A 576,122-nucleotide genomic window follows, 5' to 3' on the forward strand; every position below is an offset into this window, starting at 1 on the left:
TGAGCCAGCCACCATTTTAGCCAATGAAATTTGCCTCTGTGATGACATCACTGAAAAAGCTAGCTCAGAGCGGTGGCAATAAGTTTCATTTGCCCTCACTGAAGTCATCATGTAGGCCAGAGGGCTACATGATTACATTACGATCCATCGGTATGAAAGCCAAATAGTCAGAAAAGCCCCCAGAACAGCCAGTTGGGACTTACTTTGGAGCAATACCATCACACCTGAATACCAGTTACCGGAGAGGAAGTGCTATGTATGTGCCCGTGTGTGTCATCCTGTTTTGAACTCCTCCCCAGTCAATTAAAATGGGAGGTACTTTACACAAAGGGGTGAAAGTATTTGTGCGAAGGTGTGGAGCACGGAGAATGTCTTACTGTTTCAGCTCAGCCCTTTGTTCCATCTGCCTTGCGTATTAAAATAATCTCTGACAACCTTGAGGAGTCACACGAAGAATGCTTAAATGCTCACTTTACAGCTTATGGTGTAAAAGGGGGGTGGAATCATTATATATGAGTCAGGCGTGCAAGTTCCAATGAAAGACTCTATCTAACTAGGTCAGCCAGCACCGACAGTCATACCCCTTCTGCATTATTAACAAACTACAATGAGAAAATGCTCGCTCACATGTTTATCTTCCAACAAGCATGTTAGCAGCAAATGCGTCCCATTCCAGTGACACACCCTGTTTTCTATTAATGACAATTAATCCTTGGCTGCATACTGACTTTCCCCCAGCTACGGTCGGTGCATTTCTGAACCCTAATATCCAAAGGGTCGGGAGATGTGCTTCTGTAAAAAAGCATTGCTGCTGATAGGCAGTGATCATGTCAGTTGTCTAGTCTGACTCATATGTTTGGAACTGTAGCTCTGCTTGCAAAAAAAGTACTGCACAGGCTGGGGTGGGGAGAAGGACCAGCTCAGACATATTGATGGCAGAAATTTCCAATCCTTCCCACCAAAGTACAAGTCAGTGCACAGTGCTCAGTGGGGCTTACTCCCATGCCCGTGCATGGAAGTTAGCAACCTGAGTCTGCAAACCAAAGCAGGAAGATGAGGGAGGAAGAACCATTAAAACAGGAATGAGGAACCTGTGTTCTTGGACTCCAACTCCCATCAGCCCCAGCCAGCATGGCTACTGGTCAGAGGCTAGAGGGGCTGGGAGTTAGAGTCCAGTGATGGCTTGTTGTGGGCAGTCATCCTTGCTTCAAACACAGGGGCACTGACTTTTGAGGAAGCAAGCATGGGATTGTGACGAACGGGACTAATCTGTTGTCTTTTAAGTGGGGCTGCCATACGTCCTGATTTTTCAGGGCATGTCCTGGAATCCGCCTCTGAAAATGGCATCCTGGATTATTTTTCGGAAATTGGGCAAATGTCCCAGAAAACCAGCAACGGGGGTTAAAATGTGCCGAAAATGCCTAAGAAAGCTGCAGAACTCAAAAATTATTGTAGCTTTTTACTGAAGAAAGCTCCTTTTGAAATTGGGCAACCCAACTTTAAGGGTGCAAGCTTATTTCTGCCTTATGGCAGGGCTGACCTGGTGTGAGTGTGTGTAACAGTAGTTGGAGTCTGACCCTAGCCATGTTTTCTTAGAAGGCAGCCGTATTGATTTCAGAGGCCCTTTTTAAACAGTCAGATGTGCTTAGCGCTGCAGTTTCAGTCAGTAACCTTGATGGTCTGAGAGCAATTGCTCACCGCCATCCCCAGAAGCTCTTCTTCCCTGAAACCAGTGTTTAATCTTTGCTTCTCCAAGCTCATGTGACAGGCAGGGGTGAGGATTTCTTATCTTAACAGCCAGAGTCCATAATCGGAAGGCTCAGGATGTCTTTGAAACCTATGTATGCTGCCTTGAGGTCCAGGATGGAAGAAAGGGGAGTTAGAATTCTAAGCAACAAGAGTAATGTATAGAACAAGAGGATGGAGCTGATGGTGTTGTGTCACTGTTACTATCTTTCTTCCAGAACACAGATGCAATCAAATGAAGGCAACTGCTCTGATTATCGGAAGAGTGTTATACCACCAGTCACCAGGAAGCATCTTATTCATGTACATTTATTTCCTATAAAGTATCTCAAAGTGATTTAACAGTAAAAACAATTATGATGAGTGGAGCCTTCTGAATGCGAGGCAGACGCTCTACCACTGAACTACAGGGGCGCATGGTGGTGTGAACATCCTTTCCTGGCTGGTGTGTGAAACAGTCCTGTGTTTAGTGTCAAACAAGACCGCTTTCAGATATTCACCTGAGAAAATCAACATAGTTCTCTGCAGCAAGTGCCCATCTTAATGTGACATAGGCTGTATCTTCTACCATCAAATAATTACAGTCGTACCTCGTTTTGCGACCAGGATCTGTTCTGGAGGCCCGGCCGCTAGCCAAAATGGACGCAGGGCAAAGCGCCGCATCAGCGCACGTGTACAGAGCAGTTTGTGCTTCTGTGCATGTGCGAGTGGCAAACCCAGAAATAACCCGTTCCGGTACTTCTGGGTTTGCCGCAGACATTTGCCGGAATGGATGCTAGACAAGGCGGACGTTCACAGAGTATTACTGTATTAAAAAATAACCTGAAATTCATTGTGATATGATCAGGTGTGGACTAAAAGGCCAGTCCATCACAGAACACACCCCTGACTTGCTTTGGCAAAGCATCTCTGCCCCTTGAGACAGGTTCATCTGAACATTGGGGGCATGTTCTGTCCCCCTTTAAAACCATTTTTGAGCCAAAATAATATATTTCCTTTAGCAGTAACTAGAGAACATAAAGTGGAGGTATGAACAGGCCCCCAAACAGGGGACAAAGTAATCTCTAGCAATCCAGCTGATTGCATTAAACCTCTCTTGACCAAACCCCAGTCATGCAACCATCAATGGCTGGGTTGTCAGGGACCCCTACGATAACACTAAACTAACCCCACAAACATACAGTGCAACATATAAAATCTCTCTGTGCGTAACATTTAAGGTCCTCACTCTCTGAATGGAAGGTTGGTGCATATTTTCCCATGCTCTGCTTCTCAGTAAGAGCAAAGTCACCAGGCAGAGTGGCAGGATGGTGTGACCTGCAGGCACGCACCTGATGATTAGGAAGCAATTCAGTGTTCCAAGCCTGCTGTTGAGTCACCAGCAGAGATATATTGAATTCTATCAGTACTGAAATTCTTGTGTGGGAGGCTTAAGTCTTGAAGTTTACAATTAAAATAAAAGCCAGACAAGAGGGAAGTACTGCAGTTCATGGCTCAAAATGTAATGGAGATGGTAATTGTTGTTTGCATTCCACCCTCTCTTCCTGGGCTCCTATCACCCATAAACACAGCTGCAAAGAGTCTTAATAAGGAACACCAAATAAATCATCATTCTTGTTTGCTACTTTTGTAGATTGAACATTGAAGGCTCTTTTAATTTTCCCTTCTTACTAATGCTAGCTCCAGCAGGCTTTTCCTCTTCCTCTGCTGTCATCCGTGAACAGCTATTCTATCAGGCTGCAGCAAAAGAGAGTAGAGAAGCAGGTTGTGATGGCCGGGGATTCGGACTCGGATGCTGAACCTGAGGGATCCCAGCCTGCACAGGATTCCCCGCCTCCAGAACCAGCTGAGCCGGGGCTGGGGCATGAGCCTGAAGGGTCCTCACCTGTGCTGGATCCTCAGGTGCAGGCATCAGCTGAGCCTGCTCTGGCTCCTGAGGTGATGGAGGACCCATTGCCTGCAGGTGCTCCACTCTCAGCCCTGTCAGAGGAAGCTGAGGTTGCCTCTGGGTCTGGTAACCCTCCAGCCTCTCCTGAGCTACAGAGGCTCAGGGCAGAGAGGTGGAGGGAACTAAGTTCCCGCAGGAGGAGTGCTCACCTCCAGGCCAGGAGAGGCAAGTCACCAGAGGATCGGGGCCGCCCTATGCCTCAGGGTAGATAAAAGCCAGCCAGCCCCAGCCCCAAGTTGTGGGAGCAACATTGTTGGTTGCTAGTTCCTGCCTGAACCCTGTACTGCTTTTCTGCCAGAGCTCCTGACTCGCCCTGACTCCCTGCTTGCATGCCTGTTCCTGACATCACCTGACTCCCTACCCTGCACCCAGATTCAGCTACTACGGACTGCCTCCACGTTGCACCTTTGACCATGGACCAGACTTGGACCCTCGACTCTTGGGTAACCCACGGGACCAGCACACAGGGCCACTCATTTGGCTTTGATGAAGCTGGTTCCATCAGGCTGTTCATCTCCCTCAGCTGTTATTTTGCAACAGCCATTATGCTGGACTATGGCAAAGAAGAGAAGGGAAGCAGATCACTCCATGAGCTCTGCCCTGTCAGCCTTCTTCCTCAACCAACCTGCAACCTGGCAGCAGTCATTCCATCAGGCTGCAGCAGAGGGATAATATTTGGTATGGATTGTTTCTATTCCAGCTGGTTATTATGCGAACTTTGTAATGGGTCCAAGTTCCCATTCAATCACTTTTCCTTTTCCACTTTTCAGCTGAGACATAGGGCCAAAATTCTTTAAATAGACAAAGCAATGTCTAACTAACATAGTAGTCTGTTTTCCTGTCCTTACAACTCAGAAGGTACCTGTTTAGTGAACGAGGCTTGCCAGACCACAGACTCAAAAGAAGCGGGCTTTCTACAGATCTCTCGGCCTTAATAGAATGCAATGCCTCAATCTCAGATTTGTTTTCTTCTCACATGCTCCTAATGACAGAGGCCGACAGAGATCCACTGCACTGGGCACTGAGCCTAGAGGGTACTGCAGGGCATTGCAACTATGTCATAGTGAATTGAGGAGAACAGAAGGTGAGAGGTGGGGGTGCTGAATTTTTGGCTCACACAGCTGCTGAAATTTGAAAGACCAAAGTCTGCCCTTGCTAATGACTTCCTCTGGGTAGAATGACATCCTGGAAGATCCCTGCAGAGTCCATCTTGGAAAAGGACCATATCCACTGCCCAGAGCCAGAATGGTTGAGAGCTCAGCACCAAAATTCTCCAGTCATGCATTCACTTGAGTAGAGATAGCATGGGCTGAAGCAAGGAGCAGAGTCTGCTATAGATCCTTGAAGTCCTCTTTGACTAATGAAGATGCTAAAAGGAGCTAGACAAGGAGGAGAGAACTCAAAGCCACGAGATCAAAAGGCCCGTTGACAACAGCAAGGACTTTGTCTGAAGATCTGAACCACGGAAGCAGCCCCACCAAGAAGGTACAGGAACTTCTCGTCCTCTCTGCCTTAACAGGACAAACCATTCAAACAAGGGATTATTGGGTACACAGTATTCGGAATTGAATATTTGACCCTATGGTGCATTTTCTGAGGCCAAGCACACATAACCTCTTGATCTATATATTTGGACATTTTCTCAATGGTCCAGGCATATACACGAGAATATATGTTTTTCAATGTGCATCCTGAAACCAACAGAAAAAAAGACACTTTCCCAATTCACATGTGGATTTTCATGTAACTGGGAAGTGGCTCATTGGTATAGCACAGAGTGGACCATGTCAAGAAGAAAGGGACAATGTGTGAACAGACATAATTTATATTGTAGTACTCCCTCAAGCATGACAGACAAATAGTAAATCCAAGTTTTGTGAGGTTATAGCAGGAGGACTGACTTAGAACTTCTCTCTTGCATAAATTAGAGGTAATCAGTGCATTTCTGAAAGAATCAGGATGAACTTGATCCATGTGCCCAGCTCGAGAAGCTGCAGATCTGTCTGAATCCCACTTAGATATATTTTTATCCTACCACCAATTTAATTATGCATCAGTCACATAATTGCCTAAGCTTTTATCCAAATAAACTCTGAATTACTTTTCACACAGATGCACACTTTTAAAAGCAGCAGAAGGAAATGGGCAAATCTTTCGAGAAATTATTGCTGCTGTTTGGGGCATTGCAACTGCATTCTCAGCAATAATTTTAAATAATGGCTTTAAAAGCATGAATGGTGCTCTTGAAAAGAATACTGTGCAGAGGACCTGCAAAAAAATAAATAATAATAAGTGAGGTGGCATAGACATCTCCCTCGGGCTTGTTATTAAATGTGTAGTGCTTCCAGCGCTTCTTTTCAACGATGCGTTAAAAACCCACTGCTGCCATAGGAACAAAAGAAGGATGAAGCCGCTGGTAAGTTGTCAGAGCTGAAGAACGCTGTGACTCACTGAATTCTCTTTCATAAAAATGAAGTTGGCTGAGCTTTAATGACAACACTAATAATAAAAATAAAATGCATGCATCCCACCACCTTAGCTGGCCAATGAATTTCAAAAACATACTTTATGAATTACAAATTCCATTATGAAAATGTCACGGGGTAGATCTGCTATGAAACTAATGAAGCTTAAGCTTCAGGGCCCTAATCCCAGGGGGGCCCCAGAAGCGATTTTACTCCACATTGTTTCATGGGGGGGTGTTTAATAGACTCAATTTGAGTTACACGACTCAAAACCATAAAGCACAGGAAATTTTTTCTGACATGTGAGATAATCCAGCATAGCAAATTTAAGGAAATCTGAGATGTAGTAGCTATAGAAAATAAAATAAAATGTGGTAATCTGATGTGGAAAAATCCCATTGAAGAAGATAACAGTTGTTACCCAGACCTCATTGCTGGTTGCAAAGGGAGCCCTATATCAGTTTAGGGCCTCAAAAATGTAGGTCCACCACTACATCTGCCCTAAACCAGGAATGGGGACCCTGTGGTGATGCTTCCTGGCCAGCTCCCATTCAACTCCAGCCAGCAAGGTCAGGGGGATGGGAGGTGGAGACAGGCAACATCTGGAGGGCCACAGGTTTCCCATCCCTGTCCTGCACTACCTTTGTTATACTCCACTGTCAGATTCAGTATCTCTCCAGTAGCTGGAAACCTCAGAAGAGGAGAGTGCTGTTGCATTCAGACCCTGTTGGTGGGCATCTGGTTGGCTCTTCTTATGTTCTTATGACCATCTTGAAATCTGCCTCTCAAATGTGTTACAGAATTGCCTCCCCCCAAACTCTTCGTTAAACAGCTGGTGACTGCCAAACTCTTGGACAATTACCTGTGGTGCTGTGAATTAAACCACAGAGCCTAGGACTTGCCAATCAGAAGGTCGGCGGTTCAAATCCCCGCGACGGGGTGAGCTCCCGTTGCTCGGTCCCTGCTCTTGTCCACCTAGCAGTTTGAAAGCACGTCAAAGTGCAAGTAGATAAATAGGTACCGCTCTGGCGGGAAGGTAAATGGCATTTCCATGCGCTGCTCTGGTTCGCCAGAAGCGGCTTAGTCATGCTGGCCACATGACCTGGAAAGCTGTACACCGGCTCTCTCGGCCAATAAAGCGAGATGAGCGCCGCAATCCCAGAGTCGGTCACGACTGGACCTAATGGTCAGGGGTCCCTTTACCCTTTACCTTTATGTCGGGCAGAGGTTGGGAAGTATTGATGTTTGCATCTCTCATTGTCTCAAAAAGCGAGAGAGAGGGAGAACTGTAGCCTACAGCAGAAGTGGAGTCCAAGGAAGACCTGTCCAAAGTCAAGTTGGGTAGGCAAAAAACACAGTAGCGGTGAGCGGCTGTAATTCTCCGCTGACAAGAGAGGATTCAGTTTGCAGTTTATTTCAAGTTACTCAAACAATGCTCTGCTAAGTAAAAAAGATGAAAAGATGCAACTCCAGCCCTCTCAATGGGAAAGTTTCTCACATCCCATGAGATCATCCAAAAAGAATGGTCTTTCATCTTCTGCAGTAGTTATTTTGTTCTCAGCCAGAATTCTGTCCAAATTGAGTTCAAAACGAAGGACACGCGAATTGCACTTTTGAACAGTGTAACAGGCAGCACACCTAGGGACCAGCATAATAAGCCTGATAAAACAGGCTTTTCTATCAAACTCTTTTAAAGAGCATAGCATAGACACTGGTAAGCATCTGAATGAAAGACAATCATGGCTTGCACTGCACAAGATTTGTGTGAGTCACTCTGAGAGTGGTTATTTCTTCACCAGGCACAGGTAGGCAGACAAACACCAGACCAGGCCCATTTTGAGATTTTGGCCCACGGTGACTGACTGCATGTTGGGGGCTTGATAAATGGCCTCTTGTTTTCACTTGAGCCATGCATGATAAGGAAAGTCATTCAGTTCCCATTGCTGTATTATCAAGAGTGCACAATGTGTGAATTAAGTGCCTTCCCCTAGCAAGAGAGACTCCAAGTGTCCAAAACAGATAAAGGGAAAGAAAAATGTCAAAATCAATGGCACAGAAGCAAGCGCAGCAGCTCCTTCTGCCGCAGCCGGCTCAAGCTGTCTTATTTTATGCCACTTTTATCGGCTTGAAACAGCTACTAAGATCGAGCCTGCGATGCAATGATTTCCCCCCTCCCTCATAAGTAAAGGTCAAACAAACACGCTCTAAAGCCTGACCTTTCTAAAAGGGGATTACCTATAAATAGCAATGGTTATCCCTCAAGTCTTCTGACACAAGGCAACCACTGGCATGAAGAGGAGATCCTTTCCACTTGTTCTTTCAGGAGAACTTGGGAGAGGCACAGGGCACTTGCTGGCCAGGAATAGCCCAGAAGAATTTGCTAGGGATCAAGCAAAAAAAATTAAAAATAAATGCCCAGCAGCTGCCTCTGTATCAATTCCCTCTTGGCCCCCAAAATGAGTTCCAACTCCTCCCCAGCCCCCAGTCTAAAACAGAGAGTGTGGAACATTAAGGCTTTATAGCTGAAACATGTCACTTTCAGAACTCATTGATTAAAACAATAATTTTAACCATATTTTATTTTTTTAAAAAATGGGCTAAGTACTCTCAGCACTGTTTGTTCAAACCCCAGGGTGTTTGAATGCTAGGATGAATGGCTTGGCATGCTTCTGCTGTTCCATTCAGTTCTTCTCTTTGAGTCGTGAAAACCAACTGCATTGGCCACTAGGCAACCAGAGAGCAAATCAAAAGGACAGGGGGAACAAAGTGGCGCTGTTCATTTTTCATACAGAAATTGTACAGTGCATTCTAGACAGGGAGCTTTGGTTGAGGCACAGTTTGTTGTCAGGTAAAGAAGACAGGCAATGTAAACAAATAACTTCCGTACCTGTGGTCTGTGGCAAGGCCGTCTTAAGGAGTTGTCTCTAAAATATCCCATGCGGTGAAAATGGAACTGTGGTGCATTTATTTGATTGTATGTCCTGCTCTCTGAGCATCTCAAATTTCCAAAAGTCATATGATCAGTAAAATAAATGTCTGGTTTTTGAAGAAGCCTCTTAGGTGCTCATGGATGTAGTTTACAACTTAGCAGTGGGATTGAAGACATGAGTGGGGGATTTGTGTGGGCAGCTAAGGAAAGTTTGGGCACACATTATGCCCTGTTTAGCCAAGCTGAACTGCACCTCCAGCACAGCAGATGTAGTCTGCCTATCCGGAGAAATGCTGTGAGATCCTGCCCTTCCTGTTGGATATGGAAAATGCAGGTTCAAATAACTTTATCAGTGATTAATCTCACTAGGCAGGTCACATAATGTTAGGCACAACCCCTCTCTTGGTCTCCTTACTTTACAGACTTGTTGGAAAATGTTGATCTGGGCTCCTCAGAGGGAAGACAGGACACAAATGTATCTAATAAAGGAATCCATTCACCAATAAAGCAACCCTCAGAGCTTCTTTCTTGTGCTACTATGTCAAGCAAGTGAGTATATGAGGAAGGGGACTAAATTGAAGAGAAGAACTGGGCAAAAAAGAGCACTTAGTAGTGGGAGGAGATAATTTCAGGGAAACTGGAGGAGGAAATGGTCAATTTCCTTAGCAGAGGAGAGAAACAGGGTAGGTGAAATTAGAATAGAAAGGTTTTCACCAATATTCCCATTTATTTGTCTTCTTTCTCACCCCCATTCTCTGTTCTGAAACTTTGATTAGTGAAAGATTGATTGAAAGATTGATAAAACTGATGCTCCATCTCCAAACTTCCTGAGATATAACGGGCTTCAAAGAGATGAAACAAAAAATGCAACTAGATACAACCAAGGAATGATTTGAGGACACTTCTGTGCAGTAACATCTTGGGTCCTGCGATTGCCAAGGGAGGCTCTGTTGGGGGCGGGGCTGTGGCTGGGTGTTGCCTGGTTCGTGCTAACTTGTGGCATGGCTTTCTCTGTGGTAATTCTCCATTTGTGCCCTCCATGGCGAGGTGCATCTGTTTCCCTCATTAGTAACACTCAGGAGGAATTAGATAACATTCCTGTTCACTTGGACATTTAATGGCTGAAAGATACTGTTTCCAGCAACCTTGACATTATTAGCTATGAGGGTACGTTACTGCTTTTAAATGCTTTTAAATGTTTGTAATGTTTTAAATGTTTTTTATTATTTTTAATTGTTTTAAATATTTATAAATTTTATTTTTAATTGCCACCCTGGAATCTTTTGAGAGAAAGGGCAGGATAGAGATGTAGAATAAGGATAAGAATAAGATAAGAATACTGCTGCTTGATTTCCAAAGCTCCTGGAAGCTGTCCGTCTTCTGTTTTCTGAGCGCCAGAGTATTATTTTTCAGCGAGGGATGTTGATTCCCCTTTATTCCATGTTGGAGAGTGCTTAAGGTCAATTATAACATTGCAATCTCTCTGATGCGTAGTGGAGCCAGGCCAGGTCAAATAGGAAGTAGACTTGAGCTCATTGACAGAAGTGCGGCTAGGAATGCCCTATTAAAGCTGTATGTAAACAGCTACCTGGCACTTTCTGTAGAACTGACTCAGACTGTAAGTTGATACCATAATGGGTCCCTCAACATGCCAGCACCAATGAAATACAAACCAATTAGTGTGTTCTTATTCAGCCATTTTGTGGAGCCCTGCAGATTCCTGACCAATAAACCACACGTCCTCCTTGGCCCATGCACACTTACACACACACACACACACACACACACACACACACAAGCTTTGTCCTATCCATATTCTCCTATCTTGCCCCTGAAATGTTACTAAGAAGAGACAATATTTGGTTCACGTTGGTGAAATTGCATGTATTATTCTTGCAGTTGACACATGATAGTTGTTCATCTGTTCTTATAGATGATGCAGTCACTATCTTTTTTAAAAGCAGCCCTGAGGTGTGGGCAAGATAACTGCAACTCTCCATACAGAGCAACGGCTCCTCAGCAGAAGCTTAAGTCTAATTGTGGCCTCATTTTGTAGCTTAGTGCAACACACCGCAATGGCCGCATTTCCTTCTTGGCAATCTTTCAAGTGGGAAGGGCCAGAGGCTGAAGTGGGTGGAGCAATTAATGTAAATATTGCCTTTGTGCAATAGGCTAGTTTCTATGCACACTCCTTGCTGTCCTTCATCCAGGTTAGCAAGAGTCATTATCAGCTAGGTTGAAGCACTCAAGGAGGGTATGAAGCAAAGCCAGTGAGAGGGGGAAATTCTGAAGGCTTGAGTACACTGAGGCCTAGTGTAATGGATCATGCTTCCCTGAACAGAGTCAATGCAGCGACAAGGTGTTGCAGGATAGAGTTGTATGTGCCTGCCAGCCTGCTCTGCCTCATTTGAACTAGCCTGCTGTCCTCAGGTACACTGGAGGCTGCTTTCTGGTCACCATTGTTGAAAGTAAGATTCAACTACCAGTCTAGTTAGCTTTTATACAAATGGGAGAGCAGGCACCATCCTGTTTTGAGGCTCAGACAGCAAAATGCCTTAAGCCAGCTGTGGCCCTGAGCTGACCTATGTCCAGGCATAGGCAAACTCGGCCCTCCTGATGTTTTGGGACTACAACTAGCATCATCCCTAGCTAACAGGACCAGTGGTCAGGGTTGATGGGAGTTGTAGTCCCAAAACATCTAGAGGGCCGAGTTTGCCTATGCCTGCCTATGCCTGTTCTGGGTCAGCCAATTTTATCTTTACTCATATAAATTAGTGTTTTGTAGTATTAAAGATACCCTGCCTCCCCCCCCACCCCACAAAAAAAGAATAGAGATGTAAATACATCCGACAGTTAATGTTTGGTTGTAAGTATTCCAGGTTTCAATCATGAGACATCCAATACGTCAGTTCAACCCAGGCTTGTTTACACAAATCAAGGGATTTTCAGAGTCACAAGTCACTCCCTCTTGGAATAACTGTGTAAGCAATAACATGGCTCCATTTATAAGCTTAAGCGTAAGTAGAGGACAGGAGTTATCCGAAATGCTCTCATCTGGTTTTACAGTATTCCAAAGCAAATGAAAAGGTCACAGTTGCTGCATGAGCAAACTCAGTAAATGGTTGCTGAATAAACTGTTCTTTCCTGCAACACTTTGAAGTGTGTCCATTAAAAACGGAACATCGCATGCCACGCTTTTTGCAGCCATTCTTCCATCGTGGGTGACTGCTTTTCACTTCCCATGCTTTGCGACGTTTTTCTCTCTCAGCTGAGTGGGTGTTTCAGCTGTGCCCCTGGTCTAAAAGCTACTGCTAACCACTAACTCACCCTAGCCACATGCTGCAGAACTACGGCTCCCCTTAAGCAGGGCTTGCATTGTTCTGAAGCTCTGCCTGTCCATACTTTCATAGCTGATGCCTATTAGCACAGCAGCCTAGATGCCATCTTCACGTGGTTGGTACTTATGGTGCACACAGAACCCTCATGGTTGTTACCCATGATGCAGTGCAGCACACCATGATGGTGCACATGGGAGCCACGGAATCCATTGTTATCATGGCTTCACTTGCCATTGCTCAGAATGATGCTTGTTAAAATGTTATTATTATTTTAACCTGGGCTCGTGCTTTATAGCATAGATCTTGTTCCTTTATACAAAAGCAGTTGGATTAGAGCTCGGCCATTGCATGCGTCTAAATAGAATGAAGGCGGCAGCAACGGTGGCAGCCGGGAGGTGAGGATTACATCAAAGCTTTCAGGACACTCAGAGTACTGCTACTGGAGCCAAGGGATTTTCATGGGTGCAGAGGCACAAAGTAACCCCTCTAATCCCTTTCTCACTGGCTTACAGCCTCCGAAGAAGCTTAATAATTAAAGAGGAATACAGTCAAAGTGTTTTTAAGGACATATGGTGCAGCAGATTATTTTAGTTGTTTCCGAACGGCAAACGCATGGCAGGCTCTTAAGGAGAAAACTGGGTCTGATTCCCTTCTTTTTGTCTTTGCCCGCTCCCCTCCCGAAACAATAGTTTGTACATTATGTGGGAAAAGAAGCTCACAATAGATAGAAAAGGCTTTCACATCCTGTCGAAGCTGAAACAACCAGCAAAAATGCTGTGCTCCTTTGCACAGGGAGAAGAGAATATACCACACTGAACATAGTGGAATGAAGAACCAAAGCAGGGACATGTGCACCTTCTCTCTCTCTCTCTCTCTCTCTCTCTCTCCTATTTCTCTTTCTTCCTTGTCGCATCTAACAAAAATGTGTGACATGATGTCACCGCACTGTATGTGTCTCTCCATCAGTGCTTCACATCATTGGCTGGCTGCGCAGGAGAGCTACATGGTGTGATGGCAGTGACTCACACCAGGCATTGTTTGTGTCAGATACTAGAAGGGGGGAAAGGAGAAAAGGCATGGAATGGTGGCAGATCTGTCTCTTATACCATCAGCATGGCCCTGTCTTCTGCAGAAACATGCTTAGTACAGGTCTGCATAGGTTCTGTAGCTGAAGGCCAATTCACACAGCCAATTTGGCACAGCGAGCGGCTCTCCAGCAGACCTGGCCTTGAGACAAAGTGCTTGTAATCTTGATTCATCATTTCACCATGAACGTAACTCGCAGCTCAGCCTTCTTTTTTGCAGCGGGGCAGCAAATCTAGGTGGATTCTGAATTGTGAGCTGTGTTCGTGTGAAGAGAGCACAGCTGTGCTCCCCCTAACATAATGCCATTTTGTATGCATTAAATGTTTAGCAAAACTTTCCTGCTCTTCTGAATGCCTTGCAGAACACAGCATGTGTTTGTAAATAGGTAATATCACATTAAAATATTGATGGATTGATGTTCCAGGGGAGGTGGTGAAATGCATTTTTAATAAAGAAGCATCTAGATCATTTTCACGTAGGCCATGTGTCACCTGATCCTTCAAGTTAAACAAAGCTTGGCTAGATCAGTATCGTTGGGTAGAAGGTATAGAGCCGAATGCAGTGGATCTCTTGGGGTGATAGGCGTAGGTAGAAGGAACACAGCCAAGGAACAATTGTGAGTATCGTGAGGGTGTGGATGAAGATAGGCGCAAAATGCCTAAGTTTGGCAATGGTGGGAAGCAACTAAACATTATGTATGTGGTCAACAGGACAATGGAGCTGTTAGGCACATGTACACATCTCAGTGTGCTAATCAGATCAGTACTGAGGTGTCCTGCGCGGACCACGAGTGTAATCGTATCAAGTTGGTGTAGTCAGGCTGGTAGCAGGCCACAGGCCAGAGTTGTAGGACCTTGGACAGCTCCAACTTAGGAACTTGATCTGATAGATCTAACGATCATCTTTTCTCCTTCCCAAGGAGGGGCGAGCCTTACAGGGATAGTCTTTGGGCATATAGTCGTGTTCCAGCTCTGTTAGTTCCTCTAAGTTTGTTGCTTGCATGAGTGTAAAAAAACAGCAACACCCTGGCATATGTGGGAGAATGAATGCTTGACTGTTGTCTTGAGGGTCCTTGTTTGGGAGTGAGTGGCTCAAGGGGCTTTTAGCTAACTTACTCAGAATCACAGTTATACATGGAGTTGGTCCAGCACCTCCGCAGTTTTCATGGCTACTCTTTTCCATCTGGCTAGACACTCCTCCACGGGGTCAGAATTTGAGCTGCTTCTCAATGTGGAAATCAGGAGCAGATAGTGTGGTGGGGCTGCCCCACTTACCTGACTTCCCCCAGCTGCTCTTTTTGAGCCATCCAAGTTGGCGCCCATTGCTACCTTTCTAGGTGCATACTCACCCTAACATGTGCATGAGCTATACTTTTCTGCACAGTACAGCTCATGCATACAGGGCTTGCATGCATTAACACTTACATGTGTAGGTCCCTATGCAGATTGCAAATTCAGTACATGGAGACTGGAGGCAGGTTCTTCAGGCATGGGCTGTAGCTCAGTGGTAGAAAACAGCGAGGCTTCAGACATCTGTTGAAGGCATAGCTTTTTGCCCAACACATATAATTGATCCCTGTCGCTTTGAGATTTTGAAATATTAAGTGACTTACACACACTTTTAAATCAATAAATAAAACCAGGCAACCAACTCTAAATAGTGTTGCAACTCGACTGCTGCTTTCCTTCAGTTCAGTGGAGCAAATTTTGGGTCGTCCCCCCCACAGCGTTAATGATCCCATAGCTTAGAGAAGGAACAGCATGGGCACTGGCTACTCAAGCATTGGGAGGGTGGACATACTTTTGTGCTGCATTTCCTGGTGCATGCACACCAGAAAACATTCTGTTCCACCCTCTGATGAAGTCCAACTCATATGAAGGAGCAATTGATTCTGAATGTTAGCCATTTGTAGCTCATTAAGGAAGTGCCAATTAACCCAAATGACCTGCATAATTGAATTTCATGGACATTGGCACTCCACTTCCAGCTTCGTCTTCTTTGCCAAACTAGAGAAGTGCTATCAGAAAAGCCTTTTTTCATCTACTTTGAAAGGAATTATGGTGATTTACCATAGCAGAAACTGCTTTTGGTTTGGATCAGCTCATTTCTTTAACGCTGACCATATACGGCTACAAATAATTCCAGTTTGCCACAAATATATGCCAGGGGAAGAGGGCTTAAATATTTTCATCAAAATAGTAATAATACAAGGTGACAAGAATTCATGTAATGGAATCAGAGGTACCCTAAAACTGAGGAGAGGAAGGTAAACTTTGAACAGACGAACTAAAACTGAAAGGAAAAAAGCATTTAGAAATGAATAAAGAGAGAGAAAAACAAACATAGTAGCCACAGTGCTGTGTGGGTGGGTGTAACTCTAAGAGAAGTTTGCACAAACCTAAGGAAAGGTAAGAGAAAACAAATTAATGAAGTGTAAATCTTTAAAATATGTGTTGTTTGATGGAAAACACTGTCATTAGAATACAAAAGAACAAATAATTCACATGGGAAAGCCTATTATTGAACTTAGGGAGAACAGAAAGAATTGATCCTATACTGAGCCTTCCTAAAAGTTTGCTGACTAAGAACAAATCTAACATAAACTGGGGTATGTGGGGGGAAATACATTGAAGTATTGGTTTCTAATTTTTAGTAAAAGGTAAACAATTTGGAGGGATGTCAATAGTCTACTGCTCTTCTTAAGGCTCTGCTTTCCCAGGCATATCTATCTATCTATCTATCTATCTATCTATCTATCTATCTATCTATCATCTATCTATCTATCTATCTATCTATCATCTATCTATCTATCTCATCATCTGTCTATCTATCTATATCTATCTAATTTGTAAACCTGTAGATCTCAGAATAACAATGCTATTTACCTACTTCAACATCCCTCCCACAAATAACTGTGACTGGCGTGCCCTGGGAAAATCATTCTCTGTGATGAAAACCTAGACCTGCCCATCAAAACAAAAGATCCACCCCACTGCTCCATGCCCTCTGTCCCTTCACCTCACTTGAACCCAGGGTGGTTCTCTAGTCACTTTGTGACTTCACTTTTTTTTTTAATATAAAATTGCAGTGGTCATTTTATTGTAAATGCAAAACTGCAGTGTGTGTGTTTTTTTAGGACACCCAAGTCCACAAATCAACTCAGGTCTTTAGGGAGTCGCTGATCTGATTCAAGATCCTAATGGCACAGTCTGACTTGGGCATGTGAAAACCTCACCCAGTCAAGCCAATTTGCCTTACAACTTTAGCTTCTCATAGAGCTGATTTGCACAGTGTGTTTGTCTGCTGTTCAGATTAAATAGTCAAGAATCCCATAATTACTTGGTACTCATTTTATACAAATAGACACTTAAATTTATACTGTTTAGAGAAAGTACCCAGAACTGTTCCTTTAAAGATGCCAGGTGGCATGCACACAGTTTAGTGCTTGCTTACACAGAGAAACAGAAGTTTTGAACCCCAAGCCATAGAAAAAAACTCATAATAGCCAATGTCACACGTGCTTCTTTACGCTGAGTGCTCAGCTAAGCAAAATGTTTTCCCAGTAGCTCACACACTAAACTTTATGCAAGTTATAAAAGAAGCTTATCTAGTCCAATAAAAAAAAAGTCTTGACCTTTGAAACCACAAATGTCAATGGGAAAGAAGATTTTCAGCTATACAATATATTGTAGTAGATAATAATTTTTTTATAGAGATATACTTTGAAACAATGCTAGGAGATTATGTTGTGCTTACCTGTACTGGGAGCCAGAGAAAAAGGTTGTCTTGACCCCATTAAGTTAAAATGTGTGGGTGCTGTTTTAGGTGTGCTTCAAGTGTGCAAAGAAGTTTACAAAAAAGACAGAACAATAAAATTATATCAATAAGGAGCATTAACAATAATTTAATACACTCAAAAATTAAAATAACAACGAACTAACAACAGATTAAAAATTCCACCAGCTTTCTAAATATCTCAGTAGGCTTCCCTAAACAAAAAATGCTTTTAACAAGCATTGGAAAAAGAACAGCAAAGACACCTGCCTGATGTCAGTAGGATGGGATTTCCACAGGTATGTGCTGCCATACTCAAAGATTTGAATTCTTTAAAATGTGGAATGGGTATTATTGTAACAGTGATAGTTCCACTGATCAAAGCAGTCAAGTGGTAAGGAGAGCTACATCTGGAGAGCTATATTTGGGGCACTATGGGCGTTGATTGAAATCTGGGCTGTTCTTAACGGTCGTTTGTTTTGGTTTTATAGTCTGATCCTCAGAGATGTATGGGGGGAGGGCTCCTCCTTTGCCTTTGCCACTGTTCCATGGAAGATGATCCAACAAGCATTATGGTATCAATCAATGGTGGTCTATAGCCATTGCAAGACAGTCTATGTTTGCTGTCACATAATTCTGCAGTATTTTTTTTAACTACACCATACATTTAAAGAGCATTCAATGAACATGACCCTCCCACAAAGAATTCTGGGGACTGCAGTTCCCTCCCACAGGCCCACAGCTCCCAGTACCCTTAAGAAAACACAATTCCCAGGATTCTTTTTGGGGGAGTAATGTGCTTTCAATGTATGGTGTGGATGTGCCCTTAAACCTTGGAATTATTAACAGAGGTCAGCATCTGCTGCATAACTGTTGCAGATTGTTGCACACAATATGATCCACTCTGATTACCATTTCACTTTTTTTTTTTTACATCTACAATTAATGCAGTAATCTAAATATATCACTGGCATGAATAATTGAAATGAATCTTTGACCAGTCAAGACATTACTCAGGTTACTTTTCAAAACGCTCCTCTTTTATGACTATTAATAACAGAAAACAGCTGTTTCCTCAAGAAGAAACTGCATTTAATATTAGCAAGTTACACAGCTGTTGAGCTTGTATTGTGAGAAGGACTAGCCTAGGGATAGCAATGTTGGAATGTACTATGTTTTAAAGAGTTTTAAGGGCATTGCACCCATGTGGTCCTCACAGATTGAGAAGCTGAACACACAAGATGGCACCTGTGCGATGTACAAGCGGCCTGTGTTTTCTCAATGTGACCCTTATCATTCTTTAACTTACGCAATCAATGTACAGTTCCTGTGAGAAGGGGGAAGGTCCTTTGCAGTGCCAGGCCTGTTGGTCCAAGACATTTTGGCACCTAAGGCAAACCACAAAATGCCTCCCCCTGCCAGGGAAGAAGGGGTGTGTGAAGATCTACATTGGGAACAAGCAGGGAATAAATATCTACATTGGGAACAAGGATGGGAGGAGGCCAGCAGTACCTCCTATTCACCAAGAGGACACTATAGAGGTGGAATTGGGGGTGCTGCATTCCTTGGAGGCCAGGTGCACTGGCTATGTGGATCCTGCCACCTGAAGCATTTGCCTTACCTTGCCTCATGATTGGGCCGGCCCTGATTTTTCCACTGCTTTAAACAACCAGCTGTGGTTGTGTGGCTCCATCCTATATCTCTTGAACCAGACGTTGCTGATTTTAAAGAAAACCGGATTGAATATGTTCCATTGGCATGCCCTCAAGCACCGAGCATTTAAACCAAGACAATGCAATTCAAATTGTTCCTGAAAGGCAGCGGATGAATATTTCAGACATAAATATTTATACATGCAGAAGCTCTTGGTTGCAAGGCAATTTTGACAAACAGAATTATTTGAGTTACGAACAAAGGCTTTCCTAATGGATGGAATACAAATGTATTAATAGACAAATTCTATTTAATCTTGCAGCAGAGGGGGAAGAAGGATCCTTGGTTCAGTGACCATTGCATCCGGGATCTTAATGACTTACAGTGACCAGGGCAGAAGGTGCTGGGTCATCCTTTGATTTCCCCTTCCCATTCAGGCGAATGAAAAGAATTAAAAACACCAGCTCTAAGGCTGGCATAGTTTTAGGACCTTTTGTGGGGCATGTTGGGAGAACCAAAAGCCATAAGATCTTGCAATCAATTGGATCTTTCGGTGTGCTTGGGGCAATGACTTCTCATTTACAGCCCCACAACTGCTGGAGCACCCCCAGCAGAACAGCAATGGCAGCAGAGCCTTCTTTTTAAGACATTTATTAACATATAAAACACATACATTTACATTTACACAATACATATACACAACATACTACCTTGTTTTCATAGCATAAGACATTCCTACATTACTCTATATAATACCTGCCTATACTATACATATCAACATACCTACACACCTACCCCACACGGACACCCACCAAGTGACTTGACTTCCAGCCGTTCTTGTTACTCTACTTTATTTTTCCAACTAGCTTAAATACATTTCATTATTTATTTGATCTCTTCTTCTATCTTAACTTTCAGCGGCATAGGCTTAAACAGAGTTACGGTCGCATCACATGTGTGAAGAGTAATCTTAAATTGTTCTCTCTCTCTCTCTCTCTCTCTCTCTCTCTCTCTCTCTATATATATATATATATGAAATGCAGAAGATACAGTTTCTGGCAATTCTAAATATATATAAATAAAGTGATCATTCACAGTAACAATGATTGGCGGTAACACAATCATTCTAATTTTGTTATGCTAGTTAACGCTTGCAGTGAGCCAGGAAAAATCCATCTCAGTTCCAAACTAAATTAGAAGAGTAAAACTTCTTGGTACATTTTAATTCAGCAGTTTTGCACTGGAGGCTTCCTTTGAAGCTCTTTTGTTGAAAAATTGAAAAAAGGAAATTTTAATTAATCGGCTTCTTAGATCGCTCGTCCTCATAACTGATATATTCTTCCACAAGCTCATGTGCAGATTCTGTGCTTGAATGATGGGGGGAAATGTCAAAAGACGTCATTTAAATCAGAGGACCACTTGCCACCGCCACAGCTCCCATCTATTTGAACCCAAATATCTCCTTTTTAAAAAATCCTTTGCAACAGGGGAGGGGCTGGAACCCTTCTTTCTTCATAAGTTCAATATTCAGTCATCAGTTTTCTTTGAACACCAATCCTGAAAAGCTTTGAAACCTTTGCTGAGCAAGAAAGTTGAATGGTAAATTATTATGGCCATAAGGTGAAAAATCTGGGAGGGGGTATGTTTTCATCTTGAATCTCAACCTATCAGTATGTTCTATATTAGTAGGCAGGAGGGAAAAAACAAAGGGGCTAAGGCAGTGGTGTCCAAACTTCTTTCAAAGATTTGATGAAGTGAACATGCGTGAGGGCCGGCCAAAGTTGGTGAGCTTTTTTTAGAATTGCTCCCCACAAAACGTACAGGTTTATGGCCATGCTGTAGTGTAGTGTTTATGCGACTGTGAATAGAAGGTGGCTGGGCTCATTGTCTCGGGGTTTGGGGGGAAGAGGTGACGAAACTGATTTCCAATAAGTGCCCCCCTTTATTTCCATAGCAAGTTCTTGAGTCTGTACTTTGAATAGTGACACCAGGGACCTAGAAGGTGCAGGGCTTGTCAGTCCAACCCCTGCACAGTCTCATCAGAACTGACCTTAAGGCTAATTGGGCCTCGCGTGCCGCTCCTAAGGGGGCCCCTGCACCAGTGCAATTTAGAGGGATTTTATTTATATCTATAAGGTTTTGCAGACTTTGGCTGGGGCCCTACCAAAAAAAAAATAAAAAATCAAGTTGCGCCCCACTGCTTCAAATTGGGCCCCACTGGCTAGCCCTGAGTCTCATAGTTGCTGGGCCTGAGTTGCCCTGCCCTTGCATGAAGTCTTGGGTTTACAATTTTGGAAGAGGGGAGACTGCCTGCTGGGCAGCAGGAGGGCTGGCGATACCCCCTAGATTTAGAGGCCCAAGGCTTCAGCCTACTTAGCCTACTTAAATCCAGCACCGGGTCAAAGCGGCGGCCGCCCCTCTGCCACCACCATCGCTGCAGCATCAACGTCCTGAACGTGTACTTTAGTATTTATTTATTTAGCCACGTCCCCGGCCGACCAGATTGGTTGACCCAAGGAGTGATGCAACCGGGGACTCCCTAATGGTGCGGGGGCTAGCCATGCCCCCCTGCGTAGAGGGGAGAGCTCGTGATGAGCCCCCAAAAAAGGAAATGGCTTTGGTGGGCAGGTGCTCGGGTGCCGCAAGAGATTGTTTTCTCAAAATTGCCTGGGGGGCCGTTTGAAACCGGACTTTGGACATGCCTGGCCTAAGGTGTGTAGACATTCACAGTAAGCGAGCCAGGGGCAAAGTTTCAAGGTCACAGTTTCTGCTAGAGAAATCTGATGCTCATTATTAGGCAGATTAGTCTAATCAAACAACTATTTGATAGTAGAATTTCAAATTAGGAACACTCAGACTTCCCTGCTGTTTCAGTCCTTGAAGTATGCCCTGTGTCTACCTATTTTATTTATTTGTTAACTTTATTTTGTCATTGGACAATGTTAGAATAAAAATATAAGAAGAATATCTGGGGGGAAACAAACAAAATCTGTGGCAAAACATTTATATGTATCACAGCTTTGTCCCCACAAAGCAGACCCCATTTCTAGAAGTTTGATTTAACGGCACAATTCAGCAAACCATAAATGGTTTTTGTTGTATCCTTATGAATAAGCGCACTAAGATTTTTTCTGTAGTTTATCAAGCATCCCCACCCCCCCCCAGTCATGATATCCATAGGCAAAGAAACATTTGTCATCTGACTTTCAGACGTTGACTTCATGCCTGGAGATGCTATGGACCCTGAATCGCCCCTGCATTAGGGATTAATTTCTGTTCTGCCCTGTGGTCACTGCATGCAGTCCTCTTTCTGTTCTGCTGCATTTCATCTTCCCACAAAACCTGCATTGTTCATCTCAGTGTCTGCTGTGGCAATACTTTCTATAAACAATTGCGCAGTGAATTCCCTTATAATCATATTCTTCCACACCATTACTTCAATGAAAAGGAAACACAATGGAAATTGGGAGTGGGGAGTCATCAGTTTTATATTCTTTGCACACTGAAACAACAACAGTGAATACTGAACATATTTGCCGAATTGATTTCCATTCCAGACCTGGGACAAATAAGCAAACACTGGCACTTTCCACTCCTGTTTTTGTCAAAATTCTCTTACATTCCTATTCTACAGTTATTCCATTGCTCTCATTGTGGGTTGGGGTTTTTTTTTGTTTTGTTTTTTGAACTGTTCCCTTGGCTAGTGATAGAATGTCATCAAGTCCTGCCACTTTGAAAGAACTCCCAGTGTGCAGCAGTAAGTAGCCACTTCAGGCTGTGGGTCTGTCAATCTCAACTTTAACCTAATGGCTGACGATCTGTGTCACAGGTTACTGAAACATTTAAAGGGCACAACCATCATTTATTTATTTGATTTCACAGGATAAATATGGCACTTGGGTTCCAAGGAGCCACCCTTAGTTTATCTCATGGTCTTTGTTCTGCTGCGTCAGAGCATGCACACGTCTTTTAAAAAGCCAATTGGCTTTGATTTAGCATTTCTATGTCCCTCATTATACTAGAACATTTGCTACATGTCGTCTTCCCAGTGTTCTTCACTGGTATTTTATTTTGTTTTAGTGCATGATACTGGAAGACATTAACAATCATGATGCTTTTTTGAAAGAAAACCCTACTCCAGAATAGCTTGCTTTGTTCAGTGAAAACTCATAGTTGCCTCTGACCTCCGCCACTTCTGCAGATGGATTAAATATCCAAAACAAACAACACAGCACAGACTATCTTTCGGGGATTTTGATGAAGTAATGCAAGTCCTTCTTCCAACAAGGTAATTAAAAGCCATTTATTTACTCAACAGCCAGTGTGGCGTAGTGGTTAGAATGTCAGACTAGGACCCGGGAGATAAGAGTTCAAATCCTCACGTGGCTAAATAGCTCACTGAGTGACTTTGGGCCAGTCACTCCCTCAAAGCCTAACCTACTTCACAGGGTTGTTGTGAGGATTAAACGAGGAGATGAGGAACCATGTATACCGCCTTGAGCTCCTTGGAGAAAAGGGTGGGATATAGATGCAATGAATGAATGAATGAATGAATGAATGAACGAACGAACGAACTTAATAAAGATAGGTGGGGAAGGGGATATTTTATTTCTCAGGTTAAATGAATCCCACAGTGAATTTAAATATCAATAGGGCACTTTCCTCAAATACAACCCTCCAAGCAGAAACCCCCAACCCCCAGCTTCCAGTTTATGCAAGTTGCTTTGGCTGAGATCCCATGTGTTACTTTACTCACACAGGTAACTGATTTTTGGGTTTAAGAGACACCAAATAACACCTGTATCAGACTAGAGAGAAGCAATCCTGGAAATCAAGCGAGAGACTGAAATACTTCTATTTCAAATGTCCCCACCCCCAGAGTACTCTGTGTTCTTTCCAACAAAAGCAAATTTTACTCTCGCTGTTAGCTAAGGTTTAGCATAAGATCTCTTCTGTTATGCTGCCTGTGACCTCCTTAGATCTTGTCACAGCCCTGCTGTGCGGAATGAAATGGAATATTGCAGTGCTTGCTCCTGAGGGGAGATTCTGTCTTCCTTACCTTTTTAAATAAGTAAGTCTTTTGGCTGCAATAATCCACTGCCATGTCAGTCTGTATGCATGGATCAGCTTGCTAAATTTGTGTTTTAAAAATCTCATGAAAATTTGCCAGCATCTTAGTGCAAATTTCTCCCACAGGCACATTTTGTATGCAGTTTTGACTAGCACATTTTTTTTGCAAGCAAAATTTTTCCTAATATAATGTATTTTTGCATGCGATTTGTGGCTGGTGGAACTTGGAGTTCTACAACAATCTAGAATGTTGACTACTCTATCTACACCCACATCTGATCCTAATTCTGCATTTAAGAGAACATGCCTAAAGAGAAGGCTGTTCATCTACTATGGGTTGTTCTGAATGATTTTTATTATCCTCCTGCATCAATTGCTCCTGCTTCATCAGCTCTTCATTGCAACCTCTTATATATCACATTGTGTAGCCCAAGCTAGGTCTTCTCTTGCAGCCTACGCAACGCTCACTGATCCAAGCTATATGGCACCATGGTGCTGGCACACTGCAAGACACTTGCTCATCCTCTTCTGAAGCTTAAATCAGACCTGCTCAAGGCTATTGTGCCACCAGTGCTGTGAATCTCTGACAGCCACATCTTTCAGAGGGTGTGTTTCTCAAACCACTTTGGTTCCCAAGCTTGGTTGGGGCTTGATGTTCACTTTGTTTGCTTTAAAGGACTCAACCTCTTCTCAATTTCTCTCTTTGTTCCCCCACGCGCAAGAACAGAACAGATCGTACTAACAAATGCTAATGTTTTATTGCCAGATCAGGATTCTATTTTATTTTTTTGCCCAGTGGCTGGCATGTATCTGAAAAGAAGATTTAGCAAATATTCAAGACCAGCTTGATTCAAAACAAATGTACTAATTGTTAGTGCCTGCTTGTGCCACGTACTGTTTCTTTACTGCTTTTGTCCAGTGCATTCAATATATAGTGCTAATGATACTTCACCCTTGGAAAGCACTTAAAATATTCGTTTAGCTCTTTCTCAAGCCATTATCAGACAGTCATGACAAAACAAAACAAAAATGCGGGAGGGGAGGAATAGTTAGGTTAAACCCCCCAAGGACAATATCGGATTAAAGTTTGGCTTAAGCCAGGAGTTGACGTGTTTTGCTATCAATATAGGATGTGGACTATTTGGATCCATTCCAATCGGGATTCAGGCCTCATCATGGGACTGAAACTGCTGGTCAGAGATCTCCAGCGGGCTAGGGACAAAGGTGAAAACTGTTTCCTAGTTCTACGAGATCTCTCAGTGGCCTTTGATATCATTGACCATGACATCCTTCTGGATTGTCTAGAGGAGCTGGGAGCTGGGGGCACTGTTATACAGTGGTTCCGCTCCTTCCTCCTGGGCTGTGTCCAGAAAGTGGTGTTGAGTGTTCCGACCCCTGGGCTCTCTCACTTGTGGGGTGCCTCAGGGTCCTGTCCTCTCCCCCATGCTTTTTAACATCTATATGAAGCTGCTGGGAGAGATCATCGGGGTGGGTGGGGTGGGTGTTCATCAGTATGCGGATGATACCCAGCTCTACCTCTTTCAAATCAGAACCAGTGAAGGCGATGAAGGTGTGAGTGTCTGGAGGCAGTTGGAGGATGGATGGTGACTAACAGATTGAGGTTGAATCCTGGCAAGACAGAAGTACTGTTTTGGGGGGACGGAGGGCGAGCAGGTGTGGGGGAGTCCCTGGTTCTGAATGGGGTAACTGTGCCCCTGAAAGACCAGGTGCGCAGCCTGGGAGTCATTTTGGACTCACAGCTGTCCAAAAGGTGCAGGTCAATTCTGTGTCCAGGGCAGTTGTCTACCAGCTCCATCTGATACACAGGCTGAGACCCTACCTGCCCATGACTGTCTTGCCAGAGTGGTGCATGCTCTGGTTATCTCCCGCTTGGACTACTGCAATGCACTCTATGTGGAGCTACCTTTGAAGGTGACCCAGAAAATACAACTAATCCAGAATGTGGCAGCCAGACTGGTGATTGGAAGTGGCCACTGAGACCATATTACACCAGTCCTTAAAGACCTACATTGGCTTCCAATACGTTTCCGAGCACAATTCAAAGTGTTGGTGCTGACCGTTAAAGCCCTAAACAGCCTCAGCCCAGTATACCTGAAGGAGTGTCTCCACCCCCATCATTCAGCCCGGACACTGAGGTCCAGCTTTGAGGGCCTTCTGGCGGTTCCCTCACTGTGAGAAGTGAGGTTACAGGGAACCAGGCAGAGGGCCTTCTTGGTAGTGGTGCCCAGCCTGTGGAATGCCCTCCCATCAGATGTCAAAGAAATAAACAACTATCTGGCTTTTAGAAGACATCCGAAGGCAGCCCTGTTTAGGGAAGTTTTTAATGTTTGAAGTTTTGTTCTGTTTTTAGTCCTCTGTTGGGGGCCACCCCTAGCGGCTGGGGAAACCCAGCCAGATATAATATAATAATATATAATATAATATTATATTATTATAATATATAATATATTATTATTATTATTATTATTATTACCATCATTATCATTATTATAGCATTATTTCCATGAAATAATATTGTGTGAATAGGCGAATCAGATACATGTGTTACCTGTTCACATAATAATCACCCGATTTATGGGGAGATGAATTAAAGTAATGCTCATATCTGCAAAAACAAACTCTGGATCATGCGTAACTCAAATCCTTTGTGGTTCTCGGGCTTTTGACATGACTATTCCCTCTCCCACCACCTTGATATGACTGCTTGAATGTGGCACAACAAATTGCTTCAAAGACCTCTTGTGTAATGCACCTCCAGGCAGTGCTGGCTTTATGCACAAGCTAAGCAGGCTAAATCTTAGGGCCTCAGGTTATGAGGGGCCTCTAAATACATTTTTAAAAACCCTAAATTTCAAGTTTTACATAATTACATAATAATGCACATTTTGGGTAATGCTACGGGGCATCTTAAACTCAATGTAGCATAGGCTGTGTCCGCACTCCCTTTTACTCTGCCTCCGGCATGCTCCCACTGGTGGCTTGGGAAGTGGTGTACATATTACATTAGCTACAATCTGCATCTATCCTGTTTCTTAAAAATGAAATAGTGTATTTTGATGCATTTCCCCCAAACCAGCTCCAATCTGAATTGAGAACTACCAAGCTCTGTTTTAAGCTAGTGATGTGTACTCAGCCCCAGAAGCTCAGCGTTGTCTTCATATGGCCCGGCCTATCAGAATGTTTTATAGTTTTGGATTTATTAAGTTTTTCAACCCCCTTGTAACCATGATCAACAATGTTTTCTTATAGTGTATATTTAGAATGAAAAGTAATTTGCAAGGTAGTCTCTTTGTCTCCAGCCCCTTTGTACTCAACTTCCCTCTTCACCTGAGTAATAAATGAAGACGACTAGCCTCTTTCAAGCATCTTGGGGTAAGGAATAGTAAATTACTGCTGGAAGTAATTAAGACTCAATATATTGGTCACTGAATGTGAGCCTGGAATCATCAGGGAGATGACTGCCGTGTCAACACATCCTGCTTGGTCAGACTGCAATTGGGATCGGCTGCCTTTTGCCCCAAAACTTTCTCTACACCTGATCATGCTGGTTCTCAAATGATTCCCTTGCATGCTGAGAGCAGCTTCACCTCTGCATCAGAATCACTGCTAAATGCATTTAAAAATAAAAATTGGAGCACACTTATATAATTTGATATGTTAAAGACAAAGTTCTTCTGGTCTCTCCTCCACAAAATCAGTCCATGGGTGTAAAAGAGTGGCTTCTCCTGCAATTGCCCCGGGCAGGTCTCTGTCTCCCCCCTCCCTCCGGCATGCTCTTTGACACTCATGCGGCCAATCTAGTCCTGTCTGATCAGTTGCCAGGTAAAGGTGTGTCAGCTGAAGTAGTGGAAATTTCTCTTCATCTTATAAATAGTTGAACAGCCTGACTTGGTGAAATGTGAAGCGAGCAAATATTCCATCTTCTCCTCGGAGGGCAGATCGGGATTCAGTCTATAGTGCTGTCATGTCAACAGTGTCAGCACTGCTGTTCATGATGCCATGGCACTATAAGTTATTCATGCGAACACCACCAACAAAGGTTTAGCTTCAGCCAGGGATGAACATCTACCTGCAACTTTCTCCTTGGTTAGAAGAAGCAAAAAGGCTCACGGGCCACTTAATCTGCGACAGAAATAGACTGTACAGCCTCTAGGGCCTGCGTGTGTTGCAAATGCAGAAATGTGACTGCGTGTTGCAGCAGAAAAAGGGCTCTCGGCGCAGGACTTTTTAGGAAAAGGGAAGGGGGATTATCATTAAAACCCTAATGCAATGTGACTGGCTTACTTGCAATTTGCTAGGGAAAACTGTACATTTCCCTTATGATCATGTTTATACACTAGCCTATTAGCAGGCTTTTTTTCCTTTGGCTAATCCTAATGCTTCTTGGCTGAGCACCCTGACCCTTGTTCTCTGATGTCTTAAGACAGATCTCCATCAGAGGCTTTTAAATCACAGTGAAATGGCAAGAGTTCTCCTAAGCCCTCTCTCTCTCTCTCCACCCCCTGAAATAATGGGTTTCTGCCTTCATACTAAGAAGAAGAGGAGGAGGAGGAGGAAGAGGAAATGCAATGGCAGCATTTTAGATCTGGTCCCGTGCCCAAAAGCATGCTAAATGCAGCCTATTGTCATTTTCTCATTTCTAATTGATAGGGCCCTGTCAGTGCGGGTGTCTCACGCTCCAGAAAAGAATGTCACTGGGCATCATTCCCTGCACCTTGGCGAGACATCATCATCTAGTGGTAAAAGCAAGGGACTGTGAATGAAGAGGCAAGCATCTATTCTTAGCTCTGTTGTTGACCACTCAGGAAATTGGCCCCAGCAAGGAAGAAAATGGACTGATTCTCCCCACCCCACCCCCAGCAGCAAGATGGATTTTTTTATATATATAAAATGAACATTATTATAGTAATAAAGTTTTCCACCATTCACTTTGGGGACCATGTTCCTGGCTGTAATCCTGAGTACCCTCAGAAATAGGTTATATCGAAACCAGTAGAGTTTAGGTCCATGTAAATGAGGTAGAATGGGACACGGGTGGCACTGTGGGTAAAACCTCAGCGCCTAGGACTTGCCGATTGCATGGTCGGCAGTTTGAATCCCCGCGGCGGGGTGCGCTCCCGTTGCTCAGTCCAGCGCCTGCCAACCTAGCAGTTCGAAAGCACCCCCGGGTGCAAGTAGATAAATAGGTACCGCTTTATAGCGGGAAGGTAAACGGTGTTTCCGTGTGCTGCTCTGGTGCTGGTTCGCCAGATCAGCTTCGTCACGCTGGCCACGTGACCTGGAAGTGTCTGCGGACAGCGCTGGCTCCCGGCCTCTAGAGTGAGATGAGCGCGCAACCCTAGAGTCTGTCAAGACTGGCCCGTACGGGCAGGGGTACCTTTACCTTTACCTTTAAATGAGGTAGAGGTGAAGGCCTGAATTTGATTGCTCCTCCTTTTTTGGGGGGGGGAGCACAACTAACAAGCATATTTTCTACACTAGGCTACGATGATGCAATGGGAACTCTCACTTCCTGTGGTGCAGCCTTGGAGCGCTCAATATCTATGCATTGGCAAGGAAATTTCTTGTAAAAATATTGCCACTGTAGCCTTTGAGAGAATGTGCTTGAAATGTTGCTCTGAAATCTTCTTTGTCTGTTCCTCCAACTTTGAAAAGCGGTTAGAAATGTAGGAATCTGCCTCATTGGAGGTCAGACTACTTGTCCACATTGCTCAGTATTTGTGTGTCCTGATTGGAAGTGGCTTTTCAAACTCTCACAGAGAGTTCCTGCTTACTGATCCTTCTAACTGGACATGCCAAGACTTGAACCTGGAACTTTATGCATGCAAGGCACATGTAAATAGTCCCTCCTCACATGTATGGGTATGTGCTGGGAGGGGGGGTATGTTTAAAATGGAGTATATACAGGTCTAACTGGTTTTCCACTTGCTGTTTTGCCCTTTCCCTGCCACGTTCCCCTGGAAAGCTCACTCTTTAGCACTAAATCAGGGCAAACATCAATCCAGAGAAAACCCTATGGACATTCACACTTCTGTTTTTGTGACGTCCCTATAAAGCATGGGTCTGAGCGATTTCCTCCTTGCGTGGCTCCTTTCCAAGGGGGAACCCACTCTTTAGCAATAGATCGGAACAAGTGGCAATCTGGGGAAAAACCCAATTTGCCATTTGCTCCGACTGAGCACTAAAGATCGGTTTTCCTGGGGGAAAGCAGCAGGGTAAGTGAAAATGTGGATGACTCCACGACGTTGGACAATTAGGGATGTTTGTGAGGGGTGTTAAGAGGCAGATGGAGGCCGTAGAAGGAAGAAAAAGACAACTGGAAGGAGCTCCTTAATCCTAAGAACCATGAGTAGAGCCCTGCTGTATTGTGTGTGGGGCTGCCTCTGAAAATAGTTCAGAAACTTCAGCTGATGAGGAATTTAGTGGCCAAGCTCCTCCAGAGGCCTTAGTTGCTGAAGGGCAGGCTTCTGCTTGTGCTACAGCTGCCAAAATAGCTTCCCATGCAAGGGAGACAGAGCAAAGCAATTCAGGTTTGCCCCACTACCTCTTAAATCTCCTCTACCCTTATTAAATTACAATACCATTTTACACTCTTGCCTACAAGGCTGATAGGGAGTTCCCAGAGCTGGCCTTTGATGGGTCAGTTTACTTGGAGGAAACTGGAGAATTTATTCTGGGTGTGTGTTTAATATGTGTTTACCTAGAAAGATAAGATGGGAGAGGCAACAAGGTTTTAAGGTAGCCTTCAAGGCAGCATCAATTCCCCCAGAGAGCAAGCAACATGCCCTTGGGCTAATCCTAAGTCTGCTTTCAGGCAGGCAGCTGTCATTCAAAATTGTCAGAGTTTACTTCAGCTCCCAGCCAAGCAAGTAAAGTGTGTTACAGCTGCTAACCACCAGCCATCAGTGGTCATTTCTCAAGCATCTTCTAGCCATCAGTGCCCACTGAGGAAGTATTTTAGTTATAGAAGAATCCAGAGCAATGGCCATGTCCTCAGTTTGAGTGGCTATATTGATAGCTTTCTGTTGGCCCAACTGTGTGATAGGTCTAAGTTGATGAGGTTTGCGTCCATAGTTACCATGCATCGACAGTGTGAGCCACTCTTCACTCTTGCTGTGTTCCAACATCCCCCATCACTTTGCAGATTTCTCTCAGTATCACTGCAGTTGTTCCAGTGGCTGCCTCTGCCTCAGCAGGGAGGATCAGATTGGAAGCATGGGAGTTGTCTCCTTCTTCCATAGTTAGGAGTCCTGCGGTGAATCCTATGCTCTGTTGCCACAGGACTGGATTGGATTCCAAATCCATGCAAACGTGTAGTTCAGTTTGTTAGCTGCCTACCAAGAGTACTAATCTTTCATGAAGCATGATATTACCATTTAAAGCTCTAACCCAAAACTCTTGTTCTCTGAGAATTGTATTACACAATTAAGCAAATTGCCCTGAGGTCACACAGCAGTTGAACGGAAGGAGCTTTATTTGCAGTATGCAATAGACATGCATCTGTGAGTGGCTGACGTTAGAATTGTCTATGGGATGGAAAGAAATAGGCCATTACCTGCAAATCTAGACTTAAATAGCTTCTCTCTCAAACTAGGCAAATCTATATTTCATCTGACGCTCACCAAATTAGTGTTACCCTTCTTAAACTTCACTGGAACTGATGATAAGCTTACATTGTGTACAAAATGGAACTGTTCTTCATTGCACCCAGAATTCCATCTGGGTTTCTGAATGTGGATGATAGCATTATGTAATGCCATCTCTACTCCTTTTTTGAAACACATTTCAGTGGCAAAGCTCGGCAAGCTGTGGACTGTATGGGTGGCTCAGGGACAGATGCACCCATAAACCCATCCCCTACTCTCTCCCCACTGGATTTCACATGGAACAAACCATGGTTGGCCAGTGTTGCCCTCCAGTTGTTGTTGGACTGCAGTGCCCATATCCCTGACCATTGACCATGCTGGCTCCTATTGATGGGAGATGGAGTCCAATGACACCAGGAGGGCCATAGGTTCCCACACCCTTGGAATAAACAGAAGCACTACACTGTTAACCTTGGGGCTCCTTTGTGCCTTCTGCTGACCTAACACTTGAAATCAGTAAAATGTGGCCTCTTCAGGAAACAACCTGAGATACAGTGGTACCTCGGGTTAAGAACTTAATTCGTTCTGGAGGTCCATTCTTAACCTGAAACTGTTCTTCACCATGAAGAACCACTTTAACTAATGGGGCCTCCCGCTGCTGCTGCACCGCCGGAGCAAGATTTCTGTTCTCATCCTGAAGCAAAGTTCTTAACCTGAGGTACTATTTCTGGGTTAGCAGAGTCTGTAACCTGAAGTGCCTGTAACCCGAGGTACCACTGTACAAACATAGGAAACAGGTTCTTCAGGAAACAACCTGAGATACAAACATAGGAAACAGTGGTCCCAGGTTATAATGGGTTACAGGGCCAAGCCTGGCTTCAGGATCTGCACACCCCAAGGTTTAAAGTATGCTCAGAATGTGCTGAGCTCCGGGACCTTCATTTATTCTACCTTGAGAGCAGGGCTGCCCATGACAGTGCAATGTACCAGCTAGAGCAGGGTTTCCCAAACTTGGGTCTCCAGCTGTTGGTTTGTTTGTTTTTTGGACTACAACTCCCATCATCCCTAGTTAACAGGACCAGTGGTCAGGGATGATGAGAACTGTAGTCCCAAAACAGCTGGAGACCTAAGTTTTGGAAACCCTGAGTTAGAACATTAGTCAAGAGTAGGCGTACTGAGGTTCCAATCGCTGCTCTGTCTCAAAGCTTGTTGTTGTTGAGCCAGACACTATCTCTCAGCCGACTTCATGCCGTTGTTGTGAGATTTTTGTTGGAAGGCAATTTTTTTTTAAAAAAATTACTATATGTAGGCTGCTGTTACAGAATACACTTTATTGGGAGTGGGTGGCACTGTGGTCTAAACCACTAAGCCTCTTGGGCTTGCTGATCAGAAGATTGGCGGTTCAAATCTGCACGACGGAGTGAGCTCCTGTTGCTCTGTCCCAGCTCCTGCTAACCTAGCAGTTCAAAAGCACACCAGTGCAAGTAGCTAAATAGGTACCACTGCAGCGGGAAGGTAAACAGTGTTTCCGTGCGCTCTGGTTTCCGTCACGGTGTTCCGTTGTGCCAGAAGCAGTTTAGTCATGCTGGCCACATGACCCAGAAAGCTGTCTGTGGACAAATGCCATCTCCCTTGGCCTGAAAGTGAGATGAGCTCCAGAACGCCAGAGTCGCCTTTGACTGGAATTAACTGACCAGAGGTCCTTTACCTTTACCTCTTTTTTTTCTTTTTTCTTTTTACTCTTTATCATTCTATAATCTGTAGACAAAAGTTTTCTAAAGATGCCACAGATACCAAACTGTCTCTCTTCCAACCTTGTCATTTGAGACCTTGTAAAGATTATCCTGCGCTTGACCACTACTCAGGGGCAGAAGGCACTGCCAAGGGCAAAGACTTTAAATGTTTTCCCTTTTTTGTGATTTCTGTAGACCTTTCTTCGAAGAGCTGTTGGTTTTTTGTTTTTTAACACAAAAATATTTTATAGGGTTAATGAGTAGATTTGTCATTCTGGCAGTCTGACAGATTTGACTATCTCTCGTATTTTTTTCATTTTACTGTGCAGAATGCTAGCAAAGGAAAGGTGGCTGGCGGTCAAAGTTCTTCCCTTTTTAGCAATCTGTTCTTGCACAAGATTTATTTTTCCATTGTATCAGCTTTTTACAAACGAGACCCACCCTGAATGCACAGTAAACCCTCTGTGAACTCTGCTCCTGGCCTTTCTTGATGGCAAATGTTTCAAAATGGGACTGTTTGGAATGTTCCTCTGCTATGGGCCTCATGAAGCAAATGAGGCTGATATTTAACATATCCACTGCATGCTGCTCCATCACATTTGAAACTGCCTTTTGCTGTGCCAAATTGTGGGTCCATCTAGCCTAGTGCTGTCAACTTTGAGTAGTGGTGGCTTTCTGGTGTGTCCAATGAGGGACTTAGCCAACATTTGCAAGCCAAGTCTTTTTTTTAAAACAACAACAACCCTGTGTATTTCAGGGATGGAACGTGGGAAGGCTAAGTTCTATCATATTATTTCTGGGCCCTCTCTCTAAATGAGGGTGAAGGCCCAAATAATTGCAAATAAAATTGTCTTCAACCTCTCCTCCTTCTCCTTTGGTTCAGACTATTCCCTCTAGAGTAGCCATCTGTCTTATTTCACAGAAAACTGTCGTTCATTGGTAGGGCTATCAGAAGACAGTTCCGCTATCTGAAGACATCTTTCATTTGAAGGGTCCAATCCAGTATATATAAAGAACTCTGAGAAAGGAGAGCATCAGGGGCCTTGAAATTGCACATCAGCGGCATACCCTGCAACATGTTGAGTCCCAAAGCCAGGACGTGTGTCTTCCCATCTGTACTCCCACGTGAATCATGTGACCCGTGCAAGATCACAGAGCAAAAAAATGTGGTGCCCCCCTCCATTTCCACAGTGCCTAAGGACAAGCATTGTGGGGTACTGTGTAAGATTGTGGCCCCCCAAAAGAGCTTTTTTCAGGGTGAGATCTTGGCACGAAATCACGCGATATCACTGCAACCAAAATGGCCACCAGGGTCTCATGGGGGGGAAATGGGATGTCCTGGTTTTCCCGGGACACTTGTAGGGCATGCAAGACGGATCAGACACACAGGTTACAGTCTTCCTCACTGTAGTGAAATGGATTGTGTTTCTTATTAAAGTGCAGTAAGTATTTCCAAATTTGCACCTGTTAATAAAAAATAAATAAGCATGTGCCACATTTATGCATATCTGTGTCATCTTTTATTCTCTCTTGAGTGATGTATTTCCTCCTTTGGGGTGAGTTGTTTGTGGTCACCCTAATTTCCGCTGCTATGTGCTTAGCTCATTCACCACTTCCAAAGGTTGCAAAAAAACTAACAACAACAGCACAACACACACAAACACATACAGACAGACAGACAGACAGACCTCTTAATCATATTATAAAACTGGACTACTCTCATTAAGTAGCAATACATATTTTCCACCCCTGTTGGAGTCACTATTTGATGTGGTTGGCTGGAGTCCTGTGGTTTTTGAGACTGGAAAAGGGGTGAGAAACGAGATCCCTAAATAATGAATAGATGAGTGGTAGAAGCATTCTCTTCCTTTCTGCTTCATGCACTTCTGTGTGTGGCATTTGCAGGCTGCAGCTCTCACGCCGATGATAATAAAACAGTGCTGCTGCCTGCAACACAATCGAATAAAATGAGACCATTTCCCCAGCCTTAGCTTTGCTTCCTGTTATTTTCCTAAATGCATTCCCTCCTCCCCCCCTCCCCTTGCTAAAAATATACAGCGAACCTTTAAAACGGCAGAGCTGCTTTTGGCCTTGCTATCGTCATCCAGATCAATTTGGAATAAAGTCCTCTCTCCCAATCTATTCTAATTTCAGTGTACACTCTTGCCTGGCTCCTTGCCAGAATGAAGCTCAGCGAATGGTAAACACTCATTGATTCACAGGCGCGCAGACTTCCCTGCTATGGAAGGAGTTTCTGGATGTACCGCCACCCGCCACCCCACCCCCTCCACTCCACCGCACATTTACACATCTATAAACATCAAGTCGGTGTCACTGTTGAGACATCCGGCCCTGCAAATGTCACGAGCGACAGAGGATGCCACTTCACTGAGCCGTCCATGCCAGCAACCATCCTGAGCCTTGTCCGCCTGCCCCATCTTTAGCCCCACCCACCCTAAGTCACAACAGGCATGCAAGATTAGGTTGTACTAAGCTGATTTGAAGCAAACTGGCTGAAGCCAGATAACACAGATTTCAGATACATTTTTTGCTGGGTGACGATTAAGGGCTCTTCTCTGTTCAGACTTAGGCATGCCCATGACGATTGATTTCCATGAATGATTTTTGTGGACTTAGGTTTCCCCAATGCTACTTTGGTACAGATCAGAAGCTGAACACCCCCATTGCTTGTAGTTTAACTGAGGAGCCCATAATCAGCTTCTTTCTTTAGTACTGAATATGAGAACGACATCTAAAATCTGTTCAGTATTGGGTCCTGAAGTCTTATTCGCACAGCATAATGTGTACAGAATGAACACAAAGAGAGTGGAAGTGGGATAGCATCGCAGGCTCTGCCCCCTCCCCAGGTTTCCATGCATCTGTCTGGAGGCTTGAACTCAGTAAATGCATGTTTAAGTTGTGCGTACGTGTGCAGTCTTCTGTTCACACAGTTTCAGATGCTATGAAAGTGCAGATCCCAGCTGTGCTACAGAGCCCATGCCTACACCATTGAACAAAAATTTATTAATTATTAAAATATTTATATGCTACCTTTAATCTAAAAAGATCAGGTTACAGGGTGATTAACAATAAAATAACCATGTATAATAAGCTTTTAATTGCTTTAGTTTTTTTAAAAAAATAAATAAATATGCTTTTCATCTAGTCCAGCAACCTGTTCCCACATTGGTCAATCAGATGCTAATGGAAAGCCAGCAAGCAGGACCTGAGTGCAACAGCATTAAGGCCCTTTATGTCACCTGTAAAACCTTGAATTCTGATAGAAATGTATTGGCCGACAGTGCAACTCTTTCAGAATGGGTGTAGCATGGTTCTTGTTAGTGATTTTATTCAAAAGGCATTTTGCAGAAGCTGCCCTTTCCACATTGCCTTCAAAGGCAGCCTCACATAAAATGCATTACAGTAGCCCAACCTAGTGTGACAACTAAGATGCGTTTGTTTCTTCAGAATGGGGCAGCTTCCTCCAATTTTAATCTGTGTATTATAACTTATTATTAATATGTTGCTTATGTGTCTTCCTTCCAGATTTGAAGAATGATCAGAAGAGAGAGTCCTTCTGGGTTGTTTTCTTCTGTTTTATATCTGTATTGGCAAACAACTGTGCATATTATTTGCCATTCTGTCTAATTTGTTTTTTTTTATTGTGATGGCCTAATGCTCCCAATATTAAATATGACTTACAGCTACGTTATGAAATACGGCTGCTAGATTTGTACGACAAACTGAAACACACGTCTATCTAAAGCCAGAAAGGACAGGTCAGGGAGCACAATATAGGATCACTTTTAAAATTAACTAAGTTTTTGTTTAGTGTTTCTGGTCTTAAAATGGCACAGCAGCTGAAACCATCAGTGCTCTTCTGGGTTTAAAAAAAACCCCAAACACCTGCCTGCTCAAACTAAAATCCTGCCAATTTGCACTTGATGGATTGCAAACATTCTATTCTCAAAGGACTAAAACAAAGCCAGGCCAAGCCAGTACTTTGAATCAGGGCTTATAGAGACTTATGTGTTAATTAGAGGCTAATTGGTTGTTTAAAGATCAATCACTGGAGTTTAACTGGTATAATTTACATAAATGCTGTATATTATCTTGATTGTTGTGTAAATATTTGATGTGTGATTTTTTAAAAAGAAATCCTACACATTTTAAATGTTCTCTGCCCCCTTCGTATGAAGTGGGTTGAATACTTCTCTGTGTTTGGAATAAAACAAAATTGCTTTCAAGAGGGTCTTTTTAGTATGACAAGAGGAAATATAAGCACAGATTTTTCCAGATGTGGTTCATTCTTACTGCTCTGAGAATTGTATCTGTGTAAGAGGGGGATAGGGGTTTCCTAACATCTCTCAGCACCCAGGGTTCTTTGAGGTAAGCCATGACTCTTTAAAGTAATATGATACCACACCCTCCAACAGCTTGAGTCCCAAAAATTGGGACTCACGTCTTCCCACCAGGGACTCGCACAGTCCCCAAAAATGTGGGGATCACTTTTTTTCAGGGCAAGATCTCAGGGTGAAATTGCCCGAAATCGCAGCACCCAAAATGGCCACAGTGCTCTCACATGAAAAAACACTTTTTTTCCGGGACACTTGCGGGGTATGTGATACTGCTTTTAATGTATAGCGTAGATGAGTGAAACCTTACTGTGGGACACCAAGACCAACTCACTCAAATATATTACTGAGTAAATTGTGTGTCCCATTGACACTTGTCTCTCCTTTTACTCTGCTGTTTGTTTGTTTGTTTGTTTGTTTTCAGGGGGTTGGAGGAAGTGCCTTAACTGTGCATGAGAGCAACTGAGTGCAGCAAAGCCACTTCTCTAACTTCCAGGAAGATGGGTTACTTTTGCTTGTCAAAAGGGCATGGTGGTGGAAAGGTCAGTATACAAACATACTTCCGTCAGGAGTGCTAGATTGGATCTGCTGGTGCATTTGCACCGTGCTGACCTCCCATTGTCTCAGCCCTACACTTTCCCCTCCCACAAGCCAGGAAGCTAGTGTAACAGCTCTGCCACATCCAGCGAGCCATTTCTGTTGTTAGATGATATCATGCCTTACCAGTACTATTACAGAGAAGCATCCGTGTGTAGGTCTTTCCCCTAAGGGGTTCTTTGGTTACCTTTCCCAACTCCTCTTCCCAAAGCACATGCTGGGAAGGAGCAGAAAGTGTTGCTGAATCATTGCATGATTCTGATTCACCAGGATTACTATAAATTGCTTATTTAAAGCATTGCAGTATGAAATAATGGCATTGCTCTCTTTCTCTCGAAACAGGGACAGTTGTTAATACTCTTTGCATTGATCAGAAGTTGAACAATTATTTGCTTTAAATTTGTCCTTCTAGCTTAATAGCTTGCCATATATTTTTTCCTTTGTCTTCTCATAATTAATAACAGAAAGTTCACAGCAGTGGCCAGCAATCAAGCGCCTTATCTCATGCAAACAGAAACCTATTTATGGAAAGAAGTGGTTGAGGTACAGTAAATTAGAATTAGCATTTTTTATGCCAGCATCATAGGGGAGGGGGCTTCTGTCATTATCACATTAAGAGATGAGTCATTTCATCCCTGTGGGCTAAATTCCAGAGCTGCATATTCTCCCAGTGGCCGCTTTTTTCTTGTGATGTGAAGGCTACAATTCCATTTCAATTTGGCTTCCAGCCTGGCTTTGGAATGGAGATGACTTTGGTAGTCCTGATCTTTGTCTGGAGATCAACAGAGGGAACAGCTCTCTATTTATTTCACTAGGCTAATCTTAGTTGCTTTTGACACTGCAGATCACATCAGTCTCTAAGGCCAAATTTTCACATAATCCTAAAGCAAACCATGGCTAGACATGAATGAATGTGCTTATGGTGTAAAATTGAAGCTGTTTTGATCTTTCCCTGGCCTTGCTGCTTTCAGATTACCCAGAGCTAAACCATGGCTTGGCTTAGTGTTGCATCCAAACCTGGCCATGTGAGGTGAGACAAATTATGAGCTGTAGCCAACTGCAACTGAGTCAGCAATCTCTGCTTACTGTTTCATTATTGTGTTGAATTAAGATAGTTATATCTAGATATTGGCTGCAAAATCTTTTTTTTAGAGTTGGCAGTTACTTGATCTGGTGGATTAGTTAGTTTTTGTTTTTAATGTAATTTGAAAAATGTTCTTTCCTTTCTGTATTTCTGTATTTTTTGTTACTGCCATGAACCTTTTGGAAAGGCACTTCATAAATAGTTAAAATAAAATTATGAGAATTGGCCAACTTGCTGCACCATCATATTGTGTAGCAAATTGTCTGAAGAAAACAAAAATATGCCAAAATCCAGGTGGATTAAAGTGGTCTAGGAGGTTCCTGTGAGGGCACCTTTCCCTCCAGAAAGGAGCCTGAGACCATGTAAATAACATACTGATCATCTGTTAAGGAACATTCTCCTTCATAGTCTTCCAAATTGGTGACAAATAGCCCCTGAGACATGTGCTACGTGTGAAGGAAATACTTATTTTGAGTAAGGAAGCCAGCCTATGCCAAACCTGATGCTTCGACTTCTGCATATTCCAATGTTGTGTAGCAACAGATTAGATAGTTATGATTTAATCTATGAAGACTTTCTTGAAATTTATTGTAAGGTGACTTATAATTGATGCTTAGATCAATTCTCTTAATTGTCCATCCTACTTTTGGAGAAACCATATATTGTCCATTGGCCTGGGAGTGGAGGATATGTGTTCCTTCCATCTGTCACAACAGATGGGACATAGAATGAGAAAGTAGTATGTGCCCTCACTTCTTCAGCTAACAAGAAGGAGGAACAGAAAGAGGAAGGGAAACTGTCCTTGGCAGAAATCAGGAGCAGGAAGAAGACAAATAGGGAAGGTGACATCCTTCTGAAATGTTCTGCTTTGTTGCTTTTAAGGGAATGGATTTCAGGCTTTCTACCCTCAGAAAACCCTTTCTGCACCAATTGGCCTGCTGAGAAGCCACTGAATGGTATTTGTTCCATCCTTGCCCCTTTCAGAGAATCTTGGGATACATTATATCCTGGAACATTCTGTTCCAGCTGTGCTTGACATCTGAAGATCAACCATCGTGGGCAGTATGTCCTTCTCACAACACCCCCCATTGCTTGTAGTTTAACTGAGGAGCCCATAATCAGCTTCCAAACAACTGCAGAGTTCCTAGGAGTTTCTAAGTTCCAAGCTTACATAACGACTTTACAGAAACAATAATAAGGCTGAGGTTATATTGGTAGGCATGTGGTGTAAGGCCTTCTCATTGGTGGTGCCTAGGCTCTGGAACTCTCTATCCTCAGGGGAGCATCCTGGTCATAGGAACATATAAATGTGCTTCATAATGAGTCCCATCGATTGGTCCATTTAGTTGTGTGCTGTCTACACTGAGTGGCAGCAGGTTTCTGTTTTATGCGACTAGAGATGGAAATCCCATCTATCCACTCATGATTCAGATCACTTGACAGAAAGGGTGCCTGAAAATTCCACACTCCCTTTCATATTATGTAGTGCTGATATTTGAGTGAAACACGAATTTGCATTGTATATCTGTTTTTGAAGTAATTCTCTTTATTGAAGTCGATGCATATGCCATAGCCTGGTACTCCATTGATTCTTGATTTGTTGAAATGCTTGTTTTTTGTTTGTCATTCTATATTTACCATTTGATATAAACACACACACACACACACACACACACAGAGAGAGAGATCCCAGTCCAGAATCTTTCCCACATCTACCCAGAGACATACATATCCTCAGCTACCTCAAAAGCAGAGAAAGTGCAACAAAACCCAACCCCCTGCCCATGAGAAGTCCACTCAGATTTTTCTCTCCCATTTGATCATTTACAAAGGTGCAATTTATTTTATCATTAGTTGACAGCGGAGGGTTAGGAAAAAAACCCTCAGGGGAATTTTTAGCTCATCCCAAGGTGGGGAAAGAAGTTTTCTTAGATCCTTGACATGACCAGATTTAAGGTACGGTATGTCATGTATGTCTACGATGCAAATTCCATTTCCAGAACCTGACACTAATACACAGTGAAGTTGCAATAGCAGCACTCTGGAAAACAGCGGGTATTTTCTTTTTTGGCTGCATTTTGCTGACAGAATTAACACAGGAAGCACTTTGCTGCCACTTGCCTAGAATTCCCTCAGGAACACCTTCCATCTGTCAGAGACTCACACCAGAACACTTTAACCTGGAAAAATCCACCTTCAACCATTCTACCTCTTTCATCCAAGCTGCTTCTTTTAAGTGCTTTGGACTCAGAGCAGCTTAAGCAAGGGGCTGCCTAATGTTTAATCTCAAAGAATGCTGGATTAAAAATAATATTTTGCGTGATGTACAGCACAGCTCAAACCGAGCAGCGAGGCTTGTATTACCAAAATCATCTTGACAGTTTGCGCAGGACGATCGACTCAACCCTGCATTTTTCTCCTCATCACAGTGTGTAACAACTGCAGTGTCATCATAGGCCGTATTTTTCTATTGTGAGGACAGATAATCTGACTTAATCTGACCCAGGTCACGTCAGAAATGAAGCACTTTCATTTGGCAATGCAAAAGGCAATGGAACGCAGGAATGTGCCTTATTCCACATCAGACAATTTGTCCATCTGGGCCAGGAGCACGAAAACTTTTTCAGACCAAGGCTTTGTTGGTCAACCTTCCTGGGGGCTAGGTGCTAGTGGTGGGTGGGGCCAGAGGCAAAAGTGGACGGGCCAATGAATATAATTTTTACCTTTGTACAGGAGGATATTTTTTATACACATACATCCCTCTGTCCTCCATTCAGGCAGCCAAGAGGCATTATCAGACTTCAAAGACACATTCCAGCCAGGCAAAAACACTCAAGAGGGGTATGAAATAGGGCTGTTGGATGGCGTGGCCTGGGAAGAGTGGGTGCTGCTGAGGAAGGAGCGTTGGATCCATTTAGTCCCGCATCCTGGTTCACACAATGGGCAGTCAGATTACCTGACTGGCTAATGTATTCTTTCTTCTGCCTAGTAGGTGAGATGATTAATGAAGTGAACAGATTGTGCCCATAGAGTATGAGGCCCTGAGCCTCAGGAGTCAAAGTAACTAGGTGTCAGGTTTAGCGCTTCTCCCACACAAGACACGGAATGCTGCCAGTTTAAGTAGCAGAGGTTTATTTCTCAATAACACAACTCATCCTTCACCGTCAGAGTCAGTTGACTCGACTGGCTTCTGATCCCTCTCAAGGCCAGATATAAGCCACGTCCTTCCCTGCCTCCTGCTGCCTTGCCTCTGCTCTAATCCATGGGTAGGCAAACTAAGGCCCAGGGGCCGGATCAGGCCCAATTGCCTTCTCAATGCAGCCCACGGACAGTCCAGGAATCAGCATGTTTTTACATGAGTAGAATGTGTCCTTTTATTTAAAATGCATCTCTGGGTTATTTGTGGGGCCTGCCTGGTGTTTTTACATGAGTAGAATGTGTGCTTTTATTTAAGATGCATCTCTGGGTTATTTGTGGGGCATAGGAATTCATTCATCCCCCCCCCAAATATAGTCCGGCCCCCCTCAAGGTCTGAGGAACAGTGAACCGGCCCCCTGCTGAAAAAGTTTGCTGACCCCTGCAAAAATCGCTTGCTCTGCCTCCTACTTCTTGGTGACTCGGGTGCAGCCAATTCCTCCTCCTCTGGAGATTCCTCTCTGCTGGGCATGTCCCTAACTCTAGGGGTCTAGCCATGCAGGGCATGGCTTCCTCTTTTGCACTCAGGAGGAGCAAGCCATTGAACCACAACATGCTCAGCCTCTTCCTACATCTCTCAACATCAAGGAGGCCCTGCCCCCAGCCAGCAAATATTGAGAGGGTCAAATACCCCTCCACCCCATGTTGGTTTGCCTGTACTTTATTCCCCTGTATACCATCTTGACCACCAGCCTTTCTCCTCATCCTATTCTTGAGTCTTCTAGCTGTCCTCACTTACACTCCCTGCCTGCCACTCTCTGTCTCCACCCACCATTCCAACCCACCCTCCTCTGTTCCACACAATCATTTCTACCTTTTATGTCTTCATAAGGCTTCTGCTTAAAGGCAACACATCAGCGTGTGTTGAATGTGTGAGGGCATCATGCTATGCAACAGATGCGAATGCCGCAATCTCTGTATGGATTCACAGGAGTAAGACACATCTTCAGCTAGCAATGTAGGGTTTCTTATGCTGGAAGGGGGGGGGGAATGGCTGCAGAAGGAGAATGGCCCATAGCCATAAATTATTAAAGGCTTTAAAAATTAATAGTACACCAGGAAGAGAATCACAGAATACATTCCAGCTCTTGGATTTCTCTGCAAAACCTAGTGAGCCGAGGTGAACATATCCCAGGGGCTCAAACACATATACTGATTCACTGTACCGATTCCTTGGAAAAAGAAAAAGAAAAGTGAAGAAAAATGAAGATGACAGCGGCTCCTTGCCATTTGAAAATCCTCCTAAGTTAAAATGGCAAAATGCAAATAGTAATTTGAATTTTGTACTTCCCTGCCTCCTACACATATCAATAAAATCAGAACTTTTTTTTAGTTGCAACTTTAGCAAAAAACAGAAGGAAGAAATTTCCAAATACAAAATATGAAAGGATAACTAGTAGTTAACGGACAATCAATTTTACAGGAGAACTGTAAAAGCTAAAAAACACTAGCAGGACTGGAATAACACCTACAATGTAAATTAGTAAAGATAAAAGAACAAAATACACGATAAAAATGTGATAGAAGATACCAACTGAAGGGACGGAGGGAAGTCAGGGCTCGGCAGAGCCAAAGGGTTTATATGTTGGTAAATGTATGGATTGTTGGAAAAAGATTATTTAAAGAAAATAATAATTTTTTTTAAAAAAGTAGTTAATGGACAGATATTTATTAAGATATTTTAATTCACAATTAACAATATGTAAACTTAGATAGAGAAAACTCCCAAACAACAAAGGCATTTGCTGAAAGTGTTTTCTTGTACTGTCCCATTCCAAAATCCCTTTGTGCCTTTCCCCATTATCCCCCCCCCCATTATTCTATAGGTTGTCTTAACTTTATTCACACCTGTCCAAGATATTTCTTTCGGTATGGATGTTTTACTGATTTTGAGCTGGTTTCAGGGAGTCGCAGCCCAAGCTGTGCATATCAAGGGTGGCAAAAAGTGGCTCATGCCACAATGCCCACTCCCCCATCTAAGGAAGAGGATACATTTCCTGCAGTGAGCTAAATCCATTAATCAAAACCGTATTTTTCATGATTGAGAACCACGGATTTCTGTTGCCCTCTCCCAAAACCCTGATGAAAAAACTGCACCACCTTCATTCTTGGTCCCCCTTTGGATATCAGAATTATAGCTCATTTCAATACCTAAACAAGATACCATGTGTCACCCCTAGCTAGTGAAGTGATATAGCATTAGTAGGTTACAAAGCGGCTCATACTAGTGTCAAAATATCACTGCAGCAGCTGCTATGCCACAGTTCAAAGGAAAGTAAGTAGGGTTGGATTAGACCTTGGTGCCTTGTGTTAAGATTTCTGCTCTGCTGCGAGCTCCCTGGGGGGTGCAGGAAAGCCATGATCTCTCTGGCTTAGGTATCTATCTGTAAAATGAAAATGATAGTGATCTGCCTGAAATTACAAAGGAGAAATAAGGATTGTATAGCACTTTGCACTTTTGTGGTTCTATACCAATAGTTTAAAATAAAAAAATATATATCCATTTAGAGGTCGGAAGTCGGCTAGTCATCTCATTTCCCAATATCCTGCGCCGTACTTGAAGGGGCCCAACTGCACATGATGCTTAGGAGTGATGTAGCAGACGGGAAACACAGGAGAGTGCAACTCTGGGGCATTTTCAGAGGCCAAGTCATCTGCTGGAACACCAGGATGACTGAGGGGCTTGCTTTGCTCTGGAAAATGACTGAGGTGATAATGAAGCTTTCACGGTTATGACAGATTGTCGTTGTGGATTGTCACAGAATAAAGGGAAGTAATGGAGCAGAAAGTAGATACTTTCCCTTTTCTTTGATGGCATTTCCATTTCATGCTAGCTGTTTAAAAGGCAACACATTTTGCAAGACTGCTTGCAGTTCAGATTAAAAGTTCGCATTGCATTTCGGCTGGTGGAAGCTCTTTGGTTAAAGCTTGGTGTGTTCTCAAAGTTGAACCACTGCAGTCAGGCGTAAGCACAACACATGTCGTTCCAAATGGTGCATGTACACAGCAACATGTAGTTTGCCCCTAGGAATGTATGCAACCTTTGTTTTACTGTAACTTAAGTATTTTTTTCTGTGCGCTACTTTGCTGCTGTCTGCATTGAAATGTAAGTAAAACCTTCTGGCAGTAAGAGCTGTTTGACAGTGGAACGGACTCCCTCAGAAGGTGGTGGCCTCTCCTTCATGGGAGGTTTGTAAGCAAAGGTTGGATGGCCATCTGTCATGGATGCTTTAGTTGAGATTCCTAGTTAGACTAGATGACCCTCATGGTCCCTTTCAACTCTAAAGTTTTGATTCCAGGCTTCTCCATGGGACAGTTTAATGCAGGGGCCCAGGGGTTAATGCAAAGATGACTACAGTGTAGTTCTGACAAGGTGGCCTTAGGCAAGCCTTGTTCACCCACCTCCTCCCACCCACTGATTCTATGGTAAAGGGACCCCTGACCATTAGGTCCAGTCATGGCCGACTCTGGGGTTGCGGCGCTCATCTCGCTTTACTGGCCGAGAGAGCCAGCGTACAGCTTCCGGGTCATGTGGCCAGCATGACTAAGCTGCTTCTGGTGAACCAGAGCAGCACACAGAAACGCCGTTTACCTTCCCGCTGGAGCGGTACCTATTTATCTACTCACACTTTGACGTGCTTTTGAACTGCTAGGTGGGCAGGAGCAGGGACCGAGCAACGGGAGCTCACCCCGTCACGGGGATTCGAACCACTGACCTTCTGATCAGCAAGTCCTAGGCTCTGTGGTTTAACCCACAGCGCCACCTGCGTCCCTCTTCTATGGATAAGTATGGCTTATTCAAATCAGTGGCAGTGACAGGGCTTAGGGTCCCAAGTGTGGACATATTAAATGATCAAGATTACCAGTGTTCTTCTGATACAGCCCCAATATTTTTCACTGCTACAGCAGCATTTGTTTTTCGACTGATAGTCATTTTAAGGGCTTATAGACCTTTTGTTTCTCTCCCCCTCTCTCTCTCTCTCTCTTGCACTAAGTAATTTATTTTTCTATCGCTTTTGGACAAACAAGTGCAATGACTCAAGCTCTAGTGTCTTTGGGGCTTAGTCATTGTCAATCACACTAGAAAATCTACAATCTGCTCTCATATTGAAATGAAACACAGTGGAGAGAGCACAGCACACTTGCCCAAGGCTGAGTCACTCTCAGCTGTTCACCAGAGCTCAGCACTGCTAAACAATTAATTTTATGTGATAAAGTAAAGGCTGCTTTATCTTTCTGGTCTGTTTTGTTTTTTTAAAGTTTTACTGCAGCATTCAGCATGCTGCCAAATCAACAGAGCATTCTTCTCCTTCCTTGTAATCACTACAGAAGCAAACCCCTGCACATCTCAGAGGCTAGTTTGGGTTTGAGCATATGTGAATCACAGCATTTTTCAGAACAACAAATGCTAGACAATGAACTATTTAGAGCAAGATAAAAGGGCCTTTGACTGTGACCTGAAAACAGGTAACTCCAGAGAAAGACAAGTAAGAAGCCAGTTACTGAATATTGGATTTGCCTGACATATAGTGCTGTGCCTTCTTAATACAATGGTGCTTATCTGCTGTATATTTGTGGGACTATTGGCATTTTACTGCTTTTATTCTGCAGAATAAAAGGAGCTGTATCATCTAGACTTCTTTATCCTAGCAGTAAATGATTTTGCTCCAACTCTATAAAATGTAAGCAAGTTTTATTTCAGATGTTCATGATGCACAACTGATGAGCTTGTTTATTTATTTCAGAATCATTTCTTTTTGAACTAGTGAATTCTACCAGTTTCTACAAGGATGTAATTCTATTAGAGTTATCATAACTACCTGTGCACTTGCAAAATTTAAGGAGAGTGGACTTGGGCTAAGAAGAAAGTTTTCTATTAAAAACTCCCATTTGTGGGACGACCCATGTGCAATAAACTCTATGGGAATGCTTGAAAGTCAGCCATATTGATTACCAATGAACAAAACATTAGACCTTCATTTTGACAGGAGTTCAGATATGAGAGGTAACAACTAGAGAATTTTTATATATATGTATAACAGTTCCAGCTGCTATCTGTTGTTGAAAAACTGGCCAGGCTGGATTTTTCCGATGCTGGTTCTTGCGGTCTGTTCCCCACAACATTTTGAGCATCCAATTAAAAATGAAGACAGTTTGTGAAATGTAAGATGCATGTAGAATAGATATGTCCATTTGTTTTGCAGTAATGGTTTTGCATTAAGATTGAAGTGTCCCAAATGGAGCCATCTGGGAGTGCGGGGCGGGGAGGGCAGGGGGGGAACCCAGTCTGCACTAGGAAGGGGGTGTAGGAAACTCAAGTTGAAATCCTGTACCTATACACTTCGAAGTAAGTCCCCTTGAACTTAGTGGGGTTTGTTTCTTAGTAGATGTGAATAGGAGTGCACCATCAGAGATCTCAAGGGCTGAATGAAAATACTGTAGCCACTAGTGCTAGCCTGTGGTCCCCAGGAGGGAATATGGCCTCTGAGTCAAAAAAATATGTATTTGCCACACTGTTTTTAATAGTACACCTACTACAGTGGGGAAGAAACAGGTGGCAAGTGTGCCTGCTCAGACGTGCTTGCAGGTGTCAACTGTGATAGGCAACTTCAAGGCTCCTGCTTGCCCTTTCTATCTTTAAACCAGACTTGGAGCAGATAGCCCATCAAATACAGGGCTCCTTCAAATAGAGAATGATCTTCTGTAAAGAAGGACACATGATCACACTAATGGAGAGCCAGGCCTTTCTGGGTTTGCATTCCTTCTGTGCAAGTCCATTCCTCTCTGTATGTTAATGAGGTGAAATGATAAACTGTGGTACAGAAAAACAGGGAGCAGAGTAACCATGGAAATCAGCCTGTAGCAGAGATTTGGGCTATCAAAAGGGATTTATTTTATATCTTTGCCCATTATTTACTCATCATCTCTACTAACAAACACTTATTAAGTAAATCTTGGACTCCTAATCACCCTTTAAAAAGAATAATTAGAAGCTAGTGTCAGGAATAGTGTTTTTGAGACATGAGTCCAGAGAGCATGCCTCTGTCTGTTGAGATACTTCCAGTTATGTCAGATATATTGCCTCTGCACAGTTCTGCATATTTTAAATGCTTAATTTTTCCTTAAAGCTTGTTAAGCTTGTTGCTTAGATACCATAGAGATAAGCACCTTAAAATACTTATAATAGAGAGCATGACACTGGAAAATATCTTTGGACTGTTTACTCCCTGAAATGTTTTATGAGAGGAGATAACGCGCCAAAGGCATCTTCCAAATGCTTTCTGCTGTGCAGGTGTGTGTGGGTGTGTAATCTTCGCTTGCTGGCTGTCTCTTTCCTGTGCAGGACACCTAATTCCTTCAGATTCAACAGGATTGCCCTGCCTGCTCTTCAGATGCTATCAAAGTCAATACTTGACACAGAAAGTGACGAGAGTTGGACAGTTGCTCATATTTCACAAAGGAAAATGTAACAACCAGTCTTATACTCTGCTATGTTCACTCTTCCAGGTTTCATGTTCTTTTTTAAATAAATATATATAAAACAGCTACAACATTTTGACAAATTTGTGGTTCACTATGTAGAAGAAGGGGAAGTCAGCCCATGCCTTTAGAGCCTACATCTGAGCTGCCAAGGCCTTTGGCTTGGATTCACTTCCCTCCCTTTCCTTAGAATCAGTGGCCTACAGGCAAGTCACCATAGCATATCTGATATACCAAAGGAATATTTCAGGAGCCTGTAATGGAATATATTCAGGTTTCCTCACTTGCTACTGTCCTGGTATTGTTCTTGTTTGTTCTGTCTCTCTGTGTGTGCCTTGCGGCCTTGCTACAGTTCCATGTGTTCTTTCTGATAAGGAGGAAGTTGTCTCTGCTGAGCGCAGACTAGAGAGAAGAACCTGTCACAGCATGGAGGCCTGAGTGAGCACTCCACCTCTGAGACCAACAAGGTGGGGCCAAGCTGCTACATTAGCTTCCTGGCAGGTGAGATGCTGTTGATTATAGGGAGGAAGAACAGCAAAGCAACAGGGAGATCAGTGCAGTGCAAACTCACTGACAGGAGCACTGGATTGGCTCTGCTAGTGCATTTGCACCCCAGCAACTTCCTTGCTACCTCACCCCTTCCTCTCTCCCTCCTCGTAAGAAAACAGGAAACCACCAGGCAAGAAGGTAGGACAGCAACTCTGGTCCACCACCAGAAGTGGTAAGCCACTTCCCTCTGCTGTTGGATCATCCCACAAGTTCAAAAGAGCAAGATGTGGGGAGTTTTAGATGGGGTATTCTTGCCATAAGTGGAAAAATGTCCACCTGCTACCACCACCACATCAACAATCCCATACCCCTCAGCTGTCTGACTTTAAGTGGAATATCCCACAATTACAGAAGCCACCCTGGCTTCTGATTGGATCCTGGGATGTTCTGTTTTGGCTCCCGCAAGAGTGTGGCCCCAAAAGACACACACTTTGAGGGGCTCACGCGTGTCACATGCCTGGGAGCGCGACCCTGAAAGAGGCGTGTCCTGATTTTCCTTGTGGGATGTTGGAGGGGATGCAATCCCGGGGGGTAATTGATGTCATATGAGAAAGCTGCACAGGGTCACCTGTGCAGAATTTTAAAGGAACATTTCCTTACATAAGCTGAGGTTGATTTATAGGGTGCTACTGTCGAGAATAATAAATATTCCTTACATTTGAAATGATGTAAAGCAAAATGCTTTTCCTGAATGCCCTCCCTGGAAATTTGAACACAGGAGTTTTGCAAGGGTTAGTCAGTTGATTTTTCTTTTCCCAAAACCACTTCTTTCATTTCAGCTGCTAGGCAAAGCTGACTCACATAGTGACAAAATTACAGAGGTGGAAATGATCTCAAAGTTCATCAGGTTCTCCTGCACAGCACTGGGATCCACAAGATATTGGTATGGTTGGAATCCACCAAGCTTCCACATTGTGCGTGCATTTACAATTTGTTAAAATCAGGACCCAGAGATGCTCTATTGAGATGCTTTCTAATGGTTTGCTTGCTTGACGCATCAGTGTGCATAACCTATCTAGAAGTTGTTGAGAGTAAGGGCTGTTTTCTACTATGATATTTAAAAAGACAGATCCATTCTCATACTGGGACCTCAGAGAACTTTTCAGGGGAAAGACATATAAAGCCAGGTCTGCATCTGAAAATTTGCCTCACGCCGCCTTACTCAATTGCTCTTTGAGATGGGCATAGGATGTCCCACTCACCCACTTCCTTGACTGGGCCCAAGGTTCTGATGGCTTTTGGACTTCCGGAGGCGGCGCGAAACTGTAATGGCGGTCCTCTTCTAGTCTGAAGAGGGGCTCCGCAGGAAAGGGTCGTTTCGCTGCGGCACAGCGACGACCCATCAAGAAAAACCACGAGCAGAGTGAGCTCGTGGCCGTGGGACTCGGCGGGCACCTGGAGCGACCCCGAAATCGCGAAAGGAACCCCGTAAGGGGCTCCGGAGTGAAAGAGGGGTAGCGGTGCTGTGAGTTCATCGCTCTTTCTGCGGGAGTGAAGCCGCGCAGCTGTTGCAGATGAGCGCCGACCTTTCTTCCTTTAAAGATTCGACTGAAACAACAAACCCGTGAGTAAGGACGTTAAATTCGGCAGTAAATTCTTGAAAAAAAATTTTGGCTGTAACCGGGAGACGTTAAAAAGGAAGTCCGCCTCCCGGAGCTGCTTACAAGATCAAAGCAAGGGATCAGAGAAGCGAAAAGCGGCTGAAAAGGGATGTTTTAAAGAGGGACTTTCATGCACTTTCAGAAGTGACTGTTAACGAGAAAAGATAGACTTATTTGTGAGCAATTTTTTAAAAGGAAAATTGGAGCGATCCTCCCCAGTAAGATCATTCAAAGCTAAATTCCAAATCGTCGGGCTGCTGGAGGGGAAACTGTTTAACTGCGGAACTGTTACAAATTGTTACAAACTTTTACAGACGTATGGATACCCTTGAGCTTTTGAGCTTTAACAAGCTGGACTGGATACAAATTGTAGGCACCTTTTTGAAACTTTGTTAAAAGTTTAAAGTACTCTGCAGGACTTGTTTATTACCATTTGGGACTATTGCATTTCTGTTTTTTAACATACAGGGGACTTTAATGGCGGAAAAGTTGCCTTCTTCTTTTTGAAATTTTGGTGGTACTCCCCCTAGAGGATTTTGGGAATATAAGGCCTGGGAACAGCTTTTTATGTTTACTCTCTCTCACTGGATTGTTTTTAAATTGGATCTGTCTTTCCCATGGGACAATAACAATTTGACCTTGAACATTGACTGATGAGTGGTACAGGAAAGACAAGAGCAGCCAAAGCCAAGGAAGCTAAGGAGAAGGAAAAGGAAAAAAAGCAGGCACAGCTTGTACAAACAACTTTGACTCAGGGACGCAGATCATCAGTTCCAGCGGTGCTGGGCGTACAAAAGGCAGAAGCCGAAAAGTCTAAAATTCCAGCAGAGGAAGATATGGCAGCAGGAGCATCTGAGGGAGTTCTGAAACAAATCTTGGAGCAGTTGGCAGCTTTAAATCAAAAGGTTGACAACCAATCATCAAAAATTGACCAAGCTACATCTTCGATCCAGAAATTGACAGATCAGGTTTCCCAGCATACACAAGCAATTGAAAAATTGCAAGGAGCTACACAAGAAAATCGTAATTTGGCTGGGGAAGCTGTTCAAATTGCAACGGCAGCTAGAAAAGAGGTCGAGGAAGTTAGAGGTGAAGTTAAACCTTTGCATAAACAAATTGGTGAACAACAAGCCTACCTCTCGATGGTGGAATTGAAAAATCGTGAGAATAACCTCAGATTAAGAGCAATCCCAGAAATTGAACAAGAAGATTTAATTGGATTTTTGACAACAGAATTTTCAAAATTCTGGGGCATTAAGGAAGAAACTGACTTTAAAATAGTGTCAGCTTTTCGGCTGGGAAGATTGGTAAGGAAGGACAGACCCAGAGATTGTTTGATAATTTTGAGATCAAGGGAAGAGAGAGACAAAATATTAGGCCTACATTTCGCAAATACATTGGTGATACAAGATAAAAGGGTGGAAATTTACCGAGACATCCCAAAACAGTTATTGGACTTGAGAACCACTTATTCAGAACTGGCAAGACTGCTGAGAATCAACACAATTCGTTATAGGTGGGAGTTTCCACAAGGGTTATCATTTACTTACAAGCAGAAGAAGGTAAAGATAAAAACACCAGAGGATTTACAAAAGTTCCTGCACGATCACGGTGAAGATCTCCAAAAAGAAGCAGCAGCACTTTGTCCTCTACCACAAGCTGGGATTCCGCCTGGAGGCGGAGCAGGCCCTACACCCTCGGGACCAGAAGATACACCACTCTAGGTGTAACAAAACAGTACAGGATGTCTCTGCAGCTACTTAGTTGGAATATAAATGGCGGAAATTCTCCGGAAAAAAGAAGGAAAATATTTCACATATTGAAGAAAGAACAATTGGACATTATTTGTTTACAAGAAACCCATGTGACCAGGCTTCACAGAAAAGTCTTAGTTAACAAAAGACTAGGCCAAGAATTTATTTCATCAGACAAGGTTAAGAAAAGAGGCGTGGTGATATATGCCAAGGAGAGCCTGGCACCAAAATTTGTATTTAAAGATGAGCAAGGAAGAATCTTGGCGATTGAAATCCAGACACAAGGAGAAAAAATTTTGATATTAGGAATATATGCGCCAAATGACGGGAAATCAGAATTTTTTAAGAAGCTGCATGAGACCATGTTGGACTATATGGACTACAACAACATCATAATGATGGGAGACATGAATGGAGTGGTATCTACACATATGGATAAGTCTCAAAATCAAAACTTAACATCAGATGGCAGACTGCCTAAAACATTCTTTGAACTGATTGACAATTTGGATCTGATTGATATATGGAGGACAAAAGACCCCCTAGGTAAAGAAGGAACTTTCTTCTCTGAGGCCCACCTGTCATGGACAAGGATCGACCAAATCTGGACATCTAGAGGGCTGGCACCCAAGACTAGAAAGGTGGAAATCTGCCCAAAAACATGCTCCGACCACAATGCTTTGAAACTAGAACTTAGACTTACCCAAACCGGTTCCTTCAGATGGAGAATGAATGACACCTTATTAAGAGATCAAGAGATTGTGAAAAAGGCCCAAAAAACGTTAAAGGACTATTTTGAAATCAACCTGAACACTACAGTTGAAAAAAGAATGATCTGGGACGCAAGTAAAGCCGTTATGAGAGGGTTTCTGATACAACAAAATACAATCAAGAAAAAGCTCTGGAATGGAAAGAAGGATAAAATATTGGAGAAAATATATCAAGGTGAGAAGAAACTGAGAACCAATCCCAAGTCAAAGGAAGTGCTGAGAGAAATCAAATTCCATCAAGCACAATACTCTAAACTGATAAATCAAGAGATCGAATGGAAAATCAAACAGATGAAGCAAAGATCGTTTGAATCAGCAAACAAATGTGGAAAGCTGCTAGCTTGGCAGCTGAAAAAAAGACAAAAGTTAAATACAGTGACAAATCTAGAGATTGAAGGAAGAATGGTTCAGAAACCAGAAGAAATCAGGAAGTGCTTCCACAGATACTTCAAAGAACTTTATGCACAAGGGCCTCAGAAAGAGTTGGAGATAGATCAATTTTTAAGGATAAATGGACTACCAAAAATAACCCAAGATAAAAGATCAATCTTGAATTGTAAAATAACTCAACAGGAAATTGAAGGTGCCATTCAGAATATGCAACTTGGCAAATCTCCAGGCCCGGATGGGCTTACCTCCAAATACTACAAGACTTTGAAGGACTACTTGACACAGCCTTTGATGGAGGTATGCAACCAGATCATGGAGGGGAAGAGGGCACCGGAAACGTGGAAAGAAGCATTCATCACATTGATACCCAAGCTAGAATCTGAAAAGACCCAGCTTAAGAACTACCGTCCCATCTCACTCCTGAATGTGGATTACAAAATATTTGCAGACATTTTAGCAAGCAGACTTAAAAAGGTCTTAAATGAAGTAATTCACAAGGACCAAGCTGGCTTTCTCCCTGGTAGACATTTATATGGAAATACCAGAAACATCATTGACATTTTGGAACTATTGCAAACCAATAGGAACACAAGGGCGGTTTTAATCTTCATTGATGCGGAGAAAGCATTTGATAATATATCTTGGAAGTTTATGAAGAAAAATTTGGAAGGGATGGGAGTGGGACGGGGGTTTGAAAATGGAATAGAAGCAATCTATTCAGAACAGAAAGCTAAATTAATAGTGAACAATGTGGTGACGGAGGAATTTAAAATTGAAAAAGGGACACGACAAGGGTGCCCTCTATCCCCTCTTTTATTCATTTCAGTCCTGGAGGTGCTATTGAACATGATTAGGGAGGACCGGTTGGTACAAGGGATAGAGGTCGGAGTGAAACAATATAAACTGAAAGCTTTTGCAGATGACTTAGTTTTGACATTACAGGAGCCAGAACCCAGTACAAAAAGAGTTTTAGAACTTATTCATGAGTTTGGTCGGGTTGCAGGATTTAAGTTGAACAAACAAAAGACTAAGGTTTTGGCCAAAAACTTGACATCTACAGAAACAGAGGGGTTTCAGAGAGAAACAGAATTAAATGTGGTTAAAAAGGTGAAATACCTAGGGATCTATTTGTCTTCCAAAAATTTGAACTTATTTAAAGACAATTATGAAAAATGTTGGTCGGAAATTAAGAAGGACTTAGAAATTTGGTCAAGATTGAAACTTTCCTTGTTGGGTCGAATAGCAGCTATAAAGATGAATGTATTGCCGAAAATGTTATTTTTGTTTCAGACCCTACAGATCGTGGACAGAGTGGAATGTTTTGGAAAATGGCAGAAGGATATATCTGGGTTTGTCTGGCAGGGCAAAAAGCCTCGAATAAAGTTTAAAATACTAACTGACTCGAAAGAAAGAGGAGGGTTTGCCCTGCCGGACTTGAGGTTATATTATGAATCTGCAGCCTTCTGCTGGTTGAAAGATTGGTTTTTGTTAGAAAACACTGATGTCCTGGATCTGGAAGGGTTTGATAATGCTTTTGGTTGGCATGCATATCTATGGTACGACAAGGTTAAGGTTCATAAACTGTTCAAAAATCATATTGTCAGAAAATCAATTTTTGCAGTCTGGATGAAATATAAGGACTTATTAGAGAGTAAAACCCCGAGGTGGCTATCACCAGTGGAGGCCAAGGCTCGAAAAAGACCCAATATGGAGGCCTATTGGCCGAAATATTGGGAAATAATCGAAAAAATTGGAGACAACTGGAAACTGCAGAGTAAGGATAAACTAAAAAATAAGGTGCGAGATTGGTTACACTATGCTCAAATTCAAGAGGTTTTTAAATTGGATAAAAAAGTTGGTTTCCAAGTGGAAAAATCGAAATTGGAGACAGAATTGTTAGAACCAAAAACTAAGGTATTATCGAGAATGTACAACTTGCTGCTTAAGTGGAATACACAGGATGAGACAGTTAAATCTGCCATGATAAAATGGGCACAGGATGTCGGACATAACATTATGTTTGAAGACTGGGAAAGGTTATGGAACTACGGGATAAAATTCACGGCATGTAGTGCCCTGAAAGAAAATATTATGAAAATGTTATACCGGTGGTACATGACCCCAGTCAAGCTAGCTAAGATATATCACCTGTCTGATAACAAATGTTGGAAATGTAAGGAGGCAGAAGGGACATTTTTTCATCTCTGGTGGACCTGCCCAAAAGTGAAGGCCTTCTGGGAAATGATTTACAATGAACTGAAAAAAGTATTTAAGTATACCTTTCCCAAGAAACCAGAGGCCTTCCTGCTGGGCATGGTAGACCAGAAAGTGTCAAAGAAAGATAGAACTTTGTTTATGTATGCTACCACAGCAGCAAGAATACTCATCGCAAAGAATTGGAAGACACAAGATTTACCCACGTTGGAGGAATGGCAGACGCAGTTGATGGACTATATGGAACTAGCTGAAATGACCGGCAGAATCCGAGATTTGGATGAAGAATCAGTCGAGGCGGATTGGAAAAAATTTAAAGACTATTTGCAAAAATACTATAAGCTGTATGAACTTTAAGACAGTGCATGTTTTTGGAAAGGTTACGCTTTAGCAAATATGATTAAGCAAATGGTAAAATTAATGACAAATGAGAAAAGAAGTCAATGTGAATCAAACATTTTATGTTTATTTTAAAAGGTAACAAAGTTAAGATACAATATACTGAATATGGGTACATAATAATGGAAAGTTCCAACAAGGTTTGAAATAAGGTAACAAATTGCTGATATTGCTACTACAAAGAACGCAGATCTGGAAGGTGTGGGGAAGTCCAATGGTTTTCTTTTTTGTTAAAAAAATCAAAAATTGTTTCTTGTATTTGGGTTTTTCTGTATTGTATTGAATTGTCAAAATTATGAAAAGAAACGTAATAAAAATTATTTAAAAAAAAAAAAACAAGGTTCTGATGGCTTTTGGGAAATTCCCTACTTCTAAAAAAGGGCACCACGTGCCAGAGAGCTAAAGGGAGACCTTCACCATCAGGGCTGGCCCAGGACATTTTGCTGCTTGAGGCAAAACAGAACATGCTGTGCACCCAATTTCTCCTCCTTTGCCCTCCTGCTGCCTCTTCCACCATCTGAGATGACTAGAGGTAGGCCAGGGAAGCCCAGGCTGCTGAAGGTGGGTGGGGAGAAAAGAAAGGAGGCTGGAAAGGAGAAGGCTGCAGGGGATGGGGGAGGGTAGGCAACAAGCGCAGGAGCTGGTGAGCAGCACACTCTAGAGATAGCCAGGATCTGCCACCCCTCCCAGCTGTCTCCAGCCTGTCATCCTTGAGGTCCCTTCCAAATCTACAGTTCTTTGATTCAACGACTCTATGATTCTATGGGCAGGCGAGCAGGCCCTGTGCACCATTCAAGATCCCTATGCCTGGATTGTCACTGTTGCCCCTGCCCCTGGTCTAGGCAGCTGTTGTGGACTGGATGCAAAGGGGTGGTAGGAGGCACCAGCTGGGGAACCCCCAAGGGAGGACAGCTCAGAGCCAGGGGAATTAGTGGTGGGATGACGATGAGTGGTCAGAGGGAGAAGAGGCAGCAGCCTGGGAGGCGGAGGTGGCGGAAGCTGAAGAAGTTACAGGGTTTGGTGAGCAGGAAGCTGCTGTGGCAGAGAGCAGCCCAGAATCAGAGGCAGAAGCGGAAGCGGTAGGAGAGGGGTCAAGAGGCAGAGTAGAGCCAAACTGCTAAAGAAGCCAGGGAGTTTTCCCCTCCTGCTATGACTAGCTCCCCTCCCCCTGATCTCCCAGAACGTGAAGAGGCCTGTGCTGTTTTGGTTTCTTTAACTAAAGAGTTAACTTCTCCGACACCAGGTTTTTATTGCTGATAAGCTCCTGACTCCAGGTCCTGCCACCAATGTATTTTATGAAGGAAAGAAGGAGGGTGTTTTTTGGTGGGAAGGGGGCGGGGAGGAATAATGAGTATGGGATTAATCTGAGTTTGAACTACCTCAAGAAAACGTGAGCTGTTCCCATTTGGAGGCAAAAAACAGTGCAGCGTATTTCTGAACCAAATATAGTGGTACCTCGGGTTACATACGCTTCAGGTTACATACGCTTCAGGTTACAGACTCCGCTACCCCAGAAATAGTGCTTCAGGTTAAGAACTTTGCTTCAGGATGAGAACAGAAATTGTGCTCTGGTGGCGCGGCAGCAGCAGGAGGCCCCATTAGCTAAAGTGGTGCTTCAGGTTAAGAACAGTTTCAGGTTAAGAACGGACCTCCAGAACGAATTAAGTACTTAACCCGAGGTACCACTGTAAGTGAAGGGTGGACAGGCTTGCAGAACTCTGAACATAACCAGTACAGAGGTGATTGAATTGCCTGCAGAATTCAGCCAGGGGTTACTTTTCATTCAAGCTTCATAGGAATCTAATATTTATGTGTGGTCTGAAGGTTCCAATGATGCAAAAGAAGCTGTAAACAATTGTTCTTTCCCTGTGTTGTGAAGTGAGGGTGGAAGAGAACTTCTCTTCTGTGACACTTTGATACAGAATCTGCAATGAATCTTTAACCCTAGCTTTCAGATAAGAGAATCCAAAGTGTTTTCTTTTTAAAAATAAATATCAACTAGATTTTACATTATGACGACTGTAAAAGCATTTCCCCCCCACTCCTGCTAGAGCAACTGGGAAAGAAACATGCCCATTTGGCAATTTTATTTGTCTTGACAGAAGCTTTAGCTTGTAAAAGAATTAGCAGCACTTGATTTTGATTTTGATTTTTTTGACAATGGTGGGCGAAATAGCTTCCTGTCCTTTGGGTTAAATGCCTCCACTTATGTTCTTGCTTATAGAAAGGCAAACATTAATAGCCTAGGAAGAGATGCTTTTCTTAAACTCAAGCAAGGTGACACATAAGGCTTAAGACAGCTAAGGAAACATGATAGATAGTTATGTAGCCGAATTACAGACAGACGTGGTGAAGCCCCCTACCCCACCTCCCGGAAGCTTTCTGCTCTTTGTAGATCAGCTTATTATTGGAAATGGAATACACTTGCCTGCAGTTAATCCTCAAAGTAATTAAATGGAAAGGAAGTGATTAAATCACTGAAAAGGAATTGGTTGCTGTTTCAGAGGGGGGACCTAGGTCTGCTAAAATACCTCACTGTTAGCTAGCTTAGGCCCACTCATTACTTTAAGTAGCATTTCCTGTTTACATAGGTAATTAATGTTTATGCGCTAATCCTATGTTGTAATAATTAAATAGAAGTGAACGTGGAAGGCATCATTATTGTGGTCTGCTAGGTAAGAGGTACAGAACGGTTAGGATGTTGTTGTTTTTCTCCAGCAGTGGGATGGGATTAAAATGACAGTAGATGGCAAACTGGTACCAACATAAGCTGCAGTTGGGCTGAGGTTTAATTGCCATGTTGGTTTCAAAGAATGAGAGGCATAGAGCAGTTGAAAGAACAATAGTTCTGTGTGGTGCTGTGCCAAAAAAATGTCTCCTGTGTCTTTTTCAACGATTCTCCATCAATTCAGGAGAGAAATTGCATTCGAAAATTACCAGTTTCCTGCCTACAGACACTAGGCAGGTTCCTTCACTGTGCTCTTTCTGGCGCCTGTGAAAAGCATTTTTGTTTAGACAAGCCTGCTCAAATATTCAGAATGTTGTTTTTTTAGTTTATTGCTGGTTTTAATTTTCTTGAATGTTTTAATTGTCCCCCCCCCCCAGCAATCCTATTGTTTTCTTCTTTTCGTAAACTGCTTTGAGGTTTTCTACACACAAGGGTTATACAAATTTATGAAATAAATATGTAAAAAAATCGAGATGGAGAGGAAATTCTGCTGACATTCTTCCTGGTGTGGTACCAGGTTTTTTATCACACTTAACTTAAAACTTTGAAGTGACTGAGATGTGTGTTTGTGCGAGAGAATATCCCTTCATTCTACACACCAACACACCAGGGGGTCTGCACTCTGCAGCCTTCTTGGGTGTCCTGTAATTCCTCCCATAGGGCTATTTTGGGTTAGGATGTGCAGACAGGCAGGAAGCCTTTAGAGCACCAGATAAAATAGTTACTAGGGTGAGTGTTTTTGTAGCAACCTGCTGGAATGGAAGGAGTGAAGAAACCCAAAGTTGCTAGTCTGTCAACTTGGCCAGTGAAGATGCCCTGCATTCCCATCTCTCCCTTGGTCCTAGTCAGATGGAATAGCTCCTGCTAAATAAGAGTTCCAAATGCCAGACGGTTAAGTATGATAGCCTTCCAATGAATGAGAAGCATAATTAAATGGAAAACAGAACAATAACAAAATATGTAGGGTTGATAGCTTTGTTTCTGGGAGCTTCTTGTGGGATCATTAGCTGCAAAACAAATGAATATTTAGCAGCTGAAGCTTCACCACATCACTATGTCTCTGCTAAAAAAGGCTGTACCTGTTGAATGTCTGTCTTTCATGCAGCCATAAAAAACCTCACAGACTCACTCTACACTTGCTTGGCAACTACATGACTAATGCTGAACCCACTAACAGGCTGGCACACTTTATTTTTGTTTGGAGTGGAAGAGGAGAAGGTAAAACCAACTGTTTGATTTAGCCTGCATTCCTTTGCACTCTTACCTGAGAGGAAGTCTGACTGAGCATAGTGGAAGTTACTTCTCAGTAAACATGTGTAGGATCACGGAGATTAGAAAGTCGGTGTGAGCTAAACTTCTGCAAGAGCTCTTCCTAGCAGATACATTATTTCATTTGAGATCTGCACCACTTAACAATGTTTCTGGAGCTCTGTTTGGAATTCCCCTTGATTTTCAAAGGATAATAGATGGCACAGAGGTAAGAAACTAACAGTGGAAGAGTTTGGATTTGGATTTGATATCCCGCTTTATCACTACCCTAAGGAGTCTCAAAGCGGCTCACATTCTCCTTTCCCTTCCTCCCCCACAACCAACACTCTGTGAGGTGAGTGGGGCTGAGAGACTTCAGAGAAGTGTGACTAGCCTAACGTCACCCAGCAGCTGCATGTGGAGGAGCGGAGACGCGAACCCGGTTCCCCAGATTGCAAGACTACCGCTCTTAACCTCTACACTTTCCTCAGATCTCTGCCTACTATTTTATAAACCTGTCTCACAGAAAATGAGTTGCAAACTGCCAATTAGTGTGGCTCACTTTTTCACTGGAGTCTGTGCTTCTGTAGATTCCCTTCCCCGCTGCATTCCCTCATATCCTATTTTCCCTCTGTGGGAAAGTTAGTGAACCAGAAGCTGCTGCACAGCTTCTTTTTCTGTTTTCTTTTTTTAAAAAAAATCATATAAATTTACTGTGGAAAACAAGAAGTCATATGCAAACAAACCAACATACAATCTAAACACTAATCATTTAAACAAAAAACGGAATCTCCATATAAATGATTCAAACACACTGTAATAAATAGCTTAGATTTCTTACATGCAACAAATGCCTTAAATAGCTCAACTTCTCTCACATTTCTCAAATAACAAATTCCTTGCATATCTCACATCTCCTAAATACCTTGAAAATCTCAAATAAGAACTTACCCCAACAACTAAAAACACTGTCGTTGGGATTCCCCTAATGTATCCAGTCAGCGAAATTCTGCACAAGGGACTTGGGGGGGGCGTTGTTTGTTTTACAATATTCCTTTATCAGCATTTGGTATATTTTTGAGAATTCTCCACACTTGTTCTTTTTCAATAATATCTCACAATCCGTTTTCTTATTTCTTGTTTGTGTTCCAAATTACCTAAGTGGGGTTTTATTTTATTTGAATATATTGAATACCACTCCACAGCTTCAAATGCACCTGCTTCAAATGCATCTTTCTGATTTTATTTTTTAAAAATCAAACTTGAGTTTTCCTGCATGTGTTGGGCCAGTTGCCGTTTGGGCCAGACTGACTCTGCTAGCCCCTTTTGTCTTCTGCTCCAGACATATGGACTGCATTATCCAGCCACCCCCTCCTCCCATTCGTGCTGTCAGAAGTGGAAACTATGAAGAGGCCACTTTAACAGGATGTGCCCAGAGAGTCTGCTGGACATTAATAAATGTAGCCACAGGAATCAAAATACAAGGGCTTTATTTAGAGCTTTAAAAGGTTTGTGCCACCACAGATTTCCCATAAGGAAGGAGTAGAGGGCACTCAGAGAAGATTTAGGCCAATCATTCCTCATTTTCAGTGCTTCTGCCCCCTTTAGCTCAAATTGCAAGTGACAGCAGGAGACCCTCTTACCCATTATACTTCAATTAGCTTGAATTGTCAGCAACAGTAGACCTATTACATTCAAATTGTTGTCCTTTTCTAAGGAAAGCTATTGGCTGGTCACAATGGTGCTTGTCAAAGGCAGCTGTCTGGTAGCAACCCTATCCTTGCTTTTTGGGCAGAAAAAGGGAATGGAATATGGCAAACCATTCTAATTTTGAAAACCTGATGAGAAAAGTGCCTGGGGTACAAAAGAAAGCACCTCTTTGAGGTAACAAAACTGTACTAGGGTCTTGAAAAATTATAGTGTTTGATAAGGCTCACAACACCAGTGGTTCAGCAAAGAAGATGTGAAAATTGCTGGGTCAAAGAACAGACAATCTAACTAAGCCTTCCCCATCTTACTGCCATTGAGACACTATTGGAGACCAACATCCATCAGCCCCAGCCATATTGGCCAGTTGTAGTCTAACAATGTCTGGAGGGTACCAGATTGGAGAAGAAAGGCTGGTGCAGCTTTGCTGCCTACAGACAGTTTCACAAAGAAGGAGTAAAGTTGGTGGCTTCCATCACAGACTGTGTGAGTTACAGCTGCTCAGCCCCTCTCTCTGACCTCAGAGGACCTTGGAGTCAGCTGTTGACTCTTAACTGGCCACTGGCAACAAGGGAAGATTGGCCTCCACCCCAGGCTGATGGAGATCCAACTGCTCAACCCTACTCTCTTATCTCAGAGGATTTTGGTGAGAGCTGCTGCCTTGGAAGACACCAGAGACAAGCAAGGAAGAGAGTCAGAATCACCCTAGTTCCTTGAAAGATTACGGTACTATGGGAAGCTGCTAGACTTCATGAGAAGCAAGTTGGCTGAAGCTTGAACTCTCTAGTCAATGTCAGCTCAAGTATCAAAACCAAATTTCTGATTGTCAGAGAAGCCGAAGCAAGTCTAAAAAGAACTAAAATTGTGAAAATTTGGCAGAATTGTATATTTGTATTGGAAAATAATAAAAATTATTTATAATTATATAAAATTATTTATAAAAAAAACACACACCAAGTTTCACAAGGTCACACTGTGAGATCACGACAAGTCCAGCCCTGCTGGGGTGGTTCTGACCAGGACAATATAAGTTTGTTAATCAGATTCATCTTACTCAGGGCTGGCATCAATGCCTGGCATCCTTGGGCAGCTGCAAGGACTCCATGGTGGTGTCAAGACCAGCTGCTGATGCCTGTTCTGGGCACCCCTCAGTCTCTTCCCCAGCCTGGCATGTAGCCATTTTTACATGAAACCTTTTCCACCTTCGTGCCACATACCCTTCTGGGGAGCCACATATTTTAACTTTGTATAGGAGGCTGGTTTCTGCACACACACTCTCACACACCTCTGCATTCTTGGCCCAGGCAAGCAAGAGGCAATAGCAGAGTTCAAGGACAAATTCCAACCAGGCAAAAACACTGAAGGAGGGTGTGGAGCAAGACTTGTGAGAAATATAGCCTGGAGAAGGAGGCTGTGGCTGAAGAGGGGGGATGACCTGGGGAGAGTCAGATAGGCCAGAGTGGGGGGCTGCATTTGGCTCCTGGGGATGAGATTCCCTACCCCCAGACTAATGGAGAGGGTTGTTGTGAGAAGTAAATCAGATAAATACTCTAAAGCATTTCTTCATTATTACAATACCTTAACTGTGCAAATAGTTGCATCTTGGTTGCCATCAGGAGAAAAAACACTGTAAAACACCGATTTAAGTCATGAAAGCAAAATGGAGCAAGTAACAGTTACTTATTTATTTGAAATATTTATATGCCTCCCTATGGCTATGTTCTCAGGGTGGGTGGCAACGAGAGATAAACAAATTAAAATGTGTGCAGGACCTTAATAAAACATACACAAACACTACTCTTCTACCCATTTTGATGTGCTGGTGATTTTAATGCCTTGTCTGTGTACCCTTCAGATAAACCTTATACGAATTAATACACCCATAGCATTTTTGAGAAAATGACAAATCTTTCTAGCACCACAGATTTGAGAAGGGGGTTTTTTTGGTGAAAAGTTTCCTGAAAGTAATAGCAGTGTTAACAGATACTTTGATTTAGTGGCTCGTTAATTTGTTCCTATATGATTAATGCAATTGCAGAATAGATTTTGCACATTACCCGTATGGCATTTTTAAAGCTTTGCTGCATAGCCATATGTTGGTGTCCAACTAATGGTTTGAGGACTGGTGTTCATAAATCGTTTAAAAATATCAAAAATTAGGTATGCAAGCTTTAAAACCATGTCTAAATGATTCACGGATTGTGAAAGGGTTTAAAAGCAACCTACATTCATTGTGTGGTATATGTGCTGTGTAGTTAGATATGTACTGATCCTCTAGAGTAAGGAGAGTTGATTGGATAAAATATTTTGGCCACAAGACTAGATCCCTTATTGCATGTATGTAATTCCAGCAGATATAACAGGAATGTATATGCGTGTCAGAATAGGACCTATATTTTATATTCCAGCTCTATACACATTCTTTATGTCAGTTGAAGGCCATGTCTTCTATCAAAGAATCCTGGGAAATGTAGTTCAGTGGGTATTCTTGGTTATAGATCTGTTGGCAAGAGGGAACAATTGTTAAAGTTACAATTAAGCTAACACTCTAGCTATGCTCTTAGACAGTATATACAGACATTACTGTATATTGCATTCTGCCCAATGCCTCTGAAAGGGTCAGGGCTGTGAAATAAGGGACACCTAAAGCTTTGATAACTGCAAGCAGTGAGGGTTTCCCATATCAGCCCAGAATAACCACCCCTGGTTATTCTGTTTCAGAAAGGGACTCACCAGGGGTGGTCATTCCAGGTCATGCATGAAGGTCTCCGGCCAAGATGTCTGTGGGGCTTACCATGGTGACACTCTCAAGCATTTTGCCGTGTGACTTGAGAGATCCTGCCTTGCTTTGGAAAATGGAGGTCAAATTACGTAAGTGCCGCATAAAGGGCCAAGCGTCAATGTAGAAGCAGAAAGTAAAACTGTGAACCCACAGCAGCTGCCTGCAGACAGGCAGACTTGTGCAAGAAGCAACCTTGATATGGCTGCCAGTCAACCAGCCTTCAAGAATGAGTGTGTGCTTTTTTTAAAAAAAAGAAAAAGCAAGAATGAAATGCAATAAACAGATCTTTAAAAATCAAAACATTCAAATTCCACAGAATGCATCTGATGAGCCCAGATTGGAGAAGTGAAATCAACAAAGCAAAGTTGCACTGGACTCAAAGTGATGGCACTGCCTTCTTCTGTGTTATATGAAAATGCTGATTTCAATTTAAAAGTTTGGGATTAGGATTGTAGATTTTATCCATAGGACCTGCAAGAAAATGTTGTTTCTGGGTACTTCTGTTCAGTCAGTTGGCTGCACCCTCCTCAAGAAGTCCATAGTGTGGCAACACAAGAATGGGCCTTTTCTGCAGTGGCTCCCTGTCTGTGGAATGCTCCCCCCAGAGAGACTCGCCTGGCACCTTCATTGCATATCTTTAGGCACCTGGCAAAAGTGTTTCTCCACAACCAGGCTTTGGGCTGATTAACTTTCTATGGTCTTTTAAAAGTGTTTGTGGGAAAGGGGTAATTGTCCCCCCCTTTTGTTTTATTGTGTATTTTGTGTTTTTATTTTGTATTTTTATGTTGTAAACCACACTTGGACCTCTGGGTGAAGGACGATATATAAATTTAATAAACAAACTAATAAACTTGAATTATTCCTTTGATTTCTATGGGCAGCTCTCACTTCCATCCCTGGAGACATTAAAAGTAGCTTCTTAGTGAGAGAATTCTACCTGGGCAATGAGCTGCTTCACCCCAACCAGTTATATCTATGTGACTCTTCCTCCATGTTTGCCAAGTAATTCCATTCCATTCACCTCACCTCTGTTTTTCTCTTTTCTTCCTTTTTTCCACAACAGTTGTCCACAGTCCTTCTTGAGCTGTTTGGGGGGGGGACCCTCTCATGGTTGGGTTATTCCTAAGGTTGTTTTGTGTGTGTGTGTGTGTGTGTGTGTGTGTGTGTTTTGTAGCCCTACAAATCAGAATCAGTGGACACCCCCTCCCCCAACTTTGTATGTGGGTGGTATAGATTTGGCTATGTAAATGCAATCACTCAGAGACTTGAGATCAGTATTAATATGTAGATGACAGCTTAGGGGAAATCGAATGAATTATATTTTATTGATTGGGTGTCTTATGGTTTGCATTATATGCTGTGAACTGCCCTGACACCTCCCTTGGAGCCATTTGTGGGAATTTAAAGATCAGTGAAGGAACGAATAAATAGACAGATAACTAACTAAACAATTTTCCATTTTAGTGCTCCAGTAAAGTCTTTGACATCAGCTTTGAATAGAGGCCAATATGAGGCTTAGAAATGCATTCCGTCTCATGAAATCATTGACTTGTGTGTGTGTGTGTGTGTGTGTTGTGTGTGTGTAACTTGCCTCATCATTTTAGCTTCTGGCATCTTCAATCCCTTCATCCTCCTTTCACCCTGCAAAGATTCTGACTGAATAATTAGGCTCAGTTGTGCCTGATTACTTCCTAGCTAGGGGCACCTCAGTGAACTGACCCTGATAGATAAATAAATAAATAAATGTGCCGGGATTAAACTCAGAAATCCTCCTGTCGCTGATTGTCTGGCAGGGTTTCCCAGCAGGACTCCTATAGAGCTACTACAGTATATGTCCTGGCTGCAGCGTTCCCCTGACAATCTCCAGGAAATACAACCAAAAGGCGTTGTATATGGCAGGACTAAATTGTGGGCCTCCTCTCAAGTGGCCAGATTCTCCGCCTTAACAAAAAACTAAGGCCAAAATGCAAAGTCAGTGATCCAAAGCTCTGACATTCTTAGACTGAGAGAGATGAAGAGAGGAAGTTGAATTAACAGTTTATGGGAGAGGGGGAGCAGGGGTGTTTTATCTCTGTCAGAGAGATACACATTAATCCACCAAGGTTATTCCAGTTGTGCAAGAAAATAACCAAGGCCACCAGCTGAGTAATTAAAAAGCTAACCATGCTAATTTTTTCCATCAACAAGCTTTTAGTGAATGGCAAATTTCCCTCAGGAAAAAAAAGAAAAGAAATAATACTAACTTAAAAGTGCTGCAGCAGTCTGCAAGCCAAGTAAATCCGGCTACGGCTACTATTTTTAGGGATTTAAAACCTTGGCTTCGGCAGTGCTGTGGTGGCTAGAATAAGAAGATTTTGCAAGTGTGGAGGATTAGCCCCAGAGGCAGTTGTATGACAAAGCAATATATTTGCAAGAGGAAAAATGGAGAATGGAGGTTTGTCCTTTTTCTTTAAACACACAGAGAGAAAATTTGATGTGCTAAAGTAGAAATGGAATGCGTCCATTCAAAATTACCTTCCAGCTCCATGTTGTGTGAATAGTTCACCTTCCAGAAAAAGATCTAGCCAAAATCAAACAGAATGGTTTCGCTGTGCCACAAATGAGAATATAATGATGGGAACAAGCAAGCTTTTTAAATTGAAGTAACTCTCCTAAAAGCAATGGGAGTACTGCTATGTACGTGGTTGCCAGCTAGCCCTCCCCGCTGCCACCACATTATCACAGCTGGCTTTCGCTTAATCCTCTGGTGTGCTGCTAACCAGGATACCTAAAGGCTCATCTCTGCTTGCACACTGATGGGGATAATGAAGTACAATGATGAAAGGACATTTCAGCTTTCCCATAAAACGAGTCTCTCTGAAAATCTGCAATAGGCTCGCCAAATATTGAAGGTATCAAGTGCTTCATGGTCTTCATCCTTGTGGCTAGTCTGGAAGTGCCAGCTGGTGAAAAATACCCCCGGCACACATTACACCAGTGCTTAAAAACTTGCACTGGCTGCTCCTATGTTACTGGACCAGAGTCAAGGTTCTTGTATTAACTTACAAGGTCCTTAAAAGTTAGGGTCCAGAGTATTTTGAGGACTGCCTGATCCTTTATATGCCTGCCCGATTAATGAGATCCACAGGGAGTCACTGTTGGTAGCCACTCAAGGCTCAAATGCAGTGCTCATAACTGCCAGAAGTCATGTTTTCAGTGCAGGGGGCAGAATCCTGTGGAACTCCCTTCCAGCTGAGAGAATAGGATGCTGGACTAGATAGGCCATTGGCGTGATCCAGCAGGCTCTTCTTATGTTCTTAAGAATGCCCTGTCAAGTTACGTTTGTGTTGCAACAGGGTTTGTGCAGGAGATAGCCCCCATTGATTATGTGGATTTTTGAACATTTTTAAAAAATATATCATGTGTGCTCTCCTTCATGTCCACCTTCTGCAGCTATTTCAGACTTCTCTTTTCTGCAAATTCTGATGAAAACAAACCTAATCTGTACATCTAGGGTAAATATGCAGATCAGAACTTAATTATAGTGGTACCTCAGGTTAAGAACTTAATTTGTTCTGGAGGTCCGTACTTAACCTGAAACTGTTCTTAACCTGAAGTACCACGTTAGCTAATGGGGCCTCCTGCTGCCGCTGTGCCGCCGGAGCACGATTTCTGTTCTCATCCTGAAGCAAAGTTCTTAACCCGAGGTACTATTTCTGGGTTAGCGGAGTCTGTAACCTGAAGCATCTGTAACCTGAAGCATCTGTAACCCGAGGTACCACTGTATCCTTTAAATAATTATCACACTTCTCCATTTTTTGAGATACGGTTCTATACTCAGGAAAAAGACCCAGAATGATTTTTTTTTAAATGTGTATTGTAGGATAAAGCATATTTAGAGATCCATATCTATGTATTTAAATATATTTAAAGCAAGCATTTAAAAGAACTTTTAAGTATGGATTCAATAGTATTTAAATGCTTTTTATGCAGATAAATGCAGAGAAACTTATGATTAATGCAGGTGATCCAGACATGGACAGTAAGCAGAGTCATCAGTCCATCCCCAGGGGTGGAGGAAGGGGGGTGCGGTGGGTGCAGACCGACCGAGGTGTCACCACTGAGGAGGGTGACAAAATGCCAGGCGGCACTCACCACGGGACCTGCAGCGTGCCTGAGCCACACGTCTCTCCTAGGAGAGACGTGGTGGCTTGGGCATAGGCAGGCTACATGCTGCCCAAACACTCCACCCACTGCCTCCCCCCCCCCAGCTGTAGGGCAGCTGAATGGGAGGAGGCAGGCAGACTTGGGAGGCCCCGTGGTGCGCCCCTCCCCAGGCGCCTGAGAAGCTTCCTCTGCCACTATTCATCCCTAATGTCCACAGAATCATAGAACTGTAGCGTTTGAAGGAACCCTGAGGATAATCTAGTCCAACCTCTGTCCCGTACAGGAATTGAACCTGCAACTTGTTATTATCAGCACTATGCTCTATCTAACTGAGCTATCCAGGTGGCATGTTACATGCAGGGAGACTAAGTTGCTTTGACAGCCCCAAAATATATATATAAATTGTTATTCAGTATAAATGTTATCTAGTGAATACAGAACTGCCAGAATGGCTGCATGGTTGCCTCCCTTCCCGCAATGTACAGGCTATGACCATCTGGCCAGCAGTAGATCATAGACTTTCCAAAGCCCTGTTTGCCACTTGGTCTTGACACGACAGTCCAGGATTCCCTGCCCATAAGTGCAAAGGAGGAAATTAAGTGATCGCTGGAGGAAAGAGGGACTGTGGAGCAGCTGCTCTGTTAGTGCTATAGTGCTGGTTCATAAACCGCTTTGGTCATTAAATTCAACGGGATGCAGGCATGATTAGTACCTAGCTCTGGGTGGATGCACGTACATTTTGATTTATTGTTAATAGCCAGAGTCTTCAGGATGGGATCGGATCAAATTTAAATATAGAACCCCAGTGATACTGCTGATGTTGGAATGAAGCAGAACAGAATACGTGACCCACAATAATTTGATACCGGGCGGCGGGCGGGGGGAGTCAGACTGAGTAACGTCCTGCCACAGAGACCCTGTTTCTTGGAACAAATCCACGCCCTCTAAAACATGCCAACAATTCTTCCATTAAAGTGATTGCCTAAAGTCTATGCAGACCACAGAAAGAAAGTCAATGTGGCTTTTATCACTCTAATTCTCTCAATTAGTCCTCCCCCCCCCCCCCCCGCAGCCCTGGATGCTTCAATCTTTCTCAAGATAATGTAGCTTTTCCCTTAGGTTCTCATTCAAGATTTGTCAGAGAGCAAATGTGTCTCATGCATTGCTCTGACTGCCATTCAAAAATATGCCAAAGCTCTTGTTGTCGCATTGTTGCTATCCAAACCATTCCTGTAGGTTAAAATGCCTTCCTTACCCCTTTTATTCAGTCTACCAGCTCTGTGCATGTCTGCATGCAACTTCCATAAGGCTTTGTGCATCAGAGGGGGAGGGCAAACGTTTTGCAAAACAGGTCTTAGCGTACGTGAGACATCCCAATCCCTGCATGGCACCCTCTTTCTTGCCTCTTTCAGTTGTGTAAAGCATTGGAACCCAAGTATTGCAGCACAGATTTTTATTCTGCAAAGTCAGGAAGGCAAGGCTGGCATAGACAGGGCACAGCAGTCAGCTGTGTCCCTATGCAGTTCAGGCCAGTGGGAAATCTGACCCAGAAGCTTTTATAGGTCACACCATATCACATGACTTGTGGTTCCAGCTACTTCTTCTGTAGCTCATTTCTTTAACCAGACCCCAATGGTGATGCACATACTGTCTTTCCCATTTATTGCCAAAAGAGATTTTAGGAATTGATCTACGACAGGCACAGAGGTGCAAATAGTTTTTAAATCTCGACTTTCAGTGAGCTGCTTTGAACTGTGGAGTTGTGGGATCTGAACAATTTTTAACAAATAACTGTTTTCCTCTGGCAAAATACTAAACCGAACCAGCTTAAAGAAGGTTAGAAGATAAGTTACAGTATTTTGAAAATACATTTTAAATTGTTTTGATTTTGTAATCAACATTGCAAAACAAATACATTTAAGAAAACCTAAAAAATAAATAAACAAACTGTTAACTAAGTTTAGTGTCAATGAGGGGGGAAAGGGAATAGAAAAAGAATGTCTGGGGGGGTGTTTGGTTTTTTTTTTGCAGAATCTGGATTTCATATTGGTCTAAAGAATGCATATTGGTTCTTTGGTTGTCCTTGCCCCATTTCTCCCAGTGTTGTGAATTTCCAAGAGAACAGTGCTACTCAGGTTTTGTTTCAGATGGAAAGGAATCACAGGGAATATATGGTATTCAATAATATTTGTGTTTAATTACAATCATGCATGCTGAGCATAGACAGAGATATGACATTAAAGATATCCCGAAGTTCACTGCATGGACACCAGATATTTCAGAGAGGAAGCAAGCACCCAAACTGAATAAGTATTTTTCAGAGTCCAGGGACAGTTCTCTTAGTCTCTTCTATGTGTGACCCTGTCTCCCAGTCTAAACTTTTGCAAAACACCTCACTTTCCCGCTTCTGCTTAGCTGTCAGGGGAATAAAAAAAATGTTAGGTTTGCCCATCACCTAAACCTTCTTGAGCCTTGTTAGCTCCCTTTGAGAAGCATTGCTTGAACATCATGGGTTATCAAAACTCTTTTGTCAAGTCTTAAGTGGTATCTCACACAAATTTCTGATAGGAAACCTATAACACACCTTTTAATGTGGTTCTAATTCACCTGAGTGGGACGCGGGTGGCGCTGTGGGTTAAACCACAGAGCCTAGGGCTTGTTGATCATGAGGTCATGGTTTGAATCCCGCAACGGGGTGAGCTGCCGTTGCTCGGTCCCTGCTCCTGCCAACCTAGCAGTTCGAAAGCATGTCAAAGTGCAAGTAGATAAATAGGTACCACTCCGGCAAGAAGGTAAACGGCATATCCGTGTGCTGCTCTGGTTCGCCAGAAGCAGCTTAGTTATTCTGGCTACATGACCCGGAAGCTGTATGCCAGCTCCCTTGGCCAGTAAAGTGAGATGAGCACTGCAACCCCAGAGTCATCCGTGACTGGACCTCATGGTCAGGGGTCCCTTTACCTTTAATACACTTGAATAAATGCCCCGAGTCTTAGGGCCTAGGAGATTTATTGCACCAATCACATATTAAGAGTCCAAGGATGCAATCATATGCACCAGGAACGGGGAATCTGTGGGCCTCCAAATGTTGTTAGACCCCCCCCATCCCACCATTCATAGCTGGTTCTGATGAGAACCCAACTGGGCTTACTTCTGGGTAGGCATTTATTTATTTATTTGATAGATATGTAATATGTTGATATCCTGTCCTCCCTCCAGTCTAAAGCTCAGAGAAGCAAACTACAATAATAACAAAGCAATCATATGTCAATAAAACATTGTTAGAACTACATGATCAAATAAGTAGGACCACATCCCCCAAACAATTCCTTCATAGTTACTTGAATAAGTTTGCACTGTCAGCTATCCTGCAAATGGTGGGAAATGTGAATAAGCACACCAACTATCAAAAGATCTCTACACTTCTGTTTTGTTTATTCTCTTTTGAATTTTGCTGTCCAAATATGCATTTCTTTTTCTTTTCTTTGTGAGCCCAAGCCAGCCTTCTCACCATTTTTATTTTCGCAATGACTGCTTTTCTATTAGGACGGCCTTCTGGATTGCAACGGAGTCGCAAAACCTTGGTGCTATCCTGGGAGTTGCAGACAAGAGAACCAGCCTGTTCTTTGAACAGTTCTGCAGTTGTGAAAAGAGGTGCAGTCACAGTTCTTCCCAACCCACTCCTGCCCTCATCCCTTCTCCCCTTTTGCCTACGACGAGGCAACACAGGAGTCCTGCTGGCTCTGGCAAACAGGAGAAGAGAGGTGACCAAGCGCCCTGAGGAAAGAAATAGTTTTTATTGTCGCACAGCAGTCGGAACAGATCTGGGCGTGAGCAATCTGGAATCTGGCAACTCTTGCCCCGGCGCCATCTGCACTGGCCATGTGGATAGCAACTGTGTTCAAGGACTATATCAGGTCGTAAAAGCTTCTACCCACTTTAAAAAGCGACGGCGTCATTTTTGATTGATATTAGCAAGCCGTAGTATGTCACATAGCTTCAATCAGCATTTCTCAGTAGTCAGACTACATTAGTTTGGGTCAATAATATCAGCAATCCCATGGGACAAATTTACTTGCATGTCTTTGTCTGGTAATGATAATGACATTGTCTGCCTGTGGGGAATTGACGTCACAGAACTAAGCAACCCAGGAAGAGCCTGAGTGAACGAAACAGAAAAAGAGCGCAGAGGGGACTCACTGACTCAAATGATGCACTCTAGGAGGATGCTACTATGGTGCAGCTGATGGGGAAAAAACAATAATTAAGTACCTTTTTTGGAGAAGCAAACATTCTGAACTACAGGCAAAGCAGCCAATTAGATACCATGCCTAGGTGTCTCCATTTTGCCACTTTGTCAGTTGCCCGACTTTAAATAATGTTTTTGGCCTTAGTCAACAATATGTAAAATTTAGAAGGAAAGGGACTACAGGTTCTGCTACGGTGATGTGAAAAAAAACCAGGTGGTGGTGGGGAAACCATTGCCTAAGATCCTGGAGAACCAATACCAGTCAGCACAGAATATATTAGTGTAGACAAACACATAATCTGATGGCCTAGTGTATGATCCTAAATTTGAGAACTTGCATAGGTTCTGGTGGTGAAGACTTTCCTGCCCCCACCCCCCACTAAAAACTCCTGGGCGGAAGGAAAGAAATAAAAAGAGCATACTAATGTGAAAGATGAATTTCAGATATTTCTGATCCCTAACTGATGATGGGCAACTTTGACCTACAAAACTGTCTCTGGAAATGCGACCTCTGCACCAGCACGTCTGCCATGCCTCCACTCTGCCTAAGGACAAGGTAGGCAGGAGTTCACTATTCCAAGTTACAATTTATCTGTGAAATGTTCTAAGCTCAGATGTTCTCCCACCCAAAATAGAACAGTAGCTAATCATTTGTAGTGTGTGTGTGTGTGTGTGTGTGTGAGAGAGAGAGAGAGAGAGAGAGAGAGGAGCAGCATTTTTAAAAGAATAACAGTAATTTGAAGAAACCTGGGTGTGGTTATTTTGTTTCCTTGTCTTGTAACTGCGTACATATAAGCTCTTCTCTTTGTATATTGATTTACTATAAATACACAGCTTCATTTGTATGTGTGCTTACAGACATTTAATTTAGAAAGAGGCTCCGTCACTATTGCTGTAGCAAAGCCAAAGCATGCCTAAACTAATTAAAGCTAAGTTTGTACACTGATTACAGCTTTGCATAAGATGCATTCCTGTGCTTAGGTTCTTGTTTGATACCGGGATGCTTTGCCTTGACTCTTAGCTTTATGTGACAGTACATGAAGCAAATACTCCTTTCCTAATGCTCCAGGATTTTGTGGGAAATTAAGAGTGTTGCTACTGCCTGCTGCTCTCCACCACTATTTCGATATAAACCCATCCTGTCAGCTTGGAACTGTCTCTGGCTACTGGGATATTTCTGCCAGATCTTCTTCATTCCAGAATGTCATTGTTGCCTTGTTGGATATTGCATCCCTCTCTTTCTTGACGAAGCCCAGAACTTTGTTATGTCTTGCAACAATGGTCGCCCAGTGAGCTTCAGCACTAAGCAAACATGTGATGACATTTCCCCCCTGCCTAACAATCTACTCACGACACCACACTGGCTTTCTGTGCACCCCCTTTCCATTCTTTGGCTCCATTCCAATGATTAAGTATGTGGAAGTCAGCTCCACTGAGCGGGGACTGAATCCCAACTAACATGCACAAGAATGTCCTGCACATATGTGTGCAGGGCAACACTATGCAAACACAATCTCCTGATAAAATGCAATACATCACTGGGATTCTCAGGCAGCAGTTCCCAATTAGCTAAGTACTGCAGACCCCCAGTTTTGCAAAAGGCAATCCATGGACCCCCTACTTTTGAAAAGGTTGATATCTCTAAGGTAGTCTTTTTATGTGAATGGAACCACTGTTCTAAAGTATTGTGATTCTTGGGTTGGCTGTATTGTGTCAGGGATGATTTTGTATACTGTTAGCTGCTTCCTAGTCAGTAAATCAGACAATGAGCCCCAATAGATCGGGACCCTTTTTCTTGTCCTTTTGCAAGCTTCCCTTGGTGCACTAGGCAAAAGAGTTGTTTGTATTTCCTTCCTTCCTTCCTTCCTTCCTTCCTTCCTTCCTTCCTTCCTTCCTTCCTTCCTTTAATTTAAAGTTATTCTATGCCTCTAAATATCATGTACATAAAACTGAAAGCTCGCATCTCTTTTAAGACTGCGGTCTATGACAGTTGTAAGTGGATGTAACTTCCAGATGTTTAGTATTCTGAATTACATACAAGAACAGAACAGTGCTATTTGCAATCCACTTGGTTCTCCATTTGGCAATTACTATTTATTCCTTTTGCCACTTGTGTGGCAATGCCATTGAGTTTAGAGCAGACTCTTTATGCAATAGAGCTACTATGTTGGAAAAACCACAATGGCCCCTGGCATTTATGCAATAGAGAGTGATCTTCAGCTACTGGCAAAATGACTAAAATAGGTTTTCCACACTGCTGAGACAAGTCCATACACTTGCACTGATGATGTACAGTAAAGCTTTTCATACTGCTTTGGTCATCCAATGAGCGGGGCATAGTAGACAGATGTGGGAGTCCTGGAATGTGGGGGAGTCTTCATACAATCAGTTTATAGTGCAACCATTTTTGATTTATGGGATCTAGACTAGCTTTTTGGCTCCACATCTGGCCCCAGCACGTGGGCCAACTTTGTCAGGTGGCTGGGGCAACCCACCTGTCAATCACGTCATGCCATAATGATAGTTGTCCTGACTACCTGTCACAACCTCTAGCAGAGGGTTCTCAAGTGCATATTCATGGAGGATAAGGTATCAATGGCTACTGTGATGTTAACATATGAGAATGCTGGAGGTGAAATAGTTAAACAGGTTACCCAATCAGAACCCAGTGGGTGGAGTCGGAGGGACTATAAAACCAGCTTTGGGAGGGGCAAAGAGGAGGGAGTTTATTGGGAGTTGGGTGGTTGGTTGGAGTGGGAGTGAATTGGGATAGAGTCTGTGGGTAGGTTGAGTCAGTGTAGTGAAATAAGCTGAGTCAGGAACAGTTAGGGGCTAGGCAGACAAGTAAATATCTGAGAGGTGGTTTAGTGAGTGAGAGCAGGTAGCGGAAGTTATAGGTCTGGATAGGCACCCTATGATTGTAATTGACTGAGACCGTTTATGAAACCACACGCTTGTTAAACTGCGATAAATAAACAGAAGTTTATGTTCCAATTTAACCCTGACTGTATTTTACCAGGTAGGGCCTAGGTGGTGGCAGCGAGAAATCAAGTGGTGGCACAGGGATCAATAGACGGTGAAACGTCCGGGGACCCTGTGTGATCGCCACAGCTACTAGTCATTATTCAGAGGCAGTGTGCCTCCGAATATAAGCTGCTGGGAATCAGGAGTGGGAGAGAGCTATTACCTTCTTTTCCAGCTTGTGAGCTTCCCATAGGCATCTGTTTGGCCCCTGTGGGAAACAAAATGGTGGATTAAACGGCCCTATGCCCTATTCAAGCAGACTTATTCGTTTCTTAAAGCCAAATGGATCAGACCCCAAGTGTTTTGAAATGACTTGCATAGATTAATGAGTGCAGCCGGTGTTGGTATTATATCAATGATAATATAATAAGATTTTTCCTAACCGTTATCCTAGAGGGGATTTTTTTTTTTAAAAAAGGTTACAGTCATATATTTTCTAAATATATTCATCTTTTTTTACTTAATTCTAAATATATTCTCCCAATTTGTGAGGGTTTAATCACTGCACAGAGTGCATTCAATTTTATCTATCCTCTTAAAAATAAGAGCCTTTTTTGAGCTGGAAACCTTTCAAACATGCTTTCCCAAGATCCATCTGGAACTCATCCATCTTTCCTCTGACAATTCACCTAGCAAATATTTGCCCGTGTTAATTGTAGATAACCAAAATGCCGTTAGTGTTTACTCTAATGATACATCATTTCTGAATTATAATTGGACAGCATTACTATGGAAATTCTCCTTGAGGCAGCATCCATCTACAAGCCAAGTTTGTTCATTACTATCAGTCTTCTGAAAAGTTCAGTTAGCTGCAGCATGTAGGCAAAAACCTCAAAATGTTTAAATTAATATTAAAAGAAGAGTTCATCTCCACATTCATTTAGAAACCTTTGAGTATCATTCCTTATGATTTTCATTCCTCGGGGGCCTTTTTTCCTTGCGGTGCTATCAACAAACAACAAGAAACCTCAAAATGTTTTCATTGGCACTTAACATGTTTGTTAGCATAGTACAAGAGAAGCCATTTTGGATTAAAGGCAGATCATGCCATACATTTAAAGCACATGATCCTTCCCAAAAAGAATTATGGGAACTGTAGTTTCCCCTCACAGAAATACAGTTGCCAGCATTCTTAACAAACTATGGTTCCCAGGATTCTTTGGTTTGAATATGCACACTTTTAAAAGGATCATTTATTTGGCATGCTATTTTGTGTGCATATACAAGTTTATTCTCAAATTTTGCCAGAGGACTGGTCTACACTAAAACACCTTGGGTAAATCTCATTGATCCAGTATCAGTTCCTCTTGCTTTTGTTCACTAGCTCCAGAATCAATATTGGCTCAATGGAAATCTATCATAAGTGCATTCTGCTTTCAATAGGCAGGCCTTATGCTTGGCTGGAAAAGTGGTAGAAGAGGCAGGTATGACTATAAATGTGCTGGGAATATTTGATCCACAGCTTAGATTTGGTATAAGTGTAAGGAAAGGATGCAGATTAAATTGGATTTGAAAATGTTGCCATGTGTAGGTAGTTCTACAGAGATAAATGAAACACAGGTGGTTTGGTTTGGTCAATCAGCAAATTTCAACATGCTGACACACATTCACAGATTTTCCCTGGCAGAACTAACTGGTATGAAGTTAGAATGTATGAAGAGTCCTGCTGGATCAGGCTAAAAGCCCATCTGGTCCTTCTAGTCCAGCATCCTGTACTCACAATGGCCAACTAGATGCGTATAGGAAGCAGGACCAACAATTGGCATGCAGAGACATATTGCCTCCAACAGTGGACAGCCTTATCCTCCATCTTTGTGTAATCCTCTTTTATAGCCATCAAATTGGTGGCAATCACTTTATCAGCACCTTGATCCATGCCCACACAGGTGAGTCAAGGAATGCCTATTTAAATGAACCAAAGTGCTTGGATGTGAGATCAGATTAGGGGCATTATGGGATTTAAATGGCAGCTCTCAAATCCAGCTGCTCAGGACTGATTGGAATGCAAAAAAAGGAGGACTTGACAGGATGTTGCATAGTGACACCATGCGCTGAGGTTGGCCTTGGAGATGTGCATTGCTCAATCCCAGGCTGCTTTACAAAAGAAAAGAAAAGCACTTGCCAGTTGGACCTGCCTCTGTAAAGGTGCCTTTTCAAGCAGCTCCCACTCTGCAGACTTGCAAGCACAGACATGGTGAAGAATGATGTTGAAGGAGCCACCTTGGACAGAGCTTTCGGTTCACCACATTGTATCATTTTAGACAAAACACTTTTCAGTGCCTCTGGCTCACATATTCACTGAGGGATGAGACACTGGCTCGAGTTATGCACATGCATGAGTGAGTCAGCTCTGTTCTTGCACTAGTGTGAGAGGAAAGCCAAAAGGATGCAAAGCCTTTGCGGGGAGCGGGGTCATAAACTGTTGGAGGGCTGGATGCTGAAGCTCAGGGTCTCTCACTGCAAAACTAGCAACAGTTGCTGCACGGATCATTTTTTAAAAGTCAAATCAGTTTTACTTCCCCGAATGTGATTGCCTCATCTGCTTGTCCTTCAAATTACCCAGATTGTTCTTGCATCATCTCTACAACATCTCCCAGTTCTCTGTTTTCTTTACTCCTTTTTGCAATCTCTCTCTCTCTCTCTCTCTCTGAAATGCCGCAGGCTATGAATAATCTAAATCTAGTGACAGAGCTTTCTGTCACTTCCTCAAGCAGAATAACTTTCTAACACTGTATTTGAGACTGTCTGCTGGTAGAATATTTTCAATCTGTTTTCCAAAGTGCAAATATGGGAAGGGGAAGGGGTGGTAGTGAGGAATAATGCCAAAATGTGCTGCTCTCTCACTCTTGCTGTCAAATGGTCTATTGATTCTCTGTTATTCACATAGAAGGTGGTACATGGCTCCTACTTGCCTTAGGCAAGCTGCCGTTTTTCTGTTTTTCATGCCATTTTCATTGCACCCCATTGAGGATGCTTGGAAATCAACCAGTATATTTAGTATTTAGCCACCTGTTTCTAAGCCTCTTCCTATATAATTTAGGTAATGAGCATAGATATGTATTTCTGAGCTTCTAGAGGCATGTGGCTGTATTTTGGATGCTTATCTAACAAGAAAAAAGCACGGGCGTTTGGTCTGAAACCCCTAACAAGGCACATGACCATAGTTAGGCTGCATACACATGACATTTTATTCCAGAATCAATGGGGACCCAATGTTATTTGTTTATTTTAAAAAATGTAGCCCACATACAACCAAGATTTATTGCACATTTTTTTGCCCTTCTAAAGCAATTTTTGGGAAACTGGTTTCATTTATTCTATATTACCATACAGTGTGCCCATTTGAAAACAGATGTAGTGCTGTGTGTGTGTATGCACACCTTCCCAATGATGTTGTGAGTGAGCATATACCAAGATCGCAATCACCATTTCCTTCTTCATTCACCTGGGGCATGTGCAGAGGAAGAGGCATGGACAACCTAAGCAAGGGGAGGGTTTTCAAATGTGTATCAAGTGAAAACCAGCAACAAGAAGGTACCAAGGGAAGTTGGTGGGGGATGTGATAAGGAGAGAAGTGGTGGTGCCACCAAATTTTGGAGAGTTTTGTAGGGACTTTTAGAAATTGTTTTGTGGGCTAGATAAGGCCCATTGACTGATGGCTAGCTATCCCTGGAACAATGGAATGAGTTGCCTTTCAATGTAGCTTGCACTGTTTTTCAAAAAGTGACTAAATTCACTGCTCAGGAAGCGGGAGAGTGTGATCTTTCATGGATGGCCAGGAAGCATCTTTTCACCAACATGTCACTTTTTCTCCAATATAATCCAAGACCCGTGATGGGCTTTCATTTGCCAGCGTCTTTGTAATATATTATGAATGTGGTTTCTTACATAAAACACATTCTGCAACATCATTTACCATGACCCAACTGCCTGAACACAGAACATTCATTTCTGCCCCAGTAGGAATACAGGACAAACGATGGCGCCAACACACAGCACTGCATGAATAAATGGGTCACAACTTTATTAACTACATTTCCAGTTGGTTCAGAGTAGAAGTAACTAACATAGTGCCCTCCAGGTCTTGTTGGACAATAACTTCCATCATCCCTAATCACTGGCAATCCTGGCTGGGGCTGATGGAAACGAGTACAACAGCATCTGGGGGGCACAGCATTGACCACCCCTGGGTATGGGGGCAGGCACCTTGACCTGCCTAGGCCAACAGTCGGGAGCCAGCCTGCCCAATAGTCAAAACTGGCTGCAAGGAAACCTGGAAGGAAGAATGTCAGAACCGCCCGAGGTCCCAGCTCACAAAGGACCAACGCTGCTTCGTTGTTAAGTACAAAAGTCTTTATTGGAGTTCAGTTTCACTTCCAGAGCCACAGCGCGCAGCTCTACGTCTCAACTGTCAGACCGCTGATGCTCCGTCTGAGTCTCCTCCCCCCAGACACCAATTTAAGACTCTAGCCTTACTCCACCTCTTCCTCTGTTCCTTCCGCCTCTGGTTCCGCCTGCCCGTTGGGGTCTCGCCCTTTCTGGACTCTTCTGATGCTGAATCCCCTGAGCCTTCCTCCTCCCTCCGGCGGGCTTTAGGAGCTGGTTCCCCATCCGGGTCTCCTGCTGTCCCCCGCGCCTGTACATTTGAACTTGGCGCGTGCGCCCATCCGGTAACTTTTCTCCTGACCGTTTCACTGCTGCTGTCACTGCTTCCCCCTCTGGGGCGGCTAGCTGCAACTGACCTCCCCTCCGATGGAGGCGTGGTCAGCCCTGACTCACTTTCTCTCCCCGCTGGAGGAGACGCTGGCCCTGACACATGTGACTCTTCCCCCCCACTACGCTCTGGTGGGGAAACTGGTCCTGATCCCCCACTGCTGCTTTGGGGTTCCCCTCTGGCTCCTTGTTTCTGGTGCGTCCCCCCTGGGACCCCCCTTGCCCTGACCATCGGCGCCCCCTTCTGGGAATCTTCTGATTCACTGGAGAAGCTCATGGAATCTCTCGGGCCACTGTCATACTCCCCTACGCTTCCCTCGGATTCTTCCCCTTCACTCTCCATTTCCTCTTTCCCCAGTGCTCCTGCTCCTAAGCCCCTGACAAAGAATATTCCCCCTCTATACTGCCTTGGTCAGACCACACCTGGAGTACTGTGTCCAGTTCTGGGTGCCACAATCTAAGAAGGATGTTAACAAGCTGGAATTTGTGCAAAGGAGGGTAACCAAGATGATTAGGTGTTTGGAAACCAAGATTTAGGAATGTTTGAGGGAATTTTATATATTTAGCCTGGCAAAGGGGAGACTGAGAGGAGAGATGATAGTCATCTTCAAATATCTCAAGGGCTGTCACATGGAGGATGGTGCAAGCTTGATTTCTGCTGTTCTAGAGGGTAAGATCCAAACCAATGAATTCAAATCACAAGAAAGGAGATCCCAACCAAATGAGAACTGTCTGACAGTAAGAGCTGTTTGACAATGGAACAGACTCCCATGAGAGGTGGTGGGGTCTCCTTCCTTGGAGTATTTTAAGCATAGGTTGGATGGCCATCTGTCACGAATGCTTTAGTTGAGATTTCTGCATTGCAGGGCATTGGACTAGATGACTCTCAGGGTCCCTTCCAACTCTAAGATTCTATGATTCTATGTATGCTGTAACATTACCACTGTGGAAATGAAATTCAAGTGTCTGTCCAATTACCTCTGTGTGCAGAATGTGGAATGGGGGTCACCTTGTCCTTCACCTCAAGCAGGGAAATGTCTTGAGCCTTTTAAGATACACCAGCTAAAATTGGGCAAGATGCCCACTGTAGCTTTTATATGACACAGGCAATTTTAGGCTCTTGACAACTCCTGATGAAAATGCAACACAGAGAGTTCAGAGAGTGATTCACTGACTATTTATAATGGTCAGTGAATTGCCAGACAGATAATGCCCCCTATTTTGTCACAGTTTAACCACAGTTTAGCAATTTGCAAGTAGAAATTCACAATTTCCCAGTTAACTCTTCCACGGATGAACCTTCATTTTCCATCTATTTATATATCTGTCACCATTTCACTGCACCATGAAGCACTACGGGTTGCAATGCAGACACCCCTTCAGGAAAGAAAGTGCCCAGGGGAATCTTGATTCTGCTGCCATGCTTCTTCCAGAGATACCTCTTTAACTCAAAGGCAGAGATGGGGAAACTGTGGGCCTCCCAATGTTGTTGGACTACAGCTCCAATCAACCCCAGCCAGCATGACCAATAGTCAGGGATGATGGGAGCTGTAGTCCAACAGAAGCTCAAGGCCTGTAAGTTCCCCATTCCTGCCCAAAGGAGTGGTTCCACAGATGCCACTGAAAGGCATGGGCATAGGTGCCATCCATCCATCCATCTATATAGATTGAAACTGGGGAGAGCACACACTGTACATGCTTTTTTACAGCATACAAGAGGCCAGGTACCCGTTCTGAGGAATTTACAATTCAAAATTCAACATGGAGTTGGAGAGTAAGGAAAGGCAGGAGCAGTGCTTTTTTTCTTAAAAAAATGTTTAGGGGATGTCAGAGGCTCAGGAGCAGAAGAGCAGGGGAGAGAGCAAATAGAGAGCGGAGGAGAGGAATCAGAGGGGAGCGTAGGGGAATATGACAGTGGACCGAGAGATTCCATGAGCTTCTCCAGCGAATCTGAAGATTCCCAGGAGGGGGCGCCTATGGTAAGGGCGAGGCAAATCCCAGAGGGGACGATCCATAAACAAGGAACCAGAGGGGAGTCCCAAGGGAGTAGCGGAGCTGTAGGGCCAGTTCCCCCACCAGAGCACAGTGGGGGGGAAGAGTCACGTGAGTCAGGACCAGCTTCTCCTCCATCGGGGAGTGGGGAGACGGAGGGAAGGCCAGGTCCAGCTAGCCTCCCCGAAAGGGGGAGCAGTGACACAAGTGTAACGGTCAGAAGGAAAGTGGGAGGCTGCGCGCGCGCGCCAAGTTCAAATGTGGAGGAGCGCGGGACAGCAGAAAACCCGGATTGGGAGCCAGGTCCTAAAGCCCGAAAGAGGGGGGGGGAGGAGTCGGGAGAATCAGCGTCAGAAGAATCTCGGAGGGCTGAGACTCCGACTAGCAGAAGGACCCAGAGAAAGAAGGAACAGAGGAAAAGGTGGAGTAAGGCTAGAATCGTAAGCTGGTGTCAGGGGGGAGGAGATTCAGATGGGAGTTCTACGGTCTGACGGACAGATGTAGCGTTGCACGCTGCGCGTCTAGAAATGAGACTGAACTTCAATAAAGACTTTTAAACTTGGGCAAGGAGCAGCGTTGGTCTTGTGTGAGCTGGGACCTTGGGCAGCGCTGACAGGGGTACTCTCATTTTTCTACTCATATTGAAATACTGCCCCTCAATGAGGCCAAACGTAGATTCACAAAATGTTTAGGGGTATGTGTCCCCCCACATCCCCCCAGAAAAAAGGACTGGGCAGGAGTAAATAGGGGAAGAAGGTACAAACTGCATCAGCTGCAGATACTCAAGCCTGGTTACAGTAGTAGTAGTAGTAGTAGTAGTAGTAGTAGAAGAAGAAGAAGAGTTTGGATTTGATATCCCGCTTTATCACTACCCGAAGGAGTCTCAAAGCGGCTAACATTCTCCTTTCTCTTCCTCCCCCACAACAAACACTCTGTGAGGTGAGCGGGGCTGAGAGACTCCAAAGAAGGGTGACTGGTCCAAGGTCACCCAGCAGCTGCATGTGGAAGAGCAGGGAAGCGAACCAGGTTCACCAGATTACGAGACTACCACTCTTAACCACTACACCACACTGGCTGTAGTAGGGCAGGGATGTCCAACTTCCAAGAGACTGCGATCTACTCCCACTCAGAAAAACCTGGCAGTGATCTACCCATTGTATTGACCAAAGTTGTTGAGCTTTTTGGGGGGAGGAAGAGCCAAAGTTGTAGAGCTTTTGCTTCTTCTTTTCGGGGGGGGGGGACCGATCAGGATCACACGATCAACCAGGATCGACCAGGAACCTACCGCAATAGACAAGTAGATTGCAACTGATCTGTTGGACATCCCTGCAGTAGGGCATAGGAACTAGGGGCTCGTACCAAAGTCTGAATGAAAGAAGTGGGTTTTGAGGAGGGATTTGGCAGTCTGTGAGGGAGGTCATATTATGCAGGTGTTCTAGGAGAACTTTTGAAGCACCCTGTGAGTCCCTAATCTGTTGGTGCAGAACTTTTGTAGACTGAACACAACACACATATTTGTGACCTGGCTGGGCCATGTGCCGGGATGGAAATGCTCACTCGCTTTGGCAGTTGTTTGGCAACATCTGGTAATAGACCCTACTGGACTCTCTATTCCCTCTCACAAATTTACTTCTTCTGTGAAGTGGCTACAGGACCCCCAGATGCCACACCCACCGGCCTTCTGTGTCCTGTGATTCCAGGCTCAGTGATGGTAAGGAGTAGCCATAGTCAGGCCTAGCTCTTTCTTCACAAAGGACTGTGTGAAGCTCTAGCACTGAAAACCATTCCTGGGACTGAGCTCTGGTAAGCTTTGGCAACTCTGTTCATCAGCAAATTGCGAACAGCAAACTATAAGAGTGCTCCTATTTATAAGTGACCTGGGAGAATGATTCCCTGCTAACAAGACCCATGACTAAAGGAACGGAAGAAGATCCAAAAACAGGGAGATGACTGTGTTTGTGGGTATCTGACACACTTCATCCAATTGCTTAACAAACCTTACTAGACAACAAATTAAAACACAAAAGGGACTCTGCAGTCTGGTGGTGATATCTGAGAGCATGCGTTTAAACTTCTTTCTTCGCTGACCATGCACGATTAACCTTGTGAATTTGGAGTTCGGGCAGCACAAGTTGTTGAACAAAAAGTTCAGTTGCTCATGAATAATTTGTTTTCTAATGCACACGTGGAGGCAATTGTTCAACACAAGCCTTTTTGTGTTGAAGCCATCTGTGACTCACGGCATCACTGAGAATGATGTGAGCTCTTTATGTGGGAGCAACCATACGTGAAGATGCCTGGAAATGTCAGGCATAAGGCCACCTTGAGGGAAATGATCAGGATTGTATGGCAATAGGAAATTCTTTAAAATTTACCACTAAAAACCAAGCACTTCTGTGTTTTATTATGGTCAATTGACCAATAAACAAAATACAAATTTGCAGCCTCATTGGAACCAGTTATGAATGATTAACACTGGCAAACTAGGAACTAACAGTCATAGCAGGCCTGAGAGTTACGATATTTTACCACTTGTTTGGTAATAAATTTAAGGTCAGGGAAGCTGCTCAAAAGGGTCCCTAAGGAATGGCAAAGAAACTTCCTCATAAGAGGATAAACTATACATTCTCTAAGCCCTTGAGATTGTTTCAGTCTCTGAATGATTACAATGCCACCACCTATCCATGAAGATATCTTTGTCAAATTTCCTGTCTAGGATCTTAGAGGGGGTCATGGGCTGGCTGGAGGCACCAGCTGGGGAACCCCCAAGGGAACCCCCAGAGAAAGAAGGCTCAGAGCCAGGGACTGGTGGTGGGATGACCATGAGTGGTCAGAAGGAGAAGAGGCAGCAGACTGGGAGGAGGAAGTGGCAGAAGCTGAAGAGACAAGCGGGATTAGTAAGTAGGAATAAGCTGGGGCAGAGAGCAGTCCTGATTCATAGGCTGGAGAGGAGGGGGACCAGGAGACAGAGAGGAGGCAGGCTATGGAAGAATCTAGGGAGTCTCTCTGTCTAGCTGAAACCAGCTCACCTCCCCCCTGGTCTCCCAGAACATGCAGAGAAATGAAAAGAGCAGAGAAGAGGTTCGTTGTATGCAGGCACAGTCTCTGGTTGCTTGGCAAAAACCCTGGAAAGGAGGGGACTTAGGCAGCTGTAGGAAGGCCTTCAGGCCTCACGACTGCCTCATTGGGGCAAGACATATAGTGCAATCACTGCACTGCTTTGGTTTCTTGAATAAAGAGTTAACTTCACTGACACTGGTGTTTTTATTGCTGACATACTTTGACCTTAGTGGGTGAAATATGGAAATGGACTGGACTGAAAACCCTGCTCTTCTATAAGAAAATATACACGTGGCATTCATATGCCAGAGGCAGTCCAAGTGAGGCCTAGAGACTGTGGTGTGCATAGTTCATTAGCTGATAGGCAGCTCTTTGCACATCTATATTTTTTGTTCTCTGCTTGACCATAGATTTGGCTTGCGCCAGATCAATGACAGCAGATATGTGAGACAAACCAGCAACACAATTTCCCCCCATTAAGTCACTTTTCCATATACACAAAAAAGAGTTGAGCAACCCCTGATATGCCAGAGACATTGGCGTGGCAGAGGATCAGTTCCAGATCTAATAACAAATAGAATCTGTCTATGCCAGGATACTTCATGAGCTATTAAGTCCACCTTTGAGATTCACGGCAGTGCTAGGGACACTGTTGAGTTTACGCGGGTTAGCTCTCAGAGAGCTGGACTGAATTACTTCTAAAGAAAAGGTAAGCCCTGGAAACGTGACTGTGGCTCTCCACACAAAGCAGGACTTGAATACAACCGTACTCTCCCCACTTGTGATTTTCAGCAGCAGGTATTCAGAGGCATACTGCCTCCAACGATGTTGGTAAAAATGCAGCCATCATGGCTAGTAGTCATTCATATCCATGAATGTGTCTAATCCTCTTTTAAACCACCCACATTGGTAGCCATCACTATGTTTTGTGGGAGAGAATTCTGAAGTTTAACTACACTTGAAGAAGTCTTTCCCTCTATCTGCCCTGAATCTTTCAACATTTAGCTTCATCGAAAAGTCCCACATTCTAGTATTTATCCATTATCTCCACATCGGGCATATTTTTATACTTACTTGCCTTTTTGCTGAACTAAAAATCCCCAGATGCTGGAAATTTCCTCATAAAGGAGCATCTCTAGTCCCTTGGTCCTTTGGGTTGCCCTTTGCTACACCTTTTCCAGCTTTGCTACGTCCGTTTTGGGGTGAGATGACCAGAACTGTGCACAATATTCCAAGCATGGTCTCACCATTTTGTTGTTGTTTAGTCGTGTCTGACTCTTCGTGACCCCATGGACCAGAGCATGCCAGGCACTCCTGTCTTCCACTGCCTCCCGCAGTTTGGTCAAACTCATGCTGGTAGCTTTGAGAACACTGTCCAACCATCTCATCCTCTGCCATCCCCTTCTCCTTGTGCCCTCCATCTTTCCCAACATCAGGATCTTTTCCAGGGAGTCTTCTCTTCTCATGAGGTGGCCCAAGTATTGGAGCCTCAGCTTCAGGATCTGTCCTTCCAGTGAGCACTCAGGGCTGATTTCCTTCAGAATGGATAGGTTTGATCTTCTTGCAGTCCATGGGACTCTCAAGAGTCTCCTCCAGCACCATGATTCAAAAGCATCAATTCTTCGGCGATCAGCCTTCTTTATGGTCCAGCTCTCCCTTCCATACATCACTACTGGGAAAACCATAGCTTTAACTATACGGACCTCTCACCATAGATTTGTACAATGTCCTTAGGACTATGTTGTCCTTCATATTAAAGGTGTTTACTAAATTTGCAGGGTTATTCATTAATATTCTTTTAAAATTAAAATAGTACTAGAATAAATGTGCACTTTCAAGTTCAGATGCAGATTGTCAAAAGATTTTACCATGTTGACATATTTCAAAGTAATCCTCTTTAAATCTTCAGCAACACTACTGCATTAAGCCTGGATATATATCTCTGGAGGGTTTTGTGCTTTTTTGGGGTAAAACTATCACAGCTGATTCTCTGGCTGACTCATTAGCATACTTCATGGCACATGTTCAACAACTACAATGCATTGCAAAACAGAACAAAGCTGTAGATCCCAATCTTTGCTTGGTACAAAGTGTAAGGTACATTGAGTGACACAATGATCTAACATTTAAAATACACGCCTGGTTGTTCTACATTCCCATTAAAAATAAATCTCTTATCTTTGTGAAGGATGAATTGATTGAACTGCCTTTGCAAATTTATGCATGCCAAATGCAATTAGCCATCAGAAGAGAAAACAGCACATGGCGGAACGTTTTCAAACATGCCTTGGCAACAAGCAAGGCAGTGATAGAGAGCACTTTGCAGGATAAAACCCTTCACTTCTATATGAACTGAGGATGTAGGTGGCCAAGTAAAATATTTAACTGCACACCACAAATACCTGGCAATTTTGCACGATTTGGAAAGAAAGCCTGACCCCACATAAAGCCAATTGATGGGCTTTCATACACTCCAACGTTTCTCAGTTGAAAATAGGGATATTCTATTCTACATCCGGAAGCTTCTCCTGTGTTTGATTCCCTGAGCACAGAAGCGTCATTTGCACATATACTTCTGTCATCTTGAGCAAATTACAACCTCTCCACCAAACTTACCTCACAGGATTTTTGTAAAGAAGAAAATGTATGAGGGAAGGGATAATGTACACCACCGTCAATAGATAAATGAAATGAAATAATTTTTTTAGCTATAAGCTGCTTTAGCACACATGACTTGCCTGCTTGATTTCAGTGTCAGTTCAGTTTTATGACTGCGGCCTTGTTAATTTTTTAAATTCTGAAATAACTTTTCATATTTTAAGGTGTTTTTTTAAAAAAACAAAACAAAACAAAAAGAAGTTTTTGGCCATATATAACAGCACGCACCCCCCCCCCCGTAAAAAATACCGGTAATCATTCCCAATCCCAATCCCAACCCTGTGTAAGGCATTTATGGGAACCTGTGGCCCTCCAGATTTTGATGGTTTCCAAGCCCCATACACTCCAATGGTCAATGGCCTCCCTCAAAATGCATGTTATGTGCATTTTGATGTGAAAACTCATGAACTGCTTCAGAATGGTGTGAATAATGCTACCATGTAGTCAGGAACAGTCTGTTGTGTCCTTCATACAAACTCATGACTCATCCTGTGTGCCATTGCTACTTTGAAAAGTAAGAACCCTTTAGACTTCCTCCTAAATACAGTTGTCTCAGAGTTGAGTTTCATTATGAACCAAAGAACTGACCTTAACATCAGACCTCATCATCAGATGTTCATTCAAGCATAACTCAGGAAAACAAGTTTAATACCCAACAGCCTTAGAGGTAAACAGGATTAATATTCTTCTCAACATCTTCCTACCTATCTATTTATGTGGCAGTCTAAAGTTTCCGATCTATCTTTGTTCCTTGTGCCCCCTCAACAACTTCCTCTCTGCTATTTTAAGGTGGCAGTTGATACTCCTATAAAACTCTAGCTATCTGTCCCATTTAGCTCATCTTTATTTTGAGACTGTCAAAAGATAACTAATGAGTATTGGTCCTTCACTCCCCACCTTAAATTTGTATCAGTTTACATTCAGCGTTGAAGGCAACAGAAAAATCTGAGATAGTTCAATGTGCATTTGGAAAATAGTTGTGATAGAAAACTGTCAAATCCATTTCTGTTTGTACTGGGGGGGGGGAGAGAGAAGGGGCAGTTTGCCTCATCCATTCTTGTCAGGAAGACTTGGGAGATTCAAACCTGAAGGGACAGGGTTGGCGTGAGGGAGCCACATGGGTTGAGAAGGCCAATCAAAGAAAACTGTAGCTGGAGCCAGGCTTCTCAAGCCAACTCCACCCCCCAAACCAACTCTCTTCTTTCTCCCTCCCTCCCTCCCTCCAATAGTGTGGGCTTTGCCAGTTGCCTTTTCAAGGGGACGACTAGGATTTTTTTGGGAAGGGGCTGGACTTCTTGATTGGCCTTTAGGATCCCACTCTTTTTTCTGGCTTTCTGGGAGCTTTGCTTCTGTAGTGGCACCAAGACACGTACACGTACAGTCAATTAAAAGTTGGTTTTGTTAAGTTGTGGGTGAACATATCAGACGACACGGCGATTCTTCAAACAGCTCTTGTTTATTCACAGGCCAGAACAGAACTGAACTGAAGGGTTAAGCGAGCCTGCTTATATAGAGCTCCACTACAACGCAACTGTAACAACTTTCTGTAACTATCCAATCACTGAACGTCACTTTCAATCCCTTATTTGCATATGTGGACCTGAGTGAAAACTATCTACAGTATCCCCCTGCTGGCCCAGGGTGAGAATGTCAGTACATAACAGGTTTTATTCCAGAAAAACATGCCACTTGTCCGGAGCTCTCTGCCCCCATGACTTATGGGTACCCTGATGATGACTCAACTAAATCCTCAGCGTTGTTCCTCTTCCTCTGGAAACAACACGTGAAAACGAATCTCTTCCATCGCTTCTGTGTTGCCTTTGGATACACCTGACCTGTTGGGGTGTTTTTTTTGGGGGGGGGAGGGGTCAAATCTTTATAGCAAGATGACCAAAACTATATTACAAATTATCTTACCAGATTTGCTCTTCAGGTGCCAAGGATAAAGGGATCTTATATAAAAAAATGTATTGATTGTGCATATGATTCTCCTGCTTGATATATTTGTATATTTTATGATATGAGTGGGATTTGTATTTTTTGTTGTTTTTACACTATGTTTTTTTCATGGAAGTTGCAGTGGCCTGGCAGGCTAGTCAATAAGAAAGAAGGAGTAATAGCAAGGTATAAACAACTTATTTAAAGACCTAGAAGACACTGGTCCCTTCCAAATGCAGATTGCCTGTTCTCAAGTTGATGAATGTGGACACACTTAGCAGTTTCTGCTAAGCAGGCAGTAGAAATATGGAATTCATTGACAGTTAAACTTTAAATGTCCATTTGGATCAGAATTTTTGACAGGATTATGCAATTCTTCTCTCAGGAAACCCTCCCAGTAGCTATGGATGTTCCAGGACCTTTCTGAATGACTCAGAATTATATGAATCCTGACACACACAATTACCATATTATCCAGTGCAATTTGCAATAATAATAATAATAATAAAAACCAGCCAAGTTTGTACTTACTTTTGACAAAGTCGTCTCCAAAGCATAAGTTTGCTTTTGCATTTAAAAAATAAAAAGGCCAGCTTAGCCTTATTATTGAAGTATTGCTTGTTATTGTGATTCAGATTACAGAGGAGTGAACTGCCCCTTAGGGATCAAACCACCTTTTGAATAAATTACTTCCGACATTTTATTCATAACTGGAGGCCTGAGAGCCGGAGCGTCTTTTCCAGTAGCATGTCCTTGCTGGTTTTGTTTCTGGATATGCAGCATGGAAAATAAAAGCTTGAAGCAGGGTGGGGTGGAGGGGAGATAAGTAATGAACTCACAACTAATGTGTGTGCTAGATTTTATCCTCTTTCCCCTTTTCTTTTCAAATGCTTTGAATGGATAAAGGACGCTGCCTAACTTTGTGAAGAAACATTTTCTGCTGGCGTTTGTGAAGAGGATTCAGGTCTGTTTAGGTAGGATGAAGTTTCATCATCAAGAGATTAGCTTAGGTCACTTTAGTCTGCCAGACCATTAGTCCCTTATCCTTCTTTCTCTTCCCCCAATTATCAAGCTTATTGTAGTCATTTATTACATGGGGAAAGACTCCCCCCTCCCAATGTAGGCAGCTACATAAAGTCCCATTTTATTTTATTTTATTCTGAATAATTTATATCTTGCTTTTCAGGACAAAAACCCTCCCAAGGCAGCTTTGAGGAAATTTTAAAAACAGAATAATATAATAAATATAAGTTTTATAAAACTCCCTGCTCCTTAAAGCTGTAGTTAAGATGCCAGTACACAAACATATCAGTAAAACACAACCTGCAACACTTTTTCTGCTTAAACAAGTTCTGCTTAAAGGCAGCACAGATAGATCATCAATGCCTCTTTGAGAAGAAACAAAATTTTTTTTTCCTTCCAGTAGCACCTTAAAGACCAACTAAGTTAGTTCTTGGTGTGAGCTTTCGTGTGCATGCACACTTCTTCAGATACACATCTGTGTATCTGAAGAAGTGTGCATGCACACGAAAGCTCACACCAAGAACTAACTTAGTTGGTCTTTAAGGTGCTACTGGAAGGAAAATTTTTTTTTGTTTTGACTATGGCAGACCAACACGGCTACCTATCTGTAACTGGATCTTTGAGAAGAGAATTCCAAATATTTGGGGGCCATCACTGCAAAGGACCTGTCTCTAGTATCCAGTCGGATAGACCTTAACATCAGACAGCTGAGCAGATTTCCTGATCCATGCAGATGGATCCTTCAAATAACGTATTCAGGGCTTTAGAGGTCAAAAGCAGCACTTTAAATTGAATCCACAAACAACATTGTCAGTACAGTATGAGTATAATATTCTGGCTTCCACATTCCATACCAGATAACGTTTCTGGATAATATTCAAATGTAGGCAGCCCTACATAGTGTATGCCAGTCATAGGCAAACTCGGCCCTCCAGATTTTTTGGGACTACAACTCATGTCATCCCTAGTTAACAGGATCAATGGTCAGGGAAGATGGGAGTTGTAGTCCCAAAACATCTGGCGGGCCGAGTTTGCCTATGCCTGGTGTATGCTATAGTAGTCTAGTCTAGATGTAACCACTACATAATTCCCCACCACTACCTGCCCCACTGGCACAATCCTCATAAAACAGCTACTATATATAAAGGGCTTAGTCTCTCATTCAATGTAATGGCTTTAAAAATAAAATTATAATAGTATTAAAATGGAATGAGGAAGAAGGAAGCAGGCATTCAAATAAGGCTCTGTTGAGTGCTATGCAGGTTTCATCTTGCACCTAAAATTACTGGGCTGTTGTTTTGAATGTGGATTTCTGTCAGGTGTGCGTGCAGGAGCCAGGCCCTGTGACCAATAGGACTCTGCAGGACTGGGGCCTTCCTAAGTTTGTTCTGAAGAGGCAAGCTGCAGCCACACAGGTGAGGCTGATTGGTAACTCACAGCACTTGGTGGCAAGAGACGGGAAGGGATATAAGGTCAGCATTTTCCCTTTGGCTCTTTGCCACAGCAACACATTCCTTCCCTTGCTTCTTGCTTCTCAGACCCCTGACTTTGTGACTCCTTGCTTCCTGACCCTCGGACCCTTGGCTTCTTGACTCCTGGCTCTCTGACCCTTGGACTCTTGGCTTTCTGACTCCTGGCTTCTAGACTCCCATTCCTGCTCCCACCCCACCATCTTGCCCCCGGTCCCGACGTCCCCAGCTGGGACTTCAATCACCCGTGAACCGGACCGTGACAATTTGTGTTAGGGGAGGGGTAGTATCTCTGCTGGGGGGACAATGTTATGTTCCTTCTGGGGTCGTCTGTCCACCTTGGGTCCTCACTCTGCACTCAGCTTTCATCTATGTCTCCTAGAAGCTGTCAGCATGCAGCAGCGGCCACACCCTGGGAACTGCTTCGACTGGCCGGCTAAACCAACTGAGAGTGGCCTATGAGTCTCAAACCCTCGGTGAATTAGGGACCTCCCCTGCATGTGAAGACAGGCTCTGGTGGATTGAGCAGATGAGACCAATAGTAGGTCCAACGTTCAAGAAGGTGGTTTCTGCACATGAGCTGTATACGGAAACGGGAGCTAGTTTGCACACCCAGAGAAGCACTTCTGAGGTTGCCTCATCAAGCACAGCTCCCAGCACAACTTGCCATTTTACCGCAACACTGCTGGCCTTTTCTAGAAAGGTCTGCCTATGTGGAAATGAATCCCGTGGCCCCCTTTCAGGTTGTGTCAGCCAGTAATTTTAGCACTAAGATTAGATTTGGAAGTTTAAAGTATCCACCCTGGAAGCTGGATGAGCAAGTGCAACGCTGTGCTGCTTTTCACATGTCTTTGTTAAACGGAGAAAACTGTGTGTAGGAAGCAGCAATCTGTACCCACAAGACACAGAGAGAATCCATTTGTTCTTTATGTTGAAATGTTCTTTTGTGAGGCAGCTGCATCTTGGAGGGAGAAAGAGAAGAAAAGGATCAAATAAAGTCCAGATTCAATGTGGATATAAAACTCCCTATCTTTAAAAGAAAAAAAAAAAGGATATTGCTAAAATATAAAGCACTGTGTCGGCCCCTGAAATACTATTTGACATAGTTTAAGACGTTCAGTTTACACAGCTGAGCTATGCTGTAGCCGAATATGCTTTTGTTATGTTAAAGTGGCAGTAGCTCCGCATAGTGCTGAGCTATTCTGGTACAGTCATTGGCAGAAAGAAGCATGACGCTCTGGGTGCAGTCAGATGTGGGGGAAATAGCAGTACTTTTCTGAAATATAATGCTAGCAATTCTGTCCCATTTTCTCATATGCCTTTCATAGTGTAGTGCCTGTTGTGTTGTCGAACTGTGGTTTTTTGACCAATAAACCGGCATTACATTGTGCTAAATTTCATTCACACCAATGGGTTTGGTGTGACACCAACAGTGAACGTAACTGAGTGACATTGTTACTCTCCCACCCTTTCTGAGCATGCGTGCTTCTGTTCCCCCATGAGTACCCAATGGAAACAGCAGGAAAGAACTGTATGCTGGTATACCACCCCACAGTTTGGGGTGCCTGCAATTTTCTGGGTTAAAGGGGCTGCAATCCCCCCCGAATCAAATAACACAGAAATTGCTAAACATGCACTACATTCCATTCGTTTTCTAGATGTGAAAGAATTCCTGACAGGTGGCCATCCAACCTCTGCTTAAAAACCTCCAATGAGGGAGAGTCTACCACCCTCCAAGGTAGTCTATTCTACTGTTGAACAGTTCTCACCATCAGAAAGTTCCTCCTAATGTTTAGTTGGAATCTCCTTTCTTTTCATTTTCTTTTCAGAGGTCCTACCCTCTGGAGCAGCGGAAAATAAGCCAGCTCCATCTTTCATGTGACAGCCCTTCAGATATTTGAGATGGCTATCATATCACCTTTCAATCTTCTCTTCTCCAGGCCAAACATACCAAACTCCCTCAGCCATTCCTCATAAGGTTTGGTTGTCAGACCCTTGATCATCTTGGTCACCCCCTCTGCGCACATTCCGAGTTTATCAACATCCTTCTTTAACTGTGGTGCCCAGAACTGGACACAGTGTTCCAGTGTTCCTAACCCCAACCCTAACTCTAGCCCTAACCCACCTTTCTGGAGGTGATATGACTACCTCCAAAGTAGGACTATTCACCTTTTGTCCATACCTTGTGTGAAGCTTTTTGCACAACCCTAGTGGCCTATAAAGTTAAAAGAAAACCTGAAGGCCCAATACTACTCAGCGCAACAATGTATGACCACACCTTCCTCTGTCCCCCCCTTTTCTTCTAAGTTCCAAATGTCAGCAACTGCTGCTAAGCGTCAATGGCTTTCTGCCCAAAATGACCTGGCAAGTGCCACATCTAATGATTCCTTGGGACAATCAATTTATAAATTAAAATATTTCACAAGTGCTTTCCAAACGCTTTCAGCATATTACTGTGGTTGGCTGATTATAAGTCACTTTCAGCCAGATTGTGACACCATTAACCATACTCAGGCACTTGGAGTATCACCTTCCTTTACAATAAGCAATATAATAATGCATTCCATATAAGAATGTCCATGGAAGAATATTGTTTACGGCATGCTGTGGAGAATTAGATTCATCTAGACCAATGCTTAAGCAAAGTGTAGAATAATTATGGCACTATAGGTTACAGCTCCATAGCCCAGAATTTTGTACTGGTGTTGGTGGAGGATAATAAACCAGGGCTAAGCTGTATGAAACAACCTATTTTCTTCTTTTTTAAAAGCCAAAGCACCTCCTGAAGGTTTGAATTTCAGCTGATGAATGGTAGTAGAAGGGATTGCTTAATGACATGATGTTGCACTTTGAACCCCCAATTGTTGGGACTTCAAAGCACAGCACAGGACTGTTTGAAATCCCTCTGCAAGCAGCCTTGTGCTGCTCCTTAGTGGAAAAGTTTACTAAGGGCTTTCAAACAACCCTTTTTAAGCAACCCTGTATCCTGTTTGAAAACCCTTTATAAACATCCCCCAGCACAGCTCCTTAAACCTCTGAAAACTGGAGCAGAGCTTGTCTGTTCAAGGAAGAGCTTTCAAAAAGCCATGTTTCTCTTTGAACCTCCGGAACGCAGTGCTTGAAGGGTGAATTGCTTCCCACTGAATGGAAAACACTTTCTCCTTGAGCTGAGATACCATCTAAAAAGACTGGGCAGAAAAGACTGTTGGAGCACCGTCACACCAGCTGATGGGTGAGTGGGAGCATGTCTTCTTTCAACAAAATAGCAATCACAAGTTCACTGCAAGTTCCCCATTTTTGCTTCGAAGTCTGACCTCACCCAACCCTACAACTACATGGAAGCCTTTTTTGCCCAGTCTTTTTAGATGGTATCTTAGTCAGATGTGATGAGGAGGGTTGAGAGGCTTTTTTCTTCTTGTTTAGTGTGTGTATAATCAAGCAACAGGGACGCAGGTGGCGCTGTGGTCTAAACCACTGAGCCTCTTGGGCTTGCTGATCAGAAGGCCGGCGGTTCAAATCTCCATGACTGGGTGAGCTCCCGTTGCTCGGTCCCAGCTCCTGCCAGTCTAGCATTTCAAAAGCACAGCAGTGCAAGTAGATAAATAGGTACCGCTCCAGCGGGAAGGTAAACGGCATTTCTGTGCACTCTGGCTTCCATCACAGTGTTTTGTTGCACTAGAAGCAGTTTAGTCATGCTGGCCACATGACCCGGAAAGCTATCTGTGGACAAATGCTGGCTCCCTTGGTCTGAAAGTAAGATGAGCACGTTTGACTGCACTTAAACATCCAGGGGTCCTTTACCTTTTAATCAAGCAGCATTTCACACAAGCTTGCTCTGTGTGATCTCTTTCTGTGTCTTGTTAATCACAGTAACATGCACACACATATATATGTTGTACACTGTCGTGGAATATTCTGATCAAGAGGACCTAAGAAATCTCTTAAGGGCCATAAATACATCAAATTAAATTGAAAAAGAAGTGCACAGAAATCTTCTTGTTGAACTTTCCTGCCTTCTTTTTTGCTCCATGAAGCATGACATAGATATGGGCTGCCTTTCACTGAAGTGTCAGTCTTCTACGAATGATTGGCAAGCAACCAGCAACAGGGACCAAGAAATGTCTGCTCAACGATAGGAGATGGGCTGATAAGTGAATGCCTTCCTTTATTCTGCACCTCTTTAAGCACATGTGCCTATGTACCATAAACACACACACCACGGGTGCCTCCATCACTGCAGAGTACTTGAAAAGATTGCACAGGATACTAAAACTATAATAATAATAATAATAATAATAATAATAATAATAATAATAATTTATTATTTATACCCCGCCCATCCGGCTGGGCCTCCCCAGCCACTCTGGGCGGCTTCCATAGAAACCAAAAATACACTAAAATATCACACGTTAAAAACTTCCCTGAACAGGGCTGCCTTAAGATGTCTTCTGAATGTCAGGTAGTTGTTTATTGCTTTGACATCTGCTGGAAGGGCGTTCCACAGGGCGGGCGCCACTACCGAGAAGGCCCTCTGCCTGGTTCCCTGTAGCTTTGCTTCTCGCAATGAGGGAACCACCAGAAGGCCCTCGGCGCTGGACCTCAGCGTCCGGGCAGAACGATGGGGGTGGAGATGCTCCTTCAGGTATACTGGACCGAGGCCGTTTAGGGCTTTAAAGGTCAGCACCAACACTTTGAATTGTGCTCGGAAACGTACTGGGAGCCAATGTAGGTCTTTCAAGACCGGTGTTATATGGTCTCGGCGGCCGCCCCCAGTCACCAGTCTAGCTGCCGCATTCTGGATTAGTTGTAGTTTCCAAGTCACCTTCAAAGGTAGCCCCACGTAGAGCGCATTGCAGTAGTCCAAGCGGGAGATAACCAGAGCATGCACCACTCTGGTGAGACAGTCCGCAGGCAGATAGGGTCTCAGCCTACGTACCAGGTGGAGTTGGTAGACAGCTGCCCTGGACACAGAATTGACCTGCGCCTCCATGGACAGCTGTGAGTCCAAAATGACTCCCAGGCTGCGCACCTGGTCCTTTAGGGACACAGTTACCCCATTCAGGACCAGGGAATCCTCCACACTTGCCCGCCTCCTGTCCCCCAAAAACAGTATTTCTGTCTTGTCAGGATTCAACCTCAATCTGTTAGCCACCATCCATCCTCCAACCGCCTCCAGACACTCACACAGGACCTTCACTGCCTTCACTGGTTCTGAGTTAAAAGAGAGGTAGATCTGGGTATCATCTGCATACTGATGAACACCCAGCCCAAACCTCCTGATGATCTCTCCCAGCGGCTGCATGTAGATGTTGAAAAGCATGGGGGAGAGGACAGAACCCTGAGGCACCCCACAAGTGAGAGCCCAGGGGTCTGAACACTCATCCCCCACCACCACTTTCTGAACACGGCCCAGGAGGAAGGAGCGGAACCACTGTATGACAGTGCCCCCAGCTATGTATGACTTTTAGTAGAAATAAGTGCCCTGTCAAATAATTACCATTTACTTGAAATATAGGGAGATGGGGCAGCAGAATAACATAAGAAGGATCCTGCTGCACTGAAAAATGTCAAGCCTTCAGATGTCTGCGGAAGGTCATAGAAATGTTTCTCTCTTTGACATCTGATGGGAGGATGTTCCACAACACGTGCACCACTACCGAGAAGGCCCTCTGCCTGGTTCCCTGTAACTTCACTTCTTGCAATAAGCGAACCACCAGAAGGCCCTCAGAGCTGGATCTCCATGTCAGGGCTGAACGATGGGGGCAGAGATGCTCCTTCAGGTATAGAGGGTCAAAGCCATTTAGGGCTTTAAAGGAATTGTGCTCAGAAACGTAATGGGAGCCAAAGTAGATCTTTTAGGACCAGCGTTATTTGTTGAAGGATGGATGTTGATCTGTTTTGCTTTGATGTAGGTATAGCCTTCCTGTGCTTCAACAGCCATCAGCAAGCAGCACTGCTCACGATGTCATTGGTAATGCATGGATTCTTCCTTCATCACCACTTAGTGGTGGCAGACAGGAACTTCATCATGCAACACTGCATGGGCTCCCTCTGGCATTGCTCCAAGAAACCATATTTAGATCCATGGTGTCTCAGCATTGTTTATCTAAAAAAAGCCATTCTCCAGACAGCTCTCAAATGTGTTGCTGCTTGCAGCTGGTTATGGAAAAAATGCAGCAGGTTTAAGTGTAGGCTCCCTTGGATCATGGGGTGGAAATTCTATTTCTTTGATGAATTCAGAGTCTGCTGAAAATATTCGTATGTCTGTCACAGTTCAGCAAGCAGCCTGATGTGCCAGCTATTAGTACCCAGCAGAGAGCAGGCATGTAACCTATTTAGCAAAACGCTCACATGTTTCACAACCAGAACGATCAGCTGCTAAGCTCTGAGGCTGAGGTGAAAGCAGTTTTGTTAACAAGACCAGCAAAAACCAAATGGAATATTATATTGTCACCCACAAAAGACCTTAGCTGGCACCTTTGCACTTGAGCCGAAGAACGTAGGATCCTGCCTTATATTGAGTTAGAGTCTTATATCTGGTCTATTTCTAGCTCAGTGTTGTCTACACTGAGTGGCCGTGGCTCTCCAGGGTTGCAGGTGGGTGTCTCTTCCTTTTTTTTAAGAATAATTTTTTATTAACCGACCAATCACATCAAATCAAACCAAATTACATAAATTCCAAATTACACAGCCGAATTTTAAATTTTTGTTGGGGGTACCCATATTTCAAGTTCCGAAGGGGATCCAATCAACTTCTTGCTTCTTACTGCTATTTTAATGTCTACAAATCTAACCTTATGATGTTCACAGTACTATCCAGTCCTTTCTTATTGTTTTTCCACATCTCTTGTTGTTATTTTCATATATTTTCCCTTTCCCTTTGTGACCTCTGATAATCTCCGCAAGCTGGTTAGAACAGTTTGTAATCCTGCGTGGATATATATTTTTTTTAATCCAGTAGCCATATCCAGACGTTTTCCATATAACATCACTTCCATACATCAAAACAGTCTTGGCGTCATTAATCTTCACCAATCTGCCTCCTTTCTCAAAACCTCTGAGGAGATTCACTAGGAATGCAGTCTGAAAACAAGTCCGTTCTTCCTCCCAGCTATAAATCCTTTGGCAAGATGACAACTCCGAATTAATTGCTGCGCCATTCCCAAAAGCTCTTATTGCTTCTCGATCTCCATAAAGCATACTTTTGGTTGAAGTTTATCTCCACACAGACCTTAATCATCCTGCTTGGGTCAGTTCAACCGGCGATTCTAATGAGGAGGGGTTCTTGTAAATCACATAGAAGGAAAGTAAAAAAGGTTCCCCCCCCCATTCAGTCCCGTTGTCAACATACCCAGCCTTTGGTGTATCTTCATCGTAAAATATTCCTGTTTCTCCTACCCGTCGTCTTCTTTCGCAAAGGTCACTTAAATTAGCAGACTTCACTCCCCTTCTTCACTTGAAATATGTGCATTTGCTTCTTTTGTAATTAATTATTCCAAATTGCTGCAACTAGTGCGCGATCAGAGACAGCGTCCAGGAGAGCCGAGGTCCACACGGGGGCATTCTGCCTAGGGCCCTCACCCCCTTCTTTCGAATTAGGGGGTGATTTATGGGCACAGCAGGCAAGGGCAGTGTTCCCCATTTCCTTGGGGCAACAAGGGAGGCTGCCTACTCCCATAACAGCCTCTTAATTACCCCGTGTGGGTCGGAGAGATGGTATTGTCGGCCATCTTCCAATGCGCCCCCTAGTGCCCCCCCAGCGGGTGTCTCTTCCAGCCCTACCTGGTAATGCCAGGGATTCAACCACCTTGTGCATACAAAACAGGAGCTGTATCATTGAGCATGGCCCTTCCTCCTCTCCTTGCAAACTCAAGCCTATCTCATTCCATCAAAGTAAATATGAATCAACTGATTAGAGCAAGTTGGGGTGGGAGATTTAGCACAGACAGAAAGGAAGCACTTCCTCTTTCCTTTTTCTTTTCTTTACAAAATAATAATCATAATGAATAAGAATAAAAATGTGCACCACACCACCAAGACCATTGCATTGTAACTATACAGCCTCCCAGAATGTCAACATCTCTTGCGATGGTTTGACACCTTTCCGTTTTAACAGTACAAATTCTACAAACACCCTCCATATCTCCTCAAAATAATTTCTCCTGCATATTCCCCGGCTTACCTTAATGGCACATGTTAATTTATTGTTAATAGCTATATCCCACACCTTTTTATACCATTCTTCCATTTTATAATCTGCTTACCCCTTCCAATTCCTGGCTATAATAATTCGTGTAGCTGTCAATAAATTTGTGAGCAAGTCCTTCATAGCCTCTGAACCTTCCGCCCCATCGTAAATTGATAATAATGCTACCTCTGGACTTTCGGTCAGCTTTAACCCAGTGATTTCTGTTATCTCCTTAAACACCCTTTGCCGCCCCCAATTGTACATATTTACACCCCCACCACACGTTCCTCTTTCCTTCTTCAAACAGTGCAGGCTTAGTGAAATTTGCTACCACAAAATGTAGCAATGGCTGCCAATCTGGATGGCTTTAAGAAGGATTAGACAAATTCATGGAGAATATAAGGCAAACATTGGCCACTGGTTAGGATGGCTATCATATGGCTAGTATCAGAAGCCTATAAGACAGACTTCTATTGCACTCATATCCTGCTTGTAGGCTTCTCTTAGGCATTTGGTTGGTCACTGTCAGAACAGAATTTTGGACTAGATAGGTCTTTTGTCTGATCCTGCAGAGATCTTCTTATGTTCTTGTGTTCGAGGACAGAAAATGCTAGGAACTGAAGCTGTGGACATGCGAATTTGCATGTAGAAGTTTCATTGCTGAAAGACAGCCCAGCCCCATTTCTAGAACTGAAATAACAGAGTCCTATCATCTTGTTTGAAGAGGTTGGCAAGAAATCATTGGAAAACGGTTTCACAATTAAAAGATGCTCTGTGATAATTATAGGTCTTTTTTAAAAAAAAAAACAACAACCCAAAATGATGAACAAAATGGGAAGCACAGAAGACATATATTAAGTTGTCAGTGGGGAGCATAATAATTAATAGTCAAGTGTTTTGTTTGTGTGCTGAATGTCGACATTCCTCACCATGTTTCTTTTATACACACAACATTTGACTACTGGCAAAAAAACACACACAGATAGTCACTCAACATTACAGTCAAAGGCAATCTTTGTCTCTGTCTAACCTTGTATGCCAAGATAGTTTATTCATAGAAATGCATAGAACTCATACAGGCTCTGCTGTTCAATATCCAAACTTCTGCAGGCTGTTCGGCAAAATTCTGCATATGCTGATACCTTGAATGATATCATTCAGAAGCCAATAAATAATTTCATAGGGCTGGCACTCATGTTTATTGTACACAATCTTTGAGGCCCAAATTCTGTTTTGTCAAGAGCAAGGAGGAGAAAATTCAGAGATTGGATGAGGCTGAGGGAGCAGTCTGGCTTTCCTAGGTACTAGTGCTGTGCTGAAACCTGTCCTGCAACTTCTCCTAAGTTTTCTTCCCCTGCAAAAGAGACAATTTTTCTGTCTAATTCTCAGGGCATTTGAGAATTTCTTTAAAATTTCACTGTGTGGGGGGTTTGAGCATACCACTGTGTGCCACCCCAATCTCTGATTCCAGGGGTTCCAAGTGCTTACTCAGGGTTCATGTTTTCCTTGGAGTGAGGGACAGCAGAGACTGGTGTATTTATGATATATGGTTTATTTACACATATATACACCCTGGGCCTATGATGGAGGGATTCACAGTATCAGCAACCCAAAAGGGCCTTGGTTCCCTCTTAGCTGCAGCCAGGATTCAAACAGAGATCAAGCATCTCTCTGACTCTCTCGCTTCCCAACTTGTTGCTTCCCTGAAACTCTTCTTCCTGCTTCTAGCTCTTAGCTCACACCACTCAACTGCCTTGTCTCAACGCTGGCCATTGTCTTTCCAGCCAGTTGAGGGAGGGGGCCCACCAATTTTCTGTCTGTCCCTGAGCCACTTCCTTTGTTCCCTTAATAGCCCATTACCTAGGGTTATCAGCTCAACAGGGAAGCTAGCAATTTGAAACCTTGCTTAGATTTCAAGGATCCAGGAATTAGAAGGGTCACTACATACAGCCTGCTCCCCTGTCCAAACCCATGACAATACCTTAGGCAGCCAAGGGTTTTGTGTTTCTGTTTTTCTTTCCAGTCAACATTTATCCAGTACTCTGCAGCTTCCTTGGCCACCCTGCACTTCCTAATCTGGAGTGGGGCAGGGGGAAGAGGGAACCACGGGACAATGTCTTCGCCATGGTCATAATTGGAGTATGGGCATCCAGATGGCTGCTGTCATAAGCAGACTCCTCGTCCAAATATAGAAGTGTGGCCTACATTTGAGGGTTACTTATATTTGCACCAATACAGCAAATAACCATATAAAAATGTATAGTCTTGGGGTGGGTTCGTGCAGTGTATTCCTTCTTCACGTGTGTAAACCCAACCCAACCTATTTTGAAGATGTGGTCATGCAGAGGCATGCCATGGATGATCTGAGGAATCACATCTATTGCGAGCAGTAATTTCCATGGTTGCCACACCAATTAACCCCAGATGCCATGGTCATGCGGCACCACTGTTGACTATATTTATGACCTGCTGATTCACACATTACATTCCCACACTAAATGTGGACAGGGAGAAGGTGGGGCTGCTTAGACAGAAATAGGAAAGAGAAACTACTGGCTGGGACAACTGTCCTCTAGCTCTAAGCAGAGATCCATGTCTAAATGCAGCATTTTAACTATATTTTAACATCTTCTCCAGGAAATGTTTTATCTGCAAGGAGCAATTGTTGGATTGTTAGTCAATCCTGCACAGACTCTTCCTTCCACAGAGATTACCTCCAATTTCATTCATTTGGTTATATGTGCATGCATCTGTTGCCCTTTTAGGTAGGTTGGGCGGTATTCATAGAAATGGAATGTGGCATAAATTAATACTGGCAGGAAAAGATGAGTATGTTTTCCGTAGAAGCACTGAACCTGCTCCCTGTCAAAGCAAAATTAAATTGCCTTGCACACAGGAACAGGAGGACTTCTGAGGTCAGATTTTGTTTACGGTGCTGGGCAATACTAATTTCCTTTGCCTCCCTGAGCTGTGAGCTATTTTCTCCAAACTCCTGCTGCCCATGTTAACACTTAGTGACCTTGAGGCAGGGGGCAGATGTTAGCAGGGTTGGCTTAATATAACACCTGTTCCGGGGATTTCTTGGCTGCTAAAGCCAAGAACAGTCCATATTTAGGTGGCGAGGCACATACTCAGCGCATTCTTCATTGGAGAGGGATTTCCTAAGGGGGGGAAATGCCATACTGGAAATCCCAGGTGTTATCTGTCAGCCTCTCAAATACCAGACACGAAGCTGTTCTGACAGAGTCCCAGCAGCCTAAGCAAAGAGGACATCCCTCTCTGGCTTTCCACACCAAAGTCATTTTCTTAAAAGAAATAAAAAAATGCATTCTCTTCCTCAGTCAGGTCCTAGCTTATGAGCCCTTTGCCCAAGAAGGAGCCAGCCTGACTGGCTCGCTTATCTCGCAGCCTTGCTTCTTTCAAAATGTTGAGCAGAGTTCTAAATTGTTGGGAGAGCATGTGTGTGTGTGTGTTCAGCAGAGTTTATTTTATTTAGCTTGACTTAGTACATTTATATCCCGCTTTTCCTGCAAGGAGATCAAGGCGGCATATATCGCTCTCTTGCTCCCCATTTATCCTCACAACAACCCTGTGAGGTAGGTTAGTCTCTGGCCCAAGGTCACCAACTGAGGTTCATGGCTGAGCAGGAATTTGAACCCTGGTGCCCCCAGTCCTAGTCCCCAGCTGTTGTCGGACTACAACTCTCATCACCCCTGATTATTGGCCCGGCTGGCTAGGGATGATGGAAGTTGTAGTCCAACAACTTCTGGGGACCCAAGGTGGAAAGGTTGCCTCAGTCAACTAAGCTTTTTACTGCCCCCAGTTTATAAACTGCCAATAAAGTTCTGTGCTCATTGATGGTGCTGTTGTATAACAAAATGACTAACTGAAGCAGGAGGCATAACATGAAGGCAACTCATGGATTCCTACCAAGTGCTGTCGTATTCTGCATTGAAGTCTTCCACAAAGCTTTGTGTTCTCGCTCTCTTCCACTGAACTGAAGTGTCTTGTTATCTGTGCTTAATTGTAGCATGCCATGCTACTGAATCCTACCAAGCTGTTGAGTCCATATAAGGCATGGCGGAGTTCTGACCAGTTCATTTTCAAGATGGTTATTAAGTCACTCCAGCAAAAACAAATAATAAAAAATGGCACCCAGTTCCCAATCTCTTGCCACAGTCTGACTAGGCACCAGGGCCCATGTATGGGCTTTGGCTTGACAAGTGCTTGACAGAGCAGCACTGAAGTAGCACAGACAGGCATTCCTCTGGCTTTACTTTTTAAAAGCTTGGGCATACATTGTGCATGAGGCAGATGGCAGATGCAATTTGGGTGCAGAGGGAAAGCACAGGTTTTACTCAATTGGGAGGTGAAGCAGAGCCCAAGACATCCCATTGCAAGCGGTGAGGGGGGCGGGTAGACCAGCTGGGTAATTGTGCAGCTTTTGCTAATCTTCTCATGGCTGTGCACTGTGTGCCTTTTCTTTTCAAAAATTAAAAAAATGGTCATTTAAATTGTAATGGTTCCTAAATACAGGCGTCGCCTCCCCCACTTTCACGTGATTGACTTGTGCATATATGTGTGGTCTTGGGAAATAATTAAAGAATTTTATTCAAACCTGGAAATGGCAGAAGAGAGCTGGAGAGTCGTTGCAACTCGCGAGGAGACCCTCCCTGGAGCCCAAAGAGGACATCACTGAGGAAGCCCCAAAGAGACCAGAGGCACAGTGCAGCATTGTTTAGGCTGCTCAGCCTCCCCGCCTAACAGCTGGTGCATGGGGTGGCACAGCAGCAGCCTCTTTCCCACATGTTCTCCAGCCACCAGCTGGCCCCAGAGCTTCAACTCTGGTTTTAGATATTTTTGGACACTGTATTTTTGGTCTGGATGGAGAGAGAGAGTGGCAGAGAGGGTGATAGAAGCGTGTTTAGAGCCTGCTCCCCAGTTATGCAATTTTCATTTATGCACACACACCCCACATAAGTGAGTGAGACACCTGCTTATAGAAATAAATGTATTAAATTGAACAAAGATTACAATATGACTGCTAATTTCTCTTGTCCCAACAGGAAAAAGGTGATTTTCTCCACTGGCATCCTGTTACAGTTATTGCATCCACCCTTGCTAATTTTTGGCTTGAAAACTGGGTTTGAAAACAGTAAACAGTGCAAAGCTGCGCAAACTACGTGCCTTCACTCTTTTGCCTACTCCAATCCAGAAAACCTTATAAGCCAAAATGGTCTTCAAGGTATCACTTATTGCTGCGGTCATCAAGCTATGAACATGCAAGCGTGGACCTCACCATTTCACAGAGATTTGTGGTCCTTGCATGGAAGTATCTGAGCTCAGGGTTGCAGCTTTGTCAATAACATACAAAGGGCAGGGCAGATGAAACAGCATTCATTTCTTCTTCTAAATTGTATTTGGAAAGGAGGATTAGTGTGTATAATTCTAGATTATTTTGCACTGTAAGACAGCATGATCCTGATTCTTCACTCAAAGGATAGTAAACATATGTGTTGGTATGAACAGGACGATCGCCTTGCAGAAGGCCCCCTCAAGATCACTTGCACCAACACTCTCTTGTCTCTTATCTCAAATAGATGTGGAGAGATGGGGTGGGTTGCTTCCTCCCTCTTTAAGGAGCCATTTAAATCTATTGGAATTTCCATGCTGCCTTCTATGGGGCGACAGATAGATTGCATATTAAGAGCCTGATCTTATTCTCACATAGATTATGGTTTTACATTAATGCAAGTCTATCAGTCAAAATGAAATTGCTTTGGGTTCAGCCAAATGTAAGCAATAGGGATGGGCTGAGATGAGTGGGTCAGAGCTTGGCCTCTTTCTACAGAGCTGGGGAGAGCAGGGAGCGGGGAGGATTTCCTCCCTCCCTCCGGCTTTTCTCTTAATAAGAAATTCTTATCGCAGTGTTTTCTTTTAGTATTTAAAATATTGTTTCCCGACAGAGTGAGTAGATTAAAATGGCAAAGAGCCAGATAATAGCCAACAATGTCACATCTTCCTTTGGGCAGGGGGGCTGGCCGTGGGGGGGGGAGGCTGGAGGGGAGAGCACTTGATCATTCTCCCACCCCCGCTGTTTCTCTCCTTGCCACTTAAATGATTGTTTGCAAGTAGTCCTCTGTTCCCATTACTCTTTTGCATCTACGGTGGAAGTGCTTTGACATCAGCTGGCAAAGCAACAGAAAAACAATGCCATCTACTGTAAAAGGAAGCGCTCTTTTCAGATACCAAGTGGGAGGGAAAGGAAATCAGCTTCCAAACCGATGCCCTTAAAATACAATGCACTGTCCCCGAGTTACCCCAATAAAAGAAGGAACTTCTCAAAGCAACTCAAAAGAAAATGCCTAGGGTATTTATTCCTGGAGACCGTTGTGTTCTCGAGTCAATGCCTGACTCACCCAATTTTTCATTATTCTGTTTCATCGATATATGAACTCCCTTTCATGCAAGGACAGATGCAAACTGGCCTGCCTGAACACACAATCGCCAGTCTTGTACCAGTGGAAACTGTCACTCAGAATGTATGAAGGTGGTCTCTCAAGGAGCCCGCTTTCTGTAGTGAACAGCCCTGGAATACAACTGCAGTTTATGGCAAAATTCAGCTGGCAATCTGGCAGTTTATTTTTTAAAATAAATTTATTTATTTTGTTTTTCATATTAAAATTTACATATACAACATAGAAACAAGATTCCCAAGAATCTCCTGGACTTCCCTCCTCCCTTTTGTGGGTTCTATTGTTAATCATTTCCTCCTGCATCTTTTATAAAAATCCAAATCTTTTACCTCTCCATTGTGTACAAAATTCACCCTTAAACTACAAGTGTTATTCCAATCCTACTAATGAGTTTAACAGTTTACCATGGTTTTTAAGATAAAGTATGAGTTTTCCCCATTCTGTATTACAATTTTGGTCTTTCTGATTTCTGATTCTTCCAGTCATTTTAGCCATTTCGGCATAATCCATCAACTTGATCTGCCATTCTTCTCTGGTAGGGACTTCATCTTCTTTCCATCTCTGAGCCAATAGCATCCGTGTAGCTGTGGTTGCATACATAAATAGTCTTTTCTGCTCCCTTGGGATATCGTTTTTGTTTTTTTTTGAAAATATTATTTTAAACACTTTTTCCAACTCATTATATATCAGTTCCCAAAATTATTTTACTACCTTACATTTCCACCAGTTATCTGGCAGTTTCAGCTGCATCCACAATGGGAATGCGAAATATTTTGGTAAACTGTGGTTTTAGAAACCAGGAAATATTCTGCTAAGCCAGGTGCAAAAGAGCAGGAGGAAATGGAAGGCAGGGGGAGGAAGGAATACTGGCACATGCAGAAAACACATTACTGAAGCTCCAAACTATGGTTTGGAGGATTGGAGAATGTAATGTCTAAATACATCCCATATCTGAGTTGCAAACCATTATCTCTCTCTCCATAGTCCAGAAGCCGAAATCCCAGTTTCTTTTCAAATAGGAGCCTCCTCTCCACAGCTCCACTCCCATCTATATAAATGTAACCTGCTTGGCTACGCACTGTACAGGATACCTAGAAGATTGAACATTACTCTGAGCAGTCATTTCCAGTGTGTTGCAAAAGCTCTGGGGCCCTGTCTTGATGACATCTTTACCTTCACATCCACACTGATCCTCCCAATCATGCAGATTTTAAAAGGAAACGGTGTTCTTACAAGGAACATAATTTAGGTTTTGAGACTCCGTGCTCTTGGCACTGTGTAGTCGTACCTTAACTGAATTGTGTCTAGGGCTTCTGCCTTTTTGTAGCCTGTGTGAATCACACCTGCAGTCCCAAGCATCTTTGTCATCACAGGTGTTTCATTACCTGCCTTGGAACAGCTGCTGTTTTGAAAAGCCAGAGACAGAAATTATTATTTCAACATTTCAAAATATCACTTTTTCATCACATGTCACAGAAAAGTTGTGCTCAAAACCTTACTTGACATTTCCATTGGTTAGGATGTCCTCTGCAGGGGATTAAATGCAAATCATTACAAATGTATCCAAATTAGCACTGTCCTCTTGTCTACAGTCCATTAACTGTAGACATGGAAACGAAAACAAATAGCAGAATTTAGCTGTTTGGAGTGGGAGATTGGTGATCAATTTGACATAAGCGTTCTTATTCCACTCTAAGACCACGAATTTGCATTGACGAACATGATCTTAACCACATTACTCACAATGGTGAGCATGTTAATCTCTGTATACTATTTAAGAGGAGATAAACATTCAGTTCTCCAGGGTACTTATGTTTAAGAGCATGTACACTCGTGGGGCCAGCCATGCTCATTCTCACAACAAGAAGACTGATTCTTCTTATTCTTCCAATTACATGGCCTTCTCATGACATCTCAGAAAAAAATGCAAAGAAATTCACCAAACGAGTACATGCTACTTCTCCATCTACTTTGGGTTAGACACACAGATCTCTTTTCAGTTCAACTGTGCAAAGGGACAGTAAATGTAATTAGGAATAAAGAAATACTGTATAAGAATGCATAGGATATTTTCCTGCATAGTATTTTACATTTTTTTCTGAGATCTGACCCTCATCTGTCATCTTTCCCTCCCATATGAAATGATTGCAATAATAGTTGAGTAATTTCTTTTCTATAACTCAAATACTTTTTAAAAAGCAAAGCCCATTGGAGCCCACCTTGAAGCATCCTACGTTTGCTAGAATGGATTGAAAACAAATTCTCTGGGACTGAATCCAGATTTTATTTAGGAGAAGAAAGCATAATGGAGGCAGATTATTCCATGCTGATTCCATTTGGGGCTGGTAAATTAGGGCGGCCAGTAGACTGGACTGATCCAATGTGTTGCTTTCTTTTTATTAAGTGGACATCCATGGTAGCGTGCAGTCTATTTAAAAGGAATACATTTGCACCGAGAAGAATACTTCTTCAGCCAACATTTTCTGTGGCAATACAAATTAAATTATCATTCCTAATTCATATTCTGAATTAGCTCCCCACAGAGATTTTTATTGCACTTGCTAGAAGTCATTTTAACAAATTGGTATATAAATTAAAAGGAAGAACACTCGATTTGTTCTAATCGAGGACAGAATTTATTTCCAGAGGCTTTGAAAGAGTTGTCTTTGCTCTGTGAAAACGGGCACCAGCCACAGTGTACTAACATGAAAAGGATGAAAAATGAAACTATAAGAGTGGCTGCAACTCTGAGTAGCCTGGTTTTAGTAGGGATATGAAGCAGGAACTCTCCAGTCATTGTCCAACACTCTATAACCACCAGGCTGCACTGGCCCTCAGCTGACTCAAGCACAGTGATGGATTCAGGGAAGTGTGAGCAGTTTCCCTCGCACAGAGCACCAAGCCAAGGGGGCACAAAATTGAGAAGATTCGTAATTGAGAAGATCCATTTGGGGGCACCAACTTTTGGGCTCACACAGGGAGCCAAATTGCAGAAGATCTTCAAAGTCCACCCCTGCCAAACTGTAAACACAGCCTCACCTGGCTGAATATAACCACTGTCTCTGGCCTGATTTCACTGCACTTTCAGAAATTCATTACCTAGCTGTAGCCTGGGCTGCTCACAAACTGCCTAAGCCCCAGCTGGAATCCCAGCCTGAGACTGTAATGAAGTTCGCCAGAATGCCCTGAACGTGTACTGCATGGTTGCCTGCAGAGCCATCTTTCCCATAGCGCTTAGTGGTGCGTTGCAGCAGGGCATCAGCCTCTCAGGGGTGCCCCAGCAAGTGGGGGAGCTGCATGGCTTTGCCGGTGGCCTCCCCTTTCCCTGCACACCCGCCAGCTGCGCTCCGCCAACCATAAGGCTAGCGGGCATGCAGCTTCCCTCGCAAGCCTCCCAAGCCTCTGTGGGGATCGCTCTCCCGCAGCGGCATGGGAGAGAGTTGCACCACCCCATGGCTGGCAGTGCGCAGCTACGGCCACACCAAAACTATCTGTGGTAATTTGGGGGCGCTGGGCGGATATTTGTACCCTGATGCTGCATTTGCTAAAGATGGCCTTGGGTGCCTGTTCTGATCTAAAGCCTCACCTACCAGAAGCTTGGTCTGAACAACAAGAACTGAAGCACTCTGCTAAGTGCCTTTTGTTGTTATTCATCCTTTTAAAAAATTCTGCAGAAGTCCATAGTTAGAAGCATATTTTTGGCTACATGCAGGGTACAGCCCTGCCAGGCCACAGGGTGAGGTGTCCTGCTTCAGGGAATAGGAGCCAACTCCTAGGGGTCACATGGAGAAAGCTTCACATTTGCTTAAATTGCACCTCACTTGAGGCCCTGAGGATACACAAAATGCAGCTGAATATGCACATTTCCCAAGGACTGTTAGAGATTAATACACAATGGCTAGGGAATGTACCAAATGTAATCGAGATACAAACATTCCCCAAGGCCCATTTAGGATTATGCATAATGGCCAGAGGCTGCATGAAATGCTATCAAGATATGCATATTCCCAAAGGCCTGTTGAAGATTAGGTATATTGACCAGGAAATGCACACAATTTCCTCTCCATGGACAGATTATGTGCACATTCTCCAGGGAGTGTATTGAATATGTTCACTTGCCAGTGGTTCTTAACATTAACCACTCAACTTACAATAAATACATGGGTCAGAGGAACGCAGGGCTGTGCTTGTGCAATCTCTTTCCATGGAACAGACTGCTTGTGTCTCATTCTTCTTAGGAATGAACAACAACTGAGCAGCAAATGAGATTCCCTCTCTATGACAGCAGTCATTTATCTATGGCTTGTATTATTATTAATTGAACATCGTGAAATTTGCAACTGTGAAATGTCCTACTTTTTATTTTTAGACTGCTCTCACTTTAGTACAAGGTCAAGAGGCACATGCCAGCCTACCCTCACATCTCAATTACAACAATAATTTTTGTGATTGATTGAGATATTGATTTCTCCATAGCTATCTGAAAGCAGCTTTTTCCTGTGGGAAGAGCACCAAAGGCAGGAAGACCACAAAGGGATGAGTGAGCACTAGCTCTTATAGTTCCTAGAAAAATCACAGACTCCTCATATTGAGTTGTAATATAATTACCAGAGGGGAATATAGTAATAACATTATTATACTGGATTTGATGAGTTGAATGCTGATTCAGAGGGGATTAGCTTCTAGTTGTCCAAGCACAAACACATAGCAGCCTTTGCTTGTTTTGTTGCTTACAGTTAGGGTTTCGACAACTGAGCAAAACTAATTTCTGGCCTAATCCTATCCAGGAAGTTCAGAAAGATACTGCAGCTGATGGTATCCTAAGCTGCTGAGAGGTCCTACCGAATCAATAGGGACACTCTCCCTCCATCTTGTTTCTGGTGTTGGTCATCCACTAGGGTGACCAAGATTGCCTCTGTCCTATAAATGGACCTATACTGAAACAGATCCAGACAATCCATAAGAACCTCGCAAGTTGATTCACCACCGTATGCTCAGGCACCTTGCCCAAAATAGTTTTTTGGTCTCTCCCCAAAATTTTGGAGGATGTGTCCCACCCACCAGTCTTGGCTTATTAATTAATGCACAGCTGTCAGTGGGTATTTACGTGTCTCTTGGAAGAGTTTCAAATTCATGTTTTGCAATGTTAACTAGTGTAAATCCAGCAATTGCCAAGAGGAATTTTCAAAAAGCAGCTATTTGTTCTTACCTCGTCTTGGGTTATGTGTTTCTGCTTTAAGTAAATTACCTGTAAGACATAAAGATAATTTAATGGCATTCTCATATTGATTTTTTTATTTACTATTTTTATGTGCAGCAAAATTGATTTTCAGTCTCTGCAATCATTTGCTGCTTAGCTATAAATGGATGCCATTCAGAAAGCTTGCTACTTCTGCTTTCAGTGAGCAGCATCACACAGGGCTCTAAATCTCCTAGGGACACTCGCCTATAGACTTTCCCCCTTCAATGTAGTGGAAGCTGGTGGTGCTGAGTGATGGGAAGATGGCAGAGAGGACACAGCCCCACTCTTCCCCCACACTTACTTATTTAAATGCATTGCTTTAACCAATTTATAGCCTACATTTTTGAAAAATTGTATCACAGAGTGGCACATAGATAAATTATGCAAATATACAAGAATATACACAGCCACATACTTTAAGCCAAGACAATCAATAGCACTATCAATTATAAATTGACATGTGAATACTGTGCATTAAAAGAGTCAAGCATAGTATAATTTAAAAAACAGGTTCAAAAATTTCCATGTCCCAGACCATGGTGGTTACATTACACCCCCAGTACCCATTTTTGTTGCAGAATTTACACAGAAGTAGACCTCCGTTGTAGTCCTTCTGTACAGTAATACACAATATCCCGCAAATTTACAGTTTTCTTTCTATACACAAAAAATATACAGAAAGCACCTGGAACAAAAACAAATGCCTCAGAGAGTCTATTGATTTTGCTGTTGGGATGTGCTTTTGTTCAGGCCATTTGTAACATATTGGGGTCATTTCTCCTCAGCAAAAACAGATCCAATGACGCACATTTAGGTGCCCAGAATTTCCATTTTTAAAAGAAAAAAACAAACCAGACTACTTCTGATGCCACGTCCATTGTTTGGTTTTGGAACATTTTCTATCTCCAAGATTGAAATGTAGCTTGCGTTGGAAAAAACCATCCTGAAAACTTTTTTTGTTAAATGAACAGGTATTTAAGGGCCTACATAAATACTGGGAAAGATTGTAATCATGTGAGAGTGAATGCCCAAATAGAGCTGATATAAAATGCAGCAGAACGGGGGTGGGTGGGTAGGATCCAAGTGAAGTGTGATAAACAGCAATAAGAGCCACAGGGCTGAAACTTATTTAGATAGCCTGTGGCATGTTGGAATGCTTGGGTTAATCAAAAGAACAGAAAACATGAAAGGCAATTCAGTGTGGTCACCACCACTTTCTGCAGAAGAAAGTGTTCCTTCTGTGACTGTGTTTAGGGCTGAGAAGTCTTTAGCACTTTTTGTCTCACCCACCTTTTGAGCTGCTCCTGGTGCCCACCCCCTCGGTCACTCATTTCCAGTGTGGTCTCTGACCATTTGGCTTAACCTCACACAAAGTTGTTGTTGCTGTTTTCCCAAATGAGTTTCTAGTTCCTGAAGTTCCTTTTTGTGTAATAGCGGTGGTGCTGTGGGTCTAAACCACAGAGCATCTTGGGCTTGCTGATTGGAAGGTCGGCAGTTCAAATTGACGGGGTGAGTTCCCATTGCTCTGTCTCAGCTCCTGCCAACCTAGCAGTTTAAAAGCACACCAGTACAAGTAGATAAATAGGTACCACTGCGGTGGGAAGGTAAACACCGTTTCCATGCGCTCTGGTTTCCATCACGGTGACCTGTTGCTCCAGAAGCGGTTTAGTCATGCTGGCCACATGACCCAGAAAGCTGTCTGTGGACAAACGCCAGCTCCCTCGGCCTGAAAGCGAGATGAGCACCGCAACCCCAGAGTCACCTTTGACTGGACTTAACCGTCCAAGGGTCCTTTACCTTTTAGCTTTTACATTTCACCCCTATTGGCAAACCAAATTTTCAGTTCCTGACACTCATCTGCCTGATCAGTCTCCTTAGCCAGCCCCAGCTGAGTATTTTGTAGCCTGGCTTTCAGGCCCATTTACTTTCTTGTGAGATAGGAAGCCTTTCACAGCACACACCAGCTACAAGCTGGGTCACCTTAGGCAAGCCGCCATCTTTGAGCCTGCAAAATGAGGACAATACCATTAGCCTACCTTATAGGCCTGTTGTAATGATTACTAAAATCATGTATGTACATTCAGAAGTGCCATATGAAAAGTAACTTTAAATATAACTATTATGTAACAGACTATATTTAATCATATAAAACAATAATATATTTTCACTCAGACATTTGGAGATAACATAGTTATTATTTATGCTTGCTGCTGTTTTCGTGACTGGATGCTGTATTTTAAATTGTACTTAGTTTAATATTTATGTTATTTAGTTTTCGTCCTTTCTTCATCATTCTGGCATCCAACAGAATGTCTTAAAGAATCACCACCACCGCCATCTTTCTTCACACTGTGGTATGTGAGGTAAAACGGCAATCGATAAAAGCACGTTATTTTCAGGATGTGGCAACTTGCAATGGCTGTATAGAGGAATCCAATGGATTTAATGGGGTACTCTTGGCTGCCATTAGCGTTTTGTTTCACCAGTCTTAAAAGGTTCAGAGCAGCTGCCTGTGATGAACTGCTAGTGGCATATCCTCCCCATCCCCACAGCAGGGGGAAAGGGCACCTCCTAATGTACGGTCGGTGGCATTTCTGTAGCAGCATTTGCTGTGCTGCCTGCTTCCATCTGCCGAGAGGGAACGGGCATAAACAACAGGTGCACACAAGAGAACTCTGCCACAAGCAACAAGGTCGAAGGCAGCAAAATAATCCTTTTTAGAAATAAATAAATAAATGAAACGCTCTGCCAAAAGACCGTATTAAAAGCACTAATCTGTGCACGGACAGCGCTGCCCGTGGAACACACAGAGAAAATAAAAGCACACGACAAGCACATATTTGTGCGAGACTTCAAACTTTCCACCCATTCTCTTTCACAACAATGACCTTGAAACAACAGCACAGGCTGTCACCCTTTTGAACGTCTCCCAGAACACCTGACCTTTTTCTGCCCAGTCATTTTCCCCCCTGGTTTGGAATATATTTCACCTTTCCTGCCTTGTACTCAAAAAGTCTCTTGGGCTTGCTCTGGCTTTAGCCGCTTGCCTCATGCTACTTGAGCACTCGCATTAGCAGCTGTCAGAGGATCTCCAAATATCAAAATATCATTTTGCTTCTGTTTGCAGGAGAGAGAGAGAGAGAAAGAGAATCTGTATGCAAACTGTCAATAATAACAGGTGAGCCCTTGACAGGAGAGGAAGAAGGGGCTTAGCTCTTACAACATGTATGAAACACCTATAATCACATCCTCTGCCTCTTGTCTAACCATCTTATCAGGATCGCTTTTCAAGCTGAACTTATGAGAAACGTGACTGGAAAATTTTGGCACACAGTGCAAATTTTGTCTTGCTCAATATTTTTCTGAGTACCCAGTGTGATGTAGTTGTTAGACTAGTTGGAGAGCTGAGTTTGAATTCCGATCTTGATCATGAAGCTCACTGGGCCAGTCACTGCCTCTCAACCTAACCTACCTCACAAGGTTGTTGTGAGGATTAACTGAGGAAGTGGAGAACCAGGCAGACCATCTCAAGCTCCTTGGGATAGAAATGCAGGGCAGAAATAATATGAGGACATCGGACAACATCTGAAAGGGAAAGAATTGTGCAGGGACTTTACATTTGAAACTAAACGCTGAGAGATTTGGAGAGCAGTCTAAAAAGCCTTGCATGGGAAGAGGAACAATGTGCAGACTTGTTTACACTGGCAGCCTTCTGCTTCTAATAAGTCTCCATAAAGTCTCTATAAAGTCTCCATAAAGATAACAGTATACTAATAGACAAACAGAGCATTGGTGCCGGTTCTTTATTGCAATTTGAACATGCCGATTAATCACTGTTATTTATCAATGTATATTTGGGAGGCAGGCTGTTCAAAGACATAATACTTCCCGAGAGGAGTCACCAGCTAAGGAAAGTGGCAGCGTCTCACGTCCATTTTCACATAGTGCCCGTTGCACTTTAATGAAATGCTTTGGCTATTCTACTGAAAGTATGTATTATTCATCAAATGATGCTGATCAGGCCAATAACAGAGAGCCCATGATAATAGCTACTGTTATGTGTTCCCATTATTCACAATACGGGGATCTCATCCATTGTGCAAAGGGATGTCTCATAACTCTTGATGATGTATGGCACGGTGAGTGTGAAGGATCTGTTGTACTTAGTGACTCACAGAATTTAGTACTTCATTAACAATTTCAGTAATAGTGTTGTCAGTGTTATAAAACCAGCCTTAGTTGATTGATGTTTTCTTTCTAAAGTGGCTTTAAATCTGAGAAACCTGCTTCCTCGGAAATGTCACCCTGTTGCATAAGATCTCTTTCCTTAAAAAAACCCTCAGCTGTTCATAGGTTGATTCTGCCTTTGCTTTCTGGGCCAGCAGTTGGGCCAAATAGCTGATACTCAGGCTTGCCTGCAACAAAACAGTATTTTATTTTATTTTATTTTATTTTCCCACAAGGATTTTTGCTATTTTCCCAAGTAGCAGAAATTATTTTTGAAAATGTAATTTTAAAAATTAGATGCAGCGAGAAGATACTGGCTTAAAACAGTGATATTTTTCTCGAAAAAGAGGTGCTGGAACTAACCATGAACACCGCCCTTGTTCTCTTATAATGGCAGTGGCACCCACCTGAGAGGTGCTGGAACTGAGTTCTGTTGAGTTCCAGCTGAAAAAAAGGCCTGGTGTTACGTGTGTGTGTGTGTGTGTGTGTGTGTGTGTGTGTGTGTGTGAGTGTCATTTCCACAAGACAAGTCAGGACTGACAAATGTATTTTTGTCCTCCCTGTTTCCTTGGATCATGCAGTGAGAGCTCCCCCTCCTGTTTCAACCTATTTTAACTGTCAGATTGAGGTCAGGGTGGAAATGAATCCCACTGCATCCATTCCAACTGCAATATGTGCTAATGTCTATGGTTTAATGGGAGCATCAAAATGCATTTCAACTGGCAGCCTAAGCAATCTGTGAAAGGAGTGGTGGGGAAACAGAGCCCCTCCAGATGTTGTGTGACTCCAATTCCCATCATTCCCAGCCAGCATGGTCCCTCAGGTTCTTCAACTCTGCATTAAAAATTTGCTTTTCAGATTATAGCCTTTGCTTGACCGTTTACCTCGAGTTCCTCTGATTCTGCCATTACACAAGGGTGGCCTATGTAGTGCCCTCTAGCTGTTGGCAGACAGCTAGCTCCATCCCAAAGGTGAGCAAGTTGGGGCCATCTTGACCTTGCTATGGTATGCTTGGCCACCATATTCAGGGCCAGCGAGGATTTTCTTCCTGCAGACAAACTGGTGTTTGTCTGCCTCAAAGCAATTGTTACAATTTATGGCGGATAAGGCAGATTAGGCATTGGGTTTGAATTTTGGCTAACGGGTACCCCATCAAATGGGTTTAAGGAGGTATTTCTGTCTGGGAGCCCACTAGGGTAGCACCAGGGCTTTTTTTCCAGACAGAATTCCGTTCTACCATTTCTCAGGTGGACGCCATTGCCATTCTAAGAGACTGAAGGAGGTTTCGGCACCTCTTTTTCTAAAAAAAAGTAGCACTGCCCTTACCCCAAGGAGAGTGCTCCAATTTGACATGTCATAGGGCAACCTTCCATCCAGGGTTGACCCAGCTCACTCACCTATCAGCAGTCGGGTGGGCTGATACAGAATCCATACCCAGTGCCTACTTGGGTGTAATCAATAAAGCTGTGGCCTATTTCAACCCACATGCTGGTGTCCTTAGTCTTATTCCTTCCCTGGGGCTGCCTTGACTGGCCTGTGTGCTTCTGCACCTGGGCACGCAATGTACTTTCCGATTCTTGAAGTGGGATGGGAGTTGTCGGAAAGGCCTTTTGTGTCCTCCTGATACAAAGGTTAAATCATGTGGTATGCCCAGGTAGTACAGTTGATCCTATAATTTGGAGGACAGGCCCCATAGAATAGGCTGAGATAAACACTGTTTTGTTGCCAGTGGAAAAGCAATTAAAGTCCTGATCATTGTATTTTATGTAACGTTTGTTTTAGCAATCTAATGGAGCCTACACAGCCGCATGATGTAAAATCTGTATTAAAGCAACATGACAATATAAAAAGTATATCACCACTTCAACCACAAAAGGAGGTTCTTCCAAATTACAGCGCAAGCAAACAAAGAAAACATGTGAGAGATAGCTGATACAAAACCATGCCAAGGACATATGTTTGAAACTTCCAGATCTACTCCTTCTTTCAGCAATGGAAACTACTCCCTTAAGAGCGAATGGAGTATTGTCCCAGTAACCTGTTTGCCCTCAGCAAGCCCCCACCTGTTTGCCTTCTCACTTACAACCAATCCAAGGGGTGGTACCGTCTGACAGGGTGGTGCTGTGGTCTAAACCACTGAGCCTCTTGGGCTTGCCAATCAGAAGGTTGGTGGTTCGAATCCCCATGATGGGATGAGATCCTGTTGCTCCATCCCATCTCCTGCCAACCTGGCAGTTCAAAAGCATATCAGTACGAGTAGATAAATAGGTACCACTACGCAGTGGCGGAGCTTCATGCTCCGGCACTGGGGGGCAGAGAGCAGGCGGGTGTGGGGCTGGCATGCGTCCTGAAGATGGGGCGTGCTGCCTGAGGGAGTGTGGTGCCCAGTGCAGCCAGGGGGGCAGCCACAATGGCACCCCACCGGGATCGTGCTGCCAGGGCAGTGCACCCCCCCGCACTCCTCTTCCTCCACCAGTGCCACTACAGTGGGAAGGTAAACAGCATTTCTGTGTGCTCTGGTTTCTGTCACAGTGTTCCGTTGCGCCAGAAGCAGTTTAGTCATGCTGGCCACATGACCCAGAAAGCTATCTGTGGACAAACGCTGGGTCCCTTGGCCTGAAAGAGAGATGAGTGCCACAACCCCATAATCGCCTTTGACTGGACGTAACCATCCAGACGTCCTTTACCTCCCCCGCCCCCCCGTCTGTCAGCTTCCAACTCTTTAGTCTATGCATTGCAGAATTAGGTGGGTCTGCCTCTCACTGACTCTGGCTCGCTCCACTCTTGGCCTCTCACTCTACAGTCCCCATACAGTCCCCATAAATACTAGCCGTCACTGTGTTTCAGAAACTTTTATTTGGGAGCATTTGGAAATCTACTGCACTGCTGTTCAAGAAACCCATTATCTCATGCTCTTCTGGTAATTAAGATATATCCTGTGAAAGCCATTGTTATTGTAACCTTTAAAAGCATTTTGTTGATTCCAAACTAATAACCACCACATAAATTGGCACCACAGCAGCTTTTTGCATATGTTGCTTTGGATATGTTATCTTTGTTATGCAATTATAATATTTTGGACTGGAATTGGACTGGTGAAAGCTGAGGAAGTGGGCAGAGGTACACAACTGTTACTACAAGGAACACAGGCATCTTGCAACTGCCTTCTGAATTCATATCCTGCAGAGAAGGGATAGAGATCACAGCCACACTGTAAATTTAAAGCAGTCCCCCGCCATTTTAACAGTTTTTTTTTAACATTTAATGTTTTATTGTGTTTCTAAATATGCTGGAATCTGGCCAGACTGCTGGGGCAACCCAATAAGATGTGCCGAGTTTAAACAGTAAAAGTATCATTATGGAATGGGATGTCCCTATTTTCATCAGAGAAACATGGGAGGTGCATATACTGTATTGGCCAGAATATAAGCCGCACCTTTAAAGGGGGGGGGGAGAGACAATACCTGAATATAAGCCACTCCCTTAAAATTCCGCAGGCACTCATACGCGTAAATGGCAAATGTAGAAGAAAATCCTACGGGTATTAGAGAGGACCCGCAAATGAAAGTGATGAATGACATTAGAATTAATTGCACAACAGTCTCAAGCTCGCAAATTGGCAATAAAACATTTTTTGTTCCGTTTTACCGTATGTCTGTTTCAGCAGCGATATCATAAAAGCCCATTTTTGTAAGTTTGCGAATTTAAGCTGCACTTTAACTTTTCATGGTCGGAAAATAAAGCAAGTGGGCATGACTGAACCAAGATGGACTCTCAGGCCAAATGGGGGAGGCTTGATGGGCCTATCTGGGTCTGTAGGCCAGAAGTTCCCTGCTGATAATCCAAAGGCACCTCTGGGGACATTTGTAAGTTGGAAAACTGCATGGAAACCTGTTGCGGCAGCCTCTAGAACTGTTTGGAGGGTGTTCCGAAGCAGCCTGGACAGAATTCAGGGAACAGCGTGTCTGCTAAATGAGAGGTGGCCGCATCCCATCCTTCAATGAAACAAATGAAAATCAGTAGGCAGGAAGAGGAAACAATGTGCAGCCTCTAATCCTTTTCTATAATTGATGGTCTGGCTCAAGGTAGCTAGCTGATTAAAGAGTGGTCTTGATTCATTTCTATGACAACAGCATTCCTTTAGAGGGGTTCTTTCATTTACCTTCTATCTTCAGGGCAATTGCAAGTTTCAATGGAGTTTCAAGGAACACCTCCCCCCCCCCAGCTATTAACTGGCATGGTCCTAGGTAGATCTCCCCATTTAAAAACAAAACCTGTAGTCCATGTTTATTGCTAATTGATCGGTTAATTTTATTATGATTCCTCGCCACCTTCCAGAAATGTACCTTTGGAAGAACCAAGGCTTCCACTCTAGTAAACATCCCACCGGAGGAGCCAACACCTAGGGGCCGTGGGGGCTACGGAGCCCACAATAAAATATTTGAGGGGGCCACCCCCCCAAGCTGATGGGCACTCCCATTCAAATGGTATGTGTGCACTGCATCATGTGGTTGATTATGCAGAGCAAGGTTTATCTGGGCCCCCACAATATTTTATCCAAGTTAGCATCCCTGCATCCCATGAACAACAAACTCTTAATGTCAACAACTATCTGACTTTTGGAAGACATCTGAAGGCAGCTCTGTTTAGGGAAGTTTTTAAATGTTTGATTTTATTGTGTTGTTAATATTCTGTTGGGAGCCGTCCAGAGTGGCTGGGGAGGCCCAGCCATATGGGCGGGGTATAAATATTTATTATTATTATTTATTATTATTATTATTATTATTATTATTATTATTATTATCATCATCATCATCATCACCATCATCAAAATGGCACCATCCATGTACAAAATGGAGGCATCAGTAGGCTTGGGAGGACCATGTGGCTTTTTGAAGTACAAAAAAGACTCTGAGAACCCTAAAGGAGCAAGAAATAAGGACTGAGGGTGCTCAGTAATCACAAAACGCTGGGAGGAGGGAAATGAGAGCTGTTGTACTGTAGTGGAATAGGGCGGCTGGGGAAAGGGCATGGCTGGGTGGGTGGTTAGGATCCTGAACAGGAGCATTCCATGCTGCCACAATTTTTATTTTTTATTTTTTTGCAGACCCCACTTACATCCATTAAGGTAGAACTTTAAAATATGGGCAGGAATCCTGCAGTGGAGGATTCTGAAAGCAGTCTCGTAAGAAGCTGAGAAAGCTTCCCCATCTACAAATCTGGGGGAAGAAGAAGAACTCCCTGTGCCTAATTAGCTGCCTCAAAATGACAGCTTTGCATCGGGGAGATGAAACAGTCAGCCTGGTTTTTCCCCCTTCCAAGCCTGCACCACTCTTTTCCCTTTTCAGTAATCCAGGTTTTTCAGTGCTATTCCTCAGTGCAGCTCAATTTGTTCAATTAACTTATCTCAAGAATAACTTTAGGCTAGTTAAACTGATCTAGGGAGTCTGACAATTAGCTCGAGTGTAGTCAGGCACACACTCTGCTTCACTCCCTCTTACTGTCATATCTTTTTCTAACAGCAGTATCTTTTAATAGAAATGGAATAGTTGTCACCTAATTACAACCACCACACCTTATTAGCTCCCTTCAGTCGTTCTCTAATCACACGGTTATAATTGTGTGGGATGGGAGAAGCTCTTTGCACATCTCTCTTGAGTCCTCAGCCACAACCACGCACACACGAGGGCTGGAGGTGAGAGCCAGTTTGGTGTAGGGGTCAGAGTGTTAGACTAGGACCTGGGAGACCAGGGTTCAAATCCCCATTCAGCCATTACTGAAGCTACCTACAGTCATACCTCATGTTGTGAATGCTGTGGGTTACGTCTTTTCAGGTTGTGTCCCGCGGCGACCTGGATGTACCAGAAAGGGTTACTTCCGGGTTTCGCTGCTCACGCATGCGCAGACGCGCAAAATGACATAACGTGCATGCGCAGAAGCAGCGAATCGCAACTCACATGTGCACAGACGCAGGTTGCGTTCCATTCAGGTTGCGAACGGGGCTCCAGAATGGATCCTGTTTGCAACCGGAGGTACCACTGTATTGCCTCTCAGCCTAACCCAGCTTGCAGAGTTGTTGGGGAGATAATGGGGGAAGGGAACCATGTATGGCACCTTGAATTTCTTAATTCTTAATTCAATTACATTAATAAATGAATAATAAAATAAGCTCTGACATGGGCAGCCTGTCTATGGAGGCCATAGCTCAGAGCATCGGGTTTGCATAAAAAAGGCCCTAAAGGGCTGCTGTCCGTCAATGAAGACAATGAGCTTGAGGGACCAGTGTTCTGACACAGTATAAGGCAGCTCCCCATGTTCATACGTGCAGGTTCTCTCTATGATTTAGAACACAGTGCCATCCAACAACAACAAAAGTCTCCTGTATTCTTTGTTTTGCAATCATTACCTATCCATTCACGAGAAGAGAAACTGCATTCTAACATTATGAAATAGGAGAGGCCATTTCTATAAAATTCTCATTGCTGAGGGTGCAGGCTTTTTTGGGGGGCGTCCTTACAATTACTTTCAAGGTGGCCAAGGTTAATGTGATAAGTTAAAACTATAATATCTGTATACAAATATCTACACCAAACCACCTTAAGCAGCATACAAGTATTCTACAACAGCATTAAGACTCAGCTAAAAAGAATTCGTCTCAAGGACTCAAATACACTGAAGCATACTTTTAAAAGGTGGGGGAGAATAAAAAGGCCTTTGTCTGGCACTGAAAGTATCTTAATGTAGGTGCCAAGCGAGCCGTACTGGGGAGAGGGTTCCCAAACCAGGGCACCCCCACGAGAAAGGCCCTTCCCTCTTTAAGCAGGACAACTTGGAGAAGAGTGTGTGGTGAAGATCTTAATGTAGGGCATGTGTTTGTGTGTGTGTGTGTGTGACAGAGAGAGAGAGAATTTCAATAATGCTAACAAGGTGTACCTCCTTCTTTTTCTGCACATAGATTAGATACCGCTCCTACTTCAGTTTTCATGCTTTAAAAGCTCTTTTAGATGTGAAGAGGCAAAAGTTTGGATTCTTACTTTAATGCTTCATATTTAAAATGCACGATGCATCTAAACAATAAGCAGAATTGCTGAATTTTCAGGAGGGGAGCCCTCCGTTTTTACACTGGATTATGTCCTCTGTGACTAACAGTATCAGATGGGATGTCTGGTTGAATGTTCACTGCTTGCTTTTATCCCATGATCTAAAAGGCACCTGAGGAAGATAAGGCAAATGGATGGCCTTCAGTTTACATAATAAAGCAATTTTCATTATGATGTAGGATTAAGACAGAACTGTTCAGCTTTCTTTGGAAATGTGAATAAAAACAATTTCAGGATCAGGAAGGTCACATCCAAAACATACATTTAAATCACCACTGTACCACTTTTAATGCCATAGTTTGATCAGGGTGCTGACCTCACAGAACTATTCCCAGCACACTTAACAAACTGCAGTTCCCAGAATTCTCCATGACTGTTAAAGTGGTATAACAATGCTTAAAATATACGGCATGGATGTGTCTGAAATATCTCTAAAATCATTTCCCCTCTTTGCCTTACCTGAACTTCTTCCACAGTCTCTGTTCTCTTAGGTTGCATGGGAACATGGTGATCTTTTTAAAATGGCACTGTGGGAGCTTCATAACATAAACACTTTGTGACACAGCCTCCGTAAAATATGTATGCAATTGTTGATTCATCTTTTTTTAATGCCTAGTTTAGTAAAAGCTTCCTTGCCCTGTTTGCTTGAAATATTCATTAGGGAACATTTTTGTAAACTCTTGGTATTCACACAACAAAATACATCTCCAGAACATTCCCTGAGGTCTTAACCTTAACTGAAAGATCATTAGCTGAACCACTAGTAAGGACTGCTATAGAAAGCAAAGATCTTCCTCCCATTTCCATTTCGTTTTGTGTGAATATTTGTACCCTGTTTTTTCCTTCTGAAAAGGGAGCCAGCAGCAGGTACATTCCTAAGTTGCCTTCAAGTTTGTGTAAAATGTGGTTGATTAATTAATAAGCCTTTGACTGTGTCGACCACAGCAAACTATGACAAGTTCTTAAAGAAATGGGAGTGCCTGATCACCTCATCTGTCTCCTGAGAAATATCTATGTGGGACAAGAAGCTACAGTTAGAACTGGATATGGAACAACTGATTGGTTCAAATTGGGAAAGGAGTATGACAAGGCTGTATATTGTCTCCCTGCTTATTTAACTTATATGCAGAATTCATCATGAGAAAGGCTGGGCTGGATGAATCCCAAGCCGGAATTAAGATTGCCGGAAGAAATATCAACAACCTCTGATATGCAGATGACACAACCTTGATGGCAGAAAGTGAGGAGGAATTAAAGAACCTTTTAATGAGGGTGAAAGAGGAGAGCGCAAAATATGGTCTGAAGCTCAACATAAAAAAAAAACGAAGATCATGGCCACTGGGCCCATCACCTCCTGGCAAACAGAAGGGGAAGAAATGGAGGCAGTGAGAGATTTTACTTTCTTGGGCTCCATGATCACTGCAGATGGTGACAGCAGTCATGAAATTAAAAGACGCCTGCTTCTTGAGAGAAAAGCAATGACAAACCTAGACAGCATCTTAAAAAGCAGAGACATCACCTTGCCAACAAAGGTCCACATAGTTAAAGCTATGGTTTTCCCAGTAGTGATGTATGGAAGTGAAAGCTGGACCATAAAGAAGGCTGATCGCTGAAGAATTGATGCTTTTGAATTATGGTGCTGGAGGAGACTCTTGAGAGTCCCGTGGACTGCAAGAAGATCAAACCTATCCATTCTGAAGGAAATCAGCCCTGAGTGCTCACTGGAAGGACAGATCGTGAAGCTGAGGGCACAAGGAGAACGAGATGGTTGGACAGTGTTCTCGAAGCCACCAGCTTGAGTTTGACCGAACTGCGGGAGGCAGTGGAAGACAGGAGTACCTGCCGTGCTCTGGTCCATGGGGTCACCAAGAGTCGGACACGACTAAACGACCAAACAATAACAACATATGCAGGTATTTCCTACGTACATTGGGCCTTCTTGGAAAGTTTATGATAAAGACACATGGGGAGCAGTGGGCATGATCCTGAGCCACCCATGCTCACATGCATTCAGTCAGTGTACACATGTTGTCTGAACAGGACTCCAATCTTCTTGTTGGAATATTCAATATTCCTCCTGTATAAAGCTAACTATAAATACCTTTTGCTTCAACTGCTTTTACTGAAAATTAGCAGTAAATTACAGGAGCCCACACCCTTCTACTGAATAGTACATTAGTCCATAAATAGCACTGCTCACTTTGAGGGGGCCACTTGTGAAATTTAGTTCTATTCAAGTTAATAGCATTAGTTCATGGGGTTTTTTATTTTTAAAAAATGAGTAAATTCTTAGTTCTGTGCTCATAGCGTTGCATGTATCTGATAAACTGATGTGCTTGACTTCAGCAGAAGAGGTCAAGAGTTTCAATGTTTTTCATTTTCACACCAAATTGCTCTGCCCATTCACCCTGGAATAAGCGATAACGTGAGATACAGGATGCAGTGAGGGGGAAGCACAGTGAGGGGAGAAAAGCACAAAAGGGAAGAGGGAGAGCAGGAGAGAGGTGGGGGAGGCACTCGGAGTCAGAGCTATTTTTGGCAGCAATTCCCGTGGTACGCTCCATTTTTCTGGAAATAGGTGCTTCTGTTATGCATTTTCACACAACCTAGGGAGAACTGCCCATGTAACAAATGGTAGGCTTTGATGTTGTAAGGGGAAACTGCAGAAGACCCATGTATCGAGTTGCCAAGGGGGAAGAGTGTGGCTTATTAATTTATTTTATTTATTTAAAAACGGCCACCTAACAGACTATGGGCTTCTCCATAACAGCTCCCACAGTACTTTGTGGATGTTTGGGACATCCTAGCTACTGTAGCTTCTTACATAGCATGCACTGTGAATGCACAATTCATTCAGATGCAACCCGTCTGGATATTTTCCTGTGAAAATGAAATGAACAGGACGGGGATGATTATAGTTTTGTACCAGTCCCAGGGGGTTTACTCAGGAGCGCTTCTGTTGGGCAACCAGTGTTTCTTCTTCTTAAGCGAAAGAAAGGTTTCTGGTTCGTAAAAGAGTCGCTGTGCCTATTCCATTGTTTTCAGAAAGGGAAATTCATGAGAAAAACCAAGTTGTAGCTACAAAAGGATTCAAGCGTGTTAGAATTAAGACAGTGAAGCAGGGACAGATGTTGGGTAGCTACAGCCAAAGTATTTTGGCAATCTCGTAACTATTCCTGGAAAAACGAAGTTAGGACAGATACCATCCCAACTGATGTACAAAAGTTCTCCCTGTTGACTAATCCTTGAGGCCTCCTCTTAACTTTCTAAATTTGCCATCCCCAAAGAACAATAGATAGAATTATAGACAAAACACAACATTTGGGAGCCAATCCCTGTTGAAGCGACTCTCCATTTATTTGAACTTGCTTCAGTCTTCTAGGAAATATTTGCAAACAAATTATGGAGTCCTCAGGGACAGTATTAGGAAGTGGTATAGTGTGGTTTACTTATGGAAGAAATCATCCTGGCTCTCTTAGTTAAGCCCCTCAGTACACAAAACGGTCTGTTTCATTTCAGTGAAACTGTGTTCTTTTTTTCCTACTGGGGATACAAATAATAAATAACAGCCTTATTTAAAGATTGTTGAAATGGGCTCCCTTTCCCTGTTTAGGAGTCTCAGAGCCACATCAGTCATCCTTGGAAAGCTGAGTATGTTATTACAAGGCACAAAGATTGCAAGAAAGCCATTTTACTTTTTAATAGTATAATCGTTGGGATAACACACATGGCTGAAGTAGATTATGTCGAACAACCTGCAATTCAGATAAAACAGATGGAATCGTGGTTTCACAATTTTGCTTAAGAAAGAGTTTATTGGCCTGTGTTTTCCTTTTTTTTATTTTTAAAGCTGCATAGCAAACTCTGTGTTGCAAAACACTGTTGTCTTCATGGAATGAGGGGTCATAACGTTTCAACCCTTTGGTATAATAATTTTAGTTTCAGCTGAGGTGGGGTAGTGGTGGAAAACAAACCATTAAAAATAAAAGTTGATGGTCCTTTAGAAGAGCAAATGTTGCAGAGAATTCCCTTGGCATACTACTACTACTACTACTACTACTAATAATAATAATAATAATAGTAATAATAATATCATAAAATAGGTACACTGTGGATCCCAAGCAGAGCTCTCATCCAGGGGCAAAGAAGCTTATTTATAGCAGCTGAGTTATCAGAGAATATAGAGAGAGGGAGATTCTGATGAAGAGTTTAGACGCGTATTTTATCTAAGGGTTGTTGTTATTTTTTTGCTATCATGCCTTTGTATTTATTCTTGCATTGTTTTAACTTTTATTGATAAATGCTCGTGCATTTTTGATGTCTTATTCCATTATGTCCATGAAGGACCTATGATTGCATAACTAGTGAGGAGAGAGTGCAGGCTTTGCCAAACTGGTGCCATCCAGTTTTTGTGATTGCAATTCCCATCAGCCCCAACCATGAGGGTACCAGCTCAGCAAAGGCTGAGATAGGGAATCTAGAAGGAGTGGTGCAATCATTGGTGTACTGGAGGGGAAAGAGAGGAGCACAATTGTAGGTTGTTTATTTTAGCAGAGCATGAGAAATATTTGGTGTTGTTCATCATCTTTATAAATGACTTGGATGAAGAAATTGAGGGGATGCTCATCAAATTTGCACATGACATCAAACTGGGATGGGGTAGCTAATACTGCAGAAGACAGAATTGGGATTTAAGATGACCTCAACAGATTGGAGAACTGGGCCAATGAACAAAATGAATTTCAATAGGGACACTTAGGCAGAAATAATCAGATGCACAAATATAGGATTGGGAACACTTGACTTGACAGCAGTACATGTGAAAAGGATCTAGGGGGTCTTAGTCAAAACAGAAGGTGAATAAACTGGGTAACTTTGGTGTGGCTATGGACTGTCTTCCAATACCAGTTGCTGGAAGTCACAAGAGGGGAAAGTGCTCTTGTCCTCAGGTCCCGCTTGCCAGTTTTCCACAGGTATCTGTTTGTAGAGACATCACCTTGCCAACAAAGGTCCGTATAGTAAAAGCTATGGTTTTCCCAGTAGTGATGTATGGAAGTGAGAGCTGGACCATAAAGAAGGCTGATCTCCGAAGAATTGATGCTTTTGAATTATGGTGCTGGAGGAGACTCTTGAGAGTCTCATGGACTGCAAGAAGATCAAACCTATCCATTCTTAAGGAAATCAGCCCTGAGTGCTCACTGGAAGGACAGATTGTGAAGCTGAGGCTCCAATACTTTGGCCACCTCATGAGAAGAGAAGACTCCCTGGAAAAGACCCTGATGTTGGGAAAGATGGAGGGCACAAGGAGAAGGGGACGACAGAGGATGAGATGGTTGGATAGTGTCTTTGAAGCTACCAGCATGAGTTTGACCAAACTGTGGGAGGCAGTGGAAGACAGGAGTGCCTGGCATGCTCTGGTCCATGGGGTCACGAAGAGTCGGACACGACTAAACGACTAAACAACAACAACAATCTGTTTGGCCACTGTGTGAACAGATTGCTGGACTGGGCAGGCCATTGGCCTAATCAAGCAGGCTCTTGTGTTCTTATGGGGGAATTTCTATGGCGGCTGCCATGATGAGTTCCTGTACTTTTTACTTGGGCAGCGTCTGGCTAAAACCCCACAGGAAGCCTCTTAACAGTTAAAAGGGATTGTTTGGAAACTTTGTTCCTCTCTCCAGTCTCTTCCTTGACACCTGATTGTTGTGTGCATCAGGTCAAAAATGGCGAAGGGCATAAATTTAGATGCAGTACATTCCAGGAGAATTGCAAAGAAGGAGAACAGATTTTTTTTTTCTCCCCTGGAAAAGCAAAGCTAGCAATTTCAAAAATAGTAAATAACATGCTTATTAATGCTATCTAAAGCTCACTTGGTTATTATTATTAGATTTGCTGGGTTTTTCTTTCTTCGTTTCTATGGTAAAACTGACAGAGTTACTGAAAGAAAATTACTAAGTAATGCCTTGCATGATGATCATCACTGGTGTGCCGACTCCCACGCAAAGCACAGATAATTTTCTAATTCTTTGACATTGTCGGAGTGGACTTTTCCAGAGAAAATGCAATCTTGTCTAATGTGCATGCAAAAATAAGCACTGAAATAATTAGCAGGAAATGTGAGATCTTGGCTGATAACTACCCAACATTAGGCAGGTGGATATCCCAAGGCTGACTGCTTTACAGCCAGTCGAAAGAATGTTTGGGGAGAGGGTAAAAACACGTTTAAATACAAATTGTCTGGTTTAAATGGTTTGGGTACTGGGTTGCTCAAATTCATTGAAAAGCAGCAGAAATTGTTTTTTCTCCCTTGGACCAAAGGAATATCTCCTCTGACAACTGCTTCTTACAAAGTAGTCGCAGTTAAAATTATTCAGTGGAAAAGGTGGGATCCAAATATTGTAAAGCAGGCTGAGTTTAAAAGGAAGATTCACAGAACAAACCAAATGCGATTTCCTGATGAGAACTCATTTTTAATCATATGGAACTCTATCTCCAACAGCCTGTTATGTCACTTGAAGAGGAGATTAACCATTAAGCTACCACAGTGGTCCTGCTTGCAGTCTGTGTCTGATGGCAGATGTGTGCAGTCATTGGCAACCCGGGGCCCTGACCATTGGCCATGCTGGCCAGAGGGGGGCAGGCTGATGGGAGCAGGACCCCAACAATATCTGGAGAGTCACGGGTCTCCATCTCTTATTTCAAATATTTGTGGATCATGATCAAGTTTTCACGCTGGTATTGTTGTTAGCTTAGTATAATTTTTGTTGTCAAGTATATTTCCGAAATCCTGGCCTTGTTATTCTAGAAGCAAAAAGTCATTTTTGCTAAATCCTCTTGTTCAATAAGTTGTTTGGTGATGAGGGGCTAATTGCACTCAATGCTCTGTGCCAATTGGAAGCTAATGAAGCAATACACTTTATATTACAAAGCCTCCACTTTCTAAAAGCCCAATTTTGCCAAAGGATATTCAGACAAAGCCATTTTTGCTATTATTCTTTTGACATTCATTATATCAGTTCACTTGGCTCACGTTCAGTCACCTTTCTTATTAACCTCCTGAAAACATTAGAGGAATCCTGAAATGTTTTGAACAAAAATGTTAAATATTATGCCTGAAACTGCCTCCCTGTCTCTGTTGATTAAGCAGCCTCCTCCTCCTCCTCCTAGTATTTTCCTGTCCTCTTTATAAGTCTTTGCCACCAACCACCCTGCCCTCAGTTTACCTACTCCCAAATGCTCTCCATACGATTTACTTTCCCGATTTATAATTTACCAAGCGCTAGCACTGAAATGAACCCATCCAGGTATCCTTTCCCTGTGTAGGGAAAACATGTGAATCTGGGTGGCTTTGAACTCTACGGTTGGCCTTGTGGTTGAAGGCTCCATATAAATGTCTCCCGGTATCTAGGGAAAGACTAGAGCTCAGTGATAGGGTCTTCTGCTTGCAAAGTATGAGAAATTCCCCATATCTCCAGTTTCATGGTGATGGAGTCCCTGAGCAACTGTCAGTCAGAACAGACAATAGTGTGGTAAATGGACCAATGATCCAATTGAATAAAGGGCACATTCACATGTCCATACAACATGTCTCGCGGTTCCATGTGGTAAGCTTTCCAAGGGGGCCTCACATTATTTCCCGGTTGTCTGAAGCCACCATTAGATTCTGCTTGTTGGCAACTCAAGCATAAATATAAAAAGCCTGATAATGTGCATTCTTTGACTAATTTGATGAATCATCCCTCTAAAGAAACATATAATTGTTCCTTTAAAAATGTCGCTATCTGTTTATAGACAGAGATTAAAATCTATTCCTTTGAAGAACACCAGTGATCAGGCGTTCTCTAATCATAGCTCACTGCTTTCGATATATATATATTTGGAAGAAAATGGAGCTTTCTTTCACTCAGTATTTAAGATGCTGTCAATCCAAGAAGACAAGACAATAGAAGTAATTAATACTTTTTGTACCTTTTGTCTGTCTTTGGAACACAGAAGAACTCTGGTGTGTGTGTTTTTTTTAAAGAAAAAGAAAGTAAAATATACATATAAAGAGTAATTTATTTATAGTTATAGCAAAATCTCAGAATTATAAACATTTCTAAATAGGCCTGATCTGCTCACACTCTCACCCTGCATTCACGCCTTAAGATCCTGGCAGATGTGGATCTTATAATGTTTCTGTGAATGTCTTTTTCATACTTCTTGCCAAATCTTCATAATTATATCAGCAAAAATAAAGATAATTTCATTTAAAAAAATATTTCGATCCCTCAGTTCAAAGTTACAGATTACTGCATTTCACAAATTAATTTTGCTACTTGTTTCCCCCCCCACACACACCTCCCAAATCTATTGTTTCCTTTTCTCCCAATTGGCTTTCAGATATCAATTCAACCTTATGCAGGGCTACTACTATCAAGCCTTGGCATTTAAAATTACTTTTCAACTATGATGTGTGCTTTTATTTTTCTGAGGTTAAATGATTAACAATGACACAACTAATACAACTAACTGGCATGGCACCATGTTGGAGATACTGTGCTGGAGTAACTGTGGTTTTCCTAACCAAGAAGCTGGAATAGCAAGCCACTCCACAAGATGAACTGTCCGTTAGTTTAGTATGCAAAATGGGAAGGAACACAACCTTGATGTCTCTTATTCATCCAGTTCGGCTCAAAGAGGACAGAACTGGTATATCTGCCTGTTTGGAAACTTCCACGATCAACTCTACCAGTTTATTCAGCAATTAAAAATCAGTTGACTTTTTGCATTTTATAATACTGTTTAATGTTCCCCTGCCCCCCAACCCTTTCAGATAAGGAGTATTTGTTTTTCTTCAAAATTAAGTGGGTTTGGACTCTACTGAACCAAATCCAGTTATACAGACACACATACATGTGTGTGCAAACGAACACCAATCAACATAGAGGATGAAAACAACCTAACTCACAATCTGACAATTACTAATATTCTTTCTCAAAATGGAAATAAAATAAAAGCAAACTGTAAGCTTTTATTCAAAGGAATTAATTTTTATCAATATTCTGCAATTGTATATGTGTTTTTCTTCTCCTTTGCCCTACATGGGACTTTACAAATCTATTGTTAATTTACGTAAGTGTTTTGAGAGAGAGAGCAAGTGAATAGCGCTGAGTAGTTTGATAGTAATTCTATTTGGATCTCATTTGTGTAAGTATGGTCAAGGTGGGGTTGAGGATCAGACTAATGAAATGACACTAGATCATCCAGTTAAAATGTGCAGAACAAACAGACTGGATTTGACCTAGAGACTCAAGCTTCACATCTTGACTTTTCTCCTTCAAGCTGATGATTAATGGAAGGTGATAGGCTTGTCTGCACTCTTCCTCTAACCAAGTTAAGCCAGTATACAGGTACAGTGCTACCTCAGGTTACAAACACTTCGGGTTACAAAGACTTCAGGTTACAAACTCCGCTAACCCGGAAGTAGTACCTCAGGTTAAGAACTTTACCTCAGGATGAGAACAGAAATTGTGTGCTGGCAGCGGGAGGCCCCATTAGCTAAAGTGGTACCTCAGGTCAAGAACGGTTTCAGGTTAAGAATGGAACTCCAGAGCGAATTAAGTTCATAACCAGAGGTACCACTGTATTAGGAAATGCAGAAGTTGGTGTGTACATAGTGCAACACTGATCTCCAGATTATGGCTATAGCTGCATACACAACTGGGACGTTAAGTGTGAGATATTTGGCCATATTCGGCCATGATTATCACATCTGAGGTCCAGCTACGAGGGCCTTCTGGCAGTTCCCTCACTGTGATAAGTGAGGTTACAGGGAACCAGGCAGAGGGCCTTCTTGGTAGTGGCGCCTGCCCTGTGGAATGCCCTCCCATCAGATATCAAGGAAATAAACAACTATCTGACTTTTAGAAGACATCTGAAGGCAACCGTGTTTAGGGAAGTTTTTAATGTTTGATGTTTTAGTGTGTTTTTAATATTCTGTTGGAAGCTGCTCAGAGTGGCTGGGGAAACCCAGCCAGATGTTGGAATAATAATAATAATAATAATAATAATAATAATAATAATAATACATCTCAATGTATTAAATTGAGATATGCAGTTCTTACCTGTTCATTCAGTGCCTTTGCAGTGCTAGTTACCAAAGCAGAAAGGCTCCAATTAACCAGTTTACTGTTCTGTCCAAAGCATGAAATTGTAGTTACCAGCTTCAAGCCAGGATATTAAATCATGCTTTAAAGTTGGTTTAATAGCCTGGGCTTGTTCAAAGGTTCATAACCATAGTTTCCTTGTTCTGAAACTATGGTTTAATATTAAGAGATACAATTGTTTGAACCAGCTCTTCACATCCACCTGCTACAGCCTCTTGCATGTAATGGGTGTGTGTATGTGTGTGTGTGTGTGTGTGTGTGTGTGTGTGTGTTTGTGGGTGACTCCTGCATGGAGACTTTTTTCCTGCACACATATAGTTTTTTGCTGAACCAGTGTGTGCCTTCCTTTATAGGCAGGTCTATGAAGTTCATATAAAAAAAACCTGCAAATTTAGTCTGGTTTGTAATTATCTTCACTGTCCTGGCTGAAAGATTTAGTATTTCAATTTACATCCTGGTTCTGTTTTGTGGTCTCTACTGTGTGTATGCTACACAAGGATTTCTGCTTTTTCCATTTTTTAATTCCCCCCACCATTGAAATATCTACTGAAACCAACAACTAATTTTCCACTTGAACAGCAGCCAGTTGTGAACAGATTTCGGTCACTAACCTCAAATGAATTTAAGTCACTGACATAAAGATAAATAGATTCTGTGTCTTGTTACCAGTCCTTGAGCCATCTGTTCTTCCATTTTTTTATTCTCTTCTCTCCTTTCTTTTTTGTCAAATAGAAGATATTGCCTCCGGCTCTTACCTCTAATTTTATGGAGGCCAAATGAATATTTGTGTATCATTTGTCTGATATTTACGTCATGCGTGAGTGGTGTTATATATATTGTTGTGCTGCTGCTCTTGTTGCTTTCTGTGGCTTCTCATTTAAGATATACCAGCTGCAGTGATATAAAATGAGACAGAGGTGTTAGCCATGAGCTGTTAAATCCCAACAGAGCTTGAATAACAATAGAAAATAATATATCAAAATACATATGCATTACATTTTAATGTTGACAAATTAACAATGCTTTCACCCCATTGCTTTTGGGGAAGGGTTGCAGGTCAGTGGTAGAGCATCTGATTTTTGGTCCTAGGACCAATACCCGGCATCTCCAGGTAGATCTGGGGGAGACCTGAAGGACTGTCACCAGTCGGTCTAAACTGAAGTTGTTGAGCTTTTTTTTTTTTTTTTAGGATATTGCTCCCCACAAAAATTGTTGGGCTTAACTTACATTTACCCTTAGGTGTTGAGGAGACAGAAGACAGTGACTGTGGTCAAACTTCAAAGAAACAAGCTCTCCATTATTATCATTGGCATCTCCTTTCCTGGGCTGTCAACCTGTTGCCCCAGATGATGGAGACTACAACATGCAGCAGCAGCAACAGATAGCATGAGAGCTGAGGCCTGATTTGATGAAGTGAACATGCACGCCACTAGGTGGCGCATCGGAAGATGGCTGACAATAACATCTCTCCAACCCACACGAGGTAATTTGGAGGCTATGATGGGGGTAATTAGCCTCCTTAACCCCCCCAGGATTGTGGGGGGGACGGCCCTTGCCTGCTGTGCCCTATACCACCCCCGAATTTGTGGGGGTGGGGGCACTAGGCACAAAGCCCTCCTGTGGGATTCCGGCACTCCTGGACGCCGTCCCTGATTCGCGCCGCTAGTTGCAAGCATCTACAAAAGAAACAATTTGGACGATATAAATTGCACATGCTTCAAGGAAAAAGGGGAGTAAAGACTGCTGACAGAAGAGATCTCTGATAACAAGACAAGAATAAAATATGAAAAGATACGTCAAGATACAGTATGACAAATGACTGAGGGGGGAGGGGAAAAAACCTGCCTTCCTTTTTCTTATGTGATTTAACAAGAATCCCCTCCCCTAATGAGTCAGAAACTAAGGACTTAAGCTGTGGATTTAAGGCTGTGTGGAGATAAACTTTCAAACCAAAGCAATGTTTCAAGATGAAGCTGGAAAGCTAAGAGTTTTGGAATGACGCAGTTAAAAATGCCGTCGCCATTTTGGGAGGCATTGTTGGAGCTCTTGGGTCTGGGAGGAGAAAGAGAGAAATAGAGTTGTTTACATATCGTGGACCGACTTCTCGGTGGGACTTAAGAGCGACAAATGCCAAATTTATGATGGAAAGAGCGATGCTATCTACGAAGGAGATATATGGAAACCATCTGGACTTAGTGGAGGAACGGGAAATCCACACAGGATTATTATTTTGCTTATCGGCTTAAGGAGACTAACAGAAGAGATCGTAAAGGAAAAATAAAAATTATATGAACAAGATATGATGTGGAAACACCAAGATAAGACTGGATAGAATTATGAATTTTGTTTGGACTGATTGGGACTGATTTGGACATTAACGCAGTAATAAGAAGATGATCTGAATCCCCCTTTGGATCTTGAAGTATGGGTTCCCTCAACAAAATTTAAAAATTTGGCTTTGTAATTTGGAATTTATGTGATGTGATTTAATTTGATGTGATTGGCCAGTTAATAAAAATTATTTAAAAAAAAGAGAGAGAGAGCTGAGGCCTGATTTCATGAAGTGAACATGCACGAGGCCCGGCCATTTTGCCTGTCATTCTTAGAATCATTAAAATTAAATGCAAATTTTATGCAATGATTTTATCCAAAGTTTTTTGCAAATGGCATACTTTTCATTTCGCCACATGGATGACAAATCTATACAGGTGTTAAAGCACTCTGTCTTTCATATCTGAAGGCCAGATGAAAAATAAATCCAGAAAGCTGAAATATATGTCAGGAACATTGTAAAGTACAGTACACAGTAATAAAGGTTGTCTGTCAACTTTTAAGTTCACAACATATGAACAGGAACACTTGTTGTGTCCAAATATATTTATACCTGATTTAGACCAACTGACATTAACGGAGATTTTACAATGTATTCATCTCAATTGGAAAGAAAACATGCCTGCACTAATGTGAAGGGTGAAACAGATCTTCTGGTCTGCAGTTGAGGGATCCCCGCTCTCGGCCCTCCTCCACCTTCCATCCCTGACCGACCGCGCACCACTTCCCCACCACCACCACCAAAGAACCAACAACTCAGGGGCTGCCAAGGCTCATAGAGAAAGGAGATAAAAGCTTCTAGCTTATTGGCAGTCAGCGCAGCACTTTCAGGACTAGTGACACATGGTCACATTAAACTGTCCCTAGAAGCCACATTCTGCACTAGCTGTAGCCTTCAGACCTCTAAGAGCAACCTGTGTAGAATACACTGCAGTAAACTAGGTAGGAGATTGTCAGAGCATGGTCAATTGAGACCTGAGTATCCCAGAATGGCTGAACCACTACTAGCCAAAGAACCTTCTTGGGACTCCAGTGACAGGTTGGACTCTAGGGGTGCTCCAAGGCTATGGACCTGTTCCTTCAGCTGGAGTTCAACCACTCCTAAAACAGTTAAGAAGTAACAAAAACTGTGCTCTTCTTTCGTGATACCTCAAATCAGCATGTCTGATCTTAAAACCATCTCTGTTCCTCGCCTCACCAACGTATTAACCATGTTTCAGTGTTCCTTTTCCTTTTCTAAGGCTTCCTGTCATATCATGATAACACCCAACATTTATTCTCTGCTTACGCTGCCAATATATTTGCTTACAACGTTTACAGGTATGCACTTTTCCAAAACAAAAAACCAAAAAAAACAGGCATTTTCTTAGAGTTAAATCCTGCAAGCAATTTCTTTTTTAAAAGCTTCCAGATCAACATGGAATATATTTCCAGGAATGACTTCATCCACTGCTGAGATATAATAGTAGTCTCCAGAGAGAAATTAAATTCTGGTTTTAAGAATAGAAAGAATGATTGCATGTTGGTTTATGACAGGGGGAAAGAGAGAGCATTACATCCATTAAAAGTATAAGGAAGTTAAGAGAGCCAAAATCCACCTTCTTGAAATTTGACAAGAGCAATGGGGAATAAATATGCATGAAACACAGTATGCTTTGACAAACATAAAGTATCTGTGATTCACACCTAACTGACTTAATGTATTTCCAAAGCCAAAAAAAGATTCATTTGCTGGAGAGTTAAAGCCAACATCCCAGTTCCATGAGATGTTGCATGAGAAGAGCAACTCTTAGGATGGTGCAAAGAGGAAAGTGGTTTCAGACCTTTCTGGGAATGCTAGGGATTGAACCCTTACAGCTTCTACATGCAATGCAGGCGTAGATCAGCAATAAAGAAATAAATCACCCAATGACAGTGAAAGAAGGTCTTTATTCAAGGAAACAAACCACAGCTCAGGCCTAGTGGTCTCAGCAACTCTTTCCAGGAAGTCTTTCCCCTCTGCTCTCTAAGGCTCCTCCTCTGGTTCCTTCTCCAATAGCCCAAGGCTTCGCCTTCATGCCTATCTTTTTTCTGCATGTTCTGAGAGACTGGGGGGGGGGAGGTCACAGCAGGAGGGGAGATACCCTGTCTTCTTCCACAATCTCTTGATCCTCCCTCCTCTCTGGCCTCTGAGTCTGCACTGTTCTCTTCCACAGCCTCTCCCTGATCACTAAACCCTATAGCTTCTGCTACTCCTTACACCTTCCCCTCCCAGCCAGCTCCTTCTCCCTCTGAGCACTAATTCCCTAGCTCCGAGACTTCTTCCCCTGGGGGTTTCCTAGGTGGTTCCCCAGCTGGTGCCTCCCACACTCCTCTGCATCCAGCCAGGCCATGACACTATGGTCCTTCCTGCAGTACTTCCTTCTGACCCTCTGTAGCTCAGCTGCATTATGCTAGGTTAAGAGTTTGTGTGCATCTGCCAGAGTTGGAGAGTGACAGCAGTGGCTCATCAGGTAGAAACTTAAGGCCTGGCTCAAAATTCCTTCATGGGCAGGTGCAATGGAACTTTACCCTCTCCTCCCCATATGTGCCCCCATGTTCTCCTCCCTGAATCTGCTCCAGGGGGTTAGGAGAACCCACAGAACAGCACACAGGAGATCATTTCCTCACACAAGAAGAAATGTTTGCATTGATGGAATGGTTGACTTAGCTCTGCGTTGAATACAACCCATTGGTTTCAATGGGAACTAACTTTGTCTGCATCCAAACCTATATGCTTGAGATGTGGGCTTGCAGTTACAGTGGTACCTCGGGTTACATACGCTTCAGGTTATAGACTCCCCTAACCCAGAAATAGTGCTTCAGGTTAAGAACTTTGCTTCAGTATAAGAACAGAAATCATGCTCCGGCGGCGCGGCAGCAGCAGGAGGCCCCATTAGCTAAAGTGGTGCTTCAGGTTAAGAACAGTTTCAGGTTAAGAATGGACCTCCGGAACAAATTAAGTACTTAACCTGAGGTACCACTGTATTATCCAGTAGCCTCTTATCTTTATCAAGTTTTGTAACTGTGCAGAAATATCCTTCAGCCATAACTCCACTTACCTGGAAAGACCCTCACATTTCAAACAATGAATTGCTGTCTTTCTTTCTTCTGTTGTGGGGTGTTTGTTATCAGTATTTCCAATCTGCTTTTTAAATAATTTTATAAATGTAGTTAGCACAGAATATCACTGTAAAGCATCTGCAGTGCTTGTCAAAGCCAATTGAATGACTGTTATTCTTATTACTATTACAACTAAATAGAAAGCAGCCCCTTCCAAAGTATCTGTATTTTGTAGAGTTGGGCTTGAAATTCAGTATTTTACAGTGAGAGTCACAGCTTGTATAGACCTGACAACAATGAAGGCCATCTATCTTTTCCCTCCCATTTTCTAAATGCTGTTAGGAGAGGTTATTTAAGCATCTTTTTCTTCGCTGAAGTTATTTCAGTAACCATTTCAGTGTCTTTGCCCTTTCCTGCTCTTTCCAGTGAATTAGTCAGGTCTCGCTATTAAACGAGGAAGCATAATGGATGCTCATTAAAAGCAGAAGTAAAGCAATTAGTGTACTTAAATCAAAACATCTACACAGCATCCCAGTGGCTTGATTTGGTTTGCCGAGGAGAGTTCGTGTTGCTCGTCTGCAGGTTTTCATCCTCCAGCTACTGTGAAAAGATAATCTCTCCTTATTTTTTCAGCAAATGTCAAGCCATCCCATTTCTGTTTACAGATGAGTGGGTTTCAATCTCGAAATGTTTATTCTCAACCCCCATTACTGCTGAAAGATTTCTTTAGCTACCCTCGTGGAAAGTAAGATTGTCTGCCATTTGTATTCTGAACCAAGCTAAGGGAGAAAGCTCTGGGAAAGGGAATTGCTATATATATGATTGGATTGCACCATTGGGAGCCATTCCAGCTGTCTTGTCAGTTAAAGACTGCACACTTCACCATAGGACAAAATTAATGTCCATGAAGTAAACTGCTCAAATGAACCCTTTTGACTGTAAGACTGCTACCCTAAGCAATCCAAGGAAGTTATATATGGAGGGCCAATAGCAGAGGCTGATGCTGAGTTTCTTTGTTCCCTTCCACATTAGAGAACTCTAATGAGTGATTTGTCCATGGAGTTTTCTTGGCAGGGATACTGGAGTGGCTTGCCGGTTCCTGGTCAAAGTGGATCATGTTTGGTCAAAACTCTCCACTATGACCTGTCCGTCTTGGGTGGCCCTGTATGGCATAGCTCATAGCTTCTCTGAATTATTCAAGCCCCTTCGCCACGACAAGGCAGTGATCCATGAAGAAGAATGTCTGATTAATGTGTAGCTAATATGGTTCTCTCCAAAGGTTGCTGGACTCCACCTCCTATCATCCCTGGCCAATAGCCATGCCAGTTAGGAGCTCAATTCCAACAACATCTGCATTGGCTACCTAAGTACGTGGAGCTCACAGAAGCTCATCTGAGACCTGAAGCCCCAATGCCCTTGAGAGATGTTCAGGTGGTTAAGACCAGGAGGCTTAAAGATTATCGTGCCCTGCATTATTGTGACTCGTGCCATTGGGGAAGACTTTGCTCCTTGTCACGTCACTGGTTCAAAAGATGTGGTGCTCAGACTTTGGAACTCCTCCCAAGAGATTGTGTTGACTCTTTTTCTGATACTTAAAGAAAACAACAGAGCTGTACTGAAATGCCTGGGAAGTATGAAAACTGATTCCAATTCACATTTGTCCAGAAGGTGTGGATCTTGTTATCTTAGCATTAGAATTCCCAAAGATCTACATATTGAAGTATCTTGAAAATCATCCATCTGACAAGGAGACATATAGATGTTGCTAGCCAAAAAATGCTGCCTTTTAATGTACACTAAAATTACACTGTTGGCCAATGTTGTGCTCAAGCAATGTCCCTTTCTTGTATTCTTGAATGAGAGAACAACAGATGATCAATAATTAGAATTACATCCCTGTACCTCCTGTACTCCTAATATAGATACTTCAGTTATCAAAAATAATAATAATGCATCTTTTAAGCAATAACCACTGTTGGCTCTTTTTTACCAACATTTTTAACCTTCTTCTACTCATTCACTTTAAATATCACCTACTCTACATGCTGTGATTTCTGTTCAAATTCTTTCTTTATAATAAAAAAACTAAAATAAATTTGAATATAGGAAGTTGTAACCTGATGCAGATATTGTTGGTCCATTTAATATTAAAAGTCTATTTGGATGCATAGCAAAGTGACACTTAATCCACTGTGCATAAATGAAAATAAAGAGTGATCTGGGTTTCTCAGCTCAGCTTTCTGGTGAATGCAGGGTTACAATCTCTAGCAAGGGATTGCCACGAGACTCTTGCTTCTTCCCCCTTCACACTATTTGCATGATTTGATTGCTTCTATATTGTAGTCGTTAGTATAGGAAGCCTTATATTGTGGCTTTGGCTAGGCTTGGGTCGCTATAATAATGCTGTAACAAGTGAAATATGGTCCTGAAGACAAATGTTTGTGGCTTGGCTCACATTGTGGCTCAGTCTATGGAAAACCACGAATGTCTGGGAGCCCTCAGACAACATTATGGTGCTGTCTAGACTGTTGTTCTGCTGTTTCTTAGGTTGCAATCAGTCTACCTGAGGCCATAGATTAAGTGTTTTTGCTAATATACCTTGCATAGGGCACCTTGAGCTTTGCTTTCCCTTAGGCAAAGCAGAAACTATTTCGGGGAGAATTTCATTGGGCACTACCGCATATTGTTGTTGTTTAGTCGTTTAGCCGTGTCCGACTCTTCATGACCCCATGGACCAGAGCACGCCAGGCACTCCTGTCTTCCACTGCCTCATGCTGGTAGCTTCGAGAACACTGTCTGCATATAGCAAAGGTTTTAAAAAAGTAAAGGACTCCTGGCTGGTTAAGTCCAGTCAAAGGTGACTATGGGGTGTGGTGCTCATCTCATTTTTCAGACCAGGGAGCCGGTGTTTATCCACAGAAATGGAAGGGGCTCCTTTTCTCCTGCCGCTTCGCTGAAGGGGCACTGAGCAGAGAGGGGGAGATTTTTTTTTCTTGTTCTCCCCCTCTAAAACAAGGTGCGTCCTATGGTCTTGTGCGTCCTATAGAGCAAAAAATATGGTATTTTACTTTTAAAAGACAACTGAAGGCAACTGTTTAGGGAAGTTTTTAATGTCTGACGCTGTATTGTTTTTAATATTCAGTTGGAAGCCGCCCAGAGTGGCTGGGGAAACCCAGCCAGATGGGCGGGGTATAAGTAAATTATATTATTATTATTATTGTTGTTGTTGTTGTTGTTGTTGTTGTTGTTACTGTTATTGTTATTGTTATTGTTATACAAAGGAAACTTCCTCCTCTATCAAAGAGAGAACAAGCAGAAGATAGACTGATAAATATGCACCTCATCTTCTACCTGGTCATGTAACCCCCTGGTGCCCTGCCTGGTGATGGATCTCTGGGCTCTGTATTCTTTGTACCAGGATGGGATAAAGTAGTCCCATTTCTACACTGAGAAGCACAGTGAGAAGTGTGAGTTCCACTCATCCTGAAACACCAACCTACTGAGTCTGCCAGTAACACCTATGAAGGGTGTGTGGGTTGATATAGACACAGTCTTCCAATATGGATCCCAGCATATTGGTAAATTCGAAGTGAGAAGCTTTTGTCACACTTTGCTTTAAAAAAAAAAGTGGCCTAGCTCTTCAAATCTGAAAATTAGAAGCACATTCGTCAGGAGGAAAAACAGAAAGGCAAATGTTTGCTAAAGCAACACAACCTGTGGTCACTCATGCAGCATGCTTCAATTTGCTATACAGATTGCTTTTTATTCTTGTCTCTGTTTGAAGAAATTAATTTTGTGATTTCTATTCATCCAGCCTCCTAATTATGCATATGAGACTGTGCTCCATGTAGAATAACCAAACTTGTATGCATTTACTTTTAAGGAAAGCCATGATGGAAACTGGCCGGATGTAACCATGATATTTATGTTGAATTGTAGAGTGCAAGTATAAAGAAAGATAATGGGCTGGGGGGGAAATACTACGGAAGAATGTTTGGGGGAAAGTGTTTAATTAAATTGGCCTTATACCTTCAATTACTTGTTTGCAAGTTAGGGATGGTACTTTTGTTCCTTATGGTTAAGGATGCACAAATCTTCAATTCTGGTGTCTCTCAGTACTTCATTCTTTCAATCTTAAGTTTAGTTCACCACAGTTCTGCACCAATTTGCTTTGTGGGGGGGAGCCCTTCACCAGGGCACTATGTTGGCTACCCCTGCACCATATTATTCCACTGTACAGAATTGCAAGTCTGAAGTCTTACCGAAATCATTGGCTCTATTCCCTTTCCAGTCAGTGGTCAGCTTTGCAATCTCTGTGACAGATAAACTGTAGAATCTATTACGTGAAGGGTTCAAACTGCTCACTCCATTTGATCAGCATCAGCTGCCACAGGGCAGGCCTGAATTTGTGCTAGGCAATTTGAAGCATCCTACCACGCCATATAGGGACGCGGGTGGCGCTGTGGGTTAAACCACAGAGCCTAGGACTTGCCGATCAGAAGGTTGGCGGTTCGAATCCCCACGACAGGGTTAGCTCCCGTTGCTCGGTCCCTGCTCCTGCAAACCTAGCAGTTCGAAGGCATGTCAAACTGCAAGTAGATAAATAGGTACCGCTCCGGCGGGAAGGTAAAGGGTGTTTCCGTGCACTGCTCTGGTTTGCCAGAAGCGGCTTAGTCATGCTGGCCACATGACCCGGCTCCCTTGGCCAATAAAGCGAGATGAGTGCCGCAACCCCAGAGTTGGCCACAACTGGACCTAATGGTCAGGGGTCCCCTTTACCCCTACCACGCCATATCTTGTGATGAAGTACTAGATGAAATCTAGTACTGACCCATAATAATGCACTTCAACCACTGCAGAATCCTGGGTTAGACTGCATGGCAGCTGCTCTACACGCAAGTGCACTGCAAATATCATCTATAATAAGATTTAACTGACATAAACTTATACAAATATTAAATGATTTATTTCATCATCAATGAAATAATATGAATTATTTATATGTTATCTTGTAGCAGCCCACAGAGCTGCAAATAAATATTGTCAGAAAATAATCAGCATACGCACTACTGGCAAATATTATTCCATCATCTCTGCCGATGCCACTCAAAAAGACAATTTGTTGACAATAATTATATAAATGGCAATGATTTGTCAATGATGACTAATAAAAATGACATGGGAACATATTTCCTAAAGGAATGATGACTTCAGTGTACAAGATAGATAAGTGAAACTTTCTGCATTTTCTATTTCTGGTGAATCACCAAAACTTGGGAAAGAGTTGTGAAGACTTATTTGATTGTCTCCACTCTCCAGCAACTACTAAGTCCTGTTTTGACCAAGAGAAAAGATTTCTCCATAATTAGCAGATGGCAGCAAGTGAAAAGTTGCACCTGTTGTTTGGCTCAATGTGCTCATTCAAGGCCACCAGTGCCAGCAACCCTGATGGCCATGGACAAGTTTTTTGACCCTTCCTGCTTGAGACCATTCCAGATACTATCTGAAGTTCACAAAGTAAAGCTGGAGAAAGGTACTGCTGGCTACAACCACACCTTGGAACCTAGGAACTAAAGGCCAGATCCTTATCCCCATGAAGCAGTCATTTTCCTTCAGGGGAGTGCGACCCCCAGCTAACGTAGTCCGCTCATCAACTCGTAGTCCTGTAGCACAACACATGCATTGTATTGTGCCATGACACCTCCAGCTGAAAGAATCAGGCAGCAAGCGACAGAAGAGATTTCTTCCTGCCTTAGATCCATCCTAGAGAGTTGTTGCCAGTCAGAGTAGACAACATGGGGTTAGATGAGGTTATGATCTAACAGGGTATAAGGAGATACCCAATGCCATTATCTCTGGGTTGAGCTTTATTCTACTGACCCTCATCTAGCCCATTAATGATTCTAGGCAATGATTCCACTGCCTCACTGGTCTCCTTGGCAATGCTTCCCCCAGGTGGGATTGGACAGCTGACTGAGGTAGGCAGAGACCTCCAGGTATCCCACCTGAGGGAAGGCGAAGCCAAGCCTATGCTGATGGAGCCGCTCCAGATCCAGGGGCTGCGTGCGTCCACACAAAGGGCACCCCCCGTTTTATGCGGGGAGCGGTCATTATCTCTGGGTTGAGCTTTATTCTACTGACCCTCATCTAGCCCATTAATATTTGATGTAAATATTGAAATGCATGGCTCACATAATGGAACTCTGTGCCACCACCCATGATATGTTCCATGAGATAGAACAGAAATCCATCCACACCACTTTTTGAAACCTGCCTTACATGTAGGAGTGGACAGACTACCTGTTGGAACTTGTAAGGCAGAAGACAGGGAGACAAATGGTAAGTGGAGACAGAGTCAATGCAGGCACAGCCAACTAATTCTAGTTTTGTCCTTCTCCCTGTTGATTTCTGCTGCTGGGAATAAGGAAAGGAAGGTGGCAGACAGTGCTCAGGGCTGCCCCACCCATGAGGCAAGGTGAGGTGACCACCTCAGGTGGCAGGATCCACAGGGGCAGCAGATTCTAATGCAGATCTTTATTCCCTCCTCATTTCTGATGCAGATCTTCACTCGTTCATTCTTCCCTGTTGGGAAGGGGGTTATTTTGTAGTTCGCCTCAGGTGCCAAAATGTCTTGGGCTGGCTCTGGTGGTTCCACATTAGCTCATTAACCTCCACTGAGTGGAACCACTTCAAAACAATACCATTCCTACCCAATTCTGCAGATTTATACTGGGCTCTGTCCTCAGGCCTGGTCTCCAAATGCTGGAAAGATCTCAGTTCCACCATCACCCCTTAAATGCTTGCTTTATCTCTGGCCTAATGGCTCTGCCCTCAGGCTCGGCCCAAGTATTTTTGCATCCAAGAATCAGCAGCCCTGGGGCTAAGCTTCCAGATCTGCCTCTCCAAATGTACCTTTCCTCCTTTGTGCTGAAGACCCTCCCTCTAGACCTGTCAAATGACCACTTCCTTAGTCATCCCAGGAGAGTAATTGAATCGAAGGTAATTCCAACTGCAGTTTCATTGCAAGAATTCCTGTGGGAGATCTCTCTCCTCCCTGTGTACTCCCTTACTGTATTTCCATAATCAGCAGGTTTGGTTTAAAAATAATCCTGTTTGCCCCCTAACTTCTGAGTCATTTCATTTCCTCTAATTATATGTTGAGACACTTAGTAAATAAAGGGAACAGCATATTTTTTTAAAAGCTTTTAAAAGAAGCAACACCCAAAATAACCACCCTAAAAAGTTAATGATGGTAAATATATCAAATACTTGTCAGTATAAGAGCTGATTCAAACATGCAGGTGCTGATGTGCTGTAGTGCTTGCATGTGACTCCGACTGCCTCAGAGGGCACATTTGGGCTTTGCTCTTTAGAAAGTGACTCCCACATGATCATTTCCTTCTTTCTGGAAAGCTCCCGACCGAAGGGATTTCCATTTCATTTCCCCCATGCTGTGAATTTTATAAAATGCAATATAGGGTAACTTTCAGAGAAGCAGCCCTTCACATCTGTTTAAGGTAGCCATGTGTCCTGCATAACAGAGGGCAGCCCTCTATTTGAAGGATTGTCCTTTATTGTTGTCAGTTAGCCACATTCAGTAAATGCAAAAGCAACTTCAAAGTTGTCTTGCTGAACTTGTTGGGGGGGGGGCCTACCTACAACCATAGTTACACTATTGTATTCCCAGTGCTTTTTCATATCTACATGAAACTACCAGGAGTGGTTGGGGTGGGGTGGGGGGCAAGGTGTCATCAGTACATTGATGATATTTGGTTCTCTTTCTCCATAACATCTGAATCTGGCGGTGTTGTATGGGACCTGGACAGGTGCCTGGGCACAGTTGTGGGCTGGATGAGGGGAAATAAGCTGAGCTCGAACCCTGGCAAGGATTCACTGTGGTTGGGTGGCTCACATGTCAGCCCTGGATAGGGTTGCAGCCCCCCTGAAGGAGCAGCTACGCAGTTTTATGGTGCTTCTGGATCCAACTCTGCCACTGGAGGCCCAGGTAGCCTCTGTGGGCAGAAGAACCTTTTGTCAGCTGTGACTGGTATGGCAGCTACATCCATTCCTAAGCAAAAGCTTAAACACAGTAGTTAAGTCACTGGCGACTTCATGATTGGATTACTGCAATGCACTGTATGTGGGGCTTCTTTTAAGACTGATTTGGAAACTGGAGTTAGTGGAGAAGGCTAAAGCGCACTTGCTGACAGGAGGGAGAACGTGTGTGTTCATTTACACACTTCTGAGAGGTTTCAGATATTTTGCTGGAGTTATTACACAGGTTGGTCTATGAGTATGTGATGACCCTTAACCTTATGCCCGCTAGAACTTCTCATGCCAAAGGAATCAAGAAAGCTTGGTTTAGTATACAAAACAGAAGTGACAGGATATATAAATACTGCTTCAGATAACAAAAATACAAATTAATCAGGCAGCAGCCCCCTAAAACGCACACACCTCTCGATCTGAAGAGTGACTCCCTAACTATTTTAAAGTCTACAGAATGTGGGCATGACAATTTTGCCATTAACCCACCCCAGAAGTGGAGGGGGCGGGGAGGAAAGTATACCTGTCCTTAGAGTGAAGCAGAAGGGTGCTGAGTCCTGAGGAGGGCTGCATAACTTCTGTTCTGTCGCAGCTAGAAGAGTTACTGACTACAGTGGTACCTTGGGTTACAAACGCTTCAGGTTACATACGCTTCAGGTTACAGACTCTGCTAACCCAGAAATAGTACCTTGGGTTAAGAACTTTGCTTCAGGATGAGAACAGAAATTGTGCTCTGGTGCCACGGCAGCAGCGGGAGGCCCCATTAGCTAAAGTGGTGCTTCAGGTTAAGAACAGTTTCAGGTTAAGAACAGACCTCCGGAACGAATTAAGTATGTAAGAAGAGGTACCACTGTACTGGAAAGTCTGGGGTTTAAATCATATTCTTGGCTAATGTCTCCTAGTAGGGAAGGGAGGGGCTTTGAGATGAGGAAATCCTGTCTTTCCCCTAGAGCTCCTGCCCGTTTTTCACCTTGTCCATCCTAGTGAGAAATGGCTAAAAACCAGCCACCCTGTTTGCTTCTCACTCTGTGTATGCTTTGCTTAACAAAAGGGTGAAAGACTCGTGTTAGTGAGTAATTTAAATGACCCTGGCCATCACTTTGTGTGTCACCTGTAGCACAACAGCTTGAAGGTGTCCATTCAGGAGTTTGAAGAGAATTTGCTGGCAGATGGATTTGCATGTGTTGACCAGTGGTAAAATCCCATTTTAAAGGTGGATTTTATTAGATTATGCATTTATTCACTGCCAAAGTCAAAGTTTATATTCTAATAATTAACAGATTTAATTATTCCACATTGCTAAATGAAATGTAATTACTTATTTGGTCCAACTGATAACTTTGTCCATTATGATGAGAAGATGACTTAGCAGGGTATGCTCATGAAAGCAAGAAGCCTGAATGGATACCACTGGTGAGCAGCTTTGTTCCCAAATTTAATAAATTGCTGTTAGTCTTCCATTATATGCTCCAGATTTTATCTTAGATCCTATCTTGCACATTAATTGTCTGGCAAAGGAACTCATGGGTTCAAGCTGGAAAATGATGGTAACATTTTAAATTTCTCGTGCTTTTAGTACTGAAGAAATGGAAGCCCTACATCTAACTGATGAAACAGCTTAGAGGTTCAAAAGGGTAAAGTAAAAAGAAAGTTCCATTCTGCATGACCCACTTGTATACTAATTCCCCTTTGAAATCAAATGAGACTCTAATTTTCTTTTGAGTCTTTCTGCAGCTCATTCAATTCAGTTTACTAATCCACCCAGCTGAAACAATTAAGGAACATGAAAGCACATAATGGAGTTCCTCTTTGTTGGTCATTAAAGTGTGATTTACTCAAACTTAACTCCAGCACCATCACATATTCTAATATAAAAAGGAAGTTCTTCCAGTCCCACAAACAAATGATATCATTAGGCAAGCTGCTGTTACACAAGACTACAATTCATTAGCTTCATCGTATAATAGACTGTATGATTTAAAGTGTTTTCCTCTTTTTTAAAATAATAATAATAATACAACTTCCTTTGCTGGAATATCTTTATTTTTTCTAACTGGTTATATATAAATGTGTGTGTGTGTGTGTGTGTGTGAGAGAGAGAGAGAGAGAGAGAGAGAGAGAGAGAGAAATGCCTTTGCTTGGTTTGTGCATACATATTACACACTGGAAACTGGCTAATATCAACTGCCAACAGCCCTTCCCCCGCCACCCCAAACCATTGTGGCTGTGATGTGATGGCATAGAATGTTCACAAAATGCTATCAAAGAGGAAAGTGCAAGATTAGTCTGGATGGGAGAAAAACTCCACATGTATTCTAGGGATCCTTGATCATAATGCTTTCAGCAAGTCCCAAAATTGCAACTTGATGAGGAACACACTGGATTATTTTAAAAGACAAAAAAAGCTGCCTCTTACAAAGCCAGACCATTGGTTCAAGGTGGACTGACAAAGATTATCCATGATCTCAAGTGCAGCCCAGTCCTTCTACATGAGACTCTTCACAAGAGAGGCCAGAAACTGAATCCAGGATCTTGTGCGTGCTAAGCCAGTGCTCTTAGTTCATCCTTAAGACAGCGTAAGGAGACTGCAAATATCATGCATGGTGTGTGAAACTGATTATTTGAATCAATCAGCATGCAGTACCTATACAATAGCCAGAAATCTCTTTCCTCTGTCAGGCTTGGTTCTGGAACAGGCTTTCCCATCAGCACAAAATGCCTTTGTACTTTTGGGATTCGGGACAAACTTAATGAGACCATTTCCAGACAGACTTGGGTGCTAGCACTATCATTCCACAATTTGCATTGTAGGGTCAAAATGGAGTCTATTGGGTACAAGACAGAATACATGTAAGCCACCACAATGCAGAAGGCAGGACTTTCGTGGCCAGGAGTACAAAATGGGCAATGCTCTGCATTCAGGCCATCTACTGAAAACAGACTGTGCACCTCTGGTAATAACCACCCATTTATAAAGTCACCCATTTATAAAGTCACCCATTTATATTCCATAGAATCATAGAATCATAGAGTTGGAAGAGACCACAAGGGCCATCGAGTCCAACCCCCTGCCAAGCAAGAAACACCATCAGAGCACTCCTGACATATGGTTGTCAAGCCTCTGCTTAAAGACCTCCAAAGAAGGAGACTCCACCACACTCCTTGGCAGCAAATTCCACTGTCGAACAGCTCTTACTGTCAGGAAGTTCTTCCTAATGTTTAGGTGGAATCTTCTTTCTTGTAGTTTGGATCCATTGCTCCGTGTCCGCTTCTCTGGAGCAGCAGATAACAACCTTTCTCCCTCCTCTAAGTGACATCCTTTTATATATTTGAACATGGCTATCATATCACCCCTTAACCTCCTCTTCTCCAGGCTAAACATGCCCAGCTCCCTTAGCCGCTCCTCATAAGGCATCGTTTCCAGGCCTTTGACCATTTTGGTTGCCCTCCTCTGGACACGTTCCAGTTTGTCAGTGTCCTTCTTGAACTGTGGTGCCCAGAACTGGACACAGTACTCCAGGTGAGGTCTGACCAGAGCAGAATACAGTGGCACTATTACTTCCCTTGATCTAGATGCTATATTCCTATTGATGCAGCCCAGAATTGCATTGGCTTTTTTAGCTGCCGCGTCACACTGTTGGCTCATGTCAAGTTTGTGGTCAACCAAGACTCCTAGATCCTTTTCACATGTACTGCTCTTAAGCCAGGTGTCACCCATCTTGTATTTGTGCCTCTCATTTTTTTTTGCCCAAGTGCAATACTTTACATTTCTCCCTGTTAAAATTCATCTTGTTTGTTTTGGCCCAGTTCTCTAATCTGTCAAGGTCGTTTTGAAGTGTGATCCTGTCCTCTGGGGTGTTAGCCACCCCTCCCAGTTTGGTGTCATCTGCAAATTTGATCAGGATGCCCTTGAGTCCATCATCCAAGTCGTTGATAAAGATGTTGAATAAGACCGGGCCCAAGACAGAACCCTGTGGCACCCCACTAGTCACTCTTCTCCAGGATGAAGAGGAACCATTGATGAGCACCCTTTGGGTTCGGTCAGCCAGCCAGTTACAAATCCACTGAGTGGTAGCATAGTCAAGACCGCATTTTACCAGCTTCTTTACAAGAATATCATGGGGCACCTTGTCAAATGCCTTGCTGAAATCAAGGTAGGCTACATCCACTGCATTCCCTTCATCTACCAGGCTTGTAATTATGTCAAAAAACGAGATCAGGTTAGTCTGACATGACTTATTTTTCAGAAATCCATGCTGACTATTGGTGATCACAGCATTCCTTTCTAGGTGCTCACAGACTGTTTGCTTAATGATCTGCTCCAGAATCTTCCCTGGTATTGATGTCAGACTGACTGGGCAGTAATTATTTGGGTCCTCTCTTTCCCCCTTTTTGAAAATAGGGACAACATTTGCCCTCCTCCAGTCTGCCGGGACTTCGCCTGTTCTCCATGATGTGTCATACACCACAACAGGAAGTTGACACCATCAGTGCTGTTTATTTTTATATTTTTAATAATATCCAAGGGAAGTATCAGTTAATGTGATCATAACACTAAAAGCAGAGCATAAATAGAACCTCTTTTGTAAAAGAACCTTATTTCATATGCATATCTTTTCAAAGTCTTTTTTCTTCTTCAAGCATTTACAGCTACCAGCTGAGACAATCACAGCTCTCTTAGACAAACAACAAACTCATGTTTTATTACTTTAATTTCCTAAACAAATTAAACTATGGTAAATGAGAACACATGGAAATAATTTCTGAATGGCTGAGAAGGAATGCAGACTTTAGATTCTGATCAAATGAGCTGTCCTGGACTGCAAATTAAAAGCTGACATAATGTTTTGCTCAAAATTATGTGTTAACTGCATGTTGAGCATTTCAAATTATTACTGGGTTTGATATATGAAAATGCCATGGCCACAAAATGTACCCGTTGCCATAGTTAATATCAGTGTGCTGCTCAGAAACAACTTATAATTTCCAGCAGCAAAATCCCCAGGTACTGATCTATTTACTTTTTCTTGACATTTAAATCTTCCTCTGTTTTGGTCCTGTGTCCTGCACTATGTTTAAATGCTTCTCCACTCTGCATTGGGCATTGGGACAGGGGGACACAGCTCCAAAACAGCAAACAAGCTGTTATATTAATGACTATATTCCAAAATTTCAGAGGTCCAAAATCCACAGTTGGTCAATATCTTTATTGGGACCAACCAAAATAGGACAAAAATGTGGCAAAAACCTTCAGGTCCTCTAAAACTCTTCATCAGGCATTGCACAATAATGCAGCAGCTACTGGCCAGTTGCCAATGTCAATGGCAGAGGAACCCTCTCTGGCACCCGGGGCAGGGCAGCCCATACGGAGTGTGCATGTGAGGCATCCCGTATGGACTGCACACGGCCATACGGGTTGCTGCTTGCATGGTGTCTGTACGGGCTGCCACATGAGCGGCATCCCATACAGACTGTGTATGTGCAGTATCCCATACAGAGTTGCACGCGCTGCAGCCCATACAGTCACCATACAAGAGGCAGCCCATACAGAATCCTGTATGGATGGCTCGCGAGAGCGGCAGCCCATATGGATGCCGCGTGCCCTCGGCCACTCTACAGCTGGGGGGAGGCAGGGGCCATCTTGTCACCCCCCCCGAGTGGCACCCAGGGCAGCCTCCCCCTCCACCCCCCACTTCATACACCCCTGGCCAATGTCCCTTTTCTGGGGAAGGTAGTGGAGAGGGTAGTGAACCTGGGACAGGCCAAAATTCAGGGCCCCTTGCCTCTTTCCTTCCATTCTGCTCTGTTCCCTACATCACAGTTGCAATGCCCTATGGCGCCCGTTCAGCTTGGCACCTCAGGGCGACATAACTGCTTGCGCTGCCCTGAATCCACATCTACCTAGGACCATCTGCATGGAAAGCAGATGCGCTACCAATGACTGTGGCTCTTACCCAGGCTGATAAGGGAAGACTTGGGCCACCATACCTAGTCCCAGCCAATGGGATTGTGAAGGAAGTGGGGTGTATAGTAGAGGGAGCAGGAAGGAGGGTACACATGCTCTATATCTATATCATTAATGCAATCCAGTGGCAAGTTCCTGCTTGTCAGCCAGAGGAGACAGCAAGTGGAAGATACTTGCCTAATCTGAAGGTGCACTATTGCTCCCAGAAGCTGATCTCTGTTGGCTAACAGCAAAGGGAATAGCTACCTCATAGTGGAGTTTCTTAGGGGTTTAGGGTTTATAAAGCAGACTAGTGGTATATACAGTGGTACCTCAAATTACAGATGCTTCAGGTTACAGACGCTTCAGGTTACAGACTCCACTAACCCAGAAATAGTACCTCGGGTTAAGAACTTTGCTTCAGGATGAGAACAGAAATCGTGTGGTGACGGCATGGCAGCAGCGGGAGGCCCCATTAGCTAAAGTGGTACCTCAGGTTAAGAACAGTTTCAGATTAAGAACGGACTTCCAGAACGAATTAAGTTCTTAACCCGAGGTACCACTGTACCTTAAGAAATTCAGAGGAGTGTTATAGCCAGAGCTATAGTAGTATACATTTTGTCTTAGTTTAATGGAAATGCCCATTAAAATGTGAACATCAATGAAATTGTCAAGCATCACTAGGTTTGTTGTCCACATTACTTGTCTGCCAACTCAGAGAGACTGGGAAAATGCATATATCTTGCGGCTTTCATTTTCTTGTGCTCGCTGTGAGACAAAGGTGGTTTCTAACTGAATAAATACTTAATCAATGATGAATTACACCCTGCATGACTCTAATTGCTCTGGCTACTCCATCTAATTTAGTATCTAATATAGATTGTCTTGAATTAATCAGCTTGACAATTTGTTCAATTGCGATATTTTTAAATAGAACAAATCAGCTATCAGCACATATTGTTCAAACGCATTCAATGAAAACACTGGAAGGTAAAATGACATCTTCCAGAATGGTCATCGTACTCCAGGAGACAAGCTGCAACCACTTGCCTGTCCCAGTTTGTGACAATTTGCAAATGAAACATTAGAGGAGCTTGAGAGCTCCATAAATCTACCAATTATTCTTCAGTAGCAGTTGGCACTTGACCTAAATGCAAAGGAGAGCCGGGAATACAAGCTTCACCCAAATTCAGTTCTTTTGAATTGATATGGATTAAAGCCTGGGGCAAATGAAAAGGAACTCAGCTATATCATAAACCCCACTGGTAAGTTCTCTTTGGCAAACTAATGAGTCATTCCTTCCTGAAGATCTGAATTTTCCAATTCCTTTGGGCATCGAGAGAGTGTAGGAGAAAGATATGTCCCTAAAAAATGAATAGAAGCCCTGTGTTTAATTTGGGCATGGAGAAAGGGTTGCAACTTCTAACATCTCTACAGAGGCCTGTGGAACTCCCAACTGGCAGCACACAGAAAAGGCAGTAGTCAAATCAGTGTGCCATTGATATTTGCAGTGTGTAATCAGGAATATTTCTTTTTATGCACTTCTTTCAATATTTTATATACCGCTCAACACTGCAGTTTCTAAGCCATATATAATGAAGTTTCAAAAGAGATACAATAGAGACAACATGAATTAAAATTGGATATAGTCAATAATACATGGGAGAAAAGGGGGAGGGAATTACGTTCAGTCATGGAGCACACAAGAACATCTCAGTTTCCCAGTCACATTTCTTGATGAAAAATTGTTAGCATTTTAGTTTAAATTGATCCTAATATACTCATTTGTGTATGCAATTTTACCTGACATACACATTTGTGGAAAACAATTTCCAGCAATGCTACACATTTTTATGTTATTTTCACTAATATATGCATTTATATGCACATTACCCTACTACATGTATTTTTCTACACATTACTTTGCTGAAGAAATGAATCCCTCTCTTTTCTTACCTCACAGGGTTCTTGTTTGAATGAAATGGTGGAGTGAACACTGAACTCCTAGGCAGAAAAGTGAGACATAAATGTAATTATTTGACCTCTCATTTTTAGACTGCTCCTCCCCCCTTTTTTTTGTAAAATAAATAAATAAACAAAAATTACACTACTAGGTTGTGCTGCTAATGTTTTGATTTATGTTATATTTGTTAATGCTTATAAGCTGCCCTATACACTGTTCCCACAGTGGAAGGACAGGTCACATACACACACACACACACACTGCTTAGTCGGCTGAGGTCAATAGATTGAAAAACAGACAAGTGTCATGAATGCAATCCAATTTCCCTTCCAACTTCATTAGACAGAAGCACCTGCAACATACAATCCGAAACACAGTGACTCCATGCAGAGGTGTTTTTAGGGTCGCATGAGCAGTTTGGCTGCACTGGGTGTTGTGCTACAGGGGGCGCCACAACAATGCTGTAGAACGAAGCAAGAGAGGCGGGGGGCAGTGAATTTTAGCATTGCACAGGGTGCCGATGAAATTTGAGAGCCCAATGTCCTCTACTGGTCCATGGATCTCTTTCATTTGCTGTGCTGGAGAGCAGGAAGGGAAGGAACTATATACACAAAATAAGGGTCACTCTGTCCTCTGCCACTGGCCGCCATTGATTCTGCCACTGTCCTGATACATTCATCCAAGTGAAGAGGAGCCTCACTGCTCTTTGTAGGGTTATTAGTTTCAGAACAGTGATTCAAGCTGGAGTGAGATCTCCTAGGAGCAGATGAATATGGGCTAAAAGCACAAGAAAGAACCCTGTTCACGTAAAGTGCAGGGAATGGGAATAGGAAGAAAATGAGGTAAGATTCTGTTCTTCATGGCTAAATTCATTATGTTGACTGCTTCTGGGGAATCCTAGTGCAGGAAACAAACACATGGACTGAAATGCAGCCATCTTTAAAAATTTGCATTTCTTTGAATTTTGCAATGCAGTTCCCCAGCCAAGTAATGTGTATAAAAATGCATATACCTAGGGTAAAGTGTGCCTATAAAAGTATGTATATTAGTGCATCTATTTGTCAAGACTGCTTTAAAAAAGCATCTATTTGTCAAGACTGCTTTAAAAATGTGTTTATTAAGAGAAATTTGCACTAAAATGTTGATGAATATTCATGAGGATTTTTTATTTTTAAAAATCACAAATTGCTATGTAGAGAACTGAATTCAAGAGTGTCAGTTTCAATTATCTCAGTTTCGTATTTTTCCAAATTTATTCATCCCTAGTCCAAGTGAGTCGGCTCCAGTTAATAATCTACCCACCATATTTCTGCATGTGCAAATTGTCATCTAATTCTTAAGACTTTAGTCTGGCATAAAAATGTGCAGTAGAATCTTCTGCAGGAAGAATCATCAGTCCTCTGTTTTGTTGAGTGATGATAGAATGGTGCTTCTGTTGATTTTTCTTTAAAAAGCGGGTGGGGGTGGGGGTTCATTTTAAAATGAATGCTGGAAACTCAGTTATTCCCTAGGTCAGCTAATCTGGAATTTACCATGAATCCACCATGAATTAGCTGAATATATTTTCCTGCTGCAATATCACTTCCTTATACAGTCTTGCTTATTTCCTCTCTACATATATTGCACTGTTGTCTCTTTCCCCCTTGTTTGTATGTGATAGCTCAATTTCATTGCTTAGATGAGATTAATCAAAACATTGCATGAATGTTAACCTTATTACGACCAACAGCATTCAAAATGGTTGCCCAATCTGATTGCAATATACATCGCTAAATAGGACATGGCAACAAACTGATATTAAAAAGACTTGCTATTGTATTGTATTGTGATCATTAATAGCTGTACCAAGAAAGGAAAAATACATTCATGTATAATATTATGAATTAAATACAACATATAAAATATTCATTAAAGCCCAGAGAAAATATTACCACAATTAGTTCCTTCCTTTAATGCGAAACATCAGATTGCCTGCTAGGAATGAGTAAAATAATGGGTTATTTAGTAGGAAATGCATTATTGCTATGTGATACTACCCACTTATTGTCAAACCAGTTCTCAGACATTGGTATTGGATCCCAATGGTTTTCATTAAACTGTTTGGGGTGAATGCCAGAGCTCCAAGTCTTGAAGCCAGGTGGTCAGCAGCTTCAGGTCCAGGGACTAAGTGGAGCCTTCTAAACCTCTCTGTCCAGCTCTCAGGCCTCCCTCCAACCTATTCTCCTCCTTCCCATGATAGATTCCTGCTCATAGTGAATGTGAATTCTAGTGAAAACTTTCATAATGTTCTGCTGGCATTAAACTCCCAATACTCTAAATCAGTGGCTCTATTCGAAAGACGCTGGTTTTAGAATAGCAGATCATTGGATGATTACAAATATATTGGCAACTAAATTTCAGTGGAATGATAGATCAACAGCAAAGCCCTGCCTAATATATAGATTCCACCCCCCTCCTTTCTGCACCTCCCTTTAGACTACAGCGCTGGTGAAATGCTTTGACTGTCATTATATCAGCACCAAATGTTTCAACTTGACACATCAACGTGGAGTAAAACAGATGGTCTTCGGGTCCTTTTCTATATGAAGAGGAAGATTAGATTTAACTACTTCTCTCCAGTGTGACCCTTAAAAAAACTGCCTGAAGAAAAAAAAATTGTTCAGAGAAAACTTTCCAAAAGTTTTCTTTCTTTCCTTTTTCTTTCAGTTCTCAGGTCTCAAACATTTGTGGGTTATTGCCTTTGTGTTAAACATTTAATCAAATGAAAAAGTGAATATGTAATTTCCTTTGCCAGATTAATGTTGTCACCTCTGAGCCTAGATTTTCACATTGTTTTTTTTTTTAACCTGGTAAAGTCACAGCGACATGAGACTTATGAATCACCTTCACACGGTGAGCATCTCAGTCTGAATATATTCCTGTGTCCGTAAATAAAGTCAACTTCGACATTGTGGTCTTTTCTTTTCCAGGACCTGGTGAATAAAGCAGTGTGGTGCGGCTGATCTTTTAAAAGTCATAGTAATATAAACAGGAGCAGCCATGCAGTGGGGCAGTGCTGCAGAGTTGCCACCCCGCCACTGGCATAGTTGTTGCTTAAGTACACAGTGCTGGAGTGGGATGGGGCAGAGCAGTAGCGAGGCTGGGTCTGTGTGGGTGCACTCACAGTGGAACTCTGTGGAACTCCAAACAGTGTGTCCACAGAGCACCATTTTCATCACCATGCTGTCCAAGTAAGCAGCAGTCAGGAGGACAGACTCGCAGCACACACCCTCCCACTGCCCCAGCCACTCCTGAGTGTGAACTCCATTGTGTTCCCACAAGGAAATAGAAATCTGACACATCAGGACATGGCAAAGCTTGCTCACAATGCTGGATAATAGGACGCTGTCTGACACCAGGTCAAACTATTTGCCCACCTAGCCTAGCACCGTTGACTGGTTTTTCATGACAAGGTGAGCAATATATAAGTTGTGATGTTACATAAGACGACCCACCTTTCTTCAGATGGTTTCAGGTAGCCTCCTGGTGTATTCATAAATGGGCACACATTACAAATCGGCGTAAGACTCCATCCTCAGATACAACCACATGAAGGCGTATTCAGAAGGAATTCAGAAGGAATTCTCATTCTGTAAAAGTTACGGTGGGCTCTCTTTGCTGAGGTTTTTTTTAAAAGTAGAGATCTTTTGTCAGGGATGCTGCAGTTGTACCTGCATAGAGCTGGGGTTGGACTAGATGATTTCTAAGGGCCCGTCTAACTCTAAAATCCCGTCAGTCTATAAACCACCTCATATTGACTTGACTTCATGAAAAGTAAATGTGGAGAAACCAGCCTCAAAGACGCCATTCTTTTGCCTCTGAATTTCACTGGAAGTTTGGCAGCAAAAGAGATTTATGATCTGTTTACTTTTCCACAATGGAAAATATTGTGTCCAATGTAAAATATCTTCCCCACAAGCACCTACAGTTGTGCAGAACAGGCTGAACCTGATTTTACTGAGGCCTTGTCTAAGAAACTGGCATGGCCGCTAAAAGAATAAAAATATTTTTCCCCTCTTTTAAATCTTTGGCATGATTCATTGTGGTAGCTCTCTAGAGCAACCTTCCCTCATGCAGCGCCCTCCAGATGTTCTGGACTATAACTCCCATCAGCCACTTCAGCATGAATAGATTTTGTGTGGAGGGGTGTTTAATCGGTACTATGAAAAATATGCTCTTTTTCAGGAGAATTTGGCCTTCCTTTATCTCAGTTCAATATGTGATTTTATATTTTTCAGCTCTCTGCTTATTAAGTGCTATGTGAAAGATAACTAAGTCTGAAGGAAAAGGAACCAATAATTATGAAATTATGATCACTGCATACATTCAGTCTCTTATCTGAATCTTTGTTCAGTACACAATTTGAAACGAAAGCCACAGCTCCAGAATATTCAGTTAGTGCACTTTTCTGTTACACTTCAGCCCTAAACGTATTTGTGAGTTCTATTTTATTTTGATGAGATTTGCTTTAAGTACCCATCCTTAGGCCTACCCTTGTAATAAAGGCAAGCAGAACATATCAGTTCCATTCTGCAATTGTTCGAGGAGTTTGATAGCTGGTTGATTCTCACCTGGTTGAATTTTGGTTAGCGGCCCAGATTCTGGAATGTCAAATTTTGGAATGAAACAGCTTCTTCTCAGAACCCCTCCCAGGTGTGAGGGCCTTTCAGAAATTGATACATCACTTTTTCAAAGCACTTTTTTTTAGTGCTCAAATTTTAAAAGTGTACAGAAAATGAAATACAATAAATAATTCCTATATAATGCCACTTAAACAGATTTAATCGCTTTAATCTGCTGCCCTCCAGATGTTCTGGACTTCAGCTCAGGCAGCATGGTCAAAGGTCAGGAATGATGGGTACTGCACATAAAAAAAATATCTGGAGGGCACCAGCTTAGGGAAACGTTAAATCATTAAGGAAAAAATTACAACAGTAGCCAGAATGTCATTCTGTATATTATGTTGCATTTTAATTCGATTCCAGTTGGAGAGGAAAGATTTTATTGCTCCAAGAGCAACAGTCCTTCAGTATTTAGACCTTTGAAAACTTGTTCAACAGCCCTGTATGGGGGAAAAAAAACCTATCTATTCTTCTTTGTTGAAAGTTTTCATTGTTTCCACTGCTTTGCAATTAATATGCAAATGGAGTTACTAAACTTTGCATCGCTTCTGATGACCTTTCTTACCTGTGTTCTTAAGAAATTGTAGCAGAAAAATCCTTTGATCAGTTAGGATTTTGTATCCGATAATATCGTTCATATGATTTGCTACAGATTTCCAAAGATCTTCTGCAAAGCCAGGAATCCTTTCAGACAGACACCTCACTTACCTGTTCACCCTCCTGGTCACTGAATGCATGGAGGAGGAACTGAAGCAGATACCATCCCAGACATGATGACTGAGCTCATCCCAGCCTCCAGGCATTTGGCAGAATGTGTAAAAGGAAATGCTGCATGGGTACAGTTTTATGTAGCCCTTCAGTGGTACATACTTGTGGCAGTCAAGGACAGAGTAAGTAGCCATGAACCTGTTCCCCCTTCACAAGTTCAGTATTTACTGTTTTGAAAGTCTGAATGCATCTAGATATGACATGAAATCAGCTCATGCTAACTTCCAACTTCTGAAATTAGTTGTTCCATATATTGTTTAACTATTTAGTAGTGTATAGTAGAGCCCAACCCATTTCCAAATCTCTCACTCCAAAGAAATCGTTCTGGTATTCTGCCTATCCCTTCATAGGCTAGCTCTGTCCTCCACAAATCCTGGCACTCCGAAGTGATCATAGTTCCATGTCAGAGACTAGGCTGAGGAGTACAGCTCTGATGAGGAATGGTGGGAGCCTCCCCCTTCCCCCTGCTCCTCACCAGGATCCTGAAGCTGCCCAGGAGCAGTGGAGCAGTATAGATTTGGAACAATGGATTGCAGAGGGGCATAGTTCTGAAGACAACAGTTGGGAAGAATGGGGGGGGGGGGAGGCAGCAAGGTGAAGAAGAACCGGAAGAGAGAGAGCTAACAGACTCTCTTGCTCAAAAGTGTTGAGCCTATCAGTCCAAGTCACGTAGAGCAGATAAGGTGGCTACAGTGGAAGTGACTAGGGGGGAAGTGGGTGGGAACCTTAATTGGGAGCACCTTTCCTCCAAGATGGACTCTATGTTCTCGAGCTGTGATCATTAAAATATCTTTAAATGGTAAGAGACTATTTTTGCTTTGTTCTTATTATCCACGGCCAAAGGGGCAGAGGAAGTCGCTTTCCCGAAGCCTGACCTTCCACAACCAGCTATGGTTTTCTGAAGCCACATCGTGTGTGCCCTAATTCATGACGTTGTCAAGTGCTGCACATTGCAACTGCTAGTTTACATGTTCACACACCTTCAAAGGCAACCCTGAACAAGAGCCAAGAATGGGCTTTAACAATGGGCAACTGCGCTTGGGAATTATGGCTTCATGTTTCAGCTCAACACTACCCACGGCTGGCCCACCCATGACTCAGGGTGAGGCGACTGCTTCATGAAGCAGGATCCACAGGGGCAGCAGATCTGGACTCAAGGAATGCATTGACTGCTGCTGCCACCACTGCCACATACTCCTTGGAGGCTGGATTTGCTGTCATCTCAGCAGCACCCCCACCATGCTGTCTCTACAGTGGACTATTGATGAATAGGAGGGGCTGCTGGTCTCTTCCCACCCTTGTTCCAGATGTAGATCTTTATTCCTCCCTTGTTTTTGATGTAGATCTTCACACACGCCTCCTTCCCTGGTCAGGATGGGTGCCATTTTGTGGTTTGCCTCAGGTGTCAAAATGTTTTGGGTTGGCCCAGGCACTACCAATTCTGCACATAGTTTGGCTCACTGTAAGTTGGCATGCTGAGCTACATAAGGGACCATCTTTCCGTGAATCCTAGAAGACCTGCTCTCTGCCTTGCAGGCCTTTTCCTACCTACCTAGCAGGATGGGCCTTGACTGACTCCAGCTACAAAAGCTCAGACTGCTGAAGAGGCCAGAGGCCATCTTGGCTGTCTCTTAGTCATCAAGCCTGAGCTGCCATCACCCGCCATAAACCACCATTGGCAGGACTGGCAGCAACAGCAGCAGATACGTTCTATGCTTATGACAGTATTCTCTTGTTAATTATCTGTTTTAAATGTGCATTTTATATTTCACTTCCTTGTAATGTTTTCTCTTGAAATGTTTAAGATTTCAAAAGTTTGTTTGTTTTTTGTTAACTTTGCTACGTTAAATGTGCATTCTGTAGCTGGCCTCCTTTGTAATGTTTTACATTGGTTTCCTGTTAATTGTGTTGCTTTGAATGTATACTTTATATTTAAAACAAAAAAAAAAATTTCTTTCCAGTAGCACCTTAAAGACCAACTAAGTTAGTTCTTGGTATGAGCTTTCGTGTGCATGCACACTTCTTCAGATACACTGAAACAGAAGTTGCCAGATCCTTCTATATAGTGAGAAGGTGGGGAGGGGTATTACTCAGAAGGGTGGTGGGAATGGGTGGTTGGCAGATAGCTGAGATGAGCCTATATAGAAGGATCTGGCAACTTCTGTTTCAGTGTATCTGAAGAAGTGTGCATGCACACAAAAGCTCATACCAAGAACTAACTTAGTTGGTCTTTAAGGTGCTACTGGAAAGAAATTTTTTTTTTTTTTTTTTGACTATGGCAGACCAACACGGCTACCTATCTGTTACTTTATATTTGACTTTCTCCAGTAATGTTTTGTTCTGGATTGCTTTACAGTGGTACCTCAGGTTACAGACGCTTCAGGTTACAGACGCTTCAGGTTACAGACTCTGCTAACCCAGAAATAATACCTCAGGTTAAGAACTTTACTTCAGGATGAAAATGGAAATCGTGTGGCATCGGCGTGGCGGCAGCGGGAGGCCCCATTAGCTAAAGGGGTACCTCAGGTTAAGAACAGTTTCGGGTTAAGAACAGACCTCCAGAACGAATTAAGTTCTTAACCCAAGGTACCGCTGTATTTGATATTTTATAGTGATATTTTTAAACCACTTTGAGGTTTTTTTCTAAAAAATATAAAGTGGTATCATGAAATGAATAATAACAGTAAGAACTTCCTTCCTGTACACGACTCCCACATGGCCAAACTAAGTTTGTAGGAGAGATTCCTCCTGAAGCTTAACTGCAGCAACAAGTTCTACATAATTTGTGAAGTGAAATAATGGTGCGTAATTATGCTGCCCATGGAAGACATCCAGAAGTTTCTGAATCTCCCAAAATTCTAACCTATTTATAACAGTGTGCATGTACCAGTGACATTGAGCCATACCTCACTTGATTACTAGGAAAACATTTGCCCACGAGAACTGAAAATATCACCATTGCTTTCTCTGAAAAGCAATGAAGCATTCTGAATTTCCAGATAAGCTTTTCACTGGGGGTTTTATGGCATAAACTCACGACTTCTTTTCAACAGTGCTTCATTTGCAATACAGAAGTAATCTCTCTGTGTGTTTTACTGAAAGGACCTGTTCCAAACCTTGACAGTGTTCTGTATTTATAGTAGCGCTGTGCTAAACCCTGATCCCCTGTTAACATTAAGTTGTTTGCTCTGGATGATAGAGGCATAGGTGTTTTTTTCTGCCTCTTTCGTCGGGAGGGAGAAAACTTCAAATAAATTTATCATTGTAAGATGGTGAGAGAGCAGGTATAGTGGTTACCTTTTTAATTTAATAAAGTGGTTGAGAGATCTTTTATGTTGCCCAACACCTACCTACCTACCTACCTTCCCAAAAAACACCTGCAACTTATTTGAGATTCTCCATACATGTTCTCAGTGGTGTGGGCTTTCTAATTGGCATATTTTTGTGTGCAATTTTGCCAAATCTATGCATATTTGCAAAACCATTTCCCATGCTATAATGGTTTTTTTCGCTTATATGTGCATTTCTATGCACACTTTACTCTAGGGTGTGCATTTTTATATACATTACTTGGCTGGAAACTGCATTGCAAAATTTGAAGAAATGTGAATTTTGCAGGATGACTGTGTTTCATTTTTCATATTGTTACATAAAGTAAGTTACACGAGTTCACCTTTCAATGAGAACTGAATTTCTTCCCCATACCTACTTTCAAGGCAGAAGGTGCCTCAGAGACCAACCTAAGAAGCAGCCCAGACTGGACACCTAGGCAGAATCTACACACATATAAAAAATGCTATGAAAATGCTTTATAAAAAAAAGGGCTTTGAAAAATACATTGAATTTTGCATAGCTCACTGTCGTCATCTAGTGTCACATTTGTACCGGTATATTGCACTTTACAACACATTTAAAACATTTTATTTGCAGCTGTGTAGCTGAGTTCCTAGGGACGCGGGTGGCGCTGTGGGTTAAACCACAGAGCCTAGGACTTGCTGATCAGAAGGTTGGCGGTTCGAATCCCCGCAATGGGGTGAGCTCCTGTTGCTCGGTCCCTGCTCCTGCCAACCTAGCAGTTCAAAAGCACATCAAAGTGCAAGTAGATAAATAGGTACCGCTCCGGCAGGAAGGTAAACGGCGTTTCCGTGCGCTGCTCTGGTTCTCCAGAAGCGGCTTAGTCATGCTGGCCACATGACCCGGAAGCTGTCTGCGGACAAACGCCGGCTCCCATGGCCTATAGAGCGAGATGAGCGCCGCAACCCCAGAGTCAGTCACAACTGGACCTAATGGTCAGGGGTCCCTTTACCTTTAGCTGAGTTCCTAGTTTCAGCTAACTCCAGTTAGAAAACATTCAGCTCTCACTGGTTTTTTAATCTGTTAAATCTAGAAAAGAAACCCAGCCACTCTGTCTATAAAAGTAAGGCCATCCATGCCTGAAAGTTATTAGATTTTGCCCCACACCAAATCAAACGTTAATGCAATATTCAGGGGGTATTTCCACCCCACTCCCTTGAAATGACCAGCACTCTTTGTATCAAATTACCCACTACTGGATCATTTCTGGATTTTATCCAGTTATCAGTGTTTGTGTGTTCTGAAGCTGCAGAGGTGGAAGACCATGAAATATTCCACATATGAATATTACCGCTTGCACAGAAGCGTATATCAAGTTTGTCAGCAGTGCCTTTTCCCCCACAGAGAAGTTTCCATATATTGCTGTTTCATAAAATGGGACAGAGAACATCAGTCGGGGCATGCAGAATATTTTGAATATATTCATAGCTAATAGGGCAAGAAATAGAAAAGGCCCTGGGTTTCGCCAAATGTGGGTTATGATCCCGCTGGGATTGTCGCAAAGGAGGAGAGTGGCTACAGCCCAGTTACTTCTGAGTGGAGATGAACAGAGAGGGCTGCACAGGAGGTAGGCAAGAGGGTGGAGAAGCATGCATCAAATCGCTATGGCAGCCTCCCAATTACCTACCACGTCGCTGAAACTGCTAATGAGGTTCGGTTTAATGTTTGTGAAGTGCAAGCACCGTTTAGCAAAGAAAACGCTACATTGCACGGAAATAACCTCTCTGCTTTGAATGGACTCCATAGGTGGTCACCCTAAAATATAGGAGCTAGATGAAGACCTGGGAACCTGGCACTTCTTAATTTACATTAATTAATTAGTTAAGGCAGCAAGCCTAAACACACTTAATAGCAGGCATGTCCAAAGTCCGTTTCGGGGGCCTAATCCGCCCCGCCGGTTGGTTTAATCCAGCCCCTGTGGCAGTTTATTTCCTGGGGTAATATCCAAAAAATACCTCATCAACATCAATCTTAAAAGCTCAACAACTTCAACCCTACAAAAAGGTTAACAACTTTGGTTGGCCCAATGGTCAGCCCTCACGGCCCTTCACTTCATCAAATCCGGACCTCTTTGAAAAATGTTCAGACACACATAGGATAACAACAACAACAACAATTTATTATTTATACCCCGCCCATCTGGCTGGGCTTCCCCATCCACTCTGGGCGGCTTCCAACCAAATATTAAAATACAGTAATACATCCAACATTAAAAGCTTCCCTAAACAGGGCTTCCTTCAGATGTCTTCCAAAAGTTTGGTAGTTGTTGTTCTCTTTGACATCTGATGGGAGGGCGTTCCACAGGGCGGGCGCCACTACCGAGAAGGCCCTCTGCCTGGTTCCCTGTAATTTGGTTTCTTGCAGTGAGGGAACCTATTTAGATTTTTGCTATTTCACATCAACTGAAAATGTTCCTGTTTTGTGTACCATTTGGCCCCCCTCTTCATAACATTTTTAGCCATAAAAAGGAGGAATTGCTAGCGTAAAATGTCAGCTGATGGATGGGGACAGCCTTGGCAGAGAGCTGCTGACAGCATCCCTGCACAATTCTACAGAACCCTGTATGATAGTTGCAAACATAATGGAAATTGAAGGTGTTATAACTAGACATTTGCCATCATGACCTCCATGGATTGCTTATTTATCTCTGTTGACCTGCACCATGCGGAGGTGGGGTGCTCAAAGAACGAAGCCACCTGATACCATTAACCAATATTTTGCTGGAAATGGCAGATCCTTTCCCCCGTGTGGGTTGGAAAGGTTTGAGTTCCTTATGACATTTCTAAAATTAGCCCCTTTGTATGTTCTTCGATTGATTTTTTTCCCTTGTCCTTTTTAGATTCTTGACACGTTTCTCAAAATAACCGGGGCAACAGCTTTTTGAATCATTTCACTTGGAAATTAAAATGGAAATCTCTGCTTTGAAGCCACACTCATCACAACTGATGCCTTGAAGGAGCTTACATGTTGACTGCAACTTATATCATTTGTCAGCTTCCAATATTTTGTTTTCAGGTTAGAAAGGCAATCTGACTTTCTCTCTCATTTTTTTAAACATAGCTGTTGCACATTTTAATTAGAACAAAGCTATTTTCTGCCCTGTAAATTAAAATGTTATGGACTTTGCATTTTCCCTCATGAAGAATACCAGGGCAAGAGAACCAACACATGCTGATTTTTGTATCCTATCTTTGGGAAAGCCCCACAATGTATAGCTTGCTTCATTTTTATTTTTATTCATTTTAGGAATTGTATAGACACAAGGGTCAAGCTGGGACAATCAAATAAATGTTTGGGTTAGTTTGCATATTTTGGTTGTGTGCAGTTAACATAATTTGTAAATCATTTCTATTAATCTCTGAAATACCAAGCTACATTTTATTTGAAGCATTTAAAAGCAAACAACTGAGTTTTTCATGAAGGGATAGAAAGGGTACTTTTCTTCCCCATAGTGACATTGATACCTAAGGACACAGGAAGGAGGTTTCATAACAGGGCCTACTTGCTAAGACATTGTATTGGTAAATTCATTCACTTTATTCTCTGAATCCATGAGACCTAGCAACTTTTTTTTTTTTTTTAATCTCGACTCTCAGGATCCTAACAAGACTCCACAGGCTAAGTGAATACCTTGCAAGATTGCAGGCTAAAGTCCTGCCAAAGTGTATTTTGAAGGCTGAAAGTTCAGTAAACAAATAAAAGGCAGGCACATAAACAGCCTTTTTAATGTGCTCACTGGAGTTCTTGTGTTCCTGCACTTTATAAACAATATACATGGAAAACGCATTAAAAAAGGTTAGAAATAAGAAGTGAATAAGTGGTTATAATAACGGAGATCTCCTACTTTAGGTCACAGCATGAACACATGAATATTTATTTTAAAGGCCACAAAACAGAAAAGTGCCTATGCTTTTATTCTCTTGCATGTTTGCATAATCCCCCAGAGCCCCTTTAATGAAACCAGTCAACTTTTCCTCTATCCCGGACTCTGAAGCTTTGACCTGTCGCATTCTTAGTTTCGGTGTTTGCAAGTTCTGTGGAGGAGGCACAACCAAGCCGCTTAGGCTTATTATGGCTTATTATGGCTTCTATTCTCATGAGTACCTCAGAGCATGTCAGTCAATAGGTGCTGCTGCTCCATGTACTAGTTGCAAGGAAGAAGGCTAGCAGAGGACAGACTGGGGTTGGTGGGAATTGTCCCATTCATTCTAATGGACAAGCCTCCACTGCAATGACGTAAGTACAGTGGTACCTCAGGTTACAGACGCTTCAGGTTACAGACGCTTCAGGTTACAGACTCCACTAACCCAGAAATAGTACCTCAGGTTAAGAACTTTGCTTCAGGATGAGAACAGAAATCCGGCGGCGGCGGCCCCATTAGCTAAAGTGGTACCTCAGGTTAAGAACAGTTTCAGGTTAAGAATGGACCTCCAGAACGAATTAAGTTCTTAACCTGAGGTACCATTGTAGTTTAAAAAAAAAGTCTAGATTTTTAAATCTGTATTTTGCAGTGAATTAGAGTTTCACAATGTTCGAGACAATGAAGTCAAGTCTCTTCTGTCTCCCCCATGAGGAAAGAAATGGCTGCCAGCAGTGCTTGGTGCATGCCATCTAGTGAATGACAAGCAGTGTTTATTTGTTTGTTTGTTTAATTTATTTATTTACTGAGAAAATACATTAAACAATGACATACAAATACCACAAATACACATAGAATGCATCTGATACATATAACCCCTACAAATTAAACAAAACATCTACCCACCCCGTGACTTCCCCCCACCACGACTCGACTTCCCTAATTTTTAAATTTGATTATTTCATTGCATTCCTAGAAATCTCCATCTCTTACGACCATCTTACTTTTACTCTCTCCTTTACTTTGCATACTTAAACTATACATACTAAACATATACTTTTATTCTCACAACCGCTTTACATATTTAATCTATGCATATTAACATATTCTTTTTAGAACAGCATTTTTCCATGTATTCTTCAAAACATTTCCATTCTGATTTTAATTTTTGATTTGTTTGAGATCTTATGACTGCTGTTAAGTTTTGCCAACTCTGTGTATTCACTTCATTTACAAATCCATTCTTCTTTAGAGGGTACTGTCTCGCTTTTCCATTTGCTGGCTAGAACTATTCTGGCAGCTACTGTAGCATATAGAAATATTCTTTTCTTGTTCTGTGGAATATCATTCCCTATGATGCCCAATAAATATGCCTACAAGCAGAGTGTTATTATCACCTCTCTGGGAGTGCATGAGGCACTTCACAGGCAGTTGCCCAGATTTCACTGCAGTCTTAATAGCATCTACTTTGGCCTCTCTCCCGGCTTGTGACCAGAATTCTGGAGGATTGCAGTGAGGAATAGGAGACAAAAACCTGTATGAACAAGTTAGCCAACAAGACACATTAGTTTAGGCACCACCATTTAAACTTATTCTAAACTTGCCAAATGTTGGTTGTACCAAGTATTATCATGGCTGTCTTTTAAGCAGCGAAGGGGGGAGATACAAAGTGAAGGTGAATATAGTGCATGGAGTTAAATGAAATCACAACTTGTTGTGACCTTGGTCTAAAGCTCAGAATCTGAGGAGGTGAAGCCAGGTGAGTCCAGGGCTGCAGTATCACCTTGCTAGAGACCTGGATCAACCTCCTGTTGCTAGAGCCAATCGGAGGCTGGTGGTGCTGGGACCCTCATAGATGCCATTCCCCAAGTTTGACTCAATTGAAGATGCAAGTGCTTCCCCAAGTGCCATGTCTGCCCAAAGGCATGAGGAACACACCAAGACACAGGCCATAGAAAGAGGATGATGTCTGTTTTCAGGCTGGGTGGCAGCAGCTGCCCTTTAATATCCATAGTCTTCAGGCCAAGGAGATAGAGCAAGGGTGGGAAACCTATAGCCCTTCAGGTACTATTGGACTTCAAATCCTGTTAGTCACAGTCCGCGTGGCCAATGGTCAAGGATGGTTGGAGCTGTGGCTCAACATCTGCAGGGCCTCAGGTCCCCTACCACTGGGATAGAGCCTGGGCAGTGTGGATTGGAGGAAGAGATTCACAAGGCCTCAGATCCTCTTCACCCTTTGTTGGAGCGAGCTGTTCACTTGGAGCTATCCATGGTGCTGCCACTGTCCTGTGATTCAGAACAAAACCGGGTTTGTTCTGTTTGCCAGGATTGAATGACACTACAATAAAGATTCCTTTCCCTGTAAGACATCCTCTTTCATAGCAAGATCATAAATATTGTGGTGAATGAACCTAAAGAGTAGGAAATCCTTGCAGAACAGATAGAACACAAATACAAATAACTTCATTTGTTTTAAGTATTTAAAGTATTACTTGATGAGAAACCATGTAGGGTGTTGCCTCCACGACTTTCCATTCAGAGACAAGAGCTGTAATAGCCTTTTTGCAGCCAGTCCCCTTTCTCCCCACAGGCCCCTTTCTGAACATGGCCCTATCTCGCAGCTACACTCAAGGAGGAAGTGGAGGCTAATACAGAAAGCAGGAGCAGATATTGGACTGGGCCTTCTAGAAACTATTGTAAGAAACCCTAACTCTAGGTAAGTAAGACTACCTACTCATTATTTTACAACAGATTTCCTTATTCACATCTATGTTTAACTGATGCAATAGAAATTTTCAAGTAGTAGTTTCCTCCTCTTCTGCCTGTGTGCTGTAATGCACAACCAAAAGCACGACAAGTATCCTGATGTAAATAATACCTTTTATCTTGATACTTGTGATTAAAGAAAGTAGGGACTATAGGCAGTTGAAGGGAATTGCGTATGTTTAGCCTGGAAAAGAGAAGAGAAGACTGAGAAATGATATGATAGCCATCTTCAAATATCTAAAGGGCGGTCACGTGCAAGATGAAGCAAGCTTGTTTTCTGCTGCTCCTAAGGGTAGGATCCAAACCAATGGATTCAAATTTAAAGAAAATCCTAACTAAATATTAGGCAGAACTTTCTGATGTTAAGAGCTAGTCTACAGTAGAATGGACTATCTCAGAAGGTGGTAGACTCTCCTTCATTGGATGTTTTTAAACAGAGCTTGGGTGGTCATCTGTCAAGCAATTATTTAGTTGTGATTTCTGCATGGGGGCGGTTAGACTAGAAGACCCTTTGGGTCCTTCCAACTCTACAGTTCTATGATTTTATGATCATCATCTGTTAATATTGGCCCTTCATAGCTCAAACAGAAACTTGAAGTGTAAAACCCCCAGATCCAAGAAAACATGTAGATTGATGGATGTTAACGAAAGAGTGAAACAGCATTCCCGGGTTATCATAATGGGTGATATCTAATTATGTCTATCCAATAATGAAATTGGCATCTGCTCATTCAACAGGACTTTCCTTTCCACTCCGTTCCCTATACGTCAACCTATACATGTTTCAAAAGGTTGAGGGAGCCTCTTGGTAGAAGACAGGAAGGGGAAATCTGCTTGTGCAACATTGGATATTATCCTTAGTCTTATTTTACCAGATATTAGATTCAGTGAATGAAAATGAATCACTCCCTATTAAGGCATCAGTCCCTTTAAATTGTGAGTTCTTTCAAATGCATCTGGGAGTATTTAGGGTTAGCATATACGGTTTCAAAAGCAGCACATACTGAGTGTCCTGCTGGCACAGTTCTTTCTTTCTTAGGGGCTTAGACTGATTCCTTAGGTTAATTTCTTGCTTGAATTAGCAAGACATTAAAAGAGAGAGGTGTGCTGAATAATTAAATTAGATGGTATTTTATCATCCTGAAAATGTGAATCCATTTATATAAGCATTATGTTTGCAACACTAGTCAATTGTCTTGAGCAATGAAATAGAGGTTCTCAAACAATTGAAAAAAATGAGATTAAGAACACACAGAAACTAAATTGCAAGTTTTTAAAATAAATATATATATACACAAGGTCAACACAGCATGTAAGAGTATGTCATTTGAATTTCAGCTAGGCACAAAAGCATCACATTTAGGGATGAGGAGATACCCAGTTCTTGTAGTATCTACATTAAGGTGTGAACAAAGTGTCACTTGTAGCTCAAGGAATTCTGCTTTGAAGAAGAGGATTTGTATCGAGGGTTTCTAACCTGATATACTTGGTGAAAGATGCTCTACTATGGAGTTGATTTCAATTCAAAAAATGCTTTTGAAAATGAGAGCCTTGGACATGAGTTGAGAGGAAGAAGTGAATGAGTAGAGAGAATGACAGGAGGTGCAGAATCTGCATGCTCTCCTATGTTCCACGACATTTAAAGAGGCTGGCAAGATTAATCTAGCATTCGTTCTATACATTCTCTGTCCTTTCTTCACTCATGCTTACAACATGTAAAAATGTCCTAGTTACATACATAACAAAAGTAGTCATAAATAATAAACAAAGCATCAAAAATGCACAACCAAATTCCACATAAATCATAAGATCTAAAATACAAAAAAATATAAATAACAGCAACAACCCCCCCACCCCACAACAATAACCTCTAAACAACACTCCACCCTAGTTCACAGCCTCAGCTTTTGTAGCTGGAGTCAGTCCTTCCCTTCTTCCCAGGCCAGGTAGAAAAAGGCCCGAAAGGCAGGGAAAAGGTCTTCCAGGATGCACAGCCACACACAGTTCTGGTTGATGTCAGTGTTGACTTCTCAATAGTAAACAGATTCAGAATGACTTGGGCCTGTGTTTTATTCTACAGTTTTGCATGTTGTTTTATTTGTTTGCCATTGTTTCCCATTTTGATCCTATGGAAGAAGCAGCCCAGAAACTGTTTGAGTTAAGAATGAAAGAAAATGTAAAGAATCGTCAGAACAGAGGTTCATACGAGCCTCGGTGCGAAGCTAGAGAAAACTTGGCAATTTGCAAAGGAGTAACACTTATTTCCACATAGTCTTGTAGCTTTTACTGAACAGTCATTTATAAGGAATAATGAAAAAGAGCCTCTTTAAAAATACATGAAGGGCAAATGTGTTTTCTTTATCAGCTTCACAAATTTGATGCACGTTCTAATTTCTTTCTGTTGTACCTTGCAGGGGTCCATTGATCTTCTGGCGTGGGAGGACTGTTATGGTGGGAGTCTGTTTCCCTCAGCTAGATGACAGCATTAATTAAGTTGTGCTCTGGGAAAATGAAAATAGTGTAGAAGCATATTTGCCTCTCTGCCAATAAACACTTCAGTGCTAAAGTACAGGACGTTTTCCACCAAAATCAATTTGATTTGGCTTTTTTTTTTTAAATGCCACTCATCTTTTCTCTGTCAGATATGAAGAGCAAGAGAGTGCACATTTTGTTTTGAGTTTTTCATTCCTCATTCATGCAAAAGCTTCAGTCCGCTAGCAAACTTTGAACCTCAAGGGACTTACTCACATAAATGTGGAAATCAATTGCATGAAAATCAGTTGCATTGACTTCCGAGTAAGTATGATCAGGATTAGAGTCTTAAAATGACAAATTCCACAAATCTGCTTACCGTCCATGGTCAGCAGCATTGCGATCAGGCCACAGCCATGCCTGCGACCTGGGAAAATTGCCTGGGTGGATTCTAGTCTGCCCACAGACTAGATTGGCGTGGGTTCAGCATGAACACTTTCCTTGTTCTCTTATAATGGCAGCGGTGCCCCACCTGAGAGGTGCCGGAACTCAGTTCTGGTGAGTTCTGGCTGAAAAAAAGAGCCCTGATTATCATCATCATCATCATTAGCCTAGATCGTTCTTCTTCTTTTTGAAATAGTACAGCAAAAACAGAACATCAACAGAAAGGAAAAATGAAATTGAGAAGGAAAAAAACATTGAAAACAAACATATTTGTTGTGTAGTACTCCCCTCACCCACCCACCCGCAGCTTACCTCCGACACAATTCGACTTCTTTAAATCTTTATCTCCACATTTATCCCTGCATTCTCCAAATGTATCATTATTTGTACTTCTTTTATCTCTTTTCTTTTCCAATTCATACATATACTTTGCATTTTTATTCTAAGCATATTAGCATATCTTTCTTAGAACAATACTTTAACATATAATCTTCAAAACATTTCCATTCCTTTTTCAATTTTTGATTTGACTGATATCTTATAATTCATGTTAGCTTTGCCAGTTCTAAATATTCATTTAATTTGCATACCCACTCCTCTTTTGAGGGCAAGATTTGAGATTTCCATTTAGAAGCAATCACTACTCTGGCTACTGTAGCTTCATATAGAAAATTCTTTTTTTCACTTGCGGTATATCTTTCACTATCAAGCCTAGGAGATATGCCTCTGTTTTTTTAACAACTGGGATTTTCAACATTTTCTTTAATTCCTAGCCTAGATCGTTCTTTGCTATGCAAACATCTCTAAGCAACTTACAACATATTTTAAAACATAAGCATCAGTAAACTACATTATAACATTAACATATCATTTCAAAAACACATGCAATTAAAAATAATAAGAGAAACCCAACAGTCACAAAAAGCTTTGGCCTCACACTAACAACAAAAGCAACATTATCCTAGTCCATCAAAAGCTGTGCGGGGAAGGGTAAATTTTCAGCACGTGCTGAAAAGATATCAGCAAAAGCACCAAGCAGATGTCACTGGGGACAACACTGAGCAGATGAGGAATCACAAATGAAAAGACCTTCTGCAAGGGATGGAAGGATCTGCCAATCTTGGTTCTCTCAGTTTCTGATTTTCCCAGTCTTAAATTCAGTTCACCACATTTTGCAACAATTTTTTTAAAAAAAAATCTAATGGAAATTCATCAGCATTTTAGTGTGAATTTCTCCTAATAAACACATTTTAATATGCAGTATTGACAAATGTACACATTTTTGTAAGCAATTTATCCCAATGTAATGCATTTTTTGTGTTGACTCTACTAATATATTCATTTTTCAGCATGCTTTCCCTTAAGATAGGAATTTTCAAAAATACATTGTTTAGTTGACTAACTGCACAGTACAAATTTCAAAGGATAGGTTGTATTTTGGTTCACATATAGTTTTGAAAAGGGCAGGTTTGATATATGTGGCTTCAAATGAGACCTGAATCCAGTTCCCTACTCCAGGGGTGTCCAACAGGTCGATCGGGATCTACCAGTCGATCCCCAGGAGGTTCTGGTCAATCGCGGTTGATCACGTGCTCCCTTTCTTCTGCGGTGGCAAGAACATCCAGCCCCGGCCGCTCGCCCCCTCCTCCATTTCCGCTTGGTCGCTGGAACCTAAGATGGAGCTTTCGCTGTGAGGCAGATTGTTTCCTTAGTGATACTTTTATTAGTGACTTTTCCTCTTTACTGAATTTTGACATGTTCCCCAAAATAGAACGTTTCTCCCTTAAAAAAATGGGATTTTCCTGCCAAAAAGGGGTAGATCACTGCCAGTTTTTTATTCTGTGAGTAGATCACATTCTCTTGGGAGTTGGACATCCCTGGCCTACTCCATTCATACCCTCTCCCTTTCTATCATCCCCTGAGCTTCCCTAAGAGAAGAGCTTGATGTGCGCATGATTCAAGATTTGCTTTAGTTGCTTTATCACCTGCCTTTTAAACCCCTCTGCATATCAGCCTTTTTGAGCTCTTAACTGAAAGATCATTTAAATTTAATCAAGCAAAGCTGACTCTTGTTGCAGCAAGAGGTGCTTGTCTTTTAAGAGTTTACTTTTCCTTCCCCGTTAAGAGTAATACGGCGCAGCCAAACCGGCTTAAAATATAAACAAACATGCCTTTTAGTCTCAACCTGCTGATTAAAGTTTGCCATTACCGATCAAGTAAAACTTTAGTTAATTAGTCTACCAATTAAAGGTTTCGGGATTAGTTTATTAACACCAACATGTATTAATAAATCCTTGCCAATAAAAAAAAATTAAGGGAGCAGGGAGCAATCTAATAGTGTAGGCCTGAAACATCATTCTTTATTCAAGCCCTGAATGAGAAATAAAGAGAGAGGGAGAAAATTCCAAGTGATCAGAATGATATTTATTCCAGGCCCAATACATTATGGAAGAAATCCTTCCTTGGGGCATGTTTTTAGCAGTGGTTATCACTGGATACATGGGATACAGTACAGCAGTCACGACAATATTCTACACATTGGGATATAGCTAGAAATGCACTTCTGAAGAAGGATTCATCTCAAAATATGTTGAGCCTGGACCAAGTCATATTCCAAGCACCTGCAATATTTCTCTCTGTGTGTCTTACAGTAGTGACTTTTTGGTTGGTTTGCTGCCAAAGCCTTGAATAATTTCATACTACAAGCCTCAATGATACACTTGAAATACCTCTACTCGCATGCCCTCTGACATTTCTCCGATGAAAATAGGGGTGTCCCATTCCATAACGATGATTTTACTATTTATACCCATCTTACGGGGTTGCCCCAGCCACTCTAGACATCTTCCAGCATATATAAAAACATAATAAAACATTAAGCATTAAAAAAAACAAAAACCCTTCCCTATATAGCATTGCCTTCAGATGGCTGGGGGAGTCAGATAATTACAAAGCCTCCAACATTTATCCAATGAAAATAGGGACATCCTAAGGAAAAGGGGGATATTCCAGGATCAAATCAGAAACTGGGATGGCTTCTCTAAATCAGGGACGTCCTTGGAAAATAGGGACACTTGGAGGGTCTGTACTCTTCATATTGACTTCTGCTCAGATTATTTGTGCCTGAAACAATAGGAAAGAAGACAAAGAATCATATGTGCCATTGACTTACTTTAATTTGGATACCTACTCTGAAAGATCTATTTTATTTATTTATTTATTTATTTATTTGAGACTTTTAGATACTAGTTTTTATCATAATAATCTTAAAGCAGTTTCCACATAAGAACATCACTAAAACATCATACAATGCAATTAAAGCATAGTGGGCAGTTTCATTCCAATAATAATACATACATACATATCTGGGATGATCCAGGCAAAAATAAATCAAGTTTCATCTTTCATTTTTTTTTTTTTATAATATATTTATTAAAGTTTTCAAATAAAGCATATATTAAATAAGCACTTATCATTGTCCATTTAACATCTCTCAATTGTTACATGGGACTCCCCCACACCTCCCGCATACACTTACATCATTATTAAATTAATTTCAAACAAATTATCATTTAACTCATCTTAATTAACAATCTTAATTTGGTTTGACATATAATTCAGCCTTAAATCTAATTTAATGGTAGACAATTGTCTGCACTGGCATCCAATTCAGCACTCAGCCAAATTACAATATTTTTGTAAATAAATCTTAAATTTCCTCCAGTCTTCTTCCATCCTTTCTTCTCCCTGGTCTCGAATTCTGCCGGTCATCTCGGCTAATTGCATATAGTCCATCAGTTGCATCTGCCATTCTTCCACAGTAGGTAGCTCCTGAGTTTTCCAATTCTTGGCAATTAATATTCTTGCTGCTGTTGTTGCGTACAAAAAGAATGTTCTGTCCTCTTTTAACACACTCTGGCCGACAATACCCAGGAGAAAGGCCTCTGATTTCTTAGTAAAGGTGTATTTAAACACCTTTTTTAATTCATTATATATCTTCTCCCAAAAGGCCTTCACTCTAGGGCAGGTCCACCAGAGGTGAAAAAATGTTCCTTCATTTTCCTTACATTTCCAACATTTGCTATCAGACGAATGGTATATTTTAGCCAGTTTAACAGGGGTCATGTACCATCTATACATCATTTTCATCACATTTTCCTTCAACGCATTACATGCAGTGAAGTTCAGCCCAGAGGTCCACAACCTTTCCCAATCTTCAAACATAATATTATACCCAATATCCTGCGCCCATTTTATCATTGTTGATTTTACCATTTCGTCATGTGTGTTCCATTTCAGCAGCAAGTTATACATTCTTGAAAGTACCTTAGTCTTAGGTTCTAACAGTTCAGTTTCTAACTTTGACTTTTCCACTTGGAATCCTAGCTTTTTGTCATTTTTAAACACTTCTTTAATCTGAGCATAGTGTAACCAGTCTCGCACTTTGTCTCTCATCTTTTCTAAACTCTGCAATTTCCAGTTGTCACCATCCTTTTCTATTATCTCCCAATATTTTGGCCAGTTGGCCTCCATATTGGCTCTTTTCCGAGCCTTAGCCTCCAGGGGTGACAGCCACCTCGGAGTTTTATTCTCCAGTAAGTCTTTATATTTTGTCCAGACATTAAAAACTGATTTTCTGACAATATGGTTCTTGAAGGCCTTATTTATCTTAGCTTTATCATACCATAAATATGCATGCCATCCAAACGCATTATTAAAACCTTCCAAATCCAAGACATCCGTATCTTCAAGAAGTAACCAATCTTTTAACCAGCAGAAAGCTGCAGCTTCATAATACAACTTTAAATCTGGCAGGGCAAAGCCCCCTCTTTCTTTCGCATCTGTTAATATTTTAAATTTGATTCTGGGCTTTTTGCCCTGCCAGACAAATTTAGAAATATCTTTCTGCCACTTCCGGAAGCACTCTGTCTTGTCTACAATCTGCAGTGTCTGAAACAAAAATAACATTTTTGGCAATACATTCATCTTGATGGCAGCTATTCGGCCTAACAAAGAAAGTTTTAGTCTTGACCAACTATCCAAGTCTCTCTTAATCTCTGACCAACATTTTTCATAATTATCTTTAAATAAACTCAGATTTTTTGCTGTTATGTTTACCCCTAGGTATTTAACTTTTTTAACCACATTTAGTTCTGTCTCTTTCTGAAGCTGTTCCAACTCAATATCTGTCATATTTTTCCCCAAAACTTTAGTTTTTTGCTTATTTAACTTAAATCCTGCCACTCGACCAAAGTTTTGAATCAGTTGTAGTACTCTTTTCAAACTAGACTCCGGCTCCTGTAATGTCAGAACTAGGTCATCTGCAAAAGCTTTAAGTTTATATTGTTTCGCTCCGACCTGAATCCCTTCCACCAACCGGTCCCCCCTAATCATATTCAGGAGCACTTCCAGAACCGAAATAAACAGTAATGGGGAGATCGGGCAGCCTTGTCGTGTACCTTTTTCAATTTTAAACTCTTCTGTAACCACATTGTTAACTATCAGTTTAGCCTTTTGTTCTGAATATATTGCCTCAATCCCGTTCTCAAACCCCCGTCCCACTCCCATTTCTTTTAAATTCCCCTTCATAAATTTCCAAGAAATGTTGTCAAAGGCTTTCTCCGCGTCTATAAAAATTAAAACTGCTTTAGTGTTTATGTTTGTTTGTAAAAGTTCCAATATGTCTATGATGTTCCTTGTGTTAGTAAACATATGTCTGCCCGGGAGAAAGCCTGCCTGGTCTTTATGGATTATCTCACTTAAAACTTTCTTAAATCTTCGTGCCAAAACATCTGCAAATATTTTGTAATCCACATTTAAAAGGGAGATGGGACGGTAATTCTTGAGTTGTGTCTTTTCAGTTTCTGACTTTGGAATCAATGTGATAAATGCTTCTTTCCACGATTCAGGCGCCTTCTTCCCCTCCATTATTTCATTACTGACCTCCAACAAAGGTTGTATCAAATAATCCTTCAATGTCTTATAGTAGTTAGAGGTCAGTCCATCTGGCCCTGGTGATTTGCCCTGTTTCAGACTCAAGATGGCCTGTTCAATCTCTTGTCGTGTTATTTTGCCATTTAAAATTGTTCTATTTTCTTCTGACAGCTTTGCTAATCCATTTCTCTCCAAAAATTGTGTAATCTCTATTTCATCTTGTGGCCCTTGAGTATATAACTTTTTAAAATACCTCTGGAAGCACTTTCTAATCTCTCCCGGGTTCTGAATGTTCCTTCCTTCAACCTCTAAGTTTGTTACTGTATTTAATCTTTGTCTCCTTTTCAACTGCCAAGCTAGCAGTTTCCCACATTTATTTGCCGATTCAAAAGTTTTTTGTTTCATTGTTTTAATCTTCCATTCTATTTCCTGATTTATCAGCTTGGAATATTGCGCCTGATAAAGTTTGATTTCTCTCAGAATCGGTTGGGACTTCGGGTTAGATCTTAACTTCTTCTCCAACTCTTTGATACTTTCCAGAATTTTGTCTTTCTTTTCATTTTGCAGTCTTTTCTTTAAGGAATTCTGTTGAATCAAGAACCCTCTCATCACAGCTTTACTTGCATCCCAGATAGTTCTTTTTTCCACCGTAGTGTTCAAATTAATCTCAAAATAGTCCTTTAAGGTTTTTTGGGCCTTCTTTACAATTCTTTGATCTCTAAACAGGCCATCATTCATCTTCCATCTAAAGGAGCCGATTGGGATCAATGTCATATCCATTCTCAAGGCGTTATGGTCGGAGCATGTTTTGGGGCAGATTTCCACCTTCCTCACCTTAGGTGCCAGACTTCTAGTTATCCATATTTGGTCGATTCGTGTCCAAGTCAGTTGAGCTTCAGAAAAGAATGTTCCTTCTCTTCCCAGGGGGTTTCTAACTCTCCAGATGTCAACCCAGTCCATATTGTCAGTCATTTCAAAAAAGGTCTTAGGTAGTCTTCCCTCTTTAGTAATGTTCTGGTTCTGTGACTTATCCATATTTGTTGATACGACCCCGTTCATGTCCCCCATCATGATGACGTTGTTGTAATCCAGATAATCCAGCATGATCTCGTGCAACTTCTTATAAAAATCCGATTTTCCTTCATTTGGAGCATAAATTCCTAATATCAAAATTTTTTCTCCTTGATACTGTACTTCTATTGCGAGGATTCTTCCACTTTCATCTTTAAAGAGAAATTTTGGTGAAAGGCTCTCTTTTGCATAGATCACTACACCTCTCTTTTTAACTGTATCCGATGATATAAATTCTTGACCAAGCCTTTTATTTATTAACACCTTTCTATGGAGCCTAATCACATGTGTTTCTTGTAAGCATATAATGTCCAATTGTTCCTTTTTTAAAATATGAAAAATTTTAGACCTTTTTTCGGGACTGTTACAGCCATTTATGTTCCAACTCAAAAGCTGCAGAGACATCCTGGATAGGTCTGGTTATTCTTTCTGGGGTGGTACCTTGTTCTCCGGTCCTTGAGGATCCGAGGGGGCGGGCTCCCCTGGAAGTTCTGGCGCTGGCAATCCAAGTCCTTTGTGGAGGTCTTCTCCGTGTGCTCCCAAAAACTTGTCTCTATCTTCCACTGTTTTGATTTTGATCTTTCTCCCTCTGTAGGTAAAGGATAATCCTTGTGGAAACTCCCACCTGAAGATAATTGCGTTGCTTCTCAACAGTCTTGCCAATTCCGTGTAGTTAGATCTAAGGTCCAGCAACTGCTTAGGAATGTCCTTGTAGATTTCAATTCTCTTGCCCAAAATGTCTAGTGACTTTTCGTAGTGCAGGCCCAAAATCTTGTCCCTTTCCTCCTTTGATCTCAGTGTTATCAAACAATCTCTGGGCTTCTCTGTCCTTCTGACTCTGCCAAGCCTAAAAGCAGATACAATTTTAAAGTCTTTTTCCTCTAACTTCCAAAACTTGGCAAATTCCTTAGTTAGAAATTCAATAAAATTATCTTCTTCCACCTCTGGTATTGACCGTATCCTCAAGTTGGTCTCCCTGTTTCGCAGTTCTGTCATCAAAAAGTAAATCTGATGTTCTCCAACTTGTTTGCTTAGTGGTCTTACTTCTTTCTCAAGTTCTTCCAATCTTTGACTAGTATCTTCAGCCAATTTACGATTTTCACCTACAGCCTCCTTTAATTCTCCAATAGACTGGGCATTCTGTGCAACTTGTCCAGTCAGCTTATTCAAGCTTTCTGTGTTCTGTTCAATTTTAGCTGTATGCAAATCAGCCTTCTTGTCCAGAGCCTCCAGTTTCTCCAAAATTTTCTCCAAGACAGAGCTACTTGTCCCTGAAGCCATATCTCCCAGGTGCAGCTCCTCTGTCTCACCCTCCCCTGCCTGTATTAGGGAGGCCGCCTCTATGTCTGGAGGCAGAGTGGAAGGCAAGGCCGGCACAGAAGATCTACGCTGTGAGGCTGCAGATAAAGTTAGAGTTGTTTGTTTAGTCCTTCCTCTTCTCCTTGCGCCACTCATTCCAAAGTTATCTGTAATCCAAGGTCAATCCAAGTTGTTCCCATGAGAAAGCAGAGTCCCAGATGCAATAGTCAAACAGAGGCCGGGAAAGGGAAAGTAAAACAAAGTCACTGCTGTAAGTCCAAAATCCTCTAGAGGGAGCTTAATACGTCTTCAGGGAAAAGATCAAATCCAAGTTAAACTTATAAATTTAAATCCATGTCTATCGCCTCCACAATGTATTATTTTTAGCAGAGTAAAACTTAAAGCAAAACAGTGTTTCTTACAGTGCCTTGACTGCAACAGTTTCAAAATATCCAGTTCCAACTCAGAATGTTTCAAAACCTGAATTCAATGTATCCAAAGTTGCAAACTGGTGCTCATCCAGGCAGCTCCAGCACCAGAGATTCTTATTTATTTTGTAATCCACTGGTGCCACAGAAGAAGGATATCAGTGCACCCCGAATATGACCAGCAAAAGTCAATAGCTCAAAGTCTTTCACTCAGAAAACTGCTTTAACAGGGTGCCAGCATTTAGTTAACGCATAACTTTTTGTCTCCACTCCTCCTGCTCTTTGCTTAAAGTTCAGTATAGCGGGAGATGGGCTTCCTGCTTATCCTCACTCCGTTTTCAGCCAGATTTCAACTTTTTAAAAAAGTTTTAAAAGTTTCATAAAGTTCTCAAAAAGTTTCAGAAAGTTGACAAAAGTTTCAGAAAGTTTTCAATGTCCAAATTTACTCACGGGTTGTAGTTTCCAAAGTTCAGAAAAGTTGCAGGAAGAAAGGACAGCGCTGACCGGCAACAGCAATGCGGCTTCACTTCGCTGTTTGCGCAACGACCCACAGCGCCGCTACCCCCTCCGCGATCCGGAGCCCCTTACGGGGTCCCTTCAACGTTTTGGGGGCTGCTTCTGGCGCCCGCCGGGTCCCGAGACCACAGGCTTCTGCCACCTGTGGTTTTCCTGAATGGGTCTCCGCTTCGCCGTAGCGGACGACCCGTTTACAGCGGAGCTCCCTTCTCCTTACTCGGAGAAGGCAGCCATTACCGGTCGCGCCGCCTCCGGAAGTCCCAAGTTTCATCTTTCAAAAGGCTTCAGAAAATACATGGGTCTTTGTGGGACCGTTCATGTTCCAAGGAGATGGAATTCTATAGTAGGGTGCCACTACAGAAAAGACTGTCTTCTGGGTCCTGCACAAGGCTGCTACAAGTGGATGTCACCCTTAGTCTAGGCAACTGTGCATGGTTTTTTGTTTTTTAATAGCTCTGAATATTTTGAATAGCTTGGAAGGTGGTATTCACTTAGGGTCACTTTGGAAGGGCTTTACCTCGGAGATTCATGTCTGATTCCCAATCCAAGTCTTCTGTGGAAAGTCACTAATGGCTTTCTATCAACACACAAGAAGCTAGTTGCCATTTTCCCTCTTTTTATTTGACTGATATCACTTGTGTGGAGATGAAACAGACAGAAATGTCAAAGTGTGTCTCTAATTTGTCTCTGTGTGTGAAATGCCAAAATGGGATAAAGAAGGAGGTGAGAGCACTTATGCAATGCTAAGCAGTTCTGTCAAAAACTTTGCTATACATTTTTTTACCTTGTCTAATTTCCAATTTGCATATAAAGTCTTTTTTATGCATGTCTCTTCTCAGACCAAATTAGGAAAGCTAGCTGTACAGTTTCTAGTATTTACATGCAGAATAACACAGCATCCACTATTTGTTTTCCTTTTCTGATTCCCAGCAAACTAATGGAACAAACTGTTAACCAATTTCTTAGTTGTGGAGAACATGCCATATTTCATCTGAACCAGCCTTTTATTCCTTACAGGACGCAGGTGGTGCTGTGATCTAAACCACTGAGCCTCCTGGGCTTGCCAATCACAAGGTTAGTGGTTCGAATCCCTGAGATGGGGTGAGCTCCCGTTGCTCTGTCCTAGCTCCTGCCAACCTAGCAGTTTGAAAACACACCAAGTAGATAAATATGTACCACTGTGGCGGGAAGGTAAACGGCATTTTCATGTGCTCTGGTTTCCGTTACGGTGTTCCATTGCACCAGAAGCGGTTTAGTCATGCTGGCCACATGACCTGGAAAGCTGTCTGTGGACAAACACCGGCTCCTTCCCGACCAACGTGAGGATTGACTTGGGTGTCCACTCAGGAATCCACAGATTGCTGGATTCCCTAGATAATGTATGGATTTCGTACGAGGTGGTCTGAGAGCAGATAGCCAGCCAGTGTGTTAGAAAATAATGAGATAAGAGAAAGAAGACCATCACTGGAAACTGTCTTAAGATCTCAAGAACTCTAACTGTAAGACTTGCTTAACAGAATCTTAGCTGATAGGAATCAGTTTTCACTAGGACTAGCTAGATGTGTTTAACCTGCTTTATTTCTGTATGCAAATGTTCCTTTGGGATTGTTGTGTGTGCAGTGCCAGATTTATGTATAGGCTAAGTAGGCTGAAGCCTTGGGCCTCTAAATCTAGGGGGCCTCGCCAGCCCTCCTGCTGCCCAGCGGGCAGTCTCCCCTCTCCCAAAATTGCAAACCCAAGACTTCATGTGAGGGCAGGGCAACTCAGGCCTCTAAATCTAGGGGGCCTCGCCAGCCTGACCGCTCCCCAGTGCCATGGTCTCCCCTCTCCCAAAATTGTAAACCCAAGACTTCATGCAAGGGCAGGGCAACTCAGGCCCAGCAACTATTAGACTTAGGGCTAGCCAGTGGGCCCAATTTGAAGCAGTGGGGTGCAACTTGAATTTAAAATAACCATGGTATTTAACAATAATATCTTATGTCCTTTAGAGGAGAAATTGTAGAATTTTAAATACCCGTCATCATCCTTGGCGTCACTTAATTTTGTTTATAACACACTTCCATTTTCTCCTAGTTGTGAGGGTGGGGGATGGGGAGGGGCCTCACAAGTGAAGTAGCCTAGGGCCTCTCTTCATCTAAATCCGGCCCTGTGTGTGTGCATGTGTCTTTTCAGATGGCAAGACCTTTTTCCTAAGAATAATCTCCTTGTAAACTTTCAAACTTGGTTCATAAATCCTTGTCTTCTATAATACACGCCACACTTAATAGCCAAACCCTACATTCCCTAGGCAGTCCAAGGTGCTTTGGTTGTTTGGTGGAGGCAGCCAGGGAAAAATAAAGACTTTGGATTGGTGGCAGCAGGAAAGTTTGTGGGGAGGGAAGGGCAGAGTGGGGTGCTCTGATTACCGGATCTCCCACACATGGGCCAGGGATCTTTGGATTGGAGCAATCACCAGGACGGTGGACATACTAGCTGCTGAACTTGCCCTCTCACAAAGTGGAGCTAAACCAGCCCCCTGGTTCTCCGGAGAGCTGGTGATGATGAAACATGTAAGACAGCAACTTGCTGGAAAACTCAGTATGAGTCTGACTGAACACAGGCTGGAATACAGTATGTTCGAAGCCCTATTCTGTGGCAGTGGAGGCAGCAAAAAAAACCACACACACAAAAAAAAAACTATTCAGCCTCCATTGCATCAACAAGGAGCTGTCCAGCGAATCTGTTTCAAGTGGTCAGGAGTGTTTTATACTCTGGCCCATGTGAAAATAATTTAGACCACTCGACAGCCCGAGTTGTAAACAATTTGCTCTGATAACCAATTTTTGGACAATGTACTGGACTGGAGCGTGTGGTGGCATCTCAGCTCCAGAGGTTACTGGAGAAGACTGAGTATCTAGATCCATTTGGGATGCAGACAGATTTAGTCACCTTGGTGGATGATGTACACTGGAAACTGGATAGGAGAAGTGTGTCCCTGTAGGTTCTGCTGCACCTCTGAGTTGCTTTTGATACTATCAGCCATGATATCCTTCTGGGCAGCCTTGCTGGGATGGAACTTGGAGACACTGCTTTACAGTGGCTCCATTCCTTCCTGGAGGAGTGAACCCCTTCCTGGAGAACTTCTGTTTGATTCCTCTGTCATTGGCCTGTGGGGTTCCCCAGGGTTCTGTTCTGTCTTCCATGGTAGTTAACATTGCACAATAGAACTTCCCATTCCTTTCCTCTTCCTGTGCACCTCTTGTACCCTCCCGAAATTTGACTTAGAGGGTTGAGGACAATCCAGACCAGATTGGGGAGAATGCACATGGGGAGAGGGGAGAGGGAGGGGAAGTTCTGTTGTGCAGCTGAAAATCTTTGCACTAGGAGATCTACTTTGTTGGATACCACCCATAGTTTATAACAGTTGGTTATTACACTAGAGTTTTCTCATTGCGTTCACTTACTGTCAGCATTGATTCTGCACATATGGCTCATGGTTTCATGGGGTCAACAAATAATGATACTGAGATTTTATGTCAAGGCCTTTCTCCAGATACATTCTTTATTCTATTTACACTAGTTCACAACAAAATTAATGGATTTTTTGGCAGTTGTACCCTGGTTAAGGGGCTCCAAAGAGGCACATCTGGTGCCTGTGCTACAAGTCTTTTTGGGTGCCTGACAAAAATGTTATTCAGTATTCACCCAGGCACTTCAAGGTTTTAAAGTTTAATCATTTGAAGTATTTTACATGTTGTCTTACTATTATTTCTATTGGGATGGAATTGATCCTAAAATCCTGAATAGGATGAAGGGTGATACATAAACATTTTAAATACCTAAATATTAGCACAGCTGCATTTCTTCAGTCACAGAGACTTTCATTTTATTAACTTTGCAGGGGATGCCTTGTCATTGTGAGCCTTACCAGTTCAAATGAGTTATTATGTAATAGCTTTTAGTAAGAAACATTCAGGAAGGCCTAATTCTGTCTGTATGCGGATATGGCAGATATGGAAGAGGGAGAATGAGAGAAACAGGAAAAAAATGGTTTCCTTTTCTTTTTCCTCATTGGACCATTTCTTTCCTTTTTCCTTTCTAAATCATAGATGCCCATGCTTTGTATAAATAAAGAATCCCATTTAAATCTAAAGACATCACCCCAGACGTTGCATGAGCTATGTTAAGCACCCGTCAGATGGTCTTGTTCCCTGCTTTTGACAAGTGAGTTCGGAGACTTCAAATAACTTATGAAAGCTTTGAGTGGCAATTGCTTTTATTTAGTAGGCTAAGCACCACTACCACTCTCATTAAACTGGACAGGCTTCCCAAAAAATGGATCTCTGCTAAATAGGTACATTTCAAAGTTTCTGAATGTCATGAAATATTGTTTATATGAGGCTTTTGGTGCTGGGTTTCTGGTTTGCACAGAGGAGAGAGTGGGAAGCTCTGTCCTCGTTAATGAAGGATAAGGTTCTCTTAACTTTCCTTAAAATTGGAAATGTCAACTTGTACTGCATTGTCAGAATAAGAGGCCGGCATGGATACATTTTATGATAATTGTTACGTGGTGCCAGCCTTGCGTATTTCTTTCTAGCACAGGCGTAGGAGCAGATGAAGAAAATGCTGCCCACCTTCATGTTTGTATCTTATTTCAGTGCTCAAGATGAGGACCATTTCATTTACTTTCGACAGGTACACAACCTGGCTTGGAAGGGGAAAAGGTCTTGTAGTGAGAGGGAAAGGTTTGCCTTAAATTCTTTTTCTACACTTGTGCTTATGCTCTCTCAGTGGCTGTCTCTGGCAAACCTCTGTAGCAAAAATGTTGGCAAACCTGGGAAGATTGGTCTTGTTCCAAGGCAAAGCATCCCCCCCCCTTTTCTTTTTTAAAAACTTCAAGGGGTGGGCCAAAAAGGGCAAGGAAGGAATTGTCGGTGTGTGTTTCTTTGTACAGAAAGTATTGATCTGATGTGTAGAGATCTTTCCTATTCTGCTTAATTCAAGAAGCTTCTGGAAGTTTCTCTGTGTGAAAGAAACAAGCAGAAGGTTCATGATGTTTGGGCTATTCCTTCAGAGAAGCTGAGTACAGCTGGTTTAAACTGGTTCTGTTATCTGTTTCTGTCAAGGTCATGCTGACTATAACACTGAGGCCAGAAGGAGCCTGGGTTTCACACACTCTGTTTCTATCCCCCCCCTTTCTGGTGTGGTGTTCTGTATGTAGGGTTAAGCTTTAGTCTTATTATAAGTTATTGTAAGTTTAAGTTAAGTCTGCTGCAACTGGATTTCTTATGGACAGTGCCAATCCTGAATGTATTGGATTTGTGACCATTACAGTGGTACCTCAGGTTAAGTACTTAATTCGTTCCAGAGGTCTGTTCTTAACCTGAAACTGCTCTTAACCTGAAGCACCACTTTAGCTAATGGGGCCTCCTGCTGCTGCCGTGCCACCAGAGCATGATTTCTGTTCTCATCCTGAAGCAAAGTTCTTAACCTGAAGCACTTTTTCTGGGATAGCCGAGTCTGTAACCTGAAGCGTATGTAACCTGAAGCGTATGTAACCCAAGGTACCACTGTATTCTCATTTGCCTTCAGTAGCAGTAAAGCTCTGCTGGATGAAATACAATTGCCTCTGGTCTATTTTGGGGGGGGAATCCTGCAACGTGTTTAAGTTTTTACTCTGCTGACTATACATTGGAATCTACTCTGGATCAATACGGAGTAGACTTTAAATGACAGGAATGTCCATCTTTTCATGGGCATGGCAAAATCTATTCATTTTCAGAGATGGAGGGCTTTCCATTATGAGCGGTTATGGCCAAAGGGTTCCATTTCCTTTCTTTTAAACATCAACAACAATGCTTTGACACTGCTTCAAAAACAACAGGGCTACAATGAGCAGTTTGGCAACGTAACGATGTCCTGTGGTCCAATGGGAGCAATGCTGCATCATCATGTAGCACCAGGGGCATTGTGGGGGGAGAAAGGTAGATGCCCCCACTGACCAGGACATGGTGCCATTTCCATTGGGCCATTGTGTAGGAGGACATTGCAACCATTTCCAGCTTGATGATTACAGTTTTGCCACTGCTTCCAAGTGGCAAGGAAATAACTAGAATCCTCCACCGTCTCTTCTCACAATGGAAGTCCCCCAGCTGTCCTCAAATGAACAGAATTAATAAAAAATGGCTGCACATAAGGGAGGGTCATCTTAGTGCTATTTCCTACATAAGGGTGCTTAAAGAGGTCAATTTAAATTGAATACTGCTGCTGCAAATACAGTATTTCCAAGTATTGCTGGCATTCACCACATGGTGCTAAGGAATCGAATGGTTTGCTTGAATGATTCATACACTGTGATAATAATTGATAATATGGTGTTGATTAGTGTTTTTGTGCAACAATACAAACCACAACTTGAGCTGTTGATATTTCAAAAACAATGGCTGCTCTTTGGGATGCATGAATTATCTCTACAAAGAACATAAAGATCCAATCTGGTCAGCCCACATCTGAAAACACTAAGAAAAGGTCATCTTTGCCAGCAACAACTCCTTGTGCAATAATCTTTCTTGGCACTGGATTTTCATCTTTTGAACTCTATGCATCTGACTGTCTGGATCTTATTTTTACATCATATATACCAGGTGGTGGTGAGTACTTGATTTGCACTTTTTATTTATTTCTTAAACTTATTAGTTGGTTGGATTTATTTATTTATTTTACTAAAACTCACAGCAGCTTACAGAGAAAAATAAACAAACACATACATCAAAACCAGCATAAAACAAAAACAAAACAGAAAACTATAAAATGCAATCATGTTTTTAAAAGGCAAGATTAAAATATCCCACCCACTCAAGAAGTCCAAGGATAATTAAAAGCCAAAGTATATCCAATTGTACTTAATTATACTCGATTGAACTTAACTTACTGAGACAAAATCAGTTGCCTTGCTTTCATATCAAATCTGAAAAACTTGATTTGCATATACGAAGCGTTTTCTAAATGGTATATATTATTCCAGGCCAACTTTAGGTAAAATTCATAAAATTTATGCCAAGCTTCTATTATTTCATCCTGTCAAATATTTTTAATTTGATCTCTGTACACCTGCTGTAACAGATGAGATGGAGAATCACAGAATGGTCACCAATCATTGGGTAGCGAGATGTCGGAAGATAACCATCAAACCAGTAAGCTACTGTGGATCAGGGGACAGATCTGCATGAATATACCATTGATCCAAGCACCATAAACATTTATCTAAACACCATATGTGCCAGAAGAACTATAAAAATGGATATTAGCAATGCAGGTGACTCCATTCATTCATTTCTCCATTCATTTTTGAATGGAGCCATTCATTTTCTGGAAGCCATTCATTGTTGTGCTCTACTATTCTTACAAGGAGTTCAGCCTGGTGCACCAGGTTCAGCCCCCTACTTTATTCCCACAATAACCCTGTGAGGTTGATTAGTTTGAGAGTTGTCAGGGAAAAAACTAAGAGGACCCAAGAACCGAAAGAGGAAAAATCCACTGTTTTCAATAGGAATTTCAGACAAAAGGTGAATGGTACACAGTGCCCAGGATTTTGATTCATTGTTCAAGAAATCCAATGTTACTGCAAAACTGTGCTCTCAAGCATTAAAGATTTATCATATTCCTTGGTGCTCAAAATATTAGAAGCTCATGAATCTTACATCATCTTACATTTTCCACAAACTTTGCCAGCAACAACTCAGTGTATCATTTATAAATAACTTCAAAAGAAATAGTTGAGCTGACCTGATTGTTCTTGGCCCATAATGAAATTGGTGATGGACTTTTATAAAGATCCCATTATTGAATAGTTACACTTGGCTTGTTTATAAGGGAATGTGGAGCTCTTTGGGAAGACTTACAGTGGTTCTTTTACTTTGTCACATCCAGTGAATGTTTTATGACTCATGCTTTTTCCAAGGGGGAAAAAAATCTATATCTAGATTATCCTCAAGCCATAGTGTGCATTATAGCCCTGATAGTTCTTCTTCAGCTCAGATTGCGATTTCAAGCTGGAAAAATACTCATTGCCTGTGCCACTTCTACCATTCCACCAATTAATTAATAAATAAATAAAATTAGACTTCTGACTCAAATCCGGAGAAGTCACTGTTATTAATAACTTTATTATGATACATGCTTTGTGGTTGTCAGGGAACTGCCATCCAGTGGCGTAGCGTGGGTTGTCAGCACCCGGGGCAAGGCAAGTAATTTACGCCCCCTAACCCGTGGATTTGCGCCCCCTAACCCGTGGATTTGCGCCCCCTAACCCATTGATTTGCCCTAACCCCAGATGTTGCGCCCGGTGCGGTCCGCCCCCCCTGCACCCCCCACGCTACGCCACTGCTGCCATCAGTCCTGGAGGGAGAGCGCAAAAGCCAGAGGGATTCCAGAGAGCATCCAGGGATTGGGAGGAGCAGCCCATCTTCTGGGGAAGAGAATCAGCGTAGCACCAGTGGAGAAGGGGTGCAGCTGGGGGAAGTGGCAAGGCGGTCTCATGACTCCTTGCCTGGGACCAGCGGGCAGAGTAGGGGTCCTGCGTTGCCCACGCCCTCCCTGTGCAGAAGGCTTTCGTGCAGAGAGGGTAGGTGGAGACTAGGCGTCTAAGAGGTTCTTTGCTGGAAGAAGTTTAAGAAACACCCACTCACGGATTCTGCCAGTGACTGAGTCAGCCACGGGTGAGTGGCGGTCCGGACAGATAAGGTTCACTTTGGCAGCTCAGCCATGTGTTTGCACCCAGCGAGGGAGATAGGTACCTGCTTACGCACGAGCAACCCCTTAGAAACCACTACAGTGGTTTAAGGAGAGATGTGCACAAATTTGGAGCAATTTTGCATTACATGCAGACTAAACTCTGAAAATAGAGCACAACTTTCCATAACTAATATTCAAATATTAATCCGACCAAATGACTTGGGAAGTCCAAGATAACCAAATGGGTTTCTGACACATTGTGTTCTGTAGCCTGGGCAGTGTGGAATATGGAAGGTTGAATTTACAGCAGAATGGTGGGTCAGAATGTTAGGAAATGCTGATATATTCCAGCACTGGTTTCTTCTGTCTGTCTACTTCATATAGGAGGAAAATGTTTTTCAATCTACAGGATTGCACATGAGACTAAAGCAAATGATATGAGGATGTGTCAGAACTCTTTTCAAATGTGAGGGAGAAATAGCTTGGCTTATTGATAATGAAACCCATGAAACTGTAGTGAAGGAAGCTGCTGATCACCTGAGACATTATTTCATATTGAAGCAAGGAAATACAAAAATAATGGTGCATATCGGTGGGAAAGGAATGGCTTAGAGTGATATTTCTAAGCTTGCAGTAATAAGCGGGCCCTAGTAATTTTTCCTGATAGGTAGATCTATTGATTCAGCTATGATTTAGTGCTGCTGTAGGCAAATCAGTAAATTCACTTCACCGTGTAAAATGGTATGCTATTTTCTGTACAACACCGACAAAGAGATAAAGCATAAAGAAAAGAGTTACTGCTCAAATGTTTTCAAATAGATGAAATAAAATATTTGATCTTCAGAATTCTTTCCTTGCTTTCCTATAAAAATATTTAGGGCAGAAATTTTTAATATATCCTGAATTTTATATGAAAACACTATAAAAGTTTTAAAAAATGGTTCCAACATCAGCCACTGAAATCCATTTTAAAGGACCACAGCTAAAAATGGCAGCTGGAAACAATGCATTTCTTGGTTACCTGCTGAAAGGTGAGCAGTCAAGGAGCCAGATGCATTTCTACCTTTACCAGAGCTGTTCCAGCATCTTGGCACCACAACTGAAAAGGCTCTGTCTCTCATACCTATCCACCATACGGGGAACTTGGAGCAGAGACTGAGAATTAAACTAGGCGTCACCATCAATGCTGTTGGGTCAGTGGACACATTTGCCATCCCAATCAATGGAATACAGGAACCTACATCAACCACTACATCTGCACTCACAGAGAGAATCTCTTTGCACCTGTCCTCTGTTCAGAAATGAAGGGAAGGTGGATGTCCTATCTTGGTAACAAATGAAATGGTGGCGTGTCTGAGGGACCATGCTCAGTGCAGGAAAGGTCAAGCTAGTGCAAACAGGAACTGAGCTGGAAGAGTGAACAGTTTCTGGTGCATAATGGATTTTGGAGTGGGATATATATTGAGATATTCTGGGGTGCCATAGGAGGTCCTTGCAGGTATGATGGTTCCCCCAGGCACTGCCTTGGTTAACCCTTGAATTAGACTCTGAGAACTGAGCAGATTTCTATGGGAGGAGGCACTCCTTAAAGGTATTCTGGTTCAAAGCCATTTAGAACCAGCATTTTAAATTAATTCAGGAAGCAAATAGGTAATGATTGCAGATTGTCATATTGGTGTTATGCATTCTCATCCACATGCTCCAATTAACATCCTGGCAGCTAGATTCTACACTAATTGCAGTTTCTGAGTTATCTTCGGAGGCATGGTTTCAAGTTGGCTTGCTTCAGATAAACAAGAGTTAACATTAACCACAGTTTGCTGGTTTGGATTGGGCAACAAACAATGGTTAAACAAAAATAAACACAAAACTTTCCTTGCAGACATTCAGGAAAAGGGGAAGGACCAGGGATTGCCTAGGCTCATTTTTGTCACACTAAAATATAGTTTAGCATGACTCCTGAACATGAACATTGTGCGTTGGTCAGAGAATTGTAGAGTTGGAAGGGACCACAAGGATCATCTAGTCCAGCTTCACAATGCAGGAATCTTTTGCCCGATGTGAAGCTCAGACTCATTCCCCTGAGATCAAGAGTCTCATGCTCTACCAACTAAGCTATAGTATCTGGGTTTTCCATCATAATATAGTTATTGAAGCAGTGAGCAATAACTTGTGATGTTCCTCTTCTCATGCTGACTTTCACTCACTGGATGCAAATTAATGTAGACAGCTATTAAATGCCAGGAAACATTTACCATATGTTTAATATCACAAAATCTGCCACTTATTTTTTAATCTGTTTGCCAAATCCAAAGCAAATATAATAATGCAGCATAGTTAGTAAAAAGAAATGTAATTAAATGCAATGCATGATCACAGATCTGTTTTAACTTCTCTGCGTTACCCATTTTGGTTCATAGCCTAATGAGGTCTTGTCTTCACTGTAACAATTCATACATGGGTGAATTTAATTTTGACTCCAATTATTTATTAGCACGTTAGTGACGGCCCATTGTGTCCCATGTAATTAGCCATGCAACAGTTGCTAGGCCAAGGCTCAATCCCCTGAGCTCATGCCAGCATAGTGGCGCTTCAACAGAATGTGAAAGAAGCTTGATTATAAAAATAGCATTCTAATCTCTTGACAGTTCATATTCTATTGGCAGATACCCTCAGATGCTATGCTAATAAAAGCTGCAGTCTTGCATTTGGTGCATAATAAGAAGGTTGACTATGAAATCTGTGGCAGTTTAGCCTTTTATTTTAAATGATCTTTCTTTGGCAAATGTGAAAGCACTCAGCCTATGGAAACAGCCTCAGAGTGGCTTTATGTGTGTGTTACCACGTCATACCCCCCCCCCATACACAATGTTCCCCATTTGGTCTGAGCACACATGATGGGTTTGGATAGCAGGTTTGGATCTGGTCAGTGCATGGATGAAAGACAACCCCTTTGCCACCTTGGGTTCCATGATGGAATAAAGGCTATGGATAGTCTCTCCAAATTGCACCATTGTCAACTTCTGATCTGTATCCTCCAACTCCCTCCCCCTACTGTTCTTTGCCTCCCATCAGTTGGTGCCTAAGGTTGCCACCTCACTCTGCCTAATGGTAGGGTGGGACCTGCTGAGAAGGTAGAAGCACTTCTGAGAGAAAACAAAATTCTGAAAATGTTCTAGACTCCAGGCAGGAACACAACCTTCCAAAAGTTCCATTCTTCATCAGAGGGACATAGCTTAAATTGGTCTTTAGCACATTCACTGCTATATAAGGTGCAGCTATTCTATGGGAGCTTTAGAACAAAATACATGCTTGAGAATATCTGCTTTATCATGTATGGACAACTCCCTTCCTTGACTATTGGATCTCTACCACATTTAGCCCAGGCCTTCGACATTGTGGTGTCATCACTGTCTGCTGCCTCTGGTTTCTCCCTGTGTGCCTTCTGTTTGCCACCATGGGTGCTACCTTGCCCTATGGGCTTTGATTGACTGAAAGTGGACACTAAGAGACAAGGGCCTCTTACCTATAAATATTATATTTTCAGTGCCATCAATATACCTTGTGCTGGGATTAAGAAATCCATTCTCATTTTTCTGTTATTAGACCTCTTCTGCACAATCCAAGCAGAATGTGCATTCAGCATCAATGCCTATCACAGACATTCATTTCTTTGTGTGAATTATTTAATCAAAGGAAAAAGGAAGATATGTTAGAAGAGGGGGAGGCCTGGGCTCTAAACTGGTTGAAATCCATTAGCCCAAATTCCAAAAAGTGCGGAATAAACACATGGAAACACATATTCAATGAAGCCATGCTTCATTTAGTTATAACCTCTGCATTCAGGTTATATCTGATCTAGAGAACTGGAATTGCCCATTGGCAAGTGTTTTTTTCTAGATTGGTGTCCTGACATGTGCCTTTATAGGAGGTTTGGGGGCTATTTTTAAAAATTACATGGCCAGAAGAAGTTTGACAGGTACAGCTTCTGTTGTCACTGCTGCGCTGTCATTATGGAAGCCGTTCTTTCCCACTGTCATGCAACTATTTAAGGCAGAGGTCATCTTTGAGTCAGAAGCTGTCAACCTTAGCCATGAATCTTTTTGTCAAGAGTGGATCTCAGTGCCCTACACGAGCCTTGCATTTGGCATCCCAGAGCATTAATTGCTTTTGAAACTCCAAGTTCAGGTCAAATTAATGATATTCAAATTAATTCATGTTTTGCAAATTACTCAAGTGTTCTTAACTGTTGATTTATTTATTGATTTATTTATTTATTTAAAAAAAGAAAGTTCAGTAATTACTAAGATCCCATTCTGTTCACTTGACATGGGTCACAGTGAAAAGAAAAAGTTGCTTGTTTACACTGAGGAAAAATGTGTCTAAAACATTTGCAACATACAGTATATTTAAAGTACTACTAGTAGTCATGGCTTTTCCCAAAGTCTCCTGGGAGCTGTAGTTTGTTAAGGGTGCTGAGAGTTGTAGGGTGACCCCCTATTCCCCTCCCAGAGCTACAGTCCTCCACCCGCCACCCACATGCCCTAGTGGCCCTCAGTCATTCATGTAGAATGAGAAGCAAGATATAAAAGTGATACTTCTTGTCCCAGAGTTTTAGCCTTACAACTTGCCAAGCATCTCCTGGCCCTGCATGAAAGCTCTCCTCCAAGCAGTCCATTGACCATGTTTGCTTTCACCCCCAGCAGCTGATAGCCTTGTGACTAAGTCAGTGGTTCTCAACCTGTGGGTCCCCAGATGTTGTTGGACTACAACTCCCATCATCCCTGAGCTCTGGTCTTGCTAGCTAGGGGTGATGGGAGTTGTAGTTCAACAACATCTGGGGACCCACAGGTTGAGAAAGGCTGGACTAAGAGATTTTGCAGTCTCTGCAGCTTGGCTGGAAGAACTGTTCGTCAAGGGGGAAGTCCCTCCTCCTGAACAGAATCCAGGGGAGAGAATGGCAGTTGGGAATTGTCAGTTGGGGAAAATGGCGCTCTCCATGTGTGTGATATATATATATATATATATATATATATATATATATATATATATATATATAGGTTATTACAAAGGTTGAGTGCCACTCCCATTCTCTGCTGAGATGTAGCAATATCCCTGGAGTTCCAGGCTCTCAGCCATGGCCTTTCTATGGCCGCTGCCACCGGCCTCCTCCCTTGGGCAGCTCACAGTAGCTGCTGGAGAGCAGGTGAAGAGGAGGAAAGGCTGCCGCTACTGAGGCACAGCCCCACATGATGTGCCAGCTCTTGGTCCTCAGATACTCTTAAGACATTTGGGGCAAGCAGAGAGCACGACTGCCCTGGGCAGGAAGAAAGGGGGAGTGGAGCGGAGCAGAGGACAGCACAAGGAATACTGATTTTTTAAAATAAAATAAAAAATATTATGTGTCCATATCTAATATTGCCCCTTTCTAAAATTTATTTATTGGTGTGTGTTTTTCCTTCCGTAAAACTACCAAGAACACAATAAAATAAAATCATGATTAAGGGTTTTTCTCAGGATAGTGGGGGGCTTGTGTGCTGTGTTCCGCTGGTGCTGTGGCAGCGGCATTTGTCCTTCTTTTAATAGGAATTGTTGTGTGTTTGTGTGTAAAAATAGGGGGTTGTGGGGGGGGGGTCAGCATAATTCATGCTGTTCCCTGGCTTCTTTCTGCACCCATCAGAAACCTCCATTTTCTTGGGAGAGAATTTGGTATTAACAAATGTCTTAAGAGTATCTGAGGACCAAGATAAGCTGCCCTCAAAAGATGTCCACATTTTACCTACTCTACAGTTTAAATTCTTCTCAAGTTTTATTTCTCATACCTGGTCAAACCAGATAAGAAAATGCACACATGAAATTTATGTTTTAAAAAATAATGACAGATTGCACAACGTGCTTCCCAGTTTAACGTGATGCGTTTTAATAGGGAAAAACCCTAGAATTTTAGATGACTGTATATACCCTAGTTCATGAATGACTTTTCAGCAAAGTATATCATAAAATGTTGAAGAAATAGGTTGCATTTTCTCCTGCCATGCTTGAAGATTAATAATCCAAATGATAGAAAGACATCTGTGACCCCATTATATAAAGCAGATGTGGAAATGGATGGCATTTCTTATTTTAATTACTTTATTTATAATGTAGATAGACAAGTGAAATGTTTTCTTTCTCTGTGAGGTGAATGTAGACACTATTATCAACTTCAGAAACACTGAGCCAACAAATACCTCTGTGTGACAAAAGGCTGCTGCCAGTCAGTGTAAACAATACTGAGATAGATGGACCAGTGGTCTGATTCAGTAGAAACTAGCTTCCTCAGGCTCAGTGCATTCACAATGTGATCGTATACAATGTGTTTGGGAGAAAGGTGGGATAAAAAATGGTAAAGGGACCCCTGACCATTAGGTCCAGTCGTGGCCGACTCTGGGGTTGCAGCGCTCATCTCGCTTTATTGGCCGAGGGAGCCAGCATACAGCTTCCGGGTCATGTGGCCAGCATGACTAAGCCGCTTCTGGCGAACCAGAGCAGCGCACGGAAACGCCGTTTACCTTCCCGCCGGAGCGGTACCTATTTATCTACTTGCACTTTGATGTGCTTTCGAACTGCTAGGTTGGCAGGAGCAGGGACTGAAAAACGGGAGCTCACCCCGTCATGGGGATTCGAACCGCCGACCTTCTGATCAGCAAGTCCTAGGCTCAGTGGTTTAGAGCACAGCGCCACCCACGTCCCTTGAAAGGTGGGATACAAAGCTCTATTTCTCCTTCACATCTGCAGGCATCGCAGTGGAAGTGCTGGACCAATGTCTTGCCTCAGTAATGGACTGGGTGAGAGCCAACAAACTGAAGCTCAATCCAAATAAGATGGAGGCACTAGGGTGGTTCCCTAGACCAGATGGGTGGGAGGTTGCCTGCTTTTGATGGGGCTACACTCCCTCTGAAGGAGCAGGTACGTAGCTTTGGGGTGCTCCTGGATTCTTTGCTGTCACTTGAGGCTCAAGTAGCCTAAATGGCAATGAGTGCCTTCCGTCAGCTTTGGCTGGCGGCCCACCTATGTCTCTATCTGGACAGGGATAGCCTAACTTCTGTTGTCTATGCTGTGGTGTTCCAGATGTTGCCGGACTCCCAACTCCTATAATTCCTGAACATTGGAGTCAACCAACAAGGGTCCCTTTTCTCATGTTACAAAATGTATTGTAAGGAATAGTTGCTGTCATAAACTGGCTGTCATGAAGCAGGAAGGAGGAAGAGGATCCCAGTGAGGGATGTAGCAAGCTAGGGTTGGAGAAGGAAAGGTTGGTGTATAAAGTACTCATGGGGCAACAGAGGATAGTGAGGGGGATGGGGGTCAGTGCACAGGAACCAGAGCAGCAAGACCCATCACCAGAGCCAGAGGGGCCCCAATCCCCAAACATGGCAGTCTATGAGACATAAGAAGCAGCGTATGGTATGATCTAGGAGGCTGAGGCAGGCAAAGGCCCACAGCCCAGCTGGCCAGGTGGGGCTTATTAGCTCTGGGAGGGAGTGTGTGATTCCTCAGCTGGAGTAGGCTTGGGACAGGTGAGGGTCACATGCCTCATCAAGCCCAGATGCTGCAGTCAGCATGCAAGGTATACAAGGGAAGCAGAGCTGAGGTGCTGTGTCTGCTCAACTTCCCACATTGGTTGGACCAAAGCTTGGATGTTATCGGGAGCTCCTTGGGACTGTGCTTGTGTGGGACTAACATCCTAGTGCCTTGATTCCTGGATTGGCTGCCGAGGCGGGAATTTGGTCTGAATGGACTTTGGACCTGTTGGCCTGCCGGATTATGCGCTAATATCTGCTGTGGGTTCGTGTACACTCGTGGGACATACCAGGTAACCCGTGGTTCAGGACAGTTGCTGGCAAAAGTAATGGTCTAAAAAGTATGATGGTTGGGACCCAAACAGCAGAAATGACCCAGGAAGCCAGCTGCAATCCCTACCACTGTATTGCTCAGGATCAGACCCTATTTCTTAAGAGAAGCCTGAGGAGCATGGAGAGTGGTGCAAAAAACAGGGACAGGCTGTTATGAATGCAGAAATCCTGCATTTGGCCTTTAGTGGTTCAGGCTACATATAGTCAAAAGGGAAGTGCTGCACATTAAGAGCAGAATCTTGTTGTCTGGATAGCCCAGGTCCTCCATACACACTGTCCAGACTTGCAACCTGGGGAGATCACTTCGCTGCTGCTAACACAGCAGTTTGACTTCACCCCTGGAGGTGCACTCCATTGGCTCAGAGACAGATGGATGCCAACAGCAATCTGTGTTCATTAGGATTTATGGAAATCAGAGTATAAGTGTCCCAACCAGGCAGGATCCAAAAGTTTTAAGGAATAATATACTTCTGTTGAAGTAATCAGCAATTGCCTCTGCTGAGACCTGGTTTAATAAAACTTTCCATCTCAGTAGTACCAGACTTGGCTAAGTATTTGTAATTAGAGTGGATTATTAGAAAATAATCACTCTTAATGCTTGTGTGCTCTTTTAAGATCCAATACAAACTTAATCTATCAATAGGGAGTAAATTATATAAGGATATCATTAGCATTTTTATGTAAGATTAAGGGAAATGGTTTTCTTTCCTCTTTTTTTTGAAAGAGAATTTTAAAGCAGTTGAATAATTGGTGTAACTAAACTCTTGCATCTTTTACATAGTTTTTTTTTAAAAAATATTCAGCTAATATTTACTTTCACATGGAAAAATTGTTACCTATAATGATTCAAATTCTATATTTAGTGTTAAACTTGTACTTTCCAAAAAGGAGAAAATAGTCATTTTAGAACCATGAAGGTAATCATAGGGCAATTAGCTACCTACACAATCATGCAATAACAACATGTTGGCAGGAACAAAGTTTTCCTATCATGGAATGCCAGTGTCCATGACCTGACCTTCTAAGCTGGCCATCTCAGATGGATCCTTGATTTATCTGTAGATCCAATGTGTGGATCTTGGAGGTTCAACTTTGAAACTCTGCACTCTTTTGAAAGTAGCTTGGAAACAGAAGACAGGAAACTCATGCACAGCAAAATGGGTTTTTTTCACTGACAAGATTCCCTTTGGCATGTGAAAAGCACTAGTTTACTAGTGTTTTTCTGTTTCCAATGTCATTGCATGTTCTGTACTGCAAAAGTAAAATGCAGCATGCGTTTGGGGAGAAGAAGGAAATGACATGCAGCTGAAGGAGCGTAGCTAACATCTGCATTGCTCATGCAGTTCGGATCAGGTTGTCTTGGCAGAAAGGAGTTAAGAGTAAAGATCAGGTGAACCTAGCCTTCCATCTTAATCTCCTCCAACTGACTCAAAATAAGTAGTGTTATCTTTAAGCCTGTCATGATATTAGGAAATAGTTTGACTTACGCTGAGGCAATCCAGACTAAATCAGGCTTGATCTGTCTGCCACATTGCACCAATAACCTATCCTTTGCCTATCCGATCTGCTTGCTTTGGGTTGAATGCAGGAAAGTCATTGAGCACGAAGAACACCTTCTGCAATAGAATGTCCTTTCCTTCTCCTCCCCCAGAAGATTGAGGGGACCCCCAGAGAAGATGGCAACTTCCTATGTTCTTTGCAAAGTCTACTGAAAGAAAAAGCCATCTACTGATGACTTAAAGTCAATTTTGCATTAGGAAGTAATTTTTTTTATACTGATGAATATGTTTGTTAGCAGCATCTACCTGATGGAATATGAATTCACATTTTAGCAAGCAAGTCAACAAAGGAGGTTAACACTTCTGTTGAGCCTTCCTAACTACATGTCCATATTTCAAAAATTTAGCACTTTATCCTGCATTACCCTTGGTTGATATCTCCTTACACATTCTCATATTTGTACAGCTTATTCAAACATTTCTGATATTTGCTAAGACATATCTCCATACCAGATTAAAACAGCCATCTGAATCTTTTTTAAAAAAAATCTTTGGAAATGGGAGAAAATCTACTCTGCCGAACTACTGAGTTATGAAATAATAGCATTCACTACGTATTATTTTCATCAAATTTTAAATTGCACTTCTGAGCCTCTTCTTTCCATTACTTCTCATTTAAATAATCTTCTCTCTTCAACCAATAATAAACCACACTTTTCAGAAAAGTGTACCTACAAAATCTTGAACCCTCAATTGTGTTTTGATTATGGAACCTCATTTTACTAACCCATTGTTTTTAAACAAACTTGATTGAATTATTTTAAAACAATGATCAAATATAAAGTGTTGTCTTCCAAGACAAAAAAACCCATGATGTTAAGTCTTGTAAACAGTCATCCACATGGCCTCAAAACAAGCTTGGAAAGTGTTTTACATTACAAATTAAGCTCACATCAGTACTGTCCCTTTTATAGCAAAACAGAGTTAGAACATCATCATCTTTCGAGACCAAATGCCAGAAAGACAATTTTGCATTTAAATCATATATGAAGGCACACATATTTTCTCAAATACATTACAATAGTCACAGACCCCATAGTCAGATAGTATAAAATACTACAGCGGAAAGTATGCACTCTCTATATTCACACCATTTTCTCAAAACTCTTGTTAATAAATAGTTTGCGACTATTTCCCCCTCTTTTGCTTTGAAGAATATCTTTTGTGAAACATGATGCTTGGCTATGTAACAATTTTGCAACAGTAAAAATCCATCCATTTCCCATATGAATGTGTCTATGGTTAGTTTTGGAGGATCATATATTGGCTTATTAAATCAGAACATGCATGAGGCTTTGCCCTTGATCCATGCTTGTGTAACTATTTTTAATGATTATTTTTATTCACCAAAAGTCTTGATTAAGGGTCTCTGAAGGGACTCACAGCAAATTATTTCTATAGAGGCAAATAACAAAGAACTCTCAAATGTCGAACAGCAGTGCATAAGGATTTTACACAAATATCTAATTTACACAAGTGCCATAAATTAACAAAATAGAGCACCACCCTCCCAAAGTTCAGTTTGAAAAGCAGCACCTTGATCACTATGTATCCTTCTACGAAATTCATCGTGATTAATAAGTTTCAGCCTTGATAAAGTGAGACAGCAGTGGGTTACACTTGCATCTACCCTTCCCTCCTCCCTCCACAGTTTGCTACAGTAATCCAAGAATTAACCATAGTTTCCTGTTTCTTCCAAACCAGGAAGCCAACCTGTTAGCTGAAGTTGGTTTAAGGCCCTGGATTGTTCCAAACCTGATGACTATCATTTTCAAGTTTGAACAAAATAGGAAACTATGGTTTCCTGAAGATCAGGCCGAGAAGGGAGGAGAGAATGTCATCACAAGAGTTGTTCATATGATGGCAGATTAAGTTGTGAGATGATCATCCAAGCACTGTTAATGTGTATGAATTTTTAAAAGCAACAGTCTGGTGGCTGTTTAAAGAGAAACAGATTTATGTTTCAGGCTACCCAGAGTAGCTGGGGCAACCCAGTCAGATGGGTGGGGTATAAGTACTAAATTATTATTACAATGTGTTATGACTAGCAACGACAGTGACCAAATACAGGTGGGTGACACTGTATAGACGAGTTTTTACCCATGCCCACATCTCCTATTCAAACAAGAACCAAAATGAATGTTCTAGCATTTCATTGGTCTTTCAAGGTGCTTTTTGAAATGTCTCGCACTTGACATCTTACTGATTTCAGGCCAATTATGCAATAGATGAGAGATTCGTGATGAATCATCAGTGTATTTCAATATAACCTCCTCCCCACCCAGCCCAATTCACTGTTGCTTTTTTAAAAAGTGTAGGAGAAGTGCTCTTCTGCCAGAACAAAAAATCTGCAATAAGAGTCATTAAGTGTGTAATGTATTCAGCCTCTCACTGTGACTAAGAGGCAATGTGGGAATTGTGAAAGTGAAGAATAGCAAAGGCAATAGTTCAACTTCATTGATTCACTGGGTGTCAGCTGTTAGAGAAATTAGAAATAGGCATCTCCAAGTGGAAATATATGGGGAGGAAGAATAATGATCTGTGTATTTTGTTCACTACATGCCTCTCTTTTTTAAACAATAAAAGCTCTTCCGAGACTGAATTTTGTATTCCAACTTTTACTTTCTTTATTCTTCTCTATAATTTGTTCAACACATGAATTCTATTTTTTGCACTCATGTTAATATTTCATTTTGCCTTACTTAACTCCCTGCAAGTCATTATCTGACTGTTATTAATTACTACTGGCAGAGAGCCGATTTAAGGCATTGAAGTTAGGAAAATACTATTGTTATTGATGATTTTTTTAAAAAAAGTACAATACTTCCCTCAGACCAATCCACAGCAGCTAAAAATGGTGCTTTGTTTTAATATAGAATTGCTAGCTGCCTCTGGTTCTCTGTAGAGCATCTTTTTTGGTGTGGAAAATGATATCCTCTACTCAGGCCTCTGCTAGCAGAACATTTGCTCTTATTAGCTGGCTAACTACATCTCTCTCTCTCTCTCTCTCTCTCTCTCTCTCTCTCACACACACACACACACACACACACACACACACACACACTGGGCAAGGAACAGGGAGAACAGGAAGCTGCCTATAGTGGCACTTGCCACATTACATACCTAATGTAAACATAATGCACAACCTCCTCTCCCTTCCTTAACCACTTCAAATATTCCTCCCTGAAAATCACCATTCTGTTTCATTCCAAATTCATTCCTGAAAAAATTGTACTCAGTATGAACCTGTTTTTACACAACAGTCAACATACAGTATATTGGTTTCTTCATTCTGCTGATCAACTAGCTTTAACATTTCTGGGTTTGATTCACTTCAGAATTGGTCTTTTGTCTTATTTTACTTAGGTGGATTAGTCTATGATGAACATCTTATAAGCAAGGAGATATCTAAAAGGAGTCTGAAGCTTCTTTAAATTCAGTTTAAGTTTTCAGAACACACTTTAAGAAAAAATGTGTGTTTTTTTAAAAAAAACCTACCATAGACAAATGACAGGACTTTTTTTTGCTGAAATACACAGAGAATACTTTATCCTTTCTTCCTTAGGCTGGAACTATTTATTTAATCTGTCCAGTCAATCATAACAAGATCTGATTGAAAATGTTTAATTTCTTCTTTGAAAAGATTGCCTCCAAGTGGAAGAGATCATTACTACACTCATCTAAGATTCGTGAATTAAATTTAAGGACAAACATTATTATTTTTGCATTTGATCATTCATTATACACATGTGTGCACACACAGAGTGCCAGGTAAATAAAAAAATCAGGAGACAATCTGGAGAGAAGACTATTCATTTGGAACAAAGTTATAAGTATTTCTATTATGAAATCAGTCATGGGTCAGCACAATTCAGTATTTGCCAGCTTCCTGCAAGCTTTCATGGAGTTTCACACTGAGGTGTGGTGAAGTAGTTAGTGTCAGATTAGGACTAGGGAGATCTTGGTTCAGCCATGAAGCTCCTTGAGTGACCTTGGATTTGTCCCTGTCTCTCTTAACCTAATCTATCTATTTTCAAAATAAAATGGGAATGTGATAAGTACTGTACAGATACACATAACCACTTGATTCAGGGAGGGAGTCAGATGAAGTAAGTCACATACAGAAGACGAAATGAAGTTCTATGTTGATTGACAAATTAACAGTCAAGAAATCCTTGGGTCCATATGATATCAAAGTTCTTGAAAGATGTGAAGTGAAATTGCTGACCTCCTAAGAGAATGACACAATCTATCATTAAAACCAGTTTCCTTACTAGAGGTCTGAAAGGGGGGGGGTGAAAAACCCTCTCTGAATTTGCTACACCACTCATGGGCAACAAAAAGGAGACATTTCATTTATCTTTCAGAAGGAGAGATTGTTTTAGAACAGTTTGAGGGACACTTACTGCTGGCTGCAAACAATGGTATTTTCTCAGGTCTTTCACTTTTTAAAATGTAGTTTTGTGACCTCCTGCAAGTGAGTGGTGGAGATTAATGCAGCCAGCAGGAGCACCACTGCACTCCACACAGAACAACAACAACAAAAATTTTAAGCGAATAAAAACAGAGAGAGAAGAAAAATCCCACTGTTTGCTGGGAATAATAAGAACCCTCAGGGTTGACCTAAGAAGGTTTGCTTTCTCAGGTGAAGAATAAAATGGCACTCCCTCCCACATACAAAACTCAACTAGACTTCCAGTTGAATCTTTCTTCAGCGCTGGTGACATGACACTGCCCTCTGCTCAGTGGAGGCTGGTCTATGAGGACAAATGAGATACTGCCCCACCGACCACAGTTTGTCCTCAGCCAGCCCCCACCTGCCTGCCTTCTTACTTATAACAAATCCAGGGTGTGGCTCTGGCTGTTGCCCTCCCTGCTTGCCACTCAGCCAGTCCCACTGAACCTGAGACAACAAGCTAGTTTAGGTTGGCCTAAACTACCCTAAAGGGACGCGGGTGGCGCTGTGGGTTAAACCTCAGAGCCTTGGACTTGCAAGTTTGGCGGTTCGAATCCCCGCGACGGGGTGAGCTCCTGTTGCTCGGTCCCTGCTCCTACCCCACCTAGCAGTTCGAAAGCACGTCAAACTGCAAGTAGATAAATAGATACCGCTCCGGCAGGAAGGCAAACAGCGTTTCTGTGCACTGCTCTGGTTCGCCAGAAGCAGCTTAGTCATGCTGACCACATGACCCGGAAGCTGTACACTGGCCCGGAAGCTGTACAATAAAGCGAGATGAACGCCACAACCCCAGAGTCGGCCACAACTGGACCTAATGGTCAGGGGTCCCTTTACCTTTAAACTACCCTAAAAGCATATGAAGCTTTGCTCTCTGACAGAATGACTAGGAGTGGAAGGAGGCTTAGGAACAGCTAGGGGACTGGTCCCCCCAGTAACTGCTGCCTGAGGCCATCATCTCATTTTGCCTAATGGTAGGGCTGGCCCTGAGCACACACCTCCATCCTATAACCCTTCCAACCTTCCCAAAGATTCACCAATAGTTTACGGGTCCAAAGCTGCCCAGCAGTTTCAGGAGCAAAAAAATTGGCAAATTATACCCAATGTAAGCATTAAGTTATGACACAAACCCCCAGCCCCATATACGATGATGGGCCTGATCTGGTGGTGGCTAATAAGGAAGAGGAGTTTGGACTTTTGATTGATATTTCACTGAAAATCTCAATAAGGATATTATAAGCCTTTAAAAAAGGCTGGAAATGGGCAACTAAAGCTAAAGCCTCTGGGCTAAGGAGGAGCCATGATTGAAGCTTATTTAAAAGAGAAATTGTGTTGAGAGGTTTTCTCTTTCTCCCTCTTTCATAAGAGCTCAGGGTCATTCAATTAAAATGATTGTCAGTCAATTCAGGACAGAGAAAAGACATTGCTTTTTCGCACAATGTATGATCAGCATACAGAATTTGTGACCACCATTTGTCACAATTGCTCCTGGCATAGATGGCTCGGAAAGGGGATTACAGCCAAAAGTGCCATGGAAACTAGAGGAATATTTCAAAATTTACCAAACACCTTTCTAATCATTGCTGTATCAAGAGTATTACTAGTCCTTTCAAAACGGTCAAGTTATCCTCCTCTGCCCTCTTTGAAAAAATAGGGGGGATCTGATATGGAGCAGAGGCAAGGCTATTTTTTATTTTACAGGAAGAGCCTTTGCCCATCTTATTGTTAAGGGTAAGACCTGCCCATTCCACCCAATTATTTAAATTCCCCTCCTGAAACTATCCTTCCCACTTTTACAGGGGTCCTATGAAAGTAATGGTGCTGGGAACATTCAGCACATCTTACATTTTAATCCTCTGAAAAATGCACCGCACAGAACATATCGTTTCAGCTCAACGCCAAGTCAGACTGTCATCCTAAGCACTCCTCTGAATGTCTTTTCCATTGAAATGGTAGACACCTGAACTAGAGCTTTTGAATGCAATCAATAAGACTGCTTTAGAGTAAGTACCCTGAGGATTGCCATAATCTTTTCTCTATAATGAAAAACAGGAAATAGGAATCGATTTTCTATTTGTGGAAGCATTACTGAATACAAAAGATATCACTCTTCTACACTGATCTATTCTTTTTTACAATTTATTGGCCTCACAGGTTCCAGAATTAAACTCTCCAACCCAACCATGAAACAAAGATTTAGTGATCAGTCTGACAGGGGACAGAATGAGACAGAACGAGCGCACTGAATTTATGGAGTCAGTCTGGATTAATGGAGTTTGTACAGTCAGCTCAAGTTGGAATACATTTGATGTATTTTATTATTAATAGTAGTAGACATCTTGCTTCTTTCGTTTGGAGAGAACAATCCTGTCATCTCTCATATGGACCCAGAGAAGTCAAATCACACAATTGCCGCTACAGGCCAGATGGAACCTAGTGATCTAGCAATGGGATGTTTGCCACCCCTTTGGCAAGACACCAAGGCTAACAGCCCAGGAGTGAAGGTTACTCACTGGCTATGCAGAGGCTCTGTCCAAAGCAAGGGTGCAATGTAGTCAGCGAGTCCATAGAGATCATACTGAGAACCTTGACTTCCAAGGTAACAGGGAGAAACCAGCTGGTACCATGCATTCTGGCCTCCTAGATCCTGTGATTTCTGGATGAAGGTTAAACCAAACTGTACCAGTCCAACTGGCTACTTTCTTGACCTTCCTGACCAAGGCCTATTAGGATCCTTGCTGACACCCACCCAACCTGTGTGTGTGCTCTTCGCCCTATGGGCTTACTGTGGTATAGGAACTAAGACACAGGCACACACCTGTACAGTACTGGATACCACATTTACAGTTGGAATGTGGGCTGGATTTGTATGGGAGACATTGGATTGTATCCCATGTGAACCTTCATGCACATGAAGACCTTCCTCAGATGTTTGATCTACCTATTTAATGTAAAATACAGTGAGTGGCAACATGGACCAGGGCCTTCTTGGTAGTGGCACCAACATTTTGGAACTTGTCACTGAGAGCAGGTTTAAAATAGGCAATCTTATACATTGGGAGTAAGACCTACTGAACACTTCCACAGCATGTGAAGCTTTCTCAAAATCAAACTCAATAGCCCCAATTTAATTAAATTTGGCCACACTTAACTCCCACTTCATTTTCAATGAGACTTTTGAATAATTAACTTTCTTTAGGGCCAGTTTATATTCATCAGGATTTAAGCTTAAATGATTTCCTGAATCAATTTTGACTTTGAGGACCCAGAGTTTTAAGAATAGTATTTTTGCCTTTTGCACATCTCTGCAAGCATGTGAACCACACCAGATAAAGACGGAACAGAGCTGAGAGAGCAGAATATACATTTATTTAAGAATCTGAAGATCAAGATCTCTTCTGAACTATCGAGGAATACAAACGCATAGTCCAGTCATTGTATTTTTATGGCTCACAGGAAATACTCAGGTGAGATTCCAGACCTATATCTTCATATATTTGGTTTTTCTGACTACTCTCATCTTCTCCAACTTCCTCATCTCCCATGAAAATATTTATCTGTGGGCTCATAGCCGAAATGGTGGCCATGCAACTGGCATTTGGAAATACCATGTCACAATCATTCTCTCCTGTGGATTGCTGTTGTTCTGATTTCTCTTCTTCTCTTTTGTCTGCAGCAGCTGCTTTTTCTGCCGCTGCCCTTTTCTCCTCCTGGCGCATGTCTTGGTACACCTGATGCATGATAAACTGTGTTGTGTTCCTAGGGGCACGCATTCCTGGTGCCCTCCACCCACACAGATTCATGGGGCGCAGTCTCCCCTTTACAGCTGCATGCATAAATGCTAACAAACGCTGGCTCTTCCGCTTCCGATTACGGCGGTGACTTCTCCCGATCCTACAACATCTGGATTTCCATTGGTGACTTGCACACCAATGCTTTGCTTTCTCCTTCTTAGGTGATCTTTTCTTCTTCCAATAGCCTCCCCTTTTCTTCCATGGTCTACCATTCCCAGAGAACGTGCCGTTCTTCCGTTCGGAAAAGTGACAAGCTTTGGGCTTCTGCACTTTGGTCTCATGATGGCTACCGTGAGACACTCCTGGATCACTTCTTTCACCATTTTGGTCCCTTTTTCCCATGTTGGGCCATTGTTTGGTATATCCTAGTTGCAGAGACAGCTGCTGATAACACCGCCGTCCCTGTCTCCACATTTCAGGAGATAATTGGGAAGCCTCTTCCAAAAAAATACCTTTCCAACTTTTGTTTTTTCCTCCCCAGGAGTTTCTCCTTCAACAGCAGCCACTGCTTGTGCTGTTAGTTCTGTATTGTGTGGTTTGTGCCTTCTGTCCTTAACCAGCTGGGCACACACTCCTGATTTTCCAGTACTTTGTTTTCCTGGTCGTTTTCTGTTGCTCCCTCTTTCTTTGTGGCTTTCGTGCCACTGCTTGTAATACAATGAGACCCCGGTGTGAGATGCTGCTTTGACCCAGATTCAGTGGGTCATAGGTGTCATACCACTAGGGGTGGTAACTTCCTTTCCTCTTGGGAGCCTTGTATAGATTGAATAAAGCATCGTCATCACCCTAGGCAACAGGGAACCAATCATAAAGCAATGGGTGGGGCTGTAACTGGACATTCCGCCAGCTTTTAGCAGGGTGGGGCTGTGATAGGTGTTCTTTTGAGAGCAGCTCTGTAGAATCAAAGACTCTTGTCTTCTTTAGGCTCCAGGGCAACTGACTCCACACAACTGTCATGGTAGCCATGTTGGCGTGCATCTTTTAGCCAGACATAGCTTAAGGCAAATACTATTTTCAGATACCCCAATCCAGTGTAACAGTAATCAATAAAGACTGACCTGTGCCATATGACATCTTTAATGACTTCAACATAAGCTGTTACCAAAGATTAAGTAATGAATCAGTTCTGCTTTTCAGAACAGAAGGCTGAAAAACAAACCCATCTCATGATTTTCCTGTCCAAATTACACGGGGATGATGTGAATAAACTGCCCATGACCCCATATTTAATTTTCTATGTCTGCCATATATATATATATATATATATATATATATATATATATATATCAGATTTCGGGACAGTTCCTACAAATAATGCTTGGGTAACAGTCAACATGTTTCTATCTACTCAAACTACTGATGCAGTAACACTTAACATTCTGTTTTGTGCAGAATGTCTGGGCCCACAAACTGCTAATATCTTAATGCTCATGTGGATTTTATAGCTAGAAACTCTGTTTCTTATAAATGTATGTATTTGGTTATAGTTAAATTTTAACTTTGAGTTGATAGAGCACACCCTACAGAATATGCCCTTCTTCCAGTTTATCAAAAGGTTGAAGGCAGAAGAAGCTACCTTTTAAATACCCAAAGGATTAACTACAGCCATATTGGGGGGGGGGGGTTGACTTGGAGCAGACAAGTAGCAGGGAGAGGGTTATTTTAACCCTTTCCTTTCCCAGTGCTACTCAGCTACAAGTAGGTCTGCTCCAGCCGGTTTTTCATCGTCTTGACTACAAATGTGCTTTGATCTATGCATGGAGGAAGGCTTCAGGGCGGTTTGTAGCAGAGACCTAGCAGGCAGTATATGGGCCCCTAGGCCCCTCCTGTTCCTCCCTTCCAGTTGTTGTTGTTGTGGTTTGTTGTTGTTTTTAAGAAAGCTGGTTTGGATTCAGTTTCAAATGTCTCTGTGTAATGTGTAGTTAGGTCTGGAGCAGAGTATCAAATAATTCCCTTTCTCAGTTATTGTACGGCATTCCAATTTGGATACAAGCATTTAATAGAGAAGTTGAACAAATTCAAGTGACTTTTCTTCTTAAGATCCATGGTGACCCTAAATGCATAAGTTACTTAACCCTATGTGTTGAAACTGGCCAACATCTGATGGAAACCAATGCATGGCTCACTACAATCAAGGCATGGCTGAAAGTCCACTTTAGAACAACATCTAACTCCTTCTTAACCTCTATGCTTGAAGACCTGGATGGTATAGAGCAATTCAAGATAAAATCCGTAGTTTGGGCATTGCTCTTGAGAGCCTTGAAGCATGCGACAAAAGTTACATATTCCAAATAATCAAACAGCGACTCTACGACCATGAAAGACAGCGCTTGTTACCTCTGAGATCCTATTCTCTGGAGGCCTTGGGTATTATAACACCCTATGGAACCTGTGCCAAATATCTAAAGGATCTACTACTCCCTTCCCATCAAAGAGCCTTTATGCTCGCGAGAGTAAATGCCTTCCCCTCTGTAGTGACCAAGGGTAGATTCTCAAATGCCCCATATCAAGCCCATTTGTGTGCCTGCAACCAAGAAGTACCTGATTCAATGGACCACATTCTCTTAGATTGCTCTCTACACAGTAGACCTCGCCAACTGATGCTGACCAAAATGTTGGACCTCCAACCTGTAACTCTGACAAGTCAAATGAGGTTTCTCCTGGCAGATCAGGACAAAGATATCCCTGCTTTAGTAGCTTCCTTTTTAGCCACAATTTTACCCGTAAGGGTTCCCAATGAACCATTATTTCAGGGAACAGACAGGGTGAAGCAGAATATCTATGGTAAGTGCACACGATCACAGTCTGACCTTTTGACCCTCAACAGCTTCACCCTTGTCCTTTTAATTATCCCAGTGACCTGAAATGTTTTAGATTGTGATGCCAATAAAGGTCTTTGATTTGATTTGAAAAATAACTTAATGGGATCCAAAATTGCCACAATATGATCAAAAACACTTCTGTTCATCCCAGGTTCTTTTCCCCTGACTCCCCGTTGATCCGCAGCCCCTTGTACACCATCCCATGGCTTTCTAACATGTTTTCCAATCCTCAGGATTAGCTTCCAGGGGGAAAGGAGGGGCTGCAGTGAGACGGGGTGTGTGTGTTGAAAAGCCCCATCATAAGCAGAATGTTGCCATGGAGCTCAGGTTTTTGTCTTTATGCAGGTAACCATGCCTATCAATAGTCTATTGATTTGTATGCAATAAAGTAACTAGGGTTTAATCTAGGGCTCTGCTGATGGGGCTAAACCTGCTCCTTCATTCATGGTGGAGAGGGTTATCAATGGATACTTCTCATGATGGTTATGTTCTGCCTCCACAGTCAGAGGCAGAAATGCTTCTGAATACCAATTATTCAAAACCACAGTATGGGAGAGTGCAGCAATGCTCTAATTCTGCATGCAGGTTTTCCACAGGCATCAGGTCAACCACCGTGAGATCAAGATGCTGGACTAGATGGGCCATTGGTCTGATCCAGAAGCCTTTTCATTAACATCTGCAGGCAGCCCTGTTCAGGGAAGTTTTTAATGGCTGGTGTTTTATTGTGCTTTTAATACTTTGTTGGGAGCCGTCAAGAGTGGCTGGGGCAACCTAGGCAGATGGGAAGCATATAAATATTATTATTAGTTATTAATTTCCCTATGTCATCAAGGCCAGGTGGCAAATTTCACCCCATAAACATTTGAATGCTGCAGCCTTTTGCTTTCTCAGATAAAAGGCTGCTATTCACTCCTATGAGAAAAAAGCAAAACACTGCATTCTATTGGAAAGAAACCAAAGTGCCATTCTAAACTATGCTGAAAGTTCAGCTTCAGAAACTTGGCCATTAAATAAAACAAAGGCTCTGCTTCTAATATGTTCCTTCATTGATTCTTATCAGCGTGACTGAGAAGAATGACCATTTGAAAAGATAATGAATTATCTCCTTTCATTCTCTATCAGTACAGGAGCTGTCACATATTCAGACTCAGGCTTAATTTCCACCTTGCCTAGCTTTATTCTCCAGACACTTTAGGGAAGCTAAAAAGCATGAGAGTTCTGTAATCCTGATACATAGAAACTTCAGCCAGAATTAGTAGATAACTTATCAAGTCCGTTGTTAAAGAGCACCCAACTTTAAATACACACACAAAATACAAATATGAGGATTTGACAAGCTTTATTTATAATATCTCAACACATGATGGCAGTAGTACTCTTTAAAATGGTGATACCAATGCAAGTAAATTATCAACATTCTAAGAACCTGATATTATTTGCAAAGATTTTTTAAAAAAACAAACAAACCAGAGGTTGGCTAAATTTCTGAGTATTTGCTGTCTTAGTTGCTAGTAAAAAAGATCAACACTTGTTGACAGAAACCACATGGATAGGAAAAGGAGAGGTCTAAAGATAGATGCATGTGTCTCCTATCATTTCTACTGCACATATGCGTGCAAGTATGGCTTTGACTTTAATCTGCACCCAGTATTAAGAAGAACAACTCTTACAACTAAGGCAATAAACCTTTTGGGCTGAAGGCTGCATTGACTCATGGTCAACCCCCCCCCCAGCGACTGCATGCCAAAGTGCAGGTCCCCAAAATGTAAACGAATGTGATGATTTTTTCTTTTCTAAAGAAAACTCCGAGGGTTCCCATGCTTTTTATAGTTGGGTGACTATGGGATCAATCAGTTAATATGTATTAATATATACATTAAAGTATTGTTTTAAAATGTACCAGGACTGGCTTAGAGGGCCACAAAAAAAAAGCATTTGTCATCATGGAATTGAAACGGAATCCAAAGAAGCCATAAGTACATGGCAAATTGTGGGAGGCAGGTCTTAGTAGACTACAACTCTTGGGAACCAGTTGTAGATCATGGGCCATGGATTAGACATCCCTGTCTCACAACAAATAGATAGCAACACTTGTGATATCTCAATTGAATATTAACAAATATTTGCCCTTGAAAAGAAGCCCCTATTTTGACCATTTTTAAGGGAGTAATGAAAGGGCCACAGAGAATAAATGCTGGTCCTGTGAGCAAATAACTATATATAGACTCACCCTCTCGTCTCAATGGTCTTGGCAACCAGGCCAATGCCTTTGCTCCTGCATAAAATTTTGTTGCACTGTACTGTAGCAATGAAAGTAGAGCAGCAGAATGGGAAACACTGGCTGGCTAGGCATTGGAGTGAACATCTGAGTACACATTGGAATACCTGTAAGAACACACCTTTAAGCACAAATCGCATTGCTCTCAAATGAATGTAATTTATTTCTTCAATAGAAGATTTATTGCTTATAGCCATAGACCATTGCATATAATACAAATAAAAAAAGAAAATGCCTAAAATACAGACAGTCAAAGTGCAAGTCTGCAATAAATCACACCATTCAAAGTTGGAGTTAATACTTTATTAGCAAAAACACAACCTTCACAGACTTGGCTGGGAGTCAGGCCTAATGAGCACAGCAGCTCATCCCTGGTAGTTTTACGCCATGAATCAGTTGCCAAGAAAAAGTCCCAACCTCCCTGCAGCCATCTAAGTCTCTCCTCTCCAGAGCTTTCCCCAAGCAATCAGGGACTAAGCCTATGTGCAGCCTGTCACTGCTCCATCCATTTCAGCCCAATTCTAGTTCCGGGAAGCAGGGAGGGAGGGCAGCTTGCGGCAGTACGAGGGGGAGCAAACTGCCACACTCAGAGCTTTGGGAAGGTCAGTTGCTTCAGTAAGTCCAAGCCATCTATCTGCTCTGACCCTGACTAATTGCTACATTCCTTCTATCTGTCATGTAATCTCAGCCTATTGAAACCAGTCACAGCCAGAACAGGACAATTCTAATTTAAGCAGGAGAACTGATCACTGTTGGCACTGCTCTGTTTTAAGGACAGCATCTTCTTCTTTTAAATGTATTTTTATTAAAGATTTTCTTGGCTTACAAAAGTATGTGCAATGTCTCTCTCTCCCCCCCCCCCCGTAACATTTTTTTACTGATCAGTTTCATTTGTTGAGACATTAGGAAGAAAAGGGGAAAGAGGTGGGGGGGAGGTGAGTGGGGTTGGGTGGCGATGTTTCTATTTTACTTAATGTATGTGGGGTTTTGTGTCAGCATCGTTTGTGCAGGTTCTCTGCTATTCACTTGTGTTCCTTTGGTGGTGAGAGAGGTTGGGGTTGGCCTAGGGTGTGGTTGTTTGCTTGTGATTGGCTGTGGTGATCTTTGTTTAAATGTGTGACTGGAGTGGGTGGGTGTTTTGGATCAGGTTAGCCATATTGATTTGTATGCTGTTGGTGGATTTTTGTCATTGTCTTGTTGGGCTGTGTATATGATAAAGGGGAGCCATACCAGGGTGAAGGTGTCTTCTTCTATTTGTCCCCATGTCAGTTTCAGTTTATTGGTTAATTTTTCTAGTAAGGCTGTTTCCCATACTATTTGGTACCATTGGTCCATGCTTACTCCTGACAGGTCTCTCCAGTGTCTGGTTATGATGTTTCTGGCTGCTGAAATTAGGTGGGTTATGAGTTCTTTGTGGTGTAAATGGGCAGGAACCTCACCAAAATGCTGGAGAGGGTGCACCTCCACAGGCACATACCTCCACATGTGGTGGGAGTGCCCCAAAATCCAACTATTCTGGACAACAGCCATACGAGAAATATGTAAAATAACTAAGCAAGTATTAGAAACCACCCCAGAATTGGCCCTACTAAACATCTTCCAAGACAATAAGGATAGTATCTTCTAAACTGTCATAGACACTTGAAGTAAGTATTAGGTAGTGTGATGCTAGAGAGGAAAGTATATATGTAGAAGGTAAATACTGACTGAATGTTGGGGACAGAGTTTCTTAGGAAGTAGCGCTTCATATTTGAATGTTTTCTCCCCTTTGGTGTATTAAAATATATGAACAGAAACATTCTGTAAAGTTTCTACAATACACTTGGTATTGCTCTGCACTTATTTCCATAGTGTCAGGAACTATTGAAATATACAATTTCACAGAAGTCTTCTACTGTTGCTTTGAGTTGGTTGGTGAGCTTAGTAGAGAAGCGAGGAATTTTATTTCTTCACTATTATCTAGCACAAAATTACTGTGAAGACAATACACATACTTGGTGTACATTTTTTTACTTATACAGTATAAGGACGGTTTCCATGTTTCCTCTCTAGTACAAAGCAGTGTTCAACATTTTACAAGAGAGTATATTTATTTTTAATATTAATGTTTTAGTAAAATAACCTGATCTGGCACCTAGCTGCCCTCTATAGCAAGTAGGATGCTGGCCTATATGGAGCTTTGGTTTCATCCAGACAGGACTTTTGTTACATTTTTATGAAAAAAATTATTGAAAAGCTTTACATATAGAATATGATTAAAAACAAGGTAACATGGGTCATTTTCTATTTATATACAATTCTTATAGCTTTACTATTACAATTTTAATGTGGATAAAAATATGAACCATGTATCATTAATATTCAGTTTCTCTAATTCTTATTCATTCCCTTCTTCTTTCATCATAGTTATCATGTCGGCTATTCTGCACTGATTACAATGCACTGGTTACAATATGGAAGCATGGTATACTTTAATAGAGAATGAATTAGTATTCAGCACTGTGCGTTACTGACTGCAACTGTTTACTTATTATTTTACACCAATACAACCATATCATACTGTCACAAGCTTTTGAAGCAGTTTGCTTTAGAAAGCATACTTGCAAAAGAAATTATGTTACATGACATTTTCGTTATGGCCTAAGCCTAAAAGAGGCTCCCAACAGGCAGACGGGGTAGACACATGTACGCATGAGGGGTTTTGCTCAGATTAATGGGATTACCATCTAGCCTGATGTCTTCGAGAGATTTGCGGATATAAGAATAATCCTTCATTTTGCAGAAAGTATCTTCATGCATCTCTTGTATATTGTTGTTCTACAAAGAAAACAAAATATTTATTAAAGCCAGTATTTAAATTCCGATTTAAATGTCAGTTTGTCAACAATAACCTAATAATTAGTAGTAGCGTGATTTGGATAGATCCTGGAGCCAAGCAGGGTGCCTCAGAGGAATTTTGGGGTTTTTAGAGGTAAAGTGGGACATCAAAGAGGCACAAGTCAAAGCCCTAGGACTTTGTGATGAAGGTCAGATGAGAAACTGAATCAATAATAATAATAAGAGCAGGGAATTCTGAGTGTCTGGAGGCAGTTGGTAGATGGATGGCAGCTGACTGGTTTAGGTTCAATCATGACAAGACAGAAGTACTGTTTTGGGGGGACAAGGGGCGGGCGAATGTGGGGGACTCCCCTAAAAACCAGGTGCGCAGCCTGGGCATCATTTTGGACTCACAATTGTCTGTGGAGGCGCAAGTCAATTTGGTGTCCAGGGCTGCTGTCTACTAGCCCCATCTGGTATGCAGGCTGAGACCCTACCTGCCCACAGACTGTCTTGCCAGAATGGTGCATGCCCTGGTTATCTCCTGCTTGGACTATTGCAATGCGAGCTACATGGGACTACGTTTGAAGGTGACTTGGAAAATACAACTAATCCAGAATGTGGCAGCTAGACTGGTGACTGGAAATAGCGGCCGGACCATATAACACCGGCCCTAAAGGATCTTCCCTGGCTCCCAGTACACTTCAGAGCACAATTCAAAGTGTTGGTACTGACCCTTAAAGCACAGCTATCAACTTTTCTTGCGAGGAATCCTATTCGGAATAAGGAAATTTCCCTTTAAAAAAGTGAAACGTTGACAGCTATGTCTTAAAGCCCTAAACGGCTTCGGTCCAGTATATCTGAAGGAGTATCTCCAGCCCCATCGCTGAGCCCAGACAGTGAGATCCTCCTCCGAGGGTCTTCTACTGGTTCCGTTCCCTCACTACGAGAAGCGAAGTTACAGGGAACCAGGCAGAGGGCCTTCTTGGTAGTGGCACCCTCCCTGTGGAACGCCCTCCCTTCAGATGTCAAGTAGATAAAGAATTACACAAACTGAAGGCAGCCCTGTATCAGGAGGTTTCTAACACTTGATGCTTCTATATATATATTAAAGATATGCTGTAAGCTGCCCAGAGTGACTGGGGAAACATAGCCAGATGGGCAAGGTATAAATAATAAAATTATTATTTATTATTATTTTGTGGCACCTTAGATATCTATACATCAAAATAATGCTGCATACAAATATCTGCTGCAACCAGATATTGGTTTTATCCAATGCTCTATGTATGTGGTTCCACGGGTGCAATAGGACCTCCATTTTCTCTCCACCTCTTGCATATACCGGAATCTGCTCTGGAGGGTGTCCTCCCCGCCTCCAAGCTGATTTTGTGGGAAGGTTGGATGGTGACAGGATGGAAGCTACACTGCACACACTGATGTCTGTTGTGTCAGGAAAGCTGAAGCGCTGGATGTGGCCTGATGTGTCTAAGCTTGCCCACTATGTTGGGAGGATGGGAGGAGGGAGAACATCAGGATTAGAGAGATCACAGAGGAGGAACTCAGTTGTGACTGACAGGTCTAGCTTGCAATCAGAGGACATGATTTTACCATTGTCCACAATCCCCGTGCTATGGGGGGTGGGGGGAAGCAGCTTTGCAAGACCATATGTAAGCTGTGCCTGTGAGTACGTTTTGTCTTGAGTGAACTGTGTTGAGTGATTAGCATCATGGACTGAGGAAGCTTGCTGCGAAACCTGGATAATAACCAGAGAACAGGTCTCATCTATTTGGCTTCAATTGATCATGTGGCTTTGCGTTTCCAGCTAACCACTTGAAGAGCGCCTTCTGGCAACCGCTCCTACGTTTATTGCGTTGTGCTTCCAGTGAACAACTATTTGTTCCAGCTGTGTTATGACATATTTATTGCATACATAACCAGTACAGCAATCAGAGAGACACTGGTACATTCTATGTTTATGAGTATCTCCAGGCTTGGTTATGCACATTGCACTTCAGTTTGCCCACTGTCTAGTTGGTATATGAGGGTATATATTTATTCCAATAAAATTGTTCTTTATATTCATAAGCCAGTTCTGGTGTTGTTGGTTTGTTGTTCAATTATTGTTATAACACCTGATACTTTTTGTGTATACATATGTAATTTATGTCTCCAAATTTAAGAAAAGCATGAGGATGCGGAGGGGGAGAGAGCACCTTTGTAACCAATGGGTCCAACTTCTAACAAGAGGAAATAATATTTAGTTCTTCCTAGCACGAAAGCCCCTGAACCTATTTGTATGAAATTTGGCACACTTCTTATCCAGTAAACACTATATCCAAAAGAATTTATTGATTGTTTTAGCCCACCTGCAGATGAAGAGACTGGAGGCTTTCAGGGAGTGGAAGTGGGATATGATCCAAGTTGTTATCAGTGATGTAAAGATGGTGCAAGTCAAACATATCCTGAAGAAAACAAACAATATTTTTTTTTAAAAAAAGAGAAGTGATTTCTTTGTTCTCATTCTGAGCCACACATGAGTATAGACACTTAAATGCAGTCAATCATTTTAAACATCTGTACCAAGATAGATTCTTTTTAGAGATTCAATGAATGTTGTGTGGAATATTCGGCTTAGTGGTTTTATTTGCTTGTTTTCAGGTTTGCAAAGCCTGGCTACTTCAGGCCATAAGACTGAGCCTGACCTCAGTGCAGTTCTCTCTTTATCACTGCACAATTTCCCCGTTGTTCTCAGAGCACGGAAGACAGAATCATACCATGCTGCCATATAGCTGCCACCTTACTCTGACAGTGACTTCATGCAAGGTATTTTTTCCATTTGAGTATTAAATTTGAGTACAAAAATATGGCTTCTGTATCAGTTTTGATGTATATGTGCATGGCACAGGTTGCTTAAAAATACATGCTAGTGGCAAATTTTGATTTTAAAAAAATGTTTTGGTTGTTTTTACTGATAATGTTATTGTTTTATATTTGCAATCTGCTTGGAGCTTTTTCACAATCAAGAGTGCACAATAAAATAAAATAAAATAAAATAAAGAAGAGGAAAATAATATGTGCCTAATCCATGATCCTTTCTACATTGACCTTAGGAATTAAGCCTCTGCCACCATGTTGTTTTGCACTGGAAGAGCTATCTCACATCACTTTATGAGAGAACTCCCTCCTGCTCTTATAATGACTGTTTTTATTAGTCAAATAGAGGGATTTTTTTTTCCAAATTAGTCAGCAGTTAAATACAGAACTCACTTTAAATGCTTCTTGTTTGATTCCTTTGCGACCAAGCCTGTTGTTACTAATATCAATGAATATCAAGGTTGGTGGTAATTCTGGAAGCTGCCTTAACTTGTTATCTCGAAGTATCAGTTCCTGAAGTTGTGGTAGTTTCCTGAAGGCATCTTCATCAATTTCAGATATAAAATTTGAAGTCAAGTCAATCCTTTTTAAGTTGCCTAGTCAGGGACACCAAAGCAGGGAAAATAATTACAGCATTTCTGCCTGCTTTTAAAGACCAACACCAGGGGTGGGGGTGGGGAGGACAGACAATCACCATTCTTTGGATGTAAATAGTTCCAAATTATAGTTCATAATATGATGTTATGTCCAGAAGTTGTATGCTACTTATATTTCAGTATGAGAAAGTACTTTGCATAGCGTGCAATAAAATAAAGTGTAGTAACCAATAGTAAAGTCATCCATACTTAGGTTAGCAAAGTCATCCCTGTTGACCCTTTTGATTCTGTTATAGCGAGAGTAGAAATGTGTGGTTTCCTTCGGCAAGGGGGGAAGATCTTCGAGTTCACGATCATCACAGTAGACAGAAGTGCTTAGGCACATACACAGAAGACAAGTTGGGAGGCCTAAAACATGAAACAAGAAACCATTCACTTAGTTATACACTTGTAAAAATTTAGATTAGCCTTTTTCAGAGACACATGGAATGACTTCTGTCAAATCTAACCTGCTGCAAATTCACACAGAGCCATACCATCCTACAGAGCCTACAGGCTCATGTGTAGGTATCTGAGTTCTCATGAATAACTTTCCTCTTAGTGTAGCAGAATAATCACCAGTCATGCACCTTTTGATAAAAGTTCCACATTTACACAATTTGTGGAGTAATGCATAGTGATATTTTTCAGATATTGGGAAACGTTATATTGAATATTTCATGCACTTTGTGTTACGCCATTCACAACTGGGTGCACATGCAAACATGTGTACAATATCAATGCTCCAATTTTTTGCCCTTAATATTTATTTTTAAAGTTACAAACCACACTTTTGTAAATTTACAATTAAATGAAACAAACACACAAGAAGTTATTAAGTGGATTTATTATTGGAGGCAATGTGGCTGTTCAAAACCAACAACTTTGAAAGACTCAGTGTAATCAAATCAAGTGGATTCCCTTGTTTATTAGATTGGTCTGGATATGAAAATTGCTGCTTGAATAATCCTAGTGATTCACTACATCTGTAATGTTTTATAGGAAATACTCTTATGAATAATGGAGCATTTTGTCCATACTAGATTTCTCAAGTCATAGTCAGGATGATATCTTCATTTTATATTCTACCTCCAGGATCTGTGTCTTCCCTTTAAAACTTAATAAACCTGCATACATTTAGTTTGGTAACCAGCATGCTTTTTTGATATTTGAGGAAATTGGTTTTTCCCCCCCAATGAGACCTCAATTTCCTTAGAATTGTTTTTAATTAGCATCTTTCATGCACAACAATGACATCAGGAACGGCTTCAACCAACCCTTGAGGAAAAACTGCTTGAAAGCTGTAGATTATTAAATAAAACATCAAACTACTGCTGAATGAACATAAGAAAATGATCTAAAGCATTTAAACCAATTTATGAAAGGGCTTCATTAACAGGTGTGTGGATGTAATTGGGAAGAGCTCTGCATTTCCCTATTGCCTTCTGAAAAAGGAGGTGGGATTGAGAAACATCACAAATATTTATAGAAAATAGAACATAATGGTGCAAAATGATGCCATTTTATATGTCTAATGCTGTTAATGTGAGTGTTTAGGATAGACTGGAAAGCATTATTTAACATTACTGGTTAACATTACTGGACTCTTTTTAGTGGGATTTGGAGTGTTTTCCAGAAGTAAGGAATTCAGGGCCTCGTACCTCCCAGGTTGCTCAAAACCTAAAGCTCCATTTACTCCACTGCCCTTGCTTCTGCTAGTCTCTTTTCCCTTACTGTTCCTGAGCAGTGACTGGTCGCCCCTGAACCTGGTGTGAGGCAACCTGTGGTCAAGGAGGTTATGTAGGCGGGGACCAATAAGGTCATGTGAGTGGGACTAAGGAGGTTACATGGAAAGGGCCAAATTGTTCTGGGCCTGAAACCAGACTAGAATCTGTTTCTTACAAGTCTAAAAGGTAAAGGGACCCCTGACCATTAGGTCCAGTCGTAGCCAACTCTGGGGTTGCGGCGCTCATCTCAATTTATTGACCGAGGGAGCTGGCGTACAACTTCCGGGTCATGTGGCCAACATGACTAAGTTGCTTCTGGCGAACCAGAGTAGCGCACGGAAACACCGTTTACCTTCCCGCTGGAGCGGTACCTATTTATCTACTTGCACTTTTATGTGCTTTCGAACTGATAGATTGGCAGGAGCAGGGACAGAGCAACGGAGCTTACCCCGTCCCTGCAGCTATTTAGCCACCACACTCTCAACCACATTGCCCAGGGAGGAAGTACTAGTATAATTATACTAATTAACCTAAAATTTAGTGACATTATTTTAATTAACATACAACCAAGCTTTAAGGCTTGTTTGACTTATAGGAGGGATCAATGTTGTGTTCTGGGGAGGAGGCTTTAGTTATTTCCTTTTCTTTAGCAACTGACATCTCACTGCTTGGCTCAACTCAGCTCAGCTTCTACTATAACTGGCAGAATAACACAAAATCAGCAATTTGCTTTTCAAAACTGGAAGAAAACAGATTAGATTGCCCAATTTATCTGTCACTCTTGAATGTCCACACACTCACTAGACAATTTAAGAAGTCTAGATGGTAAGGAGGCAAGTCTGCATACTGCAAACCTGTATAGAAAACTGCATTACATATTCCCTGATGAAAAGGCTCCTTAGCTTGTGTGGAATTATAGGCCCAAATCTAGACAAAGCAGAAAGCCAAAATCATGTCCCTCAACTCTCTCTTACAAACCTTCATGTGTATGGGGACCAAGAACTCCTGGTCCATGAGGTGAAGAGCCATCAATAAGCTTAGGTGTGGATGCTTCTTCTTCGGGTTCTTCTGGCAGTGGAGAAGGTAAATAAATCTCTCGAGTTACAGATGGTACTACTGTTCCAATCTCTACCTAGGAGACACACACATATTAAAGCAGTAATGTGGTATTGGTATGCAATGTCGATTTTTATTATAATTTGCCGTATATTCAAGTTACCTGGACTTATATTAAAGGCCTGGGAGTTTCTGGTGAGGTTGGAGCAAGAATGTGTCAGTAAGAAAGCATTACGCACTAAATGCAGGCAGAATGTGTGATGGGAAGACTTTTTCTGCTAGCTCAGAGGAAATGTGAAATATCCATATCACATACAAATTAGTACTTTTTACAGCAGGATCTATCATTCACCATCTTGCTGCTGTAACCAACCACTCTAGGTTCACATACTTAAAAACCAATGTATCTTTGCAACCCAAATTGGCAGATAACCTGCAATTTTCATGAAACTTGACACCTTCAGATATTGGGCAGAGGCCACCCTACAAGATTAAATGTGTGGTTTCTGACAAAAGCATCCCAGTTTGTATACCTACATTTTTGGGAGACTTAGAATAGCTCTTTGGTTTACGTAGTAAGTATCCAACACAGATTGGAAATAGTAGTTTCAGAATCCTATTTTACCAGTAGATGGCACATATTCCCTGGAACACAACAATATCAGCCTATTTTCTGTTCCATAACTCTACAAATTTATAAAATCGTACATTAACCCACTCTTCTTTAAAATTCACTTTAATTTTTCTTTTCGGTGAAGCTTTCTTTCTCATACATGCTAGATTGTTTTCTCTGGAGAAAGCTGGCAACAGATTCTATAAATTAGTAACATATTGCAAAAATAAAATAAAATCCAAATGGTTGCTGTTGGTGGGCTGTTTTTTTTAATGGAATTGTAAAACTTTCTGTATTCTCAATATACTGAAATAAATTGAGTGAAGGACTGAGTTAATAAATCATTTGCTGGGTTGTTCTTTTTTAATCCCCCCCAACTGTCTGAATGAACATTTTCCATGTCTGTTTATGGGGGCAACCATTGCTCAGAATTTCAGCAAAGAACCAAAACAGTGCTTGCAAAGCTGCAAATACAAAGAACTTGATTAAGAACCTAGACCGCCTCTCATGTATGCGAAAACGGCCGCGAGAGTTTTAATAGCACAAGGATGGAAGACTGAAGAAACCCCAACTAAAGAATCATGGCAAGAAAAATTGATGGACTATGCAGAACTGGCAAAACTGACATACAAGCTATGGGACAAGGATAACTGCGACTTTAAAGATGAATGGGAACTCTTTACAAAGTATTTGAAGACGCAACAAAGCTAACTGGACTCCTTGGCTGGTTTTGAGTAAACATTCACAAACTTTTTATTGATAATTATTACCTAAATAGTTTGAGGATCTATACAACCGTGTAACATGCAGAAAACAGCATTTTTACAGAAATCAAAGACTGGAAATGAGGGAAGAAGTCGGGGTGGGGTGGGGGTGGGTGGGTTCTGTAGGGGGAGGGAGGGGGAGGGAGGGAAAAAGGGGGGAAATAAGGATGATATGTTTCTGGATAATATGTTTTGTTTTAATTTTGAATAAAAAAGTATTTTTTTTAAAAAAAGAACCTAGACCGCCTCTCCCCATATGAACCAACCCTGACCCTGTATCATCATCTGAGGTCCTTCTTCGTGTGCTTCCTCCATGAGAGGGCCTGATGATGGCACCACAAAAACAGATCTTTTCTGTGGTGGCTCCACATTAGTGGAATGCTCTGCCCAGGGAAGCTTGCCTGGCACCTTTATTACATATCTTCAGGTGTTGGGAGAAAACATTTCTCTGTTACCAGGCCTTTGGCTGATCAACATTACATGGCCCTTTAAATATGTTTGTGGGAGGCTGCTTATTGGTTTGTTTTTTATTGTTTTGTAATGTATTCTGTGTTCTAATGTTATATTTTTACGTTGTGAACTGCCATGTGGTCTTTGGATGAATTGATAAAAAATATTTTAGGGGTCTGCGTAAGTTCTGTGTGCATGCTGAATAAGGTGAATTGGGGTTGTTCCAGTCATGATTCCATGTTCCTGACCAGATCACATTATTAACGAGGAAGATCAGGGACCTACTAAGCTTCCAAGTTTTTCCTGAGGTCTATTTCTTTCAAGAAGTTAAACACATAAACTTTCCTCCTCTCCTCTCCTTTCTAAGAATCAAAACTAAGCTGACAGAGCTTGAGGGGTGAGGAGGGGTGTCTGTGTGTTTGTGTATCTCATGTGTGTTTGTGTATCTCATGTTTTGACTGATAGACAATAATTCACTGTGATTAAAAATCAAACCTAAGGTCACTCAAGTTGCAGTGATTAGGGAAGGGATGTTGAGATAAAAGAGAGAACACACCATGCAACAGAAGCTACAATTCCACATTGCAAGTACCCAACAGCATCCACATAAAATGGTACACCTTCAAGGAACCTTGAACAGGGAGCAAAGAGGCCAAAGTCACCCCACCTCCCCCTTCAATAGATAACCTGGAATTCCTCTTCTCTGCAGAGAACAGGAACTGCCACCATCAATACCTTCTTTTGTGACTATGAAGCTAAGAAAGTGTTTTTGGGATATCAGTATCTTGATGAGATGAGATATAAGTTCTTGTCCCTCTAGGCAGGGTGACAAGGATAAAGACTGTTATCATATGCGTGTCTCTAAAACACATTGTTCCCATCTGTCATTTTGAAAAGGAGACAGCTTAGACAAGAATGGACTTTGGGACAAATCAAAAGAAGACCAAAAGAACACAGGAAATCAAGGCAGATGTTTTCTTCACGGAGGAAGTCTAGAGGGAGGAACACATTCCAGACGTCTTGACCCAGCAGGAGCATTATGCAAAAGTGCTAACATATGCCATGTAAAAATATGGCAGCTTATCCACTTGAAGCAGCAGACATGATGAGCAATTTACTTTTGATCAAGGCCATATCAGAGAATATCATCTTTTCTAAAATGATTTTTTAATAGTAATTGCAGCATGTTTAGAAAATACAATAGAGACTGACGAGCTTATAGAAGTGTTTTTACATTTAGGAAGCTATATCCCTTACAGTGCAACAGCATGCATGTTAATGCTGTGCTTTTATTATGTTGGAAGCTGCCCATGGTGACTGGGGCAACCCCAGTAAGCAGTAATTTATTTATTTATTTATTTATAATTTATATTATATATATATATATATATATATATATATATATATATATATATATATATAAATTTATAATGATAAATCTGTTTTCAGCTTCCCAGGTAGGTGCACACAGAACTGAAGCTTCAATTTGTGGTTACTAATTTTATCACTATAGCTATTTGTGTTAAACATCTACATTTAGATAAAAGCTTTTGCAGCTCTTATGATCTTTTCTCTTATTGAAATATCACTTTATGGCAGCAACAACTCAGGGGACTTGGCTTGGTCTGGAAGAGAGATGAATGACAAGGATTCCACTAGTATTCTGAAAAAATGTTAACATTAGAAAGTAATGCTGGTATAAGGGGTGCCAACTTAAATGTGTGCGCGCGCACCAACACTCTTTCATTTCTCACCTTATTCTGCTTCCTTTCTGCCTGTTCCTCTCACTTCTTTCCACAATGGCTCTTTGTTCCACATGCTTTCCCTCTCACAATACCACATGCATATCTTTCTTTTCATAACTAAAGAAATCAAAATTTGCTAGGTGTACAGCCATGTTGTGGTGCATTGGTGTAATGGTGCAAATTCACACCAAAATCTGAAAGCAAACAAGTCCTGATCTGAAAGGCAGGAGGCAATACAATCTCTCAACAGACAGATTCAGCTGAAGAAACCAGAAAATGGAACATAAGGGATAATGACTCATGGATGTAGTTTCACACTCCTCATGAATCCTTCATATATTCACCCTCTATGTGGCTGTGCCTTGGGCAAGAACTTGTATTTACGCCATCTAGAATGAACTGGGATGCTCAAATTTCTGACATGACTCTTCCAAAGTTAAACACTGCAGAAGGCATTCCCAAAAACGAGAATCAAAGATGTGTTTCCTGACTGCTAAATCTTAAGCTTCACAAGACTGTCAATAAAGTGATAGTTCTGGCTTTGTCTTTTGGGCATCAATCCAATGTCAGGTGATTTAAAGCACTGATCAATATGCTACTATGCCATTTCACACAATGAGAACATGTGACCTGGAGGTTACAAGGAAAATCTGTTTCTCGTTAGTTTTATCCTAAGCCATGCACCATTCTGTCTTTTACATATTTGACAGCTCAAACAAGAGCTTAACGAGACAAAGATGTTGCTAGGTTCAATAATGCAGAAAATAGTTTTTTATCTTCCAAATGTTTGTTTTTGGCAACACTTGAAAAATCAGAAATGTGAGATTGTGATGGGGCAGAGGAATAGTTCGTGTGATGTATTACTTTCCCCCTCTTTGTTTATTTCCTCTGCTGTTCTAAGAAAGCATTTTCTCCCTCCAAATAAATATACAGTGGAAATTATATGTCATATATGAAGGGAGTAAAAAGTAAAAAGAGGTTTGCTTCACAGAAGCATATATCAGTAGTATATAATTTAATAAAATTAATAATACAGTCTCCCATTAAAAGGTATCATGAACAGCATGACATCAAGACACTTAGTTCATGTGAACAGAAACAGTAGGAACAAGCAATGTATCTGAACTGTATCTTTGAAGAAATAAGATATCCCCATAAAGACTTTTCTACTGAAATCAATGGGACTTAAACGCTTCCTTGTAAGTTTGACCTCGTTATGATCTTACGGATTCTCAATTAAAACGGAAGTAACTGAAATGCCTTCAGGGATCTTTTTAAACTTTTGATTGGGTGCCATTTACGCTTGTCAAGAAGGCAACATTGCTACTCTTACCTAGAATGTCTAAGTGGCGGCCTGCAACAAAATGTTGCATTGTGAAGTGGTTGTGTTCAGGGTTCCAGACACCTAAATCTGCTCACACAAACACTGTTTCCCCTCCCCCTTGTTTGTCCAGCCTTTAGTCAGTACCCGTTGGGCTGTCTAGAATTTATTTGGAGGGGCCCGGTTGCCGGGGGATACACATGTACGTCATTTCAGCTCCGATGAATTCTCTTATTTCCCCATTCATGTATATGGCCGTGTCTCTCTTCCGTCTCTGTTGGTATTTAAATATAGCTTCTCAGCCTAACCTAGGAAGTGACCTACGTATCTGTACAAGGAGCTGGCTCCTCCTACCACAAACATGTTTATTTGTCCTCCTTTCTCAGTCACTCCATTCTAGTCCTACTTTCCATCCAGTTGTCATGTTTTTCTCTCACTGAATCCAATTCAATGTAATTGGGCTATTATGGAACTCTTTGGGGAGTCTCTGCCCCTTTAGGATATTTTCCTCTAAAAATTTCTCATACCTTCAGTTTACCCTGAGTCTAGCAATACCTCTCTTTTGTCCACAAGTAGTGTGGTTTTGGCTACATAAGCATGAGTATGGGGATTCTCAGATATGCAGTAGTACATGTTTCTTCAAAGTCAAATTTCATACTGTGAATGGTATAACGGGGGGAAATAAAGTATTAAATACATTCTAAAAACCTTTTAATGTCCATCTTATGCACTTTCCATTCAGTTTTCCTAAGCTAAGCATATATTCTACAGTTTCTTCCAAAGCAGTCTGCTACTGTGTTTTCTGTGGTAAACAGGAATGAAATTTTAAAATGGTTTCCTGAGTGGTTTCTATTAAGTGCCCATTGGCTTACCCTGGCAAAATCCCCAAGCCACCTAAAGTCCTGAAACCCTCAGAAAATTCTGTGTTAATGTAATACCTGTGGAAAATGAAAATTATTCAGGGAAAACACACACCCTTGTTTACACGACCTACACTATACAGTATATGTGAACTTAACTGCATATTGGCCTCCATAGCTGATGCATATGAATGCTAATTTTTCTCCCTTCGGCAATCATTATTTAACCATTACCTTTAGCAACAGAAGCCCAAGTAGTTATTTGGATCTGCATCTTCCAAAAAAAAAGCAAAGTAAACTAGTTCCCAATGATTTTGTATCAAAACCAGCTGATCAAAAGATCTTCACTTAGTCCCAACCCAAGTGGCTCACGATGACATTATTTTCTCTTTCAACTCAAACTCTGTTTGTAAAACAGGTGAGGCAATCACCTATAATCTTTGAGCTCAGAAAACTGCTGCTAGAAGTGCTGTAAACAAAGCTCCTTTGCTACATCTGAGTAAGACGTGACCTAACCCCCCCCAAAGAATTTAAGGTCGTTGATCCTTCTCCTCTTATCCTGCTCTTATCTCCTCTCAACCCCAACAGAGGGAGAAGGTGTAAGAGCCTATTTTTGAACAAGACAGAAGTAGCAGCAGGAGGAGCATAATCCTCCCATGAGGATCCACTGATTTCTGCACACCTATCTTCCTGAAAATGAGCTGCATCCTAATCTCCTTCTTCTGATAAAAACCTTCAGCAGTCGTTCAACCATGGAAAGTAAATGAACTTTTGCACTGTTGACAGATGTGTACAAATACATGATATTACCAATTTGGCATTTTCTAATGCATTATTTAAAAATCAACCCACAATTCTAAGCATCCTTTTTGACGTGATTGTCCACATAGTGTAACATGACCTGGGAAGCTATAGTCAATTGCTTCCCAGCCTGTATACATGCATGTAGGATCACCATGTAGTATTTTTGTCAAGGCTGATAGGAGTTGTGTATGCTGATTCTCTTTCATTTCCCCCCTGCTACAATCAATCTCAGCTGAAAACATTTTTCTCTCATTATGTCAGCTTTTTAGCTGTACCCCCTTCTGCTATTATTTAGTCTTGAAAATTTTCAAGGAAGAGAAAATCATCATGTTTAAGTATGCCTTTTAATCAGAATGATTACACAGGAATTTTCATTCTTTTTAAATAATTTAAACATGTACCATCTAAGAGACTTTGACATTCCCCCCCCCTCCCCCCGCTGGTCCATTGCCCTAGTTCAAATTTAATTTCAAGGATTCTAAAGGAGGGGTAGTCATTCCCTTACTTTTGCTGCTTAGCAATTTTCTCTTGGATGCTTCTCTTGATATCCTTGCTTTTTAATTTTATCACATTATGCTAAGGATTACTTCTATGAAAGTAATGGAAAAGGCTACCTGAGGCTATGTTAAATGTCCTATTTTACTGGCACTTAAACTTTAGTAGGGAAGACTGACTTCATCCAATCACATGTGCTTGACCCTTGCATATCTTGCTGTATTATATCAAATGTCTATCTGGATTCAGTAGGCTATGAATTCCTCATTGCAAGAAGAAGCAGTCCCAGGCACTTTAAAAGAGATGTTAATTAGATTGTCTTGAAAAACAAACAACTAGCCTAGACCTATTAACAGGTCCAAGATGGTCACAAATATCCCCTTCCTAAGTATGGTATTTTACTGGGCGATTGCTAAGTAGTTCTAGATCTCATGGATAACGCTGATTTTCTATTTGAGTTGGGTTTTCTCTAATTGAGTTGGGTTTCAGGCCTAGTTTTGGAATGGAAAATGTCTTTGTTGCCCTGTGGGATGACTTTTGCCAAGAAGGGCGCAAGGAATAGTAAAAAGGAAAAGGTGAAGCCTTTTAAATTTTATTTTATCACACCTTTATAATAGGCATATTTGTTTGGCACTTTTAAATAACTGCACCAAGTTCTTCGCCCTGGCTGGTTTTATGGTGGTTTGCATTTATGCTGCTCTGTTTATGCTGGCTTTTAGATAGTTTCTCTACTTCTGGTTTTATTATTTTAAACTTTGGATTGTATAATAAAAATGCATTATACATCTTATACATAAGATGCTGCATACAACTTAGTTATATGGGTAGTATATAAATGTGATAAATAAATACTATCATAAGAGTACAGACACATGAGTTGAGTATAGTACATGTGTCACAATAATACATGTGTCAGTAAGTGCAATTTGCATCTTATTAAATGTGGACTGCAAATAGAAACACCCCTTTCCCCACCTGTGTGAAGGAGGATGTCTTACATTGCTCTGTTATGTCTTATATGACTTGTCTTGTTTTCAGACTTACACTCCTGCCTAGAACTACAATTCCCTCTTCTGCTTTTCTAGGGTTGGTTCAAGCATTTGAAAGGGAATTCCCATACATTTTCATTTTCAGGCAGGTAGCTCAGCTTACTTATTCAGCTCTGGAGTTTGAATCAGAGCTAATAAAAATGTTTCCACTTTAAGATTTTTATAGACATGGGAATCTTTCAACAGCTACAGGCAAACATGGACACGTTTCTCAAAAGAGACTGATACGCTAACCCCAAAGAAAAATATAAATACTATATTTCAGAAGCTTGAGGAACATTTTGAGGCTCAGCTCAAACATGAAAATAAGTACAGATTACTCCTCAAATTGCACTCCCTTTCTAGTCTCTTTCTCCTGCTGGACCTAACCATCCCTTCCTTGTTCTTATGTTTATTTTCTTTTAACATTTCCTTTTTCCTGTTGTCTCTGCTTGGCAGCAGACACATAAATTATCTACTTGAATGGCATCTTTCTTTTCCTCAATTCTCTCCTGAACAATAAGCCCCCTTAGGATGAAATATTTTAAAAGGAGCCAAGTTCCTAGAACTTGGAAGCTAAAGAAGAAACGAAAGCCAATATACCACCTCATCTGCAGATTGGTAAACTTCCAGAACTTTCCACTCTAGTATTCTTCTTAACTATGGCAATAGGACAATTAAAGTGAACCCAGACTTCTGTTTAGATCTTCCACCTTCCTACCTGGAAGGATCACAGTGATACAAGAGACAGCAATGTACAAAGGGAGATGTCAGGAGCCAAATTCATCATCCTACAGTTCAAAATCTGCACAAGCTGTCCACTTTCCTTAGCACCTGGAGGATGGCAACAACATATCCTATTTAAGAAGATACATAACTCAGAGCATTTACATAAAATTCCAGGCATGCATTCTTAAAAGTTTTATACCATTTGTATGAATTTGTAAAAAGAATTCCAGTGTGGGAAGAAGACCTCCCACTGACACCATGGCAAAAATCCTAGACTTCTATCTTGGCTATAAATCACAAAAAGAAATACACTTTCCTCACAATGTGAAGAAAACACTGGTTTTACTTTCCTATATTTCCTTGTGTAATATAGCCAGACTTTCGTCCCTAAGATGCCCAACATAATATAATGTTTATTGCCCTAAACTGTCAGAAATTGTTTCTCTTTAGCATTCTTCTATCAGTCAGATTCCAGTTGCTTAACTTCACACACAGAGACTATTCTGAAAGCAAATGTAAAACAAAATTCTCACATGAATATCAAAACATTTTCAACTACCTCTAAAAAATTGTCTATTTTTTCCTTCCAGGCCTGGTCACTATTGACATTTCAGACAGAATCATAAGCCAATAGGTACAAGGTCAACCAAGGCAGTTGCTATGGCAATGGCCCAGTGCTGTCTATATAAGTGATTAAGGCGTGTCAGTTCAGCATTGCCGGGATCTTGGGTCTATGTGTCAGAGTCAGTCTTTGAGTCTGTCTGTGAGTTGGAGTCTGTGTTATGCCTTGAAACTGGAGCAACAGAAATACTTTGAACTTGTATATATCTATCTGTAGCTGCAAAGCCTACAAGCTGTATGTATATATGAACATCTGGAACTGTATTACTGAAGCTTTATCTTCTGCAGCAGTAAACTGTTTTGGACCTTAAGGCGCCTCTGCATGGTGACTAGAACTGGGGACAACTTCTGCTACATGGGTATCTCACCTCAGATTCCCAATATTAATGTAACATCAGCTCCTGGCTATACCCCAAGTGATCCACAAGAACATGAGATGGGCTCAAGCACCAGCTGTTCTAGTGTGTTATCAAAAGACATGATGGTATATCAACAGATTAGGTGATGCCAACAGACCATGGTACAAACAGGTGAGATAATGGATGTTTGCTTTATTCTATATTAGCATGCCATCACTCAGTGATTCCTTAATGAGATCCACCAATATGTACCTATTTCCTGCAGAAACACACAAATTGCTGACTGTGATCTGAATTGTAAACTGAGTCCATTAAACAGAAAATACAAGTACCTGTCAATGTAACTCATTTCTTCTCCCCAACCCACCTAATATAAAAATGTGTTTGTTATCACTATTAACAATTGTACAATATAATACATAAGAGCAAAATAAACCCCACAATTTAGAATTACCTGTGCCTGATCAACAGACAGATTTTCATCATAGTCATATAGGCTATCCAGATCTTCCAAACCAACATCATATGTTTCAGAGTCGTAAGTTACAGGACTCCTTGTAGGACCAGCCAAAACAGCATCAAAGAGGAAAAAATGCATGAAAATATTTGCAATGGCCTTCATTCTTCAGTCTCCTAAAGGAAGAGAGCATATACGCAATTATTAAAAATATAAATGCAAATATCATATGAAATATAATACATAGGTTACTGAATACTATTAACTAGAAATGTGATGAGCTAAGGAGATTTACAAATAATTCGATGTGTGTATACACAGTAATCGGTCACGTGAGCCATGATGGAAATCAGGAGAGTGCAACACTTCAGAGAGAAACATTTTCAAATGATACTTATTCTATTTAGACATTCTACTTCAGCATATATAATTGGAATTATTTGTCAAGTAAACAATATACATACTTGTACAACTGGATGTATAAGGGCAACATTCCCAATTAAACACTACTCTAAAAGAGATAAACTTTGGCTCCATGAGTAAGAAGTCCTGATGGGATTCATATTGTCTCCTTTGCGGTCAGTGGACATCACAGGTGCATAGCTGTGCTCCATCTCTATGTTGGTTGCAGCCTGTAGGTGGGTATCCCATTTTGTGAGGAGCGGTTGAGACTCTTAGTGGGGTGGTTGTACAGAGCAGGTTGAATACATTAGGAAGAGTGATCACCTGGATCCAGAAATCAGAGGATACTCTAGGCCTGCTCTCCCCACTTCCCACTCAGCTTCTTTCAATACTTTGGATTGTATTTTAGTGTTGTGGTCTCCTGTAAGGGACTGCTACCCTATAGCATCAGGTGCTCCCCTGACAACTAGGAGTGCAGCACATATACCTAAATAGATACAGTTTGGTTATGGGATAAAGCCAGACCCCCCATATGGTTCAAATGGGACTATTCTGTTCATAAGCGTGGGCTCAGGCCACGGGATTCTGGGCTAGAAGTACGCTGCCTAAACTCTATGGTGCACATTAACTCATCTAGTATATCCTTCCTGGTTCTGCAATGAGTGACTCCAGGTTCATGCACATGTTTTTCCAATGGGCTGCATGCAGATTCTAGTGGCAATGTGAATGCAGCCCATGAAACTGGATTTTGAACTCACAGAGCCTCTGCACTCTTAGCATAGTGGATTGGACTAGGTTATAACTATATTGTTTACAATTATTTTATTGAAATCTAAAGTAGATCTGGAACACTGGTTTGAATTTTGTTTAAAATACTGGCCACTGCCCAACTAGTTAGTCACCCTTAAGCCAAACTGGAATCAATGTGCTTTGTTAGTTGCAACTAACTTGTGCCAAGCACAAATAGCTTTAGTTGGATAGGAGCCATGTGGTCTGAACATTAACAGTCTTCTCTTATCATTTTAAAGCATTGCACATCAAATTTTAAATACCCCTCCTCCATCCAATTTCCAATCTTCATTGTTTCATTCACATACATTGAGGGATTTATATGGGGAAAGTGTGAATACACACACACATGCACACACTGTATTTAAACTGAGAAAGCAGCACATGACTTTTTACACATTTAGAAGCTGTGCTTAAAGCACACAGTGTATGATATTAGAAATTCATGAGACAATTTGTCTTTTGAGGTTCCCTAGACTGAAACAAACTGATATTAAGCCTCTTGAAAGAAGGCCTTTGTGGAGCAGGTTTACACATGGAGGCATGAAATTCCAATGGGAATGGTCAATAGCACAAGGCACTCATTTTTCTCTTATACACTTTCCAGTTTTTTTAGCTACCTAGAAGACATAACCTACAGCCAGCAGACTCTCTTTGCCTATAACCAAGGGTTAACTGTATTGCACTTTTCAGAACTTATTTATTTACAGTGTTAAAGGTTTGTCTAAAGAGTTGCTTTACAGATATGCTATTATGCTGATAACTTAGGAACCTCTTATACGTCAATGAACTTATTTGGAAATTTTTGTAATAAATAGTATAAGGACAGTCTAATTTGGTTATTTTTTCTGTTTATTTATAATTCCAAACAGTGTGCTGATTTGTTCATATTGTAGCTTGTACTGTTTTTACTACTGCTCATATTGTCTAGAACGTCTAATTTGCAAAGTACCGGTAGTTGATTTTTTGTTGTTGACATTCTCACAAGGAGCTCTGAAGTAAGTCCCTGATTATCTAAATGTGCAAATGTAATGCTGAAACCGAGAGACTGTGTCTTGAACACATGTCTGAACCCATGTCTTCCAGATGCAAAACCATCACACTACCCACTGAACATACTGTTTTGTTTTACTGGAAGAATTAGAGTTTGGACTGGCAAAAGAGGATATTATATCATATTACTATTTTATTGTTTTATTATATAATTTAGATTACATTTACAAATAAAAAATTATAATCTAGTATTTTGGAGCATATTTTGGAGCATATTTGGCTGTTGAAGACCACATCTAAAGAAATAAAACCACACCAATCTCTCTCATATACTATATATATGTCTCTGTACATGTGTTGTATACACCCACACCCACACCTGTAAATCTGCTTGGTCCACTAAAAACTGCTTGTGAAATCTGTGTGTCTCTGTACGCCTTTTAGAGTATAAGCAAAATATTGGAACATACTGTAATTACACTGGCATCTACAAGAGCTGTCAAATATTTTTATGCCAATAATGTATTACTCTCTCACAGGAAGCTACTAAGAAACAGCCATATAAAAATAACATAGGGTACATTTTTATAATTCTAATTCTTCTCAAAATATTAAATTGCATTGCTTAAAAATAGTTTCTGCTTTTTTATATATAAAAAAATCCAGTTTGCTAATCAATAAAGAAAGAAACAGAAAACTTACCTTTGGCTCTTGCTTTCTCAAATGGCACAGAATTACTCTGAATGCAGAGCCTGTGGTATTTGACCCTAACCAATGGCAGTGGGGTGCCTGGTTTGTGGGAGGGTGGTACAGGAAGCTCTAATCCTGAGAAAATTCTTGGTGCTTAAACACCTTCATATCACAATTTCTGAAAGAAATCTAAGTGCAAAAGCTAATGATGTAACTGGGTGCAATTTGTTTTTGCAGAAAGCGGATTTTAAAACCCATTACTGCACCAGCTAATACATCATTCAGCATTTCCAAGAATAAACAGAAAGTTCTGAACACTTGAGCCTGTGTTTTTTAAGCCTAGTAGTAAAAAAAGGAACAACTAAACACATTGCGTACCTTTTCTTATATAGTTTGTGTTAGTATTAATACAATTATTTATTATTTTATTATGCCAAATGAACATTTAGTGTGCAAAGTGTGTTTCAGGAAATATTTACATCCATCCTCTTAACAAGAAACTTGAGAAATATGATAATATTTTCACTAGACATTTGAGCAACTGAAGCTAAGAGGAAATGACATGCTCAAGGCCATCCAAAGAGCTCAGGGCTCAGTCGTTTGACCCAATTATCCCCAAATTAAAACATTGCAATAACTTCAGTCTAACCACCAGAAGAATTTTCCTCTTCGCTAATTATGATGATAAATGAAACCCAGTGCAGTGCATTCCACACAATGCGTATTTTAATCCCAAAAATCGCAACTGGAAATCATTTGGTAGGGTTTCAAATGTTTTACCACATTTTAGCTCCTATTGTCTCTTTGCAAGATGCTTTTCACAGTGAAACACATGCCTGCCATACTCAGAAATTGCTCTGGATTGACCAACACTGGTGCATGAGAAGATGCCAAGCGAGCAGTGTTCATTTTGCAGCCCTTGGTAGCTAGCTGACATTCCCCAGAGTATTTGACAGAAATTTACACATACCTTTCTTCTTTAATCTTTAATCCAGCTAGTGTAGAATGCAGCTGCTAAACTGGTAAGCGTGGCAGCCCTATGGAGCCATCTGACATCAGGCTTGAAAGCACACAGTGACCGTCAGTGTGGGCCCAATTCAAGGTGTTAGTACTAACATATAAGACCCTACATGGCTTGGACCCAGTACCTAAAGGTGTCTTTCCCAGTATCATCCATCTTGGATCCTAGAATCAGTAGGTGAGGGCTTGTTGGTACTGTTACCATACGGAGCTGCCTGTTTAACAATGATCTGTGACAGGGCCTTGTCAGGGGTGGTTCCCCATTTGCAGACTGCCTTTCTAAGTGAGGAGTATCTCTCATTACTGATTTGCAGGATAATTTTTTATTTAAAAAATTCCAATTGACCCTGCCATTTGATGGCTGAAAGACATCCAGGTAACCCTGAGATTGCTGATGGGAGTATATTTTTAACTTTTTTAATAGAATGTTCATAAACTATTTTTAGTTTTCTTTTGTAATGTTTTCTTAGTGCTTGGTATGCTGCCCTGAGCACCTTCGGGAGGATGGGCAGAATATAAAATAAATAACAGTGACAACTGTTGCCAGCTTTGTCAGGTTTTGTACTGCACGTAGAACACAGCACCTGCTAGTCTGGTCATCTTTTGGCATCTTTTCCTACACCTCAGTCAGCAAAGTGCCTTAGTGAAGGCATGGAGAGGAATTGAAAATGTTTGTCCACAAAGTTTGTTCCTCAGTGATCCTGGGGGCACAGACTTCCTTCCGAGTAACAGTGACTTTGGTGACATGTTGGTGAAAGGGGCCCACACCATAATGCTGTCAGTCCTTCCGGGTGTAGTAACTTCAGCAACTGGGCTTTTCCACAGCCACTTCTCCTCAGCAGGAACTGTGGCACTTTTGCAATGACGGCCATTGCTCTCTCAAGGCACAGCCTTCTCAATGCCACATCCACCCACACCCTGGGTATGAGATAGTTATTTAGCCTATTAGTAGGGAAGTGGAAGACCTAACAAGCTCTCTCAGTTGCCCTGTGATGTTTAGATAAAGGGGGATATAGAAAACAAATAAACAAATGGGGCCCCCTTCTTCCCCCACCCTCTTAACCTAGATGGGGCTGTCATTTCTTAAACGGGTCACAGATTGTATTGGAGAAATACAATTTATTTAACCAAATAGTAGCAAACAGAAGTGTTCAGGGTAAACAAAAGAAAATACACAAGTGCGCCCCATATAAAGAGAAGGCCTTGTAGTATAGTTAAAAAAAACAAAAAACAGTAATGCATTCTAGCTGAGGCCTAGTTAAGCCTGAACTCTGCAAGATATTTCCTCATCTCCGAGAGGCCTGCTTGCTAAGTAATTATTTTGAGATCTCCCTTTTCTCTCTCCAAAGTACTGTATACTGTTTGTCAACATTGATGCGGCCTTGTCCTTGTGCGAATCCCAAACTAATTCCTCCCCACAACTCAGGCTGTAAAGCATCAAGGTATATTTCCAATGGCTTGATGTAGGTGAACTGTAGGTGACCTCAGACTACTTAAATCATTTTGCAATTTGAACAAAGGGAGCTTGCACTGAATATTTACTGGATGCTAGTGGGCATTTATGTCTTTTTTAAATCTTTCCCCCTTGCAATCTCATCTCACTAGCTCCCTCAGTCTTAGTTACTTCTCTTTCCTCACACCCAACTCTAGCTCTAACCCTGATAATTCTCCCCTCAGAGTGTATATAACTCCTCCTTTGCAGGGGTGCCATTTCAGGGTGGGAAGAAGAGGGCTTATCTTGCAAGGAAAGGAAACAGGTTACTCCAAACTAGTTTTCTTCAGGAAAGCAGAAAGACAATTGTAATAAATGGGCTTCAGGTTGATAAATGGCTTGAGTGCAGCACAATAAGCAGAATCACCTGGATTCTACCAGCTGAAGCAGTAACTGTGGTGACAAAGCTATAACCAGGTATTTTATTAATTGTATTTAAAGTTCTGAAACATTTATATACATGTGGTGTGGTGCAACTTCCCAAACTTATCCTATATTTAAATATCCAGGAGATAGTGAGCTGCATTGACATTTAATTTCACTACTCAAAGGAATGGCTGCCACATGCACACAAATACACAAATCTTCCTGCAGTGGCTTCACTATTTCATATGTTAATCTTAATTCATCTAGAGTAAGGACTTGCTGACATTATTAATGTTGTTGTTGCTTCTTGCATTTTGCAGAGTATAATGGACAAAATAATCCCAACTAAAGCAATGAATTATTACATGCTTGATGCCAATAGATGACCATGTGGAAGCAATCATTAGGTGGTGCAATTTAAAGTTGTTTCCATGTGGCATCTACGATGAACAGGTTTATCTTCCTTCACAGATGTAAGGAATTAGATTAAAAGAGAGTGTTGGGCTGTGCTCATGACCTGGTTGCCAGAGGAACTAGGGAACACAGCCCAAAGAGATTGTCTTCACAGCTGCCATATATAAGCAGTCAAAGATTAATAACTGTTGGAATCTAAAGAGCTACAGTAGGTGAGGTTCAAAAGAATTAGTTACTTTTTATTTCGCAAGTAGTTATAATCCTGACAACAGCATTGGTAACTATTCCACTGTCTTCAGTTTTTCTATTGGTATGTTCCAAAGCTGCACTCAACCAACTTCCAAGTCCTAACATTGCCTTGTTTCCCTAAACCAGGCCTAGTTGAATGGATTTTTCTGGAAACTGGGTTCTGAAAAAGAAAATGCAGTTTCACAAAAGATACCCAATACAGCAGATCTAAAAGGACATTGATTACAGGTAAGAATGTCTAATTCTTGTATTCAAACCTCTTCTTCATTGTAATAGTACTGATAGTGCACCATTGATATGCATGGCACTCACTGTACAGGTCCCTGTCCCACACAGTTTACAATCTAAATTTTAACAAAGGGGAAGAAAAGTGAGATAAATGTGCCTCTAACAGGGAAAGAATATATGCTAATGCATTTTTCACATCCTGGGACTTAGCTTATATATGGAATAAGTACTAAACAATCCCTTAGATACATATCCTTTAGATACGCCACTTCACTATAATTATATGAAAACAGTGTCTTTTAAAAACTAATAATATGGTTGCCTTTTTAGTAGATTGATGATGCTTTCTTGTGTTCAAATGCTTCACTTTGGATGATTTGGAATGAGAAGATTTGTTGCTGTGCTCCATTTTGTTTTGTTTTTACAACCCCAGTATGTTTCAGATTATTGAACTGTAGCATATGTGTGTGTGTGTCTCTGTGTGTCTGTCTGTCTATCTATCTATCTATCTATCTATCTGTCTATCTATCTATCTATCTATGTGTATATTTTTGTAGCTTCAAGAAAACCAACATTGGGAATAATTGCCTAAATTTAAATGAGTCTATCATGACTTGAAATAAACAGTTTTAGTAGACCAGTTCAAATTCTGCATTTGTTAGGTATTGCAATATTTGGGGAAAATAGTGAGGGTAATTTATGTTGTCCTCTCCCCTCCCCCCACAAAAAAATATATTAGAGGGCTTGGGATATGAATCTGATTCCAGGCTCTGGAATCTGATTTGGAATCTGATTCCAAAGACCTAATGTCACTCTGTTTTCCCAAAATCTGCCATATGAAAATATTTACCATCTGTTCCCAGTTGTTAGTATCAGTTGTACTGATTGACTATTGTTTGCTTTTGGCTCTCATGGACAACATCTCCAAACTGGATGACAAAAAATAGTGGGGAGAGGGGATAGCACAAATTAAAATGGCAAGTTCTCCATTCACAACCAGTGCCTCATTAAACTCTGTGTAATGAAACACTGATGTCATGACAGTCCAGTTCTCCAGTTTGTGAGTCCAAAGACTGAAAATATTTTGAAAGGGCATGTGAATAAAAACTAAGAATTCTGTTTAAGAATTTTTATCATTATAAGCTAGTACAAATGCTGGACTACAATACACAGTAGATTTTTCCATCTCTTCATCCAACAACTAGTGATGGCTGGGAGTGGGAGGAACAAAATATCTTGTGTTAGTTCAGTGCATGCTTCTTGGACACGTGGAATACTGCTGAGGTCTGCTGTGTCAACCTCTCCTGCAGAGTTGAAGCCCACCATAATTGAGGATGAAAGAAATGGAGGTGGGGGTGGAGGTTGAGAGCCAGCCAAATCCATGATAGGTTGGCTATTGTAGATATGCTGGTACTAGGTAGGGAAAATACTGTAATTCAGAACTCAAAATAAAAATAAATGAAGTGTTACTTGTGGAGTTGCATACCATTAGACTACAGCTTCAAAATGGAGTTGTTTGTATCGTTTGGTACTATTAGGTTGAAATCCTAAACATGCTTACAGTAGGCTTTACTTCCTGATAAGCATCATATGATTCTGCAGTTCTGGAATCAGCTGTCCCAACAGACTTTTAATAGACTTTACTGGTTAAATTAATCAATACTAAATATACATTAATTATTTCTCATATGCCACTGAATAAAGATGCATAATATATGACGTAGGTTTTTCCTTTAGCAGTTACTTTTTCTCCTTCAGCCATGAAATATGAGACTCTTTGTTATATAAAACATAGCTCTTGCAAACTTTTCCTTTAGACTTGCCAGTGATAGATGATTTAATTCTTTCCAGCTACACAGTTGGTTGAGTAGAAATTTCTTGCATGTGGTACATAAAAAGGACAGATGGGTATGATCCTAGAGATGTGTGTCCCTTTTTACAACTGCTATGAATATTTTTAATACAAGTTCAAGGGATGCATTAATTATGTGAAGTTGTACCTTGTGATGTGCCATTTGTAATTTACTTTGTTAGACATTCATTTATACTTAAGTTGTAGTTCTTTTGCACCTTTGAATGACTATTCCTCATCAACAGATTCTTTAGACACAGCTGTTATTGTTTTAAAAAAGTTGCAAAACTGATAAACCTTGCTGTGCTTCATACTCAATTCTTTTCTGTTGGACTTTCAAGAATACCATGGAGTTCACATAGACAGTACTGCAACCCCCCCCCCAAAAAAAACCCCATGAACTGTCGGTGTTGCCTTGAATTGGTCTTATGCATTATAGTTTCCATTTCTTGCATACAGTCATATAGCAAACATTTTCTATATTTCTGACACAGATTCTTAATAGTGCTTATCAGCATATTTTATATATGGGCAATTCCAAACAGATGGGAATATTGGTTTACTGTGGCAACTTAAAGGCAGACTAAGACTTTCATAGGCAACAGCATGGTATAAGTTCGCCGACTGGAAAATCTTATGCTTTTATGTATTCTCTTATTCCCCTCCCCAACACAAAAAGCTTGGGTTTGGGTCATTATGTATATCTGCACTTATCTTATTATCTAGTGCAGGATTGACTTTGGGTGGCAAGGTCATCAGTTGCTTCTCTTATAGCCCTATAATCTTGGACAGGACGATGATTGGCTTCTCAGAGTAGGGCTAGGAAACATGTAAAATTTGCAATTGTAGAGAAAGGAACATGGTCAAGTGTTCAAAACTAAATATATGACAAAAACTAATTAGTGAGTCACATTTCTTTATTAACATCATCATCATCATCATCATCATCATGTAAAGTTGTTTGACTAAAAATAAATTACTATGGCTACTGTGGCTCTAGTTATGTATAATTTAGCATGCAAATCTACTTTTTCGGAAGGTAAAGATAACATTCACCAAGTAGAGATGAACAGATTTGTCAATTTCAGTTCCCCTTTCTCATTTTTCCAATTTTAAGTTCAGTTTGCTCCATTTCTATGCCAGTTTACATTTGGTTAAATAAAGCCTGCACAAAAATTTGAACACAGTTCATGTGCCTTTCTCCTAACAAAAGCATTTTTTGCAGATATCTTTGTGCACTTTTTCAATAAACAGATACCTAAGGCTGCTTCTGCTGTTCATGTGCAATGATAAATGAAATGTGTTTGTAGCAATGTTAGTGTTTTAGGGATGTACATAACTTGCTTTCATCTTCTTATAACTCTTCCCTCAAAATTCCTTAGATGGTTTGCTAAGGTATACCTTGAAATTTCTTACAGGTGGAATTTACTGGCAATTCTGCTGGTATATCATGAGGGAATAGTACAAGTAAGAAAGTACATGTGTAAACATCACTGCTGGTGGAAAGCCATGCTCCATGCATATGGAGCTTCTGAACTGTACGATTTTACATGTTCATTTTTGTAAAGAGAGATATTTGGCCCCATTTTAACAAAATGAAGCAGTGTTGCAGCTGTTAATGTATTCAAGATAACACTTTGCGTGAATGAAGAGGGTGGGAAAGAGATTTCTGCTACTTATTTTTATCATTAAACATGCTATCTGGCATCTACAGCAATGCTCTTTTTTAAAAAAAGATAACAAAATAAGCAATTATATATTCTACTTTTGCTTAATATGTGAAATGTACTACACCTGAATCTGCAGGCCAATATGTATAGAGTGTAGAAGAAGAATGCCAAAACTTTTATGGAACCCACAGCTAGATAATACATTTGAGTAGCAAAAGCATCGTCTTAATAGAGTGACATTTAAAATAATTGGGACAGGTTGGCTGTACCAAGAGAGTATTTTTGAGAAAGAAAAAGAAGTGATGAAACACTAACAATTAAAAATCAAACTCCATGGGGGGACAGTATAATTGATCAAAAAACACCTGGAAGTTCTAACAAGTTTAATGCCAGCAAAACCTGTTTACTAACGCAATAATGGTAACACTAAGCTGTCCTTAAATAACAACAGCATGAAGAAGTCGGAAGCATAACATGAGGTCAAATGGAATTGGAGGTTTGATTTCATTGCCATCCAGGCGGAGATAGCGGAGTCGTGGTAAGTTCCTCTCATAGACATGATCCCCTGGCATAGGAACTGGACATATTTGGGTTCCATTAATACCTAAAACAAAAAAACAAAACAAGAGCATAAGAAAAGTGGTTGGGAGTCATTGTCTTCCCTCCCCACAAAAAACTCACCAAGTAAATATTTTAAATATGATCCTGTAAGATTAGGACTTGTTGGGAAGCCAGAGGAATCACAGTTCATCATTTGTTTCCTTCTATTTTTTTTTATCATGGAAGATGAGAAAGGTAACAGAGCAAATTAAAAGTGGCTGCTGCTCAGCAGTCACCAGTTGATGAGGCTGCATGTTCCCTCTTAAAACTTGGCAGTATCTTCTTCACTCCTTGTGAGGAGTGGTGTCTAGTAATTTTGATTTGCCTGGGATTTGAATTTTCTAGCGTGATTGTTCTTTGAACTAGAAGCTCTTAGTGTTTCCCATCTGTAAAATGGGTAAATTGTTTTTGGAAGCAATGCCTAATTCTGTCGTGCTATCATGCATGTGTGTGATAATATGACTCGATGTGTGATTTGTGGTTAGGCTCAGCAGCTTATGGTATGCACTAATTGTTTCTGTTTTGTTCTTGTGATGCAATTGCAGTCTGGTTTGCATTAAGCTGATCTTTGTTGGCCCGCTATCATGCTTGGATGGTTTGCTTAATGGTAAGGGATCTGCTAGCACACAAAATATCTGTGTACCTTAGGTCAGGGATGGGGACCATTCTTCTGTTAACATGTATATTCCTTCTGCGGCAATCTGTTGTGAATTATAAATCATTATTGTGTGAATCCATCCCTTTGGCTGTTCCCCCAGCTCAATCCTCCTCCTCCTCCTCCTCCTCCTCCTCCTCCTCCTCCTCCTCCTCCTCTGCCTGTGGGCTTCCATAACCACATGAAGTTAAGCTATGGGCCACAGAGTCTGCAATATTGTCTTAGGTGAACAGAGCATTCTGTGCGCTCCACCCCCCCTCCAGTTAATAAGACCCATCTACATTTTACTTTGGATCTCTAACCATGTGCCACAATTTGTTTTGTGGGAGCTGACCCTATGTTCCTTGTACTTGATCCTCATCCCATTATATGTGATCACAAATATGAATGCTGAATGCCAAAAGTCCAGAAGTGAATGCTTCCATTTTCAAACACGCCTTGGAAGTCGAATGGCTTCCGAGGCGCATTTCTCAAGTTTCCCCATTGAATTTGCTGACAGACCTTTGGTCCTCGGTTTTCAAACATTTTGGAAGTCAAGCGGACCTCCGGAATGGATTATGTTCAAAAACTGAGGTTAGACAAAATAGGGCTTAGTCACTAGCCAATGGAATTTACAGTTTAGATCAAATGTACAGAACTTGTATTTCTGAAATACAATAGGTTCTCATTAAACCAGAGCTGGTCTGGTTTCTTGTTGCTTCTAATACCTATACACTTTTGGACTTGTGAATGCATGTGTGTGTGCATGGGCATGTGTGCACAGCACTGCAACATTTGTGCTATAAATGGGAGGAGTGTGGGGGAGGGGTATTTCTGTGGAAAAACTTCTGTCTGAGATTGCTGATATGCACTTACTGTCGATCCTGTTGTTGTCAAGATAAAGGTGCTCGAGGTGAACATTGATAGATGGGATTTTGGTGAGTTCATTGTAAGATAGCTGAAGGTCAAGAAGAGATGAAATGTTAAATATTTTGGATGGTAGACCTTTATCGGTTAACTTATTGTTGTTCAGTCGAAGGAAAATCAGTTTGAGCGTTGCATCAAAATAATTTTCTGGTATTGCTTCAATGGAGTTATTGTCCAAAAACAGCTGTATTACATTAGCTGGAGGGGTTGGTGGCATTTTTGTAAGTGAATTTTGAGCGATGTTGAGTAGCATGAGGCTGTTAAGTCCTTGGAAGGTGTCACTTGAGAGAGTACTGTCCAACAGTTTGTTTTGATGTAGATCTAGCGCAGTGAGGTTTTCCATATTGTTGAAGACCCCTGCGGGGATTGTAGTGATTTTGTTTCTTGCCAAACGCAGCTGCTCTAAACTCAATGGCAGTGGAGCAGGCACTTCTTCTAACTCATTATTCTCAAGAAATAAGTAGAGTAGATTTTTCAAGTTGCCGAATACACCCTTTTCAATTCCATTGCTGGTAATTTTATTGTTGTTCAGATTTATCCATTTTAGTTGTGTGGCATTCACAAAAGATTTCCCTGTAACTGTTTCAATGAGATTGTTTTGGAGGTAGAGATACCAGATTCTTGCTGGGATGGCTGGAATTTCTTTAAGTTCCTTGCTATCACAATATAAGGCATTTGGGAAACTAGGAGGACAGAAGCATTCTTGTGGACACTCAAAGCTGTAGAAAGACCAGTCATATGTATCAGGCTGATCATACATTGGCCTGATATTACGAGTCCACACGGTATTGGTCAAAAAGACTACCAATAGTCTGGAATACAATTGTACATTCATAGTTAACCTTGGAGAAAAGGGGAAAATAGTTATAAGAAAGTATACATCTCCACAGTATCTTTTTCTGAAAGCAACAATGTGCATTCCTTTATAAGGGTGAAATGCTGTCCTGCATGGTGTCACAACTTTTTTGAAGAGAAAAAAGGGGTCAGTTGTATCTTAAATTCAGGGGGAACTACAAGCCATGACTCTAAGAATAGTATGTGTCAATCTGGATTTCATTCCTTTTCTAGATACGGTAAGTGTGTGCACATTCAGTTCATGTTTAAAAGAAGCTAGAGACAGAGCTTGCTTCTCTTACTGAATTTCAGTAACATTTAAAAACTTGCCTTTTTCCAAACTAGGGAAAATATTTCACATGCAAAAATCCCAACATCACCCAAAACAGAGGTGGCATACAGTGACTGACATAATTGCCTTTATTGACTGCTATCCAGTCCTAGTTTGGTCCTCCATGAAGAAACTCACATCTTCTTTTGTACTCCTAGATGAGAAGGCATATGGCTCTGATTTTCTAGGCCTGGTTCTCATCACACACAAGAAAAAGATCAAAGAATATTTTAACAGCTGCTTGCTGGGTATGTTCCCTAGAAGTCTAGAGAGCTCTGTTTGAAAACCTCTTCTTCAATCGTTCCCCTGTGCCCCAAATTATTGGCTTTCCTCTTTAAAATGTAAATTACTTAGGAAACAAATTCTCCCTAGAACTTCACTTTTATTGCTTGGCCACGTATTCAGATTTCTTTGTCCAGTTCTTTTTTAAAATTGTTCACATTAAAACTAACATTTTCCATAGCTATACATTAAAAAACCTAACATGCAAGCCAAGTTACTACAATGCAGTAGTAATTATACAGCAACAATGCATCCCAAATTTTTATGTCTGTCTTGGTTTTCTAAAAGTAAGTATATATAACATTTCAAAAGAAAGAAAGAAAATAAGCCGGATACACTGGTGCAGAAAGGTTGGGTTGTTGTTTTTTTGGAGGGGTGTGTTGTTTTTTTGGGGGGGGGGGAGTATTAAAGAAAATCATGTCATAAGGATCACTAAATCAAAGGGAAAACCAATGCCTTACATGGGTTTGGGGGTTTTTTTAAACGGCTGCTTCTCTAAAGTCCAACAGCTGAAAAGAGCTAACAGGCTTTGAAACTGCTGTCCACAAAATAGCAGAATACTGCCTGAAGTAATAAAATAGAAAGAAGAGCAAGTGAGAGAAACTAAATTATTTCCAGAGAATGTCATACTGGATTTAGCAAAATGTCTCTGACATCTTTCTCTTACAAGAAATATATACCAACATTGTTATAATGAGTAACTGAAATATTTTACCTTGTACAGGTTAGGTGATGATTTCTGGTGGCTGTTGGAAATCATTTAAGTACAAAAGTCTTTGTTTCCTTTTAACATTATTTGTAGTCTGAGCTCTTGTAAATTTGTAGCATAAAACCCTAAATATACAGCAGTAATCCCCAGACACATTACCCAAGACACCTAACATTCTGTTGTTTCTAATTTGACAATGCTTGAGAATCTAGCTTACCTCAGCTTTCTTGGATTCTCTTCTGTTCTTCCTATTGGTCACTGCGGTTAGACTGTAAGAGGTTGACTCAGGCAACACGCAGTGTTTTATGAATACAGCCTAATATATACGCATCAATGACTACAATTGTTAACCCTTAAAATAGCTATGCACCTCAGCACCTTCATACTAAAGTACAGGAAATCCTTGCTTTCACATCAAACAGTTGCAGCCCTTAAGGTCATTCCCAGAGATGTTAAACTCAAGTTTTAAAAGAATGAATAGACTGGGCAAAAGAAATAATTACTACATATATAATAAAATGTTAATAAATCATTTTCATCTTAATTAGGGAACAAAGCATTAAAACTAGTGCCATCTGTTCCTGCGGAAACCTTTTATTTGATTATGATCAAAAACAGATGCAGGAATGTTTTTAAAGATATGATTCTTGATTAGGAAAAGTAAGTAAGATTATTTGCTAAGAAATTCTTTGATACTCTTAGAATAGTTTGATATAATTTGATGCTTATTCTGCATATGTTATTTTTGAATAACTTTCCAGAAATGGAACTGACTTTCTGCCACCTGATCTAATTTTTATGCTAATTAGTTTTAAGTATAAAGAGTTTTGCAGTGAGAAGCATGTGTATCCCACATGATACTAAAAATAATAATAAAACAAAACATAAAGTGGTCTCCAGATTTGAAGAATCTTTTTGCTTTGAAATTGGCTGATGCAGCTACTAAAGTGGGGTAGGAGGTAGTTATTGGAATGGTGCCTCTATGCCATTACTGATGTGCAACAACTTTTCTGTAGTGTTCTGTTGGGGCACAAGGCACAAATATCAATAGCACTAGCATGATACTCACCCAACCTCCACCCGCCACTTGCAAGGGCGCATGTTTCTCTCTACTATTGGCCAGTAACCACAGGCAGATTTTAAGACAAAAACTTTACCAATCTGACAGCCTGACTACTTGTCATTTGCAAAACAATTTTTTTAAAGAAACTGTGATTGAAATATTGACAGCAAAATGTGTTTCTGCTTAATTAGTAGGACTTGGGGTGGAATTCAGTGTTGGGCTAGTACAAGTGTTCTGCCTGTGCAAGCCTAGCAGCTTGCTACTCCTCTCTACCCACTGCATGTTATTCTGGGGGTTCTCTTAATCCCACCCGCCCCCAACCCAATTTTGATAGTGGGGCGGGGAGGGCCCTGGGGGAAAAAATTCTTGTTTAGGGTTTTCAGTGCTGGGGCATGTTGGGTCAATCGCTCCATTGGTATCTAAGTGCTCCTGTAATGCAAAACAGTTTTAGTTCTAACTCTGTGGCGTTTTGGTTTAATAAAACATATACTGGTAATTACAATGTTTTATAGTATTGAGTTCTTCGTGCCTCAAAATAGTGATAAAGGAAGAAAGCCAATGAAAGAAGGTGTCATAGAAACACTTTTAATGTGATCCATGGAAAGTGTGCTTAATTCTACAATCGGGAACATGCTTACTTGAATTCCATACCTACTGTGTGATTTAATTTCCCAGGTGAGGGTGTTGGGACTTGATTGTTCCCATTAGAACTTGTAGAATGTTTGTGCATCTTTAAATGGACAAGTTCCATGGATTCTAGTGGGGTTAAACTATGCCTAATCTTTCTTGTAGTCAGTAATCTTTCTTGTATTCAATTTAATCAGAGAATCATAGAATTGTAGAGTTGAAAGGGGATCCTAAGGGTCCTCTAGTCCAACCCCCTGCAATGCAGAAATCTAGACTAAAGCACCCATGACAGAATGTCATCCAACCTCTACTTAGGGTTTCCGGCCCCTGATCATCTTGCTCACCCTCCTCTGCACAGGTTCCAGCTTGTCATTATCATTCTTAAATTGTGGCACCCAGAACTGGACACAGTGCTTCAGGTGTGGCCTGACCAAAGCAGAGTAGAGTGGTGCTATTACTTCCCTTGATCTGGATGCTATACTTCTGTTGATGCATTAGAATAGTATTAGGGGTTGTGATCATAATATGGTGCCTTGCATGCACTGTATAGAGAAGCATTCATATTTGCACCAAGGAATTGTGCAAGCTTTTGCAAGGATACAGAGTAAGAGCCAGAATAAATGTGACATTAGGAACACAGGAAGTGCCATATATCTGTTGGCCCATCTAGCTCAGTATTGCCTACACCGATTGGCAGGGGTAGAGAGAGTTTCAGACAAGAATCTTTCCCAGCCCTATGTGGAGATGCCGCAAACTGAACCTGGGGCTTTCAACATGCAAATCCATGATCTCTTCCACTGACCTGCAACCATTCCCTAAAATGCATATTTGAATTTAACATGCACTGCTTCTTTTTTTAAAATGCAAATAGCTGCTAGGTGGTAGTGTGTGATCACTGTCAAAATTGTAGCATGTATGGAGGGAATTTTTTTAACCCTTTCTTGTTTTGGTCTTGAATAAAATAGCTACTCTGAAGCTTTTATTGCGTTGGCATGAAATTCCCCATAGGTGCTTAAAGGGACTTTCCTCCTAATAGAAATACGGTTTCGGAATAGTGATCTTTCTCATAGCTGCAGCAGGGGAGGAAACAGTTAAATTCTCACTTCACACATGCTGTGATGCATCCTCTCAACAATGGGTTCTGTTTGCATTTTTTAAATTTGCACATAAATGCAAATACACTTTTAATGTCATGTCTGGTTTGACCTCTATTGGTTCATTTAACACAGGTTTGTCAATTGTCTATTTTACATACCCTCATCTTTATTAATAAGGAACACTCTAGTTTGAGCCTCTGGGCATATTCTTGAGGGAGGATGCAGGTTGCAGTCTAAGTGTGAAGTCACAATGGAAAAAACAATGGAAGTTTGCAGAATATGTACAGACACCTAAGATGTTATGTATTGTGATAGCTACACATTCCGGACAAATATACATTCATTTAGTGCTATATAAACATTTCTAATAAGCAGACTATTGTTAACAAATGACCGCTCCCCACATCAAATGGGGGTGCCTTCTATGTGATCATGTGCAGCCCCCCGGATCCCAGTGCAACTCCTGGTAGTTCGGGCTGGCTTCATCCTCCCCAGGCTGGATACCTGGAGGTCTCTGCCTACCTCAGCCAATCTAGATTAGGGTCATCATGTAAGGGGGGAAAAACCCTTTTTCTGTAGAAATATGGGATGCCTTAGTAACATATGTATCAGAAACTGACTGCGACATGCACATTTTTTTGTGTTGTTAGATTAGAAAAACTAAATAAAAGCATTTATTAGAAGGAAGCAGCAGAGCAGAATGTTCCAAGGACAACCAATCAATATGCCCAAACTCAGTCAAGGAAAGAATTGGAGGTGAATGCTCCCACTTCAGATGTATTTGGAGCACATCCAAACAAGTTTAATCTGAAGTGGTCTGAACCAAAGCAGCTGGAACTGCTATGGAGATTTGGAAAGGTTTTCATTTTTAGGGTCCTTCCTCAGGTTGATACTTTGATGTAGCTCCCACATTTGACTCGGTGTTATCCATAAAGTGAAAATGCGAGGTAGAGTGGGTGGGGTGTAATTCTGTGACAGACAGCTTTATTTTCCAACCAGGGAATGACTTTACCAGGGCTATTTTTTTCGCTTCCTGTCACAGTGCTTTTGGAAGGATGTAAACAACCATGATAAAATACTCTTCTTTGCTCTTTGTGACTGGCAGCAACAGTGCACAGGGTGTTTGTGGCTCCCGGAACTGTTTTGAGAACCATGACTTACAAAAAATAAGACATTTTAGTGCCTCTTTTGCCATTAGTATCACATTAAACACCATTAAGCGTAGTATTTTATTTTTAGTACATCTGCTTTGCTAGAGAAAAAGTAGCTTAAGTAACTTTTCCTTACACTGAATTAGGTCTCACTCAGTAGGTGATTTTCCTGCCATCCTATTTGAGATTTGCTTAAAAAAACTACAACCTAGAGATGCCAGGATTCAACCAGGGACCTTTGCATGCCAAACATGTGCTCTACCATTGAGCTACAACTCCTCTACTACCAATCTGAAGGGTAACATCAACAGGCAGGAATGAAAAATAAATTAGAAACACAGTTGTATAGAAACTTTAGCTATTGTTTTATCAATTTGGCTGTGATATTGACCAGCTTTCTGGGGAAAAAATTATTCATTGTTATTCTAAATGAAATACCAAATCTGGTTTGAATTTGTGCTTTTATGGGTTTGTCTAGTACTTGTATCTAGCAGATGGATTATTTAGAGGGAAATGAAGCCACGAGGCTCTTTTACAGAGTCTGGGACTTGAGAGTTCTAAAAAAATCATACACTAGAAACAGAGGCAGCGGGTATTAAAAGTGTGGATTCTACATCATCATCATCATCACTTAATAAAAATATCTCTAAGCAGGGTACAAAAAACTGAAGCAACAACAGACAGCTTAAACAAAATATTACAAAAATACAGTTACCTATAAAATGTACATCCACAAAAGTCTCATAACAAGCAGTTCATGGAAACAGCAAATATCACCCTAGTATCTCACTCTACTTGCTTTTTATGGGCAGGCCTAAGATAGATGGTACTTCCTGAGGCTGCCAACAGCTGTGTCCCACTCAGCTGCATTCTCCACACTCTGTTTCAGGTACAGAAGATTTATTGAGTTTCCCAGGGGGTCCTAAGGATGGGGAAAGGCACTCCCTTCACTCACAGCTCTTTCTTCACCCTCTGTTTCTCCTCCTCCTCCTCCAGATCCCATTGAAGCAGTTAAACCACCATAACTTATTTGTGTCCACCATCCTTAAGCTCTTCCTACCTATTCTACCAGAGGTCTGCCCACAGAAGTTCCACTCATTTAGCCACAACTGCTAAATGATTCAGAGGGAGTACACTTCTGGATGCAACATACAAGTGACAAAGAGGCATCTTTGAAGGCGGGTCCATTAGGGTGAATGAGGCACTGCCCCACCAGGCTCAAGCAGCCCCCATCCTGCTGTATTTGGAGCCCAGAAGGAATTTGTCTTCAAACAGATTGGCTCCCTTTGCAGGTTTTGCCTTCCTGATAGCAATAGTCACAACTTTGGCAGAGGGAATCCTAGTCTAACAGCAGGTGGGGGGTGAAGTGGTGTGTCACCCCAACCTCAGAAAAGGCGTGTTCACAGGGTACCCCGTTAGAGAGGTCTAGATCAGGCCTAGGCAAACTCAGCCCTCCAGATGTTTTGGGACGACAACTTCCATGATCCCTAGCTAACAGGACCAGTGGTCAGGGATGATGGGAATTGTAGTCCCAAAACACCTGGAGAGCCGAGTTTGCCTAGGCCTGGTCTAGATGGAAGTCTCTGTCCAAAAGCCAAGGCATTTGGCTGATGGTCCATAGAGCTGCCTTCAGCAGCCTGGGAGGGCCATCTGTGTAGGTCTGCATCTTGTGGATAGCCCATTAATCCTAGGCTCGACCCTGTCATGCCTCAGCCCTACACCAGGAGGCTGAGAGGGATATACACCCAATGCTTAAGTCAAATCCCACCTCCATCTGGAATTGATAAAATTGTGACCAGTTTTACAATACCAGAGTGTTTTCTTGTCCAGTTTGTTCACTTTCCTTAATGCCTTGATCCCTGGGGAGGGTTCGCTGTGCATGGGTCTGCAATAATATTGTTATTAGTGGAATTTGCATCCTACCTTTTTTCTGGTGTTTGAGCTTCAGAGACTTGCCAGCAATCACTTAGTTGGATTGGATTTATGGCTGAACTTATTTAATTTTTTTATCACCCTTCATCCTAAAATTACAGGACAGTTCACAGCATAAAAGTACAAAATGAGAACACAAAATACATAAACAAAAACAAACCAATAATCCCCCCTTTCACCACCACCCCAATTTAAAAGGTCATAGAATGTTAATCAGCCAAAGGCCTGTTTATAGAGAAACATTTTTGCCTGGCACTTAAAGAAATGTAATGAAGGTGCCAGGCAAGTCTCTCTGAGGAGAGCATTCCACGAATGGAGCCACTGCAGAAAAGGCCCACTCTCATGTTGCCTCCCCCCGGACCTCTCATGGATGAGGCTCATGAACAAGGGTCTCAGATGATGAATGCAGGGTCCAGGTCGGTTTATATGGGAAGAGGCAGTCCCTGAGGTATTGCAGTCTTGGAGTGGAAGCTGTACCTATCAACAAATATCCTGCATCTAATAACCTGTGACATTACACACACACACACACACACACACACACACACACACATTTTCCTCGTATGATGTGTCTGTTGGATTTTGTTTCATATTTGAAACATCACTAGTGACACCAGTCTGGTATTTTATAATTCTGAGTTGCCTTGTTTGTTGCACCTGCTCCAGGAAGGAGCACTCTGTCCTGTACTAACTGGAGGCTGCAGCAGTCAGCTCTGTGGCAGCCGAGTTCGCTTTCGAATTGATGTTTCATAATGAGTCTGTGTATAACACCAGTAATTTTGACAATCTGCTATAGTCATTCATTATTGTACACAAAAAGAACATGTTAACTTGGCTGCTGTTAATACATTTCCAGCTTTATTTAGCATGATCTATAATGGTCATTTTAAACATATTCTTGCTGTTTCTTTACCATAGTGATTCCATAATGTTTTTGTGATTCTATGCAAGTGCTTAAGAATTATGTTTCTTTTGGCTGTATAATTTAACCAGGCTGGTATATCAATCTTGACATAAATCTGTTTCATAATTTGCACAAGGACCTGGCTGCATTGTTCACAATGTAAAAAGTTGATCCTGATTAAATTATAAAGTAGATAACCAAATGTCTGCAAGTGTCTCTGTAATTTCTATTCATTTAGCAGAAATACCTATGTCATTTGGCAATCTAGACAAATAGTAGAATATATGGTTGTCTGAATCATAGAATCATAGAATCGTAAAGTTGGAAGGGACCAAAACCCAAACCCATACGATGCAGGAATCGCATCGAAAGAATGCTTAATATATAATTTTGTGAAATTGATGTCTCTGTTTGGCACACAGAAATTTCAGTGAGCACTGGATAACCAGGGGTAAGAAAACTGTGCCCCTCCATTGGTTACTAGACTTCAGCTCCCACCACCCGTGACCACTGGCCATGTTTGCTGGGGCGTTGGAGTTGCATGGGAGTTGGAGTCCAACAACATGTGAAGGGCCACAGGTTCCCTAACCCTGCTCTGATGTTAGAAGCATCAAGGGCAGGAAAGCTGCACTCAGTACCACACATTTATATATTTGGTCTCAGCTCTATGTCTCCTTTGGATACTATGCTCCCTGAGTACTTGAAGGACCATCTTTCACTGGGCAAACCTGCCTGTACATTGAGGTGCTATTGATGGTCCTTCTCCAGGTGTCTTCACCTTTAGAAACTGTGGCACCTCTTTCTTCCCCAATGCAACATATTGCTGTTCCCCAGAGCACTGGGATATGAGTATACTCCTGCAACATTACACTCAATGGGATTCCTACTATTAAGAAAGATGAGTTTGTATTATATTTTACTGCTTGACCTACTGTATTCTTATGCTAACATTTTATGCGCGAGCATGAGGAAGGAGGGAGATGCAGCCCAATATAGAAGAAGAGGTGGTAAGGGAACACCTAGCTACTTTACATGAATTCAGATTTCCAGGGCCTGATGAGCTGCACCCAAGGGTACCAAAGGAGCTTGTGGATGTAATCTTTGAGAATTCTTGGAGAACAGGTAATTTCCCTGCAGACTGGAGGAGGGCAAATGTCCCCATCTTCCAAAAAGGGGGGAGGGAAGACCCAAGTAACAGGTACGCCTCATGTGACATTAGAGGTTTCAAAGTATCTGGGCCTGTTGTTTTTCAACATCTTTATAATTGACTTGGATGAAGGAATTGAGGGGATACTCATCAATTTTGCAGATGATACCAAACTGGGAGGGGTAGTTAATGTCACAGAAGAATTGTTATAATCAGGATTCAGTATGTTCTTAACAGAGTGGAGAACTGGGCCCATACTAACAAAATGAGGGTGACCAAGATGATCATGGGTCTGGAAACCAAGCCTTATGAGAAATGCTTGAGGGAGTTGGGTATGTTTAGCCTGGATATGAGGAGACTGAGAGGAGATATAATAGACATCTTCAGGACTCAAACCAATGGGTTCAAGTTACAAGAAAGATTCTAGCTACTGGAAACTCTCAGAACATTCAAGAATCCATCAGATTCCATAAGTTTCCAGGGGTAGAACATCTTAATAGTCCACCTGCACAGGCGAAGGTTGTTGCTGTAAGATAAAACCTTAGGTTATCTAACATCACACTTGAGACCACTTCCACCACTTCAGTCAAGGAAGCTATTGGGATGCTAGGGCAGTCTCTGCAGCTAGGACCTTCTTATCGTTTCTGCCATTGTTTCTGGTCTCCAGTCCAGTAAAACTTGTATAATAAAATGAATTTGTCATTGGAGTTGATTCAGAATTTCCTGCTTCTAGTGCTGCAATAAAATACGTTTCTGACATACAGTGTGGCTAGTCTAAATCCTCCATGCAGAACTTGTGTAGCTACATTTGAAAGTATTAGCTGCAATCCTGCACATATTTGCATATGCTTATGTCCCACTGATTTCCTGGGAGTTCTATGAAGGTTATTATGAGAGTATCCTCTTATCCATAATTCAGCTCATTGGAATTAGCTACAAGGCACATGGTAGATAAGTTTGTTTTGTTTTGTTTTTATAAAAAAACTTTTAAAACTATGAAATACATAAAACAATTTATTTGATGGAGTTGTAGTCTTACAATAATTCAGCAAAATATAAAATAGTGTATTTTTTTGGTTTGTTTTCATCTGCACTTACTGTTTTCTAAAAATGTAAACATACATTGACAATAATTTGCACTCAGTATTTTTATTTGCTATGTTTTATTTCTACAATCATGTTAAATGTAGCATGCAAATAACTGAATAACAATAATGGTGTACATGTTTGACTGTAAAGTAACAATTCCATTTTAAAGATTTAAACAAACCACACCAAAACATTTTTTGCTGATTAAATATAAAATGCGTTAACAAAATAAAAACCTGGAAAATGTTGCTTTTTTTCAATTCTTTGCATAAATCATAGTTAACTGGGGTTTTAAAATATATTTTTGTATGTGTTATCAATTTATATAGCTATAATGATTTATTGCTTTCCTGTGTAATATAATCACAACAAGAAAACAAATCAAAGGAATAAAAGTGGATGAGAACCTTTGATTTGAATATAGGAAAATAATGTACATATATTGGTCCAGCCCTAAAGTACTAAATACTCTATCTAGATCAGAATATGCCTGACTTCTGCAAACCTGAGTTAGGACTGCACACCTGAGTAGGACTGCACACAAGGAGTGGTGTGTGTTTATCATGCATGTACAGTGCTTTTTAAAAATATCCTTTTGAAACTCAGGCTGTACTTGTCTAGAAAAGAAACATGAAAACAATTTTGTCCACAATCTATGGGGACTTCCTAGCTTTACAAAACTTTGACCTCACAGATTTTCTAGAACAGAAGCATTCTTTTTAAAGGTGGCCATGCTGCTTGTTAACAAACACAATTGACATTCTGCAATACGGCATTCTAGCTTTAAAGTGTGGTAAATTACGAAAATGGAGATGGCCACTGAATGAAGTAATGCACAAATCACTCCACGGTGATATCAGCAGCCATTCGGAGACAGCTGTACATTTCTTGAGGAAGATCAGATCTTGTGAGATTATTTGCATCCAAACGCAGATGTCTGACCCTTGAGTAGGCTAGCGCACCAACAACTTTGCAAAAGCTGCTCACTGGAAATTCTGTAATATCAAAGGCACATTATTAGTAACAGAATCATATATAGTGGCCCCTTGGTTTAAGAACAGCTTAGTTTATGAACAACTTGGATTAAGAATGCTGCAAACTTGGAAGTAGGTATTTTGGTTTGTGAACTTTGCATTGGAAGCAGAACATGTTCTACTTCCTGTTGAGTGTGTTCCATTTGTAAATTGAGTCCCCCACTGCTATGGGAAAGCACGCCTTGGTTTAAGAATGCTTTGGATTAAGAATGGACTTTCGGAACGGATTAAGTTCCTAAACCAAGGTACTACTGTATTCCCCAAGTGGTATTCCCTGGAATGTACCAGTATTTTGTATATTGAAACATATATTGGCTATTGGATTTGTCTTCTTTGCAATAACATCATGATTGTGGCATGTGATCATCTCATGAGTCATAGACAAAGGGATCCATGTCTGTGTTCTTAGATTCATAGCTAATTATAAAAATAAATGAATTAACATCTGATATTGTATTATTTTAAGATATTTTCTCTACAACACATGAGACTTATGCAATTCCTCCCCCTGCTGCATTAAATTATAATTACTATCAGCAACTCAGTATCTCCTGAAATTCTTGGAATTAGTGAAGTTTGCTAACAAATATTTCAAACTGAGTGTTAGTGTATTTCATTTTGTAGATAAATTGGAAGGGGTAGCAAAGTTATTAAATGAAGATAATTATTGCAAAAGATTGTGGAAACAAACTGGTGATTAACAAATTTTGGCAATCAGAACAAGTTTTTTTTTAATTATTACAATTTTAGGATTCTAAAATTGGTCTCCTTATAACAATTGTAAATGAAAGATTTGCACTAGATTTGAGATAAAGAGACGGGTAAATTTATAGAGTAGATTTTGTAATTTTAAACTCGAGACCTCATTTGTGGTCTATTGTGGTCTGGAAGGTTCCCCTCAATCTTGTATGGGGTAGATTAAAGAAGTGCTCCTTTAGGGGGAGATTTGCTCAATTGAGACTGAAGGTCTCATCAGAGTTTTAACTGGCTGGTAATAGTAACTGTAACTAATACTTCCACTCATAAATTTGGTTTTATCTTTGCATTCTTTGGCAGTTTTTATTTGTATTGTTTTATTGTTTTCTGGGTTGTTTTGTTTTTTGTTTTTATTGTTTTAAGGTTTTATTGTTTTAGGCTGCGAAAGAATAACATTAATTGCCATCAATGGAGGCTACTATGAGGCTTGGGATTGCTACCATGGAGGGGCGAGGGAGGTATGGCGGTGGGGGCAGATGTTATAGGCGAAGGGGATCGAGATATGGATATGCTCGTACCCCTTCCAATCTGCGCCTCATCCCGAGGGACGAGGGCAGGGCGAGCAAGGATTACTCACCTCCGTCACTGGTGCTGTACAATGCCAGGTCTATAGGCAACAAAACCGCCACCCTGCGAGATTTCTTTATCTCGCAGGGGGTCGACCTGGCTTGTGTGACGGAGACCTGGATGCGCGAAGGGGCAACAGTTACCTTACGAGAGATGGCGCCCCCGGGTTTCTCCGTCCTCCACCAGTCACGGACTGTGGGCCGGGGGGGGGAGGGGTGGCATTATTAATCCGGGAAGATTGTCCTTTCAGGGCTCTACCATCACCATCGATCCCCGGCATTGAATGTGTTGGCCTAGTGTGGGGCTCCGAGGAGAGCTTGGCTGTCTGGCTGGTGTACCGGCCACCTAGCGCACCAGCAGCCACCCTGTCAGGCCTATTGGAGGCGGTGGCCGGCTGGGCCTTGGAGTTCCCTAACCTATTGGTATTGGGGGACTTCAACATCCATGCTGATGCCACTCCCTCCTCACAGGCTCTGGACCTGGTGTCTTCCATGGCGACACTAGGGCTCTCCCAGTTTGTTTCGGGCCCCACACATCAAGCAGGCCACACGCTGGATTTGATCTTTGGTGTAGGTATAGATGTGATCATGTCTCCTTCGATGAAGGTGCCATGGTCTGATCACTACGCTCTGAAAGCCAGGATTGACTTTCCACCCCCACCCTGCTTAGGTGCCGAGCCGATTTGGGCTCGCCCGCAGAGGCTGATGGACCCTGATAGATTCCGCCAAGCCTTGCGGGACCTTGCTCCCCCTGGCGACTCATTGACTGAGCTTGTTGAGGGCTGGAATATCCAGCTCCTGGCAGCCATCGATGAGATCGCACCGAAGCGCCCTCTGTGACCCCGCAGAAACCAGGCTCCCTGGTTTACCGAGGAGCTCCGGAAAATGAAGCAGGACCTCAGACGGCTAGAGCGAGTATGGTGGGGTGCCCGTGACGGAGCCTCAAGAACATTTTATAGGGCTTTTATGAAAACCTTTATAGGGCTTTTATGAAAACTGGATCCATTCCAGTCCGGCTTCCGCGCTGGTCATGGGACCGAGACAGCTCTGGTTGCCCTAACAGATGATCTTCGTAGACAGCTGGATCGAGGCGGGTCGGGGCTCCTGATTCTTCTAGATCTGTCAGCAGCTTTCGACATGGTCGATCACGAACTTCTGGACCACCGCCTTGCCGACGTGGGGATCCAGGGCACAGTCCTTCAATGGCTGTGCTCGTTTCTCTCTGGTCGGGGACAGAGGGTGGCGCTTGGGGGGGAATTGTCATCGCGCCACTCCTTGGTGTGTGGAGTACCTCAGGGTGCGATACTCTCCCCGATGCTTTTCAACATCTTTATGCGCCCCCTCGCCCAGCTTGTCCGGAGTTTTGGGCTGGGTTGCCATCAGTATGCCGATGACACCCAACTCTATCTGTTGATGGATGGCCATCCTGACTCGGCCCCAGACACACTGACCAGATGTCTGGAAGCTGTGGCTGGATGGTTACGTGGGAGTTGGTTGAAGCTAAATCCTTCGAAGACAGAGGTCCTGTGGCTGGGACGGGACGATATGGGATTGGGGGGGCAACTCCCATCTCTTGCGGGGGCGCAGTTAGTGCCAGCACCGTCCGTTAAGAGTTTGGGTGTAATCTTCGACACCTCCCTTTCCATGGAGGCGCAGATTGCATCTATAACAAAGGCGGCATTTTTCCATCTCCGCCAAGCTAAGCAGTTGGCTCCTTACCTCTCTTGCCCTGACCTAGCCACTGTGATCCACGCGACGGTCACCTCCAGACTGGATTATTGTAACTCGCTCTACGTGGGGCTGCCCTTAAGACAGACCCAGAAACTCCAGCGGGTGCAGAATGCTGCAGCGAGACTCCTTACGGGGTCTTCGCTGCGAGATCACATTCACCCGGTGCTATATCAGCTGCACTGGCTCCCGGTGGAGTACAGGATCAGGTTTAAGGTGCTGGTTTTAACCTTTAAAGCCCTATACGGCCTAGGACCCTCGTACCTATGGGACCGCCTCTCCTGGTATGCCCCACAGAGAAACTTACGGTCTTCAAATAAAAACATCTTGAAGGTCCCAGGCCACAGAGAAGTTAGGCTGGCCTCAACTAGAGCCAGGGCTTTTTCGGCTGTGGCTCCGACCTGGTGGAACACTCTGTCACAAGAGACTAGGGCCCTGCGGGACTTGACATCTTTCCGCAGGGCCTGCAAGACAGAGCTGTTCCGCCAGGCCTTTGGCCAGGGCACAGCCTGACTCCCTCCCTCGGCAATCTTCGCGGAGCTCTGGCCCAATGGTGGCCAGTGGCTTGAATTTAATTAATTTTATAATGAATGATTTTAGAGTGTTGTTTGTGTTGTACTTTTGTACTGTTTTATTGTTGTTAGCCGCCCTGAGCCCGGCTTCGGCTGGGGAGGGCGGGATATAAATAAAATTTATTATTATTATTATTATTATTATTACTAGTTAAATTTCCATTGCCACTGAGGCCAAACTAGACTTGATGTAGTAGTGGTTGGTGGGGCTGCACAGGTGGGGACTGTGTTGGTTGAGCTCTTGACTTCCCCCTGCCATGCATCACTGGGCCTGCACCATGCTGAGCTCCCAGCTGCCTTGCCCCCACCCTCCACTGCCCTAGCAACCAGCAGTGATGCAAATCATTGGGAAACCAGGAGAACAATGCAACCCCATGTGCAAAGTCCCATCAAGTGCTACTGGTTTGATGACAAATGCAGGTCTGTTAACCCAGGTGGCTGCAGCAGAAGCACACTGTGATTTGGAGGGGAGAAGTAGAGGTAAAGCTGAGGTTTTTACTTTCTCAGCAGTTGTTTTGCCACTACAAAACCGATTAAGGGCTGATTAATCTGATGAAGCATACCAAAATCAGATAAAATATACCAAAATACAAATTACAGACATTTTAAAGAAGAATGGCATGAAGCAACTGAAAGCATTCAAAGTAAGGCTAATCCAATCATATATTACTGTCCTGCAATGAGAACATCAGTCTGCTCGTAAAATGTGGGGAAATGTTTGAGTAGGAACATTTTTTATTATTCTTATTTGACTGCAAGATGCAGATTGATGTGATACCTTTGCTTGATCTCACTGGAAACACCTGGAGATTTCAAAATGACGACCTGTTGATGTATGGATGCATGAATATGAAAAGAACTTTCTATACAATCAACCATGGGTTGCCTTGCTGGGATGGAACAGATGGGAGACCATTTTGCAGTGACACAAGTCCTCTCTTGTCTGTAGGTCTCGGAGGGTAGTGCTTTGAGGACTTGTGTTCTCATTGACTGAGGTTCCACAGGGTTCAGTTTCATCCCCTTTGCATTTCAGAATCTTCATGAAACCACTGGGAGAGACTATCTGGGGATGGGTTTTCATCAGTAGGCCAATAACTTCTTTCAGTTGTATTCTGGTGTAAAGGTTCTTACAAGGTACTCCAAAACACTGGTTATGTGGAGCTAGGGCATCTTTTCTCTCTATGTCCTGGAGCAGCAGAAGACATTGTTCTTTAAACAAGTTTTTGATTCTGTTGCTGCTTAACTTACTTTATTGATTGATCATTTTGGCTCTTTGATGCTGTTTTTAGTCTACTGTGTTTTTGAGATTACAGTATTGTGATTTTATGTTTTTTATATGTATTGTAAGCTGCTTTGAGCAACTCCTTTTTGGGATACACATTTTGTATAAATAGGAATGAATAAAGCATCTGCTTTATCAGGAGCTCTTTAAAAGTGTGTCAAATATCTATCATCTAATACATTTTATATATATCAAGCACTGTACTAATAATCATGGTCAAGCTGCTAGATTTAAGCTGTCAGGCCAGCGTTCATAGTGGCCATGTGCAAATTTAGCAGAGTTAACAGTTACTAAGAACTGAACACTGGCTGAAACTGGTTCCTGGTTTGGTGTTGTAGTCTAGACAAGCAGAAGACTACTGCTTAACTTTTATTCACCCAATAACCAAGAGGTTGTATAAGTTTAGTGTTTATACATTACCTTGGGTACCCATGGGCGCACATTGTTTTTCAGAATCTTCTAGTCACCCTTTCCCAACTTATTCTGAAAACTAATAGCCACAAAAGAAGAAGACCAATAGTGGCTGCTTGTTCTTTACTGCCTTGCCTCTTTCCAAGTCTTCTTTTTTGCTTTTGCCAGATTGCTTCCCTTTTATTTTATTTTTACTTATTGCTCCATCAAAGAAATTTCAGTGAAGCTCATCTATAGTAGACATGTTCCTTGTGTTGATTTTTTCAAAACAAAATTTAACACCTCTTCACCCCATGCTTGTTTGATCATGCCATTAAGAATACTTTCACTGGAATAAGGATGGAAAGTGTTAGTGGCCCATTCTGTGTTATTTGAGTCCACTGGCAAGTCTTGCATGAGTTCTCATGCATCTGTTGAATACTACAATGCTCCCTTTAGGTAGTTATAGCTTTTTATTTATTACTAGTAGCAGCAATAGCAGCATTACAATGACACGTTTCTTGTATATTAATGGACTTCTTTTCATATAATTTTCACCTAGCGTTTTCTTTTTAGGCCTATTTCTGGAGTCATCACTTAGCATCCTATTCATTAGATGGGTTTTGGGGTTTTTTTGTGCAAATTCAGATCATAAATGGGTGATAGCCAACATTAGTCATAAAACAGACCAATTGAAATCAGTGGGCTTAGTGTGAGTATGACTAATGTTGGATATCACTCAATATCATTAATTGATTTTCCCATGTCTTATGCACGGTCTACTCTAGACCAAAGTAACTAGTACTTATTGGGACTGGGTACAGCCTCCTAGCCACCTCATGACCTCAATCCATGGGTTCTGAATCAAGGAGACCCACACTGGGCTAAAATGGGGACCATCTGCCTAGCCCTGGATCTGGTCCCAAAGTAGTTTGGAGGGGAGCCTTATGTTTAATTTGGGGTGGGTTTTGGTGTGTGTGTGTGTGTTTTAAGCCCTAATTACGGTACCTGTAAACATACAGCCAGAAGGGCGGGTTGTTCTCTTTCCTCCCCTCCCAACAAATAGCAGGGGGTAAATTCTGTGGGTATTCCTCTGCAGGCAGCTTCTTTGGAGCCCCATTGAAATTAATAGGAGAGCAAGCTGGTGCTCAAATGAACCCTAATTAGAGATGGGATTGTGCAAACAATTTTCTAAATGAACTATGCCTACTTATGTTGCAGTAGAATGGATTTATGGTTTTCATAGATAGATAGATAGATAGATAGATAGATAGATAGATAGATATGTTGAAGTATATCACAATTAGAAAAGAAAGCCAAAGGGGGCTACTAATCAAAACACCAGGTTTGCTTTGAAAGCAATGCTTCCCACGAGAGATGGTAAGGACAAGTTCATGCCACATTATGAATTGAATACAGGTTATAAAGACCACCTGCTTTCTCCATCTAGTGCATGTATTATCACCATACAGTATTGTTTAGGAGAGCCAGAACTACTTTTCTGAAAGAAGAAAAACACCATTTTTGTCACCAGGTCTGTTGTTTTCCAATGTGCCACCTTCAGGCAGGTTTCATTCATCTCCTCCAGCACTTTGCTAGGTGAGACAGAATAAATGAAACTCCTGTTTGTGATGATTATTTGTTTACCAGTGAATAGATTTTTTATGAAGGGAATGTCAGATCCCACAGATCTTAATTCTAATTCTTTATATTATTATTCATATATTTATAGTACACTATTCTCAATTATTTTGATACTGGTTTTGTTGGTTACAAGTTGGCATCCCAATGTGCATGTCTTGTATAATTTTTGACATCATAAAATACACAAAGTGCTGTATTTTAGCAGAACTATATTCAGGCAAGAAGGTTGGTTCTTCACTTCTGTGGAAATATAGCAGGGCTGGCCCACTATGAGGTAGTGGCTTCTGCTAAGTTCTCACTAGTTCTTGCCAAAATATCATGAGATCTTGTGAGATCTTGTGTGCTCTGCAAGATCTCACTGGAACCCATCCTCACGGCTGCTTTGTGGGCACTAGCATGCAACTCAGGTAAGGGAAAGTTTGGCAAAGATGGTGGAACCTTCCCATTTCTCCTCAGGTGGCAGAATGGGACGGGCCAGCCCTGACCCTATAGTTATCCCTGTGAGGAAACCAATGTATGAATGCATCCTGGCAATAATATCACTCCCTGTAAGGAGTACTAAGCAGTGCAGGCAGGAGGGAGTTCCATAGGTCAAACTTAAGGACACACATGTTATTTAGCTAACATTTCATTGTATCACCTTTACCTTTTCTCAAAAAGGGAAACATTACTCACTGTTTATCTGATTGACTTGGAGGTAGTAGTTTTCGAGATGCTCATTTACTGTTGGAATGCTCTTCAGCTGATTATAGGAGAGATCCAGCTCAACAAGGGTAGATATATTGAAAGCATTGCCTGGTATTCCAGAATCTGTCAACTTATTGTGAGATAGACGTAAATACTGAAGATCTTTAAAACCCTGGAAATACTGATCAGGAATGTTGGAAATCTGATTATTGTCAAAATATAGCATCATTAAATTAGGGGGCAGTCCCAAAGGCAGTTTAGTAATCTTATTAAAGCTCAAGTCAAGATACAAAAGTGCATTTAGGCCTTTAAAAACTCCAGAAAGTGTATCTTCAGACAGTTGGTTGTGCTGTAGGTGAATGACAGTCAGATTCACTAGTCCTTCAAATGTGTTGGGATTGATTTTTGAAATCTTGTTGTGAGTGAGTTGCACGTCATCCAGAGTATTGGGAAGTGGTCCAACAGCTTCAGTTAAATTGTTGTTATTAATATGAAGTTTTTTCAAACTCTTTAGCTTGGAGAAGACTTTGCCTTTTATTTTTGAATTTTCCAGGTGGTTATGATCTAGGATTAGCCACTCCAGGTCTGTTACATTATCAAAAGCTTTCTCATCTATGCCTTCGATCATATTATGGCGGAGATACAGGTATTTAATTCCAGGAGGAATAATTGGGAGACTCTTCAGTTTAAGATTGTCACAATACATGGCTGATGGATAGCTTATAGGGCAAGTACATTCTGGTGCACAGACTGCTGTTGAGTGATCAAACATTGAAACAGCATAACCATAATCAGGCTGTGAAGCATAAAACCCATCATAATCATATTGACAGAAGATGCCACTAATCAAGAAAAGGAAGAAAGGAAGAGAATTCAGATGCATCTTTGCAGTGTGTGTTGTTCCTGTTGAGGGAGAGAAAATGCATAAAGTTACTTGACTGGTGATTACAAGGAATCATATCAAAATAATAAAAACAGAAGTTCATTTTTCTATGAAGGGATGTATGGAAAATGAACTGACTGTATGAAAGTATAGTGAAATTTGGTGCATTGTTAATAATTATGATCGCTAGAGAAATTAATATAGCTGAGAATATCTGTGTTCATATTCCAGTCAGGGATTGAGCCAGTTGGGATACTTTGGGCCTGTCATTCTTCCAATGTTACATACCTGTCCATGTGAAGATAAAATGGGATCACCCATGTATGATGACCATGGTGCAAAGTGGAATACAATGTCATACATTATTTGTTACATGAACTTCTTAATATATGTCCAACATCCTACATAGATATCACTTTCACATAACCATCATGTGCTAGACCATTTTCTTGCCTCAGTAATGGACTGGATGAGAGCCAGTAAACTGAAGCTCAATCCAGATAAGACTGAGGCACTGTGAGTAAGTGGTTTCCTAGATTGTATTGGTAGGAGGTTGCCTGTTCTTGATGGAATAACATTCCCTTTGAAGGAGCAGGTATGCAGCTTGCAGGTACTTCTGGATCCTTGAGGCTCAGGTGGCTTCAGTGATACAGAGTACCTTCCATCAGCTTTGGCTAGGGCCCAGCTATGCCTCTATCTGGACAGGGATAGCCCAACTTCTGTCTATGCTCTGGTAATATCTAGATTAGATTGCTGCAACACATTGTATGTGGGGCTGCCTCTGAAGATGGAAACTTCAACTGGTGCAGAAATTAGCGGATAAGTTGCTAACCGGGGCAAGAAGGTTAGAGCATATAAAGGCAATCCTGGCCCTACTGCACTGGCTGCCAATTAGTTTATGGGCCCAATTTAAAGTTCTGGTTTTGGTCAGAAAGCCTTAAACAGCTTAGGACTGCAATACCTCAAGGACTGCCTCTCTCAATATGAACTGACCTGGACCTTGTGATCATCATCTGAGGCCCTTCTTCGTGTCTCCTCCACAAGAGGTCCGGAGGATGGCAACATGAGAACAGGCCTTTTCTGTGGTGGCCCCTCATTTAGGGAATGCTCTCTCCAGGGAGACTTTGTTACATATATCTAGGCGCCAGGCAAATTGGCTAATTAAACAATCTATTGTCTTTTAAACTCTGTGGGGCAGGTGTTGCTGTTTTTGTTTGTTACTATGGTGGGTATTGGGACATGGGTGGCACTGTGGGTTAAACCACAGAGCCTAGGACTTGCCAATCAGAAGGTCGGCGGTTCGAATCCCTGTGACAGGGTGAGCTCCCGTTGCTCGGTCCCTGCTCCTGCCAACCTAGCAGTTCGAAAGCATGTCCAAGTGCAAGTAGATAAATAGGTACCGCTCCAGCGGGAAGGTAAACGGCCTTTCCCTGCGCAGCTCTGGTTCTCCAGAAGCGGCTTAGTCATGCTGGCCACATGACCTGGAAGCTGTACTCGGCCAATAAAGCGAGATGAGCACCGCAACCCCAGAGTCGGTCACGACTGGACCTAATGGTCAGGGGTCCCTTTACCTTTACCTTATGGTGGGTATTTATGTGCTTTTAGATTGCAGACTTCCCTGTAATCCTTGCACGAAGGGTGTTACACAAATTTAATAAATAATATGTTATGAACACACACTTTGGCATGCATTCATGTTGTTGGATCAGACTTTATTGGGGGTGTGCATGTATATTTGTAATATTTGTAATAATTTCACTAGGAAATCAGAAAACATTAGGAAATGGATGGATAATGCATATTGGAAATAGCAAGTCTTATTGTATTTTTGTTTAACATGTTTCATTTGAATATGCTGGTTAACACATGCACTAAAGCACGTTCACATACTGGATGGAACATGTGTCTTTCATGTAGTTCCTTATTTGTTACATTTTAGGTTATTATAAATATATTTGACTTCAGACTTTTCCCAAAGCAAGAGTTCATTGTAGTAAACGTTCCTATTGTTTCATAACATACACCTTTTTAGGATACCTCCACAAAGTGGGATACTTTATTTGGGTTTGATGAGGATAGGCTACTTGAGCATTTCAGCTGTTTACCTTTGAAATTCCACAAGTAACAATTGCATCTCAAAACTTGGGAACACACTTCAGCCTGACTGTCAGTAGTATTCCAGTCATTAGTGCAGGGAAAATGTGGCAAAACGTATCTGCACAACCTCAGAGTGGAATCAACTGAAAACTTTTATGTGGTCAATTGTCAACTTAGTACTCATAGGAGCTTCTGTAAGTCCATACTGTTCTCAATGAACAAGAGTTTGTTTTGGTAGGGGTAGCCTTGGCAGAGGCATACAGGATAGGTTGACATAGAAGTGAGATAGAAATTTGGGGAAATTTAGCAGAATGAGTAGCACAGAAATTTAGGAAATCAATAAATAAATGCTGCCCAGAATATGGTCTGAAGGCAAATGAGGCCATCATCACCTTGCTGTAACTAAGCAAGTCTGGGTCTGGTCAGTGTCTGGAAGGGGGGATCATCTGGGAACCTCATGTATGCCCCTTGGGTTCTGTGATGGAAGAAAGGCAGGATATAAATGTAAGAAAAGGAATAAATGCCTCCATGGAAGCTAATCTTTACAGTGCAGCTGCCACAGCTGCATTAGATTTGGACAGCCATAAGCAAATTTCATGTTCTCATGTTACAAGTGCATATTCTTTTGCCACTTGATTTTTTTGCCCTGGATAAATATGCCTGCAACATCTTAATGGAATGGCTGGATCGTTTGTGTGCTGCACATGAAAATTAAAATTTAAAAACCTATTGCTTGTACTAATTACTTGTGCAGCAAAAGCTTTTTTTGCCCTAGGCAGTGATCATTCTGAAACACTCCTCTCCATCCCAGAAAAATTTTAAAATATTGCCCTTGAGACCATAACATATAAATGCACCTTATTATTTAGCTGTAGCAATTTATTTTTAAAATAAAACATTTCTTAGTAGATCTCTGAGAGAACTAATAGTTGGATGTACAGAAAATGTTGGGCCTTGGTATGTATTTATGAAATATAATTTATTTATTCAGTGAATCCTTGCAAATTAGAGGTAATTAGGACCTTGGAAGTTTTGACAAGATAGAATTTGGGAAATGAAAGACATATGGATGAGATGGTTGAGCTTCCATTGGAGATACTGGAAAATTTTCATTGATTTTAGTGAAGTTAGACAAATACTCAAACAAAAGGTTTTATATTTTAACTCCTAACCAATATATTTAAAAGATCTAGGATGGCATAGTATGTGGATGACTCAAGATTTCTCTTTAAAATTTGACTGACAGTTCATCACTGTGCTTTGTAGTCCTAAGTATTACCATTTCACATGTGTGTGAATCAAGAATTGGGTCATTAGTAAACTGGTACTTTATGAACACTTCTCTGACACATATATTTGAAAATCTTCTAAAAATCTCCTTAAAATTTCTGTTGCAAGCATTACTTTGACATTTGGTATCTTCTTCCATGAAAAAAAAGAAGCCTATTACTTTGCAGTAAGCAAGCAAATTACTTGTGTGCTAGTTTTAAAAGTTTCATTATGAAGACTCCAGAACATTTCCATGAAACAGGGAAACTAAACTGTAAACTGCTGCACACAAAACTCTCCAGCATATAATATTTTGTATAGTCTTCTTTCATGCATCATAATATTCCAATTATAGTGGAGTCAAATTAAGCATATTGATTTAAATTTTAACTCCATTTAAAAATTAAATTTATTTAATTTTGTTAACATAGTAATCAGTAGTTGGATATATAGAAATTTTTGTTTGCTAGGATTTAACCCCCTCTCAAAGGCTTGGTCATTTGTACTGAATGTCCCTTCTCGTAGAAGCCAACATGTTCTACAAGGGAGTACAACAATAACCCACAAAACATGTGGAGCATTTAAAAACAAACTGTGAAGGCAACTGCACAAAAGCAACTGTATTCAGTTTGCAAATTGGCAAAGTTGTGGCATGTTCTCATTACTGCTTCCTTCAGCTGTTTGATTGTTAGTGTTAAAGCATGCGAGAGCACTTACCTTTCTGACTTGAAGCTGCTTGCTTTAATTCCCACAGCAGATTCAGTAAGGGACTGGATCAACCAATATATGCTATAAACAGTGTCAGAAGGTAACTGGCTGCCAGATCCTCTGAGATACAAGGGCTTGGGGGGAAAAATCCTAGTCACGCTGTTGTCTGAGGCTATGTCATCATGGGATTCTGGTGGTGCGGTATGTAAAACTGCTGCTGTCTAATCAAGTGCAGGTGGACACTGAATTGTAAAGGACAACCCATCTGTTCTCCCTGTGGAACAGGATGGAGATAACCCCTTTAAGGAACCTGAAAAAGTTCAAGCTGACTACCACAGCATGAACAACAGAATTATAAAAGGGGGGAAACCAATTTTAAATAATGCTCAAATTGCAAACAGACATTGCATTTTCCCTAGCTCATTTTATAGCCTTCAGCAAAATCTAACAAATAACTCTCAAACCTCAGTGTAGCCACAGTTCTTAAGCCAAATGACTCGTTCCTTTTTTCTTGTTTTTCTTTCTGCTAAGTTATGCACAGTACATAATGGTTCAATGAAAGCCTTAGCAGTGGAAAAAATATATAACCCCAAATGGTGAAACTACATGAGGTTTTTCCTTTACTGTACTGTAAAAAAAGTATTAGTAAAAGGGAAGATTGGATATGATGGGTCTGGTTAAATATACATCTAACCATAAACCATGTACATTTTATTTTATGGCTTAACCTAAATATTTATATAACAAAAACTCTCTGTATGTGTGTGTGTGTGTATAATGTTGAGGTAAAAATAAATGGTTGGCAGCTTCCTTAAAATTATACTAACATTTGTCCCTTTTAGGACTTAAAGACATTCAGAATCTGGAAGCAATCAACTGAGTGTTGTCTGTTTCTTATTTCATGGATACTGTTCAAGAATGCTTCCTAAAGCTTGGATGTGAATGCTATTGAAATAAGACACTGCCAAATATAATGCTATAAAAATAAGGAAAATAATTGGCAAAACTTTAAGTATTCTTTCTGGTTCCAATATATCCAGAAAATTCCCATCAAAGATCTCCATTTTGTCTGAGACACATTGCTCCTTTAAAAGAGCGATCTTTACACCAACTGGTTTGGTGAGGGACAAGGAAGACGGAGCAAAGCATGATTCTTTCAGACAATCTAGAACAAACTTATTATTGCATCAGATAATTTTTTTTTACAGATTGCAGGTACCATTGGTGTGGCAGATGTATACAATAAAATGCCTCTTCTTTGTGTATTAATAGCATAATAACTACATTTATCTTCATGGGCTCTCCCACTTTGATCTTATGCTAAGTTTACCTTGTCTGCATAGGGTGTTAGACAATCAATCACCCTAGGGCTGTCTCTAATGTTGGTCATACTTGGAGTAGACCTACTGAAATTAATAGACATTAGGTAGTCATGTCCATTAACTTCAGTGTGTCTACTTTGAGTATGACTAACATTGGAGGCAACCCATAGTATTTAGACTTGCATTTAGACTGTTGCTTTATATAAAGAGAAGATAATTTGAGAACAACAGTTCTTATAAATGTAGTGATCACTTAGTCTCTACTCCCGCCTGAATGCTGTATGGCTGCTTTATTGTATTTATAATGCAATAATGTTCAACTTATTCTAAAATAGTTGTGATTATTTTAACGTAGGTTAGCTGCCTTGAAGAAATGAAGAACAATAATGGTCTAATTCAATTTAAATAGATAAAAAACAGAAGCAAAAAGTGTGTGCAGCATATCAGCCAGCACATATCAGATCTCCAGGGCCTAGCCAATGAGAACTTTAATCACAAGCTTCTATCAGAAACTTTCTGACAGAACCGCAACAAACTGTTAGGTCTGCACACATCAAGCACCTGATCCTTTCCATTAGTTTGGGTGGACTTGGAATGAAGATACAAGTCAAAGCTATGGTGTGAAAAATTGCCATAAACCCAATTTTCTAGGGAATCTGCAGCAATACAGTAGTAACTCTACGTCGTTTCTGTGGACATGTCTATCACGAGTAGATAAGAGGGAAACTGGGCAACTCTAGCTTCAGTCCCAGCACCCATTGTTGACTAATGCAAGCCTTTCATCAGCTCACCATAAAGATGAGTTAAGGAGGTGCCTGTTTGGCCATCCTGCCCACCCCGGTTGCTTTTTGGAAGGGTGAAGCCAACAGAACCCAAGATAATGAGGAGGGCAGTAATATGAGGTAGCTTGGCTACATGCCCTACATCCAAAGGTGCCTCCAAGTACTTGCTGGTGGGTAAATGTTGCTATTTACCCACACTACATGACCACTAAAGTTGTGACAGAATAGCAGTTAGCCAAATTAAATAACACCATTTTCAACAATAAAGAGTAGGATCACATAAACAAAACAAAATGTTTTATTGGCCAATCATAGGGCACCAAAAATTCCCACTCAGCCCCCAAGTGAGGCACATAACCAATCCCATGACCATGATTTCCAGACCAGACATAGCAAATGCAGTGGGAATCTAAGCAGTAATGGTAGCTCTCCCACTGAGGAGGACTGGACTGTTGTGAAAAGAATTATTAGATACTTAAAGGGAACCATGGATTGTATACTTAAACTGCCAACAACTATCCAAAACTTCTAGGTTACACAGATGCTCTCTGCACCAGAGACAGAAAGGATTACAAATCAACAGGTAGATTTCTCTTTATGTTTGGAAATGGTCCTGTTTCCTGGGCCAGTTGTAAACACTGATCTGTAGTTTTGTCTTCCACAAAATCAGAATACATAGCTACAATTGAGGCATGTAGACAACTGGTCTGGATTGAGCAACTGACCAACTAACTATGGGCTTTAGGTTGTTTGGGGAGAAACCTGTCCAGTTTCTCCAGGCCCTCCAGCTCTTTTGGGACTACAATTTCCATTATCCCTAGCTAACAGGACCAGTGGCAAGGGATGATGGGAATTGTAGTCCCAAAACAGCTGGAGGGCCAAGTTTGGCCATGCCTGATTTAGGAGAACCAAAGCTGTTTGAAATTAGTATCTCAAAGTGGGATTTTATTTTTCCAAGAATCAAACACATTGGGGTAAAATACCACTATGTGTGTGAGGTAATACAAGATGGACTTGTTGAGTTGGCATATTGTCAAACCAAAGAGATGACAGCCAACATTATCATCAAGCCACTCCGAAGAGACTGTTGTGAGAACCTTCAAGCCAAGATTCTGGGTGGTTTATTAGTATTGCATGCAATTGTTTATATTTGCCTGCGAAGAGGTTTGTGGGAAATTCAGCGTCATATTAACCAGCATGCTCAGCTCTAGTTAATGCATGAAGGGGTTAAAACCACAGAGTAAGCTGTTTTACTGGACTCAGCTAGGTTGTGCCCCCTTACCTCTGGTGATGAACAGGTAGGAAATTTATTTGTTCACTTTCTTTCCTCTGTTTGTTCTCTTCCACCATGTGAACCAACCAGATAGGGCACCTCAACTTGATTGCTCCAAGCTCAGACCGAGTGTTACGAAACTTCTTACCATATTTTGTAACCCAATTTTTCTGCCCATGAATCTGTCCTTTGAAAGTCTGTAAATAACAAACATTTTTACTTACCAAACTGTAGAAAGCAAAAGTGCTACAAATGACTTAAAACAGGATATTTAAAAGGTCTATTAGCATATATTCTTATGCTTCACTTTGCTGCATGTTTTGTGTTTTAAAACCTCTGCTGGGGATCTTTCTTACTGCTGAGTATTCTGCCTCATGTTTGGATCTAGGAATCCAATGGATTCTTCTTCATTTAACCAATCATAAACCGACACAATCAACCAACTATCTTGAGTAAGTGTCCTGATCACACCTAGAACAATGAGAATGAGCAACTGGATTTTGGGTTTTTTATTGGCAAAGCACTTAATTGCATCAGCTTATAAAGTGCAAGTGATATACACAGCACTCCCCACTAACTACAGTTGTATCTTGGTTGCCGAACACCTTGGAACTCGTACGTATTGTCTCCTGAACAATCGAAAACCAGAAGTGAGTGTTCCACTTTTCAAACAATTTTCCGAAGCTGAACATCCGGCACAGCTTCTGATTGGCTACAGGACATTCCTGCAGCCAATCGGAAGCCATGCCTTTGTTTTCGAACGGTTCTGGGAGTTGAACAGACTCCTGGAATGCATTCTGTTCGAGAACCAAGGTACCTGGTTAGGCAACTTACCAGCAGACCTGTGCTCCATCTTCAACAGCTGGAGCAACACTTTGGCCCTGCCCACCTGCTTTCTTAAACCCCCTTGTCTAACATGGATTACACAAGCACCTGAAAGCTCATCAACAGCAGTTTCAGCTGCTCCCATCACCCCCTTGAGCATGGAGACAGTGGATTGGGGTGCTCAGAAAGGATCCCAAAGATACAACTCTCTCTGGGGGTGTTGCAGGCTCCTCAGCTGCCTCATAGAACCCCAGCAAATCATTGGTCCCTCCCCCTTGATTCTCTTCCTACCCACATGCTTCCTTTGCCCACACATCCTCCCACTATTTGGGCATCAAAAACACTTTTTTTGTATTGTTGCCATAAGGAAAAGAACTACATGCAACAGTATCTCCTTGGGTGAAGTCTTACCAAAGTCTTTATTCAAAATGGCATCTGACACTCAAAAAATGGAGAAGAGCACCACCCACTCCTCGTGATCCTTTCTGCTAATTTGGGCAATGATATCTTGAGTAGAGTCTGAACGTATAGAGAATAACTGCAGTGGGATAGGCATTCTAAAATAAATTATGTTATTGTTAATGAAGGATGAATGACTTGCTTTTAGGTGTCAGCTTTCCTATTAGTGGTCACTCACATGTAGCACTGGGTGATGGTAATGAGTCAGGGAGGGCAGGTACACTTAACCAGCTGCTACTGCTGAGCAGTGTTCGAAAAAGAGGATGCCTTCCATGTTGTGTTGGTTTCTTCCTCCTTCCCTTTTCATTTTGTCTAGCTCAACCGAATGCAGCATGACACCATCTGCCTCTATCTTCTTCCTCAGGACCTCCCCAGCATAGAAGAAAGGAGAAAGTGGGAGAGATGAATTATTTTCTCTTCTCTTCTTTACAATTTTAATAATAATAATAATAATAATAATAATAATAATAATAATAATAATAATGTATTATTTGTACCCCGCCCATCTGGCTGGGTTTCCCCAGCCACTCTGGGCGGCTTCCATAGAAACCAAAAATACACTAAAATATCACAGATTAAAAACTTCCCTGAACAGGGCTGCCTTAAGATGTCTTCTGAATGTCAGGTAGTTATTTATTGCTTTGACATCTGATGGGAGGGCGTTCCACAGGGCGGGCGCCACTACCGAGAAGGCCCTCTGCCTGGTTCCCTGTAGCTTTGCTTCTCGCAATGAGGGAACCGCGAGAAGGCCCTCGGCGCTGGACCTCAGCGTCCGGGCAGAACGATGGGGGTGGAGACGCTCCTTCAGGTATACTGGGCCGAGGCCGTTTAGGGCTTTAAAGGTCAACACCAGCACTTTGAATTGTGCTCAGAAACGTACTGGGAGCCAATGTAGGTCTTTCAAGACCGGTGTTATGTGGTCTCGGCAGCCGCCCCCACTCACCAGTCTAGCTGCCGCATTCTGGATTAGTTGTAGTTTCCGAGTCACCTTCAAAGGTAGCCCCACGTAGAGCGCATTGCAGTAGTCCAAGCGGGAGATAACCAGAGCATGCACCACTCTGGCGAGACAGTCCGCGGGCAGGTAGGGTCTCAGCCTGCGTACCAGGTGGAGTTGGTAGACAGCTGCCCTGGATACAGAATTGACCTGCGCCTCCATGGACAGCTGTGAGTCCAAAATGACTCCCAGGCTGCGCACCTGGTCCTTCAGGGGCACAGTTACCCTATTCAGGACCAGGGAGTCCTCCACACCAGCCCGCCCCCTGTCCCCCAAAAACAGTACTTCTGTCTTGTCAGGATTCAACTTCAATCCATTAGCCGCCATCCATCCTTCAACCGCCTCCAGGCACTCACACAGGACCTTCACCGCCTTCACTGGTTCTGATTTGAAAGAGAGGTAGAGCTGGGTATCATCTGCATATTGATGGACACCCAGTCCAAACCCCCTGATGATCTCTCCCAGCGGCTTCATATAGATGTTAAAAAGCATGGGAGAGAGGACGGAACCCTGAGGCACCCCACAAGTGAGGGTCCAGGGGTCTGAACTCTCATCCCCCACCACCACTTTCTGAACACGGCCCAGGAGGAAGGAGCGAAACCACTGTATGACAGTGCCCCCAGCTCCCAGCCCCTCAAGACGGTCCAGAAGGATGTTATGGTCAATTGTATCAAAGGCAGCTGAGAGATCCAGCAGAACTAGGAAACAACTCTCACCTTTGTCCCTAGCTCGCTGGAGATCATCAACCAGCGCGACCAAGGCAGTTTCAGTCCATGATGAGGCCTGAATCCCGATTGGAAGGGATCCAAATGGTTTTAGGGGAAGGAATGCACTTCTGTCTTCAAGTTTAGGCTACACATTTCCATTTCCTTGCTAAATCATTGAGAAATGAAAGATAAATCCTGGGATCGGATGTTGGGTTGCTTACTTGAATGAGCAAATAAAACATAGCTACAAAAAGCTTCAGTGTACTGTGTGAAATTTATCAGTTTATTCTAAATTGTTCTGCAGTCATTGGCATGCAGGTATTAGACCATCTTCTGCATCGGACTGTTTTCAAGGAGCGTCACTGCCAATTCGGAATGGTGTTAACTCCCCATCCTCTGTGATACCTCACATCATTTGCCTGTTCCCTAAACATATTGCAATCTTAAATACTGCTCATAACTCTTAACATTTAAAAAACTTTTTACCCATTTAGAACTTTAACATCATACTGAATCATATAAATGTTCCATGAAAAACAATCTGCCTCCAATCGTGCAAGGCATTCATTATTTTTAATGGGAATGTTCCCAGACTGTCATTTTGCTTGTCTGATAGCCACACTTTGCTTGCATTTCAAATGGAAAGTATTAGAGTACATAATATAAGTGTTAGAGAAGTTGTGGTACTCTTGGACATGTTTCTTATTCCTAAAAAGGAAATGGCAGCTTCGGAGATTTACAAAGTGGTACTCCTAGTACAACCTATTAACAGACCACAAGAGTATTAATCTGATCCCTGTATCTTTTTTATGGGAATTCAGAATTACTCATTGCATTGCTTCTTTCTTGAAAATGTCTAAAACTCCCTAATGTTATCCCATTCTTCCCTCTCTTTATTAATGTTTAATTTCACAGTGTTTACAGAAACAGGTTTTCTTATTCATTTGTTGAGAAAAATTGTGTGCAGAAAGCTTCAAAAGAGCAGGAAGAGAGATATATTTTGAATGTGAAAAGGGCAAAAAGATTAGGGGCGGATCCAGTTAATCCCAGATATGAGGGAAATCTGCACGCTTAGAGTTGCATATGCAGAAGAGGGCCTGGTGAGATCTGTGGCAGATTCAAATAGAGTGAAGCATCTGTCAGAGGTGAATTTACTGTATGTGAAACTATGGGTTGTGCCATGTGGTTCTTGGCTACATTAACTGTTTTTTACCAACAAAAAAAGGATCTGGATTTCAGTTGGCATATATTAGTTTGTCAAAAACCATTTAACCCTTATTTATTCATTATGAACAGTCACATAGAGAAAGTAAAAGATGCTTAGAAAATACAATTTCATATCTTCAACTTCAGAGAATAAAAGTGGTATAGGATAAATTGAAGCAATGGGGAGAGGCAGACATCTTATTTTTATCACACGATCAGTGCAGGAGGGCTTGTGTATAAGAGCAGTCTGTAAGTACCAGGGACATGGGTGGTGCTTTGGTCTACTGAGCCTCTTGAGATTGCCGATTGGAAGGTCGGTGGTTTGAATCTGCGTAATGGTGGTGAGCTCACATTGCTTTGGCTCAGCTTCTGCCAACCTAACAGTTTGAAAGCAAACCAGTGCAAGTAGATAAATAGGTACCACTGTGGCAGGAAGGTAAAAGGTGTTTCCACTCACTCTGGCTTCCGTCACGGTCCTTTGTTGCGCCAGAAGTGGTTTAGTCATGCTGACCACATGATCTGGAAAGCTGTCTGCAGACAAATGCTGGCTTCCTCGGCCTGAAGTGAGATGAGTGCCACACCCCATAGTCACCTTTGACTGGACTTAACCATCCAGGGGTCCTTTACCTCTACCTTTTTACCTGTGAGTATCAGAAGAATCTGTCGATGAGGCTTTTAGCTCATTTCTCATTTGGTTTTGAATCCTGCAACAATTTTGGAACAGTGTATTTCTCACTTATAAAATTAATGATTAAAGGACATTTCCTTCAAAATCTGATATGCAGGAAGAAGAGTTTTAGAAATAAATACTTGCATATACTGTACTTGCTTTTCACTAAAATCACTGACACTTAACAAAATAATTTTCCAAGTCACAGGCAAGATTTAGAAAATAATTTTTGTGATACAATTATCTAGGTATGATATATAGGTGTTTAATATGATTTAACCAGGTAGATCACATTCTAATTCCCAAACCAGTTTGATGACTCCAGAACTGGTGGATTTCCTTCAGAATACCCCTTCCCCAATATCCAGCACCTAGTTAGAACACAAGTCTTTGTTTAATTTGCCTGCTTTAGGGGAAACCCAGCCAGATGGGCAGGGTACTACTACTACTACTAAATTATTTATTATTTAGAAATGTAAATGTAAAGTATGCAAGTATAATGATCCATTTTATGGCCATCTACTCCCTTTAAGTTCTTCAATGTATTTCTTTTTGTCTCCTAGGTCCTATTACAGAACATTAAGAAAGTAAGGAAATTAAAATGCCCAATTTGCATGACAATGGCAGTCTGCTGTTTTACTCAGAGTAGACCCATTGAAATGGATAAACATGACTACATTAGGTCCACTAGTTTCAATGGTTGTACTCTGAGCAAAGGTTAGTTGCCTGCTTACCCTGTGCTGTTTTTCTCTTTTCACGTCTTAATATACATGTAAGGAATTGAAGGAGAAAAATGAGCCAGGTGTATCATTCAAATCATCCAAATTTGGATACACGTGAGCAGTATATTTCCTTTCTTCTGAAGGAACTCTCATTTTAAATGTTGGTGCATTTGGTGAAAACAGCAAGGTAGTGAATTAAAATTATCTGAAGTGTGAAACATCCAGGACTTCTTCCAATTCCGGCGGGTGGGGGGCGGGCACACATTTTGTGGTAACTGTACAATCATGAATGTATGAACGCGGAACATGATAATGTTCATTATTTTAAGACACATCTATCTATCCCATCGTTCATGGTGAATGCAAGAAAAACAACTGATCACTAGAGGCTGCTGGGACACAGTGTAAGCAGTTAACTGCCTGGCCTTCTTACAGGATAAGGGTGCCCAGAAGTAAGAGACAGAGGGAAGGGCTCTCCTCATCCAATGGCCTCATTTGTTTGTTTTATAGGGGCTGGAGCCCCTATACAATTCTAATGAGCAATACATTTTCCATAATATCCTAACTAGACTAAAGGATGTCGAGAGGCAAAATATTATGGCAGCTGTAAACAAAATTTGCTCGCCCATATTCTATGATTTAAATATCTTAGATAGCAGAGCCAATTACGTCACCAAATTAATAATTCCAGCCCAACGTAGGGCTTTTATGCTGGCCCGTTTGAATGTTTTTCCCTCAGCATTTGTCAGGGGAAGATATCAAAACATCCCTAGAAACAAGAGATTCTGCAGATGTTTTATGAATGTCCCGGACACGGTAGAGCACATTCTCTTTCAGTGCCCATTGTACAGTACGCTCCGTCAACGCGTGCTGTCCCCTCTTTTGGGTGGTTTGGAGCCCCAACAAGGTGAATGTGTGGGATTCTGCCTATCCGACGTTGACCAAAGGGTAACGGCGGGGGTAGCCGAGTTTTTGGTAGCAGTCCTCCAAGGAGCAGGTTAACAAGGAAAACCACTGATTTTATATGTATATATATATATATGTATGTAGCCAACTGCTGCCTTTCTGTATATATCTCAAGGCTTTTATATGTTACTTTTTCTTTTATCGTTTTATTTGTATAATGCCTAATAAAGGTTTGAATAAGTAAGTAAGTTTTATTATTGTTTCCATCTCTCTCTCTCTCTCTCTCTCTCTCTCTCTCTCTCTCTGTCTTACTCTTACACACACACACACACACACACACACACACACTTGGATATCCTCAGTTCTACCTTACCCATGGGACACGGGTGGCGCTGTGGGTTAAACCACAGAACCTAGGACTTGCTGATCAGAAGGTCGGCGGTTCGAATCCCCGTGATGGGGTGAGCTCCTGTTGCTCGGTCCTTGCTCCTGTCAACCTAGCAGTTCGAAAGCACATCAAAGTGCAAGTAGATAAATAGGTACTGCTCCAGCAGAAGGTAAACGGCGTTTCCGTACGCTGCTCTGGTTCGCCAGAAGCGGCTTAGTCATGCTGGCCACATGACCCGGAAGCTGTACACCGGCTCCCTCGGCCAATAAAGTGTGATGAGCACCACAAGCCCAGAGTCATCCATGACTGGACCTAATGGTCCGGGGTCCCTTTACCTTTAGCTTACCCATATCCCACCTGTTTCCCCAAAACTCCCAACTCTAAGCCTTACCTAGATTTCCATTCACCACTACTGTTCAGACCTTGTTACATTATTTTAACAGTTAAACATGCTTTGTGTCTATGTTTATATTTCTTTCTGTTTTCATCAACTTTTTCTGCTAACTCAAGATCTGATTGCATTTCTTCAACAAAATTGTTTTATTTTCCTTTCCTTTTAAAAAGCAGTTGCTAAATTTGCATGAATTACATTAGATTTTGACATGTTACTTTATATCAGTATACTCCAGGTAGGGACGCGGGTGGCACTTTGGTTTAAACCACTGAGCCTCTTGGGCTTGCCGATTGGAAGGTTGGCAATTCGAATCCCCGCAATGGGGTGAGCTCCCATTGCTTTGTCCCAGCTTCTGCCAATCTATCAGTTTGAAAGCACAGTGCAAGTAGATAAATAGGTACCGCTGCCTGTTTCTGTGCACTCTGGTACTCACCACGGTCCTCCATGTGCCATTAGTGGTTTAGTTATGCTGGCTACATGACCTGGAAAGCTGTCTGTGGACAAACACCAGCTCCCTTGGCATGAAAAGCAAGATGAGCATGCACCCCATAGTCATCTTTGACTGGATGTAACCTTCCAGGGGTCCTTTACCTTTAACTATTGTACTCCAGGTAGGAAGGGATCTGTCAACCCTCCATTTTTTCAAAATTATCTGAGAAAACCCTTTACCCCCTCAAAGATCTCAACTTTTTGCTGTTCCCACAGAACTACCAGGTGACTGTTCTGCTGTTCTCCCCCACACACCTTAATGCTTTTTTTAAAAAATAATAATAATCATAGTATTGTGGATTTGAATACTGCACCTAAATTACAACTGCAAACAAAAACAACCAATTTCCATAATGATATTAATTATTCTAGTGTAAAAAGTCAAAATTTCATTTGGTATAATAGAAACTGAAGAAATTTTGAGGAGTTAAGAGTTCATTTGTTACTTTCTGGAATAGCCTTCTTCATGATATTAGTGGAACAACACTCATTCCCAGCAACTGGTGATCGGAAGCTCGGAGCCCATGAATTTGAAACCAGCATGGCTAGTAGCCATTGATAACCTTCTCTTCCATGTATTTGTCTAATACCCTTTTAAACACACCAAATCTGTGGTAGTAAGATCCATAATTTAAATATATTGTGAAAAAGCACTTCCATCAAGGCCATATCCAACATTCTCTGACAGAGTTTAAAGGTACACAACAACAGAATCCTACACAGCAGTTGCACTAGCAGAGGCAGCAGCTGATTCTTGTTGTGCAATCTGTTCCACAAGAATACCGGTAGTTGGTAACAACGTGAAACAAGTACAGTATACTGCTATCCTATTCTTGGCCTGTTTTCTAATAAGGCGAATAGAAGTCTGAGGTACCAATCTTCATTGAGAAAATATCCCAAGGGAAATGATTGTTTTCCCCATCTCACCACCTCTGTTGCTTTATACCAAAAGAAGAGTTTTCTGTTGACTCATCTTGTTTTACCCTCAACTGATGTCCCAAAACATTTATCTGGTAAGCTCTGTATAGCTCTATACAGATAATCTGTATGCTCCATTAGCTCAGTAAATTCCCTAAGGTATCTAAAGCATTTTTATCAGGGAAGCCAAGAGCAGGGATGATAGGAGGGTGGCCACAGGATGAGTTTTCTGGTGGTTGGTGCAAAATATTAAATAAATTCACAGTTGTTGTCAACATGTTGAATGTTTCACTAGAAGGGCTGAGACTCTTTTCAATTTTCTAGCAGGAGCCTTAGCGAAGAGATATATTTTGGATATCCTTTCAGCTTTATTTATTTATTTGTAAAGTTTTGAATTGTATTATATACCATACTGAAATACTATTTTACTTTTATGAGGGGGATAATGGAAATCAAGGAAAATCTCTTACCTCTTAAATGCAAAACCTTCTCATATGGCCAAACTGTGGTTAATACAATAAAAAGAAAATAGTTTATGGAAACATAACCCTGCCATTTTTTTACTTCTCTCATAAAGGTGAATTCCTCTTTTCTTCTCCAAATGTGTTTTAGTATCTTATTAATAACTAGAGGTGAACATTTTTTCTTAAGATTTTCTCTTCAGAAAAAAATATATTCATGTGTATTTGAAAAGATATATGTAAAAACAATTAAGATAACCCATGTTAACTTTAACTGTTGCTTTTTATAATAGCTATTAGTTTTCTGAAGCTATTCTGACATTGTTTTGTACAGGAGAGGCTATATAACACACAACAAGGTTTTGGAGTTTGCCAGTACTGTTTAATATAAAAACATACATACATTGAAAATATTGTATTTTAGACAATTAAGAGGTATCCAAACTTTTCTTTGACATGTGGAAAGATATATAGTTAACTTTGAAGACAGTGATCCCAGAAATATACATCCTTATTTTGGTATGCTTGCCACTAACTGAAGCCAATTATAGAGATGAATGTAGAAGGTTTGGTTTCAGATGACTTTTAAAAGAGAAGACTTCTAAATCTGCTCATCAAGTTCTGGCCAGTTATATATTCTCAGATGTAATTCTAGATACTGCTGAAAAGGAAGTCTGCATATCTCTCTACATTCTATTTTAAAAGGTTGTTGAAACTCAAATGCAGTGAAAAGATGAAAGTGCATTGTTGTATTTAAGAGCAATGAATTAACGTTGTGGGCTTATGCCTGCTTAAATTTACACATGCCTGCAGTTTCACTGCGTACATCCCCTTGAGTGGGTTACTGCAGATGCTCAGATGAATGGAAATCATATGGGTATATTGTTTGGTGGATTATGACACAGAGAAGTGGTAATGAGAGCAAGGAGAAACAAATTGCTCCTCTACAAGTTAGCTGTTGTAGTCCAGAAATAGCAGCATCCAGGGATACAATAATCATGTACTTTGTGCAGCAGATGTTTCCTAATCTTGCGTAAAATTATATTTAGGATATTTATAAATGAAAATTTGAATATATTAAGAGAGTATTTTAACCAAGAATGCTAACAAAAGCAACATTTTAATATTGCTTATGTTATGTAAGCATACTGGTACCTACATTCAGGCTTTATTCCTATGGAGTTTGGTTGAGTCTTCAGTTGACTATTCCTGCCCCACACCAAGAATAATATATATATATTGGAAGTTTCATTTCCTTTCCCTCCAAGTAATCCCTTTGTGTTGTTGTAAATACCACCATCTATATAATTTCTAATTGTGAAAAGCATGACAAATATTTACCTCAAATCTCATGCACAGTGGAATACTGAAATCTGTTGCACTCAGCTAATCGATAGAGACCACAGAAATATACCACATGCTGGCAAGGAAGTAAAACATAGTAAATTCAGCAATTTTGTCTTGGAATGATCTATTAGGTTTTTTCTTTTTTTTTACATACATAATGATATCCACTCTGCAGGTAAGTTTCCAGTATTTGGCTTTAATGTTAGCAAACATTTTAACAGGCAACAGGTATTTCTAGCAGAAATGCATTTGTGCATCTATTTGTAATTTCCAAGTTGTATTACAGATCGTTCATAGATACAGCGGAAGGAGGATGGCTGGATTTCCCAATACTGCACAGGGTTGCTAAACAGACTCACTCCTGAATAAGAAGCCTTTTTGGTGTTGTATCCAGGAGGACAAAAATCATTGGGACCAACGGCAGCAATTTTATTGTTGTGAAGGTAGACCACCTGGAAAGTAGAAACATTGTAGAAGTGAGACAGGCTATTGTGTTGCAGAAACCTAACATGGGTCATTTATCATCATTTCTTACATGGATTTCCACATACTAAGCCAAAATCACTTTTTAAAAATCATCCCTTGAGCAATCACTGTAACCAGAGTAGAAGAAACTTGCTCTCACTCATTATTAATACTTCACTCTGCCCACCGGGTAACACACTAAAGTTCCCTGCACATGGCTGTCAACTTTCAGATTTGAAAATAAGGGATCAGCAGCCAGTGTGGTGTAGTGGTTAAGAACGGTAGTCTCGTAATCTGGGGAATCGGGTTCGCGTCTCCGCTCCTCCACATGCAGCTGCTGGGTGACCTTGGGCCAGTCACACTTCTCTCAGCCCCTCTCACCTCACAGAGTGTTTGTTGTGGGGGAGGAAGGGAAAAGAGAATGTTAGCCGCTTTGAGACTCCTTAAAGGGAGTGAAAGGCGGGATATCAAATCCAACTCTTCTTCTTCTTCTTCTTCTTCTTCTTCTTCTTCTTCTTCTTCTTCTTCTTCTTCTTCTTGAAAATAAGGGATCAGCAGCCTTACCTGTCCCAGGGACAGTCTATGGGATATCTAACAATCCAGGGTAGCAGCGGAAAACGGTGCTGGAATAAGGGAATTTCCCGCAAAAAAAGCTATGTCCCTGCATTGTGTTGACATCTCCATATATTTGTTGCCATCCTTGTGATACTACAGGAAGACCAGAAGGCAGAAGCTCTTTTGATCCTCTTATATACATTTCCAAAGCATATATAAGTCCTAAGCAGGAGTTATTGTGCTTACACAATTGGGTTGTGAGGGGCATATGTCCCAGCCCCATTCTCCCAACTTTTCCTTTGATTGCACGCACTTAGAAGCTTCTTTGTGACTGGGAACACTGATCATGCAGATGTTGTTATTGCAGGAAAACTTTTAAGTGTGTTCAACCACACCTGCTTAAAAACTTTCTTCAGACCTTCCCACTCATTTCGGGAATGTCAGCAATGGATCGGTTGGAGATGAGGATATTGGGAAGTGGGGACAGCATCCCCCTGCACCCATGGTTTAACCACAATTCCAATAGCACCAGAGTAGGGCTGTAGACTTGAACAACCCCAATTTATCACTGTTGAGGAATGCTCTCTGTTACACATGGGGAACAGTGAGTGACACTGAGAATAATGTGGCCAGTCTCTGCTTGTCTGCTGCAGTCCCTGCTTTCCCCCCCTGGAGCCACTGGATTACAAAAAGACTATTGATACTGTTTTACATCAAATGAAAATAAGATACCTTGTAATACAGATATTATCACAAGATCAGTAGCTAAGCAAAGTGGGTGGAAAAACATAAATGAAAATGGTTTTTTGTCCACCTGGTAATTAAACTAGTCTTATGTTATCTGTTATTTATTAATTTATATATGCTTTTATTCCTATGATGGAAGTGCAAATAGCAAACATCAGGTTCCTAGGTAGTGTCCGACCCAGGTAGCTAGCAGACGCAGACTATCCTGTGTTAACTTCAGGAAGGTTACTATAACTTTCAGAAAGGTTGTTGGATAATGGCATTCAGACCAATTGTTACATCCCTACATGCACCATAACTTCATATAATTAAAAAGGCAGTTCATCAGAATTATATATTACAGCTAAGCATTTATGTATTAGTTAGTGAATGGAGGAAACACAGTTTACTGCTCTATTAGAGTTTCCAACATCTTTATTAGATGTAGGTACTACTGCCAGTCCTATGTTGCCTGTGAGATATACAATAATTAGAAATGTTGTATATCACAGTCTTATGATATACTTTACCTGTACATATTTGTGTTCTCCAAGCCCAGGAGGTACTTTGGCAAGCTCATTGTGGTCTAAATGCAATTCTCTCAAATGTGGCACGTTAGCTAGAGAGCCATTATCCAGGCTAGCAATGTTATTGAAACTGAGACCAAGCCTGCAAGAGAAAAATATTGTGCAAGCTGTAGTGAAATAACTGTTCTCATAGATATTTGTTTCTGTAGATTCATCGCACATTAAACACCTTGTAAGTTATTATCTGTATTCTCTAGCCATGCCACAAAAACAGGAAAATAGTGCACAAGTTGCTATACTAAAAAACATGTACTATAGTTACATTTAATTCTGTTGCACGTGGCCAGTTGTAGTCATGTATTGTGCCTACATAGGCTTATTACAAAGCTAATTTCACATCATACAATTATCACTATGTGCACAATATATCAAATTAATAACTGGGTAAAGGTAAAGGGACCCCTGACCGTTAGGTCCAGTTGCGGACGACTCTCGGGTTGCAGCACTCATTTCGCTTTACTGGCCAAGGGAGCCGGCGTACAGCTTCCAGGTCATGTGGCCATCATGACTAAGCCGCTTCTGGCGAACCAGAGCAGTGCATGGAAATGCCATTTATCTTCCCGCTAGAGCAGTACCTATTTATCTACTTGCACTTTGATGTGCTTTCGAACTGCTAGGTTGGCAGGAGCAGGGACTGAGCAACGGGAACTCACCCCATTACTGGGATTCAAACTGCCGACCTTCTGAGTGGCAAGCCCTAGGCTCAGTGGTTTAACCCACAGCGCCACCCACGTCCTTTAGTAACATGGTACTTAGTACCATATTATTTTAAAGTTAGATTTTAGTACCAGAAAAGATTGCAATATCTCTATACATACTGCTGCAGCTAGAGATACCTGTATAACAAGAATATCAATGCACGCCAAAGCAGGTGGGAGGTTGCTTTGTGTAGTACAGCATAAAAAAATAGAATTATTTGTGGAAATTGGGAGAACCCAGCAATATAGATGTAATTTTTAAGAACTGGTTCTTTACAGCTTTGTTTTTGTGGTAGCATGTATACAACTCCAGGAAATATGTATTCCAGTCTCATATTAGACATTTACTCAACGAAGGTAGGGCAAACTACATTAGTATATGAAAATTGTTCATTTAGTATATTTTTAGCCTACCTTGAAGACTATTAAACACAGAAAGATGAAACAATTTAAAGCTAGAAAACTAGCTAATGTAAAATTCAATACATTTTCAGTAACGGCTTCTTTTCTTGCCAAAGTGCTTGGAATGATCCAACTCTAAACAGCCTGAAACTTGTTAACAGATGCAGCGAGCTGTGGCTGTTGAGGAAGGTTTAGGCTACCAGTTTTGCATAATGCTGGGCATTTTTATAAAATAATAATTACTTAGCCAAATTGGTTAGTCCTTTTAGACTGTCTGCATCAACTTTGTTGATTTTGTTGCCATCAAGGTGAAGTTCTGTCAGAGATGTGGGAAGACCTGCAATAAAAGATGGAGAACATGTGTTGTAAAGACCCATGGAAAGTAGACTGTATACAAAAACACATTGCACACAAAGCTCCTGTGGGAGTCAGTGGTTGGTGTGAGCCCATCCACATCATTTCAGGGGTGATGAGGCATGTTTGGCCTTTACTATAACACAGTTCCCAAGTGCAACCCTCCCTCCACCCTTAGAAGTAAACTGCAGACATTCACTTACATGGGAAGAAGTAAATGTGCACTTTCTGGTTCATTTAGGGCTGCCATACATCCAGGATTTCAGAGTGTCCTAGTTTTTACTTTTTGAAATATGGCAACCCTAGGTTCGTTATGGAGGAATCTGAACTTGCTCGCTGCCCAAGAAGGTCCTAGCTGCCTTGTTTATCAAGCTTGGTCTTTTCTGTATAGCTACTTTTTAGACTCTCTTTTTTGGTCTTGCTAGAATGTGACAATGTGGTTTTCAGATAGATAGACAGACTGCTAATTAGTTGGAGATTTATAAATGAAAGATAGAGTGGTACAAGATATGGATGGATCGCTATCATTATAATATGCTGCAATTGCACGTGTTCCATCCTGTTTCTACGTTTATGTGATTTTTTAAAAAAGCCACCAATTAATATATGAATATGTATTTAATTATTATATATTATGGTAACACATCTTGTTCAGTTTTTGAGTCGAGAACTGTACTGCAAAAGTTGAAGAGAAAATCCGAAGGATAATTATATTATGATCTGCAGTTCATGAGGAGCAGATCAGGTCAGTTCACACTGGAATTCACACAAAATAAATTCCTTATTTACTCCAATCAGTTCAGCATTGACTCTGTCCCTCTGCATGTCCAGCCTATGCAATATGCAGAGCATTGTTTCCCAAACTTGGGTTTCCAGCTGTTTTTGGACTACAATTCCCATCATCCCTGACCACTGGTCTTGCTAGCTAGCGATGATGGGAGTTGTAGTCCAAAAACAGCTGGTGACCCAAGTTTGGGAAGCAGTACTGTTGGTCAGTGGTTCACCCATGCTTGTGATTGTACACAATCATTCCTAAATCTTAAAAGCAGAATGTAAATGGGATATAATAAAGGATGACCATGCAGAATGATGGAATTAATCTCACAAGTTTGAATAAAGCATAAGTATATACATACTTTATATTACTAGTCTCTGCTTCTCTATGGGAAAGTCTGCCCTCCTAAGTGTGAATGATAAATGCATATTTGATACCACATAGCGTACTTTTCCGTGTATAACGCGGCCCCATGTATAGGACGCCCCCTAATTTTGGGGACTCCAATTTAAGAAAATGACCCAGAGTTGTGGAGCTTTTTGGGGGGAGGATGGCCCCAAGTTGTTGAGCTTTTGGGGGAGGATTGGAGTTGTTGAGCCTATATACAAAAAAGTACGATATATACTTTCCATTTAAACTTGAGTGTCTTTTGTTACTGTATTCTAAAAGTAAAGTAATATTCTGCATGTGATGCATTATTTGCATTCAACAATTTTTTAATATTTTTTACAATTACACAATTTAAGATAAAAATATAAAATAAAGTTCTTCATAATATTTTGGCAGTGATGCTGTACACAGCCTCAGTTTCCCAAATAGTGTGCTTACCTTTAGGGACAGTTGTTATATTGGTATCTGAAATACGGATGTAAGAGAGTCTCTTCATCCCTTGAAAGCATCCATTTTCTACACCTGAGCTTTTTAATGGATTGGTACCCAGTTCTAAAAATAAGCAACATTGACAATTCTTAACCAACAGATCAATACCCCTCCCTCCTTAATTCTTCTCTAATTGTGTTAAATTGGCTGCACCGTACTTTGCGAAATAATTCCAGCCTTACTTTTAAAATAAAAATCACATTTAGTGTTGTGATACCTCTGTAAAGGTTCTTTATAAGAAGTGATAACATTCAGCTGGTAAATTCACAGGAGTTTTCTTTTACTTGATTATATTTTCTGGGTTGCAGCATGTTGTGAAAATTTCATTCCATAAAAAATTGGAAGCTGGAGATTTTAACAGCCTAGCTGAACACTATGAGACAAATGTTTACTTCAACTCTTCCTTTTGATTTCTCTCAGTTACACCCTCCTTTATAATGCCCAACTGTTACATGAAAAGTACTTTAGCAAACTCAGTATGAACCAAAACACTTGATACGCCCAATTACACTTCACTTTTTCACATTCAACCACCCACTGTTACATCCCCCCCTTGGAAGTGTTTACATCAATAATAAAATTAAGAAATTTCTTAGTCTGGATTCTGTCAAATTCTACTGACTTTGAATTTTACCATCTTTCATCTGATAAAATCTTATCATGGACTCTATCTGTAAGCAGCGATGCATACCTACGACAATCATATTACTTAGTCCATTGAAGACAGCTTTCCTTAGTTTGTTTATTTCATTTTCATGTGCTCGTAGCTCCTGCAAGCTTTTAGGCATGTTTTCTGGAAGTTCCTTCAAATTGTTTTTGGAAAGGTAAAGTCTCTCCAGTTTCTTGAGTGGAGCAAAAGCTCCCGGGCTGATTTTGCTGATTTTGTTGTTAACAAGGATCAATGCCTGTAAAGCAAGAAACAATAAAATAGAACTTTGTTAATGCCACACATGGGCATACTGTTAAAGGAAGATACAAGTATCCACTAAAGATACAAACGTCCATTAGAATGTTAATTCTCTATGTCCTACAAGTTTGTACAGTCATACCTCAGGTTACAGACGCTTTGGGTTATTTCCAGGTTTCAGAGGTTGCACATGTGCAGAAGTGCTAAATTGCACTATGCGCAGAAGTGCCAAATCACAACCCGTGCATGCGTAGACGCGCCGCTGCAGGTTGCGAACGCTGTGGGTTGTGAACGTGCATCGCTCACGGATCACGTTTGCAACCTGAGCATCCACTGTAATGTGATTTGGCCTTCATGTTTAGGACTGTGACATGGGGAATGGGGCCTTTAACTCTCCAGCTGTTCAACTGGAACCTAGTGCATACTCTGAAAATATGAGTTTACTTTGGCTTTGCTCTGAGAAATGACTGCAGTGTCACTGCAAGGAATCTGACGAAGTGACAGTGGTACAAACTAAGTACTGGGGGATGCCCCAGTAGTTTCCTCCAAGTACTGTATCCTCTCCATAGTAGCTGCTGTACAGAAAAGTTATCTGTGCTTAAGAAAATGCATAAAGGATCATGTAAATGCAAGCCTTAATAGCCCCTCCCTCTCAATGTCTACCATATCTATAGTTATTTAAGTCTGGACAGAAGTTGAGGTTGCCTCCAGCAAGAACCTTCTTCCATTAATTGAATTAAACCTACATTTACATTTCCTGGGAATCATCATATTTCTCCACAAGGGATGTCTCAGTCACTTGTCTGAGAGTTATGACATCCTTGTCACCATGCTGCAGGAAACATATATTGACTGTAAAGACTCAGTACTTAAATTAATTAACAATTAGTCCCCCTTTTGTCCAGCCCTGTCTTCAGAAAGATCACCCTTTGGGTTAAAGCTAATGCCAATCGAGAAGATTTTTTCCTGTGTGGGCATCTCTCAGTCCCTACTTGGTTCAGCTTTCTGCACAGATCACTGCCCTGATCCATTTTTTTGGAAACTTCCAGGAAGCTGCTTCATATCACTTTCTTTCAAGACACTCCAACCCTATAGATCATTGTGGGAACTAAACCTCCTCACCTTTAACTAGATAGCTATCCTTATTTCCTCTCCACAACTTCCTATTTCTCAGCTGTACTTTTTGTTTTACTGTTTTACATTAGTTAGGACCTTTGCAGGAGGAAGTATCATTACAAAAAGAAACATCTTTTATTTTTCTATTTTGGGGAGGGTTTCTCATAAGCCGGGGTGGAATCTGCCTGAAGGGAAGGCTAAGGATTGATTAGAATATCAAGTCTGTCACAGAAGACATAATAATTAATCCAAGTGTGCTTGACCATTGGGAACTTCGATAACACACATTGACATGCAAGCATCTGTTAGGAATCTTGATTGTGATTGTGCACATAAAGGCAATAGTGAAAATTAGAAAACCATTTATATCTCCTTTGCTTGCAACAGCTATTTTCATCTCATTCATTATTCTCCTGTCTTCCTTATTTCTTCAGTCATGTTCTCTCTGAATTCTCACACTAGTCCAGTTCTAGTCATTGACATTCAAGCTTTTCCCCCTGGTGCATTTAGGCCTCCATCTATATTGTGCCTGGTTCCCATCTATATTCCATGTAAGGTATTCTTTAAGCTCTGTCTCTGTAATAGGAACATTTTAAGCTTATGGTTCAGGGAACATGGGTTTGGGTAGACTGTGACTCATAACAGCTGACCATCTTTCTATATTTATTTGCCAGCTATTCAAGCTACAAAGCCATTTTACTCATTACCTGCCATTTTGTGTAAATAAACCTTATAGTCATTGGAACTGGTTTTATTAGTGTTTACTAATTTTCTGCAAATAAGCAAAGCAATGTTTTGCGTGGACAGGCGGAGTCCCCAGATCCCGCGCGGTCCCCCCGTCATGTGGAATAACGACTCAAGACAACGTGCTATGGGATTAAATTGGTTACAACTTTATTAAATTTCAAATGTGGGTAGACCTTGGCTCAGGCGTTGGGCCTTCTCCCTCCCCAGTCCCCAGCCAGGGACCTAGGGAGCATCAGGGTTATCCAGTGTGTGTGTGTGTGGGGGATGGGCCGGCTCTGGAGAACATATGTTCAAGCAGAGATAGCCGCCCCCGTTACGCCGCCGCCACAGGGGAGAGCAATGACGACCTTTCAGCGTACGGTCAAAGCCTCCCTTCAGAAAACCCCTTTAACGGGGAACCTGGTATCGCCGCCACAAAGAGGAAGATGGACTAAAGGATTCCGCCCAAGGCCTGATACCGCCAAAGTTGTGACGTTTTGCTACGGGAAAGGCGAAACCTGCCAATGCAGGGAAATTCCTTTCTGGCCCTTTAACAGCGACCTGAACGTAGCAGCGCCCGCATACCTGTGAAGAAAAGTTAACCTGCAAAACCTGTGAAGAAAAGTTAACCTGCAAAATAAGACATTAACTGAGGGTGGGTAGGGTGGGAGAAGCTCTGGAGCCAAGTGAGGATTCCCAGGTAAGATCCTCCCTCTACTGTGTGGGCAGGTAATCCCTCCCCTACCTGGCCTGGTCTCCTTGGCAACGCTTCCCCCAGGTGGGATTGGACAACTGACTGAGGTAGGCGGAGACCTCCAGGTATCCCACCAGAGGGAAGGCAAAGCCAAGCCTATGCTGTTGGAGCCGCTCCAGATCTAGGGGCTGCACGCGCCCACGCAAAGGGCGCCCCCCGTTTTAAGCGGGGAGCGGTCATTGCAGAGTAATCAGGTCCATTGCAATAACCTCTGTGACATACAATTATTTCCACTGAAACTCCCAGGAGTGATGGTTCTGTGAACATAAATGAGCAGATCTTGTAACACACACACACACACACACACACACACACACACACACGTAAACATAAATGTACACGTCCTAATCAGAATCCCCATGATTGTCAGAGTTGGCTCAGAATTTAATTTATATAGCTCATACAGGACTAACCAGTTTTTTCATAATGAAACAAAGTACTTTGGTTCTCTAGATTTAAGGCTCAGTACATACATTCTGTGTTGTCACAGCTATTCATCTTGTGCAAGTTCCAAATTGATGCTATGTCTGAGTCACTCAAAAAACCTCAAAGTTCAAGCCCCTCAGATTCTCACACAAATTTCTTGTGTGTAGAACCAAGAAAAGTGTTCCTTGTTCACAATTTGTGTCTACTTGAACTCAGACTTGGAATAAGTTTTAAATATCTGGTCTGTGTCTTAATATCTAAAGTGCCTTTGAAAATGTGAAGAGCATGCTTCCTCCATCACTGAACAGCTATATACAGTCTTCTCAAATACTTAGGAACAAACTGCACATTGCTTTAAATGTAAGATCATTATTAAGAAGAACCCCGCTGGATCAGGCCAAAACCGCATCCAGTCTAGCATCCTGTTCTCACAGTGGCCAGCCAGAGGCCTAGAGAGAGACAGTACCTGAAGCCAACAATATTCTCTCTTTAAAGGTGCAAGGGGTCTGATTATGGAGGGTTTAACTCTCTATGTGCTGTAGTATCAATGCTGTTTGATGAGAGAGAAAAGCTATTGACTTCTCTTCATGCATGCTGTAGACCTGATTCTGATTGGATCCCACCCATAGCTGCTATTAAAAAAATACACTACCAACAGGCCTTAAATATGATCACACATTCAATGTATTACATTGTTTGTTCCTATGGATCCAGTGCAACTGGCATGGCTTCCATGCAGTCCTTAACCCCAACACCTTCATTTTTAGCAGTTATTGCCCCCTCCTTTGCCATCATACTGTACAGTCAAAACTGCACACCATTGTTAGTCCAGGAAAATATTTTTACTCATGATCCCCTCTCCTCCCCAGTCCCCAAGGAAGTCCATTCCAGATCCCACACCTGCTTCTTTCTAGTTACAAAAGGTAGGCATCTTCCTGAGTAAGCTCCTGGACAGGAACTTTGATTTCACTTTTCTGTTCTCCCTCATTCTCTGAAAGGGAGGCTGGTAGCAGTAGCCAGACATCTGTGAGGTGGAGGGGAAGTTGATCTTCTGAAATAAATGGGTAGAACTAATAGGAGATTCTTAGGGACGCGGGTGGCGTGTGGGTAAAACCTCAGCGCCTAGGACTTGCCGATCACATGGTCGGCGGTTCGAATCCCCGCAGCGGGGTGCGCTCCCGTTGCTCGGTCCCAGCGCCTGCCAACCTAGCAGTTCGAAAGCACCCCCGGGTGCAAGTAGATAAATAGGGACCGCTTACCAGCGGGAAGGTAAACGGTGTTTCCGTGTGTTGCGCTGGCTTGCCAGATGCAGCTTGTCACGCTGGCCACGTGACCCGGAAGTGTCTGCGGACAGCGCTGGCTCCCGGCCTATAGAGTGAGATGAGCGCACAACCCTAGAGTCTGGCAAGACTGGCCCGAACGGGAAGGGTACCTTTACCTTAATAGGAGATTAGAAAGTGAGCTTCAAAGAGATATTTTTTTAATGGAGTGCTCTCTCTCTCTCTCTCTCTCTCTCTCTCTCTCTCTCTCTCACACACACACACACACACACACACAGACAGACACACACACCACTCTCCATAGCTAGGTGACCAACCTATTAAATAACTACAGGGAGGTGACAGGGTTAATCTTTCATCTGTTCTCTGTCCCCTTCCTTCTTGACGCACCACTACAACCACAATATAATGTAGTATATAAATTGCATTCACTTCATATGCAGCAAGTAAACTGAGGCAGAGATTGATTTGCTCACTGCCACATAGTCACCAGAGCCTAAATCACTGGACTACAGTAGCAGTCATATGGCCCTACTATGTTATGTGAACCTTTCTTCTTTTGTGCTGTGTACCTGTTTCCTTGTCAGACTCTCTCAAAAATATGAGATTAAATATATTTACATTTGGAAAGTGCTTTGAGATGTTTGGAAAGCAATAATTATTCAGGAATAATGTTCCCTTGTTATTTTGATCAGTGGAACACAGCTGTAGAGCATATTTGCTCACTGAATGCATTATCTTACTTGTAAGAATGGAAAAACAGATGGTTCAACTCTCTGTTTTGATTTCTAGCCATTCTAAATCCTTTCATAATTAAACTTATGCCAGCTATCTTTAAAACGTGCAGGAGGAAAAGCTGAACATTTGCAAAGATCAGAAAATATATAAACAGCTGCAGGGAGGGAAAACATGAAGAAAAAGCAAAAAGAGGAGAAACTATTATTTTGAACAGTTCATGTGTTGTATATTTTCTCTCTAGTGTATTTGATTTCCTGTTCATTGTCAGTAAAACAGGAGGTATGTTTTGCAGATGGCTCCACTGTGTATATGATAGATGTGCATGGTTTTAATTTTGTATACTAGCCAGGAGTGGCCAGATCTCGGAGAGGAAGAGGTCACTCAAAGTTCAGCAGTGCTAGCAGAAAGCCTTTCCCAAAAACATTTACTGTTCATTTAGCTGTGGACATATTTTTCTCTCTTCAACTCAGAGCTACAAGGACTACCACTGAGATATAAATGACCAGTCCATTTTAATACGAATCTCTGAACATTGTTGATAATGTTCTATATATGTTTATACACCACCACAAACAGAAGCTGCTTAAAAATAACACAAACCCTTCCCCTGCATGCAGTAGGAGCTTCAGAGCACTTTTTGTTGGCAGGGGTCAGCAACTAGATTAGGGACTTGGAGAGCTGCAGGGCCACTAGTACAAGGTGAAGGTGGAATCAGGCACGTTGCTGGGTCACCCTGGAGCTGATGCAGTGATCGGGTCTAGATTTGTATACCTGCAGGTCTCAGGGCGGTTCACAACCCAATAACCCTGCCAACAACCCAATAACCCTGCCAACACAAAATAAAAACTCCCCAAAATAAAAACAATAACCCAGTAATATCCCCTCCAACTCACACCCTCTCATCAATGCTGAACCTAGTCATTAGCTGGATGAATTGATGATAAATACAACTTTATACGCCAGTGTGGTGTAGTGGTTAAGAGCGGTAGTCTTGTAATCTGGGGAACCGGGTTCGCGTCTCCGCTCCTCCACATGCAGCTGCTGGGTGACCTTGGGCCAGTCACACTTCTTTGAAGTCTCTCAGCCCCTCTCACCTCACAGAGTGTTTGATGTGGGGGAGGAAGGGAAAGGAGAATGTTACCCGCTTTGAGAATCCTTAAGGGAAATGAAAGGCGGGATATCAAATCCAAACTCCTCCTCTTCTTCTTTTCCTTTCCTTCCTACTGCTTTAAATTAAGGTGACCGCTTCGGCGGGAAGGTAAACGGTGTTTCAGTGCGCTGCTCTGGTTCGCCAGAAGCTGCTTAGTCATGCTGCCCACATTACTCGGAAGCTGTCTGTGGACAAACGCTGGCTCCCTCAGCTAGTAAAGTGAGATGAGCATCGCAACCCCAGAGTCGTCCACGACTGGACTTAATGGTCAGGGGTCCCTTTACCTTTTTATAGGAATTCCATACCTTGATTGTTATTATTTCTTAAACAAATTACTAACCATCTTCTAGTGGTTAGTAAAACCACTCAAAAGGAAGTTCACAGAATAAACACGTCAAGCATAATAAGCACCAACCAATAAATACAAGAAATTGCATTTTCAGAAGTCTTTAAAGCAAGCAGCAAATAAACCCCACCCTCAGAATATTAACCCAAAGTGAATGAGTAGAAAAACACCCAGAGCCACTCTTGTCTTTAGCATTACTTCACTTATTTGACAGTGGATTCTGGTGAGAGATGAACTTATGGCAGTAAGTCATGTAGCACTTTGGCTGCTAGCATACCAAGTGAATAGTGCCAGATTTAGCTGGCTATCAAACACAAACTCCTCCTATCCTAAGGAGAACATATAGCAAAGCCAGGTGGGAATACTTGAGAGGAGGGATTTGCCTAGACCAAGGCTGCTAGACATGCTCATGGCAATTAGAGTACTAAAAATTAAACTGGAATGGGAAAACAGGGATGTAGCCCATATGTTACTGCTAGGCAGCCACACAAACATCTAATAATCTTGGGGCAAGGTAAAATTCTCCAGCAGTCTGGGTGAGCTCAAAAACAAAAGAAAGCAGTGACAGTTACAGTTCTGCATGAAGGAATTTTCTTCACACAAATGTTCTCCCAATAGTTTATATGATGGAATCTCTCTGGGATTTTGTATTTTGCAATTGTAATTGTTTGAGTCATCTTGAGTTCAGTCTTGCATGGAATTTGTGCCAAATCTGTCCAAATGTTAATTTTCCCCGATCCATTACTTCCTTTTGCATAATTAATTCATTTATAATGTTTTTGGAGCCCCCCCCCTTTCCATCAAGCTGTGTTGCTGGAGGCAGTGGCCTTTTAGTCACAATATTGAGTCCCTGGAAGGAAACAAAACTATATGATTCCCTAAAGATGTTACTGTTACCTAAGGCCACCACAAAATTTCAAAAAATACTGCCTATGCTTCATTTCTCAGTTAGGTGCTAAGCTACAGGTAAAGCAACCAGTCAAGTGCCTGCCCTTATCTCACTCCATATGCTTCTCCCTGACTGCACTGTGCATGCCGACTCCTGTGGCTCAATCCAACATATGATTACTTGGAAATTAATCCTGCTCAGTACAACTGTCCCTACTCCCAATAAGAGTGCATAGTTGGTTGTAACCCTGGAAGCCAGGGCGATGAGGAAGGGAAGTCATCAGTCTAAACAATAAGAAACACTCAGTCTGAACAGTCAAAACATACTGAATTGAGGGTTACAGATAGGTAGCCGTGTTGGTCTGCCATAGTCAAAACAAAAAAATTTTTTTCCTTCCAGTAGCACCTTAAAGACCAACTAAGTTAGTTCTTGGTATGAGCTTTCGTGTGCATGCACACTTCTTCAGATACACATGAATTGAGGGGTTATTCTGCTCTGAGTCTAGCTCAAAAGCAGCCTCAAATATACTAACCAGTTTTAATATAATGGATAGTACATTTTTAATCATGTTTGCTGGGTTTTCCTATGCTGAGGATGGAGAAGTAAAACCACAGGATTCCTTGCTAGTCTCACCATAATGCCTTGGTCCCTCTGCCTTCCAAGCAGACCTTCAGACAAAGGTCTGTCCCAAGCACTATGAGCCACAATCAGCCCACCTCAAAGCGTAAAGGCCTTTGTGCATGCTGTGGCCTGCTGCAGGTGTCCCCTATTTTGTTTCTGCTCTTCACTTTCATACAAATCCCCATTTGGTATAAATTTTTATGTGTTTCAGAATATCTCTAAATTGATATATTCATCTCGGTCTTCAATTATTGCACAGCTGATGGGTATAATTTGTCCACCCTCTTACCATCTGTCCTGTGGGTGACAACTTTGTCCAAACTATGGAGACAACTGAAATATTAAAACAGTCCTGCTATGGGCAGTACTGCATGTTGATTTTGTTGTAAGAAACTCATTAAGTCTGGAAGTAAAATATGCGTGTACATGTGTCTGGGAAACACAGAACAACCTTATTTCTCAGGTGCATGCATTGCACATACAGTTATTTCACACTGGTGTTTCCTGCAGCAGTTCTAATAGGTACCATCAGATGTTTTCAATGGTAGTTGAGGAACCAGGAAAATAACCAAACTTCTGCTGTGTATTCAGATATATTGGTGTTGTTTTTCATTTGGGCACTCCTAGCCACTGAAGCTACCTGGGCACTCCAGTGACCGTGTAGAAACCAGGATGTGCCAACCCAATCCTTCCAGGGCAGTATAATCCCATCCAGGGCAGGCTATCACTCCACATCCTACTACTAAATCGATTTCAGAAACAATTGCATCCACCCATTGCTAAGATCGCAGAAGGGAAGGTTGTCTCTTGCAAATACCTGTTTTTTGCTGTCTGATGTTGCGAGAGATATATCCTTTAAGTTTAGAACATCTAAATTTCTTGGTAAGGCTTTACAGGGGAGATGGGGGACAGGAAATGATTTATGCACTAGGGGTCAGTGAGTAGAAATGTAAACCATTATTAGTAGCAGTATTCTTGTTGTTGTGAAGCACAATTCCCCTGTCCCTCTGATATGCTCCAGAAGGATACTCTGGCCACCAATAGGAAAAAGCACTGAGAGGAGAAAGAGCAGGGTCACATCCACCCATCTCTCTTCTGATAAATGTCATGAACCAGGGTAGCCAAGGCAGTTTCAGGGCCATGACCAGACCTGGAGCCATTGTAATGAATGCACCTAGCTTATTCCTGCTCATTAATGTCAATAGATCTACTCTGAGTAATACTAAATTGACTATAACCCACAATTACAGTAGCAATAGTGGCTTAGTACATAACCTTTATATGTTTATATGCAAAATATTTATATAGTACCAACAGCAAGGTAGATATTATTCCAGGTCAGTCTCTGAACCTACTGAAACTGATCAAACATGTGACTAACATGTAATATGTATTTCACTGCAACTTACATGAAGATCCTTCAAGTTCTTGAAATCTCCATCTTTTATTTCAGTGATTTTATTGTTCTGTAGGTCCAGTAGAGTCGTATCTGGGGGGAGATCCTTTGGAACTTGATCCAGACCTGTAATGGGATTTTAAAAATAGCAATTAATAAGAACAAGTTAAAAGTCCTGCTGGATCAGACCAAAGGTCCAGGTAGACCAACATCCTGTTCTTATAGTGGCCAACTAGATGCTTATAGTAAGCCCACAAGTAGGATATGAATGCAACTTGTAACTCGTATTCAGAGGCATGTGGTCAACAGTGGATGGAGAATATAGCCATTATGACTAGTAGCCACTTATAAGGTTAAATGGTTAACCCTGAATGGTTAAGTCCAGTCAAAGGCGACTATGGGATGTGATGCTCATCTCGCTTTCCGGCCGAGGGATCCTCTTTGAATTTATCTATTCTTCTTTTAAAGCCATCCAAGCTGGTCACCGTCACAACATACAAAAGAATAAAGATGTGTTAAAGAGGATCAATGGTTACTTATATCTTCATTATTGAAGCAGAGCAACTGATTTCAAGCTTTCACTACCTAAAAATTGAAAAGATTGATAACAACTTCTACTCTGAAATGGACAAGTGGTTCATCTACCTCAGCATTCTGTCTTTGATAATAACCAGTTCCCTCAATGAGGGTTAAGACCAGTGTTTCCCAAACTTCGGTCTACAGCTGTTTTTGGACTACAGCTCTCATCATCCCTAGCTAGCAGGACCAGTGGTCATGGATGATGGGAATTGCAGTTCAAAAACAGCTGGAGACCCAAGAATGGGAAACATTTGTTTAGATGAAAGACAGACAGATCTCTCTCAAGTTCAATGCATGTAACTATTCTCTTATTCTGGGGAAGTCACACAATGAAATGTAAAAATATCATAAACATCTAATTTGCTACCTTCTATCTTCAACTGTTCACAGTAGTCTGGTCCTATAACAATCCATCTGTAGTTCTTTTCTCACTTTGGTCCTTAGCCAAGGCATCATTCATCAGTACCATAGAAGGAGTTGTTCCTATTGTTTATTCCAGGGTGCCCTCCAGAAGTTGTTGGGCTATAACTTCTGTCAGCCCTAGCAAGCATGGTTCATAGTCAGAGCTACCTCTTACTTATTCTATTGAATTTTGAATGAAACCAGTCCTACTGACATCCCCACCCCCACCCCCATTGAAGTAAAATAGCTTCCCTTTCCCCACCAATTTAAACAAGCAGTTTCTTCATACAATGTCAAGTCAAGCTTTAAGTTCACTGCTTCAGATTCCAAGTCCTCCATGTTCTAATTATGGTCAGTTAAATCCTAAACTCTAATTCTGGATGACAGTCAGGGACCCGGTCTTGGAAACTTTCCAAATACCATGTTCTGCTGACTTCAGCAAATATGAAGTGCTTTAAGAAAGGCCATGTTTGGATTCAGTATCTAAAAAGAATAAATTGTATGTAATCAACGTAGTCAGACCAAAAACATGCCTCATTTGATTTGTATCCTTCCACTAAAGTAAAGAGCTGATCACTGATTGTAATGAGTAAAACATCAGAATATAATTAAAGATGTTTAGCATTATTTTTACATTCAGGCTTTTCCACATATCAGTGCTCTCATATTTATCCTCATCTAAAATGTTCAGGCTATTAGATTTATAAAAGCTAAGACAATTTTAAATGACTCCACTGCCATTTCTTTTTTTGAAACAGAAACTATATACAGAGCGTTGTTTTTACAAACAGATTCATTTCTGTTCTGTGAATGCCTGAAGAACATCAGTCAGTTTAAATTAAAAACACTTGTGATACCATTTCAAATTAAAAACACTTGTGATACCATTTCATATATGTGGCTTAGGTGAAGGAAGAAAATTAAAATTATTTCATATTACACAGCCCTATCTAAATTAAATAACACTGTCACCCACATTTGCTTTTCTAACCAAAATATCTTGTAAGTATGCATATTCATTCTGTCTGTCCTGTTAGTATAGAAAGTTTTCACAGAAAGAAAGAATTGCTCAGTACTGCGATATGTGCCCATTTTTGACACTAGCCCTGAAATTAATAGTCATGACTAACTTGTGTCAATTAATTTAAATGGCTACACAGTTTTTAAAACGCAGAGGCCCAGAATAATATTTCAAAGGCCTGGATGAAAAGAAAGGTATTCACTTGGCACCAAAACTGAAAGGTGCCTCTGAGTGGATCTTAAGGTTCAAGTAGGTACATATGGGAGAGTAAGCAGAGAAGACAGGGTAGTGAGGAGTCTGGGCAATTTATATAAAATCCACAATTTATTTCAAACAAAGTTAACACTAGAAAATACCATCGAAGTACAAGCTGAAACATTTGAAGATAAGACTAGATTGATTTATGAATAAAGCCAGAGGTAGAACCTTAGCCTTATCTTGATTCATCTCTTTCTTTTTAACTTCCCATATTCAGTCTATTGCCAAGTTATGTTACCCTACCCCCCTTACATTATTGCAAACCTATGGTCATTTCTCTCTGCTCACTAGTGAAAAGTATGGTTTGTGCTCAGGTTTTCTCATGCCTTGACTACTGCAGCCTTCTTATCTCTGAATGCCATATGTCAGCCCTATTTCTATCCATAAGTTTATGAATAAAATAATTTATTTATTTTAACCAGGAAATCTTACTGGCTTACTGTTGGTTTATAAGTTAAATAGAACTTCAGAGTCCAATTTGCATGAATTCTGAAGCTTGCAAAGGTTGACTCATAATAGCTTGCTGTTATAGATTCTTTGTTGCAGGAGCTGATAGAATTGCCTAATGTGTTTATATAAACCCATACTTTTGGATTTACTTATTGTGCTTAGGTTTAAGAGAAGACTTATTGCCACTACAAGTTTGTATAAAATTTGCATTTTCTTACAGAACTTGTTGCAAGCACAACTTGAATAAACTTGAATTATTTCATCCATCTGGACTCTTAGCAAATTAAAACATGCGAAACTGATCTAGCAACAGGAAGCCATATGGCAGTGATTGATTTTCTTGAAGATTTCTCCATTCATTGCTCATACATGACTCAGCCTGGGCCACCGGACCTATAAATTGCCTTTGTCATTTATATCTTTTGCCGAATATATTCTGGAATGACTAACACTTACAATGTGTTCCAAATAATAAGACCTTTTGATCCTAGTATTTCATAACACCATTTCCACAGCTGAAGTTATCAGAAATATTGTGTAGCAGTATATACAATTATGGTAGCATTTGTAAATTTCCATTACTCAGAGTACTTGTCCTCTCCCCTGACATGAAACTGCATGCACAGGAATAACCCCTTATATCTCATATCTCTGTTTTAGACTGAGCCAAGCATCCAGGTAGCACAAATTTCCTACAGGCTGGTGCTACTTTGCAGGTTGGGAGGATGGAGGCATGTGCCTGAACCTTGGCTGCAACATTAGTTCCTCCCCGTGTGTAAATGGCTGGAGTCTTTCCAGGAGACCCCATATGACAGTTACCGGTACCTCCATTTATCTTTCCATCAAGTTGCTTTTGTGCAGAAAATGGTACAATTCCTGTGCCCTCTATTTCACATGAGGCATGAAGTCTTGATTGCCAACAACTTTCCACCACATGTGCATGTTGCAAAATGTGTTAGTGGTTCATGACGAACACCACATGGGATTCATGTGGTTCACTACACTGAAGTGATGCCATGTATTAAATTTCTGTTTGAGTGTTTGGACATTCTTTCAAAAGCCTAGTATGCCTGCGGTTTGTTTCTCAACAACCCTAATTGCTATGTGATACAATTCATTCATTCATTTTATTTTATTTTATTTTATTTTTTCTTTGGGAAGGAATAGCAGACTGGTAGAGATGGGAAGGTGTGCTTCCCCTGTTCGTTCCCCCCTATAGTGTTTTTGGGAAAAACTTTTAAACAAGCCATTGGCATATTGATTACAAAATTCTAACAAAGCAAAAAGCTCATATGACTCTTCCTATGTGATGTCTATAACAGCAAATGGGTAGAATGTATGCCTCAGGTGAACTCTTCAGCAATGTAGGCTTGATTACTAAATGTGCTGGAGAGTTTTAAAAGAAAGTATTAAGAGAAGTTCCTTTACATGCACAACACATGCACAAAGTATATTTTCAAATTTATTTGACTCTTCATCAGTTTTTCAAGAGCTGGCCAAACCAAAACAACACTGAAGCTCTTCTGCTAAAAACCAGACTTTTGTGAAAGATCCTCAGTATTTTCATTTGTGCAGCATCATCCTGCTTTTTGTGTGGAGAGGTAGTGGTTGGTGGGCGTGGTTTGGGAAACATCTGTTCTGCACCTCTGACCAATATGAGCTGTCGGTTTGCAGACTCAGACCGAAGGATATAAATGACAGAGAGATGATGGTACTGAGTCCACTTTAAATACAAATACGCTACAAAAACTTGCACTATCCAATAATAGTGACATGTGACCAAACATGCAGACAATCAGTTACAAATTTGCTCTTAAAACTATTGGAGCAAACAGCAACTGTACCACTATATATGATAAGTGTGAGAAGATGTTTTGATTAAACCACAATCTTCCAGTGCAGAGCTTTTGACTCCATATATGCTAACAAAGGATGTACTTAATGCACGTATTTTTATTACTGAATTCAGGGATGGGAAACTGTGGTCCTTCAGATGTTGCTGGACTCCAGTTCCCATCAGCTCAAGTCAGCCTTACCAATGGCCAGGGAGCATAGGAGTTGGAATCCAGCAACATCTGCCCCTCTGAGTCTTAAGAGGGTGGAATGAGAGTTTTGTTTGCAATAAAATTCAGTAATACATGGGTGGAGAGAAGAGAATCAATCAGGAAAAGTAGTTATCCACCCAAATTACTGGGCATTTAAGTAGATATTTAAACAGGCTCTCAACTCAGCTAAGCAAACCATCCAAGAATATTTTCATATTTGATCATTCAGTCCAGAGGGAATTTTAGCATAAATAATACGTTGTAAAAAGCTTGTTGATGGGATGTAGCAATGTTATCTTGTTCCACCCTTGCACACTAGGGAGGATGAAGTCTGGATAACAGTCAACTTGAATTCTTACAGCATAACAGAATTAATTCAGCCAGCATTCTGAGGCTCCAACAGCTAGAGCAAAGCAATAGTTTGTCTGGTGTGAAAAGCTATAGAAAATGAAGTCCCTATTCAGACACGCTAGTAATTTAGAATCTAGCAACAGTTTGGGATGTGAGTGAGATACGCCATACATAATGAAGTATATTCATGAAATGGACTGTGATTAAAACCCTCAAAACAGCACCATTTATCAGTGGACAATCTGAACTATTTCCATCATTAATGGGTTGGTTTTGAGATTTGCGAACAATGTCAGAAATGTTTGTTTCATTAAACTTGTTTCGGACATACACAATCAGTCCGTAGTAATGGATATTCTTTACCTGCAAGTCAAGGAAATTAAATTTTGATTTTACTGGCCTACTGAAAGCTAGGAATGACAATATTTGTCAATTTTTTGAGAACTGTATGATTCAAATTGTGATTAGCCAGTCATCTCTTTTGCTAAACAGATTTCTAATGGCACAGGATGGATGGTGAATGTTTTTCTAAAGGGGAGCTAATATTTGGGAGATCTCAGCTTTGAGAAGGTGACCTCTCCTCCAGCTGAGGGGAAGTGGTTGTTGAATGGTTACGGGTATATGTGTGTCATAATAGAAGCAGTTTATAACTGGAGCACAGAATTGGAGCCTAAACAGATATTACTTTAATAGCATAATTAGCAACCATATTTTTTAAATTGATAGTTGTGAAAGTGGGGTGATTTTTCATAAGGGTCATGGAAATTAGGGGAGGGCAGTTTTACACTTCCCTCCTCAGCTGCAATCCTAATGAAAATCACATACCTTAGCTTAATATTTAAATAACAACAACAACCAAGCATAGTTGGCAATCACACTATTAAAGTAATATCTTGTTTGCCCCTTTATTGAAGGCTAACAATATCTTGGGTTCTGTGTAACTCTGGGAATCATATGTAGGCAGGAGCTTTGCTGTTTGCCTCTCCCAACCAGCCAAATATTACAAAAAGCATCATAAATATATCTCTTCCAAAAAAACCCAACAACATCCAGTAGCTTCATAGCATCAAGGCCGTCAGCAGACCTCTTCAGAAGAATGTGAAGGACTAAGCAGATGGAATAAGTTTGGTGTTCATTGACTCCTTTTGAGTTCTGGTTTCAATTTAGAAGACAACTGATCAAAACAGAAATCTGTCCTGTTCCAGTAATTGTCTCAGAATTGTGTTTCTCTCATATAAATAAATGGTAGCTGTTCATTGCTGCAGTACACATCCCCTCCATTATTTATGACAATGTCATTGACATCTCCACTTACAGTACTTAAAACTGTGCTGAATTTTTAACAGGCCCAACTGAAAATTCAAAGCATACCCAAAGCTCTAGTTCAGGCACAGTGTCGCTTATTTAGAAGATACAGGTTGACTATATGATTGTAGAGATATTCATTTTCACATAAGGAAGTGAAAGGATAATTAACTTCCTAGAAAAAATTCACCAAAAACCCCAGACAGAGAAATAAAATTGTCAACTCAACAGGAAAAACAGTCATCATAGAAACTTAAAAAAAAACTAAAAAACTTTTGCTCTTTGATCCTTAACTTTTCCCACAATTTCTAAGTTTTATGGCGTTTTGTTTCCTTTACTTGGGATCTACTTCGTCGCCTAGATGTTTGACCTTTGCCCATTGCTTTGCTTCCTTTTCATGTCTAGAAAGCATCCAGTACACAAACATGTATATTTGTATTTGTCAATGAAGACTAAAATAGTTATATTTTAAGCAAACTAGAATAATTAAAAGCATTACTGTTAGTTCCAAATTAAAGCCAATGTTTGAAAATTTTAGAGTCCACATGCTCATATTTCCAAGTTACAACTCGTAACAACCAGTTTTATGTGGGCTGTGTAACCTATTGATTAGGAAATAGAGCGAATCATAATTTCCTCAAGAAATTATGAGTAGCAAATTTTGGTACTCAGAATTTAGATTTATCTGGATTTGTAATATAGGTCTGTGTCACCCAACCGTATTTTAAAAAAGGTAAAGGACCCCTGACCATTAAGTCCAGTCGCGGACGACTCGGGGGTTGTGGCACTCATCTTGCTTTACTGGTTGAGGGTGCTGGCGTACAGCTTCCGGGTTTATTATGATAGAACATTGACAAACTGGCATTTCCTTAAAGAGAAATGCCTGTGGTCTTGAATGAAAGGCAGTGTAAAATGGACGGAAAGCAAATGACTACCACTATTTCTTTCATGGTCTACCACCACAAAGACCCTGTTTTTCAGCTGACCTATTCTCAGCTCAACTCTCTCTCTCCTTATTTTCCTTGTTGTTTTCGACAAGACTATCATACAGATACTATCACAACAATGACAAAATTATAGTGTGACAGGAGAACTCAGTAACTATGTTGGTGCTGATACCCAAAAATAGCTTAAGTTGTCATTGTGAGCCAGCATAAACAGACATTTTATGAAGCAACATTTCATTTTGCTCACCTAAATCAGAGCACTGCACAACTCGAAGATGGCACTGGCAGCGGAATGGACATACTGGGCCTTGCAGTGGAGGATAAGTATCTGGAGCATCTGTAGTTCCAGAACCTGCTTCATCTTCAAGCATAAAATCAAACAAGCCTTTTTGGTGGAATGGCTTAGCCAAGCAAAGTGGCAGGAGTAGAAGGAAGAAAACGGCTACCTTCATGGTTTAGTTCATCTATTCAAGGTGGCAGCTGTGAATCTAGAAGTCAAAAAAGAAGAAGCAAAGATTTTTAAATTGGTGGCATTGTGTTCATACTCATATCTTTCACATAATTATAATCGAAACAGTTTTTGGTGGAGTTGTGCTGAAGTGTGTAAATGCGATGATAAAGGTAAAGGTAAAGGGACCCCTGACCATTAGGTCCAGTCGTGGCCGACTCTGGGGTTGTGGCGCTCATCTCACTTTATTGGCCGAGGGAGCTGGCATACAGCTTCTGGGTCATGTGGCCAGCATGACTAAGCCGCTTTTGGCAAACCAGAGCAGCACACGGAAACGCCGTTTACCTTCCCGCCAGAGCGGTACCTATTTATCTACTTGCACTTTGACGTGCTTTTGAACTGCTAGGTTGGCAGGAGCAGGGACCGAGCAACGGGAGCTCACCCCGTCACGGGGATTCGAACCACTAACCTTCTGATCGGCAAGTCCTAGGCTCTGTGGTTTAACCCACAGCGCCACCCGCGTCCCAATAAAGCATTACCCAGATATAATTTATGTAGAAAACCAATAAGTATTTATAAAACAGAGATTCACAGAGGAACACAGAGTCAGTTCGGTGCACAACTGTCTGGATAGTTTGATTTGACTTGTATTTAGTAACAAACAGTTGTGTTAGGATTCTGCACAAAAATTAAGGGAAGAATTATTTGCCAGTTCTTAGTCAAGATAGCAAATGGACTGAATTGGGTTTTTCCCATTGTCACGATTAGCCTGAGGCTGTGAAACATATGATAGTATTGGGAAGGGAGGGATAATATTCTGTAGTTGATTTTTTTTAAAGCCCAAAACTTGCCAGGCTAGCAATATCATGTGAAAGGAACCTTTAGTTGCTTAAAGTAAATCCTGTAAAGCATTTTAAGGGAAAAGGTTCAACTTTAAGTTTGTTATTTTTGGCTTTCTTGTCTGTATATCAAAATATAGCCGAATTTTAAACCATCTGCCATAGTACTACAGGTGCCCTTTAAACTGATAAAAAAATGACAGCCAGGCACCTTACATCTAATTTTGACATTCAGCTGGATGGCGTTCACCTGAAGTTTCAGGTATCTCAAGGGGGGTGGTACAGGAAGAGGCAGGGCAGGACCTTGAAGCTCCTCTGCTGTTGTTTCTTGACTCAGATGCAATAACAGAAAGGATTGGGCTATCTCTGCTGTTTCGTAGTTGTGTGCAATTCCCCCCCCCCCACAAGTTTTGTTTTTCTATAGTACATTTTTAAACTCAACAACATAGCCTCACAGATGTATGCTGCTTATTGTCAGCACCCTTAGGGCTAATTCATGTTACGATGACCACTCATACCATTGTGGCTCAAATGCTCTTTCCTCATATCTGGATCCCATCCTATACCAGTAACATCTGTCAAAAGAAACCACACAGGATGAACTGATGACACAGTTATTTCCCACACTAGCACTGCCAGAGTGGCATTGGTATGGAAAGAAACCATGTCATCTACTTGCTTGCTGTTTATAATTATTGCTTACACCATAAAACCCTGCTGTAGGGAAACAGCCCCCAGCCTGCATTGTCAATATAGAAAATCAGCCCAGTAAGGAGGGTTGCAACTCATCCTGTATAATACAGGATTGCCCCATGTTTTAATGCACAATTTAATATCCTGTGTTGATTCAATACAGGACATCGTTTGTCCTGTATTTCCTGCATGTCTGTCCTGCTCTCTTGTTCTTGCTCTTTCTTGGCCAAGTTGGGGACCCTCTCCAAATGACTGCCTCCGTTCCTACAGGGAAGGCATTGCTGGCTTGGATGGAGAAACCGGCTCTTGCTTCTTTCCTTTCTTTTTTTCTCATCGCTCCCTCTCTCATCCCGCCCCCAAGGATGAGCAAACAATGGGCCAAGGCTTTCATGTTGCTGCTTCCAATTCCCTTCAGCTCCAGGGTGGGTTGAGGCGGTCTTCCACAGAGCTGCAGCCTGGGAGTGCCAGGCCTTGTTTCTCAGGGAACAAGAGGGTCTGAGTGGGTTTGGTCAGTGTAGACTAGAAGCCCCAGTTCTGAACATAATTATCTGCATGATATTTGAGAGAGGAGGGTGGAGGAGAAGTAGCTCCCCAGAAGGCTTGCTCCCCACCCCCTAATATTTTCTCTCTCTTTCAGAAATTTAACATACTCCTCATCAGAATATGCCCACCCCATTTGCTTATTTTTTTGCCCCAGCCTACATACAGTAGTGTATGTGTGTTAAAGGTCATGAATTTAAGCTCTGGGTAGCAAAGCACAGACATATTTACACATCCATGTGCATGTGACAAATCCCAGAGGGGTTGTCCTGTTAGGCTGCAATGTAATGGATTGTGCTGAAGTCATTTCAGCACCAGGTGTGGGGGGACTTCACCCATCAATCTTGTCCTCATCCTGTCCTGTATTTTGCCAAAACAAAGGTGGTAACCCTACTAGTAAGGCACCATGCCCCAAGTTATAAGGCCTCTATTGGAAGGCTCTTACAACTTCATGGAGAACAAGCAGTAATGATATTCCACTGTGCATCCCCACAGATCATAGCTAACTGTAGGCTCTTTCTCCCAGCATGAACCAGGACAAAATCTTTTCAGTTTGCCATTATGAGAATGAGGATGACAAAGCTACTGTAGCAGAAGTTCTGTAAGATGGTTGCAGGTTTGTAGATCTCTTTGTAGTGAGAATGGGAGCAGAATTTTTAGTACTGAACTTTACTACTGAAGTCATTTGGGTGGTATTTTTATTTTTCTATGTAGGTGCGTGTGAATTAAAGCACAACACAATGAAGCAATGAACTTGGTTTTATTTTGACCTTAACCTTCCTCAAAGGAGTTCTGGTTTCCATATCATATATACCCTCCCCACCCCCCCAATATATTTTATTCTCATGATAGCCTTGTGAGGGAGGGAGGTTAGGCTGAGAGATATTAACTGGCTCAGAGTCACCCAGTGAGCAAAAATGTGGACCCATGCCTCCCTGATTCAACCCAACACTTTAGAATGATACTTCACCACACTGGCACACAGGTCTCGAAGTCTATTAACTCTACTTGAAGTTAAAAGACCTTGGCATGTTTCCAGATTAATAGATTAATTATCTAATCCTGAGGAGTATCATAAGGGACAAATGTTCTAGCAAATCCAAATGTGAAACATAAAATAACATAAATGGTATTTTATTTCTTCTCCCAGTTAATCAGGCAAAAGGATGGTTTATATGAGCTCTTATTCTCCTGTTGCTAAAATGTTACGATTTTTTGAAAATATTTCTGTGCCTTAAATTAGAGTCTAGAATGAAGTCTGTAAGGGTTTTGTTTCGTTTATGAAACCTGTAATATTTTTTGGTAAATAATCAATTGATCCTATCGGCCATTAGGATTCTCACTTTAGGGGCATAACTGGCACATGAAGAATGTTGTGGTAATTCCATGTACGGTAAGTCATTGTTGAAAGATGATTTACAAAAGAGGCACATCCTTTGCTTATGTCACTTATGTCACAAGTGATGACCCACATAATGTAAAAGGCATTTTTAAAAACCCCTGATTAACAATGATATTCTGAAAGATCTCAAAGGAACTGAAGTTCAAAGGAACTTCAAAGGAACTTAAATAAATCTGATGAACATAGCAGCCTAAAATAAATGAAAAAAACTCTGTGTCTGCCAACTAACAATGGGCCTTATCCTTCAGTAATTGCTGGAGTATTCCTTCCACAACTATTCTGCAGCTGCAGAGAGAAAGCCCTATTGAACCTTGTGAGACTTCCTTTGAGTAAACATGCATAGAACTGTGCCATGTATTAGTTCAAACAGTTATTTCTGAGAACAGCAAATAAGGCTTGAGGTTATAGTGATTCTTTTATCGGATCAACTAACAGACAATTGTAAAAGGCATGTAAATAAAAACCCCAGAATAGCCAGAAAAAAGATATACAGACAAACAGCAAAATAAACAAACCATATGGGGAGAAGGATTGTAAGATGATGCATATATATTATATTGAAGCTGGGGATGGGTGGGGTGATTTAATTCTATACTGAATTATGCTGCGGTATTTCTTTCTAGGAGTTCAAATCTTACACAGCCTGATCCATAAATCAGTTGATCCAGAGTCCTAGGACTGAATGTTTGGCATAACTAGTTTGCAGAATAAAAAGATGTCTATACCATTTAGAAAATGGAGAGAATAAGGACTTTTCTAAAAAGAGAACTAAAGCTCTATCTCAGTTTCATCTACTTCAACAGCAACTAATATACTGCATTTCTTTTCATAGCAAATACTTTTCTTAGAACAGATGAGGTAAAGAACATTCTACAGGGCACATTCAAGATTTTGAAAGCATGTTTATTTCCATTTTAAAACTGTATGGAATGCCTGCTTGTTTATCTTTAGTTTTTCCAGTCAAGAAACTTCTTGTCTTAAATATGCAATCGCTGTTTACATATGCAATATACCACTCTGCAGTGTTTAGAAAGATGTCTGCTACTCTGGGCAAAACATTCCTCCACCACCCCTTTAACTTAAAACAAACCTTCTGGTTTTCAAACTACAAAACATGAAGTTTCTGTTTTCCTCCTACAACATCATATACTTCAAACTTTGCATTAGAGCAAGAAAATGCACAGCTGGAAAACTCGGAACATACAAATCCTTACAAAAATACAAAGAAATGGCCCCAAATGTAAAAGAATGCTAGGAAACGTCCACAGTTCTCTAGAATGCTCCCAAATAATGCAGATATAACAGTACTAAACATCTCTTTTAAAGCCACTTCTTTCAGGCTCCCTGTTTCTCCTAGCTTTTACTGAAGTTTTACTGTACCGGAGCAGAGTTCAGGATAGTTATTGAAAGCCATACCTTTTAATCCAGGGATTTGCAAAAGGCGCCCTCAGAGCTGAGATGCAATTAAACTGAAATATTCAAGCCAGGCAGAAGAAGGTGCAGGTGTGGAAAGGAGGAGGGGTAGATTACTGCTCAGTTGTCTGTCACTTGGTGGAAAACCCTCCTGCGTCTTCTATTCCATAGCACAGTTAAAAAAGTAAGGTTTCCCTCAATGAACAGAATCCAAGCTGACACCCACAGTAGATCATATGGTAATGATATGTCTCCTGTATTGTAGCCAGAAACTTTATCAGCCCCCTTTTTCCCCTTATTTCTTTTTCATGTGTTCAGGATCCTAAGTGCTTTTACAGATCAGCACAGAATGCTTTGCTTGATGCCATTTTTTTTCTTATTTCCGTCATTTTCTTTAAAAATCACATTTTCAGTTAGATGGCTTTCTAACTTTGAGCGATCATTTTCTTTCGTGGAAGAAAAATGTCTAGAGAGAGCGAGAGAGGCTTCTGGTTTACAGTAGTGTATGAAACCCAAGGAAGTGGAAGGAAAGTAATCTCTCAAAGTTAGTAAAAAAAACAAAACCACAGATTTACAGGAGAAAATAAATGAGTTAGCCTTAAGTCAAATATTTCTGCAGGTACCTTTTGGTTTACAATAGGAATAAAGTAAGCAAGCAGACATGCCTTTGCTGTGCATACATAATCCCATGATTTTGTACTTTAAAAAAAACAAGTAGGACTGGAACTTGCAGTCTGTATCTTTATTAAGATACTAACGCACAGTGTAATCCAGTATATGTCTATTCAGATGCAAGCCCCAATGTGTAAAATGAGGCTTGCTTTCAGGTAAATGGGTATAAGATTGCAACCTTTTCTGTATGACACAGAAATGTATCATACTGACAATTTTAAAAGTGCAGAATAGAAATAAAAAATACAAATGGGAGATTTTTAATAATACATTTTTACTTGTTTTGTGATCCAGGATTGCAACCGTTACATGAAACATTTTGTACAGATGTTGCACTGTGGCTTCTCAAACTATACAGGAGTTATACATATATGCTCTAGTGACGTCACCTACAGTAACTGGTGGTTAGAGCAGCCTATAATCCCATGTATGCCTTGGAGTCAGGCCCATTAAACTCAGTGTGAGTTACTTCTAAACAAACTTGCATCAGACTGGGATACAAATGCCAAATGAACACATGGAGCTTCCTTCTGTTCTTACCTTTTCTGCTTAAAATATGTGGGTTTGAGTTGCCATGTTTAAACTTGTAACTTTCTCCCTTCCCTCAGGCTGCAACCAGGTGCAAATGCAGTGTCAGTTAAAGGCTTTTTAGGAGAGAGATAAGTTATTAGACTCGTAAGAGACTTTTAAATCTTACTTGCTTTGTATTCCTGATTGAACACCAGAGACCTAAAAGTCATTAAGTTTGTTCTCATTCCTTCCTACCAAAGGTAGGATTTAAGAACAAGTCACATTTAGCACGACTTGATTGCAGTATAGGGTTCAAATCAAGGGCGTTGTTTTAAATAAGGCATGCTACTTAAAGTAATATTTTAGAAGTGCTATGAGGATTACTTATCCATCTTTTTAACAAAGCTGAGTCAATTTAGGCATTCCAGGGAGCTGATAGTCCCTTTGTGCTACCCACTGAGAACAATAGTTGGCAATTCTTTCAGATGAGACATTGTGGTGTACATGATTGCTTTTGCCCTTATACATTTCAACCGTCTAGCAGAAACTAATCCTATTCAGATGAGCCACTCTTAGGTTCACTGACATTGCGATGGCTTCTTAGCAATTTCAGGTATTCAAATCCAGGTCACTTGCTATGTCTGGTGCTCGGAAATGTTTGAAGCAAGACTTTTGATTGACAGAAGGTCAGGCAGTGGGTCAGTTCTGAACCTCCTCAATTGTCACTTTTCCTTTAGGTTCTCTTTAACATCTTCCAGCAAAATTCTTGCACAAATAACTGAACTTTCTATGTTACATGTGCAAGTTATTCTCTATTTAATGGGGCCTTTTCCCAGGAAAGAATGGAGTTTGAACAAATATCCTTCCTACCTCCTACTTTGCTCAGCCCTTGGAGCACTGAGCCCTTGGCGCACTTTAAGTGTGCCTGAACTGGGACATTGACTCCCTAGCCTTCCCGCTAGTAAGTAGAGCAACACTGTCAGTGATGGTTAATAAAGAAGTATTCGATAGTTGCCTATGATGGAGGGGCTCATAGCATTAACACCCTAATAAAACCTTGCTTCTTTCATAGCCACAGCCTTGGATCCCAACAGAAATCAGGCGTGGCTCTAATTCTCAGCTGCCCAGCCTACTTCTTGCTTCTACATCTCAAACACCTCAACTCTGGCTTTGGTCCTTCTAACAAACAGGCAGTTGAAGAAAGGGGGCCCAACCATTTTCTGTCTGGCACAGAGGCACTTCCTTTGTTACCTTAATGACCCATACTTAGTGGGCCATTACCAAGAAGCTGGCTTGGCTATTCCAGCTATTGAATCCTTGTTGGATCCAGGAGTTAGAAGAAACACATACAGCCTACTCAACTCCCCCCAACTCACAACAATACATTAGAATCCACAGTTGCATTTAAACTGACCAGCCTATGTGTGTGTGGTGAAGCTGGGAATATTTGTCAGAGTTCCTGGAATTTTCCAACTCTTTTGGAGAAAGCCCCCCAAAGGAAATTCTCTTAAAAAAATATATTTTCTAATAATATTTTCTTATCCGTTAGTTACTGTTGTTTGATCTACCTTCTCTTCCATGTATTGTCAGTGAATAAAACTATGATTTAAAGCGATGGGAAACACGTTTTTTTGAAAAGTGTGTGTTTTTGAACCCTTATATTGTGGGGTTTTCTTTAAGCATTTGTGTTTCTTGGGCTGCCTTTGTATTTTATTTTTATTTTTTTACTGTGTTTATTTGGAGAATCATGCCTGATTTCAGGGGGTTACATGCAGGATGGGGGGGAAGAGAAAAATGTCTGAGCAGGGTTGTAGGAGTAAGAATAAATGCATAGAGTGGAGGGATGAAGGTAAGTGGGAGCCCTTGTTTGATGGTCAAATGGACATGGGCCGAGTTCATTCTCCAAATATATTTATATATATTTTTGCAATATCACTTTGTGCTTGCATTGTGATAAAATGGCTAAAGTATTGGTCATAGATAGACCAGGGAGACCCAATATCAGAGCACTGCTCAGTTCAAAGCTTGCAGGGAGGCTATAGAGACAAGTCATCTCTCCTCCTAACCCACCTAATAGAGTACGTGTGATGATTTAGAAGGGAGATCATATAAAGGTAAAGGGTAAAGGACCCCTGGACGGTTAAAGCCAGTCAGACTTGACTGTGGGGTTTGGTGCTCAGCTTGCTTCAGGCCGGCGTTTCTCTGCAGACAGCTTTCTGGGTCAGCATGACTAAACCGCTTCTGGTGCAACGGGACACCGTGACAAGTGCCAGAGTGCACAGAAACACCATTTACCTTCCAGCTGCAACAGTACCTGTTTATCTACTTGCACTAGTGTGCTTTCGAACTGCTAGGTTGGCAGAAGCTGGGACAGAGAAACGGGAGCTCACTCCGTTGCGCAGATTCTAACCGCCAACCCTCCAATCAGCAAGCCCCAGAGGCTCAGTGGTTGAGACCACAGCGCTACTCGCTCCTGTCCTGAATTCCTTGGGGGAAGTGGGGGATAATCAGTACTTTTTTTCTGGGGGCCCGCAGGGGTACACATACCCCTATACATTTTATGAATCTAAGTTTGGCCTCATTGAGGGGCAATATTTCAATAAGAGTAGGAAAATGAGAGTACCCCTAAACATTTTTTAAGAAAAAAAGCACTGAGGATAATCTTTTTTAAAAAATGTGTTGTTTATCTTAAACTACTCCTCCCTCCATGGCCCATTGTGATTTCTATAGCAAGTGAAGAGATGCCTCATAATGGTGCATGTGCCATATGAAATAGAAGCTGGGAGGACAGAGAGGCATTGTTGCTTTTTACTAATTGTTATCACTCCATTTTGTTTCACAGGTCTTAACTAAAGCAAGTAGTATTTTTCTCCTGCAGTCCTTTCAAAGTCCTCAGGAAGCATCTTAAGAATGTTTCAAATTGAGAAAGTAAAGTTACTGATGTTAACACAATAAAACATGCACAAAATGTTTCCATTAAAAATACTGGAGACAGCAGAAAGGTTCTACATTGGCTGAAATATTATTTGGACCTCAAAGGGAAGGTTTAGTCTGTCTGGAAACTTTTTTATAGCTTCTCCTGTGAAATTACATCTGAAAAGCTCTTACTCAAAAATGAGACCACAAAATGTACTTGTGTTTATAATTAAAGCACTGAGGATAGTTAAACTGAATTGGTTTGTATTTCAGGTCTAACTTTGTTCTAAGAATGTATTTTATTTCATCAAGGAAAAATAGAATTGTGTTATTGCTTTATGACAAAGCTTTGCACAACTTTGATTCGTATAGCTTGGGGACATATTAGTTTAGTTTAAGACTTGTGTGGGCTTGTTTGATGTAAGAATTCTCTCCTATAAGAATTCTGCCTCCACTATATAAAAAAGTGGATTTTGCTAACTCTTGTTCTTCCCACCTGGTTGTGAGCAAAGAGATTTTTTTTTAAATGTTACCTGACGGACAATAAATACCAGATTTTGATGTGTGGAAAGAGATAAGCCATTGATGGGGGTGTCCCAATTGGAGTTCTGTCCACCAGACATCTTCTAAACCTCATAAACTCCCTGCTTCCATAGGAACCTGATTTTAAGATTAGTCTCAGAGGTCTTGTTATTTGTCCTGTCCATACATGGGATCAGCATGAGACTCAAGGCCTTCTTGGTGGTGGCACTGAGATAATTCTAGAATCTGTAGTGGATAACTTCTGAGTTCCCTCTTTGTCCATCTTTAGATTAGGAATGAGCAAAAAATCACCTCTCCAGTCTTCATGTTATTTCTGGGTGGCAATATTAGGGTGGGGAGCATTTTGCCAGATATTTTCTGGGGAGAAGTGGAATCCCAGTTTGGATGAGAGTGAAAGCAAAAATGCTCAGAAAACTCTCTTCTGTTCAATTTTGGCTCTATTAATCTCAAATGAAACTCTCTTGTTAGTTTATATTGGTGGCTGAATGGGATAATAGAGGAAGACTGGAGTAGAGGTCAAGCCTGTTGCTTAGAGAAGGCTGGGATCCATTGTGTAGCCCTAGTGCAAATGCGAAACTCTGTGAAACACCTAGTGATGCGGCTCAGTGATTCTTAAATCTCATCTCTTCTCCATCTGCTCATCTCATCACACACACACACACACACACACACACACACTTCAGTTCCATAGCTACTTTATGAAACGGCTCAATAGCAGGTGTTTGTTTCTGAGGCAGGGACAGTTTCCCATTCTAGATTCACCTTATACCTTGTAGGGAGCTTGCAACTAAATCCAAATTGCTGCTGCATTTGTTTAACAGAATATGAGACAAGGCTCGAAGGGGGAAATTGGTATGAAATCCTTCAAAATGTTCCAAGCATCAGCTTCTCGTGCAGATTAAGTTATATTATCCACACTGTATAAATCTTTTTGGGTAGAATGGGAGCTTTGTAGTAGAAGATCCCTCCATCTTTCATGTAAGTGACTGCAAGCAAATGTTCTGTCATGTGGAAGGTGATGCAACAGGGAGCAATTTAAAACATTCTCCTCGTGGTGGCTACTTTCCTATACAAAAGCCTTTTAAAAGCACAATATATGTGGGTACAGAAACATCCCAGGGATGGGGTACACATCGTCCTCTGGTTGTTTTGGACTCCAAATCCCATGAGCCCCAGGCAGCAAGATCAATGGCCAGGAATTATAGTTGTTGTTGTAGTCCAACAACAGAGATTCTCCATCCCTCCTTTATCCTACACTCTTTAACAATTGGAATGCTTCTTGTTACTGCTCACAACCACCATTATCTAATTTCCAAATGAATCCATTGGTAGTTTGGGACTCTCACGTGAGCTACAATGGCCTATGAGTAGATGATCTGAACTTCTTTCGTTCCTCGTCTGTCAGCTAGGTATATCCATCACAAATCTTTCCTTAACTTTTTGTTTTAACATAAGGTGGTCTTTTAGCCTCCAGATTTGACTCAGGAGCTCCTGGGTTTGGCAGATGTATATATGACTTACTGAACCTGACAATTTCGTCTCGCTTTATATTTCTGCAATGTGTTAATCCCTTACCCTTTGCCAGCCTGAGGCTTGCAATAGGGATCTTTGTTTCTAGTGAGCTTTGCTCATCACTGTCTAGGAGTACATTATGTGAACTGGTTCCACAGGTTCCATCTGTGGAGCATGATATTTTAAGGCAAGATGGTGGGGAATCTGTGACCCTCTAGACATTGTTGTACAGCAACCCTCACCAACCCTAGCCAGCATGGTTAATAGTCAGGGGTGGTGGCGATTGTAGTCCAGCGATGTCTGGAGGGCCACAAGTTCCCCATCCCGGTTTCAATGGAAACTTTGCCTCTTATATCTACCTACTTCAGATTTGCAATAAGGTCAGCTGTCTTACAAGCGTCTGAAAATAAATGATCTGGAAGCAATTTTCTGTACAGACATCAAGAGTGAAATGATTGGCAAACAAACATTTCTTCAAAGCTCTTTCTACGGACTGTTGATAATGAAGACTGAACAATTTGCTATCTGTTTTGAGGTAAACATAAATGTCTTGATCAAAATCTCTGGAGGCATAAACAAACAGAGAAGCAAGATCCTGAATAGCATTGGGGGTGGGTGGGGGAGATGGCATGTAGATGTTATTGACAGCAGAGAGCTGGACATTTCACCATCTGCCTTGAGCTTGACCATCAAAGTAAGAAAAGTATTGGGATAGACCCAGCTATGATCAGTCATTTCCAGAAACCCTTCCAGCTGATTCTACTGAAGGGCTTTTTGAAATCCACAAGGACGGAATAAATATAAATAAAAATCCAGACTTGAGTTTTGCAAGATTTCCTAGTACTGTCTTCCTGTAAATAAAAACAACATTACAGTTGATGTAATCCTGCAACACAGTTCTAGCAAAGACCTTCATAGCAACGATGTCTGTTAAGCAAATTATTTTTCAATTCTTACACACATTATTTTCAGTGTTTGAACAGGGCTGTTGTCTGTTTTGCACCACATTACTTTCATGTCTGCCATACCTACATCCACAAGTATGTACCTTTCAAACCACAAAGCCACAGAAATTGCCAAATGTATAGACTTGTTGAACCCAACCACAAAAGAGTAGACACAAATTTATTTTAGGGCTACAATTTTTGTGTGTGTCTGAATCAGTTATGTGATTATCCTTTGTCCATATATTTTTAATTTTAATTTGTGCTGAAGATCCACACAATCCGTAGCCTACCAATCCACATTCAACCAACCAGCCACGTAAAGCAACCCACCAAGGCCTTCCAATACTGCAAAACATGGCAAATGATATGGCTGGTCATCTGTGCTTTGCTAGTTGGGTAACAATGGTGCAGGTTTGATATGTTTTGTGTGGATGTGCAGCTTACGCAGGCTCTCCAAGTGGCAGCAACCTCCTTTCTCAAGGTGCCCGTCTGCTCCTTACTGATAGAAGTAATTAGGATCAGCATGTGAATGATATGCAAAGGGTAGGGTTACAGAATCATTATGGAAGTTGGAACTTTTTTTGTAGTATTCAGGTGATCTGCTATAAAGGGAGCACAATCAGTAAGCAAAGTCAATGAGCATTCTCACAGGTTTCTGGACAGTTGTGGCACATAAAGTGGGGCGGAGTGGGGCAGAGCAGGAGATGAATGGAGTGTTTTCAGGCTTTTTCAATGGGTTTCAATTATACGTGATTTCATCAACGTGAGGAGTGCCTCGGAACGTAAACCCCACGTAAAACGGGGGAGGCCTGTAATAGATTTTGTAGATTACAAGTTAGTGGGATCATGCAGTAAACTCCATGGTTTAAACCATTGCACATCTGTGAAATTTCCCTTAGCATGTTCCTGTTCTGCTATAAATACTTTGCCTGGTTGGTACCAGTTTTTAATAGAAATTAGTCTTGTTACATCATTATAATAGTGTTTAGTATTTTGTACATTTATCCATCCTTTATTAACGTCAAGAAGGTAAAGGGGGGATCATTCTGCACAGAACCATTATTCAGTAATATAAATTTTGTTATGGTCGCTTCCCAATTGTGTAATGTTGTGTAATTCAGTCTCAATGAGATGTTAATAAACAAAATATTATTTGTGATAGAATGTTAATTTTAACTCTGGCTGTTCTCCTGAGCCATGGTAGATTATTAATCTTTTGTTTATAATCTTTTTCAATTATGATTATTAATATATTAAGATTATACTCTGTGACTGATTTGAGGTCAGGATAAGTATCCAGCTGGCTTGTCTTTCCATTGTAAATTGCATTCTGTTTCAAATTGAAGTTACTGCTAATCATTCTTACTTATCTAAGTTTATTTTGTAACCAGATGCTTTGCTGAATAAAAATAGTGTCCATTGGTTGTTTGAAAGAGTTAATTGGGTGGGTCAGGGTTAAGGCAATAGCATCTGCATGCATCATCTTAAGTTCTATATGTCCAAATTTAATTCCAGAAATGTTCTTTGTTGTTTCTGATTGAAATTGCATATGGTTCCAAGAAAAGAGCAAAAAACAGAGGAGCAAGTATTGTGTGTTTTTACCTGGAATGGACTGATGGAAGCTGGGAGCCAAAAGGCAATGCTTTGAAAAGTAAAAATAAAAACTGTTATAAAATATTAGAAAATGACATATTAACGATGACTATTTGGGTAACTACTTTAAAAGTTCAAGCAAACTATGTTTTTTCCATTCTAACAAACAAGAGCAAGTTTAGCATCCAAAAAGTAGAAGAAGCTGTTTTGGGAAGACAAATGGAGAGGATGATTGATAAAAGGGTAGAAAAAGCCTGTAATTCACTAACCACTTAAGCTGACATTCTTGTACTGAAGCTGGCTTTAATGCTCTTGAAGACCATAGTGGAAGACAGCTGTCTTAAATTAGAAGCCTAATGCTATCGGCCAGATTTAGCTGCAGAGGTGTGCACAGACGTATACAGCACTTTTGGCCTTGAAAAGGTCCTTGCTATAGATGCACAAATGAATTGATAATTTGGCACAGGATAACAGATGACCTGCCAACCTTATCTCCATTTGTGTTAAAAAATTACCATAAGTAGCACTTTCATTCCAATGTAGGTTTCCAAGGAATGCACTAATGGAGGGAGTGTAGGCCCTCATTGAGCATGGAAAGTGAAGTGATGTTATACACCTGAAGGGGTTTTCACTTATCCTGTTCTCCTGACAATGTGCATCTCTCAAGCTCCACTCCTGGAATCACGCATGACATCAGCCCCACTTCTGACACATTGAGCATGGATATCTAAAGAGGGAAGCATGCTTACATAGAGTTCTACACACATTGGTTTCCACATGGTCTGGATCCCTGCCACAACCAGGGTTCCACATCATGTGGAAACATATGTACATGGCCTCTACATATGCACATGTGCCCTCCTCAGATGTCCACGCTCAATACATAGAGTTGGAGTCAGGGAGATGCATCACATTGGGGATGGTGTCCCCACCTCCTTAATCTCATGGAATGCCCACACATATAATACATGAAGGGGCCTATAGTTGTGGTTAGTTTTAGCTCTTTTGTGATCTTGGGGTTTTGCTATCCTATGTACAGTCCTATACAGCTCTACTCAAAAGTAAGATACATTGAATTCAATGGGAATTACCCCCTGGTATTTAGGACCATAACGTTCGTCCTACTGAAACTGAAGTCACTTTAGTTACCTTGCAATTTTTATTATTATCTCATTGTTAGGTATAACAGATGAAGCACACATGAAACTCTTTAAAGGCACTTTCATGGCAAAATGATATAACTTATACTGAAAGCTCTACTCATTTTTTGCTGAGAAAGGAATTCCAGACATGAAGACTGAATGCCTAAGAATGCCTTTCTCAAATATGCTGTATGAAAGTTCATAGCTTTAATTCATTTAAAGTTTTTGACGACCAAGTTTGTGTATCTTTAAAATAAGGTTATAACAGCTGTTTTTCTTCTATTTCAGGCACCTACCCAAACAGCTCATTAATCCAAAGTATACAGAAGTCAGCAGGATTTACCCCACCCCCATCTGCCTAATTTAATTCAGTGAACAATAGATCAGCATCCTAGAGCAGTTTCACAAGGTATGACATTGATAAAGCATCATTGGATAAAACTACAAATTTCAATCTGGTATACAGATATCTAAGATTTTGCACTAGAACAGCAGGTTAAAGGCCTTTCCACACTGACCTTTTACAGTGGCATTAGTGAGGAGTGCCAGACACTGCCCATAATTAGTATATTTGTGTTTTTGTAATGGATGAGACCCTAGTCATAGAACTTTTCTCAATTTGGGCTCAACCTGCCATAAATGGAAGGCAAAAAGTGCACTAGCTCTCCAGTAATAGGAATATGTAGCCAAAGGAACAGGTGGTCTGCTGAAAATTTACTCTTAAAAATGTCAGATCAAACAGCAACCATACCTTTATAAATGGTAAGTGTGAAAAGGTCCTAAGTCCTACAAGTTGCCTGTTCTTGTACAACTGTGTTAGGGTCACTGGGGAATGAACTGGGAGCCTCAAAATTTCTGAAGCTGGGCATCACATGAGAGGTATACTGGGGTGTATAGGTTCTCAGGCCTCAGAGCCCCCCTCAAGTGCATGGGCAGCATTGGCTCCTTCAGTTGGCAGGTGCTATGGGGTCTCTTGAGGCCAGGCCTTGTATAAATACTGAGAGCCAAGTCTTGTGCCCTTTCAGAGTGGGGTTATATTGCTTGCTGCAGGGGTCAGCAACCTTTTTCAGCCGTCCACCGACCCTCAGACCTTGGGGGGGGGGAGACTATATTTTTGGGGGAGGGAAATGAACGAATTCCTATGCCCTGCAAATAACCCAGATATGCATTTTAAATAAAAGCACACATTCTACTCGTGTAAAAATACCAGGCAGGCCCCACAAATAACCCAGAGATGCATTTTAAATAAAAGGACACATTCTACTCATGTAAAAACATGCTGATTCCTGGACCGTCCGCGGGCTGGATTGAGAAGGTCAATTGGTCGCATCCGGCCCCCGGGCCTTAGGTTGCCTACCCCTGGTTTGCTGTATCTAAAAGTTGGCTGAACCATCCCAACTTTCCTTTTCTTTTTTGGCAATGTGTGGGCCATGAGGCAAAAAGAAAATGCCCTCAGAGTTTAGGAGTAGGAGACTTAGGTGTGGATGGGGTGGCTTACCTTAGTTTTGACAAGGTAGTCAACAGAGGGGGGGGGCCATCCTTTTTTACACTTCTTAAAGAGCTTTTTTAAAAACCCAAAAACTGTTAGTGGCAGTAAAACTCTCTAAAGCCTCTTGAGTTGTGTTTCCTGTGCCAGAATGCCCATTAAAGCATTGGTTTGTTGTGATTAAACTGCTTTTCCCTGGGGGGAAAAGGATGGTTTCACCCTGGCTTAAAAAAATGTAAGTGAAAGGTTCCTTGACCTGCTCATCAGGAAACTGTGATATGTCAATCCCGCCATGAGAACGTGTGTGAAATTCAACACCGCCACCCGAAAGCAATAATTCCATGAGGGAAATGCATTGTAGGTAGCCTACAGAGGTAAAATGAATGCATACTTGAATGCTTTTACCTTTACTAGTTGAATGCTAGGGAAATCTTTCTATTATTGATCAGTTCTTTGAGGCTGTTACACAAAAATGTTAGATGAAACACAACTCCTGGCTTAGCTGATTGGTAAACAACAACAAAAATGTGTTCAGAAGGACCAAATTATTTCAAGTTTTCCTGTGTACAGGACATGAAAGCTATTAGATAACTTTTTTGCTGTATTTATTCTGATCTCTTGGCGGCCAGAATGATTGATGGTTACCAAAGTAGCTTTCCATTTTGCTGACAATTGCAGTGTTGGTTAAACCCTTGGCATCATTGGCTAGTACTTTTTGCAATTCAGCTACTGTCTTGAGTATTATTTGAAACCATTATTTTGTGAAATACAGTATTTTGTAAAGTACAGTACAAAATGCACATGCAGACATGCAGTAGCTTCCAGTGGGAAGGATCCATATATAGACTTCCACAGAAATGTTAAGAGCAGGTCAGCTGGGGGTCTAATGTTGATCCTCTTGTTTGCATTTCTACAGTAATTCATATCAAGTGGAAAGGTGTGCAGCAACTCATTTGTAGCTAGACCTGTCTTTTACATGTAAAACTGTCCTGCCACTTTACATGGGAATGAATATTCTTCAGGAACTTGGAAACAACACATTTCTCACTGTTATGTGCTGCTTCTTTCGTTCTGAGTAGGATTGTAGCCCTGTTCACAAATTAGGCGAACTGTACAATAAAGGTACCCACATACACCATTTGCTGTCTATGAATGGGATAGAAAAGGGCAGAGTTTAGCTCAGCTCTGTGTGTACAATTGTGACCCCCTGATCTTTGCGGCTGGGTGAAGTTAGAATATAGTGGACATGCCCATGAACCAACTTCCTCTGGTAGGGGGACTTTGCATCAGAGAAGCCCCCATTACTGCAGTGGAAAACACATCTGATGGAACATTACTGCTGGCAGGGCTTGTTTTAGGGGGAACTCACAGGAACTCAGTTCCAGCACCTCTCAGGTAGCCACAATTGCCATTCTAAGAGAATGAGGGAGCTGTTCATGGTGAGTTCAGCACCTCTTTTTCTAGAAAAATGGCACTGACTATTGGCAGTGTTTTACTTTCTGTTTGAAACAATTGTCCCTGGCTGGCAGCAGCTCTCCAAGTTGTCATACACAGAACTTTCTCGGCCCTGTTCCCTGGGGTCCTTTAATCTGGAAACACTGGAGCTTTCTGCATGCAACAAGGGTGCTCTACCACTGCATTGTAGCCTCTCCTCTTAGTGTATTCTGCTTATCCCAATTGATGCCAGTGTTTAACATTTATTCCAGTAATGTAAATATTTGAACTGCGAAGCTTTGCTGTTTTAATATTCCAAATGAAGTAGAGCATTTCAACCAAATACAAGCTCACAAAAATGTCAGTTTCATTAGAATTTAGAGTCAACATGCACGGTACACAGAAAATTAAGAATTTTTGTGACCATGATTTCCGCTAGTTTCCAGGAGCAGCCAATGAGGTTGTGCAGACAGATGTAAGCAGCAGGAATAAATGGCCACTTCTAAGTGATGAGTGATGACCAAATGGGTGAGGGCTCTGGTGCCCATACTGGAAGGAGAAGCAAGATACCAAGGGAAGCAGAAGTTGTATGAAGTCATGGAAGCACATAACTGCTGAGAAGTAGGAAATTTGAGTAAGGGCTGTTGATGTCAACATTGCACTGAGCACTCCTACCAGCTGCACATCAGCATGGTGCTTAGTTTTTCCAGCTTCCTTCTGCTTCTATTTTTATCTTGCATCTCCCGCTAGGTAATAGGTTCCTTTCCCTCTTTTGGTTGCCCTCAGCAGCAGCAGGTTATTGCTGTTTCTTAGCTTTTCAGAGCAACACTTGCCAGCTGCTGCTCGGGACAGCTAATTCTCCAGACAACATCCAGAAAGTCTGTTATTGATGTTCATCGCTGGTCTGTTAGCATATCCTCATCATTTGGGTTGGTGGAGATGGCTGTTTCCCATTAATTGACTAGAGGAAAAGAGAAATGATTAACTTAGTTTTAATACACTTCCCAGAAAACGAATATATCTATAACATTTGTCCTGGGACCACACATTTCTTCACAATCTGTTTCTGATACATTTGGGTTTCCTATGAGCAATTTCCAAAAGAAGTAGGCACATTCTCCTTACTCATAGTTGCATTCATGGACTATAATACCCCCCCCCCTTACCATCGAACGCTACACAAAAGAAATAGGTAAAATATGTGGCGTTTAAATTCAAAGCTTTCTTTTTAGTAGACCATTTGAGCTAAATCTGCCACATTGCCATGTTTTTCATTACCTTGCTTGCTTTTTCCATGGTGTTGAGTCCATATTTCATAAACATAAGGAAACTAAAATATTTTGGCTCAGCATTTATAGAAGACATGAGCCATTAATTGTGTGATGCCATTATTTACCCTTAAGAGTTTCAATATATATTATATCATAGAGATCAGGTGAGTCAGAATTTGTTTGGGAAGGCATTCTCCATCAGTCCCATGGTCCTAGCAGGAAGTGATGTTTGTGAGCATGCAGTGGAATTTCATTCCAATTAGCAACAGTGGAGCTTATGTGTCCAGTGAACCCTCCCCACCAGCTCTTCACTTTCTCAAGATTAAATATTTTGCTGGGTGGGGGATTGACAGTGAACCAGGGGCACATTTCTCCATTCCTTATTTCTGTTTAAGAAAGCTGAGAAAGAAGGGGTAGTTTTCTTGGGCGGGGGGTAGGAACATAAACTGAATCAAGCTGAGGCGAGTTTACTCATTGCTAATATTCAATATCACATTCTGCTTTCAGGTGATTCATTTGGGTTTTTTGACACTATGATATTATTAAAATGATACCATTGCAACTACTAGAGGATATAGGACTCCTATAATAGGAGAATGTAAGCAGAGCCTGCTGGATCAGGCCATAAGTCTATCTAGTCTAACATCCTGTTCTCCCAGTGGCCAACCCAATGCCTATGGGAAGCCTGAAAGCTGGACCTGAGCTTGAGCGCACTCTCCCAGCAACAGCCATGCAAAGGCATGCTGCCTCCAACAGTGGAGGCAGAACATAGCCGCTGTGGTTAATAGCCAGTGGTAGCCTTGTCAGCCATGAATCTGTCTGATCATCTTGTAAAGCCATCCAATATGGTGGCTATTGCTACTTCTTGTGGGAGCAAATCCCATAGTTTAACTATGGACTGTGAGAATAAATAATTTCTTTTGTCTGTTCCTGAAACTTCCAACATTCAGGTTAATTGAATATCCTTGAATTCTGATATTATAAGAGAGGAAGAAAAGCTTTTCTCTGCTTGCTTTATCCACACAGAGGGAACAGCCTAAACTGGGGGTCTCAGCCAAAAGTACTTATTGTTTTTGTGAATGTGAATGCTCGGCAGCGTCAAACAGCCTGAGGAAAGAACCAAAGGAGTGACATAGTGCTAAGAGCTTTGGAATGCTGGGGGTGGGGAGAGAGAATAACTTTCTGCTGGAGAGACTGGGAGGTGAAGTGAGAGAAAGAAAAGGTGGCTGAGGAGAATAAAATAAGTTCAATCTAAGTGGAAGGAGAAAACATGATATTTACACTAATACATACATGTTTTTGTACACATTGCTAGGCTGGAGGACCGCATTGCAAGATTTGGAGCAGTGTGAATTTCAAAGAATGGCCCTGTTTCAGTTTGCACATCATTCTGGAAAGTGTGGACTAGGTAAGTTCACCTTTAAATGTGTACTGAATCAAATGGTTGCCTCATATCTGTTTCCTACTGACTCTGGGTCTTGGCCATGCCATCATCTGCGTGTTTACGTGGTGCGTGAAAGGATTCTACATGCATACAGATGTAAGCACATGGAATTTCTCCATACAAGGGCCCCCACTAGTCCAAGAAGTCCATGTGTAGAGCTTCCTCGCATACCCCATGCCCAGATGACCAGGCACATCACCACCAGGTTCATGGGTAGAGGAAGATGAAGCTAAGCTTCACAGCCCCACAATACCACTCATATATATTTTTCAGGCACATCTGAATTCCCCTTACATGATCCTTGCTTGGCTTGACCATGTGACCAAAATGTAGTAATCCAAAGCAAGAATGATGCTGCCCCTGTTAATCAGTGACCACAGCAAGCCTCAATGAGAGCCTCTACGAGGGAAGGAGGGCTGGGAAAGTTTACTCTATTTGAGGAAAGGAGGAAAGAATTTAGGCAAGATGGTCACCCATCCTTTTAAAGGAAGCTAGCACTCTCTCCTGAGATTTTGCTAGGCTGCGTGAGATGCAGGGCCCCCAAGATCTTGCAAAAAATTAAAACCCCTCCTATTCAACCATGGTGGCAGCATCAGATGTTGCAGATGTTGTGAGCAGTATGTTATCATTGTAAGCTAAAACTGAGAAGCATCAAAATGAGTGATTGTGCAGGGGTGTGGTATAGCGACCAGCAGACTAAGATGCATGGCAATGGATTTATGGGTGTTGATCCCAGTTTAGGACCTAGTGGTTTCCAGTTTGTAACCTTTTGCTTGATACTTGGCTAAGAATTAGTATTTTGTTGAGTGCACTGAATTCTGTTTGCCTCTTCTGCTCAAACTGAGAAAAGTATTACAATGGAAGATGGATTTCCCTGACGGCATATTTTTAGTTGTACAAGTAAGAGCCTGAAGCTAAGCCGACCGTGATCCAGAGAAATGTTAACACATACCTTATGATAAGGCTGTTTGAGGAACTGACCTAATCCATACCTCCTGGACTACTTTACATGCTACCTGACAGACATATGCATATTATGGATGTATTTAAAAGTGTATCACAATAAAATGTTAATGATTCATGAAATAAAGCTTCAGACATGATAATGAAGCAACAGGAAAAAGAAATAGAAGGAGAAAAAGCTCTAGGATGTTTATTCTAATTTGTGTAATCAGTGTGGATGTTTCCCAGGATCCAGCCTATTGCTTGTGTGGCAAGGAAAGGAACAGGACTGTGTAGTTTATTGCCTTGTGACATGGACTTTCCTCATATTTCCAAGAGGAGTCCTGCTTTTTCAGTGTTTGCATGTGCACTTTAGACTCCTAACAGAGACTTAGAGGAGCCTTTCCTCCCCAACATTCTGGTCACATTGCCTTCTTCATTAGTCCAGAATTCTTTCATCTTGTACTTCTCGGAATTTTTTTTGTAAAGAATGTCATGAAGTGACTTGCTAAAAATGCATTAGGGGCCCTTTTAAGGAGATGTTGGGTGATCCCATATTAGGGAATGGACTCCCAAGATCCTATATACATATTTTTCAGATAATAGTTTGCAATGAAATTAGTTGCCTGTGCCAATCTACAGTAGAGTGGTTTATGCATTTGATTTATTTATCACCTAACATTACAGTATTGATGTGACTTGCACTGAAAGCAGGCAAACTTCAAAATCAATGTGACATATAAGAAATGTAACACAGCTGTACCACTTCAAATGATCACACAGGAAAAAAGCTGCCTACCCCAACAACCTTGAGCATAATCACTAATAAAAAAATTAATCAGGTAAAAAAAATATTTAAATTGCCATTTAAATTTCTACTGAGTATTGGTCAGAGATTAAATGTGCCTCATTATGCATCAACACACCTTCGAAGACAAGCAGGTTTCCATTTTGTATGTGATGATGGCATAGAGAGCGCAGGAAGAGCAGATGGTTCGTGCTTGATCATCTGCCAAACAAGAAAATTCACATCACCCTCATTAAAGAAATATGTACCCTTCCAATGCAAGGACAATCTGCACATCTGCTGGGTAGGATAGAGCAATGGCTTGATTTTACATAGAGGAACAGGAAGTGAATCAAGCGCAGGGCACTTGAGTCAATGGCTGACTGAAGTGGGTTGCTAAGTCTGATGTGAAAAATGGACAGTGAGAGAAGTCTGCAAACTGCTGTCTCTCCATCTCCACACCTTTTCATTCTCCCCCAAATACTGTCACACAGTCCCAGTATCACAGAGTTCCAGTTCAAATGGTTTTTTAAAAGGCAAGCCATATTGGTTATGCCACTCTAGTGACGTATAGGTCCTCTAGTGAAGTTTTGTCCTGTAATCTCACAAGGGTGGGAGAGCTGATGAAACATAAGCTATACTCGGTTTGATTCTTTTCTGTTATGTCAAGCCACTCCAAATTTCAGAGAGAGCAGGAAATGAACCATATCCCAAATATGAAACTCTTCACATTAGCTCTTCACACAGCTATCACATTTTTTAAAAAAACTGTTACCATGAAGTGTATCTGGGACCACATGTGTTTACTTAATTATTTGTTTTATTCAGATAGCAGTACCTGCTTTTCAGTTGAAATTAGATGGCAAAATAGACTATTATCATGGCCCACCCAGATAAGGAAGGGACATGTCTGATAGTTAACTCTTTATTGGCAAAAGAAACACAGCAGCTTTCATGTTGTTCCAGATAAACATGCTTACAAACTTGTAGCCTCTAGGCACCTGTCCACAGGTCTGGGCCCTATGGAGCAGTTGCAGCAACAGTGGGGTCCCTCCCCTCCTCTGGCTTATATCCCCTCTTTTGGGTTGCATGCGTGCAACCTGAGATGTCTCCTGCACAGAAATGATTACTGCTCTTCCCTCTTCAAGCCCCTTCTGGCTCTAGAAGACAGTGGGCAGGGAAAGGTCGGGAATCTATTGGCCCATCGTCCCTCATCTGACCAGTCCCTTCTTCTTCCACCACCATATCTTGCACACCTTCTTCTGCCTTGGGGTGCCCTGACATTCCCTCCTTCCCTGGATCCTTCCTTGCGGGTGGCGTCACCCCCCTAAATCACTGGTCTCCTCTCCTGGGTCACTGCCCTGGTCCCCTGCCTCCGCCACATGCTCTTCAGAGCCCTGCCCGTACCTGACAACCAATAAAGCCTAAAGCAATCCATTTAAAATAACATGGTATCATTGTTCAACTCTGTCCTGCAAGCAAAGAAGTTGACCCAGCTGGGGAGTTTCCATCTCCCCTATCAGTTCTGCTAGACTTTGGTTTCTGTGTATGTGTGTGTTAGAGAGAGAAAGAACAAACCATTAGTACCTCCTCCATGGTAACAGTACAAGTGATAGTGGAGTGAAGTGGGGACTTTTGATTGGCATGCACTAACATGCTGGTTATTGACATGAATCCATAGTTTATTTTTAACAATGGTTTAATTTGATGTGCAAACCAGGCCACTGTAAGTTCTTTATAAAAAAGTAGGTTTAAAAAGACGAAGAAAGAAATAGAAAATTTGATATGCTGTATTTAAAGCAGACAACATAGATAGTATCTTTGGCTACCTAAATATTAAGCCATCCCTTAAGAGACCTATTTTATGAAACAGGTACCTTGTGAAAATAGACATTAGAAAGATTTTCTCCAGATGGTAAGTGCAAAATGACCACTCTTCCCAATCCATTTCCCTTGTGATCTATAACCATCAAAGCTACCTCTGACTCATTTTGTTGGTTCCATCACCAAAACCAACATCAGCCAGTCACTTAAAATAAGTTTATAAAAGTGTTCAAGGTTCACTCATTGCTGAATCAGGCTATGTTTACAGAACAGGAAACTTTAAAAAATAAATTTGCCTCCATAATTCTACGGAACAAGAACCTAATCAAAAGCAGCCTTACAGCTGGGTGTGTTGCCTGCTTGCCAAGTTCATATTGGCAACAACTCCTAATAAAATATAAATGCAGCGGTTATCTTTTGTTTGTAGCATGGGAAAGAGACATATCTGAAAGAGGAGCAGCCAGTCACAAAAGTCTTTTAAAACGAATCTGAAATACAGACAGAGCTGGCCCAAGTTACTTTTCTGCTTGAGAATCAAATCCCTTCAGAACAAACATCTGACTAAACATGAGGAAGAATGGATGATTTAGTTAAGATTTCTGCATTGCAGGAGGTTATACTAGATGACCATTGGAGTCCCTTCCAACTCTACAATTCTATGGTTTTGTGACAAGATGGTGCCCCCATCTTGGGAGAAGAGTGATATTACATCCACATGTTTCTCTAATATCTGTGGCATAGGTTGAGTACATGTAATTTTCTACATGAAGTCCATTTTCTGCCATTTCTCAGACGATGCTGATTGCATGCATTGAAATGACTTTTATGGAGAAAGTGCTTCACCAGCCATGGCAGAGCGCTGCAACAGTGTTGTCAAGTTGATAAATGACTGAAAAAAGGCTTCTTGCAGAGAATCAAATCCCTTCAGAGCAGTCCCTTCATTGCCTCATCTCTCTCTTTCTCTTCCTACAGTTGTCTATGAGCATCTGAAAACATCTGGTTCAGCTCTTATTACAAATTCAACTGCACTGAGCACAAAAAGAACTAAGCAGTTCTTAGCTGCTTGGGTTGCTCACGTTCTTGCATTGTGGACTGGATTTCCCCTTTTAATACAAAGGGAAAATAGGCTCCACAGAACGTTATGAAGTAGGTTATATAAAGTTCATAAGATGAAGAAAGCAGCTGTTGCTTTCAGGCTTCTGAGAGCAACTGTTTCAAACAACTATAGACGCATAGAGAGGCTAGAGAGATGTTATAGGAACTAAAATGCCTTGAGACCTAAACCACATGCTTAGTGAGTCCATCAGGTTAGCTTTGGGGGATCCTGGCTTCATGAACAATGGAAATCCTCTGTCCCCACCCCCACCCCGACACACACACTCAGTGTGACTATATAGCTTCATTTACAGTTGTGCACTGCAAAATTCTTCCTTTCTTTAATGCCTTCTCAGATTGAGCTCCATCAGCAAGTATCATAGATGTAAGATACACCTCACACTTACTGGCCATACTCACACCAGAGCTACAATTCTCAGTTGTTGCTGACATCCGTCTGTCTCAGGAGACATCAGAGAAGTGTGCCTTTAGGGGTGAAGTCAAACTGTTGGAAGGTTACACTGCCTGCTGTGGTTGTAGAGACTGATACAGGAGATGTTTTGTTGCAGCTGGGGTAGATGAAGGCATCCGGTTTTGCTGATGCAGATGCACTATGGCATTTGTGCTCCTCCCAGTGGCCATTCTTCCTCTGGTCACTGTTATGGATGATCACTGCAAGGGATTCCCACATGGCAAGGTTGATGTTGCCAGTCTTCATGTCATGTTTGCAGACATCTTTGCAGCACAGAGTTGGTCTGCCAACAGGCCTGGTTCCTTTGGCAAGACAGGTACAGCTAAGGCTCACCTCTCCAAAAAGTCAAAAGGGTATGGGAGAATATGATGCTAACAACCAATACCAAGATGAAGGTCTACCGGGTTTGCATGTTGAGGCTGTCTCCTCCTCTGCAAGGCCTGCCAAGGTGCTTTGGTGCATCCCTTTGAGATTGCTAGTGTGCCTTCCTGGAAGGCACCTTGGCAATTGTCAAAGGGACGCGCCAGGGCAGAGGCGCTTTGGCACGACCCGTTGACAATTGCCAAAGTGATCCCAGAAAGTGCTCTGGTGCTTGTCAGCAGGGTTGGGCTGACTCAAACCAGGGTGCCAGTCTTAATTGGGACATTCCGAGATTGGTTTGTGTTATCCGGGATGTCCCACTGAAAACAGGACAGTTGGAGGAGTATGGATTTGGGAAGTAGTGATGAATTATGTAGTCACCGTTCAACAAACCTGGTCCATGTGGAGGCAGGAACTAGACTTCTTGGGTACCGGGTAAATATGCACTTCTGGCTTCAGCTGCTCTTGCTCCAAACAGAAAGTATAAATACCAGTGCTGGCTAACATGGTGCCCTGTGCACTAAAGTTATCATCATCACTGACCATAGCCATGCTGGCTGGGGCTGATGGGAACTGTAGTCTCAAACATGTGCCTGTTTTACAGTTCTCTGACACTTGGACATTTGAACTGTATCTACTCATTCTGCAGATGCTCTTAGCTTTGGGCACTTGACTTGATGATCTTAGTTACAATTAAATAAATGTTTTTTAAAAAGCTGCAGTCCTATGACTTTTCTTTGGAAGTAAATAAGTTCTGGCTTTCTTTTGAGTAAGCATAAGATTGAGTTCTTAGAGTGCAATGCAGAACAAGCTCTAAACTTAGTATGTATAAATTGACATAGGCTATTGAGGCCAAAACTAATTTTGTAATCTCTTCAACGTTCTAAGCCAACTTAAAACATTGAGGCTCAAACTGTGTTGTGCCCTGACAGCTAAACAAACATGCAGTTCTATATCACTAAAAGGCTTATTGGCAGAAACAGAACAATGCGTAGGCTGATGTGTCAGGAGAGCTTTCTGACAGAAAGCATGCTTTAAATACCCTTTTAGCAAAGTAGTTGAACTCTGTGACATGTCAAAAACATGAAGAAGTTCAAGGGGGAAAGATGTGAGAACAAGCCTTTGGGAAACCACTTTAGCTTATGTAGAATTATTTGGGGCAAGGGGGTTGAAAAATAAATCACTTGAGGAAGAATAAAGTTAGAAATATGACTGGAAATACATACATTGTTTAAAGGGGATGAAAAGAAGACAACTAAAGTCTTCTGTTTCTTTTCTTTTTCAGTAGAAGCAAGCTATTTTTATCATTATACAATGCCTAGTTTCTGTAGATTCAGATATGGTAGAGTCCCTACTACTACTACTACTAATAATAATAATAATAATAAATATAAATCATAGCATGTTTAGAGGGAGATCTTATCTCAGATATTCGCTGGGTCTACTAGCAGAGGACCTATCTTTTATAGTTAATCATTAATAAACAGGAAATTTTTGACATGAACATTCAGCCATAATTTAATGCAGCCTCTAACTTGGCAAGATTCCCAAATCAGCAGATGTTTCTCCTTTATATAGCACTAACAGGGTGTGACTAGCAATGCCCGGGAATTTTCAGGACCCCCTCCCCAATATTGTGAATGCATAGTGTAATTTGTGAGTTTGTGCCCATCATGCCAAAAATGGAGTGAAGTCACACCAAAGTCACGCTTGAGCTCACCATCTTGATTCAAAATGGCACCTGGCATCCAAACATCAATGAAACACCGCCAACCCCAGCGGCAGCTCTTAGGGCATCAAATTTCAGCAGCGCCCTAAGTGACACCCTCCACCTCTCGCGCTCCATTCTAAATCATATTTGCAGCATCCCCAGTAGTGTCCCCAAGGCTCTGTGCCCAGTGTGACTGAACTAAATTCACCTCTGCCTCACCTCAGAAAACTTTGTGCTGAGTTTGGAAATGATATATTGGAAGGTGGCCAAGCCTGTGTCAAAAAAGCCAGGTGAAGTCACACCAAAGCTATGGTTTGGTTGCCATATTGAATCAAAATTATGCCTGGAATCCAAATATTGATTAAGACTGCCATCTCCACTTTAGGAACCCTCGTGCCAAATTTGGTGATGATATATTAAGAGATGACTGAACCTGTTTCTCAAAACCAAAGCATAGGGTAACATTGTACAATGCAGGCCTAAAATAGGAAAATAGACAGTCACTGTGAGTAGAATCGTAACAAATTCCAGCTCAGATAGAAAATAATAACAGAAATTCTCTGGGAATGAAACTGGATTATGCTTTCTTCTGATAGAAGCTTATGAATTATGATGACAGGACCCATAAATATCTTGCTTGACCTATCGCATTGTCAACAAAAATGCCTTTTGATGCACACGGAGTAAGTTTATATTCTCCTTTGTCTCCAGCCCCCGTTTCCTCCACAGTGTAATGCACAGGTGAGAAAGAAAGAAGACAATCCTTGTTCTCATAAGAGTTCACAACTCAGTGGCCAGATAGTTTGGACAGATGTGATGCAGGGGAGGAGGTAACAAATCAACATTAAATAGAAAAGAAGCATGATCTGCTACCATATTTCCAGTCTATGTCCTATAAATTGGACTATAGAAATTGTCCATAATGTAGACAATGAATCTGACACAATCAGATGAATTGCTGCCAAGACCAAAATACTTGTTGTCTTTGTTCCAAATGATTTGCAACTGCAACATGTTCTCTGATTTATTTCCGAGATTTATGTGGCAGCAGTCATCATCTATTTAAGATGAAAGAAACAGGAAGGAGGGTGGTGGTGGAAGTATTTGTAAGATAGATCCTGAACTCAAACTTTACTCAAACAGAATATGAAAGAGAAATGGGAGGGGAAAGATGATTTGCTTGTTGTCTTCAACACTCAGAGTAGAGAAACTATTTGTTATAGAATCATAGAGCTGCAGGAATCCTTTACCCAAAGTAGGGCTTGAACCCACGACCTGGGATTAAGAGTCTCATGCACTACCAACTGAACATTGATTGCCTTCTGCTTTCACAAAAAGACACATGACTCCCAGTTGCTACTGATTTTGTTTGGATGATTATTTTTTTAGCTTTTAGTTTGTATTTGCTTAAAACTGAGGTGAAAACAACATTAAGTGTCATGGGAAATTCAATGACATTGTGGCACAATAAGCATCTTATTAAGGTCTTGTGGCAGGAGGGTGTTCTAGAGCAAGCACACTTACCCCCAGTCTCCTTTTCATTACCCAAATGTTATTGGGTAATATGATACATATAATATGTCATTTCTATGAAAATGTGGATCCCACTCTGTTTTTGCTTCCTCTTTTCTGTGGCTGTGTAAGTGGTCATCCTACAACATGGGGAGGGCATGGATTTACATTGGTGCAAAATGCACCCCCAGACTGTTTCAGGCAGTCCTCCAATATCTGGACAGGATAACCGCAGGATAACTATCTGAGGGTTTTTTGCATAGCCCTCAGCCATCAGAGCATGGCTATTGCCTGAATTTACGTGGCATAGTGAGTGTGTCTTGGAGTCTAAAGTACGTGAAGGAATGTATTCCATTGGCAGTAATTCTATCTCTGCTCCCTGTGAGTAAGAGTCAGTCTGTGTTGGTGACATAAATTTCCACACAGAACATTTTTGTTAGTTTTGGAAGTAAATGAAAGGCTGCTTATTTCATTCCATTCTTCCACCTTGAAGGTTAATCCAGATTTTAAAGAGATGTGTGAGGTTAAAAAAAAGAAGCAAAAAGTTTGCACTTAAAAAAACAATTGTCCTCCCCATTCCTGTGGGTTTTCTTGCTTCTTTTTGTGTACACCCAGCTATGAAGCATTAGTCAAAATGTGATGTTTTGTAAATGGCTAATCTTGTCTTTTCATGTCAGTCCCTTAATTTATCAGCATATTTTCTGTTTTTCTCTGACAGAGAAGAATACCAGAGCTTTAGATTGTGGGGCACCGTTGTATGGGAGTGGGTAGTATCCTTGCTGTTATTACTGTTGGTCTTTAAGGGCTATATGGACTGCTTGAAGTGCTAAAGAAACAAACAAAAGAAACTTCACTGTGGGCCAAGGCAGGCCATCAAGACCCAAGCTAGACACAGTGCCATTTATGCAACTAGCAATTGTTTGAATGGCTTTGATTGCAGGTGTGAAGCTTTAAAGAAAATGTCCTAAATGAATTGAAGGCATTTGGGGGCTGCACATGGGAACAGGTTCCCAACACATTTTGAGAGAGAGATTTTTATTGAGGTGAATGCCGAAATGGAGGAGAATGCCAACTGTCCCAAAATGGAAGGGCAGGCATGGCCAAACTTGACCCTCCAGCTGTTTGGAGACTTCAGTTCCCATCATCCCTGACCACTGGTCCTGTTAGGGATGATGGGAGTTGTAGTCCCAAAACAGCTGGAGGGCCAAGTTTGGCCATACCTGTGGTAGGGGTTAAACCTCTACATGCCCCCATCCAACTCTAGTTGCACTTTTATCTAAGAGAATAGATATATTTCATTGCTGTAAAAAACCAAAGGAACTCTAAGCTCCTGCCTTTAAGTACCTCTAGGAATGAGGGAGATATTGGATTCAGTTCATTTCTAAAGATGAACCTACTTCATTTGCACTTGCAAACCAAAATACATCCTCCTTTGAAATTTGCACTTCTCTGAATTTTGCAGTGCAATTCTCCAACCAGTTCTCCACCTTGCACACCCCCAAACTGGTTCAAGGTGGTGATGGAACAACCTCCAGAAAGAGCACATTGCGGGAAGAAAGAGGAGATTGTTCCACCAGGCAAGCAGAAATGCTTGCACTGGTGGAACATTTGTAACAATGCAACATTGAATTCTTCCCACAATTGTGTGGGGTTTTTTGGGGGGGGGTTACTAAAAACTAGAAAAGCTGCAGGGTTTAAGCATCAGTGACTTATGCAGACAGAAAGAAAAGAAAATAAATACTCAAAACAGCAGGATAAAATCACTTTGAATAAAACCAACTATATACCACACAGTAAGACAGACTAAAATGCTTCAATAAATGTTTAAAGGTCATGATCTGTTGCCTGAAACTTAACTGTGGGTGCAAAGGAATCTTCCTAGGGGGTGTGGTATGCCATAAGTGGGGCAGCACTGCATATACCGTATTTTTCGCTCTATGGGACGCACTTTTCCCCCTCCAAAAATGAAGGGGAAATGTGTGCTTGCAGATAGCAGCAAGCTCCGGGAGCGAAGGCGAGGTTGCGCGCAACCTTGCCCCCACTCCTGGACTCATTCTGGGAGCTGGGGTCAGGGGAAGCTCAGGCTTCCCCCGCCCCAGCTCCACAGCTAAAAAGGAAGCCAAGACAGCGAGCGGGATCCATCCCGCTCGCTGTCTTGGCTTTTGCCAAAGCCGCATGCAGCCTCTCCCAGCTGGAGAGGTTGTGCATGGCTAAAGAGGAAGCCAAGACAGCCAGCGGGATGGATCCCGCTCGCTGTCTTGGCTTCTTTGCTCTTTGGGGCTGGGGGAGGGAAATAATTTTTTTTTCTTTATTTCCCCCCCGAAAAACTAGGTGCACCCTATGGTCCGGTGCGCCCTATAGAGCGAAAAATACGGTAAGTCAACTATTCTTTCTTCCATTCCTATTTGTTAAAAGTATAGTATTGAGAACATCAGTTTTTTCTTAACTTTTCTCTTAGATCCTTACAAATTCACTCATGATCATATGTGACGTGTAAAATGTTAGTTTAATTGGACTTTCAGTTGGTCACTCAGTGTGCATTAAGCATAGAACTAAGTAGCACTTTATGTGAGCAGAATGACTTGCCCTTGTGCAACAGGACTCCCCCTCCCCAATCCTCCCCCAATTTTAAATCTGGGAGTCGTGTCTATTTGTGAAAGCAGAAGGCAATAAATGTTTACCTTGATACTCAGTGTTTCTTCCAACTCTATGATTCTGCCTTATGGAGCATCATTCCCAGGGGTACTGCATGAGCAAAAGGATGGCTGTGCACATGGCCCATTAATGAGATGTAATCCCCTAATTCACCTCTTGTGAATGGGGTGGTGAATTGGGGTGGGTGGAAGCAATTAGTTGTAGTCCTAAGATTGGCCTTTTTTCATTCACCAGATTGGAGTTCACTTTCCTTCTCACAATTCATCTGGAGAAAAGGGTGAATCCTAGTTTGACACCATGCAATGTTAAAGTATAGCAGCACAATCCTATAAAGGAACTAGAGAGTAACCTCAGACCTGGAAGTCTCTCTTTATATTTAATAATAAATTTTATTGTTTTTAATTAAAACATTTAAGAATTAGGGGGGTGTAAACGATCACATAGATCAATACAACGAAATATAAGCATTCTTACTTAAAATACAAACTAGAAGTAGTAAAAACAGATTACATTAATACAAACATACAAAGGAAACAGCTTAAACAGCCTAATCCTAAACATACCCCCCACTGCCACAATTGCTTCAGCTTCATAAAGTAAGTTAATTTTCTTCAAGATACTCAAGCAGTAATTGAGAGGTTTCCCTTTAATTGCAGGTTGTGGTATTCAGATATGGGATATAAGTGCTTTCCCATTTAAAGAAAACAACAGTCATTTGCTGAAACAACATTTATCTAACTTTTTTTGACTAGAAAGTGCTGGCAAGTCACCAAAGTACAGACAAATGCCTTCACATACAAGCAATTACTATTGTTCCAAATTTAATCCATTTTTTTCCTTCCTCCCCCCAAATATCAACGAAAGCAATATGAGATGTTTCAGAATAGGATGATGCTTGAGGCAAAAAAATAAAAGTGGGCTGTGTTGGCAGTCCACAGAAGAAAAACGTGAGACCACCTAGTTAGAGGGATTGTTGCGTTTTAATCCTACTAGCAGAACAAATGCAAACGGGGATCAATTGGCAGCTCTGGAGAAGAGAAGCAAATGGACAAATGCTACAGTCTGGTTATATGGAACTTCCCTGGTGAAAAGTAGGAGATAGGAAGACATGTTGCAAGAAAAAGCCAACGTGGTGCAGTGTCAGACTAGGACCTGCATACGCCAGGAGTAAGCAACAGGCACACATGGGATTTCTCCCATTCACTTCTAGGGAAGAGGTTGCGCCATGTGCACACACAATGTGTGCATCAGAGGTTTTTTTCCTGCAGTAAGTCATTGGAAGGAGGGTTTCTTTTTATTCAAAAGTCAATGGAAGCTGGCATTCCCAAGGATGTATTACTTTATCTGCATTTTCCCTTGCTCTATCCTAAGGACTTGGGGAAGTTAGAATTTATTCTTTTTGCACATTAATTATCTTGACAACACATGAAATACATTTAGCTAAGAAATAGTGAGCTGCCTGTGGCCACACAGGTCTCAGAGCGATGGTAGGCTGGATCAGTATTCCTAAACATAGATTTGCCTTATGTTAGTTTACACCAGAATAGACTATCTAACCACCTACTGGTAGGACCAGGGAAGAGGAGAAACATGAAGTTGATCTCATAGGATTTCGGCAGGTGGTTCTAAATATTGCTAAACTGCAAGTCTTGTCATCCCTGATGATTGGCCATGCTAGCTGGAGCAGTATCTGCAGGGCACCACCTTGGCATCCCTGTATAGTAACTTTGCAGATATTACATTGATGGGAGAAAATGACACTACAGATGTATAAAGCATGACTGAACCTAAGCAATTCCTCACTAGGAATACCTGTAATGGCAGAATGCTGACATGCTTAGTAGTCATGAATTATCTTAAGCTATGTGGCACAACCCCCTCCCTCCTTTCCAAAGCATGGAGTGTCTACTTCCTGACTCTAAAGTGAAGCCAGTAATGACAAAAGTCCATCTAAAGCTAAAACACGACTGCCTCTTGGCTTCCAAATGGCAGATGGTAAAAAATATACCCTAATTTCTTTTGCAGGGTGCATTATCCCAAGTTTCCACTCCATTATGTTGAAAACAGACCACACTGTATTTACTGGTGGCTTTGCTAAAATAACCCTTGTGCACATTCTTCTTAACAATTCACTTTAACTGCAGCAAGGAAAGGGAGGCTGATTACAAAGCCACAGAAGCTCAGCCTACAAGAATGTTGACAGCACAGTGCTGTATATAGAAATCCATTGCATGGATGTGATGAGATGAAGTTGCAAAGCTGAGCGAGGGTTTGCAAACTGCCCTTTGCAATGTTATTTTTCCCATGTCTCTTTCTGTACCGTATTATTTCCAATCTCCACATCAGATGATGGGCTGATTCTGGTTTACATTGTGGGCTCTTCTTGACATAATGTTTGGCTAGTTGAAGTGGCTTTTTATTACCATACATCTAGAAAACTTACATAGACATTGATAATTCGTGTAATGTTTCTGGGATTAATGTTCAGAGTCATAAGCATAACAATGGAGATCTTTGATTTGTTTTGGTTTCTTATTTGTCCAAAATTTCTGATTATCTGCTCAACCTTTGGACTGTTCGGATTTTTATTCTCAATCTAAGACACTCTGGAATTAAACTCTTAAACTGCTTGGCTCCTCTCATTGGGCCAGTTCAGCTGATACTTGAAAGGTCCACTCCAGCCCTTTTCCCTGGCTGCACCCTGGCTCTGTCTCTGGCCATCCATGCCACTCCTGAATGATGACACTCCTGTAATGTTTAAAGACCTGCATCTGTGTCAGTGGGTCCTTCTTAGCATCACATCATTGCCCTTGATCCTGGTCAGGTGGTGATTTTTGTTAAGCCCATGTGATTGGCCCTGAGCACATGGCTGTGGAACTTCAAATTACAGCAAGACTGTGGGGTGACCCATATGAAGACAACCTAAGACCATTTAAAAGGTACATCAATTCACGACAAAGCAGAGGCATATATATTATGCAAGGAAAGGGCTCTCTTTGTCATTTACTTCAGCCTTTAGTACAGTTTCCCTTGCCTGAGTAAACATATCTGAGCTGTTTTAATAGGGTGTTTCAGGAAAACAGATCATATCAATCAACTCTAAGAAGATTCTGCAGTCATTGTCACGAAGGCTTTCTCATTCCATCAAGTGAAAACTTGGGTTGGGCTGGGTAAACTATAGAGCTTCTCAGTTCTTGATTTCTCAGCTGAGACCATTAAATTAAGAATTTAATTTTTACAGGATTTGAAAGATGTGAGTTATCCTTTCTTAGGAAACCAGATGGGAGACTAATGCAGTGTATTTCACAAGCCACTGAGCAATAACTGTATGGGATCTGCTTTCATATACTTTTGACACAGTTATATTTGAACCAGTAACCCTCAGTCTGCATAGCCGTTATGATTCCCTTGAGCCATCTAGCCTGCTAAGTGGTTTACCCTCGGATGCAATCTGATGTTGCAATGAATTGCAAAATATGGGTGTTCCAAAGCCAGGATGAATGGTTTACAGCCATTTTATTTCATATGGTTTCAAGCAGATCTCCATGTGCTGGTCTTTGTGGCTTCGCCTGTCCTCCTTCTTTGCTTTCTTTTGCAATTTGCTTACGATCATTCCTCAGGCTTATCATTAAAAGCAGACAGCATTGAAAGAGTTTCAACCAATTTCATAACACATTTTACATTATTAAGACTCAAAACCACAATCTGACCCAGTTCTGTTGAAAAGCGAAACTAACTTGATTCCATGTGGGTAACGCTGTAGGAGTCTGATGTGTAGACTTCTGGCTGGGGGCTGGGGGGAGAGGGAGGAGGGATAACCTGATCATGTTTTCTCCCTTTCAGCCCCTTATGAGGAATGCTTTGGATTATTTACATTAGGGAGACACACAACTCCACAAAAATGCAGTTTATATTTGCTAGATGGCTGCTTTGTGTTACCAAGGAACACAATCTACCTCCAGAGATCTGTTTGGTCTTTGAAGATACAGAGATTGTCTCCTGCTATGGCCACTCCTATCTGAGTAAAAGCCAGTAATGCCCCCTCCTCCTTCCCAGTTTAGAAAACCATAAAATACAATTCCTTTGCCTATAGAGTTTAGCTGTGACAAAGCTTTTCAGATCTGCTGTCAGAATACTGGGACTTGATAGGCACAAGCTGGCTTATAAGCCTGTTGAAATTCTGTATTAATTAGATGACAAAGATGGGAAGAGGCTTTGAGAGAGAGAGAGAGAGAGAGAGAGAGAGAGAGAGAGAGAGAGAGAGAGATGAAAAACAGCCCCACTCAGTGTTATCAAGCAAATTAAAAATAAAGCATGGGCAGAATACATCAGGCATGTCTCATTGCAAACAGGAAAGCTCAACTTTTAGCTGGAATTTAAACAGCAGTCTGTGCCTTGCAGAAACACACGCAGTAATGTCAGACTCAGCAATGTCCCCGCTGATGTTTACAGCTATGCTCTGGTCTGTGGAAATGTAGAAAATCAGATGGTGGGTCCGCTTGGCTCCCCTGGCTCCGAGACAGCGAGCAAAAGAAAAAGACAGACTACACAAGCGCCACCTCACTTTCAGAGGTGTAATAGCAACAAAAAGGATGCTCAGCTTTTGCAGTATGTATTTTCTTAGTATGCATTGTGCATTCCAACAAAGTTGTTGTTGTTAAGGAAGATATTTGCAAGTAATGTATTGATTGATGGTGTTGTTTTTTTTCCTCGCTGGAAAGTTTGTTGGTGTTTGACGAAGAGACAGAAGTAGGCTACAAGGCAACAACACCATATCATTAAAGGAAATACCCCTAAATTCGCCAGTTATTGCTGAAGTAACAGAGAGCTCTTTTTGCATCCAACTTCGATGCTGTCCGCATTGCTTTTATTGCTGCTTTGATCTATTGCTGCAATTCACAGTGTGATGACATCAGATTGCATGTGCTGTCTTTCTAGATAGAGGCAGGGCTGTTGCTGAAAGTGCCATAACATTTCGTTCTGGTCCAAGAGTCCTCCTTCCATTGTTTTGCTATTGTTGTTAATGTTCCCAAGGTGCGGTGCTGTGAGAGTCACTTTTCCATGGCTTTGTTCCATGGTGATGTTGTAATGCTGAAAAGCCCGCAGCCACATGGCCAGGCCTGATGATCATCATATGGATGCCTCCCACCAAAGTGGATCCCAAAGAGAAGGAAGGTGCTGATGCAGTGGGAAAGACGCCACGTGGTTTAACATACCCGCAGGGCTGCAGGCCTTTGAATATTCAAAACAGAGCAGAGGAATACTCCAGGAAGAGTAATTCCCATGGTGTTGTTGTAGGGTATAAAAGCCAAGAGAATCTGAAGCAGTTCCAGCCTAGTAGAGTCAGTATTTTATAACCTGGGGATGCATCCTTCTTTAAACAGCCCTGAAACTTTGAAAAGGTTGCAGCCCCAATTTTTACTGCTTTCTTCATTTGTTTAAAACATGTAAATAAATGTTCACCACAATACCTTCAAGACCAACTTAGTATAGTAACCAAATCTATAACGGATAATCTATAGTCATACAGTTTAGATGGAAATTCTACTTTTGGCACCAAAATGTGTTGACCCCAAAATGAGCATGTTTACTATTGCCCCTTCAGTCCGAAATGTCTTTGCCATATGTAAAGCAGCAACCATCAGTTAATTCAGACATATCTTTTTGATTGGGCTTTCCCTGGTCCATAAATTGGACCCCGTTTTTACTTGTTGGAATGCCTTGTATTCCTGTTTTTATATGTTTCTATATAACTGCTTTGCTGGTTTTGTCATATTTTTGTTTTAATTATGTTGTTTATTGTTTTTATGTTGTACACCACTTAAGTGGTTAATGAATACTTGAAATAGAATAGAATTAAAATTAAAAAGTGATAGATGACGGCTGAGAGAAACAATATTTAAAGTGTGTGGAGATAACAAAGAAAGGTTTTGCCTGATGCATAAAGGCTTTGGCACCAGGTTATCCTTCTCAGCAGGGTCGGATTTAGGTTTGTTGAGGCCCTAAGCTAATGAAAAGGGACGCGGGTGGTGCTGTGGGTTAAACCACAGAGCCTAGGACTTGCCGATCAGAAGGTTGGCGGTTCAAATCCCCACGACTGGGTGAGCTGCCATTGTTCCGTCCCTGCTCCTGCCAACCTAGCAGTTCAAAAGCACGTCAAAGTGAAAGTAGATAAATAGGTACCGCTCCGGCGGGAAGGTAAACGGCGTTTCCGTGCGCTGCTCTGGTTTGTCAGAAGCGGCTTAGTCATGCTGGCCACATGACCCAGAAGCTGTACACCGGCTCCCTCGGCCAATAAAGCGAGATGAGCTCCACAACCCCAGAGTTGGCTACGACTGGACCTAATGGTCAGGGGTCCCTTTACCTTTAAGCTAATGAAGGCAATGGGGCCCTTTATATGTCCAGCTGTCCTTTGTCAACAACAAATTGTCACTGTTTTTGTGCTGAATATATGCTGTAAGGTAATTTATGGACCTAATAGGTATCTAAAGCCATTTGCACATAACAAATAGGAGCTTACACAACACAAAACACTGTTGCTGTATGTAGGTTTTTTTTGTTTTTTATCTTATATTTTGGAAATGTGCATCCAGTTTTTTTGTCCTTTAAATTTTTTGGGGGGCCCCCAAGAGAGTGAGGCCCTAAGCTGTAGTTTGTTTAGCTTATACATAAATCAGGCACTGCTTCTCAGGGAAGACAACGTTTCAGTTGGGGGGCTGGTACTGAAAATGTATCCTCTCTAGTTGACATAGGTCTCACCTCTGAAAGAGGAGTGGCTCATGGCTGAACAAAACATGCTGTTTGCAGTATTCACTTGACAACTGCTTTTTTAAAAAGACCAGGTACATGTCTAAAGTTAGAGGAACCAAATCATCCACATAGAAAAGCATGTGAATCTTATGGCAGCAGTGGGGTCAGGGGACCTTGGGTCTGTGAACTGAATGTGGCCTTCCTGGCCTCTGTATTTGAACCTCAGAACTCTCTGAAGACTATTGTTTTCCTGCCCAGAAAGGAATATGGCCCATGGGTGGGGTACATTTTTCAAGCCCCTGTCTTCCAAGTTCCAGCTGAAGGGGAGAAACAATTCTGGGCCAGAAAGCCATGAGGGAGATTGCTAGGTGAAAGGCTCTTTCAGCATTCATCCTGATTTGCTCAGACAAAACTTATGTGGTGGTAAACTATGTCTGGTCTTGACTGAGCATCCATGCTGCTTTGTTTATGGGGTGCTTATACTACAATGAGAATCCATCCTGATTTTTGTGTGTGGTGTTTACAAGTCTTCCCACTAATGGTTTATTCATCCCACGTATTTCAGTGCATTTCCTCATCACTTCCCAAATACAAAAAGTCATTTTTAAAGGGGGGGGGGTTGTTGCACTGGGGCAACAGAGCACTTTAATCAACTTTAATTGTGCAAACCTAAATTTTCAGTACATGTCAGAATCCCTTCCTCAAAATAGTGGTATTCTAGAGGCACTCTTACTTTTTCTAAGCTAATGAAAGCCTTTACATAAAATGTGGGGGAACTATGGCCCTTAAGATGTTGCTGAACTCTCATCACCCCTGGCCATTAGTTAGGCTTGCTGTGGCTGATGGGAGTTGTAGTTCAGCAACATCTGACGGGCAAAAGTTTCATCAAACCTGCTTTACATAGTTTTCAGCCATGATGGGTGGCTATCCTCAGATTCTTTTCGTTCAGCATAGATATATTTGTGGAACCAGTGTGATAGAAGGTATTCCACATTACATCTTGTTTTGCTTTTTGTTCTTGGAAGCCCATTTTAAATTTCTGGATACTGCATTATTGGCATTATAGTCAAAACCACCCCAGGAAAAATACATGGTCAGATACTGCCTTTTTATGATTTATAGGGTGTCTCTGTTTGTGCTGGCTGCTGCATATATATGATTTCAGGCAGAGATAGCTGTAATATAGGTGAGGTCCTGATGTGAAGATAATTTTATTTTATTGCTTTTTTCCTTTTTTCTCCCTTATCAATTGTTTTATTGTAGTTGGATTTTTTATTTTTTTAAAAAAACAACATGATTCTGGCTTTTATGTGATGTGGTTTATACATATCGCATTTTTAGCATTTGCATGTGCAAATGCGATTTGCTGCATACCTTTGAGCCAGTTTGAAGTTTTGCAAAGGCTTTTGGCCATAAGCAGTAACAGTTTGAGCTGACATATCTGATTTTTCCTTCATGAATCACAGGTGCTGCTTAGGAACCTTTGTACTGCCAGTGGGGCCTTTTCCCCACAAGGTTCCTAGCCTTGTGGGGGACGGATTGCTGTTCTGATTGCAGTGGGGAAGGGAAGAGATAAGCCCCCACCTTGGGCCATCTGCAGATGACCATATAGAGTTATGGTGCATTTGGAAGGCCTCTTAAATAGTTGACTACATAAACTTTGCTTTGTGTACCTTTGAGAATTCATCTGCCCTCGTTTTTTCTCAGTGTGTGGGCAGGAGGATATGGGAAGAGTTTCCATTTGTCATTCCCTGAATGATACAGAGGAAAGATTCCAGCTGTCACATCATCTCACAGAGGAAAACTGGAATGCACATCTTTGGGAGCTATGTTCTTGCGGGCGCCAGGTAACTCATATGAGAGCATGGCCCTCCAAAATGGGCAACTTTTGGTGCCGCACACCTGCAGGAACTAAAACAGGGCATCCTGGGATGCAATCAGAAACTGGGGTGGCTTCTATAATTCCGGGATGTTCTGCTCAAATTGGGACAGTTGATGGGTGTGCTGTCATTCACTTAGAACAAGAGAGTCATACCAGCAGACAGGAGGAGAGGGATTGATATGAGTTCCAGAGAAAGAGTGGGATGGGGGGAGGAATATGGCTGCATCAACTTTCACAGCTCCTGGACATTTCAAGGAACATATCCTCCACCATGTCACACCCCTCTTCGTAAGGTCATTCCCTAAGGCCTTCCCAAACTGTTTTTATGGATTGCTGAAGCTACTGCTCCATTGACTGTATGTGGCACTCACTTACTCTGTAATAGACTTCCTTCCACTGATGTTGTTCTTTGGGTTAAAGATATACAGCACTAGAAAATTGCCCTACAATAGCATATTGATAGTTCATTGAATTTTAAATGACTATTGTTTTTCTTTTGGTTTGACTCCTTTTAAATAGAAGTCATTTTGCAATCACAGGATGAAATCTGGAATATAAATCAAGAAACCTCAGCAGCAGTTGCAGAGTGGAAAATGATGGGTCCTGTGTGACATGGTGCCTTATGGTTCCTGTGCATGCATTTAAATACATTTACTAAAGATGTCCCCTTGGAAATTTACTGCCTAGATACCTGGGGAAATGACTGAAGCCTGAAGAATGACCACTAGGAACTCCCACTGAAGTGATTTAAATCCAGAGAAAGATCACTCTAGCAATAAAGTGTTGTGGTTGTGACCTGCCAATGCCCCGGACTCATAAGTGAAATAGCCTAAAGTGGGGAGCACCCTCTAAAAACCATTGAAATGCCCCTTTGGCTGCTCTCTGTACAATCCATACCAAAAATATTGTATCTGAAAATATCCAAAACTGGAATTGACGCTCTGGTGACAACTGGAAGCTGGAGGATGTGCAGGAAAGTGGTGGCTGCTGCTCATCAGCTGTTAGGTAGGGATACTGAGCAGCGTAAACAAGGCCGTGCTGTGCCTTTGTTCTCTCTGGAGCTTCCTCTGCCCTCACTGACATATATTTGGGCTCCAGGGAGGGTTTCCTCATGAGCCACAAGCACAGTGCTGTTCTCTCCTGCCATTTCCAGGTCTGAATTGTTTTGTATTTCCCAGTGCTGCACATACACACAATCAACTTGTGCATCTGTGTGTAAGTGGGGGGATGCCTGTACTGTGTGCTAAGCTTGGTAACAAAAAACTAGTATATGTAATGCTTATAGGACACATGAATGGACAAGAACTTTCTCTCTTGCTCGCTCTTAAACAAGAACAGAACAGCAAAAGGAAACTCCTGCTTCACCCTGGATAGAACTTAAAACTGTCCAATGACACTTTCCACACATAGCCCTCCCCCTTATTTTTATGCGAGAATTAAATAAGTTTCATAATAGAGAAAATCCCATTGCTACAAGATAAACCTGATTCTGTATATAACTCCCAGCAACAGTAGTGTGGCAAGCCAGTTCCAGCATTCCTATGAGGTGAATCCATTCCTCAGTTCAATACTAAACTAATGCACAAATCATGGGAAAACAAATCAGAGATAACTATGCCCTGGCATTGATTTTTATCTTTCAAAGTACGTCATTCATTGTTCCCTTTGGGTTGTTTCTGATGGCAGACCTTCCTTCATTTGAAAGGCTAGACCTTGTGAAGTAGTTTGAAAGCGATCAGACAGACAGAGCCTCTGGGGGTATATGCTGTTGTTTCAGGAGCTGCACACCTCCCACACAGCTCTGCTTAAGAAGTCTCTGTAGTATCAGGTGAGGAAAAGCCTGTCCAAGGCTTTTTGAACATGTCATCCATACTGTGAGAACAAAAAAGGCAGACCTTATAGAAAACACCTGTGGAAACGGAAAGCAATTTAAAACCAGATGAGGAGATAAAACTCCAAAGGTGGATGTTTTACTAGGCTTCTTAATTCTCACTCGAGTTTCTGTTGTGAGTTTTATGAGAAATAGTTGCTGCGTTTTCTTTTCTTTTTGGTAATGAATTTTTCTTTTGATTGGGAGGGTCCTAGAGGACCATAAGGCTGTATTGGTGCAGCAGAGGAATTCTGTATGCACACATTGTTCATCATTTACAATTCACAGAAAATGTATAGAGCACCTCACAAATGTTTCCTTTTCACTCTTGCAGACACTTCAAGAGGAAACTGCATGTATCACCAACCAAACATCTGTAAGCAACAACCTCTCCTTGCTTCCAGTTGAGCATGCCCTTCTGGTCTTAAGAATCTAGAAATGTTAGCATAACTTAAAGATGGGGGAAATCAACATTAATTTCCCCCATTTTTTCCTGTGTGTTTCATTTCTTTTCCTTAAAACCTTACATCTTGAATATCTTCTTTCAAGTGCACTCACAACAAAAACACAACTTTTTATATACCTTGCAATCAATAAGTGTTCAAAGTACTGGGAAACAAGTAACTTTGGACTGAAAGAAGGTATGGGCCTGAATGTGGTTTAAATTTATTAGAAAGCCTGAAAATATACAGTACAGAAGATAACGAAAGTATCTCAGTGTCATGAACTGGCAGGACAATGGAGAGAAGAAGAGGGTGCTGGTGAGGTGTGTAGCCATGACTGGTACACATTGGGGCAATCTGAGGGTGGAGAAGCAGAGATTGGGGTTGTAGAAAGCACTCATGGGGTGACAGAGGATGGCAAACGGATGGAGGTAAGTTAGGGCTGCCATACATCCGAAAATAGCACCTGGGTAGAATTTTCAGAAATTACCGTAGTTAAAATGTCTGGGAAAATCTGGGGTGTATGGCAGCCCATATTAGAAGTGTTGATTTTTTGACAAATTTCCTAAAATGCTCAACAACTTATGTGTCTGGATTTTCACTTTTTGAAATATGACAACCCTAGGTCAGTGCACAGGAACCAGAGGAGCAGGACGCATCACCAGAGCAGCCCCCATCTCCACGAACATGGTGGGGTCTGAGGCGTAGGGAGCAGCAGGAGGGGTGCTCTAGGAGGCTGTGGCAGGCAAGGGCACATAACCCCGCTCCCTAGCTGGCCAGGTGGGGTTGCTAGTTCTGGGAGGAGCTGTGTGATTCCTCAGCTGGAGTAGGTTTGGAACAGGTGAGGGTCATCTGCCTCATCAAGCCTAAATGCTGCAATCTCAGGCAAAGTATGAAAGGGCAGCCGAGCTGAGGTGCTGTGTCTGTTCAACTTCCCATGTTGATGGACCACAGCTTGGTGTCCTAGGAGCTCCTTGGAAATGTCCTTTTGGGGATTGAACTCTGGACTGGCTTCAGAGGTGGGAAACAGGCCTGACTGTTAGACTTGGCCTGCTGTATTGAACCTGGACAATGTTCCCTGATCTGTTGGACTTCTGGAGTACTCATTAGCATTTGCCAGCAGGACTGGACGCCAGGTATGCTGGGGTTCTGGACACACAGAATTGGGAAAAACCAGACTTGTGTGATATTGTTTCAAAGCCTCAAAGTCATTTGCTCTGTGCTTTTATTATTCTGATCCTATAGTGTACAATGTTTGAAGCCTTGATGGAACTGACATCAGGGAGATCTGAGTTCAAGTTAATACTTGCCCATAAGGCAACTGGGTAATGTTTGGCCAGTCAGTGTCTCTCAGCCTTCTATCTTCATAGGATTGCTGTGAGGGTAAGGAGGGGGCATGAACACCCCCTTGAACACTTTGGGGATAGTAGGATAAAATTGTAATAAATAAATAATAAAAATGAATAAGTTTTACTAAGACATTTCGGTAAAGTCATAGGTGTATAGATGTTAGAAATGCAAACATAAAAACATTAGTGCTACCAAACCTTTTTTTAAAATTTGTTTTTCTTAAAGATTTTCTTAGGTCATAGTCTTTTCTGCCAAACAAAGGTTCCATGTTAGGATACAAGAACACACACCTTTTTCTGCTCAAGGACCACATTCTCTTGAGCAAACTACCTAGGGGCACATACCAGTGGTGGCTAGGGCCAACCCACTTTTTCACATTCACCCATGCATGCACATCCATTCATGCTCATGCTTTCTTGCAACCAGTGTGGATGGTACAAGATCAATGTAATGTGACCTGATTGACTAGCTCCAGTCAAAATGCCAGCAGCTGCACTTTGAACCAATTGAAATGACTTGCTGTCCCTATCTTTTGTTAGCTCTCCACAATTTATCTTTTTTACTTTTCAAAGTAGGGAAGTCTGTGGCTAGTCTTTTTCACAGAAGCTTGGGTGGTGTGAACTATTCCACCTTTCCCGGTTCTGTTGAAGCTATGCTTCATTAGAAGAGCATTAGCCCAAAGAGCAATAAATGTGACTTAGTCTGACCAAATGTAAGGGGAAATCTGAGTTATAACAGCTTAACCACAAAATATGCAAGAGAGTATACTTTCCAAGCCCAATGTTAGCTTTGAAATTAAAATGTGATAACTATTGCTGAGTCGTCTGGAAAAGGGCTAAGATGAAATTACTCACACATTTGTGATTTTATTTTTGCATATATTTAAAAGGAGGCTTTAAAAACCATTTTTTCAACTCTCTTGAACTTTACTCATTTTCATTCATGCTTTGAAAAGTGTGTGATGTTCTTGCACTTAGCAAAGTCAATGCATCTACCTTCAGTAGATAAATCCAACTGGCTGTGTTGACCCAAGTAATGTTATTTACTGAAGGACAACAATGTCATCAACAGTTTGTGACATAGCATACTGTTGTCCTATTTACAGCACGTTATCTGATGTGTTCGCCTGTCTTGTGTGACCTTGTTTGAGGAAGTATTATAAGATGGAGAGATTTTATTTTATTTTTTAAATAAGGACTGTGGGGTATGGGTAAGGCACTGAACAGCACAGGAAAGTTGAAGTTTGGTTTACAGATGAAGTTTTATATATAAATCAGTAAATTATACCGAGCTTTTGAAAATTCATCTCATCTCTAACTTGCACTTTGGTCTTTTAGCTAACATACTAGTAACAAGCAATTCAAAGATAGCTGCAATGTGTTGCCTCCAGATATTGTTGGACTGCAACTCCCATCATTCCTGATCATTGGCTAAGGCTGATGGGGGCTGATTCCAACATCATCTGGCTGGCATCCCATTGGCTACCCCTCCTCTAGCTACAATCCCCTAAGGGAATTGCCCACATGTCTCTTCTCAAGAAAAGAAAAGAGAAAAGAAAAAAGGAACTTTGACTGTAGATTCCAAATGTTGACATATAAATATTTTAAATACATAAAAATAAATAAGACATATTTCTAGGAAAAATCATAGCAGTTTCCTAATTCTGCTGGATCTCTGAGGCTCTTGATACAATCGATCATAACAGCCTTCTGGACCGTCTAGAGGAGCTGGGGGCACTGTTATACAATGGTTCCACTCCTCCTTCCTGGGCCGTGTCCAGAAAGTGGTGTGGAGGATGAGTGTTCAGACCCCTGGGCCCTCGCTTGTGGGGTGCCTCAGGGTTCTATCCTCTCCCCCATGCTTTTTAACATCTACATGAAGCTGCTGGGAGAAATCATCAGGGGGTTTGGGCTGGGTGGCCATCAATATGCGGATGATACCCAGCCCTACCTTTCTTTTAAATCGGAACCAGTGAAGGCAGTGAAGGTCCTGTGAGTGCCTGGAGGCGGTTGGAAGATGGATGGCAGCTAGACAGCAGGTGAAACAGCAGTTGAGCTAGCAATTCTGAAAACCCATCCACACAAAAGTTTGTGACTGCATTAGTTGGTGAGGTTCTTGAACATGTTATGTCACTTCAATGAGCAAAGATATTCACAAAAATAATTTGGATGGACAGGTCCAAATACATTAGCTGTAAATGTCCCTGCATTACCACTGAGACTTGCTCATAGCTCCACCTGTTGGAGAAGCAACTACTCTGTATTAACAGCAGGGGTGTACAACTTGCAACACAAGGGTGTGACCCTCTGATTTGATTTTGTGGGGTGCTTAGCCTAGTTTCATGTAGGTGGCAAGGAGAGGAAACTAGGGGGGAGGGTGGCAGAAAAAGTGGGAGAATGGGGTGCTTCACACACTCTGGCCTACCCACTTTTGGTTCTGGCCTCTCTGGCTTGTGGATCACTGGCTAGCTGCAAGCAGTTGGGGATAAAATCACCTAGCTCTGTGGCCCAGTGTTATGAGATTATTTCCAGTTGATGTAGTCTGATGATGTGGGCAGAATAATTGCAGTCATTTGATCACATGCACCCTGGACTTGTTGGTTTAAGATAGTTTGAGTGGGGTGGCCATGCAGGTTCTGAGTGTAATGAATGCATTGTTCCATGATAATATGGTGCCCACTTCCCTTAAAGAGGCTGTGGTGCATCTGCTCTTAAAAGCTTCCAGTGCTATTTGTTTTGGCATACTGTTCACCTACCACACATACACATGGGCAGACACAAACACATGCATCTTTCTTACCTGATCCCAATTAAAAAACCCCACAGAAACTTATATTTAGATTGCAATTTAATGTTAATTGAATTGCTTAAAAGCACACTGATTTTTAGTTTCCCTTTTTAAGATTTGGATAGCATTTCAAAAAGTTCTGCTGCTCCTTTCCCAAAGTCATTTGGTATTTCATATGCCTGCCTCTGTGAAGTATTTCTATCTAGGGTGAATAGGGCAAACCAGCTAAATTGATTCAGAGGTCAAAGGTTAATCTAGGGTTAACATTCTTTCATAATTGCATTCCACTTTCAACCGCCCCAAACAAAACCCTGAGCACACCCCAATTTAGCATATATATGTTTAATAAAAATGGACAGCCTGAGAGCCTTTTAGACCCAGAAATGTATGTTCACATCAGGTTCGCTATTCCCCCCCCCCCCAAATGACAAAAACCAGATGACTTTCTGCATTGTAAGTTCATACTAGCCCTATTTGGTCCTTCATCCCCCCCCCTCCCCTTGTGATAACTTTCACATGAGAGAGAGAAAGTAGGGGCAGGTTAGCAAGCACCACCAATTCCAGCCCATCACATACCTCACCTTTGCAACCCTCCACAAATTGTAAAGTGCCTTTCTGAAGTGAAGACCCTTCGCCACTCATGAAGAGACAAGAGAACAAAATTTGGCAATCATGTCTTTCACCAGAGAATCCTGAGAACTGTAGCTGGGTGAAGATTTTGAAAGTTCACTTCAAGATTACTCAAAGAGCTACAGTTCCCAGAATTCCCTGGAGAAGGGAAATTACTATTAAACTAATTTAAATCTATGTTGCAGATATGCTCTGAAAGATGCTGGAAACAGCAATAAAATGAAAGCAACTGTCTGCTAAGGAAATGATCAGTAGCTGGGGATGTACTAAAAAGTTCAAAGTCTAACATCTTTGGCCTCTTCAGTACATTGCCTGCTCACAGTTTATTGTGCTGACAAAAAAGAAAAGCAGCAGGTAAATGAAGGCTCCTTTCTGTTTGGTAACTTTGTCTCATTTGAGAGCCCTTCATTTCTGAATTAGCAGTGGGCATTACATACCTGAAGCTCTTATGCAGCCTTTCCCAACTTGATGCACTTCCGTTATTTGTTAGACTACAACTCCCATCATCCCTGACAATTGGCCATGCTGACTGGGGTTGATGGGTCTTGTAGTCCAACAACATCTGGTGAACACCAGGTTGGGGAAGGCTGCTCTAATGTTGAGAAGGTTGCTTATAAAATGCATGGGTGGGCTGCATCCAGTCTGCTAAGGCCTTCCTTTTCCCTCTTACCTTCAATGTTCAAGCATTCATAGCGGATCCCATCAACATTACAGGTGAAGCATTGCCTGGCTCTAATCTATGGTATTAATTAATTCATTTAATGAGTACTGATTTATAATAAAAGCAATAATGACTGCTCAATCCATTACTGCCATTATTATATATTAATGCACATTAAATTAATGAATGAAATCATACACATTCTATTACTCTTTAATAAGCAAATATATATTTGTTGTATAACAAAGGGTTCATTATGCTTTTCTATATAACTGTGGCTGATTGACTTGAAACAAACATAATATATCTCTGCTCAAATTGTTTTGATAAAAGATGGTTAAGCTTTAAAATTTCCTCCAGTATTTTCCCTCTGAAACATCCAAAATCCCCTCTAGGGATTATAGTTTTTATTATTTCCCTATACATCATTTTTATAATCATGCCTATTGCTGATTGTATATGCCTGTATATGCCTCGGCACATTTTGCAGCTTTCACTACACCGTAGGCAAAATTCTTCTTTTATTGCTGCTATTTTTTTTCTGCTTTATGTGCCAGAAATATCCACCTGGAAAAGATAATGAATACTGAATATGATCATACTACTTGCACAGATTAAAATTGCATTAGGCAAAGAGAAATGTCTCAGCTAAGCAGGTTTCAGCTAATTTAGACAAAATGTGGATTTCTTGCCCCCTGAGCCTATGTTAGATTTCCAAATTGTTCATTTTAACAAAAGGAAGTTCCTAGTGCTCATTGTTGTGGAAGAAAAGCCTAAAATATGCAGGGAACATGTCAAAAGTTATGAAATGACAAGAGCCCTTATAATCAACCATGACTAGAGCTGCTCTCTATGCTTTGGAGGGGGGAAGTATGCAGTGGGGAGCCTGCTGTACTTGTGTGGCCTCCATGCATGGTTTAGCACTCTTGCCCTGTTGGGCTCTAAATCACATGGGGAATGTTCATGAGCAGGCCATTTAAAAATAAATTTTAACTGAGTGCCTGTAGTTCACCCACACTGTAGCCCCAAAGCACTTCAGAGGTCCCCACTTCAGTTCAGGGCACCTCAGACACATCCCTCTTTGCCTTGGACAAGCCCAGAATCCCTCACTTTCATCAAATTTGGGATCCACCTGAATCTACTGCACATCCCTAGTAATAACATTAAAAGTGATATAGTTTAGTAAACACTGCTGTTGTAGTTAGAATACAGCTACTAACAGTGTTTGAAACAAGGCTCGTGAGTTCATTTCAAATGCTTTTTTGCATAATATACAAAATGTATGTTTACATTTATTACAATGTATTTCATATTTGCAATATCTTGAAATGCCTTATTTTTTCACTTTCATAGTTAGTTTTATTCTATTTTTTTATATACCACATTTCCCACAAACACATCTGTGCTCAAGGTGCAGCCTAAATACAGTAGTACAGTGAGTAACCATGATACCTAATAAAAGTTACAGTATCACTGCAGTGCAACACTAAAAAAATCAACAATTAAAAGTTCACTGGAAATATATAAAAATAAAGCTCAGATAACAATATCCAATAACTTCATATCCAAAAGTGGCCCCAAAGCTGACGATATTGGCACCTTGAAACCCACCCACCAATCTTTAATACCTCAGTTCCAGAGGCCATTTTCATAAGAATTCTCTGTCATCCCTATTTACGGGGGGGGGGGGGGAGATTAAACAGGCCACTAACATGTTCATTAGGCAAGTGTAGATGTAGAATTAAGAACCCCAGTTTCAGAGTCAAACCCTGGTATTTTCCAATCAAACACTGAAAATCAATAGAAGCATAGTATTGGAATGGTTCTAAACAGTATGTGACTTGTACATACAACTTGAGCTCTACACTTTCTTACTTTAAGGTATGGTTAGGATCACTTCCCAATGTGCCACTCATTTTCCCTACTCCAGTCACTCCCAGCACTGCAAAATTAAGAGGAAACACCCCTGTTCTAATTCTAAGAGTTAACCAAAATACTGATGCACAAAAAGCTTTTCAGTTCAAAAGTGATTTCAGAATTTCCAGCTTGTCTGCCAGGAAGACAGCATTGTATTGCAATTTGCAAATCCTGGACAAGTCCCCTAAACTGAGAAAAAGGTCAAGCTTCCATAAAGGACATGCCTTTTCCATTACTCAAGTGAGGTTTCAGTGACAGATATAATTCCCAACTTTGTATCTTTATTCCCAGAAATGGATTCTCCACATATCTATATTTCCGGCGGAGCAGGCTGTTGTTTCAGCTACTCTACCTTTACCCCTCAGTTATCTTCTCTGCCTTAAGTGTTAGTGCTGCTGACAGTGACATTAATATTCTGGATTTCAGAAAGTCAATCTTTGATTATTTATTGCACTCTGACTCTTTTCAAGGATCTCACCAAACATCTTGATTTCTTCTATACTTCTGCAGTGCTTGATCCTTTTTAAAACTTAAGTTTAGCTCACTTAACTACTCACATTGTCAGGCCTAGTTCCTTTGGGATCCATAACTATTCCTCTATTTGGCTTTCCAAAACACAGGAAAGCTCAGATTATTTTCTGGTCATCAAATGGACCAAATTTCACCTCATTCAGCCATCCTTAATATCTCATTCTTATTTTAAAGGTCTACCTTAGGTTAGATGTCTAAATATTACTTATAAAGCAGCTTGGGACAGAGACAGGAGCAGCTATTGCAGGAGTGGCAGTGCAGAGTTGGCCTCTAGGCAGCTGCACCACTACCATTTACCAGAACAGTGCCGTGAAACCAATCAGGTGCACTTGTGCTACCCAAACCTTGCCATTGCCCTTCCTCAGCTGGTAAGCATCCACTGCCAGAATACCAGCTCTGCAGCTGTGCCATGCCATTTTGGCTGCTCCTGGATAGAAATCTGAATGTTCAAGTGTCTGGGAGGAAATGGTCTATGTAGCAACATTAAAAACTCTTCAGTCTCTTCTGTTCCATAAGATTGTTTTCTGAGATATGAGCTTTGGTAGATCAAATGAAATATCAGAGGCAAATTGGTTTATGAGCTGGGAAAGCACTGCAATTAGTGCAGGTTTTTATGTCTTTAGTGGAGTTGTAATACGATACAAAGAAACTGGAAACAAGTTCTGGAGGTAAATGATCAAGGACCAGGGGGCCACACTTAGTTTGGATCATAAAATTGTTTTCCTTATAGCTTGGATAATTCTCTACACATTTCTGTAAGACTTTTGGCTCTGAATCTGTCTGTAGTGGCCCAAAAAAAAGGGGGGGATTCTATCCTGGAAAGCTCCAAAATGTAATCAAAGCCCTAGAAACTAGAGAAATTGATGGCTGATACTGTTCAAAAGAGAAATGCTTCAATATTATTAGGAGTTAAGTGAGCATCTTTACTGTAATGTCCTTGTTGAATTCTAAAATTTGTTTCTGTAGAAACCTTGTTTTATTTATTTATATTATTTGACACCTATTTTCCCTGCATTCAAACAGATATATGTGTGCACATGTATACAAAAGCAAACAGACACGTACCGTATTTTTCGCTCCATAAGGCGCACCGGATCATAAGGCGCACCTAATTTTTAGAGGTTGAAATCAAGGGAGGGGGAATCTTGTCCGCTTCTCCCAGAGCTTCTGGGGCTGCCATGGGAATCCATCCCGCTCGCTGTCTTGGCTTCTTCTTTAGCCGTACACAACCTCTCCAGCCGGGAGAGGCTGTGCGCGGCTAAAGAAGCCATAGCCGTGCGCAGTCTCTCCCGGCTGGAGGGGCTGCATGCAGCTATGGCAATACCCCCACCTCCCGCAAAAGCCCACAGGAACTGCACACCCTTTAAGGAGTGCACGGCTCTTGCGGGCTTTTATACGAGGAGGGAGAAGGGACTGACTGGCCGCGTCAGTCCCTTCTCCCTCCTGGGGAAAAGCCCGAAATAGCCGCGTGGAGCTAGTGTGCGGCTCTTGGGGGCTTTTCCTGCCTGCCTCCCCCCTGCATTCACTCCATAAGACGCACACACATTTCCCCTTACTTTTTAGGAGGGAAAAAGTGTGTCTTATGGAGCGAAAAATACGGTATTTTTGACAAAGATGGAGATAAGCTGGCAATGGGAAATGTTGATGGCTTACCAAAGGGGGCCTTGCAGCACAATCCTGTACATATCTGTTTTGAAATGAGGTGTACTCTTTTCAATAAGGCTTACTCTCAAAGTGTGGATATTACTGCAGCCTTAAAGACGGAGAGCCCTTAATGTCCTCGTTCAGCTTTATCAGGCAGACTTTTATTATGGAGGGGGAAACAAAGGCACAGATGTTTGCAATACATTTTTAAAGAATTAATATATGGAATTAGACAAAGTATATAGCTTAATATCTTTTCACAAAAGCACTGTTTCTTGGGATTGAGTTCTAGAGTGACAGGCAAATGAAGTGAACTGTGAAGTTCTAAATGGCAGCAAAAAGCAGTTGGCTGCTAACTTTGGAGATTCAACTCATCATTCGGAAAAACTTTGACAGTAAGAGCAGTTCAGCAGTGGAACAGATTCCCATGAGAGGTGGTAGAGCAATGGTTGGATGGCCACCTGTCATGGATGCTTTAGCTAAGATGTCTGCATTACAGGGGGTTGGACTAGATGACAGTTGGGTGCCCTCCAACTCTATGATTCTTTCAGTATTTGCTCCAAACAGGCTTATGAGAGAACTTCAGGTGATGAATGCAATTTTGTGTAGTTTTATTAGGTGCTTAGAAGTAGAACACCAAAGAGTTGAAAGCATGTTATATCAGCTTTGTCAAAATATTGTTATTATATTAAAGCATCATGCCTGGTCTGTATCATTCTCCATCCTCCTCGTGTTCTTGTAACACAGACAAGTAAAAATATTTCCAGGAAATCTTAGCTGAGAAGGCTTTTGCGAAACAGTCTCTCTCTTCTAGTTGATGCTCTACAAGTAAAAAGTAAGTGATATCAACAAGGACAGATGATGGAAATAATCCAGAAGAATGTTAGACACACCTAAGTCCCACTGAAACGAAGTGTTAAGTCCCTTTGACATATTGATTTCAGTTTGACTTGACTTCCTCACTTTTAAATAGGAACCAGTGAAGGCAGTGAAGGTCCTGTGTGAGTGTCTGCAGGCGGTTGGAAGATGGATAGCAGCTAAGAGATTGAGGCTAAATCCTGACAAGACAGAAGTACTGTTTTGTGGGGACAGGAGGCAGGTGGGTGTGGGGGACTCCCTGGTCTTGAACGAGGTAAAGATGCCTCTGAAAACCCAGGTGTGGAGCCTGGGAGTCATTTTGGACTCACAGCTGTCCATGGAGGCACAGGTCAGTTCTGTGTCCAGGACAGCTATCTACCAGCTCCATCTGATACGCAGGCTGAGACCCTACCTGCCTGTGGACTGTCTCGTCAGAGTGGTGCATGCTCTAGTTATCTCCCGCTTGGACTACAGCAATGCACTCTACGTGGGAGTTAGACTGCTGCAAGAGTGGAGCTGCAAGAAGGAGATGCCATAGTCTTAAAAATGACACACAAATATGTATAACACATTTATTAAAATAAATACCAGATACCAGTAAAAATTATTTTCATATGTGTGTGTGCAGGGAAGGAGGCAACAGGATTCTAACATGTGAACAGAGCCCATGAATGTACAAATGATATGTGCGTGGGATCTTTGCGCTTGATTGAGAACCCATCCAAAGTCAGGGTCCCTGATTATGCAAGCATTTGTACACTTGTGGGCTCTGCTCAGACCTGGAGGGCAAAGGCAGATTCAGAAGATGCAATCGCCCTCCATATGTGGGGTTGTTGTATGAACAATAATGATTGAATGCGACCAAATCACTATTACTTGACCAAGACTATAGATTTGACCAGATTGTTTGCATACAGTAAGTCACCACGAGTTGGTTTGAGTCTGGCTTTTTGGCAAAAGTGGAAGTGGAACACGTCAATTGATATGGGATTATGCTTTATCTTTATTTGCATTTAATTCTTAATTTGAGTAAGGAATTGGAACACACCTGGCTTTGTTTTCGTCATGTTCTGTTATCTCTTACTCAGTCTCTCTTTTTTTCTTTTGTGTCATAATGTAAGACTATTTCTCCTCTCCCGACACATCAGCTATAATGGACCATTGTCTGCAATTGACAAACTCCAGCCTATGAAAACTTATGCTTGATGTTTTAAGAGCTTTATACTGTTTTAAGAGCTTTATCTTTTATTGTTCTGTGACATCATGGCTGTTCAGCCAATGCCTAACACTTGAAGACTACAGCTGATTTTAGGCTACACCTGAAAGCAAAACATTTGCAAGTGTTTTGTTGTTGTTTTTTTTAAAAAAAAACACAAATAGGCTCCACAGGAAAATGAGGTTTTCTCAGATATTTGCAATTTTTGGGGGAAATTCACCATGGAGCAAATCCCTGCAAACTTACACCCCATTACATAAAGGTAAAGGTAAAGGGACCCCTGACCATTAGGTCCAGTCGTGACCGACTCTGGGGTTGCGGCGCTCATCTCGCTTTATTGGCCGAGGGAGCTGGCGTACAGCTTCCGGGTCATGTGGCCAGCATGACTAAGCCGCTTCTGGCAAACCAGAGCAGCGCACGGAAACGCCGTTTACCTTCCCGCCTATTTATCTACTTTCACTTTGACGTGCTTTCGAACTGCTAGGTTGGCAGGAGCAGGGACCGAGCAACAGGAGCTCACCCCGTCGCGGGGATTCGACCTTCTGATCGGCAAGTCCTAGGCTCTGTGGTTTAACCCACAGCACCACCTGCGTCCCTGCTACATAAATATATCCAATGTCAAATCTGCCAATTTGCCACCTGTTCATACGTATTTCTGATTTGCAACTGAAAACTTTCCATATTTATGGAAGTTAATAATTTACATAATTTTATCAAAAGGAGTATTACTGATCTTGTACATGGGCTCATTGATTTTTGTCAGTATTCTTATTAGTTCATCTTCCCAGCATCATGGCTTCTATTCCTGCACCAATTATGTTTATTCTGCAAACAGCTATTTGACAGAATTTGATAGTTACTAACTTTAGTTCTTTTCTTCTCCAAGAAGGAGTGCTGATGCCCAAAAGAACTATTTGGAATGGATTTCTCCTCCTTGCAGGAATGGAACAATCTTAAGTTTTATATTATTTTACATGAGCACCTTCTGCCAATTCCTTTTCCAACTGCACTACAATAGATGGAAGGAGATCCTATTTTCCTTCTCTCAACTAAAACAAGCCTCTTACAAACCAGTGTGGAGTTGCTCAGATTTCTACAAGTTAGTTTCCAGATACGCATCCACCTAGTTAAGCTTTCAAATGGTACCTTTGATTCCAATACAATTAAGTTTGATAAGATTAATTAGATTTTGTTTAGCATCATGAGATGGAACTTTCCACCTTCATACCAGCAGCTTGTCACTAAGGATAGAGAAATCTGATTCCATTTGCATTAAAAGGCAAACTTTCCACTTTGCACTTTATAAAACAGTACATGAACTGAAACACACATGTCTGAATTTTGAAATGCAGTTCTTCAGCCAAGTCATGTGTACAGAAAAGTATACAGTAGGGTAAAGTGTGCATTTTAAAAAATGATAAATTAGTGAAAATATCATAGGAAAAATGCATTGTATTAGAAGAACCCTTGGGGAAAGTATGTTGGGCAAAATTCCCTGGAAAATTGTGTATATTAGGATAAATTCCCACAAAAATGCTGATGAATTTTCAGGTGGAGGACTAAATTTAAGATTGGGAAAGTAAGAAACTTGTCACCAACTAGAGGTGCTCCCTCTCTGCCAGTGGATCAGCATGTCCACCAATTCCATGGGCCCAAGGAAGCAACAGGATTGCTCTCATGATGTAGCAAAGTCAGTTAAAAACATAGTCATTAAGGGAAATCTTTCTTACCTTTGCTTTGTTCAAAGGATGAACATGTCGCTCTTAACCAATTCAGTTGCTTTAGGTGGGGCATGATCTAGCCAAAACTAAGCACTTTGAAGTTCTGTTGATGAAACATGTACTTAAAGCTCTGCTACTGAAATTAATAAGACTTCAAAGTGTATTTGCATGTCGTATATACCTGAAACAAAGAGTTGGAAAATTTCAGAAGAAATGGGGGAATGAATATCTTATGAAAACAAAAGGACACCACCCAGGGGTAGATTTTTGATTTTGTTTTGTTTTGTTTGTGTAGGAGCAAGCCGGAGTAATAAATCAAGTAAAATTGAGTATTAAGTTATTCATGTTGGCTCAATTTAAACCACTGGAAATGTGATCATACATTTGAGCAGTGATAGCAAATAGGCTTGTACATGTTCTTCCTTCTGCATGTTAGGACTTTGAATATTTGGCTAATGCTTTATCATGGCTGAAGTTGAAAGAGACTAGGTATGTGTGTGAAAGCATAGAGGGGTTTACAAAATGTTTCTACAGGCACATGAAGAGGAAATCCAACACTTTTAGTAGGAAATGTTATCTTAGGTAGGTTCAAACCATATAGTCTTGCCCAAGGCTAAATCTTGCAACGTTTCCACTAAGCCATTCAAATATCTTTTTATAAATAATTAAACCACTCTTCTAATACTAATCTGCTGCAATATTCGTTTCTTGAAGTGTTGAAAATACAACATCTTTCCCATATGAAAACATAGGCTTAAGACTTTCAACCAAGGAGATATTCTCACACAAAAAGCCCCTCTGAGCATCCTTTGTTCTATTTGTGTGGAAGTTTGGATTTTATGAATGCAGGATGGCAAGTCAGGCTTTTAGATATACAGTGTAGTCACAACACACACATACTTTACTTGCACAAATTCAATTATACGTGCTTGGCTCAACTGGTGGCAGTGGCCTTCCCAGTGATGGTTGCAGCAGAGGTCCTCTGCACAGGGCTTCCCTCACTTCCAGCAGGCAGTTTTTGGCTATGCATGATTTTGTGTTTGTGTGTTGCCTCTGGAAAGTACCATATTTTTCCATGTATAACACAAGATGACACCTATTTTTTGAGACTCCAAATTAAGAAATGGTGGGAGATTGCCCAGAGTTTTAAGCTTTTCTTGAGGGGGATTGCTGATAGCTGTTGAGCTTTTTTTTTTGGGGGGGGGGGGTTGCAGAAAATCACTCCCTGCCTGACCAACACTGCCTATCACAACAAATCGTCTGCCAGCAGCAGTTGCCACAGCCACCAATCACCCGCCCAATTGCCACAGCAGCAACCAATCAACAGCAGGCCTTGCCGCATCCACCTGCCCAATCGCCACTGACAATCTCCTGCTCGCAGGTGCAGCCAATCACATGTTCCCCCTCTGAACTATCCATGTATAAGACGACCCCCAATTTCTATCATTTTGTTATAATAGAAAAACATTGTATAATACACAGAAAACTACGGTAAAACTCACATGAGTTGTGACTGTACTGCGACAGCCCTGCCTTGCTTAGCTGGAACAAGATAATACCTGCAACATGTCTCAGGGCCGACTCAGGATTTTGATATGGTTGCCAAACATTATTATTTCTAGTTGTACACCTAGGAACACAGCCTTATACCTGTTCAGATTATTTGCCATCAAGGCCAGTACTGTCTAATTCAACCCACAGCATGTCTCTAGGATCTCAAGCAGAGGTCATTCCCATCAGCTTCTTTTATCCATTTCCATCACCTATCATACCCTTTTAACTGAAGTTGCCAGGGACTGAGTCAGGGACATTTTGCATGCAAACCATGTGTTTTAACCATTGGAGAATGGCCCTTCTTCATTCTGGCATGATATATAGAGTGGAGTGCAATAATCCTTTGGATTTCACACTTCTCCAGTTTTCGCGATGCAGTTCTCAGCTCAAATAATGGACATGCTTAAAAACAAATATTGTAGAAGGTTGCTCTTTGAGCTCAAATACATGTTTAAATATATAGATTTCTTTTTAAAAATCACCAATTGATGCAGAAATGTGACATAAAAACATATGAAGCTGACGCAGACTGGAAAAAGAATCACCCATCCACCCTTTCCTTCTAAAATCAGAAAAGGAAGGTGATGTCTTATCCTTTGGTTTAATCTCAAAACCAGGAATTCAGATCTATATTGCCTCCATCCACAGAGATACCATTGTATTATTGTGGTTAACAGTCACTGACAGACAGATCTATTTCCTATGAATTTCTTAGATCCACTTTCTAAGTTACCTAGGCTTGTGGGCATCATCACGTCATACACAAGTAAACCCTATAACTGAATACATGGTGAATCTGCCGGTTCTTGTTCTCCATGAAATTCTAGTGTGCTTTGCAAATTCAGACTCATAGGTTCTGCCCCATGCAGAGGCTGGCCAATAAATGCTCTCATCATACTCCCCAGGTGCCTTTCCCCAAATAAGATAACTTGATTATGTGTGTGTGATGTAATTTGGCAAGCCCCAGAGAAAATATATATCCTTTTAGGCAATCCAAATTGACTTTGCAACTTAGAAGCATTTATGTTCCTCCCTCCTCACTAATATAGAAAGTGACAATGGAAACTTGAAGAAACAATCCTTCTCACTATTACAAATGTACACATGGTGCAAATTATGGTTTATATACCTAAGCCATTAAACATACTTTCTTGGTATACTTTACCCAGTACAGCTGGGTGTGCCACAAATGGTTTACAAACATGTTATGCACCAATGAGTATATAACTAAACTATGTAGATATTATAAACATTTCCATTTTCATCTAGCAGGTTTTTTCCTTAATTGAGCTAAATTGATTAAGACTTATCAGTTTAATAAACAGATTGCCCTGCCAACTTCTGGCTTTCCTTCCCAGCCCTTTGTTTACAGCACTTCACTGCATATTACAGTCAGATCAGATTTATTTATATGGTGATAGACACACTGTAACTGGAGTAACAGGCCCCAAATAAAAGAGTATTACACGTACCGAGAAGCATAATACAAACAAGACATACAAAACCTTCTATCCATCCAAAACCCACTCTGAGATCAGAACTCCTATCTTGATAGCCAAACTTAAAAAAAGGATACCCTCTTGACCTCTCCCTTCATAGAGTATTCCAATATAATGCTGATCTGGCTACCAGGTAAATGCTTTTCAAAAGGGCAAAGATCTAATCCTTCCTAATGCCATTATATTATATGCAATAAACAAAGGGACTCCTACCAGATCTCGTCACAAGAGGCATGCTCTTTCTTCCAATGGGGTCTGGCTGAATCAACCCTCCATTAATGCTCCTGGCAGGAGATTAGGGTGCACCAGTATAAATGCTCTTCACAATTTAGGGAAGGTAAGAGAGTTTAGATACTTGTTGATCTGAAAAGATTTCCTGTCATCCAAACACAAATATATTGAGGAACAAGTTCCGAAAGAAGGGGTCTTCAACTAACCCCTGAAAATCCATGTCCTTAACTTGTTGTGTGCCCAGTGCAATCCCCAGCCCAGTATAGCTGAAGAAGCGTCTCCACCCCCATTGTTCTGCCCGGACACTGAGGTCCAGCGCCAAGGGCCTTCTGGCAGTTCCCTCACTGCAAGAAGCAAAGCTACAGGGAACCAGGCAGAGGGCCTTCTCAGTAGTGGCACCCGCCCTATGGAACACCCTTCCATCAGATGTCAAGGAAATAAACAACTATCTGACATTTAGAAGACATCTTAAGGCAGCCCTGTTTAGGGAAGTTTTTAATGACTGATGTTTTGATGTATTTTTAATCTCTTGTTGGAAGCCGCGCAGAGTGGCTGGGGAAACCCAGCCAGATGTGCAGAGTATAAGTAATAAATTATTATTATTATTATTATTATTATTATTATTATTATTATTATTATCATCATCATCATCATCATCACCACCACCACCACCACCACCACCACCACCACCATTATATTACACCTCTACATTACGCACTCACCCAGAGCACACCTTCCAGGTGCATCGCCCAACCCCACCTAGTCCTCAGGTTTTCATTCCACATTCATTCCCCCTCTTTAACAGCCGCCATTTTCAAATGATTGTTATAGTGTATTGGTTCCAAAAACTGCAGAAGGTCAGCCGTGCAACTGGTATCATCTATCTTGTTTTCTGATACATCCTGTAAAAACCTTTAGGGGGCTGACCTAAACATCATAGATTGTTTCATGGAGGGTTGAAGTGTGAGGGGGACTTTGAATATTTGGCAAATTTTTTATCCCCTAAATTCAAGGAGAGGAAATTTGTGTGAATGGAGCTCCATTCACAGAAGGCCCTTCCATTCACTCAGTTTTGAGTGATTCGTGTCGCCATGAAAAGTGGCTTCATACATCCCTAAAGAGAGCAAAATATATCTCCCTGAAAAGATGCTAGTGCCCTCTTCATTTTTCTAAACAGTCTAAACATGATGTGATCCTGGCTCTCACTGATTTATGAGGTGTTCAGACTGAGAAGATTTCCTTTGTGGATCCCTGCATGTGAATATGTTTACTGAAATGAAATAGCACAGACTCATTTAGTGCAATCTAGAAATTATGTCCACTAAAATGAAATGCTTGCCAAACTGTTTAATGAAATATTATGAGGAGTTTTAAATAAGTAAGAAAAAAGGGTATATTCCACACACTCAGACTATCTGATTTTAAGTCACTTCCAGTATTGGATAAATGAAGTCTATTTTGAGAGGGAAATTTTGGGAGTGGTTTAACAATCAGTCCCTCTTCAAAGGGAACTTTGGGAAGTCTTAACTCTATGAGAAAATTAGAGGTCTCAGAACTCTTAACAAACTACAGCTCCCAGAATTCTCTGTGAGAAGCGATGGCTGATTGAAGTGTTAACACAATGCTTTAAAAATATGATGTGTGCAGCCCATGTTTAACAACAGCCATCAAACCCTGCACTAGCGTGCTTGTTGACAAAATATAAGCTCAGTCATCCCACTGATACTTGTCAAAATGGACTTGAATAAAACTATTTAAAATATTCATAGTTCATTATGCTTTTGTTTTTAGAATAGCTTCTGAAGTGATATCCTGCAATCATATGGTTGGTGTTCTTACATTCGCATAAACTAAACCGTGACTAGCTTTGTTAACTACTATATAAAGGCCAACATTATTGGGGATGTTTTCTTGGAGTAATTGTTACAAAATAGGCAAAGTAGCAATTAAAAACCGATGGCTGTTCAAGACCTAAGGGCCAAAAATCATGTAACAATAAATGGGTCACCATACCAAGTAAATCTAAAATGCTCCCTGAGAAGCCTAGGCTGTTAGGCCCCATTCTCTAGCAGTTTAGGCTGAAGTTCTTCCATTTTCTTAAAAACTCCCAGGAACTTCAACAGAGATAAACTAAATAAATCCAAGCACTCCAAGTTTAACTGTCTGCTAAAACAAGCTCTTTTAGTCAAGTACATTTGCTAAGCAGATACAGGCATGTCCTTTCTCATGTTCATGTTGCTTTTTTTAAAAAAAAGACTCTGCTATTACCTATATGAGAAAATGGAGAAGGTGATTCAATAAATTCAGCAGGCACAAAGGGGTTTAGAAAGAAATCAAGTACTGCCTGCCATCTAGTGTTCTGACAGAGGATGTGAATACAGATTCTTAGTGGGGGAGTTGAGGGGGTGGAAGTGCATGGCCTTTTTGAAAACAGCATATTCCCTTGAAGAATTTAGGAATTATGAACATATGAACCATCCTTATATTGAGAACAGCAGTGTGTGTGTGTGTAGACACACACACAAACATTATACACATAAAAATCTTACATATGCAAAGTATGTGTGCTATGCCCGAGCAAAGTATCCATGCAACAAATGAACCCTTCTTTTAATGATACCACATTTGTTTCCATTTTATGCAAAATGATGTTAATAAAATATACATTTAGAAGAACCTCAGGTGGGAGCGTTTTGACAGTGGATGCAAGACCAACCTTGGCTTCTATATTGCATGTGCAACTACTATTTGTAATCTTTCAGCCTGTGTACAGCAATATATTTTGTGTGTTTTAGCCTCTCCCACTGTGTAGCTGGGATCATAATGGTTTCAATGGGGCAACCTACAAAACAGTAATCGTGTGCAGTAGTTTATAGTAAGTACTGAGTATTCAAAACTGAGGGAGCAATGGTGACACCAAGTGGCCAGTAAGACTGTGTACTTAATCAAAAACAGTTATGTTCTTCTGCTCAGTGTAAAAATGATTTAAAATATTATCAGTGTTATACCATAGATAAAAATAAATAGGATAACAGTACATTTAAATTGTGCAGCTTAACATTTCTAGATAAGAGGACTAGGGAACATGTGTGCCTTAGTGTAAAAAAACTTTTTCCCCCAGCTTTAAAAGGCAGTATATATTTCTGTGTATCTCCCTCCCCCCTGGTTTCTTGGCACGTGCTACTCTATTAAAAGCCTAACTAATCTGTTTGTTAATATTATGCCTATGTACATTTTAAAGGCTCCGACAGGAAATCAATATGGTGATATTTAAGAATTGTCGTGTTTCTTTTTATGTACAGGAATGAGCGGAAGGTAGGCTACGATTGATTGGAAGATTTTGAGACAGAGTGATTTGTAATCAGTTACCAAGAATTACTCTCTCCCAATTTTTGCATCATAGCAGCAATAGAAAGGCCTTTCCCCCACTATCTAAAATTAGGCTGCTGAGATGATGGAAGCTGTAAGATGGGGGTCCAGGAGAGGATTGTTGTGTGACAGACAGGACTGTGAGTTCGGTTCCGGTACTGAAAACCAATTTCTGGTTTGAGCATGTGCACAGGGGCATCCTGTTCCTTAATTCTGTGTTAAAGAATTCCCTGCCCCTTGAGCCACTACTTTGCACCTGGCTTTGACTGGGTTTCTATTAAAAGTGGGAAGCATAGTTTCTGCAAGCCTGAAGTCAACCATCTATCTAGTTTCTCTAAACTGCCGCTCCAGCAAAATTCAGTTACAACCTACTCCAACTGGCAGTGACAGTCTTGAGGCTCCTCCAGTTGTTTGACAGCAGAACAGACTCCCTCTGAAGTTCCTTGGAGGTTTTTAAGAAGAGGTTGGATGGCCATTTGTCATGAATACTTTAGATGAGATTCCTGCATTGCAGGGGGTGAGATAAGATGGCCCTTGGGTACCTTCCAACTCTGATTCAATAATACTGCTGGCCGCTTGGACACTTTAGCTAACTTTTTTAAAACAACAACAACAACAACCCCCACTTGTGTAACATTCTTCTGTTAAGATCTCTACACAGGGCAGACTCCTGGTCCAACCCTTCCTCTGATCTTCACTAGCAATATACTGTTTACACACCAAGGATGAATAACTTAATATTCAGGTCTCTGCTATCCACCTTGACTGCAGCTCTCTAGCCTTTGCCTCACACCTCCTTCATCAACTGATTTTCCCAATGCCTTTTCCCAACTGGTAGTTATTTTTCTTGACAGCTAAGTGCCCATTCTTCACTAACCAGAACCTCCAGTTTATCAGTCTGCCGTTTCCCAGAGCAATCAAAATGAATTTACCTGATCCAAGACCTGTCTAAAGACTCATTAAAAACAATAGTCTCTCTCTCCCTTTTCAGAACCTGTCACCAACAAGCTACTGCTAAACAGTCCTGCACAACACCTCAATTTTGACAGTTTCATATTGACACCCAGTGCTTTTGTTCTAAAAAAAATGTTCAGGGGTACTCTCTTTTTCCTACCCATATTGAAATACTGCCCCTCAGTGAGGCCAAACTTAGATTCACAAAATGTTTAGGGGTATGCATATCCCTGCGTCCTCCCAGAAAAAAAGCACCGCTGACACCAGTCCCACATTGGGCAAAAATATTCCTGAATTGCAGGGGGTTGGACTAGATGGCCCTTTCCAACTCTACAATTATGTGAAGAGCAACAGAGGTCACATAATTTCCACCCTCCAAAGCACAAAACATAAATAGACAGGCATAGGACCCATCTGCACTATATGTTTAAATCAGTATTATACCACTTTAAACAGTTGTGGCTTCCCCCAAAGAATCCTGCAAACTGTAATTTGTTAAAGCTGCTGAGAATTGTTAGGCGACCCCTATTCCTCTCACAAAGCTATTATTTTCAGCGTGGTTTAATTGTCAGTGGCCTGACCTCTGCTTGATTTTCTTTTCCTCTCCAGTATTTTACTTTGTTCATCGTTATATATTTTTCTGATATTTTGACTAATTTCTATCATGTATTTTATGCATTTCTTTTTTTCTGTATGATTCCAACCACCTAGAAACCTTCATTTAAAGTGGAACAAAGACATAAACAAAAATAACCTGAGATCTATAAACAAGGGTTTTTTGGATGGTACAAAATTTGACCTAAGTACTGCCGATTCCTGGAAAATCAGAAGGCTGTAAATAAAGCGATCTGCTTTGAAAGAGCTTCTCAAGCTGTTAGAGGAATAAAATAATGAACCATACAGAGAAACATTTATTTCCACAGCAAGCAAAATATCATAGATAGCCAGTGGCAATTTCTGGACCTGAGGATGAAATCCCAAATATGTGTAGGAAAGTCATAAGAACTGGTGTGTGTGTCACAAAGTTGTTTTTTTCAAGAAGCCTTCAGGTCAATGTAGTCAAAAGAAAAGATTCAGTGAGGGGGAAAGGTCACCAGGGCATCCATAAGGCATACAAAATAGGAATAATTATAATAATCTTATTATTGAAACCAGACCATGTAAAATATAAATGGTGTATTGACTCAGAAAAGCTGGTGTACTTACATCAACATACTAAGTACTGCACACTTGGTCTTGATAAAATTTTCACCTATTTCACTACAGGAGATTATAATAATCCTCAGTGTAGTTTTTCAATCATGTGCTCAGTTTTTATGGTCCAGTTTACAAAAAGATAAAACAAGAAAAAATTACAACCATACTAACATCTCCCCTAGATATTACCATTGAAATAAATGAATAGCATAATTAAGCTGGAAAACATGGCTTTTTAAAGCAAAATTTCTGTGAAAAAACAACCTGACCCACCTACCTATTTGATCTGCTGACAATCTCTGACAGTCAGATGCATCTCAGTTAGCCAAATCATATTTTACTCTCCTGGGATTGCTTTTGGCAAGCTTTTTCCACGTGGGAGGAAATGTGTTAGGGGAAAAACACATCGGTGAAACTTCAAAGCAGCAGCTTAAGGTGATCTTTTCATTTTCTTGAATGACGAACTGGCTCTACAGTGCGGCTGAAGAGTATGCTGTGCTCTTCATGCCTAAGGTGCCTTTTAGCCTATGAACAAGGTAAATTAATGGAAATCACACTGGAAGCAAGTAAAACGTTCTGGCAGAAATGCTTGTATACTTCGTCTCAAGAATCTTTTGTACTCCTCTTCAAGTCTGGTTCCCTCCAGTTGGTTTGGTCAAATAAGAACCAATGTCTAGATGCATAATGACTGTGTGGAGGTTGGGGCACTACCTCGCACCTCAGTGTGAACAGGGATTCTGCAGCTCTGGCAGTTCTTAAAGCTGATCACACACACAACTTTTCTACCTTTCCTCTAGGAATAAAGCTACAAAAAAGAAAAAAAAAGAAAAAGCAAATGCTTCATGACCACTATTGGGGTTCTCCCATTAATAGCCTGGGTGACATGCAGGTAGGTTCAAACATTATCAAGCCAGAAACTGGCAGCCCGTATAGGTCAGAATAAAGACTTAATACTGCTTCAGAACAATATGTTGTTTTAACAACTCTCAGCTCGTCTCTGTTTAGTACATCTGGAATTTGGGGAGTAGGGGAGGGGAAAATCACGTGAGAGTTACTAGCTTGCCTGACATCTTTCTGGCTTGATTATGAATATAGAAACAGGTCTTATAATGAATCAAAATGGTCTATTCAGCTTGTTATTGTCTACAGCAGCTGTCAGTGGCTTGCCATGGCTTCAGAAAGAGGAGCCTTCCCCAATCCCGGTTGACAATACCTTCCTCATGGGAAGCAGAATTTTCCATGAAGGTGGAAACTTGATTTGACAATTGGCCAACTGAAATAATGTGCCTCCTAAATAATAAATACTTCCAACATTTTACACCTAGAATTTATTTAGCAACTGGAGACACTGCACCATTTTGCTTACCCTCATTTATTCAATAATACTTCAAATAGGGAAGAAAACATCTATTGTACTCACACTATAAAGTCTTTTGCCAAGCTGCCAGTTTCAGAACCCTATTCAACCACGAAATTCACTAATAGCTTTGGGGGAGTTACTGCCCATTAATCAAGCCTACTTCACTGGCTTGTAGGAGAATGAAATGAGAATATATTGTAACCAACCATAGATTTTAGGGGGGAAAGAAAGTCAAAAGTTAGTAAGTTCTAGTAATGCTTACCTACTGAATGTGAAATTTTATTAAAAAAATAGACTCGTAGATGCTGCAAGTCTCAACACTGAACATTCAGCGTATAGCCGTGCAAGGTATTTTCCATTTTCCTTTCTCCGAAAACTGCACTGCACTGACAATACAGTGTTGAGACTTGCAGCATCTATGAGTTCTGTGTTTCCATTCCACCTCCCTCCTTTTTTCTGCCATTGCCTCATGATCGCAAGTATTTGTGACCTACAGCTGTAAGGGCTTGAAGCCCAAAGCACCCAAAAAATCTCTACATATGGCATCACTCTCTTGGCCGATTGACTGAGCTGCATGTAATCTAACGTGACTGATATGCTCAGATGTGATGTGACACATCTCTGTGCAGGCTGTGGTGCTGTAAACCATTTTATAAGTCAGTTTAATTAGAACGATGAGCTGCTTAGTAGGCTGACTACCCCATCACTGGGACACTATAATGCGGCAGCAATCCTATGCTACTATCAGCAGCAAAGCTAAATCACAAGGATAGCTCTAAAAGCAAAAACTGATACACCACCAGCTTCTACAAAATCCTTGGCAGCTCCTTTCACCAACTACTGTGATGCTTGCCAATCATGACTCTTCAACAGCCATGCTTGGAAAGCATCAGAGCCGCCACCTAGAAACTTTGGGTAATTAAGCAGTATATAAGTAGCTCAAACAAATAAATACATGGGTGGCAACTGCTGGAGCATTAGGCAGATGTCACAGAGCCTAGTCCTTCAACACTGCAAACTCAGACACACTGCTAGGAAGGGTACCTTGGAGAAGAAAAGTTGTCCCAAGCAGTTTTGGTTTTTATTTAGAAGCGCTAAACATTTCTCTTTATAAATAAGTTCCTCAAAACTCATTCAGAACCATGTACTATGGGGTGCTGTCCTCTTTGTTGCTGTTGTACCTATACTGAAAAGGCCCTAGGTGGTGCTGTAGCCCAGTGGGAAAGTTTAGGCTTAGAATTCAAGAGAGATTGGGTAAGATCCTTGGCTATAACCTTTCCAGGGAAAGGGCTGGAGCGCAGCTCTCCAGGATTTCAAGAAATACTGAGACTGAGACTAGGGCTTTTTGCATACAAAGCAGGTGCTGTACTGTTAAGCTCTTCCCTGTGGACTGGAAGAAGCAGGACTCCAGACCACCGAGCGAGGGAGAGCTAGGATATGCAGGCAGTTATAGACCTTGGAATGGTTTTACAAGTGCTTTCCATGCAGAAACAAAGGAAAAGTCCATGGCTTGATGAATAAGGGAGGAAGAGGTTGCATGTGACTGACTTTTCTACACTGGGTAGAATATTTTATTGCATTTCCCCTTTAGGTCTCCAGGAAGCCCATCAATAGGTGTATATTGAAGCTTTGATCGGCCTGGAACTGTGTGGATAAAGGTTGTTTATATCATCTGGAGCAGGCATCCCAAACCTTTGGCCCTCCAGACGTTTTGGACTACAGTTCCCATCATCCCTGACCACTGGTTCTGTTAGCTAGGGATCATGGGAGTTGTAGGCCAAAACATCTGGAGGGCCACAGGTTGGGGATGCCTGATCTGGAGGGTCTACAGTATCTGAAGAGAGGGTGGGAGACTTCTCTGAACCAACAGGATTGTTTGTACACTTGCAGCCAAATTCACCCTTTGTGACTGGTTCCTGTGCCAGATCACCTTTTCATGCAGAAAGAGAGAGAAAGAGAAGACTTTTTGAGCCAAGGTTAAGGGGAAGCACTCAAAATGGCAGGGGAATGAAATCTCATGGCCCCAGTGCCCTGAAGTTCTTATTTCTAAACCTGAAAATATGGGTGCTTTCCCTAAGGGAGGGGGAATATGGCTCCACTGATTGCTATGGAGAGTCCTCTGCATGCAGATGTTGCACCCAGATGAGGAAGGATGATAGTCTATGTTTTCACCATCTGTCAACATGATTAGAAATAGTTTCTTGCTACCAATCCTTTGGGGCAGAATTTTAATCTGATTGCATATACAGACACAGGAGACAATAAAGGCAAGATATACCAGACCATAGATTTAAACCTCTAAGCAAATGATCCTGAATGGACTTCTCCTTGCTCTCCTTCCCATGCACATGAATCTGTTTTCTCTCTGGTGTTTTAATCTTGCAAATTCATCCCCCCCCTCCAATTGGTTTGCTAAGCAGTGATGATTATGCAGGGGAGAAATGGCAAAGGGGGTCAGGCAGCAAATGAATGAGGAGTGAAATCTCAAAAGATGCTAAATGAATATTTATGCAGCACGATCTTCACTCTCACATCACAGCACATAATGGGATCAGCAGAATTCCTGCTGGGTGAGCTGACTCTGTGAAAACTTAGTTTAATCTGTACATTAGGCGGACACCCCACAAGCCAAGACAGAGCCTTCAACACCATGTGAAATATTTATTAAAGATTCTAATTTCGAAATGTGTCTGTATTCCGATAGGTAATAAGAAAGGGGAAGAATCTTGCATAATAATTCAAAGCTAAAGAAACTGAAGAAAAATGAATAGCTGGAATCATTTTCTGGCTTTGTGAGCGTTTATTAATCTCAAGTATTTCTTTAAGCAAAATAACTTTTATTAGCCGTTAAAACATGTTAGCCTATGCCTTTAAGCTGGGGTAGCATTCACAGGAGCAGGTTCAGACATGGAACATGGTGCAGCTGCTGTGTGTGTTTGTGAGTGAGTGAGTGAGTGAGTGAGATGGGAAGTAAGGAAGGAGGAAAAATCATATTGTAAACTCCTGATGCCTTAGGTGATGTGTCCAACAAAGATAAGAACTTACATCTAATGTTTATTTTATTAAATTTATATCCTGCCTCCCTAGAGGAAAGAGCCCAAGGCGACATCTTTGTTGATAGCACCACTTTCTAGTTGTCGCTGAATAACACAGGCAAGTTTCAAGCTCTGCATATACATGTATATTTGGATCAGATTTTCCTATGGTTTATTCAGATGTGAAGTTCAAAGACTGGCCCTCCTCTTGATTAAATCCTTTATGAGATTATTCACAATTCAAAGGCAATAGCATAATAATGTAACTGAATTTTACCTGTGCTTATGCTTATTTAATGGGTTTGTTTTTAAAAGATATATTATTGTTCCTTGCATATTGTTCTTGTGATATAAGGATGGGATATAAATATTGTTGGAAAAACAAGCACCCACCCAGTTCATCCATAAGGGATAGTTGCAGGTAGCCTTGTTGTGGAGTTAGAGTATTTGTTTTCAGAGGAGGAAGAATAGATATACTACTGTTTCCCTTTGTCTGTTCAAAGACTGAATGACAATGGATACTTAGTTTCATCTCAGCAATGAGTCCCAAGTTTAGACTCAAGTCTTAATCATTTGGTAAAACTCCGAAGAGGATTCTCCGTATGTTACCTTGTTTCATTTTCTGCTGGATGTCCTTTTCTTTGCAAGTGGATTGTTATTTTCATAGCATGGCATGGTTAGGGGAGAAAGTTGTATCACTGGTCATTAGTGATGTCACAAGCACTATCCATTAGGTGCCATGAAAATCACATAACCAGACAATCCTGATAATTGCATTCTTACCTATGTTACTATTTATAGTTACTATTGCATCCAGTATCAGGGAAAGTTGCTCATGAGTGGGACCATGTCACTGTGCTCATGTCCTGCTTGTGTAGAAGAAGAGGAGTTTGGATTTGATATCCCGCTTTATCACTACCCGAAGGAATCTCAAAGCGGCTAACAATCTCCTTTTCCCTTCCTCCCCCACAACACACACTGTGTGAGGTGAGTGAGGCTGAGAGACTTCAGAGAAGTGTGACTAGCCCAAAGGTCACCCAGCAGCTGCATGTGGAGGAGCAGAGACGCGAACCCAGTTCACCAGATTACGAGTCCACTGCTCTTAACCACTACACCACACTGGCTCTGAGCTTCACAGAGGCATCTGGTTGGTCACTGTGAGAAGGAGATGCTGGACTAGGTTCCTTCTTGCATTCTTATATACCGTATTTTTCGCTCCATAGGGCGTACTGGACCATAGGGCGCACCTAGTTTTTAGGGGGGGAAATAAAGAAAAAAAAATTCGGAGCGCTCCAAAGGCTTGCGGATAGCTGCCTGAAGCCTGGAGAGCGAGAGGGGTCAGTGCACCTCTCGCTCTCCAGGCTTCAGCGAAAGCCTGCATTCACTCCATAGGACACACACACATTTCCCCTTCATTTTTGGAGGGGAAAAAGTGCGTCCTATAGAACGAAAAATATGGTACCTGTGAAAAGAATCAGATGTTATCCTGATAACAGTAAAGTAAAAGCAGATTTGAATGAATGTTTTCAATACATTGTTGGTTTGGGAGAACTGAGATTTGCTCTCTAATACAATTGCCCTAATAAATATAATTCTCCATAGAGACTACACCCTACTTGTAGTCCAGATGCATACTATATGATCAAAACAAAAAAAAAAATTTTTCTTTCCAGTAGCACCTTAAAGACCAACTAAGTTAGTTCTTGGTATGAGCTTTCGTGTGCATGCACACTTCGTCAGATACACTGAAACAGAAGTTGCCAGATCCTTTTATATAGTGAGAAGGTGGGGAGGGGTATTACTATATGATGTCATTGTATGCAAAGATGAAGGTGGTCATCATTTCAAATTGATGCCGTTGAGTAGAGAGGTGAGTCAGTAATGGGAATGGCCAGTAGCTAAGAGTGCAAGCCTATTTGTGAGGTGGTGGCAGTGACCATACACTGACCTCGTGTTTATTTCCCACAGCTCTAAAAAGGGGATTAGACAAATAGACAAATGAGGCTACCAATGGCTACTAGATACAGGTAATTTTTCCAACTGTTTTTTTTAAATATATGCAATGTTTTTATATGTGTTTTTATTGTATTATGAAATTGCAGTGGGGAGCCTGCTCTTCTCATTTATGCTACCTGTGCATTTTAGGAACCTAGTTTTCCGGAATTCTTAGACACGTGGGGAGCTTGCACAAATAGTTCCCTACTGCAGAGAGTCACCCTCTAACATGTGGAGGGCAATGGAGGGAACACGAAACAGGATGCTCGTCCCCATATGATATTGTGTGGTGATAGGAACACCTTCTAAAGCCTCCTGACTAGGGCAGACAGCTGTACAGCAAGCTACATCTGCCCAGATTCCCCCTACTACAAAAGTGCTAAGAGACACAGAAGTCCTGCACACTTTTGCATTGGGCCCTCTGACTGGTGTGTTAAACTAGTAGCACTGGAATCCTTTTGTCGACATTTCTTTATAATTATACAAACTCACTTCCTCTGTCCTGACCCTTCTTGTGGGCACACCTGTGAACCCAGGCTGTGTACATGCTCCCATCTACTCTGCACCCAATGTGCTCCCACCACTAGTCTGGGAGATGGTGTATGTACATAGAGCATTAGCCACAATCCAGATTGATCCTGTATCTATCCTGCTGTTCCTAATGAAATGGTGTGTTTTGATGCGTTTTCCCCAAACCAGTTTCAATTTGCATTGGGACAAAAGACCTAGATGCTATCATTTCCCTAATTCTGTCATTTGATAAACAATAACAATAGGCTTTTAGATGACTGGTGTTTATCCCGTCATTTATCTTTGCCACAATGTTATAAATACACAGAACTTAAAATATAAAATTTTATGACTTAAAAAAAAATGTACATGTTTTATGCAGCCCTGATACCAGAAAAGAAATGCTTCTGTTTTACTTCAAATGCTTCAGTTGCATTTTCGTAAGTGTGGGATTGGGAAGTTGTTGTTTTCTTTTGTTTGTTTGTTTTCTAGCATGTTTTTTTAAAACTATCTCATTGGCTAGCACTGAACGGTTTGAGCTGTATAAATTAAGGAGACATGTCTTTGTGTGCATGTGTGTGTGTGTGTGTTGCCAACTCACTATTCCAAATCCTAAAGTGTGGTAATGTGGATAATAGTGACAATCGAAATGCAAAACCATAAAACCATACCTTTGCAGATTGTCATAAATATTAATGCTGATGTTTAGTGATCTTGCTAATTTTATTCTTTTCTGTGCCTGCACTTCCCTTTGAAAAAAGCAACAGCCAGAAACATCTTTCTGACAATTTTCCTCCGCTAAAAGCCAGCAACAAAGGTCTCTAATACTTCAGATTATACTCAAGGGCTAAGATGCTTTTACTAAACACAAGGAACTGTTTGCTTTTATTCTGCTGACGTTCATTTTCCTATCTTTCATTGTGAAACCGGCTGAGCCTGTGGGCATGTGTGGATGGAAGATGCTAAAAATAGAAAGTGTAGCCTAACAACTGGCTTCTGATTGGCTAGCGACAAAATCTGCCTGGCCTATGGGAGCCGCTGAGAACAAAAGCAATTCAGCCTGTGTTTGTGTGAAGCGCTTTATCCACGTCAAAGAGCTCCCGGCTGTAGAAATTATTTTGGTTGCAGTTTAGCAAGGTAATAATCAGCTCAGCCCGCCCGAGAAGGTTGAGGACAAAACAAAGGCATATTAGCATCTACAAAGCACAAATGTTTGGCAATACAGAGCTGCAGAATCCTTTGAAGTTCCACGAAGGAGAGGCAAAAAAACCCCAATGGATTTTACAAAATGCATGCACAAACAAAAGACTCAAGAGATTTTGTTGCTTCCACCCCCCCTTTTTGACCCCTGATAGCTTTTTCAAAATCACTGAATATTTCTTTGCAGCTTTCTGAACTCATTTACCCAAGTTTTTTTTAAAAACACACACACACGAGAACAGCTTAGTGCCATGCTGCGACTTGTGTTCTGTAACCAACAAAATTGCCATTAGTAACTATGGCAATATGAAAATCCTGCAGGACATTCAGTTTGCTTTTCAGATGGGATAAGCATCAACTACAGGGCTGAAATGGTTCCACTAGAGGCCACTGTTGGCCCAAAAAACCTCTAATGCTGTCACTCGTGAAGCTCAAGTGAAAAAACTCTACAGTTGCTATTGTTCCAATGGCTTGTGCATGTTCTTAGATACACATTATCTCAAAAAAAACAAAACTCAACGCTAAGGTGTATCGCTGCTTAGGTTCATCAAATTCCCACAGAATTCTTGCCAGCAGATTTATCAGATGTAGAACCAAGAGCAAGGAAGATGACTATGAGCTGGAATTTCCCCTCTCTTATATATGCAAATGAAGATCCTATCAGCAAGGGAGAGCCACAATCTTAGCCAACCACCCCAGTCATCAGACCGGTCACACTGCCGGATAATCTAAAGCTGAACTGCTTTCTCCAGGTTGCAGTGGGATAGTCAAAACAATGAAGGTCTGAGATGCAGTGGTGGCAAAATATTACAGAGAGGGAGAATTAGCTGAAGAATTGAGGGGCACAAGCCTTAGGAACATATGATGATTGGAAGCTGCCCTATACCACCTCAGACCATTGATCCATCTAGCTCAGTACTGTTTACACTGGCTGGCAGCAGCTCCTCCAGGGTTTCAGATGGGAGTCTCTCTTAGCCCCACCTGGAGATGCTGGGGATCAAAGGCTGGGGTGGTCACATGACATGCATTCCATGAGCTTCTTGTTGTTGCAGTTCCCCTTCACAATTCTTTCTAGGTTTTGGTACAGAAGCTGCTTTGCTCTCCCTGTCAGGGGAAGAGACAAGAGAAATGTGTCCCTGTTAATTCTCATTGACCTCTCAGCAGCTTTCAACACCATCAGCCATGGTATCCTTCTGGAGCGGCTGTCCGAGTTAGGGGTGGGTGGCAGAATGCACAGAAAGGTATGCATTTCCTACAAAAGAGATATAGAACTTTTGATTCCTGAGTAAGCTAAAGCTATCCAATATTAGAAGCACAGAGGAAGGCAGCACAGCAGTATTTTTTAAACACGTGTTTTTATGGGCATTTTCTTTCTTACACATTGTTTTGCTCCTCCTCTGTCCTCTTTGGGCTCCAGGGAGGGTCTCCTTGCAAGCCACAAGGACTCTCCAGTTCTTTCCCACCATTTCCTGGTATAATTCTATTCATTTAATTATTTCCCAAGACCACATATATATGCAGACATGCACATGTAGAACACATGTACAAGGGAGATACCTGTATATTAGAGAACCACCAACTGGAATTTCTTTTTAAAGGGACAGTTTACTTATTCCAACATTTGCATTTTGGACACAGTGGTAGAGCCCCAGGAAACTTTAAAGGATATAGCCACACTACGACCAAACACTGGCACCCTTCTACTGTATTAATTTGTGGGCATTCATTTATGCTAATAGTAAAAATGCTTAGTACTAAATGGATGTGGATTATAAACATTTAACAGCTAAACATAAAGGTGTCTCATTAAGCTATAATCTGCTTTTTAATAAACAGCAAGCCAAAGCACAATAAATGTGTTTTGTCACTGTGCATGCAATAGCACGATGCTAAAGTAAAAAAATAAGGCCGAATACCCTTCTAGCCCAGCATGCTGTTCTCACAGTGGCTGTCCAAATGCCTGCAGCTGCAATCAGAACCTGAATGTAACTCTCCCCACCTCTGATACTCAGCAGCTATGATTCAGAAGCATACTCCTTCCTGCAGTGGAGGTAGAGCATATCCATCATGGCTAGTAGTCAGTGATAGACTTAACCTCCAGGCATTTGTCTAATCCTCTTTTGCAGCCATCCATTGCTACATTTAATGGGAGCGAATTCCATAGTTTAACTGTGCACTATGCGAAGAAGTACTTAACTTTTGTCCACCCTGAATCTTCCAACATTCAGCTTCGTTTGAGTTATTAAAGATTCAAATGGTATAGTATGTAAATACCTATGATGGGATCAGACATACTGGATTAACCTTTCTACCTTTGTTCAGCTGAAAACACTAAGCGGTTAATACATCATGGATGTGCACAATTAAATTGGGTCTTTGATAGTGAATAACTGAGCTCATGTGCAAAATGAGAAGACTGACATTTAGACATAACGTTGGATGGAGAAATCATTCCGTCTCAGTTGAGTAAAATATTTAAGTAGAAGCTTATACTTTGCTCAACTGAGGTCTCGTAGTCCGTTATGGAACACTTATTATTTCCTTGTGACATATAGCTGAAGAGCTTACAGTGGATGAAGCCCAATGAATTTTATTACTGCATTTTGTATATCTGTAAGAGATTCTGGGAATGAGGCTTTACTCAGTAATATTTACTGAGTTGGAGAGCAATCTGAAGCCCTAGCTGGTAGCAGTGGGGCAGAATGGAGTGCCAGATTACTGCTGCATCCAGCTGACAGGGTGGGGAGCTGGCTATTTCAAACTACTTCTTTTTTCTGTGCTATGCTGGGTCCAGGCTTGTGTAATGGACTGGCCCAAACTGGGCCCTTCTCTAGGAAATGGGTTCAGCTTTGGATCCAACAGATCCATCACCAACCTGATATGATCATTTTGGCAAAACAACAAAAAAACCACCTTGAAATCTCCATCATAATTGATCATAAACTAAACATGGATCTGCTGCAAGCACTTTTAGCATTTGAGAGGGATCTCTACCCCAAGATTCCATCTCGGGCCTTGGTTTCTTTTCTGATAGCCACTGCCAGAATGGTAACAGCAGTCAGGTGGAAAACAGGGGCAGGTCTTACTTTGCCATCTTGGTTCATCCATATATGGGAAATAGCATTCAAACACTTGACTCAGCAAAGCAGGGCAATAGATGGGCAGAGCAAGAAATACAAATTTCTAAGTACATAGTATTTGTTTATTGAGTATATAAACAAATCAGCCTCATTGCTTGCAGCGGTTCTCAACCTGTGGGTCCCCAGATGTTGTTGGACTACAACTCCCATCATCCCTGAGCTCTGGCCTTGCTAGCTAGGGGTGATGGGAGTTGTAGTCCAACAACATCTGGGGACCCACAGGTTGAGAAAGGCTGGCTTACAGCCTCCCATGACACATGTTTTGCTATGGAAAGTCTTAATTCAGCAATGAATTACCATTGTGTGTCCCTTAATTATGACAAATGTGATTGACAAATTGACAAACTATACTCCAAGTTTTATTTACTTTGTGTTTATGGTTCTTCTGTAAAAGAAAGTGTAATAAAATACATTTTTAACTAAAAAAATGGAGTTGGGAGGATGTTATTGCACCAGCTGAATTCAGCTCGTCTTGCAAAACAAAACCACACTCCAGACTTACTCATATGAGCATCCACTAGCCATAACAGGGGTTAGATCAACAAGTCTGATGCTAAAATACAAATCTATTTAAATCCCCTGGTGATTCAGAACAATCAGCACATTTGAAAACCAGACCAGCTAATTATGAACTCAGTAATATGATTCCAAGCTCTACAAATAATAATAAATAATAATAATACAATTCTGCCACAAAGGAGAAGACTGGAAAATGTACAAATTTAAAATTGTAATGTATTTGTGTGCTGAGATTTCGTGGTGCTCTTTGTAAGATTTATTAATGCCTTCTGAGTGATCTTTTTTAAAAAAAACATTGTTCACTGTTTTTTGCTTTCTGCATCCACATAAGCCCTGCTGTTAGTTTTAGATTGTCCACCCATTGCATCAGTGGTTGTCCCCTTGGTCTTTAAAATTGTAGGGTCTCCATGCTAACACTGCTTTAACCCATCAGCCTAAGTCATCTCTTGTCACATGTCCTACATATGTCCATTTTAACTTTGTGAAGCTAAAGCTGAGTCTGTGATATGTATGTATATATATATATATATATATATATATATATATATATATATATATGCTTGAAACATGTATTCCACGCAAATGGAATTCTAACAACTCCTTAATAGCACTCCTTAATGCAGCAATAAGATTATTTTCATTGCCCACTACAGAGATACAGCCAAACCCTACTGGTTGGAGTTCTTGGGCAGAAAAAGGAATGAATTTGCTGCCAGATCTGATCCAGGTGCATAGAATTAATAAAACTGATAACTATTTTTATTCTAATATATTGCATTTCAATACACCAACCATTTAATACATACTCAAGTATATTAAAGATAGACAAAGTCCACATTTACTTTACATGCAAACGTAGTACTAATGTAAAGATACTAGTTTAAATAAGCAGAGTTAAAGACTTCGTTCTCCGAAAAGTTTGTGGTAGTCTGAAACCTCCCTACTTGACTGATTGAAGAGCCAAACTTAAGCATGCCAGATATGGGGAAAGTTAGAGATAACAGTGTTGTGTGCATTGTACTAAGAATCTATTCAGAGAATTGTGGAATTCGAAGGGACCCTGAGGCTCATCTAGTCCAACCATTAAAATGTTTGGATATATTTTCAGAAATCAAATAATTGATGCCAATTCTATTTTTTCTTTCTACCTTCATAAATCATACACTGAACGATATATTTGTATTTTTAACCATGCAGCTTTTTAAAGTTTTGGTCTCCATTAAACTGTCATCTTTGTCAGAACTCCACGAGCATGTCACAAATAATTAAAAGCCTCTCCAAAAGACAATTTGAGATTCATTATCGATCAAGATTCTGCCTCCTCAAAAGAAGGCTATCATTTTCATGGCAGTCAGAAGACATGTCCCTTTGAGGAGGACGACACTTGGCCTTACTCCAGCTATTGATATTTCTAAGTGATTAAATCTGACCTCAGTGTTGCCTGCCACACCAAGAGCTCCTATTATATGTTCCATCTTTAGGTAATGGGCTTTGGCAACTGCCTGTCTTTAATCCACATAGCTTCCTGCTTTTGGCTGAAATAATGCACAGCCTATAAGCATCCAGTAGTGGGATCAATTTGTTAAATGAAGTTTTTGGAAATCTCTGAGTCCTCTAGAGAACCTGTCACAGGACAGGTCACACACCTTTGCGATGGACACAGAGCCACTGCAGACGTTCTAGAGAAACCACAAGAAAGGAAGAATATGTCGTTTGCACTTAATCCTCCTAATTTCTTGGTGGGTGGCCACGTCTTACAGTGGGAGGTGCACCTCTACCAAAATGAAGGAAAAGACTTTGCCTCTTCCAGTTTCACATAACACCCAAAATGCATGAGGAGACAAAGAACAAGCTTGTTTGCCTCAAATAAAGCAATAAAGTAATTAAGATTTTTTTAAAAAATGCCTTTCATGACATCAACTATTTAAAACATCAAAGCATGAATGTGTAGATTCAAATCAGAAAATGATTAAAGAGAAGGGGTTTAAAAAACCTAAATCAAATTTAAACCTAAAACCATTTCAACAAAACCAAATAAATTCAGATGCAATTACAGATATTCCACTGCCTCCTCTAATAGCATTCTCAGCAGTAATCAGCATCTGAAATATCCTCCAAAATAGAAGTTGGCAATTTCCCTAAAACTAAGTAAGCCTCCCTGGACATGAAATTTCCATAACTGGAGCACCACTACTAAGAAGGCTTGAGATCTTACCATCTCTTGCTATGCCTCTGATGCTTCCTTTCTGCCCACTTATCTGGAACATGGAAAGTAATTAATTCTCTGAGCAGCGTTCAGTGTGTCCTTACTTAGCCATAGAGTGGTTAGAAATCAGTGCTCCAGGGACTAAGTGAGAGATTTCCTAATCCAACATGAAGCCATTCATAGCTGTGTTGAAGATCAAACAACACACCTCAGACAGAAATTCCTTTTCCTCTTATTGTTGAATCATGAGTATATTATAGAGACACCATCTTAATTTCTTTGCTCCTATATTTCAGATATTGCTACTAAGTAAGATTTGCTTTGAGTGTCCTGATATTCTGGCTGCTGAATGTTCCCCAATACTGCATTCTACACTATTTATGTGTAGATAGATAGCTAGATCTCTTTGCCTGATTATTAATCTGTTCTCTGTTTTGCTTCCATGGTTTGGTAACATGGTTGCCTCTTTTTAGCACATGACTTCAGACTCAAATTCTTCCTCATCTCCTTAGACCACGTCTTATCATACAATCCCTACCTGTGTGAATTTCGCAGTTGAATTCTCAAGTGTTAACTGACTTCTAAACCACCCCTTCTACTCTTCTTTTTTAAAAAATCCCATATATAATAAAAAACAAAACTTGGATATCATTAACCATGGCATGAACATATTGTAGATCAAATGTATACAAGCAGAATAGTTATGGAGACTCGCTTAATTTGTCTAAATATCATTCTTCCCTTTCAAACAAACATCATGCACTGTGGAAGTCAAAGTTCAAGGTATTATTTCTTACTTGGCAATATACTATTCTACAATTTACAAGACTTCTTGAGCATTTACTTCTACACCACAACTAGTGTTGCGCTTAATATTTCTTCCACATTTTTTCCAGCCATGCAATTTATGAGAAAACCAATAGCATTTAAGAAATATAAAAGGGGACAGAAAATGTCAGAGAAATTCTTACGGGTATGCCGCAGTATTTTTATTGCACTTGCCTTACTTTCAAAGTGGCCAAGCGTTGTTTATGAGTGTCCTACCCATTCTACAAATCAGCTCTCTGGCACTTTGCATCCCCCCCGGGTGCTTGTGTTTTCTAAATACGCCATGGCATCCTTAACCGGGATTTCCTGTAAACACAGGAAGGTGAGAAAGCTGCATACAGAGTACCTGGCAGCTGTTTTACAATTGAATCTTCATGTTTTGCTTTGATCTTTAAAAAAATAAGGGATTACACCAATCTCAAGGAATTCACTAGCCAGCTTCTGGTGCTTCAAATGAAACTCTGAAGAAGACACTGGGCATTTCCAGACTGAATCCCAATCCTAAAAGAGTGACAATCACATACCAACAAGTTCAGGTAGCACAATTATAACTGACGGGGAGGTTTTGCACAACAAACCAGCTTGAACTTTTTGCAATAAGCAAGGTGATGGGAAGATGCCCTGGAAAGTGTGGGATAACACATGCTTTGATGCACCATTGTGTTACTTTCCATAAACACATAAGAACACATACTCATGAAGTAGCCATTGCTGTCTAATTTCCCTGCAAGCAAATCAGGATGAATGCTCAATAAATAGGTCACATGGAAGCACCAATTTTGAGGTAGCTATGGTTTTGTTTGTTTGTTTGTTTGTTTGTTGTATATCAGGAAATGCAAGCAATTAGGGAAGACGTAGAGTGCTGAAAAAATGTTTATTGGAAAGAAGCATTCGCATACCAGCCAGGGCCACCTAGCAACAAGAAAGTTGTTGTTGTTTAGTCGTTTAGTCGTGTCCGACTCTTCGTGACCCCATGGACCAGAGCACGCCAGGCACTTCTGTCTTCCACTGCCTCCCGCAGTTTGGTCAGACTCATGTTTGTAGCTTCGAAGACACTATCCAACCATCTCGTCCTCTGTCGTCCCCTTCTCCTTGTGCCCTCCATCTTTCCCAGCATCAGGGTCTTTTCCAGGGAGTCTTCTCTTCTCATGAGGTGGCCAAAGTATTGGAGCCTCAGCTTCACGATCTGTCCTTCCAGTGAGCACTCAGGGCTGATTTCCTTAAGAATGGATACGTTTGATCTTCTTGCAGTCCATGAGACTCTCAAGAGTCTCCTGCAGCACCATAATTCAAAAGCATCAATTCTTCGACGATCAGCCTTCTTTATGGTCCAGCTCTCACTTCCATACATCACTACTGGGAAAACCATAGCTTTTACTATACGGACCTTTGTTGGCAAGGTGATGTCTCTACTTTTTAAGATGCTGTCTAGGTTGGTCATTGCTTTCCTCCCAAGAAGCAGGCGTCTCTTAATTTTGTGGCTGCTGTCACCATCTGCAGTGATCATGGAGCCCAAGAAAGTAAAATCTCTCACTGCCTCCATTTCTTCTCCTTCTATTTGCCAGGAGGTGATGGGACCAGTGGCCATGATCTTCGTTTTTTTGATGTTGAGCTTCAGACCATATTTTGCGCTCTCCTCTTTTACCCTCAATAAAAGGTTCTTTAATTCCTCCTCACTTTCTGCCATCAAGGTTGTGTCATCTGCATATCTGAGGTTGTTGATATTTCTTCCAGCAATCTTAATTCCGGCTAGGGATTCATCCAGCCCAGCCTTTCGCATGATGAATTCTGCATATAAGTTAAATAACCAGGGAGACAATATACAGCCTTGTCGTACTCCTTTCCCAATTTTGAACCAATCAGTTGTTCCATATCCAGTTCTAACTGTAGCTTCTTGTCCCACATAGAGATTTCTCAGGAGACAGATGAGGTGATCAGGCACTCCCATTTCTTTAAGAACTTGCCATAGTTTGCTGTGGTCGACACAGTCAAAGGCTTTTGCATAGTCAATGAAGCAGAAGTAGATATCTTTCTGGAACTCTCTGGCTTTCTCCATAATCCAGCGTATGTTTGCAATTTGGTCTCTGGTTCCTCTGCCTCTTCTAAATCCAGCTTGCACTTCTGGGAGTTCTCGGTCCACATACTGCTTGAGCCTTCCTTGTAGAATTTTAAGCATAACCTTGCTAGCGTGTGTAATGAGTGCAATTGTGCGGTAGTTGGAGCATTCTTTAGCACTGCCCTTCTTTGGGATTGGGATGTAGACTGATCTTCTCCAATCCTCTGGCCACTGCAAACTTGCTGGCATATTGAGTGTAGCACCTTAACAGCATCATCTTTTAAAATTTTAAATAGTTCAGCTGGAATACCATCACTTCCACTGGCCTTGTTATTTGCAGTGCTTTCTAAGGCCCATTTGACTTCACTCTCCAGGATGTCTGGCTCAAGGTCAGCAACCCCACTACCTGGGGTGTACGAGGCATCCATTTCTTTCTGGTATAATTCCTCTGTGTATTCTTGCCACCTCTTCTTGATGTCTTCTGCTTCTGTTAGGTCCTTACCACTTTTGTCCTTTATTATGGCAATCTTTGAATGAAATGTTCCTTTCATATCTCCAATTTTCTTGAACAGATCTCTGGTTCTTCCCATTCTGTTGTTTTCCTCTATTTCTTTGCATTGCTCGTTTAAGAAGGCCTTCTTATCTCTCCTTGCTATTTTTTGGAAATCTGCATTCAATTTCCTGTATCTTTCTCTATCTCCCTCGCATTTTGCTTGCCTTCTCTCCCCCGCTATTTGTAAGGCCTCATTGGACAGCCACTTTGCTTTCTTGCATTTCCTTTTCATTGGGATGGTTTTCGTTGCTGCCTCCTGTATAATGTTGCGAGCCTCCATCCATAGTTCTTCAGGCACTCTGTCTAGCAATTCTAAATCCTTAAACCTGTTCCTCACTTCCACTGTGTATTCATAAGGGATTTGATTTAGATTGTATCTTACCGGCCCAGTGGTTTTTCCTACTTTCTTCAGTTTAAGCTTGAATTTTGCTATAAGAAGCTGATGATCTGAGCCACAGTCAGCTCCAGGTCTTGTTTTTGCTGACTGTATTGAGCTTCTCCATCTTTGGCTGCAGAGAATATAATCAATCTGATTTCGATGCTGCCCATCTGGTGATGTCCATGTGTAGAGTCGTCTCTTGTGTTGTTGGAAAAGTGTGTTTGTGATGACCAGCTTGTTCTCTTGACAGAACTCTATTAGCCTTTGCCCTGCTTCATTTTGCTCTCCAAGGCCAAACTTGCCCGTTGTTCCTTTTATCTGTTGATTCCCTACTTTAGCATTCCAATCCCCTATAATGAGAAGAACATCCTTCTTTGGTGTCGCTTCTATAAGGTGTTGTAAGTCTTCATAGAATTGGTCAATTACTGTTATGTTAAAAGGTCTGCCTTGGATTCGTATCGAGATCATTCTATCATTTTTGAGATTGCATCCCAGTACTGCTTTCGCCACTCTTTTGTTGACTATGAGGGCCACTCCATTTCTTTTCCGGGTTTCTTGCCCACAGTAGTAGATATGATGGTCATCCGAACTGAATTCGCCCATTCCTGTCCATTTTAGTTCACTGATGCCCAGGATGTCAATATTTATTCTTGCCATCTCATTTTTGACCACATCCAACTTACCCAGGTTCATGGTTCTTACATTCCAGGTTCCTATGCAATATATTTCTTTACAGCATTGGACTTTCCTTTCGCTTCCAGGCATATCCGCAACTGAACGTCCTTTTGGCTTTAGCCCAGCCGCTTCATCAGCTCTGGATCTACTTGTACTTGTCCTCCGCTCTTCCCCAGTAGCATGTTTGACGCCTTCCGACCTGAGGGGCTCATCTTCCAGCGTCATAACTTTTATATGCCTGTTGTCTTTGTCCATGGAGTTTTCTTGGCAGGGATACTGGAGTAGCTTGCCGGTTCCTCCTCCAGGTGGATCACGTTTGGTCAAAACTCTCCACTATGACCTGTTAATCTTGGGTGCCCTGCTCGGCATAGTTCATAGCTTCTCTGAGTTCTTCAAGCCCCTTCGCCATGGCAAGGCAGTGATCCATGAAGGGGAACAAGAAAGTAAGCTCAACCAAATGTGCACCAGAATCCTGAAGGAATTCAAAAGCTCCTTGAGAATGAAGGAGCAAAAATATAAATAAATAAAATAGAGGCCTCTTTCACAGGGGAAGAGATCTTTTACAAAATTGAGGAACAGGTTTTGGCACAGCACTAATATAAACTAAGGGCATGTAAAACCCAGAGGCAACCTGATAATTAAATTAATTGCTCAGTTGTCATGTAGCCAACACACAAGATATTAAAAAGTCAAGTGTCTGATTCCACTTCATATGCACATGTCCATGCAATGTATTGTCTTAAAGTGTGTGCATCGTTTGGAGCTCTTTAGGCCAAGTGTTATTTTATAATGTGGTTAAGGTACTTGCAGGGTTTTTCTCAAAGACTACTCAAATCTTATCATTAAGCCGCTATAAAACATCAAAAAACAAAACAAAAACCTCAAGCTAAATTACTTTGTATACAATGCTTATTATGTCTCACTTCAAAGCAGATCTCACATGAAGATCATATATATCAGGAAAGGAGAGGGCAGGGACAGGGTGGTTTATACTGAAAGGAGGAAAAGGCATTTACAGAACAGAACACAGGTGTTGGGGGGATAGTAAGCTGTTATATTCTTGCCTGTTTAACTCTATATCTAAAGTTGTCTAATATAGAGTAGTCACTTGAAGCTGTAGAGAATGAAATCTTGTTCCTTCAGTTTTGCAGTTAATGTATCTCCTCCTTTCACCATTGCATAGGACGGCATTGCTCAGCCTGGTGTTCTCCAGATGTTGCTGACCACAACTCCCAACAGCACCAGCCAGCAGATAGGAATGATGGGAGCTGTAGCCCAAAATTAGGAGAAGTTGGTGTATGAGATCCATAGTGTACAGCATCTTAGTGTGAAATGGGCTGCAGTATAGTGTGTCTCAGTGCTGAAATGTGGCCTGCTCTTAGCACAACAAAAGTGACATTTAAACAGTGATTGTCTTAGCCAACATACAGCTTTATGGCAACAGTTTTCTAATCTTAATTACAGAGTCCCTGAATGTAGTATAATTTGTGCCAAAAACTAGTTGACACATGTAATTTGAAAGAAGTCTGGCATATTGCTCTCAAACTTACTTTGGGCAGTGATTATTTTTTAAAGGCAACCTATTAAGTGACACATTTCCCCTGTTTTGAAAAACAGGAATGGACTTTTAAGGCCTATCTAGCCAGTCAAACTGGTCAGGGGTCCCTTTACCATCTTTAGCCAGTCAAACTAATGTGTGTTTTCTGTATAACAACCAAATGAGAATCATTATCAGCAAACATTGTTTGAGGTAAGCTCAAAAACCAAGGCAATGTGATATTTGAGTTAGCTTTGCATGCAAAAAAACAACAACCCCAGGTTGAGTTCCTGGCATTTCTCAGTACAGAGAGTTTCTGAAACCCAGGACAATTGCTGCCAGTCAAGGAAGCAGTAAAATGAGCCAAATCTGCAAGTAAGTAAGTTGCTATGGACCTTTGCTTGTGAACATACTTGTGAATAGACATTGCAAAAGAATCAGCCCATAATAAAGGGAATTGCTAGATTAATTCTTTGTAAGTCACCAGAAGGCCACAGGTTTCTTATCCCTGCTCTACAATACAATCAACATTTAAGAAAGAAAGAAAGAAAGAAAGAAAGAAAGAAAGAAAGAAAGAAAAGCCAACTCAGGACACGTTGTGTTAAGCCAGGACACTCTTAATGTGCCCTTTTCATATCCCCTACATCTGTGCATCATGCCTGGTTAATCACCATATTGTGCTTATTTCTTAGGCAGTTCTTATACATGCAGGCCCTACTGACATTTTTCAGTTATTACTAGGAGTTGTTTTGGAGCCTGCTGTGAGCTGTGATGCAGTGGCTGCTGCTGCTGCTGCTTTGGTGAAGACATAGTTACGAGGTGGATTTCAGCCTAAAGGTATACATATGTTCCTGCTGCAAATAACTGTTTGGGGAAGAGAGTTTTGCTACTGATACTTAGTCACATTGCCATTAGCAATAACTTTTTGCTGCCTTCCAAAGAGTTTCTGTCACTGCAGGCTGAGAGGATAAATGTCCACTCTTCAAGTTTCCGTGTCTAGAGCACATCACTTGTTGTTGGTCTTTTCAGATTTCCCTGATGGGCAGAGGCTGCCTTTTTGGCTTCAGCAGACAAATAGGGTCCTCATTTGTTGTACAGCTCTACAATAACCATCCCTGCCTCTTGGCCATGCAGGCTGGGGCTAATGGGAGTTGGAGTCCAACAAAATTTGGAAGTCCACACATCCAAGATAAAGAGAAAAGAAGCATATCAAAGGCAGTTCTCTAATCAGCTTAACTGCAATACAATACAATCGCTAAAAGAAATAATTGCATGAACTCTTCCAGGCTGAAAATGCTTAGAAAGCTTTATTTGCATGTGGTCCAAAGTCTTGATTTGTTTTACCATTGTGCAAATATTCATGGAAGCAGAAACTCAGTTTCTTGTTTTTAAAAGCCTCCTGCAAATGACAATCTGCAGAAAGTTTTATAGTCTTTATTTGGTTCATGCTCACAGCAACCAGGCAAGATGGAACACAGGAATCCCAGGCTTATAAATGAAAAACTGGGAAAACATTCAGTAACTTAGTTATTCATACAATTTTATGCCGCTTTTCCTCAAGAAAAAGTTCCCAAAGTGGTCCTAAAAATCCAACTGCAACATTAAGCAATACAATACAATTGATGAAATTTAAACAACTGAAACAGAAGCACTGTGATAAAGCATACTATAATATTAAGTCATCATAAAACTGACAGAATCAGACTGCATTAAAATGTAAAAATCTGTAGATTGGATCAGCAACTTGTCCAAGGCCAACTCATTTGGAACTCCTTTCAAAGGCTGTACAAAAAAAGTATTATGTGTCCTTTATGTTTTTGGGATACTAAGATTTGAAAGAGTAACAATGGTTGAAATTACTATAGTCTCATCTGACCTTCCCATTCCACAGTACAAAATTCATTAACAATATATTCTGAGAGGCAGTAGCTCAGGTGGCTCTCAAATGTGTTAGAGAAATCCACTTGATCATCATGAAAGCTCACGGATGGTTCCATGCAGAGTGGCAGTATACCTTTCAGTAGTAGATCCTAGGAACAAATGATGGGATGGCTCTCACTTGCATTTCCCATCTGAGAAGTTCCAGAGCCATGGATACAAAATGCTAGATCGATGGACTTTGATCTAGGTAGGCAAACATTTGTTCTACTGAGGGCTGCATTTCATTGAGAGTAATTTATCAGGGGCTACAGTAAGCAGGGCCGAATCCTGCGGAGGGCAGGACCAGAGTCAAAAGTGTATAGCACTGCCCTTTTCCATTTCTTTATCTTGCTGCCACACTCAGTCTCTCCCCCCCCCCTTTCCTTCTCATTCTCTCTACCCCTCATCCCAACTGCTAGTCTGAACTGGACTTCTGAAAGCTACAGGTTGCCTACACCTGGTATAAACGGGGTCTTTCTAAAAGCATTTATTATGATCTGCTGGCTGAATATCAGGGAAGAGTCATAACAGGTTTGCAATTTAGAAGAAAATATGTGCTTGAAAACCAACCCATTCATTTCTGCTAACGGGTCAGGGATCATATGCTTTCTTTTTTGACTCAGTGAGCCCAATTTTATGGCCTTTTTCATATGCATGCTGAATTCAAAATACCGCCAGTACTTTAAAAAAAACAAAAAACACACACCTCTTAACAGGCTTTTCAGTCATGTGAGGACAAAAGTCATATTCACAGTAACCTTAGTGCTCATTAGTGGAAGAAAGGGGAAAGCATGCATAATGTCAGCTAGCACCACGGCTGCAAGAAAATTAGAAGAAAGGCAACATTGTGTCTGAAGCTTATTAAACTGCAAACTTTTTCCTCAGCAATCAAGGCAGTGCATAGATGCAAATGAGACACTTACATAATGCTATTATACTTGAAGTGTGACTAAAAAGCTGGACTGATTAAGTTACTATGCAAGGTTTGGAGCTCTTGCTTTCTCCCTTAAAGCAAAACATATTATGCATATTAACTGTTTAAAATGGACCATTCTGAAATTGCTCAGAACCAAATATTTCTACATTGAAGTTGCTCCCATTTTAAGTTTTGTTTATTTTTTCCTAAGCAGTAGCAGAGAGCTGAAGGAACATCCTCTCTAAGCATCTTTTCAATTTCACAGGCTGGATTTCAGTCTAATCTCAGCAAGGCACAAGTGTGCCCAAATGGATTTATCAAGCTGCACTGTGCATTACGTTACTCAGATTTCAACAGCCTATTGACAGTAAGACAATTTCTATTTTCAGAAGAGTACTCTGCATCAACATGCATCATGTGTAACTAAGGTCATGCTCCCCCACACAATTGCAAATTAAATGTATGAACCTCACAGTTTACAATAGCCCTGTTAACTGTCGTGATAACCGGGGATGGACGTATGTGTCAAATCTTAGCTTCTCATTTTCTAATCTTAAAATAAGTTTGCCACATCTTCGTATCACCTTGTGAATATTATAGGTTACTGACTCATCCTTCACAACAAGGTCCCAAAACCGGTTACAAGGATAATGTGCAATTTTACCTAATATGCACTTTTTGCAAGCAGTTTCCCCAAAGTGTAAAGCATTTTCACAAATTTGTTTTTTCTTCTTCCAAATTTCCCCTTGATATACACCCCCTTTTTTGTTAAACTGCATCACTAAATTCAGAAAAGCTTGAATTTCAAAGGATAGATTGATTCAGTTATTTTGGGGAAAGCATGAATTAAGCAGGTTCACACTGAAATGCTCACCAAATTGAACAAAGTGATAATAACATTACTTTTAATAATGTCAACTCTGGTCTATGGAGAGATGGGTTTAAGATTCCACACAACGATGAAAATTCAGAATCAGAATTTTGCCTATGTGAAAACTCAGCTTCCTTTTATAAGCTGGGGGCTATGAGTGGGAGGTATTTGAACCCCAGTCTCCCAGGTCCAGCCCTCTAACCACACTGGCTCTCAAATTGAAACCATTCGCAAGTAGGCAATATCTTATAAGAGTTAACATTTTTTTAAACTGTCTTCAATTTTTTAAGCTGAGCTTTAAATTGTGTTTTTAAAAATTATTTTCTTATAGTTTTATTGATTTATACTGCATTTTAATTTTACAGTCTCCCCACCCCACCCCTTTTTGCAAGTCACCTAGAGAACTTCTGTCATAGAATGGCTATAAAAATATGGCTGTTGTTGTGTCGCTGGCATTGTTGTTGTTATGAATATAATCTCTGGCTATATTGATGCATTTGTTACTGAGAGGCACCCAGCAGGCATACGGCTGCGATGCTACTAAAATGAATATTTCTGATAAGATGGGTTAATTGTCAGAATAATTTGTGCAAGAGTAGCTGATTAATCCTTCCCCCGTGCCTCGCTGCAGATACTTTCATTTTCCTCATACCTTTAGCATTGCTCTATGAATGGCCCCCATTTTTTTACACAATGTTCTGTTCTGATTACCATCTCCATCCCACAAATGAAAGTCTATAACAAGAGGAATTGGCATTACAGTGCTGCTATAATTCATTCCCTTGACAGAGACAGAAACGAGAACTGACAATGACACAAAGTAAAGCCATTCCTATTCCAATGCCTCAGATTGCAACAGAAACCAGAAGATAGCATAATTTTAACCCTTTCATATTGTGACAGAGATGAGAAATGGTTCAAAGCAAAGCCATCTTCTTTGACTTTAGAAATGCTCGTACCAGAAATAAAGATCAACACTAAGCTGGTATTTTTACAAGGCCTCGCAACTACACGTGTATCCCAGTGGCAGCTGGTGGGCTGGAGCTGCAGAGCTGGTCTCCCGACAGCAATGTTGCTGTGCTTCTCTAGACTGCACTGCGCGGTGATAGGGCAACAAATGAGTCTTTGGCTGAACCAGGTCTCTCATGTCTTTGTTTAGATCAGTGGTGGATTTAGGGGAGCACAACCAGTTTGGTCACAATGGGTGTGAATCCTAGGGGGTGATACATCTATTATATAGAATGGAAGGCGTCGGGTTGGGGGGCATAAAATTTTGGAGTCTCTCAGAGCACCACTTAAATTTGAGATCCATCACTGTTGAGATTCCTACATTGCAGGGGCTGGACTAGGGGTCCCTTTCAACTCTGATTCTATGTCCACTCTAGTCTAGGTGGTCAAATATGCATTACAAAAAAAACAACAACCAGGAAATGCATAATCAAAAAAAGAGGATACAGATTTGGGTTAACATTTGCATGTGCTAGTTTATGCAAATTAGAAATATAGTACATCTCACCATAGTGAAGGAGACTATGGGGAGGTGACGTATCTGCCTGCTCAACCAAGTGTTGATGAGCAACTTTAAATCCCCTGCTCTCCCATTTTATGGATCTTTATCTTCAAACTGGCCTTGAACCACACTCTCCTTCAAGTAGAAGACTGGCAGACAGCCTAAGAGATACATATACTTCCACCTTTCCACTGTTTAGTCTTCAGTTACTGGTTTTGCATGCAATGGATCAAGTGAAGGAAAAGTTATTGCATACTGGTTGTTTGCATTTCGGGGGAGGGTGTTTACCATCGGCAATGATCTTCAAAAACAATGTGCACTTTATCTCTATGAAACCAAGAGACCACACCGCAGTCAGCAGGCTGCCAAAGCATCAAGAGCAGATCCATACTGGGCATTTGACAAAAGATCATTCCCCTAGCTGTGTTACCACTGGCCATCTCTTTAAAGAGGTTTAAAGACTCTCTCAAGGCAAATCTATAAAAAAAAAAGTAGTATAAACACCGACAACTGGGAAACACTGGCCTGCAAGCACTCCAATTGGAGAAGAGCCTTTACCAAAGGTGTCATGGGCTTTGAAGACGCTTGAACTCAGGATGCAAGGGAAAAACATGCTAAGAGGAAGGCACGCTTGGCAAACCCTCACCAAGATCAACTCCCATTCCAGAAACCTATGTCCCCACTGTGGAAGGATGCGTGGATCAAGAACTGGCCTTATGGGCTCACTGTTAAAACCATGTTCATGGAAAACAATCTTACTTGGTTCCGAAGAAGAAAACCACTAACCAGGAGTGCAGTGCAAAGATGGCCAGCTGATCAGTTAGCTGGGCTTTGCACATCAGCTGAAGCTGCCCATTTCTGATGTGCTTAAGTGACAACGATAACGCTAAAATACTTTTGGGTGCTCGATGGGACTGATCATTTCTGTCAATCTGAAGAACTGTGAAGCATCTTCTGGAACAACAAAGTGAAAAATGTCCAGCTGTATACCAATTCCAACAGGAAGCAATGTTTCAGAGGAGCTCAGCTTTGGAAAAAAGCACATGTTGGCACATAAAAGGAGGCACAGGAGAGCCTTCTAGCTACAAGAAAGCAACAACAGATTTTGCTACATATTTTAGCAGCGGCCCCACACCATGCCAGCAAATAAAAAACAACTCAGAATAAAAGGAACAGAAATGATGCTTTATTTTACAGCTGATGCAAACAGCTGTGCCAGTTATGCCTATTTGAGGGAGGCATAGATACATATGCTTTCTATTGGTAATGATACTTCTGTGCTACAGAGCATGGGCCACAGTAATCACCCTTATGATCACTGGCCAGTGAGTGCAAAATTCGGAGTGCAAAATCCTATCCTCCAATTGATTCAGAGATAAAATATAGGAAAATCATGTGGGCTAACGTCTTTTTTATGTTGAGCCAAAAAAGAAGCTCCAAGCAAGCCTTTTATTTTGCCTGCAGCACTCCCGAAACTGAGCAGACGTAGAAAGCGGATTAGAAAAACGAGAGGATGAAAGGGCATTAGCACAATACAGAGAATATATCCTCCCAATATTTCAAGTTTTTGGGTTGCTGGAATTTATTTATTTTTGTATGGGTCCATAAGAATATAAAAATAGATATATTAACTGTTTGTGGCTTGTTTAGGGGGGAGGACCTTGTTCTCTCTTGCTTCTGTTCATTTTTCTGATTTGACAAGAAACTTCTGGCGATACTTGAATATACATCGGAACCCATCCAGGAAAGCAGCTTACTTACCATATTGATAGCCTTAGGCTCTTGCTGATTTCTTACTAACCAATGCATAAAATTATTTTTAAAGCAGAGCACAGCTTTAAACAAATATTAGATGTAAAATCTAGGTCACCCTTTCTACTGAAGGGCATATTAAGAGATTTCTTAGATTTTTAAGTTAAATACAGTTTCTACCACATGACTTTGTGGTCTGAGCTAGTTAAATATGTCACAGTTAGAGTGATGTAAAAATCAGGAATGTTTAGTCAACATGAGATTTGAGTTATCTTAAACCTTTAGGATTAAAAAGGTTTTTACCATTCCCATCCTTGGAGTCTTATTGTTGCAGCCCAGCTTTTCCCCAGGACATTTAAATGAGGTGAAGATTAATGAACAGTTCCAAGACCAGGATGCAAAGACCTATTTTAGGCATGTTGAAGGATTTGTGCATGGCCTAGTGGGATTTCTGACTTTCCTCCCTTGGAAATGCAAACTCCTATGCTATATATAAAAAGCTATTTTTCAGATTCACTCAGCTCACATCCTCACCATACATTTAAAGAACACAAAAATCAAAGCACACAAGAATCCTAGCACTGCAGCTTACCCCTCACAGAGCTACAGTTCCTAGCCACCTTACCAAACTACAGTTCCCAGGATTCTTTGGGGGAAGCAATAGAGTCATAGAATAGCAGAGTTGGAAGGGACCCCAAGGGTCATGTAGTTCCTCTCTGCAAGTGCAGGAATCACAACTAAAAGTCATGTGCATTAAATTTATGATGTAGTTGTGACCCTTGTTACAAAAGACATTTAGCATGTGAAGCTGGCAGCATGATTCTAGTAGATCAGGTCCCCCCGCAAAAAAAACGCTTTTTCAGGCACTGTACCCCAAAACAAGTAGTAGAATCTGTTGTGCAACCTCAGAACTCCACCAGCCTATTCTGCCTTGTGTGCAAACTTAACTTACAGATGCAGGACATAACCAAGGAATCATTTTAAGCATTCTAGTCTGTATCTAATTTTCAGCTGCTGCTGCAGCTTCTCTGGAAGCTGCATGGAATTAAAAGGAAGCACTTAGCCCCCCAAAAGTGAGCGGCCCTTTGAAGCTCAGCACAGAGCCATTGTAACATTTGCCATGGATGCCATTTTATCAACCCATCTATTTATTTTTAATCTATCTTTTAATTAGAGCCAAAATGCTTTTTCTGAGAAATATATTAAAAATTAAAATATTAATGAATTAGAAAGAGCTATAGCTCTAGAACACTGTAATGCTGTCTGCCACCATTTTTCACAATGTTTAATGGCAGTGACCAGAAAGATTGGTTTTTCTTTTAAATTAACATTATATGAGAGCTGCAACACTATGACAACTCTGTGCTGAGCTGTGATAGGCAAAATGACCTGTTAGATCACTGTTAGACCACATCAAAACCACATCTGTTTAAAAGGATGGATAGGTAGCACTAATTGCATCTGCCCCTGTAAATGTGATGCTACACTTCTGTTCAGCTGCAAAATAAATAAATGAAAACAAAATCCGACTTTCTTCATGTACAATGATTAGATGACAGCCTCATGTGTGGTTGCCCAGTAAAAAGAGTGAACAAAGCATGACTGTTTTCATTTATCTGCTGCTTCCATGAAACGCTCAGACCTCGACCCAGGCTTTGGCAATCCAGAAAACTATGTTATACTCACTTGTACCAGAGGATCCCCCTAAATCACTTCTGCTTCCAGAAAAATTGACACACTGGGTCCAATCCATGCATTTATTTTTGATATGGCAAACAGAACCATAATGGTACTCTAACTTGTGTGTTTTTTTGGTGGTAACTATTTGTGTTTCTGAATATTTTCCACTGTTGTGAGATACGAGATTTGCCACAGCAAATCTTGACAGATGAGTCACCAAACTGTAGTAAATTTCACCCTCATCAGGCACATTCGGAAGAAATTTTACCTTGTAAAAACAGTGCATGAAATCACATAAATTATCTGGCCCCAAACAGAAAGTGTGAACATTATGCCCACTCCAGATCAGCTCTACCCATCACAGTGATTTTTCAGGCCCTCGATAACAAAATATCCCCAAAGGAGTTCAATATTTACCTGTATGCAGAGCACAAAGAAATGCAATAAGAAAGCCTTCCTTCCACATGCACACTCTGCCTGTCATATTAATGAGAACCTTACTAGCATTTTGCATAGTCCTGGAGCTCTTACATTGTGGTTTTGAAATTCAAGTCTATCCAGGCCCTCCTGTCGTAAAATATGCATTTGCTGAATGATCAAAATTGCTACCAGAGGGTACGCTTTTAATGTGAGAATTAAACCTGAACTTACTGGACTTAACAAAATGGCATATAAAGTTCCCTAAAAACATGATTAGGTTGAACATGATGTGGCGACTGAATTTTCAGGCAAAAATATAAAGACATCGTTAAATGACCCTGTGGCACTATATCTGTGTTTTTAATTAACTCAGTGGAAAGGGGTAATTTGAAAGGCACTTGTTACAATGGCTGTACCATTGCCCCACAGAAAGTTGTTTAAAACGCAAAGATTTAATGGCCCAATTAAAATTAAAGTAAATGCCTAAGGCCATCACAAGTGTCTGTCCAAGAAATCAGATGCTACACATCTTTCTTAAAGGATATTCAGCTTGGAATTGTAATTTTGCTGCTTTCTTGATTGAATGCCCCTATAGCCTGACAACAGAAACTTAAATATGTTTACTCTGAAGCAGGTTATACTGAGTTCAGTGGCTAAAGTACTAAAGTGGATGAATATACAGGAGGCATCATAATATTCCACTCCAAGCAGAGCTTGTGTAGAAGGCTTCTAGAAACCCCTGCAGAGGCTCCCAGGTTTGTGTGGCGGGAGGAAGAAACAGGAAAATGGAGAAGCTGCGACAAAACTGTGTGCAGTGTATCATACAAGATTCATGTACCCCAGGGAAGAATTCCACATTGGAAACAAAATCAGGTGATTTGGAACTGCAAAACTAAGAATTTGGGTAAGGAAGATTTCAAAAGAACAGATGCTGTGTGTACTCCAAATACTCATGGAAGTTCATAGTACAGAACTGAAATGGTACTGCTACTTTAAAATTAGGGACGCGGGTGGCGCTGTGGGTTAAACCACAGAGCCTAGGACTTGCCAATCAGAAGGTCGGTGGTTCGAATCCCTGCCACGGGGTGAGCTTCCGTTGTTCGGTCCCTGCTCCTGCCAACCTAGCAATTCAAAAGCACGTAAAAGTGCAAGTAGATAAATAGGTACCACTCTGGCGGGAAGGTAAACGGTGTTTCTGTGCACTGCTCTGGTTCGCCAGAAGTGGCTTAGTCATGCTGGCCACATGACCTGGAAGCTGTACGCCGGCTCCCTCGGCCAATAAAGCGAGATGAGTGCCGCAACCCCAGAGTCGGTCACGACTGGACTGAATGGTCAGGGGTCCCTTTACCTTTACTTTAAAATTGCTTATTATAGTTGCTGGCACATTAAAAGTTTATCTCCAAGGCAGCTTTGCTTGCTGCTTCCTCATCATATTTCAGTGTTAATTTATTTGCATTAACTAGCAGGTTAGATTCATCAGCAAAGTAAGATTTGTGTCTGCCCCTTATATTCCTTTTAGCAAACAGAAGTGTTGCATTGCAGAGACCAGAATCTAAAATAATTGAAACCTGTAATCAGAAAGCATGGACATAAAACCAATCTAACTAACATTCTGATTTATGGGATGTGATAGGATCTTCTTCAGATATTAGGAAGCCTGAATGCCTCCAGTATGGAAATCCTGCCAATCAGGAACAACAGTGATCTCAGACTGAATTTGTTGAACCGCTGACAAACATGCAAACTACTGCTACACACAAAAAGCTGGAACCTATGGACCACATGAGAAGGTTATATGTATTTGTTGCATTCTAGGTTCTTTCTGTCTGATCCTGCTGAAGGAACACTAATTCGTCCTAATTCAACATACTTGGCACCTCTTAGCCACACAGGAATTTCCTGTTCATTGCGAAGAATTGGAACCACCATTTGCAGTACTGGAGGCACAGTCCAAAGTAGATGTTGTAGTGCAAACACACCACAATGTTTGACCTTTTTCCTCATGGTTTAGTACTGCAGTGGAACTTAGGAATGGGGTGGGGGGGATACCAGCCTCACTGGATTTCCAGAACAAGACTAGGACCTACTGCTTTGGGGCAGGCTCTCGGAGAGCTCTGGGAATAAAGGGAAGCCGCTAGGCATGAATGGGAAGCTGTGTCTCATTTGCCTTGGGCAAATGAAGCAGGTGCCTAGTGCATTCCCCTGCTATATGCTAGACCTTGCCTCACATGCACATCTCAGCATGTTGGAGAGTCAGTGTTGTGCTTGGAGAGTTTGACTGGGATCCCCCAATAGCCAAGAAGCCCACCCTGACCCCACAGAGTTTCTGAGAATATAACATGGGGAGGAGGGAACCATGAACGCAACCTTTAATTCTTTGGAGGAAAGGCAGAATTTAATTGCACAATTAAATTTAAAGATGGATGCCCTTAGATTGAAGGAAGGAATGGTAATAACATTCTCCTTGTAGGTTCAAAATTCTTTGGGGCACTAGTAAGCACTGCATACCTTATTCAGTGTGCATTTTCTAAGGTACCTTCTACCTAACCAAACAGAAACCACCAAGTCCTGACCCACAACTGCCCATGCAGTGGTACCTCGGGTTAAGAACTTAATTCGTTCTGGAGGTCCATTCTTAACCTGAAACTGTTCTTAACCTGAGGTACCACTTTAGCTATTGGGGCCTCCCACTAACGCTGCGCCATCGCCACACGATTTCTGTTCTTATCCTGAAGCAAAGTTCTTAACCCAAGGTACTATTTCTGGGTTAGCAGAGCCTGTAACCTGAAGCGTCTAACCCGAGGTACCACTGTACTCCATCCCCTCCTGCACCTGGTTCCACTGGTGGGAGTGGCCTAGTGGGACTTGTCATGCCCCACCCCTGTTTTAAAGGCACCAGCCACTTCTGCATTTCTTCTTATGCATTTGTCGTCCATGCTTTGTATGTCTGTGTCACAACTGAGAGCACTAATCACATGGATGAAACAGAGTTACATGTTACAGTTCCTGTGTGTGACAATGTGTTTAATATATTTGCTAATATACTGCAGTAGCTGGCATATGAAAATGCTCCTGTCTTCCCAGCATATTCTCCTCCCAGCACACCAGATAGACGGCTTTACAGGCACATGATCATAATGCATAGATGGCCCTCGGGGTCCCTTCCAACTCTACAATTCTCTGATAAACATCAAATTAATATTATGCAAATTCCTCTGGAAACTCATATAGCCTGCATCTGGTACACCATGTGAATTTTTGTGTGCGTTTCAAAAGCATGTGATCTGGACATCTGCCATACTTTAAACTGAGAATAAATGACAAGTTACTCCAACAGAAGCACTGAATCCTGTCCAAAAATAAAGTAAAAAAATCAATTATTTGTGGTGTCAGGAGGTTTGTGACAAACACTGACTAATATTGTGAATGATATAGACTAGTTTCCTTCTGCTAATGTTTTTGCAATTACATTTTCTAGAGGTAAGAAAATTCTGATTTACATCTTCTCGGTTGATTAAGATATATTCCTGACTTGCACTTATCCCCCTGCCTTTCTCACTTGTCACATGTCTGTGTTATGCATCTGATGCCATTCACCTCGCAGTCATTCCTTGCTTTGAATTCAGGGCTCGCCTTTCATTAGATAATTGGAACCACTGTCCCCTGTGCTGTTCTAGAAACGGATGCTCAGCAGCATCCTATCTGGCACCTCTGCTCCTCATTACAACTTCCCAGATGTTGCTAGCTCAGAGTGATCAGGGTTGGCAGACGACTGCAGGGTGTTCACTTGCAGATTTGCTAAGACTACAGGAAAAGGCAACCCTGGTTCTGAGGACATTGGGATAGATTGGGCTAGGCAAGCTTTTATACCTAGGCTCCTTCACCCAGCCTGGGAACTTTATAAGCAGCTGCAGCTAGAAAGGTGGCTATCTTTGGGTCACTGTCAATGACATAGTGGGGCTCTGGTGACTCCTACTTTCTTTTGACATTTTGAAGGAGCTGGTTTTGCTTTTAGGTTGCAGGGAGGTGAATGCATTTGAGTTTTGGAGGGTTGATTTAAAGACGTTATCCTGACAGATTAGCCACTTTTGGCATAATGTGGAGTCTGGATTAATAAAAAATGAGAAATAATAAAATACTATACGTAATATGCACCTGAATATTGATCAGAACACTGCTTGAAATAAGGGAAACAAGCACTGAACCCTCCCTCCTCTGAGAAGCAATCTTGATGAGATTGTGCCTACGAGCATAATCAAAATTATTTTATCATTACGAGCGTGCACTTAGCTAAACACTGACAAAAAAAATTGAGCTAAGTATATGTAACAAGGCAGATTTTAGGAGAAGGTTATTTCTTCAACAAACACATGTACACTGATAAATAACACGGGGTGGGGGAGCCGCAAATGGTTTAGCCCATGGAACAAACACCAATGGTGGGGCTGTTCAGTATGGTCCTGCTTCCAATTTGCTCTACATAGTGGCTACAGCGCATGAAGAGGTAATATGTTCCTTTGTTCACATGTATTCTGCATCCTTTCTTCCTTGCCTCTTCCATTCTGCCCTGATGCTACATATCTTCCTTTGATCACGCAGAGTGATTTAGCTGCTCGTGTTATACAGCAACTTCCACAGGTAATGGCCAGGAAGTTATAACATGGTGGAACCTGGCTACTACTAGATTTTTTCCCCTTTTGCTTTCATCTTCATAATGGTTGAAATACTGTTACAAAAGGCCTGTGAACAAACGGGGATGGAGAGTAGATTATGCTCATATGTGTAAAACGTATCTGTGTGTGCATTTGTCTAAACACACAAGAACACAAAATGTGGACAGGAAGAGAGGCACAAGCCTCATCCCCACTGAATGCAAGTTAATGTTCCCTACAGACCTTTCCCATGCGAAACAGGGAATGTTGGGAGTCTGAGGAGGAATGTAATGTTCGTGAGGAGTTAATATTCCTATCCCGCTGTCAGGGAATCAGGAGCAGGAGCACTGGGGAGAGAGGAATGGGAGAGCGAAGGGGAAGAATCCGAGGGCAGCGTAGGGGAGTATGACAGTGGCCCGAGAGATTCCATGAGCTTCTCCAGCGAATCAGAAGATTCCCAGAAGGGGGCGTCGATGGTCAGGGCAAGGGGGGTCCCAGGGGGCACGCACCAGAAACAAGGAGCCAGAGGGGAACCCCAAAGCAGCAGTGGGGGATTGGGACCAGTTTCCCCACCAGAGCGTAGTGGGGGGGAAGAGTCACATGTGTCAGGGCCAGCATCTCCTCCAGAGAGGGAGTCAGGGCTGACCACGCCTCCATCGGAGAGTGGAGGAACGGAAGGGAGGTCAGTTGCAGCTAGCCCCCCCGAAGGGGGAAGCAGTGACAGCAGCAGTGAAACGGTCAGGAGGAAAGCTGCTGGCTGGGCGCGCGCGCCAAGTTCAAATGTGCAGGCGCGCGGGACAGCAGGAGACCCGGATGGGGAACCAGCTCCTAAAGCCCGCCGGAGGGAGGGAGACGGCTCAGGGGAATCAGCCTCAGAGGAGGCTAGAAGGGGCGAGACCCCGGCGGGCAGGCGGACCCAGAGGAGGAAAGAGCAGCGGAAAAGGTGGAGCAAGGCTAGAATCTTAAATTGGTGTCAAGGGGGAGGAGACTCAGACGGAGCATCAGCGGTCTGACAGTTGAGACGTAGAGCTGCGCGCTGCGGCTCTGGAAGTGAAACTGAACTTCAATAAAGACTTTTATACTTAACAACGAAGCAGCGTTGGTCCTTTGTGAGCTGGGACCTAGGGTAGCTCTGACACCCGCGCTTTCAATAACAAATGTTGAGCTCAAAGCGGCTCACAATAATCACAAAAGCATTAAAAAACACACCATTACAATCACTGTACTATCAAACACAAACACATATAAATAAAGCAAACAGCAAATTCATCAACATGATTAAGAAAATTCAGTAAAGTCATGGTAATTCAAAACATCAGAAAATATAAAAAAATCATTCCTCAGAATGATTAATACCATTCAATAAAGTCCTATCAGAAAGAGCTGATGAGTACCAATAGTTTGCATGCACTCCACTGCCACCACCTGCAACTAGAGCATTAATGTGCTCAGACAAATCCTTTAACATGACTTGTGGGTGATTTTCTGGACAGGGGTGTCCAGATGCAGGCCAGCTTTAAAATGTTGGAGAAAAGCTGGCCTTGTGTTGCTTTGCAGTCCTTCAGCCAGTGTGATGAAGCGGTTAGGGTGCCAAACGCTTAGAGTGTGGTGACCCAAGTTGAAAACTCCACTGAGCCATGAAGCTTTCAGGAGCTCAGCCTACTCTTGAGTAGGACCCTGGCAGAGACACATGCCCAAGTGGCATGTTATCTTCCTCCTGGTCATTCGTTCGGGAGCTTCAAAAGCTTCCTTCTGCCCGAAAATCACAGCGACCGATGCCAACAGACACCAGCACACTTAGGGATCTGCAGAGTCTGCGCAGTTCGCGTGACATAACTCAGCATTTTTGCTAATCTGCTTTATTTACATATAAACACACATGGAGCACTGCAACATGGCTCCCCCTCACTCTAGCATCAGACAGCAAAGGGAAAAAGAACAAAGGACAATAGTCCCACTTCACGGAACACATCTAGTCATCTAGTCCAACCCTCTGCAATGCAGGAATCTTTTGCCCAACAAGGGGCTTGATGTAGAATCTCACACTCTATAGAGCTATCTCCCTAGGTATAAATTAAACGAATGAATGAATGAAAAAGCCTCAGGCTCCCAGATCACTGCATTGGCTCTCTGCAGGGCAGGGGTACCCAAGGTGGTTCCCTCCAGAAGTTCTGGACTGCAGCTTCCATCAGCCCTGCTGACTGAGGCTGATGGGAGTTGAGCGTCCACAATATGCAGAGGGCACCATGCCAGCTTCCCCTCCTCTAGGCTATTCGGGGGACCGTGAATGGACCTTTCACATTGACAGAGGCAGGAGATGGATTGGGCCTTTCCTTCCCTGCTCCTGGAAAGTGCTTATGTACAAGCTCATTTACTTTCATGAGCAGCTCTTCTGAATTCCGTGTTCAAAACTATATGTCAGCAGCAATGGCGGTTCGGCAGCCCGAGTGAGGCATGTGTGTTTGAACCTGAGGGTGACAGGAGAATAATTCGAAATGACTTAATCTAGCTTCTGTATTATAAAGTAGGAATGTAATATAAAGCACCGAGGTAAAATGGCTAGCCAGCTGAGCCTGGTATTTTAAAGTAATAGAGGGTATGCACCAGAGCGACAAGAGTCGAAGTCAGGTTAATGGTGATGGCAGGAAATAGACTGCAATTGAGGTATGAGTGATTGGCCAGTGCGAATAAGTACGTGATTTGGAGGAATAAAGAGGAGTGTCTCCACTGCCAATGTTATCAGGTTGACAGCAACTGGCCCCAAAATTATCTGGGGATGAGACATTTCACTTAGTGGTAAAGTGAGGAGTTCTCTTAGGCACCCCTTTTCTTTACTAATAAATATGTTCCACCCACCCCATCTTAAACTGAAGGACTTCTGACAGAGGTTTTTCTTAAACCACCTTGCCACCACTCTTCAGCTCCAAACACTGAGCTGGCTTCTGAGTCAAAATTATTTTTAATATCAGCTCAGAATACCTATTAAAGGTGTGCAAATTTTGCAGGTCCTGTTGACTAGATACAGGTTTCCATACTGCAGCTTATTTGTTTACATCTCTTCCCCAAAACGAGGAGTTTATTTTTTAAAAAAAATAATTTTTATTAACTGGCCAATCACATCAAATTAAATCACATCACATAAATTCCAAATTACAAAGCCAAATTTTTAAATTTTGTTGGGGGAACCCATACTTCAAGATCCAAAGGGGGATTCAGATCATCTTCTTATTACTGCGTTAATGTCCAAATCAGTCCCAATCAGTCCAAACAAAATTCATAATTCTATCCAGTCTTATCTTGGTGTTTCCACATCATATCTTGTTCATATAATTTCTATTTTTCCTTTACGATCTCTTCTGTTAGTCTCCTTAAGCCGATAAGCAAAATAATAATCCTGTGTGGATTTCCCGTTCCTCCACTAAGTCCAGATGGTTTCCATATATCTCCTTCATAGATAGCATCGCTCTTTCCATCATAAATTTGGCATTTGTCGCTCTTAAGTCCCACCGAGAAGTTGGTCCACGATATGTAAACAACTCTATTTCTCTCTTTCTCCTCCCAGACCCAAGAGCTCCAACAATGCCTCCCAAAATGGCGACGGCATTTTTAACTGCGTCATTCCAAAACTCTTAGCTTTCCAGCTTCATCTTGAAACATTGCTTTGGTTCGAAAGTTTATCTCCACACAGCCTTAAATCCACAGCTTAAGTCCTTAGTTTCTGACTCATTAGGGGAGGGGATTCTTGTTAAATCACATAAGAAAAAGGAAGGCAGGTTTTTTTCCCCTCCCCCCTCAGTCATTTGTCATACCGTATCTTGACGTATCTTCTCATATTTTATTCTTGTCTTGTTATCAGAGATCTCTTCTGTCAGCAGTCTTTACTCCCCTTTTTCCTTGAAGCATGTGCAATTTATCTCGTCCAAATTGTTTCTTTTGAAGATGCTTGCAACTAGCGGCGCGAATCAGGGACGGCGTCCAGGAGTGCCGGAATCCCACAGGAGGGCTTTGTGCCTAGTGCCCCCACCCCCACAAATTCGGGGGTGGTATAGGGCACAGCAGGCAAGGGCCGTTCCCCCCACAATCCTGGGGGGGTTAAGGAGGCTAATTACCCCCATCATAGCCTCCAAATTACCTCGTGTGGGTCAGAGAGATGTTATTGTCAGCCATCTTCCGATGCACCACCTAGTGCCCCCCCCAAAACGAGGAGTTTAAACTCTCCAGTTTCAAAAGTAATTCATTTCTACCAAAAGGCAGAATTAAGCCTCTATTTTGTCTTCTCTATTACCTTCTTCTTTTTGACACGTGTCAGAAACCCCAAACCTACCATTTAGTATCCTCATGGACCAGGCTAAGCTATCCCTTGTCCTGGGATCTCAGCAACTACTATTCCTGAATAACTCCAATTTCAAGATTAACATTGGAAATTCTCCTAGTTTTGGTGAAATTTGGGAGGAATGGAAAAAGTATGGCAGTGTGAATGAACAATAAGACAAAGGACTGGTAGAAATTTGCCCATCCCTAGTAGAAAGCAGAATGGAAGTTGCCTTCCCTTATCTTTCTACCCCCTGTATTATCTATTGCTACAAAATGCTACAAAATGCAAGGTAAAATAACTTCACTGTGTTGCAGCTGCTGAGAATTAAAGGCGTCTTTCAAAGTGCTGGAATTTTACTGACATTTTAGATTTAAAAGTCCCGCCCTGCCTTTTCTTTAACAAATATTAAAATAAAGAATTTCTCAGTTAGGACCCTGCAGACATCTATTGGGAAAGTTCATTCCTTCACAAGGTGCCTATTCATATTCTCCATTCCAACGCTGTTCTATGGGGCAGTCATACATTTTGCCAACGACAGAAAATAAATGTAGTTCAGAAATATTGGTGCTATACCATACACAAGGTCAAAGAAGACAAGAGTAATTTGCAACTACTAAATTGCTTGATGTAATACTCTGGCGTGATAATCTTTAAGAGGAAGCTTTGCATAAGTCAAAGGTCTTCGGAGCAATATGCAAATCAAATCCTACCACTTTCCTAAATCCTTTTAATCTAGCACTTAATCTCAATAATGACCCAGTTCTTGGAAACTTAACTGAGCTCAGCCTCTTAATCACATTATTCAGCTCGCCCTTCGCAAAGTTTGAAAGGAGATAGATAACAAACAAAGCTAAAAAAAACCTTGATGAAATATCATCATTAATTTGGCTCTGTAAGAGTATTTTATTTACTGTGAACAGAGTAGGGGGAGGGTGTTCCCTTGAAACCAAAGATAGGGACATAAGATGAGCCCTTCAGGATCAGGCCAAAGCTCCACCACTATTATTCTCATAGTGGCCACACAGATGCCCATGGCAGGACCTGAATACAACAGCATTCTCCCCACCTGTGACTCCCAGCAACCTAGCATTCAGAGGCATACTGCCTCCAACAGTGTTGTTGACAGAGTTTAGGTACTTCATTTCATTTACTTATTCATTGAATTTCTATAATGCCCTTCATCCAAGGATCACAGGGCAGTTTATAACACAAAAACACACAATTGCATAAAATAGTAACAAACAAACAATCACACAAACACATGAAGCACCCTGAAGAGCCAAAGGAGAGCTCACAGAGGTTCAGATATGCAGGAATTCCAAAGAAAGATGCCCAAACTGTCAGAATGGTCGGGTCTATTAAAGAAGGGGACAAACCTACAGCAAAGGTCCAAAGGCTCCCTGCTTGGCCTTGCTCACAGCATTCCATGAGACAGACTCCACAGCGAGGTCTTGTCTACATCAAGAAAACATACTCACAACCTTTATAAGCCCGGGCAGGCCATGTCACATGGGAACACAGGTGGCTGTTCATTACCTCCCCCTCTAGCTATGCCTGGGGCCTGTGGATATGTCTAAGCATGTGAAACACATATGAGCTCAGTGCTACAGCTGCTACCAATCATCTTGACCATCAATATGCTGCAAGGAGGGCTTCCAGACCAGCTTACCTTTTGGGGTCAACACCCCCAGTTTAAAAAGCCATAGATTGTTTAATTAGTCAAAGGCCTTGGGAGAAGAGGGGTGCTTTTGTCTGGCACCTTATTGTTTAGGAGACCATAGAATTGTAGACTCGGGAAGGAGCCCGAGGGCCACCTGGTCCAGCCCCCTGCAATGCAGGCATCTCAACTAAAGCATCCAGGACAGATGGGCATCCAACCTCTGCTTAAAAACCCCTAAGGAAGGAGAGTCTACCACCTTCGGAGGGAGGAGGGCAAGTGAGAGTGTGGCCTGTGGAGAATCCTAGATACCAGGCAGAGAAGCCAGGAGGGCCCCATCCCTGGGCCTAAGGTTCCCCAGTCTCCCCTAAAGCACACAGTGCAGTATAGTGGTAACTCAGGTTAAGAACTTAATTTGTTCTGGAGGTCCGTTCTTAACCTGAAACTGTTCTTAACCTGAGGTACCACTTTAGCTAATGGGGCCTCCCGCTGCTGCTGCGTGATTTCTGTTCTCATCCTGAAGCAAAGTTCTTAACCCGAGGTACTATTTCTGGGATAGTGGAGTCTGTAACCTGAAGCGTCTGTAACCCGAGGTACCACTGTACCTAGAGTAGGAGGGGTGGGGAACCTATGCCTTCCAGACCACTGGCCATGCTGGCTGGGGCTGAGAGAAGTTGCCCTTCCCCTGCTGCAGAGGGCAGTAGCTGTAATTTTCATGCCTGCCAAGTGTCCTGGAAAAAATGGAACATCCTGTTTATTAATGCGAGATTGTGGTGGCCATTTTGGGAGGCAACTGGGGGCGGGCGGGCAAGATTGCAGCACTGCTCACATGACATGCCCAGAAGCGCATTGCAGAAGACGTGCGTCCTGGTTTTTGACCTGAAAAAAATTGGATGGCATAAATTCTGCAGTGCTTTAAAAAAGGTGGAAGTAACATGTTTAAAATGCAATTGCAGGAAGGCAGGCCAAAAGGCCTTTCTCTACCAAGCGTTTCCCTCTCATGTGGTTTCATTCTCTGCTTCCTCAGTGTGTCAAGCTAAGAAAAACAGCCAAGGAGGCCATGAGACCTGGAACAAATTCATTTCTCACCTATACAACTGCAAGTGGTGCTTCTTTCACAATTATGGCAGTCTTTCCCCCCCCCCCCCCGCCTGAGCGCTCTTATTTCTTTGTGAGGTACAAGTAATAAAAAGGAAGGATGCCACACACACACACACACACCCGTTCAAGAAAATGGTGTGTCTTAATGATCATTTGAACAACTTGGCAAAATGCATCATCCCTACCCCCAGAGCATGTTCTTTTTTGCCCAACAGCAATTGCAGCCATTTGTGAATGGAAACATCTTTTGCGGCAGGGGAAAAACAGGTGGTTGGCAGAGCAGGCGTGAGCCTGCTCCTAATCGATACCACCATGCTGGATACTGTATGGCCCTAATAGAATCTCTGGGAATGAAAAGTGTGTGCTTCAGCTAATAATTCAGCCCGTTACAATTCAGATGTTGGAAAGAGAAAAGAAAAATCTAATCAATACTGGGAAATCTCATCTATGGTTTCCATCTGCACAAACTCTGAAGACTGCGCTTTCTGCAACATGAAACAATGATGGCACATGGAGGGTCAGGCAGGAAGGCAACTTGCACACCATCTCCACCCAAGAGAGTGAAACCAATTCTTCTCTGATGCTGCCATTATGATTCTGATGGACACACACAATTTTTCAGCCTAAAAATGTCTGCGATTTGGAAAAATATAATCTGAGTTTGGGGAAGGATGCAGACTCATATCTAGACGGGCACAGAGCCCAAACTTTTCATTTTAGAAATTCACTGATGAGTTCACAAAAGAACAAGGTAGAAATAATAGTGGCAGCATTTTCCTGCATTCCTATGCATCTACTATACAGTGGTACCTCGGGTTACATATGCTTCAGGTTACATACGCTTCAGGTTACAGAGTCCGCTAACCCAGAAATGGTACCTTGGGTTAAGAACTTTGCTTCAGGATGAGAACAGAAATTGTGCTCCGGCGGCATGGACACACCGGGAGGCCCCATTAGCTAAAGTGGTGCTTCAGGTTAAGAACAGTTTCAGGTTAAGAACGGACCTCCGGAACAAATTACGTACTTAACCCGAGGTATCACTGTATATCCCTTGGTAGAAAAGGGGTTAGTTGGAAGCAGATCCACACACCTTTTTTTGCAAATTATCTGGAATTCCATGTGGCTCAGAGCTACCTTGCCTGTCTTGCCCCACCTAGCAGCTGCTGTAGCTTTTAATGTGTGCATGTAAGGAAATGGTTAAAACAGTTTATTGCAACACATATGTAAGCCATCCAATATTTGTCCTCTGAATTCCCAAATTAAAAAAGCAAAATGATTTATTACAAAATAGATACTTATTATACAAAGACTCACTGTCACTTGTCCAACCCCACCCCTCGCTCTGTCACAAAACAAATGAATCTTTTTAATTAGAGAATGTTTTGGTTACAAATCAAAGTATTTGCAGGGAAGCAGAGTGTACATCCTTCCTGTGGAAATAAAGTGCATGCAGGGGAAGTTTGAACAAATAAGGAGCAGTATATAGCATTAAAGTCCTTTCCGGGGAAGGTGGTGACAGGTTAAAGTCCAGTTAAGGAGTATTGAGAATGTGGGATAACCAGCCTCATATAACCAACATGCTTAGTCCAATTAATGCACAAAGGGGTTAATACCATAGAGTAAGCTGTTCTGCCAGGCTTAGCTATGTCACATTCTTTACCGTGGGATGAATTGGGCAGTCATGCCTATTGTTGTACCCCAGTCTACCTGTTAAGCTTAGCCTGTAAAGAGGTTTGAGCAACTTGCTCTAAGCTTATACTGCACAACAAGCCACTCTTGCGTTCATATACCAGTAATTTTACCTCGCTGTAGCTAAACTAAATTTTACTGCCTGTGTGACTTTTTCTGAATGCTGTATGAAAAAGCACATGAATCTGACCTTTGGAGAGTTTGTAAGTAAGTAATTTACCAAAACAAAACAAAACAATGTTGTTGTTTTTAAAAAGCAGAAGCAGTAGTAACAACACTTAACCCGAACACCCCTCCCTTTCCTGGGCTCCAAGTCACATAATCCAGAGCAACTGAAGTTTTTTTTAAAATAAAAAAAAAACCTATTGTGCCAGTCTGGGACCCATTATAGAATCAGTAAATGAAAGCTTTTAAAGTTAGTATGAGCACCGCCGTCTCTATTATACAATCAATCAATCAGTCAAAGCTGTAAAAGAAGTAGGTAATAGTTGCATCATTAAATGTTGTAATGATACAAACTGCCACGAATTCTGGCCTTTTTGCAACACCCCACCCAAAACCCAAAAGAAACTTTGTAACTGGGTTTAAAATGGAACATTTGCCATGATCCATCTTTTTCACTCACCACCTCATCAAGAGCACTTGTGTGCCAAGTGCTCTTTCATAGATGCGCATTGAAGTAATTATGTGCCCAGGGCAAATATGGGTCATGTGAATTGGTTTTCCATTTTTCTCAGGGACAAAGCCCGCAACATGAACCTTGTGGTAGCTTTCATCTGCAGAAAGCCATCAGCAGGACACACCCTGGGCTACAGTCAGTGTATATTAAGTGTGATCTCTCCTATACTTGCACAATGCTTTTGAGTACTTAATCCTGCAAGTTGGGGTTTCCCCCTTCCCTCTGCTCAGGTTCACTAATTTCAACTCATTTCTAGATTTTTAAAACTCAGTGGGAAGATTCCATTTCCATCACCTCGTCATTATATTCGGGGGCGGGGGAGAATGTTGGCAAACTTCACAGCAGGACAGTTCATCTCAGAGGCATCTTAAACTGTTTGCAGTGGTGAGGAGGGGGGATGACATCAGTAAATATTAATAAATGGACAAGTCCCATTTGTATGCATATCAGTGAAGACGCTTGACATTGTTTACGAGTATAATACAGAGCTACATGCCTTCTTACTGCTGCCTGCTAGGCCTTAATTATGTAGTCAATTCCAGCAGATAATTTAGAGTCCTACACAACATAAAATCGTATTGTCAATCACAGATATTCAGTTTGGGTGCTTAGCAAAACATGGTCTCTTCTGAGTGCTAAGCGAAAGCATGCACTTTCAAAAGAAGAACATTGTTAAATCCATGTTGAAACTGTTTGTAATGAAAGGTTGGCAAAGTCCCCCATCTCTTATTAGTTCCAAGCTAGTTCAGAGAATCCTTGCAAAAAAGCTTCGGCAGTTTGGAGAGGCCAGGTCCACTCTGAATTCTTCCGTGACAACCTCAGCACTCAGGTCCTGCTTTTGGGTTTCCTATGGACATCTGGTTGGTGACTTAGAAGAGGTTTCTGGGACTAGATGGGCCACCAGCCTAATCCAACAGGCTCTTCTTATGCTCTTAGGTTAAGAATGGCAGTAAAGAAAGTCCAGTAATGATGATCTGTGGCCAGAACAAGGTAGTTTGGAGCTGCTAAAGCTAAGGCAAGGTTCAGCTATGTGCCATCACAGGCACAGTGGAAGGGTGTCCATAAATCCATTCCACTTTGTACATGCAGCATTTTAATATTTCCAACCATGCAAACCAGCCCCGTCTTTATTTTTTTCATAACAAGATAGGCTCTTATGGCCAATCTGAGAGATTTAAGCCATGATTCAGCAAGGTAATTTGTCTTCTTTCAAAAGAATGAGTCACCTGGCCTTGAAGAATTAAGGGTTTAGCGAAGCCTTGCTTCTGGACTCGATCAAAAGACAAGTGACGTCAATAGCAGTCTTGCCATTTACTTCAATGAACCTGGGTGTGGGTTCTGTGTATTAAGCTGTTTGTACAAAAAAAACACACCACCCACCTCCAAAACAACAGCAGGCTTTTATTCAGGGGTTGAGGAAGTCTCTGTGGGTAAAGTAAACAAGAACTCTCGCCTCTTGCAAAACAGTTTTTGCAAACCACAGGATGTGGACAGAGTTGTCCTCTTTCTAGCTCCATCGTCGTATTCTCTGTGCATACATTGAAAGCACATCCAATGTGCATTTGAAGCACACGACGTCTCCTAAAGAATAATAGGAACCCTATTTTCCCTACACAGAGGTCCAAGTCCCTACATCCAGATTCTTTGAGGGTAGCCATGTGCTTTGAAATGTGAATTGGATGTGCTTAAATGTATGGTGGGGATCTGACCTTAATTTCACTGAAGTGCATGAAAGCTACCTGGTTTGCTTTCACTTGGCTCCCAGGAGGATCTCAACAGCATGCTCCAGCAAATGTTTACTCAGAAGTAAACCAGAACACATTTAATGGGAATTACCAAGGAGGACATTTAAAATGGACAGACCCAAGAATTCTTTATTAAAGATATTTCAGAGATTCCAAAATAGTGATGGATTAGGTTCCCCAGGCACAATGTGGAATGGGTTTGGCTAATGTGGGTCATTTTGCATACACTGTTGAGTACTTTCCAGAGTTCAAATTAGAGATGGATGGGCCCATTAAAGTCCAGCCCACCCCCATTTTCAGGAAGATTGGAACTAAATCCATCCTGTTCCATTTCCAGGTGGATATTTACAGGGAAATCCTTAGAAATCTGCCCAGAAACACATTTAGAACAAACATTTGCTCTAAGTGGTCAACTTACGTGGTGCTCTAAGGGGTTGTATGCCATCTCTGTTCCCCTGCCCCAAATGGTTTGCTTTAAAACTGTGTATCCTGAGCTGCTAGCATGACACATGGTGCTCCAGTGCACGGTTTCAGTGTGCGTGGCAGAAGTCCCCCAGGAGTGACAGGACATGACAGCATTCCCTCTACGCGTCTTGAAAACACATATCAGCAAGGAGCCCCCAACACAGACTTTTCAAGCTGAGGTTGGCTAGATACAGATATTTATTCTTTTTGTAATCTGCTCTGAGGTTTTGTTTTGTTTGTTTTTACAGTCAAGCAGTACCTATTTTTTTTTATGACATTCAGGGGCCAATGAACCTTAAAAAAGAAAAGAGGAAGGAGGTTTCACCATCAAAGTAGAGGCACCAGCAGCATCTTTCTCTCTCTCTTCCCTTATTTAACTGTAATAGTCTCAGCTGTTTCATGCAGCAGAAATAGCAATAGTCTGCAGTCACCATATCCTTCCATCACCCCACATTTTGAATGAACGTATTTCATGATGGAGTGTCTTTCCAGATACATGGCAGAGGCAGGGTGGAAAGAGAGTGACTCCCCCTGGCCAGTGCCTTGCCTGCTCTTATATTCCAGGGCCAGGTGTAGGAAGCAGCACAGGACAGGGCCAAGGAAGAAATTGGTATTCGGTTAAAATAGTCCACAAAATTTATTCATCACAGATGTAAGTAAGGTATGGCAAAGGCATTGGATATGTATCTGGAATCCACCAGGAGGCTGGGTCGACCAACATCAAATCAGGGTGATCCTATCATGACTTCTGTTTGGATGGGTGCTATGGCCCATCAGCCCCCATGTCGGCTTCCAGACAGAAACAACTTCCTGGACCCCTTTAGTAGAGTACCTAATAGTCTAAGGTTCCAACCCAATGCCTTATCTGCCAAGAAGTTGCGGTGATTGCTAAGAGGCAGGTGAAAACCTTCCAGCAGGCCCAAATTGTCTGCAGGAAAAATTCCTCACTGGCCCCGAATACAGCGACTGAGTATTCAAGGTGTGCTTATAAAACCAAACATATCAGTGGCCATCCAAAACAAAAAGGAGCCTGCACCCATATTGTGCCATTAAACCCGTCTGAGTTAGCATGACAGTGATGAGTGGTATAGGCCTTTGTGAAACTTGGTGAAATACATGATTTATGAGGGCAGCCCAGTTAAAATGGAATGTCAGCTGAATTCATTTGTTAATACAATTTCATGTACATGTAGAAAAATGACAAAAACATAATCAAGTGTCAGAAAGTCAGGGTAAAACAATATGCATCAAGAAATGTAACCAGGTAGAAGAGATCTCCTGTCTTTAACTTCACTGTCATTTAAACAGGGGAGAAAAGGCATGGCCTGAATGATAATAATAAAAACTCAGTTTGACATAGATGTGCAGTACGGGCACCCCCCCCTTACGTGGGGGTTACATTCCAGGCCCCCACGAGCATAAGCAAAAATCGCATAAATGGGGAGCACCCTCTAAACACATTTTAAACACTTTCTCTCCAATCTGGACGAAAAATACTGTATCCAAAAATCTAGACAACTAGAATGAAAGCTCTGGGGCTGGCAGGAGACTGGAGGGTGCATGTAAAAGCGGGCAGCTGCTGCGGCAACGTCAAGGCAGTGCAAACACACCAGCAGAGCCGGTGCAATGCTCGTGCACTCCTCACCACCACCTTGTGCTTCCTCCTTCAGACCCAGTATGCAGCAGCAATGCAGGCAGCTGGAGTTCAGCTGAGAGCCACTGCTTTACCCAGCAGTCCCCCCACCCCACTCTCCAGAGACCCACTGGGTCATTTCAGCACCAGCTGAAAACCTTTTAGCTCCCCCAGGCTTTTTTAATACCTCTATGTCTATGGATCTATTGTGTTGTTGTTTTTTAGTTGTTAATAGTTTTTATTGTTTTCAGCATTGTATTTTAATTGTTGTATTTGTTGTCTGAGCCACTCAGAGAAGTTCTCTGCCATGGGGGCAGCTATGGGGTTAAACTAAATAAATCCCAGCCAAGCTCAGATTTCTTTGTGATGTATGTGCACAATAGAAAGGATGAAGTATTCTGTGTCAGAGGCAGGACCAGTGCCATAGCACCAGTTATTTTCCACATAGTCTGCTAAGAGGAATTGTGGCCAGTGTGGTGGTGTGAGTAGGGTGTCCTAGATCTCCTAGCTTCCCAACATTGTAGGTCGCTGCCACTTACCAAGAAGAGAAGGGGTGAGGTGCAGGAAGCTCAGGGTTGAGCAGTGCATGGCAGTGGAGCTAGTCTGATGCTCCTGCGACCATGTGCTGCATCCATTTTTTAGCTGCTGCTGCCCTTTCTCTACCACTAAACACACAAATTTGCACTGAAATATTCAACTGGAAGGTAAGGTAAAGGTAAAGGGACCCCTGACCATTAGGTCCGGTCGTGGCCAACTCTGGGGTTGCGGCGATCATCTCTCTTTACTGGCCGAGGGAGCCGGCGTACAGCTTCCGGGTCATGTGGCCAGCATGACTAAGCCGCTTCTGGCGAACCAGAGCAGCGCACGGAAACGCCGTTTACCTTCCCGCCAGAGCGGTACCTATTTATCTACTTGCACTCTGACGTGCTTTTGAACTGCTAGGTTGGCAGGAGCAGGGACCGAGCAACGGGAGCTCACCCCGGCATGGAGATTTGAACCACTGACCTTCTGATCGGCAAGTCCTAGGCTCTGCGGTTTAACCCACAGCGCCACCCGCGTCCCCAACTCGAAGGCACCCAGTTCTAATATCCATAGATAACTGTATCCCATAGGTGTTCAATGGAACATTTAGGCTGAGGCACTCTGACAACAATCCACCTATCTGGGTTTTCAGGCTTCTAGCATTAGCAAATAAACACCTATATGATTTTAAAGGCTCTTTTTTCTGTGTACATTTTGGTCCAATTATTTTTTTTAGAAGAGAGAAAGGATGGATAGATATAGATGTCCAAGCATGAAAACAGCATGAAAACTTTTCAAGTACTTTTTCTAGGCAGACATGCAGGTTTTTGTTAGCTCCAAGGGTGAGTAATATAAGAAGTAATTAGTGTGATAACACATTAGCATAATGTTCCATATGGTGTTATTCTTGCATTTGAACATGACAATTATACTTCAATAAATTAAGTGTGGCTGGTCTGCCTTCCTCACCCAGCATGAAAATGCTGAAAATCTATTACATTTGAACTCACTGAAGTTCTCTTGCAGATTGTGGCTTTTGGTTGTTGTAGTAATTTCAAGAATGTTTGGAAGCCTATTATAGACACACTCATTTGAGGTTTAAACTACTGTGTTTGCATGCCCTGAGAATTGTAGCTCAGCACCTATAACAAATGACAGCTCCCCAAATTCTTTGGGGGAAGGCATGATTGTGTAAAGCGGTGTGATAGGGCCACAGTTGCAGCAATAATCAAACTAACAGATCCATTAACTTCCTTGACTTTCTCTAGAATGGCACGTGATATCATTGGATCCCTTCTCTTCCCCAGCCTTTGCTGTCACCACAAAGCTGATTCTAATGATGGATTTGGTAATTTCTTCCTTTCCAGGTGGCTTGAGACCTCAGCTAAAGTCTCAACATGATGATACATTCTTTTCCCCAGAATGCTTTCTCATTTGTCAGTGGCTGCAAGGCATCTTATTAATCTAGAACAAAGGTGTTGGTAGAGGCATCAAAGCTGGAACACTTTGAGCCACCCCAGGCATACCCCCTTTGGAGCCCTAGTGATGCCAAAACTCTGGAGTCAGTTTGGCCAGGGATATGTAAGTTGCTGCAATGGCAGGAACAGGGGATCCAACATTGGATGTCCTTCTCTGATGTTAGAGAAGAACCTCTGATCCACCCTATCAGATACCCCTTCCCAAGTGTCCCTAGTTCTTATCCTCTAGGGACAGTCACAGATTTACAGAAGCCATCTTGGTTTCTGATTTGATCCCAGGATATCCCATTTTTATTTATATTTTATTTTATTTATTCAATTTATATACTGCCCTATACCCGGAGGTCTCAGGGCAGTTCACAGAAAATATTACAATTCATAAGGTCAAAATAAGAACAATGACCCAATAACACCCCCCCCCCCAAAAAAAGAGCAACATTTTAAAAGGGTATAATATGTTGGATGTAGGATGTCAATCTGGTCAACCAAAGGCCTGGTTAAAAAGGAACTTTTTTGTCTGGTGCCTAAAGGTGTATAATGAAGGCACCAGGCCAATTTATCTGGGAAAGAAGTTCCTTAAGAACTTCTCCTCAAGACGACCCAATTTTCATCAGAAAAATGATGGAGGGTAGGTCATATGGTCCCTGTGACACCTTCTAAGGGGCCACTAGACTGTAGCATCTCCTTTTACAGTTAGAAATTCTTGCAGGTTGCCAGTAATGTCCAAGTTTTACCAAATAACACAACACAGGGAAAGAATGCCTTTTCTCCCAGGCTGAAGACATTGCTGTTTCATAAACTGAAATTAGCTAAGCTACGGAGAATTTAGAATATTTCCTTTATATGAAGAACACAATGTATTTTCCTCATGAAAACTCACATAATTAACATGGTTATGAATATGTTAGATGAAATGGGGCTGCATTTATGCAGACATCACTGAGAATCACGCATCTTTTACAAGGCCTGTCATGACTCTGTTTTCACACTCGGCTCACATGCTTCAGCGCGTCTTTAAATTATCTAGGGCACGTCACATGACACCTAAGTGTGAAACAAGCATTTTCTCCTCCCAGGACCATTATTTTCATTTTCAAAACACTAATTTGCAACAAATGGCAGGAGCGGAAAAGATGTGCAGCATCATGAGGTTTTGGCTCAGGCATTTTAATTTGGAAAGTGAGTTGAGAATAATGTTCAATGAGCTCTCATCATCCAAAGCGCTAGTAAAAGCTGTACAATGAGGAATTTTAAAAAACTAAAAACTAAAAAGAAAGATGGCATGGGTATAATTTGTGCAGAAAGACATTTGTTTGCATGTAGTCCTCCTAACTAAAGCTATCATTAACCTATACATTTATTAAGTGCCACTGCCTAAGGATGCCATTCAGCATTTGTAAGCAAATGTGGGGGTAATATGTACACAAGATCTATGAAAATAATAGCTCATAGCCAGAGATGAAAGGACACCATGACAGTCATGGAAAATTGAAACAAGGTCTAAACCTCTTCAGGGCATGTTATTGATATTTTGTAAGGGTTACATAAAGGGAAGCATGAAAGAGAAGTGTGGGAAAAGAGAATCCTAAATTGATACGTAACAATAAACCCTTTGGAAGGCAATAGAAGCTGCAGTTTGGATACGGCACAGACAATATGATCTATAGTAATTCAGTAATTAGATACATGAAAGCAAGAGAGGCCCATATAATTACATTTTGGAGGCAGTGAGGAAAACAATTGTTTGTCAGGGCTGATAGAGATTTTCATTGTCTCTCAGTTACATAACTGTTTCTCATTTTTATTTCTGCAGCCTTGTAGCTACCTGAGTTATGAAGCCAAAGGAGCAGCTCTTGTCTACAGGGCTCAAAATTAAAGGACTCTGGTGAATAAACACTTCGGAAAGCAAGGAGAGAGAAAGAGCAGGAGAGATAATTTCCAAACTTTACTTGCAACATCAATGCCAGTGGGATAAATTTAACTAGAAATAATAACAGCAAAGCATTGTTTGGAAATCTCTAAATATATGAAAGCCAATATATGAACTGATTTGCCAGCATCTCAACATCATAGCCAGGTAAGGAGAAGTAAGAATCCCAAGGGATCTATGAATCATTCATGCCCCCTACTCCCAAGGAGGTGCCTTTGAAGATTATTTAGAATGGGGTGATTATTCAAAGTAAAGCACTGCTTGCATTAGAGCATGGGTAGGCAAACTAAGGCCTGGGGGCCAGATCCGGCCCAATCACCTTCTAGAATGTGTCTGTTTATTTAAAATGCATCTCTGGGTTTTTTGTGGGGCTTGCCTGGTGTTTTTACATGAGTAGAATGTGTGCTTTTATTTAAAATGCATTTCTGGGTTATTTGTGGGGCATAGGAATTCCTTCATTCGCCCCCCCCCAAAAAAAATAGCCCGGCCCCCCACAAGGTCTGAGGGACAGTGGACCAGCCCCCTGCTGAAAAAGTTTGCTTAGAGGGTCCACTTTAAAGTGAAAACAGCCACCCTCTCTGAAGGCTCACCTCTGTGCTCCTTGCCACTCCTTAATATTTTCCCTTCCCAACGCCAAAAACATAGCGCGGGGGATAGGGCATAGCGTGTGTTAGAACCACAGCATCATAGAGTTGGAAAGAATCCCAAGGATCCTCTAGTGTAACCCCCATGCAATGCAGGGATCTCCACAGCACAAGGGAGACCGCAAAGGACCACACTTTGGCTGCAATTAATGCACAGCTTTGAGGACTTCATTTTCTGCCAGAGATCACAGTGGTTGTCAAGCTCTCTAGTGGGAATGATAATCCGTGCATCAGTTGCTGATGAGGAGGCAGTTCAGTGGGACTCTCCTGCATTTAGGAAGCCCCCATCCCTTCTGCCCCACAGGAAGGTGCTTTAGTCTTCATGGCTAGCAGCCCAGAAAGAGTGGCCACAGCAAGAGAAGAAGAAAAAGGCATTTACAAATGCACATAAATCATTCAGGGACTTCTTAATACTTAAAACAGTGAGGCAGAGCTATGTGATAATAAGATTGTACCATCAGAGAAATGCACTAACAAATCAATCCTAAATCTCTGGCCATGCTCTTTTTACCGCAGCTGGTGCTCACAAGGAATAAATTGTTTTTATTCCAGCAGTGTGTGTTTTGAGAAAGGTGATGCTATCAGTATGATAAAAATTACTGGATACAACTTGTCTAGAGCTGCTGCAGTTTTCTGACTCAGCTTTGGAGGAGAAATAAACTCCAAAAAAAGAGAATCCTCTCAAAATAACCTCCCCATTTCCCCTTCTGCCCACTACAAAAATTCTATGACCAATACAGCGAGAAAAATCCTTGTAAGACAGTGGCAAGTGGCAATTATACCAGCTGTCAAAAGCTCCCTTCAGACATAGCACTAAGCCATGGCCTAGTATTTTGAGAACAAGCCTAGCTTCCACATACATGTACATGCATCCTGTCCCTTCTCCAGGGTGACTGTGAGGAGTTCAGAAGCTTAGTGTGTTGTGCATATCATAAACCGTGGTTAAGTGTGGCTAATGAAAACAAGCCAGTTTATAAACTATGGTTTGAAGTTGGCTGGTTTTCACTAACTATAGTAGTTTCTCTGGTTTCAGACAACATGGCAAGTTCCAGTTTTTGTTTTGTTTTGTTGTTTTTAATGGAAGTGTGCCAGCTTATGAGGGGGACATGAGCCAGGGGCAGTGGGTAGCCTAGTTCACATAACATTGCACATAATGGTTTAGCGTTCTATCTGGACCAACCCACAGAGTAGCTTCGTAAGTTGTAGGATGTTTCCATTATGACAAAGATAATGCCATACAAATGAATTAAGGGAGGGAACATGGAAAATTGAAAAGAGGAAAAACAAACCAATGCAGCTTTCTTGTACCAAGGCTAGTCCATCATTTGCACCAAATGTGTCACTCGTTATTTGTATTGTATCCTCTTTATTAGCCTCTCCATTAAATGGATAATGAAAATCAGGTGCCAATGTGAACCTGCATTTATCTCAGATATGTCCTCTGCTGAGCAATTAGGGTGACTTTTTGGTAATTAGTTTTGATCTGTGATTTGAGGTCTGTTGCATATGCGAAACAGTTTCAACAGGCAGTCATAGAAGCAGTTAAGTTGGATTGCAGCAGGAGCATATGGGTGAATTAATTCTCTGTGAGAAAACCTGGAATCAATACTTTCAGCCAGAAACATGTTGTGTCCTGTATTTCTTTCATTATCTCCAAATTGTGCTTTATGAACCCTGTGTGGCGAGATGGGAGGTCTGGGGCGGGGGGGGGGGGGCGAAGGAGAATCATTCTGATGAGACAGGGAAGGAAGACAGAGAGAATTCTGCCAATATCTTTTTTTAAAGAGCAAGGAGCAATAGCTCCCTTTTTATCTTATGAATGTTGTTGGTAGGGATGAAAGACCTTGCTAGCCCCATAATGAATAAGATTTCAGCATATGTTTGGCAGAAGATGGGGTGGGGGTGGGGATCCTAGATAAAATACATATTTCAGTTCCTCTTCAGGCAGCAAAAAAATAAAACTTCCCAGAAGATGGCAAATGTTTGCCTTGAATTTATTTGATTTCAAAATAAAAATAAAATAGCTCCCACCACCCAAATTCAAAACAGTCATTGAAGACCTCCTTCCTGTCAGCCTCTCCTCCATTGCTCTGAAGCTTCTGTGTGTCAGTTCACATTTTGGACTTGGGATGTGATTCCCAGTCAGCTGTAGCACTTTGGGATCCTTGTGAAACTCCTGTTATGCCTTTCAGGGTCAGCCTATTGCATTTTTCTGCCTGAGCAAATGATAAGATGGCTCTCATTCCATACAGAAGCCCACTAGCCTGCCAGTTGCATCATACCCAGCATGGTCAGAGTGTTAGACTAAGACAGCGTATCCCAAACTTGGGTCTCCGGCTGTTTTTGGACTACAATTTCCATCATCCATGACCACTGGTCCTGTTAGCTAAGGATGATGGGAGTTGTAGTCCAACAACAGCTGGAGACCCAAGTTTGCGAAACCCTGTACTAGGAGTTCAGGGTTCAAATCCCCAGTCAACCATAAAGCTCACTGAGTGATCTTGGGCTAGTTGCTGCCTCTTGGCTGAACCTACCTCACAGGGTAGGTAGTGAGGATAAAATGGGGAGTGTGGAAGAACCATATACATCACTTTGAACCCCTTGGAAAATTTTGCAGCAGCAGCAGTAGTAGTAGTAATAATGTTCTGGTGCCACAGGCCTGTATCCCCCACCACACCAGAGGGAAGCAGATTAGCCGTGCAGAGCAGGCCATGTGGCCCACAAAGCTTTGTACCCCAACACCTGAGGAGGACGCTTCATCCCTGCTGAATAATAGGGCCGGGTCAGATTACACAGCTATTTCCCACTCATTCCTTTAAGTGCCTTGGGATTCAACCTCTTAGCTCATGACTGGTGTTCTCACTAGACTTCACACTTGCAATCCACGGAGGTAGCAATAGTTGCTGAGGCCTGAGCCAAAGAAGCCACGTTTGTGTCCCTGCATGATTCAGAAGCCATTATCCATAAGGAAATACCAGGAAGGCTTTGCCAGGGAATATACACGCCCACACAAAAGTTGATTCAAACAGATCCTTCTTCCTTTCAAAACTAAGTTCTGGTTCTCATCTGCTTTTCTGTACTTTTCTGAAATCTGGCCATCATATGGTCCCGAGGAAAATATAGTGCAGGAAATGGCTTTTGAAATCAATTAACTACTAGGCCTGAAAACATTCAATATGCTTTCAAAGGGAAATCTCTCAATTTGCTAATCCCACAAAAGAACAAGAACTGGCTAACAAGCCCTTGTCTGTACTCATACGCTGCAACATTCTACTGCCCAGAATTGTTAATTGTACACATTTTATACTATGAAAGTCACAAGAGAACCAAGGATACCAAAACTACTGGGTTAATGCCTCAGTGTTTATACACTTTCCCTCTCCATGAAGCAGCACAGAATCCTAGGACTGGACCGGACAGAAAAGTAATCCACTTCCAAGCCTTTGGAAGGTGATCAGGGTTGTAATTTGGAGAACGGACACACCACTGTTTTTTCTAGCATTGTTTCTTACAGGAACAATGCCTACTTACCAGAAACAGGTAAGACAATATTCAGTGTGCAATCAATCAACTATTTTTTGCAGGGGAAATGGTATAAGCAAAGGAATATAGAGATGAAAATAACTGATTCAACTCTAAACCATACAAAGCTAAAGAAATAATGAGCCACTGTCAAAATAGTAATTGTGCAGGGTATTTCATAACATGAAACTGTCTCATCCATTCAAATTGATGACCAGTTCAGGCTATAATTAGAAATCACACATGTTCTTTGTTGCACATGAATGTGCTGTGTGCTATGTTAATCTCTTTTGCTTTGCTTAACCACACAGTGACCAACTGATGTACAATCACAGAACAAAGAATGGTTGATTAAGCAGAAAATTCAAGAATCTAGTCTCCAAATTCTGTCTCCAATCCTATGCAATTTTGCTCATAATTACACCTCACTGTGTCTAATAGTGTTTAGCACCCAGTAACTGTGCATAGGATCGGAACCTTCGTCGCTCCCCACTTAACATATTTTTTCATCCATCCATCAAATTGAATTCATTAAATAGCTGTCTACTGCAGAATGGCTTTAGTCACTGAAATAATGATGAATGATCCATGCCAGTCATTTTCTTCTTCGTTGCTAATATTCAGAGCCATCAAGTGGGCTTTTGGTTAAGGCTTTGTGATGTTTTATAAAGGGACACGGTCATTCGCAGCTAATGAATGAGCATTGGAACAATGTGGAAAGATTGAAATGGTGAAGTGATAATTAAAAGTATCTGAGGGTGCTAGAGAAGAAGCAGACTTCAGGGCAGGAGACTGATCAAGAGTGTGTGTGTGTGCGTGTGTGTGTGTGTGTGTGCGCGCGCGCGTGTGTGCGTGCATGTGTGCTTTCAAAACCTCTGAGTCATTCTCTGTCTTAATATTTTTTTAGTGAGCAAATGTCAGTGGAACACAGCATTTCAAAACTTACTAGTGCCTTTTGCATAAATAACAGCCTGCTATTACAAGGTAGTAATTTAGGACTGCGGGCAGCAAGGGCAGATGAGAAAGTTCTGTAATTGAATGGCATAGATCACTCTGCATGAAGCAAATAAGCTGCCCCTGATGTGCTCTTCTCCTTAATGAAAGCCTGTCGTCTGCGTCTTGAGAAAGGCATGTGCTCTCCTGTAAGGATAAAAAGGAAGAGCCAATGTCCCCAGGAGGCATCAAAGTACAGTTAAAGCAGTTTCCCAAACTTGGGTCTCCAGCTGTCGTTGGACTACAACTCCCATCATCCCTGACCACTGATCCTACTAGATAGGGTTGACTTTTATTGGTGCACACCCCCTGTCAATCACCTGGTGGTGACATGGGGTCAGGCGAGCCATTTCCCATTTGCAGTGTGATCTGAATTCAAGTCACACTGCATTCCAGCATTCCTGATACTTCGGTGTATAGCTGATCCCAGCAGGGACCAGCTGATCAGAGCAATTGTCATACACATGCCCCACACTTTTGGCAGGGATTAGTTCCTGAGTGGAACCAATCTTTGCCAGGCTTGCATTTGGTGCCAAATTTAAAGGCACTGGATAAAACTACAGTTTGCCAAAGAACGATCAGGAATGCACCCTAAGGCTCCTACCTGTTCCATCTTTACCTGTCTGACACCTGATGGCATATATGGTATCAGGTGTGGGATGAGTGGGCACGGCTTGGGCAGACTAGACCCAATTAGGCACATGGTTCAGAACCTGCTCACTGCTGAGGAAAGGGAAATGGTTTTCCCCCTTCACCCCAAAATGTTAGCTTCCTCGTGCAAGCTAAAGTAGAAGCTTCATAACAGAAAACATTAAGAAGGGTATTTGAGGAAATGATGTGGGTGAGTTTGCCTGCACTTATGGTTGCTTGGTTACTTGGTGACACATGCCCATTTCTCACCAACAGCACTTCTTTCTTCTCCTTGGGTGTCAGGCTTTAGATTTATTAATACCCAGTCCTTCCTCGTTCCCTGCAGCCTTGATTGCCTTTATCTCCCCAGGACAATCTGCAAGTTGTTCCTGCCATCCTTGGTCATGCTGGCTCTTCAGTTTAGATAAGACCTTCAGATAGTTTCACGGCTGAATCTGACACATAAACAACTGCGTGGGATGTTAGAAGCACTGGAGCATGAGATAACGAAAGCCCTTTTTACGCTTCTGATGTTAGTGCTTTGCCATGATCAATGAGAATTTGAAGATGGGAAATGGAATCCTTGTTTGGATCACATGACCATTTTGTATTCCTAAACAAAGAGAGAGTATGCGGTCTCTTATTGACAGCCATGGTGTCATAGGCCCTCCCTTGCTTCCTGCACCTGCCTTGATGTTTGAGGGGGTGTGAGAATGGGGGGGGGCATCATAATAATCCATGGTGGCTCCAGGGTCACCCATATCCACTGCCAGATTTGAGACAGCAAGAAGCACACACACCCCTACCTATTACTTTTGGAAAGTTAATTTCTCACAACTTGAAATCCTGTTCAGCTCACAGTATTGGAGCCAAATTCTGTGTTCAGAAACACCATGTGGTCCACCTACCTACCTACCACATTTATATCCCATCTATCCTCCAGGGAGCTCATGGTGGCATATATGGTTCTCTTCTTCCCCAGTGTATCCTCACAACAACCCTGTGAGGTATGTTAGGATAAGAGATGGTGACTGGTCCAAGGTCACCCAGTGATGGCCGAGCAAAGGATTGAACCTTGTTCTTTCAGGTTCCAGTCCAATGCAAAAACCACTACGCTGAACACCACCATTTCAGAAAGCAAGTGGGGAACTGACTAGTAGAATGTTGTATGTTAAAAGCAAGTCTGTGGAAACCATAGCAGAGAGAAAAATATAGCACAGGCTTCTCTGTGATTTGCTATATACAGTATGAACAGTATTCCATATATGTAAAATACAAGCTTGCTTTAGGCACTGTTTGCTTAAAATCAGAATAGCTGTGCCATTCCAACAATTCTAAGCATGTAGCTCAGCTTGTTTGATTTCATCATAAACTCTCTTTCAAGTTATTGTGCTTGAGCTCTTTGCCTAAATGTCCTGGAATAGTGCACAATTTAATACTGAGCATATCTAATTGCATTTCAGCAGCATTAATACTTCTGGCATAGACCAAGCCAAGTCAGAGAAATCCTAGAGTCGAAACAGGTCATTTTCTTGCCTGAAGGACTTCCGGACTTTTGCCTGTTTTCCGTGAGATCATGACTGTGATCTAAATGCTGCTTCAGTCTGTGAATTGAATTTTCTTTTAATTTGAACATCTCTTATATTCATTTGTGGTTTCTTTGCCTTCATCAATCAATCCATTAGCCCAAGTAACTTCCTCTGCTTCCAGAAGATATCCCTGGATTATGTCATGATTCAATTCCCCACTGTCCTCACCAAGCTAATGTGTTTTCGCATGTGAGAAGGATCGCTTACACAGAGGAGTGAGATTCGGCCAGGAAGATATGACTTCCATCTGCCATAAGCCTGATTCCATTTGCAGAAATCAATCTCCTGCTGGATGGTTTTGAAGCCACGGTGCATGTGATAGCCAGGGCAATGGAGAGTGCAGTGATTTTCTGTCAGGATAAAAAGGGAGAGCAAATTTCTCCCTGCTATCAGAAAGCCAAGGTGACTTTCCTTTTTGGTTGCACAAAATCCAATGTGGGGGAACAGAGGAAGCCGAGTTCCATAAGACGGACTGAACCCAATAGAAACTTTGATTAGCTTTTCATTTAAAAAAACCTGAGGGTCGCAGGAGTACGTGACTCTTGCTCCTGTTCCTACTTTCTGACTGAACAAAAAAGAGTTGAACATTTACTGTGTGCTTTGGAAAGTTTTTTGTTTGCTTTGTATTTAGACACTACTTAAGATATCATAACCAATTTTTTCATTATGGTGCCTTCGATTAAGGCACAGGTTTCCATCTATGTTTGGATAGAAGTGGATGCCATTTTGACGCAAGATGGCAAAAATTTGCAATTTTTTTGCAGTGTTAACATATCTTCAATGTATACTCCGCTCCACCCCCCCTCCCTTCAGCATGTATCCATGCCCTATTAATTGACTATCTGATGCTCTTAAGGTTTTAAGAAAACTCATTCCGAATAACTAAAGCCAGTGCTTTTTTTCTGGGGGGACGCAGGGGTACGCATACCCCTAAACATTTTGTGAAACTAAGTTTGGCCTCATTAAGGGGCAATATTTCAATATGAGTAGGAAAATGAGAGTACCCCTAAACATGTTTTTAAGAAAAAAAGCACTGACTTAAACATTTAACATGCTTCAGCTTCACACTCAAAAGGTGAGTTATTTTTTTAAAACACAAGCCTCTGTGGTCAGCAATATATCTTTTATAACGTTATTCATTGCTTTTTCTAAAAATTCATGTTTTCTGGAAGACCAGGAGTGAAACAAATGGAAATGGAAAACGAAATTGAATAGATGGAACCTCATTAAGCACAAAATTACTCAACAAAACCCATCCTGAATCAATTAATCACAGTGTATCATTACTTTAATTTTCTGATACTGCTACAATCAAAAGAGCAGCCATTTGCATAGCTTTTTATATTAATAAATGCAAGTACATTTGTTTATAGCTATTGAAATACATAATTTTAGACACATTAATTAAATCCATTCAGCCTTCCTCTGCAAGCATTAAACTGAAAACTAAAGCAGCCAAAATTGGGCGAGCACAACAACAAAACCCATTTTGCTCATCATCCTTTTAATTCCCTTGCTTTTGAAAGAGAATGCTGAAGACAGGAAAGATGGAGGTGGGTAGACGCATTACGCAGAAGAGCAACAGTTTTAGAAATGAACATTCATGCTTTGAAATGGAACTCAGCAGTACATGGACTATGGAAGCCACAGAGTGACTGGGGAAACCCAGCCAGATGGGTGGGGTATAAATAATTTATCATTATCATTATCATTATATCACATGGACATATAACACTGGAAAACAATTAAGATACTAGTGGCAATCTCACTGCATTCCTTCTGTTTCTTCTCACAAACAACAAAAACAAAGGCTCTCCTCCCTTTCTCCTGTGCTTGCTTCATCAGTGGAGGAAGGCACTGTGTCCAGCACCAACTATGGGATGAACTGATCTTGTGCTATACCCTGCATTGCCACACCAACCACACATGGGCAGAGACAGCTGGGCTTTATAATTCTCACCCAACAATGGCCCCTTCATTCTGCTCATGGTGTCCACCCAACTGGGATGAATGTGAGGTGATTGCTGCTATTGAGGGCATAGTACAATTCCCTCCCCCCACTGGATGTATAGATCAGGGGTGAGGAGCCTCCAGCCTGTGGACCTAAATAGGACACCTGACTACTTTGGCCAAGCCACATGCACCTGCTCGTCACCTGACATCATCAGACGTGGGCAGGTAAAAGGGCAGCCGGGCTGAGTCCAAAGAGGCTTCTGAAGAACCGACAATTGTCTGATATTCAAGAGGCTCTACACTTCGGCTTTCAGAAGTTTTGCACACCTGGCTTCTGAAGTGCTGAAGCTGGTTGATCTGTGGGACCTCAAAGCACAGTGCAGGTTTATTTGTGAGCCTCTTGCAAAGAGCTCGGGATGTCACTTGGAAGTGTCAATGATCAGCTAATTGCCAGCTCTTCAAACCACAGTGTGCAACAATGGAGTTCTGCACAGCACTTTGACTTCTCAACAATCAGATGCTCTCTCCCCAAGGTTTCATGCCTCTGCCTAGAGCGTTCTCCTGGAAACAGCTGCCCTAGGAAAGCTCTCAGAACTGGTGGGTGGGAGCCAGACAGGTGGAAACAGCCATCCCTTGCAAGCAGAGTGAGTTACAAGAACCTGGTTCAGACGTTGGAATATACACAGAAGGGTGTAAAAATATGGAGTTAAGCCTTGTCGTGTGCTGCTTCTGCAAAGGGGACATGTAAAGGCTCATACACGATACCAGAGTCCTTGCAAGCATGGGCCTCAGCCACACATTCAAACCTACACATGTAGTTCATGCACACCGAGAGGCAGTGCAGATGAGCAAACAATGCAGCACTTCAAAAGGACTCACGGAAATGTTGGCATCTGGTTGCCCAAGGCACAAATGGGCTGGGCTACTCATTAGAAGCATCTGTCCAAGGAAAGGATTGGGTGACATATTTTACAGGAATATATGGCCCCTGTCCTGACTCACCCCTGCAAGTTTACTATACTCAGTTATTAGAACTGCCAGAATGGCCAGACGTCACGCCCAATCAGATTAAGAGGCAAATCGCAAGCCAACTAGCTAATAAAGCTCCAGGAGAAGACATGATCCCAATGGAGATCTATAAGATGAGCAAACGTGCAGGCAGGCACCAAGCTTGCAGATATGATTCCTCCTCCCCAGTGCGTTTGTTGTTTGCATGTTCAGACACATGCGGCTTAGTTTATTTGCTCCATGCAACAAGACGATTCAAGCAACAAAGTGATTCATTTTGCTTAATTTAAGGAGTTCATAACAGGACATATGCATACATATTGCTAATCATGATCAGATATAAAAGAAGTATACAATATATTCCAGACAACTGATTGATTGAATTTTAAAGTTTTGATTCCCACAAACTTTAAAGCACTTTATAATTTGGAATTGAAAAACATGTGCCTACATCAGGTCTTTTAGCGTTTGCTCTATATGAAGTATTGTGAAACTGTGGCGATTGCCCATTAAAAACATTGGTAAACAGTCTAATACTCTCATAGCAGCTTCTCATAAACTGTCATGTTTCTCTTGTTGTGTATATTCATGCAAGTTTAGGATGATAATTCAAACATTAATATTTATTTTAAAAGGTTGTGCACAGAAATTCTCAAGGATCATATTTTATAGTTGGATCTTAGTTGTTCTTTTCCTCTTATGGGGGAGCAGCTGCAGAGCATTGATTAAATGGGGTATGTACATGTGTCTATGCAGTGTCTGTATTAACTCTGGACTATGTGATCTCCATCCTATTTTGGCTTCAAACCAAAAATGTTTACAGGGGGAATGTTTTCATATCATGAAAGAAAATCATAGCGGGGGAAATTTCTGCCTCAAATATATTCAGTTGTGCATGTTGTATTCTGTGGTGCTGTGCAATTTATAGTGTTTAGAGCTGTCTCCATCTGAATGGGAAATATTGGGTCTTGTTATCATAAAGACTACTGCAGACTGTTCCCAGGAGATTGACTCTCCCACATTCAAGAGAATGTGTATCTTCTGGAAATGTGCATGAATCAGAAGAGCCCTAAAGAGTGGGTGGCGCTGAGGAGCAACATGGTTTGTTGTTGTTTTTTACTGAGGCAGAAAAAGGACAATCAGCCCATGTGGGCATAAAAGTAGTATGCAAAATGGACACAGGATACTGGAAAAACTCCATCTTCTTTAGCTCTGAACTGTCTTGAGCTCTGAACTGTGGCTGCGTGAAACTGAAAAACAAATTCATGGGTGCTCTATAGCAATCATTAACTGTAAGAGTTCAGATTCAATGGATTAATTTGTGTTGAATGTTTGCAAATGCATATAATTATATAACATGCGTGGATCTGGGTTTCTTATATTGATGGTCTGGCTTTTGGACCCAAATGCTATCAAAGGGAACAATTCCATTCCAAAGGTTTAGGGCACAATCCCCCAAAGGTCCCTGCAAAGGCATCCTGTGGTATTCAGAATATTTCTCCCTCTGAGGGCTTCTCCACACTTCTGCTGCTTCCATGTCTGAGCAATTTTCCACTTGCCCCATGCTTTCTAGGCATAAGTCTGAGCAGTTTTGTCTTTGCCCCACTGCTTTCCCCCAGAAAACTCACTCTTTAGCACTGGATCGGAGAAAATCCTCAGAAAACCCGACTGGCGTTTGCTCTGATCCAGCAGTAAGCAGCAGGTTTTCCGGGGGAAGGTGATGGGGGCAAGCAGGAGTGTGGAGGTGCCCTGAGCAGAGTAGGAAGGCTACTCTCAGAGGAGGAGATCCATCCTTAGAAGCATACCCTCTTAGCCAGCATTGAAATTACTGGTCCTGGTGCTCCCCGAACTCTGGACCAATCCCCTGGTGTAGAACAGAAAGTGCCTCCTAGAGTGACTGGGGAAACCCAGTTAGATGGGTGGGATAATAATAAAATTATTATTGGTATTAGTATTGGTATTGTCCTGGAGAAAACCTCCTTAAAAGCGAATGCAGGGAGAGGCCAAAAGCAGGGAAAGAAAAGATGAAAATCCACTCTCCTTTCATCTTCTACCCTGCTAATGACAGAATGGCAGTGCTTGGGTATAGTTCCCTCTGATCTAGTAATATTGCTCTGCCTTCCATTTTGAAATGCATGATTGTGGTATATGCATCTGCATGCGCACACACATGCATATATAGCCTTATTTTCACTTATTTATTGAATATTTTATTAAATTTATATCTTTCTCTTCCTCCCAATGAAGCCAAGGGCAGCAACATTTACTGGAATATTTAATCAAATAAAGCCAAGAAGGTTGCAGATTGTCAAAATATTATCCTTATTATGGTCAAGTTCATTCTTCGTTCAAATAAAAGTATGTCCATCCAGCAATCTGCGATGCAGTAATGTGAAACCATTCCCTGTTTCCTTTTTTTAAAAAAATAGTACTCTTCTCGGAAAAGAAAAAAACCCACTGTGATAGCCAGGGCATTAAACCGCAATCAAGATATGCAAATGCATCCCTAAATGTGATTTGCTTGGAAAGAGAAATTAATCTAAGCGTTGTCAAATAAACAGTGTGAAATATAGATAATTAAACACCAAATTAGCAGTTGTAGCCTCACGAGAAGGTTATGCAACTTAAAAGGTCCCCCATCTCGAGGCAGAATGTGGCCACCTAATATCAAAACACTGAGTGATGCACAACCCAGGCGAGCATCTCAAAACAACAGACTTAGTCAACCTTTGTAAGTTATTTTCCAAGAGTGTCAATAATATGAACAATATGCTGATAGGGTACGTTGCTCTGTTTGTCTATACAGATCATTGGGTTATTGCACAATATGAGATGCTGGAATGCAAACAGATTGACTTCAGTGCCAGACTAGGCTAATTCATACTGAGATGCTGAAACCATACATCCAAATAACACAGAAAGTAGGTAGAATTAGCACAAAGACAGCTATCCCAATGTGCAGCACAAGAAATTGTTCCAATAATGCAGTAAGGTAGTACATTATGTAGTATTATGTAGTGGCAGAGAAAATAAGGGAAGTTTTTCTTGGCAAAAACAGTCTTGCTCACCAAATGGCGCACATGGGTCGCAGGCTCCCTACAGCTTGGCCACACAGAGCTACACAGAGCCATGACTTTCTAGAGCAATAACCTGATGCCAGAATGATCTTAGGTGGCCCATTTTTGCTTAGCACTGTGTACAGAAGCCCCAACAATCAGTGGTAGACTTTGGTACCTCAAATTTCAGTAGCACACTACGATGCCAAAATCTGGTGTCCCCTTTGCCTCTCTCCTTCCGTTGGACTTCATAAGTGCAGCACCTGCTGCAGGATCCCAGAAGCTCCGCATCCAAACCGGTCAAAGCTCAATGGACCACATTTTACAAGCTTGCATAGCACACTGCACAGTGCTTTGCTAGCCCCAACATCATTGTGAAGTCAGGTGACTGGCGGGCAACTCCATCCACCCATCAAACTTGGCCCACAGGGTTTAAGGAAGATCAGACTCCAATTCACTGGTTGGATCCAGTTCCTCACGCCCAATATAGCCAATCAAGCATGATGTTGTTTCTTAAATTAATACACCTGATGTGTTTGTGTATATTCATATATTTATCTGCCAAGTTGAAATGCCACATGGAGTCTAACTTCAAGTTGGGTATTGCAGTGTAAATTAAAAAATAAGAACATAGCAACAAACATTTGCTCCAGAGGGAGAGAGAAATCACTGATGTGAAAATGCAAACAGTTGATCCAGTGCTAATTATTGCCTTTATATAACAGTTTGTTGTGCTTCTGTTGAAGGTGTTTCTGAATAAAACAAGATATGATAATGACACCAGGGATCGGGTCCCCCGTAGGGATAGCAACATTACCCAGTAATATTGACAGCATGTTCTGTTACCATTACTAAGGAAGATAATACCTATCAAAACTTAGAATCATAGAATCATAGAATCATAGAGTTGGAAGAGACCACAAGGGCCATCGAGTCCAACCCCCTGCCAAGCAGGAAACACCATCAGAGCACTCCTGACATATGGTTGTCAAGCCTCTGCTTAAAGACCTCCAAAGAAGGAGACTCCACCACACTCCTTGGCAGCAAATTCCACTGTCGAACAGCTCTTACTGTAAGGAAGTTCTTCCTAATGTTTAGGTGGAATCTTCTTTCTTGTAGTTTGGATCCATTGCTCCGTGTCCGCTTCTCTGGAGCAGCAGAAAACAACCTTTCTCCCTCCTCTATGTGACATCCTTTTATATATTTGAACATGGCTATCATATCACCCCTTAACCTCCTCTTCTCCAGGCTAAACATGCCCAGCTCCCTTAGCCGTTCCTCATAAGGCATCGTTTCCAGGCCTTTGACCATTTTGGTTGCCCTCCTCTGGACACGTTCCAGTTTGTCAGTGTCCTTCTTGAACTGTGGTGCCCAGAACTGGACACAGTACTCCAGGTGAGGTCTGACCAGAGCAGAATACAGTGGCACTATTACTTCCCTTGATCTAGATGCTATACTCCTATTGATGCAGCCCAGAATTGCATTGGCTTTTTTAGCTGCCGCGTCACACTGTTGGCTCATGTCAAGTTTGTGGTCAACCAAGACTCCTAGATCCTTTTCACATGTAGTGCTCTCAAGCCAGGTGTCACCCATCTTGTATTTGTGCCTCTCATTTTTTTTGCCCAAGTGCAATACTTTACATTTCTCCCTGTTAAAATTCATCTTGTTTGTTTTGGCCCAGTTCTCTAATCTGTCAAGGTCGTTTTGAAGTGTGATCCTGTCCTCTGGGGTGTTAGCCACCCCTCCCAGTTTGGTGTCATCTGCAAATTTGATCAGGATGCCCTTGAGTCCATCATCCAAGTCGTTGATAAAGATGTTGAATAAGACCGGGCCCAAGACAGAACCCTGTGGCACCCCACTAGTCACTCTTCTCCAGGATGAAGAGGAACCATTGATGAGCACCCTTTGGGTTCGGTCAGTCAGCCAGTTACAAATCCACTGAGTGGTAGCATAGTCAAGACCGCATTTTACCAGCTTCTTTACAAGAATATCATGGGGCACCTTGTCAAATGCCTTGCTGAAATCAAGGTAGGCTACATCCACTGCGTTCCCTTCATCTACCAGGCTTGTAATTCTGTCAAAAAACGAGATCAGGTTCGTCTGACATGACTTATTTTTCAGAAATCCATGCTGACTATTGGTGATCACAGCATTCCTTTCTAGGTGCTCACAGACTGTTTGCTTAATGATCTGCTCCAGAATCTTCCCTGGTATTGATGTCAGACTGACTGGGCGGTAATTATTTGGGTCCTCTCTTTTCCCCTTTTTGAAAATAGGGACAACATTTGCCCTCCTCCAGTCTGCCGGGACTTCGCCTGTTCTCCAGGAATTCTCAAAGATGACTGCCAGTGGTTCTGAAATCACATCTGCCAGTTCTTTTAATACTCTTGGATGCAGTTCATCTGGCCCTGGAGACTTGAATACATCTAGACTAGCCAAGTATTCTTGTACTATCTCCTTAGTTATTCTGGGCTGTGTTTCCTCTGCTGAATCATTTGCTCCAAATTCTTCAGGTCGGGCATTGTTTTCTTTATCGGAGAAGACTGAGGCAAAGAAGGCATTGAGGAGTTCAGCCCTTTCTGTGTCCCCTGTTTGCATTTCACCATCTTCTCCTCTGAGTGACCCCACTGTTTCTTTGTTCTTCCTTTTGCTACGAACATACCCATAAAAGCCTTTTTTGTTGCTTTTAACCTCTCTAGCAAGCCTGAGTTCATTCTGTGCTTTAGCTTTTCTGACTTTGTGTCTACACGTGCTGGCTATTTGTTTGAATTCCTCTTTGGTGGTTTCCCCCCTTTTCCATTTTTTGTACACATCCTTTTTTAATCTTAACTCAGTTAAAAGTTCTTTAGATAGCCACCCTGGCTTCTTTAGGCACCTTCCATGTTTCCGTCTCATTGGTATTGCCTGAAGTTGTGCTTTTACTATCTCCCTCTTAACAAACTCCCAGCCATCATGAACTCCCTTTCCTTTTAGTATTACTGTCCATGGGATCTCACCCAGCACTTCCCTAAGTTTTATGAAGTCGGCTTTCTTAAAGTCGAGAAATTGTGTCCTAGTATGCTTGGCTGCTCCTTTCCGCTGTATAGTAAACTTCAGAAGAGCATGATCACTCGCGCCTAATGATCCTTCCACTTCTACCCCACTAACCAGGTCATCAACTTATGAGTAACATGTCAAAAGACATGACTCCCTTCAGGGGAAATTTTTAATTAAGAGAAAAATATTGGATAGCTTTGAAATCCTGCGATGGACAACCTTTGCTCCCTTACTACTTTCCTTCAGTCATGTTTAATATAAATATGGCAATTAGACACCCTTATAAACAAATGTCAGGAGTATCCTACCTGCTAGTGGTTGACTGCAATGCTGTCCTTTAGGGACTCCAGCCCACAAAACGACACATGGACCTTCTGTCTCTGAGCCCAAACTGGTTGCGTATGTCCCTTCCCCTCCAAGGCCTGCCACATTCTAGAACAAAACAAAGCAGAACAAAAAACACCATCAAAATACATTTTGGTAAATGTCAGAAACTCTGTGAATGTTGGCATTTCCTGATAATTCCAACATTTCAGGAAACCAGTAGGACATGCTGACTTTTATTGGGAAATTTCTCTGCCGTACCAAATGCCTTTTGCTAATGTTCAACTTCTACCCCAAAGTCAAATGATGACATTTTGTGTGGTCGTTGGGTAATGTCCAAAACACACCTTATGACACAAGCTTTTCTGACTGTGTTGCACGCCTCTAGCAACCCTTTTACTCAGCTAGTCCCAGTCTTAAGATTAAAGCAACACCAAGAAAAGGGATGTTTCACAAATGAGACATGCAGGAAAACATTGCTCCTGTTCAGGGTTTCATACACATTGTAAATTTTAGTCGCAGAGTCTAAACCCCATGCAAAACCTTACGAATTACTGTGTTACTGAAATGTTTTGGAGCAGAAAGGTTAAGCCAGTTTGAGCTTTAGATGAGAGGTGCTTCCTTCTGCTTCCTAAGGAATATTTCGCAGTGAGCCAGGAGAGGGGAGGGGGCTTGGGAAGAAGGGAGAGAATTGGCATCACTCTGAGAAGGTCATCTAAATAAATCATCACTAATGAGGCATCTGCCATTTAAAATAAAGCATCATTGCCTTGTCGCTGTGCAATTTCTTACTAAATTAGTTTCCACATATGGCATCAGGTCCAATCTTTTCCTGCCATCGTTGATGCTTTGCGGTCACAAAACAGGGCTATCTATGGAAACAAGGCTGTGGGCATCAGTAAACAGATAAGGGCTGTGTCTCAATAGAAAGCATTTGAGAAAGCACTCCTCTCTCTGCATTCTCCCCATCCCTCCTGACTCCCTTCCATATAAATATGCAATCAGCTGCACTCCCACCCTCACCTCCCCAGGGTGCAGAGAGCGTGTATTTGCTACTACTGCTTTGTCACACTTAGGAAGTGAGAGGGGCTTGGACTGATTACAGGGCTCCCTGCTTCTTTTGATGTCGTGGGTCAAGTAGGAAGAAATTAATGCAGCCCCAGGGACACTCTTACTCTCCTGGTCAATTGCCCCTTATTCTGCCATATTTCGCCAGGAGTACAAAACTAAATTCTCCACAAACATTGGAAAAGGCAGGAATGAGAATTTGTTGTATGTAATTCTTTCTCTCTTTTTTTAACAAAGGCATGATTTAGGGTACATTTTGCTTTGGCTCTGCATTACAGAATTTTTAAAACACACACACAGAGAGAGGGGGGTTGACACAGCTGAACTCTAAACACAGGCTAAGTAATAACAAAGTGGTTTTTTTATTACCTAATACGACATAGATTCCCCTAGGAATAGGTGTGTGGCCTCCAGGAACTCAGCAAACTTAGGGTAAATATGCCTCACTGCTGTGTGTCTCAGAGATCCTTGTTATCAGTGTAAAAAAGAAAAATGAAAAAGGTCAGGGGCTTTGAATTAAATGTTTGTTTAGGCATGTCTATCCAGGCATGCAGAAGTTGGCGTGTTTTAATCTCTTTCACTATTCATTTTAATTATTTTTAAATATTTTAGTTTTAAACTGTTTTTATTGATCATTTTAATACTTGTTATAAACTGCTCACAGGCTTTACTACCATCAAGTGCCATGTAAATTTTGTTAGATAACAAAAATACCAATTTCCAGTTTCTGTCAGATCCCACTCATCCTTAAATTCCCTAACCTGGCCCCACCCTTGAAGCTTTTAAGACGGGGACACTCAATGCATTGCCACCCAGGTGTTATTAAGAGTCCAACTCCCATCAGCTTCAGCCAGCCTAGTTAATGGCCAGTAGTTGTAGTCCACCAGCATTGAAAGAGCTTGCTATGGTGTGCTCCACCCAGTCTATAATTGGGAATGTGGCATAAATAGCTTATTCCACAGTCTTTTGTGGGCATGAGGATGCAGCCATCATTATCCCAGTACGTAGATCTGGAGTTTTGGAGACTGCTGTAACCTACTGCTAGGGCTATTTGATTTCTCTGCTCTCTGGCTCATAGCAGCCTTCACTGAAGGTTCTGTGGGAAGTATTGATGCTGACAAACCTTTGTAGATACAATTACATGGATGGTCCCAGCCAATCAGGGATTATGTAGTGAATAGCACAAAGCCACAATGCTACCGTATGTAGCCATTTTTTTCTGCCGTATGACATCATTGCAAATAAACAAAAGCAACCGAGAGAGAAGATAATCGCTGGGAATACTCCCAAATAGGAGGTGCTTTTTGACCATGACACAATTTCACAAAACACATTCAATTATTTCAACTCAGCCATTGATCTCCCCACCAGCAGCACCAATCAGGAAGGCATGTAAATGTATCACAGTATGCTCTCTGAATTAGACCACACCTGACTGATAAGTCTTTAGAGAACTACATCAGAGTTTGGAGGACAATGTGTAGAGATGGAAGTGCCGGACATTAATCATATTCTTCCATGTGTCTTTTTTCTGCCATGGGGGGGCAATGGGGGAAAAGGGGGGGGGGGAATAGCAGCATGACTGCCCCAACACTAGCTAATAACATTCTTCTCAAAGTCAATATAAATGTGAAACCAGCCATGCAATACTGGGATCTCATACTGGTCTTTAGAAGCATGCAGATCCCTTGAATATTAAAACCATGCCCTCCCCACAACAATTTATCAATTTGATAAATTGCAGATTCACTATAGCTCAAAACAAATAAGCAAAATCAATACCTTACTTAATTTCAAGGTTGAAGAACTTTAGACATCACAGGATTGTGGAAATCCATGAAATATTGGGAAAGTGAAATCAAACGATGGTTTCATCTCTGCAAATTCAATGGTTTGGCCTGGTTTGAATAATTGCAAGCATTCAAGAACTGACATGTTACATTCCTGTAAATCATGTCTGTATGTGTGTGCTGTATTTATGATCAGCTAGAACAACAACTACGCAGCTGGATCTAACATTTCTTCCCATTTCCATCCTTTGTTAGCTTTTCATAAATGATCTCCAATGAAGAATAAATGTTGGGCAATGTGAATAAAGGTGAAAGTAATGTTGAGAAGTCCATGGGAAAGTATGACTTCTTCTGTTCTTACAGCAAATAATAATAATTAATTAAAATTCAGCAGGCACTGAAACTCATCTGCCACTGCCACTCCCTTTTGCAATAAGAGACTAATAACGCTTTTGCGGTTTGTATTTTTGTACTGGGGCTTTTGTTAAGACATTGTTTAGGAAATGCTTAGGAAAAGCACCACATATAAAAATATGAGATTCATATAGATCTATCAATCCTAGGTGCTATTTAGCTTATTTCCCCTTAATTGCAAAGTTTTTCATTTTTTAAAAAAATATTTTAAAGGTATCTCCTGCTTATTTCTCAAGGCAGCAGACAAAACAATAAACATCATCCACATTTATGTGCCAACATAAAATCCTAATTTTGCTATTAAAAACTAAAAACAATGACTGTGAGTTGTATCCAGCATTACTCATACTCAGTAGACCCACTGAAATTAATGAACACAATTAATTTAGGACTATTAATTTCAACAGCTCTACTTTGAGCAAAACTTAGTCGGCTACAACCCACTCTCTGGGAATAGTAGTCGAAACAGAAAAGCCTTTTTTTCAAAGGGCAAGTTTTTGTTTGCCACCTAAAACAATGGTGTGTGTGATCTCAGCAGGAAAGACCTTGCACTGGGATGGGGGGAGCCAGAACAGAAAAAGCCCCCTAGCCTTTAGCTGCCAAGCTTCAAGTGGTTAAAGAATCTGGAGCACAGTGGTACCTTGGTTCTCAAACGCCTTGGTTCCCAAACTCAAAAAACACAGAAGTGTTCTGGTTTTTGAACGTTTTTCGGAAGCCGAACGTCCAATGTGGCTGTCAGCTATTGTTTCCAGGGTGCCTGCACCAATCAGAAGCTGTGCCTTAGTTTTTGAACATTTCGAAAGTCAAACGGACTTCCGGAACTGATTAAGTTTGGCGCTTTTGTTTTTGCTATTTATTTTGCGTTTTTGAGGCTTTTCCAGTTAATTTGTTTTTGTGAATGTGTGGAACTCAGTTTGGCTACTGATTGATTGATTTGTGTGGCTGCAGAAATGGATAAAAGCCCCCATCCAAACAATGACTATCATCAGTACAGGTAAGAAAAAATAATAATTTTTATTTTTATCATCTACAATACTGTCTTATTTATCTTATAGTACAGTACAGTGATTATTGCTTTCATTCTATGGATCAATGTTCTCGTTAGATAGTAAAATTGATGTTAAATTTCTGTTTTAGGGGTTATTTTTAAAAGTCTGGAACGGATTAATCCCCGGTATTTCTATGGGAAAGTGCACCTTGGTTTGGGAATGCTTTGGTTTTGGAACAGAATTCTGGAACGGATTTTGTTTGAGAACCAAGGTACCACTGCCGTACCTTAGACAGTGACAGCGGAGGACTTGTGGAGGAAAGTGGTCATTAAGATACCCAGCTCCCTACCCATTTAGAGCTTCAAAGGTGAAGATTAGCACCTTGAATGGAACCAGAAAACAAGCTGTCTATAGATCAAACAATAATAATATGGTCAAAATGCTTCACTGTGGTCAACACACAGCATTTGTGTCAGTGGACGTTTCTGGACCCTTTTCAAGGGCAGCCCTATGTAGAACACACATTACAGGAGATTTATCTGGAAGTAATTACAACACGAAAGACCATGACAAGGTCTGGGACAAGGTTTTGTAAATGGAAAAAGACACTCCTCCCTTGAAACTTTTTTGTTGTTGTTAAGCCTGGAGCCTATCCCTCTGGCTGTTCTCATGGGAAGGCTTTGTGATGTAACATCTTCTCAGGGACATTTCTGAAAGTGCTGCTGTCAAGCTGGGCAGCTGCAGTCCCTTGAGCTGCTGGCAAGCAGTCTGAGAAGCTCAAAGGAAGGAAAACAGCAGTGTAGGATACTGCCGTATAGCGAGTCAGACCATTGATCCATATAGCTCAGTATTGCCTGTGCTGACAGATGTTATCTCTCCAGGGTTTCTAGCAGGAGACATTCCCAGTCCTTACCTGGGTATGCCAAGGATTGAACCTGTGAAACTTCAACACGCAGAGCACTGAGTCATGACTGTTCCTCAAGCAACAGAAACAATGAAAAACACTTGCAGTCTTCTACAGCTATTGAGTAAGGTATACACCAAACCTTCAACTCCAAACCTTGCCATTTTTCTTTACATTCACCCACTTCACTCAGAAGGAGATGAAAAGGGGTTCCCATCTTTGTGGGGGGAACAAAGAACCCTCAGAAGAAAGGGGCAGTTTTTGGTGCACCTTGGATCATTCAGACATGAGGAATATTGTATTAGTTTTCCCAGTTATTATGCTAGTGCTTCTGTTCTATTTCCTAATGTTCCTTGCACACTGCAGTGCTGTTTGCACTGTGGAACAATGGCTTTTCCACTGATATACCGATCTCTCATGCTAAATATAAGCCACACCAGTAGTGTGGTGTGACACAGAAATGAATGCCACCAGACAACCTCGCTACTCCTCAGCCTTTCCACACATACGTGCTTCTATTCCCCCAGTATTCACACATGAAAAATGGCAGGAAAGAACAATATTCTGGCACTCTGCCCCAAATTTCATCACTTTACTCCCACAATTTTCTGGGTTAACAGGGTTGCAAACAGATTTTTTTTCTTCTTCCTGGAAGTAATTAACACACCAATAAGTGCTAAACCTCCACTATATGCTGCTAGATTTCTGGAAGTGGCTCTTGGGGTCATGTTAAAGTTCAACTATAATGTGGAAATTAACAGTTAGAGAAATGAAATAAACTGATGTGCAAATGCAGCCCTTTACTTATTTCTGTTCAGAAATCTGGTCTTTTCTAGCCAGTCATGTTCTTTCTCTTCCTCCCTTCCTCTCGAGGTCTAGCATATATTGCTTCTTTCCTCAATTAATCAGCCAGATCACCCTATTCAGTCATCTGGGAGGATTTTAAATCTCAATTTCCTAAATGAAAAAAATATATAAGGGGAGGGGGGAAGCTTAGCAGTTCATCCTTCTTAGCCAGAAAGCAACATTCAAGATGAGCTTCAGATGGCTTAGAATAATTACGGCCAGGCTTCAGTTTCACAAATGCTCAAATTACTCGGTTTATGTATCATTTAGATTAAAATATTGTCCAGAAGGTACTGAAGACACACCCTGATCCCCCTTCACATTTTAAGCCTTTATATGTGACCATTATGTGTCTAATATCTATTATTACATGTTGGGTGTGCTTATTAGAAGGGTTCAGTTCAACTTATTTGTCTTGAGCATACACTAGTAAACAAATGGGACTTGCAATAAAATGTTGACAGCGCAAAGTGCTCTGGATCAGGATGCCAGACTTTTTGCAGCGTACTGGCCAATTGACCAGTGGCAATTCAGAAGTGGGCAGGCTAGCAGGCTAGCTTAGGGGATGCAGCTTTGCCACACACAGTTCTGCCTTCCAACACCACACTGCTACCGTGCTGCTCACCCAGCATTCGCCACCTGAGGCAACTGTCTCACTCAGCCTAACAGTAGGACCGGCCTGTTCCTATTAAAGGAATTTATCTGACCATCATGGTTGGGAAATTAACTTGGAGCACATCTACACCATGCATTTGAAGCACATGGCTCCCCTATACCAAGAATCCTGGGAGTTTGTTAAGGGTGCTGGGAACTGTAGCTCTTTGAGGATAAAAACTACAGTTTCCAGTATTATTTTGAGGGGAAGGCGCCATGGCTGTTAAAGTGGTACAAATACGCTTTAGATGTGTGGTGTGCATGTGATCTTTGGCTCTTCCAAGATTACAAAGCAGGTGGATTCCTGCAGCTTATTTGCATCCGGCTTCCCAGCAACCTCCACTTTGCATCTGCTTGGCAACAGTGTGTGTTCTAAGACAGGAATCAGCACCACAGCATTTAGTTCAGCCTTAGCACCCTGTTACAGTTATTATGCAGATAAGCAGAATGTTTATGAAAGAGTTGAGGAAAATGCATGCATAGAATTAAAACGTCCTGCCTGAGTCTGAAATGCTTTTTTGAAGTTAATGAGAACGCCTTTGGACGTTAGAGTGATTATAATTCTTTATTTCTGCTTTGTAAATAAAGTCAGTTGTGGGGGGTTTTCTAGGAGGAGGTTGAGAAAAAGTGAAACTTGAAATATTGTTTTACCTGTCTAAGGCAACTTAGTAAATATTTAATTACATTACTTTAAATAGTGGTAGGTTAAAACAAAGGGGTGGAGCAACCCATAAAAATGCAGTTAGTTTAGTACTTTGATCTTTTTTTTATCACACTCATCTGCCTCTTTCTTTTTTATGTATTATTTAGTTAGCTATTCAATTTATATCCTCCACGAGGAGCCCAGGGCAGAAAGCAACAAGTGATAAAGCAATAAAATAAATATTCAAAACAATTCCCAGTCTGGGAAAGAGCTCATCTTAAAAGCACGCATGTTCAAAGTCCGGCCCAGGGGCCTAATTCGGCCCGCTGGTCAATTTAATCCGGCCCCTGTGGCAGTTTATTTCCTGGTGTAAAATTTTGAAAAAAGCTGAACAACTTCAATCCCAAAAAAAGCTGAACAGTGTGGTGTAGTAGTTAAGAGCGGTAGACTCGTAATCTGGTGAACTGGGTTCGTTTCCCCGCTCCTCCACATGCAGCTGCTGGGTGACCTTGGGCTAGTCACACTTCTCTGAAGTCTCTCAGCCTCACTCACTTCACACAGTGTTTGTTGTGGGGGAGGAAGGGAAAGCAGATTGTTAGCCACTTTGAGACTCCTTAGGGTAGTGATAAAGCGGGATATCAAATATAAATTTTGGGTGGAAATCCCCCCAAAAGCACAACAACTTCAATCCTAAAAAAAGCTCCACAACTTTGGTGTTAAATCTTTAAAAATGCTCCACAATCTCAGTCATAAAGAAGGTCAACAACTTCAATCCTAAGGAAAGCTCAGCAACTTCAATCTTTTTTTTAGGGGGGAAAAAGGTCAACAACTTCGGGGTTAAATCCTTTAAAAATCTCAACAACTTTGGTCAGCCCTCACACCAGTTTCACTTCATCAAATCTGGCCCTCTTTGAATAAAGTTTTGACACCCCTGGCTTAAAAGGCTGGTTGAGATAGGAAGGTGTTCCGTAGGTGCTGAAAAGACAATAGGAATAGTATCTGTCTAATATTCAAGGGGAGATGATTCCAAGGGGCAGGTCACTAAAGGCCAGACTCCAACATTGTACAGAGCAGATCTCCTGATAAGATGTTATCTGCAGAAGGCTCTCACCTGCAGAGCACAATGATGAAATGGGTATATAAGGAGTGAGATGATCTTTCAGGTATCTAGTCCAAAGCTGTACAGGAATTCATATACCAAAACCAGCTTGAACTTAGCCCTGCAGCTAATGGCCAGCCAGTGCAATTCTTTCAACAGCAGGGTTAGATGCTAGCAAAATCTTACGCCAGAAAAAAATGTAATAAATTTTATTTAAAACAATAATGAAAGGTGAGCTGGCATACTATGCAGGTGAGGGAAAAGTAGTATAGTAAAACCCACAAAAAGTCTGAGAAATCTCAAACTTGACAAAGAATTGAGTGTGTGTGAGAGAGAGCTTAATACATGCAAAGCACCATATGTCAAATAATCCTACCTCCATATGTGCTTTGATAGGTTCTGATGTGGCTTTACTGACACAGAAAGCAGTCTTGCAGTGGAAGAGAACAATCACAGTAAATAATATGCGCTCAATATGCTGTGACAGTAAAAAATGGGAAAGGCTTGTTAAGAATTCTTAGAAAAGGGATTAAAAAGTATCATGATAATTGCACAAAGAGAGGGTGTATCTGAATTTGGAACAGTCTGTACATTTCTGATAGCCCGTTTCCAAAAGGATATATTGGAAATAAAGAAGGTAACATAAATGATCCAAGGGAATCTATCAGTTCTTAACTAACAATGCCATTCTATTCTTGTCTACCCAAAAGTAAGTCCCCTTATGCAGAGCTCTGCAGCCTAAGAAAGAATTAGGATGTGTGCTCCAGCACATCCAACAACATCTGGAGGGCCACAGATTCCCCACTCCTGCATCAAACTGTTGAGAATGGTTGCTTTGCAAATAAGGTTAGTGAAGGGAGAATGTAATGTAAGATGGTATGGGAAGTGTGACTGCAGAGATATGATTTCTTCTCTCTCCCACACATGCACAAATACAAGAACTCAAGGTCATCAAGTGAGAACTGAGAGACTGTTTTGGAAAAGAACATATGGAACTCAATGAGCGAGGATGTCATGATGTCCACAAATAAACATGGTAATAGCTTTTTTAAAGGATTAGTTGTGTTAATGAAGGATAGGTCAACTGGGAGAAGAACACACAAGTACTGGTGCCAATGTAGTTTTTTATCTCTTTTTGTCTCTAAGGTCAGAGTTATGCTATAGCTTTATGATAAAACTGGCAAAAGATATAATCCATTTTCATCACTGCCTTCTAGTCATAATCGTTAGAAATGCAATCTTCATTTTCATTTATAATAAACTGGAGGGTGTTGATTCCATAGGGGAAGACAAGCCTGCTGGCAAACTTCCTGGGGAAGGCTTTGCCAACCTGATGCCCTCCAGATGTTTTGGACTGCAACTCCCATCAGCCCAAGCAAGCACAGTTTAGGAAAGCCTGTTCTAGGAGATGTGGCTGGCCTCTAGGGACAAATTGCTGAGGTAGGTAATTGGAAAGGTAACAGCCTTCCATCCATCCATATAAGATGTGCCCCAAAGGAAGGATGAATGCACATAATTCCGACGACAAGGGTAGCCAACGTGGTGGTCTCTAGATGCTGTGGACCACAATTGCGTCTCGAGGCCCCAAGACCCACCCCCAAAATAAATACACACTGACACTTATATTAGATTAAGTTTTGGGGCAAAATTTTTGGCCACAACTTTATTGAAATACAATCACGTGAGCGGTATTGGCTTAGGCATTGACTCCCCACTATAACTGGCTCCACTCTCAGGGTCAAATGGGGTAAGCCAGACGAGGGAGCTAGGTCGATGAGGACCAACCTAAGCTCACCCCGGGGTTCCTGTGGTCCTGGCATGGCCCTAGCCCCTCAAACGGACTTCGGACAAGATCCAGGACCCCCAGATTCCTTTAACGGAATACCCAGTTCCTGGAGGGGCAGGTGATGGCCGCACCTCCCCTCCCCACAATCCAACTGAGCCAATGCCACCTTACAAGTTGTGACGATTTGCTAAGGGGTAGGCAAAAACCAAATGGCTAAAGCCAATCTGCCAAATGGAAAAATTCCTACCCAGCCCCTGTTCCAAAACAGGCGACCCAAACCAAAGCAAGGCCAAGCGACTCTAACTAAACTATGGAGTGTGGGTGGGTGTTCAACAGTGTGAAGCAAGTGCCCCTCCTTGCATCACACTGCTGTTTTTAAAGCCCCTGGGATCACGCCACCACTGGCTATTGGCTAAAATTGCCTGGTGTGATCCCAGGGGAATGGCCAGGACTTCTTGCTCCTCCCCCCCCATTTTAACCCTATCAGGTGAGCTCTTGGGTCCCGTGCACAACTAGGACCCTCTGTTATGAGGATCCCATCTCTCATCAGTGCCAGCCAGCATGGCCAATGGAGTTGCAGTCCATGTGGGCAATTACTGTCTGGGAAAGCCCCATAGCAAGTGCAGAAAACCATTTGTCTAGACCTAATAGCTTATGGATGCCCCATTCTTGAACTTTAAATTCATATGAGATGTTATGTGAGAATGTGTAACTGGCCTGAAGGAGTCCAAAGGGTTGAAATGGTCCAAGTGGCACTTGAACGCACATCCATCTGGCTGTAACCTTAGGCTGATAAAAGGTAGACTGTTGGAGTGGTGTTCCATCACAAGTCACCTTGACAATACTAGTGGAATAGGCTGTCTAAAGTCCTGCTGAAAACCTAGGGTCGCACTTTTCTCTAGCCCATAAGCTCCATGCTCTATTCATTCTTCTGTAATGGGTTTTATTAAAAGAAACTTCAAATGCATCTCTCTTAGCTAGTGTCCTCTCCTGTCTTGTGTGCTGCTGCTGATTGGAATTTCAATTAAAATATATTTCTCAATTATATCTATTATAATAAACTATACGAGCACGTGTTTTTGCATCCTCCATTTATGCCTAATTAATCATTCTAGGACTGCCAGTACAGGGAGCAGCAAAGTCAACCTCGTCTGTGAGAAGTACTAAAAGCAAGACATATTTATTATGCTTAACTGCTTAAATTATAAAAAGGGCACGCTTACAGCTCAATGGGAATTTGTGTGTGTTATGTTTGCAAGTAAGTGCTTTCCCTGATTGACTAAAGAAGCATCTTAAAGTCTTTAAAGGATAACAGGGCTCTGTTGCTGAGTAACTCACTTTTAAAAAAAAGTTAATTAAGCTTTTGGTCTGATATACTGTTTCCTACTTGGAACAGACAAGGTATTGCTTCACTTGGAAAACTTAAAAGTGGAAACTGCTTCCCCAAAGCTGATAATCTTTCTTATCAGATTAATGCAACATTTATATTTAGAGTAAAACAGCAACAACCCAATATTACAATGTATGGCTAACAACTCTACCCAACCCCCCAAACTGAAAAAGGCAGGATTTAATATGGAATGCTAACACAAAAATTATGGCAACCAACCAGTTAGTAAACGAAAATGAACACTCAATCCCAACCAACCAACCAATGACCCGACCCTCATCTCTCTAAATTAAAACAGTCAAGATTTCATATATTACACTTACACAAAATGGTTTCAAAATAACTAGCTATCAACTGACCCAGTATTCTTTTGTCCCCTGACTACATCTTCTAAGGTCACAGCCTCACCTTTAATCAATGGACAATTTGCATACATTTAAATTACTTTGCATATGTTAATACATTATAGCTGGTTTTAACTCTGAGAAGTGGCAGCCTTGGTACACATAGGGACCATTGTGAAATAATATAATCCCATTTTTCCCATTTTCAAATGTAGATTTATATCCCCGAAAGCATAAGCATCTTCATTGCAATTTATAGTAGCTTCCATGCAGTAGTTATAACAGGCAGAATGTGTGAGGGGAAAGAAGGAGAAATGGGCTCATAAAAGCCTCTGAAAAAATATACACTCCTGATCACGTGCAACATAAGAGAAGAGACATAAACAGAGAAGAGACACTTGATGGGTCCAGAAAAGACTATGCTGCAGATATGACTGCACGCAATTGTTTATACACTCCTTTGCAGAGAGTTTTTCTACAGAGAAAAAGGCCCCCCTATATTTTTCCTTCCTCTGCAATCATTAGACATTGACAGTACTCAAGAGTAGTGGGGGCTGGGGCATTTGGGGATTGATAGGTCGGAAGGCAGAAAGACTGACTAAAGATGAAGCCAGAGCCAATGACAGCTGCAACCAACTATTTCTACCTTTGTCCCTGTCTTCCTGTCTGCTGATTTCTACAAGGGCAACACTGCGACTAAGGAGGAGAAGGCTGCGAGCCAGTGCCACCTCCTGAAATGATTGTGAGTAAGGTAGGCAGGTGGGTGGGGATACCTGGGCCAGCCCAAGACATTTTGCCACCTGAGGCAAGCCCCATCCCTGCCAGGGAAGAAAGGATGGCTGAAGGTCTACATCAGGAACAAGCGGGGGGGGGAGAGATAAAGATATCCATTGGGAACAAGGGTGGGAGGACACCAGCAGCACCTCCTATTTGACAAGAGGGGGTGTTGCTGAGGAGATTTGACCTCCAGGGAGCATGCTGTATAGTAGCTGCACAAGGCAAGACTCTTCAGAATCACGTGGAACTATATTGTTCTTGCCAACACAGCAGAAGGCATGAATGTAATGTTGATGCTTCTCAATCAAGATGCAGCAGGTGCTGCACGTAGGAGATGTAGAGTTCATTCTTATATCTTCCTCATGCATTCAAAATAATGCACGACAGCTTAAACTGGAGACAGAGGCCATACACAAATGCTCATTGCCCCTGCCCTCAGAATCCCTGCTCATGCCTAGAACACCCCCTCTCTCCCCATCGTTCCTGTGCTGAGTGGAAAGGTTTGAAATGGGTTTGTAAATGCTTTGTTATTCCTCATCAGTTTCTGATTTTGAGCAAGAAGCTGCTGCTCTTTAGACCAAGTTAGAAGGCAGAGGGTATCTGTCAGCAGTCATCAAATCAGCAAGGAAGATCTATCTTCTTTAACAACATTTATGTACCACTTGTTAAAACAAAATACGGTACCTCCAAGTGGTCTACCATCGATAAGATAGGAGCTTTTTGTTCCTTGTGATTGCCTGCAGAACAATAGGAAAGTCTCAGTTTTGTAGTCTCCCTTCTCATTTTCTTATTAAAAGTTGATAAAGAGAAATGTCTCAAATATGCCAAAATGAGGAAATGTTTTATTGTAGATATGTGCCTAACATGTTTCAGCATGATTGCCTTATCAAGAGCTTATTCTCTCATGTCTTTGCAACTTTAACCAAGAAAGCTCTGTTACGAAAGAATTTGCATGGCAAAAGCGGACCTTCCTGGTTTTTGTGCTGACTAAAAGTTAACACAGCGTTATTAATAAATATTGGTTTATTTCTACTAATACCTATACAAGAGCATAGGTGCAACTATGCCCAAGGGACATTATTCATGTGGTCATTGTGTGCTTTGTAAACGTATTCCTAAATACAAGTCCTTCACTAATCCTGTGGATAAAAGGGTTTATTCCGTTTGCCGTTTCTCAACCTTCTGCAGCACCTCCAACATTATGTACACTACAGAATGTGCATGTCACAAACTCTACATTGAAAAAAATGAAAACCTCACTTTTAATCAGTGTCTAGTAGGCGCAGATAAAGTTTTCAATGGGCCTAATTAGTTCTCTTTGCATACAGAACATGTGTAAAAAAAAGTGGGAATCAGTCTGTCTCTTTGTTATCCTTGCATATGTTTACTCATGAGAAAAACCGTTCAATGTGGTAGCGTATATTTTTTCCCTTTCCTTCTTTCTTTAAGGTGCATTGCTCAATTCACCATCTGGAACTTGTTAGCAGTTCTATAAGGAAGACTTTCTACATTCAATCCTCCTCATGGGGCTGCATAGACTGCTAGTATTCCTGCAAGCTGATTTAGTCATCTGGGAGTGTTTGAAAGCTGAAGGTGTTTATTGGATTCATTTTCAGAATGGCAACTTAGATTTGTTGGTCTGATTTATTTATTTTTAAGGGTGTTGGCACAAACACTTGTGTCTATGTAAATCAAACACACAAGGTAATTTACCTGTCAAGGAGAGGCCCACTCCTCCCACCCCAGCATTGCATCTTGACATGTTCCTTTGAATGAACGAACAGGGCTGTTGCTTCAAATGGGGTCAAGTTACTAGAGCACTTTCCTGGCAGGTGGGTCAATGTTGCTTCCTGGGAAAGGCGAGGCAGTGGGGAGGTTGGTATGGTGCAAAAACTAGCAGGAATGCCAGATTGGCTCTGCCCATGGGTACAGGAAGCATCTGGAGTCTCCTGGGAACCTTACGCATATTTTTCTGAGGAAGGCAGGAAGATAATAAATGTGGCAAACCAATTGAACAGTGCCAGGACATATGAGGGAGAACAGCAGTAGCCTATTAAGGCTGCATTCTATACACACTTACCTAGGAGTAAGCCTCATTGAATTCAGTCAGACTTCAAGTGATGCAGGAGATCTGGGTTTCCAAAAATCTGTTTCTTTCATTAAAAACAGTCATAATGTAGTCATATTTGGACCATTGGGGAAGAGTGAATTAATTGCTTTCTCCATGCCTTATCTCCCAACTTAATTTCCCCCTTGAAGCTATTAACAGTGGAGGAGGAAGGGGAAATACATGCAGTTTATGTCAGGGAAACTGCATAGGGCAAAGGGTTAAATCACCCCTCACACAGCTTTATTACCCTGATCCAAAAAACCATGGGTTTTTAATTAAAGGAAAGGACGTAGGAAAATCCATCCTACGTAGTATGAATATCTGAGTGGGTGTTTTTACGTATTATACCTTGACATTGTCAATCGAAGTTTAGTCCTTTATTTATTGTTAGCTTTACTAATCAAGTCTCCAATTCTTCCCCATGGCTTCGTGTAGCAATGGCTCCGATTTCTGGAAAGCCACGATAAGCGAATGTGGGCTTTGGCATGGAATTAAATGCTAAGCAAACATTGGAAGCAATCCACTAAGCACAGAAGCTGCCCATCTGTATTCATTTCCATGGGGGTCTATGCAGGGCAATGATGTCTGAGCACCAGCGGTGCCCTGTGGATTGCATCAATGGCCTGGACTCGTTAAGAGCGATGTTGCTTAATGGCAGCGGTGACAGAAACTGCCTTCCAGATGACTTGAGTCTTTGTAGGTCAGTTCTCTTCAAATTAGGTCTCTTCCTCAAGGCCCATTATCTTAAATTGCAGGTGATATAACCAGTAATGCCAGCTACTAACCCACATTTCCGTAATCCCATTATGCTTATAGCAGAGGGCTAAGTGTCCGGGTAATTGCAATCCAAATGGTATGAAATGAATGAAGTAAATATTGTTCACTTCTCCCATTCTGAAGGGTTCTCATGTTCCATATTCTTGTTCTTATGATTCCTTCCCCTCCATGAAAGCAGTTCCTTTGCCGTTGTATTAGAATGGTATGAACTATGGGTGGCCTTGTCTAACTTTGGAAATACTCCTGTGCAGTGGCAGACCTACCGTTTTGGGGGCCTGAAGCTTGAACTGTTATGGGGACCCCTTTGCAACCTGCAACAAGGTCTCGGTAACCACTGTTATCTTATTCAATGGGGTGATTCCACGACAGATCACCACAACTTAAAAAAAAAGTTGATTACTACATCCTGCTACATTAACTACTTCCTTTCCTTCCTTGGAGGTTTTTAAGCAGAGGTTGGATTCCTGTCTCATGGATGCTTTAGCTGAGATTACTTCATTGCAGGGGGTTGGACTAGATAATGACCCTTGGGTACCTTCCAACTCTATGTTTCCATGATCTCAGATTTTGATTTAAATTGCTGTACAGTGGTACCTCGGGTTACATACGCTTCAGGTTACAGAGTCCGCTAACCCAGAAATATTACCTCGGGTTAAGAACTTTGCTTCAGGATGAGAACAGAAATCGTGCTCTGGTGGTGCGGCGGCAGCAGGAGGCCCCATTAGCTAAAGTGGTGCTTCAGGTTAAGAACAGTTTCAGGTTAAGAACGGACCTCCGGAACGAATTAAGTACTTAACCCGAGGTACCACTGTACTGGATTATCTCACATGTCAAAGTCACTGGTGTGAACAAAAGTTTCTTATGCCTTACAATTTTCAAGTTTTTGCAACTCGAATTGGATCTACTCGACCCATTTTTTAAAAAGCAATGTGGAGTAAAGTAACTTCTGGAGCCCCTCTGAGATTAGGGGCCCTGAAGCTTAAGCTTCATTAGTTTCACAGTAGATCTGCCCCTGCTCCTGTGCATCTGTTGGTCTGTTGCAATCAGGGCCATAGCTACTGGGAACTAGTCAGGTTTTTGGTCCTGGGTGAAGCCCCCATTGAAGCTCCCAGCCTATGTATGTGTGTGCAAATGCACATGGGGGTTCCAAACTGGGTCTTTGACCCAGAGGACAGCCGTGACCCAATGAACTAGTCACAGGCCTATTTGGCACATTTCATAGGCATGAAACCCATGACCTTTTGGGGCAGGTATAGGCTCCGGAGCAGTGCTATTTTTCTAGCAAAAGAGGTGCCAGAACTCACCATGAACACCTCTCTTGTTCTCTTAGAATGGCAATGGCGCCCACCTGAGAGGTGCCAGAACTAAGTTCCAGTGAGTACCTGCTGGAAAAAAGCCCTGACGATAACATGGGGATGGGGGGAATTTGATTCCATTCACATTTAAAGATGAACATTCCAAAACAATACACAAACACATCTTTCAAAATCCAAAATATGTGCTGCCCTTCTCCTGCTATGTAATGTGTACAAAAATACATATACTAGGATAAAGTGTGCATTAAAATGCTTACATTTGTGAGAGTAGCATGCAAATGCTTGACCACAGATTGGGCAAGCTTGACCACAGTAGTTTACTCCAACACTGGATTACTGCAATGGGCTTCCCTTTGAAAACTGATGCAGAAATGAGGGCAACTGAACTTACAATTGGAAAAATGAGAAACTGAGAGACAGACTCGCCCATCCCTGATGACTAGTTAGTCTAAACTAGCCCATAGTGGTGGGAGTTTCTCATGGCTTTGGTGATTTCCATTAGCCATAAGACATTTACATGGAATTGTGAGAACCACTGTAGAGGCTCTGAAACAAATGCGCAACTATAAGAGTCATGGAGAGAAAGAGTAAGAGAGAAAATGAAACATTTCTTCTTCAATTTACTTCAGCAATGCCTTTTTCACAAGAGTGATGTATAAGGAATTTTTGTATGTTCGTTTCAGAATTTCATCCATACCCATTACTGAAACTCTTACTTGGTTTGCCTTTCATTTGTCAAAATCTAGTTTGCTTCATGTTTTATTCATTAGTAATTACTTTGTTAAAGTACTCGCATTCATCTTGAGTTCTTTCTTTCTTTCTCTTTCTCTCTTTCCTTCTCTCTTTCTTTTAATTTTTGCAAAAGCAATGGTGGCAGTAGTGCAATGAGCTGTCTTTTGTCTCAGCAGCCAGCACCCCCATTCCCAAGAACACCTCAGAACAACATCCAGAGCATCCTAGGGAGAACAAAATGGCAGCCACTGGGAGTGTCCAGTGTCAGAAGTTAAGTCAAAAGAAAAAGGGAAATTGAAGACAGTCCTCACACCACAGCAGAACCACAAATGGAAGAAATTGGTTCCCAAACAAACTCCTCTGCATTCATTTCCCAACATATGGAAATTGGGCTGAACGGGTCCTGTTCTGTTCAGTTTCCCACTCGTTCTGAAACAAATGCACACCCTTCATTTGCAGTATGCTATTCTGTTTCTTGTAACCACTGTAAGGCTCTCTTCAGCATGGAGCATGGGAGCCCTTTCAGTTCTGCACCACAGTGGTATGTGGGCAGAAAGCGCTGATTGCGCTGCTCTTTCCATGCCATGGGCCACCCCTGCAAGGTTCATGGTGTTCACGTAAAGACCTCATTCTCATTCCTAATATATGTAGTTAAAACAGCCTTCCTCTCCAAAGGCTTATAAAAAATTAAAAAGGATCGATAAAGTATACTTTGGAAGAAAAATGGTTTGTCTAGGCAATGTAATTCTCATTATCCAAATCTTCTGAAATGAAACCTCCTGGGGCAAAAGGCTGAGCAATTTAGGGCATATGCAGCTTATTTTCAGGTATATAAGCCTTTTGGCAGTCACATTTAAGTGGTGTTTGTTTTGGTTCGGTTTGTTCTGCTTCCACATTCATTCGCAGAGTTTACAAGAAAAACTTCGTGTTTCTGTGGTGAAGCACAGAAATAGATTCATTTGCTTTGTGCTCTCCTTTCTCACAGGCATTTGGCAGAGCAGTTCACATGGCTAAGGAGGGGCATGTTTCTGAATGAGAGGTCTAGCCCATGGCAGCAACAGAGCACTGCTGCTAGCATATTTCTCAATATATATATATATCATAATATCCCCTTTGGGTAGTAATAAATTGCAAACGTTTATGAACTTTAGTTACTGGAAATGAGAGGAAGTTACCCATAGGTTATGCAGAATCTCATATACTGTTGTTGTTTTTTTTACTTACCACCCACACACAAAAACCACATACAATATTGTACACAAGTCCACAGTCCTCTTCAAGCATTCACAATTACATGTGAGAGCTCGGACTGGATAGGGGCAATGTTGTGTGTGTGTGTGTGTGTGTGTGTGTGTGTGTGTGTGTTTCTGGCTAGCCACCCCTGTCCAGGAGTGGCTGGTGTGGTGGAGCAGTGCTGTGCAGGCCATTCCACTGTGTTGGCTGCTTCTGCCAATATCCCTGTGCACACTGCCCCTGCCCCTCCTCTCCTGATCTCCACACATTTAGGTCTGCATTGAGATTCTAACTCAGTGTTAAGTTGTGGGTGAACATATCAGACAACACAACGATTGTTCAAACAGCTCTTGTTTATTCACAGGCCAGAACAGAACTGAACTGAAGGGTTCAGCCAGCCTGCTTATATAGAGCTCCACTAGAACGCAACAGTAACCATTTTCTGTAACTATCCAATCACTGAACGTCACTTTCAATCCCTTATTTGCATATGTGGACCTGAGTGAAAACTATTTACAGTATCCCCCTGCTGGCCCAGGGTGAGAACTTCAGTACATAACAGTTAAGGTATTCAATAGGGACAAATAAAGGTACTACACTTAGGCAGGAAGAACCAGCTGCACAGATATAAGATGGGGGGGGGGCACCTAGCTTGCCAGTAGTACATGTGAAAAGGATCTAATGGGCCTTAGTGGACCTCAAGCTTAACATGAGTACCTAGAGATGTTGGGGGTTGAACCTGGGACCTTCTGCAAAGCAGATGCTCTCTCACTGAGATATGCTCCTTTTCTCTTGTACATAGGATACTAACCAAGCTGAACTGAACACATCTCAAAAACCCCTTTTGCAAGAAGGTCTGAACTGGAGCCTGAATGTGGGGACATTGGAGCAGGGCTTTTATATGTGCTCTGATCCACTTCAAGCCCTTATACAGTCACTCAAAGAGGCTTCTGGTTCACACAGAATGGAGGCTGTGCCAATGGACATTCATTTCACTGAGAAGTGCCACCCTATGTATTATATTTTGCATTTTAAAAAACCCCAAAACACCATACACACCACCCATGGGCACCTCATAATGAGAGAAGAGAAGCTCAAACCCAGCAAAATCCTAAAGGGATCCCAAAGAGTCCTGGGAATGAGGCAGAAAAGGGACACCTTTTCTGCAGGAAAGAAAACTTCCAAGAAATTAGAGGTCAGATTTTGGCAAAGCGCTAGTGTAATTAAGCAAGCAGTGCAGTAAATCACAGGCTACATAATGTCTTTTAAATTGCTTTCTAATAACACATGGCCCTTGTGAAAAGACACTTAGTGCTAGTTATTATTGCTATTGCTAATATTATTAATATTCATAGGATGGCATTCAATTAAGTTTTACTCAGAGTATACTCACTGAAGTTAATGAAGGTGACTAAGATAGGCCCATTAATGTCAATGTGTCTACTCTGAGTAAAACTTAGTTGAATGCCACCCATAACACCACCTCTGTTGTTGTAAACCATCTATGTGTACCCCTCCCTTAACTCAAGCAGTAGCTGCTGTTGACAGGAATGGGAGGGTTCCAACTTATCTTTTGCTTCAGACAGCCAAATGTTTTGGAACAACCCTGCCCTCCCAAAAAATCTCACCCTCCCCTCCCCTAGCATGCAGACTGCGTTGCTTGCAAACATCTTGTCAAAATACTTCTCAGTCACGGCCAGAGAATTTAAGAGATGCTCTCCCTCCATCCTTGCAACAACTATAAAATCCTAAAGAGCAATTTGTTGTTGCCTTTTGTTTCTGTACAGCCTTTCTCCATGATTTTGTTACATTCCATTTTTTAGGAAGAATTCCAACAACAATGACAACTGTAGGAATAAATACAATTATCACTAAATAGTGCAGAACATGCCTGCAATGATGTGTCTGGAGATTTTGCTTCCGAGTTCCCATTAGCATGACATCCCATTAACATTATATGAGTCTGATGTATTGCAGTCGGCCTCGCCATAGGATTATTACAGGAAGCTGGATGTTACTAGCTCAGGCAGAGAGAGCTTCAGGCAGGCTTCCATAGCCACATGGAAAACCTGGGAGTGGTGCGGACGGCAGCAGCATTTGGAAACCTCATAGCCCAAGGACACATACCTCAAATTCAATGGGATCTTTAAGTATGTCCACCATTTCATGTGCCCAAATAACATTTGCCCACCAGGGAGTCTGCTATATAGTCTTGCCTCAGATGTTTTTAGCAACTTAAGATCTGCGGAGGCTTTTAGCTTAATGGAGGTTTACACAACCTTTTGCCCTACGGTTTAAATGTCTCCAGCCCTGGTGGGCCTTGTGGTAAGTGAGGGTTTGGGTGTGTGCTGGGAAGGATAAGGATGAAGGAGAGCCTTCATGTATGTAGCAGTAAATGTAAAAATAATGCAGTATCCAAAAAAAATTATAAACGCAGCCTGAATGTTCCAAAGCTTAGCTAGGTTTTGCTTGGTTAGGAGTCAAAACCAACTGCTCTCTGCTGTATAGGACCATTTAAGCTGCCCAGATCTTATAGGCAGATAGCAGACCTCCTCCGTATGAACTTGAAGAATCTGGTGCACTGAATCTCAGTGATTCTCAAAGCTGGGATAGAAATCCATTGGAGAGATCCACTGGGGAGTTGAGGGTATGTGAATGCTACTGGCTGTCGGTGGGGGACAGGGGACAGGTTAGTGGGTGGAAATCAGCTGGTGCAAGAAAGTAAAGAAGGTCTAACAGTGGTGCCCAATGTGCTGCACTGCAAGTCCCATCAGCTTCAGTCAGCATAGCCAATGGTCAAGGGTGATAGGTGATAGAGACGGTCCAAAGCATAGGGAGGCAGCATGTTAGTTGTCTTTCTGGGTTGAAGGGCAGAACTGCCAATTGGGTTCTACACAAAGGGAAAACACGACTGGCAAAAACTCAGATAACCAATGCTGGGCTTATAAGCCTTGCTAGCGAGCAAACCAGACTTGAAAGAAGACACGCAGAGGAGGGTATCTTTGGGCCTTGCATTTGGATTTGTAATTTTAATACAAATCCACCCAGATACAGATCTTAATTGAAGGCAGAGGTTAGGATAATTTGTGAATATTTCATGATTACTATCGTGACAGGGTTGCCTCCCAAGCAGGCAAGTATCTTGTGGAAATCAGCCTGCAAGAACACAGCATATGCAGAGAAGCAACACGCACAGCTGTGCTGGGAAGGGGGGGAGAGGAAGGAAGACGTTGGCAGGGAGGGAGCCTCGCTTCCTAAGAAGAGCTGTCTCAAGTAGGAAGGGGTCTGCACACGCGAACCTCACCCAAGCCCAGCGGTTCCCCACTGTCCCACCCCTTCAGCACAGGGTGGAGCACATCACAAACGGCAGACTTTGAGAAGCAACTTCAAAGGTTCTCCCTGGAGGATTTTCCCGTAACAGAATTGAGAAACATGAAAATACCAAGCCCTCTTGTTTTTCTTTACTCACTTAATCAGTCACATTGCTTCTTCAAAGGTTAATTGCTATTTTTTATGCAACGTACATCCCCTCCCCTCAATATATTTCCAGTTTTGTTTGTCTTTTTTGTTTCCTTGCCTACTTGGATTGATTAGGTTGTCATGCTGGAAGGCCAAAAGCACAATTGTGTGCAGGTTTACTCAGAATGGCTCAATGGGTCTTACTCATGGGGTACAGTTGGATAGGATTGTTATGGAGGTCTACAAAGATATGCACTTACTGATCACATTATTTGAACTTTTATATACTTTTAATCTATTTAAATTTTATGTATTGTTCTTTGCAATTAACCTCCAGGATCTCTCTCTCTCTCTCTCTCTCTCTCTCTCTCTCTCTCTCTCTCTGTGTGTGTGTGTGTGTGAGAGAGAGAGAGAGAGAGAGAGATAGCCCACATGACAAAAATCTATACACAAGCAATTCATTCCCAATTGACTCCTATAATAGCTTTTGTGTTGCTCTGCAAAGCCACACACATGAACATTCACATTTACATGCTTTGCCATGCTAAAATGCTAGCCTTAATTGGGTGTGTTTGAGTGAAAGAAATGGTGTTTTTAGCTCCTGTAAGATATTGCACAAGACAACTGTATATGCAACCAAGTCTTCACAAAAGAACAGCTCTTTGGAATGCTCAGTGAACTATATGGAGATTAAATTTATAGACATCAAAGGATCTATTCCTTCATTAATTCATAGATCAATCCTGGTTATGGGGAGCCAGCGAAAGTTACACTGACTTAATTTAAGCCAGAGTAAAGTATGCCAGATCCAAACCCTGTTTTAGGGGTACATGCCAGCTGGGCTGGTCCCAGTCTGGCATAGTGAAAAGAAACCATGAAAACAGAGCTCCATCTCTGCCAGCATTGCCACAAGAATGGTGCTCACACGGGAGAATTCCCAAGCACCATTGTAGGTAGCTCATGGGAAGAGGCTCTCAACCCAGGAATGCAAACTAAGAGGGCACATGTGGTGTCCCTAGCAATGCTCAATTCATCAGCCTATCAGCACAGGCCGCACATTGTGCACTCCAGGCATGCGTACCACACACTTTACCAATCGCATAGCCATGAGCACCAACAGCATGGCACAGAACCACCAGGTAAAACAAATACAGGTGGAGCACACTAGCACATCCCACACTCCACACGCTGCCACTGCCTGGGCTACGCCATAGAATGTGCAACACACATGGGGAAATGCCTATGGATATTTTATTGAAAGCACCCTATGAAATACACACAGCAAAGGCAGCCATCAGACAGCAAACACACACCCTTCCCCAAACCCCAAAACAAGCCCAACTGCAGCAGAGATGATCCCAGACATTGGCAGCAGGCACTGCCTCCTTGTCTTTAGGGAGGGACAAATCCATAAATTTTAGTTTCTCACGTTTTCAGCCTGAAGTTCTCCCCATTTGCGATTTTAAAAAGGAAATCCACATGAACATTCACATTTCTCCTAATGTATGCATATTTGCATGTTTGGCATAATATAAAAATTTCTGCAAGTATTTTCCCCTAAAATAAGACCATTATTTACATTATTTTCACTAATATAGACATTCCCCCCATGTATATACTTCATTGTATAACCATTTTGGTTAGAGAACCAGATCGCAAAATTCAGAGATGTGTGAATTCTGAAAGATAGCTGCATTTCAGTTTGCATATTGGCTCCATGAGGGTTGGTTCCCATCAAAATGCTAACTGACCCAATTTCTCCCCCACCTCTACCTTCTCGCTGTCTCTTCTACTCTTAACAAAGTGTTTGCTGACAGAAGGGGAAAGATCACCCTGTGGATGGGGCAAATGTTAATGAGGCCCCCAACACTTCTCCAAAATGGGCATGAGTTGAGGTGAAACGCTTCACAAAAAGCGGCCCCTGTTTCAGCTAAGCCCTCAATAGGCTATGCCTCCCATTATTGAAGAATACTGTATTTGAAACCTAGAATTCAACGTATGCCCAACCCCATCTGTCACTCAGGCACTGGCAATGTCTACCGCTGCATATTAAACCGTTGCGCACAAACACAGTCAAAAGGAGAAATGTATGCTGTTCCTTATGTGAGCCAGTGTTTGCAAAAGTTGAATCTGAAGGAGGGGAAAAGGCTTGTAAAGGCATGAAGCATATTTTCAAAGCTGGCAGGTTTGCCAAATACTTTTTTGCCGAATACACAGCAACCACTTAAAGGATGTTGAGAGTGGGAGGGGGAACCTCAGTCCTGAGGGCCAAATTCAAATCACTACCTGGCCCTCGGTATTCTCATCAGGTCAAACACATGTCCAAGTCCTGCCCCTCACCCTGCTTTGCACCCTCTTTACCTGGCTCAAAATTGTCTTTGAAACTCCGATTATGCTTCTCACTTGCATGGATGGAGGATAGAGAGGGTATTTGTGCTAGCCGAATGTATGAAGGTACAAGTCACATTCATTGCTCTGCCCACATTTGCCTCTAGCCCTGCCATCAAATGGAATGTAGCCCTCAGAATGTAGCCACATTCTGAAAAAGTTCACCTGCTCTAGTTGCAGAGTGAGTAGCCCTTGGAAGTTGTGTTTGCCTGGTCTCTGGTGGAAATAAGACTCCAGGAAGGAGCTTTGTTGATTACTCTCTCCAGGTGTTTCTACCTCCCCACACCTAACAGCACTCTGGACCCATGTTTACAGGAGCACTCCTGTCCCTCCTGTGAGGCAATTGCCTCTCCCTGGTAGTGCTTTGCAACGACAAAAGACCTGTCAGGCTTCATTACGACAGTGTAACTTGTAGTTTGCCCCTCAAATGCTAAGGCTTCACAGCCATGATCAAGCCTAGAAGAAGCTGGACTTGAAAAAGCTGGCTAAATCGGTTCTTCTTCCCAAAGAATTATGTTCCCATAGAGCCCTAGTTTTAACCAGTCTCTTTTTATTTTTAGTTCTTTATTTTCCACTAGCGTGAGCAACCTTCTCCAACCCGGTGCCCTCCTGATGCTTTGGAACACAACGCCCATCATGCCTGACCACTGGCCTGTCTGAGGCAGGAGTCTAAAATGCAGCTTGGAGAGAAAAACAGTCCTGTAATTCAGCGGAAGGGGTGATCCATGTGCTACTGATCTGTCAAATATGTTGTTTCTGCAGAGGTTCTACCTATTCTGCACCCCACACACCCCCACACACACCTGCCACAAATTTCTGTCCCTGTGTACATAAAGACTGCATTATTATTACATGCTGATGTGGCTTCATTACTTTGGGTTTTATGCCGTTCTCCTTGGCAGCAATAATAACTGATTCCTGTGTGTTCCACTAAAGGAGCCACGTGATGCTGATTCTCTCATGCACTGCCATGGAAATGGGAATGGAAATAGCTCAGGTGACCATGTGAGGTGGACCCCTGCCAAGCAATTGCATTTAACAAGAGCTGGAGATAAAGGGAGCACGTGGACCGTTCAAAGAACTCCAAAGACATGCATTCACAGGCACCCACACACACATAGACAGCCTTCCTCCACCCCTTCAACAGCCCTTTTGATATACTACAGTTTTCCTCACTTTTTTTTTTTAAAAAAAAAACATTATTCGTCTCCATCAGCATGTTTGAACCAATAGTCAGATTGGGCAATCCTTCCTAGAAGATTAAAATACCACTGAGGCCAGATTTCTGTGATGCAGGAGTTCTCACACTTTGTCACAGCATGCCTCCCTAGCCTAAACCTCCTCACAAGTAAATCAAGGTGCTTTCACATTTCACAGGGCAACCTCCCCCAAAGAGGCTCGCCTGGTGCTTTTGTTACATAGTTTTAGGTGACAGGCAAAAACATTCCTCTTCTCCCAGCCTCTGGCTAATTAAACAGCCTTTTAAACTTTCTTTTTTGGGGGAGGGGCGTGACATACACTTACTACAATACCATATGGCACGAAACTTACCTGAATTTTGATGTGTGCTTACATAATGCCGCCAAATGAATCTTCTTTGCTATTATTCTTAATTACTGTAATTTACACAGATTCCTTCTTCAGTTATCTAACACTGTTTCTTTGCTGGAAACTGCAAAGAGAGCTATGTAACGTCAGACACAGGCCACAACAAACCAGTCCAATTAAACAATCACGTTGCGTTTGGTTACTCCTATCATATATAGATCTGTATTTAGCTCCAGCTTATTACAATATAGATTGATGGACCTGATGGCAACATAATCTAGGTAAGTGAATACCTGCTTCCTGATAGGGATCTAGGAGTCCTAAATTTAGGAATTTGGAGATGGAGTCCCTGTGTCTGCTCATACTGATGCAAGGCCCCCTCAGGTAAAAAGGGTGTTGTCATACACTTTGCATGACCTATGGATCAAAAGACAGTTGCCGCACATTTTGTGATCCATTAAGTATACTACCTTGTAGCCTGAAAAATTGGCTTGCTTGATTTTGTGATAACTCTGTAAGAAATGGCTGGTTGTCATTTTTCTATGCACTGAACAGACTTTTCTGAATAAACAAAATTAGTTAGGTTCTTGTAAAAAAGCTGGGATGGGCTCCCTTTTTTATTACTGTTTATGAGTATTATAATTTCAGATGTTTAACCCTAACACTTCCTCCCCAAGGGGAACCCAGGACTGCTCACAGCAGTAAAATTACATGAAATGATTCAAAACATTATGACAGCAGTTAAAACCAGTGGAATAAAAACTTCATAAAACTGTCAGCCAAAAAGCCTGGACACATTTTTCAAAAAGTATTTACATATTTCATGAATGCAGGTAAATAGATCTCTGCATGCTCAGAAATCTGCACAAAGTTCTGAGCAGTTGTCGAGGAGGGCACACACTGCCTTTCGCACATCCTCCAGTCCCCTCATATTAGCGCACACTCTGACACAACCCCTTTCACACTCACACACCCATCATAGACACAAATTCTAGAGCCTCTGGGAAAGAACCAATCAGCAGAATTCTGCTTACAGAAAGGATGCTCAAGGTCAATATTAACCGATTCCTCATCCTCCTGCATCCCTGGTCAAGGGCATAAAACTGCCCACATAGTGCCAGTTGCTTACCTCATTGTGGGAGAACAAACCCCCGGGAACACAAACAGAAGGTTTGATCCTAAGGTACTCCTCCCTGCACAGCACATGTCCTTCCATGAAGGAAGGTAGTAGGGTTTAAAAATAAAAAATCTGCAGCTGTGTTGAACTACCTCCTATGCCAGTTTGGGGGTTTGGAGGCTTCCTTAAACCTCTGGAACGGATTTTTGGGAAGTGTGGGGGTTGGGGGAGTCAGCTAAAATCATATCCTGCCCTACCATTTGCATGAACCTTCAATTATGGAAGGATTAATTCTGTGCATGGAGGAGCACCATAGGATCTAGCTGTTTGTGTGGGTGGGCATGCACAAATGCTCCCATATGGAGGCAAGCTTGCTTGGTCAAGTAGTCTATATGGACCAGGGGGTGGGAATCCAGCTAACTAGGCATTCAATTAACTGATCTTATATTCAGGGGGGGGAGCAGGAGGGAGAAGAGGGAGGGAATCATTTATTTATGCTGTTCATGTTAGGGCCATCATTTATTCATACTGTTGATATAGTTCTTTCATCAGCTTCATATCACAGTTGATCATACATCCAAACAGTGCCTGGGTCTAAGCACCACCATCACCACCAAAAAGGAAAAAAAGAAAAACGGAGCCAAAAATCCGCAGCACTTTAAATGTTGCTTTTCAACACACACTGTGCAAAGGTGCGTATGTTAGGCCAACAAATACATCCACACACATATACACAAAGTGGCAGTTCAATGCTTCTGGGACAGGAAAAGAAAAGGGAAAAAAAAACCATGTATAATTCAGTATTCTCGTCTCTCTGCAGGCTTTATATAGCAATTTAACTAAAGGCAAAGGGGCTTTCCGAGTGAACTGAAATGGAATGAAAGAAAAGCCAGTCATGGAATTGTAAGGAGGGAATGTTCCTTCTTGCAGCCATCTAGTCTAACCTCCTGCACCAAAGTGTCATGAGGAAAAGTGCAAGCAAAGTCCACCCAGATGTCCTGCGTTCTACAGCCATGATTTTATAAACATGGTTTCAGACAGTGTTTGCAGTTGTTGTTGTTGTTGTTGTTGTTGTTGTTGTTCAGTCGTTTCCAACTCTTCGTGACCCCATGGACCAGAGCATGCCAGGCACTCCTGTCTTCCACTGCCTCCCGCAGTTTGGTCAAACTCATGCTGGTAGCTTCGAGAACACTGTCCAACCATCTTGTCCTCTGTCTTCCCCTTCTCCTTGTGCCCTCCATCTTTCCCAACATCAGGGTCTTTCCCAGGGAGTCTTCTCTTCTCATGAGGTGGCCAAAGTATTGGAGCCTCAGCTTCAGGATCTGTCCTTCCAGTGAGCACTCAGGGCTGATTTCCTTAAGAATGGATAGGTTTGATCTTCTTGCAGTCCATGGCACTCTCAAGAGTCTCCTCCAGCACCATAATTCAAAAGCATCAATTCTTCGACGATCAGCCTTCTTTATGGTCCGGCTCTCACTTCCATACATCACTACAGGGAAAACCATAGCCTTTACTATACAGACCTTTGTTGGCAAGGTGATGTCTCTGCTTAAGTGTATGCAGTGCAGTATTTCTAATATATTGATGCATGCCACTCCAGTTTCTGAGTGGTGAGAGATTCCAGGTTTTCCAGGCGCTTACCCAGGGTTTGTGTCTCCTTCAGAATGAGGGGCGAGGAGACTGTGGTGCCTCTATGATAAATGGTTTATTCACACATATATGAGCCTATGATGGAGAACGTGCCGAGCATTCACATCCCCAAAGGCTCTTGCTTCTCCTGTAGCCACAGCCTTGGATTCAGACAGAAATCAAGCACTGCTCAGTCTCTTCTGTTTTCCCAGCCTGCTGCTTCCAGCTTCTAGCTCCCATAACTCAATTCTCCACTCTGGCCTTTGTCTGTCTGCAAGTTGAGGGAAGGGAACCCACCCAAAGCACTGAACCACTTGACCCATACTTATAAGGTTGTGTTCTTTGTTGTATATTTTGTTGGTGTAAACTGCCTTGTGCATAGTAATATAGAAAAGAGGTATACAAGTTAAAAGTGAAATGAAATACTTAGGCTGTTACCTCACAAGGAAGCTAGCCTGGCTATTCCAGGAATTTGAATCCTTGCTTAATTTTAACATTTTCTGGTTCCAGGAATTAGAAGGCTATTGGCATGCCACCTCCTACTCCCTTCCCAAACTAATAACAATATATTTTATACCGCGTGGGTTCGTTCATACTGATTTCAACTAGCATGTCGTGAAACAGAGATACAGGGACGCTGCCTCCCAACACCAGCATCACTGCTGCTTACTTGGGACAGCACTGGGGCAGGGCGAGGAGGCGGAGCTTCAGTATCAGCAGGGTGGCTCCACCCCCACCCCTCTACTATGGCTTGCGGCCTATTTGACTTTAATTATGCCCGGTCACTGTGGCAACCTAACTCATAACCCCCATCCTGAATGCACTTATAACTAAGGCACTTATAACTAAGCACAGCTTTCAAATTATGGTGATGCCAAACCGCCAGTTATCATGGTGACATGTTCATACACAACAAGCAAGTGAAAACTAAATTATGTAAGCTAGGTGGAAAGATGTTCAGCCTAGATACTGAACATTACATTTTAGACTGAGGCAGCAGACAACCAAAGGTATGGCAGGTACAATTAAGTAGATGTAAATAAGTACCACCGATAAGAAGTGCACAAGTTAGAGAACATATATACCTGTACACACTGCTATTTTTCTAGAAAAAGAGGTGCCAGAACTCACCACCTCCCTTGTTCTCCTATAATGGCAATGGCACCCACCTGAGAGGTGCCAGAACCCCTGTGCTGTACATCTTAGAAGGCCTAAGTGCTTACATTGCATTTATTAGGGGACTGATCAGTGCTGTTTTTTATACAGGAAGGCTGCTAGGAAGTCATTTGCACAGGGCTCCCTCAACTAGATTTTACTCTTTGATCTGTGTCTGTTGCTGGTCAAGCAAATCAATATAATCCTAGAACTGGCCATGTCTGCATCATGCAGGGTCAATTGAACCCAGACTGCAGCCAACAAGTTAGAAAGATGCGTCCAAGATGCCTCTATGATATTTTGGGTGATGTTAGGTACTTTAACAATGATGCTCTAATGGTATCTAAACTTATGCAGTTATTGGTCCATAAGAGTCAGCCATCATTACATATAATTGAGTTGATAAAGGGGAAATGGAATATGTGGTTTGGTTATGCTTTAAACTCCCTGCGATGCTAGGCTTCTCCCAATCAGATACATAATCTCTATAAATATAAAATTCATGTTTTAAAATATAGGCCTGTCTAAACTCGAGCTACCAAAGATGGTGGGGAACGGTGGTGGATGCAGGGAGAGATAGTGGTTCTCTAGTAGACAAAGTAAGGCTGAAATCTGCATGTAGCCTGCCAGCGCTTTTCTCCAAACCATGCAGTCCCAGGCTGCTTCCAACCCACTTCTAGCTGAATTTCTACTTAACTAATTCTTGCATAAGTAAAAATCTGCATAACCAGATCTGACAACTACATATTTGTTCATTTAATCATCACCCGTGACCTGACGTTTCAGAAGTTTAGGTTGCAAAGCAACATACAATGCAGAAAGTGCATTCCGGTGGACTGTACATGCCAACAACTGCTGCAGCTTTGTGTTTTATAAGTCCTGTGCAGGTCGCCTGCTGCTCTCAGGGGTAGTGGAAGATGCAGGCACGGATGCTGTTTCCCAGTGTTGAACTACAATTCAGTTGCCACTCTGGTTGGTATTTGTAAACAGAATGGGAGGTACCATCCTGTCCTTCATCTCAGGCAGCGGAATGTCTTGGGTTAGCCCTGCTGATATCCAGTTTCTGCACCTTCCTCTACTCAGGACTTGTGCAAGCTGTCTCTGTAGTTGGCACATATGCATCTCTATGCTGACAGCATTGTGGAAGGAGACCAGAGAAAGTACATATCCCATTCCAGGACAAGAAGATTGCAAGGTTCACCACCACCACTTGCGGTATTTCTAAAGTAGACTCTCCTCTATGAGCAACTCTCCTAGGAATCTTGGGCTTTTTAGTTTAGAACAAAGGCAAGTAAGGGGGCATATGATAGAGGTGTATAGGATATTTGTATGCTGTAGAGAAATTGGATATGTAGAAGCTTCTCCCTTTCTCTCTCACCAGAATGTTGGCGGATTCAGGACAGACAAAATAAAGTATTCTTCATGCAGTGCATAAACTACGGAAGCTGGTACCACAACATGGAGTGATGGCCATCAACTCAGATGCTTTTGAAAAAAAGAGAATTAGGCAACTTGGTGGAAGATAAGGCTATATGGTTGGCTATTATGGGAGCAAGCTGCTAGATGGGCCATTGACCTGACACAGCAGGGGCTCTTACGTTCCTATGAATTTTAAGTGTTTAATTTAAGGTTATTTTTTAAAATACTGTTTAATCAATAGCTCGTGGCAACAACCTATCCATTACAAACAGTACTTTTCTTTTGCTGATGTTGCTTTTAAGCATTTCAGACATTTGCACAATCACGAGTGAAAGAGGCTTTCACAACATCATCATTGGCAAATTGTATTTGCACATGTCTGAGGAAGATATCAGTAAGCAGCAGCGTGCCAGGTCATATTGTTCCTTGAGGCTGCAAATCATCCCCCCTCCCTTGTGGATCAAAACAACCGCATGAAGAACTGCAGAGCTAAGAGCACCAAAGAAACATCATCAAGGACAGGAGCACTTTTATTTTCAGCAACGGCCTTTCTGTCTGCTTACGACCCCAGCTGCAAGTACACTGTGTACTTTGCAGGGTTGCTTTCATGATTACTATGAAGAACTCAAGAGCCCGAGCCAAAGCGAGAGAGATGCAAACATTCATTCTGGCTGAAAGGGACAGGATGCACCATGATCCTGCCACCTGATGTACAAGGACATGCAGAAGATGTGCAGGATCCTGCGCAGAACTGTAAAATGCCGGCACCTCTGAAAGGCAAACACAGAGCAGGAAAGTCACATTGGGAGACACTGATGCCAGAGGCATGCCAGAGGGAGGGCAGGCACAATTGTTTTGTTACACCATCCCTTTTTGGGTATTAAAAGTTTTGTTTCTTTCATTACTGATTTGGAAGCAGTCCACACATTTTTGTTACTTTTGTTTGTTTGTTTTCTATCAATTTCAATGGGAGACCCAGAAAGTGCTCTTCTCGTCTGTCACGGTTTTTCATCCAAATGGCATGGGGTTTTCTGGTACTCTACTCCCCCACTGCCCAAGGATTAGACCTGTGACATTTCAGGACAAAGGGCCCCCATTTATGGGAAACTAAAAGGCATACAACACAGCCTAACTCAGGGATAGACAACATGGTGCCTCCAGGTGTTGTTCAGACTACAAGTGCCCTAGGGAGCATAGCCAGTGGTCAGGAATGGGAGGGTAGTCCAACAACATCTGAAGAGTAGCATGTTGGCTATGCCTGTCCTAACTGCTATGTGAAGGAAGCAGAACTACTAAGTGGCACAGCAAAGGAGTAACCAGGTAGACAGATGGATGCTAATCTTAAGAAGCAAGGTGGAGGAACTTAGGTGCCAGGTAGTCTGAAGCCATAGGAGAGAAACTAAACTGATTTTGTGTATAGGAAACACCAAAGGGAACCACCAGACAGCGAGAGAAACAGCTCAAGGAAAGTAAATCACATGTCACACACTTTTATAAACTCCCTCCCCTTGCTTGCCTTTCACCATCATGACTGGAGAGTTTTCTGTGGGCAATGAGGGCAAAAGGCCTATTGCATTGTTGGAGACCTGTTGCATTGGTACAGAATGGACAGGTTGGATTATGCCTGCTGCCTCTTCACCCCCTCCCAGTAACCTTTCAGTGAACTGTACCGGTGCCCAAATTAGGGCGCTGCGGGTGATGTGACCCAGAGGTAAAGCAGCAAGCTGCAGAGTCAGAGAAGCGTTTGAGAGCAATGTCTGAGTTCTGTTTGAATCCAAGGCTGTGGCTATCAAAGAAACAAGACATTTTGGGGTGTTAATTCTGTGACCCCTCCATTGTAGTCTTAGGCTGTATGTATGTTTAAATAAACTACAGTGGTACCTCGGGTTACAGACACTTCAGGTTACAGACACTTCAGGTTACAGACTCTGCTAACCCAGAAATAGTACCTCAGGTTAAGAACTTTGCTTCAGGATGAGAACAGAAATTGTGTGGCAGCAGCGGGAGGCCCCATTAGCTAAAGTGGTACCTCAGGTTAAGAACAGTTTCAGGTTAAGAACGGACCTACAGAACGAATTAAGTTCTTAACCTGAGGTACCACTGTATGTCTCATAAAGACACCATAGTCTCCACAGTGCCTCATTTCCAAAAGGAAACATGAATCCAGGATAAGCAACCGGAACCCCTGGAATCTTGCATCGCTCGGCGATTGGGGTGGTGTGCAACAATATGAATAGAAGATCACTCAAAAGTCATTAATTTGTAGTGCCTTTTCATTTTTACAAGTAAAATAAATGAGATTCGTTTGCTTAATTTTCCATTCATTAAATGAATGTACATTCCTGTTTATTGGTGCACCTTGCACCTCTAGTCAACACCTTGGTTCTAGTAATAGTAGTTATGGGCAGAATTGCACTGTCAGTAGAATGTAGGCCAGGTGCAGTCTTTGGCCCACTCCCAGAAGATACCTAAGCATTATTAAAATCTCTTCTGTCTCTATCTTAAAACCACACCAAGATGCATTATACAGCAGCACAGAGCCAGTTTTGTGATCCTGACTCTGATCCTCATTTTGTTGTTGTTTAGTCGTTTAGTCGTGTCCGACTCTTCGTGACCCCATGGACCAGAGCACGCCAGGCACTTCTGTCTTCCACTGCCTCCCGCAGTTTATTCAGACTCATGTTTGTAGCTTCGAAGACACTATCCAACCATCTCGTCCTCTGTCGTCCCCTTCTCCTTGTGCCCTCCATCTTTCCCAACATCAGGGTCTTTTCCAGGGAGTCTTCTCTTCTCATGAGGTGGCCAAAGTATTGGAGCCTCAGCTTCACGATCTGTCCTTCCAGTGAGCACTCAGGGCTGATTTCCTTCAGAATGGAGAGGTTTGATCTTCTTGCAGTCCATGGGACTCTCAAGAGTCTCCTCCAGCACCATAATTCAAAAGCATCAATTCTTCGGCGATCAGCCTTCTTTATGGTCCAGCTCTCACTTCCATAAATCACTACTGGGAAAACCATAGCTTTAACTATACGGACCTTTGTTGGCAAGGTGATGTCTCTGCTTTTTAAGATGCTGTCTAGGTTGGTCATTGCTTTCCTCCCAAGAAGCAGGCGTCTCTTAATTTCGTGGCTGCTGTCACCATCTGCAGTGATCATGGAGCCCAAGAAAGTAAAATCTCTCACTGCCTCCATTTCTTCCCCTTCTATTTGCCAGGAGGTGATGGGACCAGTGGCCATGATCTTCGTTTTTTTGATGTTGAGCTTCAGACCATATTTTGCGCTCTCCTCTTTCACCCTCAATAAAAGGTTCTTTAATTCCTCCTCACTTTCTGCCATCAAGGTTGTGTCATCTGCATATCTGAGGTTGTTGATATTTCTTCCAGCAATCTTAATTCCGGCTAGGGATTCATCCAGCCCAGCCTTTCGCATGATGAATTCTGCATATAAGTTAAATAACCAGGGAGACAATATACAGCCTTGTCGTACTCCTTTCCCAATTTTGAACCAATCAGTTGTTCCATATCCAGTTCTAACTGTAGCTTCTTGTCCCACATAGAGATTTCTCAGGAGACAGATGAGGTGATCAGGCACTCCCATTTCTTTAAGAACTTGCCATAGTTTGCTGTGGTCGACACAGTCAAAGGCTTTTGCATAGTCAATGAAGCAGAAGTAGATGTCTTTCTGGAACTCTCTAGCTTTCTCCATAATCCAGCGCATGTTTGCAATTTGGTCTCTGGTTCCTCTGCCTCTTCTAAATCCAGCTTGCACTTCTGGGAGTTCTCGGTCCACAAACTGCTTGAGCCTTCCTTGTAGAATTTTAAGCATAACCTTGCTAGCGTGTGAAATGAGTGCAATTGTGCGGTAGTTGGAGCATTCTTTGGCACTGCCCTTCTTTGGGATTGGGATGTAGACTGATCTTCTCCAATCCTCTGGCCACTGCTGAGTTTTCCAAACTTGCTGGCATATTGAGTGTAGCACCTTAACAGCATCATCTTTTAAAATTTTAAATTGTTCAGCTGGAATACCATCACTTCCAGTGGCCTTGTTATTTGCAGTGCTTTCTAAGGCCCATTTGACTTCACTCTCCAGGATGTCTGGCTCAAGCTCAGCAACCCCACTACCTGGGGTGTACGTTACATCCATATCTTTCTGGTATAATTCCTCTGTGTATTCTTGCCACCTCTTCTTGATGTCTTCTGCTTCTGTTAGGTCCTTACCACTTTTGTCCTTTATTATGGCAATCTTTGAACGAAATGTTCCTTTCATATCTCCAATTTTCTTGAACAGATCTCTGGTTCTTCCCATTCTGTTGTTTTGCTCTATTTCTTTGCATTGCTCGTTTAAGTAGGCCTTCTTGTCTCTCCTTGCTATTTTTTGGAAATCTGCATTCAATTTCCTGTATCTTTCTCTATCTCCCTCGCATTTTGCTTGCCTTCTCTCCCCCGCTATTTGTAAGGCCTCATTGGACAGCCACTTTGCTTTCTTGCATTTCCTTTTCATTGGGATGGTTTTCGTTGCTGCCTCCTGTATAATGTTGCGAGCCTCCATCCATAGTTCTTCAGGCACTCTGTCTAGCAAATCTAAATCCTTAAACCTGTTCCTCACTTCCACTGTGTATTCATAAGGGATTTGATTTAGATTGTATCTTACCGGCCCAGTGGTTTTTCCTACTTTCTTCAGTTTAAGCTTGAATTTTGCTATAAGAAGCTGATGATCTGAGCCACAGTCAGCTCCAGGTCTTGTTTTTGCTGACTGTATTGAGCTTCTCCATCTTTGGCTGCACAGAATATAATCAATCTGATTTCGATGCTGCCCATCTGGTGATGTCCACGTGTAGAGTCGTCTCTTGTGTTGTTGGAAAAGCGTGTTTGTGATGACCAGCTTGTTCTCTTGACAGAACTCTATTAGCCTTTGCCCTGCTTCATTTTGCTCTCCAAGGCCAAACTTGCCAGTTGTTCCTTTTATCTCTTGATTCCCTACTTTAGCATTCCAATCCCCTATAATGAGAAGAACATCCTTCTTTGGTGTCACTTCTATAAGGTGTTGTAAGTCCTCATAGAATTGGTCAATTTCAGTTTCTTCAGCACCAGTAGTTGGTGCATAAACTTGGATTACTGTTATGTTAAAAGGTCTGCCTTGGATTCGTATAGAGATCATTCTATCATTTTTGAGATTGCATCCCAGTACTGCTTTCGCCACTCTTTTGTTGACTATGAGGGCCACTCCATTTCTTTTGCGGGTTTCTTGCCCACAGTAGTAGATATGATGGTCATCCGAACTGAATTCGCCCATTCCCGTCCATTTTAGTTCACTGATGCCCAGGATGTCAATATTTATTCTTGCCATCTCATTTTTGACCACATCCAACTTACCCAGGTTCATGGTTCTTACATTCCAGGTTCCTATGCAATATTTTTCTTTACAGCATTGGACTTTCCTTTCGCTTCCAGGCATATCCGCAACTGAACGTCCTTTCGGCTTTAGCCCAGCCGCTTCATCAGCTCTGGATCTACTTGTACTTGTCCTCCACTCTTCCCCAGTAGCATGTTGGACGCCTTCCGACCTGAGGGGCTCATCTTCCAGCGTCATAACTTTTATATGCCTGTTGTCTTTGTCCATGGAGTTTTCTTGGCAGGGATACTGGAGTGGCTTGTCGGTTCCTCCTCCAGGTGGATCACGTTTGGTCAAAACTCTCCACTATGACCTGTTCATCTTGGGTGCCCTGCTCGGCATAGTTCATAGCTTCTTTGAGTTCTTCAAGCCCCTTCGCCACGGCAAGGCAGTGATCCATGAAGGGGCTGATCCTCATTAAGCTACTCATTCAGGTTGGGAAAGGGCACGTACACAAGTACAGAACAGCTCCGGTCCTCCATGTTTTCAAAATAAGAACAGATCATTTATTTTTTAAAATCCACTTTGATGAGATTGCATCCACATCAAGAAGCAGAAAAGTACACAGCCACTGGATTGGAGAAAGGGGGTGGGGGAGAGCCACGCTTATCTGAATGCTGAATTTCAGGCAAAATGGCTGTTTTCTATGTTACGTACTACATTGGTTTGATTCACGCGTTTAATAAAGAGCTGCATCAGAGGCAAAAATGCCTTCTTCCTGTTGTGTAAGAGAGTGAACTCACAAACCTTCATTGATTTTACTGATTAAAACAAAGTCTGTGCCATTGACTCAAACAGCAGTAGAGTAAAGCCCAATGAAATCACGCAGGGGCTTTTCATTGATTTAATTGAGCAGTGGCTCAGGGCAGAACATTAAGCTCACTTTTTCATTTTATGTTTCTGTTAACGATGTGAAAACAGTGGCATGTATAGCAGTGCTACAGAAATTATTTCAAAGCTACTCCACGCTGATTCAATTGCTTTCTCTTTACTGTGCTCAACTGCTTGTGTTGTGAGTTTTAACGATAGGTTTGTACATAGCAGCTGTGTCCTCCAACTGCTTACCAGCAGCAGCACTCTGCACCTGCTGCTTGAGGCAGCTGCCTCATTCTACCTAATGGTAGGGCCAGGCCTGATTATCTTGTTTGTTATGGGGAAACAAGAAGCGTTGGAAGATTGTGTGTCCTGCTGCTATGTGGCAATGCAACAGCTGCTGTGGACACTCTTACAGAAAAGAGAAAGGAGAAGCTTGCAGTTCAGTATTTAACAATGATAAGCAGTCCATTAAATCTTGAATATATTTGTAGAAGCAACACATGACGTAAAGATCTCCAACCATTTTCTGGCTGTCAGCTTCTGCTACAGTTGTGCCCTGAAGTCATAAGGGGTGTGAGCATGGGTTTCTAGACTAGCTGGGCCATTGGCCTGATCCAACAGACTCTTCTTATGTCTTACATAAACGTCAATGAATGTCTCAGGAGCAGAGATGGGTTCATCATACCATCAGTATTGGGAATGAGCCTGCCACCCTATTGCTAATCCTGTTCTTTCTGCCAGTGCAAAATGAATGTGAACATTGAGGGATCATTATATATGCCCACTGGTATGCAGCATTCAGCAACTACATTATAAAATACAAACAGTCACAGAAATATCAGCATTTTCTTGCCTCTCCTTTGCTCATTCCACATCAAGCAAATGTCAATACAGGCAACTTCCTGTCTTTGTATATAAGAGAAGGGGAGATGCTACAGCTCTTTCTTTCTCTGTTTACCACATATTACCATCCACTCTTCCACAGCCTAGCGCTTCTGAAATTACAACTTTATCATAGATGGTTAGATCTATAGCCAATGTAAAAGGAGCTTACTGATAACTGTTTCGTATTTTTCAGTTACTTTTTCAGTGTCAGGGCAAACTTGATTTTGCATTCATTTAAGTAAGTCCTACAGTCTTGGAAACCTTCCCTTCACAAACAAATGCTAAGCAAACACTTCTGTTGCAAATCTCAGATCTTTCTATTCATTGCATCGTTTGGATAGGAGCCAGGAGTCAAATCCGATATTTTTCCATTCCGAGTATAATTACCTTTTTCTTTTCTTTCTTTACAGCTATATGAAACACTTTGCAACCACCATTCCACTTTGCAACAATCGTTGAACCCCAAACCACACATAGGGAGGGAGCTCTGTCCAACTTCCCCTCACAGTCAACCTTTTACAAAAGTAAGCAAGCCAATAGCAGCTGCAATCACATGCAAAATATGAGAAAGTGGAGGAGGCATGTGTTATTTCTCTACCAGCTGCTTTCAACTCTCAAAATTGGCCTTATTGTTTCCCACTCCAAAGAAAAAGGGTATATTGCACATACTTTTTTCCCTTCATGGGCAGAAAAGCAGCTTCAAGGCGATTGATTTAAGAGGGAAATGGTTGGTAGGGAAAGGATTAAGCACCTCCTCCCCACCTCCCCTCCTCCTTCTGGACTTGACTGCAGTTGCCCAGCACCAGCTCTTCTGTGTAACATGTAGTTTGCCCTGAACTTTGCAGCTCTGAAGAGTTCCTGTCTGGAACATCTTCATGAAGCCAGTATGCCCGTGTTATTTAACAAACAGAAAACGTTGGGAAATATTTTGGCATATTTATGTCACCATTGCTCAGCTGACATTTTTCAGAGACAGCAGTGGAGAACACACAGTACTTGCGCATAAAACCCATTGATAAAGGGATTTGTTCTGACTGCAGAGGTGACAAATTGTTAACTTTAGCACTATTGAGGGAAATCTTTTATGGCAGATGCCTTGTAGTGGCAGCTGTGGTTAAAGGTTACCTTGATCCTAGAGAATGCCACCTGGTTATGTCATTACATGCTCAATTTGTTTCCGTTTACTTCAGCTGTTTTTTGTGAGTGTGTCCGCGTTATAAATTTAAACCATTGACAGTCCTGTTTAATTCTCACAGCTCATAAGCGAGCAATACTGGTAACTGTAGTTCTGTGAAGACACAAGGGATCTGCAAGAAAGAATCATCAGCGTGTTCACAAAGCTACAATTTGTAGCTCTACAATTCTTAGAGACATGGCACAATGGCCATGTCAATTCAACCAGTTTTAGACTAGTTGGTGTAGGGAAGCCCTAAATGTGGCCCAGAAGGTAGAATTCTGTCCTTCAACCTGTTTGCAAATCCCTCCTGAACCGGCTTGCTGTCAGTACTATTTGAGTGAGTGACAGATTTACTTGCTCAGCAATAAAATAAGAATACCTCAAACAATGGTTATGTTCAAATATCACTTTGCACATTTAACATTCAGAAACAGTAATAAATTCCCATTTTGCAAAGAGAGATGGCATTTCATTCCTGCTATCCACTCTTGCTCTTCTGGTAGGCCAATGCTGTGACTCAGCCTTGCTAGAAATGGTACCATGTTTTCTCTCCAGCAGCTGAAGCCATATCTTAACCCTGACAGAGGTAACCATGGCGCTCTCTCTCTCTCTCTCTCTCTCTCTCTCTCTCTCTCTCTGTGTGTGTGTGTGTGTGTAAAAACTCACCCTTCCTTGGCAACAACAGAGCTGGTGTGGATTAATGGTGAGAGTGTTAGGCTAGGACCTGAGATACCAGGGTTCAAATCTTCATTGGGTCTCAAAGCTCACTGGGTGATCTTGGGCCAGTCACTGCCTCTCAGCCTAACCTACCTCACAGGGTTGTTGTGGGGATAAAATAAGGAGGGAGGAACCATGTATACCACCTTGAGCTCCTTGGAGAAAAAGCTGGGATAAAAATGCAGTAGAATGGATAAATACATTTTATCTTCAGCTATTGAGAAGCCATCAGGATGTGAACCACAGGCTGTTTTAGCACAGTGGCTTGTGAGCTGCAAAGCAAAAAGTCCCAGCTCAGAATCTCATCTCTGCTATGAAATCTGGCAACATTAGGCAGCCCACTGTTTCTCAGCACCAACAACCCATTCACAGTGCAAGGAGAATAATACTGATCTACTGTATACGGCTGCTCTAAGAATAATGGAGGCGTGGACAAATGTGAACTGCTTTGAACTTGAAATGTGCTTTATAAATGCCCTTTTAAAATAAAGTTCAGTTCCCTGTATGAATTATTGGATTCATTTTCAGATGCATGGTGGCAGGAATGGTATTCCCCTGGCCTATGAGCATTCAGTGATATGTGCTGGAGATTTTGTTGCATTTTCAAATGGGTGCACGTAGGTTGGGGAGGCTGCTGCCACAATGCCACTCCCCCTACACAGATGCATTCATAAAAACCCTGAATGTCTGAAAAAAGGTCTTACATGCTAGCTGCTTTGCAATCAGTGGCGTAGCGTGGGTTGTCAGCACCCGGGGCAAGGCAAGTAATTTGCACCCCCTAACCCGTGGATTTGCGCCCCCTAACCAGTGGATTTGCGCCCCCTAACCCTAACCCCCAGATGTTGCGCCCGGTGCGGCCGGCCCCCCCTGCACCCCCCCACGCTACGCCACTGTTTGCAATTATTCTTGGTTGTCATAATGTTTAAATATGTTGATAAAACCATATTCTGCTCAAACCACTTCTCAGCATTTTCGTGCCACCCTGAAGAATCCTACAGCTATCACCCATATCCTGCATAATATTTTAAAGATGTATATCTTACCAATACAAGTATATAAATCAACAAGTGAGGTTCAGAGTCTGTCTGGGTGTTGAGTTAATATACTTTTTGAAAGTCTGCAAACAATTGCTCTTTGGCATAGCCTTTGTTGTCCCCAAAAGTATCATATCTAGTGTGGGCTCATATGAATTACCTGTATATTTTTGTTTCATGGCAAAATAGGCTGACAGATGAGGGATTAAAGGCTTGAAGCACAGCAAGAGCTACTTTTGATCATTTGAAAGCATTCAGATGTATCATTGCTTGTTCCAGTTTTATAACATTGATGCAACTGCCATACAGCTCTGTGCATGAAAAGCTGATCTAAGATTCCCATCTATTTATTTATTAAGACCATTTCTCTGCCTCCCTGCAACCAAATTCTCTGGGCAGCTTACAATAGTAATAAAAACCTTTTTTAAAAAATCAGAAGAACAAAATATAGTCCATTAGAACAAAATATATAATGCGACACTCAAAAAGAAAAATCTAGCAGCAGAGAATTAAAACAAACTGCATTATTATTATGAACCGTGATAAGACACAAGAAAGCTGAAGGCAAAGTATATGGGGCCAGATGTGCACAGGGACATGGGGGATGGGACTTGTGTGTCCACCTCGGCCCCCATTCTCACGTACCCCCTGTGTATTCAGGCATATGTGCTGCAGTGAGATAGAAAACTGTTTCTCTGATCAAAGCCTAGGGTCAGGAATGAAGAAGCTGTGTTATTTCAGGAGACTTTATGCACAAGGGCCGGTGAATGAAAAAGAGATAGAAGAATTCCTTAAAAAATATGGATTACAAAAAATTTCTGAACAAAGTAAAGTGATTTTGAACCAGAAGATAACTGATCAAGAAATTGAGGGAGCCATTCAAAATATGCAATTGGGAAAATCTCCAGGACCAGATGGATTGACCTCCAGATATTACAAAGCTTTGAAAGAATGGCTTATACAACCGTTGAAGGAGGTCTGTAACGAAATTTTAGAGGGGAAGAAGGCACCCAAATCGTGGAAAGAAGCGTACATTACACTTATACCAAAATCAGAGACTGAGAAGAACCAGATTAAGAACTACCGCCCTATATCATTACTCAATGTGGATTACAAAATTTTTGCAGACATTTTGGCAAAAAGATTGAAAAGAGTTTTGGTAGGAGAGATTCATAAAGACCAGGCGGGCTTTCTTCCAGGAAGACATCTATCTGACAATGTGAGAAACATAATAGATATTATGGAATTATTAGAAGCTAATATTAATACTAAGGCAGTATTAATATTTGTGGATGCGGAGAAAGCCTTTGACAATATTTCTTGGAGCTTTATGAAAAAGAATCTTCAAGGGATGGGGGTAGGCCAAGGTTTTGAGAATGGTATAGGTGCAATTTATTCTGAACAAAAAGCAAAATTGATTGTAAATAATGTGGTTACTGAAGAATTTGCTATTGAAAAAGGGACACGACAGGGGTGCCCAATGTCCCCATTACTTTTTATATCTGTCTTGGAGGTTTTATTAAACATGATCAGAGGGGACCAGCTGGTTAAAGGGATTCAGGTCGGAGCTAAACAATACAAACTGAGAGCGTTTGCAGATGATCTAGTATTAACTTTACAAGAGCCAGACACTAGTACGAGAAGAGTTTTAGAGCTAATACAAGTATTTGGTCAAGTAGCAGGTTTTAAGTTGAACAAACAGAAAACGAAAGTACTGGATAAAAATCTAACAGTTGCTGAAAGAGAGAAGTTTCAGAGTGAAACTGGTTTAATGGTAGCAAAGAAAGTGAAATACCTGGGGATTAATTTGACATCTAAGAATGTGAACTTATTTAAAGACAATTATGAGAAATGTTGGACAGAAGTTAAGAAAGATTTAGAAATATGGTCAAATTTGAGACTTTCCTTGTTAGGCCGAATTGCTGTTATTAAGATGAATGTTTTGCCGAGAATGTTGTTTTTGTTTCAAACATTGCAGATTGTGGATAAAATGGATTGTTTCAAGAGGTGGCAGAAAGACATATCTAGATTTGTCTGGCAGGGCAAAAAGCCCAGAATAAAATTCAAGATACTAACTGATGCAAAAGAAAGAGGGGGGTTTTCCCTGCCGGACTTAAAATTGTATTATGAATCAGCGGCTTTTTGCTGGCTGAAAAACTGCCTGCTTCTTGAAAACACAGACATTTTGGATTTGGAAGGGTTCAATAACAGGTTTGGCTGGCATGCATATATATGGTATGACAAGGTTAAAATTCACCAAGGTTTCAAAAACCATATTGTCAGGAAAGCACTATATAATGTTTGGATTCGGTATAAAGATTTGTTGGAAAACAAAACCCCTAGGTGGTTGTCACCAATGGAAGCTAAGGAAGTGAAAAAACTTAATATGGAATCAAAATGGCCAAAATATTGGGAAATTATAGAACAAGAGGAGGGAAAAGTGAAATTGCAGAGTTATGAGAAATTGAAGCCAAAAGTAAGAGATTGGCTTCATTATTACCAAATAAATGAAGTTTTCAAACAGGACAGGAAAATTGGCTTCCAGGTGGAGAGGTCAAAACTAGAAACAGAACTGTTGGAACCCAATACTAAGAATTTGTCAAGAATGTATAACTTGCTGTTGAAATGGAATACACAGGATGAGACGGTTAAATCAGCTATGATTAAATGGGCACAAGACATTGGTCATGACATTATGTTTGCTGACTGGGAACAGTTATGGACCACCGGCATAAAGTTTACGGCATGTAATGCCTTAAGAGAGAACATTATGAAAATGATTTATAGGTGGTACATGACCCCAGTCAAGCTTGCAAAAATTTATCATACGCCCAATAATAAATGCTGGAAATGTAAGGAAACTGAAGGTACTTTCTACCACCTTTGGTGGACGTGCCCAAGGATCAAGGCCTTCTGGGAAATGATCTATAATGAAATTAAGAAGGTACTTAAGTGTACCTTTCATAAGAAACCAGAGGCCTTTCTCCTGGGCATGGTAGGCCAATTGGTGTCAAGGAAAGATAGGACGTTCTTTATGTATGCTACAACAGCAGCAAGAGTTCTTTTAGCAAAGTATTGGAAGACACAAGAACTACCCACGCTGGAAGAGTGGCAGACGAAAGTGATTGACTATATGGGACTGGCTGAGATGACTGGCAGAATTCGTGACCAAGGGAAAAAGACGGTGGAAGAAGATTGGAAGAAATTTAAAGTTTATCTTAAGAACTGTTGTAAAATTAATGAGTGCTAAAATGTCATGGGTAATGTAAAACAGAATTGCAGTGATAAATAATTGGGTAAGAGGAAAAAGATTAGAAATTGAATTACAAGTATTGAAATTAGGGGTTGCTGGGAAAGTTTAAAACAGGGATGCAGAAAAGGGAGGTATGGGGAAGTCGTTGAAACAAGGTTCAAGAAAGAGAGGTTAAGAAATTATATGTGTTTACATGTTTGTTTGTTTATGTGTTATGTCGTTAATTGTTAGGTGTTTTGTGTTTTAATATATGTTGTAAAATCAATAAAAATCTATTATAAAAAAAAGGAATGAAGAAGCTGTGGCCCTCCAGATGTCGTAGGACTCCAACTTACATCATCCTCAGCCAGCATATCCAATGGTCATGGATGATGGGAGTTATAGTCCAAGCTGCCCACTGATACCTGGAGGGCCACAGAATCTCCAACCTTGCCTTGGGAAACAGAACTGAGCTTCTTGGTAAGCTGCAATGTGGTGCATTCTTCTGGAGTGGAGAAGCTTAAACATTTAACCAACCTCTCTCTTGAGACGTGTGTGCATGTGTGTGAGAGAGAGAGAGGGTGAGAGAGTGTGAGTGTGTGTGAGAGAGACAGCAGTCTCTGCTGTTGTGTGATGTTAAACATGTCTTATCTCTGGCAGAGATCTGAACTGATTTCAGTTTTGTTTTGTATTTTCTACAGGTATTCACACTTGCCTCTTTTAACTCCGTTTAACATTATCAATATGTGACAGTTCCACCACTGTAGCAACAGGAAGTGCCAGAGAACATTGTGTTCTTGCAGCTGGCTAAATAAAACATGTTCTTGTGAGGGAGCTTCAAAGAATGTAAAGTTTGAAAAGGAAATGAAAAGATGTCTTCTTAATAACAACACAACTGTCATTTCAATAGGGAGATTCTAGATGCTATGCTTTGTCCAGCTCATAGGAGAAAGCAAAGTTCTTAAGGGCACGTGTATTTTTCTATTCTCATGTTTCAGATGAACTGGATTTCATTTTTAACAAAATAACAGAATCAAGGAAGCAGGTCAAACAAATGCCATTTGATTGTACTGCTTATATTCAGAAACATCTGCATAAAATAATATATTGTATAACCATATTTCAAGATGAATACAGTCATTATTACAAGAATGAGATCGTACTAAAAACTGGATTACTTCTGTTCTATAGTTCTGCACATCATCTATTTTAAAATAAAATAAACAAATGCCATCCTCTTCTACTGGATCAGCGTTCAAGTCTAAAGAAAGGTTTTATACTTCCAGTTCAGAGTTTCACTTTCCTTGCTTAGTAAGCATTTAGAGAATTAACTTCCATGAAAACAAAGTAAAAAAAAAAAAAGAGCCCGTGTACTTAGGGCTGGATATTATTTCATTTTTATTCAAAAAACAGATATGCTGCTTACTGAACAGAAAACATCTAAGTGGTGTACAAAGGACAATCTAAACTATACATTTAAAAATACCCATAAAAGAAGACATTAAAACCAAGTTAGCATAAAATTTTAAAATATAAATAAAACCAGCAATATAAAAACAATTATGCATAATAAAACCACATATTAAAATTACATGACTGGGTAGGCTTAGTGAAACCAAAACACTTTTAGGGGGCTCCAAAAACACTGCAGCAAAGGAGTCAGCCTGACATTAATGGTTGGAGAATTCCAAAGGACAGGAACTGCCATGTTTAAAGATCAATTCCTTGCAAGCGAAGAATGAACAATATGTGGCACTTGCAGATTGAAGCAGTTGTGGTTAATAACAGCCTTGGCCACCCTGAGACAGCAGAAGTGAGACTCTGTTGGTTGTCCTTGATCTCTCAGCAGCTCTTGACATCACTGACCATGGTATTCTTCTGGAGAGGCTCAAGGAGGTGGGAGTTGGAGGCACTATAACACAGCGGTTTTGTCCCTACTTGCAAGGCCACCACCAATGGCTTTCAGACGCTGAGGTCCCAAAAGGCTCCATTCTGTCTTCTATGCTACTTAACATCTCTATTTGCTGTCATCTGGGGATTTGGAGCCCAGTGTCACCAGTATGCAGCTCTATCACTCCATTCCAGCAGAATCAGGAGAGCCTGCTAAATTGTTGGACGGGTGCCTCGGCACAGTGATGGACTGGATGGGGGCGAATGAATTGAGGCTGAGTGCTGATGAGGTGGAAGGGCTGTGGGCAGACGGTTCCCATGTCCAGGAGTGAGATGTAGAACTTTCCTTTGAGGAGTTGTGCTCACCCCTGAAGGAACAGCTTCACAGTTTGGGAATACTCCTTGATTCCAACTTGTCAATGGAGTCTCAAGGGGCTTCTGTGGCTTGGAGTGCTTATGCCCAGCTTAGACTAATACACTGTTCTTGGGCTTAGGGAAGCCTGGCCTCAGTTGTCCATGCTATGATGTCCTCCCATCTGGACTACTGTAATTCGCTGTTCATGAGGCTGGAGTTTGGAGAACGCAGCTGCTAGGCTGGTAAGTGGGGAGACCCTATCAGACCATTTGTGACCAGTCCTGAAAGTGCTGCACTCGCTGCCAGTGAGTACCATCATACACAGCCCTAAACAGATTTGGATCCAAGTACCAAAAGGAACATCTTCCCCAATATCAACCATCTCAGACTCTACATTTGGTATGGCAGGTGGTGGTGCCACCACAAGGGGCTACCTAGCTTGTGTTGACCTGTGAGAGGCCCTGTTCAGTGCCTTTTGCCTGTTTGTGGAATGCCCTCCCTGGTGAGGAGTCTCCCTGATTATTGTCTTTTAAGAGGAAATTAAAAACATTCCTGTTTACCCAGGTAATTGATGGCTGAAAGACACAGTTCCTGGCAACCCTGAAATCACTGGTTGGATGTTTTTAAAATGTGTTTAACTGGGTTTTTAAAAATGCTTTTTTTAAAAAAATGTTTTGTTTTATTTATACATTTGCCACCCTGAGCTCCTTCAGGAGGAAAGATGGGGTATAAATTGAATAACTAAATGCTAGTAATAAATGAATAACCATGGAACCATTTTGAAAATGTGGGTTAAGCTATGATTCAGCTCCATCAGTAGTTCTCATTTCTCCAGTTTGGTTCCAGTTCAGACAGTAACTTTCGGGGGTGGGAGAATGGTTCGATAGCAGGCTCAGCCTCTTAGAACTACTTCAAATATATTTCCTGTGGATTGATGTCATCCTGTTACGTTTGGAATGGAACTATCAGGGCCAATCTGTGCTGTTTGAGAACAACTACTTATTTAGAAACAGTGATTGTACAATTTGTCCTGGGTTCTTGTGTCTATTCTTCCTTGCATACAAGCTTGAAGGTAGATGTTCTACTACATTTTGTTCCAAGTTTGCTTTCAAAGTTGGTTGATCTGATGATAGCAATAAGTATCCAGCCATTCCTTACTGGCTGCATTTCTTAAACTCCCTCAGACAATAAGCTCACAATTTCACTTAATTATTCAGATATTTTGAGATTTCTATACTGCTATCATACTGGCTCCTGAGCATTTGCAAACATTAGATGTTGCACTAAGCATTTTTATACGAATAAACTCCTAAAACAGGAAAGGCAGCCTATTTATTTTAGTGTCACTACACAGGAAATAAGAATTCCTTTTCCAATGGATAAAATAAATTTTTGGCAGGACATAGTTTGTCTGTGACAAGATAGATTTCTATTTACAACTTTCGGGGATTTGAAGAAAAAAAAGCATATAATCTTGTTATTTTATCAAGCAAATCACTGAAAAACAATATTAATTTGAACAAGATGTATTGAAAGATGCTGGCTACATTTAGCCATAGCCAGTGGCAGTATTTCTCATTTAAACCCCCAAAAGAAAGAAAAAGAACAGAAGCAATTATGTCATCGTTACCTTTTCCTCAAGCAGTACAACAATAATTCTTTCAGGGTTACTTTTGTCAAATGCTGCCTGAGTGCGTATTCATAATTCATCTGTTTACAATAATTAGCTATGTTGCCAAATAAATAAATAACCCCCAAAACATTTGCCAAGTAAATCAAGGAAGGCTTGGAGGGAGCGCTTTACAGTTTTCATGTCATTGCCATTAACTTAGTTTCTCAGACTTATTATTACATTTTCTTACTGAACACTTCATGCCTTTGGCAGCCACAATGATGGAAGGACATTATTACACAATGCATGATGAATCCTTCAGATCCATCTGCTGATTTCTCTTCCAATTTGTACATTAATAAAATTCTGTGGGTCTCCATAGAAACACCTGGCCTTTTAAGAAGTCAGTTTTGTTATGGAGCCCTGGGAGAACCCATGTAGTCCAGTCACTGACCCCTCTCCCTCCTGTAGCTGCTGGTGAACAATATCTTGGGTTCTATCAACCAATTGTCCTCTCTCTTCTCTTGAAGAACCCCGGGGTAGGAAACAAATATTCCCCTTTCCCTGTTAAATTGTTCAGAGGTAAGACAGAAGAGGAGACAATTTAATCATTCTCAGTCTTCTCCAGTGTCAAGGTACGTCCTCAAAATCCTCTCTCCTCACTCCTGCTTTCTGGGGGGTTCCAAAGAGGCCATTCTTAGGCTCCATGTATACTTAATGGTATTCCTAGACTCAATCCAAATGTCCATCTGCGAAACAATTCTGTTGCTCAGACCAGCATAAGTCTAATCCATTTCAGTAGGCCTTGTGCTGAAATGGTGCTTGGGAGAATAGAAGGATCTCATTGGTATCTTTCGGATCCTACCTTGTGGGAAACAACTCCAAACTTAAGATGAATTGAGTGTCACGGGAAGTGACCATAAGTACTAGCATAGAAGGAACCCTGGAGCTAACTAGAAGACAAGGCAGGAAGAGAAGGGCAAAGCAGAGAAGAGTAGTGATCTCAGATCTTGAGGCTAGCATTTATAACATACTCACACTGATATTTTAGCAATATTTTCCCAAGTGCCAAACACTAGCTGATTGTCAGCGCTTGAGAAACTCTGCGCACAAGGCTTCTAAAACACAAGTGCTGACAATCTGCTGATGGGAAACATTGCAGAAGGAGCTTAGCAAGCCCTGCTCTTCGTGTCACCCACGTGTTCACAAACAGCTGAATGTCAGTGCTTGGGAGGAGCTGCATGCACTTTTTTGCCTGTGTGGTTTGATTTCAAACCATGCTGCGAAAAATGGGGCAGCTGAACTCACTGTCAAACCTGGCTTGTAAGAGTATGTGGAGATAGGGATCCAGCCAACAGGCTGAATCCAGGTTTCCACCCCAGTTCGAAATGAATTGTCATACCCTGTACTTTTGCATTCCATTAAGAGCCTAAGAAGAGCCTGGTGAATCAAGCCAATGGTCCACCGGGTCCACTATTCTGTTCTCATTGTGGCCAACCACGTTCAACCTTTTCATTACCTCCACCTTTCATTACCTCCACCTTTGCAGATATACCTGACAACAGAGGATCACATTCCCTCTATCTGATGAAGCGCACTCTAAATGCAAGAAAGCCTATTTCATTAAAATAGTTCATCTTCAGTGTATCACAAAGTTTTTTATTGTAACACAATTTTATTCTCGCCGCAACTCTCTTGTATTTTTATGCTGTGAAGTGCTGTGATCTACAGATGGAGGCCGGTATACAAACATAATAATGATAATAATTTAAATCTAGCAAGAAAAATAAGTGAACATGAACTGAGTACATTGGCTATAACTTTGGTTTACTGTCATACAATAGGATTGTATGACAGGATGTGCAAAAGAGAGGACAAATGTGTCTTCCTGATACTCTCGTACAACGTAAAAGGTGAAGAAGACATGGGACTTGCAAAAGAAAGGAGAGGGAGACCCCAAGAACATATCTTACAAATAATTTCAGAGGCTTTAAGCACTAATTATGCAGAATAGACGAGCTCTGGCAGGTACTGGCAATAATTATACGATGCAACCAATTTAAAATGCTGAATCCTGAGGGATATGGTTTTGTGATACAGCATAATTATACTTCCTCCACATGAAAGTGCAGTATTCATTTCCCAGAGCACTCAGCCAAACATAAATATCATTACAATGTCTGATCCAGTGTTTAGTGAAATCCACAGGCATGCTCTAGAGGGCCAAGAATCATATGGAAGAAAAACCTCAAACGCTGCAAAAAGTATTAACAGAGTGACCTAAGAACATGCACATACAGTTATTTAAAGAGCATATAATGGAGACTCTGTGCAAAATGCAATCTGATGAAAGGATATCAGATTATTAGATGATCCAACCAAAGCATAACTAGATGCCTCCAGGAAGCCCACTGGATCCTATGGAAAAGGTCAGCTGTAGAAAGCCTGTTGGGCCTGAAGAAAGCAGCCACCCTTTCCTGCTGCAGATCCAACTTTAAAATTTAGCTTTTTATAATTCCTAGAGTGCAGTAGGGCATGGGGAGTGTTCTTAGGTATTTCTGCAGTCAACGACAACAAAGGAGGCAGAATAGCTGGCTACGTACAAGCCTCACTTTGCTAAAATGTCATCCAAATTATCCTTTGGCATGTGCATAGTCTGCAAATGTTCAAACTTTTCCTGAAGTCTAAAGGCACTTGTTGCAGACAAAACATGGATCACCAATTCTGACCTGTCTAGCATAACTGGAGACAAGGAGGATTCTATCAAGGCAGGTCACATTTATGTTCCTGTTTGATTCTAGTTTAGATCATTGATCTGAATTGCAGGAGGCCTTTTGTGATTTTTTGGGGGGTGAAAGGTGAAAGAATAAGGCTATGGCACTTTGTTATAAAAATTATTTAAATGCATTTATTTAATTTCTTTACCACCCTTCATCGGAAGTTTACAATATTGCTGCATGCCACCCCAATCCCTGATCAAGGGTACGTGTTTCCAGGGTACGTGTTCCTTTGGGGAATGAGGCACACCGTAAACTGTGGTGTCTTTAGGATATATAGTTATTTACACATCTGTACAACCTGAGCCCATGATGAAGAGGCTCACAGCATTAACAACCCAAAAGGGTACTGTTTTTCCTATAGCTGCAGCCTTGGATTCATACAGAAATCAAGAATTATTCTCAGATCTTGCTCTCTCTTTTCTAGCTTGCTGCTTTACCTCTAGATCACATCACTGCAAGCTCTCCTTCAAGCTCTGGCTTTATCTTCTAACTAACCACGTGCAAAGGAGGGGGAGGGGTCCCACCCATTTGCCTTCGCACACAAAGCCCCTTTCCTCCCCCCACTTTAATGGCCCATCACCCAAGCTATCACCTCAACACAGGTTCATATTTGAACACTTGCTGGATCCAGGGGTTAGAAGAGTCTCACATACAGCCTACTTCTTCCCTGCCCAAACTCACAATATAAAAACACAACAAGACATAACATGGTAACAAAAAATAAGTGGGGGGAAACCCTGCAATTTAAAAGGTCATAGAAGAAGAATGACCTTTAAAAGGTCATAGAAGAAGAATTCCCTGGAAAAGACCCTGATGTTGGGAAAGGTGCAAGGAGAAGGGGACGACAGAGGATGAGATGGTTGGACAGTGTTCTCGAAGCTACCAGCATGAGTCTGACCAAACTGTGGGAGGCAGTGGAAGACAGAAGTGCCTGGTGTGCTCTGTTCCATGGGGTCATGAAGAGTTGGACACGGCTAAACGACTAAACAACAACAACAAAAGAAGAAGAAGAATGTTTTTGTGTGACCATGTTGGCTACAGCTGATGGGACTTATAGTCCAATAACATCTAGAGGACAGCACATTGTTGACCCCTGGCATAGGCAATACTGAGCTAAATGTACCAGTGATTTGACTTGGGACTAGGCAGCTTTGAGCATTCCTATAAACGGAAGCATCATGGGTCAGAGGTAGGCCTCATTCTTTCTCATGTCAGCAGCAGTCAAAAGTTTGCAGGACTTACTGACTGCATAAGACGTGGATGGTGAACTTTGGGATGCAATCCAGTGCATAATCATGTGCAAGTAAGCTTTGCTGAATACAGCGGGGCTTGCTACTGAATAAACATGTGCATGAGTGGTATGCCACCAAGAGAACTGTGAGGAGCAGCAACCTTCAAGGGGGTGGGAGCAGAAGCTTCTAAGGGTGCCCAAAGCCAATTTGCAGTCTGAATAATTTTAAAAGATGATATTATGCTCCATTGTGCTGGACACAGAGGAAGGCACTGGGAATCTGTAACTAAACCCAGGACACCTTCCTTCAAATAAAAGCCTTATAGAAGCTGAGAGATTCCTGTGAACCATGGGCAGGGAGAAGGGTGGGCAAAGCAGTTTGGGACAAATGAGAGAGGCATCCAGTGCAAATTTGGAAGGATGGAAAGGGGACTTCTCAAAGTTACACCCAAATCTATCACACCATTAAGCCCACGATTTACTTTGGCCACATCAGTAGTCTCATCGCTTAGTTTTAAAGTCATGCTAATCTTTTGCTGAGATCAGGGGTTTTAAACAGTGTGCATGTGCTCAGTTTAGAATCTAGAAGAAACTGTATAAAATCAATGCAAAAAATAGCTTGACTGGTGCATTATTTAAAAGATTAAGGTTCCGAAGAAACAGAGCTGGCCATTAATCAACATTTTTACCTGCAGTTGTTTGGTGGTCTAGAAATGCCATTCAGCGTATGGCATTGTTCTGTGTTTCCAGGAGAGGAGATTCCCCCAAACACTTTAATCTGCAAGAGGGTCATTCAGATATCACAAAGGGGGTCATTGGTAGAAGAGGAGGAGGAGGAGGAGGAGTTTGGACTTGATATCCTGCCTTTCATTCCCCTTAAGGAGTCTCAAAGCGGCTAACAATCTCATCTCCCTTCCTCCCACACAACAAACACTCTGTGAGGTGAGTGAGGCTGAAAGACTTCAGAGAAGTGTGACTAGCCCAAGGTTATCCAGCAGCTGCATGTGGAAGAGCGAGGACGCAAATCCAGTTCACCAGATTACGAGTCAACCACTCTTAACCACTACACCATGCTGGGTCCCCCCCCAATGAAATATACTGGAGTTGTATCAGAAAACAGTGAGGCAGCAATCCTAAACACACCTAGGGCTTCATACCACTTGATATTAGTTATCCACTACTCTTGCACTAGTGACAAGACAGTTTCATTTTGATCTGACAGAAAGCTGCATCCACATGTGTGCATGTATGTATGTGTGTAATGTATTGCTATAAATTAAAATTAAAATCAAACTCAAACTTACACGTGATTGTTTGTGACGCAAATCTCTTTTAATTTACTGCTACCAAAAATGTGTCTTATCTAACTTTTATTTCTGCTACTTTTTAAAAGACACCAGGTAAGATGTAGGTTGTGGTTGTTTTTTTAAAAAAAGTTGATTGAAGACTCCCCAGTCCCACAAGGAATGAAAGAAAATACATTTACGGAGAGAAAAGCCTGTAGATCAGCTTTTTAATTATTTTGCTGTTGTTTTTCTTTTGGCAAGGAATCGAGTTTCCCAACTGTAGAAAGTACATCCAAACAGCATCTTGCTGGCTATCTGCCATTTTTTATGTAAACCAGCATACACCTATTTTTGGAATTGGAGAAGTCATTGTTCGGATGTTATAATCAGCAGTTCAACTAAAACAATGCACCTTGCAAGGATGGCAGGAAATGGGGGCAAATACTAATTACTGTCATTTTCTATTTCACTGTGAGTTGGCAGCACTTCCTTCTCAGATTCTGCTGGCCCCCAGCTCTTACAAAAATAGAAATGTTAAATTTCTGTATAGCTGTGAACCGTCTCCACCCTGTTTTGAATCTGGCATATAAAATGAATGTTCTCTCTTCTCATAATGTTTATTTATGCTAAAGATAACACAGCTAAGACCTGTGGAGCCCCACCTCTGTTGTTCATTGGTGACTCATGGTCCTGAGGACAGAGAGCTGTAGGGGATCACTTTCTAGCAAAGGTACGTTTACAGGTTCGAGGGTGAAGAGGGAGAAAAGTGTGGCGAATTTTCAAGGTGTCCCTTTTCACTACCTTGCAAACATCTTGGGTATATTCTGGGCATCAGGATTCATTAAAATAATAATCCTTAGCATTTACACACCATTCAGAATGGCCAATGTGCTTCCCGTATGCTATTTCATTCAGTGGTATTTTTCATGAAAAAGAGGTGCTGGAACTCACCATGAACACCTCCCTTGTTCTCTTATAATAGCAATGGTGCCCACCTGAAATAATTCCCTGGTCTCAATTATGTTTACCATAGCCTGCAAGGCCTTTAGCACCATAGTGCAGAATGGGTAGGCGGCTTAGGCCGAGAGACAGTGGTCTGCTGTAAAGCCCACTTGGTGACTTTATGCTGAGTTGGTATTTTAAATGGGGACGTCCTAGTTCACAGTTTTCATCCCTGCACCTACCACAGCACTGATGCCCTTCCATTTGTTAGCATATCACATCACACAAAGACAGTTTCACAATTACACAATAAAACTTGGCTGACAAATTCTGGGAGGTTTGACTAAAGCATACATAAGCTCTAAGAAAGCCCTTAAGGTTTCATGAGATTCCAGAATGTTCTAGGACAAGGGTCACCAAACCTTTGAGGCCTGAGGGCACATTGGAAGTTTGAGAGAATGACACATGGGTAGGGTTGCCATATTTCAAACAGTGAAAATCCAGACAGAAAACAAAAAAACCCTACCAAAACTCCAAATTCCAAATTCCCTTCGAATTAAAGTTTACATTGGAAAGAAGTATGATATCAACGACTAAATGGGAAGGAAGAGGAAATGGATATAGTTGGGTATTTCCAGATCTATCTATGTTAGCAAGCTCATATCTCAGGGAATTGGGATTGAAGCCTTCATTAGGGAACTAGAGAGACGCTCCAGGACCAAATCTTTGCTCACAGTGCATGACAATAGAATGTTTATAGCTTCAGTATATAATAATGTTTTTGTAGGCTGTTATCATTAAAATGATAAATGTGTAAAAAAAAAAAATCCAGCACACGCATTCTTCCATGAGTTTAATGAAATGCTAATGTAATGGTTATAAATACATGGAATTATAAATGACAGATCTTAGATAATAGTTTCCAACTGCTACACACTGTCACATAAAATTTGATGAAGTACCTTAATAATGAGGCGGCTTGCCTATTAGCTTACAAAGACCATTTTATAGCTTATGTCACTTCAGCAGTGTCCCCAAAGATTGATAAGTATCTTCTGATATAACCATAAGCATTTTATAAGTGCAAAAGGTAAGCACCTCCAAGAAAGCAGGGCCAAATTAATTAAAGACATTATGACTTCCCAACACTTTAAAAAAAAATATCAAAGGTTCTGTTAGTTAAGCACACTGAGCAACATAGACGTGGTCAATGGCAGGTCGACCATTATGGGCATTCGAAGAGCATGGAAGAAATAAAGAAAGCTGCATCATCTTGTTTGTTTTGGTTTTCCAGCATAAGGTAGATGAATGAAACAGGCAGTCGACACCTTTGTATACCAATGTATATCCTCCATATATCTGCATATCAACTCATGTAAATTGTGTGCAATTGAGTACCCTGGGATCTGGAGACTGTGATGAGACAGGGGAGTAGGAAATGCATCGTTGTATTTTCCTTGTGCAACTGGAATTGTGTCAGGGGAAACACCTGAACAGAGCTATAGAGGAGATGAGAACAGCATCCAGTGAGAAGCAAAGGGAAATCTCACAGCAAGTTTGGAAAAGCAGTCTTCAAGGTCAGTTACACGCTTCCTTCTCTCACCTCAAACAATACATTCTAAGGTTGTTTATTTTGGGGGGAATACTTCAAGTGGCATAGACTATAGCTGTGTGCAATTATTGCGCTCAGAAAGGAATTTAAAAGATTAAGCATAATTCCTGCTGGGGTTTAAGCCAGTAATTATAAATAGAGTTGGGACTTATTCTTGCAGCGTTGGGCACTCCAGGCTAGGTAAAAGCTCTTTCCTCTTTCATCTCATTTTCCATGTGCAGTGAAGTTTTTGTATGTTTGTGTGGAGGGACCTTTGGTCAAATGACACAGGTATATCAGATCATCTGCTCTTTGCAAGAACTAGGCTTTAGGGCAGAATGACACTAGGTGTGGGCGATGCATGATTACATCTCCTGACATTAAAGGGGGGCAGGGAGAACAGACAGACTTTTTGCATGTCCATGTGATTAAAAATCTTAAATAGAAATCTGCATTGCCTAAAAAGTATGTACAGTGGTGCCTTGGGTTACAGACGCTTTAGGTTACAGACTCTGTTAACCCAGAACGGTTTCAGGTTAAGAACGGACCTCCAGAACGAATTAAGTTCTTAACCCAAGGTACCACTGTATTCTTCTTGCAAATATTTTGTTCCTGAAATATTAAAGCTAGGACATCCAGAAGACTTGGCCATGGTCTTTAGCTTTGAATAAGATCTTAGGATCAGAGCCATGAGGTGAGGTGAAGCAGCCGCCTCAGGTGGCAGAAGTGTCAGAAGGGGCACCCCAGTGGGTGCCCCACCTGCCCTCCTGCTTTCACCACCACTGGAGAAGCAACCCAGGCAATGGAGGCTTCAGCAACGGCAGGGCAGAGCAGCAGTTCTTGCTGGCCTCCCCCAACCCTAGAGGGTACCAGCAGCAAAGAGTTGAGAGTCTCGGCAAGAGGGAGCTGTTCCAGTGCATTGTGTTGCACCCTGGCAGGGATTCTTTCCTCCAACCCAGCAGCGAGGCTCGGCAAAGGCTTTTCCTTAAGGATTTTTTTCTTTCTGCCCAGCAGGGTGGTGAGAATATTCAAGGGTGTCTCCTTAAGGAAAAGTCCTTACAAACCCTTGCCACCACGCCAGTCAGGGGCGAGGAGTTTCGGCAACGGCTTCTCACTAAGGAAAAACCCTTGCAAAGCCTCACCGTCAGGGGACAGGAGAGAATCTGCAATGACCTCCCCTTGAGAAGCTTGGGCCCCCTCCCATACCCAGTGGCAAGGCATTCCAAGGGCTCTTCCTTGAGGGGAAGCCCTGGCAGAGCCTCATGCCCCTAACTCTATACAGGGGCAACTGCAAAGCATTTTGCCTCAGGTGCCAAAACATCTCAGGGTGTCCCTGGATCTGAATTTAAAAATGTGCCAAATACATCAGGTGGGAGATGAGGGACACAAGGATGCCCAGGATATCCATAACATCATCATCATTAAAATTTGCAAAAAATGTTTTTAATAACAACAATAATATATTTAAAAATGCCCTATACCCATAGATCTCAGGGCAGTTCGTAACATGTCCATAAGAAGCATGGTGGGTGTGCTACTTTCTCACACAAAAAAGTGAAGAATGGGACCTGTACATCTGACACCATATCTCTGGTTCCACAAATTTTATAAACTTTCTCTCTTTTTAAAAAATGGAAGTTGGGGAGCCAGAAAATATGGTTTATGTCCCTGTGGACACCCATGAGGAATTTAAGTTTATTATTCTCTCATTGGCCAAGGACCATCGATGATGACATTCCAAGCGAAAAGAGAATGCACTTGACCTGAAGGTACGAGTTAATTGCTATGTTCTCAGATATACATTGCTGGAACAAAATGACAAGAAGCAGCAACAAAGCAAAAACATCAGATTAAATATTTGGGAAGAAGATAAACAAGAAACTCAGCAAGACCACCCAGCTTCACTCAGGGTAAAATGATAAATGCTGCTCATACAAATTAAATGGGGGAAGACGAGTTCATAAAAAATCATGTGGGGCAAGGGGCTTTTTGTGCCTTGAAATCCTTGAATTGCAAAGAAATGGAAGATATACCAGCAAGTTGTCATAATTTCTAAGGTCATGTAGTGCCAAATTTCAGTTTTCTATCATGAAGCGTTATCTCTAAATCCCACTGGCTTTGGCTGTATTTCTCAGAAAAGCTATGGTGATAATATAAAATCACCCATGGCCTAGCATATTTCAGTTTAATTTGACTCAGAATGCTGATAACACTCACATGGTGCTTGTACATCACAGTCACCACTGCACTCTGGATATGTTTCTAAAGAAAACTGGAAAAAGCATTATTTATGTACTTGATTTCTAAATGTATCCTCTGCCTGAGGGCCCTTGGGCATGTGTGTACAATAAAAATGCATAATAGTTAACATCCCTCCCTGGCCCCCGGAATAGGGATGAAACATAATTAAAAACCAAATGGAATTAAATCTGCAGAGATCCACTTTTTACATCGCAACACAAGCAAAAGTAATTTTGACACTGGGTGGAAGATTTCCCTTCCATACAGTCTTTTCACTGACATATAATATATCTAGAGGCATATAACCTGCTCCCTTTGTAAAAGACAGGTTAAATGTTCTTTGTAAAATGGTTCAGCTACAAGGGCAGAATTAACTGTGACGGCAATTTCACATCAACCCAACTGAAATTATATTGTAAAGAAATCCTCGCCATTTCCTCGTGTGTAGTGAGCACTTATCCTGCTCCATTTATAATTCCCACCATAGGAATTTTGAGCGCTCTCTCTCTCTCTCTCTCTCGTGTGTGTGTGTGTGTGTGTGTGTGTGTGTGTGTGTTTCCTTTTTCTGTAAACAAGTGGCAAAAAAGGTGGCAAAAGATCCGAAGTTCCAGGAGTTTCCTCTAGCATTTCTGTTCTGGCACAAATTTTAGCTGGCTTATATGTATTATTATTACTATTCATCTCATTTCTATACTGCTTTATAAAAGCAGCATAGATCTCAAAGCGGTTTACAGCCTACATTAAAACACCAAATAAAACAATGCAGAACAAAAATATTACCGAAGAAAGTCAAATATAAAGTATACATTCAAAGCAACATAATTAGCAGGAAACTATCCTAAAGATTTCAGAACAAAACATTACAAAGGAGGGCAACAGCAAAATGAACATTAAATGCAGCAAAGTTAACGACCAAAAAAATTATCTGTAACATTTTGAAAGGAAACATTGCTAAAGGTAGTGAAATACAAAATGCAAATTTAAAACATCGTAATTAGCAAGAGAATAAAATGTGACCTGAGTGGTCCTATACATAAAGCGTACATAAATTGTTGCATTTTGGAAAATCACCTCCTTCATATTAATCCTTCAAAGGAGTGTAGGGTGGCCATGCCTGAATCCATTCCCAGCCAAAGCGCAACACTTTTAAGGGTGCAATTCTATGCATGCGCACTGCAGAGTAAACCCTGTAGAATGCTGAGAAGTTGTGTACAGGATCTCTTATTCAGTGGGACTTATTTCTAGGTAAGTGCACACAGGATTACAGCTCAAGATGTGTTAAAAGTACTTTCAGTATTGTGATTCAAACAACCAGCACAGCACTTCAGTTGATGGGAGATTTGAAAATTCTCTACCCAAAACTCGACAGAAACCCAGGAATTACATGTTAGTGAAACTGTGCATATACTCTTAGGACCAGGTTCAGCTACACAATCTTGCTAGTGGGAGCCAGCACAACAAGGTTTTCACTGCCTCTCCTCCCTCTGCATGCCCCCCATACCCCACAAATTGACTCTGTGGGGTCAAGGAAACCCCCAGAACAGCACATGGTGGTAGGGAATATTGTTTCATCTGGCAAACAAAGATGCTTACACCGGTGGAACAATTGTATTACTGCAACATTGAATTCCACTCTAAATGTTTGTAAATAATTAAAACAGCAGGATTCTTGCTACATTTAATTTGAAATTTAATCACACACACAAACACTGCAACAATGTGTACTATAGAAATTTAAGCAGAAATGCTGTGAACATGATTATTTCAAATGTTTTGTTTCAGATTGTCAGGGGGAATATCAGCACACAACAATGCTCAGATTTATTAGAATGCCTAAGTAACATTCCTCAGACATATACTTGCCATGCCCTATATTAATAGCAGAATTGAATTACTTTAGTTTTGTCCTTTGAAGTAATTCCCCATGAGAACTGGGCCCAAGAGAGCTCCTAAGGGGGTGGATAAGAGCTCACAACTGTAATTCTTCTCCAATATTCCGAATTAAATTATTAATCATCATCATTATTAGAGAGTCTGCTACTGAGGATCAAAATATAAAATGGGTGGACAGTCAAATACCAGCACCTTCGCTTGATGTCACAGACAACTAATTATTCTAAATGTATAGAACAGCCTTTCACAACATTACTGCAAATGTTTTATCTCACCAAATTGGTTTTTGGAATTCCGTAAAATGCTAGTGCTAGCGTATCTTGATCACATGCACACGAAACCACATGCGGGGGGTGGTTTAGAGAGATTATACAATCGAAACACACTAAAGTACAAATAAAGATCAGAATTCAATAAATGCGTTTCAAGTTCTTCATTCAAAATAGAAAGGCAATAGCTGAACAGGATAAAATTCTCAAAAAATTCTGGAGATTTGTTTTTGCAAAGCCATTGCTATCCAGAGCCCTGTTTTGAAGTCCCTACACACTCTCTTATGTTACAGTGTCAGTGTGGGAGCTGTCATATTGACACCCCTTTCTCATTGCTGTTGAGGTAATGCTGGAGGAGCCTGCGCAGTTCCCCCTACACAGACCAGTGTTGCCCCGGTTTCCTAGAGAGGAAGTTCCATGGCACGAGGAAAAACCACATAGGTTCCTTTCACAAGACCTGTGGCTTTCCTTGTTATTTCAGGAACCGGGGGGGGGGGGGCTGCACTGCGACATCTCCTGTGTCACTAAATGTGTCACCGCGCTTCCCAATTCCTTGATTTGGAATGTGAGCCTTTGTGACTCCGTGGTCGCTTTCAGTACAAGGTGAGAGTTATGATCCTCCAAGATAAAAATCTGAGCCAGAGAATTTCCTGGAGAGGGAAGTCATCATGCCCATCCCTTATTTGAGGTGAGCATTGCAAGACCTTGAGACTCGCCCCGAGCATGGAGGGTCGAGTCTTGGCAATGCCACTAGTAATAATATTATTAAACCTCTATTAAATATTAAACCCGGAGCTAAGCAAGTCAAAGGCTGAAATCCAGGTATCCAGAGGCATACAGAACACCTGTTGAGCTCACTCTCTATGTCGTCTGTGAATTATTAATCAACTTCTGTGCATTTGGAACAGGATTTTGTATAGAGGAATATGCTGTTAGCTCACAGAAAACACTCAGTGACATTTAAAGCAGGTAGTGACCATGTTTCTATTTATACCCAACAAACCACCTTCCTAGCATATTACATCAGCAGTTTCAATTTAACACGTAAGTAGAGCACAGGCACAAAGGAGGAGATGGTTGGTTTGACAACAACAGTGACCTAAGTTGTAGGTATTACTCCGGAGTGGCTATTTGTGTTTGGAGAACATTCTTTTGAGAGAGAGAGAGAGTAATGCTTTTACCTGAAGAAAGCTGTTCTGAGAAGAAAATCAGGAGCATGTGTGAGAACTGAAGTGTCTTTTTGGGGGGACAGAGAACACTAGCCAGGCACACAATAAGGTGGTGGGGGGTGCAGTGTGTGTGGCCTGTCTCTTTAAGAGACATGCCTGGTATATAACAGAAATTCCCCTCCCATCTCTGGGTGCGGTTCCCTCTTTGGTTACCTGGAACTACAATAGTTGCAACCTTAGTTTTGCCTATGCAGCAAGTCCCACCTGTTATGCTGAGTTTCTGAAACTGATAGTGTTCAAACACTGGGTTTTTCCAGGGTGGGATCTGCATATACATTTTGCAAGTGCTTTGTCACCAGCATACTGCAAAAGAATTGCATATTTATAATCTGCATAATTATTAAATTATGGTGTATTAATTTTCTCAAAATAATTCATATTGCTAAAATGACAGCCAGATTAAGCAACTGCTTCTGAGCTTTCATTAAAGGATTCAATTCAATTCAATTTACCAATAGATATTTATGAAAATCATTGTTTCTCCCTTATAAAAATGCAGTGCCTAATAAGTCATAATAGTTATTAATTTCTACTGAGGCCACCATAATTTGCTAGATTAATCAATGTAAAACATTTTGAGTGATTAAAATGAAACCCTGATTAATTGAGCAGCGGATCTAAAAAAAAATGGGTTTTTAAATGCAAATTCTTTAAAAAACTGTGGATAACAATCTCAAGCTTAGAAGACACATCCCTCCTGTGTGACAGAAAAACAAGTATCCTTTACTAAGGGGGTGTTTGGTGCATACATTTGTTTATTCTCTAAAAACAAACTATTTCCCCCAACTTTAGTAAGTTTGTGTGTTTTTGCTGTTATCCGAATTTCATTAATCAAAAGTTTGAAAGGACATTCAGATTTCTTTTAAATGCAGAATCTGATGCATGTTTACTTAGAAGCAAGCAAGATGCATTGAATGGAGCTTACGGTAATTCCAAGTGAGTTTGCATCAGGTGAGAGCCCTAATTTATTTCCCCCTTTTTCATTAAAAGAATATTTTATTTAAAATAGAATTACAAATAATGAATAATTAGTTAACACCTCTCTCTTTTTTAGACTATTAACAGAGCTATCCTATGTACCTTGGAAGGGGAGATCTGCAGTTCCTCTCCACTGACATGCCAGCAAAGAGGAGACTATGTATAATCCTATTTTTACACTCCTGCCAGCCATCAACTTTGGGTGGTAGTGTAGGACTACACTCTTAATTCCTTATGCCCCAAATCACAATCTATACATACATATATTTTAGTTCTCTATAAATTGATTATGCTTCTGTGGACCTTCTTTAACCCTTATAGAAGTGGTATTCTTTGCTGTAATGGCATAATTTCTGCCTTTCTCCTCCTTCAAGATGTCTGACTTCTTCATTTTGCCTTGTGTGAACTTTCATGCTCTGATTATTGCAAGGGAATTATTTCATCAAGGGAGGGGAAGAGCTCCGAAAGAACCTTGCTTACTGCTTGGCCACCGACAAAATGAAATTCATTGTGACATTGCCAAGTGCATGGATGAAACTAATCAACTCCACAGCTGCCTCACACAGAGGAGACATTAGCCAGTCAGCAATTCCTCATCATGTACATACACAGGATTATCTGAAACCCTGACCTTCAAATGATAAACCTGCAAGCAGGACTTTCGCTAATGTCCATTTCACAACACAGAAACATTGACTTACACACATATTTGGCCAGGACATACCTTCCTTTGTTCTCATTCTAGAATCCCCAAAATGCAATTGCTGGAAAAGTTGCCAACCCTAAAGGGTAGAAAGGCCAAATAAAGAACTAAGAAATGAGAACACGGTGAGCTGAGGCTTCCTTCCTTCCTCAGACATAGGAAACAGAGAGAGGATATTGGAGGAGGCTGAATTATATGTAGTTTTGTGGGTTGTGTTTCACATATTGCTAACTGACAAGACAACAGCTATGTGGAGGCATAACATGTGCTAGAAGAAACAGAAGCTGCAGGATGATCTAAGAAGCAAGCAATCCATGGGCCAAAATCTTGCTCCTGGAATTCATTCTCACACAGTTCTACTGTTGGAATGAATGCTGAGGACACCATTCTGCTGTTGCTTGAAGATATATTGGCATAGAATGCCGCCCTGTGCCAGGCCAGACCATTTTCCCATGTTGCTCCAACTGGCAGAGTCTCATCCCTGCTTGGCAAGGCCAGGGAGTAAACCTAGGACCTTCCGCATGCATGGCATGTGTTCTGCCACTGAGCTATATAGAGAAAGAGTAGTACAGCAGTAATAGCCCAAATGATGATGCTAATAATAATAATAATAATATTTCTGTCCTGCCCTTTCTTCCAAAGGAGCCTAGGGCAGCAAACATCAAAATGTTTAAGCAATAAAATTTATATACAGTAGTTGCTGCCTATGGGTGTTTCAGGATAAAGCTAGGCCAATCAAGTGTGCAGGAAGTATGGTCATGGTAAGCTCCACTGGAGGCTGCTATTATTGAGAAGCAAATGATGAGACAGAGCTTATCAACAGTTGCTAGGTTAGCCATGATAATGGAGAAAAGGAAGGCTGGGGTCGCAGGGGTTGAGCAGTACAGTGGTACCTTGGGTTACAAACGCGTCAGATTACAAACACTTCAGGTAACAAACTCCGCTAACCCAGAAGTAGTACCTCAGGTTGAGAACTTTGCCCCAGGATGAGAATGGAAATCGCGTGCCAGTGCGCAGTGGCAGCAAAAGGCCCCATTAGCGAAAGCGCGCCTCAGGTTAAGAATAGTTTCGGGTTAAGAATGGACCTCTGGAACAAATTAAGTTCGTAACCCAAGGTACCACTGTTGTGTCCTAAGACCTATATGAACTGTTCCATTAGATGTTGGAACACACAGTGCAGGCCCTCAACAAAGTCATCTCCCCATTATGATGTGGCCCATTTCTCTCTTGCCTCCAACTCAGTGACACCTGCTGCTATATATGTGAGTCCATTTCCCCTCTCAGCTGCCCTTAAGTGGTGGTGACTGATCATGGCAGCCTACTCCTAAACACACAAAACACCCCAAGTACAGCCAGAACCCATGGCCCTTTGGATGTTGTTGGACCATTGGTCATGTTGATTAGGGCTGGTGGGAGTTGGAGTCCAATGTTTGGGAGGACCACAGGTCCCCCATCCCTGAGCTACGGGGCGGTTCTTCACATATGCATGTTCACTTGGCATTGCAAAATTAGGTGATGACCTCCACAGGTGAGTAGGTGAGTAGCCACAGATAAAACCCAGCAGACAAAAATTTCATATCACCTCAAATGAATTAGAGTGGAGTCAGTTCACATATTCAGCTGCCAGTCACCAGATGTGAAGTAACCAAGGGATACACTCTTATCCTTTAACGTTCAGAGAATGAGATGTTATACATTCCTGAAGAAAATTTAATCACTGTTGCATATATGATTTCACAGGCTGCTTGACAATCAGAGTTTTGCTGCTGTTGTAAAGTTGATTGCTCACACACATTTGTGTTAGAAAAATAAATCCACCAGGATATATGAGGAATAAATAGGTCATAAAAATGCCTGGAGACCCACTCTGACAGCTTTGCAACCTTGAGATATGCAAGGATACCACTCTACTTTCTAAAATCAGGAGCTTATGTTTCAGTGGACCCACCTCCGGGAATGCATGTTGTGAGATTTCTTCACTTGGAAATTTGGCAAAGTAGTCAAAATAGAATTGCATAGATAGCTGGTATCACAAATTGCTGCAGGGGATGGAAGTTTGTATGTGATGTCCACTCACTAGTCAATGGGATGGAGTTTTTAATTTGAACTTACAAACACAAACACAAAAACCTTCCACAAACGTTAGAACAGGGGGAAATCTTTTATTCACATTAATGTTATATCCCAGGTGGACTTTTCGAGCTGAGTCTGCCACAGGAATCAACAGGGCTTCAGTAGTTTTAAGCTATCTATGGGTAGGCTGGATGAATGTAGATGCTGTCCACTTTTGACAGCTGTTAAGCATTAGAATTTCATTTTGTTGTTGTTTTTTAGTCATGTCCGACTCTTCATGACCCTATGGACCAGAGCATGCCAGGCCCTCTTGTCTTCCACTGTCTCCTGCAATTTGGTCAAACTCATGTTAGTAGCTACAAGAATACTGTTCAATCATCTCGTCCTCTGTCGTCCCCTTCTTCTTGTGCCCTCAATCTTTCCCAACATCAGGGAATTTCAAAGGACCCTCTAAAAGGGTTGAAACTTCATTTCAGTATGGGACAAAGACTTGACATGGAGATTCTGATGATGAATTAAGAAGATTGCTCCAGGAGTTCATTATTTTTCAAATGACCATCCTAGGCAGGGAGGCAGGTAGCCAGCAATGCATTTTTTAAGGTTACACAGCAAACCTATAGCTGCATCGTGATCAAAACGTGAGACACAGTCAAACTCCTACCGACCTTCAAGACTACCACTTTCTCTTACTGAGCACAGCTCCATGGAAGGGGAGACTGACAACCCTTATAGGGGGGGCCTCATGATGTAGTTTCATAAGTATGATGGCTCTTTCTGTACAAGGTTGGTAACTTCTTCAATACGTAATCCTAGCCAATCAGTGCTTATGTAATTTATTTATATATTTAGCAGATTTCCATACCCCTTTGTTAATTAGAACTCTCAAGGCTACTAATGAATCACAAGAGATACACCAAGGACTATTTTATATATAAAAAACCAAAACAACTAAGCCTCACTGGAGTTGGTAAAAATTGTGGGCAGGGCAGGGCAAATCCCTGGTACTGTCTTTGCTTGCTTGCCTGCCTCCCTCCTTCCTTCCCTCCCTCATTCCCACCCCTTCTTTTTCTTTTCCAGCAGATTTGTTATTCCAGGTTGAGGGCCACTTTCAAAACCCAATGCTTTGCATATGAATTGTTCCTTTAAACATGTATGGGTCGAGAATCTGTTCTTTATATTCCTACCACGGCTGCAACTCTGGGAAACGCTCATTAAACTGATCTATATGGTAAAAACAGGAGAACGTGTCATATGTGATGGCCTGACAGTTTCATAAGACATCAATCTAGTAATTAATGAGTGAAGTGTTCCATGCTCTGCATGTTGTAACTTAATAATAACCTTCTCTAATAACATATAGCTTCCCTGTATCATCTGGTAAATCTAGCTCAAACAAGATCAAAACATCAAACTATTGGCAACATGTATCCTGGCCAAACCAAACCAAAAAGAAAAAGTGAAGAAGGAAATATGAGGAGAAAAGAAGTTTAACTGAGAATGTAATAGAAACCTCTTCCTTATGCTGAGAACTGTGATTTTATTCTGAACTTTTAAATATACAAAACAGATATTCCTTCACAAAGCCTAGACAACTGGCATCGAGGGTGTGTGTGTGTGTGTGTGTGTGTGTGTGTGTGTGTGTGTGTTAAAGAGAGATAGAGATATTATTATTATTATTATTATTATTATTATTATTATTATTATTATTTCCATGCTACCCTTCATCTAAAGATAACAGGGTGGTTTACAATATAGAAACACAAAAATAATGCCATAATAATGGGTGAAAACATTAACACTCTCCTCCCAACACAGTTTAAAAGGCTATAGATCAGGCATAGGCAACCTTCGGCCCTCCAGATGTTTTGGCCTACAACTCCCATGATCCCTAGCTAACCGGACCAGTGGTCATGATGATGGCAATCGTAGTCCAAAACATCTGGAGAGCCAAAGGTTGCCTATGCCTGCTATAGATTCTTAATTAGCCAAAGGCCTGGAAGAGGAGAAATGTTTTTGCCTGGCTCCTAAATATATGTAATGAAGGTGCCAGACTAGCCTCCCTGGAGAGAGCATTCCACAAATGGAGCCACCACAGAAAAGGCTCATTCTCATGTTGCCACCCTCTGGACCTCCCGTAGAGGTGGCAACACGAAGAAGGGCCTCAGATTATGATTGCTAGTACAGTCGGGCCAGGATTGGTGTCATATGCACAAATCATCTTGCCCTGGTGAGCAGACTCACTGCTGAATTCTGCACCAGGTAAAGTCTCCAAACTGTCCTCAGAGGCAGCCCCACGTATAACATGTTGCAGTAATCTAACCTAGAGGCTACCAGTATGTAGAAGACAGAGGTTAAGCCATCCCTATGGGTGAGGTGACTTCCACGCAGCCTACTTATTTAACACTCACCCCAATGGATTTGTCAGGAGATGAGTTGATGCATCAAAGCAAGTTTTACCCTACACTTTCCAGCACGTTTCCCCTGTCACTTGTCTTATCACAAAAAGCTCCATCTTTTGCAGAAATCAGTTTGTTACTCAAGACCTCTAAATCAATATTTATTTCTCTATAAAAGTATATACATGCCACTCTCTCATAAAGAGATAGAGTATGGTGTCCTGGTTAGAATGCCAGACTAGGAGACCAGGGTTCCCATTCCCATTCAGCTATGAAGCTCACAGGGTGACCTGTCTCTTAGCCTCGCTGAGTTTTTGTGAGGATAAAATAGGGAAGACGACAACCATGTACACTACTCTTAAGTTCCTTGGAGCAAAGGTGGGATATAAATATAATAAACATGTCTCATAGTGCAGAACACCCTTCCAACAGAGATGCAGGCAACACAAGATGACTGACCTCTGGTTGAGTCCAGTCAGGCCTCTGCAACAGGATGGCAAGCAAAGACAATGACTAAGTACCATGAGTCAAATGCGAAGTAAAGAAAGATGCTGAAGCAATATTCTTGGGAAAGGGAGCTGTTAAAGGAACTATTTATCACCATCAAATGGAGAGAGAATGAAGTTCAAAACTGTGATATTGTTTATCTGAAGGGTATGGAGCTGGAGCCAGAGGGAGAGCCAGATTTAGGGCACTGAGGACGGTCCCTCTGCCCAGAATGCCAAGATGAGGGGGCACAAAATATGCCACAACTTTGACGTGGTGCACTTGAGAGCATGCGTAGAACAGAAGGCGAGGGGGAGGAGGGCATGAAAATAAGAGATATGGTGGGGCAAATTTTGTCCTTGCTCAGAGTCCCATATGACCAAAGTCCACCCCTGATGTAGCCCACTCATAAGCAGCTTAACTATGCACCAATTCAGAATTGTAAACCCCCTATTTGACAAACAATTAGCACTGTGGATTCAACTTCCCCATTCTCCGTGCAAAATAATGTGTACCAACAGGGAAAGCAGAATCCATCCCTTAATTAGCTGGTGGTTCAGGTACAAGACCAAAGTCTCCCATGAAGCCTAAATGAAAAGAGGTAAATTAATGCATGGGTTTGGGGGTTTTTTAATGTAGTATTTCCGGGCAGGTTCCAACCTAGCAATAAGCAACCATTAGGGAGGTGGAGGTCAAGGGAGGTGGTGGTCAGCTGCCCCAGTCAGCTCCCTCCTAGGGTTGCCAAGTGACCAAGGAGAGTAAGGCAAAACCAGCCCTTCTTGCTCCTCTGCCAGAGGTCTGATATGAAGGAAGCCTGGGTTCAACCACTAGCACATAGAGCATTTAACATGTCTGCTAGTGATCCACCCATGTCTTTAAAGTGGAATGTGGGGTGGAGTCTGCAAATGCCCATGTCCCAGTTCATTCAAAACATTTGGTGTGTTGAGACACAGTCCAGTCCCAGGGTTGGGGCTAAACACGTGGGAAAGGATAGGCTCAAAAATGGGCTAAAAAATTAAAATTATAATCCAACAATTTTCAAAACACGCACACTCAGTTTAAGGAAGCAGAACTTCTTTCTGCAAGTAGCTGGGGGGGGGAATCTGATGAACTAAAGAATTACGATTATTTATTTCATAAAGTTTCTACATTGATTTCTGGGGGTGGGCAGAGCTTGAAGTGGTTTTGAAAAGATGAAAATGCCAGTTAACTGGAAGAAAGGATTCTGAAAAGTTTTTGAAATTAGTTGGGGAAGTGATCACACCCAATGAAGAGTTGGTACCACTGGGCATTTGCCAGTGTCCCCCACCCCCTTGGGGGGTTCACTACTCTGCCTCATTTCACTTCTGTTTACCTTCAGAAAGGAAGGAACCAACAGCAGCAATGTTTTTAAAGAAGCCAGTGTAGCTGGTGTCTGCTGCTGGTGACAGGTGGCGTTTTAATTTCCTCCCAAGTGACCCCATCGTAAAGCCCCTACGGGGTAACTATGTGGGGTCCCTAGAGGCAATGGGGGTGGACAAAATGCTGGGGACCAGCACCAATGTTTCACTTGTATGCTGCCCTCACCCTTTTTGCTACTGCCAGGCTGTTAGCTCACCTATCACGAGAGGAGAAGAGCTGAGCTACTTTCACCCGGGGTACCTACCCATCAGAGTCATTCCTCTACCACTGATGGTGTCACCTGAGCAATGGGCAGCTGTGCTGGCTCCTCTGGTGCTTTCCCTACCTGGGAAGGAGGCGGCCAAGGGCCTCATCAAATCCAGCAACAGCTGTGAAAGCAGTGACAATTTTCTATATTCATTATGCACAGCCGTTATTCCCTTCCTTTCCGAGGCACCTTTTTATATCCTTCTTCATGAATCTGACTTTCACAAAGGCAAATGTGTGTTTTTTAAAAAAAACCTCACACAGAAGTTCTGCTTTGTGGGGGAGTAATTAGAAGCACTCCTAAAGAAATTACCTGTCAACCTTCTTTTCACTGGGAAACTGGGGGAAGTCAATCATGTAAGACATGTGAATATAAAATTATCATAATAATAATGTTTGTCCCGTGGACAGCTGTGAAGCCTTATTTAACTCTAAGCAAAAATAGCCTCATCCACCCCATATCTCTGTTTGCTTATCTGCAATGTAAGCAACTCATTTTTATGTCCATGTTTGCCTTTAAAGCAGCATGTGAAACAAAAGCTTGCTTTAAAAAAAACCAACAATTTGAAGCTTTTGATCTGTGTCTCTCAGGGTCTTTCAAGTTTGAAAGTTCCTCCCTTTCTGAAACTGATCGTTCAAGTCCCAATATGCATTCTGAGTGACTGACTGAGTGATTTTTAATTTATGTATGTGTGCTGCTAACAGGGGTGGGTGAATCCCAGTTTAGATTTCTCTCCATTTCTCTTTTTCCCCCTAATCGTAAATTCATTTTGCCCTATTTCCTCATCAGTTTGTAATTTAAAAAGAAAATGCTGGTGGCAACTTGCCTGTATCACACTCTCAGTGGCTTCATGTAGATATTAAAAATAGCATTCAAGGCTATTTAATACCCACCCTCTCACACCATGAACCATGCTCTGGACCCAAACAGTCAAACTTCCTCTGCTCCATTTAATAAGCCAGAATGAAAGGGCATGTGTGCAGGTGTATAGCTACCAACACCTTATCCACACCTGCTGACTGCATAAACTGAAGCCTATCCCACAACACATTGCTATGGCACTGGATGCATCATCTGGAATTGCAATAACTGTAGATTCTCATGTTGTACCAACTGAGGTGAGTCCAAAGTTGAGCATCTTGAGTCAAGGTCACTCCAACTTTATAATCAAAATGTGTACCGCTTGTTATCACATTTTGATTATAAAGTTGGAGTGACCTTGACTCAAGATGCTCAACTTTGGACTCACCTCAATTGGTACATGAGAATCTACAGTTATTGCAATTCCAGATGAGTGCTCCAATTGGAGAACAGTCTTTACCAAAGGTGTCATGGGCTTTGAAGACACTCGAAATCAGGACGCAAGGGAGAAGCGTGCTAGGAGGAAGGCATGCTTGGCAAATCCACACTGTGATCAACTCCCACATGGAAACCAATGTCCCCACTGTGGAAGGATGTGTGGGTCTAGAATTGGCCTCCACAGTCACTTACGGACTCATTGTTAAAACCGTGTTTATGGAAGACAATCTTAGTTGGCTACGAGTGATCGCCAAAGAAGAAGAATCAAAATGTGTAGCCAGTTGGTCACAACGGGTCCTTGAATGCACCAGAGGTCACCACCACCGCCACCACCACATTGTATACTGTATCTCCACAAGAGTCCTGCAACAAAGGCAGTGAGATTTACCCAAGACCAACCATGTGTGCTCCATGGCCAAGCATGATTTGTTCATGGCAAAGCTGGATTTCTTGCTTCAAAATGCAGCGTTCTAACCATCATGACACACTGATTCTCATCATGGTATAGCTGGAAATTATTCAGAATGCAGAAGTCAGCAGAACTTGATAGGCTTTGTGGTTCCATGAGCAGTATGAAAACACAGAAGTAAATTTGAATTCTGAGGTACGCAGAAAATTAAGAAAGAGTAGCAGCATTTGTTCTGGAGAAAGAACAAAGGCGGTGTTGGTTTTTTCTTTTTTTAAAAAAAGAAGCCGCCATTGGCTATGAGCCAATAAAGCAGCCTGCAAATGTGCAACTGGAGCTTCCCCAGAGCCAGATGACAAAAGGAAAGGAATGTATATGATCACAAAACTCTGTCATAGCTGGCTATTGACACCTTGTGTGCACACACTTGGGATTCTAGATCACGGGCAGTGAAATCCGTGTAGAAATCCCCAGTGACTTTAAGACTGTGAATTTGAGTAAATCCTCAGTGCCACTTTTTCATTCTTTATCAGATCCAGATGGGGGAAAAACAAATAGTTTAATCTGATAGATATAGAGTAGGGTAATAAAAACACGGTTAATTCATTTTGAAGGCTTTTTTTGTTTTTTGTTTTTTTACTAAACTTCTCTATAAAGCGCATATTCTGCTTAATGGCACCCTGTCCTTTTAATTCCCCCACTGCTGACTATGCTATTATGGTACACTCTCATTAGAACATTAATAGGATCATGCAAGTTTTATGTGAGTCTTCAGTGCTCTAGGCCACATGAGAGTCACGTTGCAAGTTACATATATCAGTTAATTACGTCCCCTTTAGCCACATTGAAAGCCTTCCTGTAGTTTATCTTATCCTTCTACAGTATAGCTGAGTTCATTTGAATCAGGCAGAGAATTTTCAATATTCAGAATCTAATTTAATGAATGTTGTGCCTGTAAATGCAGAATGCCAGTTTTTAAGATTACTGTATGGATGACTTCGGTGTTATCTGACCTGATTTTTAGTTCAGAGAGCTAAAAATTAAATCTTACTAATGAATATGCTTCTTCAGGACATGATAATTTATGAATGGCCCTACTGATCTTCCTTTAAACAGCACATTATACATGAAATTATGCTAGTCCAAATCCCCCAAAGACCTTGAAAGTAGAAACAAAGTCAGGTCCAGTCCAGGAAACGTGCTAGTCCAAGATGCAGCAAAATGGGACACAAAATAGAGGCGGGCAAAATCTCCTTGTACTAGCTCTATTCAGAATCATCTTGGTGCAATGTTTAGAAGTAGCTTGTCTGTTTTCTGACCGTACCCGTAATGTTTGGTACGTACATGCAGTTCTTGTCATGAGCATATATACCATCACATTGCTCATTGGGAATTGTAATTCACTTTCCCCTATCCACCAGGCATGGGTAGAGAGGTGCTTGGAAGTTCAATTGCTCCATTCATAAGTAAATACACCCAGAAACAAGGCAAGGTTTTTAATGAGGACAGTGGGGAGGAGAAACCACCACACAAAAGGTAAGCAAGTAATAATCAACAAGAGTTTCATCAAATATAAATTGGTGTATGACACCACAGTATAGCAAAACTAAGAAGGAAGGCACATTTCTTCAAAAAAATGAATTTTCTGGAAGGCTTTTATTGATTCCTGGCAAAATAAGTTACTGCGATGAGTCAGGCATACACTACCAGCTGTGTCTTGCAGGGAAAATGCTGAAAGGTATTCAACTTGTTATTTATACAGGGGTAACTGCCATGAAGCCCACTTATTCGCTGGGCCTGCTACAGAGTTATGAGGGTTTCTTGTGCCTAGGACAGTCCTTAAATCCACCAAACACCTGGGTTTGACAATATGATTCTCATGCACCTCCTCTTAAATGAGTTATAGCATAACTGAGAAGTTATGTGGTACACAGATGCTTTTTAAAAAGACAAATAAATAATGCATCTCAGGTGTCACAAGTCAAAATAGCTGGAAAATACATAAATTGAAGGAGATCCCCCTTTTTCCTCTTGCCAGACTGTTCCTTGTGCCCCAGGCAACAAAACTCAGGGCCTATGTGTTGGCTGGCTGTGTGGTGTATGACTGAAGACAGTGGATCTGGGCATCAACACAGAGTTAAGAAGAGGGGAAGCACTAGCTTTTTGTTACAGGCACATTATCTAGAAGCTATTTGTTAAACAGGTTGTAAAATTGATTTGGTCTGGAAATGGACTGTTGGAATGTGTTTATTTTTATACTGACTATGTTTCTTTTCTTCTTTCTAATTCAAGCTGGAACCTAAGAAAATATCTTATTCCAGGTCAAACTATTTGTCCATCTATCCCTTTGGTAACCAATACAGTGGTACCTCGGGTTACATATGCTTTAGGCTACATACGCTTCAGGTTACAGACTCCGCTAACCCAGAAATAGTGCTTCAGGTTAAGAACTTTGCTTCAGGATAAGAACAGAAATTGTGTTCCGGCGGTGCGGCGGCAGCAGGAGGCCCCATTAGCTAAAGTGGTGCTTCAGGTTAAGAACAGTTTCCCGTTAAGAACGGACCTCCGGAACGAATTAAATACTTAACCCGAGGTACCACTGTATAGTACTTTCCATATGTTGTTAGGCTAGATCCAAGGTAAGCAGAGTGGAGCACTCCAGGCATTGTTGAACTACAACTCCCATCAGCTGCAGCTAACATGGCCAAAGACCAAGGTTGATGGGGGTTGTATTATAACATCTGGAAGGCACCATATTGGATGCCCCAGATCTAGCCTATCTAGACCACTCTGGCTACCAGCAGGTCTCCAGGCTTCCTGGCAGAGGACTGTATCACCTGCAATCTGAGCCCTTTGACTGGAGACACAGGGGAGAAGCAACTGATGCCTTCTGCATTCAAAGCATGTGCTCTGGCTTTGGATTCTTCGACTGCCGAACCCTGAGCATGAATACACAGAATCTTATTTTGCATTCTCAGCAGGAGAGAGAACTTCTGGGGAGAAACTGCAGGCATAGCAAATGAGTCCTTGTAATACAGCAAACATTGCAAAATGAAGAAGTGTCCATACCGAAGAAGGCGATTGCGCACTTGGGTGACATCATCGCTTTCTCTCTGCTACAGTTTTCTCCAACATAAGCAGGAAAAGCAGAAGTCTGATAACAGTCAAGGGAACCAACAGTTATGGGGGTCATCAGAGTCTCCATCACTTCCAGTCAATTATTCACAATGTACAGGAGAACAGAAGAGCCCTGCTAGATCAGACCAAAGTGCAATCTGGTGCAACATCCTGTTTCCCCACAGTGGCTATCCAGATGTCTCTGGGAAGCTCCCAAGCCCAATATGGAGACAAAAGCCTTTTCCTGTTTTGCTCAACAGCAACTGGTACTCAGTAGTACATTGTCTCTGAAAGGCTGCATAAAGCCACCATGACTAGTAGCCACTGAGAGCTCTAGCCATTCCTAACCCTCCTTTAAAACCATCTGAGCTATTGGCCCTCACCACATCTTTTGATGGCAAATTCCAGAAATAAATCAGGCATTGTACAAAACAGTACTTTCTTTTTGTCTTTTCTGCGTTTTCTGTTAATCAGCTTCACTGGATCACCCTGGGGGATCTAGTGAGAGGGAAACAAGCATTCTGTTCACAGCATGCATATGATCTCTGACCACAAGGTCTAACCTTGCTAGCCTTTTGCAGCGCTGGATCTAGGGCAGTGCAGGCAGTCTCCCCGCACAGGGCGCCAAGAAGAGGAGGGCAAACTATTGAGACAATCCATTTGGGAGAGCCAAACTTTGGCCTCACACAGAGCACCATATTACAAAAAATTACCAAAGTCTGCCCCTGCCTTTGCCTTCCTATTTAAAATTCTAGAACAGATTTTGCTCCTTGTGTTCCTGGTGACAACGGACAGTCAAAAGTTAACTGAAATGACACTGGTAGTTCCGGACAAAGAGGGAGGTGTTGCAATCTGACTTTGCCAAGATTTCTTTTTTTCCTATCACCAACCTCAGAGGTAGCCTGTTAATTTTGGGCTACAACTTCCATCAGTCCCAACTAGAACTGCCAGTGGTCAGGAATTACGGGAATTGTAGTCCACAACATCTGAAGAGCACTACATTGACTACCCTTAACCTACCCAGAAATATAAGGTCTTATTCATTACAACTTTTGCATAACATTTCAGGAACTATTTTATAATCATGCCATTATAATCTACACAAGAGTTCAGGCCAGTTGTTTCAGGCAGACGACAAAGCTTCTCTGTATGGTATCCATTAATAGGCATTTTTTGAGTTATTGCAACTCAGAAAAGTTCTCATAATAATTAAGAAGAGTTATTTCTTATTCAGGACATGTATACAGTACTGCATAATTATCCAGTCAAATGTTGCTAGGAATAGCTACTCACCAGCTAAAACATGGTTTGAGTTCAACATGTGGTTTACTTATTCCATCCAAACTCAACAAAGTGTGTCATTGTAATCTTTCCCTTCCACTTCCCCTTTTGTTTCTAAAAATGTAGAAACAAAAAAACAATGCTCAGATAAGATGTCTTATCTGGCTCTGATACTTTCCTCATGTTTCTGTTTTGTAGCCAGCATTAAAGCATTCTCTTTCTGAAAAAAGGCTTCTTGCATTAAGTTCTTTTCAATCAGCCACTTGCACTGTATTATCAGATGTGATCTAAAAACTGCAGCACACACAGAGAGAGTGCTGAAAATTAGAATAAATGGCAGCCACTGTAAAATCAAACAGAGGTTTCCTTCCAGGAACTGGTAGGATTCTTCCCCCAAGTGTTTTAGTACAACTCATCTTGGCTGTGAGAGCCAAAAGACTGTTCCCTGTCTTGCAGGCCTTTCCCTGCCTGCCTATGCCCTGACTGACTCCAGCTACAAAAACTTAGGCTACTGGGGAGCCCACGGACCATCTTGGTTGACTCTCAGTGCAAACCCAGGTCACTGAGCCTGAGCTTCCACAACCATTGCCTCCCATGAACCATCATTGGCAGGATTGGAGCAGCAGATATGTTCTATGCTTTCTTCTCTTGTTAATTATGCTATTTTAAATGTGCATTTTATATTTGACTTCCTTTAGTAATGTTTTATTTTGAAATCTTTAAGATAATATTTTAGCTTCCTGTTAATTATGCTGCTTTGAATGTATATTTTATATTTGACTTTCTTCAGTAATGTTTTATTCTGGATTGTTTTAGCTGATGTTTTAATATAGACTGCAAACTGCTTTGATTTTTTTTCTTAAAAAATATAAAGCAATACAGAAATGAAATGAATAATAAAATTATTTAGAAGGTTCTTTTCATAAAAGCGTAAAGGAAGGAAAGGGAACTAAAGATCTCCTTTGAAATCAAAACTTATTTGCTGAAATCTGTAACTATTCAGATAGGTAGCCATGTTGGTCTGACACAGTCGAAATATTTAAAAAAAAATAAAAATTGTGCAGTAGCACCTTAGAGACCAACTAAGTCTGTTCTTGGTATAAGCTTTTGTGAAGAAGTGTACATGCACACAAAAGCTTATACCAAGGACAAACTTAGTTGGTCTCTAAGGTGCTAAAGGACAATTTTTTATTTTTATTTTTATTTCATCTGTAACTATTGGTCATGATATAGCATTTGGAAGATAAATGTTTCAGCTATTTTTTGTGATTTAAAGATGAATAAAATTATTTAGATTTTAAGCCTACAAGCATCATCTGCACTTAAATACTTTTATTTGAAATGACATGTTACGATAATTATCATTATCGTTTTTTATCATCATCATCATCATCACTACTGAGTTCCAGTTCAGGATATTTGGCAATGCTATATACGAGGGATGGAGGTAGTTTCTGGTAACCTCTTGTTTGTGATCAGCACTGCCAGCAAGCTGCGTTTGCAAAGAATCACTTTAATATCCCAATTCTCCCTTTGGAAAGATGTCCTTACCTGTCACGTATCTGAGGCCACACACGACAGGTATATGGGAGGTTAATATGGCTTTGAATGGCATCACAGGCAAAATTAGGACCCTTGACAGACCTATTTAGGCCTGTGGGCCAGATGGCTTCCCCAACCCTGTGATAAAGAGAATCAATTGAAACCTCACCATACACATGACAAACCACCCAGTGGAAAATAATGATCTTTCATGTCCATGATGGCTAGGGATGTATCACAGCTTACTTACTGGATTTTCTGTGTTAAGGGAGAATCCAAGTCAAATGTATGGGCAGGCGTATCAGTGATGAAGATGTTGTGTGGCCAACACAAAACACATCCAGCATGAGCAGCACCAAATCGGCAATAACTCCCCCTCCATTAGTGTAGGATTCGGAGCACAAAGAACAAGAACTGTGTCCACACTCAGTTTCCTCTCATGAACGCAGGGGTAGGTGGGGAATCACTGAGATGAGGCCTTATTAAACGTTCCTCAGATAAAGGTAAAAAATGGACCTCAAAAATTCAAGGTGCATTTTGCTACACAATACTTATGGCTCATGAAAGAATTGCGCTCTAAACACCTGACTTTTTATTCTATCTTCTGCCTGTAAAAAGAAAACGGGGGGAGCCTCAGAATCTTTGAGCTCATTCAGTCCATTTATCCCTACATCTTTGCTCCTTTCAGTTGCCTCCTCAAAGAAATTACATCAAGAGACCTCCCCTGGTCAACACTGTCGAACTTCTTTGAACAATGAAATTTCAATCTGTCGCACACAAAGCCAGATGCATCCGCCGCGCCAGTGTCCTGGTAGAGAAATAATAGCAACTGCCCAGCCAGAACAATAGAATACTTTCCCGTTCTAGGTGATCGGCTGTCTCATTATACAATTGTGAATAACAATAATCCCTGACGGTCTCATGGGTGACATTTCTCTTTCCTTATCAGCACTGCTGCATACACCAGTGCTTGATAACACCACCAGAATAAAGAAAACGACGCCCACCAAGCTGTCTATGTAGAAGTAAAAATGATGTGTTTATTGAAAAGAGAATCAGCTGGTGTTTTATATATATATATATAACAAAACCTTTTCAGAAAGCTTATTTCTCCACTACAACTTTATGGTGAAACCCAATGAAATGCCGTGCAGAGGCAGCAGGCAGGTCTCGTGATGAGGCATCAGTGTATTGACGCCGGCAAAAGATGACAACTTATCCCCAGCTGTACCATGCAAGGACAGTGCTACTCAGATTAGAGTAGGAAGGAGGAGAGAGGTAGATGGTCCCATCTGGTTTAAATCTGCAGTTCTTTATGGGCCCTGATGGCTTGTAGAAGCTGTGGAAATAAATTATGAGAGCACTATTTATGTCTAGTCATAGATCTGTTTATTGATGTATAAGTAGCTTCTCCAAAAAGTAAATTACAATAATAAATTCAACCATGAAACACCGGGAAGAATTCAACATAGCACTAAGTTTAAATCCCTTAGCAGTGTACTGATTGCAGAATGACTTGTGTTAGTGGGGTGGCTTGCGCAAGAGAAGGCAAAGGAAGCCAACATGGTTCTCATGACTGCTTGCGCAACAGATTTCTGTAGCCCCAGTGTTTCCCTTTGCACAACCTGTTCTTTCTCTATATGTTTTTATTGCTTCTTTTATTCCTTATGTTGTATTTCATTGGGTTACAATCGGAATTCCACCGAATCCTACAGAATTCAAATTGTGTGTTCTGCACAGACATGTCATGGACCACTGGAATGAAATGAGGGTCCCTACACCACAATCCAGGAGCCCCAGCCTTAGAGGGCACCAGAAGGTGACAACACAAGAATGAGCCTTTCCCCCAGTGGCTCCCTATTTGTGGAATGCTCTCCCCAAGGAGGTTTACCTGGAAACTCCATTACATTTCTTTAGACATCAGGCTAAAACATTTCTCTTTAACCAGGCATTTAGCTGATTAAAATTCTATGGCTTTTTAGAGGGGGGAGGTTATTGGTTTGTTTTTGTGTTATTATGTATTTTGTATTCTCATTTTGTCTTTTACTGTTGTGAACCACCCTGGGATCTTTGGATGAAGAGTGGTATAGAAAATAATAATAATAATAATAATAGGTCTTGATCATAGCACTTAATCTTTACCCTATTTAACCTTCTCATGCAAATTTAAGCAAATGTTTTTTCCCCCAGCTGACCTCTCAGAGGTTGATCATTCTGCATTAAATAATCTGAGAATTCACTATGCTGGTTTCACTATGCTGCAAATCCATGTCACACTGGTAAGGGACAAATTATCTCACTATCAGTGAATCCTGGGCACTTTTACCTGTAAGTCAATGCCGTTTAATTAGTGTGTGAGTAAAGGGTTGCAGCTCAGGAAAACTATGTGGAAACATAATTTTGGTGCTGCTATGAAAAGCACTTTGTGAGAATATTGTCATTGAGAAAGTATACTATACCCTCTATTAAAAAGACAGTGTTATATGAAAAGAAAGCCATTTTGAAAAGATAAAGAACTAAAGGGTAGTTCCTGAAATACATCTTGGCACCGTTTCTTGGAGGAGTTGTTTCGTTGTTCTGAAACCAATTACATACCTCAAGAGCATCATTGCCAAAGAGATTCTATGAATTATGCAGCAACCCTCATCTATAGGAACAAATAGAAAACCTGATAGCTCTGGAGTAAGGCTTTACAATACCCAGGGTATTTGCATATGAAAAACTTGTAGATTAAGTTTTAAGAAGTGTTTGTTGCCCACATAATTTCATCCCCCTTTTATGCTTTTCCTCTGGAGAAAGTGTTTATTACATGGACGGGAGGAACCACTGTCCTAAAGTGCTTGGGGCTGCTTTCATAGCATTAGAAGCTGCTTGGAGGAGGAGGAAGAAGAGAATTTGGATTTGATATCCTGCTTTATCACTACTCTAAGGAGTCTCAAAGCGGCTAACAATCTCCTTTCCCTTCCTCCACCACAACAAACACTCTGTGAGGTGAGTGAGGCTGAGAGACTTCAGAGAAGTGTGACTGGCCCAAGGTCACCCAGCAGCTGCAAGTGGAGGAGCGGAGAAGCGAACCCGGTTCACCAGATTATGAGTCCACCGCTCTTAACCACCACACCACACTGGCTTTCACTGGAGCCAGTGGTGGAGGAACCCTTTCCGGCACCAGGGGAGAGGCAGCCCGTACCGAGTGCGCATGTGCAGCATCCCGCACGTGCACACTCTGTACATAATGCCGCACATGTGCAGTCCGTATGGGCTGCCACTTGCGTGGCATCCATATGGGCTGCCGTGTGAGCGGCATACCATACCAACTGCGCATGTGTGGCAGCCTGTACAGTCGTCAAGCAAGTGGCAGCCCATGCAGACTGCGCATGTGCGATTACCGTACGGGATGCTGCACATACAGACTCTACAGCTGGGGGGAGGCAAGGGCCATCTTGTCAATCCCCCCCCCTGAGTGGCACCCGGGGCAGCCCGCCCCCTCCGCCCCCTGCTTCATATGCCCCTGACTGGAGCAAGACATTCCTTACACTAGGTGAGCTACTTGAGCCAACAGACCTCCTACCATAGTTCATTACAGGCCTAATTTCATAAGGATACATGGATATAATGGCATTTTAGAGTTTTAAAGGTAAGAGCTCTCATTGCCCACAAGATGAAATGTATTGATTGTTTATGGTCCCCAATAGCCAAACTGGAGCGCTTCAACAACCCCACACACTCAAACAAACAACAACAACAAAGTATTATCCCTCTCAGTCACTGCCCTTTCCCATGTAAAGTGGGAAGGAAAGCTGTGATCACAGTGGTAATTGCCTTCAATCCTCCCCCCCCCAAAAAACTTCTTGCAGTCTGAAGACTAAGTCCTTCCTTGTTTTAACATCTGCTGACGTCCACAGCAAATACCTCTGAGCACCTGAGAGCTTTGGCTGAACCACTTCAGAGAACATTATTCTGCTGGGAGTTTGACAGGCTTTGAAAAAGCAAAACTTGGCTGAGATACCTTGAAGGTCACTAGAGTGTCAAGTTGACCTACATGCTCCAGCAGAGAAGGCAAGAGCACTCAGGAGCAATCTACATATCTCAACTTTCCGCTGTGCGACAAGAGACTCAACATCAGCACCAGCAGTGCCAGCCAGAAAGTCCCCCAAAGCATTCAGGAATCCATCAGATGCTGTAAGCCTCCAAAGAAAGACCATCTCAACAGGGCCCCTACCACTGCAGTCTGAAGTAGCTTCATCCACCCCAAACATATAGAATAAAAAGTATTGCTGAAGCAGAAGCAACATGGCCTCCACAGGGGCTGCTGATAAAAGAGTGGGACCAGGAGAAAAAGTGATGGCTCCACCTATTCCGACCTCTGGCTCCAGTACAGTTTGCTGCCCTGTCTCCACCAAGTCCAAAGGGGAGCAACCACCACCGATGCAGTTGAATTTCTACCCAAACTAAGAGTCCCCAAGCCCCTCTCCTTGCTCTGCCAGCAGAAAGTCACTTGTGCAGATCAGAGCCATTGAAACCAAGCTCCCACAGCCGACAGTTGCCCTGAATCACCATTGACAGCAAAAGCAGCAATATTCTATGTTTAAGTTAACATTTGATTCTCTTATTAATTGTGCTGTTTTAAATGTGTATTCTATATTTTACTTCCTTTAGTAATCATATTTTATTTTGAAATGTTTAATAATTTTTTGGTTCATTTTCTTGAGTTAAATGTGCATTCTACTCTTGGTGTCTTATTTTGAAATCTAAGACGGTATTTTAGTTTCCTTAATACCATATTCACTTTTAGCTCGAAACACACCTGATCAGTAGCCAACCCAGGTGCCAAAAATGACCAGGGAAAGCTTTTCACCTTCAGCTTGCTGAATTTGATGGTTTTCACAATGACATTAACTCCCTTGTACACCCATATCTCATCCATATTTCATATGGTGAGAAATAAAAGAGTTAATAGGGAAAGAAAACACCTCTGTCTGTGGTCCTGCAAATATTTAGTCAATAGGTCCATTCATAGACATGTGGCAGGGGGAGAGGGGAGAGGGAATAATTGACCCCAAAATATATACGTAAACATATCATCAAAGATAATTGGAGTGCAGAATTACTGTTTACTTGCCCACTCATGAAAGAAAATTATGGTCCAACTTACAGTCAGTCCATGTCCTGATTATAAAATGCTGGTAAACTGATAGATTAGATCTGACAATCCTGTTTCTTTAGTTTCTACTCTTTCAACTTTCAAGACTTCTAACATGTTTGATAAAATGGTGGTGCTTTTTGTCAAGATGGGACAAGCTAATATATGAGTCTGCTGTGCTCACACTTGTTTGTCTCTGATACAGGAAGGGTGAAAGGAATAGACAAGGCTTTGGGTATGCTGTGGTTTACATAACCATAGGAAAAGCATGCAATTGAGTTCTGGACACAAACTCCAGCAACTTGAGCCCTTAACTTGCATATTTACATTTTTTGAGAGGGAAAGCCAAAACCATTATCCTTTCTATGCTCTGGGGGCCTGCAGTTATTTCCTAGAGTGGTTTCTAGTCCCATTCTGGAAATTTTTCCACCTCAGCTTCCAAGACATTAGCCTTTTAGCCCAGATGCCAGAAGGGCAGGATTTGCTGATATCAATAAATCCAAGCATCAATTTTCAATAAGCTGGATTCTGTTTCAGAGCCTAGATTTTTCCCAGCAAATGAAAGTCACTTGATTACACCATCCAGCACAGTTTCTTGTGAGAAGAGTCAGTGCATTAGAGACTGCTGAAGAGAGACGAAAAGTTCCATATTAACAGGGAGATTCCTTAATGCTACATTCAGGCCTCTAATAGCATATCCTGCTTTAACTGAACTATGGCTGTACACACACCATATATTTAAAGCACATCGCTCCACCACAAAGAATTTACTCCTCACAGACCTACAATTCCCATGACCCTTAATGAACTACAGTTCCCAGGATTCTTGGGGTAAAGTTCCATGTGCTTCCTCTTTCCTCCTCCTTCTGTGTAATGGGGAGGAATAGAGAGAAGGGCAATAGCTCAATGGTATCCCTGGTTCAATCTCCAGCATCTACAAATCGGGCTGGGAATGTTTCTTGTCTGAAAACCTAGAGACATGCTGCCAGCCAGTGTCCATCATACTGAGCTAGCTGGACCAATGGATTGATTCAGTATAAGTCAGTCCCCCATGTTCCTAACAGCAGCAGCATCTATCTAGCTATCTACCTATCTAGCTATTTGTCACCCACCCAACTTCCAGCAAATTATAAAACCACAATAACTTCAACTTGCTCAGAACACAGGGCTTTCTTGGTGGAGAATTTGGTATCATTATCATAGAACTAGTGCAGATGCAGAAATAGAAAATGTCAAAATCGGTTTGTTCCAGAGCCCTTCTGGTAAAATGGAAGCCATATAAAAACCTTTAACATACATCTTCTTGAGTGCAGTATTCAGTTTCAATAGTCACTAAACATGTTTTACTAATGCTCTCTCTATTTGGCTGTTTTTGAAAGCCTAAGCATCTCGTGCATCACACAAAACTGGAATGAATATAATATTTTCACAACGTACCCATCTTTCTTTACACAGAAACTGAATTTTCTTGGATGCACAATACCAGCACTCTGATTCATAGATAGCCATAAACTGCATCTCAAGCCTGAGACATTCTCCCTTCCAAATATATAAAGGTCACTTGTTTCACATTTTCTACTTCTTCCTATTGAGACACTCCTACGTTCTGCTTACTTCTCATGTGGTGTAGCGGTTATCTGCCAGAATGAGTTACCGTACATTTCAAGGCTCACAGTTCTAGGTCAGAAAAACCTCTGTAAATAAAACAAGGCTATATACACACTACCACATTGTATATATCAGTGTGATGCAACACAGGAATACTCTTTGTTTCAAACACTCCACAAAGGGATATATCGCCTGTCAACAGAGCTGTAATGATGCACAAAAAGGAAATGTGTGGGAAACATTTGACAGAGGTTGTTTTGGTGGGTCATGAACACTTTCCTGTAAATAGGACAGGCACTCCATGGAGTCACTATGGGTCTGTCCAGACAACAGCATCTCCCAGTAAAGGCAGCCATAATTAAGAAAATGAGGAAAAGTATTATACCAGGCTAGAAGACATTCAAGCTATCTTAGGGGACTACTATTCCCATCATGTGTAAAAAACCTGTTGGCCTCTTTTGAACAATTGGCACAGCATTCCTAGGGGTTACGTAGAACAGTCCTTTGAATCTCTTAAGAACTGGGACTCACCTGCTAAAGTACGTCTTCAGTGTGGAACTCAGTCTTGATTTTCTATTTTGCATGTCCATCTTCCTCCTCTTTAAAAACATCCTATCATTGAAAGGACAAATAGGACAGGTCTATTAGTCAGAACTATTAACTAGGCTTAGGGACAGAGAAGAATAATAGAATTGTAGAGTTGGAAGGGACCCTGGGGGCTATCTAGTCCAACCCCTGCAATGCAGGAATCTCAACTAAAGCATCCCTGACAGATGACCGTCCAACCACTGCTTAAAAACCTCCAATGAAGGAGGCCCACAACCTCCTGAGGGAATCCATCCCACTGTCGAACAGCTCTTACTGTCAGAGAGTTCTTCCTAATGTTTAGTCAAAATCTTCTTTCTTGTAACTTGAATCCAATTTGATTCAGTTTGCATTTAAAACCCGGTTTATCAAATTTGCACTTTCTGAAACAATATGGAAACCAAAACACAGCCTTCCTTCAAAATTTGCTCTTATCCAAATTTTGCAGTGCAGTTCTCCAACCAATCAGTGTTTACAAGAATGCATATAGTAGGTAGGAGTGTGCATCAAAGGGAACATATTGTTGAACAGAACACAGAAAATGCATATTAGGAGAAATTGCTTCCGAAATGTGTACGAGTCAAAACTGCATACAAAAATATGTTTATTAAGAGAAATCCACACTAAATGCTGAAGAATTTTGATAAAGATTTTTTTAAAAGTAAAATTTGCACATCACTGCAGAAATGTGGAGACCCAAATTTAAGACAGGAAAAATGAGAACCGTAATTGACAGGTCACTCCATCCCTCATTAGGATACCTAAATGGCACCCTCCCAGACCAGAGCCTGCTTTTATTCACCTGGATACCAACTGCTGGAGAAAGCTTATTGCCTCCTCTGTCCATCAGCTTCTACTGCTTTCAGCCAATGGCCACTGAAGTGTTCCAATAAATAATGATTGATTCTGGCAATGCAAACTTCCAGAAGTTACATTTAAGAAACGAGTAAAACTTAGAAACAATGAACAGCATAACCCAATGTATAAATATGTTCATCAAATTAAAATGAAATGTTAAATGAAATGAAATAGTTTTGTTTGGATTTTTGAGACTGTACAGAATGTAAAAAAATAAACCCCATGGGCCCAACTTGTAGCTTCCTGTCAATATCTAAATAGGCATCACTACTGGAAATAGGATACTGGTGATGTTGGACCCTTGGCTAAACCAGCAGGGCTCTTCTTATCTTCTTAAAAATGTTTTCAGGTTGCTTGAAAATGGTTAACACCAAACAAAAGAGGAATTGTGATTTCACAAGTGATGAGGCTGAGGAAAAACAGCTGGTGTACAACACAGCAGCTTCTTAATTTAAACAAGCCCACCAGACACAGGAACTTCTGATAGTTTAACAGTAACTACTGTTTATTAATTCAATTCTGCCTTGCTGGCTCAGAGCTAAGACAACTCCTAAGCAAGGAGAACTTCTAGTCTTCAAATACCTAGAACTTCTAGTCTTCAAATGGACAGTGGAAGAGTTCAGACACTATACATGCAAATGCATGTCACAAATGCCTTTCCCAATTAGACCCACCCATTCAGTTCCATTGAAATTATCCTCAATGTCTTCTATGGAAAAACTGCATTGCTTTAAAGTGCCAGGCAAAATTCCTGGCCTGTGAACCTACAGGCAGGGAAACATACATTTGTATGCACAGTGCTAAGGTGTGTTAAAACTCTTGTATCTTGCAATTAATCGGAAATGGAAGTAGAAAATGTTTTTCAGCCCAAAGCCTCTTTTCACTCATGGGTAACTTTCCAGAAGCTTCAGGCCAGTAGTGGGAAGGGCAGAGGCAAAAATTGGTGTGGCTAGAAGCAAGAGCAGGCAGAGCGATGGATAAAAACCTGTTTCCTTTGTGCAGTAGGCTACATTCCAGCCACACAAAAATCAAAGGTTTCTTCTGCACACACATAGCATCCGTCCTCTATCCAGGAAAATGAGAGGAATTATCAGAGTTCCAGAACATGTTCCACCCAGGCAAAACCAATCCAGGGGGGCATAGAGGCAGTGAAAGGTCATAGAATCATAACTGGAAGGAACCACGACGATCAGCTAAGTCCAGCCACTGCAATGCAGGACTCTTGCACCCAGGGTGGGACTCGAACCCACAGCCATGCTATTAGGAGTCCCATGCTCTACCAACTGAGCTATCCATCCTAAGCAGAAGGGTGTGGCCTGGGGAAAGTCCCAAGGGCTGGATAAAGAGACCTGATGGACTGTCTTTGTCCTGTGGGCCTGAGGTTCCCCCATCATTGTAAGAAATATTCATAAGATAATCTTCAAAAAGTGATTACAGAGTTTTGCAATTGCAGCTTTGCACAGTTTTGTGGGGGAAGTAAATAAATGGAAATTGGGTTTCCCCCACTCTCCATTTTTTTAATTTGTCCTCCCACACACAAACGTGCACAAAGCTGTGGTTGTTTCAGTAAAATAAATTGTGAGTCACCTGTATTAGAAGAAATGTGTGCTAAAATGCTGACAAACCTTTATGAGGAATTTAAGAGAGAGAAAATCACAAACTGATGCAGAAATGTGAAATACTGAACTTAACACTGGAAGGAGAGGAAAAAAACCCCTCTGGGAAACCAAAGTTGACCTATTTGTCCATCAGGCTAGTCACAAAGTTCTAGATGCAACAACTGTATTTCAAAACAGATTGCACAGTTTTAATCCAGTATTGTTTCAGATTATGAATGATTCCTAAATGCCAATAAGACAAACACTAAAATAGAGCACAGCGTTGTTAAAAAGCCTCAGGAAATTATTAGAATTATCATTACTTTATCAAATCAATCACAAAGAAGAAGAAAATCCTCTCTCAGCAATCACTAACACCGTTTTGGTCAAACGAGCAGAATAACAAAACAGTGTAATGTACGTCTGATATACAGCAGCAAAATCAAGCACTGTGGAAATAATGAGATATTGACACAAAAAAAGAGCATGTGCGAGCACACCACACCACAACCACAGAGTCAGAGGATGTTATGAGTACATTATGAACCTTTACTCAGCTGTCACTATGCCCCACTGTTCTTCCTGACAGGTTATTTTTGTAATTGTAGCAGAACTCAGTGTATGTACTGTACAGCTATAAAAAATACCTTTCACCTTGCAAACTGGATTACATTAACTTATGCAATTGCTCTTTCAGAGCAAACGATCCTGCATTATTCAGCCCTACTCTGCTCCATCCTCTACAGCGGGGATGGGGAAGCCATGGTGCTCCAGACGTTGTGGACTCCAATTCCCATCAGCCCCAATAAGCATGGCCAATAGTCAGGGGTGATGGGAGCAGTGGTCTAGCAGAACCTAGAAGGTCATCCCTGCTCCACAATAAAATATTCTGCACCACTTTCCTTCAATGCTAAGGTAAATGGAGGAATACTTTCATACTAAGGTTTTTCAGTTAATAACCGCAGGCCAAATTTTGCCCACCAGCACAGGTCACAGTTAGAGGAGAAACAGTTTTTTTAGAAGTAGGGGAGGCAGCAGGCAAGGCACCACTAGGAAGGTCTGGGTGGAAAGCAAGTGAATGACATCAATATACATGAAACAGAAAGGGTTATGCATGGGAAATGTTTAGTATGTGCTCTGCATTCTCACATGCACACTAGGGAAGGGTGAATCTGTCGATTTCAGTTTGAGAATTTTTAAAGTCCTAGCATAAATTAGCATTTTAGTGATTTTTTTTCATAATATCCATAATTTTTGCATGCAATTTTGCCTACCCACATACAAAAATTTGTGCAATTTTTGCAAAACAACTTCCCTAATACGTATTTTTGTGTTATTTTCACCAATAGATGCATTTTTCATCTACACTTTACATATAGTATATGCATTTCTGTACACATTACTTGGCTGGAGAACTGTACTGCAACATTTGGAGAAGTGCATTTTGGTTTGCATATTGTTTTGGAAAATGAATTGGGTAGGGTCAAATTTCTCCCCTATCCCTAATGCATGCTAAAGATGTTTACTGTATATTAATCAATGACACCCAGTGATGAAAAGCAGAGTAGTAGTGGTTGGGGGGAGGGCATAGGAAATCAAAGTGGGGGTCTGCAATATCACCATTTTTTCTCAGTAGGAAGGAATGCACATTTATTTCAAGGGAGTAGCTTCCAAGGAAAGCCTATCATTCTGTAAAGGCAACACACTTGGGGAGCAAATAAAACAATCTGGACATGAGTAAAGTGCTTTAACAAACTTACCCCATTATCTGCCCCCCATTCAGCTTCTGCTTTTTCCTTTCCTCTGGGAGAGGCCATTCCCAAGTTTCAGGTGGGAGTGGTCAACATCCTTTCCTCTAATTGCTTGGCAACAGTGATTAAGTGACCTTAGCAATGGTGCTGCCTGCCTAGTGCTAAAACATTACAGCTGTGTTTGTGTTTTGTCCTCACACTTTCTTCAGAAATGTCCAATTAACTTCCTTTAAAAATAAAAATAAAAACCCTAAGAATCTGGGAACTCTGCTAAGCTTGGGCCCACCAAAATCCAACCTCTTCTACCTATCTGCTGGCAGCCCTGCCCAGAAATGGAGGAAATGTTTGTTCATTGCTGACTAGGCAGGCTAGCTCTCTTGCGTAGTCAGCTTCTCCCAGTGCTTCACAGACTATGCTGCTGGGAAAGGCTAACTAAGCAAAGACAGAGAAGCAGCTAGCCCAGCCAGGCCATGCATTGCAGCAGGTACCACACATGCACATAGCTCTGATCATGTGATGCACACCAGCATCTGCACTGCAACATTTGTTTGCCATCTAAGGTAAAGGTAAAGGGACCCCTGACCATTAGGTCCAGTCGTGACCGACTCTGGGGTTACGGCGCTCATCTCGCATTATTGGCCCAGGGAGCCGGCGTACAGCTTCCAGGTCATGTGGCCAGCATGACTAAGCCGCTTCTGGCGAACCAGAGCAGTGCACAGAAATGCCGTTTACCTTCCTGCCAGAGTGGTACCTATTTATCTACTTGCTCTTTGATGTGCTTTCGAACTGCTAGGTTGGCAGGAGCAGGGACCGAGCAACAGGAGCTCACTCCGTCGCAGGGATTCAAACCGCTGACCTTCTGATTGGCAAGCCCTAGGCTCTGTGGTTTAACCCACAGCGCCACCTGCATCCCATTTTGACATCTAAGAGTACTGAGCAAATGGTGCTGAGGTGTTGGAGGACGGGGCACCATGTGGTCTGCCGTTTATTCCTAAGCTAACTTGCTGTCCCTCCGGTGCAAAGGACAAGGCTGTCCTGTTGCTTGTGTTGAAGTAAGATTCAGCTGCCAGCCTGGTCTCCATCTATATGTCAAACTGATGCTGGGGGAGAGAGTGCTTGATGCTATCTTGTCTTACACCTCAAGCAGCAAAATGTCTTGAACTGGCCCTGCCCATGGCTAGTGGGCTGTGTTTAGATGAGTTACAAGACACTAGGACAGATCTCCTTTCTTTTCTTTTCTTTTTAATGCTTTTACACACACCTGGGGGCAGAACTTTCATATGACAACTGCCTAGAGTGCGCCATGCCAATTGGCAGGAAAACAGCCTGTCTCCTGCTTAAAAGATAAATGACTAATCAACAGCATCCTTCATGCTCAGCTTCACACAGCTTTGTTTATCATGTATTATTTATTGGAGAGCTGAGATAGAATTCTGGAATGATTAACCTTTACATAGCAAATGGGGGTTTGTATATCTGCACAAAATTAAAAGGGTCCTTCAAAATGCCTGGTGAAAACCAATATGCTTATTGGGGGAGGAGGGGGTAGAAAGAGGGCATCCTAAAGCAGAGAAACCTCTTTGCAGATCATTGCTAATAGAAGTTCATTACTTCAAGTACTAATGAGCGCCAGTGCAAAAGAGCATTTTCTGGTGATATTTATTTATGAACCTAGTAAGTGGACTAGAGTAGCTAAGTAAATGCAGGTTCTTTAAAAGCACCACCACCCTGAACATTAAGATCACCTGGTTGGTCAAAATATAGTGAAACATCTGTACATCCCAGGTTTGCGTGCTGTGGAAGCAAGCAGTGAGCAAACCTTTTAACAAATTCTGCAAACTGCTTAAATTCCGTAAGCAGAAAACAGAATATGCTGAAGTTCTGCTCGCCGTCATGCAGTACTGGAAGCATGACATGGACCCCTTCTGGTTTCTGAACTAGAACAGACACTTATTGAAACATCTTGTATGTTAGGAGGTAGGGAAACTTTTTCATCCCAAGGGCTATATTTCTACCAGGGTACCTCATGGGGTAAAAGGGGATGGAGCAGTGGATTCTTTGTACAGTTGGATTTGTGCAGTTGGCTGCATTCCAAGCACACGTCAGAGGTTTCTACACCCATATATTCAGGCCTCTTCAACCAAGCATGTAAGAGGTAGTATCACTGTTCAAGGACACTTCTCAGCCAGGTAAAAGCACTCAAGGAGGGCACAGACTGGGCTGGGGAGGTCTTGGCATAGGGAAAGACCTGAGAACCAGACAGATTACCCAGGTGGTCCACATTTGGGCAATGGGTTGGAGGGTGCCCACCCCTGTTATATACCAATGCCCAGGTTTCCAGATGGCGGATGAGAAGAATGGCCGTGAAGACCAGTCAGGGTGACTAAACTAATTTGTAAGAGTTTCGATGAAAAGCAAGTTACATTCCCTCATAAACTCCACCTGCTTTTCACCTCATGAAATTTGAGAAATATATTTAAAAGCAAAACATATGTGAAAATAAAATAAAAGTAATGAGTAAAACCTCACACACAAATAAATTCCTGGAGCCTGCTTCAAAAAGGGAACAAAATAAAAACCCTTCCATTTAAATGCATGTGTTGGATTCAGACTTGCAAAGCCATCCTAAACCCCAACTGGCAGTACAGGGAAGAAGCAAAATGGTGGGAATACTTGTAGTTGTATCTCACTACTTGTCCAGGGAGTGTTAAAAACTACACCTAAGCAGATCATACAGATTTGAGCTTTCAGTTTTCCAAACACCAACCATTCAGAATTTCTAGCATCTTCGCCCTTGGATTTAGGCTTTGGAGCAATTACATGATGTAATCTGTTGATGATAGCTGGCCACAACTGGTCCAAAAACAATTTAAAATTAAATAGAAGTTCAGGGAGATAATTATGAGGATAGCGACTGAAAGCTGATCTGAACTAAATTACACCTCCAACAAATAGGTTTTCACATTATTGTGATTATTCTAGAAGCAAACCCAGCATAAATACTTCTCTCAAATTGTTGTTTATGACCAACACCATGTTTTCTAACTCTGTCTTTTGCTTTTCTTCATGGCAACATGTAAAGAGATTAAATGGCAGCCTACTCGTAAGCCATCTAACTGTGATGGCTGCATGTGCTCTACTCCTTCCTCACTAAGGACGCGGGCTTTTGATGAAGTGAGAGTAAGGGAGAACCAGATCAAGTCTCCACACCATGAGGTTTGCTTCAAAGAGGATCAGTTTCCAAATTCAACTTTCCTATTATCTTCAATAAATGAATAACTTGAATAGCCCACCCCCATGCCTCCCTTCATTCTTCGGAATTTCCTCTTGGGAGGGAATGTTCAGCTTCTCTTCTTCAAGCTTCATTTAAATCCTGGTGGTGGCAAACTGGCAAGAGTTGATGTTGCTCTCTAGCCATTGCCTTGGATGGATCAAAACCATTATATCATTCCTATCACACATTACCCCTGACAACTCCAAAGGGGCCTTTGGTGATATTGGACAAAGCATATATTCTTTTACGTATTTGTTTTACATGCATGTCATATTTTGTCAAAGGATATGGAAGAAACAACAGGAACCTCAGTAACTAGGTGTATGGGGTATAGAAGTTCTAGAGAGAACATGCCAAGTAGAAATGGGTCTACTTTTGCAGCATTTATACAGATAGTAACAAAGATACATTATGGTAATGGTTGGAATGTGCAAATAAGGGGGCTTTGGGGCATTATCACAAGGTCAGGCCTAAGCTGCATGAGTCAGGAAATTTCCACAGACGGTTGTGAGTGCTTCCAATGAAGGGATGATTCCTCCCTTTGAACTTTACTTTGGAGTCATAAAAAAAGGAAGTGTATCTCTGGCTCACTTGCACTTCCTCCTCCAGTGCATCTAAGAAGAAAGGGACTGTTTATTTCACAATTTAAAGAAATGTGGTTAAGGTTAACATAAGTTACATGAAACATTTTGCACAGATTCTTGGTATCTTGTACTTTCCAAGTGGTATAGAAAGGAAGACCCCCAAGAAACTGCTTCTCTTTTTCCTGCATCAGAACAGTGCATCAATTTCCTGGCAAAACCAGTGTGCTACCACTCCGATTCCTCATTTTTCAGCTAAAGTTCTAGCAAACTTCATAGCGCCTTGACCCAGTCTTGCTTTTTCAGCCAGCAAAAGTCTCATCTAGCTAAGGAAATGAAGGAGATGGGGCTCCATTTTTTTTCCTTTTCAGCCATTTCCACCCCCTCCCCCAAAGCTCAGAAAAACCATCTTTCAAAAAACTAAGTTGGATAGCTGTACAATTTCCCCAGGGGTACATGGCTTGTTGCACTACTATTCTGGCCAGTAATGATCTGGATAGATGGCTCTAACCATTTATTTCATTATGGCCTGTCTTCCCTTTCTTGGAATCAACTCTATCACTTTAACCCTTCATTTTCTGAATAGGGTTGGCTTGATAACCTACCCCCCTTTTTTTCCCTCTCTCCTAAATTGCAGGGGAGGGAATCATAATAATGGTGGGAGAAGACAGTATTTAACCATTCACCCCCCCATGGTCCCAATGAAAATCTCCCCCTCCAACATTTGCCCACTTGGTGACATACAGATAGAAGTCTAGAATCAGAATTGCTGTTCTGCTTCCAGCTTAAAGCAGAACAGAATGATTGGGTGCTGCTAAATTGTCCATGTCTGCAAGCACCCTGAGGCAGTTGACCATTAGCAGATTAAGCTGGCAGCAGATTCTCTGAGGAAAAGTAGTCATGTATCAGGAGAAAGCCATGAAGAGTTTACAACCAAAATCTTTTACTTTGCAGTACAATGCATTTGTTTTTGTACATCTTGAGTCTCTGTGAGACAAGTGGGGTAACAATGTTCTAAATAAATAAATAACCCCAGCATAACATGAATTTCAAATTAAAAGCATATCCTTTGTCTGTGTTGCTTTCCTGACAGAAATGTGCTTTCTACAATTTGCTCACTTCCACCAACACAACATTACGGAGAGAAAATTACAAGTTGAAAAGGATGGTGGGGGAGAATGGAGAAATGCATTCAGAAGTAGCATTGCTACTTCTGGGTATATTTCTGCATTCCCCCACCCCAGCCTCCTCCTTTTCAACTTGCAATAGTCTTGCTACTTCTGCCTGAAAATGTTTCATTTCTTCCATTAATGTGGCAGATATGAAGGCTGCCAGGGCAGGGGACAAACCCTATTTTACCAGATGAAGTGGGCTGATTTTAGTTTAGCATATAGTGGTACCTCGGGTTACATATGCTTCAGGTTACATACACTTCAGGTTACAGACTCCACTAATGCAGAAATAGTACCTCGGGTTAAGAACTTTGCTTCAGGATGAGAACAGAAATTGCGCGGCAGCAGCACAGCAGCAGCGGGAGGCTCCATTAGCTAAAGTGGTGCTTCAGGTTAAGAACAGTTTCAGGTTAAGAACGGACCTCTGGAATGAATTAAGTACGTAACCAGAGGTACCACTATACTTGACAACATCCTCTTCACTATATCTCCTAGTCTTGGGCACAGGTTCACTTGAAAATTCTTTAATGGATGTACCGTATCTGGTTTTGGGGAATGCATACCTATAGAGTTTTGGACCAGGATAGCTGAAAGATCATCTCACTCATTATATACTCAGTTGATCATTGTGCTCTACAGGTGAGGGTCTCTTGTAGTTAACATCTTTTCTGCAGGCCTGTTCTGCACAAAGCAGGACTCTTAGTTCTGCACATTGTAGGACTTTTAGATGGGTGCCATTTTGTTGTCTTTTCAGCATCTACTGAAGCCCTTCCTCCCAGTCTGCATCTGTCTTGAAATTATTTTTTTAAGATTTTTAAAATTGTTTTATCTCTTGTTGCTTGCTGCCCTGAGCTCCTTTGGGAGGAAGGGTGGGATGTAAATTTAATAATTAATCAATAAATATATAGATGAAATACTGCAGTTTGCTGTGAAAATATTGCGCAATACTAGTTTAACTGAGAATTCAGCTTCGAAAACATAACTCAGAACAGATGTCATTTTAAAATGTTTATGTTAAAACTAAAGAACAAATAACCGCCCTGGGCAAAATTCTGCTTTCCAGTGAACATCACATGATACAGGTTTTTTCCCCCTGTTATACACATGCTTAAGCTTCCCTTGGAATTTTGCCATTGTACAAAGAGTAGCTCATTACTGCAAGCAAATTTTCGCAGAGACTCTAAAAAAATCTCCCTTAGTGTGAACGAAGCTCAGTGTCCCAGAGGAGGCACATGAAACAGAAATGGGAAAGGATGATGTGAGGGCCGCAGACATTTTGCAGTGATGTGAAGCCAAGCTATAGCTTAGTTCAGGTTACTGCAGTAGCAGGAGAACCAGGGGAGGAAAGCAGAGGCTATGATCTAATCTCCAGGATCTTGCACACACACACACAATCTTGCTAAGACATGCAAGACATGCCCTCCTGCCTACCAAAAGCTGACAGGATATCTCTAAACTTTATCAAAAACATGGTTCTTCCAAACCAGAAAAAACATGTCCTGCAACTCAAGAATGTGATTTCTTGCTACTACACACATATACCCTCCTTAAGCACTGGAAACAAAATTAAAAAGTCAAATGGACTATTCCTTGATGTTTTCTGACATGCCAACCTAAAACTAATCAGGCAAAATAATTTTCTAGACCTCTGAGATATAAATTCATGTGCAGTGATGGTAAAAGGCTCTGATAATAAGTGTGCTATAAACAACCATGAAATTGGAGGTTAGCATTGTCTTCTTGTGATTCATGCAAGCTCCGCTAGAGCTTTTAAGCTCAGCCATCTGTACGGAAAATTGACCTGAAGCAGGAAAAATGAGATTACATTTATTCAAGAGCCCTAGCCGAATGATACAATATGGGCACAACTCAGTCAAAAAGAAGCCCCCATTGGTTTCAAGTGGGATTGGGAAGCCTGTGCCTCAAGCTCTCCCATTGGCTAGATCAGGGCTATATTTGATATGGCCAGTCCTGTTCTTGGATATTGTTACCCAGTAGGTGGCCTGATCTAGGATTCATTTTGTAATATGTGTTAATTGTGCAATAAAAGCACTTTTTAAGCCAAAGCATTGCAAATATCCAAAGCAGTAATAAAACAGCTAAAATATATACGGGTGAGCAGCACTTAAAATGCATAAACACTTAAAATGCACAAGACAACTAAAAACTGCTGTTTTCTATGTGCCTACACTGCAATAGTGGGATACACAGGTAGGACTCTCTGGAAAGGTGATTCCAAAGCTGGGCTGCCACCTCAATAAACACATTGGCCTGAGCCTATATAGAGCTTTCCATGTGTGGTGTGAATGTGGTCTAAGTCTCTGAGTACCAGTTACTGGGGAGCAACAACTGGAAAGGGTTATTGCCTTCGTGTCTTGCTTGCTGTTGTTGGACAAACAGTTCTTATCCCTGAACAGGGCAGAGTCCAACAGTGGGGAGGGAGGAGGGAATGCCCATTGGCACTGGTAGGCTGGAAGGCAGAGAGGCCAGCAGTAGGCAGAGGCAGAGACGAGGACAGTTTGAGCAAGATGCAGTGAGAAACGGAGGCAACAAATTCTACTCTTGTCCCCATCTTTCTCCCTGCTGAGTTTTACAAGGGCAAAACTGAGTATAAGGAGGAGGAATCTGTAAGTAATAAAGCAGGAGGGCTTGGAAGAATAAAAATGGATGCTGGTGGGGCACTGCCCCATTTCCCCTGATGGACCAGCCTCCACTGGAATTTAGAGGGTGCTAGACTGGGAAAAGCTGACATATAACCACATGTTGGGCTTCTTGGTTGGATGGTCCATGTTCCCTTATGGGGGCTTAGATACTCCTCTTGTGGGTTGGCTCATGAGTTAATCAGATTACTATCTTCTGCTATGGCTTCTGGGGAAAAGAGAAGGGGAGGGGAGGGGACAGCTAGCCAGGTCCCCTTTTTGTTTTCGGCAATTGCATTTTTGATTCTGTCAACTATCTTGCTGGTGTGATGTAACATCAGCGTTGGGGGATGGGAGTGACCTCTGAGCAGACACTGAAATGGGTGGAAGTTTGGCTGCGTTCTCAAGGGAGCCAAGAATTGCTCATAAGTGTGCTATTGTCGTCCAACACATCCTAGACACGATTGCTTACCCTTAGTCATTTACTGAGCAATGTCTCCAAACAGGCACAACTACCAAATATTCATTTTCCAGATAGAGGTTTTCAGTTTAAATAGAGCTATTTTTCTCCTCAGTGGTACAGCTTCACCGAAGAGATGACTTATCTGAACATATGTAGCAGCCGATCTCTTGAGGAGTTCAATAACAAATCCACTTTTTTAAAAAACAAAAGCAGAACCATCCTGCTCACCAGCCCCCACAGTCATGTGATTTAATAAACAAACACTACTAACTGAAAGACTACCAGCTGCTCTAGCTTGAAAAATATACAGTCATCTTTGACATATTGTAACTAACACACACACACCAACCATGCATTATGAAAGGTGGTCAGTCCAGACCTGTGGTCCCCTACATAATGGAATCAGGATCCCATGCTAAACAAGAGCAAAGTCAAAAGCACAACAGTAGTACAAACAAACAGGAACATAACCATAACCAACAGCCACCCTAAAAGCACCCAGGCAATTCCACAGCCAGAAGAATGCTAGCAGGTGACAAACTGGTGCATAGAAGACACCAGTCGACACACAGTGATGGCAGGAATGCAATAATGATGGTCAGAAATCCATCATCTTACAGCCTCCCTTGGACAACACACACCCTCAGCTCTTCCTGTCAGGGGCTCCAGTTGCTCATTGGTGAAGAGCCTACATGTAAAACCTATAGGTAGTATACCCTTATTGGCGCCTAATTTAGCTGGAGTCCTCTGCCATGGCTGGGGGGTGGAGGTGGGGTGGGGTGTCCATTGGAAATGTGTTTACTTATGTCACCTATTTTGCAGATGTAACATTACATTACTGCTGGCAGAAGGAACCACCTCTGACTGAGGATAGGATTGTGATATAAATTGCAGCTCCTTGCCATGCTTCCATCCCAGATGTCTCATTTTTGCCACAGAAAGTTAAGAAGCTGCCTTATACTGCATTCATGCAGTTCAGCACTGTCTACACTGACTGGGGGGCGGGTGCATGACTCTCCAGGCTATCAGAAACAGACCCTTTTCTACTTGAGGTTGAACCTAGGGGTTGAATCTACTCCACCACTGAGCCAGGTCTCTTTCTCTAAAAAAAAAGGGGGGTGGAAAAGTATTGCAACTCAACATTAACTCAGTATTCCAGCAGAAAAGTTTCTGCCCGTGCAACATGGTTTATTCTGGTAATTCTATCCTCATGCTGCTGGTTTAGATCAGGAACAAAGCTTCCCTGGTGGCAAATAAATGAGCCATGGGAAAGCTACAGAAGAGAACATTTCACAAGTTTGTGTTAAAAAGAAAAACAGAGGAGAAATGTATATAACAAAAAAAAAATATTAAAAGCTGCTTGAAAGGTGTGGAATATGTTGAACAATCTGCTTCCAGTCATCAGCTGAATGATAAACTCTTAGCAACAGAGCTTGTTTTGCTGAGATCACAGTTTCTTCCAATTTTTCCAAATGTAAAGTTTATATGAGCAGCTAATCTCCCTGCTGTTGCAAAGAGACATTTTCTTCTATGTTTTCATCTGACATACACTGGATTGTACCCAACTAAGGAGTCACTGAAATAAATGGATTTAAGTTAGCTGCGACCATTGGTTTCAGTGGGTTTACGCTGTGTGACTTAGTTGGGATCAACCCATTGGTGGGGAGGCATCTAACCAGACCTGTGAGCAGCCGTCCTGCACAAGGACTTCTGCTTGTGCAACGGGGCTTCCCTCCCCTCTCCTGCTGCACCCCAAAATTGGCTCTGGGGGTCAAGAGATCACCCAGAACAATATGCCTGAGGAGAGGGGGCATTGCTCTGTCTGGCAAGCAAGAATGCATGCATGCACAGAAGGAACAATGGGAAGAGTGTGACATTAGGTTCCACCCATTATTTTTAATTAGCCATTCACATACACCTCCTTCTATTGGTGGTTACTGAAACCTCAAAAAGTGACCAGCTGCTTCTTCCATGGAACGAGTAGGATCCTAAGCACACTTATTCAGAAGCTGGTCTTAATAAGGATAATGGGGTCTTGACCCTCACTAAGTGAGCAGCCTGAACCTGACCTGTTTCTTTATATCATTTACATCCTGCCTTATCAGTATCAATAGATAAAGCTTCAAAATACATTGAAAATGATAATATCAGGCATAATTAATCAACAAATTCAAAATTAGAAATGCAGTATCCAATACAGTGGTACCTCGGGTTAAGAACTTAATTCATTCCAGAGGTCCATTCTTAACCTGAGGTACCACTTTAGCTAATGGGGCCTCCCGCTGTCACTGTGCGATTTCTGTTCTCATCCTGAAGCAAAGTTCTTAACCCGAGGTACTATTTATGGGTTAGCGGAGTCTGTAACCTGAAGCATCTGTAACCTGAAGCATCTAACCCGAGGTACCACTGTACTTAAACCACCAGTATATAAACATTGATCATCACAGATTTCTGAAACGCCTCCAAACTAAGAGTTATATAAATTATTTCCGAAAATACAGCAGCACAGGTCATTGTAAGGCAGGTAATGGGCAGAAAGTTTTAGCAGCATACACAGCATTGAAAATGGTTTCCTGCTCAGTCGACAGAGCATGAGATTTTGGGGTCATGGGTTTGAGCCTCACATTGGGCAAAAGATTCATGCATTGCACGGGGGGTTGACTAGACGACCCTTGTGGTCCCGTCCAACTCTACAACTCTATTATTCTTCCTACATTTTATAGATTTGACTATAAGGCACCTTAAACTGAACTCCCAAAAATGACCTTAATAAGCCTCAAACAGGCAATCTCTGAGAGATAAACTCAACATAAGCTATGAAGAAGGTAAGAAAATTACATCTCAAATTAGACCTGGAAGCGAACAGCCCGTGTTGCTGCTGCAGAATGAAGCTGAACATGCTCATACCTCCCTTCCTCCAGGATCATTCTAGGTCATGCAGAAAGCAATGCTGGTGGAATTGGAGCACATTTGGGTGAGCCACTGGCAATAATGTCAGTGGGCTGCAACATAAGCTACTTCGGGCCTGTATAACTCATTACCCATCAAGCCAAATTTGGAGCACCATCCATTGAACTGTAGCTTGACAATTCATTGATTTGTGAAGTCTCAGGCAAGTAGCAAAGCTGAGAGATTTGCTGATCCACAGATTGCACATCATATACATGGTTGGAGTGCAGTGCTCACCTTTGTGGGTCACAAGTTGTGAATCACTGGAAGAAACAGCACAGGCCTGTGCAGTTCATGACCCATAAAGCTGACTACCATCAACAGCCACGCATGATGTCCCACCAAGGGCTTGGTAAATTTCCTGGCTTTGCTACCTGAGGCAAGAGACAAAATGGCGCCTCCTTTCCTCATTCCAGCAGCCTGTCATCTGCATCTTACTTCAACACAGGTGAAGGAACAGCATTCTCTGTAGTGCTTGGAGACAACAGGATAGCTATGGGGTCACAGAGCTGGCACTCCATGTCTCCTAGGATTTTCTCCCTGAGGTGGCCACCTCACTCTGTCTGATAGGACAGCCAATGCTGTACCCAACCAATACTTCACAAATATAACCCTCAGGGCAGGAGTGAGGGACTTGAGACCCTGCAGATGTTGTTGATTCCGGTTCCCATCAGTCTCAGACAGCATGGACAAAGGTCAGGGGAGTTCTATTCCAGCAACATCTAGAGGGTTACATATCCCCCATCTCTGCCTTATTGCAATACTGGCAAATGTGTACTCTATGTTCTGAACAACGAAGGACATTTGATATGAGTTTCTAAGAAAAAGCCTGAGCTCAGTTCATAACAGTTCTTAATTGTTCAGTGCTTAATCTAGTACCATCTTCTGAGAAATCATCTAAATTGCAATTAGTCATTAGGCAGATTCATCCTCTGGACAGCTACACAAGTGGGCTTTTGGTTTGCTAATCTTTAGCTGTTGCATTATCATTGTTTATGCCATTCTTTCAGGCGGTTTGCAGGAGATGGTAAAAGCAGAACTGACTCTTTTATACATATATATATATATCAACATTTGTGGTAAGCAGTGAGGCACAGCAGTGTCGCAAGCAAAACACAGTTGCTCAACTGCACCTGCTAGTGCAATTACTTTGACACAAAATGAGTCCTTCAACATTCTCTGTAGATAAAATCAACAAGAGCCTGTTAACCTGCCGTTCCGGCTGGTAACAAAATTTGTTACCTTTCTCTTACTTACATAACATACTAGCAATGAATATTAACAGCAATAAAGCTTGTTTTTCCAATTACTGCCAAGCACAAATCAAGAATAGAAACAAAATAGCTTTGAAAAATGGGTAGTTCTTTACCATCAATGTACTGTTCTCTAGAGTTGGAAAAATGTTGAACCAAATATGAATACTTTATTCCTTTACCTTCCCCGGTTTTGAAAATGACTCGGTCTGAGAACTGCCTGTCTCTTCTGGGGCAAAATGTATATGCATGTCATTAAATCAACAGCCCACAGCCTATTCTCCAGGGTATCCCTGTGACCAAAAGCTGGTACAATACATACAAGAACATACCCCATCTTATTTCATTTACGCTTTGCTTAGAATAGTCATGCCTGATGGAAAAGTTACTCGGTTCAAACTTAAATGAGTAGTCCAGCCCAATATAAGATATAACTTGGCATACTGTTCTGTCAACAGAAAACCTCCCCCGCCCCCGCCCCCGCTTTCATTTCTTTTCCTAGTTATGTTTTGTGGAGAACAAAAAATAACTTCAGTGGTCCTATCCATTCTTAAGGAAATCAGCCCTGAGTACTCACTGGAAGGACAGATCGTGAAGCTGAGGCTCCAATACTTTGGCCAGCTCATGAGAAGAGAAGACTCCCTGGAAGAGACCCTGATGTTGGGAAAGATGGAGGGCACAAGGAGAAGGGGATGACAGAGGACGAGATGGTTGGATAGTGTTCTCGAAGCTACCAGCATGAGTTTGACCAAATTGCGGGAGGCAGTGGAAGACAGAAGTGCCTGGCGTGTTCTGGTCCATGGGGTCACGAAGAGTCGGACACGACTAAACGACTAAACAACAACATGACTGCATTTTGTTTTGTTTCTTTGACTTTGTTACTAGTCAATGTAAGGGCAAAATGGAAAAGATGTGTCAATTAAGCTATCCTTTGGCCCTTGTTCCACTACATCCTTATCAGTAACTTTGCCCATCCCTACCACCCTCTGCTAACCCAAGGACTACTGTTATCTTAAAATTCTCCACCAAGAATTACAGTAAGTAAGTATAACAGTATTTGCCCACATTCCTCCTCACCCCATTGAGTGACCTTCCCTCCCTCTGTTTTTTCCTCATTGTCTGTTTTAGATTATAAGATCTTTGGGAGCAGGCTTCTGTCCAGGTAACTCCTTAAGGCACTCTGCTTACTGTTATTAATAGTGCATATATTGTATCCATCTGTCTCAAGAGATAATGGAGTGCACATCTGGGGGTGAAGTCAAACTGGTGCTGGGTAGCAGCACCAAAGTGACCTCCCTGAGGCAGAAGCCTAGGCAGTGTGTCTGGAGGTCCTGGGCTGCCCACACAACAAGACCTCCCTCTCAGCCTTGCTGATATGGTCGAAAGGAAAGCAGAGCAATGCATTTGGCACCAGCTGGGCTGCAGGTGGTGCTGGAAGGAGGCATACAAGGCGCCAGCCAACCATCTTAGGGACTCCACTCCAGATTTGTGTTGGGTTTACTCCTTAGCCTTTTCTTCTCCTGAATATATCCTGCAAGGCAGTGGAGGTTTAGGATCAGATATGGTAATAGTGATTATAATAATATTTTGTGTACAGACAATGGTTGTACTTCTTTTTAACATGGAAACTACTACAATAGTGGTATATGAGTTTAAAGTGTTGATTCCACATTATTTCCACTTGGGAGAGAGTTTTCCCACAAGTCATAGTTAGGAATCTAGTATTCCTAAACTGAAATACATAAGGATTTAGTTACAGAGTTTCATAAAACTAGGCCCACAATACAGATTGCATGGTTCCTGGAGGATGTGAACTGTGCATCTGAGCCATGACAGACCACTAACTCAGTGATTCGGGAGGGATATAAGGGTTCAGACAGTCCCTGAGAAATTATGGGCCCAAGTTGTTAATTCATTCATACAAGAACCTTGAACCTGGCTTTGTAGCGTATGGGCAGCTGGTGCAAGCTAACACAAGCAGTTATCAAGTTGTAAATTCACATGCAGCTGGGAAGGTAGGAGCATGTTTTTCCACTTGTATCTTTTATGATGATAACAATCTTATGCACACTTACTTGGGCCCAATTTTAACCCAGTGGAACTTACTTCTAAGACAACATGCATAAATTCAGGTTGCACAGCTGCAAACACACTTGCTTGGGAGCAAGATCAATTAAACTTAGCGAGACTCACCTCTAAATAGGCAGGGCAGGATTGTGCTGTGAGTGTTATTCATTTTCTTATGTCAGCTTTGTGGCTGCTGTAGAAGGCTGCATGGTTAACTGTATTGATGCTGACTAATCCTTTGCTAAGGCATCACTTAGAATGATGCCAGTTATGTGGTAAAATGATAATGTTTTCATCACAGCTCAAGGTAATCATGAGACTGGCACCAGTCTGTGGTCAAAACCAAACATGTTAGTCACAGCACTCAACATGACCAAGCTTTTCTATTAATAATAATAATCATAATAATAATATTTATACCCCGCCCATCTGGCTGAGTTTCCCCAGCCTCTCTGGGCGGCTCCCAATTGAGTGTTAAAAACAATACAGTATTAAATATTAAAAACTTCAAATGTCTTTTAAAAATAAGATAGCCGCTTATTTCCTTGACATCTGATGGAAGGGCAGGCGCCACTGCCGAGAAGGCCCTCTGTCTGGTTCCGTGTAACCTCACTTCTCTCAGTGAGGGAACCGCCAGAAGGCCCCTATACAGTGGTACCTCGGGTTAAGTATTTAATTTGTTCTGGAGGTGCGTTCTTAACCTGAAGCACCACTTTAGCTAATGGGGCCTCCTGCTGCTGCCGCACCACCGGAGCCCGATTTCTGTTCTCATCCTGAAGTGAAGTTCTTAACCTGAGGTACTATTTCTGGGTTAGCGGAGTCTGTAACCTGAAGTGTCTGTAACCCGAGGTACCACTGTAGTTCTGGGGGACAAAGCACAATCCACAGGGAACTTATGCTTTATACTAAGTCACAGCACTGGTCCATCTAGCTCATTCCTGGCTACACTCACTGGTAGTGGCTCTCCAGGGTTTCAGGCAGGGGTCTCTACCAGCTCTAAGGAGATGCTTGAGATTGCACTTGGGACCATCTGGATACAGTGCAGATGTTCTACTTATGAACTGCGGCCCTTCCACTGGTCAAGCCTCATGGAATCCCCATAGGGGAAATTACATTGTAGTCTGGGTGAAAACATTCATTTAGCAGGGCAAAGAAACTCGAGATAATTATTTTCTGTTTCATAATCTTAGCCTTTCGGAGTAGTCTCCAACTCCCACATCATATTTCTCCATGGAAGTTGTAACATGAAGAACAAATAGATTTTAGTGGAGGGTTATAAGGGAAATCCATTACCAGTCAGCTACAATTTACAGCCAGGTTTCAAAGGAAAGCAAAAGCATAATCTGAGTGTGGGAAGTGCCAAGATAGAAAGACTTTTTAATTAAAACTAGAAACATTCACTGCATCCTAAGAATAGAAAATGTATTTCAAAGTATGTGTCAGAAACTCAGAGATGCAACAAATAGGTCATTCTTTTTCTAAAAAAAGAAAATACGAAGGCAACAGTTTACAATCACCAAAGAAAGGAATGTAAAGAAAACATAATATACAGATTTACCAAGAAGCAGTATCTCTCTCGGTGTGATATTAACAGCCAAAAATCCCTACCTGCCAATAGCATCCTCTATAAAGGGAGACTATAAAGGGAAAATAGAAAAAGAACCATCTTAACTATCTGGGGCCTGCAATGGAAAATGCCTTTAGGGGCGTCAATTTGATAGCTTCACAGAAAGAGGAAATGACTTGTTCATAGCCAAAATAACTGAAGACCCAAAAATGCATTTAGAAAAACTAGCAAAGTCATTTTGTGTGAGAAGGAAAACACAACTGGAAAGTACTTATGTTTTCCTAAAAAATACTGTTGTTGTTTTGTTTTGTTTTGTTGTTTTGTTTTGTTTTGGATACTCCCTCACACATTGGTTGACATCTTTATACTGGGTAGAAAGGCTGGACTGGAAAAATGTTGTTGGGAATATCTATCTGTGCTCCTAGTGCTATTTTCAAAGAAAATGTTGTGAGGCCTAGCCAAAGGAAACTAAATGGTGGCAAAGCGCATTACCATACAAAGATTTGGGGAGCTTCCATGTGAACTTGGTTTGGATTTGCATATAGATACTGACTCAAAGAAGAGTGTCACCTGGTGCTAGCCCCCATATTTTTTTCATACAGAAACTGAACATTCAGAGGACAGACCCCACTACATTAGAAAAAGGTGGGAATTGTATTTCTAAGTGCACAAATTCATTAGCATCTAAACATGCATGTTGCAGTGGGTTGATGTCACCGCAAAGATGCGTGAAAATCAAAAGGCAGTTCAAGCATCTCTTGAGAAAATTGTCAGTGCTCAGGGCCGTTTCACATTCCTGCTCAGAAGTCAGTTCCATCAAGAAGAAATCTGAGCAATTTCCACACACGTGGATAGTATGATGTGACACTCCTACATGAGATGTTTGCTGCTGTATTGGTTATAAAATACTGTTATGGTCGACACAAGAGAACTGAGCAAATTATTAACACATGCAAGGCAGCTTTCAGAACTGGTGTACATCCCTCCCCTTTCAACTTTTTTGCTAAACTTTAGAAATAACTGTCTCTTGACAATTTTCCAAGCTACATAAAACGGTTGTAGAAAGAAAGACCCAGAATACTATTTTTAATGGCAGACCCCTTGAAAGTTGTCCAGGGTAGTATATAAAATTCCGTTCTACGGCCTCAGGATTAGACGACTTTGATGTATGTTCCTAGCATAGGTGAAACTGCTTGAGAGGCCATCCACACAACTCACCATTGTTCACTTTCCCAGGCAAATTGAATGCACTTTTTCTCATGTAGGAAATACATTTACTTGATAACAACAAATTCTTAATAGGGGCGTTTATAATGGAACTGCAGAGATTCAGAGTAGAAACTAACTATTTATGCTGGGAAATATGATATAAGATCCTTATAAGATCAGAGCGTGTTGATTCAGTTGTAGGATTTGACCTCCAGATGGCTAAACTTAGATTACAGTTAACTAGAACAAATATTTCTATTATTTTCCCCCAGTAGCTGGATATGTCTTAAATTTAAATAGTAAAATGTTTTCTTTCCCCACGAGAAAATAATTTTTCTGAATTTAAGATCTGACACCACTTCTTTTGTGGCTTTACGAACTATTTTAACAAACTTGGCCCAACACGCGTGCATTACTCATAGCATGATAAAACACCTGTGAACATGTAAACCCACCAAAACACTAAAATAATGATTTGGGGGGTGGAACTTAAAAGGTTTTGTGGAGGTTGATTGGGAACTAAATAGAGCTGCCCCTGGTCAAAGAAGACTAGGGTGACTTGTGGTGTTTAAAATTAGTTTCAGAAAACAACAAACCATCAACCAAGAAAACAGGGATAGTGGTTAAAACCAAGTATAAAAACATTATCTACTACATGCAACAAAAGCCTGCCAGAATAAAATGCTGAGTAAGTGAGGCAGGAGGAAAATGGCAAATCACAAGGCTAGAAAATTCATAAGGTAAGTGTAGCTACTGAGAAGTCCTCCTCTCTAATTCACCTCAAACATGCTTACACCTTAGGTGGGACACAGATAACCTCAGGAAGTGGGCAGCTTTTCTGGTAGGGACATAGAGTTGTGTGTCATCTGCACACAACACAATCTTAATCCCTGGATGATTTCTCAAAGAAGTTCTGGGTAACATGGGGAGCCAATCTTCTAGACACTATAAGCAAGTAGCCAAGGTGCAAAAAGGGGTCCTCTAACATTATTTCTGGAACCTTCCTCAAGGAAGCACCAGAACCACCACAAAACAGTTCCTCCTGCTCCCATCCACACCAGTAAGTCCAGGATACCAGGTTCAATGGTACTGAATGGTGCTGAAGTGTCTAGCGGAAACAACATGATCTCCCTGTCTATGAAGATTGTCTACCCAATTTACCAAAGCTATCTCAATCCCCAAACGAGTCCTGAATCAAATAAAAAATGGGTCTAGATAGTCTGTTTCATCCAAGAACCACTGGAGCTGAGATGCTACTACATTCTCAAAAATATTGCTCAGGAAAAGCAAATTTTGGAGTAGCTGGTAATGATCCAAGATAGTAGGCTCTAGAGAGGGCTTTTTGTACAGTGGTCTTACAACACTAGCTGGAATTTTTCTTGCTCTGGGGAATCATCCACCACTTTCCTTATCCACTCAACCAAGCATCCTCTGACTACTTTAATCAGCCCAAATGGGCAAGGATTAAGTGCACATGTGGTTGATCTCACATTACGAAAGATCTTCTCTTCCTCAGGCTGTACAAATTGAATTGTATCCATCACAACCAGACAAATAGGTGCCAACAGTACACTCTCAGGATCAGCTATAACCATGGCATCAGAGTGGATGCGAGCAACTTTATCCACAAACTGTCTAGCGAAATTGTCCCAGCAGGCTGCTAAGACCTCATCTTCGATTTTCTCTAGTCCTTGATACAATATACCTCTTACTCCTCAAATCAGCTCAGCAGGACAAGTCTGTGCAGATGTAATAGTGACAATGGAGAAAATACTATTTATTTGCTGCTGTAGTCACCACAGCATAGAGCTCATCCTGAGTTTTCCTCCATTACCAGTGAAAATAGTCATCCCTGAGACTGCATTGTCCCAAGTTCCCTGGGGTGGGGAACCTCAGGCTGGGGACCAAATGTGGCCCTCCAGAACTCTCTGTCTGGCCCTTGGAATTCTCCCCAGGCCACACACTCCCAACCCCCCACCAGCCCTCCTTTGCACCTTCCTTGACTTTTTATCTGGCTGGAATATGTTCTAGAACTCCAATAATGCTGCTTCTTTTTTAACCTGGATGGAGAACAGAGAGGGGTGTGGGTGTGTAGAAACTTGTTGTCACACCCTTCAGCCCAAGATCTCAAGGCGTGTTACAGCAATTAAAAACAGTTTAAAACAAAATTACAGAAATAAGGTGGGAGATATAAAAAATATACTTCTCAAGCCAGGGTAAAGACTAACCTACTGTACAGAACTAAAAATCCCAGTTGTTGCTCCACCTACCATGTGGCCCCCAGAAGGTTTCTCCAAATAGAATGCAGCCCTCAAGCTGAAAAATGTTCCCTTCCCATCAGTTACATTTTACCCCTCGTCTGCAAAATTGAGCCCAGAATAACAGGTGCTCCGACTAGAAATTATTCTTAATGATATCAATCAGTGTCTGGACAGTTGAACAATCCTGCCTGGAGGCCTTCAGATAACACTTCCTGAAAGTTTACATTCCCATCCTTTTGTGCACCTGGATCCAAAGTCCAAATTCTCTAACGGGAAAGGAACAAGACTGAAATATGCAATTTTAGACTGTTCCATTGGGTCTTTTGCAGCATTTTAATATTCAGAAAAACAGAAGTATTAGGTATGGAATGTGAGTCTCATGGTCTATGTCGTCAGGTGCAAACAATGTTTGTGACCCAGTATCTCCTCCCCCAAGCTTCCTAACAGTTCTTCTTCCTGGTTATTAGGGGCTCCTTAAAATACATCTTTCTTTGGAATCATTTAAAAATGAAATCTAATGGTAACAAACTGGATGTTTATACTTCTTTACGGGTATAGCATCATCTAGAAAACAAGTTTTTATTAAATCAGGGCGCAGGATGCCTAAATCAGTAGGTTAAGCCTGTTCAATTTCTGTTTTAAGGCTCAAATATAGTATCTGCTTTCCAAGCCACCTTTAAATTTTCCTGGCAGACAAAGTTTCAAGTGACACTTCACTCCCTAGACAGCCAATCAGATGTGACAGGAAGGTCATTAAAGAGCTTTAGTGAGACTGCTTTGTGGCAATGGCTGTTTCTCAAACTATTGTCAATGACTATTATAGTCACAGAGCCATGTGTACACCATACTTCTTTGTTTATTAAAAGCATTCATAGTCCACCCTTCAACCAACGGTCCCAGGGTAGAAACGAACAATAAAATCAACACACACATACGAAAGTCTCCAAAAAGGTACCTCTGTTTTCTCATTGAGAAAATGAAAATATCACTAGCGGTGTTAAGTTATGGCTTCCTGACAGAGCCACTTGCCACAAGGTTGATGTTTAAAAAGCATTCTCATCATGGTGAATTTTGCAGTTGCACTCTCACTCTCTCTCGGATTTACCACATGAATAGGCCTCATTATGGCATGGACTAATCAAGGCCTGTATAGGTATGCTAGCTACAGCCAGTACAGTCAGGGGCGTTCCGAGGTGGGGGCAGGGGAGGGCAGTCCACCCCAGGTGCCATTCCAATGGAGGAGTGACAAATGCTCAGCAGCACCTCCTTGGGTGCTCACCGCGCACCTCTTGGGATGCGCGCTACGCCCCCTCGGACACGCGACATGCCCCCTCGGATGAGCACCGCTCTGGGTACTGGATCAGGTTGCTCCACCTCTGAGTACAGTGAGGACCACTAGTACAATGGGATTTGGAGAACACTCAGAATGATGGCAGTGGGGAGGAGAGGAGAAATTGCTCTGTTGGGTTGTGCTGACAGAATCATTGGAAGAAAGTAGTATCCCAGCCTTTTAACTAGGGATGGGGAAGACATTTGATTCATTTCTCATGTAAAAGAGAATTTGCCTAGCTCACATTCTCCAAAGCAATGCAAGACCCAAAACATAGCCATGATCCAGACTTTGCAATCCTCTAAATTTCGTAGTGCAGTTTCCCAGCCAAATAATGTGAATAAAAGTCCATATTAAAATATGTAAAACTCTGAGTTGAGGAAGGGGCCCCGCCCATTTGCTGTGTGTCACAGAGCCTTTGCTTTCTTAATGGCTTGCCATGTTTCCTTTGTTCTCTTAATGGTCCATCACCCAGGGGATCTCCTGAACATGGGGAGCTGGGTCCAGGGATTAGGAATCTGGGATCCAGTTTAACTCCCCAAGCCTTGATTAAATTCAAACACCTACTGGACCCAGGAATTTTGGGGAGTCTGGCACCCACAAATCTATAACAATATACTTCACGGTCAATGAAACTGAGAAGCTTTGGATAGACAAAGCATCTCAGCACAGTGACTACAAACATTTACACCAATGAATTTACCTATGCTGCCAGCATAATATCTCTGAAACACTGGCATTAAGTTATGTTATGCCTGCTGGTGCAATGGTTTTATGTCCCACCGTAAGCAATTACATGCTAGCACAGCAAATCTTGGGCTCAAGCTGTTAAATCCATCCTTAAACTACGGACTTTGATGTAATCCTATTGCTTACTTTTATTCAAAGGACTATGCTGAAATACCTTATACAAACTCTTATCATGCAAACATTTATGCACTTAGAGAGCATAGTAACTACCCATTTTATGGTAGAATGTTGCATGTTTTATGGGCAGCAATGCAAACTGAATTATCTTTGGCTGTAAAACTTGTAATATTTATTACGGTCAAAATAAAAATGGAAGGGCACTCAATTTTCCTCTAAAAATCCAGGATTGGGGAATACAACCCTTACAAATAAGTGAGCCTATTGCATCCCTGGCTCTGATTAGCAGAAGCCTTTACTGTTCTGAACCCCTGGCCTACCTGGCAGGAAGTCAGCATGCCAAGTCTATAGTTCAAGGTCCCAGAGTCAATCCACACAAGCAAAGTCCAAAAGTTCAAAGGTCAGGAATACAGTCCATCCAAGTAGCCAAGTCTGAACTCCAGCAGTCCAGAGTTAAACCTGAGGTCCAACAGCATCCAAGTCAAGATCCATCAAAAGGGCAGTTGAGCCCACATAGCTTTGCTTTTGACCTTTGCAGGCTGATTGCAGCACCTGGCCTTGATGAGGCAAATGGCCCTCACCTGTTCTGCCTACTCCAGCTGAGGAATCATACCCCTTTTCCCAGAGTTAGCAAGCCCCACCTGGCCAGCTAGGGAGCTGGGCTGCCTGCCATTGCCTGCCTCAGCCTCCTAGAGTGTACTATCCATTGTTGCTTATGCCTCAGAGCCTGCCATGTTCATGGAGACAAGGACCCCTCTGGCTCTGGTGATGGGTCTTGCTACTCTGGTTCCTGTACACTGACCTCCTCCTCTGTGAGCACTTTCTACACCAACGTGTCCTTCCCCATCCCCAGCTTGCCCCAGTTTGTCCCAGTCCTGGCTACACCCCTCGCCTGGATCCTATTCCTCCTTTTCCTCCTCCCCATTGTTCTGCCAGTTCATGACATTTACAGCACAAAGGTCTAAAAATGTGATCACCAGCCCATCTTCAAATGTTCCCTATTGAGGCAGAGAGGAAGCTATTTAATACATGCTTGGATTTTGCTTCTCATTCAGCTGGAAGTAGACAGTTTGAAATTATAGGGAAGAAAATTACTTAAATTTAATGCAATTTAGAAAAAGGTCACATTTCAGCTTCTTTTGTGTTCGAGGCATTTTTTGTAAAAGTGTTTTAAATAAATCCAAAAGGCTAAAATTCCTGCAACTCTCACCTCTACTAGAACACAACAAAGTACCAGTAAGAGTAGCGTTAATGGGTCTGAGTATTAAGTCTATAAGGTTTTCTAGAAGTGTATATGCATGTATATTTGTAAACTGTGTTCATTGTAAAAGTTGCCTCAACTGCTGTATAAATTGTACACTTTTAATGTGCAGATAATGCAATCTAGAATTCAAGCTCCATAGATTATACCTCACCCCTTTTTTTAATTTGGTATAGTTTCAGCAAGGGTTGTATTTAAAAAAAAACCACAAAGCAATCATAAGACAACATATTAAGTCTCATAAAGGATAAAATGTTATCCACACAACAAAACAGTAACAATTTTAAAGGAAAGGGGGAACTAACTCCTGAGTTATTACCAAGTAGATAGCTCTGATAACATTTAAAAAAAAAAATCAGAGGAAATGGAAAAAGAGATGTGGTCGTCTGAAGCAACAGGAATTATTATGAAATTGTCAGTGATCAATAAACACAAAGCAATCAATATTTGGACAGCTTTATGATGTATGAATCTGGCATATCCCCATAAGCAATGAACTGGAACCAAATTCCCATAATTTTATTAATGTATTTTAATGCGTGTACAGGCTGCTGAATTTTTCAAAAAAGCTCTAAAAAATATACAATATTAAAACAACAATAATTTCAATGAACATACAACAGATAACCAATAAAACAGCAATATAAAAATACAAAAACAACTAAGAGAGAAATTAAGGGGATCCAAACGCAGAAAACAAGGTCTGATCTTATGAGTTGGGGAAAGCATGGGCAAAAGGAGAAGAGTTTACAAAACATTTGAAAGAAATGTTGGTTGCTATTTTATGTATGGAAGAGGGAAGAGTCTTTCTTTCCACTGTATGGCGGTATTAGCAGAAAATATAATGTATTCTGGAAGAAGTGTACCATGTTAAATGCTTCCAAAAATGTATGTGCATGTGCAACCCTGTTAACCCAGGGGGTTGTGAGAGTAAATTCTATACAGTTTTCATGGATCATGCCACTGCTGCCCACATCATGAAATTTGGGGTGGTATTTCAGCATACAGTTCTTTCCCACCATTTTTGTGTGAACATCCACTAGAGTTAATGAAATTTAGCACAACATGGGGGTGCAGCTACTTAAGACTTGGTTCCTTCAACCAACCTTCCTATGAAAACAGTTTATAGTTTTTATAACCTACATGCGGTATAACCTGTTTTTTGTATTTCTGTTTCATTGATGTGTTCTGCTTGATTTTATTTGCTACGCTGTTTTGGTTTCAACTGCAATTCTGCACACCGCATAGATATATATTCTATATGAGCTTGCAGTATCAAAGTGAAGTATCTGTTATTATTAATGTAATAATGTGCAGAGTAAAAACCTCCTGCATTCTAGGTAAGGACAGCTGACATCTGTGAAGAAAGAGAGGAAATTCACAAGGCCTTGAATTTTTTGAACAAGCCATAGTTTTAAAGCCTGCCTAACTTTTTAATATATATATAACTGCTCTGCCTTGCTTATTCTTGGAAAGTGAAGACAGTAAACCGCGATGAATCCACTTTCCCATTGCCTCTACCACCCCACCTCTATTCAGCACCAAAATAAAACCCCACCTACATCAGCCTGTCCAAAAGCTGCGTGGCAACCAGCCTCTTTTCTTTGCCCTCTCCTTGAGACTGACACTGCCTTGGTGCTGAATAGTCTAATGGGAAGAGTTCAGTGCCAGGTCTGCACTTTCCCAGCCATTAGCCAGCTGCCACTGCATTTCATTATTTTGAAAGGGGGCTGGGTGGGGAGAGCTCTGCATCAAAGCCATTTCCAAACAATGGGGTGGGGTGGAAGTAACCCGGCCAGGACAACACTCTAAAATGTGAGTGAGTGAGTGAGTCTGTGTGTGTGTGTGTGTGTGTGTGTGTGTGTGTGTGTCAGTCTCTCTCTCTCTCTCTCTCTCTCTCTCTCTGTGTGTGTGTGTACGTACACAGTGCCATCTGGAATCCGGAACCACAAAGACCAGGCAGACCAGCAGGAGGGAGAAAGCCCTTACACACCCTGCTTTGTTTACTGGTGTAACAGTTAATCCTGATAAACAAGACGACCTTGGAACAAGTGCCTGTTATCATTGCATACCCATTGTTTTACGTTAAGCAGAACTGCAGCAAGCGGGGGACGGGGACGGGGGACAAAGGTAGAAGGCGGGACCTCCTATGGAAACAAAGGAGGCAGACCACGAAGAACAGCCTTTGATTGGCTTCTCTGCTTGGCTAAGACAGAAAGAAGACTATCCGCCTTCCCCCCTCCCACTTCTGTTTTTTAAAAACCCCTCTCTAAAGCTGCCTGCAAAGCAGCCTAGGTACTTGGCATGACAATGCCTAGAGCTACTATTCGTCTGTTTCACTTGGCTGGGTTCCTTGTCTGATCCACAGCTCAGTAGTTCAAAATCATTCTCATCTCTCTCTCTCTCTCTCTCTCTCCATCCTATTCACTGCTTGTGGCACGCAATCATAAAGATAACGTAGGCTAATCTGTTAGGAGGCTTACCGAACCTGGTAGTAACTCGCCACACATGGGAACTCGCCACATATATGGGATTTTGTATAGATACTGCAGTGAAACCGAAAGAGAAGCTTACAGCTATGGTTTTTGTCTGTCTGTTTGTTTGTTTTAAATGGCTCTAGCCTTACGGTTGAAAATATGCAATGTATGTAAAAGGATTTTGGTAGTACCTTTTAAGAGCTGCTACCTCCATAACCTCTAAGATTAATTGATGGACATAAGAAGAGCCCGCTGGGTCAGGCCAGTGACCCATCTCGTCCAGCATCTTGTTCTCACAGTGGCCAGCCAGAGGCCTGCAGGAAACCCACAACCAGTAGCCAAGTGCGAGAGCACACTCTCCACTGTGGTTTTCAGGAATTGGTATTCAGGCAGAGCATAGCCACCGTGGCTAATAGCCATTGATAGCCTTATCTTCCATGAATTTGTGCAATCCTCTCTGAAAGCCATTAAAGTTGGTGGTCATGACTTCCTCCAGTGAGAGTGAGTTCCACAGTTACTTTTCCACTGGGTAAAGAAATACTTTATTTTATCTGTCCCGAATCTTCCAACATTCGGCTTCATTAAATGTCCACGAGTTCTAGTGTTAAGAGAGAGGGAGAAAAACTTTTCTCTGTCCACTTTCTCCATGCCGTGCATCGTTTTATAAACTTCTATCATGTCACCTCTTATTCAGCTTTTCTCTGAACAAAAAAAAAAACCCCAACACTGCAGCTTTTCCTCATAAGGAAGTCTCTGTGCCCTTGAGCATTTTTGTTACCCTCTTCTGGACCTTTCCCAACCCTACAATATCCCTCCCAGCTGCCATAGCCTCTGGGTTCAATTTTTGTTACTAGTAGTTTATTGCTACATTTCATACTTTGTTACAACAGTGCTCTTTCCTGGAAAAAAATGCTTCCTACTTCAACCAAAAATCAGATTGTGAGTTTGAAATAAAGCTATATTTTAAATAACAACGTAGTACTGAAATGGCAGCTCTTGGACATTATCTCAGCAATCTGTTTAACAACAGTGTGAAATAAGCCAGCATTATTATTCAGTAGAAGGAAAGAGGAGCCTACAACAAAGAAAGATTGAACTGCTGTGTTTAAGTAATCAATGGCATTGTAGATATACTGCTTTCATCATATTAATATATAACCACAAATACTTTATGCACGTTTTCTATCTGTATTGGTTACAATTATTCTTTCATTGTTCTTTTTAAATCTGTTATGATATACAAAGGTAGTACATGCAGTTTTCAGAATTCCTAAACAAAATTGCATACAAATAATTTTATTTGTAGAATTCCCTGAAGGAGGACCTGAGAGGTCTGAAATGCATTAGGCTTTTTCTTCTACCCCTTTAGCTTCCTGTCCCCTTCTGCAATATGGAGGTAAGAGTACTGGTGGTGTCCTGCCTAAAAAATTATAGCTGAGCTGAAATGAGATGTGGGTGAGGGATTCCTTTGACTCATAGCTCTTCATTATTACATTCCATCAGCCCCAAATACATAGATTTTCATATATACTTATACTGTCACTTCAGATAGTTTGACATGAGATGGGAAAGTGCAGAGGGGAAGAACTTCACATCCAGGAAATTCTGCAAAGCGGAATGGGGGTGTGGGGGGAGATGTATGAGCTGACTCCACATTGAGTATCCATAGAGGACGGATGCAGAACCTGTGCTCCTCAAGACATTGTTGAGCTCCAACTTCCATAATCCTCAACCACTGGTCATGCTGGTTGGGGCTGATGGTAGTTCAGAGACATCTGAAGAGCCATAGGTTCACCAGATAATAATAATAATAATAATAATAATAATAATAATAATAATAATATACCTGCGATAAAGGGTGGCACTGTGGGTTAAACCACAGAGCCTAGGGCTTGCCGATCAGAAGGTCGGCGTTTTGAATCCCCGTGACGGAGTGAGCTCCCGTTGCTCGGTCCCTGCTCCTACCCACCTAGCAGTTCGAAAGCATGTCAAGGTGCAAGTAGATAAATAGGTTCCGTTCCGGCGGGAAGGTAAACGGCGTTTCCATGCGCTGCTCTGGTTTCACCAGAAGTGGCTTAGTCATGCTGGCCACATGACCCGGAAGCTGTACACCAGCTCCCTCGGCCAATAAAGGAAGATGAGTGCCGCAACCCCAGAGTTGGTCATGACTGGACCTAATGGTCAGGGGTCCCTTTACCTTTACGTGCGATAAAGGGATGCCCCTTCTCACTTTACCCTGGAAATGTGGAAAAGGAGTGGAAGTCACTCAGACTTCTTGTTGCACTGTTCCCACATCACATGAATTGGTAAGTATTTCATTTAATTTATGCACTCAAGAGAACTGGTAGTGGCATTTTGCTTGTACATATGTGTTGTATTGTGGCTGGAAAGCACAGGTCCTAATGGTTTTCGCCTTGTCCGGCCACTTTCCGAGGCAAAACCTGCTCTTTAGTGCTAAATCAGAGCAAATGTAAATCCGTGAAAAACCTGATTGACGTACAGTATGCCCTGATTCAGCGTTAAAGAGCAGGCTTTCCCAGGGGGAAGCAGAAATCTGCATTAGCCCTTAGATGCACACTGAGGCATCATTAGCCCTTTGGATTTGTCCCTGTGACAACTCCTCTTTTGTATTTCCTAGATGCAGTGAAGCCCTGAAGCTGAAAAGTGCCTTCTCCTTGTAACCTAACAGCTGGATTTCTTTGGCAAATGAATTTGGGAAGACGAAGACGAAGACGAAGACGAAGAAACAACCTTTGGCAGTCAACATTTAAAAATAAATCAAACTAGCCTCAAAACAATAGTCATTTCCTGCTATTTTGTAAAGAGCTGTGGGAAACGGACAGGAAAATGCAGCAAAAATAAGACATTTTCTACTAAAAGGATAAAGAGAATAGACTTGTTTAGAGCCAAACTGTATGACTGGATCTCCCCAAAGGTTTGCTTTTGCTTTGAAGCCACTGTAGAGGGCTCTGTATTTGATTGGAGGAGCAGCTCAGGGGGAGGGAAGGGTTGCCCTTTCTCTTGCGCTATTTTCTTGAACCAAATTCCCTTTGCAGCTATGCTTAGCCCCATAGGATGGCTTACCTATAGGCAATGAAAGAGAACTGCTTAGGCATCAAAAGCAGTACACTACTATGCCACTTTGCATATAATCCATTAAAATGAAATAAGAGTAAAGACTATAAACTTTTCCTACATGCCTCCAAGTGTCTTTTTCTGCTTTATGTATGCACAAAGGATAACTGCTTACAGTAATAATACTTCCATTTCCTGGAATATGACGGGGGATTTATTCCAGGGACTGGCCATCTCAACAGCCAATTCTGGAACACAGCCTCATAAGATGCACAGAACTAGGTTTTACCAGAAATGCCTACCTAGCTGAGAGACTTCCTCTTCAGTGGTATTGATAGACTACCAGTAATATGTCTCTGGGCAAATGCAGCATGAGCCTAACATTGGCTTTTGCCTGGGCAATGGAACAAGGTACTTTAAGGGATTTCAGTTCATCCTGCTCTTGTTCTCTCATGTTCCACCTTATGTCCATCCCTTATGTCCAAGCCTCTCTGCCCTGACTCTTCAATCATGACCAATCCAGAATGATTCTTCCTTATGTTCTTTTGCTAACTCCTGTGTGGGTTTGGGTCCCTTTCCTTTTTGCTGCAATCTTTATTCTATTATTAATGTCCCAACCCAGCCATTAATAAGATCAGCCTCAAAATGCAGTATTCATTTGAACAACAGGGTTTATAACCTGTTATAACTAAAGAAAAAATATATCAAGAAAATGATCTGTATGATGAGGTGTTTTACACACACACACACACACACACACACACACACACACAAAATTATACACTGCTTGGTTGTTTAAAAAATCCCTTAGAGTGGTTTACAAAAAAAAGAGAAAACAATAAAATTACCGCAAAGAAAAATTAACAACAATAATTTAAGACGTTCAAAAAGTTAGAACAAAAATGGACTGAAAACATATTAAGATTTGCATCAACTTTCTAACCATCTGGGCAGGCTTGTCTGCCCAGGACATAAACATTTCCAGGCAGAAGATATGCACTTTGTATGACACTAACAGTGCCATTCTATACATCTCTACTCAGAAGTGAGCCTCATTGAGTTCAATGGGATTGGCTTGCAAATAAATAAGTGCAGGATTGCACTCTTAGCATAGCATTGCAGGAAGTTGGACTAGATGCTCCTTGTGGTCCCTTCCAGCTCTACAATTCTATGGTTCTAGTACAAAATCTAACTGATAAAGCAGGGGTATTGGTTGGTTGGTTGGTTGGTTGGTTTTGATAGTGCAGTTCCATATGGAGGGATTTCCCTGGTTCACCTACAAGTGCAATAAGGATGTGTGCATAAATATTTCCATCAAGAGGAAGAGTCTTATCAACTTTCTCTAATGCTTTTCTTAAGCCACAATTTGACTAGGAAAATAAATGTTGCTCTTACCTCCCATGGACATCAATAAATTACAGCTAATATGTGCAAAATGTGCCTGTTGGTTTCAGAACTGTTGCAAAGGTCAGGAACTATGTGTTGATGGTGCTGGTGGTGTATTTTCCACAGATAATAAAGAAGTTACAAGAGAGAGAGAACTGGTAAAAATTCTGTTGAGTCAGCCAGCAATTAGAAATGAGCCAAAAATCCAATCACACTTTTTCTCCCCATTAGTCATTAGTAATAAAATTCAGATTAAAAACTGATCTTGGACACGTCTAGGCTGATGTCTGCCTAGCGCTATTATTAGGAGGCACCTGCAGACTGTGAGCAGAATCCACTCCCGCCAATTAATAATAATAATAATAATAATAATAAATTTTATTTATATCCCGCCCTCCCCAGCCGAAGCCAGGCTCAGGGCGGCTAACAACAATAAAACAGTACAAAAGTACAACACAAACAACACTCTAAAATTAAATCACAGATCTGGACTTTGCACAGGAAAAAAAGAAATTGCAGAAGGGCAGGTCTCAGAAACAATGAAGCAAACAAGGGGAAATAAAACAGAGTAAGTCTTCTTATTCCCTAGTCTCTTAATCATTAATAAACTTAACCATTCCAGATTGCATCCTTCTGAAAGTGTCATTCCTAGAACTGAGCATAATGCTCATGCTGTGGTCTGAATAGTGCAGAATAAAGTGGAACTATTACTTCTCATGAACTTGGAAACTCTGGTTCTATTGATGCAGCTTGGAATGGCATTTGGCCTTTTTTGTAGCCGCACTACACTGCTGGCTTGGGATAAACTGCAGTTCCAAGATCCTTCTCACGTGTTTCACTGTGAAGCCCATCCTGCCCCCCACCCTGTACCTGTTTGTTTGGTTTGGGGTGGGGGGCAGGACTATTCGCAGAGCATTTAGACATTACTGTGCCTAGTGATCAAAATGTCTGCCTTGGTATAAGGCACTAAAGCAGCTCCCTATATTCCTATCTAATATTTTCTCTCTCTTTAATTTAAACTGAGTTTTACAAAATTCAAGAACAAAGCTGTGCAAATGCACATGTGCCCTTGGAAATCAAAATGGTGCGTGACAGAGAGAGCAAAGGAAAATATTGTCTCCGTGTATTGTTTCAGGGGGAGTGATGTAAAAAAAAACACACCAAACTTTCAGGTCTGATTGTTTTCCAGCTCGCTAGATGCCACTGCAAATTCCTAACCTTTGTAGAAAAAGCACCAACCGTGTTAAAGTCAAGGTCAGTGTTAAAACAACACTTTTAATGTTAGCAGTTAATGAGTAAAGACATAGAGCTGTGATACCACAATACAAGGAAACAAAAATGAAATGAAAGGATGTGAATTCTTTGACAAACACTCTACACACCACACCGATTTCCTCAAGCCATTTTAGTTTTATGTATATAGAAATTAGGACAAGAGTTCACAGAGTATTGTTTTCTGAGCCAAGCCTTCTGTTCAGAGACTCAAGCACCCATTCCTACCTAGTGAAAAAAAATTCCTCCTTCATAGTAATTTGCCTAATGCCATATTTTGTAAGCCAGCTTGAGACATTGTATTAAAAGCTATGAATTAATAATAATAATAGTTTTCATACATTACAATATTATTATCATTATCATCATCATCATCATCTTGGGTCCTTTAACATTAGACTTCTACATACACACATACACACTTTTAAAATCTTAGCCATACCCAAATGGTGTGGTTTTTTAGAAGTTGATTCCACTGCTTCCAATCCCACCAGGCCAAAGGTTTCAGGAGGACTCCACCCCACAGCAGAAATATTTAAGTATTTCTCAGGGACACTCTTCCCCTTCAGGCTTCCACTTTGGTGTCCAAATGGCATTGGCCCAAAGAGTTATCATTCCAATTTGGCCTTATGGACTGGCATTCCCCTTCCCCTTCATAGGGAATCATGTAGCACAGGGAGACTGCACACCAACTCCCATCAGACTGTGAGGCTTTAATATAACAGATTTTTTTTCGAGGTAGAAAAGCAGATGAATTCCTACCACCACCACCTCCATTTTCGTTTGAACTGTCTGACTTAAAGGACAAGTATTTGGGCATAATGTAATAATAGGTTATGACAATAGATGTCACTCTTATGAACGGATTCAGAATTATAGGATGCAAAGAGGAATTCCTAGTGACTGCCCAGCGTCCTCCTCTACCATATGTATTCTGAAGACAGCTGAAGTACTTAGTAAGCTTCAGGTTTTGTATTTAAACCAGAAGCTTCTCTAAATCAGATGAACTACCTAATCGACTTAGGCTGCATTCCAGGAGAGTGGATGTCAAATGCCCAAGTGGTTCCATACTGTCTGGAGCTGGAGCATGGTGTGATATGATGTGAAGCCAGGACCTGCTGAAGCCTGTCCAATCATTCCAGTATTGTCTCTTACTTAACAAGGTCCTTCTCTCCCTGCACTGACAGCAACCTCAGTCTCTGCTCACGACTGATACCTTTTTGTTTCTATTTTCCCAGCATTTGAGGATTTTATATCTACTGGGTTTTCTTTTAACTTTCAGGATCTGGCTCTGTTGGGTAGTAAATGGCAGGATGCAACCTCTTCTTACACCACGAATCTCCCAAATGTGTTATCATAATTAACAACTGAATTAACAAGAAGGTCAACACGTTATGCAGCTATTCCATACACCAAGAGTGGATGACCTTAGTCCCAGGGGCCTAATGCAGCCCTCCAGGCCTTTCTATTTGGCCCTCAGTGCTCTCTCCAGACCACATCACACCCCAACTACCAGACTATATCCCACGCTGGTCCTGCTCCGGTGTTTCCTTATTTTTGCTTGGTTGGAAGATATCATTGAACTATGATAATACTTCTATCTTGCCTGGATAGACAGATACTCATGTAGAAACCACTCGCTTCTGCATGGCTAGAGTGCAACTTGCTGTGAAAATATCAGAGCCACATCTGTTTCCTCACCCACCACTGACATGTGGTTCCTGAAGATTGCCCACGAGGGAACACAGCCCCCAGTGCTTGATCCCTGACTTTCATACACACATGAAAGTCAAGCCCAAGTGCCTTTCAGTAGCATCTCTTTGAGCTGGCCTTTGTGGCTCAAACATAAGTCAGGAAAGAATGAGGCATCACAGTGAATGCTTAATTTGACATTATTTGGCTATGGGGATAAGAGGGAGGTTCTTTTTGGCTGAGGCATGCTATAAATCTAAAGCACATCCATTAGTTGCCCATGACCTTAGCACAATGTGTTGCATGTTGTTGTTATTGTTGTGTCACTTGGGGCTCCAAGGAGGACATCTAAGGGCATGTGTGTCCCCACAGACACCACACTGACAACTGCTTAAGTAGGGAATGCACACCTCGAATTCAGCTGATTGACCTCACGTATTGCTTGCAACTAAGGTTGCAATCCTATACTCAGGGAATAAGACCCATTAAACGCAATGGTGTAGACATGTATAGGTTTGCACTGTAAAAATCCTCATGGCCCCTTAGGGACTAAAAGATGAACTGTAGCATGATCTTTCTTACGCAAAAACCCACTTCCAACAGACGCATGAAGCTCACCTCCAATACCTTTGCCTTGGAAGTTCATGCCACAACAAATGTCTTAAGGCAAGGCTCTCCAGATGTTGATGTCAGCCTCAGCCAGAATAGCTAATGGTTGGGGACTGTTATGTACTGAGCTGATTCCTAGAACAATAGGATCCAGGATGCAGCAGTCTGATTGGTCCGCAGGAGCCACCCAATCCAGCTCCAGGTGGAAGTCAATCAGCGACCTGATTGGCCTGCAGGAGCAGCCAATCAGGCTCCTGGATGAAGTGAATCAACAACCTGATTGGCTTGCAGGAGCAGCCAATCAGGCTTCTGGAGGAAGGAATCCGCAATCTGATTGGCCTACAGGAGCAGCCCGGAATTAGCCAATCATGCGGGGCCCATTGTATAAATAATGTATATATAGCTAGATGTTTTGGGGAAAGTTTCATTCATTGCTACTACAAGCTGAATAAGGAGCATGAAATTCACACTCGACTCCGAGTATATTTCAGGGACAGTGGAATTGTCATCCAGCAACATTTGGAGGGTAGAGGGTTCCTCACCTTTGCTTTAAGATGTCACAGAATTTGTTGGGGGGTTTTGCCACAACACACTAACAGTTCTACTCTTTTGGAACAACAACAGCTGGCACTGAATTGATTCAGCAGCAAAGAACATGAGGAAAACAGCACGGCAATCATCAGTTTCACATATTTGGCACTTCCTTGTGGTAGATTCCAGGCCGGTGCCACATTAGACACGTCTTATAGAAGAGAAGAAGGTTTGTTATGATATGGTCAAAAGCCTAAAGGGGAAAAGGTTAAGAAACTTTCTACTCAAAAACATGCCCCCCCCCTTTATCCCTTGTGCAATACTCCCACTCCATTCTTTTTTAAAACAAAAAATCTGGCTTGATGTGCCATCTGACACAAAATAGCAAGTATAAACTTTCCATGGAACTAAAATAAATCAAATGGTTCAGAAGGCAGAAGCAAGCCTCAAACTGCTGCTAAATATTTTCCCCACTTAAGTAATTAAATACAATATTTTAAGCTGCTTCAGATTTCTTTCCTGTAAGAAAGATGGGACAGGAATATTTCAAATGAATATAAATAAATACATAAAATTTTGATGGCATGGATGGTGCACTTAATGTGGTAAGCTACTCCATGGACTTGGTTTTGCTGGTGGGGCAGCTGAAAGCGGGAACAGCCTCAACACAGCTTTTGTTCTATACTGTGTACTTTAGCATTTCAGTCAAAAATTTCTTCAGTGTGAACAGTCTTTGCAAGCCTTTGTTTCTGAAATCACTTCACATTTGTGTCCCCTTCCTGTTTCCTTTGTTGTTGTTCCAAGATTTCCCTTTGCCCTTTTTTCTACTTCTACTTGAACCTCTCTTTAGCAATGCTTTTTGCCTCCATAGGACAGCCTGTCTCATGATTTTGCAGACTGCAATTTTAAACCCTTTCACATTAAATTGCCTATGGTTTAAAGCTCTTTGGTGCACAATATTAGAGGATTTTTTAAAAATTAAATTCTTCACATATATAAAATCAGCTACTGGTCTTGTTGTGACATATAAAGCCCTGAACAACTTGGGTTACAAGAAAGATCACATGTGCCTGTATAGATCCATAAAATCACTTAGATAATCTGGGGGGGGGGGGTGTCTCCTTATAGCACCACAACCTACTGAGTCTCATTGGCCATTTTGCCCCTGTATCATAGAATCATAGAGTTGGAAGAGACCACAAGGGCCATCGAGTCCAACCCCCTGCCAAGCAGGAAACACCATCAGAGCACTCCTGACATATGGTTGTCAAGCCTCTGCTTAAAGACCTCCAAAGAAGGAGACTCCACCACACTCCTTGGCAGCAAATTCCACTGTCGAACAGCTCTTACTGCCAGGAAGTTCTTCCTAATGTTTAGGTGGAATCTTCTTTCTTGTAGTTTGGATCCATTGCTCCGTGTCCGCTTCTCTGGAGCAGCAGAAAACAACCTTTCTCCCTCCTCTATGTGACATCCTTTTATATATTTGAACATGGCTATCATATCACCCCTTAACCTCCTCTTCTCCAGGCTAAACATGCCCAGCTCCCTTAGCCGTTCCTCATAAGGCATCGTTTCCAGGCCTTTGACCATTTTGGTTGCCCTCCTCTGGACACGTTCCAGTTTGTCAGTGTCCTTCTTGAACTGTGGTGCCCAGAACTGGACACAGTACTCCAGGTGAGGTCTGACCAGAGCAGAATACAGTGGCACTATTACTTCCCTTGATCTAGATGCTATACTCCTATTGATGCAGCCCAGAATTGCATTGGCTTTTTTAGCTGCCGCGTCACACTGTTGGCTCATGTCAAGTTTGTGGTCAACCAAGACTCCTAGATCCTTTTCACATGTACTGCTCTCAAGCCAGGTGTCACCCATCTTGTATTTGTGCCTCTCATTTCTTTTGCCCAAGTGCAATACTTTACATTTCTCCCTGTTAAAATTCATCTTGTTTGTTTTGGCCCAGTTCTCTAATCTGTCAAGGTCGTTTTGAAGTGTGATCCTGTCCTCTGGGGTGTTAGCCACCCCTCCCAGTTTGGTGTCATCTGCAAATTTGATCAGGATGCCCTTGAGTCCATCATCCAAGTCGTTGATAAAGATGTTGAATAAGACCGGGCCCAAGACAGAACCCTGTGGCACCCCACTAGTCACTCTTCTCCAGGATGAAGAGGAACCATTGATGAGCACCCTTTGGGTTCGGTCAGTCAGCCAGTTACAAATCCACTGAGTGGTAGCATAGTCAAGACCACATTTTACCAGCTTCTTTACAAGAATATCATGGGGCACCTTGTCAAATGCCTTGCTGAAATCAAGGTAGGCTACATCCACTGCGTTCCCTTCATCTACCAGGCTTGTAATTCTGTCAAAAAACGAGATCAGGTTCGTCTGACATGACTTATTTTTCAGAAATCCATGCTGACTATTGGTGATCACAGCATTCCTTTCTAGGTGCTCACAGACTGTTTGCTTAATGATCTGCTCCAGAATCTTCCCTGGTATTGATGTCAGACTGACTGGGCGGTAATTATTTGGGTCCTCTCTTTTCCCCTTTTTGAAAATAGGAACAACATTTGCCCTCCTCCAGTCTGCCGGGACTTCGCCTGTTCTCCAGGAATTCTCAAAGATGACTGCCAGTGGTTCTGAAATCACATCTGCCTTTTCTGTGCCCTTAGTGAAAGCAGCACCCATCAGTTACTTCAGACATCTTACAAAGACCTGTTTCTTTGTCTGGGTCTTTCCCTGACACCCAGAAGATTGGACTTTGTTTCACATGTTTGAATCTTCTGGATTTGCTTCCCTCCCCCTTTTATATGGGCTTTGGGTGTGAGTTTGTGTTTTACTGCTTTCACGTTGTGCTTTAATGTTTTAATGAAACATTGTTTGCTTTTTTAAAACTGGATGCCACTTAGAGATTTTTGAAATCTTGTGCCGTTTATAAATGCTTTAAAATAAAACAAACTCTTCCATCTAGACAAACAAGAAGCAGAACCACATTTCAAGGCCACGTTCTGGTTAACAAAAGCATGCAAGGAAGGATGGTGAAGGGAGTGGTTTGTAGGGTTGCCATATTTCAAAAAGTATAAACCAGGACACCCCAAAATTCAATTGCCTAAGACCCAGGAAATTCTCCCCGGATGTCTAATCTGGTAATGTCCAGGAAAATCCAGAACATATGGCAGTCCTAGATTTGAGAGAGGGGGCATGGCTGTGGAGACTCCCAAGGATTGGATAGAGGGGTTTAGAGGATCACATTCAGCCCTTGCGACTGACACATGCTCATTATTTGCAATAATCCTAAATGAGTCTTGTAAGTGGCAACATGTGATATATATGTCATGCTGCACAATACTTTCTGCCACATTGTTTGTGAGTGCACATTTATATGAAAATGCACTGAGATCAACAAGCCTCCGGTTCCACTAAACAGAATTATCATCCAAGGAGCCAGTAGAAGGAGCTGAAACCTGAACAACCACAGGGAAATAGGAAACTGGCTTCTGCAAGGTCAAATAATTTAACCCGTTTTGTACGCCCTGAATGACAGAATCTCTCCAGTGTTCTGCAGCCGTTTAACTGGACAGGACAGGGGTGAATTTAGGACTTTTCATATATGAAACATGAACTTTGTACCCCCTAGCTATGGTCCCTCTCCATTCAGTGTATTTGAGTCCACTTACAAAACAAATATCCAGATTCCCAAGAATTTCCCATCCCAAGAGCAAATAAGGACATGCAAGTGGCAGTGTTTTACCAGAGACACGTGCAAAAAATAGGGACAGTTTGAGAATACGAGCCACTAATCATGGGCTCTCAAATTTTAGACCAAGGCTGGGGAAGCTATGGCCTTCCAGATTATGCTGGGCTCCTGCTCCCATCACTCTTGACTACTGGCCAGGCTGTCTGGGGCTAATGGGAGTTGGAGTTCAACAACATCTGGAGGGCTACAAGTTCCCCATACCTGTTTTAGAGGAATGGCTTGGAGGATTGCAGCTTGTTACTGCAGTCCTACAATGGGACTATTCTGTTAGTTTTGAATGACATCTAAAATGCGCAGCACCTCTTCCTTGCAGAAACGGGCACAGGAACCAAATTCTCGTGCCATTTATTCTCTGCAGTACAAACGTCATTTAATGTACTTGGTGCCAGCACATTTGCTGCCATGTGTTCCCTCACTGCGTTAAAAATGGTATGCCTGAATGTTTGCTCAGCTCTGTTGTGCAAGAAGCTCTTCAAACATTTGCTCAAGATCTGTGTGGCTTTTGTCACGTGCACAGTCGCCTTCAGACAAAAGGCACAAAAGACAAGAAGGGCTTTATGCTCACTGTGCTAATGCTGCATGCACAGATTTTTCCCTCTTTTGCAAAGGGTCACAAGGCAAATTCATGCCTCAACTTGAAACAGAGGGCACAGAAAACAACTAAAACAGAGGAAGCAGAACATCTTCCTTATGTGGGAGACTTAAGAATTTGGATCTTTGGGGCTTAGGTGTTTTCTTGTTGTTGTTGTTAATGATCAAGCAGAGAAACGACAGAAATTTATGAGAAGGGTTGGGGAAGGGTCGTAACTCAAGAGCAGAACATCGGCTTTGCATGCAGAAGGTTCCAGCTTCAATCCCCAACATCTCCAGATAGGGATTGGAGAGATTCCTGCATGAAACTCTGGAGAGATGTTGCCAGTCCGTGTAGACAGTACTGAGCTAGATGGACCATTAGACTGACTCAGTATAAGGCAGTTCCGTACTTTTAGTACGCATGCATGATTAGTGTAGAGTCCATTTCTTAAGTGTTTAGGCTCAGGGTGGGCAAACATTCATTCAATGCATCAAGCTCACAGTATTTTGATGGCCACTGGCATGCACAGCTTTTCCCTTGTTTCCCTTTTTTGTTTTAAAGAAAATGAACTTTCAGGGCTGGTAAAAGCTCACCATGAAATAGGTTTCCTGGCTTGAATTAAAATCCATGTCAGAAATGAATTATTGGATCCTTCCAGCAATCCTTGCCAATCCTTAAAAGGTAAAGGTAAAGGGACCCCTGGCCATTAGGTCCAGTCGTGACCGACTCTGGGGTTGCGGCGCTCATCTCGCTTTATTGGCCAAGGGAGCCAGAGTACAGCTTCCGGGTCATGTGGCCAGCATGACTAAGCCGCTTCTGGTGAACCAGACCAGCGCACAGAAATGCCGTTTACCTTCCTGCCAGAGTGGTACCTATTTATCTACTTGCACTTTGACATGCTTTCCAACTGCTAGGTTGGCAGGAGCAGGGACCGAGCAACGGGAGCCCACCCCATTGAAGGGATTCGAACTGCCGACCTTCTGATTGGCAAGTCCTAGGGTCTGTGGTTTAACCCACAGCGCCACCCGCATATCCTTACAGTTCTCCAAATTCGTCCACACTAGTATCCGTTCCTCGAAACATTCCCCACCTTCCTCTTTTCTTACCTTTCAAGTGGTGGCAGGAGCAGCAGCAGCACTCAAAAGGGGGGCTGGAAATGGAAATGGTGAGCACTTAATGCAAGTGCCTTTGAGTCTAACTGCAACAACCCACAATGAATGCTCACAAAAATGTAACCTTTTTCATGCTGAATGATGAGATGCTGGCACCAAGCTACATTCAGCTAGGCTGATTTTGGATTGCGATACACTTGAAAATCATTGTGGACCTGGAATAGAGTGCAGAACTTAGACCCCCCTCGCCCCAAATATAGATTTAGATCCCTCTCCATAATTTCCCACTGTGGCCTTTAACAAGCATTCATCAGTTTCTAGTTTGCAAAATGTCAGTAATGGCAACCTAACTCAAGGTTAACCTAACCAATTATTTGGAAGGACAAATAATTGAAAATACTTAGGACACACAGTATGATAGATATAAAAGAAGCAATTAAAAAAAATTAAAAATGTTGAAACTGACATTTTTAGGTTGCATATGCAGGATGCGTCTATTAAAAGCACATGGCCGTGGTCCATTTTGAGTATTTAGGAACAGCTTGTTCAGTTTTTGAAGCCATTCCTCATAAGCTCCATTCAACTATGCCACCTGGGAGATGGAGCACTAAGTGATTGGGTCAGGCTGCCTTGCTGCTCAAACTCATGAAATGCAGTAGCCATTAAAAGCTATTAAAAGCTATTTTTAAATTCACACAAATCTCGCTAAGACAAATTGCCAAAAAATTCTCTGAACGCTCACTTACTAATACCCATTAAGATTTCGAAAACACAACAGAATAATAAGCCTTTTGTGCAGAACAACAAGATGCCCACAACAAATACTCTAGCCTCAAGAATACTGTAATTTAGGAGAAGAGGATTAATGTTCCCTTTTGTGTTAATATGCTATTTGGCTCCTTAGGCACAAAGTCCATTTATTTACCATTGTATGGGATGACACACTTTTCATCACTTTTTCATTGCTGGGACATTAACTCATTTCAAACAAAGAATTAATATTGAAATCCTATGCCAACCGAGAATCAATGAGTTCAATGGGACTAATTCCTAGGTAAGAATATATAGGATTGGCAGCCTTAATTATCCTGCCAACCCTCCAAAGGAAAACCATAAAGCCCAGAGGCAACATAAGCAACAAGTTAAATGTTCCCTTTCCAACAATGTTGCAAATGCTTAGATCTGAGTCTCACATGCTCTCACCACCCAATGGCTTTACTTAATATCACCCAGCTGGATGTGGGAACTGAGGCCACTGGTGCTTGAAGTTGTTGGGCAATAAACAAATTCCAAAGACCTTCCTTATTCTGTCTATGCTTTCATTTTCATAAAAGCATGTCAAGGACAAACTCAAACAGGCTGGGCTACCTCCATTGAAGCAGCAGTTTTATCACCTCAGCAGAAATGTGGAATGTATGCCTCAAGGAGTGAGCAGCTTAGTGCTCTGTGTCAAAGGGTCTTCAAGCAATTTGCATGACTATTTTTGACAAGATGCCATGTGATAAGAGTGTGATAAGACAGGGGTTGACAATGGATTTTGGCCCAGTGGACCAGTGGCGTAGCGTGGGTTGTCAGCACCCGGGGCAAGGCAAGTAATTTGCGCCCCCTAACCCATGGATTTGCGCCCCCTAACCCGTGGATTTGCCCTAACCCCAGATGTTGCGCCCGGTGCGGCCGGCCCCCCCTGCACCCCCCCACGCTACGCCACTGCAGTGGACACATTTGGAATTTTGAGGAAGTGCCCTGGGTGACAATCACAAAATGGCTGCCATGGGGGCGGGGACAACATAAAATGACTGCCACATCTAAAACAGCAAAAAGAGGCAGGGCCACAAAATGGTGTGGGCGTGCTCCCCCATCAGTCACCCCCCTCCCATGGAAGAATGCTCACTCACGAAAAGCTCTTTGTACCCCTCCTCTGTTCAGAATTGAAGGGAGAGCAGTCAGTGAAATGTGGACATGTTTAAGGAGGCATATTCAGTGTGGCAGAGGCTGAGCCAGTGTAAACAAGAACCAAGAAAGAGACAGAAATAGTATCTCATACACTATGGATTTTTGAGGAGATATTTGCTGAGGTGTAATGGGAGGTGCTGGCAGCCACACTGGTACCCATGATGAGTACTGCATTGGGGATTCCAACTTCTGAGTGAGGTACTACTTGGGAAAGTGTCTCCTTAAAAGATAATGACCATGTCAATGTGTGCTGGTGTGAACTTTAAGATTCACACACTCCCTGCTTCCCTTTCCTTCAGTACAGTCACAAGGAGCAGTTTGGAAGCTTTTAATTCCAATTTTGCTTAACAAAAGCTTGTCATGTCCTCTGGAACTAGCAAACAAACTGTGGTTTATCTTAACTATAGTTATTTTCAAGCAAGTCAACCTCAAACCATATTTTATGAAGCTGATTTGTTTAAATCAGTCATAATTAAGTTTAAGTTGGTTTAAATTAGCCATAGGTAACATTATCTACAGTTGTAGATCAGGACAGCATATATCACATCCATATTATACATTTAAAGCACTCTTATACCACATTAACTGTCATGGCTTGTCCTCTCCCACCCAATCCTGGGAACTGTAGTTTGTTAAAGGTCCTGGGAATTACAGTTCTGGTAAGCAATGGTAAGAGGAACCTCCAAATATGATCATTCACAGTAACTGACAATTTAAATGGCCCTAGTGTTTAAGTGACCACAGAGAATGGAGATGTAGATGTTTTAAGACCACTCACAAATCTACATTTTTATGTAGTGCTTTCTAAATCTGTGGTTGATCTGACTTTCATACTTCTAACACCAGGTTTACTTCCCGGCACTCCCAGTTTAAAATCTCATGTATCAGGGCTAAGGCAAGCCTTGCCAGAGCATGCATTGTGGTAGATTTGAGTAGCCATAGATGCAATTCAATATGGCAGCTCCTTATATCCTTGAGAAAATGATGCTGCCATCTTGGAGGTAGGATTACTTCTAGGATGGCCATATGGCCTATGTTACTAAGGACAGGACTCTATCTGAATGGCTGCCTGGTTCAAATTCCTAACATGGGAGACTAGCAGGGGCCTTGAACTTGCTTATCAACAACTAGCATCTGAATAGCAAACTGAACAGGCACTCAGGTCGTCCATTCACATCTTCTCCATGATGCCAAATGCTGTGTATTTCTATTTAATTTATAGTGATTGTTTCTAAATTTGCATCTGAGCAAATGCTATGCAAAATGTAGCTATCTTTTTTGGCCATACATTAGTTTTGGCATTTTTTTGCTTTTGCAGACTTATTCTCCTCTACTATCCATCTAAAAAAAGAATCTCACCCATGAACTAGAAAAGCAGCAATAAGAGGCACTTCAGAGGGATTAAATTCAACACATTTTTTTAAAAAAAGAGTGTTTTGTGTCTAATGAGCCATATTAATATGTTATCTGTTGCTGTTTAATGCCTGCATGTTGGATCAAGCAAATAAAACAGCATTTGTGAAGTACCATGAGAAACTGAGATTGATTTGAGACAGGCCAGGAAAGGAAACCATTGCTTCAGATCTCAACATTGAAAGAGCTCTGTGAAAAAGCAATGAGAAGGCACAAGAAGGAAATGTAACAGTCACTCCTTAGTTCATAAGCAAGCTTGGTAGCTTAATTATTGTGCAACTGCAACTGAAATCAGATACAAAGCCCAAAAAACAAGCTGAAAAAAGCGAACTGAGCAGCTCTTGTGAAAGTCCAGCACAGACCAGAGCAAACAAACACACCAAGGCCGGAACTGGCTAGCAAGAGGTCAATCAGATCACATGTATGATAAACACAAGAGAAAGGGCCCGTATAATTTGGTTGGCATCACTAAATGGAAAACAGTCTTAAGAGGCACTTGCTGCAGGAAATGTTTTGCCTTATTCCAGCTTGTGGCTTATTCCAAAGCAACAGGATCTCAACACAGGTAACTGTAGATGGATCAAGATATCATAGCAGCCCTGTTTAATACAGACACTGTGAGTACGGGGACAATGTTAGTTTGCTCCCACATCTCTTAAGAGAGAATCAAGCTGCACAAGAACCCAGGGGAATATTCAAACATATATTGACTGTTCACACACAATTGTTACAAGTGTCCACATCTGAAATTTCAGTGTTGCTATAGTTTTCATGAAGATGATGCATCCAGCCATTTTTGCACTATCTCCAGGTCCTTGTGGGGTCCTTGCAACTGAGATGATCATTCTGCTTTCCCCATTTTGCCCAAAAGCACATAAACATGATAATGACAATGGCAATGCACTTAATAATGTACTAAGTGTTTTCCATTTTCAATGCTTAATCAAATCCAGTCTCAAAACAGCTAAAATTAGGAGGAGCTTCCACAGCTAAAGCAAGCTTACTTCTAAGTAGCACCTCTTATTTTACACATTTGTTAAATATTTGCTTGTAGAGAACAACAAAATTCTTTTTAATTTTGTGTGTATGGGAAACCCCCAGCCCTTATATGTGGACTCACTGATCAGTTGGCAAGGGAAACTCATGGTAGAGTCCTGACAAATGTCTGACCCCACCCAGGAAAAGTCTTAATAGTTGCATCAAAAAAGTTTCAGCATGTGTGTGAAATGAGTGAGGCTAACTAGCACAACTGCGCATCTTCAGTAAGACTTGCATTATTATTATTATTATTATTATTATTATTATTATTATTATTATTATTTATTTGTACCCCGCCCATCTGGCTGGGTTTCCCCAACCACTCTGGGAGGCTTCCAGCAAAGATTAAAAATAAATTAAAATGTCACTCATTAAAAAATTGCATCTGTATTGCATCTGTTAAAATGATGGCATTGAGTACACAATATGTGTTATTATACAGAATTGTATATTCATTAAAAAAAAATGCTCGTCTCTGCTTCCCTTGAGTTATTAATTAGTTTGTAGCGCTCTAAGCATCTGTTTTGAAAGTTTTGAACTGAATAGCAGCCCAAGCTGGAAACAGTAATGCTCTATATTTACAACATACAGCTTTCTTCCATTTCCTTCCTTCAGACGGGCTTTTTGAATAAATAATAAATGAATAAGTGCTCACCTGCACCTGTAGTCCCCAAACAGAGAATCTGGCACCAAGATGGAGCCCCTTCCTTGTACAACTGCCATGACTCATTTACTGATGGCTGAATTGACTGCCAAGATTGGTAGCTCTGGGGGGAACAGCTAAAATCTGTTGCTTAGCACAGTTTACATGGGTTAAACTGGAACATGAAGTTATAAATGTTTGTGTTTCTCAGCTTTTCAGATCCCACAGAAAGCTGCAGTTTCGTACTCTGACATCATTTGGGGAGAAGTAAAATAAAGGTCAGTGGGGAAAACTTACCATATATTCAGGGCAGGCTCCGGGGTTTTTTTTTGGGGGGGGCTTTGGGAAACATAACATCTAGTGGGCCTCCTCCTCCATCTGTGGAACTTGC

General features: G+C 41.7%; 5 protein-coding genes and 4 long non-coding RNA genes across 21 annotated transcripts; 4 read left to right on the plus strand and 5 right to left on the minus strand.

Annotated features, from left to right (window-relative positions):
- Positions 1–199,257: 199,257 nt before the first annotated feature.
- LOC310743334 lies at positions 199,258–204,557 on the plus strand. The gene is made up of 2 exons (XR_014538960.1): positions 199,258–199,758; positions 203,660–204,557. It is a non-coding gene; the product is annotated as an uncharacterized lncRNA (long non-coding RNA).
- A 3,023-nt stretch (positions 204,558–207,580) lies between these two features.
- On the plus strand, positions 207,581–210,943 carry LOC310743331. Its single transcript, XR_014538957.1, has 2 exons — positions 207,581–208,411; positions 208,563–210,943. It is a non-coding gene; the product is annotated as an uncharacterized lncRNA (long non-coding RNA).
- Positions 210,944–214,348: 3,405 nt separating this feature from the next.
- EPYC (epiphycan) lies at positions 214,349–240,948 on the minus strand. 4 transcript variants are annotated; one of them, XM_083573486.1, is made up of 7 exons: positions 240,930–240,948; positions 234,658–234,836; positions 224,337–224,490; positions 221,842–222,000; positions 221,390–221,592; positions 220,489–220,584; positions 214,349–218,119 (listed from the first exon to the last, which is right to left on the minus strand). In XM_083573486.1, the coding sequence occupies exons 2-7, from the start codon at positions 234,823–234,825 to the stop codon at positions 217,949–217,951; spliced, it is 951 nt and encodes a 316-aa protein (XP_083429612.1). In that variant the 5' UTR covers positions 234,826–234,836; positions 240,930–240,948; the 3' UTR covers positions 214,349–217,948. The 4 variants fall into 4 exon arrangements, with proteins under 4 accessions (XP_083429612.1, XP_083429611.1, XP_083429610.1 ...); XM_083573485.1 differs by lacking the exon at positions 240,930–240,948 and adding an exon at positions 238,505–238,742; XM_083573484.1 differs by lacking the exon at positions 240,930–240,948 and adding an exon at positions 237,547–237,676.
- On the plus strand, positions 239,377–423,031 carry LOC310743323. 3 transcript variants are annotated; one of them, XR_014538946.1, is made up of 7 exons: positions 239,377–239,476; positions 241,202–241,303; positions 324,238–324,358; positions 329,456–329,548; positions 380,370–380,428; positions 381,289–383,291; positions 386,396–386,776. It is a non-coding gene; the product is annotated as an uncharacterized lncRNA (long non-coding RNA). The 3 variants fall into 3 exon arrangements; XR_014538944.1 differs by lacking the exons at positions 381,289–383,291; positions 386,396–386,776 and adding an exon at positions 422,894–423,031; XR_014538945.1 differs by lacking the exons at positions 381,289–383,291; positions 386,396–386,776 and adding an exon at positions 403,700–404,062.
- On the minus strand, positions 244,055–249,523 carry KERA (keratocan). Of its 2 annotated transcripts, none has more exons than XM_083573480.1 (3): positions 249,360–249,523; positions 246,936–247,828; positions 244,055–245,429 (listed from the first exon to the last, which is right to left on the minus strand). In XM_083573480.1, the coding sequence occupies exons 2-3, from the start codon at positions 247,819–247,821 to the stop codon at positions 245,263–245,265; spliced, it is 1,053 nt and encodes a 350-aa protein (XP_083429606.1). In that variant the 5' UTR covers positions 247,822–247,828; positions 249,360–249,523; the 3' UTR covers positions 244,055–245,262. The 2 variants fall into 2 exon arrangements, with proteins under 2 accessions (XP_083429606.1, XP_083429607.1); XM_083573481.1 differs by lacking the exon at positions 249,360–249,523 and adding an exon at positions 249,149–249,320.
- LUM (lumican) lies at positions 258,065–272,248 on the minus strand. Its single transcript, XM_083573482.1, has 3 exons — positions 271,778–272,248; positions 266,800–267,714; positions 258,065–259,147 (listed from the first exon to the last, which is right to left on the minus strand). The coding sequence occupies exons 2-3, from the start codon at positions 267,692–267,694 to the stop codon at positions 258,993–258,995; spliced, it is 1,050 nt and encodes a 349-aa protein (XP_083429608.1). The 5' UTR covers positions 267,695–267,714; positions 271,778–272,248; the 3' UTR covers positions 258,065–258,992.
- Positions 284,645–314,623, minus strand: DCN (decorin). Its single transcript, XM_083573479.1, has 8 exons — positions 314,118–314,623; positions 309,027–309,267; positions 301,435–301,547; positions 291,764–291,977; positions 291,022–291,135; positions 289,308–289,401; positions 287,908–288,046; positions 284,645–286,083 (listed from the first exon to the last, which is right to left on the minus strand). Exons 2-8 carry the CDS (start codon positions 309,229–309,231, stop codon positions 285,889–285,891), a joined length of 1,074 nt encoding a protein of 357 aa, XP_083429605.1. The 5' UTR covers positions 309,232–309,267; positions 314,118–314,623; the 3' UTR covers positions 284,645–285,888.
- LOC310743317 (uncharacterized protein) lies at positions 326,567–468,081 on the minus strand. Of its 7 annotated transcripts, none has more exons than XM_083573504.1 (4): positions 466,382–466,599; positions 441,674–441,797; positions 331,453–331,535; positions 326,567–327,830 (listed from the first exon to the last, which is right to left on the minus strand). In XM_083573504.1, exons 1-4 carry the CDS (start codon positions 466,427–466,429, stop codon positions 327,777–327,779), a joined length of 309 nt encoding a protein of 102 aa, XP_083429630.1. In that variant the 5' UTR covers positions 466,430–466,599; the 3' UTR covers positions 326,567–327,776. The 7 variants fall into 7 exon arrangements, 1 of the variants encoding a protein (XP_083429630.1); XR_014538932.1 differs by lacking the exons at positions 326,567–327,830; positions 331,453–331,535; positions 466,382–466,599 and adding exons at positions 360,953–362,229; positions 365,212–365,383; positions 467,960–468,081; XR_014538933.1 differs by lacking the exons at positions 326,567–327,830; positions 331,453–331,535; positions 441,674–441,797; positions 466,382–466,599 and adding exons at positions 360,953–362,229; positions 365,212–365,383; positions 403,066–403,689.
- LOC310743327 lies at positions 445,950–459,616 on the plus strand. Its single transcript, XR_014538953.1, has 8 exons — positions 445,950–446,983; positions 450,807–450,942; positions 451,380–451,536; positions 452,998–453,140; positions 454,300–454,358; positions 455,843–455,986; positions 456,939–457,203; positions 459,505–459,616. It is a non-coding gene; the product is annotated as an uncharacterized lncRNA (long non-coding RNA).
- Positions 468,082–576,122: the final 108,041 nt, after the last annotated feature.

Source organism: Podarcis filfolensis (assembly GCF_964270895.1).
Source record: "Podarcis filfolensis genome assembly, chromosome: 10".
In the NCBI taxonomy this organism is placed as follows: Eukaryota; Metazoa; Chordata; class Lepidosauria; order Squamata; family Lacertidae; genus Podarcis; species Podarcis filfolensis.

Excerpts from the sequence above, each read along its gene's own strand:
- DCN (XM_083573479.1), bottom strand. The coding sequence starts at position 309,231 with ATGAAGGTAGCCGTTTTCTTCCTTCTACTCCTGCCACTTTGCTTGGCT. Across the intron at positions 301,548-309,026 it reads TGTGCAGTGCTCTGATTTAG|GTCTGGATCAAGTTCCAAAG; the intron begins GTGAGCAAAATG and ends ATCCCATTACAG. Across the intron at positions 289,402-291,021 it reads TATAACAACTGTCCCTAAAG|GTCTTCCCACATCTCTGACA; the intron begins GTAAGCACACTA and ends CTTTTATTGCAG.
- KERA (XM_083573480.1), bottom strand. The coding sequence starts at position 247,821 with ATGAATGTACAATTGTATTCCAGACTATTGGTAGTCTTTTTGACCAAT. Across the intron at positions 245,430-246,935 it reads TGACAACAACAGGATCGACA|GTATTAATGGAACCCAAATA; the intron begins GTAAGTGCATAT and ends TTTTTGTTTTAG.
- LUM (XM_083573482.1), bottom strand. The coding sequence starts at position 267,694 with ATGCATCTGAATTCTCTTCCTTTCTTCCTTTTCTTGATTAGTGGCATC. Across the intron at positions 259,148-266,799 it reads CCAAGTCAATCAGATAAACA|AATTTCCAGTGAGCAGCTTT; the intron begins GTGAGTAATGTT and ends TTGATATTACAG.
- LOC310743317 (XM_083573504.1), bottom strand. The coding sequence starts at position 466,429 with ATGCAAGTGAGAAGCATAATCGGAGTTTCAAAGACAATTTTGAGCCAG. Across the intron at positions 331,536-441,673 it reads TTGCAGTCAACCACTAGCAG|ATGATCAAGCACGAACCATC; the intron begins GTAGGATACTCC and ends CTTGTTTGGCAG. Across the intron at positions 327,831-331,452 it reads AAACCTGCTTGTCTTCGAAG|TCAATTAATGGGAAACAGCC; the intron begins GTGTGTTGATGC and ends CTTTTCCTCTAG.
- EPYC (XM_083573486.1), bottom strand. The coding sequence starts at position 234,825 with ATGAAGGCCATTGCAAATATTTTCATGCATTTTTTCCTCTTTGATGCT. Across the intron at positions 221,593-221,841 it reads GGATGACTTTGCTAACCTAA|GCAACTTAAAAAGGATTGAC; the intron begins GTATGGATGACT and ends GTCCCTGACTAG. Across the intron at positions 218,120-220,488 it reads TCCAGTCTCTTCATCTGCAG|AACAACAATATACAAGAGAT; the intron begins GTGGGCTAAAAC and ends TTTTCTTTGTAG.